The sequence below is a fragment of the Vigna unguiculata genome, chromosome 10, assembly GCF_004118075.2.
Source record: "Vigna unguiculata cultivar IT97K-499-35 chromosome 10, ASM411807v1, whole genome shotgun sequence".
Taxonomy (NCBI): domain Eukaryota; kingdom Viridiplantae; phylum Streptophyta; class Magnoliopsida; order Fabales; family Fabaceae; genus Vigna; species Vigna unguiculata.
In genome coordinates this window covers 53,670-626,725 of record NC_040288.1, presented here as the reverse complement: position 1 = coordinate 626,725, position 573,056 = coordinate 53,670, and the positions used below count along the sequence as shown (strand labels likewise).

Sequence of the window (573,056 nt, the reverse complement as noted above, 5' to 3'; positions counted from 1 at the left end):
CATGTATCGTATCTATGTATCATAGTTAAAAATTCTCAAATTCCTCTCAAATTCCAGAAAGAAACCTAAGATTGGTGAAGCATCACATTCATTCAACACCTATTTTCATTACATGCATTCATTTTATTAAGAGAAATGAAATATTCCGAAATATTTTAAATGTATATTTACACCTATTATATCTCATTCTTTTTCATATTTTGCTTTTAATTTTATTCTTTAGTAAATAACTATTTTTTTAAATTCTAATAATTGTTTTATTATTTTTATTATTTAAATAACTATTTTATTAAATTTAACTGTTTCATTCATTTAATTATTTTTTAAATTAATCATTTTAAACTAAAATAAATATTTTTAATAAAAAATTATCTACAAAATAAATATAAAATATTTATAATAAAATTTATAAATTGTTTATATTTACTTTCAAAATTAAAAATAATAATAAACACACAAACTTGTTTTTACTAGTTCTATTTAACTGGTTGTATTTAACTTTGATAGGAGAAAATAGCAATGATTCAAATTTTAAAAAAATACATACTTTTGTAACTAAATTCATTTTAGTTGAAATTAACAACAACAATAAATATAATGATATCTTTGAATAAGAAAATAACATTTTAATTAAAATGTTTGATTAAAAACCTAACATCTTTTTTTGTTTTTGCATTTAATAAATCTTAATAATTTTTTTACCTCTTGAACTTGAGCCAAATGTTTTGTAATTCCTCAAATTTAAAGTGATACAATTAATCTTTTGATTTGAAAAAAAATAATACATTTAATATATGATAATATAATTATTTTATTATTTTCTATTGATAATATGAGAACACTCGTTATGTCATGTCAATTTAGTTTTTTTTTTATTCAAAAGAAGAGTGGATTAGAAAATATCACCATAAAACAAATTTTTTATCTCTGAAATGTGTTGAATATTATAATTCCCTAATAGTTATTATAACATGAAATATTTTTGTGTTGTTCTCTGATCAGCAAGAAAAATACACCAATTGTTATATTAAATTCTTTTTAATATACTTTGAAACACAAAAATCTGCATTTTAAAGACAGAAAATCCAAATTCAGCAGCAAAATATCCCATGCAGCATTTTAGTTTAACCATATTTCACTTGAAGCCAAGTAACTAGTAGCCTCCATAACACAAACCAAAACAAGATACAATCACTTATCACATTACAAAATGAAATCAAAATCAAAGATTGTAGATATCCATTGCCAAAATAGACAGTGAACTTGGACAGAATCTGAAGCAGGAAAGACTAACAGTAACTGCTTACAATAAAATCATGCATGAAAATGAAACATTAGTCCTATTGATCAACTGAAAGCACCTTCCTCTTATATCGGACCATCACTTTTCCCTTAACTCCCACAACCATGGCATTCCAATCTATCTCAGGAAAAGGTGACACCAACTCCAGTTCAAAATTCCTCAGCAGATGAGTCCATATTGCTTTAATCTGCAGATATGCAAATGGCTCACCAAGGCATCCATGTCTACCACCTCCAAACGAAATGTATGAGAATGCTCCGGCCGCCTTGTCCTCCTCCCTCCCGGCCGAAAACCGGTCAGGATCATACCTCTCAGGGTCCTTGAAAATGTGTCCTAGCCTGTTGGCAAATGCAGGTGATGTAGCAATTATATGGCCTTTGGGAATGTCATACTCTTTCCCCTCTCTTGTTGTGACACTAAAATCACTGTGTGAGCTTCTCAGCAGCATGATCAGAGGAGGGTGGAGTCTCAAGGCTTCTTTGATGCACCTATACAACACATCCATTTCAGCCAAAACATCATGGTCAACTCTGTCACCATGCTTTTCCATCAGCTGCTTCTGCTCCTCCTGCACAGCTGAAAGGTACTTGTTGTTACACAGCAGATATGCACCAGTCCAAGTGGAGGTGATTGAACTTGTGTGTTGGCCAGCAAAGAGTGCAGCAATGAGGAGTCCAGTGACTTCAGCTTCAGTTGTTGGACGACCATCTTTGTATTTTGAGTCGATGAAGCACTGCAGCATGTCATCTTCTGATTTGCTTGCACTCTTGCGAGAAGCTATGATGGTGGCAAAGATTTGAGCTAGCTTCTTGCGTGCCTGGTCTCGGCGCTTGTGAGCTGGGATAGGAAGGTATGGGAAGAGCACACTGATTGGAAGCATCCCATTGTCAAGATCATGGAACAGTGCAGAGACATCATCAAAAAGCTTGTCCCGAACTTCACGCCCCAGGAGACATCTACTGGCTGTCAGGATAATGAGATGCTCAAGCTCATACTTCAAATCAACCTCACCACTGGGTCCCCACTTTGAGAAATAGTCCTGCAAATTGAGTTTGTGTTTGGGATAGAACAGTCTTCAATGTTAAGAGTTCTTATACAGACAAGAAAAAGTACAAGGTAGGAGTTTAATGTTAACAAACAACATCATGAGACGATGAAAACTGTCAGGTTTGATGTCATTTCATTTCACCATAGTGATGTCAAAATCTAAATGAAGAATGAACTTCTCTGGCTTAATATCAGAAATGAACTCAAGTAACAACGTAAAAGGGTCAAGTGAAGCACAAAAGGCAATAACAAAAGCAAGGAATCTAAGCCTATCAGCCTCAAAACTGGCAAATTTCCAAGGGGGTGACAAAATTTTCCCAGTCCCCCAATCCATCATCACTCCCCATAAAAATCAAAGAAAACAAAAGGGCTAATGGTGTTCATCATCATCACAGTAAAATTTACAATATTGGGCTTTTTATTCCTAACTTTTAAAACATCATTTTTCGTCTTTGAATTTTGTAAATATCCAAAATCAACCTAATTTTGGCATGTGTAGACCAAGGGGTGAAAACTTTGGCATCTACAGAACCATGATGGAAGAGTGGAGGTTTTCAAAAGTGGGGATTTGACCATTAAGTGAAAAAGTGAGAAACCAAAAATTGGGAAACTTAAATCCATAAATAAAATACCCCAACAAATTCCCAATTGCAATGATTAAACCCAAGAACAACAGAGAACGAAACCATCATACAAGATCACTCACAAACAACAACAAAAGAAAAGGATCAAACAAACATACCTCTGCTTCTGCAACCATCTGATTGACATAACTCTTTAGCTTGTTGACCCTAAGAGCCTCAGTGAAGAACCTGAACTGTTCCTGTCTGACAGAGTAGTCAACATCAAAGACCACCCCAGGTCCAAAAGTTGGCACATTGAATTGGTACACCTCTTGCTGGCTGAGATCAGTCTCCGGAGCCTTAAAGAAGTGTGCGGAGACCTCAGGGCCAATGAGGAAAGTGATGTTCTTGTGGAAGAGTTTGAGGGTGAAGACACCCCCAAGCTTAGGGTACTCCTCACGGAGCATAAAGATTGGACCTTTGAGGAAACGGACAAGCCCTCCAACCAAGGGCCACCCCTTCACAACTGGGGGTACCCTCTTCCTGGATTTGGGCACTATGAAGGCCGAAATGAGTTTTGCCACAAGGATTGTGGCAACCAGGAGGAGCCCAGTGCTCAAAAACCTGCTATCAATCTCCATGGTTGTTGAGTGTGATGTGAATTGAGGAGTGAAAGGGTTGAAAAAGAATGTGACTAGATTTGATGTGTATTTGGATATTGATCGGTACAAATTTTGGTAATGACACCAATATCTACGATAATCACAGATCCAGTGACATGGGTAGATCTGTGGAATGTTTGTGTGTGGCCACTAAGGAGTGTGAGAGTTCAATTACAAATTTATAGTGTGAGATTGGCTTAGCTGGGCTCACAGTAATCACAGGGTTTGGAAGATGAAACTGTGGGTTAGGCTTTGGAAGGATATGAAAAACATGCATTCACGGACCGAATATTTTAGGGCTTAATTTTTATATGAGTTCAAGGGGCAATTGGAACTCATGGGGAGAAAAAAGTTAAATACTTTGAAATTTGATCAATTTGTACATCAAAAATAGAAAATAATTAGGGCTAAATCTTCTATTATTACCTTTTTTTTTTGTTTATGTGCTTCTTTTGACTGTTCAGATGGCATTTGAATCGTATCTGGGAAATGTAGGGTGTGTCGATAATTTCTGACATAAGATGTTTGAAAATTTCTTTTATTTATGTGGTCGAGGGTGATTCTGAAAAATCAAAATTTGTCTTGATACAAATGAAAACATGGATATGATTGTTTTTTTTTATTGTAGGTCACACTATCTTATCATGGAATGTTAAAAGTTAAATTTTATATTAATTTTAATTCAATGAGTAATAATTGTTGAATTTATGAAGCTGAGTAATGTTTTAAAGTGCATGTGAGAAGATATGCAATGTTTTAAGGGTATATGTATTAGTGAGAATGTATATTAAATGTGTACTTGTCTGAGAGAAAATAAATGTGGTGTTTGTTTTTGTGTATTTATTGTTTTTTTTTTTGTGTGTGAATGTTAAAAAAGTTTAATGTCATGAGTATGTGACAATAATGTTTTAAGTGTACCATGTAAGGTAATACATATAATATTTTAACAAAATATTATTTTACACATTTTTATTATAATATTAAGTCAAATATTATTATGAAACGTGTTTTAAAATATCAAATAAACTTAATAAAATATGATTAAAATGATTAAATCTATATATATTAAAAGATGAAAAATTAAATTAGTCTAATTTCAAAATAAATTAATTTTAAAATTTATTAAAAATTAAAAAACAAAAATATATTTAACCCTACGTATAATATCTTAATAGTAAAAGCTTTTTCTTTTACACCACTTGCATAAGATGATAATATGGGGGGTATTTTTTATTAAAAATATTAACTTTTTTATAATAAAAAAAGAAAGATCTAAAGGTAAAATAGTGAATGTAAAATGTCAAAATAATAGTATATTCATCTTAATATTGTAGTTATATTGGCATAAGCATTGTTTACACGTGTAGAAAGACGAGTGAGTGACATAATTATATATATATATATATATATATATATATATATATATATATATATATATATTAATTTGCAAAGAATTGGAGGACTTAATTTGTAGAGAAAAATATTAGATTAAAATATATTTTTTAATAAAATTGTTTGACCAATAAGAAGTACAAGTTAATTTTTTTTAATACACTTCTATAATTTTAAGAAAAATAACTACATAAAATACAATTTTATACAATTTAGATAAAATTGTATTTTTAATGATTGTACAAAATAAAACTAAAAGTTATGTAATGTCATTTCATAGAATTTATATATTCTATCTAATGTATATTTAACATAACTTTTACAAAAAAAATGTTATTTAACATAATTTATTGTATGTTTTATCTAATATATTATTTCATATAATTTACCCTATCACATCTTAGTCAATTTTCTCCTAACCTGTAATAATTTATTTTAACCACTTAATTAGAGGTGCTAAAATCCGTTGAACTAATAAAATCTTTCAAGACGAACAATTAAAATTGATTTTCGTGGATATTTTTTTCTCTTTTCATAATTTTTACCATCGTCAACTTGAATAAACACCACTTTATATATTTAAATACAATGAATCAAAACATTCACATTATCTATTTTCAATTTCTTCTTTTAATTTCAAAGTTGATAATACAAGTGAAAAGCTAACTGCAAATTAGTTTAATGGTTGTAACATCCCGAAAAATATGTTATATTAGTTTATAACTTTTATAACTGTTTTTGTATGATTTTATCCTTAAATTACGATAACAATTTTTATTTACTAAAAAAAATAATAAATATATGTGTATATCTGTTTAAAAAGTAATTATTTTAAAAAGAAAAATATAAATAATTCTTATATCTATTTTATTATAATTATAATTTTTATATTTTAATAAATCTTATTGTAACAATAGTTATAAAAAAAAGTTAATATTTCGCATTTTATTGTTATAAAAAAAATGTAGACTAATTACAACATGACACTGCATATATATTTTCACTATAATATATATATTATAATTGACTCTACTTAAAATAATTTCATTATTTTATAAAAAAGTACAAAAAAAAGAAGTTATTAGTCTCAACCCCTTGTTAATACAAACTCACTATATTTTAATAGTTTCTTACTTGACAAAAAAAAATATTTAAGACATTTATTTAATTATATATGCAACTTTATCCATAAAACATGGATTCCAACATATATTTGTTAATTCTGCTTAAGGTGGAAAATTCAACATACTTCAAGAATAAAGTTGTTCTTACAAGAGTAAAATCTCAACTAAAAAAGCTTTACATTAATATTACTCAAGTATAACAAAACTATATATCCTTGAAAAGGTATAATTAATGAGCTTGGGTAATAATTCTATTTTTACAAAAATATCATCAAAATAAATAAAGAAATTCCCATGTCACCGTAAAATTCTCCTTAATTAGTTAATAATAAATAAATAATGTAAAAGTAAAAAAAAAAAATAAGAGAGAGAAAATGTTAAATAGTGAGAGAGAACGTGGACCAGTTAGTGGGAACGAGGCAATAACTGCCATGCATAACCGTAATATCTTACAGAACATACAACAGAAAACATAGAACACATAACATAAAACTTAGTAGTGTGAAAAGTATTTCGTAGAAAACCAGAGAAAAGATTCTTTAGAGTTTTGTGCTATGCATGCGAGAAAAATGCACGGGAAAAAGGAGCAAGAAGAGTATATAAGGAAAGGGCCATGGAAAGCAGAAGAAGACGAGGTTCTACTGAACCATGTGAAGAAGTATGGTCCCAGAGATTGGAGCTCCATTCGATCCAAGGGTCTTCTTCAAAGAACTGGCAAGTCCTGTCGTCTTCGTTGGGTCAATAAGCTTCGACCAAACCTCAAGAAGTGAGTCAGCAATGTTTCTTCATTTTCTCCTCGTTCTTTTGCATGTACCATGTATCATTGTTACAAGTTGCATCAGTAACATTAAGGTTTTTCAACTTGGTCGTGTCAGTCATATTTTGTTAAAATATTAAGGAAACAGCAATCACAAATCACAACAGCAATTTAAAGCCATGGCTGTTGCTTCTGCTAGTGTTTGTTTCATGAAAAGTTACAAGGATGGGTTGCTTTTCTTTGGTCCTAGCTTTGGATTGTACAGTGTTTTTAAGCTTACATTACACTCTTTTTTTATGGGGTTTGCATGATTTTGTATTGCCTTTATGGCGTTTTATCTATTGATCTTACGTAAAGTGAGTTCAAGTTTTTGCTACAAGTTGGTCCATGTTATTGTGTTCACATATAAATGGAAGGTTTATGGCTGTTACTTGCACTGGTGTTTGATGATTTTACAATAATGGGGTTGCTTAATTGATCTCAAAAAGTTTCCTTTTTTCAATGGTGTGTTTATAGTTTGTCAAAAGCCATTTTTTTCTCAAGTTCTTCTAAAACCGTAATTTCGTTGATGTATTTATTCCAAACTTCATGCCTTAAAGGGAAGAGAACTTATTATTTTAACACAGAAAAAGTAATTTGATGCTTTTTATCTGATTATTGTTTTCTGTGTCTCTCTTGGTCTTCTCAAAGTGGTTGCAAGTTTTCACTTGAGGAAGAGAGGATTGTGATAGAGTTGCAGGCACAATTTGGGAACAGGTGGGCTAAGATTGCATCCTTTTTGACAGGGAGAACAGACAATGATGTGAAAAATTTCTGGAGCAGTAGGCAAAAGAGGTTGGCCAGGATTCTGCAGACATCAGGAACAACTTCCAAATCACAGAAGAGCAAAACAAAAGTTCCTACCCTTCTTGATGTTCCAGTTTTCGAGGTAATTAGATGGAGAGATTTCTCTATTTCCATGCTTTTTATAGTTCTATCATAATGCTTTTTTACTTCTTCCCTAGAATCAGTGTTCATCAACAGAAAAAGAAAATGGAACTGAAACACTAAACCAGTTTCAACATTTGTTTGTTTTACTGAAGATGATAAGATTTTACTTAATAAGGAATATGCTGAAATACAGATTCCACAAACAAGACAACTAAAATTGTGACAGACCAAATTTCAAGAACTAAAATTGTTACTATGTACTGATGTTACTCAAAGGTTCTAAATTGTGGTCATGGATGTGGGTGTGAACACTCCAAAAATGAGAAAAATGTTGTTTTCACTGCTGCAGTTTGTTTACATGGGAATAACAATATTTGTTGACTTGTATAGGCTCCAAAGTTCAGTTCTTCATCTGAGGGAGAGTCATCATCAAAACCTCAGTCATGCTCACTACCCTTGATTGAGAATTCTGAGGTTATCAAAATGGTATCTTTGCCAGATCTCATAAAGTCTGAGTTACCTAGTTCTGACCCAATCCATGTCGAACAAGATTTTACCCTTTTTGAGAGCTATAACAGTAGTGAGCAGACTCAACAGATTTCCTTTCCTCAGATTCCAGAACTCCAAAATGATCTCACATTCCCAATGGGAAGCCAAGATGTCTTAGCCAGAATCGATGAACCATATTTCGTTGAAGACTTTTTTGCTCTTGATGATGCATCTGAGTTTGGAATAGATCTGCAGCACCCCTTTGGATTCCCTTTCTTCGAGCCACCAGGAAGTTGCAGAATTGAGACAAGGGACACCGTTGATAAGTTCAAAAGCAGTGACAGCTTCTTCGATGACTTCCCTATGGACATGTTTGATAACATGGACCCACCTCCAAGCCCTTCTTCAAACTTATTATGACTTTTGTGGACATTGTCGTTTATTCCATGTGTTGTTGTGTTTCTGTCATGTAACTGCAGGCTAATAGTTATTAACTTGGTCATGCATTGGTATTTGAAATTGTTGATACTGATGTCATTCATAGGATAACCAAAAACAGACATTGCATTTGTCCATCTTTCTGACGGCCACATTGTTCTAGTCTTGGACCTGAGTTGTTTCAACTGATAGCTACTAATAGTATGATCTTTGCTGTTATATCTTAATTAATTCATCATTGATTGTTGAAGGTATCAACTGCAATGATATTCACTTGCTATTCAAACAAAATTACATAAATATTGATAGGAGTGTATGCAGATAACAGTGCAAAGCATTATTTTCAACATCTTTGGTTTATTCAACGAGTATTTATTTATATTGCAGCCAAAGAATGCAGGACTTTTATCTTATACAGTCTTAACCAAACTAAACTCTTATATTTAGATCAAGGAATCTGTTTCATGTCTTAAAATGGTGATTTACATCTAAAGAGAAAGGAAAAAGAATAATAGATTTCTAAAACATATGATATGATGAAAGAGAGAGAGAATGAAAAAATAATCATAATTTTTTTTAAAAAAAAAAGGAGTGTGTATATTTATATCATTATCTTTAAATAAATTTTGGTAAATATTTTTGAGTTGACGCATTAAGATCTTGTTAGTCGCTGTTCTGTTAATAAAGTCCTAAGTATCAGGGGTTTGTTTAGCTTCTGTTCTTTTATCAGATTGACCACGTCTTTAGGAGATATAAACGTGGTTGTTACATTCTGACCTTTTTTCATGTTTTGTTCCGTTTCAGAGCTTTAAGCTTCCAAAATTAGTTTCTTCAGTTCAATTGGAAGAAAAATAAAATAAAAATTGGAATCATAGAAAATTCATGAAATATACTACCCGAACACTGGTGTGGTGTAAGTGATCATGACAGTCCAGTTTTGAGGAAACAAATTATTTCCAAAGAAGATTGAACATTACATAATTTCAAGACCTGGTTATCGGAAGAAAGCTGAAAATAGTTCAACAAATAGCTTTTAACACAAAGCGTTGTTCCTTTCAAATACATACACAAAACTAATAATATAATTTACAAGCATTTTCCTCCTTTATTTCCTAAAGACAAACTTTATATGTACAACACAGAAATAACAAACATAGGGGTGACAAAAAAGGTATTCTATTAGAATAAGCCAAATGCAACAGTAATAACAAACCAAGGATTCTCATAAGTAGAACTGTCTACTTAGATCATCCATCACCATAGAGTTCTATCAATTCATATAATGTATCCATTAACTTATTCTGATTATAACACTTTTCTTTTCATCCTATGTTTACCATTCAATCGAGTGAAGAATAATAATGGTGTTTATGTGTTCCTACTGAATCAAGCATTCTCAATACAGAAGTCATTTAGTCTTTGGAGGAATGAAACATAAAGTAGCCACAGTAGCAAGTGAGAATCAGGCTCGGAGGTGTAGATGGCCATTATAGTGAAGTTTTGTTTTTTTGGGTGCATTTTATACCAGTTTGACCATTGTGAATAACAGCTTCAAATTCTCCTGCAGTGAATGATTGGTCTTTCTTGAAAATCGGGCGTCTGAGTTGGACGTAACCACAGTAATCAACATCATACACTTCAACCTCCTCTTGGAATGAAGAATATGCCACCCCAACTCCTTCCCCTACAAAAGATGCAATCAAATTAGAATTCAGCTTGAAAAAATCTCTTCCACACTTCAAAATATACCACAACTTCATCCGGTGACCACTGACAGATTCAGTAAAAGATTGCATTTACAAAGAAAAAGGTGTGTTTGCAGATAAAGTTGAGCAATAAATTGAACATTATACCATGTGTGACAAGCAGCAAGTTCTCAGTAGGATATTTGTCAGCAAGATCTTTAACTATTTGCTTATATCTAGGCCTTGTTTGCAAGTAAGGATCTTCTTCCCACTGGGGCAACTGAAGTTCCTCAAGCAAAAAAGATTTCATCAGCCCAAGTGACATTTGCATTCATACCTACATAACTGTCAACTGTGCTAAAACTTCTCAATTGAAAGTGAAGATGAAAACTTCCATACCTTTTCATAGACCCTTTTCACATTCTTATCCACTGTCCCCGTCGGAAGCAGAGCCTCGATCTTCGGTATATCGAAACCCCAGTTTCCATCTTTAGGAACCACATCAAGTCTAATAGCTGCCCTGCTCATCATTTCACACAAGCCATATTCAACAGAGACCTGCACTTGTGGAAAAGAGGGACAAAATTTCTTAAACTCAATAGCTGCTCATATACGAATCTGCTAAGGATTTGTAAGGCATGCAACATCATTTCTTAAACTCAGTGCAAATTGATTCGTTCTGTGCAGACATGATTGTGAAATTGATTCTTTTAAAATTCGAATTATTCTTTTAGTCAGAATAACTAAAAAATCAAAATCAAAGTTGTCACACCAAAATATTCTCATAAAAGACACAATTACCACAAGACAACGAACTAAAAAGTTACAAAAATGAAAATCCTCAAAGCAGAGTTTAGAATCTGCTAAATTCTTTAGTACCTGCCAACCCAGTTATTATCCTTAAATTTAAAGCAGATTATTGTAGTCTCTTAATTGAAAAAATAAAATAAAAATGAGTTCAGTCTTTCAATCTACAGTTGACCACTAAAAATTACTGTTAAAACGGTATATTTTACTCCTATAAACTAAAAAGGTATCTTTTTTATTTCAAATTCAAATGATTAAAATATATTTTCTAAAAGAATTACGGGCTCAAATCAGGGTTGACCTCAGATTCCAGTTAAACATTGATGTTCACATTCTGCAAAAAGAAGAGAAAGACGATTTTGACCTTGATTTTAGAAGGATCGATGGGGACGCCATCGCCGGTGAGGTTATTTGGGTCCTGGTTGTCGGATACGGCGGAGAGGGCGGTGACGACTTCTGCAGCGGTTTGGACACATCGGAGAAAGGGAGAGACGAAAACGCGATTGAGAGTGAAAGGTAGATTTTTGCGGAACTCGCGACCCGTGGCAAAGGCTCGAACCCGACCCTGTTGGACCAGGGGCGGGTCCCAGGGTCGGGCAGCGGAGGAGACCCACATGGGTTCGAAGTTGTCCATGCGATCGCCGTGGCGCATTACGACGACGTTTTGGTAGAACTCTGGTGCTGCATCGCCACTTGAAGCCATTGTTGGGTTCAGAGAAAGAGAAAGAGAAAGAAAGAAAGAAAGTTATGTTCTACAATTAATTGTGTTGAATGAAAATCATGTAATCAAAATAACAGTATTTCTTTCCTTTGATTCAAATATTATTCATTGAAAATCATGAAATATATTAATCTGCATTTCAATTTATTTTAAGGATCGAACACCTAAGACACGAATAACTTTTTCTCATACAACTTCAAAGTATATTTTATTATTTAATTTGTGTCTTAAGTTTAATTTTAATATAGAGGTGTAATTTCCACAATTTGTGTCATCAACTATATATAAAACAAAATATTAGTTTTATATAAACGTAAACTTATGGCTTGGAAATTTCAACAATTGTACACTTTCAATTAAGAGAAATCTTCAACATGGTAAACATTTTTCTTTTTCTTCTAATATGCAAATTTTAGTCATCAACATTATGCAATTTTACTTCTTTTTAAAACCATTCCTAATTTATATATTTTAACCATTTGTATTTGAGATTATACAAAAAGTGATTTCATGAACATAACTAACTAATGATTTATGTGCAGGTTGATAGCATGATTATGGCTAAAATAACTATATTTTCATTATCAATAATATTATTGTCTGGAAATGTATATTCAGTTTATTTAGAATCTGAAAGTCATATCAAATCAACTATTTTTTTGTCTAAAAAATTTGAAGTAGGACTAGGAAAAATTGCATTGAAAATATTTTTAGATATTGAATTTCCAAAAGGTCATATTAGGATAAGAGTTTTAATGCTCAAGTAGTTGATGAAGATGGTAATTTTGTACCTTTGTATGAAGCTTACCTTCACCATTGGTTTGCTGTAAAATATATTGAAAACAATACCTTGTCATACTACATTGAACAATCTCATGACCTTCGAAACGGTATTGAATACGAAAGAAATGATGGAACTTGTCAAGATTTTGTGCTACTACATTATTGGGGCTTGGGAGGAGAATCACGACGAACATCCTCAAATCTTCCAGATCCTTTTGTGATCAAATTAGGTAATCTCATAAAAATCAAGCATTGATTTACAGAAAAGTGGTTGTTTAACATCATGGTTATTGATACTCGTGGCACACATGATAGAAAAGGTTGCACCCAATGTAGATGCAACCTTTTAAATCTCCCGAAGGAATTTTACAATGTCACAACGGGCATTGATGGCCAACCATTGCACTTAAACTACAAAGGAGGAATATTTTGCTGTCAAGATAACTTACAATGCAAATTACGAAAGGATTTTCATGGTCCAACAAGAAACCTTTTCTTAAGATACAAAATAAGATGGATTGATTGGGATGAACACCAAGTGCCACTTAAGTTTTATATATTTGATCCTACTAATCGTGTGAGATCAAATGGTTCTACAATAATTCATGAGTGTAAGATAGATATTTTATCCAATATACACAATTACATAAATGATAAGCATACGTTCGAATCTTAATTAAATTCCAAAGAAAATTAGTAATCTATTGATTACTTTTGAACGAAAAAATGAGTAACATAAATCTCTTAATTTGTTATAGTTAGAGTATACAATCCCAAGAAATCATGAAAGTGACTCCCCTCATATCAAGAAAGCAAACATCACAATAATAAAAGGTGGTTATCTTATATACGGTGTTGCTCATTTGCACACTGGTGTTGTCAATGCAACTTTGTATGGACAGGTAATATTTGATGTTTATTAACATTCCTATTAATATGTATGATTTGTAATAGATACATTATGAACCTTTTTGTTTTTCATATATTCGTAATAACATTTCTTGATTAACTCTATGTAATTTTAAGAAGTTAACTTTTCTAACTATTTTCTAAATTTATATTTTTATTAACTTAGGATAGAAGGGTGTTATGTACTTCAACACCAAAGTATGGATCAGGAAAAGAAGCAGGAAATGAAAGAGGTTACCTAGTTGCAATATCGGTTTGTTATCCAAAACCTGGTTCTATAAAAATTAAAGATAATGAAATTCTAACATTGGAGTCCATATACGTAAACAAATTTCGTACTGGAACTATGGGTCATTTTTACATTTACTTGACGGAACAACTTCCTTAAGAAAATTTAAAAATTGGATGTGAAACTAGGGATGTTTATTTTCCTAATAACTTGTGCAACTTGTGGTGTATCAATAACAAATATCGTAACTCCTTTTTACTCTTATATTGACTAATGTAAATCTCCTTCATTGAGTATGACATCAAGTAATTTATATTGTTAAAATGTAAAGCTAAACAAGTTATACAAATACAAGAAACTAGAAAGCTATTTGAGGAATCCTTGTTTTTAGACATCCTCTTAAACTAATATATGAAAGTTGATTGAATCCTATAATTTGGGAAAAGTACAAACTTAATTATCAATGTTAATAATTTCAGTTGTGATTATTTGTGTTGTTTTCTTTTCAATGTCGCTTAGTCTGTGATTATGTTATTGGTGTGGTATATTGTATTGTAAATATTTGTTTTGGCATGCAAAAAAATATATAGTTGATTTCACATCTTTTTGTGTTATATTTTATGTTTTAAAGTTTAATAATATTTTTAATATGTTACAACAATATATATGATTGATTTATAAAATATTATTATTGAATTATATGATTAGAGTTATTAGTTGTATTTATTTTTAGGTTGAATTACTATTTGGTCCTATAAATCCTTGGATTTGATTGGTTTCGTTCTCAATTTTTGTTTTTGGTTCAATCAAATTTATGTGTTAAATCAATTCAATTTGATTATTTTTGTTAATTTGTATAAACATCACGTTGAGTTAACTATATATGTTAATATATATTTTTTTTGGATATTATTTAGCTTTCTTTTATCTCTTCTCCAAATCCTGCAAGTGGGAGAAGTCGGGACAATATAGATGATGATAATTTATATTTCCACCTTAATACTTTACCAAATAAAAATATTTATACTAAATATCAATTTGTAGATTTAGTTAATTCCATATCAAATAACTCAAGTGCTATAATATGACAAGCCAGTTAATTGATGACTAGACAATACTACAAGGTTTATTAGATTTAATAACATTTTTCTGTTGCATTTATCCTAAATGTTACCTTATAAATGGTTATACTAATACTTTTAAAAAAATGTTACCATAAATAATTAAAAATATTACTATAAATATTGTTACTATGACATTATAACATTTTTAAATAAATGTTACTATAAATAAATAAATAATTTTCATTTTTTTACCTTAATTGTAACGTTTTAAAAAGATAACAATAATTTTATTATAACATTGAAATAGTTAATATTAATTTAAAATTTAATATTTTAAAGTAATATTTTAATTTTTTAAAAGTAAATTTAAAGTTATGTTATAATTTATTTAATAATAAATTTAAATTAACAACAAACCTTAAACATTGTTTTCGGTTATTTAAATTCTACGTTGTTACAAATCAATTTTAAAATAATATTTTAATTTATTTAAAAATAAATTTAAAATAATATTATAATTGATCTAAAAACAAACATTAAAAATTAATTTCAGATTTAGGATATACATCTCGATCGAACCCGCATGTTTTTGTTTTTCAACTTAAATTTAAAATAATATCATAATTGATTTAAAAACAAACATTAAAAATTGATTTCAGATTTAGGGTATACATCCCATTCAAACTTCACAAACCTTGCGTGTTCTGTTTTTCAACTTCTCTGACCTCCTTTTTTACCTCAAACTTCTGAATCTTACTCTGTCAACGTTTTCCTTCTTCCTCCAAAGTCTACGAGGTGTGATTTTGTCTCCGTTGACATCTTGCAGTCATTGCCATCTTCAGGTTTGTGTGTAAATATCTTCTTTCGACACGTCTCTTTTAGCTTCAAAGATTCTAATGCTTCTTCACAAGTTTCTCTCAAATTTCTTCCTTTTATTTTAATATATCTCTTTATTACTAATAAATTACTGATTCATTGGTTTTAACTTCACATTAGGGGAAATCGGTGAAGGCATCACGGGAGGTGTTCTTTGCATTCCTGAAGATATTGTGTATAATTTTATTTCTGTGATCGGTTACAACTATATAACAATAACAATAATTGATTTAACATTCCATTCAAACTGAGATTAAACTAGCAGACAAAGCACACACATGTTTATTTTTTACTCACATGCACAATATCTTCAGGAAAGCAAAGAACACCTCCCTGATTTGTGATGTCTTCACCGATTTCCCCTAATGTGAAATTAAAACCAATGAATCAGTAATTTATTAGTAATAATTGAAACTAAAATAGACGTGTCGAAAGAAGATTTTTACACACAAACCTAAAGATGGCAATGGCTACAAGATGAGTCAATAGAGACAAAATCACACCACCTCGTAAACTTTAGAGGAAGAAAAAAAATGTTGATAGAGTAAGATTCAGAAATTTGAAGTAAAAAAGGATGTTGGAGAAGTTGAGGAACAAAAAGACGCAGGATTTACGAGGTTTGAATAGGATGTATACCCTAAATATGAAATCAATTCTTAATGTTTATTTTTAAATCAATTATAATATTTCTTTAAATTTAAGTTGAGAAACAGAAACATGCGGGTCCATTGCTATGTATATCCTAAAAATTAATTATAATATTACTTTAAATTTATTTTTAAATAAATTAAAATATTAATTTAAAATTGATTTGTAACAATGTAGAATTTAAACAACCGAAAACAATTTTTAAGGTTTGTTGTTAATTTAAATTTATTATTAAATAAATTATAATATTACTTTAAATTTACTTGTAAATAAATTAAAATATTACTTTAAAATATTATATTTTAAATTAATATTAACTATTTCAATGTTTTAATAAAAGTATTGTTATCATTTTAAAATTTTACAATTAAGATAAGAAAAATGAAAATTAATTACTTATTTATAATAACATGTATTAAAAATGTGTAACAATATTTATAGTAACATTTTTAATTAATTATGGTAATATTTTTTAAAATGTATTGATATAGTTATTTATAAGGTAACATTTAGATAAATGTAACAGATAATAAATCCTGTAGTGTCATTGTGTCACCAAAATATTGATCACAAATTTAGTATACACAAAACAATGCTAAAAAAGTTATTTTTAGAATTTGAAATCGATAAATAATTTTTTAAAATATTATCACTAACAAATTTAAAATTCTATATATTTTAACATGCATACGCATATCAGTTTAAAGTAGCTTTAAGGAAATTAATTAAGTGGTCGTTAACAATGTTATAGAGGTTATCTCAATATTTATGAGAATAATTATTTACTTATATTAATTAATTGATGTTATGAAAATATCAACAAGCATTGCTTACTGTGAACTAGTTGCACACTTTCATTTTGAAGTTAATTACTCATTCATTCACTGATATTTCTTCTGTAACTCCAAATTCTCAAAGCGTTCAATTTGAAATGTATTGTAACATAATGCATGTAGAATCATGTTTCATTAAATTCCACAAACTGCAAAAACAACAATGGTGGTTTTACAATGAAATATCTCAAAACTTCCACATTATAGAAGATGTTTCAAACTAAAAGAGAGAGAGAATGAGCAAACTGAAGAACTCTCTATAAATTCACCAACTTTTTCATAAACCTATGAAACATATATTTGGTGAGAAAAACTGCATTATAGTTAATCAATGGAGGCCAAAACTCACATAGCAATAGTGTCAGTTCCAGTATACAGTCATCTACGTTCAATTCTTGAGTTCTCAAAGAGACTGGTTCATCTCCACCATGATATTCATGTCACATGCATTAACCCTACATTTGGCTCACCCTGCAACAACACCAAAGCCCTTTTTGATTCTCTTCCCTTAACCCTCACCCAGATGTTCCTTCCACCAGTGAACTTGGAGGACCTTCCACATGACACTCACCCTGCAATCCAAGTTCAGTTCACAATCTCTCGTTCTCTACCTCTAATCCATGATGCATTGAAGGCACTGCATGCTACTTCAAGGCTTGTTGCAGTCATTTCTGACGGTTTGATAACACAAGTGTTACCCTTTGGAAAGGAACTCAATGTGTTGTCCTACACATATTTTCCATCCACAGCTATGTTACTGTCACTTTGTTTGTATTCTTCTGTGCTTGACAAGGCAATATCTTGTGAGTACAGAGACCTTGCAGAACCTATAGAGATTCCTGGTTGCATACCGATTCATGGAACTGATCTTCCAGACCCTCTTCAGAATCGATCAGGTGCAGCATACAAACAGTTTCTTGAAGGTAATAATGAAAGCTTCAATCTACTTTTGTTTTCTTTCTTTCATAATGAACACTGATGTTTTGAATCTTTTGAGTAATGAAGGCAATGAAAGATTCTACCTAGCTGATGGAATATTGGTTAACAACTTTTTGGAGATGGAAGAAGGGACCATAAGGGCATTGCAACAAGAACAGGAGAAAGGAAGAATCCCTTGTGTTTATGCAGTAGGACCCTTTGTGCAGGAGGAGCCATGCAGAGAGGGAAGCAACGATGACACGAAATATCTGAGATGGTTGGACAAACAACAAAGCAATTCTGTGTTATATGTTTCCTTTGGAAGTGGTGGCACACTGTCTCATGAACAGATAAAAGAGCTTGCTTGGGGATTGGAACTGAGTGGCCAAAAGTTCTTGTGGGTGTTAAGACCACCAAACAGGTTTGGCATTATTGCAGACATTGGTGCCAGAAATGGGGACCCTTTTGAGTTTCTGCCAGATGGGTTTGTGAAGAGAACAGAAGGGCATGGCTTGGTGGTGCCTTATTGGGCATCACAGGTTCAAATCTTAGGTCATGGTGCAATTGGGGGGTTTTTGTGCCATTGTGGTTGGAACTCAACACTTGAAGGTGTTGTGCATGGGATTCCACTGATTGCATGGCCACTCTTTGCTGAGCAAAAGATGAATGCAGTGCTGCTGAGTGAGGATTTGAAAGTGGCTCTTAGGGTTAGGGTTAGTGAGAATGGGATTGTGGAAAGGGAAGAGATAAGAAGGATCATAAGGAAGCTGATGGTGGGAGAAGAAGGCAAGGGAATTCGTCAGAGAATGAAAATTTTGAAAAATGCTGCTTTTGATGCTGTGAAGGATGAAGGGTCTTCAACAGTAACCCTAACACAATTGGCACTAAAGTGGAAAAGTTTGAGTTTCTGATGCAGTGATTACAACATTTTTAATTTTTTTTTTTTTTGCATAATTGGTTCGAGAAAAATGGTATATGTATACCTTTTAGTTTTTTACACCTATTTAATATCTAGAAAATTTTAATATATCTTTTTTTCTATTTATTTCTTCTTGAGTTATTTTATATTTGAAGATGAAAATATAATTTTATCAATGAAGTATTTATGTATTATTACCTTTGGTTCAAATAGAATTAAACGACTCATGATGATTATAAAAATAAAGATGATACTTTCATATTTATGTATAAAAAAATACCAACTTAATTATCATTATATTACATTTTAATTATATTTTTTAGCTGTGAATTATAAATTGATTAAATTTTAAAAAATAATTGTTAACATTTAACTCAATTTAATTAAAATATATATACACATTAGTATTATGAATTAAAAAAAAATAAAAAAAAAAGGTATGATTAAAATATGAATATAATGGTTGTAGTGGGTTTTTTTTTTTTGGGGAGTGTCAAAGTATACTATACTTTTTCATTAAGGAAAGAGGATTTTACCAATTATATTGAAGTAAATTATTTTTCTATAGAATTGTTTAATCCAATTTTTATTTGAGATATATAGAACAATGTCATTTATAAAAAAGAAGGGGTTTGCAAACGTGTCTCGTAATCTTTTATCTTAAAATTAGAATGGTTTCATATATATTTTTGAATAATATATAAATAATGTGCGAGTTTAAGAATTGAAATAAAATAGTGAAAATAAAAATGAAAAGGAAAAAAAATAATTTCTAATACTGAATCTATCTTTATGATTGTTGACTAAGGAGAATAATATTTTTTTCATAAGAATTGTCTCAATTAATTTCTAATAATAAAAGTCGTATTACTAATCTTACCTGCAGATATCTGCAAAATTAGAATATTTTTGCCATCCCTGCCTTAACAAGAGACACACTTTAGAGGATAAAATAACCTTATAACCAAGTGTATTAGAAAATCAACTGATTAAATTTTAACAGAATCAAATACATACTTAATAAATTTAAAATCAACCAATTACAATTACAATCGTCCGTTTTCTAATGAACGGTGATTATTTTCTTTATCCTCAAAACTGGTTTTCCTTCACTTTAAAGGAAACGTTTTTTAATGTAAAGAGGACTGCAAGATGAGATATTTACAGACAACTCAACAGAGATGCAAATATCAGTATATTGACTTATGAACTAAAACGGAAAAGAGGTGATTATTATGGGCAAAAATTTACATTTTACATCATCAAATTTACAAAGGAATTTGCCGAAGGTATGGAGAACACAATGGAGAACTCAACAGATATTTACAGTAGCATCATGGGATAATAACTATATCAACTTTTACTCTTTTAGTTTAGAAGGTTAGAACCTGATCCTCCAAGCTTTTTACTCTAACCCGACCTATCATCAACGAATTTTCTTTTCCAAATTTTGAATGAATTTGGATTGGTATAAGAAGTGGAAGCTGCTTCTGGGATTCAACCAAGCATTAGTTGCATCTAGCTTTGACATAGTTTAAAGATCATCTACTCACGAGCCAACCCGGTTTAAATAGGATGTCTTCCTTAAAATTGCGACCTGATACAGACACTGACTCACCTTGACGACGGTAACACTACAAAGGATTAAAAAGCATAAATGAGAGAATTGAATTCTTAAAGTAGTAAACAATGAATTTTAAAATAAAAGTTCTAGCTGGATTTTTATACTAAACAGATTATTTAACAAAATGACGGAGTATTACTTCGAGAATGAAATGGATGAGCTCAAGAAAGTTCTATAAAGAAATGGAGAAATAAGTTTTGCAGCTACATTTCCTCTGTTGCATTGGAATAAAGATCAAGTGTCCTAAGATCAAACATTTGGCAACAGCGTAGCAAGATTGTGGTGAGACATGGAAGGTTGGGACAACTAACCTTGTAACATACAACAGTGTCATCAGGATACATTGCAAATAGCTTCGTACCAAGGCGTGCATCACAGGAATCACAGAGACTCTCATCATCAATTTGAACATGCCTTGACCTCTCCTCCAATCTTGATAATCTTGCATCAATGTCCACAGCACGAGATAAATTATGCACAATCTGAAACAATTTCTAACTACGATCACAAGCCCATAATACTTGATTGACAACAGAAAGAAGAAATCAACCTTGAAATGTCAGAGTACAGAGCAAAAAGAAAAATTAATCTCGGGAAGATGGCATGTAGGAGTTATTGGTAAAATTAGTTTCATTTCAGAAATTACTATGAATTTGGTGGTTACATCCATATAAACTGGTGCTACTGTAAAGACTATACCAAAACTATCTCACAAAATTAAGTCATATACAGTGTTCTATAAGTATTTAAAAAACAGTTACATTTGCCAAAGTCTTGCTGAATGCTGTAAAAACCGAACTTCCAGAGAAGTTTCATAACTTAGGATTACTGATTATTCTTGACAGACTACACCCTGAGTGGAGTTTAATTTTTCTTTCTCTATCACGTAGAAAAAAGACCTGAGATTAGGACAATCTATCCATCTGGGAAAAAAAACATTTAAGTACCTGTCCTTGACGATGATGATGAACTCTGGCCCTGAACATTCTTAGTAAAGTATCAGAAGCAAGTTGAAGTGGCATATCTGGAGACAGTTTCTGCATTATAAAGCCAAAACTTTAAAATTAAGATCGAAAACTCTGAAATGAATTAAGTATAGTTAAAAAATGACAAACTGCATTTCAATAAAAAGAGTCCTTTAATTACAGAGAGATATATCCTTCACTAACAATTATAAAACTTAGCATTTTCAATATGCCTACGGAGTGGCTTGCTCAAGCAGCTCCATTGACTAATTTATAATATGACTGTTTCATAAAAAATAATAAAACTATTCATGAGACATCACCAAATAGTTTGAGGTTTGGGATAGTACACCATTGATATCGGTATTAAAGATCCCATGACAAACACTCAAGAATTCATTTGTTGCAACCGCTATTTTTCTACACAAGTGTTGAGTTTCAACATGATCTGAGTCGTAAATTGCATTGTTCGATGTCCCAACATCAAACCCAAGATGATCTTGCATGTGGAGGAACTTTTAATACAACCATCTATATGCCTTCTGTTAGAAATTGTTTAGATATTGTTTGATATTGTTAAGATATTGTTAACCACAATATCAAACAATATCTTCTCTTTAGTCTATTTATTTTCAGTTACTCTTTTTAGTTGTACTTCTCTCTATTATAAATAGATTACCCTATATGTGATTTATACACAAGAGAAATTAATTTCAAACCCTATTTTCTCTATTCTCAACAAGATATCTAGAGCTTAAGGTTTTTTTGGCATTTTTTTGGTCGCCCCTGCCCCATTCACCTAAGAGGTTATTGACAATAACATCAGATGAGAGGAGGTGACACAACCCTTCAATCCTTACCAAAGGGCTGAACAAGTTTAAAACCTGATGGTTTTATATGGGGTAATCATTTATTTATATTAATAATCTAAAGGAACTTTTCCAATGAAAGGAATCAACCCAATTAAGAGAAGCCTTTCAAGGTCTCTATCCCCATAGGCCCAAAAGGAAACTTGTCTATTCAGAATTAGCTATTTTGGGGAGAAGGAAGTGAATCAAGGAGAGAGAATTATGTTATAGGGGAGAGAATCAGAACTGAAGCAGACATTGTGGAATTGAGAATTGATTGGAGTCCAAATATCTTCTGTCTTGGGGGAGAACATTGTTCACATTCATCTTTATATTTTTCCTTCTTTGCTAATTAAATACACATCATGGCGGTATCTGTTTGGATATTCCTAACAGACAGGTAGACATATTTTCATGCTAACAGATCCTTTACCCATTTACTGTGGAGTAGGGTGCAAAATATGTACTTCTTGCAGTGGAATATAGATGTTGCAAACGATTTGATTCAGAACTTAATATAGTGAGTTTAGTACCTCCAAAACTTGCAACGGATCTAATGATTCTCCATGATTATGGAGTAGGCGAACAGCAGCAGTAAACATGGGATCCTTACCATCTTGTGGGTCCAAATACATTTCAAGCAACCTGAGGACAACAAAAAAAGAGCATTAACACAAACGTGTTAACCAATCTCAGCATAAATAAATATATAAATCAAATATTAAAAGGGTAAATTGTGACAAACTGCATGAATGCATCAGCCCTTCCTATCTCAGCACAATACTGCTCAGCAGCTTCACTGTCTTCAAGTTTCCTGGGAGCCAACATATAATAATAATAATAATAAAGAAAAAAACTAATAGTCAGTGATTTAAGAAATTGTATGCCAATTGGTTTTTCTGGGCGTGTTTAACGTTATTCACATTAAACCTCACTATCCTAAAACTATGAGAAATTCAACTGTCTGCTAAAATACATATCCAATGGAACCATGCTGATTGCAGAAATCTCAACTTTAGACAATGACATTAATCACAAAATACGGTAAATTTATATCTCCCAATGCTTTTAAATGTTTTTTCTTTACAATTTATTAGAAACTGCAAGCTTTGACACCATAAAAGGATAATATTTGCTAAAAATGTAATCCATATTCATGTTTTCTATTTTGTCTACAACAACCAAGCCTTGTCCCACTTAAAGAGGACAGTCAAATATAAGGATAAAACATCCTCTTTCATCCCAATCAAAAACAAATTTTTCAATGAATCAAATTATTGCAAGGTCAACTTTAATCACATTTCTTGCTAGTGTACATAATAAAATAAAGATTCCAAAACCACAGCGAGATCAAAACTCCCCCTCCTCCAAAAGGTAGTGCAGTCCAAAGATGAAATCAAGTTCAAAAAATCTAAAATATTACTCTTTGAATGTCCATGGGCTATTGATCACGAGAAAATCCCAGGTTTATCTTGCCTTTTTTGGTCTATTTATCACACACCTCTATTGCAACAAATTACTCTCTTTCTGCTTTTGGGTCTGTTCTTCATCTGTTCTCATTGTTTACTATTTTCTATCCTAAAAATTGCACACAGAAGCAGCACTATTTACTAGAGTTGTCTTGCTTGGGTCTATTAAGTGTTGGTTGTTTCTATATTTGCTATTACTCCTTTCATCCCCATTTATAAGACTCTTTCAACAAATTCAAACTCTAAGAAAATTAGTAGTCAAAAACAATAAATTGGTCAATAATTTGTATTTTTGTTCCAAAATTAATTTATTTATGCTAAAAGTTTGTCTCTATATATTTATTTATGCTGAACAACAAACTTTTAGCATTATGACCTTGTTATTTGCTCATTTACGTAAGGGTTTAACTTTTACTGTCATAGCTTTGACTGAATTTAAATGAAAGCTAGTGAAAATTTTGAAGCTTATCGACACTTACAAAGCCAAAATTTGGAGGACCAAAGTCTCCTGCCCCAGTCTTCTATATAGAATAGCCTGTCAAGTAAAGAAAAAACAAGTAAAGAATGTTAATCATCCATTTGAACCTGAGGGAGCTAATAACCACACTCTCCCAAAAGTCTACTATTACTGTTAGAATCTTGTAAATATAGAAGTAACGTAGACATTAGGATTAATTAGATTGATTCTATATTTATATTAATAGCCTGAAATAAGGTAACGGAATTCATCTTATAAATTCAATAGCTTATTTGTGGTTTAACATACAGTATTCATCTTATGCTCTCTTGTTCTCTCTCTCAATATCTTATCAAGAGCCTAACGAGAGGCTGACATGCAGGAGGAGAAGTAGAAAAAACAAAAAACCTTGCACAAAGAGAGTGGAACTGCTACTGCACCAGATCGAAGGCAGTGTTGTAGTGGTGCGGCAACACCGATACTGACAAAAGAAATGAACACTAAAGTGGATCAATGATGACAGTGTGGGTTTCTTGGAGCGGTAGTGGAATTGAGTATGAGAAGTTGTGGCATGGGGTGTGTGGGCACGCTATGTTTTTTAATTTTTGGTTTAGATTTGGGTCGAGTCCTATGACTCAACATTTCAACAATATTGAGCTGATTACTGGGCTGGGTTCAACCCAAAATAGAAACTAAAACAGAAAAGAAAACTAGGGTTACAAACTGTCGTGAGTTGTGTTAGGTTGGATCATGTCACACTGACTCAAGACTTTTTTCTTTTGACTGTGAGTTGCGTGAATTGCTATTTCCGCCATGGCCAATCTAAACCACCATTTTGCAACACCCAAAGCAGCCGCTATAAGCCACCATGGAAAACTGATTCACCACCGCTATGTTGTGGCAGTCAACAAAAAATGTCACCGCTTTCCACCATGGCACTGTCATGGCCGTTTTTTTATAACACTAGGTTGGATTATGGGATGCTTTTCCCACCATTACCAAAATGCCTTCTATATGACTATTCCTGCTTATTGTTGTATTTGTCCAGGTATTTCATTCGCAGTAGGTGTAGTTCGTTATTTTCTAAGCTCTATATGTAAAGAACATTAGGACACAATAATTCACACTGTTCAATACATCTATGAGCTCAGGGAAAGGGTCTTTTATAGGAAAACAAAAGACACTAAAGTTATGGGATATTCTAATGCAGATTGGGCAAGCTCTCCCATTGATAAAAGGTCCACTTTTGGGTTTTGTATATTTGTCGAAGCTACCTTGTCTCTTGAAAAAGCAAGAAGCAGAATACTGTAGTAAAGTCAGTGCATAGCCAGAGTATGACTATAGCAAGTCAGGACCTAATATGGCTCAATACAGTTACTTAAGGAACTAAAATTTGGGAGCTTATACAGTTTTCACTTACATGTGATAACCAGGCAGTCATACAAATCACTTCAAATCCAATATTCCCTTAATGGACAGTATATAGAAATTGATTGTCACTTTGTCAAAAGAAAGTCATGTTCAGGGAAATATCTACTAGTTTTGTAAATTTTCAGGATCAACTGGCAGATATATTCCCCAAGTCACTACAGGATCCTCAAATAAACTACATATGTAACAAGCTTGGTGCATGACCTATATGCTCCAGCTTGAAGAGAGTGCTAGAATCTCGTAAATATAGTCACACTAGATATTAAAATGAATTCACTTGTTTCTATATTTATATTATTAACCTAAAATAGGATAACTGAATATTCTGTAATTATATCCTCAATATGTTGTAATTATGTTTTCTCTCTTGTTTCTCTCTCTGTCTCTCTCCAATTACAAAGAACCATTAGTATCATGTATGTCAGCATTAGATAAACATTACCCAAGAAAACAGTCAAAAGTTTCAAAATTACCTTCTCTAACCACAATTCCGATCCTTCAATCAAATAAAGAACTTCTTCTGGATCATACAAATCTGAGGATTGCAAAAATATCTGCAATCTTTCCCTGACAGGAGTGTCAAAGATTGAGTTCTTCGACACAGCCAAACTTCTCGTCTCTATATTTTCACTATCCAGATTCTCACAGATATTTTCAGATTCAAAGACTTCAATTGCTGATTTGGCAAGTGAGAGGGCATACAACGTATGCAACTGTGTATCATTACAGTCCTGGTCTTCAATCAACCACTGGAGATACCTAAATACAAGGAACCGTGCATAAACTAAAGGATCAGAATTTTAATAAATAAAAGAAAAATTTATATTGTGGTGGCAAGAACAACCAAGAGTTATCCTGTCAAATAAAATTTGCCAAGTGGATAAACCAACACCACCGAGATCAATCCAAAAAAATATTTCTCAGTAAAAGCATGTAGAACAATAACATTTTTCATGGTCTCTCATGACTAGAAGAAAAACTGTATGGGACAGAAAATAGGTGTTAAGAAATTAAGTTACTGGAAAATCCATTAAGAAGGATAGATCAATGGTTTGTCTGTGAACAAGATTCTAAATAGAGCATTATGGCATAGTTTAACCAGGTAGGTGACCCCAACTAGTGGGAAGAGGTTTGGTTGTTGTATGCTCTTGCTACTAGTTTGTCACTTGAGACGATAGATCAAGAATGACGAATCTCCAAACATTCCCCATCATTAGTGTCTTGCAGCATATTTTAACAGCTTTTACACTAAGAAACTCCAATCTCCCAGTCTATTTCAGTATCAAAATGAACAAATATCTCAGTCTATTTCCAATTTACTGCGGAAAGTGAAGGCTCCTTCAAGCTTAAAGCCTATATTAAATTGTCTATACTTTACAAACAAGAGTCATACTTGATGTAAATACAAGATACTTGAGTTTGTACCTTTTCCTTCCTTGTAGAATTCTAAAAACATTTGGTACTATTGCATATATCACTAGACTTCTTTTCTAATTTTTTAAAAATGCCAAAGAAATGGAGATTTAGAAAATTTTGGAACTCTGGCTGCATCAGTGATAAGATGATTCATGTCATGGATAATGGTACTATACAGCTTCCAAATTGAAATTATGGGGAACAGAGTAAAGAAGAGAAAAAAGACAAGAAAATCTCCTTCTAAAAATAGAGTTTTGTGGATATAAAAATTTTAAAATTCTGAACGCAGGTCACAGAAGCTCTGCTCTATATAGAGTTTTAAAATCTTGGAGGCATACAGAGTCAGTTTTCCTTTCTTAGGAGCGATTCAAAGGATTTCAGGAGGGTATGCATTTTCCAACGAGCATGCATTAAATCAAACAGGACTCACTACTATACCAGATCAAAGAAGCATACCAGATTTGGATTCAGTGCTATACCAGATAAATCAGAGCATGAATTACATTTTCAAAAAAGCATGGCACATCAGTAGTCCAGGAGAAATTTACATTTTCAACCATCATGAAAACAGAAGAGAATCACAAAAACATTGTTAATATGTTCATTTTTTGGATTCTAAGGGATCAGTTTTGTAGATAAATTTTAAATATTAATAGATTTTGAATGAGAAACATGTTTTAAAACTAAAAAGACAGAAGGCATCAAAACAGGTGCTGGACGAATTTCACAATGATGATGCAACAATGAGAAGTGTATCTATATAATATTCCAGGAAATATAGGTGTAGCCTAACTAATGTAACACTTTCTAACTCTAATCAGTGGTCATGTTTATTATATGGTCAGCAAAACATAAAAGGAACGAAAATGAAATAAAAGAAGAATTAATAACTTTATCAAATCCTTCAAATCAACAACCATAGGAATTCTCATAAAATTCTTAAGGCATTATAGTTTTGTGAGTGCACTGCAGACAGATAACACAATAATAGCATACCTCTGTAAAATTTCTACCTTCTGTGGATCAATGGTTGTAACAACTTCGTCTGTAATGTGAAAGAAATAACACATCACTGATTGTTTCAGAAATAAAACAAACTTAACAAAAATTAAAACATAACAATGACTATCATATTCGAGAACCTTTTGGCAGAGTATATTAGGCACTGTATGATAATATTCATTAAAGCAAGTAGTCCAAACTAGTAAAGATTTACATTTCTCAATAAAAAGTATCAAATCATAATAATAATCCAAATAACGAGCACAAAATTCTCATGGAATCAAGGCCAACCAGGAGAAAGATGGATCTCTCGTTTCTCTGAAGTTAAAACTTTGACTGCAAGAACCTGGCTAATATCTGCAATCTGAAAATAAAATATTCAAAACAAGAATAATGATCACTCAATAAGATTATCAAGTTGGAACAACAAACTTCTAAACACTCGTACCCATCCTAGATGCTGTAGAATCAACTCTTGGTCAGATGATTCCTCAAGAATCTTTGATGCTTCAGCTGCAGCAATTGACCTGCTAGAAATAAGGCTTTCCCCACTGTCCTTCGTGCTATTCTCCAAAGCAGGGTCTTTCCACAGGCCAGATGAATAATTTCTTGCAAGGATGCGCCAAATATGCACAGCTTTTGAGCTCATTCCCTTACTTGCACACAAGAAAGCAAGTGTCCGTAGGTGCCCAGACTCTTCTAACATCTGCTCCAATTCCTCCTGAAAGAGAAATGCATTTCATAAGGTCATTTTTCAAGCAACCTAAGTTTTCATTAAAGGGTTGCTATTGATGCTATTTTGTTTCCATAGAACTTCAAAAATAGTCATATCAGGAACAAGAAAAGGTAATTCCTCAAATCTACTTAGAAATAATATCTCCGAATTCTATTTACTACATATTTTTTACATTGCTAACTACGAAAACGTATCAAAATCATTTCAATCAAATAATTAAATACATGTTACAATAATGTTCAGTTCATATATTATATTTTAAATGCTTAAAATTTTTAAGAATAAGTATTTTGGAAGTAGCACCCATTCATGAGTATTAGGAATCACTATTATATATACAGATGTTCTGCATAACCTAAGCATCATCCTATAAGTCAGTCAATTTCACTTAAACAATTCCATCGCACCTCTCTCTATTTCTCTCCTGTAAATTCAAAAATAACAACATCCAGAATTCAGAGCTTATGTAAAAACAAAAGCGTTAATTAGCATATATCTATTGAGAAATCACATAAAATATGGAAGCCACAATAACAGTAATTTGTACGTACCACAACACACCAGTTTGTAGAAGACGCCAGCCTCTCCATGTCTTCAACACAATTTAGAGCTCTATAGAGATACATTAGCAGAGTGTCAACTCCCTCCCTCACTGATTCTGTTAGGTCTTTTTCTCGACAGGCCTCCAAATACCTAAACACAATATTGATCAACATAGATGGTTACAAAAACAAGTCAAAGACCATAAAAACAGATACAAGAAAGCTTCCACAAAATTATTAATATATGATGCTATTTTGATATGAGACTGAAACGCAAATATTTCAACTTTCAAGTATATTCATATCTTCTATGCAAAATACCGGAGACTGCATGAATATAATCAACATCCAAAACTGAAACAAATAAGTGAATAATAACAAAATTGAAGTCAGACCTACTAATGTTCTTGATTGCTGACTTCAACAAATCAGCTCTATTCACTGGATTGAGAAAAAGATCATTATCTACTATTGTTTCTACACCTGCTTTCCTCAGAAAAGAAGCTCTTTGGATTGTCATCAAGCCATCATCTATAACATCTTCAAGAGGGGCTGGTGGAGGATGCAAACCCCAATACCTATTCCTAGGAACCTACAAAAGCCAGTTTGAACATCTGTACTACATTCATACAGACAAATTTTAAATATTTGAATAATGTATATGTATTAAGGACAAGTACCACATTTCACAATATAGCCCACATGACCTAATAGAAAAATTAGTAGTTAATATAGTATATTTAATTGAAATTCATTAAGCGCACTGCCCAGGGTATCACAAAGTGAATGAACTTCAACCATTATGAGTGTGTTAAGCAAAGCTTTTTAAGCTAGCTTCTGGCTCATTTGACTAGCTTATTTTAATATTAAACCTATTTGATAAAAAGAACTTATTTGAGTAGCTTGTTGCAGTATTTTGCATCATTTTTCTGAAGTTCTATCCTCTCAAAAGCACAACTATTTTTGCAAAACCTCCAACCATGCCACAAGCACAAGAACCATACCAGCCATGATAGTCACTTCAACAGTCAGCATATCAAATGAAAGTTAGCATAGCAGAGCATGGATCCGCCATGTGATAGCACTATAGAACCACTATTGCTGCTATTCAAATTCAACAATACTTTCATATACGCACTTGCACATTGATATTTTGCCAAAAATATTACATATCACAAACATAATAGTCAGAGCACAAAGCAGCCACTGCCAAAAACACTATATCAGTATCTTAAAATTTTAATTTAGATACGCCTAATACAACCCTAAAAGCTGGTTCACAAGATGAGGGTTGCCCCAAATATCTTGACACTATTTATATTCAACGTAGAACTTGGGCTTTTCCCAAGACAGGATGGCATAGAGCTAGATGGCAACTGTTTTAATTTTATAATAAATAACCAACCATTAAAAGTATTATTATTATATATTATATTATTAGTGTTCGAAAAACTTTAACAGATCATAACAGATTTTATGATCGAAAAAATATTAAACCAGTAAATGAAATGAAAAAAATAACACATCAAATAAATATTTAAATACTAAACAATACTTCATAAGTAATTTTATAAAAATCATTTGTGTTTCAACTTTCAAGTACTAAATGAAACCTGAAATTTTAAAATATCTACATTAAAATTATTTGTCTAGTTTCTAAAATATTTTGCTTAAAATATCTCTATTTAAATTTGAATAGAAAATAAATATTGATTATAATGTATCTAGTTTTGAATATTGATTTTTTTTTTCTTCCAAATTTTTATTAGAAGGGATAGAGATTGATATATGAATAAGGATCCAAAAGTTAAAAGTAAGGCTCACGACAACAACAGTTAAAACTGATAATCCAAACAAACAATAGTTAAAACTAACCGTCAAAAACACTATCTTGTCTCGAAACAAAAAACAAAAGGTTGTGAACAAAAAAAGTACAATTTTGAAACAAAGCTTAAGGCAGTAATATAAATAGAGACAAACACAATGTACCAGTAAGGACCATCGATTTGGATCACGCATTATAAATGGGAATACTTCAGAAGGTTGCATCGTGTCAGAAAGCAAGAAGTGGTCCACTGCTTCTTTAAAATGTAAGTCAAAAAGCAAGAGGAATCCCACTTGAGCATGAACAAACGACAGCAAATCTTTTGACATTTCCCCTTCTGACTCAAGCTCCTCCACCAAGGATATGGCTCCCTTATAGTTCTTCTTCCTCAGAAGGTCTTTTATTTGTTCTACAGAAGGTAATTTCTGATAACACACTACCTAGAAAGATATGTAAAAGAATTAAATACTTCATTGAGCTAGGACTCCGACAGTCCAAATTATTTTTAATTTTACAACAGAATAAATTAACCCAACATAGGATCTAATAATTAATTGAGGCATGATCAACAGTTAAAAGTGTAAATGACATCAACAAAACTACAAGCAATAGAATAACAAGAAACCAAACAATCACTTTGCATCACAAGGTCTCTATTTTTCCTGGCGTTTACAACTGAATAACAGTTGGTTACAACTGAATAGTTGTTAGCTGTAGTCAGTTACAATTGAACAGTTGTCAATTTTAGTGCATTACAACTAAACAGCTGTCAATTAAGTAGTGTTTCTTTGTCCTTATAAACATGTATTTTGCAACAAAGGTTTACTCAATTTTGTGTCTTTCACTCCAAGTAATAATCACTCTTCTTGTTAATTCAATATGTGATCCTCATTCATGGCTTCCATCAATCCTAACTCCTCGTATCCTCCTCCAACCCCTCCTCCACTAGGAGATTTGCAGTCATCTATTTTGGTACATGCTCCGGTAGCATTTTTTTGCATCAAATTACCGAACAAATTGATAAAAAAAAATTATACAGGTTGAATAGGTAAGGCACATTGTTTGCGTCATTTCATCCAGATTTCTTATTCTTAATAGAATTAATACAAAGTATCTTTCTTGAGAACAAGATCAAATGCTTCTTGTATGGCTTCAGTCGTATCTTTCCAGCACTGTCTTGTAGCGTGTGCATGGGTGTACTCAGTCGTATGTAATCCAGGACAAGATACACGCATATTTTCATCATTAAACTAGGACAAAAGCATGTCAATTGTGTTCGAAGTTCAAAAACTCATTTTTGGATAATTACCGTTACTGAGAATTTCTTCTTCATCTTACGTCTCTTATTGACTCTCTTTGTTCAGTTGGAGATCCTGCTTCTTCAAAAGAACGTATGGATTCCATTTTTGAAGGACTTCCAACTAAAATATGATTTTATTATTGTACTTCTTGAAAGCAAAATTGATACTGTTACTATTGAAGAAGTTGAAGGTTTTCTTGCAAAAGAATTGCGATTACAGAAGTATATGAAAGGATCATATTCTACTCTTTCTCTTAATATTGCTTAACATCCATTGGCTCATTCCTCACATTCATGATCAAAAAAATCAACATAGGAACATTGATCAGAATACTCAGTTTTAACATACAGGTTTTGGTGGTTCTAGACGAGGACGAGGAGGTTGCTTTTGTCGTTGAGGAAGAGGCTGAGGAGGTTGTAGTTCTATATAGTGCCAGGTTTGCTTGAAATACGGTCATACTGCCCTTTTATGTTATCACAAGTTTAATTTACAATACCAATCATCATCTGTGACCCATACATCTATTGTGGCTTGGGCGAATTCCCCAGCAGCTGCTCCTGGTTATTTTTCAACTTAACATTGGCCTCAAACATCTAACATTCCATATCAATATATTCATCCCACTCAACCACAGGCTAGGGTTACAAATACTGAACCATCTACATCTCAGACCTGATTTCCAGATTCAGGTGCTTCCTATCATGTAACAAAGTTTGCTTAAAACATCCAACAGAATGCTCCATTTGAAGGATCTAATCAGACTTTTGTAGGCAATGGGCAAGGCCTTCACATACACTCTTCTGGTTCCACTACCTTCTCTTCACTCTTTAATCTGAAAACCCACTTATCTCTCGATAACTTTTATAGGTTCCTTTTATTAACGAGAATTTAATTAGTGTGAGAAAGTTTCTTTAAGATAACAATGTCTATTTTGTTCTTTTTTATCAACCATTGCTTTGTCAAATTTCAAAAATCCTAGGAAGTTCTTCTTCATGGACATGTTGGACCCAATGGCCTCTTTCAGTCTTCAAGTCTTCAGTTTATGCCTCTGAGTATTGTTGTTTGTTCTAGTAATACTTGTATTAATACCACTATTTCCAATAATTGTTCTACAAGCTACACTTGGCATCTTAGATCAGGAGATCTTAATCTCAATGTACTACATACTTGGCACCTTAGATTAGGATATCCCATTTTATAGTGAAAGTTCTATGCCTTTTTGTTCAGAATCACCTTTTCAAATAGTGACTTCTGAGGACCTTCCCTGTTCCCTCTTCTAATGATTTTTCTTATTACATTTCCTTGGTGGATGCCTTTTTCACATAATTTGTTGTCTCCCGACTATCTGTTCATGGAAGACACTTACAACCAATTTCAACTCCTCTCCCAACTCCCAAACCTAAGTTTCCCCTCGCAGACTATGTTCTCTGTTCAGAACTTCAAAACCTTTAGTGCTGGGTGACATTAATTTTACACTATATACAAATTATGTATTTTATATGTTGACCTTTTTATATGTTAAGAAATGAAGTGTGAAGCTTAATGAGACTAAATTCATTAATATAACGTAGGACTAAAATCAATTACAAGCTATTAAGCACCTATTCGTGCATTTGGTTCATGCATCCAACACAAATATTCTCATATAATTCACCTATATGTATCTATGAAGTATCCAAGTCTTTAAGTTGTGAAAAACCAATACAGCAAACTATGAGACAAAAGGAGGCCCGTAAAATTGCAATCGTTATTATGAACTACTCCATATTCAGATTACCCCAACAATCCATTATTCCAGATACACCAAAAAATCAAAAAAATAAACCGACCGTCCAAGATAATATCACAAGTACATCATCAATCAACTAAATTATGATCTCAATGACACTAGATTCAAACTACAACATACCTTGGTAGCAGTGGCAACAACAACAAGCCTCCCATCCCTATCTTCCTCACTAGCAACAACGCATCGCCCAACTCCTTCCCCACCAAACGGCAAAACCTGAACACACCCACCATACCTCTTATGATACAACTCAATCTTCCCATCACTCACCACAACCACATAAGAACCAATCTCTCCAACTGAATCCAACCCATGGCGGAACACCAGACTCCCTCCCACCGGCTGCCCATGTGCATCAACAATAACCCCCACATTGTCCACCAACAACAGCACCCTCCACTCCTTGTGCAAAAGCTTCAACCTTGGCGGCCGCGACACATCCGGCAGCGAGAAGATCACACTGCTCTGCCCAGTTACACAGGAAATCAAACTATACCCATTTACAGTACCAACAACAATAGAATCATTAAGCCACACCATGGCACTAACAACCCCATCCACACACTGAATCTCCTTCAAAACCACAAGAGAGCCACCACCACCATCATCCCTCTCATTTTTCCCATTCCTATTCCCCAAGACAAGCTCCGCAAGAATCAACCTCTTCCCAACCACAAGCGCAAAAACACAACCACCCTCACTCTGCATTTCACCCTCCTTCACTGAGTTCATTCTCAATTTCTGAAACAACCCTAACCCCGAACCTAGTCCTGAACCCGAACCCAAACCCAAACCCAAACCCTCGGATTCGCCGTTCCTGAACCTCCTCCTCGTGACCAACGACACTCCCTTCGAGAAACTCAATTTCGAAGCACGATTCGAGAGCTCCGAGTCCACCAAGAACAAAGCCCCATTGGAGAGCAACAGAACCTTCCCGAACTCCTCGATCACCGATATGCACTCGACTGCGGCGTCGCTCACCGAAACACTCCGCAGAAACGAGAGCTTCCGCAGAACGGCATCGTTCGGGGCACCGTCACCGTCGTCGATGTCCACGGAGAGGGAGAAGAGGGTTCCGGAGTTAGTGCCGACGTAGAGGACAGTAGAACGGTGCCGTCTCGCATCCGGCAGTGTGGCGAGTGCGAGTGATCGAATGGAACTGGCGCGTGAGTGGGCGGTGAGGTCGAACTGCGCGTGTGGCTCCAGAACTACCCGAGCCATGCTGCTTTCAACCTTCGCCATTCTCTAATGTGAGAGTTTCGTGTTCACTTCACAGAGGAAGTAACTAAAAGTGACAATCACCCAAATTTTAAATAAATAAATATTCACATAACTAAATATGAATATCAAAACACTGTTTTCGAATCCGGCGTCGAAAATTCTCCACCTAGCGCGCCGATTACCGTCGAAATATTCCGGCAGCGGCGGCGGTGGTTGGGGAGGTTCCGTTATCCCACGAGCTGTCTTTGTCGGTGGTGCAACCGCTCTCGGTGGCCGGAGTTATAAGTCTAGAAGGAGCTGAAAACAAAATTAACTAATATACACACTTGTAATTTTGTAATTCAGGTTTAAAATAGTATTATTTTACTGTGATATGAATTTATTATATAATTTATATTTTATTTAAGTTTTATTTTCTCAATTGCACACGCTAAATTAATATAAGTCTCTCGTAATTTATTATAAATTATATAAAAATGTTTTTTTTTTAAATGAACTGAATATTCTTTGGAAAAGATTTTGTTGAAATGTGATCTAAATTGATTTGTTATTTAGAAGATTATGATAGATCAAAAAATTTAATTAAATATTCAGTGGACTAAAACAAACTCATAAATTTATTTATCGAATTTTCTTATAATTTAAAATAAAATTCATCTTTTCCATCAGTTTTGTTTTGATTTTTCAAAAGAATTAAACTATAAACCATTTCACCTAATTTTGCCAACCAGAATTATTCAATTCAAAATTAATAATATTGTATATTTTTAATACAATATTAATATTTCAGACTGAAGAACCTTTTTAATGATTTTTATTTAAAGCTTCATTCATCATATCATTTTTAAGTTAAGAAATTAAAAAAGTTTGATTAATCCTTGAATTGAAAAGCAATTAAGTGTCTATCATCAATAAATAGTGAAAGAAAAAGAAATAAGTTGTCTATTGAGATTATAGATGGCTTATGTTTAATTTTTTCCCACATTTTATTGGTCGTGTTAATTTAATTGCTTATCAATTAATAGTTGATAGATTCGCAACATTAGTTTAATTTTTTAACTTGAATAGTACAATAAGCCAAAAAGAAAAAGTTGGCAAACAAAATTTGCAATAAAATAATATATTTACATCTTTTGAACTAAATTTTATTTAAACAATATATTTATTATTTTTTAATAAATAATTAAAAAATGTAAAGTTAATTTACAGTTGCAAAAAATACCTCACAACAAATAAAATTGTGGAATCATAAGTATATATAAGTTGACAAAGGAGAGACGTGAAGGACCACATGATTTACATTTGTACCATTGAAATGTTGAAATTGTAGTCACAACATTTTCTATGGTGTGTTTAGATTTAAGTTAAAATATCCAAAATATTGTTTACTTTCTATTGAACATTGTATTCATATGTTTGATAAATTTATTTATATGTAATTAGGAGCAAATTTCGTATTAAATTTAAGTGATTTTTTTAATGAAGAAATCATAACCAAGGTTATAAGCTTTATAATGGAATTTTATGCTCCTGTTGAAGTTACATGAAATTGAAGAGTATAAATATTAAACAAGACTATAAATCATGAAAATGATAAATCATTTATAAATTTCAAAAAATAGAAAGTATGAATGAAATATTATTAAAAAGAAAAATTACAAGACCTTATATTGTAAATAACCTTAAAAATTAAAATAAATTCATACTCCTGTTTAATAATAATCCTAAAAGTAATTATTTTATTTTTAAATTTTGTTTATATTTATTTTTATTAATTAAATATAATATTTTATTATTCATCTGCTTGTAAAATGGAAATAAAAGAAAATAATAGCTGTCAAATTATAATTTTTCTTCTTTTATGTCTGGAGTTTAATTCTTTATTTTGTAAGTGAAGAAAATTTTTGTTGTTAGAGAGAATGTGGAAATCTACAAAATTATGTTTTAAGAGTGTCAGTGTTTTAAAAATAATGAGTTACTATTATTTTAATAATAAAAAGCTTACTTATAAATAAAAATTTTATGAAAGGATCTAATTATTTAAAGAATACTCTCTAAAAACATTTTCTAAGAACTTTCTTCCTTCTCTCTAAAGTTTTTCATCGTGTGTTCATCTCTTTGAAGATCGAAGGACGCTGGAGTGATTTCTGTGGCGAGCTCTTCACATATGTCCGACCAGTTTCCTCATTTGAGTAAGTTGGTTTTCTTCTCTTTTCATTCTTCCTAGTGAATGCATGTGAGCAATTGTATCTTGGATGTGGCTTTTAAGTCTTTTTCTGAGTTTTTACTAATCAAAGGTTCTAATGATGTGTTATGATCATGTTTGTGTTGTTCATAGACTGAGTTGTGCGTTCTAATAGCCGGAAGAGAGATTCGATACTCCTTCGGTCGTTTGAGTCATTTTTAGGTAAAGGAATCTAATTATACTATGTTTGTTTTTTGCAAATGTGGAATTGGTATGATTTCCTAAGATTGCTTATGAATATTGAGTTGTTGCATGTAATTCTTAATGAGTGAAATTGGGTATTGATTTTGATGTTGATTGTTAGAAAGCAATTGTTAAGTTGATATGTTTTTAGACTCCTTTGTACTTATGCTTGTTATGAACTTGAAATTCGGTAATTGAGCATTTGAAATCACTAAAGAGCTGCTTAGAATAGGCTCAAAAGACCTTAGTATGCAAAATCTCATTTTTCATAATTATGTAGACTCGTTGGTCCAGAGTGGGCTCGCTGAGCGAATCCAAAGTCAGAGGCTAAATGACTTGGAAGTCACTGAACGAGAATTCACTCGCTATGCGAAACCAAAATTAGGAACTTACTGACTTGGAGGTCGTTGGTCGAGTACCTACTTGCTCAGCAAATCCAAAGTTTGTGAGTTGGTGAACTTTGTAGTTGCTGGTCGAGCTTAAGCTCATTGAGCACGTTAATGAGGAATTTACCTCAGGGAGCTCTAATGATTCACTTGTTCGGCGAGCCATCCAGTCACTGGTCGAGTGAACTTTTGTACACTTTTCATTTAAGTCTCGCTGAGCCAAGGGATCCAAGTCTAGCAACCCTTTTTATGTGAAATTTTGTGTACTTTAGCAAATGTGGATTATTGGTTAGAATATTGTCGGTGCCTGATATGAATATATACCTGTGAATGTGAAATGTGATGTGGTTGCTAGAATTTTAAGGAGAAATTCTATGTGGTATCATTTAGTGTATGCATTGACATAATGATTCAATATGGGGGTATCCTTTCTCTAATAACTACTCACACTCAAGTAGAGTAGAGTAAGTTATGTCGTGAAGAGAAGAAGGGGGTCATAGTACTGGACTTGATCATGTCTTAGGCATGAAATGTACTTTCCTTGTGAGTGGTTGAGTAATAATCCCTTGAGGCCAAACTTACAGAGTTTGGAAACCACCACAAGTGCACACCACCAATGAGTTTAATGTCAAATACATGTATCCAGATAATCGAATTTAGTATCAATTGTTCCTATGTTCATGCATACATATGTATGTTATCCTGCAACGTGACCATGACTTTACATAAATACTTTCTGAATGACTGTATAAATATTTTTATATATTTGTGTTCATCTATATGTTATGTTAGCCTCTCATTTCCAACAATGACATTAAATTTTGTTTGATGTCCCACTTAGACATGTATTATTGACATTTATATACCGGCACACTTAGACATGTATCCAGATAATCGAATTTAGTATCAATTGTTCCTATGTTCATGCATACATATGTATGTTATCCTGCAACGTGACCATGACTTTACATGAATACTTTCTGAATGACTGTATAAATATTTTTATATATTTGTGTTCATCTATATGTTATGTTAGCTTCTCATTTCCAACAATGACATTAAATTTTGTTTGATGTCCCACTTAGACATGTATTATTGACATTTATATACCGGCACATGTCTAGCACGTATTAAATTTTAATTAGTTTTCCCTTTTGCTATTTTCTTTTTTTATATGTACATCAAGAGCTTGTTCTTCTTTCTCTCCATTCTCTCTATTTACTTTTCATGTCTTTAAGTCTTTATTTGGTAAGTGAAGACACTCAATTTTTGAAACCATATTAATTCAATACGCGGTTGTCGGTTATAGGAGTCAGAATATTAACTGCATCACAATTTAATGGTCACGTTCAAAATTTACATTTTAAGTTTAGAAAAAAAGTTTAACCAGTTCCTATAATTATATAAACTTTCCTATCAATTTAATATCTAATCGTATAGCTTTTAATTTATATCATATATGAAGTCCTATGAACTAAAATTTAATTAAAAAAATGAATATAGACTAAAATGATTTTTATTATGTACAAGTAAAAGGTATATGTTTGGTTAGGTATAGAGAACAAATGAATCTTTTAATATGACCTTTCAAATATAGAAAACCAATATTTTGTATAGAAAATATAATATGACCATGAAATAGTTTTTAATACAAGAAGTACATAAGTAAAATTTTAAAATAAAATAATAATATTTAGATTTGTTAGAGTATAAAAAATGTGATAGTGTTGAATTGTCGACATACCACTATTTGTACATCCCCAAAGCATGAGATTCTTAAAATTAAATTTAATTATTATTTTTTTTAGTTTCTCGTATTCATTTTCTTTACTAAAAAACACATATTTTGTGTCAATTTATTATTATTATTTATTTAGAATATACTTATAGATTTAGTTATAAATAATACTTTGTATGATTTTTGTACAAAATTTTTCGTAAAATATTTTACACAAAATATTTTTTTCATGAAATTTTATAAAAAATACTTGTAAATTTTATAATTCTATAAAAAATAATTATTTATAAAGAAATTACCTGTTAAGTAAAATTAAAAGAAAATAGTAAAAAAGTGTTTTTTTTTATAAAATTTTATAATAAATTTGTAAGAAAATTTTTATAAAATATAAAAGATATTAGTAGTGTTTTTATATTTATTTTTGACTTATTTAAATTTTAGTATTTGTTGAATGGAGTTTATGTAATATTTTCACTATATTCACGTTAACATGTTTAAAACATCCTGTCTCCAACTTTAAATTTATTACATATTAAAATTTTCAATTTTTGAGAATTAAGTTTTGATAATTTTCTCTTACAATATAATAAGATTTTTTAAGTAGTTATTCATTTTTTTATTTATTTATTTTTCTATATTATAAAATATGATATCTTATATTACAAGATAAATTTGTCAAAATATCATTTATATCAGTGATAAAGGTGCTTATATGAAAATAGGAAAATTCAAAATTTTAGATGTGAAAGATATAAATTTTGACATTTGACATTGCTTTAAGACAAGGGACTGCATCGTCCACATATACCTCTGCTTTATGAGATGTCAGATACAGTATCCACACGTGTTTAACACAAGCAATAGTTTCTCCTAAACCATAATAATGAATTATAAAAGCAACCACCCACCTTTCGAAACAAAAACCAAACAAACAACCTTCTACAAACTCATAGGTTATTTTCTGTTGCCTCCATTGTCATCTTCTTCTGTCTGTGTTCCTCACCTTGTCCAAAAAACCTCTTCCCATGGAGTCATCACCGCCACCAACAACAACAACCACCCACATAGCCCTAGTTTCCGTCCCTGCTTTCAGCCACCAAGTCTCGATCCTCGAGTTCGCAAAACGCCTCCTCCATCTCCACACCGACACCTTCCACGTTACATGCATCATTCCCACACTCTCTTCTTCCTCTTCCAAACACTCCTTCTTCTTCGATTCCCTCCCTCGCAACATTCACTGCATCTTCCTCCCCTCAGTCAACTTCCAAGACCTGAACAACAATGGCGCCTCCGTCGAAATCCAGACTCAGCTCTCAGCCTCTCGAGCCATGTCCTCCGTCAGAGAAACCCTAGTTTCACTCTCCAGAACCACTGCCATCACTGCTCTCATTGCTGATGCCATGGCCCCCGAGGCTCTGGAGCTTGGCAAGGAACTCAACATCTTGTCCTACATATACTTCCCTTGCTCCACCATGGTCCTGTCCATTTGCTTCCATTCCCGAAACCTCGACCACGAGGTTTCGTGTGAGTACAAGGATCATCCTGGTCTGATTCCCCTCCCCGGTTGCATCTCTATCTCTGGCAGAGATCTTCCAGACAGCATGCAAGATAGAGGAAGTTTGGCATACAAGCTTTTCCTCCAACGATGCCAGAGATACCTCGATGCTCATGATGGTATATTGGTGAACAGCTTCATGGAATTGGAAGAAGAAACAACAAAAGCAATATCTGAACATGAACATGGTAATGGTAATGAACATGGTAATGGTGCTGGTAATGGTAATGGTGGTGATTACCCTCCTGTGTATTTAGTTGGGCCCATCACACAGAGTGGTTCAAGAAGTAGGTGTGAGTGTTTATTGTGGTTGGATAAACAACAACCTGATTCAGTTCTTTATGTGTCTTTTGGGAGTGGTGGCACACTTTCCCAGGAGCAGATAAACGAACTTGCATTAGGGTTAGAGTTGAGCAAGCACAAGTTTCTGTGGGTGAATCTGAGAGCACCAAATGATAGGGCAAGTGCTACTTATTTCAGTGATGGGGGTTTGGTGGATGATGATGATGATCCTCTGCAATTTTTGCCAAAAGGGTTTCTAGAGAGGACGAAGGAGCAGGGTTTGGTGATGTGTGGGTGGGCCCCACAAGTGGAAGTGCTTGGACACAGGTCAATTGGTGCATTTCTGAGTCACTGTGGTTGGAACTCGGTTTTGGAGAGTGTGGTGCATGGAGTGCCGATGATAGCATGGCCTTTGTTTGCTGAACAAAGAAGCAATGCAGCTTTGGTGAGTGAAGGATTGAAAGTTGCTCTGAGGGCAAAGATGAAGAACCCTAGAGGGAAGAGCAATGGTGTGGTGGTGAAGGAGGAGATTGTTGAACTGATAAAGGGTGTGATGGAGGAGGGTTTGGAGGGTGAAGAAATCCGCAGGAAAGTGAAGGAACTGAAGAAGCTTGCAAACTGTGCAATGATGGAAGATGGGTCCTCAACAAGGACAATAGAAAAGTTGGTAAATAAGTGGAAACGTTTGGGAAAATCTTTGTAGAAGAATATATAAACGTGGAAGAAATCATCACCTGAGAAAGTAGTTCCACCAGATTCTCAGTTTCTTTGTTTTATTGTTGATTGATCATGTTAATGATTGAGGCTTTGTTTGATTAGGTTTTGATTAGGTTTTGAGTTTATCCATTGATTGAGTACTACCTTTTGGAGAGATCGATGAAATCAAAATAAAACACAGTACTATCATAAAGTTATTCTATTCATTTCATCTCATTGTTTACTATCTTTTGGAGAGATCGATGAAATCAAAATAAAACACAGTACTATCATAAAGTTATTCTATCCATTTCATCTCATTGTTTACTATCTAGTTTTTGTCATCATAAGTTGTTCTTCATAATCATTGTATGAATTTCTGTGTTTATAATTTTTTTTTCGTAGTTATATGTTTATTTAACAGAGTAATAAACGAATTTAGATTATCTGTTTTAAATTATTTTTTTTGCTATTTTTTTATTGTATCTTCATAATACAATAATTACTATTAATTTTGACGTTTTAAAATATATTAAAATAATATTTAAAATATGAATACATTGTATTTTTAATATTTAAAAAAAGACTGTACAAAAAAGTTAATAAAAAATTTGAACTCTAATAAACAAACAAGTGTAATACATTGTATTAATACTTAATACACCTACTATATATATAAAAGTTTGATTCGATTTTAAAATACGAAAATAAAGAAGCTTTAACTTGTTATATGTAATAATACAATTAATTGTAATTTTTGTCTTTATATGTTTTAAAAAATCCGTAAATTTTGGTCTCTAATTATTTTTTCCACAATTTTGGTCTCTTATATTTTAATTCATTTTAATCTCTTCTATTTTTTAGGCAATTTTAATCTCTAAATTTGAAATACGTTTTAAACTTTGTTCAATTTTATGCATAATAAAAAAAATTAAAGGATCAAAGTGGCTTTTTAACAAAGTCCTCATATTTTTTCAATAGTTTTTGCATTATCAGGCTAAGAAATTGTTTTCTCATTCTTATTGATGAAATATTTTTGTTATCCAATATATTTTGATATTTTGATGAAAATAATAAAAATTAATGTACTAATCATAAAATTTCATATGAACAAATTAAACGATAATAACTCAATTGAAAAAATATAAAAACTTTAATACTTAACAAGTAAAAACAATTTAATAAAAACTCAATTAAAAATATCTAAATTTATCATAAAATTCAAACGTGACCAAATCTTTTAAAATATGAAAATTAGAATTAGAATTAAACAATGTTAAAATTATTTTATTTCTATTAATATCAATAAATTTCTTTCCGGTTCATCTAGCAAACTTTAAATAGTAATCATAACATTGCATCGTTTTGTTCAAACTGAAGTTCAACATTAAATGAATTATATTAAACATAAAAGTATAATAAATGATTTAAGATTAGAACCTTAAACCATATTGAGGAATGAATTTGTGTGGATATCGAATTTTGTATCAATATAATAGTAATAAAAAAAGGTAATACATTAATTAATTGCTTCTACTATCAAATACAATTAAATGCTTCACATGACTAGGAAAAAAGAGGACCACATGAATTGATGCTAAAGAACTGTACTCTGTCAACAACGTTTTTAATGTTAGAGGTTGAGTTGCAAAGTTCGAAAAATTACTTATTAATGGAAAAGGATATGAAGATAACTAAAGCATCAATTTACACTTCTTTTATTTATTTATTTTTATTTTTTTGAAAAATTATGTTAATTTCTTACCCTTGGTTCTGAATTTTATGGCTCATAATTTCAGAAAAAACAAAAAGTGTCACATTAGTTTAACTCAGTTAAATTTTTATAGAAAAACATGAGCATAATCCTGATTTTTATTTGAGTTTTCTAATCACGATTCAATCTCTTACTATTTTTTGAAACAAAATAAAATAAATGGAATGAATGAACCAACGGTCATTGTATGAACTATCTGGGAAAACGAAAGTATTATCAACATCTCAATCTTTTACATGGAAAATTATAATTAATAAAGTGGTCACACGTAACAATTTACAAAATAGTTTTTTTTTTAGGATAATCACATGCATATGCAGATGAAAAAAAAATTGATTCTTAGTTAAAACTTTACTTGTATATCATAATATTACTAAGATACATTTTTGTCAATTCAAACACATAAGATTAGAAAAAAATGCAATATAATTTAGAAATATACGTAGGTGACCAGTGTATTTGGAAAAAAAAATAATATCATATTTAAAAATATAAAAGTAAATCAATAAATTTTAAAGAGGATTTTACTTTAACATAAACTAAAACTTGACTCTAGATAACAAATAAGTTTTCAAAACCACATGTTTAAAATCGATGTGACTCTAAACTTAACATGTCAAAGTCTACTTTCAAATAGACACATAGGAAAGCATAATCCATGAATTTTACAAAACGTGAATTGGCTAACATGCCTTAAATTTGTTGTCACTTTTTTTTTTTTCCGGAGAAAACCAATCAGCTAATTATTTTGTGTATGTAGATGTAGCTTAGATTCAACTAGCAATGTTAGTGTCACCGATAGTTGTTTTAGGCTTTATTTTGTTGTGGCTATAATAACTCTTTATATCTTTGTTTTGGCAAGATGAAAATTTTCACAAAATACACTCTTACAATTTTTTATGTGAAAGTATTTGTTAGATTGTTTTAGTTATTAGTTAGTGTTTGTTCCCTAGTTCAATTTTTTTAGTTTCTCTTAGTAACCTTTGTATCATAGGCTATATAGCTCTTTGCTTTTATGTAAAAAATAACTTTTCAATCACTCACAGTTTCTCAATAAAAAAGGTTGTTTCTTTTCTTACCTTCTTTTATCTGATATGGTATCAAAGCGTGATCTTTTATCATCTAAAGCTTTCGTTTTTGTTTTTCTTCCCTTGTTATTGCCTTCTTCTTTCTCTTCTTGCTTCCATTGTTGTCACTAGCCAAGATCTTACCACCGGTAAAGAACCTCATCTTGACCCCCAACCACCCTCTTTACCTTCATCATTCTAATATGGTCTCCTTCTAACTTCTCAACCCTCAAACACACCAACTTCACAACGTGGAGTTGAGCTATGCGTGTTGCGCTCTCCGTCAATAATAAGTTACCCTTCATCAACGACACTCTTCCCCAACCGCTAGAGAATTATCCTTCCTTTCTTACTTGGTTTAGGGTTAACAGTGTTGTGATTTTGTGGCTTTATAATTTGGTCTCCAAAGAAATTATCACAAGCATCTTGTTTGCCATTATTGCTCGTGAGATTTGGGAAGAACTTCGCACTTGCTTCTCCTGCAAAAGTGGGTCTCGCATCTTCTAGCTTTGGCGTCAACTCATGTCATTACAATAGGGGTCAGACATTGTCAATACTTATTACACGAAATTGAAGTTTGCATGGGAATAACTCTTTAGCTACAAACCTCAGTTCAACTATTCTTGTGGTGGCCTCCAACATCTTCAACAACAAACTGAAGTTGACTATGTCATGTCCTTCCTCATGGGTCTACATGACTTATGCTCTCAGATTCGTGGTATAATACTCCTTTTCGGCCCTCATTCCTTAATCAATAATGTTTTTTCCCTTGTGTTGTAAGAAGAAGTTTAACGTGAGGTCATTGATCACGAATCTACAGACTTTTAGCTTTTGTTGCTCCTTCCACTCAAAAACCCCAATTTGATAAACAAAAATCTATTAAGAAAATTGGACCTAAATGTAGTCACTGTGATGTGTTAAGGCATACTAAAAAAAATGTTACAAACTTGTGGGTTATCCTCCAAATTATTTCAACAATCGACCAACACACAATGTTAATAATGTGAAAAATTCCTTTGGCAATGTTGTTTCTTCAAATTTAACCACTGCTTAATGTCAATAATTGCTTCAATTCCTTATTGCCAAAATTTCAAACACCTCATCTCCATAAGACATAGCTACGAATGTTGTAGGTAATATCTTGAACATTAACCTCCATGTCAATTCTTACAAATGGATTATTGATTCTAGTCCACATCTCACATATGTTGCTATAAAGATCTATATGATACTTATTCCTATGTCTGGTTCACATATTATTCTTCCAAATTTTGTGAAAAATCCTATTAAAGGCATAGGTAACATCAGACTTACTAAGGATATTTTCTTACACAATGTTATGTATAATCCAACATTCAGATTTAATCTTTTATCCTTAGTTATTCTGCTCAAAGCTGACCATTTTTGGTTTATACTAGAACCTAATATTTTCTTTTGCAGAATCTCTACACCATGAAGATGATTGCCATTGCTAAGAATCAACATTGTGTACTGGTTTTTGATTTTCCTAAAAATACTTTGTCAAATGTTAATTTCACTTCTTGTAATAATGTTAACTACGATACTTTACATAAACGTTTAGGACATCTTTCTAGTCCTGTTTACAATCTTATTGCTTCCAAAAATTATTTAGCTATTATTGACAATATTCAACATTGTAGCATTTGTCCTATCTCTAAACAAAATAGATTATATTTTTTTGTTAAAAATCATTTTAGTGTTAACTGAATGGACATTCTAAATGTTGATATATGGGGCCCTTTGGATGTACTAACTATGATGGTTTTAGATATTTTTTTAACCTTAGTAGATGACAAAAGTCATTTTACACGAATTTATTTGCTTAAGAACAAAATCTGATTACATTAATGTCATTCCAAAATTCTTTAACTACATCAAAAATTTATGTCATACTATTATTAAAGTTTTTAGGTTTGATAATGCTAGAGAATTATCTTTTACTGATTTCTTTTCAACGAAAGGTGTTTTACATCAATTTTCATGTGTTGAAAGACCTTAAAAAATATAGTGTAGTTGAAAGAAAGCATTTGCACGTTCTCAACATTGCTAGGTCTTTAATGTTTTAACATAATGTTCCTCTCAATGTTTGGGGAGATTGTATTTGTACTGTTATTTTTTAATGAAAAATATTTCTAGCCTTGTTTTTTGCATAAGAAATCCCTATATGAAATTCTTTATACATGTCTGATTATTTTGCTCTTAAAATTTTTGGTGCTTTATGGCATGCTTCTACCCTTTTTTTTCTTTATCTTATACATTATAAAGGATATGCAGATGTGTTATGCCTTTTGTAGGATGCAAATTGGCTAATTTGGCTTAAAATTGTAGTAACTTTTGTTTAGAGGGAACAAATTAGCTCAATATTTTGTGTATGTAGATATGGATCAATTATGTTTACCATAAATGTTATTAGTATTTTGTGTATGTAGATGTGGTTCAGTTATGTTTACCACAAAGGCTATACTATGGAATTTTAAGGGCTTAGATTCATCCAGCAAGGTGAGTGTCACCAATAGGTGTTTTAGGTTTTATTTTGTTATGGCTAGAATAACTCTATATCTTTGTTTTGGCAAGATGGAAACTCCACCAGATTAAATACGTCAAAATGGTTTCCAACCCGTGAGTCAACCCGACTCACCACGGGGTTTGAGCCGGTTTAGGTTGAGAAAAATTCGTTTTTTCACAAGTGGGTTGAACTGAATCGACTCACTTAACTCATGGGTTAAAGATAGGTTGACTCACTTAACCCACAAACATTTTTTTACAATTTTAAAATTTATTTTTTTATAATTATTTACTACTTCTAATTATATAGATTCACAATTTCATATTTTTAAATGCTAGAATGTTGTTCAATAATATTTGAATAGTTTGAATGTTTAATTAAGTTGTTTGTCAAGTTATATATGTTGATACTTTAATCTTTAATTATTATCTTTATAATAATATTTTGATAATCAAGTGAACACTTTAATTTCACTATTATAAAAAATAAATTAAGTCAATTTACTCTCATTGTAATACAATATATATATATATATATATATAATAAATTTCAAAAAAAAACATTTGTAAGTGAGCCAACCCACTAACCCACCAACCCGTGGTAGATCAGCCCGGTTGCAAAATTTGTGGCTCACCAAAAAGTGAGTTGGGTTGAGTTGACCATTTTTTAGCTCACCCCGTGGTGAGCCAGCCCATGTGAGCTAGTTAGCTCACTTTGACAGTCCAAATACACTATTATAGTTTTTTATGTGAAGGGGTTAGGCACATGATAGTTAATAGTAGATGTTGGCCTATTTTTTGTCTTTTTTGTTGTGAAATTGTTGACTATGTTTTTATTTTATTGATGTAGTTTATCATTTGGAAACATAAATGAAGGCCACAAAGTTTAGGATAATAAGTGAAAAATATAATTATGAGACATGGAAGAGAACAAGAACCCTTGCTCTATTTGAAAACATATACAAGGTTTACTAATGGATGTGTTATTGGGACTCACATATGATATGGATTGCAATGTAAAGTTTAGTTATGAGTTGGGGGAGTTATATTGTTAGGTTTTACAGAGGGGGTTTCACTGGGGAGAACAACACCAATGAGATCTGAGCCTAACCACATAAGACACTGACACCACTCTCAACCCAAAACCTTAAGGCAATAGGTTTATGGGCCTTGATCCTTATATGGTGCTCTACTTTCTCAATTCTGGTCAATGTGGGACTTAGACTCACACTTGGATTCCTAACAATCTCCCCCTCAAGGGTGAGTCCCTTCAACCACATTGGTACACTCCCCCTCCAGCGGAAGCTGCCCAACCACGAGTACTCCTTTTCTGCCCTTTTCTGTACCGCCGTTATTCTTAACGGGACACGCTTTACCTGGAACCCTTATTTGGGACTCTTGCTAGGAAGACTTTCGATACTAGGACCATACTGGTACTGCACTCGTCTGAGCCGGTATTAACCATCGGCTCTGATACCACTTGTTAGGTTTTACAGAGGGGGTTTCACTGGGGAGAACAACACCAATGAGATCTGAGCCTAACCACATAAGACACTGACACCATTGGTGTCAGTGTCTTATGTGGTTAGGCTCAGATCTCATTGGTGTTGTTCTCCCCAGTGAAACCCCCTCTGTAAAACCTAACATATATTGCTCCCATTTATTTTTCTATTTGTACATATTAATTTATGTGAGTTGAGATAACCTAATTCTCCAAATTTAATATATTTATTATTATTGATAAAACAAAGTATCGTCTGCCTATTGTTAATATATGTTCACCGCACCTTTCTCCAATATAGTTTGAATAATAAGAATGTTACAAATGAAATCAATATCTATTATAAAAATATTCTTTTGTTATACATGTCGTTTGATTAATTATTTTGTAATATGGATCATAATTTAAATTGGGTGAATGAGACATAAGTTGTGTGATTTGCAATTCAAATTTCATTGTGTGTAATTCACGATAAGGAATAAAATATGAAAAATCATGAAGAAAAATAATTGCAAGAAAAATTTAAGGAAGGTAAAGCTCAACGAAAAAGGCAAACAATATAGAAGATTAATAATGAGAATAAGAGCAAAGAATAAAAACAAAGGAGAGGAGGAACACAAGAGTCCAAATCTTGCCTGAAGTTTCAAGTTCTTTATAAATTTGAATATTTTCAGTTGAGTCCCTATTAAATTTTATTTGCTTATGAAGTACTTAAAATTTATATATTTTTCAGTTAAGTCTCTATCATTTAATTTTTCTTTAAATACAATTGTGACTATCATTTTTTTCCTAGTCATTTTATTTATTTGTCTCCGTGTATTAAAAAATGTAAGATTTGTGATTAATAAAAAATGATATTACAATTTAAAACAACAAATTTTTTTTATTACTTATATTAAAAACATGTTGGATAACAAGGGACTGTCATTGCCACCTATATCCATGATGGTAATGGCGACAATCCCTTGGTCATTGTAAGTGGTGAGGACAATAGTTTTTTGGTTGTTGTAGGTGGTGACATGGAAGTCATAAAGGAACATGATGATGATTTTACCATCCAATAAGTTTTCATTTAAAACATTAAAAGTCACTTTGCATTTTACATTCACCATAAAAATCATTTTATATTAATCACAAAATCTAACATTTCTTAACGCGTGAAAACAAATAAGCAAGATGACATAATATAACAATCACCAGTGGCATAGGAATAAAGTTTGCAAACTTTAACAATCTTTGTATGGATTAAAACAACCAAGTAAGAAATGATATGCCAAACTATCTATATTACTTATTTCATATGGTTATAATTATTGCTCAATTGATCCGTCTTTATTTTTAAACAATTGCTTTCTAGTTTATGTGGATGTCATTGTTCTCATTAGAAATGATATCGAGGAAATCACACACATAATGAATCTTCTTAATAAGAGTTTTCACATTTAAAATCTTGAGAATACCACTTGTTTCCTTTGCCTAAATTTGCACATAACAACACAAAAATACACTTATGTCAAAGAAAGTGCATGTTAGATAATCCCTTAGAAACTAGCATGTTTGCCTATGCTCTTGTTCCTACACCTGTAATCTCAAAGGTATGAACACGTGAATGCAACTTACATATCCGTCTCCAGGACGTATCCAACACAAATACTTTTTAATTTGTTGAAAATTTGTTGGTTTCGTGTCACATCACTTATTCTTTATTTTATTAATAACACATATTGTACTAACATTAGTTCAACCTATTTTTTATACATTACAAATTTATTTTTTATTCCTTTTTAACATTATTATCTTTAATATTAAGAACACAATACTAGCAATCCACATAAACATAGATTTAGATAGATTTATTAATTAAGTTTTCTTTAACTTATTAAAAAGTTTTTATTTTATTTTTTTAGTATTTCTTTCTTTAATATTAACCACCAACATAAAAATAAATTTGAATATTATTTTTAATTTATTAATTATCATTCAATTTTTCTTTAAATTAAATTTTCTAATACTGATTACAATAAATAAAAATAATTTCAAATAAGAAACAAGTTAAAATTTAAAATATTAGTAACAAATTATAATAACATCATATAAAACAAATTATAATAACAACATATAAATCTCGACGAATCGTCATATTAGATACGTGTCATATTCGATACTTGTATTTTGTATTGTGTCCGTTCATCATTGCTTGTGATCCATTCCTCTTGTCTTTCTCGTGACAGTGGTTCCAAACTTAATGATATCATCTTCATGTATAGAAGACTCATCAAATGTCTCATTTATCTCACACACTTGACCTAATATAACTTACTCTATGAACCATTTTAGCAAATTTTTTTATGCTCCTATTACTGGTCATCAACAATTCGCTTCTCGTATCCTAAGATACCTAAAAGGTGCTTCCGATTATGGCATCTTTCTTAAAACAATAACATTCTTCGACTCAAAGCGTATAATGGCTTTGATTGGTTATTCTCAAACCAGAAAATTTCATCATAGAGCATGTTGTATATCTTAAAGAATCCATTATATCTTGTAAATCCAAGAAACAATCAACTATATCCAAGATAGTTCCTTTAATGCTAAATATCGTACCCTTGTTGCAACCACTTGTGAGTTGCAATGGATCACCTATCTTCTTAAAGATTTTTAGATTCTTTTCCTAATCAATTACCTATTCATATTGTATCAAATCAAGTTTTTGCATGAACAAACAAAGCACATTAATATTGATTGTTACATTGTGTGTGAGAAAATGATAAATTAATATATATTCTTGACTTGAAGGTTTATAAAAGATAAAATTGCATATTACAACTTTTTCTCTTTCATAATCGTTTCTCTTTTCCCACTTCATATTATGACTCTTTCCTATTTTTCTTTCTCTCCCTCCCTTTCATATCCTTGCTTTCTTTGGTGTTAAAGTAAGAAAATTTGAATATATTTTTCTGCATTCTTCTCTTCTTCTTTTCTATGGTATATTTTTCACACTATATTTTTCACATAGTTTCATTGTAACATCCCATTTTAATAGTCAAAAGCTATTAAAATAAAACATTCCATAGTTTAGAATTTCAAAACAGATAATCCATGGTATAAAGGATATTAGTGTAGTCCTCCAAAATATAAGACCATAATAATATAACTTTATACACCTCAAAACATTATACGTTGGTTCTAAGACCAAATGTCTCACCATAGAGGACCTAATCAGTTCTAAGATCTTCCTTAGCTGGATCATCATCTACTAGAGGAAATTTTAAACCTGTAGCATCATCTACTCACAGCCAAAAAGGTAATCATTGCAAAAAGGAGAAAACACGATTGCACAAGCACACAAAAAAGGTAAGCTAATTTGTAAAGAAAGTAGTCATATAACAGTTAAACTAATTACATCACAAAAATAACATATTTCAAACATTCATAAAATACCAAACATACAATTACAGGCTCTCTAGACTCAATTATCTGGATCTAGGCATTGATGTATGATTCTTGGTGATTTTTTCACTTGTGGTATTAAAGAATACTGCTACACCTGAGTTGTTGTACCTGAGCTGATACACACAAGGTTAATCGTTAGTCCTTTTAATCGTCATAAGAACCATGTGATTGTTCTTAATGACAGGACCTCCTACCCTTCTCACCACATAACCATTCTACTCTACGTGAATCTTGAATGAGTATTAGAGTATCATGATAAACCTCCAATTATGATTCCTTACATCAATGCATACACTAAAGAAACGCCACCATAGAATTTCCCTATGAGATCCATGAAATTATGCTAAACTCATACTTTCATCCACAAAACATATTTCCACATCAAATTCCAAATTCCAAATACCAAATAATCCATCGTATTTGTATCCATCCTTACTAAGTAATCTCACATTCGTGATCATTTACAAACATCATATACTTCTATACATGCTCATAACCATTATCAAACCCATCATCATCACAATTTCATACATCATTAAACACATGCATATTCATCAATGAATTCATCAACAATTCTATAAACAACCAGATACCTTCATTTATTCCAAGTTAAATCAAAACCACAAATAAGAAGTGCTTTCCTAAAAAAGGAAACATAAAACATGACAGACATAAGAAACTAATTTTTCTAACTAAAGACCTATAATTAGAGACCCCTCTTATACTAATAAGCTAATACATTTTCCATTATAAATCATACTATAAGAACATGAACAACATAAATCATAAAATCACAGGACCAAAGAACATGAAAACATATCAAAACATAAAACATAAACCACATGAATTATAACATTTACGAACCCATAAATGAGTGAAAACAAATTATTAATTAAGTAATATCAATCATTCCAATTCAACATGGTTAAAACTCTAAATTTCCACCTGATTTCATATTTTACCCTCATTATTATCATATCACAATCCAATTCCAAGTTCAACTCCAACATCACATTATTCCAAGACCACAATTTTAACCTCACCATCATTAACTTTCTCTTGTTAAACTAATCTACTTTCAACATAACACTAATAGACTACCAATTTCAATACATCTCATATATAAGAGCAATCATAACATATTTGTACAAATTCACCAATTCTATTAAATTAAAGTTTTTAAAACTCAACTTTTCTCACCATCATACATAATTAAATCACCAATTCACAAAAGCCCCAAATTTGCTAAACGAAAACGAAACCCCCCTATTACTAACAAAGTCAACATGCAGTATTCTAATTACTCAGAAATAAATCACATTAATACGAAATTTCATTAGTTTCCCTTACCTTCAAAGGACCGCTCAAAAACTCTATGAACCCCGAAATGCCATCGAGCCCGCAAGAACTCTACCTCAACCTAAAGACAGTGAAAAGAAATGATCGGACCGAATCAAACAAATAATTAATCGAACTCTAGAAGCACATGCAACCTAAGAAGAATCACATGCATGACCCAAAACAGAGTGGGTACTAAAGAAGGTGGAAATTCGACTTACCTAAAAGAGAATTTTGTTCGGTAGGATTCAAAGAGGGCTTCATGACAATCACAACCTCACACTGTGATTACGAAGCGAATGGAATGTGAATGAGCAAGAGAAGAAAAAAAGATGAAGATAGGAAAAAATGATTTGTTTTCAAGATAAAGCTTCTGAGCTTTTGTTTTGATATACAAATAGAGTGTATGAGTTCTTTTAAAGGGGTTTTACATCCATGATAAAAAAAATGATAAATTTGTTCATCAAATCTCCAATAATCTTCTATCATACCATATTATTAGTATATACTTAACAAATTTTGTAGTTTTCTAAAAGATAGCTAACTGATATTACAACTAAATATTAAATATGATTCAAAATAATATTAAATAATTCATTGTGATACAAAAATTAATAATTAAACACTATTTATAATTTATATATTATATTGAATCATTTTAAATAAAAATTAGGTAATATTTGTCACTTTATAAAAAAATAAAAAGAAATATTATTTATAAAAAAATGACCTCTCATATTATATAAGTACAAAATTTGATTAAATTAAGATAATTAAAATAAAAAATTTAAATTTATGCACATTTTCCTCTTTTAACATTCAATTCATAGTACATAATGGCACAATAAAATGTAACTAAATTATCATTTTTTTTTCTTTATTTCTCATAAACATTCTTATTTTTTTTATTCTAAAATTTAGTTTATGACCATAATTTATAGTTTATAATTTATACTTAACAATTTTTATTTTATAATTTGTAATTTATAATGTATAGTTTAAAATTTACAATTTAAAAGTTTATAATATTCTTCTATCGTAACATAATTTTTAAAATATAATTTATATAAAATAATTTTTCATTTATATAAAATACAAAATAAAATTTTAAAAACATATGTTAATGTAAAATTATTTAATATCTCATTTATATAAATGAAAATCAAAACATTGTAATTTTTAAAATACAGTAAAATATCATTTTATCACTTTATTTTATTATTGTTATTCAGTATTAATAAAGTTTAACATAAATTATCATGATGATAAGAAATCATATTTTTATTCAATAAAATAAAATTCTTTTTAGGCAAAATATGTTAAAGTCATCAGTGTAAAACCTGATTCTGGTTTTGTAAATTGCTTTTATAAAATAATTCAATTAAAATTTCTTGATATGCCATAAAATTAAAAATCCTGAATCATGTAACTAAAATATATCTTATTTCTCATCTTAAAAATAACTCTCTTCCCGAAATTTCAAAGAAAATTGTTATTAAATATAATTTTATAAAATATTTACAATGGAACAAAAGTTAGGATAAAATATTTTAAAAATGACATTATAAATGAAAAAATATTAAAACATCATAATTTAAAACAAGAATGACATGATATAATATATGTAAAGAGTCATAAAATTTAAATATAAACTTTATAAAACATTATCATTAAAGTATTTACATAGTATAATATTTAAAATTTTAATTATGAAATAATATTCTGAATTAAAAAAATAAAAATATTTTTCCATTTTAAAATCACATACTATAATCAATAAGACATTAATTAAAATATAATTCAATATATATATTAAAATAAAATTATTAAAAAAAATAAGTGTTGTCACATCAAAGACATCAAAGACATCGAAAAGAGTACATTGTTAAGTGCCGCCGCCATGCGTGACCAATTTGTGCTAAGTATGTCAGGCAGGCGTCGTCACCAACGTTCGGTCTAACTAGCCGCACCCTCGCCCAATTGAATCCCAAACAATGTCACAAAGTGCTTTGGTACCAAGCAACCTATTTTTACAAAAACAACCACCTAAGCCATATCAACAAATAAACAACTCTACTGTTTCGTTATTACTTCCTCCAAACCCAGTTTAAGGTGGTTTTAGCAATTCGGCCACATACCAACAAAACCCTTTTTTCAATTTTTTTTTTTTAATTCCCTTTTTCCTTTCTAAACCCAATTCACCATAAATACATTAAACTAAACATAACTATTCCTCCCTTTTCTCTTCCTTTCTCTTTGAGGGTTTCTTTCTCCCTTGAAGGAAAAGAAGAGTTACCATCATCACGCCGAGTGTGGTATGCTCTCTCTCTTTTTCTTAATCTATAGCTTTTGCCACTCAATTGTTGTTCAGAGTTCAGATCTGTTCATCAGTTATTTCAATTGCGATAAGGTTCTGGATGGTTTTGTTTCTTAGATCCCTAACTTCATCATTGATTTCTAATTCTTTTCTCTTTTTATGTTTCTTGGGAAATTTCTGACATTTATACACTGCCTTATTTTCAACCTTTTATATCTTTTTCATTTTAAGTTTTTGATTGAATTTGGGTTTGGGTTGTGACCCTCATTGACTTGATTTTGGAATTTTGTATCTGGGTGTAGAAATTTAGAAAACTCTTTCTGCTTTCTTGATTTTGGGTTAGGTATTTTGGGATTGTAAATTAAGGAAACAGTTTATATTCTTTGGTGGCGGTGGTGGTGATGAGAGACTCTTGTTATGACTTTGAAGATTCTAACTTGGGTGGGTTTTGTTGTGTGAAAATTGTTGTGAGAAGTGTCAGTGTTTACTATTGTGTCACTGCTTGAGATGGATTGTAATGTAAATGTAAACATGTTCAAAGCAAATGAATTGAAATGCTCTGCTACCTAGTCCATGACCTGCTAAGATTTTTTTTTTTCAATTTAAAATCTATAATTTATTTTTCTTTTCTTGTGCAGTGATTCTTTGAGGTGCTGCAGTCATGTTTGGACGTGGGCCGAGGAAGAGTGATAACTCCAAATATTATGATGTTCTTGGAGTTTCAAAGAATGCCACTGAAGATGAAATCAAGAAGGCATACAGAAAGGCTGCTATGAAGAATCATCCAGATAAAGGTGGAGATCCTGAGAAGGTAAAAGCAATATTTTGCTGCACTTCATTTTGATTATACCATTTGAATACCCAGCTCTTTACTTGGACCTCTGTTCACAGTTTGATTTCATCATATAAACTTTACACATCTTATACTAGTGGTTCTGCATGTACCTCTTATAGTATATTGTAAATAGTCAACAGATCTGATATATTAATGTTGCATGCAGAAGACTTGAGCAAGCTATATTGTGTGTTTTAATTCTATATGTTTATATGAAGCATGTTATTCACTTGGTACTTGAAAACCTGCTAACTTCATGTTGTACTCTGTTCTAATACCAAATACTTGATTCTTGTATCAGTTTAAGGAGTTAGGTCAAGCATATGAAGTTTTAAGTGATTCGGAGAAGAAAGAATTGTATGATCAGTATGGGGAAGATGCCCTTAAAGAAGGGATGGGAGGAGGAGGAGGTGGCTCGTTTCATAATCCATTTGATATATTTGAGTCATTTTTTGGAGGATCAAGCTTTGGTGGTGAACTTTTAAATTTATGCTATTTCAGTTCATTTGTGAATCATCAATGTTGTAATATTAACCAAATCACTATTACTATCATCTCTTAGGTGGTGGTAGTTCTCGAGGCAGAAGACAAAAACATGGTGAAGATGTGGTGCACTCTTTAAAAGTGTCCTTGGAGGATGTCTATAATGGTGCAACTAAGAAATTATCTCTTTCTAGAAATGTTTTATGCCCAAAATGTAAAGGGTATGCACCACCTACTTGTGTTTATATTTTCCCAAAATGTAAAGGGTATGCACCTATTTGTGTTTATATTTTCGTACATCTACTTTATTTGGAGAACACGCGAGCTAACTAACCGGAGATTCAATCACTTTAATTCTTTGCAAATGCAGCATGTCTTCTCAGACTGTTTGTATTTCATATCACAGTGTAATCAATATGCTCTTTCACCTTTACTTTGTCCAAAAAATATATGGTATTAGGTTAATATGTTTTTAGTAATGTTCAATATTTCCTTGCTGTCCATGTGGAATCCCAGATGGAGCATGTTAAGATGTCTTTTAAACTGAGAAAGAGATATGTGGGAATTTACTTGTATTAGTGCATAATATGCATGGTTGTCTATTAAACATGATTTTACAGCTATAGTGACATCATATTTGTGTGGATTGTATGGTCTATTGTGTGGAATGATTGTTTCTGTGTAGATTGTGAGATATAGTATCATGTGTTATTGTATGTATCACTTCAACAACTCTGTCCTATCTTTCAGACAGAGTCTGTTTATTTATTTTTCTCTAACACCTCTTTGTTCTCTCTCCACTGCACCTATTAGTGCATGTGTATGTCTTAGTTTGTGGTTGTAGAATTTAATTATATAATTATAATCCTGCATCTTTATGCTGATGTTTTTGTCAGAATTTGACAAATAATAAGCTATAACAATAACAATGAATTCACATTCAATTATTGATAATTCAGGAAAGGGTCAAAAAGTGGAGCAGCTAGTAGGTGTTTTGGTTGCCAAGGCACTGGTATGAAGGTCACAAGAAGGCAGATAGGACTAGGCATGATTCAACAAATGCAGCATGTCTGCTCGGACTGCAAAGGATCTGGTAATGGAAACATTGTTTTCCATATTTGTCAGGTTGTTTTATGATGTTTTCTCAATCTCATATTTCATTGATGCAGGTGAGGTTATTAGTGAGAGAGATAAATGTCCTCAGTGCAAAGGAAACAAGGTTACTCATGAAAAGAAGGTACTGGAGGTGCATGTTGAAAAGGGGATGCAGCAGGGTCAGAAGATTGTTTTTGAAGGACAAGCTGATGAAGCTGTAAGTGGTTACATTTTGTATTCTATGTGTGTTATTGCATTTGAGTTGGTAATGTTGGTTTCTTACATCAAATGAACTCCTACTTGTTGCAGCCTGATGCATTGACAGGGGACATTGTTTTAGTATTGGCAGTGAAGGAGCACCCAAAGTTCAGAAGGGAGCGAGATGATCTCTTCATTGATCACAATCTCAGCTTACGTGAGGCACTCTGTGGCTTCCAGTTTGCTATCACACATCTTGATGGCAGGCAATTACTGATCAAATCAAACCCTGGGGAAGTCATCAAGCCAGGTAATAAAAAATTTCGGGAGTATAGATAGCTGGAGTTTCATGCATTACTTAAATTCCTAAAATCCAGCAGCACTACCACAACACTTCTTTCTTTCAAGCAACTTTCATTTGTGTTTCTTCTCTTGTTTTAGTCCACTTCAAAGTTATTTCTATTTTTCTATTTTCAATAGTAATGTACTTAAAAATTATGAATATTACTTCAAGAAATGGGCTTATAGAAATTATTTCTACTGATTCAATTAAATAAAATAAAGTTGTTAAAATTCTTACAGACCAAAGAAATTAGCCTGTGTTTCTTATGCAAGCCAAATGGGTGCGAGCCGTCCTGCATTGTCATCCCTAATATGTAAGTCAAATGCAGGTCAACCCATTGTTGGCCTGTGTGTTTCTTATGCAAGCCAAATGGGGGCAAGCTGTCCTGCATTGCCATCCCTAATATGTAAGTCAAATGCAGGTGAACCCATTGTTGGCCTGTGTGGGTTATGCAGGGTGGGCCTAAATGGGCAGCAGGCTAAAATACTCAGCCAGTCCGGGACTTTTTCATGCGGGCCTGTAGACCTGCCTGCATGGCCTGCATTGTCATCCCTCAGTTTCATTCAACCTTTTTATTCAATTTTTCTGAGTATGCATTTAAATTCTGCTATGTAGGTCAATCTAAAGCAATAAATGATGAGGGAATGCCACAACACAACAGGCCATTCATGAAGGGTCGACTCTACATCCAGTTCAATGTTGAATTCCCAGACTCAGGGTTTATTTCCCCTGATCAATGCCAGTTATTGGAAAAGGTATTACCTCAGAAGGGCAGCAAGCGCATTTCAGATGCAGAGCTTGATGACTGTGAGGAGACCACTTTGCATGATGTGAACTTGAAGGAGGAGATGAAACGAAAGCATCAACACCATTACCGGGAGGCATACGATGAAGATGAAGATGAAGGTCCTTCTGGTGGTCACCGAGTGCAATGTGCTCAACAGTAGTGCAATTTATGGTAGAGTTTATATGTTTTCTGCATGTTATCTTCTGTTTGCATAATGCAGCAACCATAACTGCGTGATTAATTTACCTTTAGGTCTTGTTCTTAGTCTACAGTTCATGGCAAATTAGTTTACAGTTCATGGCAAATAACTAAGTATGTTTTTTTTTTTATTGCAATGTCAAGTTTATGAAAATTAAATGCCCTTTGGTACATGGTGTGCTATAATGATTCTAGATGCCTCCTATACTATCTTTGTTCTCATTTGGTTGTAGGGCTAATAAAGATTGTTAGTAGTGTTAGTATTCTATTTCCCGATTGCTCTTTTTGGTAAAATATTTAGTGCAAGTTTTGGTTTGTTTTAAAAACTTTTTCATGAATACTTCTGTCTCCAAAGTTAATTCAATGCTTTTTATGAACTAAAGTAATTTTTTGAAACTTATTCATACAATTTATGTAATATCTTAAGTTTATAGTTTATGTTTTATATATATATTTTTTTTCTAGAAATACTAGTAGAAAAGTTTGTTTATGTTTTTGTGGAAATCTTATGAGTTAAATCCACTTTGACAGTCCTACTTGAAAAGTTTTAATAATAATTTTAAAAAAGCTTTTGCTATAACTTTACCAAGTCACAGGTGACACCCAAAAGATTTACTATTGGAGTAAAATTTTTAATTATCAATTATTTCTAAATTTCAACCATTCAAATTATATATTTTCTTCTATAGTATTAAGAAGATGCTTTTGTTTTATGTTTCCTCTGCCACTAAAAGGGGACATTTTGAAACTTCAAATCTAAAGTTGTACAAGCTTACATATTCTGAGACAATGATCAATTTTTTTAATATTTATTATAAACATTTTTGTCACAAGTTAGTATGCTAGAATGTTTGACAAGAGAAAAAAGGTAAATCTAATTCCTACAGAGGTTTAAAAAAAATTACATAAAAAGTGTGGTTCATGAAATCTTCACAACTCAATCACTAAATTGACTTAACATGTTAAAACATGATCTATTATTAAAGTAGTCAAAATACTATTCAAAATTTAATTTTATTCGCCATCAAACTGATTTCGGTAAATAAATGTTAAATGCAAGATACTTTTAAACAAACATATTTATTTTTTAAAATTTTATTAGAAATAAAATGGTTAAGAAATTAGTTCTTGCTACAATTGATTGATCTGTCCAACTTTGAAAACTTTGCTAAATTCACATTTTAATTTAACTAGGTAGAAAACTACCCTTTAGTTCACTAAGAAAATTTTAATCTCTTACTATTAAGTCATGCTATGTATGATTTAAATTAAAATCTCTTTTCCTACTTAAAAAAGTATATGATTATCAGTAATATTAGCTTAGGCTTTTTATCAAACATATAGTGAGCAAACACATAATTTGACTAAATTGCACAAAATGGTTTATAGCTAAACACTACTCATCAAGCTGATTAAGGGAGTCTCAATCATTTATGCAAGCTTTAATACAATTACACTATAAGTTGAAAACTATTAGACTAAAAACAAATTAATCAAATAACTAACTAAATTATTGATAAAAGTGTTTAATTATGTTGCAACCTGAAATAAAACAAGACAATGATACATACAATAATTAAATTTAAATTATAAATTTAAGAAATAAAACTTATGGCAAAGGAAAATAGAGAAAGAAAGTATTTTGAAGAGAAGAGAATGTCTACTATGAGAGCAAAGATAACATAAGCTGAAAGTAAGAGCGAGTGCAAATCAGAGAAGTCGAGAGGAAATATTAAATTTCAAATTTCTTCTTTATTAAGTGTATTTGAATGTACACTTTTTTATTAATTTGAAGTGTCTTACAACAATTCTTAAATTTTATTTTACTTTCTTGCCAAAGAGTTTATTTTATGATACAAAATTCTAAATCATTTAAATTAATTAATTATCTTCTTAAGTTACTTCATCCAAATATACTCTTAGTGTCAGGTTTTACAGAGGGGGTTTCATTGGGGAGAACAACACCAATGAGATTTGAGCCTAACCACATAAGACACTGACACCACTCTCAACCCAAAACCTTAAGGCAATGGGTTTATGGGTCTTTATTCTTATATAGTGCTCTACTCTCTCATTTCTAGCCAATGTGGGACTTAGAATCACACTTGGATTCCTAACAATCTCCCCCTCAAGGGTGAGTCCCTTCAACCACATTGGTACACTCCCCCTCCAGCGGAAGCATTCCCAACCACGAGTACCCCTTCTCGTACCGCCGTTCATCTTAACGGGACACGCTTACCTGGAACTCTTTGCCAGGAAGACTTTCGATACAGGGACCTTACTGCACTCGTCTGAGCCGGTTTTTAACCATCGGCTCTGATACCACTTGTCAGGTTCTACAGAGGGGGGTTTCACTGGGGAGAACAACACCAATGAGATCTGAGCCCAACCACATAAGACATTGACACCACTCTCAACCCAAAACCTTAAGGCAATGGGTTTATGGGTCTTTATTCTTATATAGTGCTCTACTTTCTCATTTCTGGTCAATGTGGGACTTAGACTCACACTTGTATTCCTAACAATCTCCCCCTCAAGGGTGAGTCCCTTCAACCACATTGGTACACTCCCCCTCCAGCGGAAGCATTCCCAACCACGAGTACTCCTTTTCTGCCCTTTTCTGTACCGCCGTTATTCTTAACGGGACACGCTTTACCTGGAACCCTTACCTGGGACCTTTGTCAGGAAGACTTTCGATACTAGGACCATACTGCACTCGTCTGAGCCGGTTTTTAACCATCGGCTCTGATACCACTTGTCAGGTTTTACAGAGGGGGTTTCATTGGGGAGAACAACACCAATGAGATTTGAGCCTAACCACATAAGACACTGACACCACTCTCAACCCAAAACCTTAAGGCAATGGGTTTATGGGTCTTTATTCTTATATAGTGCTCTACTCTCTCATTTCTAGCCAATGTGGGACTTAGAATCACACTTGGATTCCTAACAATCTCCCCCTCAAGGGTGAGTCCCTTCAACCACTTGGTGAAATTGCCTAAGGGCAAAAGGGCATTGGAAACTAGGTGGATTTTCAGGGTGAAACAAGATTCAAATTCTACGCTTCCAAGGTACAAGGCCAGATTAGTGGTGAAAGGTTTCAGACAGAAAAAGGGTGTTGATTTCAATGAGATTTTCTCACCTGTGGTGAAAATGTCATCCATCAGAACTGTGCTAAGTTTAGCTGCTACTCTTGATTTGGAGGTTGAGCAGATGGATGTGAAGACAGCTTTCCTTCATGGTAATTTGGAGGAAGAGATATACATGAAGCAACCTGATGGTTTTCTTGTTAAAGGCAAGGAAGATTATGTGTGTAGACTAAGAAAGAGTCTATACGGTTTGAAGCAGGCTCCAAGGCAGTGGTATAAGAAGTTTGAGTCTTTTATGTGTGAGCAGGGTTACATGAAGACTACTTCTGATCATTGTGTCTTTGTTAAAAGGTTTTCTAATGATGACTTTATTATCCTGTTATTATATGTTGATGACATGCTTATTGTTGGGAAAGATATTTCCAGAATTGACAGGTCAAAGAAGACACTTGGCGAGTCTTTTGCCATGAAAGACTTGGGAGCTGCTAAAAGGATTCTTGGCATACATATCTCACGTGATAGGAGAGAAAAGAAGATTTATCTATCACAAGAGCAATACATTAGGAAGGTGTTGCAGAGATTCCAGATGGAAAATGCTAAAGCTGTGAGTACTCCTCTTGCTACTCATTTTAAACTGAGTGTTAAACAGAGTCCTTCAAATGAAGTTGAGAAGACCAATATGAGTAGAGTTCCTTATGCATCTGCGGTGGGCAGTTTGATGTATGCGATGGTGTGTACAAGACCAGATATTGCACATGCTGTTGGTACAGTTAGTCGATTTTTGTCAAACCCAGGTAGAGAGCATTGGAATGCTGTGAAATGGATTTTGAGGTATCTTCATGGTACAGTTGATATGAAGCTTTGTTTTGGAGGTGATCAACCTACTTTGATGGGTTACTCAGACTCAGATATGGCTGGGGATATTGATTCCAGAAAGTCCACTTCTGGCTATTTGATAAAGTTTGCAGGAGGAGCTGTGGCTTGGCAATCAAGACTACAAAGGTGTGTAGCGTTGTCTACTACAGAGGCAGAGTTCATTGCTATTACTGAAGCATGCAAGGAGGTGTTATGGTTGAAGAAATTCTTGCAGGAGCTTGGTTTTAGGCAAGATAACTATTCATTGTTTGTTGATAGCCAAAGTGCTATCCATCTTGGTAAGAATCCAACTTTTCATTCTAGATCCAAACATATTGATGTGAGGTATCATTGGATACGTGATGCTTTGGATGCTAAGTTGTTGGAGTTGGAAAAAGTTCATACAGATGATAATGGTGCTGATATGATGACTAAAGCATTGCCAAGAGGAAAGTTTGAAGTTTGTTGTGAGATCGCCGGTTTGGCGGTTATCTCCACATAGTTGTGAGGGGGAGATTTGTTGGGTATTGGGCTCCCTTCCTATGTGGAGAAAAGGCCCAAAATTTGAGAAGCCCATGTCTCACTTAAACCTAGTGGAGAGGAGGCTATAAAATAAAGAGAGAGGCAGAACAATAGAGTAAGAACACACTGAAAGCCCTAACACATAGAGGGAGAGGTAGAGGGAAAATTCTGTTCACGTTTTTCATAGAGCTGTCGCAGTAAATTCGGCGCTGCGGATTCGTTCACCGTTGGATCGGGCTGAAATTTTTACAGCAGGTTCGGAACTCATTGCTCTTCATTCTGACCGGTCGGATCTTTGATACGAGGTCTGAGTTGGGAGATATTAATTTCGCACTGCAGCAGTGATTTGTAGAGGTTTTCCTCTCTTGTTCTTCTCTATTTGAAAGCTTTGTTGCTTTGTTATTTGGTTGGGTGTTGGCACTAATTTGTGCTATTGATTGAGACTCTTTTGTACTCTTGTTGATCATAGTGAAGCTATTTCTTTGGTCTGGACGACTCGTGGTTTTTACCCTTGATTTGAGGGGTTTTCCACGTTAAAAATCTTGGTGCCTTTATTTGTGCTTTTGGTGATTTATTATTGCTGCTCTTTGATTATTGCTCCTCATAGATTCTTGCAAGTTAGGGGAAATTATATCCGCTGCATTCTCTGGTATATTGTTTGTTGTTGTTTTCCCCATCAGAGTGCTTGTGATTCCTAACACTTAGTCATTTGGAAACTTCAAATCCAAGATTGTAAAATGTTACATATTCTTTGAACCAATGATATTTGTTTTAATTATTTATTCTATACATTTTATCAAATTAATATGTTAGTATTTTAGACAATAGAAAAAAAAATCTATTTCCTATTTGAAAAAAAAATGGTATATGGTTAGCATTTCATCAAATAGATTGTAAGTAAATTGGTTAAATTGCATGAAATGAGATATCTTATAGGGATGTGCCTTGATACCTCATGGTTTTTTTGCATTTCAGGGTCAATTTGATGTTAAATTTGTAAAATATGATCCGTTGAATTTTTTTTGCCAAACAGGGTCAAGTTGTTGGTAAAAGCAAAAGACAACTTAAGATGCTGAAGCAAGATTTTAATGATGATAAAAGAAACCTAAAAGTCATCTAGAAGACAATATGAAGACAAATGTTTTATGTTTAAAGTTATCTTGTAAAATGTTTAAAGTGCTTAGAATAGCTTAGAATTAACAGTCAGATCATAACTCTTGCATTTTTGTAAAAATCACTGTGATAATCGATTATCCTGAGCTGAGTCCAATTTTTTCAGAAAAGCACTGGAATAATCAATTATCTTGCTCAAAGTTTTGTTTTTAGAAAACACACTGGAATAATCGATTATCACCCTGTCAGTTTGAACGTGACTGTTTAGTTTTTGACCTAATTTTTGAAACCCCTATTTAAGGAACAACAAAGCTACTTCGAACTTACCTTTTTGAGAAGCTAGAGTGCTAGTGATGTGATTGCAAAGAGAGTTCTCTGAGTGTTCTCAAAAGAGCTTTGAAAAAACTAGTGTGGGTAGAGCGATAACTTTTCCTGAGAGGGTTTTCTAAGAGATTGAGTGTTGTTGTTGCTAGGAAAGCTAAGGTCAAGGTTCTCTGTGTGATTCAGAGAAAGGTGTTCATCTCTTGTGTTTTCAAGAGAGGTGTTTTCTTTCCCTATTCTTTTGTTATCTTATTGTAATTTGATATTTGTTAGTGATTGAGTTAATCTCTTTATTTGAAGAGATTAACAACTGAACGTATGATCTTTTGATCTGAACCAATATAAATACTTGTGTTCTATCTTCTTCTCCATCTCTATACTGATACTACTGTTGCATATAAAGGAACTAATATCAAATTAATCAGTAAAATTTCGGAAAATTTTTAAAGTATTAATTTTAATACTCAAAACTAATTCACCCCCTTCTTGGTTTTTGTCCAAACGCTAAACATTTCGCTGCACGATACCAACAATCGTAAGGGTGGAGGACGACATTACAAGTGAAGTCGTCCTCCACCCAACCAGTTTCTCTTTTTTATTTTTAAGAAAAAAAAAACAAAGTCGTCTTATGCGAAAACGATTTCTGTCTACGTGAAAAGTGAAGTCGTATTCTAAGATGATGACTTCACTTTTTCTTTTTTTTAAAGCATTTAACTCGTATGCAACCTCTTTGTCAAGTTTTCCAGAACCATCTAATCCCCAACTCTCTCTTCACTTCACCCACCTCTCTTTTCTCACTACCCCTTTCACTTACAACTTGATGCTCCTTTCTTCAAACTTCGCCTTCGTCTACAACTCCGACCACCACTCCTGGAGGCGCTTCCAGGGGTTCCATGCTTTCCTCAATGACAGTTGCCTCCAACATGGTACTTTCTTCCACGACGGCTTGTACTTCACCACCCCGGGACCGTTCTTCGTGATGCATTTCGATTTGGAGAGTGGCAAGTGGAAGAGCGACGTGGCATAGTTGCCCCCCACAAATCAATTCTCAAAATTAATTAATTAATTAAATGCTTAAAAAAAAAGGAAAAGTGAAGTCGTTGTGTTAAAGGACGACTTCAATTTTCACGTAGATAGAAACCGTCCTCACATAGAACAACTTTGCTTTTTAGAAAAAAAAAAAAGAGAAATTGGCTGGATGGAAGACGACATTAGGATGGAGGACGACTTCACCTGTAATGTCGTCTTTCACTCTCACGACTTGACCCTGTTTGACAAAAAAAATTTCAACGAACCCTATTTTATAAATTTAACATCAAATTGACCCTCAAATACAAAAAAAGTCATACCTCATTGATTACTATAAGAAAACTATAAACTCTTAGACTATTAAGTAATTCATGTTATGTATTGTAAGGTAAATTTCCTTTCCCTAAATCTCTACTTAAAAGTATACGATTAACATTTCATCAAATAGATGGTAGACAAGTAAGTAAATTCGTTTAGTTGCAGAAATGACACATTCCAAATTAAGGGATGTGCCTTAATCAGACAAGTTATTAACTAATTGCATGTTAAACAACTGATATAAGTGTTGGTTTTGTTGCAACCCAAAATAGACAGAAAAAGAAACTCTAGATCCATGAAACCATATAATACAAAATAAACAAAAGTTAGATTATAAAGTTGAGAAATGAACCTGATAATAAAGGAAGAACATAAAAGAGAAAATTCTTGAAATAGAAGAGAATGCGCGCAAAGAGAGCAAAGAAAGTTTGTGAGATGAGAGATAAGTGAGTAGAAGAGTAGAAGAGCAGAAGGTGTGTTTATTGAATAGAGAGTGAATATGGTATTCTAAATTTCTTCTTTATTAAGTGTATTTGAAATTTCAATATCTTGCTTATTTGTGTATAAAAAAGTTCTTAATTTTTTTTATCCAAATAATTTATTTTACTTTAAAAAATTATAAATTATTTTAAAAAATGAAATGTTCTTTTAAATTATTTCCAAACACAATCTTAGAAATATTTTCCTATAAATTAGTAAAACTTCAAGTCCCAAAGTTTTATATTAAATTTTATATATTTTCACATGTATCCTGTTTCAACAAATTATTATGATAAAAACATTAATGAAAACAAGGTGAAAGATTGTAATTATTACGATAATAGCTATTAAGCTAAAAACACAACATAGACAAATTAATGATACGGCCTATGACTGGTTCTATTTTACACACTAAAACATGTCGCATATTAGTCTCTGATCAACCAGTTCTACAATCTTAGGTTTGGTTCTGACTCATGTGGATTAGGGCAGAAAAATCTTACATTAAAAAAAGTCTTCATAAAAAAATTCACACGGTCAAAAGTTTCACAAAAAGACTTGTAGGTCAGGATCAGTCCATTAACTTTCTTCTTAAACATGAAAATTATATTAATTTTAAAATATATTATTAAACTTTCTAGCAACCTAGACATGCCTGATGATTCGGATTGATCGAGCGGACTGAACAACTAGAACGTGCTCGACGACTCAGATTGATCGAGTGGTCCCAACAATCCGGACGTGAACGATGATCCGAAAGGGCCTAACGACTCAGACTCGAGACAATCCGGACTAACCCAACGACCCGGAGGGACTCGACAACCCGGACGAGCCCGACGACCATGACTCGACCAACAACCTAGACGAGCCCAACGACTCGAACAAGCCGAACAACACAGATGGGACCAACGACCCTAACAGTCCCAATGATACGAACTCGACCGAAAACCCAAACGAGCCTGACAACCAGGACAGACCCGATGATCCAAACAGGCCTGATGACCCAAACATGCCTAACGACTTGGATGAGACTGACAACCCGAACGGGCCTGACGACCGAAACAAGATCGACAACCCGGACGAGCCTAATGACCGGGACAAAATTGACAACCCAAACGAGCCCGACGACTCGGACGACCCAATTACCAGAATCGGCCTGATGACCTGGACGAGCTCGACAAGCAGGACGAGCCTAACGACCCAGACGTCCTGGATAGGCCAGAGATCGACTAGACTACTCGAACGATCTAAATGATCTAAACGGGCCCGGCGACTCAGATTGACCAAACAAGCTCAACAACTCGAACAAGCCCAATGACCCAGATGGAACTAATGATCCGGATGGACTTGACGACCTGGACGAGCCCGACAACCAGGACCCGTTCAATAATTTGAATCAATCCACTTATATGACTTTGTCTCCATCCAAATTAAAATATAATAATGTTGTATTTGAGGTTGTTCTTTTAATATTATCAAATATCAATTGTAACAATATTTTTCTAAAGATACAAGAATTTTTTATCCTAATTTTATATATATATATATATATATATATATATATATATATATATATATATTATAGAATAATGAACATCTACAAATAAAAATAATCATGTTCATTCATTATTTTTTTTAGTTAAATATTTTTACTTTTTAAACTTTGATATTATTTAGATACCGGATTTTAAAAATGAATAAATATAGTCATCATAACCAATTGTGTTACAACTTTTTGACATGACCCTTCAAGTTGACGTTTAAGTTATTTACACCGTTGACACGTCTCAACCCAAATGTTAGTAAGAAAATTTGTTTAACACATAAAAGAATTAACATCGTTGAGATGAGAGAATTCTATTTATTAATTCTTAAATTTTAGAGACTAAAATATATCAAAGTTTAACTCATGTAAATTCTAATTTTGCTTATAAATTAAACCACTACAAATATATTTAACTTTTTTACTTTCAAAAACGTCACAATAATATAATTAAACAAGTAAAATACACTAATAAACTTAAATCTCTACTTGACAATCGTGTTGTCATACATTATCAAATTCCATATGGCAACCTTTGTACATAACTATCAAATTTTGGTAACTTTTTGCCCTAAACTAAATAATATAAATTTCATCTGATTTCAAATATAAGTAAAACTCAAAAATCAAACAATTCACAAAATTGTGCAAATTTCTTTCAAAATTATCGAAACTATCACATTTTTAAAGATTTTTGAATATGGGTAAGTGATGCTCAATGAGTGCTATAGGTTTTTCTGGTTGTGGAAAGAAATATCTTGTATAGTATAGTACATAAATGATATCTTAAACACTTTTCATATATGGTGTCCTATTCAAAGGTAGGTGAGACCTTTGTGGTGGCTCAAAGCAGTAACCATGGCCCAAATTCTTCTCTATTAATATTAATATTAATATTTATATTTATATTTATATTTATATTAATAGTATTTAAGATGTGATATTTTCAATGAATGATAAATGTGTCGGAGAAGAATGGATGACACAACACACACCCAACCACTGAAAGCACGCCAAGAATATTTCTCATGTTTTTGTTTTTTTCCTTTATTCAAAGAACCAAACTCTACAATTATTTTTTATTATAAAAAATAAAAAGTACTACGGTTCAAGATTTTAATCGTACATTATAGAATTTCTTTTTTAATGTGCTTTATTTCATATATAATATGATCAGCATTGAAAGTATAGTCGTTTTATACTTATTTTCGTACGTTATATTTGATTTTTTCTACAAATTCGTCCAAGAGTTTGAAAGTATATAATCCAAGAGATTCATTAAAAATGAGAAATAAGTTCATTTTATATAATATCAGTTCTATTCTATCATAAAAAAATAATTTAGAAAAAAAATATAATATAAGTAAAAAAGATAGTAGTGTATTTAAATATAATCATTTCAATATTGCATAACAGATTGGAGATATAAATTATACTTGATCATTTGCATATGTAGACAATTAAATGAAAATAAATAATAGTACTAATATGCAATTATTTTCTTATTGAAATGAGACCTTGAAAAGATTAATGATATTGCTATATTTTCAATATTCAACTTGACAATGATTAGAGAATAACCAACAAAGACCATTTATTGATCATGGAGAGTTCTTAACAAATCCACGATAATATTATTAACAAATTCCTAACTTATTATATTATATATATATATATATATATATATATAAGAATTACAAGAGGATACAATACAATATTTTTAATCCCTTTTACATTTAGAAATGATTTTTTAGTTCCTCTAATTTGAGAAAAAAAAAAGAGCATGTTTTGGAGAGTCTTTCATTCTAAACACATTAATTATACTTAGAGAAATTGTCAAAAAATAAAAATAAAAATTTAAAAGAATGGCAAACATGTGATTGAATATTGCATAGAAAAAGCAAAAATTGAAGGAGATTCTCATTATTGGTTTTAGAAGTGAAATCTTTAAGACATTTTGCATTTAACAAAACTACATTTGTATTTGTTTATTTTTTATAGGTTTGTGAATTATAATTGAAAAAGAAAAAGAAAGACTACATATGAAAGCAATTGAGTATCTTTTGTTATTATATAGAAAGAGAAAAATGAAGGAGTTAGGTGATGGCATCACACACAAGTTAAATGATATAATAATATGAATAAGATTTGTTAGTGTATGATTGATTAGATACGTATTTGGTCTAAAGGGAATTATTGGATTTTGATTCTTTCATATTTGAAGTGTGCAAGCCAAAGGGCAAAAAAGAGGCTATGCAAATTAATTTTTAATTTGTGAATAATATATTAAGATAAATTAAATAATGTGTAGGATATATTTGGATATAAAAAGTATGATTTATTAATTATATGAATCTTAATCATTTTGAATGATAATTAAAATATGTTTTTTTTTTCATTAATGTAATTGCATTGCATTGCAATTTCCCTCCTAAGTGGTAGTTTTCTAGAAACATCTTGGGAACATAATGAAAGATTTTTAGGATTGGTTTTATGAATAGAAGTCTTTATAATATTATGAATATCAAGAAATACTAATTTTCTTTATTTTAATAATAATATTGTATTATTTTACATGTAATGTTTATGATGCATACTAAGGATATATTGGAATTAATAGTTGAAGTATAATTAATTATGCCTTTGAAACGTATACATTTGAAATAAAGTTTAACAATTTTCTAGAGAATCTATAAGAAGGTTAATGTTAGTAGAAGCAAAAAAAAAATAAAAAAAAATAAACATTACAATTCGTATTTTAGTGTTAAATTAATGCATCGATACATTGTTAAAAGGGTGTTAAAATGGGTTTAGATTAGTGATCTGATCGTATGTTATAATATTAATGTATGAATATTTGATGAAATATAAAAAAAAATACATAAACTAAAATCAGGTTATGTATAAATTAATTTGTAAAAGATTTTTTATACATTTATTAAATATTATTAAATATTTAATAAAAAGAATACTCATTTTATATTTCCCCACCATCAAATATTATTGTCATAAATATCAAATAACAATTAAATAAATGACGAATAAATACCTAAAAAATAAAAATATCAAACGAGTCTTATAGATAAGTAACAAAACTAACAAAAAAAAAAGATTAATATAAATTTTTAATAAATTAAAAGTATTTTATTAATTTAAAACAAAAATGAGTAAGAAGTTAGAAACAAATATTAAAACAAGTACGATAAGGGAGACAAGACAAATATATTCGTAACTGTGTTCAAATTTAATATAATTGACCATTATCTATATTCTTATTTATTTTTTTATGGTTCGAACACTATTAAAAATTCTAATATTACATAAGATATTTCTTATAAATTTGTTAAAGAAATTTACAAGAAAAGACTTTTTTTGACTATTTTTTCTAAGAATTTTAATTAAAAGATAATTCTTTCGTGGATAATTATTTTTTGTAAAATTATAAAATTCGTAAGTATTTTCTTTAAAATTTGTTGTAAAAGGTGTTTTATAAAAAATATTTTGTAAAAAAATTGGCAGTAACTTTTTACAATTTTTTTTTCATAACAAAATTTATAAATATTTTTTATAAAATAAATTTTAAAATAAAATTGACATGAAATATAAATGTTTTTAGTAGTAGAATATTTCTAGTAAATGAAAAATGGTTTTTGTTTATCCTTTTACTATGCTTTAGCCCTAACTTGTGATGAACTAGCTAGTTTTATTTATATTTTTATTTTCAACACTAGTTTACTGTTTTAATTCTTATATAGTTCTTTTTGTGTGAGAAAGATTATCAATCGAAAATTTTTGCAATTAGAGCTTTGTAGGACCAGAATTTAAAACTAAAACAACTGTGAAAAATCAAATAAATAATTGAAACTACTATATCTAATATAATAGATTATCATATAATATCCACATGTCATAGTATTGACATAATAAAAATCATACTCACAATGTTTATATATAATCAGTTCAATTTCTTAAAAAAATAAATAAATAATTATCAGTTTAATTTTCTTTAAATGAACATTACACTAAAAAAAAGACTTCACACGCCCAACTTCATTTTTTCTTTATTTCATAATATTATCTTAGCAATTCAATTAGTCTTGAATAATATATATTCCACCTAATCAAAGTAATCAACATTTTTTTCTATTTCAAAATAATATATTTATGAATTTCTAAATTTAAATGATATATGCATTTAGTTTGACCTAAAAACTGATATTGGCCATAGTGAGGGAATCTCCATAAGGGAATATATACCTACCAACATAGGACTTGTTCATTATGACAATGATTACGAGTCCAGACACAATGTATTTGACACTTGAAATTACCTATATTAGTTTAAACATATTTATAAATTAACAAACACATGTTTAGATGAAAGTGTAAAAGGAAGAAAATTATGTCAAACTCTTGTAAATGTGACTACATAATTCTTTTAGAAAAATAAAAGAAATCAAAGTAAACTAATAATGAATAATTTGGGTAATTAAAAATATTAAAAATAGTTTATTTTTTTTATTAAGGTTTGTTTGGATAAAGTTATGAGAAAACCCGAGTTTTCTTCACCTAATTTAAAATTAGTTTATAAAAAAGAGCTTAAATAATTATTTGATCCTATTTTTGGTTTAGTTTTTTCAATTTGGTCATACTTTATGATTTTTGTTTAATTTAGTCTTAAATTTCAAAAATATCTTAAAATGAAGTCCTTTTATTTAACACTGTTACCTATTTGACGATACGAACGTTACACAACAAGAATCTTCTCATGTAGTTATCTTTTCTCGCTTAGAACGAAAGGTCAACCAATTTCGTTCCACCACTGAACCCTACCAAATATTTCTTTCACTAACAAACCCTAATTCCCTTTCCCTTTCAATTAATCCCAATTTCTCCAATTCAAAAACCTAAATCGATTTGAATAGTCCATGTCACAGTAAATATACAGCCATCTCACTATACAGTGAACCACAACTGAAAGACTAACATGTATACGCTACTCTGTTATCAATCAATTTTAACGGTGTTAAGTAAAATGACTTAATTAAAAGACATTTTCAAAATTTAAAACCAAATTGAACAAAAATCCTAAAATAGAACTAAAGTACAAAAATTAAACCAAAAGTAAAACCAACTAACTATTTAAGCCTAAAAAAATGATATAAGAGATCTTTTATAGATTAGTTTATGTATAAATTAGTTTTAGTTTATGCTATTTTTTTATTTTTTCTTTTCTGATTGTTGAACTCTTTTAGAATGCAAGTTCTTCTGGATATTATTTATCATAAGAATTATTTTGATTATCTTTTCATTAATGTATTTTGACTAAGGGTAAAAAATATGTTTTCCAATGACTTAAAAAAAAAATGCAGAAATCAACTAAGTCAAAACTTATTCATCTTTTTGTTAATAAGTGTCATACTTATATTTGTATATATACTATTTTTTTTATCATATCCACATAATCATTTTGATTACTCTCTTTTTTTCTTGTTATCCATGCAATTATCAATATTTACGGTCCTAAAGTGTTTGTACATAATAAAATTCTTATTTATTGAACTTGATAGATTATTTGTTATTACAAGTAACATCACTAATGTCTTTTCTATTTGACAACACAACGTGAATCATATATGAAACATTTTTTTTTTCTCACTATTTCGTGTGTCATTTTCTAACATTGATAACTTGGCATAAACTTGTATATGACATTTATTTCTCAATTTTTATGTGCAAAGTAATTTTTCCATTATTGTTTTGCTAAAATAGTGGCAATAAATATTTCCTATTTTACTCTCTTACTCAAGTAGAAGTGCTTTGATTAATTCCATTGTTTATCCTTAAACTAAAGTTTAGAGTTAATATTTTGTGTTAACCCTTTTAATCAAAACTCGAGTTGCTTTAGATGATAAAAACAGTATCTATTCTCGAGTTGCTTTATATTTAAGCTTTTTTCTCCAAAAAATCTGAAATAAAAAATATATTATTTTCCTAACAACATTTTTTTTTTACAAAAGTATTTATATATATGTGCCTTTTTACTTTTTTTTTATTGACCTTTTTGCAAGAATCTTTACCCTAGTGGTGCCACCTTTGTTAGTGACACTTGTTTGCAAACGAATCTCTTTCTATTGGTTACAAAATCTAGTGAAAATCCTTAATAATTGACTTTAATACACATATACCTTTATTCATTATTTTGTCAACGAAAACAGCTCACTAAATTATCATTCATAAAAATTTTATTAGTTGAACTTTAGAAATCATTTTTATAATATTATAAATATTATATATATATATATATATATATGATTTGTAAAATTTAAAACTTAATTCAAATGTCAAAGTATAATATAATAATATCTAATATGAGTTTTATAGAAAAAAAAAATTACAAAACCTAATTTACAATTTTTATGTTATCCACACTTTGGTAAGAGTAATTAAATGTGAAATTTTCAACGTTTAAGTGGTGTTTATATTTCCTTTTTTTCATTTTTTTTTTTAAAATTAAGCAATTGTGGTTCAATGTTCATATATTATATAATTATTACAAGAAAATATTAACATATATACATTTATCTTACCTAATGAATAGTTGATATTATTATCGGCATTGGTTTTTTTTTTTTTGGAAAAATATTATTGGATTAAAGTTGCCTAAAGTTTTTGAAAAATTGGAAAACTAAGTTTACAATCAATGTTTTACAAGCATAAAAATTGAACATTTATAAATTATAGGAATGAAAAGTGGATTAGGGCTTTATTTTTAATATCTATATTGGCTTCTTAATTAATCTATAAAATTGTTTTGATCATTTAGTTGTTGGAACAATGCCAATGCATAACATAACGTAATGAAGTGACACTATTTATGAACCCTACTTTTAAGGAAACTTCATTAACTATGAAAACTCAAAAGGATCTAAATAATGAACACATTGTAATCATCAAAGAAAATAATGTCAAAAGTGACATTTTACTTTCTATTGATATCTTTTACACTTTGAGAGTTGATATTTGATTTTTCCTACATTCCATTTAATGATGAATGAGAGTTTTTTTGTGTTCCCAACACTTTTTGCACAAAAGGAACAAAAAGAAGAAAAAAAATTATCATTTTTCATGGGGACTATGACTTTATAAGCCTATAATCAAATTAAGAAAGATTTGGTTGTTGACTTTTGTGTTTGATCAAATTAAAAGAACAAAGAAAACAATTAAATCGTTTAAAGGTTTAGTAGGTTAAAGGTTTTGAGTATTAGAATCTTCTCTTCTCAATTAATTACCCTCTAAGACAAGCTTAATTTCTTATAAATCCAACATACTCTTTTGTATGGAAAATGTGGATCTACATAAATCAGATAACCTTAATCACATTTTCATCATTTTAATTATGAACAAAACAAGGAAGAAGGGTTAAAATTTTGAGTCTAAATTTTGAATTCTCACATTCCTAATTTGTCCTAAATAAAAACCCCTATAGATTCATTAACCTTTTCCATTTAAAATATGAATTATATTATTTATTAGTTATTTCTCATATTTTTTGCTAAATTAGTGCATTAAATTATATCTAAATAACTTTATAAATCTACTTAAATTGGAACTTTATAATCTTAGAATTTTGTTTGTCATGAAGAAATAAATAATCAAACATTTAGGATTAAAGCATATCTTTTATACATCAATCTAATCACACATTCATATTTTTGCAAGAGACATTTATAAGATCCTATAATCTACAAATTTGTAAAGGAGATATATTTTTACATTAGAACAAGTGTGGTATAAATTAAGAGAAAGTATTTAAGGACCAAATTAATATAAATTTCGTTGGATATATATCACATGAATAGGAAGTGAAACTCTAAGTACCTATAGAATAAAAATGAAAAAATTGAGCCATGTATAAAAAGATAAATATTCACAAACGTATAGTTTCGAATTAAATGTAATGTCATAATTATTTGTATACATATCCTTTCATTAGTGCCAAATTTCTTTTACAATGAAAAAAAATAAGAATCAATCTCTGACCAATAATGAAAAATTCTAGAATCATACAATGTAAAACAAATTTCATTTAATATTTAATGTTTGAAAAAGTTTGAAAACATGTTATCGATGGTAGTTAAATATATGTTTTGTATAACTTGTGAGCAAATATCATCCAAATAATAAAGGATAATTTAACATTTGCTTCATAATTTTTTTTTGTTTAGCAAAAGTAATAAGAGATAAATTTGTTAATGATGCTTAAGGAGTCTTGCATTACAAACTTGCATTTATACATTTAGGAAATGAAAAGAGAAGTATTAATTAAACATGTGGGTGATAAATAATTAGGGAAGACAAAAACATCCGTGTTTGCGGGTATCTGTAGATAAAATTCATAATGGATAGTTGGTATTTGAGGGTAGTGAGTATTTTAATATCCGTTTATAAAAGAGTCGGATGCGAGTATCATATTATCTGTATCCGCAAATATTCATTACTTACAAAAAATTAAAATTAAAATTTAATTTATATTTTACTAATTTAAATTAAATTTTAAACCCACGGATTCTTTTTAAACAGATAACTAACAAATAAATTGATAATAACGAATACATTTTTTTTTTGTTACGGATCGAGTTATGGATATATATTATTTGTGTCCGACTCCGATATGTTACCTTCTCTACAAAAGAATGCATGAAGATTGTTGTCTTTTAGTTGAGACACATTTTGGTTTATTGTAACATGAAACATAAGATGGGGACCAAGAGTAGTGATACCTCGTTAACAGGATAGAAACAAACACAACGTCGTATTTACTAGAATGATAAGAATCAAAGTATGTTTGTCCATTTCATTTTTGTTGCAACCTTTATGATATAATTGTTGATGGAATGAGTAATCGTTGAACCTAACCCATTAACTTTCTATTGTCAAAGCCGTTTCCTTGTTACTTGACTTCTGCGGCTTAGTTAAAATTCCCCTATCCTATTTATGCTTTTTACTCACTCTGCCGCATTTTTTTTTTCTTTGCACCTAACTGTTCCTTTTTGGTAAACACTTTACCTAGTCATACTACTAATGTACAGTGTTCAATGAGTAGTACAGTGGCTAATATTTTCAAATCTTTATATTCAATTCATAATGATTTAAATTCATTGTAAGATTAACTTATTTAATTATACTTTTTGATTATATACATTAGATAACTTTTTTTTTAATTTTAAAAGTCTAAAATTAAGATGAATTTGGAATAATTCAAATTATAAAAACTTAGGTTTGGTGAGGTCTAAATAAGGTTAGGTCACTTTGTAAGTCTAACTCATACAAGGTTGAGTCAACTTGAACCAATATCAAGTAATGTTGAGTTAGGTTGGATTTAGGTCAATTTGGACCGGACAATGCCAAAGTCAAGTTGGACTAAACTTGATCTGACCCATGTTAGATTGTGCCACGCCAGACTCAATCTAGGCTAGCTTGAATCAAATCCAACTTTAAGTCAAATTAGGCCTACATTAAGTTAAGATAAAACATATATAGGCCAATTTGGTTTGAATTGGACTCACATTAGGCTTAATCTAAGTAGGTCTATATTAGACTGAATTGAGCTAATCGAATCCAAATTAAGATGGACAAGACCCGAGTTTGGGTCAAGTTGACACTACCTAACTTGAGCTAAGACAAGTTGGGCTAACGTGAATTAGATTTAGGTTGGGCTAGGTCCATCTTAGGCCAAGTTAAAACGAGTAAATGTCAAGCTGAATCAGGTTGATGTCAAGTTAGGATCCAAGTCAAACTGAAACAAGTCTAACTTCAATTATATTATGACTAGCCAAAGTTATGGTGAGTTAAACTAACCTTAGTATAAGTGGGTTAAACTAGGCCTAATTATGTCAAGTTAGTTGTGTTGGGTCAAAAATCAAGTTAGGTTGGGTTGACTAAAGTTTAGGTCAATTTGAGTTTGATTAACCTAGGTCAAGATGAGTCTAACTTGGCTAACCTCATATCAAATTTAGGTTGGCCAATTCGAATATAACGAATGCTAGATTACTAATGAGCACATTAACATTTTATGATAAGACCTTTCGATAACAAATGGTTATATCATACTTTTATTATAACAATATTATATTTTTTTGTGTGGTTTTGTTGTAATAATATAGAAGGAAGAATAGAATATAGAAGGAAGAATAGAATGATTAAATTGTGAAAACAAGAAAAACAAAAAAAATACAAAACAAGGAGATAAAAATAAATAATTGAAGAAATAAAAATATTCGAACATAAAATAAAATATCCTATTAAGATATTTTTGTGTGTGTAATTGAAATTACAACCAACCTAAAAAATAGTTTTGAGTCGATTCATCAAATTAGAATTAATATACAAAATATTTATCATCTAATATACTACACTATATCATGTGGGTTAGAACCATTATAAATAGTGATTAATTTTTTTTATTAGTATTTTACCCCAAATACCTGGAAGATATTATTGTTCATAATTACGACATCTATCTTATTCTAGAATACATCAAATGAAAGATCTAAGATACATGACTCAAATATTGTTGCTTTAGACAATTAAACTTCATAGTATTACATTACAATTCTTTGACGCACACGACTCAAACATTGCTCACAATGGGTTGGCAAAGATTTAGAATTTCTACCCAAAAACAAAACCATAGAAAACAAACCAGTTTGCGTATATAGTTGACCCTTTGACCAGAATTAAAAAGGGAATTTGAGCCACCAATGGCCCACAACCATGTGCACCATGTGTACGTGAGCCATGTTTTTGTGCTCAAAAACCTTTCTTATGTCAATCAATAGTTAAACAATTGATAGTTAGCAATAAAACATCATACACGATACTACAATTCGATTAACATGATGTTTTTCAAGGTGTTTGATAAATTTTGAGTGTGTAAACATAAACATTATATTTGTTTTCATAGGGAAAATAAAGTTCATCATGTGTGTTGCGTCACTGTTGTCTTCTTCCTACATTACGAAAACCCACGTGGGGTTTCTCAAGTGGTGAATTGCAGAAGAAATTATTATTATTGAAAAATTGGTATTTAATTAATTTGAGTGAATTTTGCACCAGCTATTGTGAGACAATGGTCCTGATTGGATTGGTGGTGGCAAGTGATCACAACTGGAGAAAAAATAGTTTATGCATAATTAATTAATTAATCACAACATTGAAAATGGAACACCCAATCTCTAGCAGAAGGCCAGATCAGGTTAACACATATAATTGGGTCAAGTTGAACAAGACACTCTAACAAGCTCATCATATAAAAAAATTCATTTCAATGGGGGCATTGATACTGTCTCCTCACTTAAATAATTCTACAAAACCATACCAAAAAACTTGTAATTATGCATAATGCTGGACATTTTTCATTCATAACAAACATCTTTAAATTTAGATCCAAAATAAAAATTTGTTTCTGTCCTAAATTTTAGTATATTTTACTATATTTTGATCTTCAAATTTAATTTTTTTTTACATGTTCATCGATGTTTCAAGTTGATATTTGGGCTAAAACATGTTAAATAGTGTAAACAATTCAAATGTCATTCTGAAACACCGATTAACACACTAAAAAGCTAAAAAAAAAATCATATAATTGGATTATAATGACTATATTTATTCATTTTTTAAGTTTGAGGATCAAACTGTATCGGTTTATAACAAGGGCACATCTCAATTTTTCGTCTAAGTTTAGTGACTAAAAACATATTTAACAGTTAGAAATAAGACGAATTTATTATATGTAAGTGAATGCAGATCTTACTTTATAAGTCAATTTGGTAAAATTAAGTTAGGTTTGAAAGTTGACTTCCTTAAAATGATATTAGAAAAATTCAAAACCTATCTAAATGAAATTTGTTATTTGTTAAATTTATTATACTATTTATTCAACCGTAATTTAACTATCTATAAATATCTAGTTATACACCTGAGATGTATATATCTCGACTTAAAAGAGAATTAGTTAAAAATATAAAATTTATTGAAATTTGTAGTTATATATACATCACCCTAGCATGAACAGAGGAAGACCTTATAAAGGGTTGAGACAAAAGTATTAAAGAATTTAAGGGGTTTGGTGTGGTCTATTTTTGAGGACCTAGGTGGCCACCCCACAAATCAATAGTGAGAGTTTTAGATAAACTAGAATGAAGGATGATGGTAGTGAAATTAAGGGCCTACCACTTAGGGGAAGGACCCCAGAGAGGGGTTGTTCTTAAAAGGAAAACAGAACTGTGGAAACACATGAGAGTATAAAAGATAGAATGGAAAGTTATGGCCACCACAGAATGTAGACACCAGAAAAAACCAGAAACAACACCAACAACATTAACAACAACAGCAACAACATTGGTCTATAGAGTTAACCTTAATTAATCACATTATTCAATTCCCACATGGAAAACAAATTAGCTGAATGTAGCACAACTGTGCCTAATGGAACCCATGCTTTTTTATTTATTTTTTCTCTTTAATTAAAACAAATATTTCTTTTTTTCCTTTTTCTTTTTTAAGAGAATCATGATTCCTAAGGTCTATTTATTTTCACTCATTCTTTCTGTACCACACCAATCAAGGTCCCAAAACCATGAGAAAACGTATCAATATGGAAACTGATGCTGACTTCTTCTTCAGTTCCAGTTCCACTTCCACCACCACAACCACCCCTTCAATCTTCACACACACAAACACTTCTATTTCTACAACATCCTCGTCATCTTCATCCTCAAACTCAGATTCATGTAACAAACAACACTCCAAATTAACCCTTCAGAATGACTCAAACACTTCTCAAACCATGTCGGAGGAGAATGAGAAGGACTCGAAAGGGTGCAAGAAGAGGAAGTTATTAGAGAGTCCTACAAATGAGAGGTGCTGCCCTTCTTATAGGGGTGTGAGGATGAGAAACTGGGGCAAATGGGTGTCCGAAATCCGTGAGCCAAGGAAAAAATCGAGAATTTGGCTTGGGACATACCCTACAGCAGAAATGGCTGCTAGAGCACATGATGTAGCAGCCTTAGCCATCAAGGGCCATTCTGCATACCTCAATTTCCCCGAATTGGCTCAAGAACTTCCGACACCAGCTTCGACTTCACCTAAGGACATTCAAGCTGCAGCAGCAAAAGCAGCAAACACGCACTTTGAGGTTGTCGTTAATCGTTGCCAAAGTACTGTTCTTGAAGAAGAAGGAGAAGAAGAAAAAGAACGAAGGCAAGTAGAACATGTCTCAATGGATAACACACAAGACTCTTCAAGCTCAAACTCTACCATTGATGATGATGAGACTCTGTTTGATCTACCAGATCTTTTCCCTCATGAACTTTCTTCTTGGCATCTGTGTGCAGTTGGTAGTGGATTTAGGCTTCAGGAGTCACTTTTTTGGGAGAATTATTAGTTTTTCTTCTTCTTTTTTTTTCTACAGAAAGTTAAATAAAAAACAACAGAGGAGAGTTTTTCTTCTTGTTTAGTCTCTGCAACTGCATTCTGGACAGAGAATAACCAGTTGAAGAAAAGTTTACATTTTTCTTTTCATATGTAAATGAGTGTTTTTTTCTTACCCTTAAATTTTGGAATTAGTTCGTTTTGAAACTTTGAAATAATTTAATTTTTTTATTTTTCGAAATACATAAATTTAAATTTTTTAATTAAATTTTATTAAATTTATTTAATGTTTAGTAGAGAATTATGTTTAAATTGTTTATATTATTAAATATATTTTTACTTAAGTCAAATACGAAAAGTGTTAGATTGTATTGTCAAAAAAAGTTTACTATTTTTTGTGTTTTGGTGAAAGAAGGTTGAATTAGGTGCGCAAAGAGTTTTCCAGGATCATGTAAATTACGTATGAATTAAGAATACTTACTATTAATATCAGACAAAGTTTTTTTTTTTTTTTTCAACTATATATGAAAAGTGTTTAGGACTGGAGAAAATTGAAACTCATCATTTCCTTTAATTTCGCCTCAAAAGCGTCTTAACATAGGGACCAAATTTTCATATTATTAGAAAAATCATTTCTAGCTTATAATTTTCTTTGACTGAAAAGTTCAACTATTTACTAAATCAGAGTATTTAATCATAAGAAAAGTCTAACTTAACATATAGTTTTGAACTTAAATATTAAATACACAACACGTTTTTTTATCTATAATTATATAAAGGACTTAATTAAGTTTTAAGTAAATTTGATTATTTTTTTATTGAATTTCTATTGATTTCTTTAATCGTTGGTATTAAAAATTTTAATATTTTTTAGTTAAATCTTTATATTTAATTTTTTTTATTAAGTGAATGACAAAACTACTTTCTTATCCGGTCATTTTCTTTTTTGTTTTCACGTATATTAAAGAGTGTGAGATTTTATAATTAATAAAATAATATTACAATCAATATAAAATAATAAATATTTTTTAATGTTATTCTATATTAAATACAAAATCTTATATTTTGTTTAACATATGAAGATAAAAGAGCATAATGACATATAAGATACCCGTTATGTCATCAAAGACACTAATTCAATAAAATATATATATATATATATATATATATATATATATATATATATATAAGTTTTGAAAAACAAATTTCATAAATACTTAAGTGAAAATACACAAAAATTTAGAAATATTTGAAACTTAATTAAGTTTATATAAACTTGAAACTATAATCTCTCTCTTTATATTTATATATATAAATTGGAACACAATATATTGAAAATATCTTCATAAGTTGGGCAGATATTGTTAAACAACCATCTTCACTTTTGATTCTGTCTAACATTGTATCAATAAGTTGACTTTGGTACCTCCATTTCAGCATGAATTGAAGTGAACCATTATCTGTTTTTCACATGTAATATTAAAAACTATACCAAGAGATTACTTGAAAATATTAAAATAATTATATAATTTTGTATAATTGTACTCACTTCAAAAAATAAATATTAAATGATTTTTTTTTTTGTTTACCAATATAATTTTTTTGTTAATTTGTTATTTCGGTGCTGATTATAAAAAAGGAATAAGAAAAATCAAAATAACTAAGTTACAAAAGTTTAATATGAGATTAGTTGAGATACACATGCTTATATCTTCCCTCGAATAGACATTACATATATAAGAAAAAAATAATACGAAATTATCATAAATATTAAGTTGCTAATAATTCCCATATTTCCAGTTTAGAAGATATTAAAAACTAATTAATATTACTAGATTTCTTATAATAAGTATATAAAGTATATAAGCATTAAGTACAAATATAGGCATAATAAGAATGTAATCAAAATTATTTTGAGTTTTACATTTTTTACAATCTTATTATTTTACTAGTAGGTGAGTTTATGATTAATTCAACTGAGTATGAAATTAGATACTTATGGATGATTTAATTGGAGTAAGTGATAGAACAATAAATCTCATTAAAAATATCATTTTAGTAAGTGAGTTTATATGTAAAGTGATATTTGCAATTCTTTTATATACTATAATTTGACTTTATCTTTAATTAACATTAAATTCTCCAAATTATTTATTTAAGAAGAAAAGAATATCTACATATAAATGATGCAAACTTAATATTTTTATACTTAAATGATTAAATTAATATAATTTTTAAAAAACTAAAAACTAGTTCATATGAATTTAAAAATATAAAAACTCAAACCAAATTTGACAGAACTACAGAGATTAAATTTTTGGTTTTAATTTTATCACACCAATACACAAATTATTAATTATACACATTTTATTTTTAAAATAGCAAACTAGCTGCTATTTTTTTTCCCTAAAACCTATAATTATGATGAGAGCATATACTGCCTAAGCATGACTCTAACAAAAATGTTTTTAAGTCTCTTTTATATATTTGAAAAATATTCATTATTTGATGTATGATTATGTGATGGTTAATTATTATTATTTTTTTTTAAAAGAGATGTGATGGTTAATTATGTACATAAAGAATTAAAGAGTCATCATCAAAGTTAATTTTTTTTATATGTTACCAACTTTATTATGACTTTAAAAATTACCCAATAATTTTTTATTATTAGTATTAGATATCATATTAGGCATTAAATTAGTCTTCTATATTGTCATACATGCATATAGCACAAATAAAAAAAGTATTTTTATTCATTTTGGATTGGGGTAATTTCAAAGCTTAATTTGGATGTTAATGTTAAAAAAACAGGAACAACATCCATACTTATCAACTTGTTTAAGAATGAAGCAAATTTTTTTTTCTGAAATATTTAATATGTAAGAATGGGCATATTCTAAGTACCAAATATTAATATATTCGAATGATTGATTTCTAGAACTGTAGTAACTAGTAATAATCCAGTAAAAAATGTTTATATTATATTAACATTTATATTTGCGTAGCTTTGAAGTTTTCTTATTTAACACATGTTTAAGGTCTAACCTACTTGTACAAATTTATCCAATTTTAGTATATGATTTAATCAAATAGGTTTTCAAAATGTCTAAACCATCACTTAATATAATTAAAGAAAAGTAAAAATTAATTTATAAAAATTTTTCTTTCTTAATTCATTATATTATATTTTTTTTTATAAAATCGTGGTAATGTTATGGAATATTTAAGTAAAAAACGTCTGAAATATCACATTTTAACAATAGTAAAAGATTTGAAGTGAAAATATTAGCATTAAAAAGTGGATTAATGATCACTTTTTTTATGTTAAATTGATGATTGATTATAATAGCTTAAAAATGAGTTTATTACATATTTTTTCCCCTTTTACTAACTTACAAAACAACTTCTCATTACATAATTATTAAATGCTAAAACAAACAATATTATCACAAATACAATAAATATTAAACATGTATTTGATTATGTGTTGTGTCTAATAATAAAATGTGAATTTATGATTCACATTCAAATCAAAACTATTTGAAATAATTTACTTTTAACAATTCAAAGATAAACATGAACATATAGATTTGCATACTATGAATGTCAAACCAAACAAACAAAGAAAAATCTAATACTGTTTAAACATAGTAAAGTTTAGACTATGCAACTATTAGAAAGCCAAAAGTGGTTAATAATATGTGTTTAATTATAGTAAAAGTTTGAGCTAGTGTTAAATATTATAACCCAAACTAGTTTTTCAAAAACGTGTCAAATAATTTAGATTCTTGAGATAAATAATAGATGTATTTGATGTCTTCTTTGTACTTGATTTTTTATTCTCTTGGTTGAAAAAAAAAATAACACTAAAATGAATTATTAAGAATTCAAGTATAAATTTAAGTTCTTATTAATTATAAATAAAAAAATTAAATATTGCATTAGAAAAAAAATAATCATTAATTTATACTTTTAGGTTTTGAGTTGAAAATAATATCAACTTTCGTATATCTTTGAATTCATGTTTAATTAGTGAATCTCTTTAATAAAATTTTCTCGAAGGGTTAAATATGTTTTTGTCCCTTAACTTTTAGCGAATTTTAATCAAATTTTGTTATGTTTATTTGACATTTCAAGCATGTTTTATAATAGTATTTGACTTAACATTAAAACAAGAATGTGTCAAACAATATAAACAATTCAAATATATCCTGAAATGCGTACGAAATATTAAGTAAACCTAACAAAATTTGATTAAAAAGACTAAATTCACGTATTTTGAAAGATGAATGACTAAATTGGTCCAAAGTTTCAAAATGGACTAATTCCAAAATTCACTTAAAGTTAAGGGATCAAAAACATATTTAACCTTTTTTCGAAAGACTCATTAATAATAATGTTTTTATCGATTAATTTATAAATTAGCCTATTAATTAAATGATGATTTGTAATATAGATTAGTCCCCAAGGAACCAGATGAAATAAGTTTTGGTTTTAAGTGTGACTTTTTGCATCATGATTTATGATAAGAAAATTTATGTTATTCTCACTATGTATATACACCCAAAGAAGGAGACAACATCATCTAACCAAAGAAAAGAAAAAGAATATACACGAAGATAGTGTAATTTAAGAGATCAAAAGTCTATTGTTTCCTATTATAATTATTCAAAACCACTAAGAAGAAAGTGCTAAATGACCTCACCATGAGAAAAGAGTGAGAAAAAGAAGTAAGTAATAAAATAATTGAAAAAAAGTGAAAGAGATAGAGAAAAAAAGGAAGAACACCTCACTTATTTTTCACTTTCAAACTATATAATATAAATTAATGTAATATAAATAATTGAACACGACATGTTTTACTATTGGCCAATTATATATTTTGAATTTTATACATGTCACAATTCAAAGTACAATGATTATAGTTTCCACCTTTGTTTCACCACATAAATTCTTTATATATATATATATATATATATATATATATATATATATATATATATATATATATATATATATATATATATATATATATATACACACAAAAAACTATGCTAACTAACCTGACCCACCATTAATATAATTTTTCAGAAAGCAAGATCATATTGATTAGTTTAATCTTGAACTCTATAGTTTGTTGGAACCACAAAATAGATTAAAATTGAAGAGGTTTATAAACTAGTAAATCAGTTAAAAATTAAAAAGAAATTGAAAAAAAATCAATTCATGATATAGATAAAAAAAAATTATCGATATGATTTATTTTCTTCTATATTGTGTTATTATATATCTGATTTGATTCTGCAAGCTTTGTTTTTAGGTTTTAGTGTAATAAATGATATATTTTTAACATTAATTAATAATAAATATCGATTTCATCGTAAAATGTTGAATTTATGTTCCGGCAGATTCAATTTTCATAATATTATTGATTAATATACATATTTATTAGTTTAAAAGATTCAGAAAACAAGAAGATTAGCACCAAAATTTAGACTAATTAAACTTAAACTTAATGAAAGTGACAAAAACTAAAAAAAAATGATGATGTCTACGAGGAGTGAAGCTATGTGTAAGAATTATTACGATCTTTTTGGTATGATAATGACAGAAAAAGATTGAATTAAGTATCATAATAATAACATTGTTGATTATACGATAACTGTCTTAATATGTGAATTATTAAACTATTTTAAAAAACAGCATGTCAAAAAGACTGTTGGAAAAAACAGTAGATATGAGTAGAAAATTAAGGTGTTGATTAATTAATTAATTGTTGGTGAAGTTATTTATGGAATTATTTAGTGGAAAAAGACAAAGAAACACACTTGGTTGAGTAATAGGAACAGAAAGTATCTTCGTGTTTTGTGATTGGTCACCTTAACACAAGACATGTTCTTACATATGACGAAAGACTATATGTATGTCAATCACAAACTATCTTAGTTTGAGGTGAAAACCATCCCTATTACTCCAATAATATATATATATATATATATATATATATATATATATATATATATATATATATATATATATATATATATATATATATATACCACATACTCAATAATCATACTAAGATTTAAGACAATTTAAATACTTTTTGTTTCTATTTACCGAGACATTTGTTTTTCACCGAGACATTTGTTAGGGACAAAATCGAGACAGTTTAAACCCTAGTTTGTTTGAATTTCGTTTGAACCCTAAAATCAAAATTCGTTTGAATTTGGTCGAGTCGACTTTAGCCAAAATTTGGTCAAGTCGACCCCAGTCAAAATTCAGCTGAATTTGACCAAGTCGGGCTCCACCAAAATTCGGTCGGTCACGACTGAAAGTCAACCGAGTTCATCCCATGCTGAAATTTGGCCTAGTTGATCTTGACAAAAGATTTGTCAAATTCGATGGTGTCAGTCCTATGGATACAAGTTTTACAAAAATCAATTTAAATTTATTTTATGAAAAATGGATTCTAGATTTTGAACTTGATCCAAATATTTGGATCTGGATTTAAACTTGATCCAAATATTTGGATTTGGATTTAAACTTGATCTAAATATTTGGATTTGGATTTTAAAGAAATCCAATTTACTTTTGCTGAAAAAATGGATTTAGATCGAAAATCTGATCTAATTATTTGGATCCAAAATGTAAGTGGATTTGATCATTAAAAATCCAATCCATGATCACCCTTATCGTGAAGGAACACAAACTCCAATAAATAACTTCTTCAAATAAATGTTAAACACTTTTATGAGTTTTGATATCTCAATTATGCGGATACCCTAAGTTTATCAATCATCATGAAAATTTAAAGTTTTAAAGTCTCCTTTGAATTATATATGCTTGTAAAAAAATGAACACCAATGACATATTTCTCTAAAACTTCAGGAAATCATTCGTTGATCTAATCTAACAAACTCATCAAATTTATAATATTCACACTACAATCTACGAGAAAAAAAATTTTTTTTATACAACATACATTTTTAACTCCAACCATGTAATTTTTCCATCATATAATGTCTAACAACTCCTCCCAAAATATTCAATTCATTTTTCCTCTGATCAAAAACTCATTTTCATGACTACAATCCCAATTTATCAATATACACACTCATGTGATAAAACATCATGACTCATCAATCAAACAAAAAATTTCTTCTCAATTCTATAATACTCATATCATGAAAATAACATCAAACAAATAGATAATTTTACATGTTTCAACAACAATCAATCACCTTCACATATGAAAAAAAAAATGAAATAAAATTAGTTTCTCTTACATTAAGATATACACGTTTTCCTTTTGTTCTTAGTTCCAAAATACCTATTTCAATATTAAAATCTAACTAAAAGAAAATTTAATTACATTATGGATTAAATGTTTTGAAGTAAAAGAAACTATGCTTTTCCTCAATTGAAAAGTTGTTAATATTGAGATATCTGCTAAATATTATTGTAACACTAACATTTAATACCATGACAAATATCCATTACTTAAGTATACTTAACTAAAATAATTTTATATATATATATATATATATATATATATATATATATATATATATATATATAATGTTTAATATAGTTTGAGCGAGAAGTTATATCAACTCTCTCTTCTTGAAGACTTTGTTTTCTTATCTAGTTATTTATTGTGATGAATATTATACAAAGCTTTACGAACATTCATGAATATACGAATCGATTATTTTAAGAAATTATGAAATATCTGTTTAAAATATATATTACATTCATTGTTTAATTAATTAGCTAACTCTATTTTCTGTTTGTGTTGTCTTTAAATTGTTATGGTATTGCTTTTGAATGAAAGGAGATGATTTTATAGGTGCAGGATTATAGCACATAAATATTTTTGGAAAACATTGTTAAATTTAGTAATTTTTTATCATTTAATTTTAACGAAATTTTACATAAATAATTTTGGTAAGACGGAGTCAATTTTTTTTATTGGATTGAAACAATTCACTTTTATGTAAACAACATAATATTTGATAAAGGTTAATTTTCTCTATAAAAATTAGTTTGTACTTTACAGAAAAGCTACAATATATTTATTTTTCTTCTTGTTTTAAAAATGTTTAAGAAAAATATAAATAGACCCATATAAAGTTAATTTGTGGGACCAAAAATTGATTATTATAAAAATATTAGGACAAGAACTACTGATAATTTTAAAATTCAGAAGTGGGCAAGTAAAACTAAAAATGACTATTTTTTTAAGAACTAAAAAACATGATTAAACATTTTTTTATTCTTGAAATAGTATGTTTTACTATAGTTGGTTGATTTTAAAGCAAATGTTTGAGCTGAAATTGGTAATTTTGGAAGCATCCACCAAATTGCCTAAAAGTCAGGTTAAGTACAGAAAATGTTCATTATCAGTGTGACATCAACAAATTTTGCTTGCTAGGACATAGTTTTAAAATACAAATCATCATTGAAATAAAATTTATGTTTAAATATATTTTTTTGTCTTTATGCTTAATTTAATCTTTAATTTTTGGTTTTTTTATCCTCGAATAGAGAAGTTAATATTTGGCTTTGTAAAACTGTAATTTGTTTATTTTATCTAGGTTTATTTTTTTATATTTTAACTATAATTTAAACTTTTTTGTGACCTGTATTTGTTAGGTGAAGGGTCAATTGACATTATTAAAAATTCTCGTATTATATGAGAATTTTTTACAAATTTTGTAAAAAGATATTTATTTTTTCTAAGAATTTTAACTGACAGGTAATTTTTTCGTGGATAATTATTTCTTATAAAGTTATAAGATTCGTAAATATTTTTTACAAAATTTGTTGTGAAAAGTGTTTTATATAAAATATTTTGCAAAAAAATGACAGCAATTTTCTGCAATTTTTTTTTTCATAACAAAATTTATATGTATTTCTTACAAAAAATATTTTAAAACAAAATTGACAGGAAATATGAGTTTTTTTAGTAGTGTGAATTGAAAAAAAAAAAAAAAAACATGTACAAAAGTAAAAAGTAAACTATAAATAAGGGTAGCATCTATGTGTTTATTTAATAATATATTACAATGTATTTGAAGAATTTGTAGTAAAAAGTGACTAAAAGGAGGAAAAAGACGTTTTCTAATTATGGTTGAACACTATTTTTAAGGATGTTGTGTAAATTCTCTAGGGTAAACAAATAGTACATAAATGTAATATTTGTGTAAATAATATTCTGATATTATTTAAGAATCATGAAAAAAAAGTAATTTAAATACATTTTTTTCTTTAATCATTTGAGATAAAAAAACAAAACTCACATAAGTATGAGTTTGAAAATAAAAAATACATTAAATACGATAATTAATCCTAGTAATACTATCTTAACATAATGTTTTGCACAAAATTGGAAGGTCTATCTTTCACTGTTGAAAGCTAATAAATTTAGTTAATTAGTGAAGAAAAAAGAAGAAATGAAAGAGAAATGTTAATTATTGAGTCAAAATATGATAACCACGTGATTCATATTCAAGAGATATTTGTTCATTATCGTTTAGAACACCACCATTCCCAATAAAGGAACAAGAATATTTGTATAAATATGGAGAAAAAGATTGCAAATATTAATTAATAAGGGAAACCCTAGATTTCTCCAATATAAAATTGAACCCACCAATTAATTAATTAATTAACAAACGCGTAGGGATATTAAAATTAATTAATTGGAAATCATAAAACTGTTGTGAAATCAAGATTAAGACATATTTGTAATTGCAGATTGTTTGATTAATATTTATGATTAAGGATTCTAAATCTCCCAAAATCAAAGAAAAGGTCACTTGGAGCAATAATGGCTTTGTTGTGGAAAAGGAAAACAAAATTCAGTTTCTTTTTTTTTTTCTTCTTTCATGTTGGAAAAAAATAAATTTGAATTCTATAGTAAATTTTTTATATTATATTTGTGTTAAGTCTTCAAAATATGATGATAAACACTTCATTTTATGCATCTGATATTTTTTTTCTAACAAATCATAAAAGTAGTAATATATTTTTTCATACAACATTCTTTAAATTAAAAAAACTTGAGTATAAAAGCTTTTAGGATTTAATATCTAATATTTCTGTCCAAATATATTAAATTAGGTTAAATTCTTTAAACACTTTTCAGGCAAAGAAAAAATTTTAATTTTATATTAAAATTTAAAAATTAAAATCATATTTAATCCAAATTTTTATTTTACTCTTAAAATTATGTTGATTTAGATAATTAACTTAATCACGAGAGTGATTTTGGCATATACTCCGACAATAAAAATATGACACTTAAAATTGAGAGAAGAAAACATGTAAAAAAATTTCATAAGATTTATTTAGTCTTGGAAGAAGATAAATTATTTTGTCAACAAAATTTTTCTCTGTATTGGAATCTAAAAATTGAATCATTAGCAATATTTTTGAAGAACATAATTATCTGTCAAAATGTGACAACATTTTATGACCTGTACAGTTTTTTTTTTTTTTTTGAAAAAAAAAAGAATAAAGATGGTTTAGGAGAATATTACACAACAATTTGCATATCATATTAGTTTAATGTATGTATGCATTAACAAAATTTTTGAGTATACTTTTTAATGATTTATAATATTATATAGTTGCAGTAGGATAATCTTATCTACTCTTAAAATATTGCCTAGATGATATTGTAATTACTCTTGGTACATTATTGGATTATTTTTTTCAAAATTATCATTTGTTATATTTAATTGTCAAGAGACATTTCCAAATTAAATATTGATTAATTTTTCTGCGTAATATTTAATGTCTTCAAATAATCTTTTCTTTTCTTTTCTTTTCCACAAACTTTTTCATCATGCTTTATTGCTTTTTTTCTCACATTCACATGGTGTTTTTCTAAATATTTCAGTACTTTCAATCGGTTCAACGTAATTCCAATTGATATATGAACACTTTATATATAAATTGTGAAAATTTCCATTCACGTGTGTTCTAATTTCATATTCTTAATAACAAGCTTTGTTCAGTACACTTTTTCTCACATGGTCAAGCTATTTTTCTAACTCTAATATTAAAATAATTTCGCTTAATAATGAATTAATCACTTTTTAATTTTTTATAATTAGTTCAATAGTTTATGACAATTTAGATCGGTTCATAAATACACATTATTTTTTATGAAAAAGATTACGAAATACCGCGTGACATCTAATAAACTAATAATCAACTTGAGTCTTTCTTTTTTAGGAGTGTTCAAGTCTGGTTCAAATTTTGAGTAAAATCAAATTTGAATCAATAATTTTTTTTTCTTTCATTTGAATCAAACTAGTGGTATTATGTATATAGGAAATGGATAGTTTCTTTCATATAAAAAAATACTTAAAAATTAGGACGAAGATTTATGTTTAAGTTAATTTTATAAAATTGGTTTATAAATTAAGAATTGTATATATATTCTTGTATTTGTAAGATTTTACAATCCCTCGTGTTAATACATGCATGTTTAATTTTAAATCAACTTTACAAAAACTCGTTTATAAAGGAAAGTTATTTCTATTTTAATATACTAAATTGATCTTATCTTTAATTATTGAGGTAGTATATATATCTGACATTAAAAGGCTGTTTCTTTTGTTATGTCAACAATATTTTTTTTTTTTAATTATATCATAGATATAACTATAATGCGAAAGAAAAGTTTAGATATATATGTGATCGTTTTGTTCCAATAAAATATTATGAAAGATGATTTGATACCAATTTCTGGTTTTCATGGAATCAATTCCATAGAAGGAAACTTCTGTCAAACAATGACTGATTGTGTTGTTGGAAAATAATATTCATTTAGCTTGTGATAGTGGAATCAAATAAGAATGTGATAACATATCTGAATTTCAATACTTTTAAGACAAATTAATTTAAATAATAAGTCAGTGACTTATTATTATTATTATTATTTTTTAGATTTCGCACACAGATCTTATATAATGAATATGATCATTTAAGTAACAGATGTTGCGTGCAATATACAGATTGTATTTTCCTGAATTTGACTAACAGATTTATTCATATATATATATATATATATATATATATATATATATATATATATATATATATATATATATATATATATATAACATAAAATATGGTTAAAAAATTAATATTATTAGATTAAAAAAATTATATTTATTATTTTTAAAATTTAAAAACTAAAATATATCAAAATTTGAAATAAAGACTAATTTTTGTACGTATCAAATTTATTTTAAATTAACATTTGAGTTTTTAATACTCTTTCATACATTCTCACATTGAGATATCATTTAACAAAGTCAAAAAAAAGAAGTCATCGGATTAAAAAATTAGATATATTTATTCATTTCTAATCAAAATTAAAATATATAAAGACAAATTTCAATTTAATATTTTAACTCCATATATTCATTTAGATTCTTTTTCTTAATAGGTTATATTTCATAAAATATAATTTTTATCATGTGATCTCCTATGGTTTGTTTTGTTTTACTTTTTCTTTTCAATAAATTTTTATGTGATAATAAATAATTAATAAACTTTGAGGTGCCAACATAGTTGAGATACCAAAATTGATAATGATGTCTAACATCTTATTTTGAAAATTTTAATTTCACAATCAAATTTAGAAATTAAAAATATATTTAATTCAGTGAATTAATTTATGTTTTTTAGGTGAATATTAATGTATAAGTTGGCATGAAATAATAATTTTACATTAAAAAAACTTAATTTTAGACAAAATTGTTATGACATGTTTCTTTATCATTTTTTATAAAAATAAAATTAGAAAAATTAAAACTAATTTCTCTAAAAGTTAAAATATATATATATATATATATATATATATATATATATATATATATATATAATGTGTACAAACTTTTTCATACAGTTTTTTTTTTATTTTACTTTTTATTTATATATGAACTAATGCTAATTTACGGAAAAATCAAATTCTATCATTTTTTCCTTTTTCCTTTTTTCAGAAAAGAACTTCTAGAAAGATGTCATCCAAAATATCATAATTTATCTCAATTTAACAAAATTAATTTATACTTTTTTTACGATAAAATTAACTTGTAAATTGATAACTATGTAAATTTTTAAAATTCCATTTACTCACATATCCAATTAACATTATATACTAAATTATCACCTTTTCAGACTGCAATTAGTTCACAGAGATTACACCTAACGAGAGAATTATTATTTTTGATACAAACTAATTTAATTACAAATCATTTAACTTTTTAAAGTTTTCCGTATTAAATCATGGTTTTTAGTATTTGCGTGTACAAGACTTACAAGCAGAATAAAGGTCAAATTGGAGACATGTATTTTAAAAAGAATAATCTTCATATCCGTAGCATATTTGTTTTGCCAAGTGTAGAGGTTCGATCATTTTCCTCTTAACGTAAAAAGGTTGTTGGTTACTTCTATTCTAGGCATCAAGGAATATTTATTATTCTTTGAATGATTACTATTAAGTGTACCATAGTCAAAAGGGATTAAAAGAATCATTGTACCAAAAATTTAGATATTTTTACGATTATATGAATTTTACTACATTTTACAATTTTAGGTGTTACCACGAACACTTCATAATCCTAGTCTCACTGACGACAGTTTCTTGGTGTACTTCTATGATTTATTCCTACATTTCATTCTGGATTTATTTTTATTTTTTTTTACATTTTAATGAGATGTAGGAAATATAAAAAGTTTCGTCAGGAAGATTTTAGATTAAGAGTTCCATAAAGTTTTCAAATGCTTCAAGATTCTCCCAGAAAACACTGCCATTTTCCACCTAGTTGACAATGCAACGACAAGCTTTTTCTCACTATATAGCAGGTCAAGGCATCTTACTTTCTCTTGTCATTTAAGGTTACAAGCGATTTGAGCAATCCAGGGCTTATCTTGTCTGCAAGAACACCTGACTCTGATAGAAGGTAAGCTTTTTCCTTCATAATGCTCTGTAGTTTCTTTGACTCAAAGTCAAGCTTCGCTTGATCTGTAAATAATTACATGGTCAGTAAAAAAGTATAGCAAGCAATTTTTATTGGAAATAAGTTTTTCGATAAAAGGACTTCACTTATAGCTATAGTTCAAAGTTTGGACAATCATAATAGTAACGATCAATAAAAGAACATGAATGGAGATAGTCAATTCAACACAACCTATAAACTGTAATGTTGGTGTCATGTCATTTGCTTATATAAGTAAAGATTATGTATTACACAATTAAACATAAATTAATATAAAAAATAATCATAAAGTCCCATGTCAACGATTCAGATATAGTTCTACACAAAGAATAATTCTTTTAAGTGGCATTAGCATTTTGAAACCGCAACAGCGCAGTAGACAAAAGGCACATTTAGGTAAAATTACATTCTTTTCATTGTTGCAGCGATTGCAATTACAATGACTGAAGATAACCAACGTGGGTGAACATTGAGGGAAATTTTATGACTTTCTTTTAGTATTTTTCAAATGGTTAGAGAATAGGGTGGCCAAAAACCTGTTTCCAATATAGTATGAGCTGCATGAAACGGTATTCTGGCAAACAGATCTGTTCCTGGAAACATCATCCATGTCGGCTCAGAAGTGTTATGGTTGCCACAGGTGTTGCATACCTCCTGAACCAAAGGTCTTGAGCTCCCAGCAACTCCCCTCATCATTGACTCGAAAGGAGATGGAACACTGCTCATTGTTGTCCGAGCCCTTTTCCTTAATGCAGTAAGTGCTTCTCTATTCCCATTTCTCAATCTATCATTCTCAACCAGCTGTATTTTACCAAAAGGGAGAATTGCATAGCAGGTTTGATAGAAAAGCTATTAAAAAGAAGCTTTTATAGGCATAGTAAACAAAAAAAAAAATCTTGATTGGCACTATGGTATTAAAGTGATTTCTGTACATAGTATTAAGGAAATAACATTGGGATCAAGTGATTAGTTACTTTATGAATCCAAACTGACTGACATAACTCATTTGGAACTTTAGTTGGCTCTTTGTAGCTTTTGGTGTGCAAATTGAGTTCTGTTTTAACTTATTGCAGCAGAGGGTAAGATAGTGGATAGTAGAATGGACAGTATACCAATGATACTAGGGAAAAAAGAAATGTAACACCAAAGACATCTAATCAAAGAACAATTACAACAGACAACACTAAGGTTTCATAATTTAAGAGAGTTAGTTGCCCAACTACTTTGGTAGATGGGTCAAGGTTAAATATAGTTTTTGTCACTTAGGGGTGTGCTTGGCTAAAAGCTTTTTTCGGAAAAAAAAAGCTACCATACCATAGTTTTTCAAAAGCTGCGTTTGTAACTTATAGAACAAACATTGTTGTGTTCTACAGTAATATAGACAAATGATTGACCTTTAAATCTTCCTTTATAGTTTTGCCTATAGTTCTTCTGATTCCAGTACTTCTAGTGCTTAGTTTTTATGTCTCCATCATGGTTAACAGTTATAACCCGTTTAATCATGATTAATAGTTTTACACATCACACTTATTGATGAAAGTTATACACCCTTTTAATAGTAGATCATGATTAACAAACGTTTTAATCATGTGCAACTTAGAAGAAATAAACCATTCTGAAGTTATATATGGTTAAGTTGCACATGATTAAACACATCAAGGTGACATGCTAGTCACGTGTTAATCACCTTTTTAGTGAATTTTCTTACTTTGTTTATAAGTCTTTGAAAAAACATAATCAACTTCAATTCATAAATTTGAATTACCTGTTGTCGGGCTAAAAGATGGTGCTCAGCTTCCACTTCCAGTTCTGTTAATTTTTTTTGGAACTGTTTCATGCTCTCATCCATATTTGAAGAAAAGAAACTCCTGAAAGATTTAAGAAAACATTATTTAGAGAAACTTGAGTAAAATATCATCAAAGCAACAATCATTCAGTTGAATCAAAATGGAAAAATAATGCTATTTGTTAAGGCAAAGAAAGGCAACACCGTAACTCACAGAAAGGAAAACAAACTAACCTTTTAGACACAAATAGCATAATCAAATTTCTTCAACATATTCAACTCAGAAGCAGAACACATAAATCAATGACAAGGCTGAAACTCAACACTTTACGACATTTGCATAAACGCATTAGAAATTCTTACCGGGTGCAGAGGCGATTGGAGCTCGAGCTAGGGTTTTTAAAATAAGGGATTTTCGAACCTAAGGATGCAACCCACAAAGGACAAATTCAAATTCATTTCTCTAGGTGTTCATGCATCTCATTGCATTTAAAAAAAATATACAGAATAGAGCAGATGCACCCAGAGTAAATGAATATGGAGATATTGCTCCAAAAAGATTTCCGCCATCATTACTATAGAATCTATAGACAGGAAATATTGTGTTTGGTACCTAATCCCAACTAAAATAATCACATTTCTCAGCATTTAAATATATTCTAGCCAGAACCATGAACTCACATTCCTAAGCCATGATCAAAATTAATCAGTTAGGAAGAGCTTATTTAAAGCCTATTTGAGCTAATCTTCAATTCTGTAAGTATAGGGAAAAACTTAAGAAAATAGCTTATGATATGTCCATAAGTTGTTCTAAACTTATTAAATAAGCTTTCTGGGATAATTAATAAAAACAGCTTCTATCTTACGTGAAAATATTTCAAACTGATTTCTTCGATTATACAAAAAAGTAAAAAACTAAAATCCAAGTGCTTATTATGACTAGCTCATATTTAATAAGTGCTTAATTAAGTTATTTATCCAAGTCTGCCTTTAGTAACAGACATAACTATTCTGTTTTATATAGTACAACCTATGATCAGAAAACAATAATCATACCAACAAAAAAAGGTTATCAAACTCGCGGGTTGACTCGTACACCCGTACGAGTTTGCGAGTCATTGCATATAAACTCGTTTTTTTTCAAACTCGGAGTAAACTCGTTGACTCGTACCAGAATCGCGAGTTCGAGAGCGAGTCACCGAGTTCGAAGAACGAGACGAAATGACACAAAAACATGTTGTTGGCTTTCGGATTTTAAGCCAAAACCAAAACCCCAATGCCCCAAATCAAAAATCCAAGCGAAAACAGAGATCGAAGCCCAACTCAAAAACCCTAATCGAAGAAGAAGAGAAGTTCGAACTTGAAAACGTTGACCTATTTCGACATCTCAGCCCCGGTCATTCACGTCACAGCTCCGATCGTCTCACATGACAGCTCTGATCGCCTCGAGTGGCAGCTCCGTCGGGTCGCTGGTTCAGTGACGTTGTTCCCTTCTTCTCGTTTCCCTTTTTCGAAGTAATGATAGAGGTGTCAAAACAAGTCAGCCCGGCCCGTTTTGACCAGCCCCGTTTTTGGCCCGCTTTAAATGGGCCAGGCCGGACTGGCCCGACATGGTGAAATCGGTTGCATTTCTGGGCCCAGCCCGCGGGCTGGCGGGCTGGCCTGCCAGCTTTTTTTAATATGTTTAATTTGTGGCCCAAAATCAGATTTTAATTTTTTTCATTTCAAATTTAGTTGGCTGAATATTGTCCCAATGTTATATTACCAAAAGAAATTCTCCTTCAATGAAGAATACAACAACAATAGAAGCATTAATTATGGTCCATGTGTTTGGCAACATGTGCTGCAGAAGACTAGCAGCAGAGTTTTATTTTATACGGAGAGCACACATAATGGGTTATAAAAAGCTATGTACATGGACTATATGCAAGATCTATACATTACATTCTACAAGAATAAAAGCTTTCCCTTCTATTAGATTAGGTTCCCTATCTTTCTAAATGTCCTCCTTCCAAGTTCAACGGACATCATCAATATGATTGTTGCTTTAAACCCCTGAATGTCTAGCAATGGAACAACCAAAAATTTCATTTACATTACTCAGTATTAATACAATAGAAAAAATATTCCTGGATAAGAGGGAGAGAAAAAAGTGCAGTGGCCGAGGATAGCATATCCTCCACAGAAAATTAACTAACATGCAGTCTACTCACTAAGTAATGATATTAAGGAGGGTCACCATACATACTCTTATCCTTATATATGCAAGGGTTTTTTCATATTTGAATCATGATCAATTGGTCATCAAGGTGCAACTTTACTGCTGCACTAGGATAAATTCTCCATAGAAAAGAAAATACCCAATGAACAAACTGAAAGCACATCAGTTGTGTAAAGCTCGCCAATGCCTCACATTCTTTCTATTTAGTTCTTTACTTGTTCTGAAGTAGCTGAAGCTGAAGAGAATGTTATTTCGAAGGTAAATGCTGGAACCGTTAGCTAGACAAAATGACATTCTTAGACACTAAATTTAAACCCCAGCATTTCAGTCTGATGGGAATCACAGAATGGGTCGTGGTGGTCGAAAATCACAAAATCAGAAATTTAGGGTTACGAAAATCAGGAATTTAGGTTACAAATCGGGAGAAAGGGAACCAGAACGTAAATTACGAACAAACCTGTCTTCGCGGTGGTCGTGGCGGTCGGAATCGTCCGCCAATCACAGTCCGATGGTGGCTCTGCGTTCTCCGGCACTGCGCTGTTTTCTCGCTGCTGCCAACGACGTGGTGGATGTCACGGTGGAGGAGAAGCGGGTATGGCCAGCGGTGACGTGGTGGCCAGCGTGTTTCTTGGTGGCCAGCGGCGACGTGGGTGGAGGAGAAGCGAGTATGTGTATGGCACAGAGAAGAGAGTCGAGAAGAAGAGTGCAATGAGGTATCTGGTGTCTGGGCGCAGTGTGTGGGGGAGGGATATTAATTTATACTTTTTTTACGATAAAATTAACTTGTAAATTGATAACTACGTAAATTTTTAAAATTCCATTTACTCACATATCCAATTAACATTATACTAACTTAAGACCTTTTCAGACTGCAATTAGTTCAGAGAGATTACACCCAACGAGAGAATTATTATTTTTTAAACAAACTAATTTAATTACACATCATTTAACTTTTTTAAGTTTTCCTATTAAATCATGGTTTTTAGTATTTGCGTGTACAAGACTTACAAGCAGAATAAAGGTCAAATTGGAGTCATGTATTTTAAAAAGAATAATCTTCATATCCGTAGCATATTTGTTTTGCCAAAGTACGGGTTCGATCATTTTAACGTAAAAAGGTTTTTGGTTCTATTCTAGGCTTCAAGGGATACTTATTATTCTTAAAATGATTACTATTAAGTGTACCATAGTAAAAAGGGATTAAAAGAATCATTGTACCAAAAATTTAGATATTTTTACGATTAGATGAATTTTACTACATTTTACAATTTTAGGTGTTACCACGAACACTTCATAATCCCAGTCTCACTGACGACAGTTTCTTGGAGTACTTCTATGGTTTATTCCTACATTTCATTCTATGATTTTTTTATTTTTATTTTTTACATTTTAATGAGATGTAGGAAATTTAAAAAATAATCTCCTATATACAGTTTCGTCAGGAAGATTTTAGATTAAGAGTTCCATAAAGTTTTCAAATGTTTTGGAAGTTGTTTTCGGATTATAAGGTTAAAAATGTTTTGAAATGTATTACCTCAGCAGCTCCACTAGTTGTATTAGATTGGACAAGGTTCTTTTCGGGAGGTTTCCATTACAGCTTGTCCTAGAAGAAGTTGGCCAAAGAGTAATTGCCACTGGCACTGTATAGGAGACACCCACTTTCACCACCTATCTCCCAAAAAAGGAATAAAATGAATGGAGGACAAATGTCCTACCATATCAAACTCGTCCAGAAATATGTAAATAACCAGTTCAAGAGAAATAAACTGAAAAGGCTGAGCAACAAATGAAAGAAATCCTCAATGAACGCATATCAGAAATGCAGAGGAAGAAAATTGAGAAAAGGATCCAAAAGAAAACTGGGATTATGTCATCTACCTTGTGTATGCAACATGAACTGATTTAACATGAGGGCAGGGCTTTCCCATTATCCCATTAAGGGCATCCGTAATCATCAAATAGAAAATTGGAAATAATTAGAAAGGAATACCAAATTCCAGAACAGATTAGAACTTATAATGTTTATAACAAAAGAAGAGTTCAATCATTCAACTTGGTATGCAAAATCAGTCCTCTGCTTCGGATTGTACAATAATAGACTTCTGGACTAAAAAACTTTCAGAAAAAAAGAAGACAAACTTCCCATTTTGCTCGGTCCAAAATCTTGACCAACAATTCAGAATAATGAACAACAACGAAAATAAATAATTTTAGATTATACAATTCAAACACTATCTAAATTTTTAACTTCTGGATAATGATTACTCAATCCCAGAAATTTCCAAGGAAAGCGCATAGATGGATATTTTGGATATTTTCCACACTCCATGAAGACGCGGGAAGATATTATGAGGTGTGGGAAGAAATAACCCTGAGTGAGCAGGGATGAAATAGTTCCTATTGGGTCAAAAAGTTAAAATTCCAGTTTCGGCGAAATCCCTGGCCCTATACATTGCATGGCCTGATGATTCAATCAGGCAAAAAGACCAAAGCAGTTATCCCACTGCATAGCATTACCAGTTTCCTACCTAAATCACATGAAAGCTTTTACCTCACCATGTCCTGTGGCAGCTATGTACGTTCACTCTACAGCTACATATATTAATGTGTGCATTACATATATGACCTACTTCAATATTTTTATCGGTTAGACTATAAAAAATAAATTGAATAGAGTTTTGGAGAGAAATATGTACATATCCAAAACAAGACTGGAATGCTTCATTCATCTTTCTTTGCAAACTCATGCATCTTCTTCTGCCCGATTTCGACTAGTAGAGTTAAGAGAGCCTCACACACCTGGGATGCATCTCCTTCAGAAAGATCATCATTTATCGATGAATAAACCATCCAAGCATGGTCCAATTTTCGCTTAGGTCGCACCACAACAGATCCAGGAACTTCTGCATCTCGGCATGTCACAAGGCCATCACTTTTCTCACCATACCTAACCTGCGTCAACTGTGCACAAGCAGCCATTGCCGCACCAAGGGGCATCACCACAGGGAGTTTTGTAGACTCACCGGTCGGAGCAACTAGGGGTGGAAATTCAGCATGTGCAACATGAGATAATGTGGCTAAAACAGCAGGGGAAATGCCAGCTTCAGTCCGAAAGGAAACAACTGGGACTTCTTTTGGCAGATGATGCTCTTTCAAAAACTCTCTCCGCCTTTCATATGTCAAGTCTTCTAAAGCTCGCATGTCACCCTTCAAAATAATAGATGATATGTAATAGCGTAACTACAATATTGTCGAACACATTGACAGCAACTATACAAAGCTTACCTCAGGAAAGAAAATTTTAAATAGAACTAAATCAATCAGTTTCTACATTACATAAGAATCATATAATGACTGCACACAACTTTGAATGCATAAACTGACAAATATGTAGATTAGCGGCAACTATTTGAAATGCCTTTTAAAAGAATAATTCGATTTCTCAAATAATTTAGCAAGAACAAAGTAATACCAGTTTGTATTAAGAGTGAGAAATTGAAAATACAACCTGCATGAATAGACCAAGAATCTGGAGTCCAAACCCTTTAGTAAACTATATTAAACAAAAAAAAATCTCTCCTGGGAAACTTCCAAGGAGTTTTCTTTGGCATAACAGCTAATTCAGGATAAGACTTCAATTTGGAATAAAGGGCACATGACATTTATACAGGAGTTCCAGATATGTGAATGGGTTGGGCAACTTTGTTCCATTGATATTTCTTCTTTCCCAAGCATTTAGCTCTTACCATTAAGAGAATTTCTAATTCTCCAAATTCATTTTAATTCCTGTATTATTGAAGATCCGACCATTAACTAGTGATACATGACTAAAGGAAAGTATACAAGTGAGAGACAAACCTCACTTTCCATCCTAGCTTTTGGAATAAATTAGTTTCTCAAATTCTTAGATGGTATTAAAGTTTATCCTAGTTGTTGTTGGACATATTAAGTCATCTGTTGTCAAGTTCTTACAAATATTCAATATTACAAACTTGATATTCAAGATATTTAGTCCCGTGTTAGAGATCTCATAATTACTAATAATACAAAAACCAAAATAGTGTACATAAGAGGAGGATCTCATTCTATGAGCTAGTTTGAGGTAGAATTATGCTCAAACCCAAACTCTAAGATGCAAGATGTGTTAGAGATCTCACATTAACTAATGATGAAACAACCAAAATAGTGTATATAAGTGGAGGGGCCTCATCCTATAATCTATCTTTTGAGGTTGAATTAGACAACCCAAATTATAAGATGTAAGATGTGTTAGAAATCTCAGGTTAACTAACGACAGAGTAGCCAAAAAAGTTAAATATGTGAAGGAGGTTTCTCATCCTACAGCTTTTGAGGTTGAATTATAGTCAAACCCCAATTCTAAGATGTCTTGATGAACATTCTTTGATAAAAATATAATCCATATATTTCCTATAAATACACTTTTTTTAACAAATAATTATTTCATATATTGATCTCTTACCAAATATGATTATGTATGCAAAAAAAACTTCGTAATATTTATACCTTCTTTAGTAATGGATTAGACAAGATTGTTTTGCACAATACGTCCAATCACTCTGATGGCACCAAAAGAGTTTGCTAAACAACATTGTAGTTCAAGGAATCAATAGTTATTCCTCCGATGATCAAGGCTCTTTTAGACCTTACTAGAATATTATATTTGGTTTTGATGAAGTGCATATTATAAGGTGTTGTTTTTATTTCATGTGTGAATGTTTGAAGTCAGACATTAGTTCTAAGTTTATTTTAGTTTATATATACCTCATACTCATTCTATGCCTTTGGGAAAACTTCTTTTTCAAAAATATTTTAAAAATGTTTTAGAACATAATAATTGATAATGTTAAAACATAATTTGTGTTCTTTGTGTTTTCTTGAACTATAAGTGATCTTTAACTTCTTTTCTTTAATTCTTAATCAAGTGTAGCAAGAAATATTTTTGAGGCTACCAAAGAAAAATATAAACATGCATGCAAATCCATTTGAAGAGGCTTGCAAAGAAAAAAAAAAACATTTCAAACAGAAAAGAACCCAAGGATGATAATAAAAAAAAACTCAACATACCTTAATTACTTTACAGACAATAATCTCAGTAAGTTTTCGTAAATTCACATAATCGCCAAGCTGTCCTTCACGCAGAAGATCTGAAGCTATAGGAGTTCCACCGTAGGGACTTTGGGCTAATGCCAACCCAGCAACTTTGTCTTTCAAATCAGACCAATACAACGATAAAGCAGCTGCTGCATCTACTCCTCCTTTGCTATGTCCAAGAAGCATAACTCGTTTCTGTGAACCCCAATAAATTTCCTCAATGTACTCTTTCAACTCTCTGGCATTTTTCTCCACTGAGGCCTGATTAGTAATTACTCAAAATTTAGTAATAGAACTGAAAAACAAGAACAAGTTATTCTCATCATTTTTCTGATAGTATTTTTTACTCCACACCCATATGATCTACAAATATTAGTTACTATCATTAGCATCATCAAGTACTGTATTGAGCATTATTACTACTACAATGACTATTAGAACGTACCTCACTATGAATCTTTGCAATATGACAGGCCAAACCCATTTTTGAAAAACTGACTTTTGTATCGACAAAGTAAAGTGGGCCATGATTACTGAAAAGACCTGCCATTGTAAAAAGCATAATATTTAACAGCACAGAAAATATGTTGCAACAATGAACTTTGGCAGTTTTACTATTCACGTCCGGTAGGCCAGGCCAGGTGCTAATAAGCATTTATCATTCTAGATGCACCATTGACTTTAGGTTTTTCCTTTATGTTAAGGTTTGATAGTGGAGTTCATCAAGATTAATCAGTCACTTTGTTATATATAATCAGTCACTTTACCTGGAACTAACAAATAAACCACTGAATTTGGTAACCTGTGAACACCATGCCTGACAAGGTAAGGAAAACTGAGTTAACAAAACAATGACAACGAGAAAATTAGTAAAAGTAAAATACTACCAACTTACTTGATGCTGTCCAGAATTTCAAGGAACCTTTCAGTTCCATCTTCAACTGGAGGCATTGCTGGATCACGTTGAAGCCATCCTATATCATCTGCAGATCCACGCACAGTCCTTCGAGCACGATCAATCAGGCTGAAGTAATAAAAACATAGTTTACAAATCCACAAGTCAATAGTCAAAAGGGTTTTAAAATTCAGATTTAGATGGTTCTATATCAAATTTAAAAACTAAAATGGAGTAAAGAAGGACAGATCAACATCCTAAATTTTAATGATGGCTACAGCAAGGAAAACAGTAGAAAATTATACAATACATAAAAAAAAAAAAAAAGGACATGAACGGAAGAATAAAAATTTAAGATTTACGCTTTCGAAAAAGGAAACAATGATTTTGTACAGGTAACAATAACCTACCAGAAACAATTAGAAAGAAAAACTTGGTCTCAAAAAATCCCTGATAAGGTTTCAAATATAAGGAAGTTTCAACTATTTTTAAAGACCATCCCAAAAATATTTAAATATGTTTTTAGTGCATGCCAATATGACTCCGTATGCTTTTAATTCCTGCAGAAATATTTGTTAGTTTTAAACCCCTACATTTTCTAACCATTGTTTTTCAGTCATTCTAATTATGGTTAGTTTAACGTTGAAAATGAAAAATATTAATTGATATAATTAAGGTAACAGAATATTTCATATTAAGATATTATATTATTTTAGATACACAATTTAATTAAGTAACATATTTCTTGCTTAACATAAATAAGACAATCATATATAACTTTTTATTTTTTCAAACAATAATTTAGTTTTAACATTGTATTTTTATCAAAATAATTATAATTTACTTAGACATTTATAAGTTATAATTTATTTTCAATACCTCGATCTTATGATTTTATCTGACTGTAAAAATTATTTTCTGATATATCATAAATAGGGATTTTATCTCTAAAGAAAAATAATTATGTTCCATATTTTTAAGAATAACAAAAATTCAAATATATTAAAATTATATGTAATAATAAGAAAACATTATTCTTCTTTACACAATCTAAAACTTATATAAAATAGTTTATTCATAATTTATTCATATATTTTCTCACTAATGATTCTTTAAGTATAAAATGATAAATATATAATTTTATGATGTTTTACCTATGAAGCAAATAACTTTTTTTAATAATAATATATTATTTTATAAATAAAAAATCCTGTCCATAATATATTAAATATTGTACTTAATGAATTATGTATTTAAAAAATATATAATTTTTAAATACTATTTTATATTTTTTGGAATAAATTAATCATTGTTAATAATAAAGACCGAGAAACCACTAACAAAATGGCAAATATTTTAAAGTAATAACAAATTTACGATACTAAAATTACACAGAATAATATTTTGAAGAATTTAAAATATATTTAAGCCAATTATTTTATACTAGTTTTAAATTGTGTAAGGATAGAAAAAACAGTACTGATTAATTTTTATATTACCTAAAATTCTAATATATTATAATTATCAATTCCAAAACTATAAAACATATTTTATTATTTCTTTAGAATGATTAATGTTATAATATCAGAATTAATATGTAGAAAATATTATATGCTTTAAGTAAAATATAATTATTTAAAATAAAATATTAAAAGTAAATTATGGAATGAAAATAAAAATAACATATATAATTACATTATTTGTATTAATTCACAAATATATTAATTAAAATATATACCCAAAACATATAATTATCTTAATTTGAAATATTTTGTATTGTCTTGATTATACTGTTTAATATTTTTCGTTCTTAGTATTAAACTAACTATAGTTAATAAGGACAGTCACAAAATGTCAGATTTAAAACTAACACATATTTTTACAAGGACTAAATGCAGAGATAATCATATTTATAGGGCTTAAAAATATATTTAAACCCTTTAAAATAAGATTAGTACAATTAAATTATGCTAGCTAAATTCTCTTAATTAACCTGAATAAACTTTTAATCGTAGAACATACCATAAATTTTCTTATTAATTGATTTGAAGGTTCCTCAAATTCATTTATCTAGGTGTTCATGCATCTCATTGCATTTAAAAAAAATATACAGAATAGAGCAGATGCACCCAGAGTAAATGAATATGGAGAACCACTTAAGTCTCAATTTGCAAACCCATTCAACACAATAGCCCTTTTAATAAATTCACCACAGAATGTCAAGCCTATCTAATACATTACAGTTTATTACAACTATAACTAGACAAGAAGCAATGATGTTTCCTATTCTACACCTTTAAATGCAGCCACAAACATATAAGTTGGTAAAGAATACCTTTGGAACATGGAAATGCCACTTTGTCCAGTTCGATTCGGTTCAGCAAGTGCACTGGAATTTTGTAACAGAACTCCACCAGAGGGATTAGTGATTTCATCTTGCGTATGTGGACGAGCAGAAGTTGAAGCGTTAGATGATTCAATACTAGTTAAATGCATTCTGTTTGAAGGAGTATGATCCATTTCAGTAGATGAAGATGCATCAATTTCTGCATAAGAAAAATCCACAAGCTCTTGTGCACGAGGGACAGGAGCACCAGGACATCTGGGGGAATGTTCTACTGAAATATTAATAAAAACTTCAGAGTCTAAATTGCAGAAGTCGGGGCATTGTAGTAAGTACAATTAACAAAACAGACATGAAACAGAGTCACCATAAATCAAATGCACATGTTCAGGGAGAAATAAAATAAAATAACATGAGCAAAGGTGACAACTGAAAGAACTATATAAGGAATAGAGTAAAAATACAAGAAATATTTAAAGATATTATCATAAGATTTTAGAATATCTTTTAATGATCTCATAGGCAATATTGTTAAAATCGTCAGTGTACTCGCATACTGGTGATCCTAGGAGTACGCCAAAGCAACAAGCAGGATGGGTGATTTCTCGTGAAATTGAAGTATCTTGCTAACAACTTTTTTCTATATTATTTTTAATGCATGCATAGGTTTAAATACAGTTTTTCGTATACTAACATGCTCTAACTCTTACAATCCTTAAGTTACCATTTTTTATCCCCTTTCATATCCTCTTACTATCCTAGAGTTTGACAACATTACTCTTCGGTATTTCTTATATTTCTAACCAAAGAAATATAATAGATTATCTAAGAATATTTTAACAACTTAAAAGCCATTCACAAATTCAAAATTAGCTGCACATGAAGTAGAGAGGCATAGTAAAAAGAATCTCAAGTCCTATGGTACCTAGACTAAAGCAGATTTTCAGAATCAAATTACACACAATAAATTCTAAAGTGAAATCCACATGAAAAGTTAAATCCACATGTTTTACGAGGATTTGTTAAGGCTGGATTTCTATGAGGTTTCACATGAGAACAATAAACTTTTGACGTAATAATTTCATACTTTTTAGCTTTGTCTATCCCTAGAAGGGATGTCTTTTTTTCCTGAGAGGTGACCATAAATCCAAAGCAATTTTATTACGGCCTTCAATTGTCAACGTTCATGCATAAACGCAACAGTTGAGATAATACAAAATCTAAGTCCATCATTTCTATTTTTCATTAAAAGCAGATATGCTTAATTGAGGGAAACATAATAATCTTAACTTAACATCCATTTTCTCAACCTCATTATTTCCTTTTCCTTTATGAAATCTTCTGACTGGCTACATAATTCCTAAAACTTCTATAAAAATAATCTACCTAAATTACATCTCTGAACTTTGAAGAACTAGACAAACAAATAAGAAACTTGCCTGAAAAATCGGAGAAACAACCAGTTAAGTATGATGTTGTTTGTGCAAGATAAGAAGCAGCATCATTAAGAGCTGGCACAGATGAAAATATCTGAGGAATAAGCCCATCATTTGTTAAACCCTCTCCCTGTGCCTAAAACAAGACAAACATAATTTTATTTTATTCAAAAAACTAATAAAATAATTATTTATTATTGCTTTAATCATCACGACAATTATGAAAAGAATGTACAGTACAAGTACAACAGTACAACTAAGTGGAACAACAAAATCGTAATAAGGAATTTCAACTAAACTATCCTTAACAACAAGAAAAATCATTAAATGCAGGCCCCGAGAAGCCCAGTATTTAAGTAGAAAGAATCAAATCACTAGTTGGAGATGCTTGTTCACTTCCAAAGGCTTTCTCTCACCTTTCATCTTTGGCAGGGGGCAGGTAGGTTGTCATCAATGCAAACAAGGCAATAGGAAACTTATGCTCATAAAATCTTCCCTAGCGTACATATATCATGTCCTCTAGGTTTTTTAACACGGATTTTTCCTATTACTCAGCACTCAGTAAAACAGATTTTGCTTCAAATACAGAGCAATTTCTGATTACTTGATAATCCACCAACACGAAGATAACCTTTTTTGTAATAAAGCACGTTTCTCCCACTTTTTAAAACTATCTTCCAGAAATCAATTGTTTGTTTCAAAAACTAACACCAGCACACATTAATTATTTCATCATTCATTTGCCTAACCACAAGAATTTTAACTCCATCACCAAGGTTGTCAAACTTTAAGGAAATAGGTAAGTACAAATAATTACATCAAACATTTTATACAGAAAACAAACTAGTTACACTCTACTAACAAACTTATAGCCTATATCTCTAATGTCATGGTAACACAATGCCATTGTGGGGTCAATCAAAGCAAAAATTACACTCGATAACAAATATGTGGACTGAGTTAGTTTACCAGAGTTTCTCCAAAAAAGAGTTTGATAGTGAGTTAACTCATTTTGACTATTACCTATAATTGTAAAGTCATAACAGTTTTTAGAATTAGCTTGAGAGTTTGATGACCATGATCACCACCTTTTTAGTACCACCCCTGAAAATCTACTTGGTATAATAACAAATCTGGCTCATTGGAATACATGAAATAAATCGAGCATGGAAAATGCTAAACTTTCAGTCTGAAGACGTAAAAAAGTAAAAATTATCAAAGAAATCACAGGAAGATTACAATGGGGAGATCGATTCCCCATTAAGTAGGTTTTGAGCTTGAACAGTCCAAACCAATTTAAGCCCAAAATGCAAAGAATTAAGTTCATGACATAATTAACACAGCAGTCCCAAATGATTGGATGGAAAAAACAAATTTAAAAGAAATTAAATCAAACTCTGATTTAATAAAGAGACCTGATAGGGAAACAAAGTGATTGCAATTTAGAGAATAGGTTAGTGAAGGAGCTGCTAACCCTCAGCTAAATACTACCGTGCGGAGTTGAGGACAATTTCCGTAAGAGCAGAATAGAAATTTATGTAGTACAGGGTTGTAACAACCACGTACACGTGATGCAGAAGTGATGGAAAAGGAGGGTAATGTAGGAAAAGGAAGGAATTGATTAAGCTTTCATTTCTTCCGTGCATTTCTGTTTGTTCAATCCCCCAACACAGATACCTCTGCTTGTGAGTACCTCGATCTCAGTTATTCCTACTTCTATCATCCTTAATATTTCGCTCATATTGATTCTTGAACGAACAGTCATTCTATTTCAGCCTCTTAGCATGTATAAGGTAAGGTCGAGTACAATGACCCCCTACTTTCACATACCAAAGAGCACTCTAGCATCAGGTTACGTTAGTTTAGATGAAAAATAAGAAAGGGAATAGGAATACATGTTAATAATGAACATTTTTTCAATTATGTAAACGAAATTCCAGAGTATTTAAGAAGGAATTAGCATTCCTTCAAGGAAAAGCTATCACCATGCATGTATGGTATGGAAAAATGCGGCAACGCTAGTCGTTACCTTTTTCTGCTACAAATGCACGCATAGATTTTTGTTTATATATTATAATACCCGAATAAATAGTTCTTAACTTGAGGAAAAACTGCCTACACTTCATTGATACATCGGTGCTTTCATGCTTTCAGTTAAAGAACAAAGTTCTGTCAAATCGAGACATGTGAATAACTGAATATCAAAAAGTTCTGTATCGGTTACTTCCACCTTAAAGCACATCCATAATTGCATAATTGTCATCTATAATTGCATAATTATGTCGTAAATAGTTATCCTAACTCAGCAAATCTCGTAATTAGTTCTGTTTTGTCATAACCATCACCTAACTGTGATCAATTAGCAGCATCTATAACGACAAGAAGTGAACACATCGCATTTGTATATTACTCCACAAATGTTAGACGCCAGAATAATCCTATGATCATGTAAATATTTCTTATCTTCAAATAAACTAATCATAACTCTAACTAATAAAATCACAATTTTCTTTACAAGAAAAACAAAATTAAACGAATGATAACAATTTCCGAAGAGAAATTCATCAAAATTATAAACACACCAAGCGTAATGTACTTCGCAGTTTTCGTGCATGGAATACTACCAAATTCGTATATATAGAACACAAAAAATATGGCAAATACGTGACTCACGATTAAAGGCGTGGTCGCTTCCAGATGCTGCGGATTCGGAGCTCGCACCATCGAAACAAGTTTCTGCAAAACGCGAGCAATGAAGGTCATGAAATGAAAACAGCGATGATAATGGTGAAAAAGAAGAAAACGAAAATTGGAAACATGTATTGTATGATTATACCTTTGGGAAGTGTGATGCAAACGAGATTTTAAGGAAAGAGATTTGAATTGAAGGTGAAAGAAGGAAGGAAGCGATTCACAGCGCTGGCGTTGTTTTGGTTCGTTTCGTAACAACCGCAGTAAGAGAATTAAAGGAATATTGGTGGTGGTGGAGACCAATTTGACGACGTTATTTTCTTTTACCTTTCAGTTTTCACAACCGTTTCTTGGTTGGGTGTTCAAGCCCATTTCTACGCAGGCGGTTTTTCTTTTTGTACCCCATATTTTCCTTCCACACCACTTCTAGAAATACCAAATCTTCATTTTGCCGTTGAGAAATTACCTTTTCTTTTTAATGCCCATTTTCGTATGATTTTGTCGCATTTAATTGGCTAGAACTTCATGTAATATATTACTTAAAAGTCATCGATTGAAAAATTATATAATTCAAAATAATAAATTTATCTCAAGTACATAATTGATTATCTTGTTATTGATTAAGTTATCGACCACTAAATATCAATTATTTTAAGTTGACAAATTAAACATATCAAATTTTGTGGTTTGTTTATTACTTTAATAAATAAGTTATTTAGGTAAAACCTTCGATTGTTTTTATTGTTATGGGACGAGATTGGACAATATACTCTGAAAAACTTTCTAGACAAAAAATAAAATTGGTCATAATAAAGCATAAGAGAATAAGAAATGTCATTAACGTTTTTGTTGTTTGAAATGTTTTGATTTATTTTTTTATTGTTTATAATAAATGAAATTATAAACAATATTTCTCTTTTCTTTATTTGTTTGTCTACAATCACATTTTTTTTTTTTATATTCCAAAAGGGAAGAATGTCCAATTCATATCATGTGAGCATAATGAGGAAACATTTGGTCATCATAAAAAAGAAAAAAGAAATTGTGATAATGAAAACTTATTATGAAGTTATTTGAATGTATACAAATACTTCAATTCATGCTTCTAAAATAAGTTGACTATTTAGTTAGTATAAAATTAAATTTGTTTGTGATTTATAGTATTTTTCAAAATTATTTTAAATAAAGATGAATGGATAGAAAATATTCATAGGAAATTTTAATTTTTAAAACTAATTATTTAATTTTCCAGTTCTAATAAGAGGAGAAAAACATCCAAAATATTTCTTATATGTGAACTTAAAGATATGTTGGAAAATACTATTAATTCAAGAGACAATTGGAAAAATATTCTAGAATATAAAGAAAAATCAAAATAATATCTCATAATTGAAGATAAAAAAAATATTAATTTGAAATGTTAAAGATGATGATGTGGCCAGATAATTTTATTTAATTATTATTATTATTGTAATATGTTATAAATATAATAAATATCTATATATGTTACTATATATGTTACTTTAGAATAGTTTAGATATTTTGTTAGAAACATGAATGTTTCTGAGATTACTACTTTATTTATTTCTAGGAGAGGTCGAGCTTAGAAAAATGTTAATAATATTACAGTTGAACATTTTTATTGTACTAATTTATTTATTATGATTTAATTTTCATAAAATTTTATTTTCTTTCTATCTTCCCTTTCTTGAATTTCTAGTATAGCTATAAAAAAAAATCTAAAAATTTGTTGTTAAGTGACTATAAACATATCTGACAAAGAAATTATTTTCTATTACAAGTATTTTTAACTAATTTATACCAACTCTGAATATTGTAATTACTCTTTTAAATATGACATTTTTAAATATAATAAGGGAGACAATTATCACTTTATTAAAATACAAAAGATATGGATATAATCTATAAAAAATTATATAAGTAGATAAATGTTATCTAAAAACTTAAAACTTCAAACATATACGAGCAATAATAATCTTATGGATTAAATATGTTTTTGGTCCTCTCAGTTTTAGTAAATTTTGGAATCAGTTATTTTCCAAAATTTTATACCAATTTAGTCATTTATCTTTAGAAATACGTGAATTTAGTATTTTTTTACCAAATTTTGTTAAGTTTATTTAACATTTTAAACACGTTTTATGATAATATTTGAGTTAACATTGAAGCGGAAATATGTCAAACGGCATAAACAATTCAAATACTATCATGAAATGCGCTTGAAATGTCAGATAAACTTAACATAATTTGGTTAAAAGAACTAAATTCACGTATTTTTAAAGATGAAAGATTAAATTAATCAAAATTTTTGAAGAGGGATTAATTCCAAATTTCACCGAAATTTTAGGGACCAAAATCGTATTTAACCCTAATCTTATTATTATACACGCAGTTGATGTCCATTTTAAAACTAAACGAGATGAGACATTTAAAATAAACTTAAAAAGAGGTAAGTGTAATTAAAGTTAATATATAAATGATTATATTTACAAGAGTTTGTCTTCAACCTAATAATCTTCTGTATCTAAGATTTTCTAATTAAATTATACGTTTTTCATACGTTATTTTTTTATAGTATGCTGCCAATCAGAATATTTAAAAGTTTGAGTAACGTGTTGCTTTTTAAATAATTTTTAGAAGATTATTTGACAAAATCCAAGTGATTGGTGAACACTAATATATTATATGAAGGAAGTTTCATGTGTACAAATTAACGAGTTATAAACAACTCCAATTATTAAAATAAGTATATTAATGTTCACATCAAATAACACATGATAATATTGTTATGGTCATAATTAATAAAGAAATACAGTTGACGTCGAAGAAAAAAAAAACTTGTTAGATATTGTTCTTGTACTTGCCATTTGCATCTAAAAATCTAATTACAAATTAACATGGTAGATATTAAAATAATAATTAACGAATGTTCTTATTTTTGGTCGAGATGAATTTTATAATATTGTGTTTTTTTGTTGGTTACTCTTTTGTTCTTGATTGTTTTTTTATTTCTGTGTATTGATTTCACTGGCAGTTAGTATTAGAAGTAAGGTACTTATAGAAGTATTTCGATACTCAATTCTTTGGTAAATTATAGAAAATCAAAGTTATACTTTAGTGGTGATTGTCTATTTAATTTTTTGTTAAATTTTACCTTTTGGATTATGAGAAAGATTCATATCCTTCTTAACCTTTTGTAATGGTTTAAGCGATGTGATTAGTTTTAAGTGAATATTATTACATGATTAGTTACAAAATTATTATTTTAATGTTGTTGTCGAGATAGTTTTCAGTCTTTGTAATGTATCTTGATTTGCATCTTTAAAAAATAATTTTTTTTCCTAAATTTATTTATTTTTTCCTTAAGCCTAAAAGAGTTAAATTCGTCTGATATTGAATTATCATAATATCTAGATATAGTTCTCCTCTTTGAACAAAGACTATAATAATTCCTTATAAATTTGTCATCTAATCAAGAGATAGTATATTTTACATTGTTAAATATTTTTTGATCTAAGAAATTTTTTCAGTTTAAATGGAAATTCAAAAAATTTCTTACTATGAATTGGATTTTCGCCTGCATATTGTTCTTGGGTTTTCTTTTTTTAATGTTCCAAAAACATCTATTTTTTTTCTTTCTAGTAGATTTTATAGATTGATAAAGATCTTCATTTCTTAAATATGTCTTAAAAGTGAAAAGTATAATTTAATCTTATAAAATTGGTTTGTAAGGTAAGATTTGCATCGAATGATTCTTCTACTAGTATTTTAAAAGATGAACTTTAAGTATAATTGATCAACACTATACAAAATCAACTTGTAGAATGAAATTTACATCCACTTATACTAAAAATTCATCTTATCTCTAATAAATATAAAATCTCCAACGTATAAAGGTGCGCATTTTGAACAACTATGTCATATACCATATTTTGTCTTACAGTCTCAAATCTCGTTAATTTCATCAATTGTTTTTTTTAATGCACATAAATTGCTTTTTTTGCAATAAATACATGACATAATTAAAAATGAAAAAAGACATATTCTAAAATGATATTATTATCTTGCATATAACATTCATTAAAGGAAAGAGTTACAAAGTTTACAACTTGAAAGAAAAATAATGTAAAACAACACAATTTAGGTGAAATTGGGAAATATTACAACATTTTTGTTCATGATCATAAAATTAAACAAAATGAAAATCAAATAAAATTCTTCAATTCAATTATGGATCTTCATGTTCATCATTTTGAAGCTTTTTAGGTTTTGCCAACACTACGAAGGAAAAATGAAAATAATACGATCGTATGAAAAATACAAAAGAAAGAAAAGTGAAAGTGGATGGAAATATGAAACTTTATTGTGGTTCATTAAAAAATCATTAACACTTCTCAAGAGTATGAAAAAAAAATTATTGTGGGTTGATCTTACTAGAGGTTATTATAGCACTCTTAGAAAACCTTGTTAAAATACACTTTTTTTAAGTGTGTTAACGGTATCAATTGACCTTTTATCACTACAATTAATGTTACTATAAAGATAAACTCTTAATTATTATATTTTTATGTGTTATATTCATATTTGATCAAACATATATATTCATGATTATTTAGAAATTTTCTTATTATAAATACGTACTTGAAACGAAACTTAAAAGTTGTTTATTTGAAGTAGAAAATGAAGAAAAGCCTTCCTCACATTCGTTTCTTATCTGTAAATCTATTTTATTTGTATTATGATCATAGATTGATTCCTTGATCGAGTTTGCCAGCTGCACACATGACAACTATGCATGTTATCAAGTTTGAATAGGATGATTAAGAATAATTATTAACGATTTAGTAAACAAATTAAGTTATTTTTTAAATAAGCACGTTTGAACTCAAATTTATTTTTCATTCATTAGACGATCAAAACATTTTAAAACTCGCAAATTATTTAGTTAGTTATTATTTAAATGGTAATATTTTCATTTATTATATTTATTTGAAAACTTTTAACATATTATAAATTATTATTTGTATACTATTTGGTATTTCTTAATTTTTTTAATATAAAGCATAACCTTTTTAACCGGTTATTGATTCCATTATTAATTACTTTACCATCAATTTAAGTACAATTCTAAATAAACTATTATATTATTATTATTATTATTATTATTATTTATCGGTATAAGGCTATTATATGCTAAATAAAAAAAAAACCTTAAAAATTGTAAAAATAATTTAATCATACTGTTAAATCAATTATAATTAAGTTACGTAATTTTAACTAAATCAAATAAGCACTTAATTTTTTATTCTGTTAGAAAATACTTTCGATGTCAATTAAATTATATAACTGTATAGGTATATCTGATATAGAAAGTTTTTTATATTGGTTCACAGCCAATATAAAAAGTGTCACTTTTATATAGGTTAAGACTACAATGAATATAGAAATCGATTAGCAGAATGGGACATTAGACACTGCGAGAAGCTAATTTTACTCAACCAATACCTACAATCAACAATCATCACCACCAGGCTTCATCTTCGTTTTTCACATCCAAAAACACAACAAACAAAGGGAACTCCATTTTTTCACTTTCATCACCACTCATCGTTTTCTTCTCCTATCATATGATGGAGCAATTGATGCAAAGGAAGATCCCATACATGACAAATGCCTAGGTATTCGCATTGCAATTGAAACACATATGAAAAAAAAAAACAAAAAAAAAACATGGAAATTAAAAAGTCAAACTTAGGAGAAGCACGAGAAAGACAAATATGAAAATAGATCTCATAGATCAGAAAGAAAAAATGAAATTCATGTACATAAAGAGAAATCAAGATATGAATAGTAGAATTAAATGGAAAATAAAAATTAAATATTAGAAAAGAAACCTTATTTTCAAACTTGGCCTTGAGTTTCTTGAAGACAATGTTATTGTTGCTGAGGGCATTAGATGCCATTGAAAGTTGAAAAAAAAAAAAAAGAAATCTAAGACTAGAAATCATTATTTTTTGTAAGACTGGAAATGAAAGTGATAGCGATTGCACCACACAACAACGGAGGAAGCCTAGACGAGAGTGACAATGACGATGAGAGCTCGAGCAATAGGGACAACAAGAAATTGAGAACCAGTAATGACGAGAACTCAAGGAACAACAACAACCGAGAGCAATGAAGGGAATGTAGAGAGGAGAGATTGCAAGGGAAGATGATAGTTGCACAAAGAAGGAAGAATGAGTGAAGCTCGAGAGAGAATGAGAAAATTAAGCATATTATGCTGGTTCTAGGTCAACTGGTATACGAAGTCTTTGCAATTTATTACAAAAATTTCATCGCCCCACTTTCTATATTGGTTTTGGAGCCAACCGACAGTATAGAAAGTATTTGTAATTTATTACAAAATTGTTATTATGTCACTTTTTATACTAGTTATAAGTAGAATTGGTATAGAAATATTTATTCTTTATTACAAAAAATGTTACTGCACCACTTTCTATACCGATTATAACTAGAACCAATATAGAAAGTCTTATCTTATTTACGATTTACCATTGCATCACTTATTATGATAAGTAAATTGCAACTGATATAAAAAATATTCATAAATTGATTTTTGCACTAATGAAGTTCAAAGTTTACTCATTATTTAAATAAGAAACTAAGCTTAAGCATCATTCATTTTAACAAGTTAAACCTAAACTTATGATTCTATCATAGACATTTTACATTGGATATTTTCAATTTTTTACGTGAGGTAACACTCTAACGTAGATGTGGATGACGTAAATTTACTTTGGATATAAACTCTGATGTAAATTTAGGTTGGACTTGGCTAGGTTTGACATAAATTTTGAATTTTTTTTAAGTTAATTTTGTTTTGACTTAAACAAAAAAAATTCACAACACAATATAACTTTCAACTAAATTTTCAACAAAGAAGTATAATCTAACCTAAAAATAGCTAAACAAGAAAATAACTTAAATTACTCTATATATGTTGAAGGAAGAGGGTTGTCCACTACTTTATATAACTTGAACAATAACAATATCAATTTCAAAAATAAAATAGAAATTTAGATAGTTAACTTCAATAAAGAACACTGAATCACAATCCAATTGAATACGAATCACCTTCACACAAAACCAATCATAAAGACAAAAGAAGAACGTTCTTGGGTCATCAATGTAAGGAGAAACGAGCTCGTCACAAGAGAAGAGAATGAAAAACACCAAAATTGAAAAGAGAAAGGAAGAAGAGATTATAAACACATTTACATGGGATATCCTAAGGTCTTATCTAAATTTTAAAATTTACGCCGGACTAGAACACAATGCGACATATTGAAATATATGCAAAATCTCAAGACATCCCACATATAAAAGTTTCTTTTAATTACAAAAGATTCATCACACATTTTTCATATCAAGTTCTTTGATATTAGATGATAAATATATGATGTAAATGACTCTTTTTTCACTAGTGTAGCTTTTCAAGTATATATAATGATTCATCCTTCAAATATATGTAAGATATTTTTTAGGCTTGACCAAACAATTTTACAATTTAGATAAATGTGACTATTAATCAAAATCAATGCATAAATTGAAGAGAAAAATAGTGAGTATTCATAAAATTTGAATTCAAGAGCTAATGATTTGTATGCATATATATATATATATATATATATATATATATATATATATATATTCAAGTTAAAAAGTAACTAAAATGGTAATCTACAAATTTTAAGGAGAAAAAATTTTTTATATTTAAATGAAAGTATCAACCTTATCAATTTTTGTGCTAGAAAGAATATTAATAAAATTTCAATTGGTACAAATTTCCTTAGTTTAATTATGTGAAGGAGAATGAGCATATAGGATTAAATTTCCACCTTACAAGTTTTGTATAGTTGAGTTAGGATTAAATTTCACCTCTTAATATGATATCAGAGTCTATTCTAACAAAGTTTGTTTGGTCTATTGTTTCACTTGCTATTAGGTATCTATCGGACCACCGACAAACATCTAATCATATACATCGATATGAGGAATGTGTGTTGAAAATATCACATAAATTAGAAGTAAGGTCAATTTATAGTATATAAATAGATGTAAACATCACATTATGAACTGATCTTGTAATATTGACTTAGCTTAACATCTAGCTCTCAATATCTCATTAAAGGTGTTTACTTTGTTTAAAAATAATAAATATATGCTTTCATAGCTTAGTTGGTTAGAGCACTCGTTTGGTAAGTGGGAGGTCTTGAGTTCAACTCTCAATGAAAGCAAGACTTTGTTTCACTAGTGTATCTTTTTTAGTTTACATAGTGATTCATTCTTTAAATATAGGAAATATTTTTTTTAGACTTGATCAAACAATTTAGATAAATGTGACTATTAATCAAAATCAATGCACTGAAGAGAAAAATAGTGAATATTCATAAAAATTGAATTTCAGAACTAATAAGTTATATGCATAATATTCAAGTTAAAAAGACACTAAAATGTTCTACAAATTGAGCAGAAAGAATTTGTGATATTTACTTTCATGATTAAATGAAAGTATCAACCTTATAAATTTTTGTGCTACAAAAGATAGAATATCAATGAAATTTCAATTGGTACAAATTTCCTTAATTTAATTATGTGAAGGAGAATGAGGAGATAGAAGGGGTTCTTCCAAATTGGTTTTACAACATTCTTTTACTGAAGAAGAATCCTTGTTTATGGATATTTTGACTTCCTCTGTGGAATTAAGCATTGATTCTGAATCTCTCTTAACATTCACAACTTCTTCAGCTTTTCCCCAAAGCACAATATACAACCCAATGATCACTGCTATTGAGCCAGTCAAGCTTAAAGAGAAAAAAAAAAAAACAATGCATCAATTACTTAGAATATACATATATGAATTAGTTAGAATATATAAAGGAAAAGTAATACATTTTAACAAATAAAAAGTGAGAAGTAAAACAAATTCATTTCAAAAAATGAGTGAAATCCATGTTTTAGGAAGTAAAAACACCACTAACCTATTCTTGTTTTATTTTAACTTAGATTTAATTAATTTTTTTTTGTTTTATTATTTATTTGTCCGATATGGTTTCTATAATTGATAAAACTTCAACCAAGTTCTTCTATTCAAAAATACAATCCTCTTACAGTTATTTAAGTCCCTTGTTTTTAAAAATGCAAATATATGTGACACTTTCATTTATTGAAATGTTTACTCTTAATTTTTAATTCTCATGTGTCGGTTATAAATTACATTATGTTGTTGGAAATTCCATATACACTAGAGATAAGCAAGTGTAATTTTCATCTTACAAGTAAGTTTTACATAATTGAGTTAAGCTTAAATTTTATTTTTTAATATGATATCATAATTTATCCTAATGAAGTTTATTGCATCTATTATTTCACCCATTACCTAGTAGTCTCCATCACTCGCAAATATCTAGTAAATAAACTATATACCTTGATATGAGGGATGTGTGTTGAAAATCTCACATCAATTAGAATTAAGGTCAAATTATAGTATATAAATAAATGTAAACATTACTTTATAAATTAATTTTGTAAGATGCATCTACCTTCCATTCTCTCGTTGAAATTTTCTAGTTTGTTTAAAAATGTTGAACAAGTGCTTTCATAGCTCAGTTGGTTAGAGCACCCGTTTAGTAAGCGGGAGGTCTTGAGTTCGACTCTCAATGAAAGCAAATATTTTTTTTTTCACAATTTTACATTACCTTCCAACGTATACTTCCTCCTGTAGTAGAAAAGGAGCCAATATGGTGACAAACACTGCCATAAGAGGATTGAACATTGCACTGAAAAGAGGACCTGTGATTGAGATGCACCATGCTTGGAGAAAGAATGATACTGCAGATCCCATAACTCCCTGCATATGCAATATTATATAAGTTTTCTTTTTCCATTGTAAAATTTATCATCCACACACTTACTCCATATAAAGCAGAACCAACTTCAAGTAAAGAATTAATCTTCCATGTATTTGGATCTGGTTCCAACAGTAGTGTCACTAAAGCTGATTGCACTGTTGCTATAAAACACATCCAAGCCGAAAAGGACAAGGGATCTGGGTGGCTTTTGGAGGCAGGAACCTGAAAGATGAGATCATACAAAGTTATGTTGTATGAAAAAATTATAATATATACCACTCAACTCTTCTCTAATTCATAGACATTGATTGATTACAAATATGAAGGTTTAAGATATTGTAAAAGTTTATATATATACCATGCATTTTTATGGATTATGAATTCTACTTTAAACCTAAATTAATCTTATAAAATCGGTTTTAAGAGAGTATTTGTACTATTTATATATGATAAATTTGTTTTATCTCTAATAAAAAAATTATCTCTAACACATCAATACACATATGAACGTAGATCAGATCCAGTTCAAGGGCAAAGTAGGTAAAATCTTTGCTTTAGACTTCTAAAAAATAAAGAGCTCAAAATTATTCTTTTTAATACTAATTGTTTTAGGTTTCCAATTAAAAATTCTCATAACAGTTTTAGTTTTAAATATGTTTAGGCCTTCAAAAATAAGAATATATCATTTTTTAAGTTTATTTTAGACCTCCTCACCTAAACCTTAAATCTTATCTAGGATTATATATTTATAAGTGATTTAATAACGATTTGATAACATATGACATAACAAAATTAAAATATAACAAATTTCTTTAAAATATATTTTGGATGATTCTAATATTGAGAAGTAAAATTTAAATCTAAAACCAATATGTAAGATGAAATTTACGGTATTTTTGTATTATAAATTTATTTTATCCATAACCTACTCATCGACATGTATTAAACTTGAAGTGTTATAGCAAAAAAGTACCATCAGTATGAGCCAGGTTGACCAAGAGAAGCAGCATCCAATGAGAAAGAGACAACCAAGGAACCAATTATCAGTTGCTGAGGAGGCCATGATGATGGATTTTGATGGCAGGTTTTCTGCATTTAGAAGCTTTGGACCCTTCAACAAAGCTATGGACACTGCTCCACTCACACATATCACTGTTCCTACTATCTTCGCTATGGATCTCAAGCTTCCAATGCTCACTTTCTCCATTCTGGTTTTCCATGTTATGTTCAAAGTCAAACAAAACAAATCAGAATTTGCATTGCATGATTTCAAAAGTGGATTCACATTGACTTCTAGACATTAATTTAATTACCCTGCACAAACTGCTATCACAAATGTTACTGCTGGAACAAGATTCACCATTGCAGTTGCCACTGAAGAATTTGTCAGGTATAAACCCTCGCAAAACAGATTTTGATTCAAGGTAATCCTGCAACATATATCATTAGAATCAATACAAACACTAATTCACATCCTTAAAATCTATACATTCTAATAATTCATATACCTTATATATATATACTATTTTAAACTAAGTGAATGTTTCGGTGCTCTTTCAAAGAAACCTAGTTTGGTATCAAAAGCATGTTATTGATCACTGGAGAGATACAACATGAATGAGAAATAAGTTCAATCCACACGTAAAGAATTGACATTATCTTGAACCAAAAACCTTAAGACAATGGGATTATAGGTTTTCATTTTTGTATAGTACTTAACTTTTTCATTTTTATTCAATGTAAAATTTAGACTCACACTTAAATTCTAAACACATTGATCACATTATCATCAAGCAATGCCTCTCCGGAGACTACTCTGACGATATCTTCACCTTTATAAGAAGACTATATGAGACACCAAAACAGGTTTCTTTGAAAGAGGGCACCATTTCATTCACCTTTATAAGACTATATATGAGATCTTTATATATAGTATGCATAAAATGTATGTGTTTATTGTATGTATGGAGTTAAGAAAGGAAACAAACCCTACGAAGGAGACCAAGAATATCCAGGAAAAACTCTTCAAGTTTAAGTAATAGGAACCAGAATTTCTCCTGTGAAATCAACAATCAGATTAAAAACATGAGATGGAATTGAAGGATGGCGAAAAAGAAAAATTTGGATTCTCTGTTAGATTTTTCGTACTATTTATCCACTGTGCTTTCAAAATATATTGATGGTCACCGATTTTAAAATTTTAATATATATTAAAAAGATTGTTAAAGTATTAATGTAGTGTATCTTTAATACTTAACAGAAGACGGTACAAAAAAATTCAATAAAAAATCTACACTCGAAAAAGAGAAAGAGAAGTGATGATGAATACCCTGATAAATAAGCTATTGGAGCAATTACAATGGTTGCAAGAAGATGGCGATAGACCACAAAGACCCTTGGATTCATTCCTTCTGAGAAAACAAGTCTTGTGCTGAGACTAAGTCCTGTATAAATGAACTGATTAAACACCATACCCATTACTGGAAGATACGACTTTAACGTTCCCATTTTTCTCAGCTTCTTACAACAATGGAGTCTTAGCAATATAGATTAGAGAAAAGTTTGTAGTTCTATATGATTCCAATGCATGTGAGGTTTATATATATATACACCAACTTCTACATCTCAAACACTTAATTCAAACTATTTTATTCTTTAGCATCATGTGGGTTTATACATGTATGAATAATGTAGATGTAAATATTAAATATTTCACATTATTTCATTACAGGTTCATGTTAGTTCTGACTAATAAAATGAGTTGAAAAGTCTATTTTTTATTAAAGATTAGTTTTAAGTTGAAATTTAATTAATATATATTAATTATAAATATGAATTAAATATCTCACACTATTTCATCACATGTTCATGTTAATTATGACCAATAAAATATTTGTTTAAAAGCCTCATTTTCCATGCTTTGTCAAACAATTTTATTTAATGGAGGTTGATTTTTAAGTTGAAATCTAATTAATGTATATTGAAAATATTAACTAAATAGTTTACTGTAATTCATTAATGTTCATGTTAATTTTGACTAATCAAATATTTGTTCAAAAGTTTCGTTTTTCAAATTTGTTAAAGAAAACAACTTCATTTAATGGATTTTAAGTTGAAATTTCTAATTAATATATATATATATATATATATATATATATATATATATATATATATATATATATATATATATATAGTAAATATTAATTAAATATTTCACATTAATTATTTTACTACCTGTTCATGTTGATTTTGATTAATTAATAGAATATTTTTTTGAAAAGTCTCATCTGAAATTAACTCTATTTAATGGAGGTTGGTTGTATAAGTTTAAATCTAATACACTATTAGTATATAAAAATATATATAAAGGAAAATAGTAGGGAATTTCCCTTCGTCTCTCTCGAATTTTGGAATGATGTTTATATCAATTTTAAGCTGTATGACGATATTAAAATTATTTTACATTCTACTCTAAAATATTTCGTGTATATATTTATATATATTTATTAGAGTTCTCTGAAAGATAAATTAAATTTATAGTATATAATTAGATGTAAATTTCAATTTATAAACCAGTTTTATAGAATTAAATATGACATTAATATTACTTGTTATAGAATCATTCATCGATATTTATTTAATTTTATAAAAAATATATTAAAGATCACATAAGTTATAACATCTTAGACCATTTATTTTCTCACCCACTTTATCAACCTAAAGTGTCTTACTATGTCCTTTAGTTTATGATGAAATTATAATAACAAATAAATTGGAATTATAAATGTTTTTTTCTATAATAAGAAATCGAAGGATTTCTTCAGATCATTATTATTCCATAAGAAATTTCGATAGCATGTATTTACTAGATATTTTAATTAACATTTTTGGTATTTAGCTTAACAACTCTATCTTTTTTATTTATTTCCAAGGTAATACAGAAGAATACACATGTATAAAATACAATACAAAGCAAATAGTTTGTAATAACATCCATATCATTAAAAAATTAATAATTGGCTAATAAAATTGGTTAGGCATTTATTATAATGTTAATTAGTGTTAATTTTTTTAAGGAAAAAATATTATTTATTTATGGGAAATTTATATTTTTTAAATGATATTACTATATTTATGGAAGAACAAAAGTTTATCAAAAATTGTTATCTTGAAATATTTATCAAAGTTCTTTATCAAGAAATGAGATTATTCTTTATAAATTAATTTATAGAGATTGTAGCTTTTGTCTATAATTGAAGACAAGTTCAAATACATTGAACCACGCTGTTAAATAGCTTGACTTTCAAAATTTTAATTATCATATAGTTACCACTTCAGTTGTTTTTAAAGGAATTAAAAAAAAACATTTATGATGGACCAATTATTAGTCACCATTAACATATTATCATGTTCAGATTACATAACATTTAAATTTATATTAATGAATTTATTAATATAAATGGCTGGACATCGTGAATGCATCAACCTTCTTATATTATGCCAGCTTCACACGAAAACCTTGTCAACGGACCAAATTAATATATATATACACATGTTTTTCATTCCATTGTAAATATCTTTTTTCTATTTTTTTTAAATTATACTCCAATAAAAGAACAACACACATAAATCATGGAAAAAATGTAATAAATGTTAAAAATAAAATTCCATAAACCATACCTTGGGCTAAAGTTTGCTACCGGTCAATCCAATTTGAATTTATGAAGAATATGAGTAAAAAATCTTCAACCTTATGGGATGAGTTAAGGTTTAACTCAAGAAAAATGGCTTCTTCTAAAGAATGACTTAATCTCACATCTATACTCTTTTCAAATTATTTGTGGAATACATAATTTTTTCCGATATCTGTTTCTTTAGTGAAAAGACCAAAGTTATGTTGAAAATCTATGATATACAAATACGATACGTGTATCACATACAATACATGTATCATATACGATACATATCTAATATGCCAGTACATTTATTTTGAAAATAATAAGATACAATACGTGATATATACATATTAAAAAATGTATAATAATTCTTAAAACATGATAAATAAATGAATGTTATTGTGTAAATTCAAATTAAAATTATATATACTAAAGTTGTCAACATAGAAAATTATAAATTTGTCATCACAAAAATACTACTTAATTGTAGATTAGATACTTCATTGATAAATATTTGTAAAGTACCCTAAAGTATCATATACAAATACGTGTCGGACACGGATACATGATCTAAATTGGAGTATCGGTACATCATAGTTGAAAACCCTAAATCAACTAAAGATATGACTAGTATATAAATGCAAACTTCTTTTTACAAACCGATTTTGTGAAACTGAGTTAACAAAAATCCACTAAAAATATGACTAAATTATAATATATAAAATGCAAATCTCACTTTATAATCTGATTTTCTGAAATTGAGTTAACAAAAATTCACTCAAGATGACTAAACTATAAGATACAAAATGCAAATCTTATTTTCCAAGCAGGTCTTATGAAATTGAGTTAAATTTTAAGTCCACTTCCTAATTATTCCCGACAATTATCCCTTTTGTCAAAAGAGGAAAGTTGTTTCTAAATGCACTGGAAACTACCATCATAGAGTCAAGAGGTATAAGCTTGAACATAGCTTGGCAAAATATTAACGGTGTGTGTCGCAACCGAAATTGCGAAATTTGGTGCTGACAGTGTGTATATGCATATATTCAAGGGAAACAAACTATAGAAATGCTTCACGACTTTTTGTTGGCAGCTCTAGATCAGGTTCAGATTCACTCAAAGGTAAGAAGTACTGATCCACCATGTCTTGAGACACCTTTTGTAAGGTTGGAGGATCCCACTGCATAGGAATTTCAAACACAGATTTATACCATAAACGGGAAAATTAAACCATTCATACCACTTTTTGGTTAATCACATGATTTTCATATCTGAAAGAAAACTTGTAACATGATAGTGTTTTATGTTTTCAAAAACCAAAATGGTGTTTTACCCTTTCAACAAGATAATACAAACAGTAAGTACCTTTGGTGCAAAGTCCTTGTCCACCACGCGTGCCCTTACACCCTAAAATGAATTTTCAAATTAACTCTTGTATTTAAACAGAACAAGTTTGTTTCTGTGTGCAGAGATTAAAAATAGTTGTACCTCACAGAAATCCCCAGATATTTGCCCATGTATTGCTTGTAAAGTCATACGGTACTCACGCAGCAAACATTGATCAAGAGTCTGAAATCTACCTTCACGTATCTGCATCAATTAGATGTATTGGAATAATTTATATTATCTTCTAAGCAACTTTGTAAAAGTTGTTCTTTATTGTACCTAGTCCTAGGGGTGAACTTCATTTTGTTCATTTTTTTTCTATTACAATATTGAGAGAAATTTATAATATATATATATATATATATATGTGTGTGTGTGTGCGCGCGCGCGCACGCGCAGTGACAGATCTAAGATCCTAAGTCAATGGGGCAATACGTTGTGAGAGCAAATATAAAAGATGCAGTGGGGGGGAGGGGAGGGTGATAATTTTAACAAAATTAGGGGGTGCGCTTGTTCACCCTCGTGTATATGTAGGTCCACCACCGTATGTATGTATGAATATATGAATATGAAGAACTAAGTGAGATCTCTCAAGTACCTTTTCTTGTATATTCTTTCTGAAGTAGATGAAGTACACTATAAATGTGATTTCTCATAAGAACAAAGAAATTAGGAATTGTTTAGACTTTAGACATGCCAAAGGAACTCACAGATCTCAAGGCAACCTTCAAGCTCAATGGAGCGGCTTCTTTGAGTCTATTTAGGGTAGCAATGCACCATGCATCTTTTGTTTCACTTGCTGCATTTTCCTAAGAGAAATTTAAGAATAGTAAGAAATATAGAAAATGTAAAATGTTCACCAAATAATCAACCCACAACACACGCAAAAAGAAAGGACATGCAAGAAATTTGCTCCTACAAGCTTGATATTGCAAAGAATTTTTGTGTGGTTCTTAAATGACATCAGTAATGTGTTAGAAGATGTTGCTACAAAATTGTGTCATTAGGCTGAGCCTCTCTTTCTTGCAGGAAAACACTGTCCTAAAATCGCTGCACATCACTGAGAACTCTTAACGAGGATTGTTTTTCTCTAGATAAATTTAGAATAAATTACAATGTAAACATGTAAAGAACAATGGATTTTCATAATAAAGAATAGTGTTGGAAAGAAGACACTGAAACATAAAGAAAGATGTGCATCTCACCATAGCATCAACAATCTCTTCAACTGTGTCATGGCAAAAGCATTTATCTAGAATTTCAATCCTAAGAAAATGAAAAGTAGAAATAAGGGTTATAATATATTATAAGACAAAATATGAGAGACAAGGAAAATAAATTGAGCATTCCAAAAACATATTTTCATCAGACTATTATCTTATCTTCTTATTGGCCTTCAGCTAATGGATGATTTAACTTTTATAGGGAATGAAGGGCAATTCCAAGACAGTGTACTTTTCAGTTTCTTTTTTCTTTATATACAGAATTCATTGCCATTCTCTCTCTGTTTTTTTAATTATTTCTTCTTTATCCAAAAAACATAAACCCTAGGCAGAATGTAAGGTAGGTCAAACCTTTGTAGTACGCTACTGCTGTCTGGATGTACAAGGTCCCCATAATGTTCTAAAGTGGCTTCAATGACAGATGGGTCATCAGTAACTAATTTCCCCAGCTGTTCTTCAATTAAAGGAAGCCTCTACAGAATAGGACAAGCCAAGCAAAAAAAATTGGCTTTTAGAATCTGAAAACTCTTACATTAAAGTAAATCAAGCAAGAATCGTTTAGCAGAACCAAACTGCACTTAATGAATAGTGTGTAGCAAGCCCACAAGTAACCATCTCTACTCCGTTGAGCTTTTCCCCTGTCAGAGCCAAGTACTCTCCTGCATAGAATAACAATGTTTGAGACAAAGAAAGCCAAGATGGAGGAAGTTCATCAAACATAATTTCACTTGATGACTAAATCTGAAGATTCTGAACCCATGAATTTTTCTCAGCCATTTTTGAGGAAAATAGGATGATTAGCCTCTTTAACAATCTCATCAGTCAATTATTTCAGAACGCATGACCATACCTAAATGACCAGGTAAATGTGAAAGGTAAAAAGATGCTGCAGCATCAGGGTGGAATCCAATATGAACTTCAGGGGTAGCAAAAATCTGCAAAATGGGGATAAGTTATAATAAAACTAAGCATATGCATCCAAGGTTTTATATGCACATATCGGCCAAATGAAGACAAACTTCTAGAAAATTAAAATTATCAAATTTATGATATATACAGGGCACAAACTACATGGCAAAAATATGCCATGTCTCCAAATACTCACTTAAACCATTCAATAAGAGTATCATTTCTACAGACCCAAATAAAAAAACAAAAAGTTCTCAAACTAAAATAGAAAAGGAAATCCCAATTCACAAGTCCTATCATCCAATAACAAATCCAACAATCATAAATACAAGAATAATAGATATAATCTCACACCATCAAAATTGACAAAAATGAGATCAATGCAGAGATAGATTTCATACAGTTTTGTCCGTTGCAGCACGGAATGTCCCAGGGATTGAAACTCCAGCCCCACCACCCATGGTAATGCCATTTAGAAGTGCCACCTGCATGAAGTCCATTATTGCATAACTTGTGTTTAAGTGGTAACTGACTAGAAAACATAAAAATTCCTTTTTATCCAGCATGCTTGCTGGCATGTGATGAACGGATATGGCTTGTCTGAAATACTCTATTTTACAAACTGTACATCTTAAGGAAATGTTGTATCCAATAATTCTGTTGATATCTTAAAAAATAGAATCATTTATAATTAATCTTTCATCACAGAATATTAAGCTACATAGTAGATGCAAAGCGAATATTAAATAAACATGTAATGTAACTTAATCACTAGTATCACATAAGTTAAACACTTTTGCAGAAAAGATGTATAATTACAACATATGATAGTATTTTTCCATGTAGTTATATGTCACTAAAATAAAATACTAAGATTATTAAAATTCACATAAAAGTTTAAGTATAATCAATGTATCAAGTTGTTAATTTATACTTCTTCCACAACATACCCAAATTTAGTTAGAAGCCAAATTTTGAATAAAATTATGATAATGTAATAACACAATGAGAAAAAATAGATGGTCTGATATTCTTAAAATTATAGAAATTTGTTTTCTCACAACTAACTATCATAATACGGCTTCTATTTTGTTTTAGTATATACATTTGGTGTTATTTTACCATCTAAGTGTAACACCCCCGGATCCTCTTGGGCTTACCAGGCATCCCACCTGCCACCCTCAAACCGGTTGTGTTAGGTCTGCAGCCCAATACACCCTAACCCATCGCCCTTCTCCGTCCATTCATACTGGGTGGGTTGTTGCCAGTGGGAATCGAACCCCCAACCTGACCTTTAACACCTCTGGCTCAACCAGTGGTGAGCCAGAGGTGTTAAAGGTCAGGTAGTGGTGAGCCAGAGGTGTTAAAGGTCAGGTTGGGGGTTCGATTCCCACTGACAACAACCCACCCAGTATGAATGGACGGAGAAGGGTGATGGGTTGGGGTGTATTGGGCTGCAGACCTAACACAACCGGTTTGAGGATGGCAGGTGGGATGCCTGGTAAGCCCAAGAGGATCCGGGGGTGTTACAAAAAAGTGCACAGCATCACTAACTGCAGTTCTACGAATTTTTATAGGTATGGGGTCATATATTTCATGGAAATAAGATCGTATTCAACTGTTTAAAAACATCAGTATTTCAATGGTTACAAATCAGAACCTGCACAACAATTGTATCATGAGTATGACTTCCTATTCATACAAAACAGCACATATTAGCAAATTACACATATGTCAAACAAAGACAACATGAATAACATATCAGCCTCCATATACCGTACTCACATGTGGCTTCAAATATGTACCTATTAGGTACATAAAACTATAGGCTGTTCTGAAAAATTCTTTACACGCTTCCATGTTTCCTGCATAAATTGTAAGAAAAGAAAATCAAAATAGCTGTATAAAAAAAAAGGTAAATAGCTAAAATGCATTAGAATAAAAAGAATATGTTTAAATACCTAGAACCAATTGTATGGAAACACTGAAACTAAGTATCCATGGACCATGCAACCTACACTTTCTCTTATACTTTCTTAAGCAGCAAAAAAATCAAATACCAAAACGCTTAGGAGTAGGATGTTGTTTGTCAAAAAATGTAAAATTAAAAACATTAAACAGACAATTCAAGTAGTATCATGTCCAAGTTAGTATTGAACATTGATACTTCACAAAGTCATTATATATGAAAACCCTCAAAATGGTCAGTGTTTTGAAAATTTCTAGTTCTAGGAATTAAGCATGAACTCAAAGAACATAAAAAGAAGACGAAATCTTATGGAAGAAAAGTCCTGAATGATTTATTGAGATTTCTCAGGAATTTACAGAAATGTTTATTACAAGAGATGAATTGAATGGGGATCAATTGATTAACTTGCTACTTATAGCTAACTAACCGAAAATACTCTTATTTCATACCAGTCAGCAAATAAACAAACCTTTTACAACCTCAAAACTAGGACAACTTACTAAGATTCTGAGAAGACATTTCCTGTCCAGGTCTAGATAAAAAGAAATCTTGATATTAACCTTTGTTTATCAAATGGTAAAGCGCAACAATATCTCCACCAGCTGCAAAAGCTCGGCCACTGCCCTAAAGAAAATTGAAAAAATTATGTAAGTATCACATCATTAGACATGCATGAGGACAAGATCATTGCAAGCATTGAAAGTGCAATGTGGATAAAAGGGCAAAATATAATGGAAAAAGAATTTAATTGGAATACAGTAAAGTCTTTTACATTGTTATCCAATCAAATGCTGTCATATAATTGATTAATAATTTTAGTAATAATAAACTTAAAATTTATATCTAAGGTAATTAGTATTTTTTTTATTTATTTCTCACATGCATCCCCATAAAGATACCATCCTCTTCAAGACATTGTTAAGCATTATTACAGAATGTGGACACCTCTCCTAAAAAGAGGATTTAAATCTGACTCAACCCTACAAAATCAACTTTTAAGGTGATATTTGCACCTATTTATAAACTACAATTTAGTCATATCTTTAGTCAATAAGATCCCCAATACACTCCCTGAATCATCTAAAATGTGGAAATAAATATTTATAGATGGTCCAACGTAAGGATAGACTTTGATACCATCTTAAAAAGCATATTTAAGTCTAACTTAACCCTACAAGTATTGACTTGTAAGGTAAGGTTTACACCTAGTTATATATATTACAATTTGACCATGTTTTTAGTGGATATGAGACCTCTAGCAACCTCTTTCAACTGGGATTGAATTTGCCACCTTGTAGCTGGTTAACCATGTAAAAAACAATAGACAAATAATACATCAAAATTAAAATTAAATCCATAGAAAAAATAGAGATTACCTTCATCATCACAAAACCAATATCAGGGTTATCTTCCCAGCTCCTATAAAATTTATGCAGCGTGGCCAGCTGAGAAAACCACAACCATAACCCCAAAGCATGTTACCACTTAGGCAGTGTGCAATCACAACAAAATCATACATAATAGTGATTGGAAGTCTAAAAGCAAAAGGGTCACAAGCAAACGTCGGAATCATCAAATTGGGAGCCAAATTTATGGGCTTTTAGCGAACCTCTTTAGTTCTTCACAAAAAGGAAAATATACTAAAAATTAACCAGAAGCAATGAGAAGAAAAGGAAAGATACCATGTTGGTGTTGAGAGCATTGAGAGCAGAGGGTCTATTGAGAATGGCCATTCTGGAGCATCCATTTCCTTCGACCAAAACCTGCGACATTGTGATTTGTGAAAAACAGAGATTCAATAACATAGTACAGCAAAAGACAAGGAAATAAGGTGACCTGACTGTGATTGGGGTTGTCGAGAATGACGTGTTGAGAAGAAAAGTTTCGGTATTTGTTAAGGCTAAGCTTTGCCTTTGTGAAGAACCACCACCCTACCCTTTTCCTCTGCATCATCTTCTTCCCCTTCTTCTTTTTCTGCACTTTCACTCTAAGCTCAATTCAACTACTTCTCATAATAACAATGATTTTGTGGAATGTATTTGCTATGTTTAAAACAAAATATTCTTTTTTTTTTTTCATGATGTGAGAATAGACATTTAAAATATTTATATATATATATATATATATATATATATATATATATATATATATATATATATATATATTACAATTTTAGAAAAATTCTACTTAACTTGCCTGAAAACTTTTTAAATAATATTAATTAATGCCCCTTAATTTTACATAAATGCCCATCTAAAATAAAACTTATACCTTTTATTTTATTTATATTTACACTTATATAAACTTATATGTAAATATAATGAGTTAATAAGGCCATTCATGGATTTTATAATTGTTTATATCATATCAAATAATAGAGTCATGATATAGTTATTAATTTAATTTCCATGGTTCTTATGTGTTCCATTATTTTAATTAATTCTTTTAATGTTGTTACAATGTAAAAAATGTAAAGACTAATACTTTAATAACTTTTTATTCATATTTTAAACTTTTAAAATTTAAATTTTATATCACACCGGATTTTGTTGTAAGACTCGTATATTCAAGGTTAATATGACTCTTGCATTAACCATGCTATTATTTAATTTTTATATCGAAACAATATTTCTCAAAAAAAAACTTTTTAGTAAGAGAATCATTAATTATGTGTTATTTTAATATTAAACGATGAACATATTTATTATTATTATTAAAACAATGAATATTTATTGTAAAATTAATATATATATAATTGTCATTTATCAACAAGGTAACTACAATTTTGGCTTGGATTATTTGTAGTATTGTGATTAATAGAAAAGATGAGCAAAAGTTTATTTTCATCTGCATTTTCTGGAAATCTTTAGAGTTTCATGCAAATCTAGATACGAATACTCAGAGAAAAAAAAAGAGTTGAACTATTCTGACATCAATAGTTGAAATTATTATTATTTTTATTATTATTATTATTATTATTATTATTATTATTATTATTATTATTATTATTATTATCTTATATGAAATTACAATATTATGCGATTTTATGAACCAGTTAAACTAACATCAAGTACAGCAGCAAATAAATTGAGAAAGCAAAGTTCATATTAATTAATGTATAAAAACTCAATTGAATAGTTTTATTTCTATATTATATCAATGCATTCTTAAATCTGATTCAGCCTACACATTATTACAACACGTGGTTTCAAAATTATTTGTTGTATTGATTGACTGGTTTGTCATATTTAATAATATTTATATTAACTTGTAAGAATAAGTGTGTTTGGATTACCAAGTGATTTTGAAGGACCGAAAAATTAAAGAAATAAAGAGAGAAAAAAAAAAGTAAGAACATTTGAGGAAAGATAATAAAAATACAGATAAATGAGGAGGAAATTTATAAAAAAATGTTAATGATTTGATTGATATATTTATAAAACAAAATTTTTAAAATAATTTAATGTAAAAAGTGTTTTTTAAAAAAGAGATTTCAAGTTAAAATATATTAAAGAAATTATCAAAATTAAAAAAATGACTTATTTTATTTATTGTTTTAACATTTTAATATTAATTATTTTCATTGTGTGAAAAAAAAAGGAGAGAAGACTAAATATAGTAAATATAATCTGCTCACATTATTTAGATTAAAAGTAATATAATAACAATAATAATAATAAATAAATAAATAATAATAATAATAATAATAATAATAATAATGATGATGATGATGATGACTACTTAAAGAAATTACATAACTAAAAAAAATCTGCCTTAACTGAGTCCAGTCTCTAAATTTTTTATTTCAAGTATGAAAAAAAATCATATAAAATGTACTTTAATCTATTAAACAAGGAGTGGAACTGGATTCAATAGTTTAGTAGATGTGGTGAACTTCACCAAATAAAAAGTATACGGAAAAAGTGGGTGCCAATGAACTTGTTTTTCTTTGTATTTTTAAATAATTAAAAGTGAAACAAGGATAAATTAACACAATGTAATTGTTTGAAGGACTAAATTTCCTAAACAAACCATACAATAAAATTTAAAAAATAAAACTAATCTCAACCCAATTTGTGGTCTCTCATTTGTTCTTCTGGGTTCAGGAAAGTTTCCTTTTTTTTTTTATTTCCAACAGCTACAATTATTGATTAGCAATTTATAGAAATCATTTGTATTCAATTAAGGCATGATTTGGCCAATTCCTTCTCTTCAACCAGCTCTTGTGCCGTTTTGTCCATCTTATCCCTTGAGAACTCATCAATCTTCAGATCTGCCAAAAACATCATTGACATCATCAAAAAAACCATGAAATAATCAGTGACATTCTATCTTTTCACAAATTTTGATCCTTTAAAGGGTGTTCCAAAAAGGATCATGTTTGATATCTCAAAAGAGTGTGTTATTGATATTTTTTGCAGAAAAAGTTTAGCATAACATAAGTTTGTTGTGGTTAGGTTGACACAGTGAAAAGTTTTCTGAATCCATAGGTTTGAAAGAACACAAAGAAGAAGAAGAAGAAGAAGAAAATGTACCCTTAACAATGGTCCATTCTCCTTTCTCACAAGTAACAGGGAAAGAGTATATGAGGCCAGGTTGAACACCATAAGATCCATCAGAATACACTCCCATTGATACCCATGATTCCTGAAATCAATGCAAATGCAACAAAAGGTGAAACACACATACATGTAAAGAGGTTGTAACAGCTTGCATAGGGTGAAATTCTGCTTATGATAAAAAAGAACCAACCTTAGGAGTTCCTAGAACCCAATCACGAATGTGATCACATGCAGAACTTGCTGCAGATAATGCACTAGACAGCTTTCTGGCTTTAATAATGGCAGCCCCACGTTGCTGAACAGTGGTGATGAACTCACTGTTTAGCCTACACAAATCATAAACAAAATCACTTTCTTAATGAAAGGAAAGGACATGTCTATGGAATGATAGATACTGCAGAATCTTTGATATATGTGTTTCTTTTCTTATCCAAATTGAAGTTTTATTTCAATGATATATCTGAGATCCAACCGCGACTAGAAATAAGATCAATTCAGTTCACAAAAGTCGGTTTTGTAAAATTGAATCAGATATAAAACTCACCTTTTAATGTGATATTATAATCTTCCTCAACAAGATTTGTTAGAACTTTATGTTTGTGATGTGTAATAAATGTGTTGATTTATAACTAAAACATGGTAATGACATGATGTTGCATCTATGAATATCAAACTCAAATGAACACAAGTAAATCAAAACCAAAGGGAGTTAGACACTGAGGGTTTGAGAATGAGGTACCAGTTATCATCAGCAACTAATTCTCTGACTGGCTTCTGTGCGCCATTGGCAGTGACTGTGGCATGGTTGACATCTGGATATTGGGTTGAGGAGTGATTGCCCCAAATGATGACATTTTTCACATCACTGACATGAACATTGAGTCTCTCAGAGATTTGGCCTAAGGCTCTATTGTGATCAAGTCTTGTAAGACAGGTGATGTTTTTGTCAGGGATTGAAGGAGCAAACTCTTTCAAAATGAGAGCATTGGTGTTTGCTGGATTGGCAACTACCAGCACCTGCATCAATAACAGTGATTACCAATTTTGAGTACCTTTTTGGATTAGATAAAACATTCTGTACTAAATTCTACCACTAACTTGTTTTACAGTAAAAACATCCCAAAATAGTTCATCTGAACACACACTACTGTTGATTGATATTCAGGAAGCTGGCTCATTCATTCAAGAAACCAGAAGTGTCAGATTAAAAATTGTTATAACAGAAAGTTGTACAAGAACCAAGTACAGATGAAGATCAGGTAAAAAAGTGGGTGATGTGATTGCCATGCTTTGAATGTCACACATTCATGTAAGTATGAAACAATGTCATGATGCCATTTTTTTTCAAAATTAAACTCCAAAGAGGGTGAGAAAGTGGTTTCTGTCTATCTAACCTTACAATCTGCAGCAGCATTTTGCTCCAGTGCTGAAGCTTGAGCCTTGTAAATTGACACATTTTTAGACATCACATCTTTTCTTTCCATTCCTTCCTTCCGGGGGAATCCACCCACCATCACAGCAATGTTCACATTCTTGCAAGCTTCAACAACATCAGTAGTAGCAACAACACCTATTGCATTTATATGCAAACCCAATGAATACTATGAGATGTCACAGAAGAAAACTCATCATGTGAAAAGGGTTAAATATATTCTTGGTGATTATTCTATTCAATCATCTGCTATAGAGGTATAGTTTCATACATTTTTTGAAGTGATGTATAAATGTTTGCTTCTAATTCCTATCAAATGTTTGAAAACAGATTATAATGTAAGAGTTGTACTCAGGTTAGCATTAACTTTGAAAACATGCCTTTAAGAAGCGGAAAAGCAGCATCAACCAGCTCCATCTTCACCCCTTTCAAGGCCTCTGCTGCTGGTTCAATGTCAAGCATGTGCAGAATCACAGGCTGATCTGGGCCCAGCATTGCCCCTCTTGCAATCATTGGAACAAGTGCATATCCAATTTGCCCTGTTATTCAACCAAACCAAAATTAAAAGTTGCATGCCAATGAAGTTAAAAAAACTAATGCTGCAACCAAATTTTCCTACTCCAAATTTTCAATTATTCTTGTGAACATACAGTCTCATATTTTCAATGAGTTTCAGATTCTGCACTAGAACTAGTCCAGTAAGAAAACAGTGTATGCAATGTAACTGAATTCATTCAACATAAACATTCACACAAAATAGAAAAAAACACTGCACATCTGATTAGTTCTGTTTCAAATCTATGACCAAAAACAGTTACAAGAGTTAAAAATAAGAGCTCAATGTATTAACTTTGAATAGAAACAAATACTTCTAGTTTAGAATATAAATTGCATTGAAATAAAAACGCTAAAAGAAGATTTTAAAAAAGGGTTGTCATTACAATTTCAATCACTAAATCAATGTTTGTGGCAGTAATAATGATCATGTAAGTCACATTTTTGTCTTCAGTTTCTCACAATACCAAAGAACGAGACAAAACCTTGATCATAATTACTGCTTAAAACTCTGTCAAAGATATGCAGATAGAAAACACATCATACGAAAATTTGAGAAACGAGAAGACTAAATCATTCATGCCTGCAGCACCAGTGACCAATACTGTGATTGGTTCCTTCTCTTCCTTGAGAAGACCAAACATGTATCTAACAATCTTGCAAAACAAAATAACACAAAGCAAAACAAGAAGAATTTTCTTAAGAAATGTGTAGTCCTGAGTGTCCCATGCTAATGCTTCCAATTCCATGATCGGTTTGTGTTTGTGTTAATACCCAAACCAAGGGACACAAACACAAACACAGTCTCCTTCATTGCCCTTTTATACAATGTAACATAAATTTAAAATTGAAGAATCCATGCACATGTGACATTCCTCTGTAGCAAGACAATCATATACCATAACAGAGTCCACAAGAAATTAAAGTGCAAGGGAATCAATCATCATCACCTTAGCAGCAAAGAAAGGAACATTTTTTCAAAGTTTGATCTATACAATAAACATTATAATATTTTCACATGTCACATTTTTCTTAGATGTCAAACCAGCAAAGAATGATTTTTTATTATATAAAATGTTTAAAAAAAAAACACAGCTATGAATGGATTCTATTGATGTAAGAAATTGGTTTTGAAATTACCAGCAGCTCCAGTGACAAGAACTCTAACTGGATCAGTGGCCACCATTTTTGATTTGGAGTGAGATTCTAGAAAGAAAGCAATGGAAACTTCACAGTTGCAGAGTTAAAAGTTGATTGTGTATATATATAAGTGAAAAAATAGTGACAAAAAGTGAAAGAAAAATAGATAAATAAAAGCTAGTGAGTAAAATAATACCGAAACAGTTAGAGGAATTAGCAATTTTGTAAGGAAAGAAAAGAAAAAGTCTTTATTTTTTTTCTGCATGTAATATTGATAATTAATAAATGTATAAAGTATATATATGTGCTCTTTAAAATATTTAATTTTGTAATTATTTTTTATCTCTTAATTTTGAAGGCATAGCTATTGATTTTTAGTCTATCTAGATCAATTTTTTTTCTTTTGTAAAACGCTGTCTACATTATTTGAGGTATATAAATCTAGAATGATACAAATATTTGTATTCATAATAATTTAAGGATTAAATAATTTTTTGGTATGTATAAAAAGAATACCATACTGAAATTGTTCTTTTACCATAAATTTCAGTGTTCTATACTAAACATTATTGAATAAGCAAATTTAGTCATGGTATTGACTTTGTTACTTTTTTGAATAAACTGTATATTTAAAAAAAAAAATTGGTAATTTTTTTAATATAGTAATATATATATTTTTAGGTTGTATTTATTTATTTATTTATTTATACATATGTATTCATATTTTACTTTTAATAATTACGACATATACCATGTATAATGCGTGTATATTATTTTGAATATAATTTTAAAATTGTTATTTAATTCTATTTCTATTTAATTAGATAAAAAAAAACACGTAATATTTTTAAAATATACCACTTTATATAAATTAAAAGGTAAATTGACTTATTTACATGAATTAATGAACACCCACATTGTTGATAAAAATTACAATAACGATATATTTTTAATATCTATGATTTGGAAAATGCTTGTTGACTTTTAATTTTAGCAAGTTTGTTTATATTAGTGTCCACTATAATATAATAGAAATAAAATGGTTAATTATATACAAAATTAATTATAATAAAAAAGAATTTCACAAGTTATTAATATTTTTTATATTTATGATTAGGTATAAATTATTCTTGTATAATCTAGAATAATCTATGATATCTATACCTTTTTACTAATATTTATACTTCTATACTAATATATAAGTTAATTCTTCATTTTGGTGTTCAATTTTTTTTTTTCATTTTCTAATGTTATCATTAATTATTTGTTTTAAGTGATTTTTAAAAATTTGATCCTATTTTTTATTTGGCCATTTTTAAATTTAATCATTTTTTAAAATTAAAATAACTTGTTGTGATAAAAAAGTTACCTACAAAAATAATAAAAATTATCCATAATAAATTACAAACAAAAATTACCTATAATAAAAAGGTGAAGACACGTGTTATGTGTTTTCACCGATATATATCATATTTTTTTGTGTGTAGATATTGAATTAAAAAATAAATAATCTGATCATTTAATATAAAAAATTATCTTAAAATCTGATTAAATAATTGTACTAACATTTTTTAAAGTTTAATTAATTTATTCGATAAATTTCTTTTGTAATTAAATTAGAATAATTATTTATAATAAAAAGTACTTATAAAATAAATATTTATAATAGAATTGTGAAAAAAAATTATATTTGCTTTTATAATTATGATTAATGATAAAAAAATAAATTTAGATACCCATAGGATAATGTATAGTTAAATGGTATTGTAAAAAGTATATTTACTTTCGTACTTAAAAGTTAGTCTTTAGATAAGTCTCGAAACTCAGAAAAGAAAAAGATATTTAAAAGACAATTACATATTTCTTGTCAATTAATATATTTTGATACGGTATATTTATAAATAATTAATTAACAACTGAAATTTGTGGAAGGAAAAATAAATTTCACTTTACAAATTATAACATTGAATCCCTAAAGAAAACTATATGATTGGTAAATTTTAAAGTCTAGGGTTTTTCGTAAGTGGCACCGAAGAACACCAACGCAACAGAAGGAACGTAAAGAGATTCTGATTCAGCGGCTCGGAGAAAGACACAAACGCAAGAAGAGAAAGGTAAAGAAGGAAGCAAAAAAGAGTAAGGCATGTATTTCATATATTAATTGTTTTTGTACAATATTTTTTTTGTATTAATTTCGGTATTTGATTTTTTATTTTCCTTTCTTCTGTGTTTATTTTAGGCTCTGCAAATTTCAATGGCGGATTTGGAGGGTGCAGAAGGTTACAGGCCTTCTGCAGAATACGTGGAAGACAGCAATGAAGCTCTGATCGACTTGACTGACTCAACTGAACTTTTGTTTCTTAAGTTGCCTTCTTCCAATGTAAGTTTCTCCTTTATGCCTTTGTTTGGTTATTTGTTTTGAACGGAATCTGAACTGCTGATACCAACTAAATGAAAAAGAAAAATCACTAAGGATTGATATTGTTGTTCATCACGAAGTGGAAAATCAAGTGTAGTATCAAACAAATTTAAAAATAAAAGTGAGTAAATTGACTTCAGTTTTCAAACAATTAGGTTTCTTTTTTTTTCTTTTTTATCAAGCCTATCTACTAAGCGGAGTTTTAATTGTGTTAGATTCTGATTGGTGATTAAAAATTCCCGTGTATGTTTCGTGTTAATTTTGTTGTGCTAGCTCTCATTAAGGAGTGTGGAAAAATACATTTCTGTGTATTACCTCTATTCATTTGCTTACATTTATCCCCTTACTTTATTATAGGAGACTGGTCAATTTTATAACTTTTTAAGGTTGAGTTCTATTCAAATGAGCTGGTATGTGTATTGGCGGTGTTTCCTTCCATCTAGGAGTTAGATGGTGGAAGAGCCCTGCTTGGTGTTGTGTTAATTATTGCCATTGTTGTCTTGCTTGATGTGTGTATGATGTTGTCCAGGATTTTTTGTCTGACATACATGGAAAGAAATTGTCTCTCACACTTCATAATGATGGTAAAGTAGCCCGCTTTGAGGGTTCATCAGGTAAATAAAATTATTCATCTGTGCCACGACCTATTTTTTTCAACTTAAATTTCTGCATAATTGATCTCTAAATTGGTGCTTTTCTTCTTTTTGTGTGTGTTGTAGATGAATATGATTGCTTTCTGCGAGTGCCTTAATTTTCATTTTATGTTGGCAGGTAAGGTATATGATTTTGTAAGCTTTTTCGGTCAGGAACCAGACGAAACAGTTTTTGTTTCCTCTACAGAACCAAAAATTGGTAAGTATCCATAGATTTTGGTTTTTGTTTGAGAATTGTTGTGGCTCACAAAAAGCAAGAGCTTTGTTGTTACTATTATTTGAGGTAGAATCTCAAGTTACAAGAACATGTAGGATGGGACCATGACTAATCTTTGTTCTTTGGTTATTTCAATGTAAGAATTATTTGAGAGTTATCACAGCTCTCCAAGAGAGCTTTATTGTTAGTTACTATAATTTGAGGTAAAATCTCAAGTCATTAGAACATGTAAGTTGGGCTGGTGCTTGGTTCTACATCAAAAGTTGTCTGAGTAAATAGCCTTTACAATGGTGTTGGATTGGATGTACTTGCTGCAACATCCCTGAGTTAGTACCTCAAGTATATCTTCTTTTTTTTTCCTAATATAGTCATAGTTAATGAGTCGTGATAGTAAGAGTTCATTTGCTCCACATTCTTTTCTTCTTTTAAAAATCACTTCCAAAAGGTTCCGGTGTGTTTGTTTAACCTTCTAAAAACTTTTCTTTGTCACTTTGTTTAATAGCACTTTTAATTCTTACAGGTTTTTAATTTTGTAGCCTTTGAATTCAAGCATTAAGAGAAGTTATTTATTTCGCTTTACTGCAGCAAAGATTTCGATGCGAGTTTCAACCGTCCATTACCCTGATCCTAAAGAACTTGAGAACCTCAATTCAACCAACGTAAGACATGCACATCGACATTCTTCTGGAATCACGGGGACAACTTCATCTCGATACTTTCCTATGCAAAGTGGTGGACGTGCAGCTTCATCAAAAGGTAGCAGACAGAAAAGCTCTTTGTCTGAATATAGTGAGCCATCAAGTATTTCAAAAAAAAGACACGAGTCTAATTCTAAATCTAAATCTAAATCTAAATTCAACTTGTCTGAGGTCTCACATGGTCACAGCAGTGGCATTTCCTCTATGTCCCCGGAATATTCTCATGAAGGAAAACCAAAGAGAAGAAAACTTACGGAATAACTATATAGGAAAGAATAGGGCAAGAGTTCTATGTTGTAAAAGGATGATGAATTTACGTTGTATTTTCTGTGGCTACCATTTTCCTCTATTTTTCAAATTGTCATTTGCTTCAGTTTCACAATGTTCACTAATTGAAGGACCTTTCTTTTCTAATTTTTATGTCTTATCTTTGTGTACTAATTCAGTTGTGTTCTTCCTATGGTTGGATTGTTTTGGTCCTAATAATGTTTTTGAAACCCTGCTGGCATCACATCGTTAGGGCCTTTGTTGTCAAAAGCCTTTGTTGTCAAAAGTGGACTGAATGAAATTTTGATAAAATTGTATTGTTTTTTACAAAGGAAGAAATAGGAGAGAAAATACATGTGAAGGGGTTAAAGAATAGTGAAGGTAATATTTTGGAAATTACGTTTCTGGAACTAATTTCCAAAATATAAAATAAAACAAAAAAGAGAAAGAATGTCAACAGGGAAAAATACGTGAATTCATGAACCTAAAATTTAAAGTTAGGCATCGTAGAATTCTGCAGGGCTTTCTTTCAGACGTTGTAAGTGCATATTAGGCTTATAAAAAATGGATGATTATTTTCAGTTTTTAATAAAATTTAATTTATTATTTTGAAATAAAGCATATCAATATTTGTATTTATGACGGATAAAAAGATGCTTATTGAAAATGTAATATATTTATTATTTGCAATATAAATCATACATGTTAAAATAATTTATTAAAAAATGAAGGAAAAAAGAAAAAAACAAGACAGGCCAATAGTGGAAGGGTTTTAGGCCAATATGCTCAAGTTTTTGGACCGAACACTCATTGCTCTTCGCTCTTCTTCATCATTAAAGGATTTTAGGCCAATATGCTCCAATTCACCTGTTTTTTTTTTTTTTTTGTGATCATGGATAAATTAAAGTTAATGGATCAAAATAACTCATTCATTTAGTTTTAATCTAAATAGTTTTAAAAGTATTGTGTTGCTTTATTTATCTGTTGAATGATGATGAATCTCTCCTTAATGATACAATGTGCCTTGATCTTGAGGATTAGTCTATAAGTGAAAAAATTGAAGATCAAAAACCCTTTCTTTTCTTTTATTCAATTTACAGTGCAATGCAAGACTTTTAGAAGATACAATACAAACTGAAACTAAGATTGAGGGAAAAAGTTATGGTAAAATATAAGTATCATTATAAAACCTAAATCTTCCAACTTCCAACAGTAACAGATTTGAATTTTGTTGCTCTAAATATTTATGTTTTGTCAATCTCCTCAGCCTTCTGAACTCTTTCGGTATTCTCCAGTAACTGACGTGCTATTTTTAGCTTGCCACACTTCTGAAACACCTGTTCAAAAATGTCTCTAGCATAAGCTGACAAAGGAATACCCTTTTCCAGCATTGATTTCACTTTCTCATAAGCAGCATCTAGTTCACCTCCTCTGCACAACTTCTGCAACTTCTGGTTCTCCAATTTTCTATCCAATTTAACACACAGATCCAACCTACCATGTTCTCTCAAAAGACTCTCCACTAAATTGTATGTGTCAAAATTTGGAAGCAATCCCAAACCCAACATTTCAATCAGCAAATCATAAGCAACTTTCCAGTTCTTACCCTCACCATGACCATGGATCAGAGCAGTGTAGGTTAAATCATCAGGAAGACACCTGTTCTTGTTCATGATTTCAAAAACCCTGGTAGCATCCTTTAACTTTCCCAATTTACACAGCATAAGTATAACAGAGTTATAAACAACCAACTTTGGCTTTAAGCCAAGGCTCAACATCCTCCCAAACAAATCACTAGCTTCCTTCACTTTGTGACATTCACACAATGCCTTTATAACAACAGAGTAACCCTCATGAACACACCTCAGTTTTCTTTCCTCAACAATCCTCAAAACTCTACCAGCTTCTTCTGTGTTACCCAAACGACAAAGCTCACACATAACCTTAACCACAACAAAAGAACTAGGTAACAATCCAGCCTTAGAAACTGCCCAAAACACTTGAACTGCAGGCTGCATTGCATCACTGTTTCCTCCCATGTTAGGAACTAATATAGTATATGGTCTCCGAGTGTTCCTCACTCTCACCTTCTCAACAGATCCTTCTTTTGCACTCGTCAAACACAGCTCCCCAATAAGCATATTAACAGCAGATCGAGTAGGGAGCACTCCAATCTTCTCCATTTGATTGAAAATCTCAAGGGCTGACTCTACTCTACCAAACTTACAAAACCCAACAATCATGTTACTGCAGGAGTAAGTATCAGGGGTTTCAATCTTGTGAAAGATTGAATGTGCAAGCTGAATCATCTCCAGAGATGATTCCCTCTTGCAGAGAACATAAAGCATGTTGTTGCACACAAGGTTATCAGGCTTACACTTGAACACAGTCTCCGTATCCTCAAACAGTGACAGTGCTTCCTTGATTCTTCCTTGTCTCCCCAAAAACCTGATGCAAATGGCCAATGCCTTAGGCGACACTCCACCTTTGTGAAACGCCACTGTGGTCAGCAAGCATTTGATGTCATCAAAGAGCTTTCTTCTCCCCAAGAAATCGGCCATGTACTCAACCACGGAATCATCAAAGTGAAACCCCATGTGGGACCCGGCCAAGGAGAAAAATTTCAAGGTTTTGGCCCTACCCAGTTGCTTGTAGCCCCTCAAAACGCCAAGAACGAGGTTAGAGGTTAATTCTCGCTTGTGGAGAGCAAAAACGCCAGCCATGTCGCTGTGGGCGCAAGAGACAAGATCAGAGAGAAGAGAGGAAGGGTTAACGACATGAGAAGGGGGTGAATTGCTGCGTGGGATTGGGAAATTGGGGTGAGTTTGGGGAGAAGAGGAATGAAGAAATCTTGAAGAAGCTTTGAAAACATGAACAGCGAAAACAGCGGCATTTCGAGGCCTGCAAAGCATTACAGTTTGAAAGACCAATGTTATGGTTTTCTGCTTTTCCTCTTTCTTAGTTAACTCGTAGAATCGTTTCTCAGTTCAGCAAGCTCGGTTGAACACTAGAAGATAAAAACGACAGCGGATTTGTTTGTTTGTTCGTAGGTATTGCATTTGTTTATTTATTGGTGTCTTTCTCAGATTTTGCCTTCCCACTTTCTCCTTTGAGTTTCTGGATTAAGGCAGGTTAGGGTTTCTCTTCTTAAGTATAAAAGAATTATTTGAAATAATATATATTAATTAATAATGATGTATCTTCTATAACTATTATGTAAATAAAAAACTCATACTTATATCATCAATTCACCATTGACTTCTAGGGTAAATATTTAAAATAAAAAAGTAAAAACATATTTTAATTTGAATTAAATTTCTATTCATGCAATCTACTTTGTTTTTATTTTCTTATATTTCACTTTATTGTAGATATACGATGAACCCTATAAACAAATATGAAGGATTTAGAAGTGCAACTTGGTTAAATAGGTTTTCTGTTGCTTAACTTAATTTTTTAATCAAAATTTATTATATTTATGTCACGTTTTAAACGTCATGATATATTTATACTTCGACACATTTTCATTTTTAATATTAATTGAAAAATATATTTGATATATTAAATAAATTTAATAATTTATAAATAAAAAAATTAGATTCATACATTTATAAGATGGCCAGACTAAAATTTGATAAAGAAACTAATTTAAATTGTCACTAAAATTTTAAATTTAAGTAAAAAGAAGAAAAAAAATACTCACACGTGTGTGTGTGTGTGTGAGGACCCATTTCTCATTCGGTTTTCTCTCCATTCACTTCACAAAGCAGTTTTACTCTTCCGCCGCCGTGGCAGTGGCACGAGCTCGTGCAATTCCCCCTTTTGTCAAGGTTCTTTCTCTCTCTATCTATTCACTATTTGAATTGAATGTAATGCTACTCTATAAACGATTAGAGTCTCTTTGTTTTGGTTTTACTCACCGTTGTCTATTGTTTGTGCTCAATCCCTATTCTTGTTATTTGAATTAATATCATTGTTTTAATCAAGACCTATTCTTGTGCTCTTAATCCTCGTTGTCTTTGGGGTTCTCTTCGCCATGCATTGTCATTGTGATTTTAAATGAGTGAGTCGGCTATTGTGTTCAAGAGAAATGTTGTGTTGAGGCTTGTGTACATTTTATGGTATTTGTTCTTTTATTCTCATCAAGAAACAGAGAATCGGGGTTTTGTTTTATTTTTAGCTTAATTTTTTTTTTGTTGGGTCTGTTGATGATGCGTGCGGATATGCGTTTAGGGTATTCTATTTGTCAATCCACCCAATTCAGTGGTTTTAACTGTCTAACGAGATTGAACTGTTTTTGGATGTTATGGAGAAAGAAAATGTGATGCTACGTTTAATTTTGAGTGTGTTGAGATACTGGGATAAATGAGCACAAGTTATTTGTAGGCTTTGATTTAAGCAGCGACTATAGCGCTGTTGCATGGCACAATTCCTAGATCTGCATTTACTTCATGCGTTGCAATGTGGTTTTGAGATTCTAGCAATTTGTTCTGCTTTTGAGTTAATTTGTTAAATCAGTTTTGGTTTTCTTCTTGCAGAGCTTCGTCCTCCTTTGCATCTGCAGGCTCTGTCATTGTTTAGTTGGTCCTTCCAGGTTCGTCCTTGTGAATGCTTCTTATGCATTGTGTATACTTGATTCGTAGTTTGCGGATTAATCATAATATTTTTTGTTCACTCACAGGTTGAGTATTTGGTACAATGAAGGTAAAGAAGGCTAAAAGAGATCTGCATACTGGGGAAAAGAAGAAGAAAAGGAACAGGGAACAAAATGATGAAGTAGAGATACAAGCTACTGTGGAGGACGTGGAAGGTAACTGTGCTTTGTTTTCATAATCATCACCCTTTTGTTTGGCTGTGTCTGATGTAAAGTGTTTGTTTCAGTGGATAATGAAATACATGTTAGTGACACAAAGAAGCAGAAGGCTTCTGTCAACAAAAAAAGGAAGAACAAGGACAAAAGTCTAGTTAGGAAACGAAAACCGAAGGGTGAAGAAGTTGATTTGGAAGAGCAAAGCGGTGAGTTAGAAGTTATATGGAGTGTAGGCTAGTGTCAGAGTTTAAACTAGAATATATTTTATTTTCAATTGTTGTAGAACAATTGCTCATACTATTGTAGTACTATATATTGTGTTAATTTTCATTTGGTGGCATTGTTTCTCCCTGTTCTGGCATTTGGTATAGACATCTTTTTATAAAAAGTACTTTAACTATGTCATCCTGATCATGTTCAACATATTTGGTTAAATGGTTACAGATGAAGTAGTAGATAATTGTCATTCTAGTGCTGAGGAGATCCAAGATATTGGTGGTCATAGAGATTTGGATACTGGAGCAGTTACCAAACCCTGTAAGAAAATACATTTTCTAGTTTAATTCGTTTTGTCATTTTGGATTGTAATATTTAAACTTATGCATTGGTTTCCCTCTTGACAACTTTTATGATGTAGGTAGGTCAAAGAAAGATAAGAAAAAAAGAAAACAGGAGGATAGAAATTCCCAGGATAAGGGAGAAGGGTACAACAATCTGAAGGAAGTTTATACTATTTCCTCCGTAGATGATGACTGCTCAAAAGGAATGAAAAGTATGAATTGTTAATATTAAGTGCATTTCTTTTCGTTTGATTTAAAACTCCAAACGTTAGACATTCATAACATGTTTGAACATTTAGAGATATCTTTCTTTCAATCTGTTGATCGAATGGATTGTGATGCACCTTTGTTTTCTGTCCATATTTGTCACCAATTTACTAACAATAGTTTCTGAATGGGTACTTCTGAAACTACAGAATGGATCATGGAATACCATCAAAGCAGACCAGGATTGGAAGTATTGCAGCATCAAATTGATGACTTTATAATTGCTCATGAAGAGAAACTGGAAGAGGTAATTGTTTTGACAAACATGCATGTAATGACAACAGAATGATTAGACACACTTGTCATATTAAGCACTGATTCATAAGCATGTTTTTGAATTCCATAAATGTTTAGGCTTTTATTTTTCATATCGTACGAATGATCCCACATTGTTTTGTCTTTATTTTTGTTTTACATGTAATGATTTATTTATGATTGCAGGAAAGAAAAGAAAAAGAAGCCCTTGCTGCTGAAGGGGGGTGGACAGTTGTTGTACACCATAAAGGTAGAAAGAAAACTACTGATTCTGAAACTGGAATTGCAGTGGGTTCGGTTGCTCAAGCAGCCGTGGAGAACAAAATGACCAAAAAGAAACATAAAGAAGTTGGTCTTGATTTCTACCGATTTCAAAAGAGAGAAGCACAGAGAAATGGTAAAATATGTATTTGTTTTTGAAAGTGACCTAAAAGTTGTTCTGTTTATGTCAAACAAATTTCATTAATTAGGGAGTTTTCTATCAAAGTTTGGATAAAAAAAATTTAGAAGCTGATGTCATTTGCTTTTCTTTTGTTTCTAATGAATTCCTTAATGTGTAAGTAAAAAAAACCGTAATGTTTTTCCATTTCTATTCCCATATTGGATATTCATGAAATGGATCTCATGTTGCTATTGGTTGGAACTGCTTAAGGAATTATATGATTTCATGTATATCATGCTTTATATCTCATTTTGTTTCTTAGCTCAAGTTGTTGGAAATCAAAACCTAGTAACTGTTTAAATTGATTTTGATTAGATTTTTGTTATTGTTGGTGATCAAGGTGAGATAAACCCTTCTTATTTTGTTTGCAGAGATCATGACACTGCAGAGCAAATTTGAGGAGGATAAAAAACGTCTACAGCAGATGAGAGCTGCCAGAAAATTTAGGCCTTATTAATCAATGTTTTTAGCACAGTTCAAGGTTCACTGTAGTTTTTATGGGGAATCTAGGTTAGTTATGAAGTCTTAAAGTTGAATTGTTCCACAAATCATTTAAAAAAAGATTTCATTTATCATTCCAATTTTGCCGAAGGTATTTGTACACAAATGTAGGTAATCATTATTTTATTTCGAGTTACATGACTCTGCAGGGGTGGGAACTTCATTATTTTTTGGCAACATTGTTATAAGCTCAACAATCTGTGTATTTGTTAGTTGTCATTTATATGCAAAATTTTGTTAACTATATAAGTATATAGTCTAAATTTGTTAATCTCATCCTAAATTATTTGATAAACTTAATGAAGTAATTAGTTACACTAATCTATCCTATACAAAAATATTGTGTTGTAAATATAAAATTTTGACAAAAAATTATCTTGTGAAAATCATGATCTTAAATATTTTTAAATATACATCCTTATAATGATTGAGAAATGGACATTATTATATATGGTAGTGTAGAGGAATTTGATCCATAAATCTTATAAATTTATTTTGTTTCTCTTTAATTTCTAAGTGATGATGTTTTGATAAAAGAAATACACTATTTCAAAAACTACATAAGAGAGTCACATAATCTTTTACTTGTAAAGGATGCAACTCCTCTTTGGAGTGGACGTGAAAACAAAGAAAAAAAAATTTTTTAATTGTAATTATAAAATATATAATACTCGTAATTATCAATACTCATAATTACCTTATTTATCATGTAATAACTTTAATGTAATTTAATTTTATTGCTTTCTCTTTTGATATGAATAATTTATTGAATATTTTCTTCATGCCCTAAATAAAATGAAAAATATTTGTGAACGACTTAAATTTTCTTCTCTCTCACACACAAATAAATATATATATATATATATATATATATATATATATATATATATATATTCAATAACATAAACAGAATAAAATTTTCTTCATATAAATTAGCGCCCAAAATAAAAAAATATTTGTGAACGAATTACGAATTAAATGATAAACTATTTTTTTTCTAGAATTTGTTCTTGAAACAAAAAATTAAGTTTATATTGCCTAATCAATGCATGTTCTATTACATAACGGAAACAAAAACCTTTTCGATGTAAACTTGTTGTCTAAAATCAATAAGGATGAATATTTTTCACCATTGTTGTCTAAAATCAATAAGGATGAATATTTTTCACCCATGACGAGGAGTTATTTAGAATCTATTAATAAGATAAATAGTGTATCTGAAAACTCCTTTGAGTTAAATTACTAAGAAGAATTATAATTGAAAATTTTAATCATTGATATAACAATCTAAATTCAAATTTTTTTGTCCTATTTGATTTAACAAATTTTCAGAATCCCTACGATCATGTTTTGAAGTATTGCAGAAAGCATTGCGAGAGAGTTCGTTGGTTGCCCTACATTGCTTCCCTGTCGTTTTGCCGGCCAAAACACAACCATTGTTGCCGTTTAACTGTTTGCTTTGGACATTTTCTTCTCTCTCACAGTTTGATTTGATAATTCACGATGAACGATCTTCTCACTGTAAGTTGATATCTGTAATTCCCTCTTTCGATTCCAAAATTCGATTTTGATCACTGGGTCTTGTAGTTCTGTTGTTAAACTTATTGTTTTTCTGTTCTAATTTTTTGCCATCTCAGTGTCAGATTCATACTGTGTTTTATTTTATTTTATCTAATTTGAAGAAAAACGACATTAAGAGGTGTCCAAATTTTTTACTTGGATTCTAGTGGGATACGAATAGGAATCATCGTGTTCTGATATTCTAAGCCATAAAATTTAGTTCCTAGCTGAATCACTATATGGGTAGTGGAAATTTTCTGAAAGGCGGTGTCTTACTTTAACACAGATCATGGTTAATCCCTAATTAGATTTCAGGTGGTTATTTTGTCTGTGGCATAATTGTTAGTTTTGGATTTATTCTGATAGTGATTCTGGTGTTTTTGTTTTGTTTTGTTACTGTTAATTAGTTGGACATGGGTCATGTTTAGTACAATGTTGTTGTGTTATAAGATCAAAGTCTATGGATAGTTTTGTTTTTCCTTTTACTATTATCATTGTTATTTGCATTCTTTCTTGCAGGATTCATTTGTTGGTGGGGCTGGTAATGGCCAGCCTTCTAGAGAAACTGACATTGAAATGGGACAGGTTCCCAGAAGCAACTCTGATATGGGAATGGAAGCTTTTAATAAGCAGGTACACAATGTGCATGCTTTTTAAAATTTGAAATCATTTGACTATTTAGGATGCAAATTTATTACTTTGTAGGGTTTTTTGTTGTGCGGATATTATTTTAGAATAGGCTGGAAGTTGAAAGATATTGTTGTCCAAGGGGATAATAGAACTGATAAGTTTTGCTGTTTCCGTAATCAACTTTTTCTTCATGTAGTTTGTTCAATAGTGTGCAGTTTAATATCCTACATGTACTGATATTCTTTGTTTTGGTATTAGATCCATGAGGTTGATAAACAGATCGATAAGCTGGCGGTGCTACTTCAAAAGCTAAAGGTATCCACTATCTTTATTGTTTGTTACTTTCCAGCAGCAAGATCTCATTTCTAAACTAAGAGTACATCTTCCAGGAAGCTAATGAGGAATCAAAAGCTGTTACAAAAGCACCTGCCATGAAAGGTTTGTGTCACAATGCAATGTTATTTTTTTGGTTACATCAAGTGCAATGTTTTGTTTTTTAATTGAAATCATCCGTTTTGAATTCAGTTGTAAGATTTTCTGGTATAGGTGCTGACAATGTATTAACTTGGGAGTGTCATAGCTAGATACATGACATTTTTTTAGTATACTGCATTTGTTACTAACACTAAATGTGAGTAAAATTTGATACTCTTTACAACAATGAATCAAATCTGTTACTAAAGCTTGTGCCATTAAACTTGTGTTAGGATGCAATGGAATATTTTAGTTGAACCATCCATTTTGAGTTTCGGAATAAGATTTTCTGGTATTGGAGCTGAAATTTTATTAACTTGGGTTTTTCAGGCTGCTATAGCCAGACAGACACATGGTAAAATGCCTTTCTAGCAACAATGGCAAATTGCATAATATTTATGCTTAAAATTTAATTTTTTTGATATACTGCTTTTGTTCCTTTCAATGTATGCGAACAAAACTTAATAGTGTTTATAAGACTAATAAACCTATAACATTATTTTCAGGTATCAAGAAGAGGATGGAGAAAGATATTGATGAAGTTGGAAAGATTGCTCATGGTGTCAAAACAAAGATAGAGGCTATAAACAGAGATGTATTGAGCTATTTGGCTTAATATTGTTTTATTAGATCTCAATTTATTGTAAATTTTCCGACAACTATGAAAATTATTTGTTCAGGAATTGTATTTTGCAGAACCTATCCAATAGACAAAATCCTGGTTGTGAGAAGGGAACAGGTATTGATAGAGCAAGAATGAATATGACAAAGTAAGTAGGTTGTAGACATCTTTCTAATTGTACTTGATAAAAAGGACCCGGAAAACTGAATTATTTACTTCTCCTTGAAACCACAGTGCCTTGGCTAAAAAGTTCAAGGATCTCATGACAGAGTTCCAGGTATATTTAGTTTTTAACACCTAACACCAGAAGCTGTTTTTCCAACTTCATGTCTGTCTTCTCATCAATGTGTTGTGGTTCAGACTCTTAGACAAAGAATACAAGATGAATATCGTGAGGTCGTCGAGAGGAGAGTGATAACAGGTTTGAACATTTCATCCCTGTGGTACACTAGTATAATTGTTTTTTTGTTTATTATTTTAAACTTATATATTAGAAAGTGTTTAATTATCTTAACTTTGTGACACTTTGTGATTACTTGATTTGATCTACAGTTACTGGAACTAGGCCAGATGATGAGGTGAGCTTAACTCATGAGTTTGTGATTTGAGATGAGATATTCACTGCATATAAATTTTGTTGTAATTGGCCATCATTGACTGTGATAGACAATTGATCACCTGATAGAAACTGGAAACAGTGAGCAAATCTTCCAGAGAGCAATTCTAGAAGCAGGCCGAGGACAGGTACCTGGTTTGTGATTTTTCACATGAATTTGTCTTTTCCTTTTGTAAAGTTCAACACATTGTGTTATCTTTTCTGTCATCCTCTTTTTTTGGAAAAACCGGGTTTGTTTAATATCTGGAAAAAATGGCTGAGTCAAAAATTAATTCATGATCCATACATTTTCTTCATTATCTTTCTATTTACATCAACTTTATACAGTAAAGCGAGTTTTCACATTCTATCTCATGGTCAAAGACTATAAGTTTTATTCAGGGGCGTAGTCAAACATTTCAATTGTTTTATTTTGGTAACACATCTGAAATTATAGTAGTTATGATTTTGCCTCACCTGTGTGGAGAATTAAAACAAATGAAAACCTGGATTTTGCAGGTAGTAAACACAGTAGAAGAAATCCAAGAGAGACATGATGCTGTGAAAGAGATTGAGAAAAAACTTCTTGATTTACACCAGGTTTGCCTACACGAAGATCTCAGTCTTAAATATTTATTCTAGCTGTAACAATAGCATGTCTAATTCTGTTTTACCATTTATCAGATTTACCTTGACATGGCAGTCTTAGTTGATGCTCAAGGAGAAATTCTAGATAACATTGAAAGTCAGGTTTGTTCACTCTGTGCCTCTCACACCCTTAATCTTGTGTTTGCATGCATGTGTATGTGGAACACAGGGCATATATAGTTTGATTTTTGGTTAATGAGAGACTTGTTCAGGTCAACAACGCAGTCGATCATGTCCAGAGAGGGACAACTGCACTTCAAAATGCTAAGAAACTGCAGAAGAACTCACGAAAATGGATGTGCATTGCCATAGTTATACTGTTGATAATAGTAGCTATCATAGTTGTGGGTGTTCTCAAACCTTGGAAGAGTAGCTAGTGTGCACTTGAGTGTGTGGCCCTGTACCTTTTTTGTCCATAACATATGCATTTGTGTCAGAAGAACATCTTAGAGCAGAATTCCTAAGCCTTCTTATCTTGTATGATCGAGGTGTGTTTGTTTAGTGTGGTGTGACTGATTTCTGAATACATTCATTGTGGTGTCTCAAGATATAAATTCATATTCTTTGTAGTCCTCAAAGGTTTATCATTATCATGGTGTTTTTGTTCCCTTGTATTATTCTATAAAGATGATTTTTCTGTCACTGTCTAGTTGCAATCTTGCATTGATATTCTTCTTGGAAAGAAAGCACATCCATAGAGGACACTCATTAATGCTTGTTCAATTTCTGATATATTTGCTTCTTCAATTCACGAACTTTTTTTTTTGGTGACAAGTTTCACTTTCCACTTTTTAGTATCAATTTGTTGTAGGATGTCATGTATTCTTCTTTTTCTTCATATAATAATAATAATAAGAAGAAGAATTTTGATGTTATAAATATTATTATTATTATTATAGGAACTTACGTGGATATCAATATACATTATCCTCTATATTTATAAATTTGAAAAGTTTTTTTCGTATTCAATTTCAATGATATTTTATTCTCTCATACTGTTATAGATTTCATTATTCATCTGAGCAACTACTTTTGTTTTTCTTAGGAAATTTTTTCTTCTTCTTTTATCATTGTTTAAAGTTTTTACCTCTTCATGATTTCTTTATCTTTCCTTCATTCCTTCATTTTTTTTATTTGATCTGATTTGTCGCTCTCATATCAAACTATATATATATATATATATTAATTTCGTGAAGATAAATCATCTTTGTTCCTTTTCATTTGGATACTAATTTAAATTGATTTACCACTATTTTAATTATTATTTTTATTTAATTTCTTACCTAACCTAGTTTTAATTTATTTCATGATCTTGACCACATTGATTATGCCTTGAGTCTAATTAAAACGCAGTAATTATTGAAATTTTAATATTTTTATTTATTAATAATTATTATATTTAGATATATATAATATTTCCCTAATACAAATTTGTTGTTTTTTATTGATTTGATTTACTATAATTAAATTATGTGTTTATATTTTATGTTAAATAATTATTATAATAATAAAAAATTATATATTGAATTCGACCTATTGCAATGCATGTCAATATAAATTTTATTTGAATTTCAAAATAAAATGCATCTGTAAGAATTCTTAGTTATCTCTTGAATTCTTGATCTGTGTTATTTTCAACAAGAGTTAATAATTTGAGAGAGTGATTACATGATTATTTTACTTATTCTTTTTCCTTGTGCCTTTGAATAACCCATTTAAGTACGATGTATACAAAAAATAGAGAAGGTGAAAATGAAATAGAATATTTTCCCTACATATCCTTGCTTTATTATGCTTTTTACTTTTAAGATCAGGTTAAGTTTGGTGAGGATTATAGAAATAGAGTAGATGAACAAAAATGTGAGTGTAAATATATATGTAAGAAAAAAAGGTTAAATATATTTTACTCCTAAATTAAACTGTTGTCTTTAAATAAAATTATAAAATGTTTTATCTCTTTAAAATACTTTTGCCAAGGATATATTACAATCCATTATAAAAGTTTGTATGACACAGCAGAAACATTGTAATTTGTTAAGAAAAATATTTTACATGAACTTTTATAAAATTCAAGAACCAATTATTTTATAATTTAAATTAAAATTTTAAACAATTTTTTTATAACAATTTGAAAACAAAAAATATATTTAATTTTAAAAAATATTACGAAACGCAGAGAAAAACGAAAAATAAATATGATAAAAGTAGAAATAGGAGGGAAAATAAAAGAAACACTACAGTAATCTATTTGGGAGTGTTAGGCTGAGGAATGGATCATATAGGAATCAAAACTTCACCCATTAGGTGCGATTGAATGGTCTTAGAGATCATTTTTTTTTTTTCGTTTTATGATATTTGAATTATACTCTCTATAATGTAAATGTTTCTCTTCTTTTTTCCTTCTTCCAATCCTACCAAATAAGCACCTAAAATATGAGTGTTATTTTTTTTTTCCTTTTTCATTCTACCCATCTTGAATAACCAAAAACAAACTTCACTTTTTTGGATTATTTTTATCTATGCAAACACCACTTTATATCACTTTATACTTTATTTTAGGTTAAATATGTTTTCGATGGATTAACTTTCAATGAAAATTCAAATTAATCACTTTTTAAAATTTTGAATTAATTTAATTTCATCTTTAAAAATATAATAAATTAATCCTTTTAACCTAATTTTATTAAATTTATTGAATATTTTAAATGTATTTCTTAACTAGTATTAAAATAAAAATATATTAAACAGAATAAATAATTCAAATACTATTATGAAACATGTTTAGAATATCAAATAAACTTCACAAAATTTAATTAGCAGAACTAAATTCTTACATTTCTAAAATTTGAAGACTAAATTAGACCAAAGTTTCAAAGATGAACTAATTTTAATTTTCAGTGAAAGTTAAGAAACACAAACATATTTAATCTTTAGGCTGGTTTTTCACACTAGTTCTTGCCTCTTATCTCATTCAAACAAAGTTTTATATACTTGGACTGTGGCATGTAAGCTTGAGAAGGTTAAAAATCATACTATACAAAGAAACACAAAAACTTGAATTATACATCTAATCATGTCTTTTTAAAATGCCATTCTGTAATGAAACAGGTGACAAACGCAACTGATCATGTGAGACTGGGTAACAACGCTCTCCAAACTGCAAAAAGTTTGCAAAAGAAGTCAAGAAAATGCATGATCATTTCCATTATATTGCTCCTGGTCATTGCCCTCATCATCGTACTCGCTGTTTTGAAACCATGGAAGAAGAACTAGAAGAGAGGAAAGTAATTTTATTGCTTAGATTTAAAGAACACAAATGTAGATATTTCACATTTAATTTTCTTTTAAATGCATGAAAACCCTCAATTGTTACTGTAGTTACTTCGATTGTTGTACTTCTACATTGTCAACAAATTTTCTGTAACTCTGAATCACGAGCAAGAGCTTTTATCCATTACTTTTTTGGTAAATAGAGCTACTCAAACATTTCCCAATACATCACTCTGATTATCCACCTACCAAACTTAGTTAAATCTACCCATATCTAACTAAAAATGCTATATTATAAGTATTTAAGGTGATGTGTGAAAGGTGTAAATGACTAGTACTATCTTCTTCCTGTGTAAACAAATGATTGATTTGATTTCAGGAGAATTAGCAAGGGTAATTCATTCAAAAGTTGAGCATGCAAAAATATGAGGTAAGCTTGAGTAGTTATAAACAGCAATGGTTGAGAATTATTAATCTTGTGATCCAGTTACTGTTTAGAAACACTGGCTCAGTGGTGGAGTTTCTTTAGGGTAGAGGGGGGAAGCTTTTATACCATGATTGCTCCTAACTTTAGGGTATATACACAATCTAATTGTCAATTTATGTATAACTGGTGTCAGAGATATAATAGTCTCAGGAACCATATTTCTGTCTTTGAAACATAAAGAAAAGGTTTTCCATCTTCGGAATCGCTATAGCTTTGTTACAGCAGAATCCCCCTGTAAAGTTTGTCTCCAAAGTAAGCAAATGAGGGTGTACACTCCCTTAAATTCAAGTAGATAAAGTTCATGATGAACTTCAAAAGAAGATGAAGAGTAACCAAAACAAGGTAAGTATATGGTCTTATGTTCTTATTATGACTTCTAAAGCTGAGAATTATTCAATGTCTTGCATTGAACCTGCCTTCTGCTAACTGTTAGTTATTTGTCTTTTATATACTTAACCATCTAGAGATCATCATTCCCCCCCAAAATATTCGGGACTGATTTAACTTTAATCATGTAAGGTACTTGTCCTCATTAATTCTTAGAATACTTTGAATTTGTGACAACTTTACCACTTATTGTCCCCATAGCTGCAATATCATGGGAACTTTTGTCAGCAGAGCATGTAGACGTCAAGGAAAATAATTGCCAAGAAAATTCTCAAATCAGAAGGAATAGGAGGTACAGAATTTCAACATTCACAGTTATCCTAATCATCCTCACAGTGATTAAAAAGGCCATGTATGTAACTATTGCATGTTTATAGCCCAGAGGGTTAGAGAATAGAACTTCAGTATCCATTCTACACTCGATAGGCAATGGAGTTATGGACTACACTTGAGTTTGATATTTTCATATAGCTAAAGACTACACTAAAGGATATACGGGAAAACTGGAAAACTCCAAGCTACTAATACCCATTGAATGCTGCCTCCAGCTATATTCAACGTATTTCACTTGCATTTTTTTCTTATCAAGTTTCATCATTCAATTAAAATTTCTTACATCAACAGAAAGAACTACATTTGTTTTCAATTATCCATGTTGCCTAGAAGCATATATATTCAAGTTTTCAGAACTTCATTTATTTCCTTGATAATGTGGTGAGACATGTTAGCAGAAAATTATATTCTGTATAGCCAGCCATTTAAACAACTTTTGTAACTGAAATCAATCTGGATTTCAAGGTAAAGGAAATCCTAATTCTTTTATGTTGATATTGTCTTGGGGTCATTATAACTTTCAAGGTTGGATTTTTCACAGTATACATTCGCTACCATGTTATTTAGTAGGCATCTAGCACATTAAGTGACATGAACAACGATATTTAATGACAGCAGTGTCAGTATCATCTAACAACCAATACCATAAAACCATGTTAAGCAGATACTCCTTTTGATTGTTAAGGCACCGGAAGATAGCACGCAACAAACAACCATGTATCAAACATCAACCAGCCAATATCCAATATTTGAATTCACTCATTGAAATCATAAAGATCCACAATTTCTATAAATAAGAGACAGGGGGCAATAGAAACTCAATGTTCGTCATCTGAAGAAGCAGAAAATACCTGCAGTCCAGCACAGCGAGAGCAATCTAATATAGCATGAACAAACGCAGACATCTGACATGTTAGAATTTATGATGAAACAGCCCAGAAATGTGATTTTGACGAAACAAACGTTGAACTTTAAGTTTGAAAGCGTAAAATATGTGTAGATGAGTATAAAAAGTTCATTAATTTTCATAATAATAACTTACAAATTATAACCAACAATGATTTCCAATTAGTTGATAATAAAAAAATTCAAAGAAGAAACTTTGTACAGGGCTGAAAATTTCATATTAAGTTTCATAACAAAAACAAGTTTTCAAACAAACCTTCTGCACTTACCAATCGACATTTAACAAATTTGCAAAAGCTAACCCATATTCCACGGTTTAGGGTTCTCAACCGACCTTTCCTGTTCTAAAATCTCTCTCATGGATCTCTTGAACTGTATATGAATTAGATCTACTTCGATTTCAGGGTTAGCGAAACAGAGGTAAAGTGAAGATTGCAGAATCCATAGGAAGACAGACATTGAATACGAAACACTAAATATAGAAAAAAAATAATAATAAAAGAGAAGAAAATAAAGCTGCTTATACTTTGAAAAATGAAAAACATGGATTCCATGGTTGGTTGAAAATTAGGTTGCGAGATGCTTCATGGCGAATCAGATCGCCATTTTCTTTGTGACTGAAATCGAGAGAAAGCGATAGTTCATGTTAAATTTTGTCGTTTATTTATTCACTTTATTTTATACTTATTATTTTAATAATTTAATAATATGTATAAGAAAAGAAATTACTATGGGTTAAATTTGGTTTTACTGCATAAATAAGCGAAAATGAAATTCCTTATTATCTCAATTTTTTATTTTTCAAAATTTAAAAATATTAGATATACGAAATAGTGTGGTTCATCATCTTCCTCGCACTGTAACCTTGTCACTTAACCTGAAATCGGAGTTCAATCGAAGAAGACGAAGTTCGGTTGACGTTGGCGAGTGAAATCCGGTGAGAAATTTGTCGCTGAGGCACGTGCAAGGTTATTAGACTCATGAGAGTTTAGTAGACCTGATTTGTAGACTCGTAATCTATTACATCCTCCTACTTCATATAAAAAATTATATATAATATTATATCAATTCAGAATTTAATCACCACAGTTAATGCAAATAGTAAATAATAATTCAATAACTATAAAATAACTTAGTTAAAAAACATGATTATTATATAAGATCAAATTTCAGCAAACACATAAATATGAATAAAAAAACACAAATAATTTCAACTTTTTGACTCCAATCATCTGTTTACATTATTTCCAACATCACCTTCTTCATTAGAATCACAAAAATTTGAACTAGTGTCAGTCTCACTTTCAAACATTAAAAACTAGTCTCAGTCAATTAAAAATCAAATAATTTAATTTTTAGAAAACAAAAATAAATTAAATAAATTAAATAAAAAACAAAACTATATATATTATATATATGTAACAGAACAACACCGAAAGCCATAGAAAAAAAATGAAATAAAAAAACAAAGAAAGATATATAATATATTATATATATAATGATTAGTAAAAGTAAAAAAAATAAATAAAAAAACAAAGAAATATATATTATATACGTATGTCATTACTTCAAAAGAGGGAAAAGAGAAAGAGGGATCAACGACGCCACTGAACTAGTGTCCCGACGGAGCTGCCACGCGAGGCGATCAGAGTTGCCGTGCGAGACGATCGGAGCTGCGACGTGAATGACCGGAGCTGAGATTTCGAAATAGGTCAATGTTTTCAAGTTCTATCTTCTCTTCTTCTTCGATTAGGGTTTTCGAGTTGGGCTTCAATCTCTGTTTTCGCTTGGATTTTCGATTTGGAGCATTGGGGTTTTGGTTTAGGCTTAAAATCCGAAAGCCAACAACATGTTTTTGTGTCATTTCGTCTCGTTCTTCGAATTCGGTGACTCGCTCTCGAACTCGCGAGTCTGGTACGAGTCCACGAGTTTACTCCGAGTTCACTACGAGTTTGAAAAAAACGAGTTTATATACGAGTTAACCCGTGAACACTGTCATGACTCGCAGACTTGTACGGGTGTACGAGTCAACCCGCGAGTTTGATAACCATGGGTACGTGCATCGAACTCTATTTCAGTTCCGAAGAATGCGTTTATATTAAAGAAAGTTGTTGTTCTCCCAATTGCATTCAATTTGAATTTGTCCTTTGTGGGTTGCATCCTTAGGTTCGAAAATCCCTTATTTTAAAAACTCTAGCTCGAGGTCCAATCGCCTCTGCACCCGGTGAGAATTTCTAATGCGTTTATGCAAATGTCGTAAAGTGTTTAGTTTCAGCCTTGTCATTGATTTATGTCTTTTGCTTCTGAGTTGAATATGTTGAAGAATTTGATTATGCTATTTGTGTCTAAAAGGTCAGCTTTTTTTTTCCTTTCTGTGAGTTACGGTGTTGCCTTTCTTTGCCTTAACAAATAGCATTATTTTTCCATTTTGATTCAACTGAATGATTGTTGTTTTGATGATATTTTACTAAGTTTCTCTAGATTATGTTTTCTTAATTCTTTCAGGAGTTTCTTTTCTTCAAATATGGATGAGAGCATGAAACAGTTCCAAAAAAAATTGACAGAACTGGAAGTGGAAGCTGAGCATCATCTCTTAGCCCGACAACAGGTAATTCAAATTTATGAATTGAAGTTGATTATGTTTTTGACTTATAAACAAAGTTAGTAAAAATTCATTAAAAAGGAGTAAACTCTAGCTTCTATTGCTACATTGAGGACAAGAATTTGGTCTTAATGAGAAAGTAGATGGTAAATTTCATAATTATATTTGTTTCTGCTGTAACTTTTTCCTTGGTTTGTATGAAGTATGTATGTCAAAATCTATTGCTGTATTCACATATTGTCTTGGGAACATGACAATGATGAATTTGAGACACTTTACTCACATCTAATGTATTCTTCTTTTACTTTCCTTAATGCTGTCTTCTTCCAAGGTTTTTACACAAATTTATGGTGAAAACATCCTGCTCGTTTCATAAATGAATAAGTATAATAAGAGTCTGGTACAGAGTTCCTCGAATTTCAATCATATATCCTCAAGATGAAATAGTTCTGTAGCATATTAATCATGGAAAACTACAGATTAGCATCTTGAGATCTGTGTCTTGTACAACTTTGTCTCTTGACTTCAAAAGGCATGTTTAGATTCTCAATGTTCTCAAAATGCAGAAACTTCTTATGTTAATTTTTCTGTTAAAATTTGACAAACTCCGTCAGGTGATTAACACGTGACTAGCATGTCCCCTTGATGTGTTAAATCATGTGCAACTTAATCATATATAACTTTAGAATGGTTTATTTCTTCTAAGTAGCACATGATTAAAACATTTGTTAATCATGATCTACTTTTAAAAGGGTGTATAAGTTTCATCAATAAGTGTGATGTGTAAAACTATTAATAATGATTAAAAGAGTTATAACTGTTAACCATGATGGAGACATAAAAACTAAGCACTAGAAGTACTGGAATCAGAAGAACTATAGGCAAAACTATAAAGGAAGATTTAAAGGTCAATCATTTGTCTATATTACTGTAGAACACAGCAATGTTTGATCTATAAGTTACAAACGCAGCTTTTGAAAAACTATGGTATAGTAGCTTTTTTTTCCGAAAAAAGCTTTTAGCTAAGCACACCCCCTAAGTGACAAAAACTATATTTAACCTTGACCCATCTACCAAAGTTGTTGGGCAACTAACTCTCCTAAATTATGAAACCTTAGTGTTGTCTGTTGTAATTGTTCTTTGATTAGATGTCTTTGGTGTTACATTTCTTTTTTCCCTAGTATCATTGGTATACTGTCCATTCTACTATCCACTATCTTACCCTCTGCAATAAGTTAAAACAGAACTCAATTTGCACACCAAAAGCTACGAAGAGCCAACTAAAGTGCCAAATGAGTTATGTCAGTCAGTTTGGATTCACAAAGTAATTAATTACTTGATCCCAATGTTATTTCCTTATTACTATGTACAGAAATCACTTTAATACCATAGTGCGAATCAAGATTTTTTTTTTTGTTTACTATGCCTATAAAAGCTTCTTTTTAATAGCTTTTCTATCCAACCTGCTATGCAATTCTCCCTTTTGGTAAAATACAGCTGGTTGAGAATGATAGATTGAGAAATGGGAATAGAGAAGCACTTACTGCATTAAGGAAAAGGGCTCGGACAACAACAAGCAGTGTTCCATCTCCTTTCGAGTCAATGATGAGGGGAGTTGCTGGGAGCTCAAGACCTTTGGTTCAGGAGGTTTGCAACACCTGTGGCAACCATAACACTTCTGAGCCGACATGGATGATATTTCCAGGAACAGATCTGTTTGCCAGAATACCGTTTCATGCAGCTCATACTATATTGGAAACAGGTTTTTGGCCACCCTATTCTCTAACCATTTGAAAAATACTAAAAGAAAGTCATAAAATTTCCCTAAATGTTCACCCACGTTGGTTATCTTCAGTCATTGTAATTGCAATCGCTGCAACAATGAAAAGAATGTAATTTTACCTAAATGTGGCTTTTATCTACTGCGCTGTTGCGGTTTCAAAATGCTAATGCCACTTAAAAGAATTATTCTTTGTGTAGAACTATATCTTAATTGTTGACATGGGACTTTATGATTATTTTTTATATTAATTTATGTTTAATTGTGTAATACATAATCTTTACTTATATAAGCAAATGACATGACACCAACATTACAGTTTATAGGTTGTGTTGAGACTGATTATCTCCATTCATGTTCTTTTATTGATCGTTACTATTATAATTGTCCAAACTTTGAACTATAGCTATAAGTGAAGTCCTTTTATCGAAAAACTTATTTCCAATAAAAATTGCTTGCTATACTTTTTTACTGACCATGTAATTATTTACAGATCAAGCGAAGCTTGACTTTGAGTCAAAGAAACTACAGAGCATTATGAAGGAAAAAGCTTACCTTCTATCAGAGTCAGGTGTTCTTGCAGACAAGATAAGCCCTGGATTGCTCAAATCGCTTGTAACCTTAAATGACAAGAGAAAGTAAGATGCCTTGACCTGCTATATAGTGAGAAAAAGCTTGTCGTTGCATTGTCAACTGGGTGGAAAATCAAGTCATGAATTTAGAACCAACGAAGAAGAATGATGTCTGTGCTCAGTTTAATATCATGTAATTATTACCTGTTTCGTGCAAAATTATGAGTTGTGGTAGCCTGGGGTGGGGATTAAACAGGAATTGGATCAGACAGATTTGGGTTAGTTTATCATAATATGGCAAATTAAAAGTTTGATTTTTTTTTGTTAGTTTATATTTAGTTTCTAATGGTGCTTCAAATAAGATTGTCACTGAAGTTGGATATTTGTGGGAAAAGTGTTAAATTGAGCTTGAACCATTGACTTTGGTCAAGTTAGAGAATCTAGCATTCGACAACCATGTGGTTTCCACGTTCCCATTTTGTTGTGGTCCCCATTGGAGGAAGATCTTTATATTGAGTGGAATGATTGCATTAGAAAATGAACACATGTTTCACCAAGAAAGATTTTGTTGGACAGTCTGGAAAGGATTGCAATATGAACAAAGGGATTGTGATCTTACAAAGTGTTTCCAGAAAAGATAGGAGAAATTAAAGTGTTGGGATAATTCCAACACTTCATGGAAGGTGTTGTCACCAATCAAACAATTGAAGTTTTAGCATGCTACTCACTTTTCCTATTACTTATTTTCAGGTGAGGTGGTCCAAACCTCTATCTTTAGGGTTAAAGATATGTGGGAACTAAAGTAGTTTGGTCGGAAGAACAAGGCAATAGTTTTAGGGAATGAGTAATGATGCTATGTAAGATTTAGAATTATTGTAAGGTGTAATGTTTGTGGAACTCAAGTATTCATGTAGCTATTAAGATTTGTGTTTCAAATTTCTTGAATATTAAAAAAATGTCATTTTAGAAGGGGAGGAAAAATTACACATATAGGTAGATAAAATACATAAATTGAACTACTGTAAAGTTAAACTAAATTTTATAATTAATTTAAAAGAACTGAACTAATTTATAAAATAGTTTAAATACTTTAATATTACTTTAGAATATCTGAATTATGTCAATGTCAATTATCACTAAAACATCTTATTTTAAAATATACTTTAAATATTATAAATTATATTTCAGTTACTTCAAATAATCCGACTAGTACATAACATTAACTTAATTAAATCTAAAACTACAACTTGATTAATTTAACTCAATTCTTAACTAGATCAACGAATTGTTTTTCTTGAAAACATTTTTTTCTTCTTTTTTGTTTAATAAGTGGAGGGGTATATTCATGGGGTTGAGTTATCGATGATTTAATCTGACCCAGATCCAGTTCAATCCATTTAAACCGGGCTGAGTTTTATTTTGATTGTGTCAAAACTGATTTAACCTAAACTAATTCACTATTGAATGATGAGTTTAATATAAATGATTCGAAATTTACTTTTATACTTATATTATAGATAAATTATATAGTGTTTTTTTTTAATTAGTTTAGAAAAACTTCTTATTAGTACATATTGACTTATTTAAATATTTGTTATATTTTTATAAAAATTATGTTAATTTTTAATCAAGTTAACACTTGAAAATTATAATTTTTGTCAAGAAAAAAGAAATATTTTAAAAACTTCTCTATCTCAATCCATTATTTATTTATTTATTTTTTTTATCTCAATCCATTCGTACTAAAAACATGCAATATGGGATGAGAAGATAAACCTTCCATTGCCACCGTCATCGTGGTCGTAAAAGAGCTATGCAACTTATTAACAGTTTTCTTTCTACACTCCCATTATTATTAAATGCACCAGGTATTATTAGAAAAATATTAAAATATATTTATTCTTCTATGTCATCATTGTTCTCTATTGCAAAGGAAAAAGAAGAAAAAAGAAGAGAGGCAAACTCATTCTAGAAGAGAGGCAAACTCATTCTAAAAAAAAGTTTAATATGTTTTTGGTTTAGTAAAATTTGGAATTAGTCCCTTTTTACAAATTTTTGATTAATTTAGTCATTCATTTTTAAAAATACGTGAATTTAGTCTTTTTAACCAAATTTTGTTTAGTTTATCTGATATTTCAAACGCATTTTGTATTGTATTTGAATTGTTTACTGACATATTTTCGTTTCAATGTTAATTTAAATATTATAATAAAATGTATTTAAAATGTAAAATAAACTTAACAAAATTTAATAAAAAAGATTAAATTCATGTATTTTTAAAGATAAAAGACTAAATTAACATAAAGTTTAGAAATTATTTCCAAAATTCACTAAAATTTGAGGGATAAAAACATATTTAAAAAAAAAAAACTTGTTTCATAACACTGAAATGTGTTTCAAAAAGTTTGTTCCAAATATTTTTTCAAAAATTGTATTTTAAAAAGTATTGTACGCGTTCCTAAAAAAATCTTTTGAAGTATTTTTCCTGTGTTCTAGAATTCTAAACACTTTATTTCGAAGATCCTACTTTAAAAATCATGTTTCAGAAATTTCAAAATATTTATTCCAAAATGCTTTTAGAATAGATAATCCAAAAAGTCACTTTTATAAAAGATTATTTGGAAATGATAGGAGTGTAATTAGAAATTATTTTAAAATTTCTCATCTTTCGATTTTTTTTACGTATTTAGATCTTGCCATTATTATGTTGTCAAAATCATCTGACTTACCACGTGAATTATAAATATGACATAACAGCAACATTAATTTTTTACGTAAATTTTGTTTTTAATTCTTAAAATTTTTAATAAAATTACTTTTAGTTTCTTAACATTTGTTTATTGGTTTTTGTCGTCCAATAATATTTTTTTTATGAAGTCTATTTCCTCAATTTTTGTACTTAACATCGTCTTTAATCTCTCAATTGAAGTTTAATGTGACAATGTCTTGTGATTTTAAGGTACTAGAAAGTTTTTGAAATTGTGAAACAGTAAGATTTTTTTTTTCATGAAAATGAGCTTAAAAATGAATATATATATATATATATATATATATATATATATATATATATATATATAATTTACAATTCCCCCCAACTCTTAATGTTCAAAATCCATTTAATGTTCATTAAAAAAATTTGGCCTAGTTTAGACAGTATGTAGGTTAAACAGGTTGATTAAAAATTGGTAGACGAAAACATTATTAAAAGACTAAAATTAGTAAAAAGATTGTAAAACATTAAGAAAATATTAAGGAATTAAAATGAGTCAGCAAAATATAAAAAAGCTAAAAGTAGATTTTATTGAAAAATAAGAAGAAAAAAATTTGACCCAAAGAAAAAACTGTTATATCATTAAATTCATAATAAAAAACTAACATAAATATCTCATCTTAATGATAAAAGCTAAGTCATTAATGAGTTTAGAAACATAATTTTCTCGTAAATTAAAAAATCTGTTTATTAAGAAGCAGAAAAATATATTTACTATTACGTTAATAATATTTAAATAATATATATATTAATTTTGTCTATACTATACTTATTTTTTTATTACATCATATAATTTATAAATCTTATAATATTTGTTATCGGTAAATAAATATTTTTGTAATATTTAAGCATCGGAATATATATAAATATTGTGATGAGTGATGATGCAAAATTGTTGTATGAGACATTCCGTACACCAGTCATGGTCTGTGTCAGCCTTTTTCTTGAGATAATAACACTTTTTTTTTTCTTTTTTTTTTATCTCATAAAATTTGGACTTTGATGCATTCTCTCTCTTATCCACAGTTGAAGCATTTCACTTGCCACTGGGCATATATTGGATGTACTCGCTGCAGTGAAAAACCAAGTGGCTACCCTCTGCCACGTGTCGATAGCCTGAGGAGAGTGAATGGGTCCTGCGACTGGGAATCACTTCATCTCTCAACAAACTATCTATAATCATCTCTTCCTCGCTTTTACATTTTTATCTTTTTCTTTCGATTCAAACACTTACAAAAAAGAATAAACTTATAATTATAACTATACCATATTCTAATATAATTCATTTTTATTAACTCTTAATGCATACGTATATATCTAATTTGATATAATTTATATCATCACCTTTGACCTCATTTATATATATATTACTTATCATACCCATTTACATGAAAGGTCAATTAAGTGTTTAAATGTAGAGATATTTTAAAATATTTTTGCAAAATTTCATATTCTCGTATTAACAATAATTATGTTATTCTATTAGCAATTTGATTATTTCGTGATATTTTCTAATGTCGTATATTCGTATAATATATGGTATAAGCAAGTTTGTTGGCATATTATTATTATTATTATTATTATTATTAATTAAGATAAAATATTATTTTACTTATATTGCCTAAATATCACATTACTATTTTTTAGAAATTCCACATGGTGTGAAGAAAGAGTTTATATTGTCTAAATATTATTAATTGACAATTGACTTAGATATAATGTTGCTAGTTTAATTTTTTTATTATGATGGTCGGATTGTATATGATTTAAAATTTTCATCGAAAAATTGCTCTTAAACATTAAGCTTATGGTTGGATTTTATTTATTTATTAAGATTATTGTATTGTATTTAAATTTCTCATTGTTAAACTTAGATATAACCACTATAATAATAATTATTTACTTTAATGATACTCTTAATTTTTTTATTACAATTTTTCTATATTTATTATTGTAATAATTATTTGGAACATATATGATGACTTTCAAGATGTCCATATTTTGTAGGTATTGTAGAAAAAAATATTTTAATTAAAACTAGTAAACACATTACCTACAAATCATATTAGTAGGTAATTACATGGAGATATATCCGTAGGTAATTACATGTGGACATATCTATATGTAATTACCTACGGAATAATTTATATGTAATTACTTATAGATTAATCCATATGTAATTATTTATGGATATATCGGTATGTAACTATTTACGGATTTATCTATAGATAACGTTAGTTACGACTATTTTATCTACGAATTTTTGTTCATAGGTAGTCTATAGGTAAAATTTTGTACCTACAAATTTTGTGAGTTACATACGAATTTTGACTGTAGGTAATAGAATTTTTTTTTGTAGTGTGATATCACCATGACCTTAACAAAGATTCATCTTTACCTTCTTAAACATCATTTGCAAACACTTATTCCTAGGAATGAAAACAACCAAATGAGAAAAGAGAAAAACAATAACTTACTATAAAAAATTTACTTTACTTTCAAAACTAAAGAAGGTGAAGACTCTAGACAAACTTATGAAGAAAACCCCAATTTCTTGTACCAAACAATAAATTCCTAACTCAAGGTGTAGTTAACATGTAGTTGAGGAACTCCAAACTCATGCAACATGCAAACTTTGGATTCCCCTATGCATCTAAGGAACATCAACTTGTGTATGCACAAAATACTTCAAATTCATATGCAAAAGACAAACTTCAACTTCAGTTGCATACTAAATCGAAGATTCTGATATTAAAGATGCAACATGATAATATTGTCATAAAAAATAGACTATGTATTACATTCATCAATCAATATCAATAAAGTAGCTTCCCTTACTTGAAAAAATCCATATACTTTAAGCCGAAACCCACATTACTAAAAAAACACATATTTCCTGTCTATTTTCTTTTGAATTTTTTTTAGAAAACACTTGCAAATTTTGTTATGAACAATGGTTTGCAAGAATTTACAACCAATTTTTGCAAAATATTTTGCATAAAAACCTTTTTTTGCAAAATTTTTTGTAGGAAATACTAGTGAATTTTATAATTTTATAGGAAATAATTACCTACAAAGGAATTACTTGTCAAATAAAATTTGTAAAAAAAAAATAGAAAAAATAAATCATTTCTTGCGAAAACTTTATAACAAATTTTCAAGACAAATCTCATAAAATATAAAAACTTCTAATAGTGCCAATAAATTTATTTTCAATAGAGAAAGCTCAAATCTACTTTTAAAAAATCTTGATCATCATATGATATCACTATGATCCTAACAAAGATTCAACTTTATCCCTCAAACTTTCATATGCAAACATTTATTCCTAGGCATGCAAACAATCCAATAAGAAATCATCTCAAGAAAAGAGACAAAGGACTTACATTGAACAAAACTCTCATTCATATATTATTTTCTCTTATTTACTAGCATGCCTATGATGGATTCAGATCTCGAAAATGATGATATGTAAACTCAAAATCTTAGGAAAAAAGTATAGCAAATTTGAGTTTAGAAAGATACTAATTTTTATAAAATAAAATTTACACAAATGTTTTTTTTTTTATTTGTAAACTTTTTAAGTTCCTTAATGAAACAAAGTGTATCTCGTTTAAACCATTTATATTCTTAGACCAAATTACCCTATCATTAGAATAATTGATATTATAATTTAAATAATTTATATTGATTTTTATTAGTAATCTTTCTTATTAAAACTTAGGAGCTAGACGGGTCAAGTTGATTATATTTCGATAAATCTATCACCTAACTTCACCTAACTCAATTCGGATCAAATCAGATTTTTTTTAATCAATACAACTTTATCAAAATTATCATTCCTAAAATTATATTGAATTAAATCAATTGAATAATATGTTTTATTTGTTTTTCAAAATTTATTATTTCAAAACATTTGTCTAAGTTAAGTTTTGTTAGAAAAGACAAACTTTATCATTTACTATTTAAAATTGAATAATTTAATATTCCAAAAATATACATTTAACTAAAAGGAAAATAGAATAAATAGAATAATTATTATATTATTATTAGTATAATATACTTTTTTTGTTGAATTGAGTTGAGAATCCGTTATCCAACCAAAAATTGTGCTGTCGGATTTAATCTAACTAGAAAGGAATTCCAACCTTTTTTTTAAGTTCGTATTAAACTAGATTAAATGGTAGAGTTATTCAATCAATTAAGAATAAAAGTCGCAAATAAGTAAATGTAAATGTATTTATTGAATTAATTTAAAAAAACATATTTAAATAAATTAGTTCGTCTATCCATATAGAAATAATCAGGAGCGGAGCTAAAACTTTAACTTTAACCTAAACAAATATTTTTTTTTTCTTGTTAAATAAATTAAGGAATCACAACAAATATTATAATAACTATAATAAATTTTAGGCTAAGTATATTTTCAGCTTTTATTAAAATTCATTTTGGTGGGAAACTTTAATACATTTTTGTCTTTAAAATTTAAAAATAATGAATGTAGTCCTTTTAATCTAATTACGTTAAATATTTTTAATGTGTAAAACGCATTTCATGCGAACATTTAAGTTGTTTACACAGGTTTTCACTTCAATATCAGTTGAAAAACACGTTTTACATGTTAAAAAAATTTAACGTAATTAGGTTAAAAGGACTATATTCAAAACTTTGATACATTTTTGTCCTTAAACTTTAAAAATGAATGGATATAGTCCTCTTAACTCAATTACGTTAAATTTTTTGACGTGTCGAACATGTTTTATGCTAACATTTGAGTTATTTATACCGTTTGACACGTTCCTGCTTCAATATCGACTGAGAAACGCATTTTACATGTTAAAAAAATTTGTGTTGTGTTTGAACGAGGTAATTTAGAAGGGTAATTCATTTATTTGAAGAATTTAAAACTCTTCACACTAAAATGATTTGTTTCGACAAAGGTTGAGCCGAGTCATATCCAAATAATTTGAATATCAAGAGTGTGAATAAAAGTTATAATCTTTGAAAAAGAGAAATGAGAGAAAAAATATTATTAGTGTTTTTTTTACGACTATTATTATAAATTTAGAAAAATTATTTCCGATAAATATTTTATTACTTTTTGTTGTGGTGGTGGTGTTCCCATCCCCTTGAACTAGTTTGATTTTGACAAAGCATTAGGTTTATTTGAAGGCATACTATGTAGCCATGTTCATTGGACTATACCAAAAGCTCTTCCTAAGTTTTAGATCATTGATGTTACATGTGAAAGAAGAGGATTGTTAAAATGGTATTAGGTTTAAGGAGTGAATTGAAATGATGAATTTTGGTTGTTGTTGTTGTTGCAGTACATTGTCACATCTCTCAACAGCTTTGGCATTTTCCCACACTTTGTGGACATTCTTCAGCCACAAATTCTTCATCTTCTTCTTCCATCCAACTTCACCAAAACACAATAATACAATACTACACATTCTATAAACCAAAACACTCTTTTACCTACATGCTTTCTCACACTTTCATATCATAACCAAACTCTAATTAGGATTTCATTTTAATAAATATAATAATAAAATGTTTAATTATAAAATGGATAAGTGTATTGATAATATATAGTCATAACTATCTCTTTTTCTTTATCAAAATATTTAATGTTTTAGTTAATAGTGTATGTTATTGTTTATATATATATATAATTAATTAATTACATAAATTGGTTTTTCTTATACGATTTGATCCTAGGCTTTTTTACTTTGGCTTCTTCGAGTAATACACACGACTCAGCTTACGATGGAAGCCAAACACTATAGATTTTTGCTTAAATTGCAAAATTAAGGTGATATTATTAAACAAAGTACATGTTTCAATACTAAAACAAATAATCACTAATTAATTATTTTTTTGTCCTACAAGTTTCATAAAATATCAATCTTGTAAACAAAATTGTCTGAAGATACTTTCAATGAAACAAAATAAATAGTTTTTTCATGAGTCAAAATTAACTTACAAAAAGATTAAAACATAGAAATTCATAAAAATTAACTCATTCTAGTTACTACAGCTTGTATTAAATATTTAGATTATGAAACTTTATTTTGATTAAATATTTAGAATTTGAAATGTTGACAGGTCCAAAAGTGAAGAAAATAAAAAAGAAATGGATTTAGAAGGCTAGGTAGGTCTGAAGCCTAACTCAATGAAAGAAGAGTTTTTGCATAAATAGTTTATTTCCCTAACATGAATATGATGATTGATTAGCAGCTTTTTGTGAAGCTGTTACTTTCTTACCATAATGCTGTCAATTAGCATGTCCAGTGCCAGAACTGCACCAGTACTACTTCTTTCCCTTTTCCTACCCATCATTTTCCTTCTTCTCAATTTCATCAAACATTTTTCTACCTTTTTCACCTTCAAATTCTACACCTTCTTCCAAAGATGATTATAAATTAGTTTAAATATTTTTTTTTCCTTAAATTTGAATGAATTTTGTAATTAGTCTCTTTTCGAAATTTTATATCAATTTAGTTCTTCATTTCTAGAAATATGCGGATTTAGTCCTTCTTACCAAATTTTGTTAAGTTTATTTGATATTTTAAACACATTTTATGATAATATTTGAGTTAACATTGAAGCGAAAATGTGTCAAACGGTATAAACAATTCAAATACTATCATGAAATACGTTTGAAACCTCATATCAACTTAACAAAATTTGGTTAAAATGACTAAATTCATGCATTTCTAAAGATGAAAGACTAAATTGGTCAAAAGTTTTGAAGATGTACTAATTCCAAATTTTACTGAAACTTGAAGACCACAAACATATTTAATCCTTGTATTACAAATTAGTTTAAATATGTTTTTAATCTATACTTTTAATTTACGGATTAAAATTCGTTCCTGTCTCAAATTTTGATATATATTAATTTTCAAACTTTAAAATGAATGGATATAATCTTTTTACTTAATTACATTAATTTTTTTTATATGTCAAACGCATTTTTCAGTTGACATTGAAGTGAAAACGTGTCAAACAATATAAACAACTTAAATATTAACATGAAACGTGTTTCACACGTCAAAAAAATTTAGCGTGATTGGGGTAAAAAGACTATATTCATTCATTTTTAAAATTTGAAATCAAAATGAATTAAAGTTTTGAATATAAACAAATTTCAATTTCGCGTCAAACTTCAGAAACTAAAAACATATTTAACTCTTATAAATGTTGATTTCTCCCTCATGCTGACACTTCAAGTTTCATTAATCGTATGTCAAAATCCTCTTCTTCTTTTTTTCTTTTTTTCACCCACTCACATACTAGAGTGTTAATCTTGCTTAATGTTCCAACCTGAACACTCCAAACATGCAAAAGCAACTTCTATTGCCATCAAATATATAACTTTCTTTTATGATATATCTATGTTTCATTAGATACTTTAACACATATCAGCATTATAAACAACAAGACTACAATTTATGTATGTGTACTATACTTATAAGAGAAAACCATTAAAAAAAGTCGACTTTTTCCATAAACTAAAATTACATAAATTAAGAATTAAAAGTTGAGAAATGTTTAAGTTGATTTAAACTTCTAAAAGAACCTTCTTTTTGTTAGGAATCCAAGTGTGATTCTAAGTCCCACATTGGCTAGAAATGAGAGAGTAGAGCACTATATAAGAATAAAGACCCATAAACCCATTGCCTTAAGGTTTTGGGTTGAGAATGGTGTCAGTATCTTATGTGGTTAGGCTCATATCTCATTGGTGTTGTTCTCCCCAGTGAAACCCCTCCTTATAATCCTAACAAGTGGTATCAGAGCCGATGGTTAAAATCGGTTCAGACGAGTGCATGTCCCTGTATCGAAAGTCTTCCTGGCAAAGAGTTCCAGGTAAGCGTGTCCCGTTAAGATGAACGGCGGTACGAGAAGGGGTACTCGTGGTTGGGAATGCTTCCGCTGGAGGGGGAGTGTACCAATGTGGTTGAAGGGACTCACCCTTGAGGGGGAGATTGTTAGGAATCCAAGTGTGATTCTAAGTCCCACATTGGCTAGAAATGAGAGAGTAGAGCACTATATAAGAATAAAGACCCATAAACCCATTGCCTTAAGGTTTTGGGTTGAGAGTGGTGTCAGTATCTTATGTGGTTAGGCTCATATCTCATTGGTGTTGTTCTCCCCAGTGAAACCCCTCCTTATAATCCTAACACTTTTAACTAATATCGGTAAAAACAGATACTTAATATGTTAAGTATATCGAAACTGAAACTTATGATATATATGATTGTAGTTAAATGATGAATCGATAAACAGATAATTGGGTATGTTTGTTTTGGAATTTAAACAAGTTTTAACATTGATTTCCATGTTTATAAAAGGTTTTTATATACATTTTACAATATATAATTTTATTGGTTTTTCGAGGAGATTCATTAGAGATATTCAATACCATTGAAAGAATCATGTAAAAATTTTAATATCATTTTTAATTTAAAATTTTAAAACAATAAATTTATGAGTTTTACTTTATAAATTATTCAACTTTTTTGTATTTATCCTAAGACTTTAACTTTCACTTAAATTCTCAATGTAACTTTAACGTGATTTTGTGAATTATACGTAATTTCCAAACAAATAATTGGTGGTGTAAGGGAAGTAAATTGGAATTTTCACGATGAAAAGTTAATATAAATTAACATTGACGTGAGATATATTGCAAGGAAAAGTATGAAACTAGGGCTAGGGAACCCTACTTACTTGACCTTTTCCTTTTCTTTTTTATCTCTTGTTCTTTGTTTTCGTCTCATTTGATTTTAGCATTTTGGTTTCTGCAATTAGGTGACTTGCTTGACCTTACATATTTACCACAAGAGAATATATATATATATATATATATATATATATATATATATATATATATATATATATATATATATATATATATAATTTTGCATACAATAATTTACAAATTACAGAATTTAGATGAAGAAGATATTGATATTAATTAACCAAATGGGTTCATAATAATAATAATGTTTTTTTTTTCTATAAATGAAAGTTATATATTTCAATATCGACAAAACTTTAGCATAAGAAATATCATTTTATCATTGTAGAGTCATGTACAATATTATAGGGGAGTGTTTTGATAAAATTAACTTATTTTAAACTAATTACTTAAAATCTTGAACATAAAAGGTTAAAAGTGTACAATAAGTTAATCTTTTTTGGGATAAAAGGTTGATGCTGAAAAAGACAACACAAATTAATAATAAAAGGAAAACATAATAAATTATGAAAGGATTAGGTCAAAACTCATGAAATACAAGAAGAAACATACAAAATTAAGCAAAAGTGAATGTAGATAGATCACGCTTATTCTTAAAGAAGTGAATCATGTAAAACTATAAGTCTTATTCCACCAAAAAAGAACTTGTATATTATTATTAATATCACATTTGATTAATCTATTATATATATAGTACAAGTGTCACTCTCTAAAAATATGTAAATAGTGAAAGATTATAGATTAACACAAAGTTAAACATTTCATCTCATAGAAGACACCATGTCACAAAACATAAGAATTAGTTGTGAATCACATTGTAAAATTAATGTTTTTGTTAGATTAAAAGTTATATGATCCATATTAAAAGTTATCTACAGTATCATGATATGTTTCGGTTTCTAGACAACCGAAACATATAAGACAAGTTAAAAATTAAAATCTGCACTAGTAAAGATTTATAAATTGTAAAATTAGTGTTGGCTTAAGTGTGACATAAATTTAAATAATTATTAAAAATAGATTTTATTAGCATAGGCTAAATCAACATTAACAAATAATATTAAATAATTTAGACTAATATTAACTAAATTCACACTAACTTAAATAAATATAAACTAACTTCATCATATTTAATTCTATTAACTTTTTTTATTCTAGTTACAATATAGAGCCAGCTCGACTAACATTATTTGTGATATTTATAGTTGATTCACTGACTCTAACTTTTTTTATTTATTTAAGCAATACAATAAAATCAGGATGCAAAGTTTTTACATAATAAAAATAACTAAATTTTGTAATGACTTAACATTTTTTAATCCATTGAAATTAAATTTAAAGTATTTATTTTTATTGGCTTAATCAACTATTAACATCTCACTTTAGAATCTCATTTTAGGGTATACAGTGTTTATTTAAACCTAGTTTATTATTTTCTTGTAATATTAACGATACTAAAAAAATAATTTCAATATTTTCTTTTACTTTTCATATTAATTAAAATCACGTAACACATAAATCCATAAGAAAAATTAATATATTAAAATGAAATTATATATGTTTAATAATATTTTTTTGGCTATTAATAAATTTATCATTTAAGTCTGTCTTGGCTTTTACATTTACTGAACTTCAGTTAGGCGACATCATATACGCCTAAACATTATCTTTTAAATTTCATCAAAACTCGTTTTAAACAACTTCCTCAAAATCAAATTTAAGGACTCTAACGTGCTCGCAGAAGGAAAAACACATTTTCGCTTAATCTTTCATGATAAGCACGTTTTCATTTTCAAATAAAAGTCTTTTTTAAATTAATATAAAGAGATTTCCAATAAATATTAAAGATATGAAAATGAAAATAAAAACGAACCAAAAATTAAGACTCACATTTTATAACCTAATTAAAGTCATTTATGATAAAAATAAGGGTGAAATATGTAACTTTCAGTAAATTTTGGAATTAGTCTATTTTGAAACCTTCGACTAATTTAGTCATTCATATTTCGAAATATGTGGATTTAGTTATTTTAAGCACATTTTTTAGATTTATTTAATGTTTCATACGTATTTTAGGATTATATTTGAGTTGTTCATACTCTTTGACACATTTTTGCTATAATCTATAACAATATATAAAGGGGATTCCCATTTTTGTGTCCACATTTCAAAATACCAATTTTACCCTTTAAATATAATAATTTATTAAATTTTTAAAAATTAACTGTTATTTTTACAAACTTTTTATAAAATCGGATGTCTTTGTTTCTTTTCTTCTTCTTTATTTATCAATGGTTATTTTTTTGTCTCTTCTTATATATTTCACTTTATCAATATTATTAACTTAATAACATTACAATATTATCATCTATTAATATAATATCACGCATAAATACACACAGGCGCAGGCGCGATAGCACCTGTGTTTACACTAGTGTTAAGTTAAATATTATTATGAAACGTGCTTAAAATGTTAAATAAACTTAACAAAATAAGCTCCGTTACAAAATAAACTTATCAAGATAGAGTTATAAGATTGCATTAATAATAAGAGTTCGGAAGAATATGAATATGAAAAATGTTATGTATACAACTCTTTGCATTAACATTTGAAAGATATAAGATTAATTTGAAAGATTTAAAAAAGGACGTGACAGAAATTATGAATCCAACTTATCTCGTTGACAAAATATTAACAAATAACATTTAGTAATATAAAAGAAAACTTATCAAAGTAGTTTTTATTGCATAAAAATATTATTTGTAGGATGTTATTTCTAATATATATATATATATATATATATATATATATATATATATATATATATATATATATATATATTTCCAGTTATATTTTTTAGTTTTCTTAAAATATGAAAAATCTCCCATCAACTAAAAATAAGATAAATTTCTATTCTGTAAACATAATTTTGTAAAATAATTTTTTAAGGATAATGTTAAATTTAGGATTAACAATAGTATCAAAATTATCTAAAAAATATTTTAACAATATTTATTTATTAGACCTATATCATGACATCCGTTTTCAAATATCAAATTATTATTATAATTTTCTAGTCTTACATTTTTGAAAAGTATAAATTTTGTAAGAATCATTAAAAAAAAGAGTAAATGCATTGAATGGTAAAAAAGAATTTGCACCAAGTGTGTGGGTGGCATGTAGAGAGGTAGCCCACGTGATAATTTCAGAAATTCCAGCAGAATTTGGTTCGCATGGCTGCTTTTTGGGCCATACAAGGTCCCAACATTTGACTCACTCTTTCTTTCTTTCTTTCTTCCCTTAATAATAATGTGGAACCATCATCACCACAAAAACTCCATTTAATGTCTGCAATTCTTTCATTCTCTCTCTCTCTCTCTCACACACACACTCACCTCTTTCAACACTCACATTTTTTCATCTATTCAATCCTCAAGCTTGCAAAATGCTATATATAATCAAAACCCAGTAATGAGTAGAAGAACAGTACAGTTTTCAAAAATGAAGAATTTGGTGTAGCTATAGGTTGTTGCATGGTCAGTGAGTGCAGTGAGTAGTGTGAGAGAATAATACATTTTGGTGCATGCATGTTTTGTCTACATAAGTACATTTAATTCCAATATTCACATCATATCATTTTGTTTCTTGCTGGCTGAATCACATCATAGATATATAGATATATATAGATATAGGTTATGGATCTGCTTCTGCAATGCTGCAATGCTGCAATGCTGCATGAGCTTGTGTTATGTCAAACTGACTATAGTACTGAAGAGAGATGTGTGACTTTGTTTTTGTACAAAATCAAGTGCACACAGAATTTCTGCATGCTGCATAGATCAGTGTAATGGAAACTAAACCCTCCAAGGAGGAAAATCCCAAGTCAACCAAAAAACCAAACTCATTGGAATCTGTGCATATGCAGAGATCAATAATTAACTACAGCTTTAGGTAGAGAATGTTTTAATTTGCTTCAAGATGATTGCATTCTTAGTGTATATAATCATGCATCAGTAAAGTACTTCATATATTTTAAGAAATTGTTGAAATTAAAGTTTATATATTTTTGTGGGGATAATAAAAGTTTGGTAAGAAGGTCATTTAGTGATTTTGCAAAGGAGTAGGTTGATTTAATGGTGATTTTGAAAATACGTATCAGTGGTTGCAGTAAGATTGTAAGATAAAGAAGAAAAAGGCTTTATGTTTCGCAGTATAGTCTATAAATAAAGCTGTTGATATTTAAGAAGTGAAGTAAGATCTGATTTATGCACTGACACCTTTTTCCATTTTTGTTTTTTGCTCCTCTTAGGTAGAATTAAATGGCATGCTAATCTTTGCTTAATCAGAAGTTAACAACACGACCACAGGGACTTAATCAGAAGCCTCAGTGGGTCGAAGAATTTGAAAAAATAAAAATAAAAAAGTGATTGGGTTCATTAGGAGGAGAATCACATGGGTTGAAACTTTTAATGTAAAAAACATGGTGCCATTTTACACTGAAATAATGAAACAGATGCAGTTGCACTTGTTCTAAAGAGTCCCTTTCAAATGTTCAAAAACGAAATAAAGGGGTGCGTTTGGAAAAGCAAGAAAGCGAAAATTCAATTAAGCAATCACAAAATCCACCTAGCCATATATATATATCACAATTAATCATCATCTGGGAGCCACTCATCAGACGGACCAAACTCAAAAATCAGATTGTGGGTCCGAAAATTTATTCTCACCCTCTTCTTCACTTCACTAACCCCATCTCACCAACAACAACATTATTAGATCTCACGAAAAGAAAAAAAAAAACATTAATTTAGATGGCATATGTTATAAATATACTGCTTCTGATTTTTCTAGGTTCTGCTCTTGTTCAGTTCAAAATCGGGTTAATCAGTTTTTGTTTTATTGCTTTGTCTACTTCTCACATTGCTAATTAATTACTGCTCCCACCATCACCACCATGCTCCTTCTTCCTCTAACTTATCTGCCACAAAAGCAGGGTAATATTGCATTGCACTGCACCGCAAAATAAAAATATCAATATATATTTCTCCGTACGTTTTTGCATGTTCATTCCGTTCAACTAAAAAATTAAAATTAAAAATTCTTGCTTTTTTCATTTCATAACTAGATTGGCCTGCCCACAAGCTTGAACTTGAATGTAAAACCATTTTATGGTGAGTTTCTGGATTTGTTGTATATGGGGTAAAATTGAATTGAAGCAAAATAAAAACTTGACCTTTATGAATTTTTGTGGCAAAGGATAACATTGAAGTTCATTGGGTGAATGATATTGTAGTAAAGTTTTGTTTATACCTTTTGAAAAAAAGTGAAAAAGATGGAATTTGATTGGATTGTGATGGTAATTTTTCCATTGAAGTTGTAACATATATCACAGTACAGATCACCCACCAATTACCCACTGTCTGCAGAAGCCGCCTCATAAACTGAGTTTCCCTCAAACTCTCACACACTCTCACACCAATAGAGAGAGAGAGAAGAGTAGTAACTTTTCTTGGCATAGAGAGAAAGAGAAAGAGAAAGACAGAGAGAGAGAGAGAGATGGAGAAAGGGGACAAAAGGGTTCAGCTTTTTGAGGGTGAAAGTGAGATCTTTTAAGCGCACATCCATTTAGCAAAGAGGCAGAGTCTTAAACCACAAAGTGTGAAAAGAGAGAGAGAGAGAAAGAAAAACACACAGAGAAACACAAGGAAGAAAAAAAAGAAGAAAAAAAAGAAAAAAAGACTTAATGTGCACGCCATTGTGGTGAGAAAGAAAGATAGAGAGAAGAAAATGAAGTTCCAAAGCTAACAACAACACAACCTCTCCAAATTAGGGCTTTTATTCTCTCACTCTTTCACTTCACTTCACTCTCCAAACTCGCACAGGTAACACTTGTTCATAAACCCTTCCTTAAAAAAACAAAACCCATGTTTTTATTTTCCTTATTTTTCTCGAATCTCTTTTTTTTCCTTCTTCTTGTTCCTACCGGCTTATTTTATTATCGCTTTTTTCGTGTTTGCAGTGTTTGAGACATGTTGGACTACGAATGGGGAAACCCGTCTTCAATAATGCTAACCGGAAACGAGGAGACCGCCGCCGGGGCTTCCGACCAGACGCACCGTCAAATCTTCGACCACTACGCGTCGCACTCGCTCATCCCCGACCACTTTCTGCACGCGCCAACTCACTCCGCCGTCACCACCGCCGCGGCCGCCACCGTTGAGTTCACCAACCACCACCACCACTTCAACCCGCAGCCGCACCACCACCAAGTCAACAACCACCACCACCACCACCCGTTCTTCGACCCACGCGCCTTCCACGGCGCGTCCTCCGCCTCCTACCCTCCACCCCCTTCCATGCTCTCGCTTGACCCGCTGCCCCACGTCAACGCCGCCAACTGCGGCCCTGGGCCCGGCCCCGGCCCGGGCGGACTCCTCCTCGTTCCCAAGTCCGAGGACGTGGGACGGCCCATGGACTTTGTCGGCTCACGAATTGGCCTGAATCTCGGTGGCCGGACGTATTTCTCCTCCTCCGAGGACGATTTCGTGAGCCGTCTCTACCGTCGGTCCCGGCCGGCGGAATCCGGTTCGGCGGCTTCCTCCAACTCCCCGCGCTGCCAGGCCGAGGGATGCAATGCTGATCTGTCTCAGGCCAAGCACTACCACCGCCGCCACAAGGTGTGCGAGTTCCACTCCAAAGCCGCCACCGTCATCGCCGCCGGGTTGACTCAGCGATTCTGCCAGCAATGCAGCAGGTTGTGGTGGTGGCGCTTGTCTCTTCCCCCACCGTCGGAAAATTAACATCAATCATTGATATTGAGTTCGCCTCTCCCAGGGGCACTTCCGTCTTTTCCATACCCCTCGCGTACCAATTTTATTTCACTTTGCAACACAACACACCGAACCAACCACGGCTTTAACTTAGTTCAAATTAAATTTTCATTATTTAATCGGGAGCCTCACGAAATGACGAAAACATCCCTCGTTTTCGTTCCTATTTTTTTTTTGAATCCCAACATAGAAATTAAAATTAAAATCTGGGTGGGTCTTAGAAAAATTACGTTGGTTGGTTTCTTAGAAACTAATAAAAATGTGTGAAACATAGAAATGTTTCTCCATGGATGTAGGGGTGAGGTGGAAAAGACGGAATTGCCCTTGGGAGAGTGTTGATAATGATTGAGTTTGCCGTACGTGGGGAAATCCCGAGGGCATTTGCGTCCCTAACATGTTTCTTGTTTGCTCTTACTCTACTTTCAGTTTTGCAACCTACGTACTGCATCGTTTTGCTCCTTTTAGTTAGTACCATTAAAAACAGCTGCATAGTGCATTGCATCAACAAAATAAAAACTATATACTATTTTTATTTTTTTATATTTTTTTGGGGTACGTGTTTTTTTTTTGTCTAATTAATTAACTATTGTTTGATTTTGACGTGCAGGTTCCATCTTCTCTCTGAGTTTGATAACGGAAAACGTAGCTGCAGGAAGAGATTGGCAGATCACAATCGCCGCAGAAGAAAAACTCAGCAACCATCTCAAGAAATTCAGAAATCTCAACCCTCTTTGGATAATGTTGCAAGTACAATCTCTTTCTCTCTCTCTTTCACTCTTCTTCTTCTTCTTCTTTCTCTCACCATGTTCAATTATCACTCTGATTGCTACAATGGCTCATTGAACAACCAAGATCTGTCATCCGACAACAGAAAAAATCAATCCTTTTTTAAATTTACGCACACCATGTTTCCAAAACCTCACCTTCAGACTGTTTTGTCGGACTTTCTTTCTCCCACATGCATGATTCCTTGAAAATTATTGGTAGGGAGAAGAATGAGGGTTTTCTGTTGTTCTATTTTTGAATTATTTTTTTGAAGGATCTCCACCTGACTCCGGAGCCCAGTCTTCGTCGGTGACGGTGGCGGTGTCACCGCCGGACTATTTCCGGCAGAGGCCGTATCAGAGCGCGAACCCTTCCACAAATTCAAGCTCACTGTTTTTCTCCAGCGGGTAGTGCATGTTGGAGCAGTTTAATTTGCATGGCTAATCAACATTTGCAAGGAATTAACGAAGGAGCGTCAACAACAACAATAATGATGATAATCATAAAAAATAATATATAGTGAACTAGTACTACTACTACTACTTCTTCTTCTTTTTCTTTTTTCTTCCACTTGTAACTCCCGATCTTAGTTTCAAAGTTTGTATTAATTAAATCTGGCGTTATTGATGTGTACGAATTGTGATTTAAAGCATCTATGTTAATGAGGGTCTTAATGTGTTAATTGTTGTTGTTGTTGTTTTTGAATGGCTAGGTTTTATGGTAAGTGGCAAATGGAATTCTGAGGAATGGCCCCTACCTTTTTTATGATGCGTTCAGCTTTTATTTTCACTGCTGTAAAATTTAGTTATGGTAAACCGTAGAAGGGAAAATTGGACCCCTCTATTTGGATTTTCCCGGAAATAGGACCTGTTTCGTTTCTCAGGAAATTGTGGCAGCTGAGCACGGGTGTTCAGGTCTATACACATATTCATTTTCGAGCATTCAATTATTTTCTTTTTGTCTGTCCCTCAAACTTTTCCCAAAAAATTAAGGCATCATGTAAATCACTGTACTACTATCGTTTTACATGTAAATCCGTATAAAAACGGTTATTTACGAACGTAAATATCGTGAATCGATCTTATCTCTGTTATATGACATCGGTCTTTAATCGGTATATACAATAATCTTATATTGTTTAAGAATCGAGATAGGTTAAGATTAATTTAAATACACATTTTCAAACTTTAACACGGACAATACTAATCTGTAAGAGATTTTTAACACTCCAAATCGGACAATATCACGATTAGTGTCTTGATGAATTTTGGAGTCGGAATATGATATTGAATGAGAAAATAAAAGTGGTAATGAAATAGGGTTGGATGTGAATTTGTAGCTAGGAACATTTATTGGAATCCCTAGCCGTCAAGCTGTCTCCTCTATGGAAGCTATATAGCTGTACTAAACCCAGTTAATTGTTTCCAATATCAACCTGCAGATACCCTTTTCTCTCTCTCTATCTCTCTATCTTTCTCTCACTCAAACAATGTCATCATACATGTGTGGCTATTCCTTGTTAAGTACCTAACGGTTGGGTCTACCTAAAAACCAAACCAAAGTAGAGGGAGAGGGTATCCTAATCTTTGAGGTTATCTTATCTTAGGATCATTTCATTGCATGGGTCCATAATCCTAATTAAGGTCCAATGCTTAAGTAATTAAGCTCTCTCTCTTCACTTCGATGCTTGGTAGATTAAATTAATACACAACACATATTGAGCAAGAGTTCCAGTAACTATGTAAGTAATCTTAAAAATCAGTAATCATTAACACAAAATAGACATTTTATGTCTGTAATTTTACGTTTGACCCACTAGAATCAGACAAAAAAAAAATGACCAGTGACAAACTTGTAAATAAGTTATCAATTGTTTACATCTGACGTCTTAAGGTCAGATGTAAATCTCTTTTGTTACGTTGATTGCATATGCCACACGTAAATTTACATCTGACGCGCTAAAGTGAGACGTAAATTTACGTCTGATCTGTCTCATCTGACATAAATTTACGTCTGATTACAGTGCGTTAGACGTAAATTTACGTCTGATGAGACAGATCAGACGTAGAGATAAACTTATGACTATAGTTACTACGTCTGACCTAAACTAGACGAGAAAAGTAAAAAGCGTCAGACGTAAACGACGTTTTTTGTGTTAGTGAATATATATTAACATAGAGATTAAGTCAATAGTTATTCAATAATCAAAGATTATTTTTTACTTGGTGTAATCTCAATACTAGTTTAGAAAGTGAAATCGTTGAGGAACTAACCCTCTAAGGTGAGATTAGTAGGTGTTTGGGTAGTATTAGCAAGTTTAGGAATCATTGTGCGTGTGAATTAATGGGATGTGGAGGGAGTTATTCTAGTTTTTAGCAAATTTTAACCTTAAAATGTTACACGAATTGTCGTCAACCAATAAAGCACGTGATTTGAAGAAAAACACAGAGAGAATAATGTGTTTTTTTTGAAAAAGAATGATTATATTCTATATAATGTTTTGGACACTTCTTGAGCATAACTTAAAAATGAGAAACATAGAGATATATTAAATGGTGTTTAGATATTTGATGACAATCTACTTTTAGAAATAATATGATCATTAAAAAAATATAATTTTAATAGATAATAAAAGGTAAAATAATAATGTAGAGGATGAGTATAAAAATTTGTTGAGTGTCGAAATATTCGATCTATATTATAATAGTTATGAAAAAAGGAAGTTAATATGAAATACAGTAACAATAACGATTAACATATGTTAAACATATTTCGTATATGCTTTGATGTTAAAGGGTTTATATAGTTGTATTGGAAGTTTGAAACTTTTATAGTAAATTAGACATACTTTCTTAAATTATGGTTTAAATAGAGAGAAGATTATCAAATGTTGGATATATTAATTACATTTTGTATATATTCTATGGCATTAGATACGAGTCTAAACACTTCAAGTATATTATTTATTTATATATTTTAATTTGAGACAAAAAGAGTACCAATCAGAATGTAAAAATTTGTGACAAATATGACACGACTGTCAAGTTTTACAGAGGGGGTTTCACCGGGGAGAACAACACCAATGAGACCTGAGCCCAACCACATAAGACATTGACACCACTCTCAACCCAAAACCTTAAGGCAATGGGTTTATGGGTCTTTATTCTTATATAGTGCTCTACTTTCTCATTTCTGGTCAATGTGGGACTTAGACTCACACTTGAATTCCTAACAATCTCCCCCTCAAGGGTGAGTCCCTTCAACCACATTGGTACACTCCCCCTCCAGCGGAAGCTGCCCAACCACGAGTACTCCTTTTCTGCCCTTTTCAGTACCGCCGTTCTTTTTAACGGGACACGCTTACCTGGAACCCTTATCTGGGACCCTTACCAGGAAGACTTTCGATACTAGGACCATACTGGTACTGCACTCGTCTGAGCCGGTATTAACCATCGGCTCTGATACCACTTGTCAAGTTTTACAGAGGGGGTTTCACCGGGGAGAACAACACCAATGAGACCTGAGCCCAACCACATAAGACATTGACACCACTCTCAACCCAAAACCTTAAGGCAATGGGTTTATGGGTCTTTATTCTTATATAGTGCTCTACTTTCTCATTTCTGGTCAATGTGGGACTTAGACTCACACTTGAATTCCTAACAACGACTTGTAAGGTGAGGTTTGCACCACACTTTTCTATTATGAAATTGTTTTATCTCTAGTCGATGTGCGACTTTCAACACACCCCCTCACACCGAGGTATATTCATCTCGTGCGTGTGACTAGAAATGGATGGTCCGATAGCGGCCCGAGATAGCGGCCCGAGATAGCGGGTGAAACAAAATATCCAAGAAAGTTCGCTAGAATAGGCTTTAACCTAACTTTGATACCATGTTAGAAGTAGGTTGTTTAAGCCTAACTCAACCTCACAAAATCAAAATCGGCTTGTAAGGTTAGTACTCCACTTATATATATATTATAAAATTGTATTATCTTTAGTCGATGTAAAATTAACAATAATGATACCTTAAATTATGGTGTGTTTGGTGGGAACATGGTGACTGGTTAGGGTGAGTGGGAGATGAAGGTGTGGTGTGTAAAGATGTCTAACGCGTTTAGGGTATCCCACAACACCCACCCATGTGGTGCATGTTTCTATGGATAGAGCAAGCAAAAACAATAAGAATGGGAAGGTACACGTAGCCATAGCCCTAACAAGTTTCTTACATCAAATTATCATTAATAGTGTGTGTGCCCTTCAACCATTTCCAACTTCCAACCTTTTTTTTTTCACACACCATTCCTTTCATTTTTAGTACTCTCATCAAATTAGGTAATGTGTGTGAGCACCTCGACAACTTTTGTCTCAATTATTGCCAACAAATTATCCTCTCTTCTTTTCACTCTTCACTTAGGGTAAAACTTTATTAATAATAATAATAATACCAATATCTACCCACCAAATTAATCAATGCCTTAGCTTAATTAGCCTAATCATTCACATAATTTCACTTACATCTTGCATGGCCAAAACTTTTGTAGAGCCTACACTTTTGGTTTCTTCTTCACACACAAGTGTACTTTGTCAAATTTTTCCATTCATTCTTTCTTTTTTAAAAGAAAAAAAAAACTTATTCTTTTAGGTTTCAGATATTGCTACCCCATTTCTTCTATTTTTGAATGTATATGGAAACAAGTTTTTCTTTTCTTTTTTTAATCCAAGTTATATATAAAGGTGGTTTAAATAATATTTTAATTTTTAGTATGTTGTCATTATTAAAAGTATTTGTATGCTTAATATATATTTGCCAATATTTTTTTTATGAAATATTTTAATAGGTTAAGAGTTCATATATATTATTTTATTTATGATATGAACTCTTAATGAAGGTGAGATTTTTCTTTTTCTTTTTAAAAAATATGTGATATCTATCCATTGAAAATATGTGAGATTTATCATATCATTGAATTACTTGTAAGTCATATATAATTAACCTTCTTTCTTTACTTAGTTTCAAAGGGTTTTGGTATTTTAATTTTTTACTTAGGCAATGAAATTATGACCAGTATATTTTGTTGACACATCAAATCTAATTCATTAATTGGGTGGTTTTAATATTTTGATGTTTGTACTTCAATCGCAAAGTCTTATTCACTTTTTTTCTTTGCATGATATTGATCTATATTGTCTTTAACTGAAAATAGAGTTTGTGATGTGATATATTTAGAAATGTCATCATAACTTGAATTATGAATAGTATTTTTAAGTAATAAGGACACACACAATTCCTAATGTATTACTAAGTAACAAAGAATTAAAAACTCTTAAACTAGGAGACTCTTGACATCATCATAATATTTTTAGAAGAAAAATAATAATATTATTATTACTAACGTATACTTGTCACACTTGTATGAACATATTTTTTAAATATATGTGATATTATATTAGTAGGTGATGATAATATAATGTTATTAAATTAATATATAAAATAAAATTATATTTATTAAAAATAAACAAAAATATATCAGAAAAGATGAGAAAATAATTATTGATAAATAGAAAAAAGGAAGCATAAATGATTTTATAAAAAGTTTGTAAAAGTAACAGTCAATTTTCAAAAATTTAATAAATAATTATATTTGAAAAAATAAAATTGATAATTTAAAACGTAAAAAAGAAGAAATTCTCTTTACATATTTTTATAAATTATTATTATTATTATTATTATTATTATTATTATTATTATGGATTTCAAGCTTTTGATAATTTGGTCTTAACAGACCATATATTCTTAAGTTATTATAATTTTTATTAAAGTACAACATGATATATATATATATATATATATATATATATATATATATATATATATTTTTTTTTTTTTTCTTTAAACAATGATCAATTTCATTAACATGTCTCCATGATTTCTTCTTTTGATTTCAATATAACACATAAACAAAAAGAAAGAAAAAATAATTGTTAAGATGAAATAAATTGTGAGAAATATACATTATATACGTTGTAACATGTAATACAAAATATTATATAAATGATTGTATGAATAATCCAACTCTTAAAAAAAATTTATACACATTCTTGGAGAGATTCTTGAACCATAAATATTTATAATTAATATAGACTCTTGCCAACTAATCTGCTATGCTTAATAATATAATGAAATCTAACATTAATTACGATCCTCCCAAAAAGGTAAACAGTATAAAAATAACTTAAGACACTTCAAAACAATTAAACCATTACATATGTACCTAACCCCAACACGTTACACCACGTGGTTTTTTTCCTATAGGTTTTATAATAATTTATTGTGAGCTAAAACAATCTTTTAGGTAAAATAATTCTGTTCGAGTCAAACTTTCTTTCAAAGGTTTTAATATAATCATATTTTCAAGATTTAGACTTAATTTTTTTATCAAACTGAAATAATCTTATATAAAGTAAAAACACTAATACCACTTATAGTATTAATGATTATCGTTGAGCTAATGAGTTTTCACATGAAACGAAAATCACAAACAATGATTTATAGACTAGAAAAAGGTATAATAAATTCACAAACAACAATTTATAATCTAAAAAAGACGTAATAAATTTTAAGTTTTATTTGAAAAAAATAAACTTTAAATTTAACTCCATAGTTCAAAATTGAAAACTATAATAAGTTCACAAACAATAATTTATAATCTAAAAAAAGCATAATAAGTTTTGTTTGAAAGAACTAAACTTTAAACTTACTTCAATAATTTAAAATTGATTTGTATGCTAAGATTTATATTATTTATATACTATAAAATTATTTTATCTCCGGTTGATATAAAATCTTCAACATATACTCCTAAACCAAGACATATACATCTTGAATTGTTGAAAATATTATTTAATATCTTTTTATTTAAATTAGCTTTTAGTAAATATTTCAGTTTTAGATATATGTTTTAATTTTAAAAATTAGTTATTATTTTAGATTAAGATTAAGATTTTATAAGTATTTTATATTTGATATTTGGTTATATTTTACTTTATATATAAGGTATATTAATAAAATACAAAAACAAGTTCCTTCATACAATATATCTCATATGTCTGTCATATATATCATATATATCATATCTCTCGTACTTTCAAAAGTCCAACACTAGGTGATAGACAAACCTGATAATAAATCTCGCAATGATATTTTAAATGGTTTTGATATTATATTTAAGTAAATTTTAAATTTAACTCAAAACTTTATAACACCGACTCATAAATAAGATTTATACCACTTTTTTTATATACAATAAATTTTTCTTTTATCCCATTGGTGTGAATCTCGAATAAAGTTTTGAAAATTATTGTTTAAAACATAAGCTTAGGAAATTAAAAAGAAAAATGAAAAAAGAAGGAAGAGAAATGAGTTTCCCCATGCACACGTTGCAGAAACGCAGAACATACGTTTAGGTTGCATGCATGAGAAGCATTATTAGCAGAAGAAGACATGAATTGTTGGATATTTTGCTTGGTAGCAAACGATGTAATGGTTTGGTAAGAATGATGAAGTTTTTTGAGGATTTTGAGGATATGGCATGTTGTTGTTTCCTTTTAAGAAGTGGGTGTGGGTTTCTTTGCCATGAACCTTCCAAGAAAACCATGGTGGACCACACATGCACTTTCATTTTCATTTCCTTCTCTTAAATTAATTTGCTTTATTTATTTTTTTCTCCATTTTTGCTACTTCACTTTACAAGAATGAAAGCACCATATTTTGTAGTCACTATAACGAAGAAATAGAAGTTGATGATACCAACAACAACAACAAAAAATGTGAGATATCACCATCAACGCTTCGTGTCGTGACAAAACTCTAAAGCACAAATCAAACTCGACAACAACGTTTTCATTGGTCATTGCAGATGCGTTTTGTCTACGAAGCTTCGTACCAACTTTGCCTAATCTTGTATTAATCTAAACCGCCAAAACTTTCAAACTTTATAGCAATAAAAAACATGCTTCTAATATATGCATCTCAAACTCTTTAATTTTACGTAAATTAAGCGTGAGTCTAAGTTTCACATTGAGTAAAACTGAGAAAGTTGAACACCATGTAAAGATGAAGACCCATAAACTCACTCCTTTCCTTATGTGTCAATCCCTTATTTGTGTATAAGGGCTGAAGTACTTCAAGTGCTCCTATTTAAATACATATTTATACTTGCCACTTAAAGGATGAAAAAAAAAAAATCATTGATATTATATATCTTCAACTGTAGCTTTTAACCTAGTAGTAAGTGTTTGATCCTAACAAAATTAATCTTTATATAGGTAAAATATTACTAACTTGATTTCACCCTAAATTATTCTTTTACACATTTTCATTTGGTTTAAGAGTATTGGAAGTTCCACATTGACTAGAGATAAGGTCAATTCACAATATATAAATAGGTAAGTGGGTGCAATCCTCACCTTACAAGCTGGTTTTGTGAGGTTGAGTTAGACTTTAAACTCACTTTTAACATGGTATCAGATCCATGTTTGAGCCTATCCTAGCGAGCTTTCTTGGACATTCTATTCCACCAAGTATCGGGCCACTAACGGACTGCCCACTAACGTAAGGAGATGTGTTAAAATTTCTACATTACAAGTCGATTTTGTGGAGATGAGTTAGGCTTTAAACTCACTCATAAGAAAGAGTTTGATTAATATTCTTTACTACGTAATATTCACATTTTTTATCCATGACAACAATTTCAGTTTTGTCAAGTACCTCATATAACTTCGTGTTTTTTTTTTCTTATTAAGATATTTCCTATTATAAATTAAGATGCACGTTATATTAATTATTAACCTTGCCCAAAGTCATGTTAGATAGTAAATACCTTTCACTTTTTATTTTTTATTTTTTACAAATATAGCAACATGTTATTGGTAGACACGAACATACAATAAACTGTAGACGATGATATATTGATAAGGTTTTGCTTACGTAAAGAAAATTAACAAATTCACTGTTCACAATAATGTTCTAACATATGTCAAACTGTTAACAGAAACAAACAAAATTGAGTCAATTTATCCACCAAACGAGTGAATTTGAGATATGAACGTATTATCATACTATTTCGCTTCACCAAAAATAGGAACAAAATATATTCCTTAGATTTAGCTATCATATTTTTCTTTTCTTCTTCTTCTTCAAGTTGTTTTAGAATCAATAACTTTGTTTTTTGGTAAGTGGTATAATTTATTTTTAATTAATAATTATTGTTAAAATCCTTTCTTAAAAAATAACTAAGCACTATAAGATTTTTTTTAAACAATAACCAATTTTAATGACTAAAAATAATTAATTACTAGTAAATAATTTATAAACTAAAAATTATTAATAACTAAAATATTTTAAAAAAATTATAATTCAATGTCATAACAAAAGGTTTAAATTTCATTAAGAGAGGTTTGATATTAAACGTGCCAATTTCAAATAGTGCATCCTTTCTTTCTAGATTTGTTTCTTTCTCCACTCTCCTATTTTTCTCAGTATTCTGACATTTTTTTATGATAAGTTTCATAAAAAAATTCAATATATCTTACATATTTTTTTCACATAATAAAATTAAATTATCATCCAAACTAAGAATTCAAAATTTTAAAAAATTGAATTGATTTATCCAAATAAACAATCTAAAACAATGAAAAGAATTTAAAATCAATTCCAATTTCAAACATTTTAAAATTCTTCAATTAAAAAAATGTAACATGAAAATTGAATAGAATATGAAACCTTTTAGCTTTGCCTAGGTTTGGCCAATCTGAAATTATATTGCACATTAGTCTATTTGCATTAATTATACAGAAATATGTCACATTTACGTTAATCAAAATTTTGGACTTCCATGATTCTTTTTCAGCGAGTTAAGATCAATTTATACATCGTTGCAGAGAAAAAAAATATAAAGAAATAATAATAATTGAATAACAAATAATATGAAGAAAAACAATATGAAGAAAACAAAGTGAGAATATATATATATATATATATATATATATATATATATATATATATATATATATATATATATATATATATATGTATGTATATATTCCTCATGAACATTGTGCCAATTAACTTTATAGTTTATTATGATGTCAAATAAACCTAAATTATATTAATCGAGAACAAGTATATATGTAAATAAGAGTACTATTTGATCATTTAAATTAAATATATGATAAATAGTATGTACATATTCACATTATTCTCGTTTTTGTATATGTTCCTATTTTAAATTATTGAAATGTTTAGTCTATTAGGTGCACCTATACAATTCATTTTTACTGTTATTTTATTTTATTTTCTTTCTCAATTTTTGTGTTTTTTGGTATCGCTGTAAATTGCAAAAGTACTTTTTTTTTCCTTATGATAATATCTAATTACACTTTTTTTTCCTTTATACTTTCGTTCAAATTGGTATTGCATTTTAGGATATATACATTTTTTACAGAACAAACGTGTAAATGTTTCTGATATTTTTTAATATTTTTATTTATTATTTATTTTTTTATCTTATGAAATAGTCTAACTATTAATTTTGAACATTCAATCTTATACACTCATTGTTTACTATATAACCTAAAAGATATATTCTTTCTTTTTTCTTTGTTTTTATTTTCATTTCATTTGAAGAATTTCTTTCGCTGCTCAACTTTTTTACTCTCCATATAAATTTTTTCTATATACACCACATTTTCTCGAGATATTTTATAGTTACCATGTAATTTCAAATATGTGTAGTTGTTTTTTTTTATATAACTATTTCTTATATGTGTAGTTGTTTTTTTTCTTATATATAACTATTTCTTATTTATGTAATTGTTATTTAATATTCTATTTTAACATTTATATTATTATAACTTTTCTTCTTGAAATTTAACATCGAAGAAAATAAAATGTATGTCTTTTGAAAATTGAATCATTGATAATATAATATTTTCTTTGTATAAACTTTTATTTTTACAAGAAAATTATTTGAGATAATTTATGTCTAAATGAGTTTGAGTATATATGTTATTTGACCAAGACGAGGACAAGATACAATTTTTTTTTTTTAAGAAGTAGATTTTATATTTAATTCAATATTATAAAATTGATTAGTAAGATAACGTTTGTACCTATTTATATACAGTAAATTTATTTTATCTTTAATTTGTGCGGGATCTCCAACAAACTTGACAAAACAATATGAAGGAAAGGATGGGGTGTGAAATTTCAGTTAAATTATAAGGATATAGTCAAACGCACACCCCTTGTATCCCGTTATGCATTATCCCTTTTATGCTTTATGATGTTGGTGAAAATTTTAAGTGGAAGAGTTTTGCTAGGCAAACTTTTAATTTATAAAGATTTTCATATATGGTGAAGAAAACTCTAAAGTCCTCTTGGAGGAACATGTGATGGCAACTCTTCTCTTCTTAATAGTTGGTGGACATGTTGTAACTTCTGAAGAATAATAGAAAGTTGATAGTCAGTATTTTGAACTTAATTTAATCCTTATATTGTTGTTTGAAATTTTTGGAGTGGTTTGACATCTGGTGTGCACACACTACTATATTTCTCTTGACCTATGGATCATATAGTTGCATCTAGAGTTTCTAGTTATATTTCGCATCTACGATGCTTAGGATTGTGATTATTTGGATTTGTTGGTGATTTTGTTATGTTGTAACTATGATGCTAAGCTTTTGTATTTATATGTATAGGTTATGTATCTTTTATAAAAGGGTTAGAGCATCCTATAAATGCTCTCTTTAATCATTATTTATTCTTGTTGATAAAAAAAAAACTAATTCGCTAAGAAACAAGACTTCATAATGAATGCTCCATGAAAATCTCTCATAATAAAAACACAAATCCTATATTAGTCTAAGCCACATAAGAATTAACATACTTTTAACCCAAAATTTCAAGGCATTGAATTTATGGTCTAATGCTTGATGGGTTTTTTTTATTTGAAAGGTTCGTTAGGGTGAAATTAGTCCTAATCACATACAGACTGATACCACTTTTAACTCAACACTTCAAGATATATTTAGTTTGTGAATATTTTTTCTTATATAATATTTAACTTTTTTATTTTTATTTGATGTAAAACTTAACGTTACACTTGACTTATTCTGCATAAGCTTTTCGTGGAGTTGGTTAAATTAACACTAATTAGAATTAACTTAGTCTAAAGAATTTGAATTGTGTTTTTTCCCAGAATTTAGGTCAAACTCGACCAAATTCAGTCTTCCATAGATTCGATAATAAATTCTTTATATAGCATAAGATATGAATAACATTAATGTAAGATTAATTACAGATAAACTAACTTAGCTTTAATCGAGGCAATACAAAACTGATGAACACTAAATGCAGTGACAAAATCTAACACTATTTAGTAAAGTCAAGTTGACACTGTGTAGCATTTGTATACAACGTAATGTTTGTTTGATGACTAATTCACTGGAAATATCTATATTTTTATTTAAAAATAAAATTAATTCCACTTGATAGATTAAAATAAATAGTACATACTATACAAAATGCTAGATTTAATCAAGAATTTAAAAATTAAAAATGTGAACTAGTGAGAGACACATTTAATAAACTTTTTTGTTGTGCGAAAACACATGTTTGTTCTGACCTAATAATGATTAAATTTGAGTAGGTATTAGAAAGTAGAAAGATTGATTGGAGGAATTAGGAAAAAAGATAGAAGCATGAATTGTTTTTGGCATGTTGCCTGTGCTTACTAAGACAAGGCAACAATTAAATGGAAAAACAAATCTTAAGTGTCCCAAAAGAGAATCTATGGTCAGAAGTCTTAGTACAAGGTTTGGAGAAGAGTCCTTTTCCCACAGTTTCATCATCAATTTTTCACTGTTCTTTTGGGGCCAACCTTTCAGACACCAATTTCAAACCCATTTCACTTCTCACCTTTGCGTCTTTCCTTTGGATTATTCTCATCTCTACCAAATATTTAATTGTGTTAAGGTTCATTGCATGCATGGATAATCATTATAATCAAAATACTTTTCGAGGGAATGTTTATTAAAGGGTTAAATATGTTTTTGGTCCTTAACTTTTAGTGAATTTTGGAATTAGTCTATTTTGAAATTTTAGACTAATTTAGTCCTTCATCTTTCGAAATATGTAGATTTAGTCATTTTAATCAAATTTTGTTAGGTTTATTTGATGTTTTGTATGCATTTCAAGATTGTATTTGAGTTGTTTATACGGTTTGACACATTTTTACTTTAATGTTAAGTCAAATTCTATTATGAAATGCACTTAAAATGTCAAATAAATTTAACAAAATTTGATTAAAAGGACTAAATCCATGTATTTTGAGAGATGAAAGACTAATTGATCCCAAGTTTCAAAATAAACTAATTTCAAAATTAACTGAGAGTTAAAGGACAAAAACATATTTAATCCTAAAAACTATAATCCACTAATTTCAAAGGACGACTTTCAAACATAAAAAGATTGTTTCGGTTGCCTCAAATCACAAAGTTTCTAAACACTCGGTAGAACATTGGTTTCGGTTCGAAATTGAAAATGTCACGATGATCATTTTATGTTTCATCCGCAATCAAACATTGAATTGTGTCATATTAAAAATTTTCTCAACATTCACCTTGTCTTGTCTAAAAATTGTGTTATTTTTATGCTTTCGAACCTCCCAAGTTATTGCTACCCATAACACTTTTTCAGACTTTATTTTGTTTTTCATTTGGACTAAATAGATAGAAGTGTTGAAAGTGTACACAAGAAAAATTATGATGCACAAAAATAACACTTATTCACTTATTAGATAGATCCCAAACTTACTTATCACAAAGACCTTAAATTGACCTAGATGTGCAACAATTACAAAACAAATTATAAACAAATTATTAGAATTCTCCTCTACTTGCTTACATAAATCATATAAGTTGTTACTCATCCTAACCTGTATATGGGCTAAAATTTTCTTTTGTTGGAATTTTATTGATTAGCACTTTTCAAACAAAATAAATATGTCATCACATTTATAATAGTACCTCGAAATATGATTATAAAAATATAAAATAAATGTTATAAATAATACAATAGTTAGAATAAACAGTGTGATTTAAAGCAAATTTATTTTTCATTACTGTGAATGTATTATGTAACAAGAGTAAAAATAAGACAACATAAGTTCTGTAAAAAAAAAAAGTAAAAGTAAGCAAGTGGGCGAAAACAAATATTACAATAAATGAAGTCTTACAATATAAATAAATTTTAAAAAATAGAAAACATATAAAAGTTCGCCTTAAAGTTTCCAAATAGTGTCAACAAAGTTCATGATACTCCATTATTAAGTTTTAGATTGATCGTTAATTAAAATAATAAGAGTTAAATATGTTTTTGGTCCCTCATGTTTCAGCGAAATTTGGAATTAGTCTTTCATTAAAACTTTTGACCAATTTAGTCTTCCATCTTTCAAAATGCGTGAATTTAGTTCTTTTAACCAAATTTTGTTAAGTTTATATGACGTTTCAAGCGCATTTCATGATAGTATTTAAATTATTTACATTGTTTGACACATTTTTTCTTCAATGTTAACTTAAATACTATCATGAGATGTGATAAACTTAATAAAATTTGGTTAAAAGAACTAAATTCACGCATTTTGAAAGATGAAGGACTAAATTGGTATAAAATTTTGATGAGAAACTAATTCCAAAATTCACTAAAACTTGAGGGACCAAAAACATATTTAACCCTTAAAATAATTTATATTGTTGGTGTTTTTTATTTTAAATTTACTTGGATTAGAATCGATAATAATTAAAATTGGAGATTTGTTATTTAAATTTAAACACTTAAATTAAAAATAATTTATCATTCATATTCACGGTAGAATTCATAACATATAAATTAAAATTAATTTAACATAAACTAACTTAAACAAATATTAAAATTATATTATACCAGAATCAAGTTAAATAAATAATAAAATAAATAAAATTAATTTTAGTCTAGTTAATAACTTAAATAAATAAAAATAAGATTAATGTTAGTTAAACTGATACTAATATGTAAGATTAAGAAAAGTATTTTTATTTATTAAAAAATGTTGAAATATACTCCGAGGTGGCTTTGAGTTGATTAAATTGAAGTTGATTGATATCTAATCGAGAGGACTTTATTAACTTTCTAGGTCATGCTAACCCGATATTTAATGAATATCGACTTAATTGATTTACATGTTATATACATGATTTAAAATTAAGTATAAAAATAAATTTATATATTTTAAATTTTATAGAAAAAATTATTTTTTATGTCACTTTAGAATCATTTAAGTCAACTCTAATAAATGTTATATTTTTTTCTAATATAATTGTTTAAAAATTAATTTAATATTTTATCGTGCTTATTTAAAATATATTCCATAAAAATAAGTAAGCTATTTGACTAATAATTTTTTTTTAAACATTATATTAATCTTAATTGATTTGGTTTGTATAGTTGAAGTCTAAATTGTCTAATTTATTAGTCTGAAACACATTTGGACCCACTAACATTGCATTCGAACTTCACATTCTCATCATCGTATATATTTAGACTTATATAGTATTTCTTTAGATGGTAAGAATGACCGTAAGAATATTAAATACACAAATAATAAATAAATAAATAAATAAATAAAATTAGTATCAAATATTTAATAAATTTTATTTTTAAAATTTATTTATTTTAATTAGGTGTCAATTTATTAGATGTTAATTATAAAATAATTAAAATAAATAAAGTCAATTAGCATTATTTAACAAATATTCAACTCCATTATTTTTAATATTTATATTTATTTAAGTTTGTTTTGGTTACACCTAAGTTATATATTTTGAATATGTATTTATTTTTATATTGAATATGGACTTAGATTAAATTTAATCTAGTGATTAAGATTTAAAGATGACAAATCTCTTTACTCATTATTTTCTTCCCTCACTTTTTTGAATAAATCTCAAAACACTCTTCTTCTTATTCACATTAATAAATCTCTTCACACCCATATATTTCACCCACACCCATATGCTTCACCCACATTCATCTCTTTCATCTACATTCATGTTTTTCATCCACTCCACACACATTCCTTACATTTTCCTTTCCTCATCTTCTTCGTCCATACTATTCTCCTCTTCTCCTTCATCCACATCCTTCTCCACATTTTCTTCCCTCATACACATTTCTTTCAAGCAATTTTGGACAGTTTGTTTTACAGTTTCAAGCACCAATAGAGAGTTAAATTGAAAAAAATAAAGAAAATAAATGAATTCCAAGCAATTCTGGACAAAATTGTTACTAGTGCAGCTAAACAGCATAACTGAGGTTTGAGCCATAAAAGCAAACTTTAAGCATTAAACTTGAGGCTAAGTCATGAAGACTCATCCCTAAAGGAGTTATATCAAGAGCTAAAGCACTAGAGCATGAGGCTTGGCCATGAAAGCAAACCCAACTAGGAAAGAAATCTCTAGTTGAAGCCACAAGTAAATTGTTAAGCACTACCCTAGATAGTCTATAAAAGCATAGTTATACCCCTTTTTAGAGAGACTTTTTGGGAGATTTTTAGAGACACTTTTAGGTAGCTTTTTAGACACACTTTCTCTGTACCTATTGTAGATCTTTAGAGAAGAAAAAGAGGCATGACTATCAAAAACATTTCAAAGCTTGTATCCATTATAAGAAGTTAATCCTCTCTTGCGTTTGAGCTAAAATGTAACCTTTTGGAACTCTCTTGAATTGATACTATTTTATTTACCAAAGTATGTTCTTTTTATATGTTTATGAATTAGTTTATGTTTATTGTTGGAGAAACTGATCACTCATTTTATTTCACTAGCTTGGGATTGAGTGGGAACTGGTTCCAAGTTGTGGTCCAACTAATTCTCCTCTTCTTTTTAGATGTTAGGAATAAATCTAAGGCTCTAGCTGGTCATAGAATCTTGATCTTAATGCAATTTATTCATTCAAGTAGACACTAAGAAATCATACTGAAGTTTAATGATCTTAGGCTCTAATAAGTACCAAGAATGGACTTAGAGTTACATTTAAAAGACAACTCTAAGGACATGAATAATTGCATATTTGTAAATAAGGATTGAATAAGTACAAGAGAGGGGCAAAGTGGTGAAATCTAGCTTCAACACATCTTTGGTATATTGAAGTCAACATTTGCTTAAAATTGTTTTATAATACATCCTTATTAGATCAACGTTTTTACACAGCAAATATGTTTTCTTTACTTCCCAAACAATCCAAGTATTGTTTTATTCAAATCAAACCAATTTAGGTTTTGTGTGTTCTCCCAAATTCTTGTGGATACAACACTTATTGTACTACACATTATCCTGTATACTTGCTCGAAAAATTGATTACATTAGAACTAGAGCATCAACAATATGAATGTATTGTATGTGATTTTTTTTAATTTACTATCATAAGTCGACGCTAAACTAAATAAATTTTAAAACAAAAAATGTACTAACGAGGATTTTGTAAACACTAAATTACTTTAACAAAAAAATTAATTTAAAAATATTAATGACTTAGTCTACACCGACTAAAGTTAACCTTAAAGACATATGCTAACAAATTAGTGTCCATAATTTTGGAATTACATATTTGTGTCACACAATACATATACTTACATGCAAACACAAGCATACATACACACACCCACAAACATACAAACACATTCATAAATCCTATATTAAAGGAATGAAAATAAAAATAATATATATTTCATAGATTAACGTTTGAATTTAATTACTTTTTTATTATAACAGTTGATTTTTTAAAATATATAGACAAGCACATTAATTTGAGTTGCACTTAACTAATATCTAATCGCATCACTCAGAGTAGATATTAATAATCAAACTCACTTTGTGAAAGTACAAATACAATTTAATGCTGTTAAATCATGAGCTTCAATTGACTAAGAGAGGTGTAGACTTTATGCATGTCTTAATCTTAAAAAAATTTGCAACATGTTAAATGTCAAATTGCAATTATTTGACCTAGCCCGATTCATTTATAAATTTCAAAATTTTAACCATAAAGTTTTTCATATTTGATTGTTGTAGATTCATTGAACAACATACAAGGATAAAAACCCTACCAACTAGGAGAATCTTGACAAGAAACACATTGAAACCCAGTTATGTTGTTGGTTATTTGTAGCAATGACCTAAAAGTTTTCAATTTTATAATTTCAGTGAAATGTCTGAAAAGAGAACTGTTTGAGAAACAGAAGCAGAAACATCAAAGGGATGGAGATGAAGATGGGAAACTGAACAGAACCGCTTTGTGCAGCTAATTACAGAAACTACAACACGACAAAAAACATAGAATTATGAATGTTTTTCGACAGTTATAAATTATGACTATATGAATATTAAATTTATTTTCATTTGGTTCTTTGTGAGAATAATAATTTTATGAGCCTAATATGTCACTGACATTGGATTTTGGCATATCCAATAATAAAGTGTCAAAAGGAAGCCCAGAATTTGGCTCATCATTCAAAATCGTGACTCAAGTGGGGAATTTCTCAATCAACTGTGGAAAACATTATTCCAAGAATTAATTATATTGACATTGAATTATTATAATTGATTCATGTGATAGTTAATTTTTATATTTGAATATATTAGGCTAAAGGAAATTTGAGATTATTGGTTTCTTTATAACAATCACATATTATTCCAAGGTTATCTGAAGTTCGAGATCTATTTATAATACTTGATTCTTTATTTAAAATAATTATTCTTGGCATAAAATAAGAAAATAAAAAATAGTTAGAAAATGATCTAATGATTTCAAATAATACGTCCTTGATAAAGTTTTTTCACTAAACATGCTTAATAAGGACTTTAGACCCAACTAAAGCTGATTAATAAAATTAAAATTCAACATGAGTTTCCAAAAATAAAAGTATATAGATGTATGAATACTAAGAACCAAAATGAGAAGCATGATAATAGAGCAATAGCATAAATTATCATTACATAAAGGGTTTTTTTTCCTAAAGCATCTCAATTTTTTTCTATATTATAATTACTTTTTTTTTACTAAATAACAGCTAATTAATAGTTAAATTCAAAATTTATTTTTCAATATATCTGGTGGAACCGAACAAATGTAAAAAAATAGTTTAAAACCTTACAAAACTTCTTTCGTTATAATATTTATCGTAAAACACTACAACAAAAATCGCTTTAGGCAACAACACAAAATTGTGAGTTAAACAACAAAAATCATGGGCTAAAATTTAAACAACATTTTTTTAGGCGTAGTCTAGGTGAGCGTAGCTGTAGGTTATAACCACGGTTTTCAGTACGACAACAATTTTAAAATCGTTGCTTAAAATCCTCTATAAAGGCAATGGTTTTGATGTACATGTTTTCCAAAACTTGACATTTTCAACATTGTGAGCTCTTGGCGTTTACAGTCTAAAATCAAATAGAGGGAAGAAATTCAAATTTTTATGTTTTTGGAACTAAGTTTTGCATTTTCAGTCGAAAAAGGAGGGAAGAAATATTTCTAAGCTAAAAGTTTTAATTTTTAGTGTATTTTAGACCACATTTTGATGGATTAGGCTACACTTTTTACAAGCAAGATTTATATAAATATTGCTTAAGATAGTTTTTAAGCCACATCTCCAAAAATGTTGCCTTTATTATGTTTAGACCACATTTTACACCCGTGGTCTCGTTTAATGTTGTCTAAAGTCATTTTTGTTGTAGTGAACTATAAGATTTGTATCTACTCATTCTTGTAATTTTATTTTATTTTTAGGTTATATTTAGCTATATGAGGTCTCTTATACACTCTCCTCACAATGTGGTATACAATTGTCGAATGTGAGACTAAATAATAGTGGGTAATTCGATAGTGATATTACAAGAAAATTTTTAAATAATAATCAATTTTAGTGACAAGAAATAATTAGTCATTATAGTAATTAATTTATAAACTTAAAATTATTGATATCTAAAATGATATCTATTATAAAATATTAGAATTGATTTGTAAATTATATATAAATAGATCACTAACACTAGTTTTGACTACCAAATGAATTAGTGTCTAAATTGGTATCTAATTAATTAATGATCTAAGAATTGACTCTACATAATCATAATACTATTTTAAGAACTAAACTTTAAATCAAACTAAATCTCACAAAAATCAGATAGTGAGATAAAATTTGTACCCATTAATTATTTTTAGTCGATGTAAGATATTAGTATCGTATTTTTAAAAATGTTGGAAAAGGAAAAGGCACGTAAGTGTATATAGTTTGTGTGATATTTTGTAGGGTTTTGAATTTGCAAAGATGTGGTCCAAGTTGCAAACTTTTTTTTCCATTGGAAGGTGAGTGTTGACAGAGAAGAATGCAAAGGATGGGCATTGTTTCATTGAAGCAGTGCAAGTCCTCTTTCAGCTCCCAAATCCCCAACTGTGTGGGTCCCACAGTGTGTTCCCACACATCATTTTCCCTCATTAAATCATGGGACCTAGTTTGATTGTTACTATCATGTTGTGTTGATGATGATGCATTATGTGAGAAAGAGGTGTGTGTTGTGGACCCTCCCTTTTTCCTCCTTTCATTTTCCCCCTTTTTCAAGCTTATTATTATATTTCATCACTCAAAAACAACCAAATGCTGTTGAAACACTCATCATTTCATACCTTCTAAACTTTTCAATTCATAGCACGTGGACACACCTTCAAAGTTTATCAGTGGGGGCACCTCATTCATTCATTCATTGCCTTCTGCTTCTTCTGCTTTCTTTCTGCTGTTACTCATCAAAAACATTTATCTTTTGTTGCTGCTATTCTTCTCCTTCCACCATTCAAAGCCCTTCTTTCAGATCATTCTCCATCCCCATTAATCAATCATTCTTAGGGTTTGCCAGGAAAGAAAGAAAAAAGGGTGCTTTCCATTTCTCAATCATTCTGTGTATCACATTCTTCATTCACAAAACTATTATGGGAATCCTTTGACAAAGATACTATTCAAATATTATTCTTCAATTTAAGAAAAATTGGTTTCCGGTATAGAAAATTATATTTTGACTCTATTTTATACTTTTTTAATGTGATTTAGTTTAGATAATTGATTCTTTTAATATTAAAAATTTTCATATTATATGAGAATTTTTTTTGTAATTTTGTTAAAAACATTTATAAGAAAAGATTTTTTCTTGTTATTTTTTTCTAAAAATTTTAATTCGCAGATAATTTTTTTTGGGTAATTATTTTCTACAAAATTATTAAATTTGTAATTATTTACTACAAAATTTGTTGTAAAAAGTGTTTTATACAAAATATTTTGCAAAAATATTAACAGTAATTTCCTGCACAAATTTTTTCAAAACAAAATTTATAAGTATTTTCTAAAAAAAAAAATTCAAAACAAAATTGCCAAGAAATATGAATTTTTTTAAAAGTGTATCAAAAAAATAATGATACATTAAATCTATATTATTCACATTAAACCGTATCTCTAGAAGTAAAAATATTGAAATAAAAAAATAAAAATCATGATATCATTATCTTTTTGTTATAGTCGATTAGATACGATAAATTTCTTTATTAAAAAGTGACTATTAATATTATGTGACCTTTTTAACTTTAAAATTATGCGACATTATTTCTTATAAGAAAAATTCTAAAATAAATGTATTTAATTGGATTAAATTATTTATTAAATGAAGTTACAAAACAAACATAATACAAAATATCAATTGTTACTAAACATAAAAATATATCTGACATAGTAACCACAAACATTACTACGTTATCATCTTCCACACTTGCAATTCATTTACCAATTTAATGTTTATTTAGTTTTATTATTACACAATAATTTAAATAAGATAATATTTCATTTGGTTAACGTTTTGTTTGCAACTCTAAAAAGGGAATGATATATTATATTAACCAAAAATGATGAATAATTATACTTTTTTATGTTGGAATAACTATTTTTTTATTATAATTTTTGTCATATAATTTTTTTTAATTACATTTTATTATCATAAAAAATGTAGTATATACCCGAATGATTTACCTTTAAAACTTGATAAATAAAAATGACATTTTTATATTACAACAATATTCTGAAAAGGAAATAATAAGATTATAGTTTATGCTAGAAATATGACCAGCCCAAATTATAGAAAATCATGGGCTACTCCTTTTTGTTCATTGAACATTCCCTTTTCTATATTTTAATTTATTTCCTAGCCCAAAAGACAAAACACAGACACATAAAATATATACATTGTTAATTTCCATTGTTTTACATAAAAAAAAAACATTACATTGTTAATTTAAAAAAGAAAACAAAATTACACTAAACATATAGTTTCCTAAAATTATAAAACTTTTTCAAATTTTTTCACTTCTAGACTATTCTCCTTAATTATATTTAAAAGACTACACTTATACTTCTTAGATATTATACCAATTCTTCTTAATTGCATAAAAAACATTACATTATATTATCCTATACAAGAGATTAGTTCAAATGTAAAAAAAAAATGAAGAATTTGTATAATTTTACAAAATTTTAAAAATGGTTAGTGTAATTTGATAAAACAAAAGAAGAAACTTAATTTAGATACATTAGATTTAATTTGCCCTTGTGTTTTGTATTTCTTTTTTTAATAAATAATGATATTAAAAAATAAATTTCAAGTTTAAATCAACCTATAAATAAAATTAAATTAATATTCATTTATATTCTATAAATCTGATTTATCTTTAATTCATGTATAATTTCTAACAAATAAATAAACTTTGGAATGTAAATATAACAAAAATAACAAAGTTGATAATAATCTCTATGAATTTTATAAAAAATATCTTACATAGTCTTTTTTTCAAAATTTTATATGAAATCGTAACTCATGTTTGATTTTACATGATCTTGCATGGCTCCAAATAGAAGTTGTGGTTGGGGATTAAGGAGGATGTGACAAGTTTTGGTCCATCGTCAATCAATCATAGTTCATTTTGGTGTTTTTATAATGTAAAAGTATTTAATCATCGATAAATTAATATGAATAAATATTTATTAGTTAAATGTATTAAATTATATGACGTCGAATTTAAATTCTCTGTTGAGATTTGTTGTGTTATTTTTTTTACTGTATCTTCATAATATATTGATTATTATTAATTTTGATGTTTTAAAATATATTAAATCTTTATTAGTTAAACATGATGTCTCATTAATCATAACTCTATTAACAATGACAAAGACATCAATCATACATGTTCATAAGATGGATGATTGGATGGACCCATGCATGCATGCCATCAACATCTTTTGAATTGATTATTGATTAATTTACATCTTCTACTACTTTCTCACATAAACATAGTGGTATCTTATTTTGGAAGCATTAAATTTTTCTCCCTAACTTTGTAGTGAGGGGGCTACACACTATGAGAAGTTAAAGTTGAAAAATTTAGCCATATATCAAAGGTCTTATAGCTAAGTTGAGATTGGTCATATCAACCCTATAAATGAGTTGAAGGTACTCATACACATTATAAACATTTTTCAAAACTTGATAAATATTTAGGCCTAAAATCTATAGAAAAAAAAATCAAATTATTATTTGATAATATTAGAGTAAAAAAATATTTTGAATAATTGTTTCACTTTTATTAGAGTGTGTAATTTATTTTATTTTTTTTCAAACTATTACACTTACCTTTGGGGTCACGTCACTCAACAAATCCATGATTTTTATGTGTGGACATGATTAGGTAAACTATCTTTTGAACTGATATGGATGAGACATAAAACTAAAGCCATTAAATATTTTGACTAGATATAATTTAGCACATTAAACATGATCATTTTTTCAGATGTTTCAGTTATAGGAAATGAAAGATATCATTTTTTTTCTACAATTTATTTCCAAAAGTCGGCAAATTTTCTTGTCATCATAGAAAGAGACTATTGTTTGAGTTAGGCTTAAATATATACCTTAATATTTTGCAACGTATACAGCTTTTTTTTAATCATTTGAATTTTATTTAATTACTATATATATATATATATATATATATATATATATATATTCATGATACCAGTTATTGTGGTTAGTTATGCATTATTTGCTACGTATGATGTATTATTTGTGGGATTAATTTGAGATGATTCGTAAGAATTGTGTGTATTTGATTTAGGCGATTTGCAGAAAAAAATTTTGAAAGAGGGGATAAAGTATTAGGTGAGGAGAAAGTTGTCGATTTATGAGTATTATTTGGTAGATTACTAATTTTGATTTTGTTAAAAAAAATTTCAACAAATAGATATCTAATATTTATTTATTATAATTTAATTTTATTGTAGTAAATTTCAAAAAATGAAATATTTATGTCTAAATTTGAATTATAATTAGTTTAATTTTTTTTATGTGTGATTTCATTTTAGAAGTGTATTATAATCTTTATAAAAAAAAGAGATTTCACTATAATTTAAAGAAAAAAAGTAAAAGATATTTGAAATATTTTTAAATTTAAATATTTTTTTTATTTTTTAAAAATATGTTTTAACTTTATCAACTTCATTTCATTAACATTTTCAAAATTAAGGAAGGTTTTAGTTATTATAGCTAGTGTTTGTAACTCTACTTTGTTTTTGAATATTCTCATGGTTGTATTATTCCCTCTTTATAAATTAAAAACATGATAATTATTGGATATGATGTGGATGAGATTATAGAGTTAAAATTATAGTTGGAAAAACAGTTGGAAATGAAGGATTTGGGCCTCTACATTATTTTCTAGGGATTGAAGTTGCTTATTCTCCTATAGGTATCTTCTTTCTCAATCTAAATATATTATCACTATTCTATCACAAACTCATTTTTTTTTATACTCACACATCTGAAAATCCTTATTAAAATCAATGTAAAATATACTCCTTTTGATAGGGTGCCTCTATCCGATCACATTATGTATTGTATGATTAATAGCAATCTAGTATATTTGATCATTACTTGTCTGGATAATACTTATGTTATGCATGTTAGCAGTCAATTTTTATTTTTCCTGCTACAATACATTGGACAATTATTGTCTACATTTTTTGATGTCTTCGTGGTACTCAATTTTAGAGTTTCTCTCATCATCTTCCTTGGAATTGCTTGCTTATTCTAATGTTGATTGGACTAGTGACCTTACTTATCGATCATAAATTTACTACAAGTTTTGGTATTTTTCAATGAGACTCTTTTATCTCTTGAAAGAGAAAAAAATTTTTTTTAGTTCATCTATTTAGAGATGGCAATGCGGGTCAGACCGGGTTAGTTGGCTCCACATTGCAAATGCAGGCTGAAGTCAATCCTTTCTCGTATAAGTTCTAGCCCATAGATCGGCCCGCTTATTTTCTTTTTTTATTTCTTATGATAAACCTTTTAATGTTCAACAAATTGAAAAATTTTAACAAGTTAACAAAATTAAGCAAAGACTTTGGGGAGTTGAATGATAAATTGATAATTCAACATTTTCATCATATTCATATTTGTACTTTTGACATGTACGATAAATTATTTAAATTTTAGCACATTTAAAAATACATAAAACTTGTCTTTTCCACTCATCCAAGAATTTGGAACATTCATGCATAAGTCCAAAAGAAAAGGAACCAATGTACACAAGTGTAGTTCTTTTTTATGCGGGTCGCAGGCCAACCCGTGCAGGTTTTGGGTTATGCAAGTTGGGCTTTTGCGGGTCAGCGGGCTTAATATCTCAATCCGCCTCGCGTTTTTTCGGTAGGTCTGCGGGCCAGCCCATATTGTCACCCATATGTCAGCTAAAGCTTAATATGAATCTAACCATTAGTTGTGTTGGTTCTTTTCTCACGTAGGTGTTTCTTTTTCTCGACTAACTTTTATGTATTGCGACAACAAAAGTGCTATTTGAAATTGTTCATAACCTAGTCTATCATCAGCGCACAAAGCATTTGAAATTGATTATCATTTCACTCTGATCATCTTCAACATAAATACATTATATTGTATTTCATCTTTCCAACTATACAAATAGTTGATTTATTTACAAAATCTCATTCTATTAAGATTTTTCATTTTTTTACTCACAAACTCTCATTGTTTCACACTAATACATCATGAGTTTGAAGGGATGTTAGATAATATTATATACCTATTATATATATATATATAATATATATATATATATATATATATATATAAGAGTAGGTAGTATATTTATTAGAACTGAAATATAAGTTAATTTTTAATAATTTATTAAATGACCAATTAGTAATATGTTATAGAAGGAATAAAAAAGTAAAATAAATGCTATACATATGTGACAACAAAAAATATAAATTAAAAAATAAAAAATAAAATAAATGAAATAAATGAAAAAAAAGTAAAATAACTTCCATGTACATGTAGCAGTAAAATAAATATAAATAAAAAAGAAATTCAAATGCTAATGACAAAAAGTTATCTTTAAGTACACTTGTCAACAAAATAAAATGAATAATAAAACAAATTTCCTAACATATTGTATTCTTATATTATAAGAATAGATAATAAATGATAGATGATAGATAAGAGTAAAAAGTTATCTTTTAGAAAACTTGTCAACAAAATAAAATGGATAATAAAGTAAATTACATAGTATCTTTTTTCTTATATTACTAGCGTAAACACAGACACTATCGCGTTTATGTGTATGCATTTTTTAAATATATGTGATTATTATATTAGTAGGTAATAATATTGTAATGTTATTAAGTTAATATATAAACTAAAATTATATTTATTAAAAATAAAGTGAAATATATCAGAACAGATGAAAGAATAACCATTGATAAATAAAGAAGAGAAAAAGTAGAGATAGTCGATTTTATAAAAAAACTTATAAAAGTAACGGTCAATTTTTAAAAATTTAATAAATTATTATATTTAAAGGGTAAAATTGGTATTTTGAAATGTGGACACAAAAAGAAAAACCCCCTTTATATATTGTTATAGATATATATAAAAGAATATATATATATATATATATATATATATATATATATATATATATATAAAAGAATATTTTAGTTAATGATACTTTAATCTTTGTTATTGCCATATTTATTTTTGTTGTATTTTGTATCTTTGAACTCCCTACCAAGATTACTATTAGAAATTTTATTCCTCTTTATATATGTTCATTTCTTTTGTTTCATTGTTATCTACTCTTTACATCGATTCAACTATTATAAAAAGAATTTAATATGTTTTTCATCTCTTAACTTTTAATGAAAATTGAAATTAATTCATTTTTGAAACTTTGGCCCAATTTAGTCATTCAACTTTAGAAATGTGTAAATTTATTCATTTTAATCAAACTTTGTTAGGTTTATTTGATGTTTTAAACGTGTTTCATGATAGCATTTGAGTTGCTTATACTGTTTGACACATTTTTTGTTTAGTGCTAGCTGAGAAACGCGGTTGAAACATCAAATAAACTTAATAAAATTAGGTTAAAAGGATTAAATTCACACATTTATAAAGTTAAGGACTAAATTGGGCCAAAGTTTCGAAGATGGATTATTTCCAAATTTCGCTAAAAGTTAAAGGACCAAAAACATATTTATTTCTTATAAAAAAATACATCTATTATTTACAAAATTGTTGTTGTTTTTTCTTGCATTAAAAGTTCAGTTTTGATTGTTCTGTCGATTTATTATAATAGCACAATAGGTTGTTGGCGCCTACCCAAGCTCTATTTCCTTCCCAAGAATGTTGATTATATGTTGTTTGAAGGCTCCTCAGATATATATTTTTGTGCCCAATGTCTATGAGAGCCTTAGCTTTTGTACATGAAAGTTTTATTGTTGTCTTTGACAGGTTTTGGAGATGCACTGCATCTTTTTTGTCATCTTTTTGAAAATCGGTTAGAACACTCCTCAAATACTATAATATTAATTTAAATTAATTCTTTTGATAAAAAAAATAAATCATAAAAATAAGGTTTCTAAAAAGCTATATAATAACTCATGGAGAAGAAGGAATTTAACTTCAACACATACTCACTCTTATAAACTATATTATACTATTTATTTTATTATTCCCTTATCCAATTACACATCAAAATTCCATTTGCAATTATCTTTTTCTCATACATCATCATCAGCATGTAACTCTTGCATCATTACACTATACAGTTCAAATTGTAGAACTTGAAATTCTACCTCATTAACTATTTGACTAAAGATATCGAAATGGTGATTCCTAAAGTTTACATTTGCATTGTAGTTAAGGAAATAAAAATAATAATAATAATAATAATCAATCAAAAACAAACTATTATTATCAAATTAAACTACATTACATTAAAAAAAATATTTTAAACAAATTAAACTTCTTTAGTTTAACTTTTAGAAACTAATTGATTTAAGTAGAACTTCGAATCAAACTATAACTTACAAATTTGAAAATGCATAATTTGGTTTTCATTTATAATAGTTAACAATTTATACATTAAAAAATTAACTAAAAATGATTTAATTCAATTCACAATCTTTATCCTTTGTAGTAGTGTTATTTTTTAATTCTCATTTTTTTTTCTCATCTTGTAATGTATCAAGTCCTAATTTCCCTCTTGATTTAATAAATTTTGTGGGTGGGCTTAGGCCCTTTCTCTTTATAGAAAAAAAAAACCCATAGTTTCTGTTGATTATTAATCCAACATATATAATATGATAAGACATTGCTTTGAACATTTTTTTTATGCCAAATAGCATGATGTGGGTTCTGATTATCGCAAGTCGAGCCTAATAGTTAACAAATTATAATACAACATATAGACTAATGCCAAAAGTTTGAATATTATAATGATTATTTTTAAAAATAATAAGTTTAAGAGGAATAATAAAATATATATTACAGAAATTGAAAACATACTTAATTTAGTTTGCTTTTATCATTACATAAACTTATTAAATTAATTTACTTTCATGTTCAAAGAGTTTTCTTGGTTTTTTTTCTCTTCACCTTATTGCCGTGTAGTATTTTCAAACTTTATTTATTTTGATTATTATTATTATTATAAAAATTAAAAAAAAAGTTTACAAAAATATGTTTATTCTTTTAATGCCATAAAAGTTTGAATTAAGGATTTCAAAATTTATAACCATAGTTCAACTTTTATTTGAAAAAAAAAAACTATATTGACAAAGCAAATGTAATACCTTTATTACTCAAACAATTGTTGGGTAAACAGATTGAGAAAATTAACACACCAATGAAGTATGACTTACGGGAAGAAGAGACTGAGTTAATTTTTATTTTTATTTAATCACTACAATAAAATATTTTATTAATAACAAATTTTAATAACCAAAAATAATAAGTATTATAATAACTAATTTAGATAATAATTTATAAATTAAAATTTATTAATAATTAAAATAGTTTCTAAATAAATCAGTAACATTAACTACTAAAGTTTTAACTGAAAAAAAAATTTCTCTAAATTTATATCTAAATTGGTTATTAATGAAACAAATTTAAAAATTAATTTTATTTATAACAAAAACTTTAACAAACTAAAATTTATTAATAATTAAAATAGTTTTTAAATAAATCAGTAACATTAACTATTAAAATTTTAACCGAAATTTTTTTTTTTCTAAATTTATATCTAAATTGGTTATTAATGAAACAAATTTAAAAATTAATTTTTTTTAACAAAAAATTTAATAACTAATGTCAGTGATTAATTTAAAGATTAATTTTACTACAATAACTAATTTAAAAATTATTTTAATCATTAATAACTTTTAATTTATAAATTAATTACTATAATGAATACAAGACTTTTTTTTATATTTGATGTGAGATTTTAATTTAGACTCCCAACAATAACTTTAATAATTTAGACTCCCAACAGTAACTTTAATAATGTGTTGAGAACATGTTTAAGTAATATATATCCACCCATAAAATTCTACAAATTTAAATATTTAATTCAACTTTAACCTTAAACATGCATGTATTATGTATAGACATCAAAACATAGTTATGAAACAAAATTGTAGAACATCCCAAAGCATGAGGTGAGTTTGCACATGTAGTATATCATTGAACATTACATGCAGATTGATTACTGCATATTACTTCATATATCTGCTGCAAAATATTTGACAAATCACCATTGACAGTGTAACTGGGTAGTACTCTAGAATCCCACCATGGAGAAACAAGTTCTTATTTTTGGCAAACAAGGCGTCTCCATGCAGCACCAGCAATATCAGAACAGAACCATTATTGTTGTGTCTGAGAAAACATGTGTTGAGGAAAATAATTGGACTCAGGTTGTAGCATCTCCACAAACCCTTGTTCTTCTTCTTCATGGTGGGGCACAACATAAACATGTTGTTGTCTGGTGATTAGGGCAGCACGGTTTTCTGCTATGAGTTCACGCAGTGCTGCACTGCATCTTGTGGAGAGATCATCAGAATGATGATTAGAACACCAATCATCACTGCTCCCAAATGACACAAGAGAGAGACCACACCCTGCGTAACATCATTCACAACCCAACAACCAACGATCACCATGAGTTAGATACCATGTCAAATCAACAAAACCCAATTTTCATTTCTTGTTTTTACCTTGTCTACAACTTCTGGTAACAGAAAGGTGAGAGCTTTTTCTTCTTCTCTCGTTATGCCCCGCTAATCTTCTCCGGCAACTTCTCTTTGTCTCGTCAAACTCCGACACCACATGAAACCTACAACTTGTAAATCCACAATTACATGAAAATAATTAACCATTTTATTCTCTATAAATCAATTAACTGTTTAGTTTATATGTTACTCAGAAAGAAAGCAAAATTCTAATTTTTATTTAAAAAATTATACATAAATTTAGTCTGAAAATAAAAAATAAAAATAAAAAAAGGAAAAAGATGATGATAAAGTTACCTGCTACACTGCTGACAGAATCTCTGCTCCAAACCCAACACCACAACTTTGGGTGCCTTCGAATGCATATCACAAACTCTGTGCCTCCTGTGGTACTCTTTCGCGTTCACCAACGCCACGTGGCACCCCTCCACCTGACACCTCGGAACCACCGCAAACGCCGCCGTTTTCACGCTCCCGCCACCGCCAGCTCCTCCATGACCACCCCGCGCTCTCTTATCGTTACCCTCTGAAAAGTAACCGGAACCGCCATCGCCGCCGTACACGTGTCTGTTTCCAAGTGTAATAACACCATCATCACCACCCACGTGTCGGCTCCCCGAAATAACAACGCCATCGCCCACGCGGCACACGTGTGGCTTCCCCAGGGTGGCAACATTATTACCGTTATTACTATTATTATAAACATCGTCATCAGTAACATCCTCAAAGTAATGTCTCTTACCAAGATGCAAGCACGTGAGGTGAGGGTCCCAGTGCACGTGAGACCCTTCTCCGGCGGCGTAGGTGTCCGGCGGCGGCGTGGTGGTGTGGGTAGAATTAGGAGTAGGTTGTAGCCATGAGGAGTAGCAAAGAATGTTGTTAGTGGTTGTTTCCTCTTTGGTGGGGGTGGTGAGGGTGAAGGTGTTGGTGGTGTCTCCAAAGTCCATTTTTTTTTTGTTTGGGTGAAGAAAAAGATGAAAAGGTGGAGAGAAGGAAAAGAGGAATGTGTGATGTGAAAAAAGAGTGTGTTTGGTTGTTTGGGGCAAAAGAGGAAAGAAAGAGCAAGGTGATGGTGAGTAGGTTGCTTGATTTGTATGGTGAGTTATGCTCCAATGGGGTCAGGGTTAAGGCTGCAAAGCTATGAACTCACTCAGAAACACACACAGTACTCAATGAGAGAGAGAGAGAGAGAGAGATTATTAGTGTTTTGTTTGATGGGGTGAAACATGAATTCAAGGAATATCCATATTTTGAATTCGTAAAAGTCTTTTTCACTTTGTTTTCATTTTTTTAATATTTAAATATTTTAAGAAATAAATTTTTAGTTTAATTTCACTTTATAGTTTATAAGAATGACTTGTAAAGATGAAGTTTTCGATGATTTTAACATCGAAATGTGAGACTTAGACATTCGTAAATGATGTGATGGTGTCTAATAGTTGATGAATTTAATATTTAAAGAAAAAGAAAATTAAAATTCTAAACATCTAAGTCTTATGTTTTTATTTCGCTTATTTCAGATACCTACTTTAAAAAATTTAAAGTGATAGTTTAAAGGAAGTAAAATTAATTTTCTATTATACAATTACATTGTAAAATTTGAATTCGCATTTCTATAATATACTTAACTTTAAAAGTATTTTTTCATCATCAGATATTCTCGTGTAACATATGTTTATCATAATTGACAAATAACATAATTATACAATATGATAAGTTGGACTTTTAAAAACCTTCGTACATGTTTATAAATCAAATCATAATCACTTTATCTATTTATATCTCATTCATATACTCAAATGGATAAAATTTTAATTCATTTTCAATCAATATCATTTCGTAATCAAGTATTTCATTATCAGTCCACAGGGAACATCTCATGTTAGAATACTAATAATATTAATCGTCATAAATACTTTATTTCTAAAAGATATGTGTGTTAAACTACATTAAAACCTTTAATAAGTTGTCAACTTAAGAAAGCCACTTAATAGGAATATTTTTTCACTCCTATGACAGGGTAAATTCAATACATGTGTTATATAATCTCTATAAATAATTAGGCCTATAATTCATCATAAGATTACCAACTAAAAAAAAAAAAAAGGTTATAAATCCAAACGCTAACAATATATTTCTAATTCTTAACTCTAGCTTTCATACCACTATGTAACAAATTCTAATGTCTTAGCGATAAGTCTAAACTTTAATAAGAACTCTAATGTTTTAGACCTTTCCTTATTAAAAATTTGCATTTAGTACTGAATTCGGATGTTAAGAATGACCAATGATGTACTTTATGTCTAGATGTACAATCTATTAGTTTATTCTATTTTAGGTTCTAATATCGAGTCCAATGATTATATACCTATAAATATGCAATCAATAATTATCATGCAATTAAGAACATAAGAGTATGGATAATAAATATATTGAATAGCGAAAATCACAAAGATTAAAGATACATTACGTCCAACCCGGTGAATAAGGGAGTTAGTTACTCCAACACATTTTGAACACTGAAAAAAAGATTAGCAATTAGTGATATATGCCTCCGGCTTCTAAAATGAGTCTCCACCAAAGAATTAAGTTCACTCTCTCACCCAAAAGGGAAGGTTTATTCCCGAAAAGGGGGTTATTTCTTTAACTATGTAAAGCCTTCTGTTTAAAGACTTTCAAAACTGGATTGGCCTGAAATTTTTACTTGAATTTGTAATTGAAGTAGCAAACTTTATTGATAATTGATTATGTTGATAACTTCTAAATCTCTAATATTTCTACTTATATGCAAAATAAATCAAATACTTATCTTTCCCAATTTATTAAATGAAATCTTAATTATCTAATAAAAGATAAAATGCTTCTCTTTTATAAAATTATTTAATAAATCTTTAATTATTTAAAAAGATAATAATAAAAATACCAATAAAAGATAAAAAAATAAACATAATAAAAATATGATAATGCCAATTATCATCATTCTTATTGGATTTAAGATGTTAAGATGTTAAGGTGTTCAATTCTTTCATTGTTAAGATGCAATTGGCTTTTCTACTTCAAACTAGAACAATCTCATACACTAATCTCACATGCAAGGTGGGTACTCTTCCAATCCTAGACACATTTATGGGCTTACTATCCCTAATATTAACTTCTAAGAACTCAAATCATGAGTTTTTAGCATGCAAGTAATTATCACGACATAAAGAAATGTAATTAAGACTTATCAATCTAAACCTAAACAACAAAAAACATGTTATTGGAGTTTTGCTAAGGATCAAACAGCAAAAGAAGAACTCGACACAAGAAGAAACACACGTGTGCAATTCAATTTGCATGTTTTTGACTTAGGAAAAGTTTTATGACTATTTCTACCAAAGAAAAGCATGCAAAGATCAACACAACACTAGTGCAAAATAGACATATTAGAACAGAATATTAAATCGGTTGAAAGGGAACCGATCTAAAACAAAACGCGGTGACAATTTTGTAAATAAAAGGAAGTATATTAGATCGGTTGTTTATTTAACCGATCTAATTAGATCGGTTGCAAGGAGAACCGATCTAATATGTAACTATTAGATCGGTTAAATAAACAACCGATTTAATATCATTACGCGAAAACCCTATTTTTTCGTGTTCTTCCTTTGTGCCTCCACTTCTCTTCTTCTCTTCCAGGAACTCTCATTTTCGCCACCATGGTTGTAGCTCATCATTAGGGTTTTGGATACGAAGCTTTCCATTGCCATCATCGCGTCCAACTGCCGTTTTCATCTCTTCTTCTTCCATTGTTGAAGCTCCACTTGACCTCCTTCGTTGGTATGCCGTTGCGCCATGTGTTGAAGCACCACTCCATCTCGCGCTGCACACTGTCAGCCCAAGTATTAGATCTAACTTCACTCCTTCCGTAGAACCACACCCAAAAATCGTTCTATCTCTTTTGTTCTTGATTTGAGTTTTTTTGTTTTTTGTTTTTTGTTTCTTTCTTGTCAGATCTGCAGAGTCTTCTTCCCAACGATGTCACTATTATTCTTTGCACATATTTTCTTGATGAATCTGAAGTGTATTTGGGATCCAAGATCAAAGGCAAAGATGATGACAATTTGGAAACGGACATTGATGAACACCGCTGATGTTTCAAAAATGTTTTTTTTTATATTAGATCAGTTGTTGCAGAACCGATCTAATATGTCTTCGACATATTACATCGGTGTATATTAGATCGGTTGTAGAACCGATTTAACATGTGCTTCAGAACCGATCTAATATACATATTTTGTACTAGTGCAAGAAAAGAAAGGAGAAACTTATCTTTTGAAGACCTTCCAAACAAGCTCCCAAAAAGCTCCTCAACCAATATGCAAGGTCAAAATCTAGTAACATATCGATCAGTAGTTGATTAGTGGCAATAACTTGAGACAGAAAAGATACACTCTGTAATATAAAATCCTTAATTATAAAGTGTTCAATAAACGAATGCAAATTTTAGGAATTTAAGTTTAATTGTTTAGCTTACATAATTACATTTTAATAGAAAAAAAAACTATCAAAAAGTTAACACTAAAGTAGTCTTTGTTTGCATTCACTTAGCATGCATGTGTATTTGAATAGAGTGATTTGAAAAGAAATGTTGGGGAAAATGTGTGGTTTACTACCATTTACTTTATTGGCAAATGCCACTCTTAAAATCAATGATGAGTGGTGCAACTAGTGAATTTGAGCAAAGATTCTTTGAGTTTGGTTTTCTTTTATAATAATCACACTACTTAACAGATATTATTTTTTGTTTTCTTTCCCCTTCTTACTCATTACGTAGTTTAATCACTACTCATTGAAATTAGTTTTTTTCTTCTTCTTCTGTTTGAAGTTCTACTTAAATATTGAGCGAATATATTATTATTTTCAAAATATATTTGGTCTGAAAACTTGAGAGGAGTTGGCCCATCCTTTCTCCATTAAATTCACAGCCTGTAAGGGTTTTTAGTTTTTTAGTTTTTTAATTTTTTAATTTTGTTATCATCACATGTTGTGAGGTTAATGCAGTCTTAAATTAGAAGAAAATATAAGCCACAGAAGTGTTGTAAATGGGGTCTACCTGAAGAAAACTGGAGCCAAGAATTGATGACTGTGACCATTCCTTCATATTACTGTGCAGAAATTATGTGTTGTGCAGTAGAAAACATGTTATATAACATGTTATAGTTATATATTATTGCATCCCTATTTTTATTTACATTTCAGGAAATATTTATCTTAGTAATATGTATCTACATGATGGTAAATGAGTTTAGATATCGTTTTAAGTAATAATATACGAGTTCTTTTATATATAATTTTTCTGTCTTGCTTCATAATATTTTTCTGTCTTAATAAATTATTAAGTAGTCATTTGAACAATGTATCTCTTATGATTTATGGTCTCATGATCCTTTTATTTGCAACTTTAATGTTAACTATTTTATTGAGTTGAAAAAAGAAAAATTGATGAGTAATCTTTAGACACCAAACATCATATTAATATTAATTATTTCTTTTGTACATAAAATTCTCCGAATATATGTGTGAATGCAATATTAATTCTTCATTGAATTATTTTTGTTCGGAAATTTGAGTGTGGGACATGATGACAATAATGCAAAGTGTAGGTATGCAGCTAGCTATAAACTATGGATGCCTTATTATATTAACTATACCTTTTTACTTTATCAGAAATATCACACTTCTTTTTACCTTTGGATTCTTTGTTCTGCCTGTAACTCACCATAAACCAACCACTTCCTTCCCCTCAATAAAATTCGATTTTTTTTATAATTTTATGGTAAAATATGTTTTTCTCCTTAATCTTTAGTAAATTTTAAAATTAGTTCATTTTGAAATTTTGAACTGATTTAGTTTCTCATTTTTTGAAATATATAGATTTAGTTTTTTTAATCAAATTTTGTTAAATTTATTTGACATTTCAAGTACGTTTCATAATAATAGTTGACTTAACATTAAAGAAAAAATATGTTAAAAGTATAAACAACTCAAATATAATCTTGAAATACGTACGAAACATCAAATAAACCTAACAAAATTTGATTAAAAGGACTAAATCTACATATTTCGAAAGATGAAGGACTAAATTGATCCTAAATTTTAAAATCTAGTCTCTTACATAAAATAATAGTTTTTATTAAAAATAATTAACAATTTTTTTCAAAACATTTATACATATTTCATATTAATTACATAAATATAAAGATCCCAACAAAATTAATATTTAATATAATTATTGTAACATCTTATTTTACTATTATGCATATAACACTATGTCAACCATGCATATATTGTCTTTAAAAAAAACCTTTTTCAAACATGCTTATTAGATTAAATTTTCAAAAGAAAATGAGTACTATTGTGGGGAAGTTGATGTGTTTTGTTCTTTTTGGCAAGTGCTTGGTACTATTCATGACGCCTTTATATAATACTGTTTTTTTTTTATGAGTAATTTTATTCTGGAACCTTTTACAATTGAATATTTTGAAAAATAAAAAATTCAAAATAATCCCGAAATTAGTCTTGAGGAATAACTTTAAGTCTAAGTATAATTTAGAAAAAAAATACTAATCTTTAAATATGAAAATGTCAAACTTTCAAACACTGGAATATTTAACAGTAACATTTTTACATGGAAAAAAAAGAGTAAAGTAGTGGATAAGGTTACTACAAGTAGTGGTAGTGTTTACTTGGGTGGGTTTCTGACACGTGTACTGGAGTCCACAGGGGGGTTTAAATTGGTACTTCCCGTACTGGAACAAGTCGGAAATTTTAGAGACAAGGGTGGTTTTGGTTTCTTTTAATGAGACACACAGATTTCAAGAAAATAATTTTTTATTTTTATATTAATATTTAATATTTGTAATAATGGGGACGATTCTCTGTCTCACAGTTCTGTCAGCTGCACCTTAATGACTGTTGAAAAGAGGGACCATTTTTTTTTTCATTTCAAAAAATTTTGAACCCACACCAGCTTTATCAGTTAATAAAAAACTACATTGAAATCAGTTAATTAACTTGGTAATGTTGAAATTAAAACCTTAATTATATCTTTAACTATGGCGAATAATTCAAGGTTTGTAAAATGAGTACTTTTTTAACCATTTTGACATGTTGTGGACTTGTTTTGGTAAATTTAATTTTTAATTTATATTTTTCTTGTATTCTTGAAGTAGGTTAAACAAAATCATCTGAACATATATTTGATGAAAAAGATAGTATTATTCGCTTTTTATGAAAGATTTACTTCAGAAAAAAATAAAAGTAAAACCAAACCTAAATGTATATAGTTATTCAGATATCCATCAATGATCTTAGGCACTACATGTTCACTATTGTTGTTAGTCACATGTTGTGACTCCTATGTTTGACATGTAGAGGAACAGCATGTACTTTGATCAATAATGCAGAGAAATGATAAGCCATGCAACATAGGTTGAGGAGAATAGTTTATAGCATAGCTCATGTGGCTAGTGCCACTTATGGCCTCACATGGGACCTTGTGTATTCAAAACTAAATATGTTTACTTCATAAAGGTATTATTATTCAATAAATAAATTTATAATAAATAAATAGATGTAAATTTTATCTAATAAATCAGTTTTATAAAATTAAGTTAAGTTTAAAATTTGTTTTTTTAATATGATATTAACGTTATTATTTTAGCGAAATTTGTTAATTGTTGAGTCTATTTTATGTTATTATATTATCAAACTACTCATTAATATTTAGTCTCATATTTTATATGTATATATCTCAGTATGAGTAAGGTGTGTTTGAAATCTCACAACACCTAAAAATAATAAAAATAAACATTGACTAACTTTGTAGAATTGAGATAGACCTCGAATTACACAAAATTTTACCTCGATATAAAAGAAAAAGAAAAAAAAATTATTCCCTAAATGCATTTGTCTAGTCCCATTTAGGCCCAAGCAAAAACGTCCAACCTGTTCGAAACCACTTTACCAAAAAAAAAAAAAGATTGGCGGGTTGGTTTGCACATGGTCAAGTTAGACTAATTAAATAAAAATTTTCGAGTCAATATGGGTTTAAACGGTCGAGTACAAAGTTTAAATTCAAAATCCGTGGATACCCAATTTGACATGTATATTTAATTATAAATCCAAAGTTTCATCTGAAATCCTAATTCTCTAGCACTAGACTTCCCTCCCTCGGCAACCCTAACTTTCATTCTCCCTCCCTCAGAAAAAAAAAAGAACCCTAATTCTTTGTCGCCATACTTTCATTTCCAGAACATTTCCATGTCAAGCGTTTCCATCTCTAACAACAACCCTAACTTTCATTCACACAAAGGATAAGAGGTTGTGTGTGGGAACTGATTTGCACGATGCAGTGGGGCGAACACTGGATGCAAGCAACAACTACGACCAATGGCCCTTGCCTTCATTAGCTTTTGTCACCTGCACAAAATTTATCTTTTGCCCTCTCTCTAAGCCTCAGACATCTTCTTCATCCTCATCAACCTAGAGCTGTCAAAACGGGTAACTTGGTCCGACCCGGCTCGACCCACCACGAATTGATGATTTAGTGAGTCAACCCAACCCGGCTCACTTTTTAGCGAGCCAAAATAATTCAAACCCGGCCCGGCCCATCACGGGTTGGCGGGTTAAACGAGTTGGCTCACGGGTTCACTTAATTAAAAAAAAATTATTTTTTTATTTTTTTTTTCAGTCAAAACTAAATTGTAATTCTAATTAAAATCTAAATAAACTTTAATATAATCCAAATACAAACCAAAATAAATAAAAAATACAAATTCTTTATGTGTTGGATAAAAACAAAAAAACTTAACATGATCCAAATGTAAAGCCCAACTTAATAGAAAAATAAAAACACTTGTGTGACCCTTTTATTTACGGGTTGGTGAGTTAACCCGGCTCACCACGGGTTCAACCCGGATGAGCCGGATTCTAAATGACAGCTCTACATCAACCATTCAATCGAAACCCTTACGTTTGGAAAAGAACGAGGTTCAACTCTCTTTTGTTCAGATCTTTGGAGATTTTTTTGTGTATGTTCACATCTATGTTTTGGAGATTTTTTTTTTCATGTTCAGTTATCTATTTTGGAGATCTTTTTTTTTGTATATTCAGAGCTACATTTTGAAGATTTCTGTTTAATTTTGATGTTGATGCAAATATAATATTATCATATCTATGAAAATTCTAGCAAAATTGTTTTTCTTATACCTTTGCTTAATTCGACCCATGTAATTGTATCCAAATTTATCTGTAACTACTTAATAAAAAAATAAAATGTTCAGATTGAATATAAATATTATCGGATTTATATTTAAGGGATGTCAAAAATATTTGTACCCGCGGGTATTCACGGATAAAACTCGCAATGGATAGAAAACGGATATTAAAAATGGATACCCGCTACCCATAGGTACGAGTATTTTTGATACCCGCATGTTAATGGGGCGGGTACGGATATCATACCCGTACCCGCTAAACTTTAATTCACAAAAACTTTACTAATATATATATATATATATATATATATATATATATATATATATATATATATATATATATTAGTAATAAACATTTTGATCTAATATTTTTTAAGCTGCACATCTTATCTTCTTTTGTCTTCATTCTTCCAGCTTCAAGTATTGGTATCTTCCAAGTATATCTCTTGACATTCTTCTCTTTCCCTTCTTTGAAATTGGGCATATACATCAAAGATAATGACGTTTATGGTATGCTTGCTGTCAAATGATGGAATCAAAATAAGAATACTTGACACGTGACAGTTGGGGTTTATTATTTGATTTTTTTTTCAGGAATCAATCGGAGAAAGTGTACTTGTTGATCAAAAACTAGTTAAAGAATTTTCATTGTGTTGAACGTCATTTTATATTATTTTTATAATTATTTGGATTTGTATGGACTTGTGAGTTTGTTTGAATTTTATTTAAAATTTATGATAGTGATGTATTTTATTTAAATTTATTATTAAATATTTATTTTTTAAATAATTTTGTAAATACCTGCGGGTACTTGCGGATATGAAAAAAAATAGACAAATATCCACATAACGGATACCCAACATATATGAATACAGATAGAGGGCAAATATTCATCTAACGAGTAGGGTACGGGAGAGCTACTACTCGTACCCTACCCGCTTAAATGTGACCATTACTGAGCCCTAGTCCCATTAACTAAGGATGTTATGACATGAAGCATGGTTTCTTGAAACTTGATTGTGCATGAAGCAGAAAGCTACTGTGAGTATAGTTGTTGTTCTTATTTTGACCTGGTTTATGTTACAGGTGCATTTAACCATGTTTCCTGGAATAGCAATGTCTTTTTACTGCGAGATCAAGGAGTTACCTTTTTCAAAACGAAGAAAAAACACCGTAAAATTGTGCTTTTAAAGTAAAGAAATGAGAGAAGAAAAAGCAAAGGTGATGAAATGAAAAAAGAAGCAGATAATGCAGAAGAGAGAGAAAGAGACTTCTCCTTGTCTACCCAAATTTATGAAGGAATTCAGGCTCTGAAGAAATTGGTCCTCTTCTTCTGACACTTTTACACATCAATTTTCTCTCTAACTTCTCCCTTCAATTATATTTTTCAACATCTACTTCATTCATGTCCATCTTCAACCATCAATGTCACTTTTTCTTTCATCGATACTCCAAAATTTCACACCTCTACCACCCACGAATTAACTGGATCTTATATTTAACCTAGCATGGATTCACAATTTTGAGTTTTTTTTCTATGTGGTGTATTTTCTAATTTATAAAAATCAACCACGATCTAAAAGATTGGTTGGAGTCGTAGATTTAGGTTTAATTACTCGGATGATACCCACTCTTATTTAGATGTATCAGTTTTTACAAATGTGTCAATCTAGTTATAACTTTTGAAAAAGTGTTTTAATCAGATTCTTTTTAGACAAAAAATACTAAAGCCATTAACTTAATTCATGACTTTTATTACTAAATTTTGATATAAATATCAATACTTAATTTTGTAAGTCATTTTAAATATCAATACTGCTAATGGTGTTAATAATTTTTTGCTGAAAAAGACCTAGTTGAAACATCTTTTCAAAAGTTGAGACTCAATTGACACATTTTTAAAAGCAGGTACCAAATTGACATATCTAAATGAAAGTGAGTATCATCCAGCTAATTAAACCTAAGATTTAATTATGTTTTTTAGATTCTAAAATTTTTGGGATAACTATGGTTTTCTTTTCCACGGATAAAAATACCTAAACATCTCAAATTAGGAGGAGAAGGGTTGGAATATTTGGTTCCCACTTCCTAGGTTGTAGGGTATGACCTCAAACCATGTCTTTATTTTCGTCCTCAGATTAGGTTGTACTGAATTTTTATTTCATGTACAAGATCACTCTCTATTGTGTAGGACACCAATTATGAATCCAACCATATTTTTCCTATGTAGATGAGTCCTTTCGTATATGTTCATGAAAAAAAAAAAGTTATAATGAAGAATAGAAATATTTTTATCTTCGAAAGTTATCTTATTAATAAAAAAATAAGATAAAAATAATTAACACAAAAATATAATATATGAAAAAAAATCAGGACTGTTGTCTAGTGATAGGTAAAGAATAACATTATGTAAATATTTTTACAACACAAAAACCATATTTCCATATTTTTTTCGACCTCAAATACACTCAAACATTTCAAATCAAAAACTTAAATCAATGTAATATGAGAGTATAAGAAAAATGAAATACAAATTTAAAGTATTTTTGACTTAAAGTCTATCATAAACTTTAAATCTATTATATATTAGTACTCACTTTATTATTTATCTTAAATGATATTAAATAGTCACCCATTTAATTCATTTGAATTATGCTTATTTGAAAAATATTACACACATTGGTTTATTCTTCTTTTGTCACCTCTATTGATCATTGTGTCTTGTCTTTTAGATAAAGTTCATGTGCCACAAACATCTCTGTTCACATTTATCTTTAGCAAAAGTTGATTGTCTCTTAAAATCACATTCTAGTAAATTTAGGCAAACAAAAAGATTTTAATTATAGTAAATAATAATAATTATTATTATTACTATTATTTATATTTATAGTCACATATTACAAAAATTTACTTCTACTGTTATGTCAAACATATTCTGAACTTTTAAGTGCTAGTTTCTGGTAATAAAATTTTGGTTTAGATAATAGATATTAAAAATTTGGTTTTAACACCATTGTTTGAACAAACAAACACTTCTGGCTGAAATTTGGCGACTTGACAATTTTGAATTTGTTAAGATGGGCTTTTACATTAGATAAACCAAAGCCTGTTTACTAAGTATAAAAGAGGCCCAGCCAAGAACCGACAAATGAATGGGCCATCACCAAAATATCTTACTAAAAACAAAAGCCTTGAAACTAATGTGCATTTGCAATGCTTTTTTTACGACTTGTTTAATTTACACGATATTTTATTTTATTTTTTACCAAAAGAATTTTTCTTATTAATTTGTTTTTTCACTATATACTTGCCTGAATTGTGCATTATATATATATATATATATATATATATATATATATATATATATATATATATATATATATATTATATGTGGATAGATTACACAATACTATGTTTCTTAATATTTATTACTCAATAAATAAATATGTTTATTAATTTTATGATACAAATAATAATGGAAAAGTAGGTCTTAAAACTATCTATTATCTATTATAATATAAGAAAATAAAATATTAGAAAATTTATTCTATTATCCATTTCGTTGACAAGTATATCAACGTAATTTTTGTAGTCATTTTAAATTTTAATTTTTTTATTTATATTTATTTTGTTGTCACATATACATGGACTTTATTTTACATTTTTATTCATTTTTTTAATCTTTTAATTTTTATTTATTTTGTTGTCACATGTGATAGAATTTATATTTGTTGTCTCAATTTGACTATTATTTTAGAAAATTTGATACAATCATGTTATTTATATAGTGTTGTACTAACAACGTTAAAGATGGGTCACATGTCAGTTTGTAGTTTTAATTTTTTTTATTTATTATTTATTTTTTCAAAGTTTTTTAAAAAATATAATATTTGTCATGTGTCAAATTAATGTCATGTGACATGATAATGATAGTGAAATTTTACAGTGACGATGTCACATGTCAATGTCAATGTCACGTTATGTGTCATTGGTTTAGTCTAAATTTAATCCCTGTATTTTTGTTTTATCTTAATTTTGTTCCTTTTTTTTAAATAAGAAATTTGTTCTTTATCTAAATTGAAATCAAATTTAATTTCTGTATAAATGTTATACAAATATTTTTATTAAAATTGATATTTTTATTAAATATTTTTAACAAGATTAATTTCATTTATATTTATATTTGAAGTTGAACTTTAATTAAAATTGTTTTCAAATATTAAATTTATTTGTTCTAAATAGTTATAAAATTATTTTAAAATTTTACATTTATAAAATTGTTATTTTTAAACCAACTCTTGTGTAAAAATCAATGATTTTTACACATTTTAAAAATATACAATTATTTAAAAGAATTGAGAAATTTTAAAAATTTATTTTATTTTATGAAATTCAGGTAAACAAGTTTATCATATTTTTTAGTTGAAATTAATTTTGATTTTTTTTATTAACATTACATTCTATTAACGCATAATTGATTGTATGCTATTATTTGTGAGAACCCCATTATCCCTTCCTCTATACTCTCTTTCTCTTTGCCACCAGTGTCACAGAACAACACACTCCACCCTCACTCTACAATTTTCCCTCTTTGTTTTCACTGCCTTCTCCCTAAAATAGAAAGCTTGAACTTCCATTCTGACCCATCCTCCATTTCTGTTATAGCAATTGAACTTGGAACCAGAACATAAATCCCTCCCCCAACTGAGTCTTCTTCTCCTCCAAGTAAGTCAATTCGGTTTCCTCTATTTTCTTCAAATTTTGGAATTTCTGGAGCTCCATTCTTACCAAATCGAATTAGAGTCCTATCCTCACTCTGAGTTTATGCATTTCAGTTCCTTAGGTTGTGAAATTGAGGTGTCCCCTTGTTGAAAGAGTCCTTGCTAGTGGTAATTGCAAAGGTAAGGGAAGCTAACTGTCTTTCTTCTAATTTAAGTTTGTGAACCATGTTTGATGAGTTTGATAAAAGCATTGTGTGCTAAATTGATGTTTGAAATACATGTTTGATTGCTTGATTGATTTTGCCATGGATTCTGGGTAAATGCATGCGAGAACAGATTGGGAATCTGGTATTTTCGCTCAAGCGAGTGGCTCTCGCCTGAGTGAAAACACCAGAAAATCCACCCCTGTTCCTGCGCGAAGCCTCGCCTAGGCGAGCTGAGGTCGCTTGAGCGAGAGACACTCTCGTCTAAGCGAACTAGCTTAGCTAGAGCGAGAGTTCGCCTAGATTTTTATTTTTGCCATTGTTAGAGCCTCGCTCATGCGAGACTGACTCGCCTAAGCGAGATGGCCTCTCGCTTGGGCTAGATCGTCTAGCTTGAGCGAGAACCACTGCAGTGGGGTGTTTGATGTTCTGATTTAAGGGATGAAGTTATATGTTTAAATGTGATTTTGTGCAATTAGTCTCTTATATGCTTGGAATGTTGTGTTAATATTCTGTGTGGTGAAATTGGAGGAATATGAATTAAGAGAAGTTGTGGTTGAAACTGAATTCAGATGAGTTTGTTAGTGTGTGTAAGGCCGTGAGGAATCCTTATTGATTGGTATCCTGAAACTTCAATAATCATTCACACTCAGATAGAGCAGAATGGATTATGTCATGAGTAGTAGCAGGAGGTCCTAGTCTTTGGACGTGATCAAGTCTTAGACGCGAAGGGGACTTACATTGGGAGTGGTCGGGTGATAACCCCTTGCGCCCAAACTCTGTAGAGTTTGGGGACCGTCACAGGTGCACGCCGCCAAGAGATCCAACGTCGCTTACACAATCCGGATATCGAGTCTAGAGCTATATAATTGAGCTATGTTTGTGATAATATCTCTAATGTGAACTGCATGATTTCTCTTATTTCAGTTAGCTTACCCTTTCTTGTTTAGGTTGTTTCCCTTGTGTGTCTTTCTTTTGCAATGATCACCTCCTTTTGGTGTGAGCAGAGAAGAATCTAGATGATGACATCCCTCTCCTGGACAGGAGTTGATCCTTTGCTTGGATGTTTAGTGGTAGTTTTTGGATTAGGCACTATGGAGTTTTGAGATGTATAAATTAGCCTTTTCTTGTATAACTATACTTGCCATCAGGGATTTATATGGTTATTTTGGATGACTATATCAACACTCTATAATAGTTTATTCATACTATCTGTTTTGTTTGATCATGATGTAATATTTTATCTAATAGCGTGAAAACTATTAAATGAGATGTTACATTATTTTTTCAAATCTCTCATATAAAATTTACTTTTATTTTGTTTTTGTGTTTTGAGAGCACATCTGAATAGCAATTCTATAGAAAAAGAAAAATGTATATGCGTGGTAGTGATAATGATACTTAAAAAATGGTGCGAAAAATGGAACATTAATTTCTAGTAATTTGAAGAGAAAATAAATAAAATATTAGATAATTTGATTCAATGAAAGGAAATGTTGGTGAATTATTTTTAATTGAATTAGGAAATGTTGGTGAATTAGTTTTAATTTGATGTTAAAAGTACCTTTTGATATTTTTTTAACATATAAATTTTGTTGATTACAAAAAAGTTATTGAAATATGAAATTCAATTATATTTTAAAAATAATTTTATTAATTTCTAATAATATTTATAAAAAATAAAACAGAGTTAATAAATATAATTATTTTTAAAGACTAAATATTAAATATTAAGTACAAAAATGAATTAATTTTTATTAATAATATATATAAATATGTCCCTTTCCTTATCCCATGTTAAAGTGAGTGAGTAAATTATAAATGCACTAGTTATAAGATGAAAAAAAGAAATTACATAATCTTATGAAATAAAAAGATTAAAAAGTTAGATTTAATATATTTTATACATAAATCAAATAAATAAACTACCGACTATAATAAAAAGATATAGGAGATTAATTTAAAAGAAAAGATATACAAAATAAAAATATTATCTCAGTTTTGAATTATTTGATAATCTTATCAGATATTTTGTTTAATAGATGATATTTTATCATTATCTAAAGAAATACAATTCTAATCTATAAAAATAAGATAATATTTGTTTTTACATTTCAAATACCAAATATAATAATACATTTTAAATCCTAATACGTTGAAGACTCGTCTAATTTAATTAATTATATTCAAATAAATCTATATTTTGTTTATCATGTGTCATTTTTTATTGTTTTATCTTTAATATGTTTAAGAATAATAATTAATCTTTAGTAAACATATCTTTAGCTATCTTTTTCATTAAATTATTTCAAAGTTACTCTGTCTATATATATATATATAGAAGAACTCTTTGATTTCAATACATCTTTGCAAGTGTAGTAAAATCTGAAAATATGGCCGAGTGGGAGAAGTTGAGAGTTTTAGGAGAAGGTTCATATGGCACTGTGTATCTTGTCATTATGCGTCTTCTAGAAGAACACAATTCAAAGTTCTTAGTTTTAGCTTTGAAGACAAGTTCTTCTTATACAATGCTAAGGGAGAAAAAGGTTTTGGAGTTATTATTGGGTTGTGAAGGAATTGTTCAATGTTATTTTTACAAATACATTGTTGAGAGAGGTTGTTTAACTTACAACCTTTTCATGGAGTACGCCCCTCATGGTTCTCTAGGTGATTTAATAAAGACAGAGTTATTATCCGAGAAGGAAGTGATACTCTACACTCACATGATTCTCAAGGGACTTTCTTGCATGCACGAAAAGGGAATTGTTCATTGTGATCTTAAACCAGATAACATTCTCCTCTTTCCTTCATTAGATGGTTGTGCAAAATATAAACTAAAGATTGCTGATTTTGGATTGTCCAAGACTAAAGAAGATGAAAATACTGATTTAGGAGAGATCAAGTTCAGAGGGACACCCTACTATATGTCGCCAGAATCAGTTAGAGGTTTTAAGGAAACATCTTTAGATATATGGTCTCTCGGATGCATTGTTATTGAGATGAGCACTGGACTTAGAGAATGGTGGAACTTCCAAACCACAAACCAATTATTGTTGAAGCTTGCACTTTTAAAAGAAGCACCGAAGATACCAGATCAACTTAGTTGCAACTGCAAAGATTTTTTGGAGAAGTGTTTGAGGAAAAATCCTGAACAAAGATGGACGGCTAAAATGCTTCTAGATCATCCTTTTATTCAAAAGGAATATCAAATGTCATCACCTACATGTAATACTTAAGATTAGATATAACCATTTAGTTGAATACTTCGATGATTCTATTAGTGTTGAAAAGTTTGAGTTCGTCGGGATTCTTATATAGTACATCTTTTTATATAAACTCACTAAGTAATGATTGTTTGATAGTTTGGTTTATTAGTTTAAGAAAATTAGTAAATAACGGTTCTACAATTTTGTAACATTAATAATTCATTGTTTGCATTCAAATTATTCTTCTCTTCATGCATATACCCAAATATACCCAAATGTTATTTATTTACTATGTAAAATTTAGAATTCGAGTTTTAAATACTAGAAAAAATGAAATGTGTTACTGAATTGTAATTGATAAGACTATGAAAAAGTTAGTAATTATAGTTCACACAATATTATGAATAATATGTTTTCAAACAAGTAAACAAGAACATGAATTAGGACTATACTCATTTTTTTTGTCAAAGGTAGTAAGATTTAAAAAAAAAATTATCATTTTTTATAGCAATTTTCACTTAGCACTTATCTCGTTTCGAATAAAGACAAACAATTGAAGAAACTAATTGTTTTCAACATTATGTGGATTGATAAATAAAAGAACACATAAATGATAAAAATCTAGACATCATTAGGTATGGAGTGGGTCTTAGATTTTAATTTATTTCTAAAATGATTGTGCTAAATGTAGATTAATAAAATATTAACTTTTTTTTAAAGTTTGTTAATTTAATTATTTTATATAATATAATATAGAAAACATATATTTTCTAAATATCAATTTATTTAATTCATTATTTTTACTATTTGTTTTATTATAATGAATATATATAGATATTTTGAATAATATTTATGCTGATAATAAATTATGATGCGAAATGCATAATCGATTATGCTATTATTTCTTGACAAATGGGTTCATTCAATTGCCATAAATCTCTCATATAAAATTTACTCTTTTTTTTTTTTTTTGTTATGAGTGCACATCTTAATAGTAATTCTATAGAAAAAAAATATAAATTTATGGTAGCGATAATGATACTTAAAAAATGGTGTGAAATAAGGAACATTAATTTCTAGTAATTTGAAAAGAACATAAATAAAAAATTAGATAATTTGATTCAATGAAAGGATATTAGATGAGTTTGAAATTTGTTTATATATATGATTGATTTAATTGAATAAGAAAATGTCGATGAATTATTTTTATTTTGATGTTAAAAGTACCTTTTGATATGTTTTTAACATATAAATTTTGTTGGTTACAAAAATGTTATTGAAATATGAAATTCAATTATATTTTAAAAATAATTTTATTAATTTCTCATAATATTTATAAAAAAATAAAACAGAGTTAATAAAAATAATTATTTTTAAAGACTAATTATTAAATATTAAGTACATAAATGAATTAATAATTTATTAATAATATATACAAATACGTCTCTTTCTTTGTCCCATATTAAATATAAATAAGTGACCGAGTAAATTATAAATGCATTAGTTACAAGATGAAAAAAAGAAATTACATAATATTATAAAATAAAAAGATTAAAAAGTTAGATTTAATATATTTTATACATAAATTCATTAAATAAGCTACCGATTATAATAAAAAGATATAGGCGATTAATTTAAAAGAAAAGATATAAAAAATAAAAATATTATCTCAGTTTTAAATTATTTGATAATCTTATCATATATTTTGTTTAATAGATGATATTTTATCATTATCCAGAGAAATATAATTCTAATCTATAAAATTAAGATAATATTTATTTTTACATTTCAAATACCCAATATAATAATACATCTTAAATCCTATTCCGTTGAAGACTCTTATAACTTAATTAATTATATTAAAATAAATTTATATTTTGTTTATCATGTGTCGTTTTTTATTGAGTCTCTATATTTATTAGTTAGTTTAAAAGTATTTTTTTGGATTCAATTTCTTTCAAAATAAATTATAATAATGACAATTAATCTTTAAATTATCTATTTATTATTTATCTCCTAACAGTTAACCATCATTAATATAATGACCTTAACTTTTCAAATTATAGGATTGAACATATTAAAGCGTTGTTATTAACATTAATTGCTGCCTAGCATATTCCTACTACAACTACCATACGAATTCTTACTTCAATTACAATAAAAAAACTAAAATTATACAAACAAATATATGTCATAGATCGATATCTATAACTATATATAAAGGGGATTCCCTCTTTTGTGTCCACATTTCATAATTCCAATTTTACCCTTTACAATTTAATTATTTATTAAATTTTTAAAAATTAACGGTTAATTTTACAAGTTTTTATAAAACTATTTATTTATCTCCTTTTTCTTTTTTCTCATACTATTCATCAACAATTATTTTTTTCATATTTTCTCCATACATTTCACTTTAATTTTTATAAATATACTTTTATTTTGTTCATTAACTTAATAACATTACAATATCATCAATTATAAATATAATTCGAAAATGTGTACACGCAGGCGCGATAGCGCCTGTGTTTACACTAGTGTATCTTGAAAGCAAATAACATATGCTTTGCAGTTATTTGAATTATTAATTAAATTACAGTTAAAATAAATTTTAATTAGTTTCATTATTTGTTTATAGAAATTTGACGATAAGATAATATATATCATAATAATATATTAATTTTCTATGTTTTAATTTAAATATTTACGCCACTAACAAAATATATATTTTCTGTCAATTTTTTTTTGAAAGTTTTTTTAGCAAATATTTATAAATTTTGTTAAAAATAATAATTTTTAAGAAATTATTATTAATTTTTTTTGCAAAATATTTTACATAAAACACTTTTTTAAAAGTATTGGTAAGAAATACTTGCGAATATTATAATTTTATAAGAAATAATTATCTAACGAAGGAATTTCATACTAATTAAAATTCTTAGGAAAATTATCAAAAAAAATATTTTCTTATAAAATTTTACGACAAATTTGCAAGAAAATCTTTGAAATATGAGAAATTCTAGTAGTGTTAGCTATTTCCAATCGCACAAAATTAAATGATTATAGTGTATTCTCTCCTTTTTTTAATGGAATACAACATGTTTTATATATTTTTAATATATGGATATGACCATTGATAATTATTTTCTTATCAATTATCTTATCTTGTTTAAGAATGATAATTAATCTTTAGTAAACATATATTTAGCTATCTTTTTCATATTAAGGATTATTATTTCAAACTCATCAAGATTACTATGTGTGTGTATATATATGTGTAGAATGACTCTTGAATTTCAATACATCTCTACAAGTGTATTGAACTATAAAAATATGGCCGAGTGGGAGAAGTTGAGTGTTCTCGGGGAAGGTTCATATGGCACAGTGTATCTTGTTGGTGTGCATCTTCTAGAAGAACACAATTCAAAGTTCTTACTTTTAGCTTTGAAGACAAGTTCTTCTTATACAATGCTAAGGGAGAAAAAGGTTTTGGAGTTATTATTGGGTTGTGAAGGAATTGTTCAATGTTATTTTTACAAATACATTGTTGAGAGAGGTTGTTTAACTTACAACCTTTTCATGGAGTATGCCCCTCATGGTTCTCTAGGTGATTTAATAAAGACAGAGTTATTATCCGACAAGGAAGTGATCGTCTACACTCACATGATTCTCAAGGGACTTTCTTGCATGCACGAAAAGGGAATTGTTCATTGTGATCTTAAATCGAATAATATTCTCCTCTTTCCTTCATCAGATGGTCGTGCAAAATATAAACTAAAGATTGCTGATTTTGGATTGTCCAAGACTAGAGAAGAGGCAAATACTGATTTAGGAGAGATCAAGTTCAGAGGGACACCCTACTATATGTCGCCGGAATCAGTTAGAGGTTTTAAGGAAACACCTTTAGATATATGGTCTCTCGGATGCATTGTTATTGAGATGAGCACTGGACTTAGAGAATGGTGGAACTTCCAAACCAGAGACCAATTATTGTGGAAGCTTGCATTTTTTGAAGAAGCACCGAAGATACCAGATAAACTTAGTTACGATTGCAAAAACTTTTTGGAAAAGTGTTTGATGAAAAATCCTGAACAAAGATGGACAGCTAAAATGCTTCTGGATCATCCTTTTATTTAAAAGGAATATCAAATATCATCACCTACGTGCAATACTTAGGATTAGGTATAATCATTTAATTGAATACTTCGATGATTCTATTAGTGTTGAAAAGTTTGAGTATATAAAAAATTGTTACATAATACATTTGTTTATGCAAACTCACTTATTAGTGCTTGTTTGATAGTTTGGTTCATTAGTTTAAGAAAATTAGTAACTAACGGTGCTATAACTTAGTTGTAGTAATAATTCATTATTTATATGCAAATTATTCTTCTCTTTATGCATATATCTATGCTATTTATTTATTATATAAAATTTAGAATTCGAGTTTTAAATATTAGAAAAAATGAAATGTGTTACTGAATTATAATGGATAAGACTACGAAAAAGTTAGTAATTATAGTTCAGATAATATTATGAATAATATGTTTTCAAACTAGTAAACAAGAACATGAACTATGAATATACTGAATTTTTTATCCAAAGTAGTAAGTGTAACACATTTTTTATGCAGCAACGCAATTTTTCACTTAACACTTATCTCGTTTCAAATAAAGACTAAACAATTGAAGAAATTATTTCTTTTTCAATATTATTTGGGTTGATAAATAAAAGGACATGTAAATGATAAAAAATTAGACATCATTAGTATGGAATGGGTTTTAGATTTTTATTTATTTCTAAAATGATGGTGCTAAATGAAGATTAATAAAATATTAACTTATTTTTTTTAAAGTTTGTTAATTTAATATAGAAAACATATACTCTGTAAAATATTAATTTATTTTATTATAATGAATATATATTTGAATAATGATGTGAAATCCATAATCAATTGTATGCTTATTTCTTTATTAATTTGATTCAATATGAAAGGATATTAGATGAGTTGGAAATTTGTTTATGTACGTGATTGATTTAATTGAATTAGGAAATCTTAATGAATGTTTTTTAATTTGATGTTAAAAGTACTTTTTGATATGTTTTTAACATATAAATTTTGTTGGTTACAAAAAAGTTATTGAAATATGAAATTCAATTGTATTTTAAAAATAATTTTATTAATTTCTAATAATATTTATAAACAAAATAAAATAGAGTTAATAAATAGAATTATTTTTAAAGACTAAATAATAAATATTAACCACAGAAATGAATTAATAATTTATTAATAATATATACAAATGCGTACCTTTCTTTGTCCCATGTTAAATATAAATAAGTGACCGAGTAAATTATAAATGCACTAATTATAAGATGAAAAAAAGAAATTACATAATATTATGAAATAAAAAGATTAAAAAGTTAGATTTAATATATTTTATACATAAATCAAATAAATAAGCTATCGAAAGATAGAGGACATTAATTTAAAAAAATATATATAAAAAGTAAAAATATTATCTCAGTTTTAAATTATTTGATAATCTTCTCATATATTTTGTTTAATAGATGATATTTTATCACTATCTAAAGAAATAGAATTCTAATCTATAAAAATAAGATAATATTTGTTTTTACATTTCAAACACCAAATATAATAATACATTTTAAATCCTATTCCGTTGAAGACTCTTATAACTTAGTTATATTAAAATAAATCTATATTTTGTTTATCATGTGTCATATTTTTTATTGAGTCTCTATATTTATTAGTTAGTTTAAAAGTATTTTTTGGATTCAATTTCTTTGAAAATAAATTATAATATTTGCTATTAGTTAGTTGCTTTTGGTAATTACTATATTTTATGGCAAGTACATTTTATACAAGTTTAGCTTTTTCTATTAACATATATAATATTGAATTTTTCTCTGTTACAATCTGATCTAAATAACACAAAGTAATAATCAAATTGTATTCTATGTCTCTAATATTTGGGTATAACCATTAATAATATTCTCTTTAATTATATTGTAATAGTGTTATTATTTCTAATCACACATAATTATATGATTAGAGTTTTTTTAATAGGAATACACCATATTTTATATATCTTTAATATTTGGAATATGACCATATTGATAATCATTTTCTTATAATTATCTTATCTTTAAGAATTATAATTAATTTTTAGTAAACCTATCTTTAACTATCATTTTCATATTAAAAATGATTATTTCAAAATCATCAAAATTTATATATATATATATATATATATATATATATATATATATATATATATATATATATATATAAATTTTGAAGAACTCTTGGATTTCAATACATCTCTACAAGTGTAGTGTAGTGAAATCTGAAAATATGGCCGAGTCGAAGAAGTTGAGAGTTTTTAGAGGAGGTTAATATGACACTGTATATCTTTTTATTGTGTGTCTTCTAGAAGAACACAATTTGAAGTGCTTAGTTTTAGCTTTGAAGACAAGTTCTTATTCAACGCTAAGGGAGAAGAAAAGTTTTGGAGTTATTATTGGGTTGTGAAGGAATTGTTTTATGTTATTTTTACAAATACATTATTGAGAGAGGTTGTTTAATTTACAACCTTTTTATGGAGTATGCCCCTCATGTTTCTCTAGGTGATTTAATAAAGACAGAGTTATTATCCGACAAGGAAGTGATACTTGTTGACATGTGAAGCCTGGATAATGTGCTTCATGAAGATTTAATGAAGCTTTGTTGAACTAACTTGAAGCCATTGCTTTGGAATCATGCTACATTGATGAAGTTATGGAGATTTGATGGTATTCATGTTGAACAAGCCTTGAACGCATGCCCTCAACATGGATCAATCATTAGGAAAGAATGCTTGATGTTTGTAATTCACATGGTTGACCTTGTAGCATTAGTTTGATGTATTTAGTCTTTATTGTGTTTTTAAATCTGTTGAAATATTTTTCAACTAGTAAAAATGTATCTTTTAATATGTTGAATGGATTTTCAATAGGTTAAAAGGTTAGTTGCAGTAGTCTTAAATTGTGACTTATTCAATCAGTTGATTTATTTTTTAATCGATTGATTTCACTTAAGTTAAGTGAAATCAACCGATTGATTTGAAAATCAACTTGTTGAATTTCATAACAATTTGACTATAAGTGTTGTGATTTTTGAAAGAGAGGTAGCAATACCATTTTTTAGCACGAAATTGTTCTGGAAACCTTAAAATTCTTTATCTTTCATGATCATATAGATTGCAGCTGGTGAAGATATATCTTGGATCAATTCTTAGAGGTTTTTGCTTATGTTTGGACCTTGGAGAAAGAGTTTGTGGTAGCCAGGGCTATGCTACCATTGAGGTTTGATCTTTCTCAAGCTTTGTGCGTGTGCCTGATGGTTTTCCAGGTCTGCAAGAGGTGTCTTGCTATGCTATTGTGATTCTTATGTGATTCAAGAGTCTTTTGTGTGTGTTTTGCTTATTTTGAAAGTGTAAGAGTGTAAACTTTGTAAATCTTTTGAAATAGTGCAAATTTAGGCTCGAGTTGCCTTGACAAACTAGATGTAGCTCAGGTTTGAGTGAACCAGTATAAAAATCTTGTGCATCAATCTCTTCTCTAACCCTTCTCTCTAGCATCATCATTCACAATTTAAAGAATTTGCATTTAAACCATCCTTTTTTATATTCTTGAGTATTTTGATGGCATCTACAACATTGAGCATGTTTGTATAACTCATTGGAACCTGTCTTGATTGAATCTTGCTTTAAATCACAAATTTGCATTTTTGTATTTTTTCCAGTGTTTTAGTCGACTGTTTCTCTGATTCAATCGATTGATTATACCAGTACAACATTTGTCTAGTAAAATCAATCGAGTAACTCTGTTTTTGATCGGTTGAAAGTATATTGTCTGGAGGTATTTGTATCCAAACTTGGTGATCATATTGGTTCAAATTAAAACAGTTTTAAACTTTCAAAAGACATCATATTCTTTAAGAACTAGCCAATTCAACCCTCCTTCTTGGCATTTCAAACATTTCAAAACTAATAGTCTACACTCACATGATTCTCAAGGGACTTTTTTGCATGCACGAAAAGGGAATTGTTCATTGTGATCTTAAACCGGATAACATTCTCCTCTTTCCTTCATCAGATGGTCGTGCAAAATATAAACTAAAAATTGCTGATTTTGGATTGTCCAAGACTAGAGAAGAGGCAAATACTGATTTAGGAGAGATCAAGTTCAGAGGGACACCCTACTATATGTCGCCAGAATCAGTTAGAGGTTTTAAGGAAAACACCTTTAGATATATGGTCTCTCGGATGCATTGTTATTGAGATGAGCACTAGACTTAGAGAATGGTTGAACTTCCAAACCAGAGACCAATTATTGTGGAGACTTGCATTTCTTGAAGAAACACCGAAGATACCAGATAAACTTAGTTGCGATTGCAAGGATTTTTTGGGGAAGTGTCTGATTAAAAATCCTGAACAAAGATGGACAACTAAAATGCTTCTGGATCATCCTTTTATTCAAAAGGAATATCAAATTTTATCACCTACGTGTAATACTTAGGATTATATATAACCATTTAGTTGAATACTTTGATGATTCTATTAGTATCGAAAAGTTTGAGTACATAAAAGATTCTTACGTAGTTAATTTTTTATGTAAATTCACTGAGTAATACTTGTTTGATAGTTTGGTTTATTAGTTTAAGAAAATTAGTAAATAACGATTCTACAATTTTTTAACGGTAATCATTCATTATTTACATGCAAATTATTCTTCTATTCATGTATATACCCCAAATGTTATTTATTTACTATATAAAATTTAGAATTCGAGTTTTGAATTCTAAAAAAAATGAAATGTGTTTCTGAAGTTTAGTGGATAAGATTACGAAAAAGTTAGTAATTAATATTCATAAAATATTATGAATAATCTGTTTTCAAACTAGTAAACAAGAACATAATCTAGGAATATACCAAATTTTTTTATACAAGTGTAAGACATTTTTTATCATATCCTTTTATAGCAATGCAGTTTTTCACTTAAGAAATTTTTTTTCTCGATATTATTTGGGTTGATAAATAAAAGGACACGATAAAAATTTAGACATAATTAGGTATGGAGTGTGCTTTAGATTTTTATTTATTTCTAATGATGGTGCTAAATGAAGATTAATAAAATATTAACTTATTTTGTTTTAAAGTTTGTTAATTTAATATATAAAACATGTACTTTGTAAAATATTAGTTTATTTTATTATAGTGAATATATATATATATATATATATATATATATATATATATATATATATATATATATATATATATATATATATATATATATATATATATATATATATATATATATATATATAAATACTTTGAATAATGATGCGAAATGCATAATCGATTGTATGCTTTGAGAGCAAATATGAATAGTAATCCTAGAGAAAGAAATGTGTATGTGTGTTAGTGATAATGATACTTGAAAAATGGTGTGAAAAATGCAACATTAATTTGTAGTAATTTGAGAAGAAAATAAATAAAAAATTAGAAAATTTGATTCAATGAAAGGATATTAGATGACCAAAAAAATTGTTTATACATGTGATTGATTTAATTGAATTAGGAAATATTGATGAATTATTTTTATATTAATTTTTAAAAGTACCTTTTGATATGTTTTTAACATATAAATTTTGTTTGTTATAAAGAAATTATTGAAATATGAAATTCAATTATATTTTAAAAATAATTTTATTAATTTCTAATAATATTTATAAAAATAAATAAAATAGAGTAACTAAATATTAAATATTAAGTATAGAAATGAATTAATAATATTTTATCAAATAATATATACAAATACATCCCTTTCTCTTTGTTTCATGTTAATATAAATAAGTGATCGAGTAAATTATAAATGCATTAGTTATAAGATGAAAAACAAAATACACAATATTATAAAATAAAAAGGTTATAAAGTTAGATATAATATATTTTAAAAATAAATCAAATAAGTAAGCTACGCATTATAATAAAAAGATATGGGATTATTTTTAAAAAATATATATAAAATAAGAAAAAATCATCTGATAATTTTTAATTATTTGGTAATTGACAATATCCTATTTTGTCCAGATATAAATGTAATAATAATATATTCTTTTGAAAAATAAAATAATTAATTATTTTTAAACATTTCCATCTCCTTTATTTTCTTTCTCATACTTGTTTTCTATATTAGACTGGCAGCCCCATTTAATTTATATCCACCCTTTATATTTTGTTGGACATTTCTTCTTGCACCCTCATTTTCCTTCCTGCACTCCATAAGTTTTAATGTCCCTATTTTACCCTTTAGAAATATTTTATTAAAAATCATAATTTCTCATTCTTGGTTTTTTTTTAAATCATGTCATCATCCTTTTTTTAGAAAAATTTCAAATCTGTCTCATTTTGTTTATGTATCTTAATTTGGTCCATATTATGAAATTTTTGATGCAATCATATTCTTTCCATTTTTAGTACCATACTAACAATGTTTGTGATACTTATTTATATATTAATTCGTGATTTTTTTTAAATTTTTTAAAATTTAAAATAAAAAAAACTTGTCATGTATATTGATATCATATCACCTGACCATATCAATATAAAGTAATAGTACCACTTCAAGTATTATTACCTTAATCTCAATTTAATTTTGTATTTTTATTTTGTCTTATTTCGGCCCAAATATTTTTTTTTAAATAAAACAATTTCCTTTCTCTTCCGATAAAAATCAATATTAAATTTTATGCTAGGAATATTTTTATTAAATATTTTTAACAAAATTAAATTTATATTTTACATTAAATTTTATCTAAAGTTATTTTCCCAACTTCTTGAAACGCATATTAACATGTAGAGTGGCATGTCAATTTGTTAGTCAACTTGTCAATTTCACAGGTTTCTCTCATTTAGTTTCCCCTAAAAAGTATTAAGAATAACAAAACATGAAAAAATTGCAAGCAACTGTGTATAATGCAAATCAATTTCCCAACTCCTTATTAATCAACTTTGATTGTTCTTCACGTTCAAAGCCATGAAAGACAGTTTGTAGCATTACCCTCTTTTTCTATTATATTCAATTTCTGTGTTACTTTGAGTAAACATTACGTCTGAAAGATGTGAAAGAAAGACAGGGACAACAACCAACAATGATGGACTGTAACTAACTTCCATACAACATTCATCTTTTCCACTCCTTCAAGAGAAAACAACTCTAGACAAGTGTGTCTGTTACCTTCAACATTCTCACTCTCCCTTTCATATCCATTCAAATGAATTTGCTTTGTTTTTTAAGTTACTTCATAACACATAAACCTATTTCGGAAGGTGACACAAATTTATCAGTGAGGTATGGTCTAAGGATTGTTTAATACACAACAGAAAAAAAAAATAAAAAACATCATAAGATTATAAAAACTTATGACAATAATTAACTGATATCAGAAGATCTTAAATACTTGAAATACTACATATGTTTGTCAAAAAAGAAAAAAAATCTACAAAACAGAAAACACTTAATTAATCACACGTGTTGCAGATTCTGGCTATTATTTAGCCTCTGTTGCAGATCAATATCTTATCCTTGTACCATACCATATATGAATCATAGGCAAATCAATGTTCGAAAATGGTTATAATGATTAGTTAATTAATCCTTGTTTGATAAAAGTTGACTCTATATATATTACTTCGTACCAAAGCTTCAATCTATATATGCCTCAAAATCTACAAGCTCTGAAGCAACCACCATGTTCCTTTCACTCACATATTCCTTCACGTTCTTCTTCATTCTCATTCTCATTCTCACATCATCATCACTTTCATCACACGTTGCAACGTTCACACCACCACCCACCAAAATATCCATCACAAGCCACAACATTCAAAGCCTCAACAATGCAGACAAAGGGACTAAAATCGCAGGTATATCGCAGTTTAAACGATACCTACATCGTTTTGGGTACCTACGAAACAACAACAACGACAGTTTCAGTTTCAACGATGAATATGATGTCGTGTTGGAATCTGCTCTCGTTAGATACCAAGGAAACCTTGGTCTCCAAGTAACCGGGAAGCTCGACTCCGACACGGTTGCTCAAATGATCACACCAAGATGCGGCGATCCAGACACAAACACAAGACCCCACAATCACGATCACAATCACAATCACAATCACGTTCATTCTTCAAAGAACTTCGTGTTTTTTCCGGGAAAACCACGTTGGTCGCGTTCAATGCCGATGACACTCACCTACGCCTTCTCACGTGAGAACATGATCCGTGGTGGTTTGAGCATGAAAGAGATAAGAGAGGCATTCCAACGTGCATTCTCGAGATGGGCTTCGGTGATTCCTGTTAGTTTCGTTGAGGTGAGTGACTCTGAGGTTTCGGACTTGAAAATAGGGTTTTACAAGGGGGAGCATGGTGATGGTGAGCCCTTTGATGGGGTGCTTGGGGTGTTGGCACACTCCTTTTCACCAGAGATCGGCCGGCTCCACCTTGACGCGGCAGAGACGTGGGCGGTGGACTTTGAGGCCACCGTGTCGGAGGTGGCGGTGGACTTGGAGTCGGTGGCCACACATGAGATTGGACACTTGTTAGGGTTGTCTCATAGTTCGGTGAAAGAGGCTGTGATGTATCCGAGTTTGAGGCCAAGAGATAAGAGGGCTGATCTGAACATTGATGACATAAAGGGGGTGCAGTCTCTGTATGGATCAAACCCTAATTTCAGATCAGAGTGGTCACTGGAATCTGATATGTCGGCAAATAAAGGTTCCAACTTTGTGAAACCTTTGAAGTTGGCTTCTGGTCTCATAATCATAATTTCTCTCATGCATAGTTTATGTACATTATAGTTCATAATTTGAACTCTTTATTTTTTTCTCTTTTTCTTTTCTTTCCAACTTTTTGTTCCTCTATGCTTGTGAAGTAGAAATTCAATGATGATGTGGGGTCGAGATAGTATGAAGAGGTACGAAGACCCTTAAGAATGAATTATTATATGTAATATATATAATCAAACAGATAGTGAAGGTTGTTGTTGTGCTGTTTAATTTGAGATTTTGTGAGTAATTGATGTATTGAAACATTTATGTGAGGTTTACTTAAAGTTGGAAAAAAAAATCTTAATTCTTGTTTTGTGTTTTTAAAAAAGTGGTGTTTCCTCTACCTTCTTTTGTATAATTGTATACTTGGTCTTGTTGATTTTATTGAAGGGATCAAATTTAATTTAGAAAATCGATTCAAGCATATATATATATATATATATATATATATATATTAATGTTGCATAGTAGTTAATTAATTAAAGTTAAATATGTTTATAGGAAGTTCCAAAATTTGGTACATTTTGACTCTTAAATTTTAAAAATGAATTATTATTTTTCTCTTACGTGCTAAATGACATTATAAACTGTTATTTGAATTGGAACGTGTGAAGCATTATAAATTATTATTTGAGTTGGAATGTGTCAAATGATATAAACAATACAAACGTAAATTTGAAATATCTTTTAATACAAAAAAATCAACAATTTAACGCAGTTGGAATATGAGGATATATTTATTCATTTTCAAAGTTTGAAGATCAACTTGTAACAAAGTTTGAAATAGAAACAAATTTTAATTTTGCATCAAAATTTAGGGATTAAAAACAAATTTATCCTATTAATTAAAAAACGGAAGATTGTTTCAAATGAGAGAAAGATAAAAAGCTTAAGCAATTTAATTTTATTTATCACTAAAAAGAAATTGTGGAATTATTGATGAAATTATTTGTAATAATACACTCTTTAAGACCTTTATATCGTCTTTTCATAGTTTTAATACCTAAGAAAGATGGAAGGTGGTGTTGCTTTTATAACTAAGAGCCATGTGGTTTGGTAGTAACCATGTTAATTTTGAGCAAAAAGTTCTTTCATCTTCATTAAATTTTTGAGGATGTGTTGCTGCAAGCTTGGAAGTGGATACATAAAAGGAGGTTTTTATTATCCTTTTAACAACCGATTGGTGGTGTGTTCCTCTCATCAAACATTAATATGGAAGGCGCGGTGCTCGTTAGAATTAAAGTTTAGATGTTTGAAATACTTTTGCAATTAATATTAATATGGAAGGTTCTGAGTTTAACCCCTAAGGAACAATTTGGAAATATAAGGCTGATTCCAAGGGTTTGAAGGTAGGGTGGAGAAAAAAGGTCTAATAGGTCGGTCTGTAGGTTCGTCAAGAAAATGTGGGATGAGTTAGGATATTAAGTTTATTGATTCACAAAAGTCCGGTCTGCAAAAAGTCCACAACACGTGCATGGATAGGTCGCATAAAAAAAAAACTTGCACTTGTGTATATGGATTACTTCCTTTCTAGACTTCTATATGAACGTTCCAAATTCGTGTATAACTGGACCAAACTTATACGGGACGGACCAGACTTTTCATCCCGCATTGAAAAAATGCGGACGGACCAGCAGAATGCAGGTTAGGCCGGTTTACATTGCCACCCCTATTTGGAGGAGAGAGTGAGAGAAGTTTTAGGTTCAATCCTCTCGCTAAGAAATACTAATAACTAATATTATCGATAAAAAAAGAAACATGTAGTATTGGTTTTGCACAAATGAATAGGGATATAACGTAGCTTAAAAGTGATATATTTACCATATAGAATTGATGCATTTTAGACCTTTATATGCATTAGACAGATCTAATTTGTAGAACATTAATTGGTATGAATAGGGTTGAGTATCTCTGATGTCTCTTTTACATTATATATTCTTTCTTATGAGAGAAAAAAAAAAACATGTACACATTGTATATCTCTCTTAATACAACTCATTATTTAATTTTTTACAAACAAGCTCTAAATGCATTCAATGATATTTTTTATTTATATGGTTCAATAATGTGTGTGTTTTTTTTTATATTTCTCTCTTTCATTATATTTGTTAAAAGAAATAATAAGTTAAACTATTATTTATTTAGAATAGCTTTTAATTTTTGTTGTTGTTTATGACGTAGTTGAAAATGTTTAATATTTCTCCATGGTAAATCTATATTATTTAAATCTTCATTATACCAAAGATAAACATGTGGTCAAGACGTAGCTTTGCTAAATTTTGCATATCTGATTTAGGCAAATTCTAACTTTCTTAATTCAAGGTAAAATGTTACCGTTTTGAAAAAATATTTTTCATAATTTAATAAAACGTAAAAATCTTAAATTTGATAAAATTTCAATAATACCAACATAATTAAGTATCCGCTCGAAGAACAACACAATGTGATTTCAACCGAAAATAACAAGTTATGAAAATAAATTATTCAATCCGATAATTTAAGATGTAATATAAATTATTAATTTCTAACCACTTGTACTAAATATTAAACTAGAGTAAGGTTTTCTATGCGCATGAGTAAGATTTTTAATTTAAATAAAATTAATACAACTAAAAACAAACAATGTCACCCAAACATATTCAACATTTCTTATTTCTTGTCAATCCAAACTACTCTTCACAAATTTTCTATAATTTAATCCTAATCATTTAAAACAAAATAGAGATTAAAAAGGATTAAAGTCACGGCACTAAAACAATTAATTAGTGCCTATTATTTTTGTTATTCCTAAACCCTAAATTATAACTTTAATCACCGTATAATATTATTCACTTCTTAAAAACATTCAAATTTAATGAACTAAAAATATCACAACTTAAATTAAACAAAAGTTATACCAAGTAACATAGAGACATTCATAAATTATCGGGGTTAAAACTCCAAAAAACAATCACAATGATATGTAAAAAACCTATTTTAATGACGAATTTGAACTCAAAAACTCTAATACAATAGAAAAATAAAATAGTCTATCACCACACAAATACACATATCAACCTATTCAGACCAGAAAAGAACTTCCAAAAATATATACAAACAAAACCAAATGAAAAAAATATTATGCCCTCAAAAATATAAGGAAGAAAAAGTAAAGATCCTAATCTAAATAATTGTTTGTTAAACTTTTGATGTCAATATTACTATTTGACATTCGTATAAATTAATATTTTATTTAAATAATAATATTTTATTAAAAAAAATTGATGTCAAATGATATTATTTGAAAATAATAATATTTTATTAAAAAAATTGGTATCAAATGATAATTATTTGGGAACGGTGGAGTCAAAATTCAAAATAAACAAATTGCCTTATTTACAAAATGTTCATCACATAATAGTTTATTTTGTTGTTTATAATATCTTAGCCATTGTCTATTTGTTCTTTGGAGAACTGCCATGAACAACACTGCCATGTACACTCTTCAACACTGCCATGTACAAAGCTACTCTAAAAGAGACTATTTTGGGTCACATTAAGAAATGTTTAAGCCAAAAATCACTGGAATCGGTCTACGCCTCCATGATCAAGACTAATACAATCCAAGATTGTTTTTTGATGAATCAATTCATAAGTTCATGTTCCACCCTTTCTTATTTTGATTTCGCAAGTTCAGCTTTTGCCCAAATGGAAAATCCTAATGCTTTCGTGTATAATGCATTGATTAGAGGTTGTGGTCGTTGCTGTTACCCAGATCATGCTTTGGGGTTTTATATACACATGTGTAGGAACAATGTCATGCCTAACAGTTATTCCTTTTCTTCTTTGATCAAGGCTTGCACTTTGTTGATGGATTCAGTTTTTGGCAAAGCTGTTCATGGCCATATCTGGAAACATGGGTTTGATTCTCATATGTTTGTGCAGACTACTTTGGTTGAGTTTTACTCAACTCTGGGTGATGTGAGTGGCTCACGAAGGGTGTTCGATGATATGTCTGAAAGAGATGTTTTTGCTTGGACCACGATGATTTCAGCCCTTGTTCGGGATGGGGACATGGCTTCTGCAGGTAATTTGTTTGATGAGATGCCTGAAAAGAATATAGCTACGTGGAATGTCATGATTGATGGTCATGCAAAATTAGGCAATACTGAGTCTGCTGAATTTCTGTTTAACCAAATGCTTGCAAGGGATATTATTTCGTGGACAACCATGATGAATTGCTATTCTCGAAACAAAAGGTACACGGATGTGATAAGATTTTTTCATGACATGGTCGACAAAGGAATGATGCCTGATGAAGTGACCATGAGCACTGTCATTTCAGCCTGTGCTCATCTAGGAGCCCTTGACATAGGAAAGGAGGTGCACCTTTATCTGATGCTGCATGAATTTGATCTAGATGTGTACATTGGGTCCTCACTGATTGATATGTATGCAAAATGTGGGAGCATAGATAGGTCCCTTTTGGTGTTCTATAAATTGCAGAACAAAAACCTGTTTTGTTGGAATTCTATCATTGATGGACTTGCAACTCACGGCTATGCCAAAGAAGCACTGAGAATGTTTGATGGGATGCAGAGGGAGAGAATCCGACCAAATGCAGTTACATTCATTAGTATCCTAAGTGCTTGCACACATGCAGGATTTGTAGAAGAGGGTCGTTGCAGGTTTTTGAGCATGATCAAGGACTACAGTATCACTCCTCAAGTTGAACACTATGGATGCATGGTTGACCTATTGAGCAAGGCTGGTTTACTAAAGGATGCTTTAGAGATGGTGAGAAACATGAGAGTTGAACCTAATGCTTTTATTTGGGGTGCCTTGTTGAATGGTTGTAAGCTACACAAAGACTTGGAAATAGCTGATATTGCAGTTCAGAATCTGATGCTGTTGGAGCCAGGTAACAGTGGACTTTACAGTCTCCTTGTGAGCATGTATGCCGAAGTAAATAGGTGGAGTGAGGTAGCAAAGATTCGGACAGCCATGAAAGATCTGGGTGTAGAGAAGAGATCTCCTGGAGCTAGCTGGGTTGAAATCAATAAGAGGGTTCATGTATTTGCAGCTTCTGATACGTATCATGCTTCTTATAGTCAGGTTCATTTGTTGCTGCTTCAACTGGATGACCAACTAAGACTAGCGGGCTATGTCCCTGAATTGGAATCTATTTTATAGTGATGCAAGAAAGATTGAGATTATAATGAAAGAAAATGATACATTTGTTGAGTGGTGATAGCAGAATATTAAAAGGTGCAAAGTCAATAGAACATGCCTTTTGGAAGCCATCAAGGATCGCCATCATCATAATATTGGTTCATCTCCTCCCTGCTTCATACTTCTTTAATGAATTCACCTGCAGCAGCTTAAACAAAGAAATAGTCACATCAAGTTTATACACAAACAAATTAGTACTTTCAAAGTTACTCAAATTTTGCTGAACTTAGATATTAATAACTTTTTACAAATATTAAATGTTAAGTGATATAACTGTTGATTAGGGTATTATTATCTTTATAATCTTGTATACCAGATTTTAGATAGCTCAGATATTCATAGATGCAAGATTTGACAGTAGAAATTTGCAAATACTTTAAGTAACATTGTATACTTTAAAATAAAGTTGTGTACCAAGTTTCAATTTGGTTTTAAAAGTTTGCACAATTTTAAAATAGGGTAACAATGAACAGGTATGTATGCTTTTCCATGTTCTAATATATATTTTGAATCACTTTTTTGTTCAAATAGCTTTTCTTTCCTCTTCTTTCTTTTTATGCAGGGCAATGTAGTTTATAGAGTTTATATTAGTTTTCTATCTTCCTATTTTAATTTTGTGTGAGAAAGAAATGTATTAAATGTAAAATAATGATTTATTAATTTGATAGTAATAGTGTTATATAGTAAATGTTAACAATAGATAATTTTAATGATCATGACCAACGGTAAGACCATACAGAGAATAAAGTAATAGTCATTTTTATAATCATTAATTAATAATTACAATAATTGTAACAATTGATAATATTAAAAGATAACAAGCACAAATATTACACAAATTAAATTATCTGCGTTGTTTTTTGAAATAGATCAATCTAAACCCAACCACGTTATTTACATTATTTGATTCAAATAGTAATGTTTTTTGAATCTAATGGATTAATTAAACCTAACTAATAAAATGTTATGAATATGAAACTATAGTGATGTCTTTGCTTAATAATTTCTCACCCTTGATGAAGAAAAAGAAAAGAAAAGTGTTTTATGGTGATTTATCCAATGATATCAACATCCATGTGTTACAAAAGACCAAGATTACTTGTGTTATGTAAAGCTGACAACATAATAGTGCAATCCAGTTGTTACATAAATTGGCCACAGTTATGGTCTGTTTGTGTTCGTAAAAGACTAAAATAAAGGTGTTTGATGAGTAAGATTTGGCTTTAACGTGTTCACTTAGATTTTAAAGTACCAAGATATTCCACATGCAAATGGATAAGATAAAGCCTCACTTCTTTCTTCTTTCTTTCTATATTTTTTTTTCTCATTTCTTTTCCCAAAGTAGCTATATAGCTAGGGTTGAGGCATAGATCAATATACGAAACTTTTGATGATGTCACTTTCCATTAAATTATCTCATCCAAATATCTAAAATTTTCTCAATTCTTTATATATGTATGGATCTCATTCTTTGAAAGATGTTAAAGGTTTATGCATTCGATGGAAATACTAACATTTGCCAAGCACAGTATTTTCACTCAATCTTTTTTTTTTTCATATAATTTCACATCATGCATATAAACTAATGCATTTTCTTTTTAATTTAGATTAATGTGGTGATCATTTAGGTTAGTAATATACATGTTAACTGTAGCACAAATAACACATTACTAGACATATCAAAATATGCTATTTTAGGTTTATTCATTGACCATATGAAATCATATTGAAATTATTACGATAAGTTGTGTATGACTTTTATTCTCTTATTTATTGTTGGTGTATGAAGAAATAAAGAGATAGGTAGTACAAAAGGAAAATATTGTAGATATATTTTAAAAAAATAAAAAGAATGTAACCATTTTTATATATCCTGACATAATTTATTGTTGAAAATACATCGCTTCTTAATCAAGGGATGTAATTCCTATGCATGGAAATCACTGAATATTTGTTTTTCAAGGTCCTGGAATTATTATTTTTATTCTTGAAGAGATTTACATTCATATTTGGAAAGGTGAAGGATAATATCCACTATCATTCTAGAAATCTCAAGTTTTCATTATATAAATAAGGGACCTTGAGAGAGTTGGAGACATACAAGACTAGTTGAGTGATCCAACTACTAAGTTGAAGAGTAATAGTGACTTAAGTATCATTTGAGAAAGTTTTCATCATTTTTTGGTGAGATAGTTGTAAGTAATCCAAAGGAAGAAATTTACATGGAGCAACCATAAGGGTTTTAAAAACTAGGCATGGAACACCTAATGTATTGTTTGAAGAAAAATCTTTATCCATTGAAGCAAGTCTCAATATATTGTTATAAGAAGTTTGGATATTTTATGATTAAACACAATTTTTCAAAGACATCAGTTGATCAATGTGTGTTCATAAAAAGGTATATCAATAATTATTTTATTATTTTACTATTATATGTTAATGACATATTGATTGTGGGTCATGATAAGAAGATTACTAATATGAAGAAAGCCTTAAGCAAGTCTTTCACTATGAAAGACTTAGAACTTGCAAACCAAATCCTTGGAATAAATATTATAAGAGATCATTCCAAGAGGTTATTGTGGTTGTCGCAAGAAAAATACTTTAAAAAAATACTTAAAAGATTCAATATGGACACAATAAAGCTAGTGAATGTTTCACTTGTTGGGCACATGAAGTTGAGTAAAAATCATTTCCCAACAAGTGAAGAAGATAAGTGTGATGCCCCGACTATTATACTAAAATAATTATTATTTGATAAAAAGATATGGAATTAATTTTTTTTTTCATAAGATTATCCTTGAGAGAACATTAATAATAACATAACTTCATATTCATATATGTAGTTTGCATCTATGTAATTGTTCATGAAATATTACAAAAATATATATTTGTTAAATATTAAGAGTTCTACATCAGAATAGAAGAAATTCTATATTTCTAACATCTCCTAAAGATATTAATAGAAATTATCCATGAGTCAATCTTCAGAAGATCCACCAATAATATCCCGAACAACTCTCACTAAGCAGGTTCCTCTTCTGCTCATGCAAAGAGGTACATATGAAAGAAAAAAATATGAAAGGAGTGAGGTCTTTATAAGCCTTAAATATCAATCTTAATAAACTCAACAAACAATACAGACACCGGGGGCCTAGATTTGGACCTACAACCACAAAACTTGATCTTGTTTTACCAGACATATGGATCCATATTCCACTTCTGATGATCCAATCTGAACATCAAAAGTTACTTTGGGAAGTGATTAGGTAGTTGAGTATTTCTCATAAAATATTGGTACAATCATAATTATTTCTTTCTCGAGAATATTAGCTATTCATCGGCTCACAAAAGAGATATATACTCACTACCTAACCTTGGCGATGCCGAGCAGGTATCGGATAGTCCCAAGTTTGGCCTATGAATATCCTAGTCCAGGGCGCTATTCTGAACTATCCAGATATTCACCTACTTGGTAAAACTTCCTTAGACCCCACCATGGTCCCTGCCTTTCATCCCGCAGTGTACCAAACTGTGACTTCCCAAATACAAATACTTTGACACTGGTTTAATCTCAACTTATTGAAACCAGACTTAACTCTTACTTAACTGACATACTCTTGGATATTTTCAAAGGTCATTAAATGTGATGACTATCAATTCATGTCATTGTATAAACAATATACAAAGAATATAAAACAACGATAAAATGGATATGCAATTTTCTTCTATCCAAGCTCACTAAATAAAATAATATTTACTTTCACTTCACATTTATTTTTATTTTTAATTATAAAATAATGATAAAATAAGAATCAAAGCAAGAACTTTAAGTAAATAATTAGATAAGGATTAGAACATTATAATTAAATATAAAAATATAAATTAAACGGGACCAGTGCATAACTTGAGATATATTAATTGAAATAAATAAACAGGATCAGTGGAGATAAAAATAAAATAAATAAATAGGACCAGTGCGTAACTGGAGGTAAATAAAATAAAATAAATAAATAGGACCAGTGCGTAACTGGAGGTAAATAAAATAAAATAAATAAATAAATAGGACCAGTGCGTAACTGCAGGCAAATAAAATAAAGTAAATAAATAGGACCAGTGCGTAACTGGAGGTAAATAAAATAAAATAAATAAATAGGACCAGTGCGTAACTGGAGGTAAATAAAATAAAATAAATAAATAGGACCAGTGCGTAACTGGAGATAAATAAAATAAAATAAATAAATAGGACCAGTGCGTAACTGGAGGTAAATAAAATAAAATAAATAGATAAATAGGACCAGTGCGTAACTGGAGGCAAATAAAATAAAGTAAATAAATAGGACCAGTGCGTAACTGGAGGTAAATAAAATAAAATAAATAAATAGGAGCAGTGCGTAACTGGAGGTAAATAAAATAAAATAAAATAAATAGGACCAGTGCGTAACTGGAGATAAATAAAATAAATAAATAAATAGGACCAGTGCGTAACTGGAGGTAAATAAAATAAAGTAAATAAATAGGACCAGTGCGTAACTGGAGATAAATAAAATAAAATAAATAAATAGATAGGACCAGTGCGTAACTGGAGGTAAATAAAATAAAATAAATAAATAGGACCAGTGCGTAACTGAAGATAAATAAAATAAAATAAATAAATAGGACCAGTGCGTAACTGGAGATAAAAATAAAATAAATAAATAGGATCAGTGCGTAACTAAATATTAAATAAAATAAATAAACAGGATCAATACATATTTGGAGATTAAATAAAATAAATAAATAAACAGGATCAGTATATAATTGGAGATTAAATAAAATAAATATAAGAGGATAATAAATGAAAATAAGTTAAATGAAAGTAAAAAGAATAATATATGAGTCAAAATAAATAAAAGATTAATATAAAACCCATGAGTTTATCAAGATTAATATATAAGAGCTTAACCTCACTCCCCCCTTACCTTATTGAAGAGCACACTAATAATATTTGAAGAGGACTAGGATCTCTTTGAATCTTTGCTCTAAACTTTTTTTTTCTCTATTTTCTCTTTCCCTCTCTTCTTTCTCTTTCTCTTTCTCTCTCTTCTTTCTTTCTTTCTCTTTCTCTTTTCTTTCTTTCTCACTTTTTCTCACTTCTCCCGTAACTTCTCATTTCATACATATATATAAGCTTATACATGTGCTTATCTTTCTCATCATTACCTACATTAATGAATGTTTATCTCTTAGGTTTTTTTTTTTTTTTCTTTCCTTCTTATCTTTTCTCATCTTATCTTCTTCTTTTTTTTTCTTATCTTTTCTTCTTATCTTCTTATCTCTTTTTTTTTATATATTTTTTTTTCTCTTTTAAAAGATTCTTCATATATATATATATATATATATATATATATATATATATATATATATATATATATATATATATATATATTATATTTGTTTAATATATATATTATATTTGTTTTGTTTTTATTGTTATTTTCAATAAGTAAAAATTACATCATAATAAAATATATTTTTAATGTTTAAACTACATAAAATATAAAACATTAGTAAACATAGAAGATTTTCTAAGTGTTTTATTTAAAATAAATAATACAGTTTATTAAAAAAAAGGGATGTTACAATAAGTAAGGTGCCTTATTCATTGGCGGTAAGAAGACTTATGTACACCATGATTTGTACTAGACTAGATATTGCTTATGCAGTTGGAGTTCTAAGTCGGTTCTTGTCAAATCATGGTAAAGACCAGTAAAATGTTGTGAAATGGATACTAAAGTATCTAAGGGGAACTACCAAAAGGTGCCTGGGTTTTGGTAATGGAAAATCCATTTTGGAAGCATACATTATTGCTGACATGGTTGATGATGTAGATGAAAGAAAATCCACATTTGGATATGTAACTATTTTTGCATGGGGGGGGGGGGTGTTGATTCATGGCAATCAAAGCTTAAAAAGTGTATTGCCTTATTAACTACTTAAGTTGAGTACATTGCGGCATCTGAAGCTTGAAAGGAGACTTTATGGATGAAGAATATCATGTGTGAATTAGGTCACGTCAAGAGAAGTTATTTGTGTATTATGAAAATCAAAGTGCAATTCATCTAGCTAAGAATTCCACTTATCATTCCCATTCAAATCATATTGATATTCGCTATCATTGGATAAGGAAAGCTTTGGATAATGGATTATTAAAGTTGGAGAAGGTTCACACAAATGATAATTGGTCTAACATGTTAATTAAGACGATACCAGTTAAGAAACACTTGATCTGATAGGACTATTGATACCCTGAATTAAGTCGGGAAGGGGGAGAATGTTGGAAATATATCCCTCCTTGATTAAGGGATGTAATTCCTATGCATGGAAACTAGTAAATGTTTTCTCCAAGGTCTTGGAATTATTTTCTTTAACTCTTAAAGAGATGTACATTCATCTTTGAAAAGGCGAAGAACTTTTAATATTCACTATCACTCTTTATCTAGAAACCTCAAGCCTTCACTATAAATAAGGGGCCTTGAGGGAGTTACAGACACACAAGTGTAGTTGAGTGATCCAACTAATAAGTTGAAAAGTAATAGTGAGTTTAGTATCATTTGAGAGAGAAAAGAGAATTTCCATCATTTCTTAGTGAGATAGTTGTAAGCCATCCAAAGGGTGAGTTTGTGTGTTATCCTCTTAATAAGAGAGATCATTTTGTAATCATACTTTAATAGTGGAGTTCTTATACTGGACTGGTCTCGTGGTTTTTCTTATCATATTTGAGTGAGTTTTCCAAGCTAAAAATGTTGGGATTTATTCTCCTATCTTATTCTTTTTTTCTTAAGCCTATTTATGTTATAAAGATAGAGGGAAATTTGTTCGCTTCCGCATATTTTGTTTAATTTCCCAACATTTATTGTATTCAACTAATTAATGAATAATTAGGGCAAGAATCCTAGTTATCTTGTACTTAAATTTCACGACGCTTCTCATCATGATTTGTAATATATATAATACTATGATTTATCAAAAGAAAAAAAACTTTTAAGTATATATACTCCAAGATATTATGAAATATTTTCAACATATTTATAGTTAATATCTAATGATATAATAATTTATTATCATATTCTATTATATCTTCAAGATATTATGATATAATAACTCATTATCTAATATCTCCAAGATATTACGATATAATAATTGATCATCTAATATCTTCAAGATATAATACTTGATTATATTCGAGTAACATAATTTGGTTAAATATATTTGATTGTTTATGTCCTAGGAAGCCTATATATACACATATACAGAACATGGTGAACTTGAGCATATAGTCTTTGTAGGTGAACTTCCTTTCTCTGTGACTTGGAGCTCAGTTGCACGTCACTCGTCTAGTTAGCTTTACCTCGAAGACTGTTCACCCAAAGCCGGTAAGAACATTTGGCCCCCACTATAAGGACTGAATAAAATTATTTCCAAACCACAAATTTTATGGTAATGTACTACAATTTAAGCATGTACAAAAATTAATAACTTTCATTTATAAGGAGTGCTCTCTTTTGGAGTTTCAAAGAAAATAGTGTGTTTACTTCTATCCTAAATATAAAATATTTATAACTACCTCATAAATTTTGAAATTGAGTCGATTTAGTTAAAAACATTGAACTTCTTCATAATTATTATGTTATTCTTTGAATTTAGAAAGAGAAAATAAGTTAAATAATATATAAGAAAAAAATGTTAACATAATATTTTCATATTTTAAATTGAATTTGGTATAACGTTAAATTCATTTTTTTGTTACAAAGAAGAATAAGAAATGAGTTTTTTCACTTAACACTTTTCATAAACTGCATAAATTGTTAGGTTCTTCAACTGGACATACAATAGAGAGTTAGAACGTAGTTGACATTCGACTCTTCTCATGATCTAATGGAAACTACCTTCTCCATTATGGACACATAAGAGAGAATTAGTATACAATAAGCAAGATCTGAACCCAATTCGTCCATTTGTTGAACTTGTTAAAATTAATTAATAAATGGTTAAATTAGTCTTTTGATCCCAATTATTTTGAATTGATTCAAGTAAGTCCCTTTATTTATTTATTTTTGTTCAATTAAGTTCTTTTCTTTGAAAAATTGATTAAATTAGATCATTTCCATTATTTTTGAACCAACGGCGTTAAAGACCTATGACGTGCCACTTCGTAGTTTTTTTTTTAATTTCTCCATGTGTTAGTGTCATGTCACATGACATTGTCAATGACACATCATGTCAATGTCACTGTCAAACATCAATGTCTTATATTCAATTCAGTCTCTATATTTATTCTTTGATTATATTCAGTCCCAATTTTTGTTTTACATGGAGCAAATTTATCCATGTGGCATTGAACCACGTTAATTTTGTGTGTTCTTGTACGTCTCTTTCTATGTTCCTTGTATTGTTTAAAACTACAGATTCTCTATTATCAAAAATCTCTATTTGTGTGGTTAATGTTATGCGGTAAATTTGTTTGAGTTAATTATTGGTAGGAAAAAATGTATATCCTTTTGACATTGAATACTTGATAATATATTTTCTTTGTTGTGATTTTTATTTTTTTAAAATTAATTAATTTTTGGAACAATAAAATGGTGGATATGGGCATAAGGTACAAATATGTGTACTGTAATCTAACAAACTTATATTAACTTTTATGTCATTAGTTTGGTAATTAATTTATAAGACACACACTTTATATTTTTACACTTTTATGTAATTATTTAACCATTACATTGTTATTTGGTACTCTCATTTGACATTTATAATATTATAATCTTCTAGTTGATATTTGACATTGGAGAAAAAAAAATATGAATTTCCTTTTAACATTGAATACTTAATAAAATCATACTTTTTTGTATCATTTGTAATTTTTGTATTAATTAATTTGGAAATAGTAAATCGACATATACAAACACATATATAGATATATTCATTCCTCGATAGGAATTATCTATTAAATACAAAAATAAAGAAGAAAGTAAATTTTTACTTTATTAACCTCACATTATCATATCTAATTCAAATCTCTTACCTTGTGTTTGGTTGAAGAATTTCAACAATTCCAAGAAATTGAAATACATATAATAAGAATTACTTGTAATTGAATTCCCTTTTTATCTTAAATTGTTTGTTTGGATAAAATCATTGAAATATCTTAGATTTCCATCTTATTTGAATAAAAAATGCAATTTATATCTTAAGGCACACTCAACTTTATTCTTGAGCTCGAGTTAAATTAGTTTGACCTTCAATTTAGGACGACACGTCTTGAATTTCAATTCAGGTTGACAACCAAAGATTCAACATGAGCAGACTAAGCCTAACCTTCAGCAAGGGCCAACTCGATTTAGCCTTCGGTCCGATCCAGGCTAACTCAGCTCAACTTCGACCTAGGTGGACTCGGCTCTACTTTGTCCATGACTGACTCGGCTCGCCCATTAGCACGGGCTGACTCGACATGACCTTCAACCCAAGTCAACTCGACTCGACTTTGGCCAGACCCGACTCAGCTCATCATCTACAACTGTCAAAATAGGCCACATGGCCCGACCTGGCTCGACACACCATGGGTTGGTCACTTAGTGAGCTAACCCAATCCGACTCACTTATTAAGGAGCCAAAAAAATTTGAACCCAAGCCGACCCACCACATGTTGGTGGGTTAAACAAGTTGGCTCATTAATTAAAAAAATACAAATTTTTTCTTCAATAAAAAAAAACCTAATTTATACTTGTTATTAAAATCTAAATAAACTTTAATACAATCCCAAGGCAATCCAAAGTAATGTTAAACCCCAAATACAAACCAAAATCACAAAAATATTAGTTTTGCATTTGTCAACCCAATATGTTGGACAAAAAGTGACAGCTCAACCCAACCCAAATACAAAAAAAATTGTGTGGCCCTTTATCTGCAAGTGGGTTGGTGAGCCAACTCGAGTGAGTCGGGTTCTTGATGGATCGGGTAAAAGATTGACTCGTACTGAAATTTTTAAGAAAATTTCAACCCAACCCGGCCCAAACTTGTGATGGGTCGGGTTGGCCCATGGGTTCTGACCCACTTTGACATCTCTAGTATTCAATCCAATACTAATTTTCTTGTAGGTGGAGTGATAGTGGAGTGAAAAGGGGTCAATTTTCAAATTTCTTATACTTTTGAGGGTATTTGAAATTCTTATATTTTACTCATTTGAAATATCTTTAAAAAAATTAAATTTGAATTTCTTTTTAATTATTTTATCCAAACAAGACATTTTAGTATGAAGAAATTTAAATTCTTCAAATAAATAAATTACCATTCTAAATTACTCATCCAAACCCAACATAATTTAATGTTGGATATAAATTCCAAATATTATGGATTTTGGAAGTTTCGATATAAAACTTGAACTCTTGATCTTAGATTAATTAAATACCTGGTAATTGAATTACTTACAATTGAATTCTCTTCATTTCTTAAATAATTAGTTTGGATGAAGTAATTTAATTTTTACTTTACGGCGAACTCAACTTTACATTTAAGTCTAACTAACTTAGCTGGAGCTTCAATTTGGTACGAGTCGTCTTGACTTTTGGTTCAAGTTGACCTTAAGCTTAGCTCGACCTTTGGTCTCGGATTGACTCGACCTAACGTTACTTGACCTTCAACCTAGCGCGACGTGGTCCAGCTTGACCTTCGACGATCAGACTTGGTTCGACCTTCAGCCCAACCGGACTCGACCTTCGGCTCAACCGAGCTCGACCTATCGCTAAACCCGGCTCGACCTTTGGTTCAACTCAACCTTTGGCCTGATTCAACCTTTGCCACAAGGCCCTATTTGACCTTCGGCACAAGTTGGGCCGACCTATCTTGACATTTGTCCGACTCGACTTGTCCTTCGATTCTTCCAAGTCTAGCTCGACCTAGGTCGGTCCGGCTCGACCTTTGTTTCCAACTCGGTCCGGCTTGAGCTTTGGCCTGGCTAGACCTAACTTGACCTTTGATTCGAACCGACTCATCTCGACCTTTTGCCCAGCTCGACTCGATTTTTTGGACCTATAGACTTTTCTTGTTCTAACCAATGAGCAATTCCACAACTTGAAAATTTTCAATTTCTTTCTTTTTTGAGTGAATTTCAAATTGTACTATTTTAGTTATTTGAAATACTTTCTTAAAATTATTCAATTTCATTTTTTTTTAATTTTCTCATCCAAACATGTCATTTTCCTTAATGGTGTGTTTGGATGAGGCAATTCAAGAGGGTGATTTATTTATTTGAAGAATTTGAAATTCTTTGTAATGAAAAGCTTTGTTTGGATAGAGAAATTAAAAAGCATTTAAAATGCATGCATTTTTTTTGAAGTATTTCAATTAGCTAAATTAGAAGACTTGTCACTCAACCTCACACTCTCAACCCCAATCGGACCCAACAAACCCGACAACCATGACAAGTTGGGCTGACTAGACATATAGACGGATCGAAGCAGCTTAAAGACCTAGATGGACCGGGGTGACCTGATGACACCGCGGACTTGACAACTCAAACAGGCCATTCAAGCTCGACAACCCACACCGCCCGACGGGCCTGGTGACCAAGATGTGTCGAGTTGGCCCAAGGACCCAAACAGATTAGGCTGGCTCGACGACATAAACGATATGAGCGAGCTCGACGACCTAAATGGGATTGACAACCCAAACAAGTCGGGTTGGCTTGAAGACAAAGACGGGTTGAATCGACCTGACAAGGACGACGGGTCAGCGAGTCCGATGGCGCAAGCAAGACGTGTGAGCCCAACGACCCACACAGGTTTGGCGGGCCAGCCCGACCTCGAGGTGTCGGGCGGGCCTGACGACCCAGACGTGTCGAGTAGGTCCAACAACCCAACCGACCTGTTGACCTGACAAGCCTGACCAGCCCAATGACCTAGTCGGGCTCGACCGACCTGATGACCTAGTCTAGCCCGATCGACCCAATGACCTAGACGGGCCCGACCAGTTCGACGACCCAAGCGATACCGATCGACCCGACGATCTTGCTAGGTCGAGTCGGCCCAACGACACAGACTTGCCAAGTGTGCCTGATGACACAAACAGGTCCAACAACCCATATCGATCAGGCGGGCCCGATGACCTAGTGGGGCCAAGCCGGGCCAACGACCTAGACGAGTTGGGTCAACGAACTTAACCAGCATAACCGACCCGTATGGGCTGTCAGGCTGGTCAGGCTTGTTTGGATCGTCGGGCCGACCCAACCTATCCCGTTTGGGTTTCTTGGCCCGGCTAGTCGTTGGGTCGGCCTAACCCATTTGGATCGTCGAGCCCGTTTCCAAATTTATCATGAACTCAAAACATAATTAAACCTAAAATGAAATTTTATCACACAAGAAATTGAATTATTTTATCTAAACAAGAAATTGAAATGTAAGTTATTTTAATTTCTTTATCCAAACAAGTTATTTAGAAAATAAAGAAAATTTAGTTGCAAGCAATTCAAATACAATGCATTTCAACATTTCAATTTCTCAGCATTGTTGAAATACTTCGTCCAAACACAAGATAAAAGAATTTCAAATTCTCCAAATAAATAAATTAGTCTCTTGAATTGTTTCATCCAAACATACTATTATTTTTCTCTCAAAAGTTAATTAATTTAAAATGTTCACTTGAAATAAAAAATAAATTTTATTTGATGTTGTTTTGAATCAAATTTTTCAACCAAAATTAGATATTTTTTATATACATAAATTATCTTCACGAGAGCATAAATGAAAGTTCCTCCATGGTTTTGTTTCCAAGAAAATTAGGTATGAGTTACTTACCATGACATGACTCTAGCATAAAAGAAATCATAATTTTCACTTTTGCATGTTATCAGCAATTTATGTAAGTTGCTATGATTGGAGTGCAGAGAAGCAAGACGATTAAGTTTTCTACTACTCTTATCTATTGTGTAAGGCTACCTCCAATTACGTGGTTGAAACATGCTGCAATAACATAACCGTGTCCACCATAATTTAACATTTCAAGGCAAAATCGTCGGTGATACAGAGAAGACTTAAAACGCTGTTTCTTCCTCGATATACTTAAGAAAACCGTCACCATTGTCAGAACATTATGGCGACCTTTCCTAGGATGCATGTAGGTTGTTCCCTAATACGACCAACTCACTTAAATGTACCTAGGTAGTCGCTTCAAACCTATGTTTTTAAAATCAGATTCTCACTTAATTACTTTAATTTAATCTCCTGTTAAGTAATATTATTCTATTTGTAAGTTATGGATGCAAACTAACAAAAATATATGTTTTGTCAATGATATAAATTTGATCCTGTTTTTGTTCATAGACTATTTTAGATTGATATAGACACAGTATTGTTATTCATTCTTATACGTTTATCTTTTGAATAAATTCAACTATGTAAATAGTGTTCAAACCAAAAGCTCACACACAACTAAATATATAAGTCATGCTTCTACCACACAAATTCTTCTTAAGGTTACTGTAAGTATACTGTTCCTTCTCCCTCTCCAATTCTAACTAAAATTTTGAAACAAAAATAAATATTACACACCATAAAAATACATTTTTAAATAATTATTTTGGTAATTTATGGTTTAATCTGATTTAATTCTTGGTTCACAACTATAATATTTATAATTCTAGTTTCGGATTTTAAAATATCCAAAATTTGGTTCAACATTAAAATTTTGACTTTTTTTTTATTTCTATAACATAAATATACATGATATATATATATATATATATATATATATATATATATATATATATATATATATATATATATATATATATATATATATATTCAAATGAAAAAAATAAATTATTAGATAAAAATTATAAATTTTTAATTTTAAAGACTTTAATTATAAAAATTAAAGGATCAAAATTAGAGAGTATAAATTAAAGAAGCACAAAAATTGTAATATTCAGATTTCTTTAGTAATAATATTTTTATTATCTTCCCTCGTATTATTGCTAGTAAAAATTTTATTTTATTTTATTTATTATTGGATAAAGAAATTTTATTTGTTTAGCATTACTCATGTTTTAATGTAATTCATGATAATTATTTCATATAGGAATCTACCAAATATTTAAAAACTGGTGCAAACTTGTACATATTATGGTCGTCAAATAAAGATCTACATGAATTGTTCGTAGCTATTAAGTTTTACCCTCGCACTTCTTCAACTTTATTTTCTATCAATTTACAATGAAAAATTGTATAAAGTTTTCAAATAAATAAAAACTATCATTCAATCATAATGTTTAAGAGTTTAAAAAGTTTGCTTTAGATGAAAAATTATGAATAACTTTAACAGTTAATTATTAAGTTCTCTTCTCAAAGAACTTCTGTTCATTACAAAAGCTTGTGCAAAGACTTATTAGGACTAAATAACTTTAATAATCATGCATCAACATCAATTACAACTATGTACGTAAAATAATTGTTGATAAAAAATATATAATATAAACGCACATTATTTAATGACTTTCATCAAAGCCTAAATATATGATAGTAAAACAATACGTAAAAAATTCAAAAGTTTTAGTAAGATGCGAAAATAATAAAGACAAGTGAGTGACAAAATGTCCTGTTCAAACAACATTTGTTTCTCTTCTTTTACTATATTTCAAGAATTTGGTTGAAAAACTTTAATGTTTAAAAGTGTGTATATATTCAGATATTTTAGATGGACATATAGTTGAACAGTAATTCATATGGGTGGGGAAACTGAGAAGATAACATAGAGAAACATAGTTTAAGGAACGTATACGATGACGATAATTTCTTGTTTTTTAGTAAATAGTCAAAACAGACACAGTGGATACAAAAGCCTTATCAACTTGTGTGTACTTTGGAGATATTTTTCTCATAAACTCCTACTCAGTACTGTCCAAACTTGTAAGGAAATATTATCGTGATCAAAATGTATGGTCTAAAAACAACCACCACAAAATAACGAGACCCAGTTCTATTCATCACTAACTTCATGAATCATCACACTTTTTTTTTTCTTCTTTTATCTTCCAAATATTAGTAAAACAAAATCCAAAAAGTTCTAGCCTGCAAGTATGGCTACCATATTTACAGATGTTCAACAGTGACATAATATATCATCAAAGAAAAAAAAAAAAAAAAACTTTGAAGGTACGAGTTCTCCACTTTGAAATGGAGACCCTTGATCTTCTTTTGACATGGCCAATAATAGAGAGGGCCTAGCAATTAAAGGGTCTTCAATGAATCTGCAAAAGTTTGCAGATTTCAGGTACTCTGAATTCTTCTCCCAAAAGGAAAACCAGTGCATTCAATTTAGACTAACTAAGCAAATAGGTGTTTCAATTCAACCCTATCACCATAGTCAAAACTCTCTTTCACATCTATGGATATCCCTTATCCAGATTAAATCAATTTTCTTTCTTAAATTACTTCGGGAATTTCTATATTTATTAAAAAATCACTTCTTTTTTTTACTTTCTTTTTACTTTCTTTTTCTGGTGTCTCAGTCCAGAGAGTACTTAATAAGTTCTTGTACGTGTATATGTCCAATGTGTCAACTTAATTAAACCTTTCCGTCTGGAATTTGGATTCCATAAAATATATAATTTCTCCATCACTTCACAAGTTCCAAATGTCATGCACTGAAAGCTACTTCTTCATATGTACCATGCATTACATCAGAAAACATGTATAAGAGAAGGATGCACATGCATGAAAAAATACTAGAATCTGTGTTTGTGTTTTTCTGCAGAAACAATAATTGAGTCGAAACTAACATCATATATAAGTAGATTTTTGTGACTGCTAATACATTCAACTTGAAGCTTCGTGCTTCTTCTTCTATTCACAAAAGGGACACTTATTATATAACGAAAAAACAAGTAGAGAACACGCATAAGCAAAGTGTTTACAAAGCTACTACTACTACTATTTTTATAAACTTATTACTAAACTAGATTATTAAACCCTTTTGAGAAGCCTAAGAAACACTGATAGTATATATACTCTATTCTCTTGCCGCTTAAGGATGTCTTTGTTTCTTGTTTCCTTTTTCAACACATTACATCCTTGAGAAGCTTGTACCTTCGTGTGGAGGGTCTTGGTGAAGGAGCAGGACCCTTCCCCTTCTCCAAGCTCGAACCACTCTCCTCATGCTGCTTGATCTTCTCACCGGAATATTCCGATCGACTCGTCCCTCCGCTGTGACTTCCGGCCACCGATTTCTTCGAATTACCATGATGTCTTGTGTAGTTTCTCCTCTCACTTTGACACCAATCGCATATCTCAATCTCAACCATTTCCCGGTAGTAGTTGCTACAATACCTATACAAAGATTGATCAAGTTACAAGAATTAACAGTGCATGTATGTGTTTGATGACTATGTACATGTTCATATATATATATATATGCATGATGGTGAGAATGAGAATCAGAGAATCAGATAAAGAAGTGATGCAGTTACATGTAACTGTCATGAAATTAGAGGTATCCCTTTTGATGACATGATGATAAAGAAAGATGATGCATGTATGGTGTTGGATGATGATGATCGAAGAAGAGAGAATCTGAGAGAGCACACATACGAGTGTTGGAATCGGTGACGACATTTGCTGCAGCGGAAAAGCTTGTCAGGGAAGCCAACGTCACCACACATGCAGCAAACGGTTTGAAGGTCCACCATGGTTGGTGTGAGTGAGAGAGAAAGATGCAAAATTTGGAAGAGAGAGAGATAGATAAAAGTGAAGCAGAAGATAGAGAGAAAGAAAGGGTGTTTATATAGAGAAAGAAGAGGGTGAGTTTGTTTGATGATGAAGTCGGTGTATCAATATTATTAATAATTTAATAAATAATAAGGATGTTTATTGTTAAATTATATAAAAATAAATAAATAAATAAAATAGAAGGAGACCACAGGTTACTTGCAGTCGTTTTCAGTTGAGGCAGGGAACCAAGAGAGAGAACCTTAAAAAAAGAAAGAGAGAGAGAGGAAAAGACATAGTGTTCTGTCCTGTGGCTGAGGTTGCTTGATTACTGTTTCTTACTTATGTATATATTTACATATTCTTTTTTCTTTGTGTGATGATTTTCTGTCCTTGTAAACAGTGTAGTGGTATTAAATGACACACTAGTTTTCTTTTTTTTTCTTTTAATGTTGTTTATTGTTGTGAGAAGGTGTCTGCGTCAGTGTGTTTGTTTTTGTTTTGGAACAGTTCTTGTCCGGTGGGTGGGTTTTGGAATTTGGATATAAAATAGAAAGGTTGGGTATGAAAGGTGGTAGCCATGAGAGCCACGCTGAGGAATCAAAGATTCGTGAAGTCTATGGTGACAAAGGCGAAACCCTCCAATCTATGCAATATTCTCAGACCAGTGTTTTGTACAAAAGGACATGTCTTAAGAGGTTTTCTTTTGCTAAATATGTTTCATTAATAAAATCACTTTTCAACAGTGAAAGTGTACCAAAAAAAGAAACAATGAATCATACTTGCTCGTGTTGCTGATGTTTAAAATATATATATATATATATATATATATATATATATATATATATATATATATATATATATATATATATATATCATATACTGCTGGATTTTAAAGTTTGATTATTTTCCTTTTCAGTAAAATCTTACTATAAGAAAGTGTTTACTAATTATGAAAATTTATTTTAAAGTTAACAAAATCATCATATAATATTGTGTTTAGATATTAAGTGAGAATTCAACTATTATTCAGTTGTTAACTCAGTGATTAAGTAAATTATTCTAATTGTTGTTATTTAGTCATCTAAAATGGAATAAATAGAGGTTTTATTACTACTCAAATACAATAATCATTCTAGTTGATATTATTTGATTATCATTTTCTTTTCTTTTCTTCTCTTAACTAGTCCATACAAGGTTATTCTACACTTTGGAGAAAAGTGGGAAAAAATGATTTTTATTAAAAAGAATTCTATAGATTCCTGTATTTGTGTTTCCACTTTTTTTTCTATAATTATTTATTCATACTATTTTACAAATAACATTTCTTTTGTATTTTTTATTTCTTACAAATTTAGTGTACATATAAGTTCATTTTATTAATAAAATAGTACAAAATGTAGTTTTCTTATAGGATTTAGTATTATAACGGTAAATATGAGATTTGTTTAATAAATTATATCAATTTACATTTATAGAAAATATCAAATTTAAGTCTTAAATTTAGATGATCCGTATATATATATATATATATATATATATATATATATAAAAGCAATAATTAAATGATATTTGATCGTTTTTCAATATTATCACGATGAATTCAGAATTATTTAATAATTATTTTTTATACATTTATAAATATAAATTAGTAAATTTCATTACTCTTAATTAATTATCATTAAATCTGCCATTCATTTTATTAAAATAAAAAGTGTAATTAACAAAATGTTCTTAAATGAATATCATCTTATATTAGTTGGTTGTCCTTGAAATTGAAATAGAGTCAAAAAAATATAGTTTAGTTTTAAAAGAATTTTAATATGTTGTCAATTTAAAAATTAATTAAAATAATATACTATATCAGGCCTGGTACTATGAAGAATATATTTAGGTGGGACATTCTATCTACGGAAAATGCGTCTTAATTTTAAAAGTTGACGCTAATTAATTAATAATATTAATATATAAACAAATATAAAAAGAAATAGAAATGAAAATAATAAATAAATATTATTAATATTGGTGGATGTCTTTGAAGTAATATTTATTCCAGGAAATCACAAAAGATACTGCAAACTAAAAAAGACAGAAACAATAAATGGTTGTCAGAATAATGACAATTTTCTTGAAGGATGGAGCTTGCTGTGCAGAGTAACACAGCATGAAAGATTAAACAATTCCATTTGGGGTGAAACATATTTTTTTATGGTCACTTCTTCTTAAAAGAAATAAAAAGCATATATAATTACTAAAACTTTCCTTAAAATATTTAGATTCGATTACTTTTTTCTTAAAAAATGCTTGGTAGGTTTTATTTTTGTTTATGTTTCGATTTAAGTTTTAATTTTTGAAAAATTTGATTTAATTATGTTGTTTCTTTAATATTTTATAAATAGTGTTAAAGTCATCTTACATGTTAGTTTGAAATTTTCTTTTTAATTATTTTACAAAATTATTTTGTAATGTCTCAGATTTCATGATGTGACACATAAGAGGACACTACCACACGTCAGTATTGATATCAATGTGTCTATGACCAAATTTATTATATATAATGTCTAATTCACAAACCAATTTAGAATATAATTCACAAATCAATTATAATTTTTTTATTTATAATAAAAATTATTTTAAATATTACTAATTTTTAGTTTATAAATTTGTATGTTGACTAATTATTTTTTTTTCTAAAATCAATTTTTAATTAAAGATTTTTTTTTGTAGTTTTAGGATATTTAGTATTTTTAATATTTTAGAGACTTGGTATTCAAATATTATATGTTAGTTTTATTTTGATAACCTTTATGAACATTCGCTAGTATAATTTTTTGTTAGTATAATTTTTTGTATTTATAGATGAGTTTGAAGAAAATAAATTTGTTGATAAACCTAAATTTAAATTATTTGTAGATACTTCCATTAATAACAAATTTGTCGATAAAATTTATTAGTAAAATTTGTCGATAAATTAGAATTTGTATTACTAATGAATATTTATATTGGAAATATATTTAAGTGCCAAGTTCATCGATAAATTAGAATTTGTATTATCGAGAAATATTTGATGTTGAAAAGGAGAACTTACTCACTCAAATGAAGTTTTGATGATGTACAAAACTAACATGTTTAAGCACTACCATTAGTAATAAGCTTAATCTTTCATTTGAATAGATAGTGCTTGCTTAGGGTCAATGAAGTCAAGCCTAGAACTACATAGATCAACTAATCCAATCCTGAATTATATAAATATAAGTGTTAATTCCTTAATGGATTAGCAACTTATCTAATCAATTATAATATGCACTGTAGTCACTACAATAAAAATTCCATCATGATAATCGATTAGATAAATATCCTAATCCTTTAATCTCACCATTAGACTTCCTTTTTAAACACAAAATCAAAAACCTAAATTGAAAGATTGAGAAAAGAGAATTCTTAAGTTCTTAAGAGATTACTCTATTGGGTGTTCATAGAGATTAAGGATGGATTTAATCTTGGGAGATCAAGCTTGGCATTAGGGACCAATTATGATTTATTCACAACAATAGATGTACTCGTTCCACTTCTTTTTGAATTACATTTCTTTACATCGTTATTCACTGTGTAGGTGAATGTTTAGTTGCAATTGTGTGAAGCATTGCACTTAGGGAGAGTTCTTTATTACTGAATAAGTTCTTTGTGTCAATAGAATCTAGAATTATTTAGGTGATCTTGTAATTCTTGGTACTCTATTAATTTAGAGGAAATATTCTAAGCTTTGATTGCTTAGGAGAAATTAGATATAGATTCATCTTGAATCAAACCAGTATAAAAATTGTGGCCTTCTCTCTTTCTCTTTATCTTTCTTGTGATTCTTAATTGTTGGAAGTAATCCATTATAATAGCAAAGGTTAATTGATTAACAAATCTGATAAAGATTGAAAAGAATTTCAAGAATCTTTCAAAATACAAAAAATCTTGAAATACCAATTCACCCCTCCTCCACACCCCCTCTTGGTTACCATATATTAGACTTATCTAATTTAACATTTAATGGTCAAGTTCGTTGGGAATTTATGATTCCTATTACTGATAAATATTGGTAAATTCATCAAGTAAATAAGCGGGAAATATTTTGCTAATTGTGATGAGATTTAGAAAAGATGGATGAGTAGAAGAGAAGAAAAAGGGAACTAGGAGGAGGAGAATGAGAATGAGGAGGATGTGGTGGCTTGGTGGCAGTGGTGGTGGCTTGTCAAGTGTGGCGATCAAAATTAAAGGGGGAGGAAAAGGAGGAGGAAGAGGAAGAGGAAAAGGAGGAGTTAAGGAGATAAGGAAGAAAATGGCAATATTTATCGAGGAGGCCAATCACTACTAAAGAATTTCACGATTTGTCGGTAAAATTTATCGACGACCATTTTATTGACTATTTTTTATCATCAGTAATCCATTAGTAAACTCGAATTACCGAGAATGATATTTTTTTTTTATAATATATGTCCATCAAAATTTAATAATTAATAATTATAGATTGTTTGTCTCTTTCATAATTCGAGGTTAAGAATTATACAATGATATCAATCATATCAGTGTATTGATTAACTTATCCCTTTGTATTTTAGGATAATCACTCATCAATATAAATTACAATATTGGATAATTTAAAGGGTATAAATATTATATAACTTTTTGTTAATATGTGGTAATCATTTGTATAAAATAATATCATATTATATTTAATTCAAAACTTAAAAGAATAAGTTTTTGAGTTTTTTTTTTACTTTTATATCGCTATAAACCTATTTGTTGTATATAAATTCCAACGCAAACAACAAATTTCATAGTATTAGAATGTAAAAAAATGCTTGTATTTATTTAAAAGAAACAATATTTATATAATCAGGAATGAAACCAGAAAACAAATAAAATAACGAAGTCAAGACATGCTCTTAATTATGCTTTACAAAATTGATCAATTAGAAATCAATATTGCTCTTCTTTTATTGGTTTAGCTAAACCATTGACAATTTGATTATGAATACAATACTATATCAACTTCAATCTTATGCAATTTAGTTTATCTATCGGATAATTAAACTTTGTCTCAATGTTCTTGCTTCTCTCATCTATTACAAGGTTCATTGATAAACTAATAATAGATATAAGGTTGATGAGTAACTTCAAGCTTCTATTAAGAAATGGAATTTAAGTCTCACTCAACCTTACAAAACTGACTTATAAGGTGAAGTTTGCATCCTTTTTTATACCATAAATTGGTCTTATATCTAGTCAATGTTATACTTCTAACAAACCCTCTCACGTCGAGACATATACATATCAAGTATAAAATTATACATTAATGAGTGGCCCATAACGAATATCATGGTAGTTTCAATAAACAAAAAATCTCTCAATAGCGGGTAGCAAACCTCACCTTACAAATTAGTTTTGTAGGATTGAGTTAGGCTTAAAGTCCACTTTTTAACACTTTCTATCTTTTTTACCCTTACCTCTTGCAAAAGTTTTTCCAACCATATTATCTAACAAGCACACATATATAACAACAATTATGTACTCAACTTCACAAGTTGAGAAGACCACTGAGGGTTCCTTCTTTGAACTCCACAATATCAATGCTCTTTTGATGAAGAATATAAATCATGGTTTGTATTGATATAGCCAAAGCCTTTCATCTCCTCCCTTGATTTATTATTATAGAAAAAAAATACATACCTCAATTGTCCCTTAATACATCTCAAAATTCTTTTAGTGGTGAGAAGATGAAATATAGTAGGTTTCAAACATGTATCAAGATATAAAACCAAAAGCAAGCCTGATATCAGATCTTATGTGATAAAGATATCATAATGAACTAATAATTTGTATATTATATTTGGTCAAAATATTTATCACTCTGTTTCTTCTTGAGAACTAAACTAAATTTTGATGGAGTGAATGTTAAATTACAATTCATGATGTTAAATCTCTTTAGTGTTTCTATTACATATTGATGTTGATGCATTATTATTCATCAAATCACTTTAATAAATTTGGAACCCAAGAAATAAGACAAGGCTCCCAAGTTAATCATCTCAAGTTCACACATCAACTCAATGCAAAGGCTAAAATTACTAGTTTACATTCCTTTTCAGGACACTTATTTCATGTTAATGTGGAGAAAAATACCTTTAAAAATTACAAATAATTTGACTTTGGAATATTTGATATTACTTTAATGAGAAATTTAATGTTCAATGCAGATAAAACAAGAGACAAACTTGAGTCAAAGCGTTTAGCATATTTCATTTCACTTAGTAAATAAAGAAGAATATCACCATCTTCATTGACATTTACATCTAGTTTCAATTTGAAACCTTTGAACCTGCTAATAATTTGATTGTTCCTTTGAAATCTTATATAAATAGAAGATATAATTATGCCTCTTGCTAAATCAAATTTTTTATTCTGCTCACTTTTAGCATTCTTGAAATCTATGAAAACAAAATTGCATCCATCATTTGAACTTGACTTCCAATCTTATCTTCTTGATTCACGAAATATGACATCTCTACATACAAAATTTGCTTACTAGTCAGATTAAGCAACTTGTAGCCTCTAGTTTGATGATATCCTAACAATGTCATCTCCTCTCCTTTGTCATCAAGCTTTCTCCTTAATTGATTAAAAACATGTTTATAATAGGTCAAGTCAAACACTCTATAATGACTTAGGCTAGGTTTGTTTTTCGACCATGCTTTTTTATAATCACTCCTTTCAACCTTTTTTATGGACATCGGTTCAAGATGTAAGTAGCTGCTTTCATAGCCTCATCTCACAAGTACTTTGGTAGCTCCTTACTATTTTTTATTTTTTTATATTTTTCTTCTATACATCCTTTGGGTTAAACTAAACTTGAAGGGCTTATTTAAACCAAACTTAAACAATAAGTTTCAAAGAAATGAGTGAACATAAAATAACATTGGTTTTAAAATGTATTTATTCTATGTGTTTCTCTTAAAACTTTTCTACATGAATAAACATAACTTAGTGAGATTCAACATAAGTGAGTTATGAACAAGTTATATAAGATAACATAAAATTACCTTTAAATCAAAAGTTTAAGACTTATTGCTTGTGGGTTTTTTTTATATGCCACTCAAGTTTCTCATTTCTACTTAATTTGGATTTTCAACTCATTCTTAGATTCTTAAGAGTTCTCTTCAAAGGTGAGTTGAGCTTAATCGTGAGTTTTGACAAAATTTTATTATTGATAATTTTGATTTATTTACGAATTTTGATAATTCCACGAATTTTGTCGATCGATAATGTTTCTTTTTAGTATTAAGATTTTAAATTGAAAGCGATGCTTGACTTTCTTATTTGAAATACTTTTAATCTATTGGTGTTGAATTTTTCTAACGTTTCTTCTAACAATAGTAGCAGTGCAAACGTGAGGCAAGAAATTTCTTAATGAATTAATAGTTGTTATTCAACTTTTAAAAATCTTATTAATTTTAGTGAGTTATTACATATTTAATGATTTTTAGCCGAGATAATTGTACTACTAATTGTCACACGATCTTACGGTGATAATAACTACTATAAAATTTTACAGTTATGTTAACTTGAGATTTTAAAAAACTGAATTCAATTTTATTTGAAGAACACATAATGGTCGGTTTGTGCTTTCTTTAATATATACATACATTTTATGTAATGTAGTGAACCATGAGTTGCAATTCTTCTTGTAATATTGAACTAAAAACAAAAAAGCATATATTCTTCTACATTTATAATGTTTGATATTAGTCATAAACTTAATTTGTTTTTATCATAGCTTTATAGTAAGTTGCTAAGTATGCTCAAGTTGTAGTAAAACCACGTTCATACCATATTCAAATTACATTTCTTATTTTTTGAAGAAATAATATTTATAAAATATAAATTTGTATAATGATATATATATATATATATATATATATCAAATAAAGAGATAAAAGTGTAAAATCAAATAAATATATTATACAAATTATTCTATAAATATATTGTTTTAAAAACATTGTGGGATTAATAGCTTATTGATTTGAACTTCAATATAAAGTATATAATATGTGTGGTTGATTTAAGTAAAATTTCTCCATTTTTCAACATCTCACGTATTACCCACCAAGGAACGATGTTTTACAACATTTCTCAAATTCTCATTAATGATCTAATGGAAATAAAACTCATTTTTATGAAAAATGTAAACATTCATAAAATCTTTTACTATATCATTCTTGAATGAATTGTTTAATTTTTCACTAATTTCTTTTATAAGTAAAAATTAATATAATAGTTGAAGACTTTACATCAATTTACATATACTATTCAACCAACTTGTCACTAATTTTAAGAAATACTCTTAGAAATAGTTATATTTTGACACGTATTGATGTTATAATATAATGGTAGTGTCGATGAAAAAAAATCTTAAAGATTTATAAAAATAAATTATATTGATCTATTTTAGTGAACATTAGGAAACTAAAAACAGTATTTTACAAGAAAAATTAAAATTAAATATTGATATTTTACGCATACTAAAATCAAGAGAATAAAATTTTATACTTAAAAGAGAGACTAAAAGAAATAGAAGTTAAAAACTAAAATTGAAATTTAAACATTTAACTAAGCATATGGAAAAAAAAAATCCATTTATGTCAAACTCATCAACTTTTGCTAAGATGTAATCCATTTAAAATACATTTTATTAAAGATTCAATCCATTTAAGATTTATTTTATTAAATCTGCAATTTTAATTTGATTTATATTTTATATAACTCTTTATTTAATATCTATTCTTTTAATATATGGAAAATCTAGATTTTTTAATATAAATTTTAAGTTAGATTGGGTTGAAGATAGAGATAGACCAACCTAGATCAAATGTCAAGACTATGGATATTAATAGGGTGGGTAGAGTATGAATAGTAGATCCTATGTACCCTACCCCTTGAGTAAATATCACCTTCGTACTCCTCTTCATATTCTTGCGAGTATTCGTTATGATAATATCCGCATATTTTTTCAATATCCATGGGTACCCGCGGGTAGTTACAAAAAAAAAAAGTATTTAACAACATATTTTAACCATAAGTTCAAATAAAATATAATATATAACATAAATTTCAAACAAAGTCCAAATAACTAATTTAAATAGTGTTGAATGATAATTTACAAATCAATGAAGATTTTTTAAAACCAATTGATAAAAAATAACTTATTCAAAATCAATGTTTTAGAATTTTAATCATGTTTTTTAATTTTTTTAATTTAAATTATAATATAATAGGTACGTGTATCTAAGGGTACAAATACTAGTATACCCATACCCGTCCTGTTAACATACATGTATAAAAAATACTCGTACTCGTTACCCACATGTATCTTTTAACAATATTTATTTCCTACACGTTTCAGCTTTTATTCGCAGTTATCCGTAATTTTTTTTTACATTCTTATTCAAGACGGATTGAATTAGATTGAAGGTCGAGACATACCTACCTAGACCGAAGGTTTGAGACTAAAAATAATTTAAGAAAAAGAAATTTTACCATAATTTATTGAACCATTTTGAATGATAAATTGTAGATGTAACTTATATAAAGTCTTTTAGGGAAACAAAGAAAAGTTTGGCAGACACCATTTTTGCTACTATTTTAACGAGATTCAAGCATGTATAGTTTTTTATAATGTCCTAAACTAATCCTAATGTCACAACCCATTCTCTTTTTATCTTTATTTATATGTTTAGTCTTCTTAAAAGCATACTTCTTTGAATCTATTATTTTAATATTTATTTTAAATTTAATTTTATAGTTTCTTAAAAATATCAATAGTTATAGATGATTTTTATAATAAAATCCAGAATATTATTTACATGTTTTAAAATAATTTATTAAAAATTTAACTACTATATACAATTTATATATCACAAAAACTTTGTTAAAATTTTTTAGTTATATAAAAAAATCAAACCCAACATTGATGAACAAAGATATAACGATTTATATCCCTTAATAGTCATTTTTTTTTGTGAACAATTTCTACTAGTATTATAGTTAATACTTAATCATTTTATATATAAAAATAATATTTTTTTATGAAAATTAATAAATTCGCAATTTTATAGTCCCACGTCGAAAGTTATTTATATTTCATTACATATTTTTTAGATGTGTTATTCATGAATATTAAAATTTACATAACAAATTTTAGATAAGAGGATAAACAAGAAGAAAAAATAAAATTAGCTTCTCTATAATTTAAAATTAACTTATACTCAAGATAAAAATCAAAAAATATAGAAAAGTTATATATAAATCATAGTTCAATATGATTGAAATTCATTCCAATTAAAGACAATTAATAGTTTCACATCGTTTTTAAAAATTAAAGTAAAAGACAATTTAAATATAGATCCTTCCTTTAATTGTTTAAGACATTTTTTTAGAAACAAAATTATAATGGACTTTAAAATGAACAATACTTCAAACATAATGATTAATCTTGATGATGTTATATCAACTAGTCTAAAATTAGATTTCTTTTATTAATGAGTTCAGATTTCTTTTACCATATATGTTGGACAATTTTCTCAATAGGAGAAATATATCCTTAAACACTTCATTCTTTTTAAAACCCTTGTAGAAAAAAAAAAACATTTAATTGAGAATAAGAATCGTCTTCTCTTTTGTGTTGGTTAAGAATATGATCAATGGTTAAATCTTTTGATAGAGATAAAAAAAATGTTGTGTTCTTGCATAGGCTTCAAAGAATCTGAATTCTGAGTAAGAAAGGGTTCAAAAAGCCTAGTACCCTAGTAAAGGTTATAACCCACATATTAATAAATAAATTATGCCAATAAACTTACTCTATTATACTCTATTATGGAGGAGTTACCTAACCCATCAAGAATCTCATACTTTCTTACATTTATCCCTTAAAAAATATATTTATAATCAATTGTTGTGACATTAATGTTATTGTAAGAACAATGAACCAAGAATATCACTAATATTTAATTAACTACGAACACGTACAACACTTTAGTATATATATCTAGATTGCATGAATGATTGATTAGACAATTAATTAATTAACTTATGATTAAAGGTTACATAAATATATCATCAGTTAATGTCTATCTAGATAGAAATTATTAAAATGGTATATGTAATTATATTAATATGCTTGCTATTTATTTATTTATTATACATTTACTATTTTGTTTCTTTCCTACATGTTAACTCATTGAGTTAAACTCTTTGATAGAAATTAATTAATGTCTCTTTATTAGCACATCACATTATTGAGATGAAGGAAGGGATGATTCATGTATGTCCAAAGTGATATGAACACAAAAAAAGGACATTGACGGATCTTAATAGAGGTAGAGAGTCTCGATTTTATTGGAGATTCATATTGATTAGTGTTTGTAGATTTAAGTTTAAATTTCAGTTTTTAAAATTGTATTAGAATCATTTAAAAAACTTATTCTACTATTGCTTGTTTGTTGCACTTATCTTGTTATCATTATCAGACTATCCATTAGTGATATGATAAATTTAAAATATATAAGTGAGTGCAAATTTCACTTTACTAACCGATTTTATAAGTCTCAAAGTCATTTAAAAAGTATATTCTAACAAGATTTGTTTATAAATAGGAGTAAATATTACCTTATAAGCTGGTTTTGTAGGGTTGAGTTAGATTTAGAGTTCGCTTCTTAAATAAGTGTAAACCTCTTATTACAATTACAAGTCACTTTTATAGAATTGAGTTAGGCTTAAAGTCTATTTCTTAAAGTGGATGCAAACATCAACTTCCAAATTGGTTTTGTAAAGTTGAGTTGGACTTAAAGTTCGCTTCTCATGGGATCTTCCAATCTGTTCTCAAATGTACCACTTTCGATATTTCTTTATTCGAGAGTAGAATCAGATGTTTGTTAGTGGTTAAGACAAGTACAATTATTATGTTGTAAAATTCACATTGATTAAAGATAAAATCAATTTATACTATTTGAACTAGCGAAAACACAAACCCTTATCGTACTTGTGTGTTTGCATTTTTAATTTTCATAGAAATTTTGAGTTAAAATCAATAATATTTACTCTGTGAATGTATAATTAATTTTTAAAAATAGTTGTTAAATAAAATAATTGTTAAAAATAAACTAGGTTTTTAGAATAACGGTTAGAGGTAAATTATTTATAAAATAATAATTTTTTAAATAATAAGTAAAATTAAAAAAATAAAATATGTACACAAAAGAGGTTTTTAAAATAACGGTTAGAGATAAACTATTTATAAAATAATTAACTTTTAAAATAACAATTAAGGGTAAAACTGAAAAAATGTAAACACAAATTTATATATTGTTATAAATGAAAATCTCTCCTTACTAGGTTTTTTTATTCTCACACTCAATATCATCGAGGTGTGTGTTGATTATCACTCTTAATGTGAGAAAGTAGGCGATAATAAATAAGAATTAATATATTTGATATAATTTATTTACATACAAAATAAAAATAATAAATGAAAATTGAATATCAAAATATACTTGAAAAGGTAAAGGATGAGTTAAGTTGCATAGAATGCACCCAATGGAATCCTTGAATTTCAAACATTGCGACCCTTGAAAGGCCCCATCACAATCCCTCTCAACCACCCTCTTTAGTTCTCAAAAACAAATGCTTCAATCTTTGTCAAAAACCACATCAACGCTGATTCGTATCTCTCCTTTTCTTCATTTTTTTTTTCATTTATTAATTTCGCTGTCAAAAACCACATCAAACATCTCTTAATCTTAATTAACACCACTAATTGCCGTTTCCTAAAACATCATAAGTCAAACTATACCTAATTAACAAAGATTAATTATTTACAAAGTTAAGCAATATTTTGCACTATAATATATTTATAAAAAAAATTAACAGTAATCACAATGTAAGACACCCAACTAACCCCTTAATTTTAAGGTATGGTTTGAGTTTGTGGAAGTAGATCAATTTTGAACTATCACTTTCGATCATAAAATTAATCTAAGAATTATACGTTTTAATATAGAACGATCAAATCCAATCCCCTGAACTCGTGATTCAGAGATCTTATTTTATTTTATTTTCGTTAATATATTTCTAATTTCTTATGAAACAAGTTAATTTTTATTTTAGTTTTTATAAAAGAAATGAAATAATTGTTTTTCGAGTCTTATAAATGTATCAACTTCGTTTTTAATTTCTATAAGATTCTTTTCTTTCTTGTTCGGTCATTCTAAAATGTGAAATTAACAATTTTGTTCTCTAGAATATATTGTAAGATATAATAAATACAATATATCCTACATATGGTTGGAGATTCTTAAACATGGTTTGTAATATGTTTGTTTAAAGTTTATCAAAGTCGAGAATTATTTGTTATTGGATCCTTTTTACTTTTATGCTCATTGAAAGTTTATACTATAGATTTACAGTGTCCCTCATTATTAATTACACCCTCTCAATTTCCATACTTGATGTTTTCAGTGTAAACACAAGATATCCTCAGCGCAAGGAATTGTGTTGTATAGGAACAGGGACTCGTCTTATTAACTTATTGTATTATATATATATATATATATATATATATATATATATATATATATATATATATATATATATATATATATATATATATATATATATATATAAACCAATGAACATAACTCTAAAAAAAAATCAACATAGGAATTTGACTTGTTCTCTAACATGTTGAAGGTATCATATGTATTGAAAATATATAAGCCCAATTTATTATTATTGTTATTATGGTTAAATATGCTTTTAGTATTTAAATTTTGACGTGAAATTGGATTTTGTTCCTATTTAAAATTTTGATACATTTTAGTTGTAAATTTTAAAATAAATGGATATAGTTCTTTTAACATAAATTTTAAAAGTGAAGGAATAAAAGTGAATGGAAGTTCTTCTCCATGTTTTTACTCTTCCATATTCTTTCTGGCTTAAAAACAAGGGCAAACTTTCATCCATCCATGCATTCCTCCTCACTTTATTCTTCTTCTTTATTAGTTAATGATTTTGGAGTCAAACTTTACTTTTTATTATCACTCGCTTGTTATTCAATATATATACTCATTTCTAGCCCTTTCAGTTTTTCAAACTAAAGATCCTAGATTTATTGTAGAAAAATATTTTGAATTTCAATAATTACCTTCGATTGAAAAAATATAGAAGTTTTTTTTAATCGTAAGATAAGTATTGAGAAGGAAGAGGAAAACATACAAACACAAAAGATAGAATAAGGTGAGAGACAAAAACGAGAATACAAAAAACCAAAAGAAAGATAAGTGTTGAAACTAATAGGAAAAGTGGAGTAAAGGCATGAGTACGATAAAGAGAAATAAAGAGACATAAATTTCATATTGTTTGAGAATATCTTATACGAAAATCTATTATTCAATTCAAGAGATATACACGAAATCAACATTAGGCATACGAATCTATATATTGCTAAAACTAGAGAAAAACCTAATATAATTAAGATAGTTCAAAACTAGGTTTAATATGATTGATACAATTATATAATCTTAATTTGTTTGCATGATTATATCGAAGTGGATTGCATTTCATAATCATTCAAAGTTCTTGAATTCATAATTGATAGAGAGAACATGAACAAAGATACCAACACATGATAATAGAGTTTTTTCAGTCATCAATCATATTAGGCTTGAATAACAATTTCCTATAGATGTATATTAAATTATAAAAATAAAAATAAAATTATACTTTTAATACAAAATAGTTAAAGATAATATTTTGTTTTACTTTTCTTCATATTTTCTTCTTCTTATATATGTAAAAGAAAAACCAAAATCATGGTAATAATATAGTTTGTCTTTGTATATATAGTACAAAATCTAGATGATGTTGTCTCCTCAAAATGATATTATCTCATACTAACTCCTCAAAATGATATTATCTCATATTAACTGTCTAAATTAGATCAGTATGTTAAAATAATAATTAAAAAGTTAAATATATTTTAATTTTCTGACACAAAATTTGGATTCGTCTTAAACTTTAATATATTTTTTTATCTTAAACTTTAAAAATAACAAACATAATTATTTTAATTCAAGAACTTTTTTTTATGTGTTGTATGATTATATTTAAGTTATAAAGTGCCAAATAATATAAACAATTTAAACTCTGACACATTATTTCATATTTCAATAGAGTTTTACACAATTAGATTAGAAATATTATATTTATTTATTTTTAAAATTTGATTATCAGTTTGTATCAAAAATAAAGATTAATTTTGTTTTCAAGAACTAAAAACATATTATATATGAGATTAATAAATCTAGCTCTTAGACCCTACAAATAAGAGTCTATTAAATTAATATATAAATAAATTGTATTTCATGAGATAAATTATTGATTATTTCATTTAACACATATATCTAACTTATTGCTAACTTAATAAAAATATCTTTATAGATTCTTCGGCCTTTCCAACTTAAAAGATTTGGATGAAGAAAACATGATAATAAACTATATCTGGATCCAATATGGAAAATCTTAAACTAACTTAAACAAAAACAAAACATCATTGTACTTTGAATAATGGGTGATGTAAATCCGTATGCATGCACATACTAACGTGTCCACCATCCCTTAAAAAGGACATTTCATGTTCATACCGTACAAATGTATGGAGGAAAAGATGAGTGGTGGGGTCTTCATGCCACTCATTCATGTCATGGAAGTGACCATTGGATTTGGCATGTAACCATTATTACTTATAGTGTTTCAATTTTCAATTTCACCATTAGGGTTAGGAATATACATCTCATGTACATGCTCAACCTACCAAGTGGTACCAACTTAACATCACAAAGATTTTGGAGATATATATGAGGAGATGTGAACTTTGACTTTTTTATATTCAAATTATCACATACAAACTTTAGGGTACTAATATAGTACAAACTTAATATCCTTTCAATTTGTTTACTTTTATTTTTTATCTATGGCCATTAACCACTCTAATGATTTATCACATGGCAGAAAATCTATTATGTTAATAATTGAATTATTGAAAAAGTTAGTCTATCAATTTTAGTAAAATATATTGTGTTAATTAATCAACCTAAATTGAATGTCATTTAGATAAATGATAGTTGTTTAGTTGTTATTATTTGTTTATATAACATTATCATATCAAGTATTTGATAGAATTATTATTAATCAGCATGCATCTAAAATATTGTTCACGTGTGTTTCATTATAGTTTTGTTCTTAAAAGATATTTTGGAGAGCGTGAAAAAAGTAAAAGATATTTAAATCGTCTTAAATTCCACTATTGAATATGATAATGATAGGAATATGTATTTTTTGTGTGCTTATTATCATTCTTATGTGTTAATTGTTAATGAAATAGTTTTTATTTAAATTTTCTTTCAGTTAATTAAATGAATAATTTAGAGAAATTTAATTTAGTGTGGCTATAGAAACATTAGAGTGGTAATACTCGCATAAAAAGCTAGTGTTATATGGCAATAAATAAATAAACTTATAGCCGATAAAAAACAATAAACTTATAACAATATATTATAGTGATTTTACCTTTTGTCTATGATAATATATATAATGAAAGTTTACGTTTAGTAAGAAAAGAGATTACCCAATGATAAAAAATGATAATTATCCATAGTTTATGTATAATCAAGAGATAAAATATTTAAAATGATTGATTCCATATAATTATTAATTTTTTATTATTATATAAATACAATGTAAAATAAATAATTTTATTTTTTTCATATCATAAATAAAATTATAATATATATAAATATATTATGACAGTAGAAATAATGCAAATAAAGTATCTTGGTGAAAGAGAATAACAAAACCGACCACACTGTGATGGGTCCATCACTGTGTCGCAACTCACAAGAACATGCATTTAGGAATAAAGTTGGAGAGAACGACTTCAAATTAAGAAAATAAAAATTTTAAAAAAAATCAATTTTAACTATAAAGTAAATTAAAATCCAATTATTTGTATAATATTGAGAAACTATCTTCGTATACTTATTTTCTATAATTTTGGCTTGAATAGAAATTATAATTTTAGTTTTCCTTTAATTCGTATCTAGGATTTTGGTTTCTCAATGTTTATATGATTTTTTAATCCCTTATTTTATAAAACATGTAATTTTGATAAAATTCTCAATTTGCATACATATTTTATTTTATTTTTGATGTTGTTGTAACATCTTAAATATTTTCAAGATACAATCTTTATTCCTAGCATGAGTTGTCTTGGTGGGGGACACAATCACACTTCAAATCTCATCCTATTCGAAATTTAATATTAACTAAACAAACATTAACCACAAAGTGAAATCAAATCAAACATTAAGAATCCCAAAAAGGAACACACCCATGACGTTGAAATACACCTATATAAAGAAAAAGGTGATATAAAACTTGTACTAACATCCTATTTTTCTATAAAAATAAGTAAATTTTTATTTTGGTTGTTAGTGTATAAAATATATTGTCATTTTTATTCAATAGATTGTTTAAAAACATGAATTTAAACTCTAACTCATTCTTATAAAATCATTGTGAGATGTAAAAATCGTATAACTTATATATTATAAGATATACTTTTAGTCGGTATAGATTTTTGATATATTTTTTAAGATGAGTTTTGGTACTATATTAGAATATAAATTTAAATTTAACTAATTTTTACAAAATATTTTAAGGAATTAAATTCGATTTTAAATATAAATGTAATAGCAAATCATAAAAATCATAAGTTCTAAATGTAATGTTTTAGAATAAACTTTAAACTTTGTGACGAAATTTGAAGAGTAACATCATAACAAGTGAAAGAGGAAAAGAAAAAAATAATAATAATAATAATGTGAAAATGAGTGAAAAACCCTAAACCCTGGTGTTGGAGGTAAACAGTGAAAGAAGCTGCCATGGGGAAAATCCCTCCGTCGTTTCGCTCTGCAATAGGAAACCCTAACATTCGAAACCCTTCTTCTCTGTTCCGCCCTCAACCACCTTCTCCTCCCTCCAAACCACTCCCCTCCACCAAGAAAAAATCCCCAAAACCCATTCCACAACCAAACCCTATCTTCAAATCCCCAAATCTCGAAGATGCCAAGAAAATCTTCAACTCCATCGCCAATTCCTCCAAAGACCCTCGCTTTCCGAATTCCCTCCTCCACTCCTACGCCAAAGTCGCCACCTCAACCTCCGACTCTGTCAAATTCCTCCACCACATCACTAAAACCCTCCCTTCCTTCTCCCCCGATCGTTCCACCTTCCACATTCTCCTTTCCCACTCCTTGCCCAACCCCAATTCCAATCCCAATTCCGATTCCGATTCCGCTCTCTCCGCAATCCACCAAACCCTAAATGCAATGCACGCCGCCGGGGTCACTCCGGATGTCGCCACAGCCGATGTTGCTGTCCGCGCCTTGTGCTCCGCCGGCCACCTTGACCACGCCGTTCACTTGATCAAAGAATTCGCCTCCAAGCACTGCCTTCCGGATACCTACACCTTCAATTTCGTTGTCAAGCACCTCTGCAAAGCCCGCGCCTTGTCCACTGTCTACGCCTTCATCGACGAAATGCGCGAAAAATTCGGTGTGAAGCCTGATCTTGTCACCTACACTATCTTGATTGACAATGTGTGTAATGGTAAGAACCTGAGAGAGGCGATGAGGTTGGTGAGTGTGCTTCATGAGGAAGGGTTCAAGCCTGATTGCTTTGTGTATAACACGATTATGAAAGGGTATTGTGTGTTGAGCAGAGGGAGTGAGGCGATTGAGGTTTATAACAAGATGAAGGAGGAAGGGGTGGAGCCTGATCTTGTTACTTACAACACTTTGATTTTTGGGTTGTCCAAGTCGGGGAGGGTGGTGGAGGCCAAGAAGCTGCTGCGTGTGATGACGGAGAAGGGTTATCTTCCTGATGAGGTGACTTATACTACGCTGATGAATGGGATGTGTAGGAAGGGGGAGGCTCTGGCGGCGCTGGCATTGCTGGGGGAGATGAAGGGGAAGGGGTGCAGCCCCACTGAATGCACATATAACACACTGCTGCATGGGTTGTGCAAGGCGAGGTTGTTGGAGAAGGCGACTGAGTTCTATGGGGTGATCAAGGAAGGTGGTTTGAAGCTTGATAATGCCTCCTATGGGACATTTGTGAGGGCACTCTGTAGGGATGGTAGAGTTGCCGAGGCTTATGAGGTGTTTGATTATGCTGTTGAGAGCAAGAGCTTGACTGATGTTGCTGCTTACTCGACGTTGGAGAGCACGCTTAAGTGGCTCAAGAAGGCCAAAGAACAAGGGCTTGCTGTTTAAATGGTATGGATGGTTTGTGTATTTGCTTAAGGATTTTGACAAATTTAACATGTGCTGCCAATTTTTAATTTGGTTGTCCATGAACACTTGATTATGTTGTATTAAGTTAGGGCAAGATACAATTATTCCTTAGCTAGTTGGATTGAATACCCTTGTAGCTTCCTTTTTACTTGATAATTTTTCTTTTTGGGAGTGAAAGAATGCTTCTGTTACGTCGGAAATGCTGTTGAAATTTCATTACCAATTCATCTTAGGAGCTGTATAATATTGCTGGATTAGTCGGCTGTAGCAGAGTTTGCGTTGTCTATATTCATCATTCTAAAGGTCGGGTAGAAGCTAAGGTGATCAAACCCATTGTTTAGTTCTTTTCTTAGTTGCTTAAGCTTTTAGATGAAATGGGCATGACATAGTATCTGAGCTTAGTTGACCAACTGGTTCTTTTTATGTAGTTTTTTTTTTTTTCTAAAGAGAGTGATATGAAATAAAGCTCTTTAACTATCGATCCCATTCTAAGTGAAGTGTCCAACATTAGTTTTTCTTACTGTTGGCATTGCCACCATACTGTTGTTTTTCATAGCTTGTCTTTATATCATTCAAAGTAGTTTCTTTATATGTTTTGTTCCCTGCCATTTTTATGGACGGTAAAAGTGATTCATAGATATATCTATTGCAGGTAATTTCTTGTCGATGCTGCCAAGGATCTAAGAGGTAGTTGCCAAGGTTAGGCCTAACTCCATAAGTGCATACCAAAGCTGCAAATACAATTTCTCTCTGTATTTGGTTGCAAGTAATGCTAACAGTTTGGCACAACTTGAAACTGGAATCAGACATGAAGCCAGAATTAGAAGAAAAAAATTGGTTGCATATATTCGATGGTCATCATGATGCAAAGCAACAGCAATCTTTGAAGCTGCTTGGTCAGTCCTACTGATGTAATTATTTTGTAGTAGCATTCTGGTTGTTCTTTGAAGCAACATGTATTTTTTATGGAAACTATTGTTCATTATTTTGACTCTTATGATTCTCTAATAGATGAAGATAACAAATTTTGAGTAAACAATAAAGGAGCATTTGATTGTTTCCGCTGATAAAGGAGCTTGGAGATGTAGATTTTGTAACATCCCATTTAATAGCTTTCACACTACCAAATCAAACATTATATTATGATCAAACAAAGCAGGTAGTAGGATATAACTGACATATAAAATTATATGTATAAATATCATGTTGGTATAGTCATCCAAAAAACACATGAAAACACTCGTGGCAAGTGTAGGTACAAGAAAATGCTAAATTGCACATTCCAAAACTCCACAACATCAAACCCAAAAACTACCGCGGAACCTCTTGGTAAGGCATCAACTCCTGCTCAGAAGGGGGTATCTTCATCTAGATTCGGCTATGCTCACACCAGTAGTAGGTGATCATTGCAAAGGAGAATACACAAGGGCAAACAAACACAACAAGAAGGGTAAGCTAACTAAAATGAGAGAAAATTATACACTTCACAATTAGAAATATCATTCATAACACAGTTCAATTATATAATTATAGACTCGATATCCAAATTGTTTAAGCGACATTGGAGCTCTTGGTGGCTTGTACCTGTAACGGTTCTCAGACTTTGCAGAGTCTGGACACATGGAGTATTCACCCGACTGTTCCAGGGTAAGTCCCCTTTGCGTCTAGGACTGGATCAAGTCCAAAGACTAGGACCTCCTGCTACTCCTCACGACATAATCCATTCTACTCTATCTGAGCGTGAATGATTATTGAAGTTTCAGGATACCAACCAATATGGATTCCTCACGTCCTTACACACACTGACAAGTTCACCTAAATTTCCCTTGAAATTCTATTCCAACCACAACTCCTCATAATTTATATTCATCCAATTTCGTCATGCAATACATTGATAATAACATTCCAACCATACAAGGGTCTAATTGCACAAAGCTACATCAAAACATATATTCTTACTGATGAAAACAGAAACTGAAGCACCCTTACTGCAGTGGCTCTTGCTCAAGCTAGACAATCTAGCCCAGGCGAGAGGTCATCTCGCTCAGGCGAGTCAGTCTCGCCTGAGCGAGGCCCTAACAGTGGCAAAAATAAGAAACCTGGGTGAACTCTCGCTCAGGCTAAGCTGGTTCGCTTAGACGAGAGTGTCTCTCGCTCAAGCGACCCCAGCTCGCTTAGGCGAGACTTCGCGCAGGAACAAAGGTGGGTTTCCTGGTGTTTTCGCTCAGGCGAGAGTCACTCGCCTAGGTGAAAATACCAGATTACGAACTTGTTCCCACATGCAGTAGCCTAGTTCCCTCATACACAAATCAATCACTCACCAATTCATGCAATTAAAACATCAATTCAACACTAAACATGCAATTCAAACTCATCAACGAATTTTCTATACGAATTTGAGTAAAAAGGGTTAGCTTCCCTTACCTTTTCAATAATCACAAGCAAATTCAGCTCTCAACCGGAAGATGATTCGATTTCAGCACCTAAGAAGCTGGAAAGGAAATTTCTACACGTAAGTATGAATCCTAATTCACCCCAAAAGATTGAAAGACCCACAATTCGGAAAATTTGAAGGTAAACTGAGAAATTGAAACCAACTTACGTGTAAGGATGGAATGAACAACTTGGGGAGGAGATTATGTGCTAGTCTCAGATTGGATTGATGTTACAGAAGGAAGAAAGCAAAATTCATAAACTGAATTTGAGCCCAAACCCCTTTGTTTGGTAGAGAGAAGGAAGAGAAAATGGTGAGGAAGAAAGGTGCAAGGTGAGTGGAGTGTTGTTTCTGTGTGGATGTTAGCAGAGAGAGAGTACATAGAAAGAGAAAACAAAAAGGGGTTCTCACATTCTCCCCAACAACAAAAATTTTCGTCCCGAAAATTGAGACTTACCAGAGAACAGGTGTGGATATGATTCATTCACATCTTCTTCTAATTCCCAAGTGAAATCACCCGTTCTCTTATCCCAGACAACCTGGACTAGACTAATGGACTTCCCTCAATCCAAAAACCTGGACTTGTCTGGCTATTACCAAGACCAACAGGCTGAACCTCCATTGAGAGATCTCCTCTAAGCTGCAAATCTTCTGCCTCAAGTACATGGGAGGGATCAGGCACATACTTTCGGAGCTGAGAGACATGGAATACTGAGTGGAGGTTGGACAACTGAGGAGGTAGGGCGATCTCATAGGCCATTGGTCCAATCCTCCTCAGGATCTGATATGGACCAATGAACTTAGGAGATAGCTTCCTTGAGCGAATAGCCCTCCCCACACCAGTGGTCGGGGTAATCCTCAAGAAAACATGGTCTCCAACTGCAAACTCCAAAGGTCTTCTCCTCTGATTCGCATGGGATTTCTGTCTGTTCTGAGATGCCTGCATCCTCTCTTGTACTAACTTGACTTTCTCAGTGGTTTGTCTTAGTAACTCTTGTCCCACCACCACTGATTCTCCATCTTGGTACCAGGACAAAGGAGTCTTGCACCTCCTGCCATAGAGAGCTTTATATGGCGCCATGCCAATGTTTGCGTGAAAACTGTTATTATAGGTAAACTCCACCAAAGGCAGGACCTCGTCCCATACACCAAGATGATCAAGCACGCACGTCCGCAAGAGATCCTCAAGAGACTGAATTCTCCTCTCGGACTGGCCATCCGTCTAGGGTGATAAGTTGAGCTCATAGTCAGCCTGCTGCCCAAGGCACTCTACAACGTCTGCCAGAAACGGGATATGAATCGTGGATCCCTATCAAAGTCTATGCTCGACGACACTCCATGCAATCTCACAATCTCACTGATATACAATTGTGCCAACTTCGTCATGGACATCCTCAGATTCACCGCTAGAAAGTGGGCACTCTTGGTTAGACGGTCTACTATAACCCATATGGCATCATGACTCCTCGCCGTCCGTGGTAAATGGGTAACAAAATCCATAGCAATGCTATCCCATTTCCACTCTGGGATCTCCAACTGTTGCAGCATCCCTCCAGGTCTCTGATGTTGTGCCTTAGCCTTCTGACAGGTCAAACAGGATGCCACATACCGAGCCACATCTGACTTCATTCCCGACCACCAAAAGGATTCTTTCATATCATGGTACATTTTAGTCATGCCTGGGTGCATGCTAAAACGACTCTTGTGCCCCTCTTCAAGAATCATACCCTTCACCTCCAAATCTTCAGGTATGCAGACCCTGCCTCTGAACCTTAACACCCCATCACTTCCTATCACAAAGTCCTTGACTTTCTCAATGCCAAGCAACTCCAATGTTCTCTGCAACTTGGGGTCCAATAATTGCATCTCCTTTATCAGGATGAGGAAATCACTAGACACGGTTAGATGGTTGCATCTAATGACATCCTCTCCTAAGGTCACCTGCAATTGCATGTCTCTGAATTGCTCCACCAAATCCAACTCCCTGGCCATCATATAAGATGCGTGGATTGTTTTTCGGCTTAGGGCATCAGCCACCACATTAGCTTTTCCTGGGTGGTACAACAACTCGAAGTCAAAATCCTTTAAAAACTCTATCCAACGTCTCTGTCACATGCTCAACTCTTTCTGGTCGAACAGGTAGTTCAGGCTCTTGTGATCATTGAAGACTTGGAACTGAGCACCATACAGATAATGTCTCCAGATTTTCAGTGCAAACACTACAGCTGCTAACTCAAGATCGTGTGTGGGGTAATTCTTCTCATGACTTTTCAGCTGCCTTGAGGCATATGCAACCACTCTTCGCTCTTGCATCAGAACGCATCCTAACCCCTGATGGGAGGCATCACAGTAAACCTCGAAGGGTCTACTGGTATCAGGAATGACCAACACGGGAGCACTAGTCAGCTTCTGCTTTAACTCTTGGAAACTACCTTCACACTGGTCGGTTCAAGCAAAAGGCTGATCCTTGCGAGTCAGTTGTGTCAAGGGTGCCACGATCTTAGAGAATCCCTCAATGAACCTCCGATAGTAGCCTGCCAGCCCCACAAAGCTCCTAATCTCAGTCACTGATTTAGGATGTTCCCACTTCAACACAACTTCCACTTTGGATGAATCCACAAATATGCCCTGAGCTGAGATCATATGTCTCAAGAATTGGACTGTGGTCATCCAGAACTTGCACTTTGACAGTTTTGCATACAGCTGCTTCTCTCTCAAGATGCTTAGAACTGTCCTCAGATGCTCCGCATGTTCTTCACGAGTTCGGGAATATATCAGAATGTCGTCGATGAAAACCACCACGAACTTGTCTAGAAACGGGCTGAAGATCCTGTTCATATAGCCCATGAACAAGGAAGGGGCGTTAGTCACACCGAAAGGCATCACTACGTACTCGTAGTGCCCATATCTGGATCTGAAAGCGGTCTTCTGCACATCATCAGACTTAACTCTAATCTGATGGTATTCCGATCTGAGGTCGATTTTTGAAAACATCGCAGCGCCGTGCAACTGATCCATCAAGTCATCTATCCTTGGCAGAGGATATTTGTTCTTAATGGTTAGCTTGTTGAGTTGCCTGTAGTCCACACAAAGTCTAGAGCTGCCATCCTTTTTCTTTACCAATAACAATGGCGCTCCCCAAGGTGACACGTTGGGTCGGATGAACTGTTTCTCCAGCAGTTCCTCAATCTGTTTCTTCAACTCTGCTAGCTCAGCAGGAACCCTCCTGTAGGGTGCTATTGACACTGGTCCTGCTCCAGGCATCAAATCAATAGAGAACTTTATCTCCCTGGAAGGGGGCAAGCCCGACACATCCTCAAGGAAAACATATGAGAATTCCCTTACCACTGGCGTCTCAAGGTGTCCATCTCCATTCTCAATAGACAGTTGAGTCAGAATTAAGAAACACCGAGATCCCTCCTTGATGGCTTGATCCACCTACTGTGAGAACATCAACATATCTTCATCCTTTGAGTTGGGAAACAACACTTTCTTCTCATTACAATCAATGAGAATGTGATTAGCAGATAGCCAATCCATTCCCAAGATCACATCTAGCCCCTCCATAGGTAAACAGATGAGGTTTACCCTGTACTTGCGTCCCTCAACCTCGATCAAACATCTGGCACACAAAGTCGAGGTTCTGACCAACCCAGAAGTAGGTGTGGACACCACCAGGTCCTACTGGAGTCCCCTCACCGGAAGACCCAACTCTACCACTATAGACTCCGACACAAAAGAGTGTGTCGCTCCCGAGTCGTATAGAACACACAAGCTTCTACCAGCAATCATACAAGACCCAAAGATGAGGTTACCTGATATGTCTGGCTTTGTACCTGTCATGGCGTACACTCGGCCAGTGCCTGGGGTCTTGCACTTCCCCGTGTCTGTTGTGGCTGAGTCTGTGTCGGAGGCCTCGGCACTACACTCCTATCAGTGCGGCAATCTCTAAGGAAGTGGCCTTCCTGGCCACATCTGTAACATGTCTGCCTACCACCAAGCTGAGGGCAAGTACTCCTCATTTGGGGCCCTCCACAATGAAAACATCGCGGCCTGTGAGAGTGATGCTGGTGAGACTGAGGTGAGGATCTCTTGGACCCCTGAGGCTGAGGTCTAGAGTAGGGTTTCCTCCTATCATCCTGTCGGCTCGTGGACCCAGATGGTCCTCCCACCTTCTGTTGAGACCGTTGTTGAGCTTCAACTTCAGCTTTTAGCTTCTCCATTACCCTTGCTATCTCCACCAAGGCAGGGAACTCCTTGATAGAGAGCGGAGCCACCATGAGTTTGAGATCGCCTCTCAACCCATTCTCAAAATTCCTACACTGCCAATCCTCAACCATCTTGAAGGTGTGGAACCTACCCAGGTGCTTGAACTTTTCAGCATACTCTGATACTGACTCCAATTTTACTCTTTTCTCCTCGATACTTCCTCTCCAAGCAATCTGCTGAAACTTCCACTCCACGCAATCTTCTTCCTTGTTTGATCGGTTGAACAGATGATCGGTGTACCTGCCTAAATGGCTCCAATGCTTAAGTCAGTTTGGGGATCGATCGGTCGATAAGTGTAACTACTCTAATAAATGCGAAATTAAGATCCTCACCAACCTACCTTTGGGCCCTATTTATAGTTTCCGGTGTGGGCCTATAATTAGGGCTCCTTAATCACGACCCAATGATCCCTTAATTGTGATTACTGGCTTGTTTAATTTTAATTAATCCGGCTGACTGGTCCAGGTTTTTTATTTGGTCGATCGACCGATGGTCGCTTGGCCAGGCGGGTTATCTTTTATGAGTTAACAGCTTTAAGTAATGAAACGTATTTAATCTGTGTGGCCGATCGACCGATGGTCCTTTTTACGGACTTGTACCTTAACCAGTGAAATGTGTTTCATCCGTGTGGTCGATCGACCGGTGATCCCCTTTGTGGGTCTACATGTTTCATCTGTGTGGCCAATCGACCGATGGTCCCCTTTATGGGTCCATATGTTTCATTTGTGTGGCCGATCGACCGATGGTCCCCTTTATGGGTCCACATGTTTCATCTGTGTGACCGATCGACCGATGGTCTGTTCAGTATGCAAGCCCTGCCAGTCTTATTCGATGGACCAATAGGCTATGCGATGCCGATGGTCCAATGGGCCATACAGTACATTATTACTTCATTATGTAAGAAACTATTAATTTGAAGATTATTAAGGTGAATTTTGAAGGAAAAGTATAAATTATTGATAAATTCAAAATAAATAACTAAATTAATCAAATTTCAAGAATAATTTGAATTTGTTGGAAGGGTTCAAAATAGGATAGGAGTGACTTGCGAACATATAGACTAAAACTTAAAGATGTTAGAATTTAAAAATGATACGAGTAAAGTTAAAAAAATAATTATGCCTCGCAAAATGTCTTTCTGTATGTGTTAAATTTAATAATTTATTTATTATATATTTTTAAAATATTATTATAATGGTAGTGCAAATGAAATTTTATATGAATTGAACATTTACAATTGCTAGTTTATATTTATTTGTAGTTTTAAGTGTTTTTGCACCCACAAATTTGAACCATGTTTGTTTAAGGTCATTTAAATTAAAAATTAATTCTCTAGCATATGCAATGTGAATGATGTTTGTTTTACTCTTCTGAAATTACTTATATGATTAAAAGTTATATAACAAACTAATTCAACTTTATAATCCAATCATCAAGTTTTTTAAAATATTCATTTTGATAAAAGTTTATGAATAAAAATTAAAATGCATTTTACTTTCAAATGGTGGAAACTAAAATAATCAGTTTAAATTTGAAGGACCATAAAAAAACGTATTTTAAACTCCAGTGACTGAAAATATATTACACATTAAATCGAATTTTAAATAAAGTTTTATTTTTTTTGAATATTTATAAAATATGTGGACTTTATATTTAAATAACTGTGAAGAAATTATCATTTTAAATTTATCAAAAGATTCCAAAATTTCATCGAGTAAAATATTTCTTTTGTATAAAATAGACAAAGAATATCATACAATTTATTATATATAATTTTTAAAATTTTAAAACATAATAAAAAAATAAAAATATATAATTTGTATGCATATATATAAATGATAATGGTCAGAGAAAATCGAAAAATAATAGTTAATCCATGCATAAAACAAGATAAAAAGGCTGATACCAATTATGATAATTTTTTTTTATCATGTTATTTTTTTCATTATTATAGAAACATGATATGGATATTTTAATCAATATTTATAAATAGTTTGAATTCATTATTTTAATTATCATTTAACGATATTATTATATAGGAAAATAAAAAAAAGGTTTAGTTTTAATTTTAATAAAATATTTATAAGATTTTATATTTTATTTTTATTTTTTAAATCACAATATATTTATATAATAATGAAATATTAGGTCAGGAATAAAAGTATATAAATAATAAATTATTTTACTTTAATTTTGGAAATAATAGTACTTTGTTCAGTGAAGCAAAACAGTGAATATATGTCCCTGTTTATTTGAAATAGGGTTTGTACTTTGTTCAGTGAAGCAATGTATTTAGGTTTGTGATTGAACATGGAAAACCCTTCCGACATTGAATGTGTTTCACCCTTTTTCTTTTGAATTTTTGTTCTCTCTGATTCTCATGGCGTTGTTGTCGCATTGCACTCGTCGTCTCATCTCACACACTTCCTTCAAATCACCTCTTCGATCCATCAATCATTCCCTTCTTCTCAACCCTACTGTGCTGCAGCGTCCATCCCCACTATTTATCAGGTAAACTCTTAACACCGAACCTCCAAAGCTACATTCTTTTTGAGATTTTGTTTATACCCAGAAACTCGATCTGTTGCAAAGTTTTTTAATTTTCATGAATGCTCATTTTTATGTATACTCTATGTTATAGCTCCAAATGGGAAATTGAAATTGAATATAGAAAAAAACTGATGTGCTGATAAAGACAGTATTGGAAAAGGTCCTATTACATTGAGTAATCATTAGCACCTTCAAGAAGGATAAAGAAGGAATCTAGGAGACAAGAATTCGGAGAAACCCAAATATGCAAAAATATGCAAAGATGACAGCTATAACAACTGTCAAAGAACAGCTCATCAGATACAGTGGGACGGGACATTATTTTGGAGACTTCTGAAAGCTTTAATTCTGTTGGTCCTGATGTTTTTGTGTGAGCTGATATTGCATCATGGGCTTTTGTTTTTCTGATAGTAGTACCGTCTTTTCTGCGTTCTGTTAGTTCATATTCTTAAGTATTGACAATGGTTATTTATAAATAAAGTTTTAAATTTTACCAAAGTTAAGTGTAGAAGTCCTTCAGGATAAAACTTAACATGTTTATATGTAGTTATAAAAGCTTGCTATATCATATATTTTGTGTAAGTAGTTGTTAGCCTTGTTTGTATTATATGACTTAATGCATATTATATTACATTTCCTTCAAAAGAAAATATTCTGTGAACTATTGGTGAACTGATTTTATACTATTATACAATTACAAAATATCACATATAGGTAAGTTGGTTGAGTTTTATACTAATTAGCTCATAATCTATATTTACCATAATTTCTAATTATAGTTGATCAACTTGTGTGTACCTTGTAAAAATTTTGAATGCTCACAAAACTAAAAAACTAAACACTTTTGTATTGTGCTGATGTATCAAACTGTTGTTCTGAGCAGAACTTTTGTATACCAACTAGGAAGTGTACAGTCACTTTTGCCTCTACATAGTGCAGTGGCCACTTCAAGATTGGTGTCTAGTCTCAGCATTAATTCAAGGAGTTGTGGAGCTCTTTCACTGGCTACCCTCTGCTGCGACTTCCCTGGACCCTAGGGTCTTTGTAACTTTGAGGGACTGTCTCCTTTCTTATGATCAGTGTTCCAACGGGGCTCAGGGGAAGAGAATAAGCACAACTCAACATATGGAGTTCTTCTTATGACTGACAAAGACCAATGACTGTGTTGATTTTTGGATGAGTTGAGCTGCGAAGAGTTTAGCCTCGATTCATTTTCTTCTTATGGACCAGATGTAACTTTGCTTGTTTATTAATTTTTGTATGGACAGCCTCTTTTTGAATCTTTCATGTGATAAATGCCCCCATTGAATCTAGGTGATTCAACCTGCCAAGTGCCAATGTACTTTGTACGAATGAGAATGTACTGAGCATCTATGCACCTAAATAAAAGGTTTAAGGCTCCCGTTGAGAATTTAATGGAGTTTTTTCATTTTTAATTGTGCATATGAGAGCATCTAGGGTGGATACAGTCAAGGAATTGAATTTGGTTAGAGAATTTTCTGAAACAGCAAACTTTGGGATAGGGAGGTTTCAATGTGAAAAAATTGGCCAGACCTTCACTGATATAACATAAATGCAGAGTCTTTCATGTAAACAATGTTGTAGTTGTGTAAGTTTACCATATTAACAATATTTGAGTGTATTTGACTGACTATTTTTAACTACTGACTGCACAGGCAATAATTAGGAGATAAACTTAAACAGAACTTTGTTAATGATTAAGTTATCATACCAAACCAAAATTATATCAAGTAAACTTCTATGAACAAACATTGTAGTTCAGTATTATATCAAGTAAACTTCTATGAACAAACATTGTAGTTCAGTGTTATAACAAGATGAAACTTCGTAACAGTGTCATTTAATTTGCTTGGTTACTACAAAAAATGAAGATGAATTCGATCCCTCATCGATATCCTGCAGAAAAAAACAATTCTGAGATTCAAAGTGCATGTTTCGATGATCATTGTATCACTTCAAAAAGTACGTTCAGAATAAAAGATAAAACTATCATTCACTAAGTATTGTTCAACTATCAAATACATTCAAAATAGTTTATTCAAACTACACTAAGGGTTGTAGTAGCTAACAAGATCACAAACAAAATGAGTTTTCTGATGTGTGTATATTCACTATCCTTAAAGACTTATTCGTAATGTATTGTACAAGTATTCCAATATACAAATATGAACTTCTCAGATTTGTTGAGGATCTTAGAACTAGCAAAAAATTCTCAAAAAGTAAATAAATAACTCAAGATTTAATAAACAAAATATAAGGGAGATAAGAAGATGAGAGAACAAGAGAGAGGAGAAGAATGAGAATGTGAAAGTGTGTTTTTTTGGATGAAGCATAAACCCCTATTTATAGACGGAGGAGGGATGGTTGTCTCGCATAGAAACAAAACTACACCTGCCCAACGTTCACCTTGCCTTGTAGAAGAAGTATCACTCATTGCGAAAAAAGCTAAGCAAAGGATTTGGATGGTTTTGGAGATGAAAATTGCACCACATGGATCTTGCTTTGTTACTGAAAAAGAAAGAGACATAACTACATAAGTTGATTTTAGTTCAAGCACTCCAGAGATGGACTATAGTGCCGCAAAATGCTTTTGCAATATATATAAACTCTACTTTAACAACAATCCCCCACATATTGCAAAAGTAAAAGAGAAAAGTAAAACCAAAAGAAAGAAGAAAAATCATGAATCTCATATAAGATGTAATGCATCAGAGTTGGTATAACGACCTATATAAACCAGTCTTAGATTGAGAAACATAACATACAGTGTAGTTGGTATAACAAGCTATGTGAACCAAAGACACTTGATGTAGTTAGCGGTTTATCAATCACAATGCACCACCACAATTTCTTTTGTTATTGGTGTGTTATGCTTACTAAGTCATGTGTGTACCTGGTATTCATGAGTGCTCTAGATTATGTCAATATCTCATATAAGTGATCCCACTCGACACTCATATAAATCATTTTATCAAGCATATGCTGCAAATCACACACCACCGTAAGGGATATGAAAATCATTGAAAACTTTGGTTAAACTAAAATTCTTACACCACATAGAATTTTAATAACAAAGTTTAACCTCTCAATAATGCAGACTCTAACACTTCCACACACAACATAAGAATGGACATAATTGATTTAAAACCAATTTAGTGCTACCAGAATTAACAAGTGACATGTTTTACCATATGAACCTTATTCATGGGATCTCTAATCACAAAGGTCGGGTTACCATCACTTGTTTGTTTTCAAGTGGCTTAAGTCTCCTTTCCCTTGATGTTTCTAGAATCATATTTCTTCGCAAGGGTTTAGTCAAGGGATTCACTAGATTTTATTTTGACTTCACATAGTCAATGGAAATAGCTCCACTATTTAGCAGCTGTTTTCACCAAATTATGTATCAATTCTATATGTTTGTTCTTTCCATTATAGTTTTTGTTTTTAGATATAGTTATTGTTGGTTGCAATCACAATGTACTCACACAAATAGGGTTGGTTTGATTCCTAATGGAATGTTAGCTAAGAATTTTTTCAACCACATAGCTTCAGTGCCAACCATTTCAAGAGCAAAAAACTCAAATTTCATTGTTGATCTTGCAATAATTGTTTGTTTGACTGGTTTCCTTGTAATCGCACCACCCCCGAGTGTGAATACATAACCATTTGTGAATTTTGTCTCATTTGAATCAGAGATCCAATTAGCATCACTATACCTTTCTGGTATGACAGGAAATCCACTATATTCAATAACATAATCCATTAAACCTCATAGATATCTCATAAGTCTTGCAAATGCATCTCAATGTTTCTAACTAAGACATTGAGTGTACCTATTCAATCTACTTATTGCATAAGCAATATCAGGTATAGAAAGCTCTTTAAATGCAGTAAGATCCTAATTATCTGGGTATGCTGAGATTGATAAACATAGATTCTCCTATATTTTTCTTTAATTTAGAGTTAATATCATAAGGAGTGCTCACTAGTTTGAAGTCATAATACTCAAACTTCTTAAGAAGTTTCTCAATGTATTGTTCTTGGAATAGTAATGTCTTATCTCCCTTCGTGATGATTTTAACACCTAAAATCAAATTGGCTTCACCTATGTCTTTCATTTCCAATTTAAATCACAAAAACAATTTACTTCTAAATACTACATCAATGCATGTACCAAAGATTAACATATTATCCAAATACAAACATATAATGACATAATCATCATTTTCAAATTTAGAGTACACACATTTATCAACATCATTAGCTAAAAAACCATCACAAAATAACACATTATCAAGTTTTTAATGAACGGGTTAAGGCTCACATTGAGAATTTTTAATGGAGTCTTTTCTACGTTAATTGTGCATATGAGAGCATTTAAAGTGGATACAACCAAGGAATTGAATTTGGTTAGAGAATTTTCTGAAACAATAAACTTTGGGATAGGGAGGTTTCAATGTGAAAAAATTGCCAACACCTTCACTGATATAAGATAAATGCATAGTCTTTCATGTAAATAGTGTTGTAGTTGTGTAAGTTTATATATTATTAATATTTAAGTGTATTTGATTGACTATTTTTTATGATTAAGTTATCATACCAAACCAAAATTATATTAGTTAAGTTTCTACTATTATTGTTTTGTGTGATATCACACACAAACAAACAATTTTATCTTTTTTTTGCTTAGGTGCATCTTAAGCCACTATGTATGAGACAAGAATGTAACTTTTTTTTGACTCCATCCAAGTTAGGAGAATGTGACGGTAATGTGGTGCATCCAATGCCTTGTTCATCAGATGGGTTCAATCTCCTTACAAAGTAATAGTATTTCAGTAGAAACATCATTGTCACCAATTTGCAACATATATAAAAAAGAAGAAAGCCACAATAGTAATGGTTAACAAATGTTGAGTAGTAATCTCACGTGCTCCCTGAATTTGGTACAATGGATTAAAGGAAAACCAATCCTTGAATTGAAAGTTTAGTGATAACATTCCTTAGTAATGGTAAATTTGGCGTTTGGAATGTGAGTAAATCATAAGAAGGTCTAAGAACAAACATTGTTGTCCAGAGTCATAGAAAGATGACATTTTAATAATGTCTTCTAATTTGCTTGGCTATTACCAAAATTGAATATGAAATTGATCCCTCATCCAAATCTAGTAGAAAAAACAATTATGAGATTTTGGGTCTATTGTTCCACCCGTTATGGACCGTTATTGGATCACCCAATAATATATAGCCTGACGCTCGAGATGTATATGCTTTAATGTGATGAGGTGTTGAGAGTCCTACACTGACTATAGATAATGTCAATTTACAATATATAAACGAGTGCACAACTCACCTTAGAAATTGGTTTTGTAGGGTTGAATTATTCTGATTGTCTCGTTTCTCTATGTAATCGTGAAAACTTTAGCCTCATGAACAATCACTATAGTTAATTGCCTTTCTTGTTGTATGACCAAAGAAAAGTTAATATTCAAAAAAGGCTCCATGAAGAAGCACTCGAGTTTATACAGTGTTAGAGATTTCACTCAACTCATTTGAAAAGCACAAAACATATTCTGATTCTCTATAACTTATGATGACTTTGGACAATATGCAGTTGCACAATATGTCACATTTGCAAATCAAAATGAGTTTCAACGATTCAAGTTCCTCCCATATAATCTTTAAATATGTATAAAACTTCGTCACACTTCTTTCTCCCCATTTCACATAATGTATCTCTTGTTGTAAGAGATTTTGAAATAATCTTCTTTTGAAAATCTCTCTTGTAAGTCTTCCCACAAATTGTTTGCCATGTCGATGTAAACAACGCTTTCAATAATTTGCGACTCCAAGGTTCTCGTAATTTTGATGCTAACGTTTATGAACTGTAGTTTATTTTTTTAACAATAAGGCTTGTCTCATGTTTTTACTCCATGAAAGGTAATTTGTACCATTGAGTGGTGACATAACAATAATTACTTAAGGATTTTCCCCGGATGGAGCTAAAAGGGCTTGATGGATTAGAGAAGAAGTCCATGACATTTTACATTTTTGTGGTGGTATTTTTGTGTTTTTACGGTGGAGAATTTCACCAGGATAAAGAATGAATGAATATATGAGATGTAGAACTATCAGAAGGATGGTAAAAGAGCATGCGAGGAAGTAAAGCAAGTTGAAAAACCCACTCTAATATCATATTGCGAATGACAATTCATTTATCTTGAAAACACATTCTCGAAATATTATTGCAAAGGAAAACACAGAAAGAAAAAAATAACATATCTTTAAAACTTGTGTATAAAAAATAATTATTTTATAAGGTAATTTTCCTATATTATATATAGAAATACAAAATAAAAACTTATAACAACATCATAACTACAAACAATTCAATAAAATAAATTCATATGAATTTGTTTTTAATATGGTTGATGATTTGAAATATATTAGAATATGTTTGGTTTCATTATTTTCTTTTATAATTAGAAAAAAATGGTTATTTTGAATTTAATATCATTCCTCGTGGGAGATAAGAATGAAAAGGAATGAAAAAAAAGGTTTAATTATTGTTATGCTCATTGTTTTTGTTAAAAAGTGTTAAGTCAGTCTTCTAGTATTTTTTTTGTCTCAATTTAGTCAAGACTTTTTTAAAATGGATTAAATTTGATTATTTTTGTTAGTATCCTACAACGAGGTTAAACTTAGTGTCCCGCATCAATTTGTGAATTTTTTAAATTTTTAATATTTGTTTTCACGTGTCACTCTACACTTGTGTCACATGACACAATCAATAGGTCGTGACAGTAGCAGTGTAATATGATAATGTCACGTGAATAAATCCTCAATTTAATTGAAAAAATTATAAAAAAATAGAAATAGGTAATAAATAGTTAGTTGAGTGAGTCTTACCATTTTTTAAAACTATTTCTACCCTTTAGTTTCAAAAATATATTCATACATCTACAAAATCAAATAAAGAGCCATGGTTTATAAGGTAGGGGTGAAGAAAGTCAAGAAGGATGAATAAGCAGGTAAAAAAAGGAAGAGAATAAAATAATTAAAAAGTAAAGTGAAAAAGTTTCATTGGTTAAAAATATAAAGTGAAAAAGAAAATAAAAAGATAATTTATTTTTATAAGTAATAAATTTGTAGAATGATTTATAAATTACATAATAGTAATAGCAAAACATAACAATTAAAACTAAAAAACTATAATTAAAATAATTCATCCCTAAAAAATCATTGAAACAGAAATACTAGTGTATTTTTAATAAAAAATAAAAATAAGATTTATATAATATTTCACAATTCCGACAACGATTCCATTTATGGTTAAACCATCAAAGGGATGTTTGAGTTTGTGCACTGCAACTTGAGATTCAAGTAAAAGTAACACCTAGGATATTTATGGTTAAAATACTTATTATATTTTTTACATATTTTTTCTTCCATATAAATGTAACCAACTTTATTTTTGAATAAACATTTTTACAATTTAGTATAAATTTTAATTTTTTTATTTAATAATTATTATAATAAATAATTTTAGTTATATATTTTTTTATTATTTTGTAATAAAGTAAACACATTATTATTAAGTTTCTTCTGGTAAATGAAAAAAAAAATGAGAACTACCACTCTCGTAATCTTTTATTGCACTCTCTCTTCATTTGAGAAAGGTCTAAATTGTTTGAGTCAAAAATATTCTACTTGTGTAATTTGAAAATTTATTTTGTATAATTTAAAACTAAAAAACATATTTTGTATTATATACTTTCAAAATGTATTACAGATTAGATTATATAATTTCATACCTTTTAGATTGCATAATTTAAAATATTTTTTAATTATATATTTTGAAAATATATTTATGATGAAATATGTTTTCAAATTGTATAATTCAAAATTTAAAATATATGTTTAGATTCATAGATATATTATAAATTTTATAATTTAGAAATGTTTTTTTAATCGTATAATTTGAAATATATGTTTAACATAAATTTTTTTATATTGTCTAATCTTAAAATTTAAAATTATTCAGTCTAAAAGTTATTATCGAGGTTCGATACGAGTGGTAGAAAATATAGATATTGATGGTATGTATATCTTTTAGATATGACAAGGAGGTGTAGGAATATGCTATGGATGTGTAGGAAGAAATTACCTAGAACAAACCGAGAAGGTCCATTATATTAAAAATGGGCCATGGCCTGGTAAGCCCAAGTAGAGGAACAGAAGGACATCATGGCTCCTCTGAGACCCAAATCAAGCAGCAAAGTAACCTTCTTCTCACTCAAATCTCACGCATTCTCTTCTCTTCTCTACCGTTTCCAGCATTTTCTGTGATGACGACTCTTCTTCATTCCTTGCCATCCATGTCCAATTTTTCCTCCAACCAGATTCGCTTTCTCCTCACCACCTTGAACGAAGTCAACTTTGACTCCGTTTTCCATCAACTCTCTCAGGTCATTCATTCATTCATTCTTTTCCCTTTTTCTTCCTCCTCAAAAACCCCATCTTAATTTTCACGCTTAATTTTTCTGGGCTTCTCTCGAATTTCGTGTTCGTGCTCTGTGCTTCATAAAGTTTCCTCCTTTTTCACCTAGTGCTGCGACAAATTCCCTTTTAGGGAATCCAATTTAAAATTGACTTGACGTTCTTTTGTTTGTTTATGCGTGTGTGTTCAATGCTTTAGTTTTGTGACCTTGGTGCGCGGTTTTCGAATATGCTGTGTGTTGCAATGATTTTGTGGATTTATGTAGTTCGGTGCTTCTAGGGTTTATGTTGCATGTGTGTTACCTTTTCAAATTTATTTTTGGGCGTATGATGTTTGTTGGTCTTCTTTTGAAATGCTATGTTAGATGTTGTTGTCTTTATGTGATGAGGAGAATAACCAATCCAGCTTTTTATTTTACATTATTTTTGCTCACTACTGTGGTTTAGTAAATTGGACTATGAAATGATTTACGGATGGGCTTTGGCCTTTGTAGAAGATAATGCCCTGTGTACAGATAATCATTATTTTTGTTATGTTTGGAGTTTATGCCCAGCTGAAGAGCAGATAGTGTTGTGGAGGTGACTGTAGTGGATAGGATCTGGAAGCTTTTTGCCTTTGGTTTTTAATCATCTGGGATTCCCAAGAGAAATTAATGGTTTTAGTAAACAAAGATAATATGTTAAGTTTCAGTGTCACTATAATTTGGTAATAATGGTCCTGTGTCTTTATTGTTTCTCTGGTGGTTAGAATATGACATGTTTCACAATGATTTGTGTATGCCATTTCTGACCTGTTATTTTTCCGCTGCTTTATGGACTTGCATTTTTGTTTATCTGCTGTCTTGCTCAGTAATCTCTTTGCTCCCGTCCGAACTACCCTAACCTTAGACTAACGGGCAACTATTGGCTTTTGCGCACTTCAGAAGATTTTCATTTGTGTGCTCTTTAATTTTTAATTTATTCATATTTGGAATTTTCTCTGTATTGGCTGTGTGTTTTGGATTTGTTATTGACTTATACTTTGTTTGGCTGACAGTTTTCTGAATTTGGAACCACTGGATGCATTTTGCTGCTTCAAACTTGCTTGGATCACTATGGTTATGCCAGAAGAGATACGAAAGACATGCAGCACGAGCCAATTCTTGGGGCAGTCATTAAATACCTCTTGGACAAACCAAACTTCAGTACAGTTTTTTCTGAGTCGATGAAGAATATGGAAATTAATGAAAGCTTTTTAGAAAACTTTTGTAATGGATTGCAGTTATCTTTATTGGAAAAGATTATCGTCAGTCTTGCGTTATCTGATTCTGAGAATTCTGAATTTAGGCTGTGTGGTAAGTATGAAGTTATTTTCTAGTTTCAGTTCTTTCTTATTGCTTTTCCTATAAACATTTTGCTTGATAAGTAAAGTTTATATATTTTTGTAATGTTTGGTGGTCATTTCTGTTATCTATCATATCAATATATTCCCAGAGTATTATGTATATATCTTGTGATTTGATCTGAAATATTGCTTGTGTATAGGCAAAACCTTTTGCATGGCTCAGATCGAGGAATTATGTGCCAACCCTGGTTCTTTGAGTTTCCATGAGCAAATTCACAGTATTATCATGTTCCTAAAGCAGTCCGAGGGTCTTTCCAAGCATGTGGATTCCTTTATGCAGATATTATCACTTATGGAGTTCAAAGCCACACCACCTTTCGTCTTGACTCCATTGCTTCCTGATGAGATGCATGAGGCTGATTTTTTAAGGTAGTAACTTATTTAGCTATCCTTTTTGTTTTTGTATGGGTGATATATTTTGCATTTATACTCACTGTGTTGTGAATAATATTGAAAACTTATTTAAGCCCTGAAATTTAGTAGCTATGTTGAACCCTTTTAATCATTAATTAAATTTTAAATGCCGGTAAAGTACAAACGGTTCCCCTTTTGAATATAACTGTATGTTTGTTCTACGTTAGTAATAGTAAATGATTAAATTCTGAGATTATGATGTTTTTCTATCTGCATCATTACAGGAATATGGAGTTGTTCCACGACTCTGGAGAAAATGATTTTGATGCTATTTTGGCAGACATACAGAAGGAAATGAACATGGGTGATATTGTGAAGGAGCTAGGGTATGGATGTACTGTTGATGTCTCACAGTGCAAGGAAATATTTTCGCTCTTCTTACCTTTAACTGAACATACACTCTCTAAATTACTTGGTGCTATTGCTTGTACCCATTATGGGCTGGAGGACAACCAAAACACATACTTAAATTTTCGTGCGGCCCATGGATACAATGTTTCTGAGTTGCCGCCATTAAACTCTTGGAATATTGATGTCTTGATTGATACAGTCAAGCATCTTGTGAGTTTTCTTCAATAAAGCTAAAAATCTCATCTTGTTATACGCTCTTATTCCTGTTACTGAAATTGCAAAAATGAAGTAAATGATTTCCTTTTTCTGATATAGGCACCTCATACCAATTGGGTAAGTGTTATTGAAAATCTTGATCATGAAGGGTTTTTCCTTCCTAGTGAAGAGGCATTCTCTTTTCTCATGTCTGTATATAAACTTGCCTGTAAGGTATGATATCAGAACACTACATATACTTTCCCTTGAGCTTTAATCGATATGCATGCAAACTCTTATAAAATTCTGAATGTATGGAAATGCCCTAGCAGGAACCGTTTCCTCTCCATGCTGTCTGTGGGTCTGTCTGGAAGAATACTGAGGGTCAGTTGTCTTTCCTTAAATATGCAGTATCAGCACCACCGGAAATGTTTACCTTTGCACACTCTGGAAGACAGCTGGTATGATCATCTTTTTGAACGTTTTCTGTTGCTTGTTCCCATCTTCATATTTTATAGCAACTAATTGCTTTTCAGGCATATGTTGATGCAATTAATGGCCACAAGATTCAAAATGGACATCCAAATCATTCATGGTTGTGTCTTGACCTTTTAGACGTTCTGTGCCAGCTAGCTGAGAAGGGTCATGCCAGTGTTGTTCGTTCAATCCTTGATTATCCCCTTAAACACTGTCCTGAAGTCTTACTTCTTGGGATGGCACATATTAATGTAAAATTTAATGGATTCATATTTGTTTGTTCTCAACAGTATTCCATTTCATCGCTTTTCTTGATATGATGTTTTCATTTGTTGTTCATGCAGACTGCCTACAACCTCTTGCAGCAGGAAGTATCTCCAATTGTCTTTCCCTTGATTGTAAAAAGTGCTGTAGGCAGTGGGATGATTCTACACCTTTGGCATGTTAATCCTAATTTGGTCTTTAGAGGGATTATTGATTCTCAAAACAATGACGCAGACAGTATTATAAGAATCGTAGACATCTGCCAGGAGCTAAAGGTTGTTCTATTGTAAAGTGTGTATATTTTCATTTTTATTGTTTTCTTAAATATGAATTTTATTGTTAGGTATTGTTCTTTTTCTTTTTTAAGTGTAAACCTTGTTTAGATGAGCAGCTCTTACATTCGTTGTGTCTTTTTAGTTATCTTGCAATAAGCTTTTAAATGTCTTCATAAAGACCAATTCATGTTTCTGTTATTGTTATTTACGATTTTTAATCTATCATATTTGTTTTACAGATTTTTAATCTATCATATTTGTTTTACAGATTTTATCATCTGTGGTGGAAATTATTCCTTCTCATTATAGTATTAGGTTAGCAGCTGTTGCATCAAGAAAAGAATTACTTGACCTTGAGAAGTGGTTGAGTGGCAACTTAATTACATACAAGGAAACCTTTTTTGAGGTAATAATGCCTTCCCTCATTACTTGATTTCTAAATTGTAAAGACAGTAGCATTATAGATTTATGCATTCTGTTATTTTTATTCATAGGCTTTTTAGTTGTACTTCTATGAATTTATTGTAGCGGGAACGTGGCTGACATTATTATACCTACTCTGCAGGAGTGTCTCAAGTTCATTAAGGATGCCCATTTTGGTGGATCGCAGAACCTTTCTGGCAAATCTTTTCATCCATCTAGTGGTGTTCTGAGTCTATATGCTGAGGCAACGGCTACTGTTTTGAAGGTTATACTTTAATCATTTGGTTTCTCTGGCCTCATAGCCTCATTTGATTTCATTTTTACTGTTGTATCTCACCTTTTCCGATCACAGGTTCTTAAATCTCATAATGACTTGGTTGCCACTAGACAACTTTCGGAGGAGTTGGAGAGGCTGCATATATCTATTATAGATTCAAATCCAAGGCTTCAGAATGGTGGGGCAGGCGATTCATCTACTTCTGATGGTTATGCAGATGACATTGAAGCAGAAGCAAACTCTTATTTCCATCAAATGTTCTCTGATCAGTTAACCATTAATGCAATGGTACAAATGCTAGCTAGATTCAAGGAATCTTCAGTGAAGAGGTGATAACTTTTAAAATTTCCTCTGGTCAATCTTTTACTGCGATACCATCCCAGTGTTGTATTATTTTTGTAGTTCTAGACTTTTTGTGAATTTTTGGAATTTTAGTAATCTTTGTATCAAGGTTTTCGAGTATCACTCTAGCTGTTAATTATGGCTTTGAAAATCTTGCCTGAAGAAAAAGAAAATTAAACTTTCATGTTCAAACGCATGTGTTCTTGTACCTTGTAGGGGGCCCCAAACTGGTTGGATCGGATATTTTGTTTTGGATTGAAATGAATTGGATATAAAAATCCATTAATCCAAGTAAAAATTGATTGAAATTCTAATCCATGATCTATTGGATTTTGATTAATAACAGATTGTTCATTAACCTTCCTAAAATTAGATGGATGGTGTGTATGTATCCATTTTTTATATTTTTTTTTGTAATGGATGGATTAGATGAGTTTACTTTTGGATTGCCTGGTAGATGTTTGATAAATGGATTGCTTTGCCATCCCTGGTCCCTTGGTTGAAAATTCTGTTAATGCATTAATTTTGTGGTTTACAATTAAGTTCTAAAAATCCTCTCTCTCTTGGTGAGTTAACAGGGAGAAATCAATTTTTGAATGCATGATTGCAAACTTATTCGAGGAGTATAGATTTTTTCCAAAGTATCCTGAAAGGCAACTCAAAATAGCTGCAGTTCTCTTTGGTAAGTTTCTCTTGTGGTATTGCATATGATGAAATTTAATTTCATATGATCACCAATGAACTGGGGTTTATGATGGTGTTTGGTTTCACCCAAGCAACTTTAGATCTGGATTGGTGAATTGTAAGTTATGGAAATTGTTTTTATGGAGAGTTGTGCTCATAAATGTTCATCTTGTGAGCACGAGGCTTCAATATTGCACTTAGATGATAATGTGCATTAGTAATTCCGTTTGCTGACAAAGTGACTGGGCTTGGTTGAAACTGATACAGTGCTAGTTACATGCTCTGATAGAAAGTTTATTCTCTTAGACTGTGATTCGAACTTATAAACTTGTTATCCCTGTATGTTTGCAGTGCATTGTATTTTGGGCTTTTCTTCATCATAGAGTGTGCATTATTAAACTTTTGTTTGCGTATGCACACTGCTTGCTTTAGCTACCATTATCTGAGCCTGATTGCAACAATTTTTCGTATTCTTTGGTACTATTTTTCCCATCGTTTACGTTGTATTTTTTTGTTTTTATCTCTTGTACCAGGTTCTGTGATTAAGCATCAGCTTGTAACTCATCTATCCTTGGGGATTGCACTTCGTTATGTTCTTGATGCATTGCGCAAGCCTGCAGATTCAAAAGTTTGTGTTGTTTTCCGTAGTGAATTCCTTTGACGTTTTCATTTGTTGTAAGGGTTGACGATGCATTTGAATGTTACAGATGTTTCTGTTTGGAAGTCTGGCGTTGGAGCAGTTTGTGGATCGTCTTATTGAGTGGCCTCAGTACTGCAATCATATTCTTCAAATTTCTCATCTGCGTAGTACACATTCAGAAATAGTGGCTTTCATTGAGCAGGCCCTCGCCAGGATTTCCTCTGGTCATTCAGACGGTGATGGGGCAAGTCATGCTTCTGTTATTACTAACCATCATTCTGCACAGGCTACATTAGGGCATGTAGAGGTAACAATAACTTTTTATCATTTGTGTTTGTCTTGCAGGTTGTTTTCTGAAATTAGGGTCAGATTTAAGATTCTGGTTTTAATTTTATGTTAGAAGTGCAGTTGCTCATCAATAGTCAGTTATAATTTAATTTTATACTTTTGTTTTAGTTTAGTATTATATACTTTTATGTTAATGGTTTGTTATATATTGTAACAGTTGCCTAAGTTGGTTGTTCTAAACCTAGTTTTAGTTCAAAAGATTGTTTATTGATGGAGCTATGCTCAATATGGTCACACTTAAGTTTGTGTTTGATGTATTTTATTTTTGGTTGAATAACATACAGAAGAAAGGGAGAGAGAAAGAGAGAGCAAAGTGGAAATAGGTTGGAAATGGAGTGGAAAAGTACTGGTGGGCCCTGTAATTTTTAGAATTTATGTACTCTTAAGTGTATGATACGAAATAAACTAACTCTTTTATCTTTACCCATCCACCCTATTTCACTCTGCCCAGACAAACCATTAGGGCTTTGTGTCTGCAGAAAGAAAGGGAGGGCCAAGGTAGTGGTTTGGAGTTGTGGTTCTCTGCATATTGGGCTTTATTAAGAGTGTGATTGGAACTGGCAGACACATTTAAAAATCTTAAGCTTTGCCATTGATGTTGTCAAACTCGAGAATTGGAGGGGATTAAATGATCATAACAGAAGGGTTGTAATTTGACTTGCAAGAGTTATGCATATAATATGAAAAACTATATTTATTGACACAATAATTCATAGAGAAGAAAATAACACAATAATTCATAAATTGTAAGAGCCATCAGATAATGGAATTGAAACAGGTTCAATTGTTCGTAATTGCTTTGTACAAGCATGATCTTCAGAAGAAAAATTACTGAACAGTACTTTGGGAAGAAAAATCAGAATAGCCAGCCACATCCAAATGAACACAACCTGCAGTAGTTGGTGTTGGTGTCTACAAAGATTGATTACAATGATGGAATCTCTAGTGTGAAAGATGAGGCCAGGCTTGTTTATAGTGACAAATCATTGGAGACAGCTATCTGACCCTTGCTGATGGCTTGTGACTCTAAATCATGCAGTGTTCTCAAACTCTAGGATTGTAAGGGGATCGGGAAGACAATAAAAGATCGTAACTCGAGGATAGTAACTCGACTCGTAAGAGTTACGAATAAAAAAAAATATATTCATATTATTAAAAGCAAGCGAGGTGAGTGCTAATGATTGTGAGGTGGCGAGCGTCGACGAATACAAAGGCAGCGAGCTTTGGAGACTGTAAGGGCTGAGTTCATTTATGCGAACGTAACCCTAGTAGAAAAGGTAAGAGTGTTGGGCTTCTCATGGGTTGGGTCGTTTATAGGACCAGAAAGATCAAGAGTAGAAAAGTGTTGGGCTTCTCGTGGGTTGGGTTGATCATAGGACCAGAAAGATCAATACAACCCACGATGCCTTGATTCAGCAAGCATCCTCGCATACTTGCTTCGATCTGCATCGTTTGCGATCCGCTTTTCGTTTCAACTTGCTTGGTGGTCCAAACTCGCAAGATCGGGTTGATCATAGGGCCAGAAAGATCAATACAACCCACGATGCCTTGATTCAGCAAGCATCCTCGCATACTTGCGACGATCTGCATCGTTTGCGATCCGCTTTTCGTTTCAACTTGCTTGGTGGTCCAAACTCGCAAGATCGTGCGAGTTTGCCATCTTACTCGCAATTTTGACAACACTGGTGGCAAGTAAAGACGACAAGTCCCTTGTGATGATTTACAATGAGAATGTCCAATGATTAACAAAGTTTAACAATGACTATAGAAGTGTTGTTGATTTGGTGCTCCTTTTGGTGAAGAATGCTTTTGATAAGCAAGTGGGAACCCTTAGGGAAAAAGGTTCATTTTCAAATTTTTTAAAATTGGATGGCTATATAATGGAATTGGAATTCCAAACTACATGAGTTGTGGCAATTGATTTGCTAGCAGCTTGAGCCTGCAAACTAGAACACATTGGTTGGGATCAGCACAATGATATGATTTGATTTGTAGATTTTGTGAGTAAAATTGCTATCCCACAGTGATCCCCAATTTTCCTGATCTGCCTCTTGTGTTTGATTGCATGGGTCAGCTCCACTCGCAAGACTGTAGATACTCACAGGACGTCTTAACCTCAAGGCTGAGTGTTTTTTTAATTTCTCTTTTTTGTATTTATTCTATCCAATTTTTACTGATTGACTTGGTTGGGCTTCTGTAGTTTTAAGTAAGCCCAAAGCCTTTTTTATTTGCATGACATGCAACCTTTGCATATCATTCTAAAGCTGTTTTTGTCATATCGTTCATAATATAGACTATGCTAGTGCTCTGAATAATAATAGTCATTTGCTCCATTTTTGGTTGGAAGCTCAACTACATCACTTTTAGGTGTTTTGTTTTCCATTAGGTGAATCATTAGTATGATAAATTGGTGTTAGTGGTTATTTTGTGGAGACCGATTGCAATAGTATTTTGTTTTTCTGAGATATTTGTGGTGGTGAAAGAAACCTGTTATGCTTGTCACTTGATAAAATTATGGCATAAAAACAAGATTTTGGATAATAGATATGCTATTTCTTTTTGGGTAACATTATTTATGCTGTATCCTTAGCAGCTCGGTGGCTCCACCGTCATACAACCTGGGCAGCAACATTTGTCACTACAGCTTCAACAGAGACGTGAAAATCCCTTGGATGATCGTCATAAAGCTTCTGTGGGTTCATCTACTGATGTAAAACCACTGTTATCTTCTCTGGGGCAATCTTCTGTACTACCTACTGATGCTTCTAATACCAATAAGGTATAATACTTTTATATTATTATAGCATTGTAATATTCTGTGTTCTTGTATTGTGTTAGTTAGTGACATACTTGGGTAGCTGAGAAGGCTGCTCTACAGTCAGTAACAGAAGCTGTTAGTTTCTATTCTAACTTGTGGTTGTTGGTTGTTACATAATCAGTGATTTTCATATATTGAACTACAAATTTATCAAATGATTTTATGATAGAGTAGAATCCAGTTTTTATTTTAAACTGTTTAACTTTCTCTGTTTCCCATGTTTTATTGTATTTCTCATTCTCTCCTTTTTGTACCGGGACTTCGTTTTGTTGCTACAATTGCAGTTACATACCTCAGTCAGCACCTCGTCAATGCTATCTTCTTCTTCTCCTGGTTTTGTTCGCCCTTCCCGTGGACCTACTTCTACCAGTATAATTTTATTACTTGTTAACAGTTATCATGATTAGCATAAAGCCATAACTATTATCCTTTAATTATGCTTTTATTTGATATGTGCATTTGATGTAGGGTTTGGATCTGCCTTGAACATTGAAACTTTGGTTGCTGCTGCTGAGAAAAGAGAAATTCCTATAGAGGTGCCCTAGCCTTTTACAATTAATTTATTTGATTGGCTGGTTTCTTGAGTTTTGTTAATGGATTTGTTCAGTTGTTTAGATTATGATTTTACATACCTGCTCACATAGTTTTGATGCTTTTCATGTTTCACCTGGTCCCTGTTTTACTTTAATTTCTTATTTGAATTTAAATTGGGTTTCTTTTTCTTGCTGTAATTTAAGCCTCATTTTTTTGCTAACAGGCTCCAGGGTCAGAGGTTCAGGACAAGATATTATTTATTATTAATAATGTTTCTTCTACTAATATTGAAGCTAAAGCAAAGGAGTTCACTGAAATTTTGAAAGAACAGTACTATCCTTGGTTTGCACAGTATATGGTTATGAAAAGGTTAGCTCTGATGCGTAAGTTATATCATGCGTCATATAATTGCTTAAAAAGTTACACCTACTTGGGTATATACACAGCAGATAGTGACTTTAGTAATGGTTAGCAGGGAAGCTTAAGTGGACTATTGGGACTAATAAATAAATGAGAATGAGTAGGGTACCTAAACAGGGATTAGAAGCTATGGAATTTGGTTTTGGATATTGTCTAACTCCTGCTTTACAGTGGTGAAGTGCAAGGAGGTTTAATTCGACTGTTGGGGGTAAATAGAGAATTAAATGGTGTAGAGCACTTTACAGATCTTAGAAGCTTTGAAATTTGTTTTTGTATCTGTTCTAAGTCCTGCTTTTATTGCATTGTTGACCTGCATAAACCGCGTGTTGTGTTCTTTCATTACGAAGACTGTTGTGTTCATACCTATTTTCAGTGTACTCCATTTTCCATACAAAATGAACTGAACCTAGAGTTAATCAAGTTGTTGACTCGGGTTTAACATGGCAATGAGTAATTAGATGAAACAACCCATCGTTAATGTTTTACATTTCTCTCAATTGAATTTTGAGAAAGAATTGAAAGATAGAAATTAAGACAGAACAAGAAGCCTTTAACCTTGGGATCTGAGGTGAAGGACTTTGGGAGCTGTAGATGGAGGAAGTTTCATGTTTTACATTGTGTTCCTTACTTTATGGATATATATATATTTTTTAAACTCTGTTTTTCGGCACATCTTACTCTATAGCTGCTAATTATCTTATCAAATTATTTTTTCGGCTTATACTTACCAACTGATACTTCTTTTCAGAGCAAGCATTGAGCCAAATTTCCATGACCTGTACCTGAAATTCCTGGATAAAGTTAATTCAAAGGCTTTGAACAAAGAGATTGTTCAGGCAACTTATGAAAATTGCAAGGTTTGATTTTTCTTTTTTTGTTTTCTTCCTTGCTTGATTGAAGTTTAGATGTGTGAAATGTTTGAAATAATACTTATTGTTTGCATAATCTTCAGGTTCTTTTAGGATCCGAGCTCATAAAATCAAGTTCAGAGGAACGTTCTTTGCTTAAAAATTTGGGGAGCTGGCTTGGAAAATTAACAATTGGCCGGAATCAGGTTTTGAGGGCTCGAGAAATAGACCCAAAGTCTTTGATTATGGAGGTAATTTCCAAATTGAATATATTTTAGGAGTAGATGGCATTTCAAGTTATCATTTTCTTATTAAATTGTTTTCCACATTGTAGGCATATGAGAAGGGGCTAATGATTGCTGTTATTCCATTTACGTCAAAGGTATAATTTCTCAGTGTGATTAATTTCATTTGTTATATTCAATAGCATTCTACATAATCATTCAATTTTATGTTATAGGTCCTTGAACCATGCCAAAGCAGTCTTGCATACCAACCTCCTAATCCTTGGACTATGGGCATTTTGGGATTGCTTGTTGAGATTTATTCAATGCCAAACTTGAAAATGAACCTAAAGTTTGACATAGAGGTTTATTTTCTGTTTCCTTGCTGGAGCATCATTCACATACTTTTGTTAATCATCCACCTATTTATTGGAATAATTGTGCTATACAGGTTTTATTCAAAAATCTTGGTGTTGATATGAAGGATGTCACCCCAACTTCCCTCCTGAAAGATCGAAAAAGAGAATTTGAAGGAAATCCTGATTTCTCTAATAAGGATGTGGGGGCATCTCAATCACAAATGATTACTGATATAAAATCTGGTCTTGTACCTCCAGTAAACCAACTGGAATTGCCACTTGAAGTCACCAATCCATCAAATACGGGTGCTCATCCACATATGCTGTCTCAGGTTTGTTCTTACGTTCTATTGGTCTATGGTGATTATTTATTTTTGTTGATTTATAACTATTTCTTTGAATATTTCTGGGTGGATAGTATGCTGGCCCTCTTCATATGTCCTCGGGTGCATTGATGGAAGATGAAAAGGTTACACCTTTGGGATTGTCCGATCAACTTCCCTCTGCTCAAGGACTGTTACAAGCAACTCCTTCCCCAGCACCGTTTTCTCATAGCCAGGTTTGTAACCAAAATCTTGTTTCCCTTCTTTGCTGGACTATTTATTGATTAATAGCATGTTATTTTTAAGCATCACTGGTTGTTGCTTTTTGTGGTTACAGATGCAACCACAGATACCTAATATTGGGACTCATGTTATTATTAATCAAAAGCTCAGTGGTTTTGGTTTGCAAATGCATTTTCAGAGGTATGGTGATATTGCTATGTTGTTGTTCTCCTTGTTTGAATCTATGTATGACTTTGGTACTCTTTTTTATTACAGAGCGGTACCCATTGCAATGGATAGAGCTATCAAAGAGATAGTGACTAGTATTGTGCAGCGTAGTGTTTCCATTGCAACACAAACTACAAAGGAGCTTGTTTTAAAGGTCTACATATTTGTGATGCCTCGTGTCTTACTGCTTGATTTTTGAAATCCCATTTGTTATAATTCTGAATTTAATTGCATTGGATATATATCTAAGATGTTTTGGTTTAGAACGTCACCTGTTTTAGTTGTGTTGATATCTTTTAACTGTTGATTAAATTTGTATAGAAACAGCTTTTTGTATAGATTTTTTGCTTAAATTTAATTTGTGTGAATCATTTGCAGGATTATGCCATGGAATCTGATGAGACACGCATATTAAATGCAGCACACTTAATGGTAGCTAGTCTTGCTGGGAGTTTGGCTCATGTTACTTGCAAGGTAATGCCCTTAAATAAGATATCTATTCTGTTGCTTATACTTTTAGGGTCATATGCCTTTAGACTGCTTTTGTTTTATTTTCTTCTGCCTAATGCATCTCGATTTGTAGGAGCCATTACGGGCATCCATTTCCGGTCAACTGAGGACTTCACTTCAGAACCTGAATATTGCCAATGAAATTTTGGAACAGGCTGTGCAACTTGTAACCAACGATAATCTTGATCTAGGCTGTGCTGTCATTGAACAGGCTGCTACTGATAAGGTTAGCTTCTAAATGTCTGTGGTTATAGTGATTTTTGGCAATGCTGGCAATGGGGAAAATTTTTCATTGTTGCTTCTTTTATTTGGTAATATTAATAATTAATTTCAGAGAACATGCACTATATTGTTAGATATATGTGCACCACCAACTGGTCACCTCTGTAAAATGATTGGGTTTGTAAGATGAGTATTTATCAAAGTGTATCCTTCCTGGCATGTAATTGTTTGATTAGTGTGTGAAATGCTTCTTGCCTTATAATTGACTGATGAAACATAAAGGGTTTAATTAACAAAAGAAAATTGCAAGGCTGCAGAAGTATGAGGGTGAAGAATAAACAAAAGGATTTGCATTGTAAATGTACATTGTGTAGGTTTTAGCTTTCTTTTGATATATAGTATTGCTGCCTCCGGGGCCTATGTTTAAATCTTTTACCGAAGGAAATGATATTTCAGAGTATGATTTTTTTTAATCCTGATAATACATTTTATTATTACCTGTTACCAATTTTACATATTGGTTTAGGTGCAGCCTAAGTTTTGATCAATGATTTTTAAAATCAGTGAAGTATTGGTTAATACTGGTTGCTAGAACTGCCCTCTCTCCTTTGACTTTGCATTTTGCAGAGATGAATCGAATTTAACTGGTTTGTTGTCTGTGATATTATCTTATAGGCTATAAGCACCATCGACACAGAGATTGGTCAACAACTCTCTTTGAGAAGGAAGCATCGAGAAGGTATGGGTTCTACATTTTTTGATGCAAATTTGTATCCACAAGGTTCTATGGGTGGTGTTCCAGAGCCTCTTCGCCCGAAGCCTGGCCAGTTGTCAATGTCACAACAGCGTGTCTATGAGGTATGCATTTGGCTTTATTCAATATGTGGCTGGGATATGTAGAGATTAACAACATGGAGTTTAATTTATGTTCATTATATTAGGACTTTGTTCGGCTTCCTTGGCAAAACCAGTCTAGCCAGAGCTCACATTCTATGTCTGCTGGTGTTGCTGTTCAATCTGCCAATACTGGTCTTCCTAGTACCAATGGTTCTGTATCAGGTCAGGTTAACCCTGGTTACCCAGTGAGCACAGGATATGAAGGAGTATCTCGACCATTAGAAGATATAACAGAGTCTAATTTGGCTCCACATTTTAGGTCTCCTCTTTTTATTTTGTATGGTTGGTTTTCCATCTTTATCATCTATAAATCCAAATTTATTAACAATCTGCATTCAATGTTTCAGTGCTTCCTCAATTCACATTAGAGCATCTGATAGTGTTTCACAGCATAGTTTGGAAAAAGAGTCTGTTGCTTCATTTCCTTCAGCAGCTTCCACCCCGGAATTGCATGCAGTTGATTCGTCTGATGTGAAAGTGAGATTTCAAATAAAAAGCATTGTTGCTTCTAACATGTCATGATTAGAGTCTAAATGTTTTTGTGATTTATGGCCAGGAATCTGGAACTTCACAGCCACTAGTTACATCAGGTGCTATGGAGCGCCTTGGAAATAGTTTCTTGGAGCCTTCTCTCACTACAAGAGACGCCCTAGATAAGTACCAGATTGTCGCACAAAAGGTTGTTACTAATCTTTACAGACTATTGTGATATTAGACTCTTTGTGTATCCCACTATAGAAAGGTTAATATAGCCAATATATTTCATTTGTGTATAACTGTACAAATGAGTGAGAATATTGTTATGTTTCATTCATTTCTACCAGGCTTTTGTTATTTAGTGAATGTGGAGTTTGACTGCTTGTCATATACATCATGCTCTTGTCCAAAGCATGCCAATTAGAGAAGTTTCTTAACATTTATGTGTGTGTATGTTGCTGTTGTGATGGAAGTCTGGTCCTAGGTAACTTGGTTTTTGAAGTTATTGGCAATGTCTTCAAATCATTTCTTTCATATTCTATTATCTTTTTATGATTAAATGCCAATTAGGTAACTTGGTTTTTGAAGTTATTGGCAATGTCTTCAAATCATTTCTTTCATATTCTATTATCTTTTTATGATTAAATGCAAATGCAACCGAGGGTGGAAATTAAGGTGACCCGTTTGCTTATGCCCTTGACGTTTTTCTTGTTAGGTTAACCTTTTAGGATTGTTGATATTGTAAATTTACCTTATGGCTGGTAAGGATATTGCATATGTTTAGAAAGGAATAGCTTTCCCTGCATGATATACTTTTAAAAATGACACCTCTGCATCAATGGAATCTGCTTATTTTATTTTTTCATTTTTGTTTTTGATTTTCATTCATCTCTCTGATATAGCTACAATTTTTCATACAGTAGTGTGGTAAAATAATTTTTGAAGCAGGAACATCAATTGACCCATGGGTTGTTGGTTAATTTAATTGATTATTTTGATGCAATGTTTGTTTCAGATGTTTATTGACTTCCTTTATGTTATTGGTTTCAGTTGGAAGCTATGGTCAGCAGCGATTCCAGGGATGCAGAAATCCAGGTATTTTACTGTGGTTCATATTCAAGTTATACAGTCTGTACTGTTATGCCTAATATGAATTACTATTACTGGTGTTTTTAATTTACCTTGATAATTTCATTTTCGCATGATTTAATATCTGTCTTGGGTTCTTACTTATATTTAGGGTGTCATTTCCGAGGTTCCTGAGATCATACTTAGATGTGTTAGTCGAGATGAGGCAGCTTTAGCTGTGGCCCAAAAGGTGTGCTTCCCCCTACTGAGAATTTTGTGATTCATGAATTTTTCTGAAGGTCTAATGCAATGTGGTATCATGAATTGATTACTCAATAGTTTCGGACTTATTGTCCGTGTCATGTCTGATACCTCCACTTTGGGTTGATGGGATTGACAATTTAGTTTTTAAAACAGGTTTTCAAGGGTTTATATGATAATGCATCAAACAACATCCATGTCTCTGCTCATCTTGCAATCCTGACTGCCATTCGAGATGTTTGCAAACTTGCTGTGAAGGAGCTTACTAGTTGGGTATGTTTTGTTGAACTCACAAAAGTTGCCATGAGTTGAATGTTTATACATTGTTAGAATTTAATTTTTGACGCTTCTTATCTTACATTTTGTAATATGTTCTGTATACTTGATTGATAGTTTTGTAAAATTGCATATTATGAATAAGATATTGGTGTTCTCTTTTTTTAAAGTTGACAGAGTAGGTAATGTCTGTTGTTCGCTGATAAAGAAAATTTCATTTGAAGATGAGAAACAGTAAATGATATTTACCAACACTCCCTCCTGTCCCGTATAAAAAAACAAATAATTAATTTATCAAGACCAGTTATAGTGGTGAAGCTAATTAGTTATAATTAGTAATGCAGTATATTTATTTTTTATTCCGAAATCCATAGAATTCAATGATTTAAGTGATTATATTAAATGACACCTAATATTCAAATAGTTATACTTGCTCTTTAATTTGTTTTAAACTGTGTATTCTGTACTCCTTGCAGGTAATTTACTCAGAAGAAGAAAGGAAATATAACAAAGAAATTACTATTGGGCTTATTCGTAGTGAATTGCTAAATCTTGCCGAGTACAATGTTCATATGGCAAAACTTATTGATGGAGGAAGGAACAGTATGTCCAAAGAAATTATTTTTTAATGACTTTACATTTTTAAGTGCTACTATAATGACGCAACTTACTGGATGAATGTGCAGAGGCTGCAACGGAATTTTCCATTTCCCTTCTTCAAACCCTGGTTATCGAGGAACCTAAAGTTATTTCAGAACTTCACAATCTTGTTGATGCTCTGGCTAAGGTTTGTATTTGTACACGAGTCTCTGCATTCCTTACTGTACCCTCTATTCCTAACAATATTTTATTTTTCAGCTTGCTACAAAGCCTGGATGCCCTGAGCCACTACCACAGCTTCTTGAAATGATCAAGAATCCTGGTGCTCTATCATCTAGCAATGCTGGAAAGGAGGATAAGGCAAGACAGTCAAGAGACATTAAGGTCACAAGAGCAATGTGGTTCAGCTGCCACTATTGTTCATGCACTTTTTGTCTTCTCTTCTGGTTTTGTTATCTGTTCTTGCTTTTGGTTTTCCTGAAATCTGGATTTTTTGTAACCATGTAAAAAACAGGTTCCTGGTCTGCTACCTGCTAACAGGGAAGAGTTCAACAGCGTGGATTCTATAGAACCAGATCCTGCTGGGTTCCGGGAGCAGGTATCACCTTGAAATTGATAGATAAGTTTGAATTTTGTTTGCTTGGTTATGTGGCACTAATTGTGTTAGATACTGACCATAACTGCTCTACAATTTGACCAAGTTATACTGTTGATGCCTGCACTTTTATTGTAATGTTTTATTGAATATTTCATTTCCTCCAGCTGTACCCGAGTTATGACTGATTAGAATAATTCATGTATGTGTAAGCTACACCTTAGAATTGCACTCAAAATTATGATTGTTTTTTAAAACACACCCTTGTGAAGTTGATATGCAAAAGTAAAGGGAAAATTCAGTGGCTCCTTTTAGGCTTAGGAAATGAAATGTAGAACCAATTGGAAACCCTAAAATCTGATACTATTCATAAAAGAAAGGAGAAAATATATTTTGCAAGATATGGCTATTCTGATTTTGTAAGACAATCTTGTGTGAATGCTTAGTTGCATGTAGTTTCATAAGTTGAGTAGTTTATTTCCCTTTATTTCTTACCTTTCATTTTTACTTTGTTTAGCAAAGGGTTATTGGCATAAAATCTTTCCTTAATCATGTATGTGTTGGGCCAGAGACAAAATTTGAACTCCTAATGCTTACTTCTTTTATGCTCAAATTGTAGGTTTCCATTTTGTTTAAAGAATGGTATAGAATATGTGAACTTCCTGGTGCCAATGATACAGCCTCTGCCCACTTCATCTTGCAATTGCATCAGAATGGGCTGCTTAAGGGTGATGATCTTACAGACCGCTTTTTCCGGCTATTACTGGTGTGGCTTTTCTTTCATCATATTGGTTATTCTTTTCTACTGATGACCAGGATTGTCAGTGTAACCTCTTTCCTTGTGCTTTTTTTCCAGGAGCTTGCTGTTGCGCATTGCTTATCCACTGAGATGATTAATTCAGGGTCACTACAATCACAACAGCTGCAGACAATGTCATTTCTTGCAATTGATATTTACGCAAAGCTTGTCTTCTCAATCTTGAAGGTTGTTAACTGTATATCTTTTTCTTTTCTCGTTTCTTTTTGGAATTTTTAGCATCTAAGCTGTTCTGTTGGTTTGTTGGAACAGGGATCAAACAAACCCTTTCTTCTATCCAAGGTGTGTATGCTATTTCTATCAAACAAACGCATGCATGTTATTTCTATCTCAAGGACTTTATTAAATGTATAATTTTTGTCTATAATATTTCCCATTGCTTTATGGTAGATTCTGGCAGTTGCTGTCCGATTCATTATAAAAGATGCAGAGGAGAAGAAGGCATCTTTTAATCCAAGACCACTTTTCAGATTATTCATCAACTGGCTTCTAGATCTTGGTTCACTTGAGCCTGTTACTGATGGTGCAAATCTTCAGGTGTTTGTCCCTTTCATTTACTTCAACAATTTATTTTTTGTTTCTTTTTTGGGTACAAACGTGGGTTCAAACTTTTAATAACCGCTAACATTGTTGATGTATGTGTAAATCACCCGTCAATTAAACTGGTTATTTTGTTTGTGTTGATTTTTATTGCTTTTGCCAATGCATTTCAACCCTCTTTCCTTCAACCAATAAGCTAAGAACATGCATGCGTGTTTGACTGATACCACTTCGTGAATTGCAGATTTTGACTGCTTTTGCCAATGCATTTCATGCATTGCAGCCCCTCAAAGTTCCTGCGTTCAGGTTAGGAATGCCCACTACTGATTCATAATTTGCTGTATTTTGGTTTAAGGATAATGTTGTAATGGTATGCTATTTTATTGTGATGCACACTTTTTTAACTGTGTGTTTCGCTCTGCATATGGAATTGTTGATGTTGCTGAATTCATTTAAGAATTCCAAATCCCTTTTTTTTTCGAGAGATGTAAACATTTTTTATTAGGGGATCATTTACTTCTAGTTTACTTTGTCAGATATTTGACCCTTTTTCGGTGGAAGTAAAGAGGTTGTATATTTGACTTTCAGGCTTTATGTTAAGTAAAATTTTGAGTGGGCTCTGATACATCAGAAATTTAAAACACATTAACTTTGCTTCTGAATTATGTTAGAAATTGGGTTGATTATATTCTCAAAATTGAGGCACATATGACCCAAGAATATATTTTAACTCCAATCTGAGCAGACATTCTTTGACATGCTCCTCATTATTGTTTATATGACTTATTTTACCGATTTTATTGTTGAAAGGTGCATCTCTATCTATGTAAAATGTGTCTTGCATTGCATGTCTGTATTTGGGCAAGACAAATATCCACCTGTAATAAATTTACCGTATTGTAGTATGTTCTCTATACTGGTTTGAATTTTTCCACGTTCTTCCTGTATCATTTTGTATTAGTTTTTTTACAATGATTGTGTATGTTAATTGTCTTGATGCTTGTATTTACCATTGTTTTGAGTGAGTATCTTTATTTAAACTCATTTGATTGTAAATATATAGAGGTTCTGTAAAGTCTACAAAGTCTATCTCACACACATTGTTTGATTTTGTTTTCATAACTTAGTTCCTTTATGGGCATGTTTCTTCAGTTTTGCATGGCTTGAACTGATAAGTCACAGGAGCTTCATGCCTAAAATGTTGACTGGTAATGGTCAAAAAGGTTGGCCTTATATCCAAAGGTTGCTTGTAGACCTGTTCCAATTTATGGAGCCTTTTCTGAGGCATGCTGAACTTGGAGACCCGGTTTGTGTCTATCTATGCCTCAATTATTTTCTTTCATTGGAAATTCTAAGAAATATCTGATTTATTTTGTTATAAAAATATATTATCCTATATTTCTTAGGATATCTAACAGCTTCCAACTGGGTCTATGCACACAATAATGCTTCTTACATCTACACCTTTTTTTCTTTTTTTAAAATTTTGTTCTGATCAGGTACGTGTCCTCTACAAAGGGACACTAAGGGTGCTCTTGGTGCTACTTCATGACTTCCCCGAGTTTCTATGTGATTATCACTTTACCTTTTGTGATGTTATTCCTCCAAGCTGCATTCAGATGAGGAATATCATTTTAAGTGCATTTCCACGGAGTATGAGGCTGCCCGATCCATCTACTCCTAATTTGAAGGTCTTAGAATCTCTTGTTACCCACACATCCCCAAACGTTTTGTTAAGGTTAAGGAGCATTAAGTTGATGTTACTGCCTTGTGTTGTTGTATGCAGATCGATTTACTCCAGGAAATTACCCAATCACCCCGCATTCTTTCAGAGGTTGATGCTGCACTTAAAGCAAAGCAGATGAAGGCTGATGTAGATGAATACCTTAAGGTCCGCACTTCCCTCTTTGAATTTGGTCTGTTTTAATAGTTGGCTTGCTATGTTATAATTCTGTAGAATTATCATGTTTGATGCATTTGTTGCTTGTAAACATGTGAATTCCTTTTGGTCAAGATTTTCTACTTTTCATTTCCTTAATTGATTCACTCCAATCTATTTTTACTTTGCTACATTTTATTCACAAGCTTTCAATCATTTTTTTTTGCAGACAAGGCAACAGGGTTCTCCATTTTTGTCTGATCTGAAGGATAAGATGCTTCTCGCACCCAATGAAGCTGCCTCTGCTGGGACTCGATACAATGTGCCCTTAATCAACTCACTTGTGCTATATGTTGGAATGCAGGTACTTCAAATGGGAAAATTCTAAGATTGCCATTTTAAATTGGAGTTTCGAAGTTGCTGAGGTTTTTTTGTTCTAAGCATGTTAGATCGTATATTTTTTATCACAATGCAAAGATCTAAATAATGTTTTGGTATAACAGGCAATCCATCAGCTTCAGGGACGAACTCCCCATACACAATCTTCAGCAAATGCTTTCCCCTTAGCCGTATTTTCTGTTGGTGCTGCATTGGATATTTTTCAGACACTTATTGTGGACTTGGACACTGAAGGCCGTTACCTCTTCCTAAATGCCATTGCCAACCAATTACGTTATCCTAATACCAACACACACTACTTTTCCTTCATCCTTCTTTACTTGTTTGCTGAATCAAACCAGGTACACCTAAACTTGTGCTATGCTTTTTATCTTTAGCTTTATCAATCATACCACCAATTGTTATTTAGCTATATATTCATGTTTTGATATAGCAGGAAGTTATCCAAGAACAAATTACCAGAGTCTTGTTGGAACGCCTAATTGTTAACCGTCCTCATCCCTGGGGTCTCCTCATTACCTTTATTGAACTCATCAAGGTATTTTCTTTGCATTTTGGTACATATTGCAGGTTATTAACCAAGCCACTTCTCTTACCTCTATTTGTAATTTTTTCTTGTCATTTGGCAGAATCCTAGGTACAACTTCTGGAACCGGAGTTTCATCAGATGTGCCCCGGAGATTGAAAAACTTTTTGAATCTGTGTCAAGATCTTGTGGGGGTCCAAAACCAGTGGATGATAACATGGTCTCCGGTTGGGTCTGAATGTCAATATAGTCTTTTAATACTTGTTAGTTTGTGTAGGTTAGACAGTTAACCCTAACCATGTTAGTTAGGATTATTTCCTCAGTTGTAATCTAACACTCTTTCTACGTTGTATATCATGTATTAGTGAAATTCTTTCTCATTGCTTTCAATTTTTTTCTCATGGAATGTGCATCTGGTTTCTTCTATACAAAAATTTACGTAGAAGATTTCATTTATAGTATGTTTCAGTAAGTAGTTTAAAACTATTATTGTAAAAGTATATATTTATAAACTTTATCATTATAGTTATCTACATGTTTATATAAATTACAGAAATATTTTTTATTAACTAAAGACAAATATAAATGAATGATTACAGTGAAGCAACGTGTATGAGTAAACAAACAAGTGCTTTCATTATAATATCCACATGTTTATATAAATTACAGAATATATATGTTCGTAGTCATTGATTCATCTCATCAATTTGTTTAATAAAAAATGCCAATAATTTATGCGTTATATAGAAAGATCTAACCCTTTAAACTTTTTTCATGAACACTTTTCTTGAATAAAATTTAGAACAGAAGAGAGTTCTATTAACAGATTCAACACGCTGGATCAGTGAGGTCAAACATTATCTACATGAAAACCGGAAGGCCATTATAAGATATGGAAAAAGTATGCAAAATTTAATATATTTACATGTCTTTTTAGAAAAATGAAAGAGTACAACCGTTACTCCTGAAGTAACTTTGGATACGTCCGTGCTTATGGATAAGTGAAAAATATGTTTGGAAACTAATGAGAATTTTTATACGACTTCATTTTTTTATATATTTTAGAAGTGTTTAGGAATAAGTTGTAAAAAAAACCATAAATAAATGGTGAACAACATTAATTTGAGGACCAAAGAGAAATTAAAATGAAGTGAACCTCACGGGACGTGATTCAACCAATTCTTTAACTGGAGAAGAAACATTTTGTATTACAAAAAGGTGAAAAAGCTCTAAAACTATCTCTCATTCTCCAACCCTTGTCAAGATATCTTACTGGAACTTAGGCATGCCATGAGTGTGGCATCTTAAGCTCTTTTGGCAAAGGAGTTTGCACGCATAAAAGTTGACTAATGTGGTCACTCATTTCAACTTCTTCACCTTGAGCATATATAAACTGTAACCAACCATTTTACAAGCAATGAGGAACAGAACTGCACTAGTGCTGAATGGATTTAACATAATGGTTAGCCTGAACCCCAAGAAAGTTGTGAAGGGGAGTGAGTCTCAGATGTTTGCATCTGCTGAAATCTTTTCATTGTTGATCGTCTCAAGTTTAGCTTTTGCTTCTCTGCCTTTTCCCTCACTGTGCATATTTTCTTTTGAGTCCTCACTGAGGCCTTAAATTGTTTCCTCTCCAGATCACTCTGTAATCACAGGACAAAAAAGATTAATGAAAAAAAAGGAGGCTACACTGAAGACATGCATTTGCTTAAGAGTTTATTTGTGCTGCTAATGTGGCCTAAAAGGACACTGTGTAGAGAAACTTCTCAGCTAGAAGATAAACACAAAAAGAAAAATGAAATCATAAACTGCAGAATCTGTTTATGAGTTCAAGTTTGCATCGTGTTTAATCCTTGAGAGCATTTGAGGGTTGATGTACACAATTCAATGTAAAACAAGCAGTTTGTGCTTTGTTTTTCTACCCTACTAAGGGTATAAATAGTGCACAATCTACATATTTAAATGTAACATAGATGGAACAAGCTTACATGCCTGAATTTTATCCATCTTGTCCATAGCTTTTCTTGTTTGCTGCAGCTCCCAATCATTTATGGCGTGTTCCTTTCTTCTCATCCTACAAACAAATTTATCTTGTTACTGTCTCAATGACAATCACACAAACAAAAAGTAATAATAGGTTTGAGAAATTTCTGCGTAGTTCTCACTCACTTTAGCATAAGTTCAACGTGCTTGGCCTTACGTGCATCTCTTTCTGCTTCCTGTTTCCTCCTCCTAACATCATCGAAAAACTCATCATATGGTCCCATCAGTCTTGTTCGTTCATAGCCTCCACATTTTGCTGTTCTGTGAGTGCAGGTAAGGCATGTCTGGCCTTTGAAAACAGGACTCTCTTCTCTAACACAGGGTAATGTTATGTTGTGCAGTTCACCATGTTCTTGAGCCACAGGGTAGCTGTTGCACAGTGCTGGGAGTCTCGAGTATTCTTCTTCTTCTTGGCTTCCATTTTGCCCAGAATCAATAGATTCTGATCAAAACATTACAATAGGTATCATGAATAATTGCATTTAGTGTGTTTACTTATTGGATTTTGTAAAATTAATGTTAATGAGATTTATCTTCTAATAGTTTTTATTCCACAAACTCGATGGAATTTAACTAAAAACCAATTCTTTCCCTATAAATATTGATCTTCAATAAGATATTTCAACTTAATTCAAAATCATGTAAAATGAATCCAAACACGCATTAGAAAGCAGGAACCAGGTAGACATGAGATCACATGACAAACCTGTAGGATGGTTAGAGGATCTGCAGAACTTATTGGCATGTTCCAACCATTCATCAATGTCTGAGAGGCAAGTTGAGAGCTTGCTGTTGTTGTTGTCGCCATTGTCAATGTTGCAGGCCATGCCATGGCTCTGTGATTCCAAAAGGAAAAAAAAAAAAAAAAAGGGTATATTGGAGTGAGTTGAGTTCATTCAATGATGGCATAAATCAAACCAGTCAATAACATGCATGATGGTTAATCAAGAAACTTCGTATCAGTGTCATGAAAAATGGGAGACATTTCCAAGAACCCAGAAAGAATCAAAAGGAATGCAGCAAGAAAACTAATGTGGGTGAAAAGAGTAATGCAGAAAGTGATTATTTTGGTAGAAAGATTGATTGGAAGATGAAGCAAAGAAGGAGTTTCTTGAAGGGTCGGTGATTGTACGAACGTGGTGTCTTGGAGTGGAGAACTCAGTGGCATGGTGTGTGTTTGTATGAAATGTGGTTGAGGCGTTGCTGCAGATGGTGGAGGGAGATTCTGGCAATGCAGTCATTAGAGAACTCATGCTCCATGCTGAGTTTTTGAAGCTTCTTGCTACACGAGAAGAGGAATCAGATTTGTTGGAGCAAAAATGGGACATGTTGGCTTCCTTGTGTGAAGATGGAACTGTGTGCTTTGTTTCCAACATTGCCAGTGCCAAATACTCTCTCTCTCTCTCTCTCTCTCTCTAAACTCTCTTTTCTTTAAGGAGTTTTTCTACTTTACATGACTTCATGTCAAAAACAACTTTTGAATCAAACTGAATATTTATTATTTGGAGATGGATGAATATAGGATGCAAGATAAATAAATAAAATTAAATTTATCTTATGAATTTTAATATTTGTTAGGAGTGTTACATGCTATACAAATATAAACCGGCTTTCCTTTTTTTTTTTTTACACGGAATAAAATTTTGTTTGATTGTTTTATATTTGTTTCACATATAACAATATATGTAAATTAATGTAAAAAAATAGTCAATTTAATTTAGCTTCACAAGGTTTGCAAGAATGTTGTGCTCTGGTTTTATTGGTACACTCACTCTCACACAAACACTTTGCTTCATTTTCATCTCATTCAAAGCTTAGTGCAATGGGTTTGAAGTTTCATCAACAGGTGTCTACTCTTTCACAACAAGAAAAGAAAAAGTCACTAATCTTATTCCTTTGGAAGAGACAAAAAAACAATATTCAAACTGGTTTTACACACTAATTTAACTCTGCTACTTAACAAGAGAACAACATGGTAACAAACAAATCAAAACAAAGAGGATCACAGTCCCTAACTGAATTAAAAATATTAATTGTAGTATTATCAAGAACAAGAACTTTGCTGTCATAGGAGAGATGCATGGCTATTCTTTGTTCAAAACATCAACAATCGTGTGCATATGACTCTGCAGCTTCTCTGTTACTCGACTCATGCTGGGCCTAGCATTTTTCTCTTCCTCCACACATTCCAAAGCCACTGTTGCCAATATCTCCACTTCATTCATGTCATAGTTTGTTCCCAAAGCAGGGTCAACAATTTGATCCACCCAAGATGATCCATTTTCTGATCCTTTCATCCTTTTCTCCCTCACCCATGTCACCAACCTCTCATGATGAGTTGACTCTGCTTCTAACTCTGTGATTGGAGCACCTGTTGTTGGACTCCTTCCAGTGATCATCTCCAACACAACAATGCCATAGCTGTAGACATCCACCTTGGAAGTGATTGGCAGGTTGAACACCCATTCAGGTGCCATGTAACCTCTTGTTCCTCGTATCCTTGAAAAGCTTGAATTGTTGAGGTTGTTCCTGTTAAGTAGCTTAGACAACCCAAAATCCCCTACTTTTGGTTTGTAATCAGAGTCAAGAAGTATATTTTGTGGCTTGATGTCACAATGCAGAATCCACTCCAAGCATTCTTCATGCAAGTATGCCAGACCCCTTGCTGTTCCCAGGGCAATGATATACCTTTTGCTCCAGTCAAGCACATTTGAAGCTGATGAAAGGTTCTGAGCCAAAGAACCATTCTCCATGTACTCATAAACCAACAACCTATGCTTTCCCTCTGCACAATACCCCAACATGCATATCAAGTTCATGTGGTTAAGCCTTCCAATGATGCTTACCTCTGCCAGAAACTCACTCTCTCCTTGGTTTGCTACTTCGTGTAATCTTTTTATCGCCACGATTTGATTATCTTCCAAGACACCCTTATACACTGTACCTCCACCACCTCTTCCTATCTCTTCATTGAAACCTTTGGTGGCTTGTTTCAGCTCAGAGTAACTGAATTTCCTGAATCCCACAGCCGCTGCAAGAACATACCCTTGTCCCTCAGCACCTGAGGGTAACGTTCTGTTATTCCTAAACAAGAAACACCACACCAGAAAGATGCACACCAGTTCAACTCCTCCCAAGGCGCTTGCAAACCACAGCATGAACTTCACCGATCCATTTTCTCCCTCTTTGACATACGATCTGTGAAGCAGCTCTGCGCCCTGATCACTATCTCCCCCACAAACCAAGCCATTCTTTTTTATGTTGTTCTCAAACTCAACACGAGAAGATGAAGGAAGTTTCAGGAAGAATGACCCCATGAAACCTGGTTGACTATTCCCATTACGCAAATGGGTCTTCGGGTAGCACTGAAAGAAAGCATTTTCCACTGAGAAGCTGTGTTGAAACCCTCTGCATTCGCACATCTGCGAGCAGAGATTCTCACACTGTTGATAGGTGTAATTTCCAAAGTATCCATAGTCGTATCCGTAGAAATCAACATCAGGTATGCGCAGGAAGCGAGTCTCGTCCTCGGTTCTGTTGTTGTTGCTGCTGCACAAAATCTCGAAGGTTGGTTTGCAACCTTGAGACCAGTCTTCGCTATCAACCCAGGAATGACCTATTCACACAATTCTTTTCATCAAACACTTAACAAGAAAAGAACATAACATTCTAAAACTGAAATCTGGTTCTGGAAAAGTTCAAAATGTCTCCTTTTCATACCTGGAAGGCACGAACACTTTCTTCCACTGGGAGGGTCGTATTTGCAATAACTGTTAGCCCCACAAATCCCATGAACGTAGCATGGATGCGAGCGAAATTCCCCTGCCATTGTCCACTTCTCTTCCCCATTGTTCCTGCTGTACATCCTCGCACCACCGTCGTGATCGAGGGTCAACCTCCGTTGCAGCACCGTGCCGTAGTCAATGCTTCTGAAAGTGAAGTTATCGGAAGAAACCAGGTACCCCAAATCATCAAGCACGGCGACCCTGCTATCGTTGTAAGTGGATCTACCGTTTCCGGCGCCACCGTTCCCGAAGTTGTTATTCTGAAGCCAAGGGTCCGGCCAATAAACGCTGGAAACTTGAGGACCCTGGTACATGATGCGAAGAACATTCTCGGAGTCGAAGAAGAGCCTGTAGAAACCGGAGGAGTAGTTGCTCCCGCTTCTCGAGGAAACCAGGCTGCTGCTCTTCGTCAGAGATTGTCCGGGAAGAAGCGTGTCGGTTGGGAAATGGAAGCTCTGCCACATCACAACCTCGGAGGAACTGTTCCGGCTTTCGAGGAGTACGAGGTTGCCGTTGTCGTGCAAACGTAACTGGACTTGTCTGGATTCGGCGGCGGTGTTGGTGGACCACACTTGGAACTGGCCGGCGTCGGTGAGTACGAGGTTGCCGGTCGTGAGAAGGGATAGCGTGGAGCGTTTTCCGTTAACCGGCTGGTCCCGGTTGGCCATCCAAACGACGGTGTCCGGTGAGCGCGTGTACCATATTGCGAAGCAGAAAGCGTTTTCTCCGACGGCGTAAAAGCCTGCTGTGAATGTTTTTTCCGGCGATGACTCTATCACATCTTTTTTGAAGTTTTCGACGGAAAGAGATAAAGAAGACGAAGCATGGAAATTATGGAACAACATCAGAGAAAGGAGAAGAACGAAACACAGTGTTGAAGATGCCATTTTGCATGACACTGTGTGCCAATGATGAAGTTGGTGTCATTATTTAAAACGAAAGAGTCAAAGAAGACAACATTTTCATCTCCTCTTGTTTTTCTTAGTACTTTCCTTCCGTCATTGTTACTCATGAAACTGAAAAGTCTAAGATGTTAATGATAAACAAAGTTGGTTGATTTTTGTAAGGCAAGAAACCAATGAAAAAGACTGATTAAGTGGGTATCATGAGCAGTGGTTTTTTGAAGACTGATTAAGAGCTGAATGTGATTTTAGAAGATAAATGTTCAAAGATTTGGTCATATAAATATATGATTTGGAGAAGAAAGTGTTTATTAAAAAATGAGTTTGATGGTTTTTTAGAGAAAAATGAAATGAGAAGTAAACGCAGTAATGAACAGTTGAAGTCGTGCATGAAAGTATGCATGAAAGTTCAAAAACATAGGGACCTGCGTGTCCCTTCGGTCAAAATATATAATTTGAACAAGGAAAAGCTTACATCTACTTTTCTTCACTTTCCTACTATTTTCCAATATCTAATAAAAAAATAGTATCTATATTTATTTAGTTAATTCACCCTAAAGTATTTTATAGTTTAAAATAAAAATGTTATTTTGTTAGTGTTGAAAGGGTATTGAATGAAAAAATTGGTGATTGTGTTTCCAACATTGATAAACTTTTTTTTTCTCAATTATATGGTTTAACTTCTTTTATGGACGATATAATTATTATCTTATCTCATTTTTTTTTATTTATGTTAAAGTGTTAAGAAATATGTACTTTTATGATTAATATTTTATTGCTTTTATTAAAAAAAATTAATAACAAGAGGATAAGAGACTTTGATCAGCATTAGTGATGTAGATGTATAATACATTTTCAATTAAAAAATAATAAAATTTACTCGTTAGTTTATATAAATCAAAATATCATATATTCAAATTTATGAGACTTAAAATTCAATTAAACTTAAATAAAATATAAATTAATAACATATAAAAATTAGAAACTTAAAATCTTTATTTTTCATTATGCATATAAAAATGCAGTAGACTAGAGAAACTCACTTCTAATTTAAAAACTCTTTTTTTCACCAAACATATAGTAATTTCTACTTATACAACAATTATTTAAAAGTAAACCACTTTGACTATTCTTTTATCACTTAAAATGTAATCAGTTCGAAAAAATATTGAAGATGGAAAATTTCAGAGAATTGCAAAGAAGACTAAATAAGTGATTGAGTAGCTCAATGTCAACCTTTCGAATAGAGTGATTGGAAGGCAGAAAACATGACTTACACATGAAATCTTCGGTTATCTATTCACATCATAAACAAAAAAGTATATTATACTGTTATTGTTTTCTTTTATATTTATATATGTTATAAAAAAGTAAACAAAACATGTGTAAACTTTCAAAATTAAGAGAATATTTTAATAACTTCGTAGAGACTTAAAAGATTTCAAGTGGAATAGACAAGGATTGAAATGAACTCTTTTCAAGCAATATAACTTAAAAAAAAATAAAATTATAGGGTCGAATTAATAATTCTTAAAGAAGCAGGTTTTAATAAATTGACTATAATATGCTGTAAGAAACTGTTTTTTTTTTTCTTTTTTATCTCTTTAAGAATATTGAAATATATGTTTTGGATTTATTCTATTCAGACAAATTTTGTATAAACTTTGTTATTAGGGATGACAAAAATACTTGTGTCTGCAAAGATTGATTTAATGAGTTTTCTTGTAATTTAAATGAAGAACAAGACGAGGGAGAAATGATCAAATATTGATTTCTATAATAGCTCACTCAATACCTGAGCTACATCCAGTTTATCAGGATAACATGAGTCTGATCATACATTATATCAAAAGTTTTATAAAATTTCTAAAAGAATACACTTTTGAATAAAGCAAAACACCAAAATTCTTAAATACCACAAGAATCTTATCCCTGAAATTGTAAGATCCCACTTACAAACCTATAATCACCCTAGGAACCACACAAAAGCACAATAACAACTAAACCTGGATGAAGGCTCTCCCTAGCCAACCAAAACACATGTTCTTCTTCAACACAAGCAAAAATGCTCCAAGATTCAAAAGATCTTCAATCACCAGCTCCACATTGTGTAATCCACAAAGAGAGAGTTACTCCACTCCTTGAAAAGCTAGCTTTAATAGCTTGTTCATAAGTGAATTCAACATGTTGATTTATCCGTATAATCTGTTGATTTAACTTGACTTAATTGAAATCAATCGATTGAATAACAATTCAATTGATTGAATACATTCATGCTAGAATTATATGCAGCAAGCCATTTAACTTGTTAAAAACATTTTTAACAAATTGAAAAGGACAAACACAATACAAAAGACATTTATCCTATGTCATATAGTTTACGAATACAATACAATCTTCAAGCTTTGAGATCTTCGTGATAACTTCGGATGCAACAATTCACAAACTTGATCAACAACAACTCTTCTTCAATTCTTCATCAACCACACATAATCTCATGCACTTGCTTCATTAAATCTTCATCAACCACCAAGGTCACTTGTGCTAATAGATATGATGCTGGCTAAGCTGATCCAACATGCCCTCTTCTTGTGTATAATGGTTTTAGTTGTAAGTCGAGATGACCTTAATCCTATACGATACAAATATAAATAATGTTATCTTTTTATGTTTATTATGAGCTTCAAAGGAGCTCAAATAGAATGGAAAAATAATAAAATTATTATAGATTTACCAATCACATCAAATATAAATGAAGTGAAATTATTTTACAAGTTAACCGACTTATATGAAATATTTGTCTAAGATTTAATCATAATAACATCGCCTTTTTGAATGAGATAATTAAAAAAAATGTTTTTCAATTAGGTGAAAATCAAGGAATTGTCTTTAAAAAAATTAAAAGAACATTTATCGATGCACCTATTCTCATCTATTATTCTCGACCTATAGTTATTTCAAACTTTTCAAAATCCTTTAAAATAAAGTACTATGCTCAAAAAATTGAAGATAAAAAAAATGTTACTTTAAGAATAACACTTTATTGTTAATTGTATTAAAAAGTTAAAGGAAAATCAAAATAATTATTTTACTTAAGACAAGGAACTTCACTATTCTACAATTTCTCTCTCACTTTTTAGAATTGTCCTTAGTCTCTTAACTAATTTTGATTTGCTATCTCTTCTTCTTAATGGTGCTATGGTGAGTAGTGATCGAATTGAGAAAGTAAAAATTGTGAAAGACCTACACATCCAAGTAAGGAAAGAGATAGAGAAGAAAATAACTTATTATGCAAAGATAGAAGAAAAAAAGTTAGCTTTCAATTAAGAGATTGATTATGACTACATATGAAGAAAATTTTCTTAATCACATAAAATTCAAACTTTAAACTTTAGAATAGAGGTGATGGTGGCTTTCAAGTGCTAGAAAGAATAAATGTCAATCCATTTGGTAAAATTTTTCAAATGATTATTATGAGTTGTATTTTTAGTGTTAGTGAATTATTTTTTTATGTAAAACTTACATATTTAATAAATATTGATGTTTTTTTTTATTGTTGCTGTAACATCCCAATTTCAGCAGCTTAAAACTAATTAAAATAGGGAGTTTCATCATAGTTCCAAAACAGATAATTCAGTGTACACAATATATTAATACAGTCTTACAAAAGATATGACTATAAAAATATATCGCTTATACACTTAAACTAAACTAATAAACTCTATACTTAAAATGAACACTGATAAAGCTCCCACTGGAAACCTCCTTCTCAACACTTAAACGATGACTCTTCATCCTCCAGAAGCGCCTTTGACACTGCAACCACATCTGCTCCCACCGAATAGGTGATCATCGCAAAAGGAAACATACAACACGTGACAGACACACTAAAAGCAAGGATAAGCTAATCTGATTAAATGAATCATACACTTCAATTATAAATAGAAAATCATGCAATCTTTCTTATTTTCACCAGAATCACATAAACCACCCCAAAAACAATGCAAATATATTACTCTAGACTCGATATCTGGATTATGTAAGCGACATTGGATCTCTGGGTGGCTTGCACCTATGACGTTTCCCAAACTCTGCAGAGTTTGGACACAAGGGGTTATCACCCAACCACTCCCAAGGTAAGTTCCCTTCGCGTTTGTGACTGAATCGGGTCCACAGACTAGGACCTCCTGCTACTCCTCACGACATAATCCATTACACTCTACATGAGCCTTAATGGTTATTGGAGCGTCAGGATACCAACCCATACGGAGTCCTCATGTCCTTACATACACTAAAACATTCCTCTTAGAATTTCTCTTGAAATCCTAGTTCAACCACTTCTTCTCATATTCCAACTTCATGCAATTTCACCACACATATTACCAGTCATAACAATTCATGCATATCGTAACTAAGTTCATGTTTTAACATTTAAACATAGTTTCATCCATTAGAAACAGAGAAATAGCACTCAGCTGCAGAGGTTCTCGCCCAAGCTGGAAGGTCTCGCCAAGGCAAAAAGGCTCTCTCGCTTAGGCGAGTCATTCTCGCCTGAGCGAGGCTCGAAACAGAGAACAACCCAAACTTTGGGCAAATTCTCGCTCAGGCTAAGCTGTCTCGCTTAGACGAGAGTGACTCTCGCTCAAGCGAGACTAGCTCGCCTAGGCGAGATCTCGCGCAGAAACAGGGGATGAGTTTCTGGTGTTTTCGCTCAGGCGAGAGATGCTCGCTTAGGCGAAAATACCATATTCCCAATCTGTTCTCACATGCAACAGTAAAAAAATCTAGCACAATCCAAGCATACACTTAATTACACAGTTCAAGCACTCATACAACAATCAATCATGCAATTCAAAGTCATCAGAATGATTTCTATACGAAATTCAAGTAAAACAATTATCTTCCCTCACCTGTTATTCTGTTTAGACAACTTTATAAACGTCAACGCCTTAAAAACGTCAACACCTCTAACTCCACAGGATGCTCTATCTACATATAGAAACATCACAAGAACAATCAGGACATACCGTTATGATCACTGATCAGCAGATACTCATACTGATGATTAAAACGTCGCATGCAAGCGGAAGAGGGCTTGCATGCAACAGAAAGACTAAAAAGAGAGCGAAAACTCAACTTACGCGAACGGAGAAACTGATCAGTCCAATTTGAAGAGCTCGCCGAGAGGATCAATCCTACGGTCTCGGTTCTTCAATCAGACGACTAGAGAGACAAAACCTATAGAGAGAAGTCAGAGAACTCTAGAAAAGTAGTTTCTAGAGAGATGATGTGTTTTAAAATAATAAAACTCGTTTATAAGAATTTTATTTATACTAACACCTTTTAATATTAAAATAATCGAGTCTCACTATTTTTAAACCATTATCCATTTTAAAACGCTATTTTCTAGGGTCTTACAGTTGCACCTCTCATATTTTGCAATTATCGCTAAAAAAATAAAAATTATTTTCACCTCTCATATTTTGCAATTATCGCTAAAAAAATAAAAATTATCTACAAATAATTATATATGTATTTGTTTCAACATGTAATCCGTAAATAGTAATTAATTATCAATGAATTTAATGCATTATATCTAAATTTTGTCCATAAAAAAATCAATTTTTTTAGTACATTAAATTTTAGATTAAATCTTAAGATAATTTGAATTTCGCTGGTCTATCATATTTGAACAATACCACAATGACACACAGTTTAATATCAGCACGTTACTTCTTTCAAAAATATCTTCTAACATCAATAGATTATAACATTATTTTATAAATAGAAATTCAATTTTAGAGAAAAAGATGTTCTAATATCCTATAGAGTGAAGAGAATTTTCTCGAGAACAAAGTTTCAAAGAATACAACCCATTCCTTTATTCATTTACACTTGTTTTTTTTCTTCATTACCATAATCTCTTGGCTCATCCCAAATTATCAAAACCTCATTTTTCTTTTTAAAGTGACTTTTGAATTATTTGTTTGGAAGTTTTCTAAAACAAGATTTTTGAAATTTTTGAAATAAGTTTTCTAGAGTGGAATTTTTGGAATAAGTTTTTTAAAATAGAATTTTTAAAATGTATTTCAAAACAAAATTTTCAAAATGTACATATCACCTTCTTAGACTATTTTTTTTGGAGTCATATTTTATAACAAATTCTTGAAAATGAGTATTTTTTAGTTAAATATGTTTGCAATCAGAAAAAAATTAAAATTCTTCCCTCTTCTAAATTTTTAAATATATTAATTTCTAAATTTTAAAAGAATATAATCTTTTTAACTTAAAACCATTAAATTTTATTTATATATTAAATTATATTTGAATAAGATCAGATCTAATGAAATAAAGAGCTTAAATATGAATATGAAACATAATTTAATACGTCAAAAAATTTAGCCCAATTGTATCTATTATCTTTTAAATTTGAAAATTAAATTGTATTAAAATTTGGTTCAGAAATAAACTTTAATTTCGTTATGAAAATTTAGAGAATAAAATATATTTAATTTTCTTTTTCTAGAGTCAATTAATTCTTTATATCTTCTTCTGCCTCTATTGCGAAGAAGAGAGATTAAGTTATCGAAGAGGACAATGGCGGTGTTTTGCAATGATGATGGAGAATATCTTAACAACTACCACCTTTTCTGGATGGGTAGGTGTAGATACTGAGACATTCAACACTTGTTTTCCACAACTATTGACTATTTCCTCGTTTTTATTATTAACTCCTTCAAATTTTTCCTAGAGATAGAATAGATCGAACACGAGACAACATTCACTTTCATGGATCAGCTTCACGTTGAGGTATAATTCATAGCCAAAGCAAGTTGCATTTGTTGTCCTTTTCAATTTGATTCTCTCTCCATTTTATTTATTTATTCAACCACTCCAACCCCACCAGGAAGACATAAAACAGCAAAGCACAGCATAACATGAGAAAATCCATTGATGGCAGCTTCAACACTGTCTTTCGCTCTTCTCCTTCCTCTCATCTTCTTCCATACTTTCCATGCTTCATCTTCATTCTCTCTCTCCGTCGAGAACTTCAAAGAAGATGTCATACTATCACCCAAAAAAACATTCACAGCAGGCTTTTACGCCGTCGGACAAAACGCTTTCTGCTTCGCGATATGGTACACGCGCTCACCGGACACCGTCGTTTGGATGGCCAACCGGGACCAACCGGTTAACGGAAAACGCTCCACACTCTCTCTTCTCAAAACCGGCAACCTCGTACTCACCGACGCCGGTCAGTTCCAAGTGTGGTCCACCGGCACCGCCAACTCATCCAGACAAGTCCGCTTACATTTGCACGACACCGGCAACCTCGTACTCCTCGAAGATTCCCCCGACAACGCTGTCTTGTGGCAGAGCTTCGAATTCCCAACCGACACGCTTCTTCCGAATCAGCCTCTGAGAGGGAGCACCAATCTCGTTTCCTCGAGAAGCGGGAGCAACCACTCCTCCGGTTTCTACAAGCTCTTCTTCGACTTCGAGAATGTTCTGCGGCTCATGTACCAGGGTCCTCGAGTTTCTAGCGTTTTCTGGCCCTACGCTTGGCTTCAGAGCAACAACTTTGGTAATGGCAACAGCAACGGCAGATCCACTTTCAACGATAGCAGGGTTGCTGTGCTTGATGAGTTGGGTGGCGTGCTTTCTTCCGACAACTACACTTTCAGAACCATCGATTACGGGACGGTGCTTCAGCGGAGATTGACCCTCGATCACGACGGTAATGTGCGGGTCTACACCATGAAACATGGACAAGAGAAGTGGGTTGTGTCGGGGCTGATTCGCCAACAACCTTGTTTTATTCATGGCATTTGTGGACCCAACAGTTATTGTACCAATGACCCAACAACTGGAAGAAAGTGTTCCTGCCTTCCAGGTATTTCAGGAAAGTGGTAGAGGAAACAGTGATTTGGGGTCTTTTTGGATAAAGTTCTTACTAAAAGTGCTAAATAAGAAGTTAAAACGCATTGAGTTTTTTCCATGAACTAAAAGTCGACTTTGCTGTCTTAGTTTTTGAAGTTAAAAGAAAAGAACTTTCGTCAAAATTGAAGTATGAATGATTATTTTAGCTCAGTAAAGAGGTTCAGTTTATATATACTTTCTTATTTTCTTCTGTGATAAGTGTTTATGGAGAAAGTATCCAAACTTTTTTTATAGAAGTTCTTTCATTTAACTGTACCTAAAAACTGGTTTTATCTTGTACATAAGATGGTTTTTATTTGACTTTCTTCTGAGTAGGTAAACTCATCAATTAGTCCTTATGTGAAAAGAAAGTAATGTTAATAAATTAAGCTTTTCCCATGCATATTCTAAAATCAAATTTTGGTATAAAAGTTGATTAGAAGTTACAAGATAAGTTTATTTAATTCATTTCACTTCATGTATTCACCCCTTACAATTGTTTATAGATATGATTGTCTCCTCCTGTAGTGTTCATTGAGAAATTTATGCTATCAGGTCACAGATGGAATGATACTGAAGACTGGACTCAAGGTTGCATACCGAATTTTGATCCTTGGTGCAACAACACTAAGCATGAGTCTCGTTTCGTGGGTTTAGCTCAATTTGATTTTTATGGATATGACTATGGCTTCTATCAGAATCACACTTACGAACAATGTGTGAATCAGTGCAAGCGGTTGTGCGAATGCAAAGGGTTTCAGTTCAGTTTTTCGGACCAAGGTAGTTTTGGTAGTCAGTGCTACCTGAAGACACAGTTGCTGAATGGGCATCACTCGGCAAGTTTCTCGGGAATGTTCTACCTGAGACTGCCTTTGTCTTACAACCGTGAGAACCCCATCAGTAATGGTTTGGTTTGTGGGGCAAATAGCAGAGTGGAAGAACTAAAAAGACCGTATGTGGAAGAAAAAGAAAATGGGTCTGTTTGGTTCATGCTGTGGTTTGCGGTTGCCTTGGGAGGACTTGAGGTTCTGTGCTTCTTTCTGATGTGGTGTTTTTTGTTTAGGAATAATGCCGACAAGCATGCCTATGTTCTTGCTGCAGAAACAGGGTTCAGGAAATTCGGTTATTCAGAATTGAAACAAGCATCCAAAGGTTTCAGTGAAGAGATTGGAAGGGGTGGTGGAGGTACAGTGTATAAAGGTGTCTTGTCTGATGACCGGGTTGTGGCAATAAAAAGACTACATGAAGTGGCAAACCAAGGAGAAAGTGAGTTCCTGGCTGAAGTAAGCATCATTGGAAGGCTTAACCACATGAACTTAATTGGCATGTTAGGGTTTTGTGCTGAGGGAAAGTATAGGTTGTTGGTTTATGAGTACATGGAGAATGGTTCTTTAGCTCAGAACCTTTCATCGAGTTCAAATGTTCTTGATTGGACCAAGAGGTATAACATTGCTCTGGGAACTGCAAGGGGTCTTGCTTACTTGCATGAAGAATGCTTGGAGTGGATTCTGCATTGTGATATCAAGACCCAAAATATACTTCTTGACTCTGATTACCAACCTAAAGTAGCAGATTTTGGCTTGTCTAAGCTACTTAACCGGAACAACCTCGACAATTCAACCTTCTCGAGGATACGAGGAACAAGAGGTTACATGGCTCCAGAGTGGCTTTTTAACTTGCCAATCACTTCCAAGGTGGATGTCTACAGCTATGGCGTTGTTGTCTTGGAGATGATAACTGGAAGGAGCCCAACAGCAGGTATCCAACTCACAGAATTAGATGCAGAATCACATAATCATGCGAGGTTAGTGACATGGGTGAGGGAGAAAAGGAAGAAAGGGTCAGAAGTGGGATCATCTTGGGTGGATCAAATAGTTGACCCTGCTTTGGGATCAATGTATGATAGGAATGAAATGGAGATATTAGCTACGGTGGCTTTGGAATGTGTAGAGGAAGAGAAAGACGTGAGACCCAGCATGAGTCATGTTGTTGAGAGGCTCCAAAGTTACGAGCACAATTCTTGATGGTTTTGAACAAATAATAGCCAGACATTGCATGGTTTCTGTTCCTCTCGTTTTTTTGGTAGATTCAGCCTATCATAAATTGTCAGTTTGTGCCTTGTGATAAATCTTCTATTCTTGTGCAGTTTAGTCTTGCTGTTGTATATCATATTCTGGTGCTTGGAAACCGTAAGTTGTTCCTTTAACATTATCTGTTGTATGATTCCAACTTTATCATAAAATTAGTGACTTAGTACATATTCAACCTTAAAATTATGGCAACAATTTTGAGGATATAGTTTTACGATGATACCAATTTTTGTATTAAGCTCTGAATTGCATATTCTTTCTGGATTACATATTCTTCTTATAATCCCAATTGTTGTGCCAATGTGGTAGCAGCCTTAAGCTAGGGTTAGCAGATACAAAATAAACTGGATATTTGAGCTATCAGTCAAGACATTTTCCAATTAACTGGCAAGAGCTCTGTTGAAAGTTTAAGTTTGGTTCTGACTCTTGAGAGCTTTACAGTTAATTTAGTAGGTCCATTGGCAGCAACAAACTACAGATATTATTCATAAAATTTACAAACTGGTATAAAAAAATAATAGAAGATAGCAAAATTGATAATTTCTACCAAATAATGTCTCTTTCCATGCCATATCTAACATCCCCAGTTGAATAGAAATATGATGCCAATTTCTAGTTGCCTAAATTAGTAAAAGGACATGACTATACTCCATATCAATGCTTCCTCAGAAAAACAAACCATCCACTTCGAGGGAAGAAAAAGAGAAAAAAAAAGGAAAAGAAACAGAAAGAAAAAGAGATTTGAGGGGTAAGGATGATACTAACTAAGCCTGATGCTAGGATCCTCTGGTTAAGCAGTTTGTATCTGTGTTAATAACTAACCAACTGTAGAGAATGTCCAAGATATCAAATTCATCTTTGCATAGAGATGGGATTCCCAGACTTTCTAGACATCTCCTTGAGTTTGAATAGAAGTATCCGGTTGATTATCCAAGGGCATATATTGGGCCATAATTGCCCTTATCTCAGAGTCCATGTATCTCTGCAGAAAAATGTTTCCTCTTGTAAGTCAAACGAGTTTAGGATGACAATGCTTAAATTTTGCACTTGTATTATAACTAAAACATCAGAAAAAGAAAGACGGAAAAAACTGATTGTCTTTTCACCAATGCAGCATGTTACCTCAACACTGGGAAAATGGATGTTTTATGTTTTGAAGACTATAAATGTTGAAATAATTCAAATTAACATAACATCTTTTTATCTACATCTGCCTTAAAGAATATTTATCAAAGTCACAATGTTTAAAGGATAATCAAATGAGTTAGAATTATACCCGGATTCTATACTTGTAAAATGCATACCCCCCAGCACCAGCAACAGCCAATATCATGATAACCATCCAAACAATGCCCCCACCGGCCACTGAAGCAGCATATTTTCCTGCATATTTGTAAGATACCGCAAATGTGAAAATGAATAAATTATTATTTCAGTCTCAACAACCATGCAAAGATTATCAACATACAGAAAAAAATTTACAAACTACATACACCATAAATAGAAATAAAATTCCAATGTGCCAACCAATGCAAAGTCATGTTTTCTGTGAAGAATCTAATAGGTCTATTTATGGGACCCATATAAGGATCTAACATCACTTTTAATCTAAAACTTCGAGCATTAGGTTTATAGGTTTTTCAACTTATATGATGTTTTATTTTATTATTTTATTCACTGTGGGACTTAGTCTCATATTTGGACTATTTTCATTAGAATCATCTATCAAATTTTAACGAGTGAACAAAATCTGCTGATCAAGTTAGTCAGGCATAAAAAAATGGCATACAAAGTCAGAAAATGTTAAAAATAAAAACTCACCAATGCACATATCATTTTCTCGCGTGTAGTACAAACCATCAGTACATGAGCATTCATAACTTCCCCAAGTATTTTTGCATTGACATTCTGGGCACTGGCAGTTCAATTTCTCCTTGCATTCATCCACATCTGCAACATGATCAAAACAAGAAATATTAAGAAAAAAATGTCAGATTTGCAGAATAGCTAATGGCATAACTATTCACAATTGTAGGATCATATTCGAACATTCTTACCAAGATTAGCTCATGATTGATGTATTTGCCATTCAAAGGATAGGTACTAGAAGAGTAATGTTATATCTTCCTACACTAACCTCCTGTTAATTCTCCTAATATCTAATAATGTATTAAGAAAAAAAGTAAATATATTTTTATCATGAAAACAAAAACATCGAATGCTCTTTTCATTAAGTTGGAAGTTTATGTGGAAGATGTTGTAAGAAGATTTATAACTACTAAGATTAGAACAGATCAAACAAATTTTGAATGTCAAAGTACCTCTACAGGTTCTGACTCCATCTCCCCTGAATCCAGGTGGACACTTGCAACCTTTGGTGTGGTCATCCTGCATAATCATTTAAGAAAGAAGGCATATATCAGCAGCATTAGAAGAAAAAAAGATGCATGCAAGATAATGAAAAAGAGGACGAAGAGGATTACTTACAATACAAGCAGAGAAAGTCGTGCTACCTCTGGTTTCTTTCCAACAACCTCCGTTGTTGATTGCACACCTCAAGGCCCCTGTAGCTGCTTTGGAATACAAATGTGTGAAGGTGAATTTATATTTTGAACTTTATAGCATGAGATGATCACATGGAGCAATTGATCTAAATAAAGAAAGTTACCTTCACAATGGGTATATCCATCACCAACAAACTGCACATTTTGTATAACTGGGCATTCACATACTCTTCCTCTGAAAGTGTCCTACAATTTTGAAAGTGAAAAAACCAAGCCTTACTCCACATGTATTGAAGTACACTAATATAAACATTCACAAAAATATGGCACAAGATTGAGTTAACCAAATACCCTGCACGCAGTAATGTTAGCAGTAGCGTCCTGCCAACAACCACCATTGTTCTGCAAACACTCGTTGGTTTCCATGTCTGCAAAGGATAAGCAAAGGTACATGATATCAGTTCTATCCAAAACAACAACATATATTACACATTGCCAACTGAAAGATGAGTTGATAACATTTAATTTATTGGTTCTTCTCCTAGGATGTTTGGAAGGGGTACGAGGAGAAAAAGAAGAAATGCAAAAAAGGAACCTGGAGTTAAACAAATTGATGGCTCAGTAGTCTCTTGGAAGCCAGAACATATTGCCTTGAGTACTGCTGCTTTTGATAGCTTACCTAAAAGTGGTAGAAAATTAAAATTACACAGCAGAACAGGGTTAAACAGGCACGAAGATATTCAAAAGGTTGTCAAACCTCTATATTGTCTGTTGTTTATAATAAGGGTAGGTAGTATAGTAACATCTCCACGATCGCCGTTACCAATCTGAAACAAAAATTCATTAACCAACAGAAGAGTCTAATTAGAGAACTGAAACAATCCTAGAAGAATGCTATATTCCCCTATAAGACAAACCTGTGAATCCTGTTCATTATTGAGAACAGGGTTATCGACATTTGCATCAGGATCTCCAACACAATCTTTAACTTTCTTCAAGTCGATACCTTAAAGTATACGAGGAAAGAGTGAACAAGAATGCAACATATCCGTAATTAGAATAATGTAGCAAAAGAAAATTTGAGATTACAAATGAGAAGTCTACTTAAATTTTAGCCAATAGATAAAGAAAATTATAGCCATGACTTTATTTTTATGCTGATTTTGAGCATAATGGCTGTGATATTTGTATAACGAAGATACAAATTTGGTTTCGTTCCACATATACATTAAAGCTGGAGCATTTTACATAGCAGTGAAACTTCAAAAGCAATGACATGAACATTTAGCAAAAGATGACAATTGTATTATTATGTAAGAAACTATGCTACATACTAGTAATGTAAAATAATTTTGTACCGTAATCTAATCACAGATCATGCATGCATGATAAGTTTGTTGTCTTTCACAATAACTACTTTAAAAAATAATCTCAAATGTTGTTGTTGATGAGTTGACTGTGTTAACTTTTATACTCAGGGTATAACTGATAATCTCTTATCATGCGAACAAAAAGAAAAAGCCATGAGTTTTACAAGATTGGAAGAGTTCTGGCGTACACTCAAAATCAAACAGCAAAGTGAAGCACAAGTCCACTGCAAAGTGTATCGAACATACCAAGAGATTTGATAACTTGGTCTGAGCATTCTTCAGTATACTTATTCTCTCTCATTGGGCAGCGGATTGAAAAGTCAGTCACATAGTCCCACCATTGCCAAGGCTTTCCACTTTCATTTGCCACTCTAAAGAAGCATACTTGACGTAAGTTTTGGATAACAACATCTCTACCACTATACCCTCTTTTGTAATCAAGCTCAGGATCTGGTGCACAGTATCTTCCATTATTTATGCACTGGGACTTGCACTGTTCGCTCAATATAAATGCTTCTGGACAATACCAAGTTATATAGTGAGGGGTAAACTTTGCAAACCCTTTCTGCTCTAGTAGTTGAGCTGCCCCTTTAAAACCCTTGACAAAGTTAATTTCACTTTCACACTTTGGTCCACACTCATCATTGCTACTTGTCCAAAACTCATACTCAACTCTCTCATCAGGGTGAGGAAGAGCCTCTCTCCAATCAAGATTTACATTAACCATTTCCCCACTAGAGAGAGAACTCTTGATTTTATCCCCTAGTGATTTGCTGATAAGGGCAGAAGGAATGTTGATCTTCTCAATATAATCGTCTTTGCTGGAACCAGTTCCTTCTTCAGGTGTGTCCATGGTGATCAATGGTTCTGTCCTATCATCTGCAACAAGAATGGCCGCTGCTCCACCTTTCTGTGCATTCCACGCCTTTAAAGTGAAGTAGCAGTCTAACAAAAATGGCAAAAACAAGTTATACAGATTTTACCATTATCAACCATTGATATCAACAATTTTGTACCAATCAATACACAATAATGTGACGCATAATATGTACTACAATCTTGCACAAGAAGTTAACATTACATTATATTGATAATACCTTCCATGTCTGTGATAGCAACGGAAAACTAATGTCAACATACATATTCGATCGATAGCAACTACACATTTGACAATACAACAAAAACTTAGATGCAAATCCACTGTGACCAAACTCTAATTCTATTTGAACAAGCATGCTAAAAGCACTTAAGGAACTCCATCTCAAAGTACTTAATGAACCCATCCGAGTCTTATCTTATACTTCTTTCCTTTGTTATAATTGAAAACTGAAGAGCATTGGAAGGAATAAAGGGTAGCTAACCTCCTCGATCAATAAGAACAAAGCTGGGGAAGGTTCCGGGCTTGGAACTCAACGATGAATCAAAGGGTTTACAACCGTTCTGATTGGACTTGGGGTACACCACTGAGCCAATCATGGTTCCTCCATATTTGGGAACTCCAAAATTTCCAATTGCACATTCATATATACCTTTCAATGAATTTGGGGAAGTGATTTTCAAATTGTTCTTCTCCACCACAAACGATCCCACACAAGACCCACAAAGCAAAATCCATACAAACCACAAAAAACTTTGCTTTGTTCTCATTGTCATCAGACGTTGAACTCTTCCACTTCAATAGAGAAAGATCTCTATCCACAAAAAAGGCAAGAAAAAAAAAATGTAGTTTTAGTTAACAACACCACTGAAATTGAAAAAACATGTTTGAAGCACTGTCTGGATCCAATGGAAAGCTTAGCTAAGTGCAATGCATGCTATGCTGAGAAGGAAACCCAGATGAGGAAAATGAAAACGAAGACCAAAAACAATGGCTTTAGTGGTTGTTACGTGGGAGATGAGAAAATCATCCAAATCTAGAACCAATATGCGAAAGAAATGGACAATGGGGTGAATGGGTTAGTTACATTCAACGGTAATGCCACTCATTGCAATTCATATACACAACTGCAAACAATTACAATGGTCTTAATGTCTTTCAACATTTTTTTTATATAATTCTTTTATCTTCTTTGTGAATATAAAATCTTTACCCCTCTATCTTTCTTTTCAAACTCTATATTTTGTTTAATTCTTATAAATAATAAAAAAAATATTCAAATTCTTTATATCATACACCTTAACATGGTCACTACACTGGTATATACAGTATGATTAGATTTATGTCACTAAATAATGTCATGATGGTTTATAAAAGTTTTAAAGAATTACAAGTATAATACTGGCAAAATGGAATAATTGAAATAAAATTTAATCATACTTTAATGTATCAAAAGTAATATATTTAAAGTATTATTCCTATACTTTAAAACAGTGGCTAACTTCAGGAGTTCAATTTGGAAAAAGAAAAATATAAAATTTAAAGTAAACTAACAAGAATTTTGATGTTAAACTTGTATTCAAAATTTTATGTATCTTTAACAAAGTCACTCCTGAAGCAATGTTTCATAATATATATATTTTTTTAAGTTTTTCTTAACCTTTTTATTAAATCACTCATGTTATTTTAAATATTTTTAGTTTTTTTTTTTATTTCTCTCCGTGAATTGTAAGAATTATCATGAAAAATGTGTTGAAATAGAATAATATTCCTTTTCTTTTAGTATGCATGGGTTAAATGAATGATCATTTTATATATACGAGCATATTAAAGAGTTTTTTTACGATCTAAATGCTTTTCTATAGTAAAGAATTATTATTTTTCAAATTGAGAAAAGATGTTAAAGAAGCCAAAGTGTAGGCTGCAATTAATAGAAGTAGTGTAAAATACAGGTGTAGTACTACTGAAATACTATTATGCAACTGTAACATGTTGCCAAACACTGCAACTGATGTACAACAAAAGATTAAACTGCACAAACAGACAATTTTTTATGATAGACTAAATCATCAAAAAAGTGAAAACCATTGAGGAAGTGGCTAATCTTTGTTCAAGCCATTAAGAATCATGTTCATGAATTTGGAGCCTCTCAGCAACTTGACTCATGTTAGGTCTCCCCTCTCTGTCTTCCTTTACACATTCCAAAGCCACTGTTGCCAATATCTCCACTTCATTCATGTCATAGTTTGTTCCCAAAGCAGGGTCAACAATTTGATCCACCCAAGATGATCCATTTTCTGATCCTTTCATCCTTTTCTCCCTCACCCATGTCACCAACCTCTCATGATGAGGTGTCTCTGCTTCTATCTCTGTGATTTGAGCACCTGTTGTTGGGCTCCTTCCAGTGATCATCTCCAACACAACAATGCCATAGCTGTAGATATCCACCTTGGAAGTGATTGGCAAGTTGAAAACCCATTCAGGTGCCATGTAACCTCTTGTTCCTCGTATCCTTGAAAAGCTTGAATTGTTGAGGTTGTTCCTGTTAAGTAGCTTAGACAACCCAAAATCCCCTACTTTTGGTTTATAATCAGAGTCAAGAAGTATATTTTGGGGCTTGATGTCACAATGCAGAATCCACTCCAAGCATTCTTCATGCAAGTATGCCAGACCCCTTGCTGTTCCCAGGGCAATGTTATACCTTTTGCTCCAGTCAAGCACATTTGAAGCTGATGAAAGGTTCTGAGCCAAAGAACCATTCTCCATGTACTCATAAACCAACAACCTATGCTTTCCCTCTGCACAATACCCCAACATGCATATCAAGTTCATGTGGTTAAGCCTTCCAATGATGCTTACCTCTGCCAGAAACTCACTCTCTCCTTGGTTTGCTACTTCGTGTAGTCTTTTTATCGCCACAACTCGATCATCAGACAAGAACCCTTTATAAACGGTACCTCCACCCCCTCTTCCAATCTCTTCACTGAAACCTTTAGTGGCATGCTTCAGTTCAGAGTAACTGAATTTTCTAAATCCCGTTGCAGCTGCAAGAACATAACCTTGTCTGGGTAACATCCTGTTATTCCTAAACAGGAAACACCACACCATAAAGATGCACACGACCTCAATTCCTCCGAAGGAAATCGCAAACCATAACATGAACTTCACCAACTCATTTTCTTTTTCTTCAACGTAAGGCCTCTCAAGTTCTATAATTCCTCCACCGTTTCTTCCACAAACCAAACCATTATTGCTAGCGCTCTCATCATAGTCATGGAGGAGCAAAGGCAGTCTCAGGAAGAATGAATTGGTGAAACTCGGTGCACGATGGCCATTTAACAACTGTGTCTTGAGATAGCACTGACCATTAGCACCCCTCACAGGCTTGTATTGAAACCCTTTGCATTCGCACAACTGCGAGCACAGACTCGCACATTGTCGGTTGGTGTGATTGTCAAAGAGGCCATAGTCATATCCATAAAAATCAACTCCAGGTAAGCTTAGAAAACGAGATTTTTGCTCAGTGTTGTTGCACCAAAGTTGGAAACTGGGTATGCAACCTTGAGACCAGTCTTCACTATCAAACCATCTATACCCTGCTTCCATTGAAGAAGAAATAATAAGTATTTATACCAAAAAGAAGACGCCAAGCATTTATAATAAATAATGTTTCAGCTATGCTATTTTGAAAAAGCTTCCAAATTTAATAATGAAAGCGAAACAATAATTATTTAATGCTATAATTATGTTTAAATACCTGGACTACAGGAACACTTTCTTCCGTTTCTTGGCTCATAGCTGCAAATACTGTCGGGTCCACAAATCCCATGAATAAAACAAGGTTGTTGTCGAAATAGTCCTGACACAGACCACTTGTCTTCTCCGTCTTTCATGCTATAAAAGCGAACGTTGCCGTCGTGATCAAGAGTCAATCTGCGTAGGAGTCTCATTCCGTAATCACTTGTTTTGAAAGTGAAGTTATCAGAAGAAACCAAATAGCCTAAATCATCCATCACAACAACCCTGCTATCGTTGAAAATGGATCTACCATTGCCGTTGCCATTCCCGAAGTTATTGCTCTGAAGCCAAGCGTAAGGCCAGAAAACGCTGGAAACTCGAGGACCCTTGTACATGAGGCGTAGAACGTTCTCGAAGTCGAAGAAGAGCCTGTAGAAACCGGAGGAGTAGTTGCTCCCACTTCTCGAGGAAACGAGGTTGGTGCTCCCTTGCAGAGGTTGATCCGGAAGAAGCGTGTCGGTTGGGAAATCGAAGCTCTGCCACAAAACAGCGTTGTCGGAGGAATCTTCGAGGAGTACGAGGTTGCCGGAGTCGTGCAAATGTAAGCGGACTTGTTCGGATGCGGTGGCTGTGTTGGTGGACCACACTTGGAACTGGCCGGCGTCGGTGAGTACGAGGTTGCCGGTTTTGAGAAGGGAGAGCGTGGATCGTTTTCCGTTAACCGGTTGGTCCCGGTTGGCGATCCAAACAAGGGTGTCGGGTGAGTGAGTGTACCATACTGCGAAGCAGAAAGCATTTTTTCCGACGGCGTAAAAGCCTACTGTGAACGTTGGTTTGGGTGATGACACTATCACTTCTTCTTTGAAGTTCTCTACGGAGAGAGAGAAGGACGATGAAGCATGCAAATTGTGGAAGAATATCAAAGGAATGAGAATAGCCAAACACAGTGTTGAAGAAGCCATTAATGGATTTTCTGAAGCATGCTCTACCTCATATGGTCTTGTTCTGTGAAGAATATACAATATACAATAAATAACAAAAAATGAAGGAGCATTTGAAGACGAGGTAGGTCAATGGTGATGCATGACTCTTCTACCTTCGTTCATTGCATATTCATTAGTCACTTCCTCGGTTTGAATATATAACAAATGCTGTATATATAATGGCAAAATATTCAATGGAAAATAGGTAAGATTCGCCATGATTCAATATTCTTTAACTGTTCAAAGCTTTTGCGTGGAGGGTGGTGCTTGACTTAGACACAAAAAATATGCTAGTAAATAGCGCACAAGAATTTTTACTGAGTCATTCTTCACAACAGAGTTAATGGCCCGAAGACAGACATTGTTGTTCTTGGCCAAAACTACTTTGCTTGCTACTCTGTTTGGAGGATCTAAGTGAGGATAACAACCATGAATAAGTGTTTGATTTAATTAAAACAAATTAGAGCTTGGTACAGTACAACAATAGAACTGATAAAGGGTATACAAGACTGAGAAATGGGAGAACAGGAAATTTAATACACTGAAAAATTTATACTTGACAATGTACAAGAAGTTATTCAATATATTATGAGAATTTTGTGTAGTAAAATTCAATAAAAGATTGGCAAATGAATATTAATCGAATACAAAATGTCTTATTTCTTAGATCGAAATTGAAAATCAGTAGGAAAATTTGAAGAAGACTAATATTTCATTCACAAGGGTTGACACCAATTTTGTTTCATCGTAGGATGTAAACTCATTAGCTTCATTCAATTGCTTGTTTTCAGAATACAATATTAATCAATTATTAGCAATTATTTCATAGACAAATGAGGATGGAGAATTCCGTAGAATTGATGTCAACTAGTGTAAATTTTAGCTATTGAGAATGTAATAGACTTTGTGTTGATTAGTGTGAAAATTTGACTCCAAAATAGTTAGTAGAATTTTTAAGCTTATGTAATTTTCAAACATTTCGACAGTTTGGTTTATTAGTGTTGTTAGAGCTATTAGTTAAGGCTAAGCTTCTTCTCACAGTTACAAATATTATTCTTGTAAGTGTTTTCTCGGAGTATCATCAACTACGTCATTTTTTACGGTTTAGGTCAAATTTTCATCGAAAATGGTGACGGTTTAAGAAGTTTGGTCTTGATCCTTTGTCACTTCAAAGATATGGAGCATGCAACTTATGTTAAGAATGAGTATCAAATATCCATTAGTTTCAACTGTTTTTTAGGCAATAAAGTATCATATAATAATTTTTTAGACAGCAAAAGATCAAATCACATTTTAAATAGTTTCTGATTTTGGGTAATTTTGTTCACCTCATCCGTGTATAAAGTATAAATTTACATTTCACAGTTGAATAAAAAGAAATGCCTTCTAAAAATATATACTTCTAAAAACGGTATATATATATTTTATTTAACCAGCAGAAATATATAACAGCAGCATTGAAGTGCATGCACAACACAACAAATTGAAGAACCAGAAACACATACAATATATGACAGACAAAAGCTACAAAAAAAACACAAGGGAAGTGACAACCAGATATGAAACCTCTTCAATCAAACTATCTTGACTCGTTGTCATGACTTTGGAGCCTCTCAGCAACTTGGCTCATGTTGGGTCTCAGGTTTTTCTCTTCCTCTACACATTCCAGAGCCACCGTGATCAATATCTCCATTTCTTTCATATCATAGTTTGATCCCAAAGAAGGGTCAACGATCTCATCCACCCAAAATGCTCCCAATTCTGATCCTTTCTTCCTTTTCTCCCTCACCCATGTCACCAACCTCTCATGATGAGTTGACTCTGCTTCTAACTCTGTGATTGGAGCACCTGTTGTTGGACTCCTTCCAGTGATCATCTCCAACACAACAATGCCATAGCTGTAGACATCCACCTTGGAAGTGATTGGCAAGTTGAAAACCCATTCAGGTGCCATGTAACCTCTTGTTCCTCGTATCCTTGAAAAGCTTGAATTGTTGAGGTTGTTCCTGTTAAGTAGCTTAGACAGCCCAAAATCCCCTACTTTTGGTTTATAATCAGAGTCAAGAAGTATATTCTGGGGCTTGACGTCACAATGCAGAATCCACTCCAAGCATTCTTCATGCAAGTAAGCAAGACCCCTCGCAGTTCCCAGAGCAATGTTATACCTCTTGGTCCAATCAAGAACATTTGAACTCGATGAAAGGTTCTGAGCTAAAGAACCATTCTCCATGTACTCATAAACCAACAACCTATACTTTCCCTCAGCACAAAACCCTAGCATGCCAATTAAGTTCATGTGGTTAAGCCTTCCAATGATGCTTACTTCAGCCAGGAACTCACTTTCTCCTTGGTTTGCCACTTCATGTAGTCTTTTTATTGCCACAACCCGATCATCAGACAAGACACCTTTATACACGGTACCTCCACCCCCTCTTCCAATCTCTTCACTGAAACCTTTAGTGGCATGCTTCAGTTCAGAGTAACTGAATTTTCTAAACCCCGTTGCAGCTGCAAGAACATAACCTTGTCTGGGTAACATCCCGTTATTCCTAAACAGGAAACACCACACCATAAAGATGCACACGACCTCAATTCCTCCGAAGGAAATCGCAAACCATAACATGAACTTCACCAACTCATTTTCTTTTTCAGGTCTCTCAAGTACTATAGCTCCTCCACCGTTTCTTCCACAAACCAAACCATTATTGCTAGCGCTCTCATCATAGTCATGGAGGGGCAAAGGCAGTCTCAGGAAGAATGAGTTGGTGGAACTCGGTGAACGACGGCCATTTAACAACTGTGCCTTGAGATAGCACTGACCATTAGCACCCCTCACAGGCTTGTATTGAAACCCTTTGCATTCGCACAACCGCGAGCACAGACTCGCACATTGTCGGTAGGTGTGATTGCCAAAGAAGGCATAGTCATATCCGTAAAAATCAACTCCAGGTAAGCTTAGAAAGCGAGATTTTTGCTCACTGTTGTTGCACCAAAGTTGGAAACTGGGTATGCAACCTTGAGACCAGTCTTCAATATCAAACCATCTATACCCTGCTTCGAAAGAAGAAATAATAAGCATTTATACCAAAAAGAAGAAATAAAACTACTGCTGGTAATAATGTTTCGGCTATGCTATTTTGAAGAAGCTTCAAAAATTTAATAATGAAAGCGAAACATTAATTATTTAATGCTATAATTATGTTTAAATACCTGGACTACAGGAACACTTGCTTCCGGTTCTTGGTTCATAGCTGCAAATACTGTTGGGTCCACAAATCCCATGAATAAAACAAGGTTGTTGCTGAAATAGTCCTGACACAGACCACCTGTCTTCTCCGTCTTTCATGCTATAAAAGCGAACGTTGCCGTCGTGATCAAGAGTCAATCTGCGTAGGAGTCTCATTCCGTAATCAGTTGTTTTGAAAGTGAAGTTATCAGAAGAAACCAAATAGCCCAAATCATCCACCACAACAACCCTGCTATCGTTGAAAGTGGATCTACCATTGCGGTTGCCATTCCCGAAGTTACTGCTCTGAAGCCAAGCGTAAGGCCAGAAAAGGCTGGAAACTTGAGGACCCTTGTACATGAGGCGTAGAATGTTCTCGAAGTCGAAGAAGAGCCTGTAGAAACCGGAGGAGTAGGTGCTCCCAGTTCTTCTCGAGGAAACGAGGTTTGTGAGTATTTAAAGTGAAAAAGGAAGAACCAGTCTAACACGATCGAGGTCAATATCTCTGTAGTACGAGGTCAATAGCTCAGTAGAGGAGCCTGAACATGATGCAGTTAATGATTATAAGGTAGATAATACTGCTGAAGATATTATACAAGATTGAGAAATGAGAAAAGAAAAGGAAATTGAACATTAGAATTTTCTTTCTCAAGAATATGTTAAAAGTAACGCATCGAGGTCAAATTACAATTACACATTTACAAGTTACTTCCAAATCTCACTTTACAAAATTGAATTAGACTTCTTAATTTATTCAATGTTTAATAAAATCAGTTTAAAGAGTGTTTTAAAATTAAACTCGTTTGAAATTTATTTATACTCATAATATTTATGGTTTGTTATTATCAAACTACTTATTCCTAGTTAAAAATCTAGTACCAAATGAATAAAAAATTTAACTTATAAATTATTTTTTGTAGAATTGTGTTAAATTTAAAATTCGGTTCTTTTGAAGAGTCTTCTTTTAATTAAAACTGGGAAAAGGAGAGGAAACTGCAAAGAAGACTTAGCAACTCATTCATGTTTAGTCTACGTTGATGCTAAAAGTCATGTTCAAATATAGAAAAGAAGACATAGCTAGTGATAGCACCGATCAACCTCACATGAAGTTGGTTTTCATGAATCACGTAATTGTAGACCAATCTTAGAAACATCAATGATCATGAAATCTATCTGCTTTTACAACTTTTCTCTATTTCTTTGTTTTTTCTTCTTTCTTTTTCACAAGGAACGTTCTTTGTAAGCCATTCAAATGAACTGCTTTGATTCTAGCCTTGGTTTTTTGAATCCATTTCAAGATATTTTGTGCTTCTCTAGTGTCAAATTTTGTAACAATTACACGCATCTTTCCTGGTGCTAAATATGCCTGGTGTTAATTACCATGTTCGAGGATCAATGATTCAGGTATTTTTGACAGAATATTCTGAAATATATACATGGAGGGACTTGTTATAACTAAGGCCAAGAAATGCATTTTAGTTACTATAAAATAATTTGCTAATCTGCAGAACTCGCAATTTATATCCAACCTTCTATACATATCACCTTTAAAAGGAGGATCAAACAAGTCAAAATAAAGAAGTTGAATACAAATCTAATTTGAAGCCAGATTCTTTCTTGTGTGAAAAACTCCAAGCTTGAAAGCTCTTGTGGAATCACCATTGTTCTCTGGGACGGCCATCGGAGAATACAGGAAGAAGGGCTTCTTCTTCATCATTCTGTCTGGTGTATTTAACTTGTTTATTTGCCTTTCCCTGTCCAATCTCCAATACTTCATCATCATCATCATCAAAATCTGGTGGCAAACTGTCATCGTCTTCATCGCTCCAGTCATCAACAACATCCTCAAATGCTTCATCACTCACTAAATCATCAACTTCTTCTGACCATGCTTCTTCCCCTTGATCACTTTCATATTCTCTGCCATCATCACCTTCTCTCAAGCTATCTTCAAGGGTCTTGCGAGCAGGTCCCTTGGGGAATCGCGGAACATTAACCAGGACACGAAGCTTTTCCTTTACAAGCAACAACCGGTCCTTGTCCACCAACTGAGAGTCCCGGTAAGCTTCCCTCAGAAACACAGAATCTCTATCTCCTTTCAGAGAGACATAAAACATATCAGGATGCCTTATCAACATCCCCCTCAGCTGCTGAGAGAATCTGAACTCCTCACGAAAATGCGTGAAGTGATCAACAAGTGTCCTCTTCTCAAGTGTGAGACTCAGAATCTCATGAACAACTCCACAAGCATGCTTCTCCTTCTCCCTTGTCCCTGGCCTCAATTCAGAGAAATCAGAGTAAGGCGAAATATAAGGCAAGTCTCTGAATTGCATGATCCTCCTCATCTCACCCTTGGAAAGATTAAGACCCTTTGGAAGCTTCACCCTGTGGAACCTGGGAGGTCTGTCTATGATCAAATTCTGCTCCTCCATTTCCCTTATCCGATTATCCTCAGCCGATAGCTCAGCCGCTGAAACCGCAAGCTCAGGGTCCCAATGAGTTAGCTCCAAGGCAGGGCCACGCTCAGTTGCAACCACCTTGAAGTACTGAGGATACCTATGACAAATGGTGTCACGAAATCCCTGGGGGAGACCAAGATCTGTCCTCAGATGTGCAATTTTCTCCAACAAAATCCTCTTTTCCAGTGACATCATCAACAACTTCCTGAGTTTTACAATCACCAACTCTTCCATCTCATTCCTAATCCTCAATTCCTCAAAATAGAGTCTCTCGGCTTCAGGGGTCATTTTGAATTTGAGAGAGTAAACCCCTTCTTCCATAATCTGAAACACTGCTGGGAATTTCTTCAATATGGCGATAAGTTTCCTCCTTTTATCGAGACCCAAATCTCTTTTGAACTTCCCAAGCTGCTTAAGCGACATAACCCTATCTGGTTGAGCCACCAGAATATTCCTCACCCTCAGAACGAATTTCAGCTTCTTGTCCCTCTGAATCACGTTGTCAAATGGAAGCTCTTTCCTTCTCTTCACCACCGCTGTTATTATGGGCCTCGCCGCATCAAATTTCGGTCTTCCATGCGGCGATTGTGATGGGCCCCAACTCAAATTTCTTCCCCAAAACTGGGACTTTTGCAGGGTGCAATTGAGTTTGACGGAAAGATTGGGTTTTGCATGGAAAGGAAGAGTGTTTGAGATGAAGAAAGGTAAAGGGGTGGATGATGAAGGTGAAGATAGTATGAGTGAAGGCTCCATCTAATCTATCACTCAACAAGAACACCAAAAATTGAAGAACTGATGAGAAGAAGAAGAAGAAGAAGAAGAAAATGATGATGATGAAGAAAAAGAAGATGAAGAAGAAGAAGAAGAAGAAAAGATGAGACTTACTCAAGTGCTATGGCGATGTCTGTGTGTGACGATAAACCCCTCGCAAACAATATCTTAGGGTTCTTCTCTATCCATTTGAACAAAAAAAAAAAACATTAACAATTCATTATTTATTACATTACTTCAAACTTTATTAAAAGAAAATTATATTAACTTAATTGAATACGTGTGGCCAAACTTATTATCAAATAGTGTAGTTCTTATGTGTTCTGCATATTCTCCATTTTATCTTTACCGTTCATATATATAAATATTAGGATTTAATTCTTATCACTAATGTAATTTTACTTTGATTTTTATGGACAAAAGTATTAAAATAGTGTAATATTTTGTCAAAATCACTGAGGTGTAAGTTTTAAAAAAATTGTAAATAAACAAGTTATGTTATTTTAGTATCATTATATTGGATTAGATACTAAAGTAAAGTCGTATCATAATAGTACTTTTTTTTAAATTTAAACAAAAATTGTACCAATTTGATATGAATTTGATGCATTATAATTATTTTTTAATTTTATTTGAAGTAATGTCAAATTTGACATGATTTCACTCTGGTAAGTTAAAATCGTGTTAAATTGAAATGATTTTTTCATAATGAAGTTGTATTAAATTAACAATGCTATTTTTTGTAATTTATTTTAAAACTTACATCATTTTTATAATTTTGAAAAAATAAATTGCACCATTTTAGTGCTTTTGAAAAATTTTATGTATACAATTGTTATGGATGGTAGATAGAAATGGAAGTTAATGAGAATGTGGTAATAAAATTCAACTTTGAATATAATATGAATGTGAAACTTAATAATACTTCATGTATTATATGTATTGTTTGGCTATCTCGAAAGACGTCGGATACAATTGACCAAACGGTTAATGAAAAAATCGGTCGATCAACACTAAAGTAAACTAAACACAAGATTAGTCTAAATAACTTAGTAAACAAACTTAGAGAGAATTGGGTCATAATTAGGCTGCTCTTAATAAAAAATCATAAAGAAAATTATAAATGAAATGGTTCTTGGTACATTTACAAGCATTTATTAGAACATTAATGGTTTTGACTAGACTTGTCAAAACGGGTCACTCGGCCAAATTTCATTGTAGGTTAGCCACTTAGTAAGCTAACCTAACCCGGTTCACTTATTAGTGAGGTAAGAAATTTGAGTCTGCTCCGACCCACCATGAATTTTTGTGGGTTAAACAGGTTGACTCACTTAATTTAAAAAATTTACTTTTCTTTTTCTTCAATCTAACATTTTCTTAATATGTTATCAAAATCCAAAAAATCGAAACCTATTTTAAAAATTTATTTTTCTCATTTCAAACAATAAATAAACCATTCATCCAAAAAACTAAATCATAATTCTAAATAAAATCTAAATAATCTCAAATGTCAATCTAACACAATCTTAGAATCTAAATGTGAGAGAGAAAAGTATTGAGTGAATGAATTGTCATCGATATGAACCTCTCTCTTCCCCCAAAATTAAAAAAATAATAATAATGTTTGTGTTCTAGGTTGGATGGTTAACTTAAGAGTGAGGTGAGTTTTTTATTTTTTTTATGTCCTTGTGGGTTGGTGAACTCATGGTGAATTGAATTCTTGGTAGACTGAGTTAATCTTTTCCCGTACTGAAATTTGTAAATTTTTAACCCAATCCAGCTCGAATCCCGTAGTGGGTCGGGTTGGTTCACAAATTTTTGTCCTCTTTTACAATTTTAACTTTAATCGATTAGATTCAAACTGACTTTAGTGTCAAAATATCTTTAACAAGTATCAATCAATTAGTTGACGAACAAAATTACATGAATAAAAAAAGACCTAGATCAAAGTAAAAGCATAAAAAAATTATTTTAAGTTGACCTTGGACCCTTTATGTGAAACACTTCATATTTGATTTCTTAAAAATTATGTTTTTTCTTTAAAAAGAGATGTTAAAGTCTTTTGAAATAATTTTAAGATAGAAGTATTTAAAAGAGATAGAGCGAAACAAAAGAGAAAAAATAACTTTTATTTTTAATAAAGTATTGAAATCAACCATGGAATGTCTTTAATTTATAGAAATTTGATGTAATTTTAAAGATGGGAAATTATTAAAGTATTTATATTATGTAAATGTTAAAATAAGAATGATTAAGTGGGTAACATTACTCAAGTTCCTGTTTATGGATTTCTATATTATATGTTTGATATTTTTTATAGATATATTGTATTTTATATTGAAACGTACATTTATTGTATCATTTTATTTTTTGAATAATCTTTTAACCTTTTTTATTCATACATTCGTGGTATACTCATTCGTGTAACTGTGTAATCTTAATTCAAAATGATTTTAAAAGCAGCACCGATTGATTCTCATAATTTCATCTCTCTTTTTTCAGCAAATTGTTTTAATTTTATACCATTTTATTTCATTGCATTTTCACTCTAAGAAATCATTCATACAAACCATGAGTTTTATATCTACATTTTTTTCCCCAAAAACACAAACCTCTTTCTATAAAATATTTTCTTAAAATGTAATTACTTAGTTGATGTTTTTTTCTTTAAAGACACTCTACATGATTTTTAATTTAATCAAATTCATTTCCTTTATTAGTCTAAGTAAAAAATTTTACAAAATTTATTTGTATTTTTAATTAAAATTTTATTCTAAATTTCGTTGAAAACAATAAATATTCTTCATCATGAATACTATACATATTATAAAAAAGCTTAAGAACATGTAAACGAAATCATTACAGGAAATATCAAATTAATAACATTTGTGTATACTAATTCAATAATAATAAAAAAACTATTCGAATTAAATTGAGAATTGGTCATATGTAAAGAAGCATTTTATGTGATTATTTAAATTTTAAATATTTTGTATGTCTACAAGCCTTTGATGCAGAAGGATGAACAGAAACTAAAATGCATGAAGATCCTGCATTTTCTTTCATCTTTACTTTATCCATGATAAACTTACAATTGCATCTTTAAACATGTGCTTTCATAGCTCAGTTGGTTAGAGCACCCGTTTAGTAAGCGGGAGGTCTTGAGTTCGACTCTCAATGAAAGCAAATCTGTGTTTTTTTATTTTTATTTTTTGGTGAAATGTTTGAGCAATCAGATCCATAATGCTATGTAACAAGTAAAGGCTTCTTGATTTAATGAAGAAAGTGGAATGGATGAGTTGGAACAAGAATGTTTTTTTTTTCATTCCATTTCAATGTTTTGGATATGATGATATCTGGGGAGAGATTGATTCCAGGCAAAGCAGTTGAAGCAAGGGAAAAGGATGAATCTTTGGAAGGAAGTGAGAATGTAAGAGATAGCCAGAAAACAGTGGCAGAAGCAGCATGAATGCAAGAAAGGGTCATCATAGGGACTGTCTGGTTTCTGGTGCTTCTCATGATGCTGATGCCTCATTTCTCAGCTTCTGATGATGTTACTTCAAAATATTGTATGTGAAGAATGAGAGTGAGAGTGAGAGTGAGATTGAATGGTTTGATAGATATAGAGAAAGATGGAGGAAGGGGACATTCATATCAGTCTATATCCGACACAACCATTTCATAATTGCCAATAATGATTTCAACTGCTCCTATCAGATGCCTCTACAACCAATCACTCCTTTGTGTTCAAGTTTATCCACAACAAGCATTTTTTTTTTCTTCTGAAGATTTAACACCTTTCGTTTATCACCAACCAGTTAAATCAACTCATCAAATCGGGAAATGTCATTGATTAACTCATAATAATAATAACTTCTTGTTTATAAAATGTTAAAGAATATTGACTTGGGAAAGGATTATTTTGGTTGTACCTCTTGTTCAATAATTGGGTTCAATTAAATTTCACTGATTCAAAGTATGAAGGTAAAACACAATCTAGGACTTGACTCGTGGAAAAATTCGTTAGATGTGTTTTTGATCGACTTTTAACATTTTTTTAAAGGTTAGCTAGTTCTTACAACATTGTTTATTTTACATATAAACGAATTTCAACTCTAAGATTTATTTAACTTTGTTATTTTCAATATTATTCTAGGAACCATCTTGAAAAAAAAATAACCGAATATAATTTAGAAAATGTTGTTTTATATTTAATGGAATAAAAAATATGATATAAATCTAATCTCCATCTTTAACAGGTGTGAGATTAGTTAATTTTCCTCTTGAATGTTTTTGCCCCTTTTTTTCTCATTCAGTAAAGACTTTCCCGTGTTTTAATTGAAAGATCATCAATCCATCTTCTCTCAAATTATAGACTTGATTTTAAAACAATAATGACTAGAAATCTAAGAATAATTTCACATATTTCTTGGGCAGTGAGAGTGCAGAAGGAATAACAAAATTTGTGCAAGCTAAATCTACTTAAATATATTAAAGGCTGAGTCTGAGAGAGTCTCAACAATGTCAGAAATTTTGCTTAAAGTTAACATGCTGGGGCAATGATTTTAAAACTGGGTTTGCTATGAAAAAGGGCATGAGAAACAGCAATGTAAATTTGAAGGCATGGAGATGGATACATACGGATGATGGTCATCTGAAACCATACAGGGGAATGATTTTATCACACCATCTGTTACGAAAAACTATTCATATTCTAATTTCTAATGGCATGGGGATGCAATTAAACCATTTTGATGTATTGATGAGATTGCCACAGCCTCTCTTGTTTGCCATCATCACAATTGACACCTGCACCATTCAAAACCGTATCTGTATATGATGTGAAACACTACTATACAAGTATGACATTATTCTCGCTTATCTTCCTCCAGATCTTCTCCAAAGGCAAGATCAGTCTTCCGATCAAGTTTGGCTGCAACATCCCCAGTTATCTTTGCTACACTGCTTGTCAGAGAGATACCCTCCTCATCAAAGTCATCTCCTGTTTCCTCCAAGTATGCATATCTACAAATCAACATATAGATGCAATCACCCTTTCCAGGAACAAAACAGCACCAAAACAGAAACAAGACATATATTGAAAATAAACAACACATTGAAACTAATGTGCCCACTAAGTTCTAAAAATGCTCTAATTTTAACTTAAAATTCATTCATTCTGAAAGAAGGAAAAGTCTACATGGAGATTCCAAGTAGCTACCAGAAGAATCAGAAAAAAAAAAAAAAAATTAAAGTTGCACATAATTTCCCCCTTGCACATTATGCAAAGAGGCTGTTTACAAATTTGTAACTATGAGTAACCTGTTACAAAGGGCAACTTACCGTTACGTCACATATAAATGGAAGAAGGCCTTTTACGGCCTTGAGCAATTACATGGGAAATGATTTAGAAAATTGAAAAAGCTGAGTGGGCTACGGGATACAGATAAAGACAAGAACAAATGTGATTCTCCGGCACTCTCCCTTCTGCAAGGGAGTAACAGCACTTGTGGTGTGTGTGGATGACATATTAGAGACAGAAAACGAACATATAATAGTCACAAACACCTCATGTAAGGAAATCCTACATTTTTTGTAAACTTTTAGGTATAATTTGAGATATGTAGTGGCACAATTAATCTCTCATAACATCAAGTTGCAAAGATGGTTTGTCTCATTTTCTGCATTAGCACACGCATACACAGGTAGAAAATTGAAAGATATAATGAAGGTTATACGGAATTTAGCATTTTCTTCTATAGGTTAAAGGGAACTAGCACTATCGCATCCAACCTAATAGTATACTATGCAAACAAAATCCACCAGCCACCTCATGGAAGTTTGCAGTGGAATGAAAAAGAAAACAGCAAATGAAGACCCAAAGCAACTGTTGCTCTCGTAATAACTACTTCAATGCTAAATAATATTAAAGGCATTTCAAGTAAAAGGTTAAATATATTTGCATAAAAACACCAAGTAACTAGCATAAAAAAACACTATTCAACACATAAAGGCCATGGAAAGGACAAGTACCTAGTAGGGTTCCGAGAAGGAGCCCAAAGGACACATATCACCAGCAAGAGAGCATATGAAAGCAGACACCAGAAGGCTGGGATAATCCAAGCGATTTGCCATAACTCATTCAATGGATCAGTAGCATTGAAGTATAGCTGGTTGAACACAGAGAACCCAGATCACAGATCATTAGCAAAACTGACTGGCATGAAAAAGATTAGAAAAAAAAAATTTTGAAACTCCAGCAGAAATAGCACATCTCTAAAATTGCTAATTTCTGTACATCAAATATATTTTCCAAGAACTACCTCAAAGCCAATCCATGCAATGGACAGTAGCACAGACACCGCGAGTGTGTTTGTAAACTTTCGGTAGAGCTCAAGTTTAGCTAAGTTTCTCCTTGTCTGCATCCATAAATAACAACACAATCAAAGAACAATAGGAGCAAACGTTACTAATTCTAACCAGTTTTGCCGAACCAAACACATTCAACCAGAGTTAACATTTGTACACAAAAACAGTCAAAACTCAAACCAGGGCAGCACTCACTCCGTTACCATCATAAACTAAACATAACAACAACAGACTAGAAAACCCAAGGTTTTGGAATTGCCTGCAGTTTCTCCAAGGTTTTGGACAACGATGAGAAAATCCACAGAATGAAGCACGAGTCAAGGCAAACAACAGGGAGCACCAAAAGCAGCTTGGTCTTCCCGGAGAAGTCATTGATGTTGCCCAGATGCTCAACAAGCTCGAGTGCCTCAGAGGCAACAAAATACAGCAGACCAAGAAGCAGCACTCTGTAAGCAATCCTGTTCCCACCGAGCGTGGGGCGAACAACCCCATACCCCATGGAGACAACCAACAGCAGCAACCGCGACAGCGTCTTCTTCACCGAAGTAAAGGTGACAGCCCAGAGGGTAATCCCCATGGGTCTAGTCCCAGTGGAGTTAAAGTTAGCATACTCGAAATACCACACAGCCATCTCACACATTCCAAGCGCAATAACAGCGGTGATATGATAATGCAAGTGGATAATGTCTTTCCAAAACTGAACAAACCTCAAAAACCAACAAAGACCGAGTAAAAGATAAGCCAGAGACATGAAGCCATAGAGGGTCATTAGAGGGGCCATTTTTCCAGGCAGATACCCTTTAGGGTTACGCCACACTGTCCTTCCCTGAATGGTGGTGCCCTTAAGGGAAGGGTCGCAGAACATGAAGTAGAGGTAGTACATACCGGTGGCGTTGATGTCAAGGGTCGTCGTATCCATCTGGACCTGTTCATCGGTTCCCTGGAAGAAGGTTTTGATGCGCTTCGGCAACTCGAGGTTGTCGGGGTTCTTCTGGATTATCACTTCGCCGAGGTTGCAGATCCGCTCCTTCGCCAGCTTCGGATCGCAGCAGATCAAATCGGATTTCAGGTACGAACCTCCGATCCGGTTCCGATCCCGAACCTCTAGCAATATGGCCTCCACTAACCCCGTGTTCTGCTGCATCCTCCCCTGCACGATTGCGGATTCACGCGGACGTGTAAACGTCACCGTTTCGAACCTGAATCCAATTGAACGGAATCAGAAACCATAACTAACCCTAGAAATAAGAGAGTGAGCGAGTGAAGAGGAACAATACCTGATGAAGGATTTGGCCAAGAGCGCTTCGCTGCCCCCGTGGAAGAAGAAGGCGTCGGAGCGGTGGGTGAAGGGCTCGTTGGAGTAGTCGTGGATGGAGGCATTGATCGGAGTTAGTAACAGTAAGAGGAGGAGAGGAAGCGCGTGAGACTCAAACGCCGTCATCACCGTCGTCGTCGCGAAACACGAACATGCAACAATAATGTGATGCGATGCGACAGAAGCAATTGAAATTGTGAAGAAACGGAACGGAACGGAACAACAAAATTTTCAGGTTGATTACTTTCTCGTTTGGTTGGTTGAAACAAAAGTGAAAGTAAAGCTGAAAATGGTGATCGTACTTCAGTTAAATCAAAGAAAAATAAAAATTATTTTATGAAAGATTTAATTAATTTTGAATTTAAATTTTATTATAAAATAAATACAAAATTACGCAAAAAGTTAATAACTTTTGTAATTAAGATTTTGTTGAAGTGATGATGGTGTACGTGGATTTTGAGTTGAAAGATGATTGAAGTAAATTAAATGTTAAAAAAAAGAGAGGAATGAACATGACTATGTTTATTATTATTATTATTATTTTGTTGAGTTTTGACATGTTACAAGGTTAAGTTGTTATTTTTAGAGTGTAGTGATAATGACATGACAATGTATATCCAAAACAAAGATTGGTGAAAACAACTTCTTAGTGTAGTTTAAGGACAAGATTAAGGTCATATGAATATGATTATTTAAATTATCTTAATCTTAATTAATTAGCCATCGCATTAATCTATCTACCTTTTTTTTTTTACTGAAAAGTGACAAGAACTAGCAAACAAAAGTGGATGGAGAAATATTATCATAGATTGAAATGATTTTAAAAGGTTGTTGAACAATTTGAGACAAATATGGAGGATTTTGTGATTGAATTCAAAGGATTCAAACAACTTTTTTTGTTTTTCAGTGTGAACTCTTGTAAATTTATCAAACACATTTTTCAATTTGTTGGAAAATTGGTGTGCATGGACGATGATGATTCCTTGCTTTGTCTCTAATTGTGTAAGATTACCTTATGTTAAAAAAATGTTTTAATATACATAATTCATCATTAGTCCAAATCATTCGACACATGTATAAATTTCACTAAAACTTGGATTATTTCAATTAATGAAATATGGGCAAAAAATTATTAGATGCCAAATGTAAAGAAAAAAAATTTATTAAGCACTTCAAGCATCGGAAACTTAACATATTTAAGTCGTTATTTTCCAAATCCCAAAGAACATTAGTTTGAGTAGTTTTAATATATGATATAAATAATTAATATATTTCATAAAAAAGTGCTCATATACAATGAAATTATTGAGATAAATTAATACAACACACATGATTCATATTCTTAAATCATTCGATAATAATATTTTATGAATCAATGAAATTTTTTTAATACAATAATTAAAAATATTTTATTAACTTTGAGAGAACAAAGAAAATAACACAAAATTTGTAAAAGAGAGTTTCATTTCAAATTATCCATTCTTTTGCAAGATACACACTCAACTTACTATTGGGGTGATCCATAAATTTTTATATGCCAATAATCAAACATCTAAAATACAATACACATAATCAACCAACTGATATTAAATATAAATATGTGTAATCAAAATGATTCATATGAGAATTAAATTTGTACTTGTCCGAAATTATAAAATTCAAAAAACTATTACATGTTAGTTTAAGAATTTCTTATACAAAGATCAAATTCTTGAACAAGTTTTGAAGTCATAGTTTTTCTTATATAACTTAATTTTAGTTTATAATTTTACAATAGAAATGAAAGAGCTTTCTTAATCAAAGATAAGGACAAAAAGAATTACTAGTTAGACTAGAAATAAATTATTTGAAAATAACTATTAATAATTTTACATCAAATCTTTAAATCCTTGTAGGGTAGTTGTTTCACCAAGAAATGTCTCACAATTTTAACATGAATTTGGTAATGAATATGGATTTTAGAATTAGAACTTTATTATCTTTAATTTCGATAAATTAGTTTTTTTAATAATAAATTGGCATTGCAACTTGGTAACTTATTTCCTTTCTTGTTTCTTTATTTGTTTGGTATTGTGGTGTTGAAGTAGATAAAACTCTTTCATATTAAGTTATTCAAAAAATATAATTTAGATAAGATCAACTATGAAGGTTAACTTCTAACATAAATATAAAATGAATCTAGGAATATTGTATTACTTAAAAATATTTAAAGCACGAAAAGGTTAACAAAAATTTATCAATTACAAATCATATATATTATATAGGAATGTGAAGAAATTATCATGTATTACTTGTCCATGTAAAAAATTCACAATATCAATGTCGATGTAAATGTCATATACAAAAATAAAAGACAACTATCTTTATAAGGGAGTTATTATCACCAATTTTTGAAATACAATATTTTTCATATAACAAATTAAGAGATTTATGTTACTAATTTTCTCATAACAAAGTAACTGCTATTTTGATTTGATATTTAATTAATATTCAAAAGGATATGTATCATCTATAAAATAGTGTATCTTGAATAAGATACTTATTTTACACTTACAAATTGTTGTAAAAACCATTTTATCTCATATGATCAATTGAATCAAGTATATAAAACTTAAGTGAGACTTGGTGTTTATCTCAACCAATTCATCCTATTTTATATATGTACATAGGGAGGCAGAAGGCGTTTCAACCTACTAGAGGATGAAGACACTCCAACCGCGTACATAAGGAGGTCGAGGACACTTCGGCCAACAACAAATGGGAACACTTCAACCTGAATGATGGAAGTCTTCAAAAAAAGGTCAAAGAAAGCATTAAATACCATATAACAAAAATAGAGATAAGAGCAAAGAAAAGGAACATTCAAAATTATTTCCCTTATTATTGAGAGAATGGTATATACATATACATAGTACATGCAGACCATGTAAATGAAACAACTAAACTAAAACAAAATATGATTAGCTAACATGAAACGAAAGTTAACAAGGATATTAAGACATAAGATGAAATAGCAAAACTCTAAACAACTTAAGAAGGTAATTGCCTATGTGACTTAGGCCTGACTAGGTAAAATTATCAAAACCATTATAAATTGCATTATTCACGATATAATTATTATGTATTCATTTTAGTATTTATTGTTGTCTGATGCACATACCTTACTAGGGTGTCCAAGTGTCTTTGCAGACACTACCCCTTTGAATGTCAAGAACATTTTCACCTAGTACATCTCAAACAACTTCAAAAATTGGAGGATAACATCTCGAATTAGAAACACTTCTAATAGGAATTTTCAAGAGTACATATTGACCGTGTAAGCTTTTCAACAATATTTCTTTACCGTGTAAAAATAATATATTTATTGTATGTTTAGTTTTAAAAAACTTAAATATTATTTATAAGATAAACTACTATAAGATAAATTAATTTTATAATAAATACAAATTAGATAGAGTAGCCACTCGTAAAATCTTTCAAATAAACTACTTGAATAAATAAGTAACAATTAAATTAATGATTTAAATCAAAATTAAAATGTATTGAGCATGCAAAGTATTTAGTTTAGCTTTAGTATAAAAACAAATTAAATTTTGAAAATGAATATTTACTAATGAATACGGTAAATATCGCTGAAAAAAGTATTTAGCAAAATTAGAATATTAAAATATGTAATTCTTACATATGATTTGTACTTTATTTTTTTTTCTTTGAGACGTCTAGTGATTTTTATCCTAAGTCAATATTGGTGATTCTTTTTCCATAGCCAAAAAGCGAGGAAGATCTAACACAAGTATAAACATTCTATATAAAAAAAATTAAGATACAAAATTCAAAATTTGAAGTAATATATGTACATCATTTTATTCATATATTATTCTTCATGTTCATTCATGCGAGAAAAATTTTACATATTCACTCCTAGACATTAAACCTCGAACCCTGTACAACATTATTTAACTAAAGTTATTATTATAGATTGTTTTGTTGAAATAATTTAAGACAAGGATACATGATGTTATCATTAAATTCAAAGGATTCAACAAACTTTTTCTTTTTCAGTGTGAACCTTCGAAATTTCTCAAATTTTGGAAAATTGGTGTACATGGATGAAGATTCCTTGTTTGACCCCTGATTAGTGGTAGTGTGGAACCTAGCAGGACCCTTTGTCTCTTTTTGTGTAAGATTACGTTGGGTTCTTCTTCTTTTTACAATTTTTTTAAGAGTTAAATATGTTTTTACTTTCTTAATTTTCGGTAAATTTTAGAATTAGTTTATTTCAAAATTTTGAACCAATTTAGTTCTTCATCTTTTAAAACACGTGAATTTAGTCATTTTAATCAAATTTTGTTAAATTTGTTTGACATTTCATAATAGTATTTGACTTAACATTAAAGTAAAAATGTGTCAAACAGTATAAATAATTCAAATACAATTCTGAAATGTGTACGAAACATCAAATAAACCTAGTATAAATAATTCAAATACAATTCTGAAATGTGTACGAAACATCAAATAAACCTAACACAATTTGATTAAAATGATTAAATTCACGTATTTCGAAAGATGAATGACTAAATTGATATAAAGTTTCAAAATGGACTAATTTCAAAATTCACCATTTTTTTAAATAACTTTTGCCAAAAAGAATTAACTTAGAAAATATATATATATATATATATATATATATATATATATATATATATATATATATATATATATATATCATAACATATTATCAGTTATTCTTTTAAAATAAGTTGAACAATAACAAACATCATTATTCTAGAAGAAAGTAGTGAGAACAACTTTGTCTACACTTAGTATATACTTTAAACATGAAGGATTGGATTAAGTGTCGAAAACCATACATCGATTAAAACTAAAATTAATATATAATTTATAAATGGAGATAATTCTCATTTAACTGCAAGTAAAAATTTTATGAAAAAAAAAAGTAGATAAAAATCTATACCCACAATTCGTTGGCCACAAAGCACTGGTTTTTTAGCAGCCTGAGTAGTAAATTGAAATGGTTGGATGGTGAAGGGGTTGTTGGTGCATCATGTTTTCTATATATTTATTGTACTTTAAAAAGTACCCTCTTTCCACGACTCTTCTTTCTTTCATATCATGATCTTCTTTTCAAACTTCTAAACTCATGCTACTTGTTCACACACAATCATATTGGCTTTGGGTGGAAAAAAAAAGGTCCATTTCTGGTCACATTAAATTATTCTCTATTTCATGTTTATGAGAATAGTGTGACATATATATTGAACAATTGTAGAAGTTTCCTAGATATCACTTTCACCATTAGTTAATTGATTAATTTGGGTGTTGTTAGATTCTATGTGATGTTAGTCTTTCCTTCAAAGGTACATGCTTTCAAGGTATATACTCATCACCACTCGTTCACATTCATCTTTTCTATTATTTTTGTGTTGCTTTCATTGGACTTTGGTTTTGGAGAATATCTACAAACAAAATTTATGGCAAACAAGGCATGTTTGAGATTATTTTGTTTGCTTAGTGTGTTAAAGATCGAAATGAGACGGAATTAAACTATAAATAAGTGCAAATTTCACTAGTTTCATAAGATCAAGTTAAATTTAAAATTTATTTTTTAATATGATAATAGAGTTGTCCAAAACCTATTAGCGAGATTTATTATTTGTTAAACCTATCGTATCAGTCACTATATTAATGTCAGATCTCCTATTTAAGATATATATGTATCCGCATAACAGTAAATAAATAAATTTATATTATACAAAAGTGGGTTTGTAAAGTTGAATTTGATTTTGTAAAGTGGGTTTGTAAAGTTGAATTTGATTTTGTAAAATTAAATAAGGTTTAAAATGTATTATAAAGGAAGAAACAATCTCATGAAAACAAAGTAGAGTGAAATTGAAAATGTAGAAGATTTAATCAAAGATATGTACTACAATGATGGAGCTAGCTAAACAAAACTCTTCCAACTTTCAAGAAAAGCATGAAGCAACATTTATCCAATTAAAATTGATCTTTCACACTTTACATATAAGAAACACCACTTTCAAAATGGTCTAAGAAATTCACCAACCCAATCAATCATCAAAATCCAACAAAAGGCTGATATCATCAAGGTCAACAGAATCACACAAGGCAGAAGACATAACATCCCAGTGATCGAGTGGTAGAGTAGTGACATTATTATTATTGTGCCTTGAAGAATGATCCAAAGTGGGTTCTGGGGATAGCATGTGTTCATCAGAGTAACATGATGGAATTCTCTCCTCTTTGATCAGTGATGGTGAAGGATTAAGAGATGATAAAAATGGACACTCTTGCTTGGTTGGAGCAGGGAAGCTGTTGTTAAAACTAAGCAAAATGGAAGTGTCAGAAAGAGAATCATTGGAATCAAGTATGATTTCAGAACTTAACAAGTCATTGCATGTGTGGTGGCCAAAATATGTGGTCTTGTACAATGGAGGATCCTCTTGAATTCTTTGCACTTGTTTTGTTGCTTCACAATTCTGATCATACTTGTGAGTGCACCTGTAATAGTGCCTGCACAAGTTACAACACAATAGTTAAGGAAAATGATGCAATATATGTGAATCTATATATATATATATATATATATATATATATATATATATATATATATATATATATAGTTTTGGTATAATAAACCTACCTTGAGTATTTGGCTTTGAGGATCTCTTTTTGGCCATATTTTCTCCAGTGGTGTCCATCAACTGTTGGAGCTTGTGAAACTTTCTCCCATTCTTGTGTAGTTCTTCTGCATATATACAACAAATAATGCTGATTAATTTACACAAACACTTGACCAAAACCAAAAACTAGACTTAGTTTTGAATAAGGTAGCACAACCAAAAGGGTAAAAGCTACAAACAATCAAAGACAAAAACACCTTATATAGTATTATATCAGAATAGTAATGCTAAACAATTTGATGGGGTCCATCAAACAACCACCTTGGACAGAAGAACAATGGCCATTGAGGTTCCAAAGGGACACTTAAAAGTTATCTTGGAGATCCAAAAATGTTCAAACTCAAAGTGAAATTCAAACCTAGTCTTATAAGAAGAAATCAATTCTGTGTTGTCACTGAAAAGGAAGAGAAGTGTTGCAGAAAAAGAAAGAAATGATTACTTTCTCTTGTAGCACCCTCTTCTGTTCTTGAAACTGGTGGTGAAACTCTTGCAACTTTCTTGGGAGTCCTCAGATTTGGTGGGAGAGACAAGATGATGATGAGAGTGATACTTGTCCAAGAGGAAGAGGGTGTTGGTGAAGGATCTAAGCACGTTCTTGGCAAGATTTTGAACAAATGGTGTTCTTGTTTCTGACTCATCTTTTTCATTCATCACTACTCGAAGTTGAGTTGCAGAATCATAACCTCTCAGAAGCTCCTCCAACACCTTTTTGTGATCCATATTCTTCTTCTTCTTCTTTTTCTTCTCTTACTTACACTATTGGAGCAACCTTGTTTTTCTCCAAATATTCTTCTTCTTGTCTCTTAGATTCATGTATATATATTGGTTGCTTTTGTTTTTTGTTTTTTTAATAGATAGATACATGTTTATGTATGTATATATATATTGGTTGGTTTGACGTTGTAAAACACTTGTGTTTGGTCCACCACTGTACAAGGTACATTACCAGCTGCACCAGGGTGATTGGCCTTTTCATATTATTTTAGGGTTTAGATATTTGTGAACTTAAATTGTTAGAGTGTCCTTTTCTAAAATGACAAAATCTTGTTAGTTAAACATTTTTTAATTCTGCAAGATCCATCAAGTTTTTTTAAATTTGAGAATATAAACCTTAGCTGAAAATAATATTTTGATGAATTGTTTGTATGTTTTTTTAGTTTTTGTGTTTTAAATTTAAGAGTTTTTTGTGTCTTTTTGTTAAGTTTTTATATATTTTAAGGTTTATTATATTTTATTAAATTGATTAAATTGATATGATACTAAATGTAAAAAATATATGATGTTTTTTTAGTTAAAGATAAATTTTAACTAATTCAACCTTATTATTATTTTACATATAAATTTAAATTTAGACAGTGCTTCATAGATATCAGTGGCCAGCTTTGTTCATAAGTGGAGGAAGCATAATTTTTGTTTTTACTTGAATATGCGCACATGTTATATTAAACTTAAAAACAATTATTTCTGTTTCTCGAGAAGCTTTTTTTTTTAGTTTATATAATTAAATTTGTAATTTAGTGAACCTATATAGAAACTGAACTTAAATGCAAAATGTGTAAATCTGGTTTCAGATTCACTGGTTTCAAGGAAATAAATGTGACTCAGCCAATTCTTGGTTGGCATTCAATGTTATTTTAAATGAAAATTCAGACATACTAAACTTCCTTTGTCGGGGAAGAAAAGTCATGAAATGGAAATTACAATAAAAGGATAATGAAAAGCTAAAATTACAATATATTATTTACAATTAAAACAAAAACAAATAAAATTATTATATCTCATTTCATCAAAATATTGTTTTCATAATTTTCTAGTAAGAGGAAACGTGGGCTTCACATAATTGATATGTGAACAGTATTGAAGTTTGTCAAGGTACATGTAATAAATTTGCAATTAATAAATAAGGTGAAATATTGAAATTTTTATATTTTCATAGCCACAATGTATTGGTTACACAATTAGAGATGTGGGGTCTTTTTGTCCAACTAGGATAATCAAATATTGAAATGTTGTTGCATCTAATATTAATGGATATGTCTCTTCACATATATTAATATCAGGTTTTGTGAAAATTTTGAACATCTAACCATGTATTGTATCTAACAATTTCACCATTTTTATGTTGTTTAGCGTAAAATCCCATTTGCACCCAACTATTTTACACCCTTAGGTGTGCGAACTATATATCCAAAAGCCTTTTTTTAACAAGCAAACCTAATTATGCTTCTATTGCATCTTTTCATTTTAGCTAATAATTTCTTTGTTGACAATTTTCAATGATTATTAGTTCTTGATCTCATTGTACGCATAACATTCATCGTTATATTGTATGCAAAAGTCTCATCGATGTTGACTTAATTTTGATTTCATGTTATCTTATTCATGACATGATTGATTGAAATTTAATCATTTTCAATAATTTCATGTATCAAATATTCTTCTGAAACCGAATCATTAATTATATTAAAAAAAATCTTTCAAAATTTTTACCTTTTCCATTAGGCCATCTTGTATTTTAACCCCTATTCTCATTCAAGAGTTTTTTTTTTTTAATCTTTGGAACCAATAGGTCTACCACACTTTTCAACCAACAGGCCTACCATGCTTCAGGGTGCTATAAATTAATATCAATTGATATATATAACTTAGTTATCCTTTTTTTGTTAGTAAATGAATTATCTTTTGAACTTTCAATTCACATTCTTTTGTACGAGAATCAGTACGAGATAATGATAATTCATTTCAACCAAAATCTTTTTCCAATTATTTTCTTTTCCCCCTGATGTTGGAAAAACTTATTTATCAAGATGACAGTGGACAAATTGAACTATAAAGAAGTCTCTTATTGATAGTTTAAGATATTTTACTATTCATCATATATTCTAAATCGTCCCCGTCAGAAAAAAAACATCATCAGTCCCCTTTTTAACCACCTTTTTTCCTATCTTTTTCCTTTCTCTTCCGGAAACCGTCTCATTATGATTTTTTACTCTTTGACCCTTTAACTCTTCAACGTTGCATATCTTTATTAGTCATAAAATATTATTATATTATAATAAATAAAACATTTTTATGGTAAAGTTACATTAATGAAAAAGAATAAGAAAATAAAAAAAAATTATATGAAAAATCATCAACAACAAATAAAAATATTTAAAAAAAAAATATTTGATACACAATTAAAGAAAATCGCACAATAAAAAAAAATATAATTAGGTATGATATAAAAAATTCCATGAAGATATGAGAAGCTTTCCAAATATCATAATAATTGAACATTGAGATAAAGAAAGTTGTTTTAGCAAAATATTTATTTTTTAAATAAAACAAATATTAAGAATAAAAAAGACTAAAAGAAGATAAATTTTATATTACTTAATAAATGAATGACTTATGCAATTAAAAACTTGAGAATAATTTTTTATTAAATAAAAAAATAAATAACAAATAAAAATATTAAAAATGAATAAAAGTAATGAAATTTAAAATCTATTTTATTCACTAAAATTGTTAACATATAATTTGACCGTAACCATAAAAAAAATATAATCAAAATTATGATAAGAAAAAGACCTTAAAAAATATATATGAATTTTGTAGATATAAACCAAATCGAATAATATATATATATATATATATATATATATATATATATATATATATATATATATATATATATATTATTATCTTCCTCTCTTCAAATTATTTGAATTATAAACAACTAAAATTTCAATTACATTATCGTAAAATATCATAATTGACCCTCGAATAACAATTATATTAAAGATTTAGGATAAATTACCTTAAAAGTTTCTCACTTAAAAATGGTATCGAACTTTTTCATCTTCTCACTGTCATTTATACATGAATACCATTCATTTATTGTATTTCACCTTTACTTATTGTAATAATAATTATGATATTATTTTTTATAATATTTTAACAAATTCTATCCAAGTGTTTAAGTTGTTATGGTATTTAAACATTTATCTAAGGTGACTTACTATGTAGATGTAGAGATTGAGATGTTAGGAGTAAAGTGATTCGTATATAAATATCCATAAATATATTTTTCACCCACGTTTTGTATTTTGTATTATTTATTTCTTTCACATTCATTTCTTGATAAACAAATATATTGTTGATTGTTGGCATAGTGACAAAGAGAGAGGTGTTAGAAATTGGACCAGAAACAGTGAACTGATCTACGCATTTAAATTTGCAAAATTTGCTCATCATGTTAGCAATTATTTATTTATTCTCAACCCTTCATTTAAATAATCATTAAATTATTATTATTATATGAATGAATTTTGGTGCATGTGTGCCCACATTAAATAAAGAATAAAGAACCACTAGGTGTTTAATAACGAAACTCTGAGACCCACGTAACAATTGACGGCTTAGGATGTGCCACGTGTGTGAAGATTGTTGAGTGATGTCACTGTGATTGTGTCATATGATGACGTTAAGAGACATGTAACATGAGAGTGTTACAGTGACTATGTTTGGGTCTGAAAGGACGATGTTACCCTTCCGGGTTGTGCGGAATGTTGTTGTCAGCTCCTTTATAAATTTCCTAACCCATCTTTTCTCATACAAGAATGATTACTTTGACACATTAAAGCTAAAGAGGAAAAAGAAAGAGAGATATAACAATGAAAAAAAAAATTACGAGAATTTTTAAATTCTTTTTTTTTTTTGTGGAATTTAAAACTTTAGACTTTTAAGTAATCTAAGTTCTGATAAATTTCGAATAGAAGTTTTCTAACCAAACTTCGTTCTTACAGAGCATTTTAAGTTTTTTTTTTTTATAAAAACTTTCTATTATGAATTTCTAAAATGAAATAATGATGTTTTTTAATCAAAGCTTTCAATTTTGAATTATAACTACTGTTCGGCACTGGTTACCGGTTAATCTTGGATTTATATACCGACAGATTTGAATTTATAGTTTGAAAAACTACCACAGACTCACAATTGAGAATGCAAAAGTTACTTAGCACTAAAAAGATTAGAAAAAGTTTGAGCTTATTGTTTGGAACCATATCTGTACATGCTTCTTCTAGATCTATGATTAAACATTTATTATAAAGTTTAAGTTAGTTTTGTTAGAAGTGTTGCATCAGAATGTAAACAAAATAAATGAATTTGCTTGGTGTTTTCAGTGTAGCTCAGTTCCAGAACAAAGAGTGAGACTTTTTTTTTTCTGCACCATTTCTATCTCAGGTGCCTCTTGCAGCCTTAGTTCAAGCATTTTGCAGGGTTGACTGTTGTTTGACTTATAAACTGTACAAAGGGACTGTATGGATTGCAGAAAATTGCATTATTTTATTTCATCTTTTGTTGAGACAGTTTATCTTTTTCTTTCCCGTTTCAAAAAGGGGGATGATAAGGATAATACAAGCTTCATTTTTACATAACTATTGTACATCTGGTTGCTCTGTACAGTAACCATCCTTTCAAACAAGACCAGTGGATCATGATCATGATGCCAATGCCCCATTTTTCAAATTTCATCCACAACCAATTGCTGAGTATCTCTTTAACACCTCTTTCATTCTCCCTCTCCTTTTTACCTTCATTATCTGATGCATTTACTAAACTAGGCTTCATATGTGATTCCCCAAGACATTACTGTGCAGGATGAGAACCTGTTTTGAGTTGTTGCAATTTGCTGATGCTATTCATCTGAAGAATTGACATCACAAAAGATTAGGGCCAAGTACAAACGGACCTAAACACTTGACAAGAGCAAGCTTGTTTTATTTCTGTAATAGAAGGGTCAGCACAACATTTTTCCATCTTCAAATATGTACATATATGCATGCATATATATTCTGTTACAATAACCATAAAAGTCACTTGAAAATAACGCAGTAGAAAATACCAATTGGTGACATTCAATGGTGAGCTTTTAACTCGTTTGTCAGTTACAAAGCATAAACTGTATACATGTTTCCTCAACTGTTTGCTAAACCCATGAGGACCCAAGGAGTTGGCAAATGTAAACATCGGTCCTTATATTTTTACTCCTTTGAGTATTAGCTCCTGAAGGAGCAGTACCTAAATAACTATAAGAATCAATCCTCCCTGGAACAAAGATCCGATATTTGTAGATACAATCAAGGCCATGGGACTTCTAAATTCTATAAAATCTATGAGTAACAGGATTGCTATTTCGTCATTAGGGAGAAAAGGTTATCATAAACCATTGAGAGATCTCCGTCTCTCTTAACTACTTATTCTAAGATAGGTTTTGGACTATTATTAAACTATTAAATTCACTCTCAGCTTTTGAAAACCACACTGCGTTCAATGAAATTAAATAAAATATCAATAGATAACAATAAAGGAACACCATTAAAAATATGTTTTGGATTAAACAGAGAAAGCATACACTTGCCTGGTCACTTGTACAGCCAACTGCCACAAGAATGCAATTGATGGACAAATACAGTGGAAACCATTCCAATGAGATTCTCTAGTTTCTACAAGATTGATAGTAACTCAAGTTATTTGGAAACTGGGCACTTTGATTGCAAATTATCATGCTGTTTTCTCATTGTCTCAGCTTCTCTGGCTATCTGGATATCTGAAGGACAAAAGACTTGATAAAAAGCTTTGCAAGAAAAGCGAGGTAGCAATGCCACGATTATGATGAGAAAAATTGTCATCCAATATGTAGGGGAAATTGCCAAATGATGAATAGTCCTGAAATAATTAGAGGCACATTAGCTATATATCCCACAGTACTAATCTAAAATATAGTATGCTAATAGGAAGACTGTGACTAACCCATAATTGGGAAAGGCAGGTATAGAATCCAATATCACCACGCAGCCATATGTAATGATTATTGATCCCCATACAGCAACATGACTAACCACTACCCACTGGTTAATATCCATAGCCAGGTGTACATTTACAAGGATAACAACTGAAATTGTCCATAAACTGCCCATGCTCCATATATCAATTGTGCTGTCCTTATAGATCAATACGGGAATGTAGAAGAGAGCAAGACTCTGCCATAGTGTGTCAATCATTGTAATCCAAAATAATTGCAAATTGTAAGCCTCATGCCTGTGACCTGTACCATATAATTTTGGATACTGCAAGAGTGTACTATGATTCAAGTCTTTGTCCAACACACCAACAATGATAGTGGGGATCGATGTGTATATAACAGAATAAAGTACACTACTCCACTCTGTCAATGCAGAAGTTGTAGAAAAAGCAGTGCATAATATATACCTACGGACAAGGAAGACACCGTGATAGAATTAATAAAAGTTTTATAAAATCTCATTATGTAAAACTAAATGACTTCTACCACCAAGCCCAAGAATTGACAATACATCCTCCAATATATTACAAATTTGAACATGGATAGCATAGCATACAGCCAGAAGCAGACTGTTCTTAACGGGCAACTTCATTGACAAATGTTAACATACTACATGGATAAATTCCTTTTCATAGTTGATGTAGGAAAAATAATGAAAATGACAATTTTCAAGTTCAATTTCATGCCTAAAATATTTAAAGAGCAGATAACAGAAAAAGAAAAGAAAAAAATAGTGTGTATATATATATATATACATATATACATATATATGCTGAGCACAGGAATGAATCAACAAGTTAAAAGAAAGACTAAACAAATAAGTGGAAGTCAACGAGCAGTATGAAAAGAAAGCTATATATACCAGAATAGCATCAACACAAAGACAGCATTGCGGTAAAAGTTGTACAGAACAAGATAACCAATACGCTGATAATTCCAGTGTCCGTGAACCAGAAGCAATCTTTTCAAGAACTGGAATTGTGCCATGGCAAAGTCTGATGCCATCACAGCTTGGCGTCCTTCCTGCCCACATATTCCAACACCAACATCTGCCATTTGGATCATCGACACATCATTTGCCCCTGTCCAATGTAGTAAAACACAAACAGAAGAGGTCATAAGTTAGATACTGAAAATCTTCATTTAAAAATGCATCTGATCATACAAATAACAAGTTACATGCAAAAGAATCTTGATGACCTCAACTATTAACCATCACTCAGGCAGCCCAAGAAAGTACAAATGTAAAGTATACTAATTTCATATCATTATGAAGAACTTACCATCACCAATAGCTAATGTCAGATCATCTGTGCGGCTCTTTATCAGATCAACAATTCCTGCTTTCTGCAAGGGTGCAACGCGGCAGCATAGCACAACGCTACAGGAAGTTGCAAGTTTGAAAAGCTGTAGAAAGGAAAAGGGAAAACAGTAAATATTTGCCATGAAATTATTGATACCAACACAAACAACACTTAAATAAATTAAGCTTCAGTTTTCCAATATATGTAAATATTCCCAATGAAAATTTCAAGTGAGCAAGGTTAATCTTGCCTCTGACTCCAGTTCCTTCTCCAAAATATAAACTAAACTGGTTCCATCAATTATGAGTGCCGATGGAGCAGTAGTTCCTTCTTTCTTTCCTGCATTTGACTTGAGCAAGCCCAATGATTTTGTATCATTGTGAATATCAGGGCAACCGTGTCTAGAATCAGTTTTGCACTTCAGATTCTGATGTTCTCTACTTGAAGATTTCAACCCATACTTAGCTATAGCATCAGTCAAGAGCTTTCTGCACTCAACCTCTGAAGTGCCATTTATAATTATCTGCTGCATGTCTCTACTCAGAAGTTTACAAGAAAGACCAATTGAAATTGCAGTCTCCTGCTTATCACCAGTAAGAACCCAGACCTTTATTCCAGCTTGCCGCATGGACTCAATGGCTTCTGGCACACCCTCCTGCAGCTTGTCCTCAATTCCAGTTGCTCCGAGAAGCTTTAGGTTGCATTCTATTAGAGCCGCTGTTTGACGTAGTTTTGCAGCTCGATCAGTCAATGAAGTGCTTGCATCTTCATACATGTTTTGCCACTCCACAAATTCAGCATCTGAAAGATCCCTGGAGCCAACTACAAGAGTTCGTAAACCTTCCATAGAATATTCACTTAAATGACTCTGAGTTTCATACTGTATTCCATTGTTTCCTTCAGTGGCAGGAGCTAAAATGCTTAACATTGAAGTGTCAGCGCCTTTAACCAACACCTTAACAACATTATCAGGAAACCGAAGAATAACTGACATCCTCTTTCGCACACTATCAAACTCATGCAGGCCCAATACATCCAACCTATAATAATGCACACAGAAATGATTAACTGAATATAAACCACACAAAACATAAAAGGCTGCACTTGTAAATGCAATGTAAATATAAGTCAATTTCATTAAATACAAAAGCCCAAAAACATTTTGGAAAGTAAAACATATAGTCTCACACCAAATGGAGGTCGCTATTTACCTGAGTTTCTCACCATTTACATCAATAACAACATTTCCAGATGTTCGCTCAAATAGAGTATATCCATATGCAGATGCAGCTGAAACTAGAGCTTGTTCATCAGGAGACTCTCCCTGGTAATCAATACCTTCTATGTCATGATTTGGTTCATCTTTTCCACCACTGGAAACTTTACCACTACTGATAATGGGGATCACAGTATTACAAGCAGCCAATGTGAGGAAAAACTCATGAGCAACAATTCTTTCATCTAAATTTGAGTCTTTCCGCAACAATGTCATTAGTTCAGAATCAACAGCAGTTTCAGATTTGAGTTTCCATTTTCGTTTACTGTTGTTGGCTGCTGCTGCTTCTGCAAAACATTGCCAAAATTGGTTTGTGATACACATATTCAGCATCAAATTTTCATTGCATAATAAGCTTTTAGATGATTCTAATGAGAAATCAAGTAGTCATTCAGCTAAAACATACAACATAATCAAATGGTGGATGATAGAAAATTTTTATTAAGGGTACGGACATTTCATCAAACAAGTCTAAGATGAGGCGGAAATTTCGAGACAGAAAGTAAGTCTTACATATATACAGATCTATAGATATGAATGAAACATATCCCACAAGTCAATCCCAGGATTTATTTAGGTAAACAAATAGAAATGAAAGCCCAAGAGAACATCGTGCTACTGGGAAATGGAGGTGTATTTTACTGGCACCAGTAAAGCACTCATTGTCATATACCAAAAATATCAAAACTAGCGCACCACTGAAACTTCTATGAAAACCAAATTTTTCTAATGATCTCAGTGCAACACACATAAAGCTTTTCAGCAAATTTCAAATTATATCAGCATGACAGAGATAAAAGCATCGCTCCACACCTTTAAGCAAACTGGAATTACATAATGACCTCAAGTGAAGCTCAAATAAAGAAAAAAAAAATACCTGTACTTTTATCATCTGTATGCAAGGAGCTCCCGTAGCTCTTTCCATGTATACTGGCTCTCTGAAACTCCATTTTGTTTTCTGTTAGAGTTCCTGTCTTGTCAGAAAACACGTAGCGTATTTGACCCAAATCTTCATTTATATTTAATGATCTACACTGGAACCTTGATTCAGATTTAGAATCATACATATCTCTGTCCTCTACCATGAAGTATGACTGACCCAATCGAACTAACTCCATTGTGATATATAGAGATATTGGTATCATTATCTGAAACACAATAATAGAGCTCAAAAAGGAGAAGAATGTTTCCATTGTTATCCCATAGTACCTGTATTTCCTTCCCTCATTTGGCCCTTTGTTGAAGAATTTTTTTCTGTAGTAAGGCAAGGTATCAAGCTCGTGGGCATGGCGTACCAGCCAGAGACCCATCCCAAGGGCAACAACTGCGCACATGATAAAAAGAAAAACTGACAACCACAAAGTTTCTCTGTTCATGTAACTTTCCAGTTTGCTTCTCTTGGAAGGGGAAGCTGCACTGTTCAACATTGCTTTTGTTTGCTGTCCTGCATAGACCACAACACCAATTACCCAATCCGTGTTCTTCAGCACGCAACCACGCAGTACAATGTTTGACTGGTTAAGAGGAATCTTATGGTCATTGAACTCCATGGTGGCCGTGAACTCATATATATTCCGATTAGGTGGTTCACATCTAATAACTCCAGAGACAGCACAAGCATCTTGCAACAACGCTGAAACTGTTTCTTGCTTGGCAAACCGTGTCTTCAAATTCGATTCACCATCCAAATTCATAGTCTGAATATAAGCAACCCCACTAGGATCGCTTGTCCCCAGCAAGACCATGTCAGCAGGAATCATCTCATCGGCTATGATTTTAATCACATCACCGGCCTGCACATTTTTCCATCTCTTGGAACGGAACTGAGCCGATTGAAGAACAAGACACTCACGATTGTTCTCATAGCAATCTGACCTGTGCCGGCGCCAATCCTCATAAGCATCCTTGACAGCAGTGACGCAAAGCACAAACAATAGGGGGAAAAGGGACACGGTTCGGCCGAAAACAGCTAGTGGAGGAAGCTGATTCAGGGCAGCAATGGCAAGGAAATAGAGATAAGCAACCCTGTGGAACTGGATGAACAAATTCTTGGGCAAGAAGTTGATAAGAGTGTATCTGCTGGTTCGGATGTCATTCCCACAAAACTCATACTTTTCATTAGTCTTGGTGGGATCATTAACATAGATGACGTTGGCATTGTCATCATGTAAGACGGTTTTATCATCAAATTGCACGCTGCTTTTGGGACGAACCCTATTGCGGCGAGAATGGGAAGTTTCAGAGGGGGGAATGTTTGAGGCATTATGTTCCATAGAATCCACGACCCCCCCTAACGTGGTGCGCTCAAATTCAAAACTTGTTCAGTACATTGGCAAGCCAATCCCTGAACAAAAGGCTATACAATTCCAATCAGATTCAAAATAGAATAATATCAACAACAAACCCTCTTCTTGTCTCTTCTCGTCTTGCTTGCAATCTGAAAATCAACCAAATAGCAAAAATTAAACAAATGACGCAACGTGATGGGCCTTCAAGCCCACATTGGTGGCAAAATCATGTCATTTTCATTGCACTGCAAATTGCATTCATGTCGGCGATTGTTCCTCCCCCTCCCCCTCCTGTTGCAACAACAACAACAATTCAATTGAATGATGACAACAACAATCAAACAGTAAGCATATAAACGAAGAAATGTAGAAACCAACACAGAAAGGAACAACCCTAACCCGACCTGGAAGAAATAAACACAGTGTGCTATTGAGGAGAAGAGGAAAGGGATTGGGTCGAGGTGAAAATGAAGACTTGATGTAATGAGAATGCAAATGCAAATGAAATGGTAATGCGGGGAGAATTTCCCCGCGGAATGGAATGGAACGGAACGGCTAAAGAAAACCGTTAGATGAAGACAATAACTTAAACAACGAATAGTATAAAAATGTAATAACAAATTAACAAATATAAACAATAATAATGATAAAAATAATAATTAATAATAATATCTATAACTATATATAAAGGGGATTCCCTCTTTTGTGTCCACATTTCATAATTCCAACTTTACCCTTTATAATTTAATTATTTATTAAATTTTTAAAAATTAACGGTTACTTTTACAAGTTTTTATAAAATTATTTACTTATCTCCTTTTTCTTTTTTTCTCTTACTATTCATCAACAGTTATTTTTCTCTTATTTTCTCCGTACATTTTATTTTATTTTTTATAAATATACTTTTATTTTGTTTATTAAATTAATAACATTACAATATCATCAATTATTAATATAATTCAAAAAATGCGTACACACAGGCGTGATAGCGCCTGTGTTTACACTAGTGATAATAATACAGTAATGTAATAATTAAAATGATAATAATAAATAAATTGTAAGATTAAAGTTGGCAATCGAGAAAGAAGCGGCGAACCACCAAACCACACTGCTACAACATTCAAACAAAAATATTTTTTTATTTTTTTATTCAAGAAAATATTTTTAATTATTCATTATTTTAAATGATATTAATAATTAATTTTAGTTATATTTTTATAAACAATATATAGTAGGACATGTTCCAAGTAAGAAAAAGTACATTCTTGCTTAAGCAAGAATACATCTATGTGGTAAGTATGAAGTTTGTTTGAAACATTACATGATAAAATCAAAACGAATTATTCATTAATGTTTATATTATTATAAAGAATTTTAATTAAAGTGCAGTTGGACATTTATACTTTAATTCTAAAAGAAGTCCTTAAAGAGAGAGTAAAGAAAATAATATATTTTAAAAATGATGTTTTTGTCACTTAATTTTTTTATGGTCGGCAAATGTATTTTGATTGTGTAGAATTTAAGATCACGGAGTGAGGAATAAAATTCATCATTAAAAAAAATTCAAAGATAATATTTAAGAGAAATGATAAAAGGTAAAAATAATTTTAAGCAAAAGATAGAGGAACTAAACACATTTTACTTTCAAATATGATAAATTTCAGAGTGAATTTAAACAAATGTATATATACTACTTTTTACTAAATTTATGATGACATAAATAAATTATTTCAATAAATTTGTGCATAAATTTTATTAAAACAAGTTTAAAAAAATGATTTTCCATAAATCTAAATGAAGTGTTACACGTGTTTAATATTTTTCTGTGGTTCCAAGTATGATAGATGTGGCCTTAAATTTGGACCAAGAGAAGCAATGGATAAAGTGAGGAAGAAGAAGAAGAAGAAGTGGCAAAAGTGGTGCCTCTGATCTGAGAAGCATCATCATCCAATGGCTTCTCTGCTCCCTCCAACTCCAACTGCAACTTCCACGCTCAAACACAGCCAAATGGCCTCTCCCATGAAGCTCACCAACTGCTACTTCCACCGTTTGAAGAGCAATTCTGCAAAGTGCCATGCAGTGTTTGGTGATGTGGCCAAAAGGTTGGTGGAGAACAGTGTTGGCATGGAGCAGTTTGAAAGTATCCAATCGGGAATAGTGCAGATTGAAAGAGTGACTGAAGGGTTATCTGATGTGCAGAAGTGGGTGGTTCTGGTGTTTGGTGGGTTGACGTGGATTTATCTGACTGCGAGGCCAGGTGTGCTTGTTGGTGCCATTGATGCATACCTTTTGGCCCCTCTTCAACTGGGGTTGGACAGTTTGGTTGGAAGGAGGAACTTGAAGAGGAGTGACTTTGTGGTCGGAGAAAAGCTTGGTGAAGGGTCTTTTGGTGTTGTCTATTCGGGTGTTTTGGTTCCGAAGAATGGGAATGGGAGTAATGGGAGTGTTGATGTTGTGCAGAAGAGGGGGAGAGGCAAGACAACGCAGGTGGAAGCCAAGTCTAAGGATAAAGTCATTCTTAAAAAGGTATTGTTGTTGGAACTTCTTTAAGGAAGGAAAGAACAGTGATCTTATGTTGGTGTTTGTTTGTTTGTTTGTATGTTTGTTCTATGCACGAACTTAGATAGAGCTTTACCTTTGGTAGATTGTACTGTTTCTTAACACATCCCTTTATTATGCAGAATATTGAGTTGACATTCCAATTCTGGGTTGAAATTCCTGCATTGAATTGATATGGAGATATTGGAAAAACCTTACTTTTAGTTGTGTGGTTTTGTTCTTTGATTTGATGTCTGGATGATACTTGAATGTTGCAGTTCACCAACCCTTTGATCATTAGGATTCCTCAATCATTCTGTCTTTTTTCTGTATTATAAATTCTTGTTTTCTGATCAAGAGAAGGAAGATGTACAATTCAAATGTTTAAACCAGTAAATTGGATACTTGATTTGCTGAACATCCATTTTCTGCTTTTAGACTATGTAGTCTACAAGAGGTATTTTGCATCTGACTAATGAGATGTGCAGGTTAAGGTCGAAATTAAAGGCGCTGCGGAGTTTGGTGATTATGAGGAGTGGTTCAATTACAGGCTATCTAGGGCAGCTCCTGAAACATGTGCTGACTTTCTTGGAAGTTTTGTAGCTGATCAAACAAATTCACAGTTTACAAAAGGTGGAAAATGGCTTGTTTGGAAGTTTGAGGTGCTCTAGCTTGTTTTTCTATTGCATAAACAATAGCCTTAGATGAACTAATCATGCCTATTTAACTATCAGCAGTTTTATAAAAAAATTTTTTTCCATGTTAGTCTCATTCAGTCCTCCCCCTTAACTAATTGGAAGGTTGCTTATTTCATTTCACAGGGGGATCGCACTCTTGGTGATTACATGAAGGACAGAAACTTTCCTTCAAACTTAGAATCTGTGATGTTTGGACGTGTTCTGCAAGGTGTTGACTCTTCAAAACGAAATGCATTGATCATCAAACAAATAATGCGCCAGATCATAACATCTCTGAGGAAAATTCATGATACTGGCATTGTTCACAGGGATGTAAAGCCAGCCAACATAGTGGTCACTAAACGAGGCCAGATTAAACTCATTGATTTTGGTGCAGCAACAGACTTGCGGATTGGAAAGAATTATGTTCCGAACCGTACCCTTTTGGATCCTGACTACTGCCCCCCAGAATTATATGTACTCCCAGAAGAAACACCAAGTCCACCACCAGCACCAATTGCTGCTTTCCTTTCTCCAATCCTTTGGCAGGTATAACTTCACCGAGTTCATGCAGTCAAAATATGGTTCTTCAGTATGCATCACCGATTTTGTCAGGTCTGTTAAAGCAGCATGTTGGCTAAGATCAGTTCACAAAAATAGAATTGTTCTGTGAATTAAAAATAGAATCTTCTAATTTAGGAACATTAATTGAAAGATTTGTTAATATCTTGGTCACATCTGGTTTATTCCACACATTTGTTTTGCTGAGGAAGTGCTAAAGTGGCGTTATGTGATTATTGTTGCAGTTAAACAGCCCTGATTTGTTTGATATGTATTCAGCTGGGATTGTACTCCTTCAAATGGCAATACCATCCTTAAGGTCTTCTGCTGCTTTGAAGAATTTCAACTTGGAACTAAAAAACTGTGGATATGATCTGAAAAAATGGAGGGACTATACTCGCAGCCGGCCTGACTTCCAAATTCTAGATGGTGAATCTGGTAGAGGGTGGGACTTAGCTACAAGGCTTGTATCTGAGAGAGGTTCCCTGAGAAGAGGACGTTTATCTGCTGCTGCAGCTCTTAGACATCCTTATTTTCTTCTGGGTGGTGATCAAGCAGCTGCAGTACTTTCAAAACTAAGCTTAAGCAGAAATTGAGCTGCATAGCAATGTGGGTATACTGTTTCATTTTTTAATTCAGTCATTTTGTTTAATCACTGGTTATCTTTCAGATTTGTATAGTCAAGTTTGATCTGATAACATTTCTGTTTCCTTATGCTGGCGCCCATGTTTTCTTCTGAAACTGTATCTATCTAGAGTTATCTGCTGTTTCCTTAGCTAGAAACCAAGCAAGATAATTTAGAATGAAAGAAAATCACAGATGATAGATAATTTACTTTCTCAGTGTACAAACAAGTTTCTTTAGTTTTTGGGTTACTGGTAATATGACAGGACAGTTCACTCATTTGTTTGTTCTTTGAATCATATCACTTTTGATTGAAGTTCTCTGAGGTAATATTATCATATTAAGACATTTATTTCTATCAGGAGGAGGAGGAGGAGGAGACATTTGAATTCAGAGGTGTACCACAGCCAACCAGCCAACAAAACATGTGATTGAACACCATCAATTATAAGATTTTGTTCCACTTTTTTTTAAGCCTCAGTACATCAAAGCATACAGAGGGAAAAATTATTGCTGCAGTGTACATTTATGCCTTTCATGTTACGTATGTGACAACAATATCAACAGGATCACATAGTGGTTGTACGAGCTTGATCAGTTATCTCCTATGGTTTCTTTCTACAAAAGGTGAATGCGTGAAGATTGGTTGAATCAGGACATTCAACAAAGTAGAGCTGCATTCTATTGACACTTACCAGATGAAATTACTTACTTACATCCAGGATGATATTATGTATTTAGTTCCATTCCGTATAGTTCTATCATATGAATAGTATTCTTGTACGAAACTGTGCTTCTTGTTGCTTTCAAGAGTTGTCACTGATATAATAACATAGTTCTTCACACCAAAATTACTAGCTTATTTTACAAATTGCCACACAACTGTCAGAACATACAAAGTATAACTATTGGCATCATTACAAACAGAATGGTATGCTGCATACCCATATTTATCTCTTCTCTTCACTTTTCTCTGTAGTATCATTTTCATACTGAAACTATTATCTTGGATGCACCAGAGACAGGCTTTTTACATAGCAGAAGTTTGCAACTTTCCACATATGGTATTAGAGGTCATGATAGAGCACTGTTTCCAACACATTTCGCTTCCTACAGCCCCAACGGCATTTTGTAGAACACAAGGAATTGAAAAGGGCTAGCCTTGTGGATTGAAGGGATACAATGCTTGATGTGGAAGGTGATTTTGAGAGAACAATTGCATACCCATCATCCATGTAATCTGTTCCATCAGGAAAGAGCTGCCACACAAGGCTTCCAGCTCCACTACCTCCTTTCTTGGTAGAGTTTAGGATTGTCTTGTACACAGTGTTTATAAGGTTGTCTCTGTATGATGAATTGAAGCCAGGAGCTTTTGCAGACACACCAAACTCACCAAAAACAACCGGCATTCCAAGATACTTCTCAGCATCCTCTATGTGCGCTTCCATCCAAGACTTTATAAATGGGAGGTGGGAATCAGCAATTGATTGTGAAATCCTTTGGCAAGGTAATCAATTCGTAGTCAGAAACTCTCCACTCATGTTGGATTTCAGATAAGCAGATGAATGGTAAAACAAAGAAGACACTTATGGCATAGTACATTAATGTATTTTATAAGCACTTGAACATGATTTTGATAAAGATGAATACTAAAAGTTTGCAGCAGTTCAGTTTTATGATACTATACATACTACAGTAAAAGTCATTATTGAATAAACTTAGTAACTTACCAAGAGTCTGGATATATGTGAACAGAAGCGAAGTCAACACCTAGAACCTGGTGGTTCCTGATAAAATCAGTTCCAACCTGGTGAGCATATGCATTTGGGTTTAACTGATATCTCTGAGGTGTTGAGGGGCCATAAAATCCTTCGAGTCCAATCTCCACCAGATGTTTTGTATCAATGCTTTTCACATAGAATGACATTTCTTTTATCCAATCCTACAATGTATTCAGTTGAGCACAAAATGTGATATCATGGAAGGAACTGATTAATTGAAAGCAATGATTTTATGATACTACAAACTGAAAGAATAGTTCCACAGGACCAGGGCAAACCTGTAACACATCACCTGAGGAGTCTGAGTTGCACCGAGGTTCATTCATCAGTTCCCAAGCAAAAATTGTTGGATCTTCCTTGTAAGTGATATTTGTGAATATATTAACTCTATTGAGCACCGTCTACACAGTGAAAAATAGTACTCAACCATATTAGTTACTTACTAGGTTGTTAAGCATTGCAGCAAATAACAAAAAGGCTTTAAAAAAGGTTGTTCTTGATCTATTGGATTGTAACAAACTACATGCCTTAACATGAGCCTTGTAATAGCTTCTGAGAGTTGGATGTGAAAAAAAGGCATCATCAGAGGTCAAGTTAAGGCCAGCTGCATTGCCCCACTTCACATACTGTGCTTTGCCACCGTAAGCCTCCCAGTTGTTAACCAGTGATAATATGAGCCTAATTTTGTATTTCTTTGCTTCACTTACCACGAAATCCAAGGCCTGTGGTTCCAACAATAAAATGGACACTATCATCACTTAAAACATTAACAAGTACTAGCCATAATACAATGGTGAAGAAAAAATTGGTTACTGTTTTTAGTAGTACATAAAAAGTAATGAAAATAGAAAAGCAGATAAATCAGAAGCACTGACCTTGAACACGTCTTCATTGTAAACTGATGGAGATTCCTGAAGAGCACGCCATTGGCCATCATTGAAGGCCCAAGTCCTACAAACTGTCATGCCCACAGAGGATGCATGTTTGAACACCTCAGTGACCTTTCCTCTGGTGGACTCATCCGCAGCAAATACCATCAACCAGTACGTGTTGAATCCATTCACATAGAAAGGTTGGTCGTTCACCACAAATTGGTTTCCTTTGGTTTGCACCATCTGCCATTCATTTTCTTCCATGTCTTCCATTTCATTTCTTAACCCCAGAAAAATGTAATTAAGTACAAAAAGTTAAAAAGGACAGGAGTAACATGAATAATTGACAAAAGGGTTTCCTAATACATACCCATAACTTGAGATAGACTCTGCTATATCAAGGTTTTCCCCATCTTCATATTCACTGACATCAAATGCAGTTGAGCTTAAACTTGTAGTAAGAGTCAGAAAAAGGACCAAGGAAATTGTACTTAAGCCAAATCCAAATCTCAAGTGTGTTTCCATAGAGTTGGTTACCTAGGCACGATGTCTTATGATGTTTGGGACCAAATTATATAAGTGATCATCTTAAATTTTCTTACATAGGAGTGGATCAAAGACAGAAGAGTGGTGTGCAAGTAGAGACCATGTTATGTCACTGCTCTAGCTTTAAAGCCAAGAAAAGCTTCTATTCTATTATATTCTCTTCCATTGCTTAGCAATGTATAGCAAAGTCAGGTAGGAGTAAAGTAGCAAAAAATGTGTGTCCTAACTCCCAAGGTACGCTCATGTCAAGTGGGCTCCACAAACCATAATACATGAAATTTTGTTTGATTTTAACTTTAAAGAAATCAAAGTTAAGAAATCATAGTACAGTCACTTCTCAACACAAACATATCAAAGTATAACACCACCAAGTTTGTTCTAATTGTATCTTCTTAAGGTCTTCAGAATCGTTTCGGTCAGATAGGTATATATTGACCAGAAGAATTTTTTCAAAAGAAAAATTGAAGAGAAAACCACATATACCTGTTTCTGTGTGTTGAGTCCATGTACCTGCTATTGATCCCTTGACAGGGAGAAAAAATGGAAAAGATAGATGAAGATAAGAGGCAATTGGCAGAAGAAGAAGAGGGTATTGGTTGTGACTGACACATCTAGCATTGTATGTGATATTTGTAGTTTACCAGCAACATATGATGTTTATGTTTTATGAGAATGGTAATTAGATAAATTAATGACTGTCTCCAAAGTCAAACATCATCTTTTTTTGACTATTGTTAGTGTTTGAGCTTGTCAATAGTTGTCTTTTAAATTGTGTTTCACAATATGATTTTTTTATTTTAAGATAGTGTAATACATACTCATTTCCATAATTTCAAAAAATCTACTCATCTTTTCTAAATTTTGTTAAAAATTGCACCAAATTCATAAATAATTGACATTTTTCTCTAACAACATTCCAATTATCTCTACCAGTTCCAGAAAATCGATGAAGCACACATTTTGACATTTTGGTTATGAAGGAGATAAGGTTTCATGGATATCTAATTTTTATATTTGCATTCATAAATGAAAGACAAATTAATATGGTCAGGGCAGTTTAAAAAAAGTTTACAAATTAAGAATTATCATTATTATTATAAAATATTTTTAAATTCTTTTTTGATCTCTTATATTTCTATCGTAACAATTTACAATTTTTATCTTAACAGCATTTCCTTCAAGAAGGTTTACAAATTAAGAATTATTATTCCTGTAAAATATTTTTAAATTCTCTCTTATCTCGTACCTTATATTTCTATCATAAACTTTCTGAAATTTGTATGACTATTCATTACTATTATCTTTCTCAACTACTAAAATTAAGTAACACGAGACATGATAACTATTTATGATCACTCTATACAGTTACACAACTATGAATTGAGAATTGATTGAGAGAGGAGAGAAAAAAAAACATGTTGGTGTTTGTTGTGATGACACTAATGTTTTTCCCTCTTTGTAAGGTTGATGAAGAAGGTTAATGATGAAGGATTATGTTGTTCCTTTTTAGAAGATTAATGAATATGGTGTGAGTTGATTAAGAAAGCTAAGTGAAATCCCCACTGGACATTAAGATAGCAAGCTATCTAGATAACAAGCTATCTAGATGTGAAGGTTCCTTTCACAAAGCTCAAGAGAAGAAGATGATGGATTGATTCAAAATGAAAAGGAAATGGAAAGCACATAAACCATAGAAAACCAAGAACAATTAAAGGAAGAAGAAAACATAAAATGGAAAGGAAAGAAATGGTAAAAATGTGAGAAGCACGCCACTACAAGGCTAGGCTAGAAGCCATGACAACCTTGAAGATGAGTGGATGTGTGCCGCCACTTGCTATGCAAGATAAGGCTTAAAAGTTTCACTCCCAAGGGAGGAAACTCTCACAAATGGTTGAGACACAAGAGTGTTTTTACTTCAAAATGTTCAACCCTTTTACATGTCTAGGAGCACCCCTTATATAGAAGAGTTTAGGGGCCTCTAAGCAAATAAAAGATACCTAAGGATGTCTCTACAAAAACCTAACCCTAGCTTCTAGAAACTAGGTCAAATAAGGTTACAAAAATGAGAGATAAAAGAGCTAACTATGGTGTGTGCAAGGCTAATTTCGTTCTAGCACAAAAGGAGACAAAGAATGTGTCTCATATGTCTCCAAAAAGTGGTCAAAGTGTGCTAAAAACAAAGGAGACCAAAGGTACATAGGTACACTTGCTTCATGCCTTTTACTTTATGCTTTATGCCTTTGCTTTACTCTCTCCTCCACATCATTTATGCTCCCCAATCACCATGCGCCACCTAGCATTGCTTTCTTACTCCTAATTAACCTACAAAGCAAATAAACATAGATTAGCATGTTGGCTTAAGTCAAGTCAACTATAGTGAACAAGTCAAACCTAGTCAAAGGTCAACAAGTCAACTAAAGTTGATTCAACTAAGTCAACTTAGGGAATCAAAAATAACAAACACAAATGAAAGGGATGAAGGATTAGTGAACTTCCTTTTTAAACATGCTTAGTCTTCTTAAGCATGTACCTTCATCCTTGGTTGGGGTCAATCCTTCATCATCCTCCCCTTCTTGGAGAGAATTTGACCACAAATTCTTTAAGCCTTTGTAGATGGAGCTTGACTTGATTTGGGGGAGGTTTTGCGCCTCCCTTTTATGAGCTCTTGTTCCATCTTTTCTAAGGGTACTACCCCTAGCTTTGGTTAGGCCATCCCTCTTTTCTAGACCATTCTTCTTCTCATGCTTGCGCATTGGGTCTTCCTTTTGAGCCTTGCAAGAGAAGAAAGAATGGTGATGTCCATCTTGCTTTGAAAATATTTTTTTAGAGGCAAGTAACACTTTGGAGGTAACTTGCTCTTTTTCTTTTTCATTTTTTCTCTTATCTTTCACTTTATTTTGGTCCTCATTTGCTTGATTGGGTGAGAGAGGTAGGAGTGTGAACTTCTTGCCTTGGAAGGAGAAAGCATAGGTGTTAGCATGGCCATCATAAAAGACTTTTCTATCAAATTGCCATGGCCTACCTAACAAAATATGAGTTTCTTCCATAGGCACAACATCACATAACACCTCATCTTTAAAATTTCCAATTGAAAAGTTAATGAGGACTTGTTGAGTTACTTTAATGTCTTCTTTCTTAAGCCATGATAGCTTGTAAGGCTTGGCATGAGGGATAGTTTTCAACCCAAACTTGTCCACAACCCTTGTGCTAGCCACATTTACACAACTTCCATTATCTATGAGGAGGGGACATAGTTTGTCTTTGATATGACACCTTGAATGAAAAATGTTTTGTCTTTGAGAAGGGTCAAGTTCCTTGGAAACTTGTCTTAGTTGGTGCCTTATCATTAACAATCCACCATCAAGGGGTTTAATCCTTTCACTTGAAGAAGAAGTGTGGGAAGAAGTACTTTTGGGGGAAGGGGGAGAAGAATGTTCACTCTCTACTTCTTTTTTAAGGTTTAAGGCCATGGTTCTTTTGGTGGGACAATTTGAAGCTATGTGCCCATATCCCAAACACTTAAAACATTTTATAGAACTTGTCCTTGTACCTTGAGAAGAATTAGGAGTTTCATTAGAAGGCCTAGACGAATTAGTCCTAGGAGGTGGGTCTTTGGAACTCTTGAGTGGTGATTTATCATGTTTTCTTTCTTTATCTTTCCAAGTACTAGAATAGTAGTCATTGTATGAACCACTCCTCTTGGCCTCTTTTTTCTTTTGCAATTGAGTTTCAACTTTGATGGCCAAATGTAAAACTTTGTCAAGAGAGGAGTACTCATATAACTCTACTAAATCTTGTATGTCCCTCCTTAACCCACTTACAAATCTAGCTACCTTTTCCTCTTCACTTTCAAATTGGAGTCCTACTTTTAGAAGCATGGACTCCATTAACTTGTAATATTCATCCACATACATGGACCCTTGTTGAAGCCTTTGGAGGTTCAAAAGAGTCTCCCTCCTATAGTAGGAAGGAACAAATCTAGCGCGCATCAAATTTTTAAGGTCTCTCCAAGAAGTCGCGAGTGACTCTTGGTTAATATTGTCCATACATAATTGATGCCACCAAGTCATGGCATAATCCTCAAACTCTAAGACTACCAAATCTACTTGCTTTTGATGACTAACTACATGAATGGTAAAAATTTGGTCCACTTTTTGTTCCCACTCAATGTAGATGTTTGGGTCATTTTCTCCTTTGAACTTAGGAATCTTTGGAGTTTGCTTCTCTTGTGATGGTTTGCGCCTAGAATGCCCTCTTTTCCTAGCCTCTCTTTCTTGCTCCTTTGCTTCAAGCCTTTGAATGTGCTCTTGGATTCTTAGGTCACTTTGCTCCTTGTCCTTTCTCAATTGTTCAAAGGCCTCCTTCCTAGACAACTCCAAATCCCGAAGCAATCTCATCAATGTATTGTTTTTGTTTGGTGTAGGTGCATTTGATGAACTTGCCATGATTCCTACAACAAAAACACTCAAATCCGAGACAAAATAAATGGATTAGGGGTTAGACAACATGAAAACCGAGACCAAATCCAACCCAAAATGTAACCCAAGTGTTTAGATCACTCTCCCAAAGTAACAAGGCAAGGCTAGCACTCAAAATCCACTAAAGGAGTGAAGCAAACACTTTTCAAAACTTGTTCAAAACCTTTCAAATGTAATACAAGTAATTCGGCCACAACATCCCAAGAGTTTCAAGAAAAGAAAACTACTAAGACAAAACAAAGAACACCTAGTGACAAGCAAGAAAAGCACAAAAACAAGGAAAGTTAAACTCTAAAGAAGAAAAGTTTGAGACAAAACTTTTAACAAGACTAAAACAATGAAAAGCACTTTTAAGGACTCTATGGAAAGCATTTGAACAAGCCAAGATTATACCTCAAATCATGCATACACCATGAAAGATCATAGCCAAGTCAAAACATGGAACTAATTTGCCAATATCACCCAAAATCCAAGTATAAAATTTGGTAGCATAACACCTAGTAAAAATTGCCAAATGGATTCACCAAGCATTGTAAAAGCTCTCGGCCAAACTGTTTTTGGTCTTGAAAACACTTTTTCTTTTCAAAACTAGGTACTTAAAATGATGAGAATGATGTTTTAGGGTGTCTTGAACACTTAGTTCCTTAAAATTAGGTCAAAATCAATTTCAAGGAGCATACAACAACACAAGGCATAGATCTCATGCAATAGTTCAAAAACTTAGAAACAAGAACAAGAAAATTCAAAGAAGCATATGACAAGAGACTCAAGCAAAAGTTAGACACATTTAAAGACTCAACATGACATACACAAAGACACAAACATGTAGCTATCATGCATTTAAACTCATTGATTTGAGGCTCAAAGACTAAGCATCAAAAGACATGTTATCCAACCACCTTTAGGAGTAAGAAGAGTAACAAAAACAGTAGCCAAAACTGCCCAACATAACCTGAAAAACGTTGATTCGCGGTGATCTCGGCAGCTCTGACCTTTGCTCACTATTTCAATCATAACTCTCTCCACAGAACTCCAAATGCATTGGTTCTTTTTTTGTTAAAAACTAGACTCACAGAGCTTTCTTTTGACATCCAGAACGTAATTTTTGGACCACTGAGCAGGTGCAGTTTAATCTTTTAAAATCGTGAACAGTTTCTGCCAACATTGTTTTTATGTGGACCATTCAAAGATAGCTACACAAGACAAGGTTAGAACATGAAAACACCATATTCAAGGACAACCAAAGCTCTAGATACCAAATGATGAAGGATTATCTTGTTCCTTTTTAAGATTATTGAATATGGTGTGAGTTGATTAAGAAAGCTAAGTGAAATCCCCACTGGACATTAAGATAGCAAGCTATCTAGATGTGAAGGTTCCTTTCACAAAGCTCAAGAGAAGAAGATGATGGATTGATTCAAAACAAAAAGGAAATGGAAAGCACATAAACCATAGAAAACCAAGAACAATTAAAGGAAGAAGAAAACATAAAATGGAAAGGAAAGGAATGGTAAAAATGTGAGAAGCACGCCACTACAAGGCTAGGCTAGAAGCCATGGCAACCTTGAAGATGAGTGGATGTGTGCCGCTACTTGCTATGCAAGATAAGGCTTAGAAGTATTCACTCCCAAGGGAGGAAACTCTCAGAAATGGTTGAGACACAAGAGTGTTTTTACTTCAAAATGTTCAACCCTTTTACATGTCTAGGAGCACCCCTTATATAGAAGAGTTTAGGGGCCTCTAAGCAAATAAAAGATACCTAAGGATGTCTCTACAAAAATCTAACCCTAGCTTCTAGAAACTAGGTCAAATAAGGTTACAAAAATGAGAGACAAAAGAGCTAACTATGGTGTGTGCAAGGCTAATTTCGTTCTAGCACAAAAGGAGACAAAGAATGTGTCTCATATGTCTCCAAAAAGTGGTCAAAGTGTGCTAAAAACAAAGGAGACCAAAGGTACATAGGTACACTTGCTTCATGCCTTTTACTTTATGCTTTATGCCTTTGCTTTACTCTCTCCTCCACATCATTTATGCTCCCCAATCACCATGCGCCACCTAGCATTGCTTTCTTACTCCTAATTAACCTACAAAGCAAATAAACATAGATTAGCATGTTGGCTTAAGTCAAGTCAACTATAGTGAACAAGTCAAACCTAGTCAAAGGTCAACAAGTCAACTAAAGTTGATTCAACTAAGTCAACTTAGGGAATCAAAAATAACAAACACAAATGAAAGGGATGAAGGATTAGTGAACTTCCTTTTTAAACATGCTTAGTCTTCTTAAGCATGTGCCTTCATCCTTGGTTGGGGTCAATCCTTCATCAGTTAAAACCTAGAATGGAGAAATCTTCTTGTCAATGGCCTTGGTGTCACTCCTCCAATGGAGTATGAAAGAAATCTATGTCATATCCATTGGAAGAGTGGTACCAAGCCATTGGCAATAATTTCTTCGACAAACTTCAATCACAAACTCAGCAAAATCAGCACAATAAGTAGCAACATTTTTTCTCTTTTCATTCCCAATATAACTTAACTACACACACTCATCATGACTTACCTAAAAGAAACACACACTCGTCATGCATGACTCACCCAAAAGAAGTTGTTGATAAATGAAAAGAGTGTAACATCATTTCACAGAGAAAAACCTACGTACTATTATTACAGTCTACATTTCAATAAAAACACAACCAACATCAAACACGAACCTTCTCATTGACTTCCTATTTATTACATCAATATCAAAAGTTCTACACATATTCCTTACTAGTGATAGAGGAAAAATGCTAATGTTTGTTGTACTCACAATGTTTAACTATGTTTGTGATTCCTCCAGCCATAGGAGAAATCTTCTTGGGAATGGCCTTGGTGCCACCCCTCCAATGGGGTATGAAATCTATCATGCAACTATTCAAATTCTTTTGTCACTTGATTCATGCATCAAAACATTTATGATACAGGTGGAATAGTTGGAACCACTTTCATCAAAATATAAATGAAACAATCATCCGAGAAGCAGGTATATAAACATTTATGTTATCTGTTTACTATGTACCATGAACATTGGTGTTCTTCATCTGGGACAACTTACGACCAAAAAGGATAATATTTTATTACAATGACTAACATTAGTCAACTTTAAAACTTTACATAAAGGATTTTTAGTGGAATCAGATAGCCCATTGAATTCATAATTTTTTTTATACTAAAGAATTGTGGTAAAATGTATATGCATGGATACTGTATATGTAGATTATTCAATTCAACATCACAGTCTAATTGCAAAAATGTTCATATGGTTTTGCAGCTGATATCCTTGTTTCTTCTGGTCTTTCTGAGCTTGGGTACATTTATGTTAACATAGGTAAATGAAAAAACATTTTTTTTTGCCAGTTTTATTTTTATTTCACTTCATCTTAGTTTGCAAAGTGACATAAGAACTAAGAACAACAATTTTTTGCAGATGATGGTTGGGGTGAAATGACTCGAGATATCGATGTATGGATTGTATTCATAGTATACGTTTTGTTTCTTCATCTCTTAAAACACATATTAAAATGATTTCAATTTCATTGAAATTAATAGAGTATTTGATCCAAATTGTCTGTGACAGGGTAATTTGGTACCTGATAAAAAACATTTTCCTTCTGGCATAAAAGCTCTAGCAGATTATGTTCATCAGAAGGGTCTGAAGCTTGGCATTTATGCAGATGCAGGGTACAAGATACAACCAAAACACATGCTTCTCTTAATTAAAAATAAATGTTGTTCAACTCTTTCAAAGTTTTTGTAGAACTATGTGTTTGAGGGTAATTTTTCAGGTATTATACTTGTGCAAAACGTATGCCTGGCTCACTTGGTTATGAAGAGCAAGATGCCAAGACTTTTGCATCATGGGTATACACACATACATATATTATGACCCTGCTTATTTATTAAAAAATGAATGTCAGCAACATTTTTTTTCTATTATTAGATGAAGTTTATTAGAAAGTATAAATTTTGGCATGTTCTACTAATCATTTAACCATTCCCCTCTGGATTTAGCACTAAAGAGTGATAGAAAGAATGTTGCTGGCATTCTTCTATTTAATTTGCTTGCTACTGAACAAACTGTGATTGTTATCATTGTATCTTCTTGCAGGGTGTTGATTATCTCAAGTATGATAACTGTAACAATGGTGGAATAAAGCCTCTTCATAGGTAGCAGAAGCTAGTTACAGTTTCATAGCATTGTTTCGTATGGTTATTTTTCAGTTTTATGTTGGTTCTTAAAAGTGAAAATGGTTGTGTTCTTTTGATATACTTAGATATCCTATTATGACTCGAGCTTTGATGAAGACAGGTCGTCCAATCTACTTCTCATATGTGAATGGTACTTTTGTTTACTTTAAGAATGTTTTGATTGTCTTCAAATTTTTCTGTCTAATAACATGTGCTTTGTTCTTAGGGGAGACATGCACCCTGCATTATGGGGTTATCCAGTGGGAAATAGCTGGAGAACCAGTGATGACATCACTGATAACTGGGAAAGGTAAAAATGAAAGATAAGAAAGAAACTGTGTAACAAAGTTTGGTTTTGTTTATTAGTGGTTATGTAAAATTGTTCACTTTTGGCAGAATGGTTTCAAGAATAGACAGAAATGATGTTTATGCTGATTTTGCAAAACCTGGTGGTTGGAATGGTATGAATTTCACTGATGACTCTTTTATATTCATCTTACTGTCACCATTCTTAACAATCCTTAAAATCAATAGATCCTGACATGCTGGAGGTTGGAAATGGAGGAATGAAGAAACATGAATACGTTGTTCACTTTAGTTTATGGGCAATTTCCAAGGTACCATCCATCTCAAACGTTGTCTTGTCATGCTTGTATATGAAGAGACATATACTTCAGATCAGATTGTTGAATTTTTTTAAGAGCTGGCTGAAAGCCATGGTTAAATTCTGCAATTTGTGGATTCTGTTTTTTATGCAAAGAGTTATTGCAGGCTCCTCTTCTCATTGGGTGTGATCTTGGAAAAATGGACGATGACACTCTAGAGATACTATCAAATGCAGAGGTTATTGCAGTTAACCAAGGTGAAGAGATACTATACTATCAGTTCTGAATTATGCATTAAGTTAATGACCTTTTGTGTGTGTGGTTTTTAACATGTTTTTGTTCCGATTTCAGATCCGCTTGGTGTACAAGCTAAAAGGGTTAGGATGGAAGGAGCTCTTGAGGTAAATTGCACTTGCTATTATATCATGTAATGTACGAGTCTAGATTCTCTACTGAATTTTTCGATATTGTCCTCTACTGAACATTAAAATGTTAAAGACACAACAAAAAAGTAATGCAAATAAATTCAACCGAGAATCCAAATTCGTAATATATACGCATGCATGTATGCACTTGAATGAGAAAGAAAAGTGATGGATTTCTTAAGGATATATATATCATGTGACTTGAGTCTAAGTCACACAATAGACCGATGTGACTTTTACTTCAAAACCTCTAAAAATTAGGTTTACGGATCCGGATCTGTTTTTTTATATGGTGTTTAACTTTATCATTTTTATTTAATGTGAAAATTAGATTCACGTGTTATTCCTAACAAAAAGAAACAACGATGATAATATTTTGATCAGGTTTGGGCAGGTCCTCTTTCAGAATACAGGGTGGCTGTTCTCTTAGTGAATAAATTCAGTGATCGTGGTTCAGAGATGACTGCAGAATGGGAAGATATTGGGCTTGACCCTTCAACTATTGTTCAAGCAAGAGACCTCTGGGAGGTAAGACAATAATTTAGTGACAAATTCTACGTTGTTTTTCATGGGATAGTGATGATGTAATAACACATGTTGTTTTGTGATGTATATGCAGCACGAGACATTGGAAAGCCAGTTCGTGGGAAAAATGAGTGTGACTGTTGAACCACATTCGTGCAAGATGTACGTGTTGAAGCCAATAGCTTGAATTTCAAAACATGTTCTTCTTCTCAAGTTTTTAGTCATTAGTCATAGAACATCATGCTACCTTTTACTTACTTTATGCAATGTTGGATTCGTTTTCTTAGTTATGTTTGTGTTATTTTGTGTTTGTGTTAGTGTAAGCGTTTTTTAGTGCTCATATAACTAATTCATAACTATATATATATATATATATATATATATATATATATATATATATATATATATATATATATATATGATAATCAAATCATAACTATTTTGGTTTCATAAAACTGCTTTTAATTGTTTTTTAAATCAGTCACGTAAGCCATTATAACAATCAAAATGTGTTATACGATTATAATAATCAGAGTTGATTCTCAAAATAAATAATTCTGTATACAAAATTGATTTTATGGTTAGTATTACACTTTAGCAACCTATTTTACTTTTATTTAGAAAAGAAAGTAACGACAAATATAAGACTTAACAACATATTTTATGCTCTAGTAATTGTATCATATTTAATTAATTTTATTTAGTTAAAACTGATTTTAAAGGTGAGAATCATTTCTAAGGACTAAAATCAATTATTGATCTAAAAAATGTAATCATAACCACTTTTATTTATCTCGTTAGTTATTATTATTGTATGCTTTAGTAAGTGTATCATATTTTATGCTTTAGTTAATTTTATAACGACAATATAAGACTTAACAGCATATTTTATGCTTTAGTAATTGTGTCATATTTCATTAAAACTGATTTTAAAGGTCAAAATTATTTCTAAGGACTAAAATCAATTAGGGAATACTTGTGGAAAATCAAATATGCTTTACTTATAAGATTCACTTATTATATATGATTAATGTTTAGAACCATTTTTGTTTATGTTGTTAGTTTTTATCACGGTAATTCTTTTATAACTACTGTGTGTGTGGTTTTTTATTATTTATAACTATTAATATTTGTTTTTACTGTATACTAACTTCTATCAGTTTTACCTTTTTAAGAGACTGTTTTTTAAACTTGATTTTTTTTTTCAAAACCATTTTTTCAATACAATATCTATTTCTAATAAAAAAATCATCTAAAAATTAAAAGTTATCTTTCACAAAAATTATGGAAATTATTTATATTTATTTTTACAATTATAATAATAAATAATAATAATAATAATTTTTAAACTTTTTTTTACGAAAAAAGCTAATGAGACGTACATACTTTTACTAGTAAATAACTAATTTAATTAAAAACAATTAAATTTAAATGAATAATTTGTGAAAATAATTATTTTAAATTAAAAGTTGTTAAAATTTGAATAATGATTGATCATTCAAAAAATAAAAACAATATGATAACAATTTTAATTTAAGAAACACTTATGTAAAAGATAAAATTAGAAAAAAAAATAAAAAAAAAATCTCCTTTATAATGGTATATCATAATTATATCATCCAACCATTTTAAAAAGTTAAATACCTATTTATTTAGTTTTAAAATATGTACCAATATATTAACATAAAAAACAAAGATGAATAATAAAACGTGGGACAAATCGAAATATATATTGAAAGGGGAAAAAAATTGATTTGGTAAAGAGTTAAGGGAATTAGTTAAATTTTCAATGTAATGAAAATGATGTGGCATTGTTTGAAGCTGTGAAAATAAATAAAATTGCTTTTGGCAACCCACCATAAGTTTTGCTCTTGGTGTTTATTTGAATCTTAAATGCACACATTCAGTTGATTTGATAACTAAAAAATTACGATTAAGAAAATTAAATTGGATAGCTGGCTCAAAAGGTTGAGAACATATGAAAAAAAAGAGTAATGTGATTTTTCTGCAGATTGTAAATCATAGAGAGATACTGCAAAATTGAGTCTGCTGCAAAGGAGTGATATCATGAACAGCATTTATATTTAGCATATCTTTCATATCTTCAAAACATATTTCCAGAAAACTCTCAAAATCTCAACACATATTTGGTCCATCTACCGGAAGAGCCTTGAAGCTGATCTCTTAAAGACTTTTCCTTCAAGTTTTAGTCGTCTATATGCTTCTCTCAGATGACAAGGCCGAATTGGTCCAGATTCCTTCCTTTCTTTCATAACTATTCTAGCTGCAGAAACATAGCACAATTCATTAACATAAACAACTCCAATTATGAAAAAACACAACAACATCCTTAAAAACTGTAGAAATACATACATACTGTGATTTTAGAAGTGTCTCAAACTTACAAAGAACAACTAGCCTTACCTGTTTCAACAACTTCACCAACAAACATTTTTGCAATGCCTGATACTACAATCGTCATTGGCACTGAAATCTTCTGGGTCCCTGTGATACTAGCCAATAACTGATAGGAGGAGGGAAAGGAGAAAATTTCAGCAAATCTTCTTATAATACATGATCAATTTCAGTATTTACAGAAGCATATTGATCTCTTCATGATCGCTTGATGCAATGATACTGATAACCTTACACCAATAACTATTATATATATAAGTTTGGAATAACATTACAGTCACTTCCTTTATACAATACCAATAAAGCACATTACACAGATCAACAAACGTTAAACAAATCATCCATAAAATACTCAGGAAGAAACACATTGCATGGTGCAACTCTGTAAGAAAGATCACTTATGAACAATTACCCCATGCAACACTGTAAGAACGGAAGGTTACTGTAAACATTAAAATAGAAAAAGAAAAGAAAGAGGAATCATGTACAATTTCAAACAAGAAACCTCAGGAGTGTCAATCTTCTATCAAAACAAACGAAATTCAAATCCAAAAAGTACGTTAACAGTAAAAATCAGTATGATGTTTTTTATCCAACGCAAAAACCAGTGAAGTTGCTTCAACTCGAAATTAATCCATGACAAAGTTCCTCGATCCAAAGTCAAACAAGTGAACATTTTCGTATAATAACACCAACTGGATTAAATCAAACAGGTGAATATACACCTAAAATGACATTAGTTGATGTTAAATCAAACATCTGAATATATATATACCTAAAAAATCACATTAACTGGCATTTCACCGTGATTTTAAATGATACAACGTGAATACAAACATGCATCTTGAGAAAGTGAGAGCAACCCAAAAACCACAGCAGCTGTTAATTATTCAAATTTGCCGAAGCAAAGCAATGAAACCCAAATGGAATATTATAAGAAGAGAAGAAGGGCACATACCCTTTTCATGTTAGCTCTCTGAAACCCAGCCCTTCGGAAGGACTCGTATCTACTCATCTGCTCTTCGCTGAACTGAGACAAAATTGCCCTGAAGAAGAAAAATGGGGGAAATTTGTAAACGAGGAAAAAGGTAACGAATTTGAATCGAAGTGAAGTGAAGTGAGTTACGAACTGCATCTTGGCCATTTTGTGAGGGTCGCCGGTGGAAGGGAGCTTGGAAAGCTCAACGTCCATGTTGTCTTCTTCTTCCTCCTCTTCATCGTCCTTGTCCTTGTCTTTGTCTTTGTTCTTGACCACTGCACTCGCCTTCTGTGGAGGCCCTGGATTGAGGGGTAGAACAGAAGGAGAAGGAATAGGGTTTTGGTTATGATTAAGGTTATGGCTATGGTTATGGATTGAGTCCGCCTCTATCTCCGTCGGAGATTCTGGCGGCGATTCCTCGAACGCTGCTTCGAACGGATCCTTCGATTGCTTCATTCCGAACACACTACGGTTTTGTTTGGATTTGGTGTCTCGAACGCTATATATACAGTTACAAGTTATAACCATCTCTTTATTTTTATTTTTCAACACATTTTCCCCCAAAATTTAAACATTTTCGTTTAAGAAAAACCATTCGTTATTAGGAGATTCTTATTGTAGTGTACATAACTATTATCTATTCGTTATTAACAATATATCTCATTTTACAATAATTATAACATTATAAAAGTTAATAAAAATATTTACTTTATAATTATTGTTTTATAATAACTCCTGTAACATTTATTTTTCAATTTATTATTAACAGTAAAAAATGGTACACAAACGCCTGTTTCCATTGGTATTGTAGAAAAAAAAAATTACATTATTAATCAATTAAACTATTATGAGTGTTAAGGCAATGGCAAAAAAGGTTGACAAACTTTATATGAAATTCAGGTTTTCTATTGAAATTTTTTTATATTATCTTTTTGCTAAACAATAAAAATATATTGATAGTGATATATTATAATTTTTTAGTATATTTTAAAATATCAAAATCAGTATTTTAAAATCAAAAGAAAATCCAAATTTTATGCGTACATTACATGAATATTGAATAGAAACACTTTATTGTGAACCCATTTTTTGCTTCATGACTTGATTCATCAGTGATTGATTATCCCAGATTTTAGTGGTTTGATATTGTTCTATCTATAAGGCAACTTGCAGAGTCCAAAGCTCAGAAACATAGTTTTAGGAAAGTGATGGAGAATTGTGACAATATATATCAATATTCTGTAAAGCATAAAGCACACATATATTTACATTGAAAAAAAAAATACAATGACAATGTCACAGGAAAACATGTTCTGAAGAGAGAAGGGAAGAGCACAGGTTCTACAAATTGACATGAAACAACAATCACTAATGAGGAACTCCACCAGTAATCACAGCAATCTTCTTCTCCAGCTCTGGCTTGTTGGCTCCTACAAGTTTGTCAAACTCTTTTCCATCTTTAAGAAAGAAGAAAGTGGGTGTGGCTTTGATGTCCAAGGAAGTGCTGAAATCCTGCAACATACAAAACCATGTTCATTACTTTTCATCTTTCATTATTGATTTTCCATACAAATTAATCAGTGGAAGAACTTCTAGATGTTTTATGTTCATATAAGGGCAATACTAGTCAATATATTTTTAATTCACTTCCAGATAAATAATAATAGTATATGCAACTTCTCTACTTACAGCCATTTCATCCACGTCCACTAATAAGAACATCATAGACGAGTGTTTCTCGGACAAGTCGCAGAAATATGGAGCAATCATCTTGCAAGGACCACACCATGTTGCACTGAAATTTGCAACAACCTGTTAAACATGAATCTTTAGTATTAAACATTGCACCCAAATGATGTAAAGTATACTCATGAAGAAAAGAAGTATTGAGATGCAACAAAAGTTATAGTGAAAATACAAGCTTATAATATCCTTTAGCAGAGTTTAAGAATAAATTATAGGATCTGCCATTACATTCGATGTCTCCATACTCCCACTTTCCTACCTAGTCTCAATAATTTTTTTAATCATCAAGAAGCATGATAGTAACCAAAGACAATTGAATGAGGACTTTTTCCTAATGTTATTAACAAAAAGGTTCACAAAAGGATTTGGGAGGGTTTGCTGTCAAGAACTGGATACACAGTTTTAGATTATAAATTATTGTGCTACAAATTAAAAAGTAGAACTTACAATTTTACTATCCCTATTTGCTTGTTCCAAATGTTGGTCCCAAGATTCTTTGGTAGTAATGAGTTGTACATTCCCAGAAACAAAATCCACATGCTGATCAGAATCACCATCACCAAGATTATCCTGCAAACGTTAGAAACATGAAACTAAAGTCAGTCTAAGTATTAATGAAAGATATACAAAATTGTTTTAGAAGCATTGAGGTCCCATGAGGCTTGCAGAACTATTACAGAAATTAAAAAATTTTCCTTCCACTGAGGAGGAAAGAAAAATTAGGCTACAGTTCAAGTAAAATTGCGTTCAAGGACAAAAAAACTGCACTCTAAGACATCCTTTGAGTAAAGATGAGAGCCCTTCAGTACATTAAAAACATATGGAATTCAAGAAAAGCAAAAGACAGAGAAAAGCACGAAAAAGAGAAAGAAACAAGCCAAAATTGTATGGATAAGCTATTAGTAAATACAGCTTAATACACCAAGATTAGATTAATTGGAATATTACAGCAAAATAGCATTGGTTGATGACATTCCATCATCAAAAAACCATAGATTGTGTTAGAAATGCAAAATCACTTCTAGGCTTCTACCAAATAGCTTAAGCTCTAAGCAAAGTAGGTCTTCTACATAGTTTAGAGCCTCTATAACCAGATGCACAAAAGTTCAAACCTTGTCACCTCCATTCTTCTACATTAAGTTGAATATCACCAGTATAAGAATTGCACAAACTTAAACTACAATGGGATTTGACATGAAAAGGTGTGCTAGAATCTAAAACCATTCAGGGACTTCTACCTAATAGCTTTAACTTTTAAAAATATAAGTTGGTCTTAGACAAGATGTAACAAAATCCTCTTTTAAATTAGACAAGATGTAACAAAACCTTTCAAGTTCTTATGAAAACTAAGAACTAAAAATTCCAATAGAAGCATTCAATTATTCTCACCTTATGCAAACAATTGCCCATGTAATTGTTTCAAAGCCACCACACTCCAAATCTTCAATAAACTGAACCCTGCAAACAGAATTTCGGCACAAGAAACCTCAAAATCCATCAAACTCGAAGAAAGGACAACAAACAAAAGTAAAGTCAGACTAAACAAGGGAATTATTCTGGCAATCACGGAAGTGTAAAAATGACAATAAAAAGAGAGAGGGGATACATGAGAATTACAATGCCTATTTAGACTCTACTTTCCTACTTTAAGTTCTAAAAATGGTTCCAAGTATTCATTAACAAAATGCAGAATGAGGAAATTAAATGACTAAAATGATATGATGATGATGATGGTGATGAGGATGCAGGTGGGGTCCCATAATTCGTTCAAAAAAACTGATTTAGAAGATGAAAACACAAGATTTATTGCCTCTAATAGCAGAACTTCTATATCTGGGAATAAAAGTAGCCAACTTTCCATCCATTCACAAGCAGAAAAAGAAACCCAATGAAAAATTAACCAAAACTGAAGGGACAAATTGTGAAATTGGATTACGAATCTGATTGAAAGAAACCCCAATAACTCAATTTCAGAGAAACAAACGAAATAAAAATAAAAAACAGACCTTTGGGGCGAAAAAAAAAACCTAATTTGCAGATTGGGGGCAAAAGCAAGCGCGCCTTCAATTGAATCCGTGAATTGGGACAGTGAGTTCAGGTATTAGCTAAAAGAAGATAAAGCGTTTCGATGCTTGGCAGGTTAATAAATAAAAGTCTTTTTGGTTCCCAACACAAGAAGGTTTCTGTTTCATTTTCAGACATGAGTATTTTATTTACAGTAGTTACTTAATAATTGATAACTAACTCCTACTAACCAATTCATTCAATAAACAATTACGACAACGACTTTGAAAAGTTACGAAATTGCACATTTCTCAGGTGTGAAATTCTAATTATTAATCATTAAAACCAAATGGTTCCTTAAAGAGAAGTAAAGGAGATAAGGTATGAAAATGGAATATGGAATATGAAATATGAATCCGGTTATTCAATTTTGACCTCTGACCTTTGAAGACGACTCGGTACCAAGTTTTCCAGGTTATCCATGATCATAAATGTGTATTGTCCTTTTCTTTATTTTATTTATTATTGCGTTCTTCCTTTTAAAAAAATAATTTTATGGTATTGTTTTTATAAAAAAAATGGATTATTTGATTTAACATAAATGTATAAATACGTGTATCGAAGACGACATGTATATGATATATCGATATGTTAATTTTAAAAATAATAGGACTCGATACATTATATTTACATATTGAAAAATATACAATTTTTTTAAAGAATATGAGAAATATATGATTATTATTGTGTAAATCCAAATTTAAATCAAATATATTAAATATTTTAACAGAATTTATAAATTATTATTATCATAAGAACATTATTAGTTTATATATTAGATACTTCGTTGATAATTATCAATAAAATATCTTAAAGTATCGGATACGGATACATGTCTGACACGAATACGTGATACAAATTGGGGTATCCATGCATTGTAGAACATAACTAATGTGTTTGACTAAATATTTATTGAAAATTGGATCATAAATAGATTACTTTTATTCCAAACACTAAATAGAAAAGAAAAGAAAAGTCTTGTGCTAATTTTATTTTCTTGTTTTAAGAAAAAAAAATGGTTGACTCCTTTAAAAGAGTTTTCTATTTGATCCTCCATTATTACTAACTGCACCTTAACTATCACCTTTTTGCACCTCCCTCCTCCACTAGATAGGAAGAAGAAGAAGAAGAGAGAAAGCTTGTTTCGGAAAAAAAAAAAAAAAAAAGCCATTAAAGAAAGGTCATTCCAGAATGTATTATGAATTTTGAAAAATTTATTATAGAAAACTCATTCTTCGATGTATCACATATGTTCTAAAAGGCTTGTTCCAAAAATTTTATTTTGGAATGGATTTTATATGTTCCGGAAAACTTATTCTAGAAATTATGTTTCGAAAACACTTTTCCAATTTTTTTTGTGACGGAAAACCTGTTCTAGACGTATTTCAAAAAATTGGAAAGCTTATTGTTATAGAATATTTCAAGAACATGTAATCCTAAAATCATTTTTATGAAAGATAAAAAGCTCATTTTACAAATTATGGGAATGCATGAAGAAAAAACCCTCTTTCAATCAAGTTCATTTTGTCAACCTTAATCTTTGTAAGGAATTACTTTTATGTACCCCATGGTTTCTTCCTACACCTACATAAAGGTTTTGAAAATGTCTAAATTTATCCTCTTCGAATGTTTGGAAAGTCAATAACTAATCCCTAAATACTTATATTCATTCAAGATCATAACTAATCAAATAAATTACTGTATTATATATACACTGTAAAATATATTTTAATCTAAAAGTTTTATGTTTCTTTTATTTCACAATTTGACTATGCATAACGAACGTGAATATTGATAATGTTTTGCATGGTATTCACTTGTATCGTAAGATCGAAGTTAATCCATGCATTTCATATACACCATGTTCTTCACTTCCCCAGCGCTGAGACACGATAATGAAGAAGTAAATAGCATATTACAAATTTCTGTGAGAAGAAGAAACAATGCTAGCAGAGTCCAAAGGGTTCTGGCAGAGACTCAAATCCATTCCCAAAGATATCACATTTTTCATCAACACTATGCAGCCAATTTGTGTTGTTCAAATCTTCTTTAAGCAACAGTGAATCATAAGGATAACTCTCGTACAGATCAGCCAGTTTGTGATTTTGCCTTTCACCTTTCTCTCTGCCATTTTTTCTGTTAGTGTTGTTTCCATGGTTTCTGCTTTGGAGGCTTCCATTAATGTTCATTGAAGATGGAACACTCAAACCTCGAGTGTGGTGTGTCTTGTTGGGAGTTGAAGAAGTTCGAATGCTCTGAGGGTAGAGTGATGCACTTGAAAGTGAACGAAGAGTTCCTGAACCGTTCCCGTTCCTCACAACATCCTGAACGAAAAGGGTTCATTGCATCATTGCACACCATTATGATACAACATGGTTAAGTTAAGGAGTGAATTGTGATTGCAGAAATGGACTTACCATGTGTCTGATAGCCATATCCAGTGATTTCTTTGAGATGGTTCTTCCCAAGCCATTGTTGTCTGTGGCAGATTTCCTTGCAGGAACCTCAGAGGCATCACCAGAATTTGCATGGCCGCGGCTTTTCGATGAGTACTCAGAGAGCCTCCCCCTGTTGGAAATAGGAGATGGCTGTCTCCTTGACATGGTGGTAACAACTGGGGTTTGCATTTCAGAGTTTGGTTTCAGAGTAACAGCAGAACCAGGACGAGACCTTCCTGCAGAAACAGGTCTATCAGAAGGAAGTGTTGTTCTGAGGTTTGGTGGTGTTTCAAGAGGAAAATCAGGTGGAACTATTGGCTTGCGTGCAACACGTGTGGCTGAAGGTAATTGAGATGGCAGAGAATGGCGGCGAGAGGGAGTGGAGGGCCGTGAAGGAGACCTTGAAATGGCAGATGGTGAATGGAAGTTTGCAGTAATGGATGATGATGATGACGACCTTGGAGTGGATGGCCTTGAACCTTGTGATGTTCTGGTTTTGTTGGTGTCATTTGATGGTGATGAGTTTGTAGAACTGGGAAGTGAGCGTGGTAAAAGTGTTCTTGGTGTTGCAGTTTGGCGTGAGGTTGGAGTGGAAGGTCTTGCTGCAGATGGAGAACGAGTTATGGGAGAAGATGGTCTTGTGTTAAGGATGGAGGAGGATCTGCTTGGACTGCGAGTCACTGAACCAGTTCTTGCTGGTTTTGAGTGAGAGTGAGTGTTCTCTGGTTTTTGTGAGACTGAAAGCTGAAAGATATGAACTGTTAGAAGAATTATGTTGTGTTCATATAATGTTAGAATACCAGTTTGTCTTTCAAAGATGCAGAAAGAAACAGGAAGAGGATATAGAATTCAGAAGGAGCCAACTCTACTTTCTTATCTTCTATAAATGTTTGTTGGAATGGTTATCCAAACAAGTCTGAGTAATCATCACAAGTGATGCATTGTCTGGTTCTTCTGAGAGATTGAGTGTGCTTGAATTTAATTTTTATGAGTTGAAAGCAAACATAAATTCAATGATATCAAATTGGAGTGCAGTTGAAGTTACTCAAAGGCATGAACAGAAGCTGCAGTAAATAATGAGCATGACACTAACAAAAAGGCCAATGCTTAAGCTTGGGATCTAGTATCTTGCTGCAATTACAATTATTTCATCTTATTGATAAAGCACTAACAAGTTTGTAAGCAAAAAAAAAAAAAGCAATGAAATAACTGTGAGCATCAGTGTGTTTATGCCTATGGAACGTTTGGAAATGAGAATTTATTACAGGAGCATACCCTTGAGGTATGAGTGTTTGACATTGGTCTACCCAAACTGCTTCTTGGAGGCACCAAAGTTGGTTGGTGTAAACCTTCTGATGATGGTAAATGAGGTGTCTCCGGGGGAGTAAGGAGCCTACAACACACAAAAACAATAGTTACAAATCGAGTAGAAAAGATTACAAATGCATGTGCCAACATTGGGAACTATTTGAAGTTGCAGTTTTTCTATGACATTGAATTGCAACTTAGAGTAATCTGAGTCTAACATGAGACTACATGAGAATGTGATTTTGTTGATCTATCACAATAATTAATCTTATGGTATTGGTAACAATCTTATACAATGAACCAAAAGCCTAATTAACTGATTACACACATCTAAATGAACATTATCCAGTGTCTGGTATGATAAAAAGTGACAGAGAATGTTACCAATCATAGTCATGCTTTCCTCCTTCTGTGGATGACAATAGATCATCAATCTCACTTGTGGCCAGTTTTGCTGATTCAAATGAAATTTTCCCCGGTTTCCCTATCAAGAAACAACTAAAGCAGTGATTAGTGACGCTGAATTACAAAGTTACACTCAGCAAAGTTGAGTTTATCAGTGCATGATAAATGGAAGAGAAAGTGTTGAGTAGTGAATGAAGAGAACAAGGAATTGGTTAGGACCTTGGGAAGAATTTGTGTTGGAGAAGGGATGAATGTTGGGAAAACCATTGAAGCTGTGACCTCTTCTGTGATGATGGTGATTCACATTCTTGGTGTTGTTCATGATTCCAACAAAACAGTTCAAGTTTGCATTTCATTCATCCCTCAAAACCAAACTCAGATGTGTTGATATAATAATATGGTATGAGAATATGATGAGTGGTGCTGGTTGGAATTGATTGAGAGAGTGCATTGCAGTGTTGTAGATGGCAAGCAAAAGCATTCACTTGTTTGTACGTCAACACACAAAAACTCAAACACAAACAGAGAGTGAAGGAAGAACTTTGTGATTGAGTTTCTTAACTTTGTTTCATCACACTTCATTCAGTGCTTCTCCCTCAAGTTTAGTTGGCTTCTGTTGTCCATTGGGGTGTGTCAGAAAATGTTCAATGACAAATCATGATCTATTCCTGGACAGACATTGTCACGTGGCCACTTCCTACTGGCCCACGTGTCCACTTCTTTGTTTCATCCTTCTCACTTCATTCACTCATGGCAGTTTTGAAATTGAGTTTGAGACAAACAAATTGGGGTTTATATGTGCCCCCATTGCACATGGTATCATCATATCATTAAAGTTCTTTTTTTTGGAGTTTGTTTTGGACCTTCTCCTTATGCTCATTCATTGCTCATGAATCACTCTTCAAGTACTTCCACACACCTTTCATTTTTAGGTTAAATAAACTTTTTTTATGTTGAAGGTATTAGTAGAAATGGTTAGGTAGTGTTTAATTTTGTTAAATAATCTTTAAATTATGAAATTGTTTTTATTTTTAACAAAGTGATAGGATAATTTATATTTGGTCTAATAAATTTAAGTTAGTTATTATTTTAGTTAATTATAATATTTAAAATTTAGTTTGGTGTATTAATATTTAAAATCTCACTTACTATGCAAATTTTAATATATATATATATATATATATATATATATATATATATATATATATATATATATATATATATATATAATCGTAAATTTTACCTTATAAAGTTTAATTAGATAAGTTCATATGGATAATATAACATTTTTCATATCAATATATCTATTCATTATTTACGTTAAAAAAAGTTATAAAAGTAGAAGAAAAATAATTACTAGCTCTAAATTTTAACCATAATATGTAATAGACATGAGTTAAAAGTTTTGTATTACTCATTGCACATGATTCATGTCATCACAAACATTACCTTTTTCCAACCATAGTTTCTTTAAGTGTAATATTTGGTTATGTAAAGTGAAGGAGACTTTTAACCCACTTCCAAGGCATTGTATTATCATTGTTTGGGGTTGTCTTTTCCTTAAGATTGGGTATTAATTGATGAAGCAACCATGAAAGCTTTCAAACTCAGTTAAGCTCCTTAAGTTACACTCTCTCTCTACCATTCAAACATTATTACATGATCATGCACATAAAATTGGTTTTAGTTCCACACACAAAATTTAACTTTAACTTTAAATTTTCATGATAGTTTTTTTTGTCTATGATAATCTTAAAATTTAATGTATAAAAAAATGTATTTAATTTCATAAATCAATAACAACCGGAAATTTAAATCAAATTATAGTGTTTATTAGAATGAAAAATACGTACAAGATCAAATTATGATCACTATAAAAAAATCATGCGAAAAAATAGAATAAAACTAAAAAATCATCTTATTTTTAAGCGGAAAATATAAATCTATAGTATAAAATTGAATTAGACCCAAATTCGAATGCAACAAAAAGCTTATGGGTCGGGTAAGACCAAAATATAAAGTTCAAAACTGTGCGCGCGAAGTGCAGGGGTCGTGAGATTCAAAACGCAAACACTGCGAAACACGCAAAGCACTGTGACGGACGAGAGCGATGGAGACCCACGGCGTGCGATGGCGAGTGACAGCAACGAGCGGTGGTGAGACGGCGACAGATTGTGAGCAATGGTGACACGAGACGAAGCACGTGACAGTGAGATGTATTCGCAACATAGTAAGGAAGCAAAAGCCAAGAAACAAGAAACCATGTTTGAAACCCAATCTGGTGAGTGAGCTCTAAAACGATTTCCTTTGCGAAAAATAAAATTTTTCTTGGAATTCGCCAAATCGGAACCAGTGAGTTTGATAATCATGGTCATAACACTCTTCTTTTTGGCCCTCAATACTAAAATGTATCCATGAACTGAAGTACACTATTTATGAAATTTGTCTTAATACTTATTTACAAACCACTAATGGTTCTTGGCTTTCAAGAACTCTGTCTAGTATTTTTTTTCATTTATTTCTGATCATGTCCTCTTGGAAAAGAATGTCACTTACATTTATATACTAAATTTTTAACTACAGGCTTTGAGATCCATTATGTATATGACATAGTTGTTCCACACCAGTTTTAGAAGGGTAGTGGGGGTGGGATGTTAGGTGGGTTTTGGAGCATCAGATAAATCCTTAAATCTTGTCTTGTTTTTCTTGGTAGTACATACTTCTTGTTAGAAAAATAATGTAGAGATACATGTTCTCTGTGTGTGAGATGTGAATTCTATTGGCAGTTTAATGGTGGTGCTGTGTAGGACACTTTTTATGTATTTAAAGCCCTGGTTTCTTCTATTATGTGTGTGTTAGATATTAAAACTCAGGGGCACAAAATGAAAGGCCAAGGCTGTCTGTGTGTTGAGATACATAGAAGGATAATTGTTATAGATGCATGTCTACAAGTTTGTCCAAAATTTATAGGCTAAAATACTCTCTTGCTTCATGTTTTTATTGAAAAATCTCAAATAGGTCCTAAGATTTTTTTAGTCTCCATATTTTCTAAAATGTGTAACAAAAGAACCAGGACGAGACCTTCCTGCAGAAACATGTCTATCAGAAGGCAGTGTTGTTCTGAGGTTTGGTGGTGTTTCAAGAGGAAAATCAGGTGGAACTATTGGCTTGCATGCAACACGTCTGGCTGAAGGTAATTCAGGCGGCAGAGAATGGCGGCAAGAGGGAGTAGAGGGCCATGAAGGAGACCTTGAAGTGGCAGATGGTGAATGGAAGTTTGCAGCAATGGATGATGATGACCTTGAAGTGGATGGCCTTGAACCTTGTGATGTTCGGGTTTTGTTGGTTTCATTTGATGGTGATGAGTTTGTAGAACTGGGAAGTGAGCGTGGTAAAAGTGTTCTTGGTGTTGCAGTTTGGCGTGAGGTTGGAGTGGAAGGTCCTGCTGCAGATGGAGAACGAGTTATGGGAGAAGATGGTCTTGTGGTAAGGATAGAGGAGGATCTGCTTGGACTGCGAGTCACTGAACCAGTTCTTGCTGGTTTTGAGTGAGAGTGAGTGTTCTCTGGTTTTTGTGAGACTGAAAGCTGAAAGATATGAACTGTTAGAAGAATTATGTTGTGTTCATATAATGTTAGAATACCGGTTTGTCTTTCAAAGATGTTGAAAGAAACAGGAAGTGGATATAGAATTCGGAAGGAGCCAACTTTACTTTCTTATCTTCTCCTATAAACGTTTGCTGGAATGGTTATCAAGTAATTATCACAAGTGATGCATTGTCCGGTTCTTTTGAGAGATCGAGTGTGCTTGAATTTAATTTTTATAGTTGAAAGCAAACATAAATTGAATGATATCAAATTGGAATGCAGTCGAAGTTACTCAAAGGCATGTACAAGCTGCAGTAAGTAATGAGCATGACACTAACAAAAAGTTTGAGATCACTTGTGAGAACAAGATTGCCAAAATTTACTGCAGAGTAAGCTAGACTCCTTACTGGTTCATTTAGTTTTATTGGCTTAAACTATTACTCTTCGACATATGCCTATGATGCACCTCAACTACGCAATGCCAACCTTAGCTACTTAACTGATTCTCGTCATTGAGCTCAACTTATGTGCTTTCTTTTCAAAGATATCACCTTCAATTTCACTAATTATTTTCAGTTATATATGACCTTCAATTTTACTAATTATAGTTGGAAATAATTGGTTAATTATTTATTACTTTTGTGAAATTCTTAATCAATTAATTAACCTCCTCAATTGTTTATGTATGTATGATGATGGTTCATGACAGTGGTGACCACTTACTGGAAGTGAGGCTTGGATTCGATCTCTGGGATATAAGATTGTGGATGAATGGAGACCATGGAACTCAAACGACCAAGCTGCTGGGTATGCATTTATTAACCTAATTAACAAAGTTCCTCAATTAACTATGATCCAGAATAATAAATATGAACGTATAATTAACATAAACTATGTTCAATTATTTGAAATGGCATTACATAGGTACTTGCAAGAGTACGAGAACAACCACACATTCCCAACCATCAATGTAAGTCAACATAATTACCACTTATTAAGAATCAATTTTCAAAAGGCTATTATTAACTATTTTGTTTTATTTCTTTAGATGTAATTCTGAAATGAAATTACTTTTGATAAGTTTAAACTCATTTAACTATTAATTAACTCAAGAAACAGATAAATCAACTCTCTTAGACATGGGTTTGGGGCAGGGAGCTGGGCAGACTGTGTTAATTCCAGTTTTACTTAAGTTTGTGATTAATCATACGTGCAGGGAGAGGGAAGTGTAAATGAAGCACATAAACCTGTTTTTCTTGATGAATTTTCGATAGTGGATGAGAACTCCAAAAGGGATGATGAAGATTTGGAAGACTGCGGCATTCCTCCAAACAATTGTTTGTCATGTCTTTCATCTATTGATCAGAGATCATTATGTTTATAGTCCTAATACAAGGAAGAGAGATCCTACAAAACATTCTTCTAAATGGAATGGGAATGCTACTCTATGAGTTCAAGTTCTCGAAACAGAATTCTTATCATTAATGATCCTTGTCACTGAAATGGATTGAAAGCATTGGGATATATATGTTTACGCCAATGCCTTAATAGTTTTTAATTACACGGTTAAAATTTAGACTTGTACATACATATCCACAGGCAGAATTATATTTTGGCTTGGCCTTTATTTTATTGATAAACATTTTTATGGCAGGGAGTAGAAGAAAGAATTTTCTTCGAACCGTGTTGTATATCACCCATTTTGGGTTCATCTATTAGTTCTGATTTAGCTCTGCATTTTGTCATATCTTTAACCTCTGTTATGGAAGAGTAGTTTTTAAATTACAAAAGAAAATATCTTAAATTTCTTGATATCTGGATAGATTTTACAAAAGTAGGCAGAATCCATTAAAAAAGGATTGAAAAAAAAGATTTTGAGTACACTTATCACCAATGGTATTCTCCATCATACTTGTACTAACACTCTTCAGAAAGAATAAGTTGTTGAAAGAAAACATTGTCACATTCTTGAAACTTGGACAATAAATCATACAAAATAAATTTTTTACTTTATATAAGATTGTTGTTTGAGATTTATTTATTTTTTATTAGTAAAAATTAAACATGTCTAAAAATTATAGAATAGTTGATTCGTGCTCAATTAACTAAATCAGATTTATTGATTAACTTGTTAATTAATATACAATCTACCTTTAAATATATTAATTAGTAGTTCATTTAAATATATATTAAATAGTATTTTCATTATTGCTTGAATTTTGATTATGGAGGGTGTGGTTGCTTTTGACCACCTTGTAGTGTGATATGCTTACATAAACCTCTCTTATTATTAACAATAAGAAAGAATTGGTCGAATCCAAGATGATGGTGCCACACAACATGTTAAAATGTCAAACACTTTCTTTCTTAGGAACTTTTTAGGTGTCGTGTCCCTCTATATTCTCCACCCTCATTGGCATAGAGTGAATCCGTTACCCACTAGGAATATAAATCTCCACCATTTTTATTCTAAACCAATGTCAAAGCTTCCAAATAGAGCACTAATATTCCAATACCAACTTTAGTTGGTTGTTGAAGATCATACGAAAAAGAAGACAAGGACTTTTCTCATTAATTACAACCGATTTGGGATATACGCATGATCTATATAATTTGGTCATCATCATTCACAATAATCTTCGTCACATGAAAATTCATTTCTATTGGTTCTTTCTTTTCATTTCTTTCTTATGTTAGTCAACTATAACCACCCATCTTTTTTACCATAAGTGTTGGTTCAAAGAGGTTTATTATTTACCTTAAACTTGGTCAAATTCATCAAAACAAATACACAAATACGTGTTAACCATATTATTAATAACATGGGACGAGTAAGAGGTGTCGGAAATCCTATATTAATCATAGATATAGATATCAGAAATCCTAAACTCTAAACTTTATTTTTACAAGTATCCAATTAAGTTTAAAGTTTACTTTTCTAACACAAGTAACAAAAGAGAGTTGAGTTGGCGTGAAACATTGCACATGTGGCTTCTGACGCTATATCCACTGTCTAAACCAATGGTTGATGTTGTGGATGAAAAAACAATCACAAAATATGTTAACCTTGGAGATATGGAATACGATGAAGACATTACTATGGTGGGTCCGAGGAACCCAAACCCACCATGCTCCACAAAAAGTTTTGCTCTCTGACGCCAACCCCACCCAATCAAATGGAAACATATGTTAGTGTGAACTTGCATATGCATATGCATGCATAATACTTTTCTACACTTCTCTTCCCATGCTCTTTGTCCTTTCTATATAAACACCTATGATAGGTTTATCTTTGCTATCAAATGGGGAGTTGCAATTGCAAGAATCTTTAGCTTTCTTTCTCTTTTTCTTTTCAACTCAGTGCCTTGCTTTTGACTCAGGTGTGGCTAATATTTGGCCAGACATTCTATTTTCAGCTCATGTTAATTCTCCAATCTCTATGCTAACTTTGTATTTAATCATGTTCATTTCTTACTCTAATTACGTTTACATAAGAACTTTTATTATTCCAAAATTATAAAAACGAAGAAGTTAAATTTGAAGATTTTATCAATCCCTTTGATATAATATGGCAAGCGTAGTAAAACACTAGATTCCATTTAGAACACTAAACCCTAAACTCCAATAAAAAATATGAACTCTTCCAAACTTTATATTTTTATAACCTTACCCTGTCTCATTAATAAACACTAAATATCACCATATTATTATTATTATTTATTGTGAAGTAAAATATGATGTTCCTTGCACTTGTCCTACAACCTCAAATTCGTGGTCACATTGCATCTATGTGCATGTATTCATGTGTGTATCACCTTGCACTTCTCCCCTTCACCTAATGTTGGAATCCTGACACACCTGTTCTATACCTAGTGAAATTCCCCTCCCAACACCAAACAATCTAATTTTATTTCTTCTGAATTGACATGGCATATATTCTCTTCTCCAAAATAATCTCATTACATAAACAAGTAATTAATTATTTTGAAGTGCTTTAAAAAAAAAGGAACTTCTTTCTCTCTCTCTCTCTATATATATATATGGTACTGGTGGTGCTTCTGCTGCAAGCCATTATCATGAATAATATTATCTTGTGCGTGCACAAGTGATGTTTGTGGAAAAGCTGAGGAGAATGTGTTGAATGTTGCAGGTATAGTGTGAAAGAGGAAAAAGCACAGTGAGGTGGGTGAATGGCAGAGAGAGCAGTGAGAGAGTTGTTGAGGGTGGTGATGGTGATGATGTTACTGATGTTGGGAGCAGAGACAGAGGCAATGAGCAGCAGAAGGGGCCATAAAAGGGGCAAAGAAGAGTCATCTGGGTCTGGTGAAGAGGATGCAATGAGCTTTTGCTTGAGTTGGAGATTGGCAGTGGAAGCAAACAATGTGGTTGCATGGCCAACAGTGCCACCACAGTGTTCCCAATATGTGGAGACTTACATGTTGAATGGACAGTACGAAAGGGACCTGGATTTGATAGTGGAGGAAATATTGGGATATGTCAACCAAACATTGCTCCCTCCAGACGCCATCGATGCTTGGATTTTGGATGTTGATGACACTTGCCTCTCCAACATCTTCTATTACAAAAGCAAAAACTATGGGTATGTGAAGTGATTCTTTAATCATCTTGAATGAGCTTGAATTAGTTTCATTCAAATTTGTGTTTCTATCAGAACTTTTTTGTTTTCTTGCAAACCAGATATTGGTCTGTCTGAGAAACCAGGTTAATTATTTGCTTCTGTCTTAACTTAACTTTGTAAGCAACCACCCATGAGTGAAAGCATGGATTTTTATTGATTCAAGGGTGGTAAAACAAGAAGTTGGTGTGTGTGCAGGTGTGATCCTTATGACCCATATGCCTTTAGGAAGTGGGCCATGACAGGAAGGTGCCCTGCAATTTCTTCTGTGCTGAGGTTGTTTAGCATTTTAGTGGACAGAGGCTTCAAAGTGTTTTTGCTCACTGGAAGAGATGAAGAGACTCTCGGTGAAGTTACCAAGAACAACTTGCAGAATCAAGGGTTTATTGGCTATGAACGGCTTATTTTGAGGTAAGAGAAATGGAATTTGCATGCATTTGAGAATGTTGAGGTTAACTGAGAAGGTTGTGAAACAAATTGCAGGAGTGCAGCATACAGAGGGAAAAGTGCAGTGAAATATAAATCTGATGTGAGAAAGCAGTTAGAAGAGGAAGGTTACAGAATATGGGGGAATGTGGGAGACCAGTGGAGTGATATTAAGGGAGACTATTTGGGGAACCGTACTTTCAAGCTTCCTAATCCAATGTACTTTGTTCCCTAATCTTACCATAATTATTTTTATATGTTTGAAGATGTGTAATGTAAGATCACCCTCTTTGATCATGTTTGTGACTGCATCAAGTCTTTTGTATAAGTTAGTAATTAATATCTATGGAACCAAGTGTTTATTATGATTTTTTTTTTCTACTTTTTCGCACTTATCTTTGATATCTTTCTTTTATGATTTTGATTCAAGTTTTATTATTGTTGAATGATTATGGGGAATTACTTTCGAAAGAAAAGAACAATTTGACGGTAGAGGTGCACAAAAAAATTATTTTTTCCTAATTTGATTCATTTTTGTGTCAATTCGATTCATTTCAGATTTATTTTATAAAAAAATTATATCTATTTAAAATTTATTTTATTTGATATGAATTTCGGTATGATATATATTTTATATATTTTTTGAATTAAATATTCATTCTTTGAATCACATTTTTAAATACGGAAAATCTTAAATATTCAATACAAATTTAGAATGTAATTGTTTAGTTGGATTCAGTTGAAGTTCAAGATGGACTAACCCAGATTGAAGGTCGAGATGAACTAGTTCAGATTAAAAGTCGAAATGAGTCGATCCAAATCAAAGATCGAGACGGGTTAGTCCTGACTGGAATTCAAGAATCGGCCTTGGTCAAAATTCAACTGAGTCAGTCTCGACCGTAGATCGGTTGAGTTCGGTCGAGACCAAAATTTGGTCGTATTCGACTGAGTAGGCCCTAACAGAAATTTGGAAGAATTTGGTTGAGTCAATCCCAGTCGAAATTCGGCCAAGTCGGCGCATCCAAAATTCGGTCGAGTCGGCCTAAGCGAAATTCTGGAAAATTCAATCAGGTCGGCCCCGACAACACAATTTTTAGAAAATTTAATTTAAATTTCTTTCATAAAAAATGGATTATGGATTTTGAACTTGATCCAAATATTTGGATTTGGATTAAAATCTCGATCCAAATATTTTGATATGGATTTAAAAAAAATCAAACTAGTTATACTAAAAAAAATGAATTTGGATCCAAAATTTGATCCAATTATTTCGATTTAAAATGGATCTAGGTTGGATCTTTAAAAGTCCAATCCATGATCACCCCTATTGGACAGGAAACCAATTGAGGTGCACTACCTTTTCTCCCTTACATGACGATCTTCTGATGAGGCACGTACTTATCAGACTTTCTATTTTCTGTTTACTGAGGAATTGTAACACTAAACCAAAAGAACAAATCTAATGCAGTACATCCTTTCATACGTGTTGGGTCTTTAGAGAGGGGCAAAATTCACCGAAAAGACAAAAACCAATAAAACCTAATCCCAATTTAACAATCTTTCTCTCAAGATTGTGTCCTTTCCATATTGAGAAAAACACTTTCAACTACAAATAAGTACTCGTATGAATTGATCACTATTCTAGCCAACTAGTATATTAGGACTGATCCGCTAGAAACATCCAATGTGTCTTTTGTCTCTTGCCCATACCTCGTCTCCCTTATATATATATATATATATATATATATATATATATATATATATATATATATATATATATATATAAGTCTATAATTTAAATTAAGTTAAATATGTTTATGTCTCTTAACTTTCAATGAAAAATAGAATTAGTTTCTCCTGGAAATTTTGGTACAATTTAGTCCATCAATCTTAGAAATGCATAAATTTAGTTTTTTTAACCAAATTTTGTTAAGTTTATTTAACATTTCAAATATGATATTTTATGATAATATTTGAGTTGTTTACATAGTTGTATTTGAAACATCATATAAACTTAATAAAATATGTTTGATTAAAAGAATTAAATTCACGTAATTCTAAGATCGATGATAAACTAATTTAGTCAAAATTTTGAATATAAATTAATTTTAATCTTTACTGAGAGTTAATGGATAAATATCATATTTAACCCCAATTATAACTATAATCCATATAACATAATACTAAATAAAAATTATGATATATGCTGTCATGTAAATTAATATTAACAAAATTATATTAAATTTTATTTTATTCATATAGTTACTTTGTTGAAATTATATAACTTTTGTGAAATGAATATTTTAAATAATAATACAAAATATATAATTCAATTACCATTATACTATAGATTTATATGTGACTATTTTATTTTATATACAAAGGATAAAGGGTTTAAATTTTAAATAAATATATACTTCTTACATGTTAACCTTTAGCAATTTAATGGTTTAAATTCCTAACATTAACTTAACAATAATGTACATGTATTAGTGATAAATTAAATATTTTGTGAAATTACTTGTATTTAAAAAAAAAAAGGTTTCATAAGTTAAGTTGAAGTTACTAACTAAACTTGAAAGCATTACATACTATAAGAATTTAAAATTTTATTACATTATTTTACTTTTATCCAACTATCAAATGAAGCTTTAATATCTACTCAATTTAAATATTTCAAACTAAATTTTTAATTAATTTAAATACCTTTTTAAATATAATCTTATATTACATTTTAAATTGTTCTATAGAAAATTGAAATATAATTATATGATAATTTGGGATTATATTTTAAAAATATTTATTAACTATAAATTTATCATTTGGACCAATTTCGAAAATATTTTTCTCAAAGAAATTGAAGTGAATAGATTCTGCAGTTCTAAGTTAAACAGAACAATAAAAATAAAAAAAGGAAGGCGAAACAAAGGGTCCTTTTACCTAGACACAACAACTTGTATTCAATTCTCTTGTTCTTCCATCTTCTTCGCATTAGCATTCACAGTTATAATTTCTCTGTTACTCATTTTCTTCTTCAATATCACTCTGTTTTTTTTTTTCCTTTTTTGCTTTAACCATTTCGTCAAATTGATTATTGCATTGCAGCTGCCTGATTCGCCACCCTAAACACCAGGTAAATTCCTTTCATCAGCGATTTTGATTTCACTTTACTATTGTAGGATGACTTCTCCCATTCGGTACCGATTCCACCTTCCGTTGCTTTCACTACCTCTTTTAACACTTTTTGTTTGCTCTCCAGATGATTATTTGGTTGCTCATAAACTGTTTGATTAAATGCCGGATTGATGGACTGCTTCAATGTAGTTGTTTTCTGCTCACGGTTTCCGGGTCTCTAGATTTTTTAGATATTTTCCAGTTGTTTGGTGCTATAATGTCAGTGCACTGTTGTTAATTGTTCACTTGTTCCTCTGGTCATTATTACTCGTTAACTGTGTTCTGTTTTCTGATAAGTCCTTTTAACGCATATGCAACTTATTTTTTATTTTGTTGTTATTCTTTCTCCATTTTTTTACATCAGCATGTGTGTTTTTATTTATAAGTAGTACCCAGTTATTGTGAAAGCTGAAAATCTAACTTTTTGGTTCTTTTATTAACTCAAGCAAATGGGAAAAATCATCTCACAGAGCTATTCGTTTATGCACTATCCCAGTTTTATCTGAAGCTGTGTGTACCTGAATCTCTGTTTTGCACCCATGAAAGTTGAAGACATTTTCCATATTATTTGACTTTTGTTGAACAATTCTAAGAGTTAAACAAATTTGATCCATGCACATATTTTCGAGAGAGGAAATGTTTCTGTTATTTGGTATTGTTGTCTGCGATAGATAAAATGTAAAGGAAATTTTTGAAATTATGATTATGTGGTGTGAAATTGTTTCATGGTCATCGACTCATGCAGATGTTCTGAGCAGCATTTTCATGGACACTCTCAATTGCGCTGAATTTTTAATGATATTTATTGATCCATATAGCTTTTTTTCCTTTCTATTTAACTTGAATATTGATGAATTTGGGAGAAAACTGTCAGAGTTCTCTTTAGAGATGTCAAAATGAGTTTCAACCCGTGAGCCAACCCGGTTCACCACGGGTTCGAGCCGGGTTGGGTTGAGAAAAATTCAACTTTTTCAAAAGTGGGTTGAACTCAACCCGGCTCACTTAACCCACGGGTTAAACAGGCTCGAGCCGGGTTGAAGGTGAGTTGGTCCACTTAACCCACCAATTTTTTTTACAATTTTTTTTTTAATTTTTTTTAATTTTTTTTAAATTTTTTTAAATTTTTTTAATAATTATTTACTACTCCTATTATATTTGTTCACAATTTTATATTTTTAAATGCTAGAATGTTGGTTAATTATTTTTGGATAGTTTGAATGTTTAATTAATTTGATTGTCAAGTTATATATATGTTGATACTTTAATTTTTAACTATAATCTTTATAGTAAATTACTCAAGTAACCGTCTTACAAACAATTTTTTTCTAAATTAGCATGAAAAAAATGTATAGTTTTTTTATTTATATTTTGTTGAATAGTATGACAGAAAATTTGTAATATTAGCCATGCTTTCTTAGACTAATGAATACTTTTTTGGAAATAATTTTTCATATATTGGTGGTGAGCATGATCAAAACATTGGTTCTTGATTTTACTATGATTGTCATCTCATGGGTTACTTAAAAATTTATTTAAATATTTGAATACTAAAAAAAAAAATTAGGTGGGTTGGTGAGCCAACCCACTTAACCCACCAACCCGTGGTGGATTGAGCCGGGTTACAAAATTTCTGGCTCACCAGAAAGTGAGCCGGGTTGGGTCACTTTGACATGTCTAGTTCTCTTTATTGTTTTTGGTGCACAATTTTCTTAGTGTAACTTCTTCTTTTTCTGCCATGGTTGCTATAATGTGGTGTACAATCTTCCTCTAGGAAATGGGACTAGTGGTTATATATGATATTCTGTTTCACTCAATCTTTTATTTTTAGGGTATGTTGTTGTGATAGTTGAAGGTGCTTCTAGTTGTGCTAAGGGAAACGTAAGGTTTTACAATAATCATCCAGGGAATACGTTTATGAATTGATCTTAGAAAGTGGATCTAGACCTAATTCAACCTTAAAAACTAACTTATAAGGTGAGATTTGTATCCATTTATATCTTATAATTTATACATATCTCTAGTCAATATGAGATCTCCAACACACTCTCTCACGCCAAAGTTTTTATATCTTGAGCATGGGACTAGATATTTGTAAGTGGTCTGATAATGATTGACACGATAGACCCAACAAATCTTATTAGGATATACTATGATATCATCTTAGAAAAGTGAATTTTGGCCTAACTTAACCTAGTAAAACTAATTTGTCAGGTGAAATTTGCATCCAGTTATGTATTGTAATTTGACTATATATGAATTGATATGAATATCCAACAGTAAACTTATGATAGCATTGTAATTATTCTAATTTGGTCTTATATAGTTTTGGTGCAACATTATATTTTGATTGCCCTATCAAATTATCATGTTTAGTGCGGAAATTTGGAATTCTTGTATTTGTGTTGTTTACTATCCTGTAAAATTTCGTACTAAAATTATGAGCATAGCTGGCAAAGATCTTCTTTTCCCCAATTATGATTGCAGTCTGCATCTCTGATAGATGCTCACTATCTGGTGCTTCCTGTGGATATATTTATTTGAAGTGTTTATTATTAAGAAGAAAAGTACATGGGTTTCTTTGCTCTGCACATGAATTAATCCTTTCTATTAAATGCAGAGAGAAATGGGAATTGCAGGAGTCCTAAGGAACATTGTTCGCCCTCTGTCACTTGCATCATCAAGAACCTTGACTTCTCGAATGCCCACCAATGTTTCGATGACATCGTTTTGTCCTGTTTCTCCATCTCCCTGTAAACCTCCCCAGTGGATTCTTCCCCTCTGGAATCACTTCCATAGCTTGACAGACAGCTTGACAGACACTCGCTTCCCAAAGAGACGACCCTCTGATAAATCTCGTCGAAAGAGGGCCAGCCTGAGACCGTCTGGTGTGTGCATTTTTGTGCTTTTGAGTTTGAATTTGACTTGAATTTTGAGACAATTTATGTGGTTCAGGACCTTATGCTTGGGTTCAATATACACCTGGCCAACCCATACTTCCAAATAAGCCGAATGAGGGGAGTGTCAAAAGGAGAAATGAGAAGAAACGCATGAGGCAGCGCCGTGCCTTTATATTGGTGCGCTCTCCCCTTACTCTGTGCAAATTGAACTTTGGGGACTTCATGAATGTTGAGTGTGCTTTTTGTTTACATTTGAAGAAAATGACAACTCTTTTCTAAATGTAATAATGCTTTGAAAAGAGGGAGGGGGACGGGCAATTGGAAATGAAAATGGATAGGAAAATTCATGGTACTTGCTGATTGTGTTAGAAATTTGTTATTTTGAATTAGTTTCATTTCATGTTGTGGGAGTCATCTTGTTTAATGGTGAAGAGGGTAAACCTAGTTGGATAAAGCTACTTGTTTGTTGTTGAGAGTCATCTTATTTAATGGTTAGAACTTCGTGAATGTGTATAATATTGTTAGGTGAGTGAGTTTTAAACAATTATGGGAGATATACAGGATCTAGTCATTTGTCACAAGCTATAACAAGTCCATGTGAATCCACTAACTCTTGGCCCTTGAAATTACTAACTCTTGGCCCTTGAAATTACTAACTCTTAGCCCTTGAGAGCATGTCTTTTTTTTTTTTTTTTTATTCATGGACATCACATTTATTTTTAACTATATCCCTTTAGTTCTTTTGAGAATTCCATTTTGTCATTTAATCGTGTAAGCTTCATGAACATGGGATATGAAAGGTACTATTATATTTTGCTAGAGTAGATGGTGTGCAAGTCTTAAGTACAACTATATTTGGTGGTAAGTTTATTTGCTATAGAATGTCAAACGAGTTCCATAGAAAAAACTATAGCCATAATCACCATTTAGAAATTCAAATTTTGTAAATGAGGTGAACTTTTGTCTATATTTAACTGTATTAGACCACTATGTGCTTATTCATTGAAAATAACTGGAATATATTCGGATTCTTTGGCAAATAATTGACTATCAAGTGTGAATCAAAGGTCTATTGTGTATCCACTTCAAAATTTGTTAACGCGATTAAGGAGGTTAGAGCGATTTTTTTTAGAACTTACCAAAATACCGATGTTTGAATTGATTTTTTGTTTTGTAAACTAGAAGTTTCTCTAGGTATGCTATCAGTCCAAATATTTGTATTGGGATAAATGTTGAATGTGAACTCTTGCATACAGGCGGAGAGGAAGAAAAGGAAAGCTCAGCTGCAAGAGGCTAATCGGAAGAAAAATATTGAGAGGGTAGAGCGTAAAATGGCTGCAGTTGCAAGGGAAAGGGAGTGGGCAGAAAGACTGGCCGAGTTGCAGCGACTTGAGGCACAGAAGACAATCTAATGGAATTTTTTAGGACCTATCTGCAGTTGGTAACACTGGTTGTGCACTCTATACACTATTTCTATATTTTCAATATGTTCAGAAACATGAAAGTCTGAATCCCCCCATTTTGTTGTTGAGAGTAAGGCTATAAAACGCTGACACTTTTCTATTGAAACAATAATGAAAAAAATAAAAAAATAAAAGAAACTTGGTATGGGTAGATCAGTGTGCACATGCTAATAAATCTAACAGTCTACAACATTAGGGTGGAAATATGAGTTAGGAAGAATGATGAGAAGGAGCGAGGAAAGTAGAACTGGTTTTGGTGTGATCCAAAGGAAGGTGAAGGGAAGGGGAGGGGTTATCCAGAATCTATTATCCATTTTGGCATATACCTGGACCAAGTCTCTCCTCGTGATTTCATTTAGGTGTGCTCAGACCACCACCATAAAAGATTGTAAGGAATACAGAAAAATATTTAGACCGAATATTCAAAAGAAAGGAATAGAAAGAGATTTTTAGTACCAAGGTTGAAATTGTTTAGATGTAGGGAAAGAAAGTAGAAAAAGAAAAGTAAGAAAAAAAATTCATAGATGCATTTAATATCTGTATGAAACTAAATTCCATCAGCCTCTTACACTGTAGCAGCTTTACATTTTCAAAATTGGAATAGAATAATTTGAAGAATAATCCATTGCTATAATTATTGAAAATAATAAAAAATTAACTTACTAATATCCAGAAATCAAACTTTTTGCTTTCTTGTGGATTGGATATGAGAACTTTTCTTTTTTTAACAATCAATTCTTTTTCTTCACAGGAAAACTAAAACATGAATTTTATAATTAATGATAACGTGTACGATCAATTGTAGACCAACAATTGTTGTTATTATTATTATTATTATAACCAATAATTGACTAATTATTGTGAGTCATGAGCTTAATGTTGTTTATCTCTGCCCATCTTAGTTTTCTATTTTAGTGCCTCATTTTCTTAGGGATTTGTGTTTCTATTTTATTATTATTTTAAAGTTTAAGATAAGATTAATTGGTTTTTTTCTCATTTATACTATTACTAGTTAATATATATATATATATATATATATATATATATATATATAAAGAAAGGAAATCTAATAAATATTTTATTAAAGTGTTTATTTATTACATTTATTTCTTTATCCATAGGAACCATAAACACATCTAAAAAAAGATTATAGTAATTGATTATTAATGGATGATTGTTTTTAAGATTTTTTTTTCATAACTAAAGTCTGATATTTATCATACTATCTTCGTTAAGAGGACGCACTTCCAACATAATCACTTATGTTAATATGAATAATTATTTTAATTGATTTTTTGAGATAATACTACCAATTTATCAAATTTGCCATCATTATTAGAGACTAAACTTTTAAAATTATGTTCTCATTAATCATGGGTGCAAAACGCAAATACTTGTAATATTTAATAGACACAAAAGAACGAAAAGAAATTTAAAATTATATAGACTATAAAATGTCTTATAAAAAAAGACTAATATGATTAGTCTTATAAAATATGGGTCAACTAAAGCAATGTAATTAAGTGATTAATTTTTAGTTTTAAGCGAGTATTATATTCCTATAAGTTAATTTATTTAAAAGAAAAGAAAGGAAAGGGATAAAGATAGAAGGATTGGGAGAAGTGGAAAAATAGAAGTATAGTCTTGTCTTCAAAAGTTAGGTACTCTCCATTATTATAATGAAAGTTAAGCAATTTCTTCTTTTCATTTTCTTCAAAACAATACTTGAGTGGAAAGATTAAGAAAGGTAAAAGATTAATAGTTATGCATTAGAAGAAACAATTTATGTTAGTTAAGTTTTGCTTTAAAAATATGTTGTGTATTATAATAGAAACAAACTCAATCATTGAGATTTACTTTTTCAAAAAAGTTTATTTTACCTTATATATGAGTTGATTTAAACAAAAACTCATGAAAAGGTCCGTGCAAATAAACTCGTTGATTTAAAATTTGCCACAAAAAATTTACCATACTATTTGCCAAATTAGTAACTTTTTCCCCCCACAAATCTACCAAATCTATTATTTCATCTAAACTTAAGCTAGGTGAATTAATTTTATACAAAATTTATATATACCAAATTAGTAATAAATTTATTATTTTAGCTTATTACTTCACTTAAATTAATTTTTTAAAATAAAATTTGAACTGTTTTCCTTTTTATTTGATTTTAATGGAATGGTCTTCTAATCCACACTTAGGCCAGGATGAACAGTACATTTTTTCCGTTTCTCTATACTTAGTTAGAAATACAGTTTTTATTGAATAATTTTATAAAATATAGTGTTTTGAAAGAAAAAAAAAGAAAAAGAAAAATATTTTTTCACTAATTATTTAAATAAACGAGAAAGAGAATATTAATTAATAAATAAACTATATGTAGTTTTTTTATAATACTAATAAATTTTACTAAAACATATGTTTTAATTTTAATATTTCTCTGTTACATAAAACTTTACTTGAAAAAAAAAGTAATTAAAAAAATGTCTTGTTTTACCTTCTTTTTTCTTCCTATCTAAAAAAAATAAAAAAGAAGCATATTTATCTCGTGTCTTCCTTCTCCGACCAAAATTTTATATCATATATATTTGTTTGTAGTATTTGTCACGAAAAGCATATATTTTTTGATGAAATTGGTTCTTCTTTTTTTTCTTTTTTTAAATATCTAATATCTATATCTATGTGTGTGACCGCTAACTCATATTTTGCATTTTGACCAAGTCCAATGCCAAAAATTCTTATATATAATAATTTTTTTTAGAACTACTGTGTAATTAAATGTCATGAATCTGTCGTAAACAAAGGAAATTTTATTGAAAATATATTAATTAAAAGTTAATTTGGTATGGCATAGAAGATACTATTTTAATCCTTAAATTAATTAGTATTGATTAATTTACTTTTACCTTACAATCTTAAGAACCAAAAACAATGCTTATTTTAATAGTTAAGTTGATCAATAATGATAATTTATAATACATAAATAAATAAATGAAATGAAAGGTGACACAATTAGATGTATAATTTTTCATTGTACATATTGATAAGTAAATAATATTCATTGTTAGTTAAATTATAATATACAAGTTTATAAGTTATTAATAATATAAATATAAGAAAAGCATAAAGTCGAGTCTTGGCAATGAGAAAAATAAAGCAATAATATATTCCATGAGGATAAAGCAATAATATATTCCATGAAGATAAGATAAACTTCTTCACACACATAATACTAATAGCAAAAATTCTACGGACAAAATTAAGGGATGATTTTAAGAGAGATCAAAGTACATTTTATCTTTATCTTCATTGAATGTGTAATTTTTAACACATTTCTCGAATGTAAAACTAAATAATAAATTAAATAACAATATAAAAATATGATTGATGTGATAAATTTAATAAATAACAAAAAAGTAAATTTTGAATAGTTATAAGACTATTATTTTTTTATTCGGATGTGGGTCTTAAAAACTTATACATTCACAATTTATTTATTTTTTATTTTAGTTAACTTGACTGACTTAAGAAGACCATAATTTAATTTGTTTGTTTAAAGAGAAAAATGTTAAACCGTCATCATATTTAACTGGAAAAAGGTTGTCTTTCATGTTTAAAAAATACACGTAATTCCATACGGAAAAAACACTCACGCCACACGAATAAAAACAATTCACAATATAATATAATTTAGTCGGCAGCTACATGACGCAATCAAAATGTCTTAAAACTTGTTAATCAATAAAGTTTATTAAATTTCCTACCAAATATTTTCACGTAATACTGTAATTAAAAACAAAAAAATCCATATTATTATATGCGTCATAGGGTGACAAGAACTAAAAGATGACATTGCACGTGATATGTATTTTTCTTATATATTAATATTCAAACTTTGTCTATTTATCTTTAATATATATTTGTATCATTGACATTCCCCCAATGGTCCAAAAAGAAATGTTTATTTAAACTGTGTGCTCTTAATTCGAAATTAGTTTCATTTTTCAGAAAACTTGTCTATAAAAAGGAAGATTGTCCCCTTTTATTTATGGTATAGGTTTAATATATCTCTTTCACATCCAAGTGATCGATTTGATAATAATATAATAAACATACTATTTTATTTTTGATTAATTATATTCACAAAAAATATAGTTTGTAAAAGAAAGAATTGAAATGGAAATTTGGATTTTAAAGGAAAAGTAATTAGAATAATATGAGAAGGTGTGATGAAAGAGCATGAAAATATAAGGATAAAGGTAAAAACAAATGATTGTTGCTGTGGAAAGAGAGAAGGGAAACAGAAAGTGGTTTTCGTTCCCATTTCCATGAACTTTCGATGAGGGACCCATCAGCTTTGTGATTAAAAGACACAGTCTTATCCCTCAAAATCCAACGCTCTTCTTCTTCTTCTTCTTCCTCATGCCAACCAATCAAAACATCGGTTTCCTCGAAACACTAATCCATCATTAACCACGTAGCAAGTGAAGAACGATGATGTCGAAGATAAGAATTCTGCAAGCAATAGTTGCAGGACTAACGTACTTGTTGGCGTTGTTAACGAAAGTGGTGGTGAGCCAAAAGGGTCGTCCACATCAGCAGAAGAGTGCGGAGGAGGAGGAGAACGAGAGGTTTGGCCTGAGTTGGAGGGTGGCGGTGGAAGCAAACAATGTGTGTCCATGGCGGACGGTGCCACCTCGGTGCTACCACCACCTTCAGAACTACATGTGTGCAGGACAGTACGAGCGTGACCTAAACCTCGTCGTCGAACACATCCTCATCTATGCCTCTCAGATTCAACTTTCCTCTGACGGCATGGATGCTTGGATTCTTGATGTTGATGACACTTGCATCTCCAACGTTTCTTACTACAAAGCCAAGCGATTTGGGTACGTAACCCACTTTCTTTGCTTCTTCCATTCACACACTAACTAGTTCTGAGAGGTTTAAATAATTTTTTGGTACCACCAAAATTTGTAATTAATCTCTCTTTAAAATTTTTGACCAATTTAATTTTTCATATTTAAAAATGCATGAATTTAGACCTTTTAACCAAATTTTGTTTGATTTGACGTTTCAAGCGCATTTCATAATGTTTGACACATTTTTGCTTTAATGTTAACTCAAATATTATCATAAGATGTATTTAAAATATCAAATAAACTTAACAAAATTTGATAGAAAAAACTAAATCTACACATTTCTAAAAATGAAGGACTAAATTGGTATAAAGTTTTGAAGATGGACTAATTCCAAATTCACTGAATCTTGAGGACTAAAAATATATTTAACCTTTTTTGAGATAATATTAGCACTGAAATGTGTCAAATGGTAAACGATCGAAACTTTAATCTCAAACGTCATTTAACACGTCAAAATAATTTGATATAATCGGATTAGAAGAACCGTATGTACTATTTTTTAAATTTGAGAATATCAAAGTTTGAAAAACAAACAAATTTTAATAACATCGCAGAGACTAAAAACATATTTAACCGGATAATTAATACTGATTAATTATGTCGACAAATGATGAATAAAACTTGCAGGTGTGAGCCATTTGACTCGACCATATTCAAGGCATGGATTATGAAGGGAATGTGCCCGGCAAATCCTGCAGTGAGATTATTGTTTAACACCTTGAAAGAGAGAGGCTTCAAACTGTTCCTGCTAACTGGAAGAGACCAAGCAACTCTCTCTGCAATCACCACTCACAACTTGCACACCCAAGGCTTCGTTGGCTATCAACGTCTCATTCTCAGGTATTTCTTACACAAAAACCTTCTTTCATTATTAACCTCTTCGATCCACATCTCAAAATTTATATATATATTTCACTGTCATGGACTCCTATGCTTGCTAGAAGAGCATCTATACGAAACAATTTGACACGCTTCTTCTAACTCATTTATGGAAAACAAACAAAATACTGATATAGCTAGCTACCACGTTATAACTATAATTTATTCCATGCAATTTGTTTATGATGACATGATGCATGTGTGTGTTAATCTAATAATAATAATAATAACTCATAAATGTCTCAGTCCTATGAATATTTTTTATGAAACTCGTGACAGAAAACACCGTTTTCCAATTATTTAATGGGAGAAGACAGAGAGAGGATAAAAGATATGGCGTAATTGATGGTGTGACGAGGATTCCAATTATTTGTTGACCTTTGCGTAACTTCCTAGAAACACTCCTCTCTTCCTTTCCGGTCAAACTTTCTTCCTCCAATAATACTCCACCACATGCATGCTGTTTCCACTTCATCATTTTACTCTTTCTAATACAACATCAACACTTTCATTAACAAAAATGTCTATTCCTAGACTTACTCAACAACTAGGTCGGCGATGTCTGCGGCTAATTAATTACATTCACAATATTTTGGTTTGGTCTCACCAATGAATCACACATGTCTTTGTTCATGGCATGGTGCATGCATATCAGGTCGGCAACTACTAAAACGGGTAGAGTTAGGTGCCAAGATGTAATATGAAAAAAATCGGAGATTTTTAATCAACTAAACGATTTTATAGTATTTAGAAATCTTACAAGACCATTTTGTGAAAAACATGTCATTTTGTTCACCGTAGAGGAGGGTTGGAGACATGTCTGGTGTGGTGTTTGACAAAGTCCATTGTTGAAAGCATTGGAATCTGGCTGTTTTGTGTTATTTACAGCTAGTGATGCATGACACTACATTCAATAACGCACTATTGTGTGAGAAAGAAAAAAGGACATGGAAAATGTGCAGAGACATTGATGGTGCATTTCTGAGTCCATTTTTTCCACTGCCATTGGATTCTTTTCATATTCCAACTTATTGCCACCTTCCACATGAATTTCACAATCATATCACATCATGAAACCAGCACTTAACCACATAAAATGAAAAATATTAATTCCACAGGTGGTTTTTATTTGGTGAACCATGAATGAATGTGTGTGATGACACCAAAAATATTATATCAAAGTGCATGTAATGTCATGCCATTAGGAAGGAAAATAGCACATTAAAATTAATATCTGTGTTTTGAGTGCTTCTGTAATGTCCACCCACTGATTCATTTAAAAGGTTATTTACTAGAATCATTATGATTTAAGGTGCACTTAATTGTTTACTGAAAAACTATATTATGTTTTTTTTTTCATTTAAAAAAAAGAAGACAGGCATATGTTATATATCTTTCAACGATCGAAACCTCTGTTATGTGTGTTATGTGGGTGTCAAATACCCGGTCTAAGTGACCATGTGCTTAAAGGTGTTTGATAATTTTCAAAAAGAGAGTGAAAAGCTAATTGCATAAACTGTGTTTGCACGTCAACTGAACATCTAATCACTGTTTCGTTAGTAAAATAAAACTAAAGAAGAGAAAATACGAGCACTGATATTTGAAAATGTTTTTTCTGCAGACACATATTTACTATTAGTATTTTATTAATGAAGAAAATTGAATCAGAAACTTTTTTTTTAAACTAAGTTTATAGTATTAGCAGAAGACTTGAACTCGTAACCTATATATTAACAGTGGTAGCTGTGGTTGTAGTCAACGGATTTGATGGTGTGATATGGATGAAGAAAAAAAGGGCAAAAGACTTGGTCAGATGACACTTTTTTTCTCCGTATTGTCCTGGTCAACGTCCGTGCAGGCAAAATCCATAAAGAAAGCTTCCTCTTTATTTACTTTTCGTCTTGGTGTGCTGCAAGATACACCCAAGAACAAACAAACGACACAGATATCCACCACCACTTTTGGTGGACTTTGTCCTCGTCAATGGAAAACTCTTGCTCAACCTCCTCTTAATATTTAATCATTAGTCAATCAAGACTTTTAACAAAATCACTTGCTAAACTGCGCAAATGGTGATTTGTAACAGTGAAATAAGACTTATAAACCATAACTTTTTTATGAGCTTTTAGAGGGAAGGTTTACTCGAGAAACCTGAGTCCAATCATATAAGAGATTGATATTATTCTTAACCTAAAATGATCAGGAGTCGAATCACTATTCTAAATCTAAAAGAAAATGAGTTTATGAGTTTTGGTTTGTGCAGGAGTCCTGAATACAAAGGGCAAGGTGCAGTGAAATACAAGTCAGCAATTCGGAAGGAGATAGAAAGAGAAGGGTACAGAATATGGGGAAATGTTGGAGACCAGTGGAGTGATCTTCAAGGAGAATGTTCGGGCAAACGCACTTTCAAACTCCCAAATCCCATGTATTTCATATCTTGAAATCATCCATCTGTTAAGGTTGTCTTTGCTTTGTTATTGTCACAGCTCATCAAAGAAGCTTGTGTTCTTCAATATTGAGTTTTCAAAACGAACACACGTATTTTAGTTAGTATTTTTACCTTGTACTTTCCACCTCCTACTACATTCTACCACCTTCACAACTTAGTTAATGGCTATTTTCGACTTGTACTCGAGAAACCAGTGCTTGCCCAGTTAATGGTTATGTCGTCTTATTTAAAGTGTTCATGCCTATTGTCAAAGCAACTGAAGTTAATCGGTAACAATAACATAAAGGACGAGAAAAAGTGATTATAAAACACTATAAATATATAAATATGACAAGAGCGTAAATATTAAATTATTCTTAATTAACATGTATAATATCATTTAACATCTTCTTTGAATTCGTAATGCGAAACATCAAGAAAATGAAAATGTTTAATAGGATGAGATTTTGTAAATGAATCAACAACAAGCATAGTTAAAAATAATGCAGTGACTCTATGTTAAAAATGGAAGTGAAATGAGAATCAATTTCAGTAAGTTTCATATGTTTATAATAAAAGACTTAATTTACGAGCAATTTGAATGTCACTCTTATTGTCATATTACATAAGAGTTATTTCTTAAAGAAACCAACGTAACCCAACTATCTTAATAATATTGGTTAGAAGAACATTAACCAATATCTTATTTCTCAAACCGATAATAAAGTCTATCGGTATTATAAGAAAATGTTTTATTAATAATTAATTTTAGTGAATAAAAGTTGTTAATAAATATAGTGATCAATTATAATTTTTTTTTATAACAATGATTATTTTAGTAACCAATAATTTTTTAATTTGTAAATTTGTATCTAAATTAGTCATTATAGGGATTAACAACTTTTTGTCATTAAAATTGATTATTAATGGGACATTTTCTTGTACGACATTGTATAAATGTCTTTGTGTCATGTGTTTGTCCTTTTCAATCTATTAAAATATTTTTAATAGGTTAAAAGGCTTGCTGCATATAGTTCTGATATGAATGTATTCAATTAGTTGAATTGTTATACAATCAACTGAATTTTACTTAAGTCAAGTGAAATTAATAGATTGTATGGACAAATCAACCTGTTGAATTCACTTATGATCATATTAGCTTAATTTTCAAAGAGTAGAGTACCACTTGAGATTTTCTAAGCGCGAAAATAGTGAAACGAATTTGGAAAACTCTTTCTTTGGATTACATAGTGTGCAACTCGTGATTGAAGATCTTTGGATATTGGAGCAAAGTTTTGCTTATGTTGAAGCATTGAAGAACGCATTTTGGTTAGCTAGGGAGAGCCACCACTCAGGTTTAGTTGTTCTTGTACTTTTGAGTGTTTCCTGGTGTGATTCTAGGTCTGCAAGTGGGATCTTGCAGTGTAGGGGTTAATTTTCTTATGGGATTCAAGAATTTTGGTGTTTTTGTTATATTCAAAAGTGTAATTTTTGAAGGATTTTGTAATTCTTTTGATATAGTGCATGATCAGGCTCAGGTTGTCTTAATAAACTAGATGTAACTCAAATATTGAGTGAACCAATATAAAAATCATTGTGTGATTCTCTCTCCATTATCTTGTTCTTCATTTAAATCTTAAAGAAACTCATTAAATCAATCTTTGCAAGGTTTACGTGTTCTCTTATATAATCTAGTGATATAACAAAGTCTGATAAATCAATTGAAATAAATATTGTATGATAAAGCATGTTGTTTGAGTGAGTTTGGTGTTTTTAGTGTTTCTGTAGAATTTTCCATAATATCAATTGGTTGATTTTATATTTCAATTTGTTAAATCATACTACATGAACAAATTAATCTGTTGTTTTTATTTTCTAATCGACTGAAATGCATGGTTTTGCAGCAATAAACTTCTGATTTATTGGTCAATTGAATTCAAATTAAAAGGGTTTTCACAAGTTTTAATTGAGCAATTTTTTAAGTACTTTGTCGATTTAACCCACTTTCTTAGTTAAGAAAGACATTTTAAACTTACATCTAATTCATTTGTATTGCAGTTATCATTTATTGCATGATTGTCACCAATTTGATGTGTCAAAAGCACTAACACCTACACTCGTAGAAACCTTCCTTGTTCTCTTTTCTTTTCTCATATTTTCCACCTTTCTAATACATCTCTTACGTACCTGCATGATGTATCATCCTTTCCAAAACTATCATTATCACCTATATGTAGTTCTTCTTCACTTTCATACAATCCTTCTTCCTCAGATTCAACACCACTGTCATCACCACTTTCCACATCCTCACATTCCAAACTAGTAGCAGCCCTTTTCTCAGCATCCCCAGCTTGAACCTCCACATCCTCACACTCCACACCAGCACCCTTTTCTCAGCAACCCCAACTTGAACCTCCACATCCTCATCATTCAAAACAATAGCCTCCACCCCCATCATCATTCACATTAGTAGCCTCCATATCGTGCTCAAACAACACTCTCCACCACCTCATCATTAACAACAACAGGCACAACCTCCACATCCTCCTGAGCACCACACTCAACACCGCTCTAGGATTGATAATTGGTATTATCATATTTTTTATTATATATTTTTTTTACCTTTTATTGGTATTTTTATTATTATGTTTTTAAATAATTAAGGGTTTATTTAATAATTTTAGAAAAAATAAGTATTTTATCTATTATTAGATAATTAAGATTTGATTAGATAATTTTAGAAAATATAAGTATTTGAACTTTTATTAGGTAATAAGATTTTGTTAGATGATTTTGGAAAAGATAAGTATTTGGATTTTTTTTTTTGTGAAATATTTTGTAGATAAGTGGAAATCTCATAAGATTTGAAGAATATATCAAAGAAATCAAAATCCCGGATGATTGAAGAATATATAAAAGACATGGGAATCTTAGAAAGTGAAAGATATATATCTCAATGATTATCAATTACAATTTATTCAAGTACTAATTTCAGGACAATCCAGTTCTGAAAAATTTATAAATAGAAGGCTTGAGATAATTAAAAAGCCATTCTTAAAATTCCTCAATTCTTCTGAAAACCTTTGGAGGCAAAGGAACATTATGGAGATTGGAACCATTCAACATTATTCTTTTTCTAGTGTTCAGAATGTATAGGAGTAACTAACTTTTTGTATTCATTAGGGTGGGACGTAATGTATCTTAACTCTTTGTGATTTCTATTATTCAATATTTCTTTTCCATATTGTTGTGTTTTATTCTCGATCTTAACTGTAAGATAATTATTGATTGCATATTTGTGGGTATCTAATCATTGGACACGATATTAGAACCTAGATTAGAATAGACAACTAATTGATTGTGCATCTAGACATAGAGTATCTCATTGATCATTCTTAACATCCAAACTTAAAGCTTAATGCGAACATTTAATAAAGAAAGGTCTAAGACATTAAGATTCTTATTAAAGTTTTAGAAATATATTGTTAGTGTTTTCATATTGATTTGATGCATGAAATTCAATCATAGTGAAGTCTTTACCACATAAGAACTTTCACCAATTTAATTGCTTTCTAGATTTTAAAATCTTTCGCACATTCAATATTTATTTTATCACTCCATATGTGTGAACATCGTTTTATATTTCTAGCAAAGACTCACATATGAAGAGATTGTGGAGAAGTAGAGAAAACTGACACGAATTTAATAAAATCTGAGTAGGGTACAACCATTTAATGGAAAATAACTCCATCTAACATGAAACAACAACCATTACAAAATGGCCAAGAGATCAAAGTACCGATTAAGAATAATTAATAAGTATCAAATTTTACAAAAACTCATAGTTAATTGTGATATTAAATGGTTTTACTTTATTTAGAGGATAAAAGTATCCATAAGTATTGTTCAACTATGTTTAATATTTGACTTTATGCACACCAATAAAAAGTTAAAAATAATAAAATAACTATATTTTAGTGTTGCTAAAAATTAAAATAGTTACACATATGAAATTTTAAATTAATAGAAAATAAATAAAAATTGTGTTAAACATCTAAAAAGTTAAAAAAACAAAAAAATAAATAAAATATGAATTAAATAATAAAATAATTATATTTTAATGTTATTAGAAAATTCAAAGAGATTTTTTTTGCAGAAATTAAAAGTCGTATCTTTCAAATGTTTCAAGTCTTTACATGTAAGGCTTGTAGCGAGAGACTCTTTGAGTGTTAGAGACATCTTTTCTTACTTTTTAGTAGAGACAAATTAGAAATTTCAAAGTGTTTATTTTGTGTAAGAGAGATATTGCTTAGAAATTTCAAAGGATATTTTTATCTTTATAAAATCTGCTATATGAATTTATAATATAATTGATTAATAAAGTTAATTATTCTAGCTTTTAATATAAAAATTATGAAATCAAGGATTACTAATTATACCTTAACGAGTACCATAAAGGCACTTGTTAGCATTCTCATAAATTCTCATAAATTATATTTAAGAAAGACTATTCATTACAAATTTAATGTGTGTGGAAAAGTTAAATTAGATTCTTTATTGAATTTTGATATTATCCTTGTACATGCCTTCAAAATATTTAGAAATACTTATTTTTATATTTTAATAAGAATTTTAATATTACTAATATTAATGTATTTTAATACTTAACAATGAATAACAGGAGTTATAAATTGGCTTAGTGGTAAGTAGGGATATCAACGGTTCTTCGTTGTTGCGTGTTAACCCTTCCTCAATTAGCTGTTGTAACGGTTAGATTCTCAATCAAATCACAAAATCAAACCGTTTTTCCCTCTCTCAGTTATAAAATCCTTCTTCCACAACCCACTATTCACTCACAAACATCCAAAATCACTTTTCCCCTTTTTCAAAACCCTAAAACCCCTTTTCTGCAAATCAATGGCAGAACGACGCAAGAAGATTCCCACTCGTCGACGAGGTGCTCAACCTTCATCCTTTGTTGATCTTCCTCCGAGAGATGCCTCCATTGATGGCTGGATCTCTAATGAAAGTAGACGTCCAGATTTTCTCACCCTTTTCAAAGAAAAACCACTACAAATGCCCAAGTTCATCAACAATGGCTGGTTCTGAAACCAAGGATTCTCCTGCCCTGATCTCTTTGAAGAACAAGGCATTCGATTCTTCACAAAAATGCAAGGTGTTTACTATCCCGATCTTGTTCGCGTTTTCAATTACAACCTCAAATTCAGGGGAAACATTGGGTATACAAAAGTCAAGGGAGTGGAGATCATTCTTGATGATGATATCTGGATCAACGTAGCACGAATTCCTCCTTCTGCTGACCGCACATCCATCTTGTCTACTCACATCGACGACTTCAATAGAATTCTTACATACCAGTCTCTTTTAAGGCAGCCTGATTTGCACATCAACAAAAAGTTATTGGCTGGCCCTCTCACAATTGAGGCAAGGTTGTTGCATTATCTCATTGTCTGGATTATGTGCCCACGTGGCACCAATCATGCTCAATCCAGTGAAGCCGACCTACTGATCATCTATTGTTTAATGATTCATATTATGATTGATTGGTCAATGTTGTTTATGGAGACCATGCTTAAGGCAAGGAAGCTTACCCAATATCCTCTTCCGTACTCTTTTCTCATATCTCGCATATGTGAGTACAAACAGGTTCCAACCGAGGGGGAACTCTGTCAAAGCACCTCACCTTCAAATGAAATCTCTGATTTTTCCCTCAAGCAAATGAAGATTGTGCAATTTGGAGGTGGATATGTTCATAGAGATGATGTTCCTAACTATGAAGATGATGAAGGAACTCCCTCCCAGATCCTGTCCCTCCTCAAACCAATGTTGGTTCTTCAAGCAATGCTGCAACAAGCTCTTCCACCTCCTTTGAAGACCATATTCTTGGCTTGAATCAAAGACTTGAAGACTTCTTCCTTATATCTACATCTCGCCATGAAGAAGTCCTTATGTCCATTGGAGAAGTCAATACTAGACTCTCCAATTTAGAAACAAAATTTGATGCATTCACTCATGATGATGACATGAGTGAAGAATTTTAGGAGATGTAGTTGTTTAATTTAATGTTATTGCTTCTTGTGTAATGACTTTCTCTTTGAAATAACAAATTCTCTATGTTATATTTGTCTAGTGTTTTCTTACTCTCTTTCATGAGCCCTTTTTTATCTTCTAATCAAAATAGGGGGAGAAAAAGTTTAAAGGGTTGTCTCACTATTTCTTTCCCATAAGTTGTTTAAATGCAGGAATTTCAGAAACTTTAAACATATATTTGATCATCATCAAAAAGAGGGGAGAATGTTGATAAAAGAAGAAGATTGATTAAAAGATTTTGATGATGATAAAGATGCTGAAGAAAACACTTGAAGATATTGAAGACAATATAGTTTATGTTTAAAGATTCTTATTGTAATATACTTAAACTTTTTCTAGTTATGTACAAAATTGTTAGAACAACACCCAGCCCGCAACTCCTTTGAGAGAAACTCATTTTTCGCAAAAATCAGTATGGTAATCGATTACCAACTTATAATAATCGATTACCAACTCAAAAAAAATCCTATTTTTCAAAACCCACTTAAGATAATCGATTACCACAAATGGTAATCGATTATCACTGACAGTTATAACTTGGCTCTTGAAAAGTGACTCGAAATAATCGATTACCATTTGGTAATCGATTACCACTGGCAGTTATAAAAATATTTGTTCAAATTTGTACATGAGATAATCGATTACCATTTTGGGTAATCGATTAACACTACAAAACTTTGTTTTCGAAAATCACTAGAATAATCGATTATCTTAAGTGGTAATTGATTATTCTTGGCAGTTTCAGTTAAACTCTTCATTTCTAACTCAGTCTGCGAAAATCTCTTTAAATAGAACTCAGTTTTCAAACTTCAAACTACCTTTTTAAGATTCAGAGTTCTTGTGCTGTGACTGCAAAGTGTTACTCTGTGAGATTCTTAAAAATAGCTTTGAAAAGCCTAGTGTGAGTGAGTGATAACTTTTTCTAAGTAAAGTTCTTAGAAGATTGAGTGTTGTGTTGTTGCTAGGAAAGCTGGTCATCCTCTGTATGATTCAGGGGGAACTTTTGTTCATCTCTTGTGGTTGTTCAAGAGAAGTGTTTTCCAATCCTTACTCTTTTATAATCTATTTTAATCTGATTATTATAGTGATTGAGTTAATCTCTTTGTTTAAGAGATAAACAACTGGACGTAGGGTCTTTTGATCTGAACTAGTATAAATATCAGTGTGCATCTTCCTCCCGTAAACGCTTTATTTATCTGCACTTGGATTTAAAGTAACTGCTATTTTAAGTTAATCAATTAAATTTTGAGAAAATTTTTTAAAACCGGTCAAGACTTATAAAAATCCAATTCACCCCCCTCTTGGTTTTTGACCCTTGTTTAGTCATTCCACTGCGCGATACCAGCTGTAGGGTACAGATAATAGCTCCCATGTACCCTACCCACTAGATAAATATTTGCCCCGTACTCGTATCCATATCCTTCGGACATCCGTTATGCCGGTACACCCCTATTTTTTTCATATCCGCGGGTATCCATCGGTATCTGTGAGTATTTACAAAATTATTTAAAAATTAAATATTTAATCATAAATTCAAATAAAATAAAATAAAATACATCATTGTCATAAATTTTAAATAAAGTTTAAACAAACTCAAGTTCATACAAGTCCAAATAATTATAAAAATAAATATAAAATGACGTTCAACACAATGGAACTTCTTTAATTAGTGCATCAACAATCTTCAATTGATTCTTGAAAAAAAAATTAAATAATAAACCTCAACTGCCACGTGCCAAGTATTCTTATTTTGATTCCATCATTTGACAAGCATACCAGAAATGTCGTTGTTTATATAGGGTTTGAAGTAGATGCCCAATTTCAAAGAAGGGAAAGAGAAGAATGTCAAGGGGTGTACTTGGAAGAAGACAACATACCAATACTTGAAGCTAGAAGAATGAAGACAGAAGACAAGACAAGTTGTGCAGCTTAGAAAAAATTAGGTCAGAATGTTTTTTACTAATATATATATATATATATATATATATATATATATATATATATATATATATATATATGAGGGTATTTTTGTGAATTAAAGTTTAGTAGGTACGAGTATCTACAGGTACGGATACTATGATACCTGTACCCACCCGGTTAACATACGGGTATAAAAAATACCCGTACCCGCAGGTAGCGAGTATCCATTTTTAATATTTGTTTCCTACCCATTGCAAATTTTATCCGTTGATACCCGCAGGTATGGATATTTTTGACATCCCTAGTAGTAAGGCTAGTTAGGAGAGTGAGAGAGATTATAGTTCTCTAAATTGGTATGAATGTGATTAATGAACTTAGACACTGAACATTAACTCTTTTTGTTTTTCTATAAATATCCTTTAACTTCTCCACTTCCAAATCAAACTAGTTTAAGAGATTTGGTATTCACTTTAATATATCATGTCTATGCTTTTGGTTCTCTCTCTCTTTGCTCTCTTAGAAGTACCAAAATCATGTATTGCTTTCGAATATTTTAGTTTTCCTCAATCATGGCCAAAAGGCTTTTGTGAGAAGAAAATTATAGATCAAGAAAAAAGAACATGTCCCCCAAAAATACCAAAGAAATTCATTATTCATGGACTATGGCCAGAACCAAATTCTATTAAAAGACCAACAAATGCGGTTAATCTTACTAAGGATGTTAGTATATCTCCTTTTGTTATGATGGTTATATATGAATTTTGATTCTTTGATACCCCGTTCTCAATATTTTTATATCTTTTCATTAAATTTTTATTATTTATTTATTATTAATTGGATGACATCACTAGTTATTATCTTGTTTTGTCACATTGTGTTTTCCTATCTTCATATTAAAAATTTTGAAATTTTTTGGTTAATAATGTTATTAATCATAAAATATCATCTTTGTCCACACGTGAAAGTAAGGAAGAAAAAATATAAATAAAAGGGTTAAATATGTTTTAGTCCCTCAAGTTTTAGTGAAATTTGGAATTAGTCTTTTCTTCAAAATTTTTGACCAATTGAATCATTCATCTTTAGAAATGTGTGGATTTAGTCCCTTTAATCAAATTTTATTAAGTTCATCTGATATTTCAAAGGCATTTCATGATAGTATTTGAATTGTTTACACCGTGTTAGATATATTTTTGCTTTAATGTTAACTCAAATATTATCGTAAAACATATTTAAAATATTAAATAAACTTAACAAAATTTGATTAAAATGACTAAATTCACGCATTTCTGAAGTTTGAGAACTAAATTAGTCTAAAATTTTAAATATGAACTAATTTCAATTTTCACTTGAAGTTAAGATATTTAACCCTAAATAAAATAACATACACGTCTCCTAATTAACAATGTATTATATTCTGATGCTTGCCTGTTTTCTGATAAAAAAAATGTATTTATTCAGGATATAAAACTCGTGGCAAAAGAACTTGCTTTGGATTGGCCAAGTTTACTTGGGAGTAATTTTTACTTTTGGTTTTGGGAGTGGTGGAATCATGGAGTATTTTCAGAGGAACAGTTCCCAAAACTGGAATATTTCAAACTGGCGATGGAAATTTATAAGCAAAACGACATGTTTGATATGCTTAAAAAGGAAAAGATCGTCCCAAAAATGAAAGAACTTTATATGTAAGTTCCGTTATTGAAGCGGTAAAGAAACACACTCAGCATGACCCTCAGATAAAATGTTATACACATGCAAAACTAAGGGTTCTTGCTCTTTATGAAATAAGGGTTTGTTTAACGACCGACGGAAGGTCATACAGAGATTGTCCTGATCCTCATGGTACTTGTGGTACTACCCATTTATTGTACCCGAAATGATGTATCAATTCATGCACCCAACATATTTAATAAATATACATTTTCGCTCGAACAAATGGTAAGAATGCAATGATTTGCAGAGATGAATTTCAAAAAAATATCATGTTCGCATTACATGATTTCAAAGGAAAAACTACAATGGATTTGCAAATTATTTGTAAAATCTCATTCACTCTATTTTGCAAAGATCTGAAATAATTTATAAGCATTTTACTTATATACCCTTCTTTTATATATATATATATATATATATATATATATATATATATATATATATATATAAATATATATATATATATATATATAATAAATTAATAATAATAAGTAATATATATATAATACTTAACAATATACTTAATAATAATTAGTAATCTATTAATTATTAAAATATATATTATGATTAATAATATATTTACTGATATATATAATAATTTTTTTATTACTATGTATAATATTTATAAATAATAAAAATAGGTATAATAATTATTAAAAGTAATAAAATTTTTGTTAAAATTAATATTTTTATTCAATAATTGTTTATTTTTATTTTTGTCATTGATGTTTTAATATATGTATTAAATTAATATATATATATATATATATATATATATATATATATTAATTAATAATAATTAAAATATTGTTAAAAATGAATAATATATATAATTATTATTATTTATTATTAATATTTATCTGTATAAATATTGTTAAATATTAATATTTTTAATTCATCTAATAATTATTTAATTTCATTTTTATTAGTAAGGATAATTTAGTAATCTTCAAATTTTATCTATTAAAATATTTTTTTAATCTATCACATCACTCAAATCACTCACTAATTTTCACAAAATTTATCTTAAAATTTACCCACTTTACCCTCTAAATCCACTCAAAAAAACACACATATTATTCTACTCATATCCACTCAAATCCATCTTTACACTCTCCTCCAATTCCATTCCATCTTTTCATGTGAACACACCCTTATAGATCAATTTTAAATACATAAACACACATTGATGATATAGTAATAGTTTTTCTTGATAATAAAATTAAGTAATTATTATATTGCGGTGAAATATAAAATTACGATATATTTTTAATTTTTAATCAATAATAAAATTATAATTTTATAATTATATCATTTTGAATTAAAATAATAAAATTATAATTATTAAATGTTTAATATAAGATTTTTTTTTCTCTCCGAAACAACTACATGTTGGAAATATATAAATAAAAGTTAAAAAAGTGTTATGTTGTAATCATTATAAATGTGACATAATTATCTAAGAGACACAAAATGGAGGAAAAAGAGAAAAAACACTTTTACTCTCATTTTAGTGACTATAATTATTAAAAGAAATTAGACATTTATTATCTTAATTACTTATTTATTTTACAACTATCTTGTGAGTATCTTTCACATTATTTATTTATTTGTTATTATTACATTACAAAAATATATAATTTTTCTGGAGGTTTATAATCGCGATAACCATAATTCCTAGTAAAAAATATACATAATAGGAATTTTATAATTTCAAGTATAAGGGTTTTTAAACAAACCTCATTAAAATTATTCTCACCTTTTTTTTCTCTTTTTTATAATTTTTGAAAGGTTTTTTTTTTCTGTCTTTCTCTTTCTCCATTTCTCGTGTGTTACCTCTCTGGCTGAAAGAGAGTTATCAAGGAAGAAGAAGCAAGATTTTAAATAAGAAGGAAGAAGAAAATATGTTATATGAATTTTAATATAATTGATTAAAAAATTTAATTATTCTACTTTTCAAGGTAAAAATTATGAAATCAAGGATCATTAATTATACCTTAACTAGTACTCTAAAGACACTTGTTTGCATTCTCATAAATTATATTTGAGAAAGACTATTTATTACAAATTTAATGTGTGTGGAAAAGTTAAATTGGATTCTTTATTGAATTTTGGTATTATCCTTGTACATGCCTTCAAAATATTCAAAAATACTTCTTTTATATTTTAAATTATATTAATAAGAATTTTAATATACTAATATTTATTTATTTTAATACTTAACAATGAATAACAAGAGTTATAAACTGGTTTAGTGGTAAGGTTAGTTAGGAGAGTGAGAAAGATTATAGATCACTAAATTGGTAACTAAAATCGTTTATATTATTTATTAGTTTCTAAATTAGTCAGTTAAATTAGCTACCAAAGGAATTGGTCTCTAAATCAGTCTCTAAACATATTTTTCGTCATTCAAATTGGTTATTATTTAAGAGTTTTCTTGTAGTGTTTTCTTTCTGATTAAATTAAAAAAAATAACATTTTTTATGAGAAAATGGAGAATTAATAGGTAGATAAAGTATCTAGAAAAACTCTATTATTATGTAGTGGCTGATGTTTGTGGTAGCACGGGGCCATGGCCCCTAGAAAATTTTGAATTTTTTTTATGTATTAGGTATTTTAAATTTTTTTTATATTGTAGATATTAGGTAATATATTATAAATTGATGATGATTAAATCAAATATTTTATTTCTTTTATAAACATAATAACTAATGTTAATAAATAATAAAATATAAAATCAAACATAATAAAGAATAAAAAAAATTATCAAGATGTTTTTATTATTATTTTTCATTATGGCTTGAGTTTCTTATAAATTGTTTTCATTTCTCATTCTCACATGTTTCCTTTTGTTTTTGAACAGAAAAATATCTATTTTTTTGCTCTTATTTCTCTTCGTTCTCTTTCATTCTCGAGGAGGAAAAGGAGCTAATGCATCTTTTTTATATTAATTTTTATTTTATGAATATAGAAGTAAAAGTATTGTACAGTGTGTTTTTTAATAACCAGATTTTACTTGTGGTTCCATTGTATGACTTTAGTTTCTCACGAGTTGTTCTCATCTCTCATTCTCATCTATTTTCTTTTGTTTCTGAAGAGAGAAAAAAATCTATTATTTTTGGTCTCATATCTCAATTGTTGTCTTTTATTATCGAAGAGATAAAGAAGAAGGTAATTCTCTCTTATATCACATGATAGTGAAATATTAGTTTAATAATTTATTTAATAAGCTTGGACATTAATTTTTTAATTTTATGAACATAGAAGAAAAAGTATTGTAATGTGTGTTTCTTATAACTGGATTTTAAGTGTGGTTTGATTATCATCGAATTTTCTTTTGATATTTACGTCTCTCATTTTTTTATTAGATTATGACAAATTATTTTTTAGTCTTTTTTTAAATAGGTATATTGATGAAGAATAAAAAAATAAATTCATTTTTTGAAAGTGATAAAAGGAAAACTACCCATGAAGATGAAAACAAGACAAATTCAACTTTTTCATATATTCATTTTTAGTCTTATTTATTTTTTAGTTATCGTTATACTAATTATGTATTCATTTTGATTGTATTAGTGACAATAATAAAATGTATAAATTTTGGATGTATTATTTTGGCTCCCTTAACAATGTTGGTCAAGATCCACCACTGCTATTATCATTATTTAGAATTTTTCTAGCACTTTTTAAAAGTAGATTTAACTAGCCTTGGATTAATAAAGTTTTAAAATGAACGTGATTAACGAACTTAGACGTTGAACATTAACACTTTTTGTTTTATTTAGAATTTTTCTAGCACTTTTTAAAAGTAGATTTAACTAGCCTTGGATTAATAGTTTTAAAATGAATGTGATTAATGAACTTAGACGTTGAACATTAACTCTTTTTGTTTTCTTATAATCTCAGTTTCTATAAATATCCTTTAACTTCTCCACTTGCAAATCAAACTAGTTTAAGAGATTTGGTATTCACTTTAATATATCATGTCTATGCTTTTGGTTCTCTCTCTCTTTATTCTCTTAGAAGTACCAAAATCATGTATTGCTTTCGAATATTTTATCTTCCCTCAATCATGGCCAAAAGGATTTTGTGAGAAGCAAATTGTGGATAAACAAAACCGAACATGTCACCCAAAAATACCAAAGAAATTCATTATTCATGGACTATGGCCAGAACCAATATCTACTGATAGACCGATTGGTGCTGTTAATCTTACTGAGGAGGTGAGTATATCTCCTTTTGTTATGATGGTTATATATGAATTTGGAATCTTTGATACCTCGTTCTCAATATTTTTATATCTTTTCATTAAATTTTTATTATTTATGTATTTTTTATTAATTGGATGACATCACCTGTTATTATCTTGTTTTGAGACATTGTGTTTTCCTATCTACATATTAAAAATTTTGAAATTTTATTGTTAATAATGTTATATTAATCATAAAATCTCATCTTTATCCGCACGTAAAAGTAAGGAAGAAAAAAGATAAATAAAAGGGTTAAATATGTTTTAGTCTTTCAAGTTTTAGTGAAATTTGAAATTAGTCTTTTTTTTTCAAAATTTTTGACAAATTTAATCCTTCATCTTTAGAAATGCATGAATTTAGTCCTTTTAACCAAATTTTGTTAAGTTTATCTGATATTTCAAGCACATTTCATGATAACATTTGAATTGTTTACACCGTGTTAGACACATTTTCGCTTCAATGTTAACTCAAATATTTTCGTAAAACACATTTAAAATATTAAATAAACTTAACAAAATTTGGTTAAAATAATTAAATTCATGCATTTCTAAACTTTCAGGACTAAATTAGACTAAAGTTTCGAATATGAACTAATTTTAATTTTAAATTAAAGTTAAGGGATAAAAAACACATTTATCTCTGATAAAATAACATACACATCTCCTAATTAACAATGTATTATATTCTAATGTTTGCCTTGTTTTCTGATAAAAAAATGTATTTATTCAGGATATAAAAGCTGTGGAAAAAGAACTTGCTTTGGATTGGCCAAGTTTACTTGGGAGTAATTTTTTCTTTTGGGGTCGGGAGTGGTGGAATCATGGAGTATTTTCAGAGGAACAGTTCCCAAAACTGGAATATTTCAAACTGGCGATGGAAATTTATAAGAAAAACGACATGTTTGAGATTCTTAAAAAGGAAAAGATTGTCCCAAAAACGAAAGAACTTTATAATGTAAGTTTCGTTATTGAAGCAGTAAAGAAACACACCGAGCATGATCCTCAGATAAAATGTTATACACATGCAAAACTAAGGGTTCTTGCTCTTTATGAAATCAGGGTTTGTTTAACGGTCGATGGAATGTCATACAGAGATTGTCCCGATCCTCATGGTAATTGTGGTACAACCCATTTATTGTACCCGAAATGATGTATCAATTTATGCACCCATCATATTTAATAAATACACATTTTTGTTTTAATTTTTCTTTGTCTAAATGTTTTCTACTCTTATAGATCAATTTTAAATACATAAACACGCATTGATGATATAATAATAGTTTTTCTTGATAATAAAATTAAGTAATTATTATATTGCAGTGAAATATAAAATTACGATATATTTTTTATTTTTATTCAATAATAAAATTATAATTGTATAATCATATCATTTAAATTAAAATAATAAAATTATAATTGTCAAATGTTTAATATAAGATTTTTTTTTTCATACTACAAGTTTGAAGTATATAAATAAAAGTTAAAAAAGTGTCATGGTGTAATCATTATAAAAGTTTGACATAATTATATAAGAGTCACAAAATGGAGGAAAAAAGAGAAAAAACACTTTTAATCTCATTTTAGTGATATAAATGTGACATAATTATCTAAGACACAAAATGGAGGAAAAAGAGAAAAAACACTTTTAATCTCATTTTAGTGACTATAATTATTAAAGGAAATTAGACATTTATTATCTTAATTATTTATTTATTTTACAACTATCTTGTGAGTATCTTTCACATTATTTATTTATTTGTTATTATTACATTACAAAAATATATAATTTTTCTGGAGCTTTATAATCGGGATAACCATAATCTCTAGTAAAAAATATACATAATAGGAATTTTAGAATAAGGGTTTTTAAACAAACCTCATTAAAATTATTCTCACCTTTTTTTTATCTTTTTATAATTTTTGAAAGGTTTTCTTTTCTTTTTCTCTCTTTCTCTTTCTCCATTTCTCGTGTGTTACCTCTTTGGCTGAAAGAGAATTATCAAGGAAGAAGAAGCAAGATTTTAAATAAGAAGGAAGAGGAAAATCTGTTATATGAATTTATAATATAATTGATTAATAAATTTAATTATTCTAATTTTCAAGATAAAAATTATGAAATCAAGGATCATTAATTATACCTTAACCAGTACCCGAAAGACACTTGTTTGCATTCTCATAAATTATATTTAAGAAAGACTATTTATTATAAATTTAATTTGTGTGGAAAAGTTAAATTGGATTCTTCATTGAATTTTGGTATTATCCTTGTACATGCCTTCAAAATATTCAGAAATACTTCTTTTTATATTTTAAAATATATTAATAAGAATTTTAATATACTAATATTCATTTATTTAAATACTTAACAATGAATAACAAGAGTTATAAAGTGGTTTACCGGTAAGGTTAGTTAGGAGAGTTAGAAAGATTATAGGTCACTAAATTGCTAACTAAAATCGTTTCTATTATTTATTAGTTTCTAAATTAGTCAGTTAAATTAACTACCAAAGCAATTGGTTCTAAATCAGTCTCTAAACATATTTTTCATCATTCAAATTGGTCATTATTTAAGAGTTTTCTTGTAGTGTTTTCTTTCTGTATTGATTAAATTAAAAAATAACATTTTTTATGAGAAAATGGAGAATTAATAGGTAGATAAAGTATCTAGAAAAACTCTCCTATTATCTAGTGGCTGATGTTTGTGGTAGCAGGGGGCCATGGCCCCTAGAAAATTTTGAATTTTTTTTATGTATTAGGTATTTTAAATTTTTTTATATTATAGATATTAGGTAATATATTATAAATTGATGATGATTAAATCAAATATTTTATTTCTTTTATAAACATAATAACTAATGTTAATAAACAATAAAATATAAAATCAAACATAATAAAGAATAAAAAGATTTATCAAGATGTTTTAATTATTATTTTGCATTGTGGCTTGAGTTTCTTATAAATTGTTTTCATTTCTCATTCTCACATGTTTCCTTTTGTTTTTGAAGAGAAAAATATATTTTTTTTTGCTCTTATCCATTGTATGACTTGAGTTTCTCACGAGTTGTTCTCATCTCCCATTCTCACCTATTTTCTTCTGTTTCTGAAGAGAAAAAAAAATCGATTATTTTTGCTCTCATATCTCAATTGTTGTCTTCTATTATCGAAGAGATAAAGAAGAAGGTAATTCTCTCTTATATCACATGATAGTGAAATATTAGTTTAATAATCTATAACTATATATAAAGGGGATTCCCTCTTTTGTGTCCACATTTCATAATTCCAACTTTACCCTTTATAATTTAATTATTTATTAAATTTTTAAAAATTAACGGTTATTTTTATAAGTTTTTATAAAATTATTTACTTATCTCTTTTTTCTTTTTTTCTCTTACTATTCATCAATAGTTATTTTTCTCTTATTTTCTTCGTACATTTTATTTTATTTTTTATAAATATACTTTTATTTTGTTTATTAAATTAATAACATTACAATATCATCAATTCTTAATATAATTCAAAAAATGCGTACACACAGGCGCGATAGCGCCTGTGTTTACACTAGTTTATTTAATAAGCTTGTATATTAATTTTTTATTTTATGAACATATTGTAATGTGTGTTTTTTATAACTGGATTTTAAGTGTGATTTGATTATCATTGAATTTTCTTTTGGTATTTACGTCTCTCAGTTTTTTTATTAGATTATGACAAATTATTTTTTAGTCTTTTTTTTTTAAATAGGTATATTGATGAAGAATAAAAGAATAAATTCATTTTTTGAAAGTGATAAAAGGAAAACTACCCATGAAGATGAAAACAAGACAAATTCAATTTTTCCATATATTCATTTTTAGTTTTATTTATTTTTTAGTTATCGTTATACTAATTATGTATTCATTTTGATTGTATTAGTGACAATAATAAAATGTATAAATTTTGGACGTATTATTTTGACTCCCTCAACAATGTTGGTCAAGATCCACTACTACTATTATCATTATTTAGAATTTTTCTAGCACTTTTTAAAAGTAGATTTAACTAGCCTTGGATTAATAAAGTTTTAAAATGAATGTGATTAATGAACTTAAACGTTGAACATTAAGAGTCACAAAATGGAGGAAAAAGAGAAAAAACACTCTTAATCTTATTTTAGTGATTATAATTATTAAAGGAAATGAGACATTTATTATCTTAATTATTTATTTATTTTATAATTATTCTTGTGAATATATTTGACATTATTTATTTATTTGTTATTATTATATTACAAAAATATATAATTTTCTTTGCGGTTTATTATCGGGTAACCATATTCTCTAGTAAAAGTTATACGGAATTTTAGAATTTTAAGTATAAGGCATTTTTAAACAAATTTCATTAAAATTATTCTCACCTTATTTTTTTTCTCTTTTTATAATTTTTGAAAGGTTTTCTTTTCTTTTTCTTTCTTTCTCTTTCTCCATTTCTCGTATGTTACCTCTCTGGTTGGCAAGAGAATTATCAAAGAAAAATAAGCAAGATTGTATGTCTCATCTTCCTCATTTCATCATGGTGTTATCATTTTCATTTTCATTTATCTGATTTCATCACCTTGAAACAGTTCTGGCTCGTGCGTGCCCTACAAGAAAGTTTTTTTATTTCATTGTTCTCACTAAAATAAGGGCTCGTCGTGGTAAACTACGTACATAAGTGATGTCATCTTCCTAAACTGCGTACACATCTAATACACCCAAACCTCATACCCAAACATTCACATCTTCCTCTGGATGCCTTCTGATTCTATACCCTTTGATGGTTACTTTTGGTTGATATTTGCTGCCACGAGTGTTTACTCGACCCTCTGACTACAGGCCACCACCTATAGTCCACACATAGGAATAATCTTGTCACAGCCACAATCCGCAACACCAAGTGGAGTTCCCCAATACGAATCAGAGTCTGTATTTGTCCCAAGACTACCAAACTTATCGGCTTCTACTGAGGAGGACAATCTTCCGGAACCCATCCGTACGAGCCATGATCTTGCACACTCCACTGCACTTCGAAACCACCAAGCTACAACCTCGAGTGGCCACGTGTTACCCCAATACAAGCTACACTTGTAACTAGGCCCACAGTCAAGCATCGTCTCAAGACCTCCATCCAAAACTGTGTAGAATCCTCCACGCAATTCAACTCTGCACCCGAAATTACCTAGCGCAACACCCACGTCACTAGGCTAACTCGCATTCCAGACCGCCTGGTAGAACACTTGGTGGCGTCGAGCATCAGCCCACTGGATTTTGGTCCAGACCAAGTTCTACAACACACCGCCTGGCGGGACTACTTTAGTCGCTAAGCGCCAGCTCTCGGATTTTGCTCTAGAGTTCACTTTTTGGCCTATCTCCTGACGATTTACACTGTTCCGCTAAACACCACACCAATAACTGGTAATTTACTAATTTTTTTGGCATCCTAGAACATATTTACACAAAACACTCAATTCACGCAAAACATAGTAAATAATCTAGGAAAATATATTTCAATAAAAAGTATTTCACTTTTAGATATTTAAAATTTTCCTCAAGACACGTGTCGGAATATGTTTAATTAAAAATAGTTAACTATATTCTTATAATAATATAAAATATATAATAATAATAATAATAGTAACAACAATAATAATAACTATTATTATTAGTACAGTGAGATAAGAGATATTTGTAGGCACTAGGGTTTTGAATTGAGTCTTGTCGTTTTCTTTTGGTTTTGTTGTCATTCTCCGTTTTCCACACAGCAATAACCAATTACACATTATTTATATATTTCAATTTTGATTTCGCAGATAACTTTTTTGTTTTCGTTTTTGTTTTCGAAGATAGTTATTTGATATGATCATAGGATATCAAGTTTGGGGAAGTTCATGTCAACGAATTGCCCATTCCCATGGTTTTTAGTTTTTATCCAATAAATGTGAATATCTGCCTCATTCTTTCTGCATTTTTCTATTTCACCTCAATTATTTGGTATGGACAAGTAATTTGTGCAAAATTCGATTTGGGGCCTCTGGGTGGTTGGCAGGCATTTTCCAACACAACATGGCTCCTAATCCGCGGCCCAAGTTGGTTGTTCCATTGTTCATGTTACTGTTAATTCTTCTTTCCTTTGGTTGTTCCAATGCTGAATTGGAGCAAGAGTTCGGAGCTGCTCCTCATAAGAAGGTAATTGTTGGCACCGGTGTGGAGAATTCCCTCAAGTTAGAGGATATCAATGGCAAAAAAGGTGGAGGCAGTAGTAGAGTTTCGGTTTCCACGGTTGCATTGTTCACCTTAGCAATGGCAGCTGCCACTGGTTTAGGGGCTCTGCCCTTCTTCTTTGTGGAGCTTGATCCACAATGGGCAGGGTTGTGCAATGGAATGGCAGCTGGTGTAATGTTGGCTGCAAGCTTTGATCTCATACAGGAAGGTCAATATTATGGTGCTGGAAATTGGGTTGTCATTGGGATTCTAGCTGGTGGCATCTTTATTTGGTTATGTAAGAAGGTAGTTACCCTACCACTATCTTTCTTAACTGCTGCTTCTTTAGACAAACATTTATTTCTCTTGATCCTTGTTATGGTGAATTTGTAAACCATTTTTGATTTTGATTACCTATTTTACTCACTTGTGTGTGGTTCATACATAAGAAATGCCTTAATGGTGCAAGACGTGTTAGTAGTTAATGTACCACTGCTAAAAACCAATTTAAGTGGCTAAACTCTTAGGTAGTATGAATCATGTTCTGCTCTGGCTCATCCTTTACTGTTTTCTCGGGGTAGGAATAACTCAGACGTGAAATTTTCTTGTTTCTTGGAATTTCTATTCTGAAAACGTTTGCATGCCTTGTTAGAAGGCATCATTACCAATTTTAAGCGATCCTTGCACTTTAATGGATTTGATAAGATGGTTATTTTGTTGTTATATAGTTTTCATGGTCTGGATTGTGTCTCACATAACCTATTGTATTTCAGTTTCTTGAGCAATATGGGGAAGTAAGCATGTTGGATATAAAGGGTGCTGATGCAACTAAAGTTGTTCTTGTAATTGGAATAATGACTCTCCATTCTTTTGGGGAAGGATCTGGGGTTGGGGTCTCCTTTGCTGGCTCAAAGGGTTTCTCTCAAGGTTTATTGGTAACTTTGGCTATTGCTGTGCATAACATTCCAGAGGGATTGGCTGTGAGCATGGTGCTGGCATCAAGGGGTGTCTCTCCACAGAAATCTATGTTGTGGAGCGTTATTACATCCTTACCTCAGGTACATATTAATCTGGAGGTTAAGTCATTATTACATTGCGAAGGGGAAAATATTATGAACTTAGTCTTGACATCAATTTTGAAGAGTTTCTGTTCTGGAATCAATAACATAGCATGAGTGGATATTATACTGCTAAAAATAGCCTACAATATACTGTATAAAACTTTGGCGGTATGCTTTATTTGTTAAATTCAGCAGAAGGAACTTTATTCTGTTGGAAATAGTTGTTTCCAATTCTGCTATAGATTTTGAAAACTTGATTCTGACGTCTTTCGTCTTTGCCTTTTACCATCTCATGCATGTGTTAATGCAGCCAATTGTAGCCGTTCCTTCATTTATTTGTGCTGATGCATTTAGTAAATTACTGCCATTTTGTACGGGGTTCGCTGCTGGATGCATGATCTGGATGGTTGTTGCAGAAGTGCTTCCTGATGCATTCAAGGTAATGTATGTCTATTAAGGGTTTGTTTGGATTGAGAAAACGTTTTCTCTTTGGTTGAAGAAAACATTGTTTCAAAGTAAACATGCTGTTAATTTTTCTCAAAATTGGATCCTCTGTTCCTATCACTGTGCATGGTACTTTAATGAATTAAAGTTGATTTTATACAACTACTTCAATTTTTTTCCTTTGTATTTTACAAATGGTAAAGTAAGCAATAGCATCTTTAATTCGAACCTTCAAATTTAAAAATATATAGCAGTAATCTGGGGTCCCAATACCAAGTCTCCATTTGGAAATGATTTGCCCATTAGTGTGATCGTAAGGTACAATCATTGTTTATACTTTATGAAAACTTCTTCTGTGTGTGCTTTTTACAAGTGAAAGGTGCTCTTATGTATTCCCCCATACTAAAGGATTGGCTATCCTTCCAATCAGTAAGTTTGACTTGGAATTCGGAAACAATATAGTATGTTGGAAGAGGGTTGGCAGTTTGTTCATTCTTTTATCGTCTCATTACTTCCCTGGATTTGTGGGACTTCAACTATTTCGGCAACACCTATTTGCTGTATTTTGTTTTCAGATATATAATATCGTTCTCATACTTTGGTATACAGGAAGCCTCTGCTTCACAAGTTGCATCGGCTGCAACGCTTTCGGTAGCATTTATGGAAGCTCTAAGCACCCTTTTTCAGAATTTCAACCGTGACAACAAGTGAGTGTATGTTATTTTTAATCAGCCATGCAGTATTCGGTTACAAAATGCTAGTTGCTGCTTGCTAGAAGGCCAAAATTTTAATGAGTACTATCTAATCCAAATAACTAGCCTTTAATCTAGTTGAATTTGGTAAAATTTGGCGGTCTTTTCAAGTGTGTAGGCATTACTCGCTCAGTTTTATTACTTGGATGATACTAGTAAATCTCATTGCTCAAGTTGGTTGGTTTTATTGCACAATTTGAAAGATCAGAAATGTTGCTTCAGCTTTGAGTATTGGCTTGAAAACTTTTAGTATTCCCATCAACCAACTCACTTTTATCTTAATTTTTTTTTGTTACAGCTCTGAGGATGCTTCTGGCTTCTTTGTTTCATTACTTTTCGGCCTTGGCTCATTACTTGGTGGGATTATTCTGGTCGTATTTGCTCTTGCTCTTCGTCTTCGGCATACTATCCTGATGGGTATAGCATGTGGTATTGCCTTTGTTCTTGGTGCCTGGCGACCAGTGCAGCTTATTTTGTCTTCAAAATTAGGATTTGTTCCTGTTGTGTTACTCCTTGCAATGGGCGCTGCTTTAGTTCATTTTTCCAGCTCTGGTGTACTGAAGGTGGCAGCTCGCAAGAAAACCTCAGTCAATGACTTGCCTTCATTAACAGGTTTCTCTGTGAGTGTTCAAACCCTTCAATCATTTGTATCATGTGGCGCAGTTGCTCTACATGCTTTGGCTGAAGGACTTGCCCTTGGAGTAGCTGCACCAAAAGCTTATGGATTTGGTCGTCACATGGTCGTTCCAGTCTCTCTACATGGTCTCCCCCGAGGTGCTGCTGTTGCTAGCTGCATCTATGGTGCTACTGATAGTTGGCATGGTTCTCTTGCAACAGCTGCCATAATTGGATTTATGGGTCCAATATCAGCAATTGCATCTATTCTTGCTGGTATTGATTACAGTGGCCTTGATCACATAATGGTCCTGGCTTGTGGTGGAATAATTCTAAGTTTTGGAAATGTAGTTAAGAGAGCACTTAGCTTGGACAAGAAAAAAAGCTCATGTGGCCTCGTTATGGGAATCGCGTTTGCTACCTTATGCCTAACATTCACTAAATTAGTTTGCTTGCATACACCTTACTGCAATTCTGCACCAGAGGCTGTTAGATAAGAAGGTTGTGCTGCATTTCCTGCATCCTTACATCAGTGGTACATATGTTTCTATAGTTTGTTCTCCCAACACATGTTGCATAATATTGAAGAGTTCGGAGAAATTGTAAATAAAGCGAGACTAGATATTCTTTGGAGTGTAGGAAGAAATGTCCAAAAGAGAACTTGAGACAGATATACGGTGACACTTTCATACAAAACCTGTAACATAGAATGTATCATGCACCGTATATATTGCCTGGCCATGTAGAACTAATCAGATTCTTTTTCCTCATTTGGGCTGTTACAAATAGAACCCACGTTTTAATCTCTATCTTAAACTAGTATGTTGCGACATGCTTAGAGTTTCATCTGTATGTTTCCCTTGTGTTAAGGAAGTTCTATGGACTAATTGCACAGTATCTAAAACTTTCTTACCGACAAAGATTCCCCTATTAAAGTAACTAAAACAATTATTGAAATTAGTTAATCAGTTAATAAGTGAATTAGATTTCGTTGACTTGTACTTATCAAATCTCGCTCTATAATCTGATTGGGTGGCCACGGATCCTATCCGATGACAGAAAAGAGGTTTAGTTGCTGATTGGTTGCTGTAGTACCCTTAGCTTGCTTTAAATGTAACGTACGTCCACATCGGTACAAGTCCCACCAGCACGTGATGTGAGTTTAAAAAAACATTGCGATCTCACGCAATAGAAAATGATTCCATTAAAATGATCATGTAATGTAACAGTATATCTCATTAGTTAAAATATATTAAAAATAATAAAATCACTGAATAAGATGTAAAAAGCGATTTAAAAATCTAAGTTTCTTCAATAAAGACTTTCACTGATAGAGAATGTTTTTATAGCACTTATGTTACGGTATGGTGCAACGGTAGTATTTAATTTGAAGGTGAGAAATGAAAGCACCTGATATAATGATAAACGGAGCGTGTTATTGTTCTGAGGCAAAGATGGAAAGTCTTGATGATTCAATCCTAAAGCCGAAGAAGCAAAAGCACTCCAAAGTTAAAAGAAAAAGAAAAGAAGAGAGTGATGATAATGAATTGTGGTGAAGATCCTATTTTGGTTGAGGAACAGAAGGAGCCTGAGAACCGGTGAACCTTGCCAACATGACAAAGGTCATCCCTCCGACAACATTGTTGGACAGTCTGAGAGCCAAAACAGAGGACTTGAACACCAAAGGAGAAACGCACTTCTCCAACAGAAACTCGAAGCCATTAAGACACTGGTACCTCAAATTGCTGCTCACACCCATGTGCGCCGCCCAAGTAAAAGCGTTGAGAAGGGTAGGGGGAGCTTTGTTCGGGGACTGGAATGTGGGGTCCACCCTCTTCCTCACCGCGATCAGTCCGTTGGAAATGGCGGTCCCGGCAAGGCCAGCAGCCAGCCCCACCAGCGCAAACAGTCCTCCCTTGTACACCAGAGTCCCACACCGCTCCACTATACCGTAGGGACCAGGTTCGAACATGTGGCTGCTGGGACACGTGGCGAACAACCAAGGAAGGGTGGAAGACGAGGACAAGGTTGGCGCCAAGAGGTACATCAGGATGAAATTCAGAATGGACCCCACAACCAGAGTGGAGAACACGAAGTCCAGTTCGTTGAGTCCGAAGTTGGGGCGTGTTGCCATGTCGCCGGCAACCGCCGCACTCACACCGACCAACTCCTCCATCAAAACCTTGAAAGGGAATTGCGGGTCCGCCGCCACCCTCGATCTCCATCCGTTTAAAAACAGCCCCAGAACCCCCAATCCCACGCTTTCGTCGTCGGAGTCTCCGCCTCCTCCCCCGCCGCCGCTACCTCTGGCTCCGCCGCCTATATCGCCGCCGGAGAACGAAAGGTGGAGCCTTTGGCTGCGGGGGTGGCGCGTAGAGGGGAAGGAATGGGTGGACTGGTAATTGTAATGGTAATGGTAGCGGTGATGAGAGGAGAGAGGAGAGAAACGGAATTGGGCCATGGCTTGCGCTGCCACTGCCATTTTTTATTTGAAGTTGCTACTCTGTGTGTGAAAGAAGTGAGATTGAGAGTGAAATGGAAATAATGATATTAGAGTGAAGAAGATAACAGGTAGGTGGCAAAACAAGTGGTGGAGCGATATGCGAAAAAAATGAGGAGTTTGGGAAGAATCTGAAACGTGGGAAAGAAACAAAAAAAGACCTAATTTTTTGAAAGAGAAAGAAGTGTGTTTGATTGTGTTGTGATCTGCTGCCACGTGGAATGCCCTCTTTTTCATATCCAGCCAAGAGAAGAGAAGAGAATACATTTCGCAGCAATTCTAATGACATAGTTTGAAGGGTTCTTTTTTTACTGAAAAACTTGTTCCTTATTCCTTAGTTCATGAGATTCATATATCTCCCGTTTTGCTCCCAGAAACAAAAACAATAATCTCATCTATTTGCATTGGAGATGGCACAAAACTAAATCATTGGCCCAACAAATATAATATAATATAATATATAATATATAATACTGTATTCTATATAAACAAATACCAGGGTTTTCCTTCACCGATACATGGTATGATATCTGAGACATGACAGTAACATGTATCGTTCATTTGTGACGCAGAGAATAGAATACAAATGCTTGAGACAAACAACTATAAAGAATTCAGCCTATGCAAACTAATTTGAATACCATTGTTGAGACCTGACAGACATATCATGTCATGTGACATGCCCACAAAACTTGATCCACTTAGAGACCTGAAACTTCACCCCATCACATGTATATTCCATGCTTCTCACAAGTTACGGACGCAAGAATAAATCCAATAATAAATGTATGAAGTGTACACCAAAAAAAGACTCTTTTGAACACGCCTACTCTCAATACCCAATTATATTATCTTCTTTTTTTATCATCTTTTTCTTCTAAAGACCTTTCTAGCTTTGACTCCTGTTGTTTAAGAAGAAAAATATAGGATAAAGGGGATGATGTAAAACCACCAGCAATAATTGTTAGCCTATTCTTTCATCGCTGCTTTGTTTGAGATGCACTGGAAAACCATAACACCCATCTACCTTTCTTTCATCGACCAGTTTTGGCTCGTTTCATTCCACTGGAGTTGAATGGAGATACACTTCCACTTGGCCCAGGACTCTCTTCTCTGAAGTTTGAATTCAGCATCGCCAATTCACGCAACTGCTGCCTCTTGATATAGTCCTCAGACTCATCCTGCATATCACAAGTTGCCAACCAAGACAAGTAAACATAAAATTTTTCACAACCAATGTTAATCAACAAAGGTTACCATCGTGTGCAGGTTTCCATGTTTCTGATTTCCAACAATAAAATGATCGTGTCAATGGTTTAATTCACACGATGTTTTAAGATAAATTCCACTAACTTGCATCCTGTTTGGTACACCACATCTAACCTCATTCTTTTTACATCAATTTTGGAAGTTACAAGGAGTAGCCTTTGTGTTGAAGGTGAGTTGGCAGGCACAAGTATCACATGTTCCTAAATCTTAACCAAACAAGGACTTCTTAATCTGCCAGCTTGAAGTGATTCCAACAGAATATTTCGTGAAAAAGGCTAAGGTAAACCACCCAACCGAGTTCTAATAAGTCAGTTTTGACACCTCTGAAGGTGTCAAACTTTAGAGAGAAAACTGAAATGTGGAAGGAAACCTGGGATGACAAACAAAGAGGCTGAACAGAAGATGGCAATTTTATTTTAATAATATAATATATACGTTAATAATTCAATTTAAAAATGGAAAAAAAATATTATACAAATGTTAATATAATTAGTTGCCAAATGGCTGTTTCCTTATTATGATTTGTCAAGCATCAATATGCTCCAGAAGATTAAGACTTGTGAAAGAACTTACCACAGGTTTGAGCAATTCTTCTATAATTTCCTGAGCTTGTCGGAGCCTAATGTCAACAATATTAGCAGGTAAATCAGCCTCAATCAAGATATGGAGTGGCTCATTCAGATGCTCATAGCCTGGTCTTCCTCTTAATTTTTCTTCCTTTAAGATTGAAAAGACAATAATCTCAGTCATTACACAAGAATAATACATAGATCAATAAAAAAGAAGCATCATATTTATTTCACATTTTGCAATACTTGACATAGAAAATCACATCAAGGCCTTCATTACCTTGTCGGGATCTTTTATTGAACCCTTTCCTCTAATATACACCCGACAACCAGTAGAAGCTTCCACCCTTTTCAGAGAATTGCCTCTGGGTCCCAGAAGCCTTCCAACAAAATTGAACTAATGCAGAAAAAGAGAAAAGATAAATTACAACAGTCTAATAGAGTCATTAATTAGACTTTAATAAATCAAAAATGGATATATGAGAGCTTACATTGGGGTATGTATCAACTGGAATTTCCAAGCGCAAAATCCTCTTAACGGTATATGAACTAGGACTTGCCGGTGCAACTTGCCAGTCCATTGTCATTCCAGGAGTTCCCCTTAACCTCTGATTAGCACAGGAAAAGGAATAATAATGTCATTTACGCATAAAAGTTCAAATACAGCAGGAAAAGAACATGGTGAAGAACAAGAATTATGACTTGTAAGTACTGTAAAGCATAGTTAATAGTCTCAAATAACAAGATGTTGCAGCTAGCTTTGAAACACTTTAGTGGAACAACAGGATGAGAGCACTGTTTTAACTATTAAAATTATGCAAATTAAATAATTTATACTACACGTATAAATACTCACAAATGAAAAGTAAATGAATAAATCCATGACAGATAAATCAGAGTTTACATACATAATCACTACCTACATAGTGATGAAGTGAGAAATGAAGGATGATGGTGAAATAATAGAAAAGAACCAAACAAATTAGATAAAAATTAGCAGAATATAAACTGGGAAGTTTAAATGAAGAAGAATGAATGGAACACAGTTGCACAGGTATGTAAAGTAGGAAGGAAAAAGGTCAAAATAGAAGTAACTTTCATATACAATGTTTCCACTAAAGTGTTTCAAAGCTAGCTGCTACACCTTTCTACCTGAGACTAATAACTACGCTTTAACAGTGGTGATTTAGACCCCATTGATTACAAATATGGATTATGGGCAATTCTCACCACACAATATGGTTTTATTGGGCTTAAAGTGTTGGGTTAAGCCCTAAGCCCACTCTCAAAGGCATTTAAACTTCAGGCATGACCTTTCATTCAACCTTGATTGATTAACAATGTCATTACACTAAATTTAACTACACACACTATTCAGAAAGTTAGTAAACAAATTGAAATTGCACTTATTATTTATGAACTAAAATAATTAAGGGTATTTTAGCATAAAACGAGTCATATAAGAAAGGATAAAGAAATACCAAAACAATGTCTTATAATTAGGGACAAAAAGAAGTAATATAGAGTCTATGATACACATCATTTACAGTCTGTTGGGAGGAATCTTCTCCATATGCAATTTTAGAAAGAGAAAAATAAGGAAAGATGTGATCAGTTTCTTCCTGAGTTAAAATTAGCTTATGGGAAGATTAAATATCAGATTTTACCAAAGCTAACAAGAAATAACTTTTAGAGATTAATTCGTAAATAAGTAAATAAGTTAATTTTAAATCAGGAAGAAACAGATTTTATTGATCCTTATTATTTTTCCTCCTTACATAAGCTTTTGAAGAAATTTCTATGAAGAGACTCTCCATGTAATCAATATGTATCATATGTTCACTTTTTTACATTCATCCTTAAAAAACATTTCAGGTATTGTCAATTCACTATTATGAGTGAACCCCAAGAAAATCACTTCTCTCTCTTTTCCACTTTAACTTTTACAAAAACAGGCTTTACTTTATTTGACAAAATCTACTGCTAAAGGTATAAGCACAAGTCATGAGTAAAATTAATCTTACCTCATAATCCATGCCATTAGGCTAACAGTATATAACAAAATCTTAGCATTTTCAAATATAGAAATTAAACAAGTATATTTGAGCATATAGAAGTGCTTTAAGAGTCATGCACTGTCTAAAGTGCAAAAGAAAACTTCACATCTGCATGAACAGATGATAGTCAAACTATGACATGCATAAATTGAGGATTATGAAGATATGATTAGTTAGGAGCCTTTTTTTTCTCGTCTCAACACTCAACCATGAATTTTAACAAGGATCAAAGTTTGGATGTAAAGATGAACAATTCCAAAACAGTCACCTCTTGCTGAAGACTATTCCATCCACCTAAACCCGTTCCAGAGACACTTGACATGAGGTTTGAAGAAGCCATTGGACTAGGGCTTCTGTGCCGCAGTCTATCAAAGTCACCAAAACCTTGGTTGGACAGCATTCCAGAAACTCTCAATATTTCTGCGCATAAAAATCCGTTGTAATGAGAAAGAAACCTAGATGCACTATTTATCATCATATGTACTGAATGAAAAGAGCCATGATATATCAATGAACAAAACAATATTTGTATTTATAAAGAAATAGGATGAAAGAACAGACATTGTGAAATGAACAGGATAAGTCCAATATAGAGAGAAAGTGTATGGGATATGTAATACAAGGTCAAAGTTTTTCTTAATAAGATCTACTGCAGTCAAATTTCCACATGTTTTAAAGGTACTAAGGTCATAGAGCCGTGGGAAAATATTTAAACACCAATTTCATCTGCTTAAGGCTGTGAGAGGAAACTTTTATGTGGCTGAGAAGGAAAGATTCACTTCCCCCAGTAAGGAAGTAATGAACACTAATAGTACACTACCCCTAGTTTGGAAGTTGAGACTGAAGTGGAGGGCCCTAGAGCCTCAGCTTGAATGACACTCTCAAGTCCCTCCTCAGGGAACTGCTTGATCACAGTATTGAACCCCACTAAGGGCTACTGTGATCTGCCAACCCTTCCTGCACCAAATCTTAGATCTCTTTAGTATCCAAAGAAGAAAGAAAAAACAAAAGTACAAGAAATGAAAAATGCAGTTAAAAACTTGAAATAAACTGTTCCCCTGCTTGCCCCAATTTGAGACTGACAAGGGTGTATGTAGTAGGGAACACCTCTACCTCCTCTTCCCTCCTTATCTTCCAAAGAAGGGTTTCATATTTGGTCAATTTCCCCATCCTTACCTCTCATCCAATCAAAGCATATGAAGATACATTTCCAACTAATCGAATCAGATACCCCGCCAAATACTTCCAACACAAAAACTTCAGTTTCTTATGCAGAACATTCTAATCAAGGTCCCATTGGAAGGATCTTCTCTTAAACCCAAGAGTACACACGATTCAGATCCCTAACCTCATAATCGGAGAGGAAGCTTATTGGCATCCCAGTTTGCACCCAACACTTTACTTTACATTGGTAGAGCAGAAGCTCTAGAAAGTGAAAACCTTGAAGACACATTGGGCGAAAGGCGCAATCTTTAGGGGGCGATTCGGGGTTTTAAATTTGCAATACAGAGAGAGGGAAAGAAAGAAGTGAAGTGAGAAGAAAGGGTGATCTATAGATCTCGTGAAGAAAGAAAACCTTGATTCAAGAGACGAGTGCAAATGGGAAGAGCTTGCATGAAAGGACCAAGCTTCTGATGCTCTGCCAGCAACTCCGTAAGGTACTGACTGAAAAAGAAAAAGCAAAAACAGAAGCAATTGAGTTGAATTGATTCAGATGAGGCGTAGTTGAAGCAACCTAGTTGAAGTTGAAGTGTTGAAGTTGAATAAGAATAATACCTGTCAACTTCTGGGTTGGTTCTAATCTGAGGAGAAGCAGCTCTGACCGGAGAGAAGTTGGAGTTGTAGAGACCCGACATGGCTAAAAACCTAAACCTAAACCTAAACCTTGGATTGTGGCAGAGAGAGCCGCCGTAGGTTTAGTTTAGTGTCGTGAAACAACGCTTGCTGTTGCTGGATGGACAACTATCTCAATTTCACACCCAACAAATCAATTTTTTTATTTTCTATTTTTTTATATTAGTTACTGCTTCCTTGTTTGTCTGTTTTCTTGTCACAAGCTGCCTTCTGCCAAAAAAAAAAAAAACTCATAAAATTGTAAGAAAAAAAAAACAGAGTGGAATGGTAAAATAAATAAGAGAGAGAAAAAAACAAGAAAAGATTATGACAGTTGGAGAGGAGGTAAGGTAGGTGAAGAAGAAGATTTGACCGAGCGAGTGGGAGAAGAAAGAGAGAAAGAAAAAGACAGAACTTTTAATTTTACTCTGCATTTTATTTGTATTTGTATGGTGTGAGTGTAGTGAAGCAGGTTGAGACACGTGTTGGGCATGCATGGAGGGAGACAGAGAATGAAGGAAAGGGGTTGGTTTGGTTTGGGTTGGTTTTGTTTTGTGGTAACTAATGATCAAAGGAAAGAGTTGTGTTGTGTTGAGAGTTAAGAAGAGTTGAGAAACAAAAAATAAAGAACCAAAGAGAGAGAAATTATGATGTTTGCCAGCACCCTCTTGGCTGGACCCACAATCCCTCTTTTTTCTAATGATTTCAAATCCATTTTTTTCTGTTTTAGTTTTAACTTATTTTAAGATTTAAATATTTTTCAGTTCCATATTTTCAGCGTTTTTTCATTTTCATTTTTTTATGGGTCGATATGTGGTTATTTATCATGTCAGTAATATATTTTTTTCAAATGAATAAAATGTCAACATTTACTATAAATTTCGAAGAAGTTATTATATAAAAAAAGATAATGGGGAAACCGTTTATTATAACTTCTCTTATTATAGATTTAAGGATAATATTTTACTGATTTAAATCTATAAATATGAATTTAGAAGAAAAAACCATAATAATATAGTAAAGTATATTATAATAATATGATGTAGTACTATACTATAATAATATAGTAATAAGTATTATAATTAAGTAAAAATATCATAATTTTTCAAACAAGGTAATAATAACAATATTGTAACAAAGAATAAAGTAAATGATAATTATCTCATATAAAAAATAGTATTATTTTGTTCCTACAAGGTCATTATCATTTGGTTTTACTTATATTTGTATGTATTTGAGGCACGTAACGTGAATTCATTTATATAAAGATAAACGTTTCTTTTTTAAAATATTATATATATATATATATATATATATATATATATATATATATATATATATGAAACTATTTATTTATAGCTATGTAACCCTCTTGAGAATTTTTATTGTTTACATCAAATAAATCTCGTTATTTCAAAAAACAAAAGCCACCATTTTTTTCTTTAAAATACTAATTTTATATACAAACAAACATTGGATTGAATCTGATAGAATAAATTAATTTACCATCACATGTTAAATGTAAGGTTTTGTATGGGTGCCTTATATTTTGAGCGAAATTATCTTCAAAGAAAATACTGCGAGAAATAACAATGAAATACTTACTACAAAAGTTTAAAAAATTAAAAGTCAAATTATATAAAAAAATATATCAATTTGGTCTACTCAAGTAAGTATTTAGTTTGTCAAATTGTGTAAAGTTAGAATAATATCAAATTAACAAACATTTCAATTAAACACTTTGTTTTTTAAGTGTATTATCACGTAGAGGAGGCAAATCTTTTTAAAAAGGGTTTATTAGAAGAGAAGTGCTGAGACAGGCCCATTAGAAGGCCCATTATGAAAGAATAGTGTTGGACTGACTTGGAGGCCTTTTTGTATGAACAAATGTGAAGTAAAAATGCAACATCAATTATCCTTTTCCTTCTTTACCAAATATTAGAAACAGTAAAATCATTTTTATTTTTTTCGTTGTTTTCTATGGAGATATTCGAAGACAAAAATAAAGTTAAAACAATATGTTTCTAAATTAGAAGTGGAAATAGTTTATAATGATACCTAATATCATGTTATTTAAAAAATTAGAAGTGAAAATAAAAAATATAAAACACAAAACGATTCTTACGAACCTTCACATTTGAAAAACGTAGTTATAGTTTTTTCTGTGTGTGTATATGTAGGTGCATTCCATTGGTTAGGTTTGGAAGAAGACAGAAATTAATAATTGAATTTAAAATTGATATTTTGGCGTCGGTGGTGTTGAGCTGTGGACTTCATTCCTTCTTCACTCATCTTAATCTTATCTCATCCCATACATGTCTTTCGTTGCTTTGATCAAAATAGCAATAATAATAATTATTATGATAACTATTGCTATTATAATTATAATTATTAAAAAAATGACTTGCGACTTTTTTTAGAAAAAGAAAAGCAGTGACTTTTTCAAAATATGAAATTCCTTTTCAAAACTTAAAGAAAGGAGGGTAGTGTCTGGACATGCGTTGTTCCAAGCTTGAAGTGAAGGCAAAAATTAATTGGATTCGTTGGCCATGCGTTGTCCCGAATTTTACGACAATACAACGTCAAACACAAAATCAAGTGACATCCTGACAACTTCCTTTGCTTTGGTCTGGTTTCAGTTTTGGACATTAAGTTTCATCACTATAGTACCATGTACATTTCACATATCATCAACCAAACTATTGCAAATCACTCTTCTGCATCAGTTATGTGCTCGATGTTTCACTGTCATCATCATCATCATTCATTCATAGTATATATCAATGATGAATTACAGAAAAACATGTCAGGAATGAATTAATACAGCAGGTGTTACTACTCTCATGTGCCTCTAACTAATGTGTCTGTTTCAACTTTCACTACCTACGTTTGACCACAAATTCGTGTCAAATATGCAAGATAACAAAAGCTACTTGCATCCAATGATGTAGCTAATCTAAGCTAATCCTAAGCAATTTACTTTCTTCATGAACTAGTGACTCAAGTACTAAGCTTCAATTCCCTTTTCTGCACACTACCTAAGTTCTGTCAGCAATGCAAAGCCAACGAAAACAGAAGCTCTTTCCAAGAATGTTCGGTGCAGGAACAATAATAGGCATTTGTGTGACAACAATTGATTCCAATCTAGAGTTTCAAACAGGCGAAAAGAGGATTAGTAAAAAATTATCCCAAAAGTAGGAGCTACATTTTTATTCCTTGTCGATGGAACAACTGAATTCTTCACATATAATAGAATCACTTTGAGCAGCTACATACACATTCACACCACAATGAATCACAAAAAGGATAAACAGATTTACTTTACACAAAAATTCTATATTACCGTTTACCACCCGTATAAACTAGCCAAGGGGAAGAGAGGAGAGCCTATGCAAACAACCACCAAAAAGAGGTGTTTGTAAGAATTTCTGAATACAGCAACGGAACTTGCACATATGAGTGGAACAACAGCAAGTGAAGATCGTGCAAAAAACAATGTGTCAGGGTGCATATTCATGCTCAAGTGCAGGCTGCGTTCGAGTAACAGTTGCAGCAGGAGCTTTTGTGTCCCCAACATTGGCCATATGAAGGGCTTCTCCTGCATCTGCAGCCCTTTCCATCTGCTGTATTCTCTTGTTTCGTTTGTACTTTAGCACCCACAAAACCAGTAAACACAGCAGCACCAAAAACACAACTCCACCCAACACAGACCCCACAACAACCCCAACCTTGTTGCTACTATTGCTCTCCGCAACTGGCGGCGGTGGTGGTGGTGGTGGTGGTGGAGAAGGAGGAGGAGACACTGGTGGTGGCAATGATGGTGGCGGGGGTGGAAGAACAGAAGTCTCGGCGACTATAGATAAATGGCCTTGTGTGGAGGTAGAGCAAGTGTTGCCTCCTGTTACATTGCTGAAATTGGATGAACCCTGCAAATCAAACCAAACACATCTTGCCACAGCACCCAGAGGAGGATCTCTGACATCCACGAACCTGACCCTGATAGGGTGAGCAGAGGCGCTAACGTTGAGGGTTGGTAAATTTGTGGCTGACAAATTGGAGCCATTGTAAGCCAAGAGTCCGAGAACAGGAGCCAGGTAAGTGTAATTGGGCAAAGGGTAGTACCTTTTGGACCAATTCCCCAAATTTTGGTACACCAAAACCAGCCTCTTCACATAAGGCTTCTCAATGATCCCTATGGGAATCTCAAACTCGTTGTAGCTGGGAACAACCCCTCTTCTCCTCAAACTCCCACTCCTTAATCTCAATGCGGCAACCTTAACCCCGGTCAAATTCGAAGGAAGCAGAGATGTTGCATTGTAAATTGTACCCGTTTTGGGTCTGACCAAAGCCCTGTAGGCATATTCTTGCAGAATCGCATCAAGGGACCTTGCTTCGCCAGACTGAGCCCCGACACGAGAGCATAGCAGAAGAGGCAGAAGCAGCAGCAGATGATGAAGATGAAGCCTCATGGAAAACAACAACATCAACAGCAACAAAAATAATAATAAAAGATAAAGTTTTGAACTGTCGGGAGTTTTATTGAGAAGGAACAAAAACAACGGTATAATAATATAAAGAACAATATTCTAAAGCGACTTTGAAGGTTTGGTCTTTGTTCGGTTGAATTGAACCGTTATCGGGAAAAAGGCAAAGAGAGGTGCGGGGAATCTGCTTCTGGGCTTTTGCATTTCATCCATTCCTCAAACATCAGTTGAGTTCGAAAAAGGGGACAAGAAGAAGGAATTCAAGAAAACGAAAACGAAATTAAAGAGGAACAGAAGTGAACGGAACAGAATAGGATAGAAAGAAAGCCCTAAAAGAGTTGTTCATGGAATCCAGAATCCATGGCAAAGAACAATGTTGATGAGAATCCCCCATTACAGCATTTGGGTTGAGATCACACTCTGCTGCAAAAAGAGAAGAGAGAAAGAGATAAGCAGTGTGCGTTGCGTTGCAGAGAGAGTGGTTGAGGTGCAGAGGAGAGACTACTGGGCACCAGAACAAAAGCAGAAAGCAGCGTGACTGCGAGTCTGTGTTTGTTTTTGTGGCCCTTCCAAAAACAAAAACACCAACACCTACACCAACAACATCAACATCATCAAACACTGTATTCCAATGCAACCCCTTCCATGTCACAAATTATTCACTCCCTCTCTCTCTCTTAAACCTTTTAACATCCTCAATTTCCCCTAAACATTAAATTATACAATTTAATACTAATTCACCTTTTCCTTAAAATTCACAATTTTACCAAAAATAAAAACATGACACGATCTTATTCTCAATGCTGAAAAAACTACTGCCTGTAATACAAATTTAAATTTCTAATTTAATGTACATTACTCTTGTTTTTTAATATACATTAACTGTGAATAAATTATTTCTTTATATAAAGTCTTTGTCTTATCATGTAAACTCGACTGAGGGGTTCCATTATTGGTTAAGCTTACGTAGAGATGACAGAATCATAAGTTAGCTCCGTTGAGTTCTGTTCATGGAAAAATAATTTTTTAAAAAGTCCATTTTTTTTTTTATTTTGGTAAAAGGAAAACTCAAAGTTATGTTTCAATTTGCCTTTGACATAATCTCAAATAAATAAAAGCCTTGAAAAGGTCTACTCTCAAATTTAATGCCCTTGTGTTCCAGTTTGCTAGATATTTTGAAAAACAAATGGTTTTTTTTGTGTGAAATAATATATTAATTAATTTAAGCAAATTCAAATACAAGTAAAGAAGGAAAAAACTAGTTAAAGCACACACGAGTCATCAGCAAAAGAATATAAACAGATAAAGGTGCAGCCATGAGGGAGTGTGGTGTTTTTACAGTGATGGCCCTGCTTGTTTTGCATGTATACGAAATATTTTTGTATATACGAAAAAAAATAATGATATTTCAACTATTAAATTTTAATAATTTTATTTTACAATATAAAATATCATCTTGATTTTAAAATATTAAAAATTAAAAAATAAAAAATCACTTAAAAAATATCAATTAAAATTATAAAAAAAAATCGTCAAAATTTACAATTCATATAATATTTTTGATACGAAAATGTCCTGTTCCAAAGCAAGTGTGTGATGGTAGGTGCTGAAGGATAGAGGCTTCGTTGGTTGGAGTGCAGCGCAAAAATACTTGTGAATCAATTCAATGTCAAATGAAAAATATGCATACATCATCACTATAAATACAACCAACTACATCATCATCTTTCATAAAAAAATTTCATGCAACATAATCTTTTTCACCATAATGGAACGAAACTTATGTATTACTTCCTTCAAAACCATAAATCAATTTTACAAACATACTTTACAAAGTATTATTAGTTAATTTAAACTGGCTTTAGGAAAAGTTGCATGTGAGTTTGACTTAAAAATAAACTCAATAAATTTCGGCTGCTTCATTTTTTAAACCGTGTGGGTTTGGTTTAGGATAAGCAAGTTTTGGGTTTCGACTTTCACGGAAAAAAGAAAAGCACTTTCTACCAAAGTAGGGGACCGAATATGATGGACTTGTTTTCGCAAAATTGGTTGATGAATGAGCTGATAATTAATAATTTTTTCTCTTGAATTAATTTACTTATATTTTACAATGTAATTTTCATATAAGATTATGTAATGAAACATCAATTTACTTCAATTTAAATACACAAAAATATTAAAAATTAACTCCACAAATATTAAAAGTGGTGTGATGATTTATTGTCACTCTAAAATTGAAATAAATAATGATACGTAAAAATAAATTGAGGTTAATAAGAAATTGTATTAACATATAAGAGCTAACATTGCAAGAAATAAGCTCCAAACTATCTAAGTAATTTATAACTTAAATTTGTTTAAAATATGTTATTTTAAAATACCTACCTTATTCAAACTAGCGTAATAGTTAGTTTAATGATGTTATCAAAACACACTCCAAGCCTTCCAAAATGTCTTTTCTATAAAGATCAAAACAATTTTTACAGTTGAATAGTAGTTTACTTCTGGTTGTTTGAACTTGTTAGGAACACATTCTCACACTTAATATTTATATTGCCACTCATTTATAGTAGTATATTTTAATGCATTTTTACAATTATACGAGGATGAACTCACTTCGTCATTAATATTTAATTAATTGTTATCTCAAATATGATTACAGAATTATGTTTTAGTTTTCTTACCAAAACACAAAAAACATTTCCCGTCAATTGGGATTTTCCTACATAGTATTTCCGATATTACGAAATATTTTCCCGGTTATAATATCCATACATTAAGAAAAACCGCATGAAATGAGATGTTCATAAATTGTTATAAAAATATATCCTTTCGTGTAATAAAAGATTGTTTTTTTCAAAAATAGTAGGCATTTAACAACCCATATAGATCACATAAATCAATGCATGAATTTATTTCAATTTTTGAAATGTTTAATTTCACGTTTGAAATGTATATGTCTAAGTACGAAAGATTATGTTGGAATCTCATATTAACTAAATTAAAACGAATTTATAAATAAATACAAACTTTATTTAAATTGATGTTATAAAGTTAAGTCAAACTTAAATTCACTTTTTAAAATAATTTTATTAATAACATATTACGATAAAGATAAAGTAAAGGAGGTGGTGGCAAGTGTTATAATTGTTAAAGGAAATACGATGGCAAAGGAAGTTTGGTCCACATTGGCATCAAAGCATATGACAAACTATCATATTATGATATGTATGTATGTGCCAAACTGCACATGCCCTCACCCTCTCTTCTATTGTCTTCGGACCAAAAACAACTTCTATTTTTAAGAATACATGTTCTTTATACACACCGATGTATATGTAAGTGATAAACTATATATGTCAAACCAAATTCATTTTTTGGTTCTGTCTTTTTCTCTTTACATCTCTTTCTCAAAACTCAACCATCCAACCAACATCCCTCTCATTAAATGGCCCCTACACTTTATATGTTGGGTTACTTTTACATTACTCATGCTCCGATACGTATATAAATAAAAAAGAAATAACATTATTTATGATAATTGATTTCTAACAGAATAATTAGTTTTAGAAGAATTTTAACAACACTTGAATAATTAGTGATAAAAAAATGTTAGTATTTATTTAGATATCAATTTATAAAATAAAAAATTATAAGTATAAAAAAATATGTGCATGGATTACGAGAAAAAGAAAAGAAATTTATTGTACTGTAAATTGTTTCACGAGAGTAATATAATTGTACGAAGATTAAGTGGTATATATATGTTGATTGAAGTGTGGACAAAGATAGCGTTTTCACCTGACCTGAGTAACATTTAGCAGCGATGGCGCTTTCTAATGAAAAATGTGAAAGCGTGAATTGACACTTGCTGGTAATTGGTGTGAAACTGAATAATAGAGAGAAAGAATCTGTGACAAGTCATTATTTTTTTCGTCGGCAACTCAAAGTTTTTGATGGTGAACCAAGGATTTGAATAAAGCAGTTAACTAGTAGTTGGATAATAACAAAGTTATATATATGTTGTCTCGTCTTTCATGCTTTTCAAACCAAATTGCATAAATTAAAGATAGAAAAAAAAAGTGCATGTCACTTAATAATTTATATTGTTTTCAAGTAATTTAATATTCTGATACATGTCCGCTCCTCACAATTATTTAGTTAACCAATTTAAATCACTGGCAAGAAAGTAAAATAATTTGGGATTTTTTTAGTTGTATGATTGCATAATCCAAGAGAGTAAGCACAAATTCAAGTAGAAACTCCTTTTCATGATCAGTGACGTCATAGCCACATTCACATGCTCCTGCATTAAACTTCTTTCTTATTCCTTCAATTTGTTTAGCTTCAACAAGACAACAAACAAACAAACAAACAAAGTTTTTTTACTGCAGAATTGATAGAAGTTTCATACACATATATATCAAACTATGAAGACTTCTCATACAAGCAATCGTCTGAATCCATTAATTATTGGTTCTAATAGAAAAACAGTAGATTAACAATACTTTCTGTGTCTTGTACTCCCTAGTAGTAATGAAATTTCTTCTAAGAAATTGCCAAACGATGTGTATATATATAGAGAGAGAGAGAGATTGATAGATACATAATGAATTAACAGAAAGTGTTTTTGGTTAGGGGGAACACAACACTAAACCCCGCCATTCCTAGCTAGTTTAATCTTCCCAAGATTGTAACAAGTGAACAATTATGTGTTTTCCACAAGTAAGGAACCCATCTAAGGCTAAACCAAACTACATGTAAAAAGTATATATAAGGATGATGAATCAGTTTGCAATTGCATGCTCATCTAGTTCTGATGTATTAATGTTCTTATCTTCTTCTTCTTGTCGTTGACGCTGCTGTTGTGGTGAGACAGAAAATATTGATTTTGTCTGGGGACCTGGATTTAAGGGTGAGCGCGGTGACTTGAGCAACTCTACCCTGGGAGGTGCAGAAAAGCAAGTGGTGTCTATGGGATAAAGTTCTGCAACTTCTTCCATGCCTTCATCAAAATACACCACGTCCTGCATACTCAACTGATGGTACTCCACAATCTCCCGTAGAAAACGATTCTCCCGAGCATACACCTCATTCTCACTCGCTAATCGACCCTTCTCCGCAAGAAGTGTCTCTAGTTGAAGCCGGATCTTCTCCGTCACAACATTCTTAAATTAATACATAGTACTATACAAAACTTCGGCAAAAACTTGTGATCAACTTTGAATGTACTGACTCACCAAATCATCGTCTGCACGGGTAACGGTTTGTCCCTTCTCGCTACCCTCGCGGTCGCGGAGTATTTTGTTTTCTTCTTCCAGTTGAGCACAGCGTGCTTTAGAAAAAGCCAAATCTGCTTTCACTGTCTTTAGCTCCCGCAGAAGCAGTTTTGCTTTTGCAGCTGTTGCCATTGCAACCTGCGACCCATCAAAAAGCAAAGACCAAATCTTGCGTCTCATGTCATTAAAGAAACAAAAGCCATCGAACATGAAGTATATCCAACCCAAAAATAAAATAAAAAATAACATTCATGTTTGACTGCACGAAGCAGTATGACAGACAATTAACTACATAGTTGCTAGTGCCACCTTACGTCGCGAGATGCCTTGAGTTGTGTTGCGTGGATGGCTTGAGGGTCTCCTGTCTGAGGATTTTGCTGCCATGGATTCCACATCGGAGGAGCTAGTTGTGACTTTGAGTTGGACGGAGAAAGTCCCTTTGGCTTCGTTGGAGATCCTCGACCTGATGATGCTTTGCTCTCCACACCCTCCTGAGATGAAGCATCGTAACAATGAGAAAGAGATTTGAAAAGTAAGTGTGATCATTTAATTAACAAGAATCAATGAAGTAGATTACGTACGAGAGGAGAAGAAAGTGTATTGAAAGAGTGTGTTTTGAGTTTTTCGGAGGCGGTGGCGTTGTGGTGTGGGTTTGGGGATGGCTTATCCTCCTCCAGAATTTCCTTTGCTTTCTGAGCGAGGACACCCCACACGCCGGATTTCGAAACATCCGCCACCACGTAATTGTTATCACAGCTCTGCATGTGCATGCATGGAAGCGAAAGTATTTGATTATTATGAAGTTCATGGTGAAAATATGATTCATGGAAATGGCGTTTTCGTGGTGAGAGTTAATTAACCTTGGATCTGTGATGGTCAAGTTCAGATTTGGGGAAAGCGAGGTGAAGAGAGGGATCACGACGAGCAGCAGAGGCTTTGATGGCCTGAGCAGCGAGGGAGGGTGAGGAAGATGTGGGTGAACCCATTTCATCATCTGCATGATGTCGAATCTCTTCTTTGAAGGTGGAAGCTCTGGATATTCCGTGTCTTCTTCTGTACGCCATTGCCTTGCCTTGCCTTGCCGCCGCCGCGCGCCACCACAGCCAGCACTGCCGCAACACCACGATGATCACACGATCACGATCACAGTCACAATCACAATCACAAACACAGCCAACACTTTCTCTCCCACCTTTCAACTCGTAATACCATTCCTTTCCCACTTTAAATCTCACCATCCTTAAACACACAAGTGTCTGTTTCCTCTCCGCCACCTTAAACGTAGGATTCGGAGCAATTCACGTCCACCCTTAACTGTTTTCTCTCTCACATTCCACTCGCCTTCTATTCATCATTCATCATACATCTATGATATATTCACCACCATAATTAATTAATAATATATCATTGCAAAGATAATATAAGCAAATACTTCCCTTAATCGTTTTCAATGTACAAAGATTCAAAATTTATGTGTTTATTTATAAGGGGTGTACAATTATAGTTATTAAAGTTTTCACAGGTTACAACTTTTAAAAAGATATAGAAGAATGTTTATTTTCACAAAAATAATTTTGAAAACTTAATATAATCAATTTCTAAAAGAAGTCATGCACATCCTCTAGTAGAAAAATATTATTTAGCCACTCATATTAGCTACCAAAATAATTTAGTCGCAAGTTATAATTGAATTAGTCATAGAATCATAATAGTCATAAATAGTCACCAATTTAGCGATTAATAAATGTACATTAATTTTTATTAATTTTTATTCATATAATAGTTCCAAAAATAGGATGGAGTTTATAAAAACAAAGAAAAAAAAGAAATGTAAAGTATATTATTTCATGTGTGTGATGCTCATGGATCCAACCCATGTGAGGGAATTGTTTGTTTCTTTTTTATTATCTTTTTTATTTTAACCTTTTCCTTTTTATTATAATAGAGAAGATTTTAAATTTGAGTAAATAAAATAAAAGATGAAAAAAATTTAACTTTTCATTTTTTTAGATGATAATCAATAAAATAAGTGCATTGGTCCTTATTCAATCTTAGTAGGACCATCTCAACCAAATGAAAATGAATGTGTATTATGAATGTCATAATCTCTTTGCTACCACAAATATCGATAATCCTTTATTCATTTTATGTTAAGAAATTTGAACACACAATTTGAAATGCTCAATTTCAAACTTAATCTTTAAATTATTTCATAATAAAATTAACAATTTATAAATTAAAGTGTGAGTAACACAACTCTAGAAATTGTTTTCAAAATTGTTGTATATGCTTCGCTTTTAAGAAAAACGAAGTATTTAATGATGCAAACGCATTTTTTAAATGTTAGGATGACTTTAGGCTTCAATTTTAAAATATTAGAAGTCATATTACTTTGTTTATTTTAGAATCGAAGCCTATTCATTTGTTAGGGTTAATTTTTTCGATATTTTACATCCCCTTTAAAGGCATTTGTTTCATTATGTTGTTGTGAACTCCTTTTTTTCCTCCACAACTGGGAAACGTGAATGTCACTACCGTTCCTATCCCTTTCTCCATTGCCACTACGAACGCGAACACCGCTCCATTCTCTTCCTTCGTGTTCTCTTCCCTTTCCTTGCCACTATGACGCGAATGTGGGTGCATTGTATTTCTCACGAGAGGTTCGTTCTCTCGTCCTTGTGTTTGCAAGTGTGAGTTTGGGTAGCTTAGGTTATGTTCTCTTCACATGGTACACATGCTATTATACTTCATGTATTTTGAGAGTTGGGGTCCTATTCTCCGACTTATGTGTACCTTGGGGAGCGAATGTTTACCGATTATAGTATTAGATCTTAAATCTATTTGGTTATTGTGACAAACTTTATGTAAAGTTTACTTCTTTTTACACACCATATTTATTAGGTTGCTTATGGTTGTATTGATAAGTATTAAGTACAAGACCCATACTCTATGAAAAATACAATACTAAAAATCAAGAATAATAAAGATAATAACATCTAGAAAATACAATAAATATATAAGTGTGAGTACAATATAGAGTAATCAACCATTTGATTCCAACTTAACATTATTGTACATTTTATTTTATTATATTCATAACAATCATTTCATTCTAACTTAACATTGTTGTACATTTTATTTTATTATGGAGGCAACACAAGAGTTGTGTAAAAAGTTAGATAACTAAAACAATTATCAGACTTTGATTTTTTTAATTCTTTTATATATATATATATATATTAAAAATAAATACTATTGACTAAAAGAGAATATTATGTCTCATTTTCAACCTCAACTTTTACTATATATATTGAGCCAATTTGAAAACCTTGTCTAAGGCCACAAAAGTCCTATATATATGGTTATGGGCAACATCTTACATAATTGAAAATTGTATACCAAAACTCTTTTATAACTCACTTGAGTAAAAAAAATGCTACATCTTTTGACTAAAGTCTTGTTGTAAAAACATGTGTTAGTATGAGAGATTTGATCGTATCATTAAATATAGAAGATTGAAAATAAAACTGGAAACAATCAATACAATTGGGTCTAATTTTAAAATTTTGAGAAATGATCCTTTTATTGGACACATTGCTTCAAATCAACATTTTGAGTGAAACAATGAAAATATTTTGCATCTAGCTTTCATCCTAAACAAGAAAAATAGTGTTATTACATTGTATGGTGCAAGGTTGTGTTTGAAACTCAATTTTTTTTCCAACCTTGATTCTAGCACATTACTAGATTGATGATTCTAATAGGTTTTCTTGATTAGCTCATTTTGATATGTCCAATAACAGCCTCTCAATTTCTTTTAGTGCAAGCAAGCTCATGAATAACATGGCTTAAAACAAAATCTCTTGCTTAAGAACTCTTTATCACACCCTATAGGCCACTTGTAACATCCCCAAGTGTTGCCATTTGAAGGATTGCAACCTTTCTCTTTTTCAACATTATCTTTGGGACTTATTGTGTTAGGATAACAAGGAACATTATCCAAATGATTAGTGACTGTGTTGAAAGTATGCCTTTCTATTTTGCATGGAGCAGAAGTAGATGTTGTGAAAATTTCACATCCAAGAAATTTCCTTTTGGTTATATTTTGGGCAACGGGTCCTAAATCTTTAGCAAACAACATCAAGCTATCTTTATAGCCAATACCTTGTTGACCAACCTATTTAAACCATGAGAAAAATAGAATGTTTAATAATGCATTTTGTCAAAATATAGTTATATATTAGGCAAGAAGAAAAATAATACTCACATGTCAAAGAAGTTTTAGTTCACCATTTATCGTTGGAAGTAGAGACTTATCCTTAACAAAGTACAAGGGTTCATACATGTCACGTTTATCAATCTCAAAAGACTTGCTTTTGTTACTCTTTTTAGTACCTAATAGATAAAATTTAGTTCAAGAAAATTAAGTTTCAGGTCTCAACATAAAATAAAACTTAAGAAAATTTGATTTCCAAACTTCTTACCTATAGAAATCTCAACATCTTTAGCATCAAGATAAGTTGTCTTAAAACTTCTTTTATTTAATGTACGAGATGAACACGGCGTAGTTTTTGAGGTTATTTCATTGGGTTTCAAGTCTCTTGAATTCCTAGAATCTTCTTGATTAGTTCGTCTTATTTTTTGCCTTGTTTCAGAATATTCCATTTCAAACTTCTCAGGACTCTTCTTTAATACATCAAAAACTTTCTTAGCTAGCTCATTTATAAGACGAGCCTGCAAAATGAAAGGTTAATAAATTATTTCATTAAGGTAAGTTAGATTTTTACAACAAATTGGAACAAAATGTTAAATAACTTTATATTCCATACCTGCCTAAAATATATGGTACCAAGAGAATTAAAACGCATTGCATTGTCAAATATTAGAAAAACATCATGCTGCATAACAAGTCAAATATCATGTATTAAATGACGAATCAAGGTAGTATAATAATTTATATATACAATATAATAATAATAATGATAATAATAATTTATATATACAAATATGGGAAGACATAGGAGCATATACATAATAAAAGGTTGTTAACCTCAAATTCTCCTAAAGTTTTATACATCTTCTCATGTAGTTTAGCCCTAATAGTGCCAAAATCCATAGGTTCTTCAATGATTGCATAATAGTCTTCAACCTAGTTTCATAGAAGAGTGAATTAAAAGGGAAAGCCATATAATAATATCCATAAAATATTGCAACTAATTTCGCACACCTCATTTGGATCAACTGGTTCAACAAATATTTCATAGGTGTCTTTCCTGTATGGTATAACACATTTTATTTAAACCACAAAAGGTAATCATAGTTTAAAAATGATACACAACAATGATAAAAATATTCTACACCTTTGTAAAGTGTCAAGTACAAGTTGAAGTATTCGTTTCTCTGGCAAAAGGCTTGAAGATGACAAGTTTGATGACTTATCTGATTCATTATCAATCATTTAGTAAATTGAATGCATTATGAGCAGTCATAACAACAAAAATCAATTTTACTCACCATTACAACTTTTCTTTTGAATATCATTATGGCTAGAATGTTTCACATCCTGCACAATGACTCGTGAATGTGAACCAATATAAGGATTAAACAAGGTGTGAAAAAGGTAACATAAACAAAAAATAATACTTGGCTTTTGGATGGTTTGAGTTGTCGGGGTGGCCTCAATTTTGTGTTCTTCTTGCCCCTTGTTCGAAATGCAGGTCCTTGCTCATTATCTAAACAGTCATGAGCCTCGATTACCAATGTAGATAATCGTGGACTTCTTCTTTGTCCTTCTGTCTTTTGCAATTTTCTATCAATGAAAATAATTCTATCAAGTGAAAAGGTTACAAATAACATAATTTACTAACAAAATGAAAATGTAGACTAAACTCACCTCAATCTACCCATATTGTGTTGGTAAAGAGAGCAATGATCAAGCCCTTTTAAAAGAAATAATAAGTATAGGAACCATGTATGTTTACTCTTTAATAATTACTCTTGCATTTGACCAAAGAAATATCATATCCAAAAAATGACAAAAATGGTATTGACATGAGTAATGAGATATGAGAATTAATTAATCATATAATGATTATGGTACACAAAATCAAAGGTTTCAATTCTTAGATAAATGAACATGCAAACCAAATAATATTTTGAGATTCTCATTTTTTTTAATTTAAGTATACAAAAAATAACATCTTATTTTTAAGAAAAGGGAAAATATAATGGTTTTGGCTTCCAATTTCCTTAGAAAATAAAAATATTTCCTTTTAATTTTATATTGTTATAAAAATAGTATATCATGTGTAAGTTATAAATAATTTTACACAATGGTAAAAATATTTTATATTTGTATCATAACCCTAATTCTTTGAAGGAAGAGGAGAGGAGGGAAAAAGTGTGGTGGTCGGACGACAAAAGATGGGAGGCAAAGGAAGGGCGATGAAGAAGAAGAAAAAGAACGCAAAACCTCTTGCTGATAATTTTGATAATCAAATTCTTTTGATATTCTTCTTAATTTCTTTGTATAAGAAGCGAAAAGAATGTTCACATGGTAAGATATCACTTAGACGACTTCTTTTGATTTTTATGTTGGATGATGATGGTAATGTTAGGATTATGGTGCTTGATTTAGTCCCACATCGCTTAGAATAGTGAGTTGTGGTTCTCTATTTTACTATATAAGAGACTCTATGTAAAGCTTTAAGATACACCAAAATACAAATACTTCCTAGTGTAGTCGTGGACGTAGGCATACACATTGTAGCCGAACCACGTTAAATTCTCTGTGTCTATTTTTCTCTCCTTTATTCTTTCCTTTATTGCCTTGTTCCTAACAATTGGTATCAAGAGCCATTTTTCTTAGTATGCTCTGTGGTTGCAGCATTGTCTGATCTTCCACATCAGAAAAGATTTGGTTTCTATTTTTTTCTTCTTGGGGATCTCAGTTTAGAGAAGTAGTGGGAGCTTTGGTCAAAGGCAGCAGAAGCTTTGGTCAAAGGCAGCAGAAGCTTTGGTCAAAGGCAGCAGGAGCTTTGGTCAAAGGCAGCAGGAGCTTTGGTCAAAAGCCGCAGTAGGAGCTTTGGTCAAAAGCCGCAGCAGGAGCTTTGGTCAAAAGCAGCAGGAGCTTTCGTCAAAGCAGCAAGAGCAATGGCATTGGAAGAAGGGAAGGTGAGGATTGAGAAGTTTGATGGCAGTGACTTCGGGTTCTGGAAGATGCAGATAGAGGACTACCTGTATCAGAAGAAGTTGTATCTACCCTTAACAGGGCAGAAGCCAACTGACATGGAGCAAGCGGAATGGGATTTGTTAGATCGGCAGACACTCGGTGTGATCCGATTGACATTAGCCAAGAATGTTGCGTTCAACATCATGAACGAGAACACAATCGTAGATTTGATGAAGGCATTGTCAAATATGTATGAGAAGCCATCTGCAGCCAATAAAGTGTATTTGATTCGCAGACTAGTCAACCTAAAAATGGGTGAAGGTAACTCGATTACTAATCATATTAGTGAATTCAATACAATTATTGCGCAGTTGACATCAGTGCAGATAACATTTGATGATGAGGTGAAAGCATTAATTTTATTATCATCTCTTCCGGAAAGTTGGAGTGCAACTGTTACTGCAGTTAGTAATTCTGCAAGTAATAGTAAGTTGAAGCTTGATAACATCCGTGACTTGATCTTAAGCGAAGATGTTCGCAGGAAAAGTTCAGGGGAATCTTCCAATTCTAGTTCCGGTTCAGCATTGAGTACTGAAACTAGAGGAAGAAGTAGCCAGAAAGGTCGTAATTAAGGCCGAGGCAGATCAAAGTCTAGAGAGAAATCAAAACCAAAATTCCGGAATGATATCACTTGTTGGAATTGTCAGAAAATGGGTCACTTTACAAATCAATGTAGGGCTCCAAGGAAGAACAACAACAACAAGAGGCAAGATAATGATCAATCAGCAAATGCAGCAACTGATGAAATTGAAGATGCACTATTATGTAGTCTAGATTGTTCTATTGATTCATGGATTATGGACTCAGGTGCGTCATTTCATACTACACCTTCTTTAGAACTATTATCTAACTATGTTCCAGGAAAGTTTGGGAAGGTCTACCTTGCAGATGGGAAATCTCTTGATATTATAGGAAGAGGTGATATCAATATCAGAACCTCTAATGGAAGTGTGTGGACTTTGAAGAATGTCAGACATATTCCAGCCTTAAAGAGAAACTTAATATCTATAGGGCAGTTGGATGATGATGGGCATTACACCACCTTTGGAGATGGACACTGGAAAGTAATGAAAGGTAATCTTGTTGTTGCTCGTGGGAAGAAGCAAGGATCTCTTTACATGATTGCAGATGAGGATATGATATCAGTTGCAGAAGTTGGCAACAGTTCCTCTTTGTGGCATCAAAGACTTGGGCATATGAGTGAGAAAGGAATGAAGCTCATGGTCTCAAAAGGTAAAATACCTAACTTGAAGCATGTTGACGTTGGACCTTGCGAACATTGTATCTTTGGAAAGCAGAAAAAGGTTAGCTTCTCCAAAACAAGTAAGTCGTCTAAAGTTGAAAGACTAGCACTAGTGCATACAGATGTTTGGGGGCCAGCTCCAGTGAAATCTCTTGGAGGTTCACAGTATTACGTAACCTTCATTGATGACTCTACAAGAAAGGTATGGGTTTATTTTCTTAAAAATAAATCTGATGTGTTTTCTGTGTTTAAAAGGTGGAAACAGGAGGTTGAGACTCAAACAGGTTTAAAGATTAAATGTTTGAAGTCTGATAATGGTGGAGAATATGACAGTAATCAATTCAAGGAGTTTTGTTCAGAGAATGGGATCAGAATGATCAAGACGATTCCAGGAACACCAGAACAAAACGGTGTGGCAGAAAGAATGAACAGAACCTTGAATGAGAGAGCAAGATGTATGAGAATCTAGTCAGGATTACCCAAGGTATTTTGGGCAGATGCAATAAGCACAACAGCCTATCTCATAAACAGAGGACCATTAGTTCCTTTAGGCTATCAGTTACCTGAAGAAGTATGGTCTGGAAATGAGGTAAACCTTTCACATCTGAAAGTTTTTGGTTGTGCTTCATATATTTTGTTGAACTCTAATAGTAGAGATAAATTGAACCCTAAGGCAAAGCGATGCTATTTCATTGGCTATGGATCTGACATGTATGGCTACAGGTTTTGGGATGACCAAAACAAGAAAATTATCAGAAGTAGAAATGTTACTTTTAATGAAAACATGTTCTATAAGGACAGGACTGCAGAATTTGCAAATGCAAATAAAAAGCCAGAGCAGGTATCATTAGAAGAAGTTTCAGAAAATGATGTAGCCAACAGAAGGCAGAATACAGATGTAGAGCCTGAGTCAGAGCCCGAGTCAGAGTTTGGGTCAGAACCTGAACAGATAGTAGAGTCAGTAACTCCTGAATTACCGACTAGAAGGTCTAGTAGAACCATTGTAGCACCACAAAGGTACTCCCCTTCATTGCATTACTTGTTGTTGACTGATGCTGGTGAGCCAGAGCATTTTGCTGAGGCTATGCAGGGAGGTGAATCTATTAAGTGGGAGCTAGCAATGGAAGATGAGATAAAGTCTCTTCAGAAGAATAAGACATGGTCTTTAACCAAGCTTCCAGAAGGAAAGAAGGTTTTGCAAAACAGGTGGGTCTATCGGTTAAAAGAAGAACCAGATGGCAGCAAACGATATAAGGCCAGACTCGTAGTGAAAGGGTTCCAACAGAGACAAGGAATTGACTTCACAGAAATTTTCTCTCCTGTTATCAAGATGACTACCATCAGAGTTATCTTGAGTATAGTAGCTGCAGAAAATCTTCATCTGGAGCAGTTAGATGTGAAAACTGCATTCCTACATGGAGATCTTGAGGAAGAAATCTTTATGGCACAACCAAAAGGTTTTGAAGTACAAGGCAAAGAGAATCTTGTATGCAAGCTTCATAAAAGTTTGTATGGGTTGAAACAAGCACCGCGACAATGGTATAAGAAGTTTAATGAGTTTATGAGAAACTTAGGATTTCACAGATGTGAAGAAGATCATTGTTGTTATGTGAAGAAATATATTGATAGTTATATCATTCTTGCCTTGTATGTTGATGACATGTTGATTGCTGGTGCTAATATGGCAGAAATTGACAGGTTGAAGAAACAATTGTCAGAAAATTTTGAAATGAAGGATCTTGGTCCAGCCAAGCAAATTCTTGGTATGAGAATTTCCAGGGATAGATCTAAAGGTATTCTAAATTTATCTCAGGAAAAATATATTGAAAAATTGCTTAGCAGGTTCAATGTTGGAAATGCTAAAACCAGGAATACACCTTTGGGAACTCACTTAAAGTTCTCAAAAAGGCAATCTTCTCAGACAGAGAAAGAAGAAAATCACATGTCTAAAGTGCCATATGCATCTGCAGTAGGGAGCTTGATGTATGCTATGGTTTGCACCAGACCTGATATAGCACATGCAGTGGGAGTTGTGAGCAGGTTTCTATCCAATCCCGGAAAGGAGCATTGGGAAGGAGTGAAGTGGATATTGAGATATTTGAAGGGCACTTCAAAGATGCATTTGTCCTTTAAAAGAAGTAATCTCACTTTACAGGGGTTTTCTGATGCAGATTTGGGAGGTGATTTGGATGGTAGAAAGAGCACAACAGGTTATATTTTTACGTTGGATGGCACAGCTATCAGTTGGAAGTCCAAACTTCAAGGAAGAGTCTCCCTTTCAACCACTGAAGCTGAATATATAGCTATCTCAGAAACAGCAAAAGAGATGATATGGTTGAAGAATCTTCTAAAAGAATTAGGAAAAGGGCAAGATGAACCTTCATTGTTCAGTGACAGTCAAAGTGCCATTTGTCTTGCTAAAAATCCAATTCTTCACTCCAGATGCAAACACATTGAATTGAAGTATCATTTTATCAGAAACTTGATAAATGATGGAGATTTGATTTTGTTGAAGATTCCAGGTGCAGAGAATCCAGCTGATATGTTAACCAAGACTGTCACAACAACTAAGTTGAGGCTTTGCATTGCCTCAACTGGCCTTCGAGAAGATTGATGATGAAGGCACTACACTAGGTGGTAATGTAAATCCAACCCCAAGTGGGAGAATTGTTAGAATTATGGTGCTTGATTTAGTCCCACATCGCTTAGAATAGTGAGTTGTGGTTCTCTATTTTACTATATAAGAGACTCTATGTAAAGCTTTAAGATACACCAAAATACAAATACTTCCTAGTGTAGTCGTGGACGTAGGCATACACATTGTAGCCGAACCACGTTAAATTCTCTGTGTCTATTTTTCTCTCCTTTATTCTTTCCTTTATTGCCTTGTTCCTAACAGGTAACTACTATTTATCACACAAGAAATAATTACTGTAAAAGGTTGTATGAGTTCTCTTATTTCCAGGATTAAGAATTTTCTAGGCATTTACATGTAAAATACCCATATATTTGTTTTGTCTTATTGAGAAATTGGTAATTATTGAAGTTTACCTGACTCTACAAAATATCTACAAACCAAAACATTATTTTATGTTATATACTTTGTTTTTTATATGATAAAAATAAGATCAAGCTTATTAAGCATGTAATTTGTTTTGTTATACTATATTGAGATTATATTGAAAATCATTTTCATAGCCATAAACTTGATTTGAACTTATTGTTTTATATCTCAGTCAAAGCTACACACTTGTCAACTGTTCCTATACAACATTTGAAAATTGGATACCGTATTGGTGTAATGCTGCATGATTTTTGGGTTGTAGTCATCATTGTTCTTGATTTTGTTATTTTCTTTAACATAATCTGGTTCACAAAATTCCCGAATCTCACTTTTGAATCTGTCATATTTCTATGTCATTTTTTCTTAACTTTCTTGTAAAATAGTTGTGTTGTAACTATTGATTGGTAATATCAAAGATAATGTGTTCTTGTAGGATAATTTTTTTTAGTATAAAAGCTAAATGTGAAACTCTACCATTCTTGTTATACAAGATGTTATAACGAGGTGGTAGGAATTTTATAGGTTGCAAGAAGAAGCATTCAATGTCCAATGCTCATGTGCATTTAGAAATCAAAGATATGAATCAAATTCGAAAGAAAAGGTAGAAAAAAGGCCAACATAACTTCTTATATCAAGAGCAAGTCGACGAAGGGTAAAAAGTTTGATAAAAATGATGAAAGAAGGAAAGACAAATAAAGTGTTTGAAGTTCTATATATTAGTTTGTAAGGGAAAAGTAACTTTCCCTTATGGGAATTTTATATTTTGGAGGAATTTTTCTTATTGTATTCTTTTCTTGGTTGGTCAACAAATTTTATTTGTTCAAATTCAAAATTATGATTCTTTCACTTGTTTTAATACATGGTTACACATGTTCAATTCCTTTTATATTTCGAAGTTCTCTTTTTGTATTTTTGATGTTTTGTTGTAATTAGAGATAATAATTGAGTTGATATATGACTTACTATTTATAGGTCACTAAAAAAAATTATAGATCGTTTTTGTATTTGTGAATATTATATATATATATATATATATATATATATATATATATATATATATATATAAAAGTTCAAATAATTTAAAGTAAGTCTTTTTGATATGTATTTAGATAAAAATATTAATTTTAAATATAATTTAAACAAAATTGTACTCTAAATTTTTTAAAAAAGAAAAATGAAGTTATATTGAGGTATTAATGTAAGTAAAGTTAATTTTTTAAATAATTAATTGGATATCATGATATCATATTTTATGAATAAGTGGATAATTAAACATATGTGCTTATTAATAATATTTTCATACATATCTTCATATGTGAATTTTTTGTCATCTATGATTTGGCTATTATCAAGTGAGGTCATATCGAACTATTTTAATATTTATTCAACATCATCATTTCTGTTGACAATGTTAAGATAATTTATCTTACTAATATCACTATAGGCTAATTTATTAAACTAAAAATAAATAAGTATCATCATTTTATAGTCCCAACACAAATTAATAACATTAATAATTATCTGCTTATTTCAAATTTACATTGCTGCTTTTGCATTGCATGTTTCAAATGCCTTCGGTTTTAGTTTGTAACTAGTCAGACAAAGAATTAAGCGACCATATGTTTATCATAATGATATATGGTAATTCATTGAAAATTTTCCTTGTTTAATACTAATTGATAATTAAAGCCACAATTCAAACCCCGAAAGTAATAGCTTTACTAATTCTAACCATTCTTAGCACTAAATAAATTCAACAGACTCGCAATCCTTGATATTTGATATGTTTAGGAACATTTTTTTCTTAAACAACATCTATAAAAATCATTTCTTTCATTAATGAAAATTAACTTATAAAATAAGTTATAAAAATGAGAGTATAAAATGAAGTTCTTATTTGTAAAAGTAAAAAAAAAAAAAAAACATAAATAAAGTAGATGCAAAAAAGAACGGAAAAGAAGTAAAAAGTTGGTGAGCGTATAGCGAATAGAAGGAGGACACGTGTGATTGAAGGTGTATAAAAGCAGGGAGTGAGAGATTGGCGCTATTTGGCACTCAGAAGACATCGTGGGTATCAGCAGCTGCAGAGAAGAGAGAAGAGGTATCTTTCAACTTCCAACTCACTCAGGTACTCTCCTTTTCTCTTTCCTTAAATCCCTACTTCATTTCTGATCTCATAAACCGTTGCCAACCCTAAGCCCTAAATGTAGTGCCTTCAAACTCTACTGTCACTCCTCCTTCAGAAGAAGATCCATTTTATAGAAATCATGTGATAGATTTCTTTCCTGTGTCGTGGCTGGTGAAGTAAATTAGGGTTTCTGTAGTTTTTGTTCTGTGAGTGAACGTAGATTTTGTGTGGTTGTTTGGTGTAAAATGGTGTGTCTAAACCCATTTTGTAATTTACTGTAGCTCATGGCTTCCGTGGATCTGTGCAAAGATTCCATGAAAGATGCTATTACTACTCCAATTCCGAAGGCTGCCACCGATTGTGCGGTTCCGATAACTCCTCAGGCTCTCGCCGAGAATGGAGATTTTCAATCCCAATACCCTCTCACTCTCTCAGTGCTCAGGAAACAACTCAAACGTGCCTGCATTCATTGCGATTCGGTCAGATGTGGTGGCTCTGTTGATAATAGTGATGAAAATGACAATGGCAATGGTAGTATTGATAGCCCCCGAACTCCTGAGGAGGGTGTTTTTGACCCCTTTGCACCTGGTCCTGATGACATGGCGCGTGCACCCAACAGCAACAAGTATCTTGATGACTACAGGAACTCCGTTGCCCGCAGACTTAATTTTCAGCCCTCCTTTGATGTTTCTCAGGTTGATAGTGACACTCTTTCAGATGAGGACATGGTTGAGTCCGTGTACGAGAATCTTTTGCAAGTGATTTTTTCAAAGCAGGCTGAGGAGGTTCTTGCTCAACTGTCATACTATTGTGAAACACCTCCTTCTGCGACTCGCATCACTGTAATTGCCGACACTTGTCCAGGTGCACCTAAGAAACCAGCGGCTCCACCTAGGAACATCGATCCGAGGTTGTGCAAGAAGCTTGAATTCTGACTCAGACTCAACCCACCCAACTTAGATCAGATACACATCACATTCATTCGCAACTGCATTTTGTGCTCCTAATTTGACGATGTATCTCTACTATGTAGCATAACTTGTTCAGGGAAAATGTTTTTCACAGAACACTTTTGCATATGACCAAGATGATACATCTAGCAACTATATTGTATAGTAAACTGTTGACGTTAGTTTATTTTACCATGAATTATTCTGTAGTTTTAATTTCGTTGTGAAGTTGGTCTGATTCAATTTTACTGCAATTATGTTTTGTACATGATGGTTCAAGCTTGAATGATACTTTCCCTCTGAAGTTTCATATATTCTATTTTTATCAGTGGTTTGTGTGATTATTGATATACATTTCATATCCTTAATAAAGTCGAAATTTCATCACACAATAAATTTCAGCGGAACCTGGATTGATGCTTGACTTCTCGTTTATTACTTGATTGCTTCTCGTTTATTTTTCTGCGCAACTGTTTCTTCTTACTTTAGCATTGCATGATCGATGGGGTGTTGTGTTTTTTTTTTTCAAAAATAGGGAAAATTATCAACCAAGATTAACAAATTACAACCCAAATACTGAAAGAGAGCTATTTTGCATCAAACCTGGGATATTATACGATAGACTTTAAAGGAAAACGTAAGTCTATAGCTACTAACAAAAGATATTAAACAAGCCGTCAAAAGTGAACATATAGTGAATCCCACATAAGTGCACATCCGGTGTTTTCCTTAGTAATAAATTAATTCGCCTCACTTTTCTTTGCAAAGATTATTTGCATCCAACAAGGCTTTAAAGGGAAACAGATTCAATTGTTAACTAGTTTCTTTTATTTATTTTTTTCTTGAAAAATTGAAGTTAGTCATTCAACACATGAAAATTAAGAGAAATTACGTGAATCTTTTCGAAAAAAAATTATTTGAAAAAGAATTCATTGAATCCGTTCCTCCTCCAAAGTACGTATATTTATTTTGTTCACTGATGTATCACATGTTAGGAGTAGAATGCGCCAAGGCATTAGCTTTTAATACGAGAGGAATGACATTGAATAATATGAATATCAGTTTCAACATTACCATTACAATAGTTTCAGAGAGGATTCGAGGTGCTTCATGATGAGTCTCTATTTGTTAGTACTTTCCTAGAATAATAGTAGCTTTTTGGGATTTCTTTTGTTCTTATTTTCTTGTTTTAGATTATATTTGATTTTTCTTAGATAAAATTCTTTTTTTCTAAATGTGTTAACATGGTATTTTAATTCTGAAAAAAATGCATTCTGCAGCAGTGACCACTGCTGACCATTTTGGTTATAACTTTTTTAACAGAAATTGGATTGAGTTGAAATTTGTAGGGTTGGAATTTTAGTCAGATTACAAGAACGTGAATTTTGAATGACAGAGCTGATTGCAGTTGTTTCTGAAAAGTTGCAGCAGAATAGAGGCAGCACTGTTTCAGCATTGTTTTAGATTTTATGTTGGGAAAATTTGTAATTTCCTTGGATATTCAAATTAGTTAGTTCAGATAGCTTACTTAGGAAATTTATTCGTGAAACTACTCTTCTACTTTTACTTTCTATAAACATAGTTCAGATCATACATAGGACACGAATCAACAATTTATTTTTCAGTTTAGTTTTTCTAGTTTCTGACATTTGGAGCTTCTTATTCTGTGGGTTTTCTCTTCAATGTGGATGGTTCTTTCTATCCTTTAATTCCAGTTCTACATTGCATGCATTTTTGTTCTATTTTCAATTTCCTCTACCGCTCTGTTTTCATTCAATCCAAATTTACATTTCAGCAATGTCTTTATGTTTCCCGCGTTTCTGCACTGTTTTACATTATCCATTTACTGTTTTCAAGTCAATTCTCAACTCCCATGCCATTTTACCGATTGATTTTAGTTCCCTTTTACTTTGTACTCTATTACATTTCATTGGTACCGATTAGATTTTATGTTCTTCACTAAAAGGAGTTTCAGATTTGAATTCCTTGCGATCAAGAATGAAGAATGATCGATCATAATTCAGATTTGTTACTTCTACTTTGTTTTACTGCTGTTACGTTCAACTCCGGTTCAGTTATAGATTCAATTCAGTTTTAACCAATTCAATTCTAGTTCAGTTTTCAATTCCAGTTTTAGTTTATTGCTATCATGCGAATTGCTTCTTTCAATTCTTTTTACAGATTTTATTCTCAGTTTAGTACTTAGGTTAGTTTTATTCAGTGATCTAGTTTACTATTTCTGCTGATTACTTTCAGTTTCAATTCAGGTAAGTTCCAGATTTCAATTTGAGTTTTCTTCACTTCATTGTCTTTACTGCTTTGTGTTCATTTTTACTTTCAAATTTACTTTACTGTTTAGTTTTAGTCAAGCATTCCAGTTTCGTTTGCTTTAATTCAATTTGCAGTTTGTTTTACATTTCTGTGCTGTTCAGTTTAATAGTAATTCAGTTTGCTTTGTTTTACTGTTTTCAATTCTGTTTCTATATTCGAATCCCCCAATTTTTAGTTTGTTGAGAAAGAAATCACTCAATGAATTCAACTAAGTGTGTTCCTTGGATAGATACCTATGTTGGCTCTATAATACATTAGGGGGAAACTTAGAATTTTTTGACAAACTTTGACGTTACTAAATAGATTTAACAAATTGGCACCTGCTATTAAGTTAATTAATTAATTTTATTTTTCATTTTTGTATAAGTCAGTATATGGGTTAGTAAATTATTTTTTGAAACTGCTGCTGCTGTTTCAGTACTATACTGTCTTGGTTGCTGTCCAAATTCTCTGCAGAATTTTGGTTTGTTGCTTTCTATATTTTGATGGTTTATGACCAGGTCAAGACCAGGGCCACTGTTTACTTTGAATTGTGGAGGACATTGAAGAAGCTACAAAAAGAACAATTAGGCGATCATACTACCACTGGACCAGTTCTAACATGCCAACCTGAAACTGAACAAATAGAAGAAATGTCACTTGACAGAGAAAGAACCATGAAAGAATTAGCCAACCCTGATATTGGATACCAATCTCTATGCGTTCAGATACCAAATCTACCTGAAGGAGCAGCTAGTTATGCGTTGAAATCTGGATTGAATCAGTTGCTGCCAAGGTACCAAGGTCCAGCAGGAGAGGACCCTCATAAGCATTTAATGAAATTGTATATGGTTTGTTCAACCATGAGACCAGCAGATGTGCCTGAAGAATTGGTGAAAATGAATGCCTTTTCATTTCCGTTGCGTGATATCGATAAAGATTGGTTGTACCTGCAACCAACACCAATCACCACATGAACAAAAATGAAGAGAAGGGTTCTAGAGTTTTCTTGTTTAGGAGTGCAATTCATTGCATTTTATAGTTTTTGTTTTCGGTTCTATTAGTTTAGAGTTTATACCATTTTTTCTGTTTTGAACTGTTTTACTGAAATTCTGATTTAGCTTTTATAGTTGTTTTACTTTGCTGTTTTTTCTGGTCCAGCTATGTTGCTGTTTGGTCTATTTTGTTGCTATCTTTGCCATAGCTGTAGTTTTCACAAACTTTCTGTTTTCATCCAAATGCCACCAATGTTACTCCTCATAGTGCAGTTGCAAATAAAGATGAAAAACTGAGGAGACATTCTTGGAGTCAGATGAAACAGCATTCAGGAAACCTGTGTTGGAAGAGGAAGAGCAGCTGAATTTAATCAACACTGTTCACTAGACCAGTGTACCTTCTTTTTTGGTTTTGTTTTTACTCTTACTGAGGACAATGTTTGGCTTACGTGTGGGGGAGGTTTCGTTTCAATTTGCTGTTTCAGTTTTGCAACTTTGTTTTCACTGATTTTCTGTTTTTCATTTTAGTTCATTCTGTTTGTTGTTTTGCTGTTTTCAGTTTGAATTTGTTGTTTTAGCTTTTATTGCTGTCTTTACCATGCTCTGCTGTTTTAGTATGAACAATTGTTGCTGAAGTGAAGACTTTAGGAACAGTTTTTGGCGCTTGAGGCTTGATGATTTCAGATTGTAGTATTGATACTTTAAAATGATTTCAGTTTTTGCTGTTTTGTTGCCTAAACTGTTAGTGCTATTTTACTGTATTAGCTGTTTTCATGTGAATGATTTTTGATTTACCAATTTCAGTTGAGAATTTCTAAATCGATGAAACTTGTTTATTTAAAAGAGTTAGGTAGCTTTTCATGAAAAATAAGATTTGACAGATTTTAAACCGTGTGAGATTTAAGCTTGTTTTTCACATGTGTGATTCACGTATGTTGCTCGCATTCCAGAACTTGCATTGACTCTTTTTGAAACTGCTTATTTCATATGCACTCTTGATATGATTTAGGCCATCTTGAATTTTCAGTCACTTAGCCAAATAAGCTTATTCTGAACTGTTTTACACTTGAACTCCATTTGAGCCATATTAGCCTTTTCTTGGATGATTTATTAGCTCATTACAAGCCATAAAACCAAGATGAACCTAACCTTAAAGTATTGAGCCGCTTTGGAATTGTTCTGGGAAATGGTGAAAAGCTTAAGTGTGGGGGTTTATTTTTGAACAATTGATGAATACGATAATAAGGCATCGAAGGAAAAGCTGAGCTGAAAATGAAAATATGAGAAAAGAGAAAAAAAAAAAAAAAAGTGGTCTGAAATGAATTGAAGAAGAGAAAGAAAGGTTGAGAAAGTGGAAAACAGAACAGAAAAATACAGGACAGTTGTTGAATAAATAACACTGCTGTTTATACTTATAAAAAGTGTTTCAACTTATACAAAATCAAAAGTATTAAGAATATAGTTTTTTAATGGTTTCCTATACATTCTCTTATGAATTTAGCAATTTTTGGTTTAATCCTTTTAGGTTTTAAAGTTTTTATTTGAATTTTCGTGTCCCTTATTCTACTTGATTTAGTAATTTTTATAAGTTTCCATAACGAAACATAGCATCGCGCACCATGTCGAGTTGTCTATGCAAGTTATAAGTTAATATGTCGAGTTGTCCACGAATTAAATTTATGTGAAATTTAACCAATAATTCTTGTTTTTCTTCTTCGTACAATAATGTTTTTTTTTTTTTAATTACAACTGGGGCTTTGTTTTTTGAAATAAAAGAGAATACTCAACTTCGATAAGATTCATTTCTTCAAAGATAAAATAAAGGTGAAAATATGCAATGTATGTCTCTTATTTCTAGAACAAAGTGTATTTTGTAATTCTTACTCAAAGAAAGAAAATTTGGTCTCTGTTTCTGTCTCTCAGTGTCTTCCATGGTGGCACTGTTGCGCATAAGAAGAATCATCATCACCTGCATCAACGCGCAAGGGTTTCCGTTCTCTCCTCACTCTTCTCCAAAATCCAAACTTTTCTCAACATTAGCGCTCCAACTCCAATGGGAACCTCTCACCAAATCCCAACTCAAGACCCTCGTTCTCAACCAGTACGCCCATGGAAGCTTCACCAACCTCATCCAAAACGTCGTCGCTTCACCCCTCGTCCTCTTCACCGCATGCCAAAACCTCGCAGCCGCTCCCTTACGCCCGGCCTCGCTCCAGGGCCGCTTCAGCATCGAGACCACGTCCCGGGAGCTCCGCGAAAACCGTTTCGACGTGGAAGCGTGTTGCGTCACACTAACGCCCTCCAGTAAAACCGCTTCTTCTTTGCCTTTGGTTTTACCCAATTTGAAGCTCAAGGTTGTGGTTGAGGCCATTCGGATGGTGTTGGAAATCGTGTACGACGAACGCTTCGCCACGTTTTGCTACGGTGGCCGCGTCGGAATGGGACGACACACCGCCATAAGGTACTTGAAAAACTCCGTCGAGAACCCTAGTTGGTGGTTCACCGTGAGGTTTAAGCCTCACGGGTTTGAACATTTCCATGTGGAGAAGCTGTGTTCTGTTATTGAACGCAAAGTGAAGGATGTCGTTTTCATTGATTTGATAAAGAGGTTGTTTCAGTGCAAGGCTTTGGTGATTGAATTGGGTGGGGATTGGCTGGGAAGGGGGCTTCCTCAGGAATGTGGCTTGTGTTCTATTTTGATGAATGTTTACTTTGATGGCTTTGATAAAGAGATTCAAGAGATGCGATTGCGGGAGAATCGAGAGAATCGGGAATTGGATCCGAAGATTATTGGTTCAGGTTTGGATTCTGATGTATTCTACAAGCCTATGAAAGTATATGCGTTGAGGTACTTGGATGAGATACTTATTGCCACATCAGGGTCGAAGATGTTGGCCATGGAGTTGAGGATGGCAGTTGTCAAGAGTTTGGAACTTGGTTTAGGTTTACGTGTTGATAAGGTGAATACTGCAATTCATAGCGCGGTGTCGGAGAAGATTGTGTTTCTTGGGATGGAGTTGCAAGCTGTTAGGCCTTCAGTTTTACGCCCACCCATGTCAGAGAAAGCAATCAGAGCACGAAAGAAGTACCTCAGGCAGAAAGAAGTTAGGGCTCTTGAATTGAGAAATGCCAGGGCAAGGAATAGAAGGAATTTGGGTTTGAAGATATTTAGTCATGTTTATAAAAAGGTCAAGCAGAGTGATGGATTTAAATTTGATTTTAGTATTGAAAGCGAGGTCCGAGATATTTTTAGATCTTGGGCTGATGAAGTAGTGCAGGAGTTCTTGGGGAATATAGACGAGTGTCAAGAATGGCATCGAAGTCTTTCTTCTGGTGATTTTCTTCAGTTGAGACACATTAGGAATCAATTGCCACCTGAACTTGTTGATGCTTACGATAAGTTTCAGGAGCAAGTTGATAAACATTTGAATGCTACAAAAGCTAGGAAGGAGATTGAGGAAGAGGAAAGAAGAGTAAAGGAAGAAGAAGAACAGAGTTATTCCAAAGGAACAGTTGAGGATTTGACAAGCCTCTGTATGAAAGTTGAGGCACCAGAGATACTCATAAGAAAGGCTGTGAAGTTGGTTGGGTTTACAAATCATATGGGTCGACCGAGGCCAATTGAATTTCTGGTTGCACTTGAGGATACCGATATTATCAAGTGGTATGCTGGCATAGCAAGAAGGTGGCTCGATTATTTCTGCTGCTGCCACAACTTCAAGATGGTCAAAACTATTGTATCTTATCATTTGAGGTTCTCTTGTATCTTGACATTAGCAGAGAAGCATGAATCCACCAAGCGTGAAGTGATAAAACATTTTAGCAAAGATTTGAAGGTCTATGATATGAATGGAAATCATGAAGTGCATTTTCCAACAGAAAGAGAGGTTAAGATGATGGGAGATAGAAATCTTTCTGATCCAAAACCAGTAGATGGGGCTTTATCTTTGGCTGTAGTAAGGTTGGCATCCGATGAGCCTCCATCACAATGCATTGCCCATTTCTGTGACAAGACAACCACAATCTTTTATCGGGTCCATTTGCTGCACAACAGATTGAATTTGAACTCATCAGAGAAAGAAAAATGGGTGCAAGGGATGGGTGTAATTCATGAAAGCCTAAACCGTAAGTGCCTCCCTCTCTGTACTGATCATGTAAATGATTTGTACATGGGGAGAATCACACTCCAAGATATTGACTTTCCTTATTGTGTCGATGTGGACTGACTTTTGCTGCTAATATATATTTACTTCAGTTGGAATCAAGATGAGTCCTTTATTCCTTCATGAACTGAAAAAAGTTCTAGCATGTTTGAAGTTTGTCCTTCGGTTATTTTGATTCAATTTGTCTACCTCCTCATGTGATTCGGTTTGCAAGTAGTTCTTGTGGTGGTGAATTGGTTTCAGCAGGGGAGATAGTCTCTCATAGGTTTTGCAGCTGGATTGGTGGAAGGAACTGTGTTGATGGTTAGTGTAACTGTAGGTGTGATGACTGGTGCAGTTGATGTTGGACTTGTGGGGGGAAACTGTAGTAGGTGAGCTGTCTTTATCTTGTAGGAGTTCTCCTGGCGTGAACTTTGTTTGTAGTGATAAAATTTTCAACTAGACATCTAACATGATTTATTTGGGTTAGGCACGTTGCTGCACATGAGCAATGCAATACGTTTGTCACGGTAATGGAAAGTTCTTCACCATGGAAGCTTTGTTCAGGGTAAATACTGTAAAATATCGTTTGATTCCTGACTCTTTCTTCATGATGTGAGTATTGAAATATAAATAATTCAAGGAACTTACTACATTAAAAGGTTGTATTACTTTTTGAGGATAAAATGATATGCATGCATTTACACGGTAATCTGATAAAGCTTGGGATTTTGTATAAAATGAAAAGCCAAGCAGGAGGGGATAATAGTGATTGACTTGATGCATGAATTTAACCTATGAAGTTGTGAAGTCAACGGGATCGAAACATGTGATCAAGGAGGATGAGAAAGGCCATGGCGAGAGCGGTGTCCATCTCAGGCTGTACAATGAGACGGAAGATGTCTGCGCCAAAAGCTACCCTTCCTGCCTCACCTTCTTTCATCTTTATCTCTGCAACTTTACTTCTGTTCTTGCTGTAAAACGTGCAGCAACGCCGGGCGTAGCACCCCTCTATCTCATATGCAACTTCCTTCTTCATATTTCCTGTTCCCGAGGAGCTCAGGAGCTGTGCCAAACACTTGTTGTTGCTGTTGTTCAGGATGCTCACGTTCTTCCTCGCTGTAAAAAGTGGCTTCAGAGACTCATCCTCTCCTTTAAACACCAGCCAGGTGTCTCCCAAGCTCAGCCTCTGCACCATGAATGAATGAATGAATGAATGATTCATAATTGTGAGGAAGGAGATGGTGATGAGAAAGGACGTACCTTGCGGCGGATGGTGATGAGTGGTGTGCCTGCAGCGTCCATGAGAAGTATATGATCCTTGTTCCCTGCAATGTAGTTATCCACCCTGAACACCAGATTCCCTCTGTTAGTGTCGAAAACGGTGAATCCATGGCAGTTTGGGAGGAGAGACTTCTTCCACACTGTGAGAACCACCGCATCACCACCATCACCACCACCACCAACACCACTGTTTGACCTCTCCCACGCTGTCTCACTCACACATGCACCAGGGTGTACCTTCCTCATTGCCACCAACCCTACAACATCACTCCCACTTTAATTTATTATATATACTACAGGTGCAGGGCATCATTAATTAAATAAGTAATTGTAATTGGGCGGCTACTTGGGTATGAATGGCATGATGATCCAAAATAGAATAGAATAAAATAGTTCGTACAATGATATTGGATTGACTAGAATATTTGTATGGCTGGGAACCATTTCGCGGTGCCCACAAAGGACGGCTCCAAGATATTTTTCTTCGCACCTTTTTTTCTCTTTTGTTTCTTCATCACCTAATTATCGTAATTTAAACCTTCCAATTATTTTTAGTTAATTATTAGCGTAATACGTAATGTGTAAACCACGATAGGTTAGGGCGGTTTATCCGACTTTTTCGACCATCCAATGGACACATCTCGTTTTTATGCTACTCTCCTCTTTTTTTTTTTTCCATTATATTTTTATACAAGATCAGATTTTGATTTCTTACAGAAATCATGCTCAAAATCTGTCCTCAAAATCATAATATTACTAAAAGAACTTTTCTTTCTTTACAATAACTCTAACTAATATAGTACTTTTTATTTGTGAAACGTAGAATCAAAATTATTTTTCATTGAACAATAAATTTTCGACTTAAAGGTTGAAGAAAAGTTAAAATATCAATTTATTTGTGATTCGGACATTAATTAGTGTGTGGAAAGTATGGTTGGATATTTAGATTAAAAATTAAATTATATCTTTTACTTGGGCTTGACCCTCAAAATAAAAAGTATATTTTCCTCAACAGACAAATTTGCATACATATTCGTTGGAGGAGAAATATTTTGGCTGCCTCTTGTCATTTGCACTATGCCCGTCTTACGGGTCTATAATTAAAATTTTATGTCAACTTCGATCTTAAAATTACATAATTAAAACTCAGAGAAATAATTTATGTATAAAGTAAAGGAAAAATAAGAAGAAAGGGTAATTAAAATTAGAATTGAAGATAGTAATAGAATTTTGTTTTGTGAATATATTTTTTCATTCGTGTTAAAGTCGTGTTTGGTGCACATTTTTTGTAAATTAGGTTTGTTTTATAATGTTTGAAATTTGTATTTTAATTTTTGAATTTTAAAATATTTATTATGTTGAAATTTGTAAATTTGTGTATGTGGTTGCACTTTGACCATGCAAGATTGTCCATCCGACCGTTATTGCATGTTAGTGTATATACTAGTATAGTTGTAGGTTACTTGTAAGTAAGATTGTAACTTCTATTCTTCTTTGTAATATGTAACAACTTCTTATACATATATTATACATATATGTTTAAAAATAACTCTTGTACAAATCATTTAAGTGAGAATAAGTTAATAAAAATATTCTCTTCTACTTCATTTTTTATTCTCTGATCAAATTATCTTAAGATGGTATTGATAGTTTTCTTGCTTAAAGAAACCTGATCTCGTAACTCACACTCACACCAAAAACAGCCAAAAACAGTACACAAGTTACTCACAATCGCGAGAAACTATGGAGGTGCAGGAGGAAGAAGTGCCCTTGAGTATAGCGAGCGTATTCTGAGTAAAGAAAGCGAAATTGGGTGGTGCATCTCCAAAAGGTCAAGCTTTTACACCATTTAAAAATTGGCTTGATACATTATGTAAATGAGATTTTCTACCTGCACCCCAGAAAAAAACAACGTACACCTCCTTTTCATTCATCAAACTTATACATTTTATTTTTACATTTCAAGCGTATTTATTTATATATTTAAGAAAGTGTTTATTGTTAAATTTAGAAAAAATATATAGTTGTAATTTTTTAATTTTTAATTTTCGATTTGAGTTTCCTATTTTATTAGATAATTCGTAATTTTGATTACATCTTTAAAGTTCAGTTGAATCAAAATAAATGAATATACTGTATATAAACTTGAAGATACAATCAAAATTGTAAAACCTAAAGTCGTAGAAAAGAAATCAAAATTGATATTCAGATAGTAGAGGAGACTAAACTGTAATTTAACCTAAATTTTTTATATTTAAATATTTGTAATTATTTATTTATTTTAACCTTATTACGTAAAATATAAACCTCATCCAGCTGCAATATTGGTTAAAATATTCTTCTTCCGTTAGGATTATAATTTAGGTTTAATAGCTTTTTTTGAATATCTTTTTAATTTTATTCCATTTTTTTTAATTTATTACTTTTAAAAAAGAGTTAATGTAATTATTTGTAGTCGAATTTATTATTATAAGGATACTCGATATTTATTGTAAAGGATTGAGTAAGTATTCAACTATAAAGGTTTATTCATTGACTAATCAGTGAAAGTTTTACAGAAATATTAATACATTAGTGTATTCAGTAAAAATATTGAATGTATATTTTGCTCTGATGCTATCATTAATCTATGAGTTTTTGGACTCTTAAAATAAAAAGAAATTAACAATAAAAGGATATAGTTGAATAATATTTTATATCTTTTCATTTAGTAATCCTTTCATTTAGTAATCCTTTCGTTGTTAGTTACCCAAATAACTTATAGGTTTAATCTCACGCAAAGTCCTCGTTTTGGTTAAGAAATCTCAATTGGGTCCTCAACTTCAAAATTGTTCCAATTGAATCCTTAAGTTTGAAAATTTGTATTAAATAAACCATTTACGTCAGGTACTGTGAAACGGCGTTTGATGTTGCTGTGATGTAATATTGAACAGTACACGTGTAATTTGTTGATAAATTTCACTATTGTTGACGTGTATATAAGAAGAGGCAATGCTTATGACTTTGCCCTAGCAATTGAAGAAAGAAAAAGTAAAGTAGCTATGTCATTTTCAAATTCGTCTGGATCTTGCACATGTGGGGGGAAGCAACCTAGTGGTGGGTATGATGGTGGTCGTTCATCTCACGGTGGTGGATCTTCCCATGGCTGTGGCGCAAGGATTTTTGCTATTAAGCCCATGTGCTACTGTGGTCAGACAGCTGTATTGAGAACAGCAAAAACCCCTAAGAATAGGGGCAAACAATTTTGGGGATGTCCTAAGTTTAAGGTAAGATGTGGGAAAAATTCATTTTTTGTTCAATTTAAGTTTTCTGGCATGAAAAAATGATAACGTGATTGTGGTATTTTGTGGAACAGAGTGGGTCTCAAGATTTGGGTGGCTGCAATTTTTTCCAATGGTTTATTGAATAGGAAATCGAAGAAAGAGATGTGGTGAAGATGGAAGAAAAAGATGTGGTGAAGATGGAAGAAAAAGATTTTGGAGGGAATAAAGTGCTGAAAGTAGAGAAGATTGAAGAAAAAGATGTGGTAAATATGAGAGAAAGAGATGGTGGATGGATCATAACTAGGAAACTAGATGAGGCTATAGTTCGTTTGCAAAAGTGGATGAAGTTGATGTTAGGGATGATGGTTGTTATATGCGTTATGAATGTGATAGTTATATCACTGTTATTGTAAAGACCTAACGTGTTGTATGGGGTGGTTGAACTTTTGTGTTATTTAATGTTTTCAAATGAATTAAACAGATTTAGTTCTAAATTATGCGGTATGAGTCATAAATTATGCGGTATGAGTCATATTTAATGTTTTTATATCCTGTCAATGCACTAAACTGAAAATGCACCAAAATACATAATCAGTCATCCTGTCAATGTTTTGAATCCAACAATTTCACTTAAACATGAAAGTGCACCAAAATACATAATCATTCATCCTGTCAATTCTTTGAATCCAACCATTGTACTTAAACATGAAAGTGCACCAAATACAATACATTAATCAAAGCCCATAAAAGAGATATCATAACATACGTAGAAAATAAAGACATCCAAACAAAAGAAATGCCCACAAAATAAAGGTCTAAAGAGACCCATCCAAAAAAAAGTCACTTCCAGTACACAACTGCATTTGGTGTGAATCAAATAGGACCCCTCCTTGGCTTCAATTTTTCCCTCATTTGTGGTGTGGGTGTAGGTTGTGTTGATGGTGTTGGATGAGGTGATGGTCGTGGATGGGTGGATGGTCCTGCTTTGGTGTGTGGTGTTGCCTGGGTTGAGGGAGTTGATGCAGTTCGTTGTGGGCCAGATAATGTAGCAGTACAGTTGATTGAGCCAGTTTGGGTAGGTGGTCCAACATGCTAATGATGGGTTTACTTCTGGTATGAACTATTGCACTGTTGAATCCCTCACACATATTGTTCACTAATGTGTCACAATGAGCTCTTGAAGTGAATCTTGACCTTGACCAAAACCTGTTGATTACAAGTCTCAGATTCAGTATCCTCTTCCAGAAGTACATCATCAACATGTGTATCATCTTCCTCCTCTTCTTCACAAACATCTACATTTTCTTTTCTACCCTCACTATCATCCTCCACCTCATGTTCACCTCCACCCACACCATCCTCCACCTCATGTTCACCTCCACCCAAACCATCCTCCACCTCATGTTGACCTAAACCATTACCAGCTCCCACCTCTTTATCAACTTCACCACCACATTCAAACTGACCATCCTCGTGTATATCTTCTAATCCAGGTTCAGCTTCAATTTGTATCTGCTCCCCTTCACCAACACACCCAAACTCGGTACCCTCTTCTATCTCTTCTAAACCAGGTTGAACCCCCTCAATGGCCTCTATTATCTCTGGTTCAGTCATCTTATGTACCACATACAAGTGCACTACACCATTTAGCTTGGCTAAGTTAACCATATGCATAGCACCCTTATCATCTGTTAAAAGTTCTAACCTATCTTCCAGCACTGACCCACCTCCTAAAGAGTACCATAACTCCTTAATATTGACGTGTCCTAACTCTGTCAGTCCACCTACAATCTCAAAATAACTCCACCTGTCCGGGTCACAAAACCACTCTGTAGTTTCCCCTTCAAAGACCAGTTTCCCATTATCATGACATACAAAACTTCCACTGTGGTGGACCACAACTTCAAAGCGGTCGTCACACATATCACCCTATATATACAGATATAACCACAAATCAATTAAGAAATTACAGTCCCTACCACACATTGAAATGGGGGACCATAGTGACAAAATATTTAGACACCCACGTGGGAGACAAAAACCATAAAAGAGAACCCCACCACCATACCGAATATGGAAAAGCAAACAAACTTTACACATAATCAACACACTTAAACAACATTATCCACCAACCAAATCTTACGCAAAACAAAACAATCACAAAATAAAGTGCACCAAATCATACTTAAAGGAATATAATCAAATTTAGTAGCAAAATCCAACATCCAAAGCTAACTCACCTTCGCAACAGTGCACCTCCTACAAATTCTTCTTCGATGAACCACGAACGCCAATGAAAATGACCCACCAACAAGTGAAACCCACGAACGCTAGAACAAATGCCCTAATCTTCCACCCTACCCACCTTTTCCTTAGCTTCGCACTCCACTGCTCAGTTCCTGCGACATGAAGTAAATAAACCCTAACTTCAAATTTGGAGATTTGTTAACTTTTGAGATTACCAGCCAATGTCGTTCCATTTCTTTTCCTTTTTTTCGTTTTATATTTTTTATTTTCCACGTCAGTAAAAAAGTCCAACGCAAACTGTCTACTGTACATCGCCGTTAAACATTTTAACAGTGTTAACGATTTGCCCTTATTTAATACAAATTTTCAAACTTAAGGACTCAATTGGGGCAATATTGAAGCTGAGGACCCAATTGAGATTTCTTAACCAAAACGAGGATTTTGCGTGTCATTAAACCTAACTTATACTAAGTAAATTGTCAACTACATGCATTTATGATGATAAGTATTTTTTTTTAATGCAGATATTGTTAATAAGTCCGTTTTAATGTTAAAACAACTTGTATTTTTTTTCATGTGATGTATAATTATTACAATATTATTATTAATTTAAAAAATATTAACTTGTATTTAAAAGAATAGACCAAATTAAAAATATTTAAAAAGGTGGAATGAGATAAAAATAAAATTAGATGTGTTGGGGTTGCGTTGACAGTTGTTGTTTTTTCTACAGTGGCGCCGACTTCCGGTTGAAGTATGGAGCAAACAGAATAGAAGAAACCGGAAACGGGGCTGATTTCATCTCTTCTGGACCGATCTTCCGATAGTGATGGCTTCGACGGAGGGTCTGGTGCCCATAACTAGGGCTTTTCTCGCCTCCTATTACGACAAACACCCTTTTACTCCTCTTTCTCCTGATGTCACTCGACTTTCTTCTCAGATTCGTTCAATGGCTAATGATTTCCTCACTCAACATCCTCCTACCCAAGGTTTTTTCCGCTCTTCAACTGTAATAGTGCAAACATTGCACTGTCTATCTGGTCATATATTTTGCTTTAGATCCTTATATGCTCCTTCATTTCGCTCCAGGAGAAGGCGTCTTAATTGATGAAGCTGACCGGCTACCTCCGCATAAAATTGACGAGAACATGTGGAAGAATCGAGAGTATATTGAAGAAGCAATTTTTTTACTTGAAAGTTCTAATTGGCCAGAAGTGGTAGTGTATATTTCTTTTTTTTTTTAAATTCATTTCCCCTTTTATCTAACATTTATAAAGGCACTGTTTGCATCTCATCAATACATGATATGATAACTTCAGAATTTCCCTTCAAGAAACCATGTTTCTTTACATCATATTAGTTTTTGTAAAGTTCTTGTACAATGATTTTGTTGAAGATAAGCTTTTATTCTTTGCGTATAGGGAAATATGGAAAGATTGTATAGCTAGAAATTAGGGATTATCTTTCATTGTTTGTATCCATGATTGTAGCGTTGAATATTATATGTGTTAGTAAAACACACATTTCAATGAACTGTTTGCATTTGAAGTAAAACAAGTATTTTATGGATACAGCTGAAGCAGCAGTCCACACCTGACAGTGCTGAGTTTGCCCTTACATTTGGGCAGCTGAAAGATAAACTTCATAATACATTGAAGGCTATAGAATCTTTCCAAATTAAAAATGCTGAACATGTATTTAACACAGGTACCACCTTGCCTTTGACTTGAATGCTTGTTTTCAATAGATAACAAGCTTCTAATTTCCTTAGCATTAATTTCAATTAGCTGAAGTAAAGTTCGTTTTTCTTGTAAGCTTGTCAAAAATAAATTCTTTAAATAAATAAATAAATCAAACTACATAATCTGAGAACGTGGAATGGAGGAACTAAAATGATTATCTGGGAGTAATGCCGGGCCAGCTGACCAAGCTTATAAATTTGGGAAAATCATGAGGCTGGTATATTTTCAAGAGCAGCATTGCAAGGCTCGTATCTCTAAGAAAGTTTTGGGGCTAGGTTGATATGTCTAATATTTCTGTGAAAGATTTAAGCCAAAGATGGCATTTCTGAGTAGTGGAGATTGACTCGACAAGGAGAGAAAAAACTAACCAAATAGTATGTAAATCACTGGGAAAGGACATGGAGGTCAAAATAGAGATCTAAACTTGCTGGAATGACAACGGTTTATTGGAAACAATGGCCTGGGACTATTTGAAACACTCTGAAGGAGATCAAAACCTGAAAGAGGAATATAGGTATTAGGGGATTCTAGAGATGTCACGGTGATATATATAACTGATGGAGAAATGGTCAAATAAAGAACAAGGTCAAGGAATGTTGGAGGGATGACACAATAGCTGGAAAGATGGAAGATCATCCTTCTGCAGCTATTATGGAAGATCAGAGTAGGCTTTGGCACTAAAGATTTGTGCATCTACATTTTAGAAGTCTGAGTATACTAAATATGAAAAGGGTGGTGCATGGCTTGCTCTCTATTGAGCAACCAAAGAAATTATGTGAAGGTTCTCTCGTAAGCAAGCAAACCAAAAACTCCTTCAAGTTTAAAATTTCAGCAGTAAAAACACCATTGGAAGTCATCTATTAAGATGTGTGTGGTCTTATGGAGGTATTTTCACTCAGAGGTAATGGTATTTCATTTCTTTTGTTGATGGTTTTACAAGAAAATTGTGGGTTTATTTGATTAAAATAAAAGGTGAGGCATTTGAGGTGTCTAGAATGTTGAAGACAATGATGGAGAAACAATGTGGGCTATCTATCAGAGTTCTTAGAACACACAAGGGTGGTGAATACACCTCAAATGATTTTCATTCCTCTTTGATAAGGATGGAATAATTCATGAAGTTACTGCCTCCATATGTCCTCAACATAATGGAAAAGCTGAATTCCATAGTTCAGCAGCTGGGGGACATTTTGGATTCTTTCGAACTTGTAAGAGGTTATCAACGTTAGTATACTGGGATAGGATCAAAAGAGATGTCCAATAGTTTGTAGGGGCACTTACAATGGGACTTCTATGGCCATTTCTCATACCATACACACTCACATTTGGTCTGACATCTATTTGGACATTATAGAAGGCTTACTGAACGCAGAAGTTAAGGAAACCAATTTAATCGAGGTGGATCCTGCTACCATTAACTCCCATTTATTCTATTTAGTCATCCCTCATTGTACTCTAGGTAGCTGAAATTTTCGTTTGAGAGATTGTTCATTTACATGGATTTCAAGCTAGGGCAGTGATGGACAGATACAGGTTTTTCTAAGCCACTTTTGGACCAAACCATTGAAGATACAAAGTGAAACTCGATTTTTTTATGTGGCGGGGGGCAGTGTACTGTTGGACCCCCTATTAGGAAGATGAATCATTGACCTTAAACTAATATCTGATCATAATCCAAAATAAATAAAGAAGCAAATGATGAGATTGCAATGAAATTTGGGAACCAATCCTTGGAGATAATATGGAAACTGATCATAAGATATTCTAAAATATAATTGAAATACTATTATATATTTTTCTTATATTCCAGCATCTCTCTTTCTTCTCAACCTCAACAAAATTTATGCAGTTTTGAGACATTCCAAATTACCTCTTATTTTTTGGGGGTGGGAAAGTACTGTTAGACCCCTGATTGGGAAGTCATAATACTTAAACTAATATCCGATGGTAATCCAAAGTAGATAATGAAAAAAACATTAGATAGTAATGAAATATGGGAACCAATTCTAGGAGATAATTGAAATACTGTTGTATATTTTTCATATATTCCAATATACCTCTTTATTCTCCAACCTCTCAAAAAATATATATGCAGTTATGACATATTTGCCTCAAGATTTTCGAGGAACGCTGCTAAGACAACAACGGGAACGCTCAGAGAGGAATAAGCAAGCAGAGGTTGATACTTTGGTAAATTCTGGTGGTAGCATACGCGACCGATATGCTTTACTGTGGAAACAACAAATGGACAGGTGAGACTTAACCCTTGTTTGATTGATTGTGCAGGAATTGATACAAGAAATATATTAAACAACTTACCTATTACAGGAGAAGGCAATTAGCCCAGCTTGGGTCTGCAACAGGAGTCTATAAAACACTTGTGAAGTACCTTGTTGGGGTACCTCAGGTATGGCTATCTTAAATTGTTTAATACAAGGTTGCATCAGCCTATTATTTTTTTCCTGTTTGGCATCCATTCTTTCATTTTGTCTGCTTAAATCAGTTATGGAACTTATTTTTTCTTATACATTTTATTTCAAAGCTTTAAAATAATGGGTCTAGCTCCTTCTTTCAGGTTTTTCTGATAATCTTATTTTGTTACTGATATCATCAACCGTATTTTTCTGATTAATTTGTTTGTATTTGAACTAAATTCTTTGTACTTGGATAGGTTATGGTTATCTTGAACTCATTCTAAGACATTTTTCTGAGTTGTAGGTATTACTTGATTTTACTCGCCAGATAAATGATGACGATGGGTACAAAATTATTGTTTTCAATGTTGTTCAAGTTCTCTCTCTTCCTATCTGCTTATGATAATAATTAATAATATATGAACAAGATTCATATGAGAACTCTTATCTACTGGCAGGCCCATGGAGGAACAGCGTCATCGTTATGGACCACCCTTGTACAGCCTCACCTCTATGATTCTTTCTGTTCGACTCTTCCTTTCAATATTGTGGGCACGATATGACACTAAGAAGTTGTGAGATGCCTATCTTTTGTAGTTCAGTTGTTGGCTTTGATGGTTGATTTTGTTAAACCACTCTTATTTCTATGAATATTGAGGACAAGCAATTATGTAAAGTGAAATATCTTGGAAAACGACATGATTTACTGGGATCTTCTTCTAGCTTGGAAATGACTACTAAATAAAAAAAAAATGTGATTTCACAACTTCTGATTTCATTTTTTAGATTAAATTGCAAATAATTTAGATAAAAATCAATTGTTTATTGAAAAAGAAGAACTTCTCTATTGATAATCATCTTTTCTATATGTGACTGTTACAACTTCAAACATCATGGTGTTTGCCACTTTCTGGCTGTAGCCATGATAGTCTGCCTTGGACTTTTGCAATTGTAAGACATATTGTATAAGTTAAAAATATTTCTAATATAATTGGTTTGTTCCATGTAACAAGCACCACTCATTTTGTAACCTGAATTGTGAGTCATGTCATTGATTTGATAGAAGCACGAATGTCTTGGGGATTTGATAGAAGATTTTTTATTGTCATGATACAAATTTGGACATCTTGCTTTCATTTGGTGTCAGCTCACAGGCAGTGTTTAGGAATTCTTGTAGTGTTCAGAGAGATTGATAGGCTTTTTAATTTCTAACATGGACAATGTGTTTTGTGTTCTTTTTTAGTGTGGAACACTTTTGTATTACCCTATCTTCTCTCTCTGTGGTTGACAGAAAAAAGGAACAGATTGCTATCTTGGAACAAGCTGTTAATGTCTACACCACAGAGTTGGAACGGTTTTTGACATTTATAGGGTACATGCTCGTCTTTGATATTTCTCATGGTTTAAATTTTTGTAGTTATTGTTAATAATCATGGTAAAAATTGTTGTCTACTTGCCCATTATCTTTTATTACATGATATTTGTTTCCACACGCGAGAAAATTTTCTACAGTTTATCAATGTTTATACATTGATATTTTGAGAGAGGGGCTTTCCAAATACAGCTGGTTTTATGTTCTAAAAATGTTTAATTTGAAATTTCATACATGGGCTTACATCATTCAATGACTTTCGAATAACCCAGTGTTGGATTAGAAGTTTCTATCATCATATATATATATATACCATTTACAGAATCATAGATTAATCCAACATCAGTAATACATTATTCACTGCAAGGATGTAAGTTGGCAAAAAGCCATGCGGGGAACATAAATAACTACAACACTAATGATTCAGATCTGTTACTTAAATAAGCTGCCTAAAGAGGCATCACATCAATCCTATTGTTTTTAACTCTTTGAGGTATAAGCCATATGTGTTCAAATATTCCATTTGTCTATATTTTTATTTGCAACTGGCTCCCCCTAACAACCTAAGCTTAAAGGTTGAACTGTTCGTTTTAGAATTTTCAAAATGAAATCAGTATTTGTTCTCACCTTGCAAGATTTCTAATTCTTGTTGACTAACCTGCTATAGACTTTTTTTATCAGCGAGGTCTTCGCAAATGCACCATTCTTCATTTCAGCAGATGTTGTTGGTGCATTGGAAGCAGGGTAAATATCAAATCTTGCTTTATTGTATTATTCTATTTATTTTCTTATCAATTTTCTAGTTTGTTCATTGCAGGAAAAATGATGACTACAAAGAGATCCATATTCCAGCTGGGAAAACTTATGAGGTATATGTACAAGACTTGTGAAATTCATAACTTGTCTTTCCTTTTTGTTTTTTTGACATGTTTATATCCGCAAACTACAGATATGATCATAGTTGTCAATCCTGAATAGTGACAAAAAAGACTATTGATGGGTAGTCAAGAATGGGTGATCGCAATATCGACTTATGCATACAAATGTAATATACTGCACACATACAACTGCCAAAAAAAATTCAAAATTGAAGGTGTTTTCATCCATAATAGTAAAAGGCGGTAGTGAGATGGTCTAGATGCACATTTACCATAAGACTAAATGTACAAATCAATAACATTGCTTTGTGAACTGCAAAGCACACAAAAAAAGAAAAGATTTTAATATATGAGGTCTTGAAGCAGAACAGAGGAAATCACAAGCCCGCAAAAACAGATTAGAGGTGGTAGGTGTTTATACCATTAATTAAAAGAGCTATATTGGCATAGTTTATATACACATGTACTATAGTACTAAATGAACAAATCAAAACATTGTGCTGTGAATAGTAAAGTACACACAAAATGAAAAGATTTTAACATAGGAGGTCGTGAACCATAGTGGAAATTATCACAAGCCTGCAGAAACAAATCAGAGAGGTCGTACAGCCAGTACATGGTAAGATGGGACAGGAGGTACAATGCCTTTCACAAAAAGAGGGGAATTGGGGAGGGATCTTGGGACCAAAACGAGAGCTAGATGATGCATTGTACCTTTTAGCCTTTTTCATTTTAAATTAGACTCGGGCTTCTAATGTTTTTTGGCTAATATGTATGCTGGACATTTATTGGCCTATTTAAAACTTAGCAAATGTTAGTGTGAGGATGATGTTTTCGCTAGAAGCATTCTGTTAGTTACGGTTAGGTGTGACTGCACTCTGTTGGCCGTTACGTCCTGTATGTAGCAATCTCATCAATATCATTTTTCTGGTTTTCTGGGAGATTTTTTACTTCTAAAAGATCATTTCCTCTAGAAAAACTGTTCCAAACATGCGCATTGGCCTTTTGTACATAACGATCTCGTATGGTCTAGGAAGTAATGCTTGTCATTTTAATTAATTTATAAATTGTTTCCTTGCATAGAGCATACACTTTTTGTCTTTGTGTATGATTTAGAGTTACTTTTATCTAATTTTAAATTCTTTACTGAATGGATCTGTGACTTGGTTTTTATTTGTTATTATTACTTAAGAAAATGTTTTGAATTTTGATTTTCTTATCAGGTTTTGCTCTCTGTTGATGTTGTAAACTCATACATTGCATGGGACTTTTCATTGGTACAAGGCAAAATAAATATGGTATCGCTGTTGTGCTGCTATACCTTGATTTCAAAATGTTAAGATATTTTCCGTAGACATCCTCTGTAATGATCTTTCTATTGTTTATTTGTCAGGATATTGGATTTAGTTTGGAGTTTGTAAGTCCTACTGGGGAAAAAACAGTAAGTTTGGATGATGTTTCACCTTTATTTCTGTATCATATTCTCTATAGGTTTTCTTCAGAAACATTTCCTATATTGTTCTTCATCATCAGCCATTTTTGCCTTCAATTTTGTAGGCCCTCAGCCAGCTCATTTTCACTTTTTTTCTGTTTAATTGTGTCTTTTTCTTTTTCATGATGTCTGTATTTCCATTTCTCTTTTTTATGATGGCTGATTCATTATCACACATGACACAGCTGATGTTACCATCCCGCCGATATGAGTCTGACCAAGTGAGTTTGTCACATTTGTTGCAGCATGTTCAATTAACTAAGCATTTGATATGTATTACTTAGTTTTTGTGCCTATAATATTAGGGAAACTTCTGCACGTTAATGGCTGGAAGCTATAAACTGATTTGGGACAACACGTATTCAACCTTTTTCAAAAAGGTAATGTATATGGGCATATTGACTGATTCAATGAGATGCAAATTGTGTTAGTACCAATTGGACTGCTTTTTCAACACAAATGCTAGTTGTGCTCGCATATTGATCAAATGCCAATAACAAAATCTGATTAGATAACCTTCTCCAGAGCGTCTCCTAGGAGAATTGATTCATCACTCTCAGTCATCGCTCTCGTGTGATCTGTTCATTTTTATTGTGCTATGGTTCACCTTCAGTTATCACTATCACACATGATCTGCTCATTGTTCTTGTAGACTGATTTATTTCGTTTGTTGCAACATATTGGCTTCGTACATCTTTTCAATTATGGTGTTGAGATTCTTTCACTTATTTATTCGTATATGTTGGGCATGATCTGAAAGTTGTACAGTTTTCTGAGGTGCATTATTATGATGAATGAACTATAGGTTATACGGTACAAGATAGATTGTATACCTCCTGTGACAGAGCCAGTGCAGTCCGACTCGAGCAAGAATGCAGGAGAAGTTGAGGCAGGATAGCTGATTCGTTTTCTGTTAATTTCAATCTTAAGAAGAAAATGTTCCAATTACTCATGTCAAGATTGATATACACCCTATTTATTTGTGAAGGGAAGAGGAAAGGAACCGAGAAAAATTTATCTTCTGTATAATATTGTTATGCATATGCACTTAGTTATTCTGTGTGGTTGAAGGTTGTAGCCTGTAGCACGCTGTGATTGTGTTAAATGGGCACAAGTAACCCTTCTGTGAAGTAATGTATATTTTACATTTATGCCAGTAACATCATCCCATGGAAACCCCAAATGGTGATAGGTTAGAATCAACTGGTTATGGTTTCAAGTTCCAACTGTTAATTACAATTTCGTCACCCGATTTGACGAGTTTATTTTGCAAGCATTTAGCCGTGGTATCACATTGAGATCCAAAATGCTATAACGAAAGGCGCCAAAGATAATCCATTACTTCCATGTTTAGCAGTTAGAGTAATAGAAGTGATTTGTATAGGTTATGCCCAATTTAGAGCCAACAAGGAACATTTAGATGTTTTATCGTGATGCGTCTAAGACAACCTTCAAAATCCGTCAAAAGTTCATTTATAAAAAGAAATCATATGAATCGATAATTCTTTTTAATTTAAAGGTCTTCGAATGAATTTAACAATGTGTGATAACATATTTCAATTGATACATTTTGGCCGAAAGAAATCCTATGGTTCCAACGAGTAACTGTAGAAGACCACCTACCGTGCAATAACCTGAATCAAAGAACTTCACATAACATAAGACAATCAGCTGCGTAATATGCATTACAAAATTGTAAAAAGAATTTCTGTTTTTAAACTTAATCATGCTGAAAATGACCTTGAAAGAAGTATAGCACTTCAATTAAAGTTCAGAATGCGTTTTGCACAAACTAGAGTGTTATATAGTAGCATAGCAACAGTCATAGGTCCAACCCCGCCAGGCACAGGAGTAATAGCAGATGCCACTTTTATGGCTTCTTCATGGCATACGTCGCCTACGAGACGATAACCATCGTCGCAGCCAGAATCCTGCAACATTTTTTTCTTATATTTAGAGAAAGCAAATTATGAAATTGTCTTAAGTCGTAATTAGCAACTTACCTCAACAGGAGTAGTACCAACATCGATCACAGTTGCACCCGGCTTAATCCAGTTACCACGGACCAAATTAGGCACTCCAGCAGCTGAAACTATAATATCAGCTTTTGCGGTGATCTGTTCAGGGTTTTCTGTGAAGGGATGTATAACAGTGACTGTTGCATGGTGTCTCTGCCAATATACAACGATATTACATATCATGCAGAAGGAAACGAAAATGTAGATAACCGTGATTTTAGGCTTCTAACAAATGATTATATTACCTGCAATAACAAGGACGTTGGCAACCCAACAATATTACTTCTTCCTATCACTACGGCTTCCTTCCCCATTATTTCGACTCCTGATCTGATCAATAACTCAATGCAGCCCTTTGGAGTACAAGGAGTAAACAGTGGCTCCCTTCCATTTATGGCAAGATTCCCCATATTAACGGGATGAAAACCATCAACGTCTTTCTCAAGAGATAAAGCATTCAGAACCTTTTCCTCATCTAGATGCTGTCCCCAATTGTTTTGCAACCAGTCAAACACTAAATCAGCTAATTAGAATGTGTGCTAATCTACAATTGAATGTATAGCTGGCATGAAAACTAGTTAATCGGAAAACAAAATATTTCACCAGCAAACTACTCCGAATTTAATAAAACATCAATTGATAAAATTATAGTACCAATTTAATACCCATGATACTACTTTTTTTCATGATAGCATCAAATTTTGTCTCCAAAGATGCACATGTGGATGTCTTGGTCCTTGTGATACACTTGGGATCTTCTAGTTAGAAGGATGTTTCCTAGTTATGTAAATACTTTTGGGCATGTTCCAGCGAGTAGCCATTGAGTGGGGTGTTGTGCGGAGAAATTGATGTAAAGGTAATGAATATTCAAAAAGATCATACCATCTAAAATATGATAATGATCATCAAAAAGAAGAACAAAATCCATTACTCGGCTTAACCAGCTGGTCAGCAGTTCAAAGACGTCAATGTAAGGAACAACAGAGTGAACTATAATGCCACGGAAATGGAATGAAATTCTCTTCCATCCTCAAATGCGAAATACTTGGATTTATCAAGACGCTGGAATTCATGGTTGAACAAGAGTACATAAACCATTATCTCCAGAAAAGAAAGAAAAAGATCCTCGGAGAAAAGGGATTTTAGAGCGATCACAATACCCTCCCCCTTTACACTGGATTCCTCCTATCCATATGACGTGTTCAGAATATTTTCTATTAGGCTCTCTCTGTCTCTCTTGCTCCTTTATTCTTCAACTATAGATCAGTTTCTATTAGAGTTGTATTGTATTGAACATATGCAGTTCTCAAAGTCATCTGCTTGGTAGTTTGTTATTCTTGTTAGTTCTGTAGTTATTGGTAACAACTGTCAGTTACAAGTATGTCAGCTGTCAGAAGCTGTTTGCAACTACCTATCCATTGTATAAATTCTTGATTGTGACTCTTTCATTCAGAAAATTAAAGATTCAATTTCTTGCTCTGTTTTCCCATTCTTTTAAATAGTTTCTAAAGGTTTTCTAACACAATATAGTGACCTCCATCTACAGCTATGATCAGTTTGATTCCCACCTCCTCCACTCCCCCCAAACCTTTCCTCGTTCTATCTCAAAAACTCAGAGATGACAATTTCCTACTGAGGAAGAAACAAGTACAACCAGTCAAATCTCAGTCAACATCGTTTCATTGTGAATCATTCGATTCCCCCATGGTTTCTCGCTAAAGATTGTGCAAAAGGAACTGGAAATCCTGCATATTCTATATGGAAACAACAAGATCAATTGCTTCTAACCTGGTTTAGTTGATGCTTTCTTCTCAATTCTTTCTCGTGTCTTGGGCAATATTCACTCCATCAGATATGTGAGAAAATAAATTATTACTTTCATCAACAAATGCGTGCACGTGCTCAACAATACACACTGAAACTACATGCAACAAATCCTTACAGGAAAACTATTTAAAGTCTTGGTCACTTGCACCTGCTGGTGCTCCGACTTCTAATAAAGAACACGTAGACATTGCTGTTGAAATTCGATTTGAACTTGTTCCAATTGAAGAACATGAAGCCTTATTGCTCGTGCAAGTTGTAGATGAACCGATCATGGCTAGAGAGCAAGTACCAGAAGGTGACTTACTAATAGATTCCATGAGAGATTTTAGATCTTCAATTTCACCACATAGTGCGCTCTGAAGTTATAAGACAAACATTGCTCGGGTAAGCTGCCATGCTTAAGTAAATAATAGGGACTCGTTAGGCCCCCCTCTTAATTAAAAGAGAACAATAAGACAAAAAGCTCCAGAGGTGGTGGCAACAACATCAACAACAATTATGACGATGGAAAAAAGGTCTAGAGACGGCTCTAGCAAAAGTCTGGCGCCAGCTTTGTTGGTGTCTGACAACAACTCTGATGAGGGTTTGGCGATAGCACTGACAACGGTCTGGCAGCAGCTCTAGTGGATGAAAAATGGGTGCACGAACGGCGATAGAACCACAAGTTGGATGCATTTCAGGCAACAAGGAACCATAACAAAGACACAAGTTGGATGCATTTCAGGCAACAAGGAACCATAACAAAGACAGTAAAGAAGAAATGTGGAAGTAGGGATCCTAAGATTGAGAGCTCTGCTACCAACTTGAAAGAATTAATATGAAAGAAAGAAGATTTTTATTCAAATTGATTCATTCGAAATAGTACATCAGCTTCTATCTATAGAGAACTCGACAACTAGTGAGACTGAGAAAACCATGCAATTGTTCGATAGAAGTAGGTTTCGACAAATCTGAAACAACCTTAACCTTAGATTGGTCCAACTCCACACCTTGTCCCGAAACTGTGACCCAAGTAGCCCAACCTTAAAAAGACTAAAACTACATTTAGACCGCTATGCAAAAAGACTATGTTATTGCAGTTGTAAAACTTCCTCCCAATTTAGATGAGTGGACCATGATGGTTGTAAACTAGTATATCATCAAAGAAGACAAGATTTGATTTGCTTAGCTGCTTCTTGAGTGCATGATTCATGAGATACTAAAATGCAATTTGTGCATTAGTGAGCCAAAAGGACATGACCAACAACTTGTAAACCCCTAGTGTGTACAAAAGGTAGTTTTATGTTTTGGCTTAACCAGAATTTGGTGATATCCAAAACTCAAGTCTAGTTGGGAGAAATGGGTGCCACCAAATAATTCAACTATTAACTCATCTGTAGTAGGAATGACAAAACTATCCTTTGCTATATAGGCTGTAAAAGATATGATTTTATCTTAGAAATTACGGAAATATGTAAATTGATGATTAGGGATATTCTTCATTATTAGTCATTCTCGGATGTTCCTATATTATACTTTGAATGATTATAAATAAGGGGTTTACTGGTGTGATTAAACATACAACAGAGACTCTGTATTGGCATTCGAGGCTCAATAATCTATACAAGAGTACCTTGCGAGATCTTTTTTCTTGACCAAAATAATGGGCGAGGAGAAAGGGCTAGTACCACGCTGAATAGTGCCTCAAATAGCAAGTCTGCAACCAGTTTTCAATCTTTTTCCTTTCGACTATGAGGTTATTGATACAGTTGAACTTCGACAGACTCACTTAGATGTACAACACAGTCACAAGATTGATGAGGTGGTAAACTTGTAGGATTAGCAGAAGCAATGCTATATCGATGCTACCCCTTTTGCATAGTAGATAACAGTGAATGGATATGTCGTGTCTTCATTATAAATGATTCCCTTGAAATCACATCTATGAAACTTGTGATTTTTTGTTGCTAGCATGGACTTCTAGTTTTCTTGTCTATTTTGTGGGGGGTTTAAATGTTTTTAAAATAGAGCGCATTAGCCTTTATTCCCATTATGGAAAAAATACAATATATGTGGCACCAAAGCTGCTAAAAGAAGTATGAAGAAAAAGTAAATACTAGAGACCCAGAAAAAGACTAAAGAATATGTATACTTGTGATTGATTCAAGTGTACACCGGATGTGTATCAAGATATAGATATGAGGAGAAGCCCAAAATCAGAAAAGAATGAACCAAAATCTAAAGATATAATCCTAGTTATGTTAATTAAAAAAGAAAACAAACTAAGCCATAAAAAAGTATGGAAAAGGAAAACAATGTTGAAACATAAAAAATAGAAGGGAGGTTTCCTTTGTTGTTGGTGAACCATATCAAATCAAAACAAAAAATTTGTTGAACTATAAGAAAGTTTCAAAACAAATCAAAGAAGGAAATAAATAAGAAATATGATGAAATTTATGATCAAGGATAACTCTAACAAAATAAATACATATTGAGACATCTTTTGATAGTCTAACAATAACTAAAACAATTTGTAAGAGATTTCTATGAATGTTATTTTAGAAAATGCTTTTAATTTTTTATTTTTTACTGTTCACGTGATAAATTGCACATTTAGAAGCTAAACCCCTCCCTTCCAAAGACAATTGTAATTTTAGGCCCCTCTTCAAGAAATACTTTATTGGCTGACCATTTCAAAAAATAGCTTTAAAACATTTTGTAATATCCTTTTCTTGAATAAACACTCAGCAGATACTAAAGTCCATCTAATTTATTGTAGGTCACAGATTAAGAAATTACTTGTGGTAGAGGGAGTTGCACAAGAATACCATGAATGGACGGATCTTTGTTAAATCTCATGATCGCATTTCGGACATCCATTTCTGCACAATCAGTGGGTAATTCAGCCACCAAAGACTTCATTCCGACCTCTTCACAAGCCATTATCTTGTTGCGAACATAAGTTTGAGAATCCCTTCTTTGGCCTACTAAAATTACGGCTAATCCAGGAACTTTTCCCAGGCATGTCTTCATTTCTCTTACCTTAGCAGCTATTCGAGATCTGATTTCCGTGGATATCAACTTTCCATCAAGCACTACAGTAGTATGGTCATCAACTGAGACAAACATCAATCTTAGTACAATATCTTGCAGAATGAAAAGAAAATTTAAGAATATATAATACAGGAAAATGGGAGTTGACCTGTGGAAATCAAATAAAATAATGAGATTTGATCTGTATATTTAATGTTAAGATTTAATGCAATATAAATATGTTTTCATTTCCTTCTTTTCATCTTTAGGTAAAGCATTAACAGAAAAGATTATTTCCAAATATTCAGGCCTAAATTAATGTACAAAATTAGTCTCTCCTTCCTATTTCTACTTTCACATTCTATCAGTTTTAGGTCTGTGAAAGAATTTTCTTTTCCCGCATGTTATCATAGCACTGTCTGAACTATCTCTAGTCCTTCTCACGGATTTGAAGGCACGTAATGGAGACTGGTACTATTCTTACCAGCTCAATTGAAGAGTCGGCATTCCTATCACTGACCAAAAATTGAATGGCTAGAATTGCATCCAATAGGAGAAGTCATTCCAAATCTTCCTTCAAGGAAAACGAAAGTAACTACCAAACTTCTATCAGGATTATCTCTGATGATTTACCAGTGTCAGTCAATTTCAATGTGTTTGGTCTATCATGTTGTACCAGATTGAGTAGTACTCAATGCTAAAGAATGTGTCAGACTCTACCAGCTCCTGGTTGAAGACTCCAAAACTAAACCCAAAGCCAAATCTTGTACAACAATACCTTCAACTCTCGAAGCCAGCTCTTGTGCAACATTACCTTCAAGTATTGAAAATTCTGTAATGTTGTGACAATGCTGTCTAGGCCACCCAAATTTCAAGTACTTGGAGAAATGGTTCTCCTCACTATTCAATAAAACTCTAAGGAACTATCAATGTGAAATTTGTCAATTATGTAAGCATACACAAAGCATTTATCCACCCGAATCATATAAACTATGTCTCAATCATTCTCTTTCTTTCACAGTGATGCATGAGGACGTACATAGGTTAACAACATTGCCAGTACTAAATGATTTGTTACTTTAATCGATGACCATACAAGAATTACATGGGGTTTTTCTTATATAAGAGAAATCAGAAGTAGGCAGAATATTTTAAAATTTCCACAACATTGTGCAAACACAATTCCAAGATAGTAAGGCACTCAAAACTAACAATGGCCATGAATTTTCTCACTCAATATTGAATTTCTAGCTTAAGTCACGTGGAATATACACCAAAGCTCATTATAAATACCTTAACAAAATGGAATGGCAAAATGAAAAAGTAGGCACTTTCCAAAAGTAACTAGATCACTCAACCCTCATTTTGGCCGCAAATGTACCAAAATAGTTTTGGATAGAAGATTTCCTCTCTGCAACCTTCCTAATATGTTCTTAACTGTAACACCTCTCACTCTACATCAAAATATTTTTCTCCCAACCAACATAATTTTCACCTCGATTCTCTAAAAAATATTTAGATGTTCTTTGTTAACAACCTAAACCCTTACCACAGTAAACCTGACTCAAAATCCATCACATATATTTTTGTTGGTTACTCACCTCAACAAAAGGGACACAGATGCTACTTTCCCTCAACCGAATTTTCTACCATACCATGGATGTGACTTTCTTCAAGAATTAGCCTTATTAACCTAAAGTTGGCATTCAGGGGGAGAATGCATTGATTCTAAATGAAATGGTAGAATTCCAACCATTGGGAGTTTAAGTGGCTGAAACTGCCTCCAATGTTGGAGAAGTAGAAACTGTACTTGCAGAACTAGTAGAAACTACACCAGCAGAAACTGCACCTAATGACAGGTCGAAAGTTTGCTTTAGAAAAAAGAAGTCCAAAAAGGGGGTTGATTGACCAACACCAAAGATATTGTGTGAAAAAAATATGCTATCAGCAATGCAAAGAACCTATGCTAAGTTTTGGGCATGTAACATAAGGCAACCAAATACCAGACATCCTAACTAAAACTCTCCCAAGAATTACTTATCAAAGTGTCAGCTCCAATCTTGGAAAGAGAGCCATTTACCACCACCAAATTGAGGAGGAACATGATTGACTGGAGGAGTCTACAAATTATTCCCTCGTATTCAGGCCCAGATTAGTGTACAAAATTAGTCTCCTCTTCCTATTTATATGTCCACATTGTATATAGAAGCCAAAGAGTTTGAATGTACTGCTACACAGCCAGACAATTCATTAAACTTAGCACGCGTTTTGGAGAAATAAATTTAAGTTTTAGTAACACAATGTCTATCTATACCACTATTAAATTTGTTAAAATCTACAACATCATGAGAGAGGTTCATTAATTTCAATGTTGGGTTCAATAAATTTCAATAAGAATGTGCTGAAAGAGTATGTTCCTAACATTTCTCATAAATTAATCCAATGGATTATTGTAATGTTGTATTCTTCTTAAGCATTTGACTCATACAAATCCATTCATTTAGCCACCATGTTTCTTTTTCTTCAAAGGTCTTAAGAAGATCACTTCTAGTAATTAACATTCACTGAAGAAATGGTTATTACACACTGATGAAATTTAATAAACCAAGAAATCAAATATAGACTCTCTAGATCTGTCAATAATTAGAAAAAAGTGAAGAATGACAAGACAGTTTACATTGGAAGAGAATTTGAAGTAACATGATTGACTGGAGGAGTCTACAAATGATAGTAAAAGCCCAGCTTTTGCTCAATCAAGTCAGAAACTAAAGTTTTGAACAGCAAGAAAACATCTAAAATGATAAAACGTGAGAGCCAAAAAATGTAGATATTATACTCATCCCAAGGGAATAAGATACTCAGTTACTTACAGCTTTTATGTATTGCTGGAATAATCCGAGATGAAGAATTAGGACTCCAGATGTCAGGAAGGTCCAAAGATGCAAGAGGTGGAGACATTAAAATTTGGTCTAATTCATTACCTTTCAAGGTATGAAGAGACCTTATTGTTTGTGGAAGACGCTTTCGTAGATAATTTGTCCATGTAACAGCCACCATGCCCATTATACTTATGACGTTGTCATCAGCGTCACTTCTGCCTGTAGCAAGTTTTTAGTGGAATCAATTCTCTGTGTGTTTGTGTATTTTACTCTTTTTATGTACAAGGGTTAAGAATTAGTTGTGTAATTGAAAGAAACAAGTACCTGAATTAAGGTCTTTTACACTGTCATAATAATAGCCTCAAAATTCATGCCAAGGATAATTTCCGATTGGCTTGCAAGTTTAAAATGTTTTACACTAACCAGGCATACCCATTAACCTTTATAACTTTAATTTATTTAGTAGATAGACTAAATTGGCAAACATTTACGCAGCCTAGTTAAATTAAAATATTTGAAGACTAAATCAACACCCTTCTTGATGCATTTATCGTTCCAGCAGTAAAACAAATACCCTGTAGATTTCACTCTACCCTTCCAGTAATAGGATAATTAAACTTGAAAATACAACACTGATTACGAAATTAACTTAATTCCGACATAGTAATTAAGATTTTGACGGCAAAGGAAAGCAATCAGAATAAGGAAGTGATGAAGACACCTCACAGACCAACTGTTCGGCGCTGTTGTGATTTTCTGATATAAGCCCCTTGACAGCAAAGGATTCCGCTTTGATGCGATAGCTCAAGAAACCTAGTGCTTTAGTTTTTACTATTTTTCACTTTAAAACAATTATAATTCTATTTTTTATACTTTTATGGATATATTTATTTTTTATTTTTTATTTGAAATGAGTCGAAATTATTATTGTGATATTTGATAAATAATTTAAACATATCCACAATTTAAAAAAAATGATTTGAATATTTCCATTATACAAGTGACGCTTAACTATAATTAAATATTAATACTTTTTTTAGAAAATTAATTTTAATATAATGCTAAACATTTATTTATATATTTTAAATATTTATTTTAAATTTATTCGCATGCTATATATTTTTTATTTAATTTAAAACACCTTTATTTATGTGTTAATTTACACTCTCTTTTGTTATCATTAAATGAGTCAAGAAAAAAAATTAAAAAAGAAAGAGTATGAAATTACATATTAAAAACAAAATCTAATTATGAAACAAATATTTTATAAAAATGAAAATTATTAATATTTTAAAAACTTTAAATTGAATATAGTTAAATAATTAATTATAAATGATCTTAAAAAAATTCACATACCAATTTGAAAAGAAATTAACCACTTATCCTATTAAGAATTGTAAAAGTAGATCATAAAATTATAATAAAATCAATGAAACACATGAAACCTTATGTTTGGACACATATATTACCATAAGTTTCGAGCAATCTTTGTAGCTTGAGACTCGTTCAATTCTTGAAGTTGTAGTTCTTATAAAACTGATGCAATGTTTGGCATGTGCTTTGAAAGGACTTCAAAACTTTCTTTATCAATAACAACGTCAAATTCTACATTAGAAGTTTTCGCGTCCTGGCTGTTTGAAACAGTCAAAATTGTTCCTACTGGTACGAATTCCAATCCATTCATGGTAAAATATTTGTACTGATTTTTCAATAAAACCAAGTATTGTTGCTAGGGGATTGAAAATTGAAACCAGAACACTAGAAAATTGTTTCCCTTTTCGCATGCAATCAAATTTTTGTACAAGCTCGCTAACTAGACTAGTTAAACTGACAGATACCATGTCATATATTTGGTAATAATAATACTTATTAGAACAATCAGATCGAAATTCCAAAATCAAGTGCTAAATTCAATATAAACTTTCACGAGTATATTGAAAACTGCAATACGTAACAATGATTCTAATGCAAAATGTAAAATGTAAATCACAAATTTAGATTGAGTTTATATACACAGTGGACATAATTTTCTATCAATGTATCTACCTTTTCAAACACTGTTTTTGTATCTGTTCCCTTTTTGGGTGGGTTAATTTTGCAAGAAACATATAGCAGAAATGAAAAGACGCTGAGAATCGATCTTCAACAGGAAAAAAATGCGTACCTAAGCTGCACCTATTATAATCCCAACAAGGGGGACAATGATGTTCACATGGCAAGGATGTACATAAAAAATTGGGAGAAAAAAGAGAAGAAAGTAAAAAATAAAAATCAAATAGACTTGGAAATCATTGCACATAAATAAAGTATTAAAAAAAAAAAGCTCAAAATATAAAAGACTTTCCAAATAATGATCCAAGCATTTTAGGTATAATCAATGAATTGCAACAATTTGATCTTTTCTCAGCAATACGAGTATGCAACAACTTGATCTTTTCCCAGCAATACGAGTCTGAAGTATTCTACACTCACTTCAAAGACCGAAACACAACGTTCTTACGAATGATTTATGGGCATCCAATACTATATATATGCCAGGAGAGTAAACAAACAATAACATAACACATGCTTTCATTTTCATCACTATCATTCTCGTTCAATTCTAAATCTATAATCATTTTCCAACAAGGGGTGGGAACAAGAAAGAACTAAAAGGCTGGAGTTGTGAAGGTGCATGTATGATGATGGTAGAAAATGACTATGCTAATCAATGTTTGCATGAAAAATTATAGGAAAAATTCGTTTGTTCAAGAACTCTTATCTCTCTGAAAGCTACTCGGGTTGGAAAAGTTAAGTTGACAAAATGCTTAGGGAAGCTCCAAGGAAGTTAGGTGCATATAATCATTTCAATCAGCTAACCTGAACATACATTTTTCTGTTGTCCTTTCAATTTAAGACATCTAAAGTTCATGAGTACATGAGAAATGTTAACAATTTATATCATTTTATGAAGAAGTCATTTAATGTTGACTCGCTTACATTACACTTTATTAATTTCTCTGCAAGAATTTTCATAGGAGAAAATTAAAAGACGTTTCCATTACGAAGCTATAGAAAAAGAACACAGAGGCAAACCTTCATAAATTGGTTTCATTGTTAGATCTTCCAAGGATGACAAATCGAAGATGCACAAAATCAGTCAATGAATCCCAAAGGCATTTTTCCAATAAATAATACACACCACTCAACTAGAAAATATGAAAAATATGAATAACAGATACAACAGGATCTCCAATATCTTTTATTTTTCTTTAGATTTGAAGGTAAAATAGAAGTTTTAGGAAGTCCCTGCACCAACTACATGGAACATCAGGCACTGTTCCTCCTACGGGCCATCTCCCGTGCCATTTCCCTAAGTTTATCCGGTGATGGTGGCCTTTCTGCCTCTGGTGGATATTCAATGTATGACCTCTGTAAAACGATAACAATAAAATATGATTTGGAATACAAATACGAAATTGTAGTTAAAGACAATTTCAAAATTGCATTCATGTTGATGAATGAATTCAAAGCCATCAAGACAAGACAATTGATCTTGGGAGACATTTATTCAATCTCAAAGTGATTTAAATTGCTTATTGTACATCTAACTTTATTGAATAGTTGTATCTGAAACTACATAATCTGATTTCAAGATGCTTGAATGCACAAAATTGATAGATATATCTTTACAGGCTAGCTTATCCACCACTTATGACAAATGAACACTATTTCTAATACTCCACTTTTGTGATTATAGCAATATTTAATATGAATAAAAAGAAATTGGTGAGTATATAAACCCCAAAATGATTATATATGAGATATGAGAAGATGATTAAGGAGAATACATTTCCCATGAACTTGCGGAGGTTGCTGGAATTGTTGGCAAAAGTGTACATGAGAATGATTGGTACAGTCACATACACACCAAACTTGGCAATTTCTAGAATCCCTTTGGAAGTGCCCAGAGATGACATGGTATCTTTCCTATCACCAAGAAGCACTGTGTTTGAAACCGGTCAATCAATAAATAAAGAGGAAAATTTATCTGAACCAATCGCCATAACCAAACACAAACAGAGATAAAATCTAACTTTAATTTTTACATCACACATTTCTGAACCTTTTCATTTGCCATTTCTCTCTCCTTTTCAACTAGTCTCAACATCGTAAAATATAAATTATTAATCTCATGTTTATTACAGCGTATAGTAAAGACCTTGCATCAATGCCTTTTATACAACGTATAGTATTGAACCTCCATGCTTTTAGACAAACTAAAATTGACCTAACCAATGTCTATTTTATAAAACTAGTTGATCATCCCACCAAAGGGAAGTCAGGCATATATACTGTTTTAGTTTAAGTGTGTTTCCAGCTGAAAGTACACTAAGCTAAAATACAATTGACCCACTTGAATAACTTGTATAAATTGTAAACACAAATAAGAAATGAATAATCGAGTTTAAACAAGATTAAGAAAGTAGAGACAAAATTGGTGCAAGGATTGGATGAAGAAACAATGGACGGAAAAAACAGTTACCCAGACTTGTCATGAACCAAAATCGACAAGTCAGGAAAAAAGGTAAACCTGGTCTAGAGGGAACAAATGGCGAATTTGACACCAGTGAAGAAAGGCTTCAGGTAGCGCAGCTCATTGAAGTGAACAAGATAGAAGATTATACTTACCGTTTGGAGATCGAATTACGAACATGCACTCTAAATTGATGATAAATATCCGCAAATTGATGTTAGATTTTGGGAATGTGAAAGTAAATGATTCATAGGAGTGATATTTGATTTCAAAATTTGGGGATCAAAATGGGTCACTTTTGAAAGACGCATCTCAATTGAGTTATGAGGAGGCCCTTGATATTTAACACCATTTTTTCCTCTTTTCAATCCCTACTAAATTATTATTTTCTTAAAACTAATTTATTCAAAGAATTAGAGTTTAGATTTTTATAATAACAAAACTAATTTATCCAAAGAATTAGAGTTTAGATTTGTATAATAACATATGCCTCTGTTATTTTCACTTTTTCTAAAGATAAGAAAAAAAAAACTAATTTATCCATAGAGTTAGAGTTTAGATTTCTATAATAACATATGCCTACGTCATTTTCACTTTTTCTAAAGATAAGAAAAAAAAACTAGTATTAGCATAATCATTAAATTAAAAGTATTACTAAATTAAAAGAATTTCATAAAATTCATTATAAAATGAATATAAATCATTTTTATATTTTTATTGTAGATATTTTTTATTTATTTTTATAAATAATATTTTATAATAAATAATCATTCTAGTTTAAAAAATAAAATGATAAGAATTTGTATATAAAAAAGTCATACATAGTTAAATAATGATATGAAGAAAAGGAATAACTTTTTCAAATATGGCCATACCTCCCCCACATTTCACCCTCTATACTCCTACAGACAGTATCATTTTTTTATTTTTATTCCAGCTGGTTAGATTGTAGCTTCAAATATTATATTGTTAAACCTACCTTAAGTTATCTGGCATCTTAGTTGCGAAACATAACTAACAATACTTATAGCATTATTAGCAAAACATAACCAACAATATTCATAGCATTAGCCAAGAATATCTAGAAACATTTAATTCATTTAACATAATTCTAACAACTTCCTCTAAAGATCTATTTTTCATTTTTACAACTTCATTTTGTTGAGAAGTTTTAGGTAAGAAAAGTTATATGAAATGTCATTTTCTTTACAAAACTTTATGAAATATTTAATTTGAAATTTGCATTCATGATCACTTCTCAAAACTTAGATTTTCAAATCCTTTTCATTTTGAACCAGTTTTGCAAACTTCTTAAAGGCTTTGAATGCTTCACTTTTCAATGTAAGAAAGAAAATTTAGGTAAATCTTGAGTAATCATCAACCATTACATGAGAATAAAAGTTTCCACCAAAGCTTTTTATCCTAGAAGTACCAAACAAATCCACGTGCAAAAGTTTCAAAGGTTTAGAAGTATAAATAACATTTTTAAAATGAAAAAAATATTTCACTTTTTTACCCTTTTGACAAGCAACACAAAGTTTATCTTTTTCAAAATTCAATTTTGGCAATCCGATTACTAAATCCTTATAAATCAATTTATTTAAATGTTGCATGTGAATATGAGCATCTTGTTTATGCCGCAACCAAGAATTTTCTTCTTTAACAACTAAACATGTTATATTCCTAGTTGATGCATGACCAAGATTAGTTAAATAAATGTTATCGTGTTTTATACATTTTAGAGCAATTTCCTTCGAGTCCTTGTGGTGAATGGTGCAATGGTCACTCTAAAAAATCACTTTGAGTCCTTTATCGCAGAGTTGACTAATGCTTAGTAGATTGTGCTTTAATCCGTCAATGAGTAGCATGTCCTCAATCTCTAAAGTATCTACTCCACCAATATCACCAATTTCAAGGATTTTGCCCTTGTTGCTATCTTCATATGTTACAAAGCCTTGTTCCTTTCTCTTCAAATTCACAAATTTCTTCTTATTTCCAAGCATGTGTCTTGAACAACCATTGTCAAGGTACCACGTTGCTTTTCTGGACTTTGAAGACATATACAAACTAAGGAAAACAAGCTCTTTAGGTCCCACAACAACTTGTTTGGGTCCTCGGGGTTAGAGATACAAGAAAATATTTAACAACAAGCACCCAAGCATACTTTCCATTTGGAACATCAAAATGTTTAATGTTGCACTTATTTGCAATATGACCCTTTTTCATGGAATAAAAGCAAGTAGCAATAATTGAATTCTTAGAATAAGTTTTTTCTTTTTCTACCCATACCCTTCAAGTTATTTTATTATTTTTGTTATTAGAAGAATACTTGTTTTTATTTAAACCCTTTTTGTTAAAAGTTGGTTTTTCAAATCTTTTATCACTTGTTGCATCTTCAAGAAGTTTCTCAAGAATATTAATATCAAATATGTAACTTTTGCATGCACAATCAGTATTTGCAAGAATATTAATATCAAACATATAACTTCAAGAGATTTTTCAAATTTATGTAAATCTTTAAAATTAGATTTTAATTTTTTATGAGTAACATCTAATTTACTAGATTTATGAAGTAGTTGAAATGCATCATATAGAGAATCATAATCATTACTATTAACTTACCTCGTTGTCAAAAAAGTCATGGTCAACCATCAAACATAGATTAGCTTCCTCATCAGAACCACTAGAGTTGGATAAGCTTGAAGCATTATCCCTCCCGTGCGATGTAGGCCTTTTTCTTGAATGATTTTTTACTATTCTTTTTTTCACTTCTTTTTGAATTTGGAAAATCTGCTTTGACATGTCTGGTTTCTCCACATCCATAATACTTAAAGTTTGGGGAAGATCCTTGATTCTCCTTTTTATTGCTCTTAAACTGACCTTTACCTTTGGCCTTCATGAACTTTGTGAATTTCTTTATCATGAGGCTAAGTTTTCATCATCGTTAGAGTCTTCATCTTCTTTGTTGCCTTTGACAATCTCAGTCTTGAAGGCAATGCTTTTCTTTCTTCTTTGGTCATTTTCTTTATTTAATCTACCAAGTTCAAACTCGTGCTCCCTTTACTTGTTGAAGAGAGCTTCCATGGACATGGTTGCAAGGTTTTGTGCCATAATGGTTGTCACCTTTGGATGCCAAGTCTTGTTCAAAGATTTAATTTAAGAATTCTTATATTTAATTCATATGTATCAAAAGTTTTACCTAGGCCAATGAGATGACTAATGATGTGCGTGAACTACTTCTGCACACCGTTAGTATTTCCCCCTTGTTGCATATGGAACATCTTGTATTCTTGAATCAACGAGTTATTCCAAGCATGTTTTATGTCATATGTTCCTTCATGAGTTACTCTTTGAATCTCCTACATTTCTCTTGCACTAGTGTAGACGGATATCCTATAAAACTCATCAATGGTTAAAATAGACAAAATTATATTCCTTGCCTTTACATCATTTTGGGCTCTTTTGCTTTCATTCGCAATCCACTAAGCAAATAGTTTAGCTTCCTAAACAACATTAACATTTACAACAGGAATAAATGAACCATTTACAACAACATCCTAAATGTCCCTATCAACAAATTCCAAAAAGATTTGTATCCTAAATTTCCAAAATGGATAATTTTCACTAGCAAAAAGTGAATGTCTATTAATAGATGAGCCCTTTGCAAAAGGTTGATTTTGTTTAAACATTTTTGAAATTTTTGAAAAACTATCAAAACAAGCTTTGATACCAAAATTTAGAATCGTGTAGCAGGATGTTCGCATAAGACAAAAATCGAGAGGGGTCAACTGAATCAATTAGTATAAATTAATAAAGAGAGTATGAAAAGAGAAGATTGACATAAAGTATTTATATTGGTTCGAATAAAAAGACCCTATGTCTAGTTATTTTCCTAGAAAAAATAGTAAGACTCAATCCCCAAAGAACCCACTTGATGAAAATTATCGTTCTACCACACTAGGTTTTTCAAAACCCTTCTTCAAATCTTAGGCAATTTCTTTGCAAATACAACACTAAACTTCTGATTCACAAAAAACGTTTTTTTCCAAAATTGGTTTAGTACTCTATAAATAGATTTTAAAAAACTAGGTTAAGAATTTGAAAAGACAAGTTACAACTGCTAGAGATAATTGATTATCACTTAAAATAATCGATTATTCTAGAACAATTTTTGAAAACATTGTTTCATGCATAATCAATTATTCGATAGCTATTATCTAAAAATTGAAAAATACTTATAACAATCAATTATCATAAGTGATAATCACAACGCGTTTTTGTGAAAAACAAAAAATCTTCCTAGAGTAATTAAATACAAATTATTGTCATGTTAATTTCTAAACTAACTTCTAAATACTAATTACAAAAAACAAGATTTTAAACAATAACAAAATAATTTTTCAATATTTGCTTAAAGTTGCAGTAGTTGTCATCAAAATTTTACGACACGAATCTTCTCATTTTGTCAACAATAATAATTATATTAATAATAAAATATAAATAAATTTATATCTTATCAATAAAAAAATTAATAATATTAATATCTATATTATATAGAGTATTATATTATTTTTTATATAGAGAGGATTTTGTTTTTCTTAACAATTTGTTTCCAATTTTATAAGTAATTTTTTAAATCAAAATATTATTTTATCATTTCTTTCTTTAAGTGGCTAATTTTTTATAATTGAATTATCATTTCGATTTAACTATTTTTCTTTAAAATTCAACTATTCTTTTAAACTAAAATAACAATTTATAATAAAAAAAATCATATACATAAAACAAAGTTTTAAATAAAATTATTTAATTTATTTTGTTATTATAATAATAAATTTATTGTTATCATTAAAAAATAACACACATGCACAATAATATAAATAAATTTGTTGATTAATCATAAAAATTTAGTTATATCAATATTGGAAATCTATATTATTATTTTCACCATTTGTTTTTTATATTTATTCTTTAATAAATAATAATTTCTTTAAATTAAAATAATTATTTGATTTTTTTTAATTTAAGCATATCTTTTATTTTAACATTTTTCAAAATAAATATTTTTTTAAACTAAAATAACTTTTTATGTTAAAAAATTAAATAAACATAAAATATTTATAGTAAAATTATTTAATCTGTTTATTTTTATTTTATTATTATAATTTTAATATATGTTGTTATCATAAAATATTAACAAAATTCAAGCAATATGTTATCCTCGAATCCACCCTTACTCATACAAAACGAAACCCTAAAATCAATTTTGCCATAAACACACTTTCCCACTTTCTCATACTGAAGCCTTAAAATTTGTTCCCCTCTTTCTCCGTCTTTCTTTCCCATTTCTCGAGTAAATCGAGTGGAATTTGTGATTACTGTCTCAAACCTTAGGAAAACTCCCAAATCCGAGTTGCGGAATGTGAAGGACGAATCTTCAACTAGAAATTTGAGAAGCTTAAACCCGCTGGTGAGGAGGTCGAGCAGTGGTGGCGCTAATGCTTCTCCTGTGAAGGTCAAAGACAGTGTTGTGATTGTCCTAAAGGTGAGATTTTAAAAATCGTACATTATAAAATTGTAAGAAATTTGTTTATTTTCGTGCACTTTTGTTTTTGGAATTGGTATTGGTTTGGGTTCTGAGATTTACAGTAATATGATTTGGTATTGTAATTGCACCTTTATTGTGCGTTTATTGGTTTAGGTTCTTCCTATATATATGTGAATATGTGAGTTTTTAGGGTATAAAAAGAGGGTATATATATGCATGTCAATGACATAATTTGGTGTTGGGATAGGACACTTGTGGCCTTGTTTTGGGGCTTTGTTTATGAATTTTTGTTGCGAGGTTAGAGGTGATGCGTTGGTTGTAAGTACCGGAGAGAGAAACAAAAGGGAAAGAGTGAATGATCCAAAACATGTTTAATTGAACTTAACATTAAAATAATGATGGAAGCAAACTAACCCTAAAATGGGGTTCTGCTGAAACAGAGAATGAAAAGAGAGGGATTTCATAATTAAGATGCCACACAACCTGGGGTTGGTATCACAATGGAATATATGAAGCTACAATCTAACTAGCTGGAACAAAAAATTATATTACCTGTAGGAGTATAGAGGGTGAAATGTTGGGGAGGGAAAGCTGAATCACTTAAGGTGACATAACAAAAGCAGGGCAACAACTCCAGGTGGGTTGTTCACTAACAATGGCTTTTCTGTTTTGTCCTTTAAGAGGTCCTTTCGGAACCAAAGACTACTCCCCCTCTCTTTCATTTTTATGAAGACAGCCCCTAAATAAGATCTCAATATTTTCTAGCTGTCCCTCTGATCCAGTATATGTAATTAATATCACTAGCTTTAGTTAATTACTGTTAACTGGTGATGATATCTGGCCAGTAGTACATGGCACCGCTATCAATACATGTTGTTTCGGCCTTAGCCTGCCATAACCATTTTTTGCCACTTAATTGAAAAACAGATTGAGTAAAAAATTAAGTATACACTGTAAAGTCATACAAGTACGAATTAACAGAATAGACCACACGTTGACCTGGACATCTTAATCTCTTTTTTTCTCGATAACTATTGAAAAGAAAGAAAAGGAAGAGGAAGGGAGCGAGAAAGAACTTATTTCAACTCAATCTAGTATGCCTGATGTCTTTTGCTATATTTAAGTCTTACAGGAAGGAAATATAGTTGTAAAAAACACTCTTAATTTCACATATATACGATCTCTAATAGAAATTAGTTGTGAACTTGTGATCAATCATTTACCGATGTTTCCTTGTTGTAGCTTTGTTAGCAAGGTTATCAAACTCGGAAGTCTACGTAGACTCGTGAGAGCTTCGTAGACTCGACTCGTAGACTCGTAAGAGTCTACTCAACCCCTACTTCATATGAAAATTTGTATATAGTACCATACCAATTCAGAATTTAATCACCACAATTAATGCAAATAGTAAACAATAGTTCAATAATTGTAAAATAACTTAGTTCAACATACATGATTGTTATATAAGTTCAAATTACAGCAAACACATAAGTTAATATGAATCAAAAAACATAAATAACTTCAACTTTTTGACCCCAATCCTCTACTTATATCATCTCCAACATCATCATCTTCTTCATTAGGATCACAAGAATTTGAAGTAGTGCTAGTCCCACTTCCAAACATTATAAACCATTCTCAATCAATTAAAAATCAAATAATTTAATTTTAGAAAACCATAAATAAAATAAAAAAACAAATATATATATATATATATATATATATATATATATATATATATATATATATATATATATATATATATATATATATATAACAGAGCAACAACAAAAGTCAGAGAAAAAAAATGAAATAAAAAAACAAAGAAAGATATATAATATATTATATATGTAATTAAAAAACCCAAATGGAAATACGTATGTCATTACTTAGAAATGACAAAATGGGCCGGATCCGATGGACCGACCCGCTAGCCCGATAAAAAAAGCACGGGTTGGGACAAGAAATTCAACCCGCCAACCCGAGACAGTTCGGCCCGTCAAGCCCGCTGGCCCGTCACGGGCCAGCCCGCGGCCCGTATTACTTACTAAAACAAAGAAGACGTGCACAATTTTTTTAATATCCCTCCCTCCACACACTGCACCCAGACCCCAGACACCTCATTGCGACTCTTCTTCTCGACTCTCTTCTCTGTGCCATACACATACTCGCTTCTCCTCCACCCATGTCGCCGCTGGCCACCAAGAAACACGCTGGCCACCACGTCGCCGCTGGCCATACCCGCTTCTCCTCCACCGTGACATCCACCATCGAACTTTGATTGGCGGACGATTCCGACCGCCACGACCACCGCGAAGACAGGTTTGTTCGTAATTTGCGTTCTGGTTCCCTTTCTCCTGATTTGTAACCTAAATTCCTGATTTTCGTAACCCTAAATTTCTGATTTTGTGATTTCCGACCACCACGACCCATTTTGTGATTCCCATCAGACTGAAATGCTGGGGTTTAAATTTAGTGTCTAAGAATGTCATTTTGTCTAGCTAACGGTTCCAACATTTACCTTCGAAATAACATTCTCTTCAGCTTCAGCTACTTCAGAACAAGTAAAGAACTAAATAGAAAGAATGTGAGGCATTGGCGAGCTTTACACAACTGATGTTGTTTCAGTTTGTTCATTGGGTATTTTCTTTTCTATGGAGAATTTATCCTAGTGCAGCAGTAAAGTTGCACCTTGATGACCAATTGATCATGATTCAAATATGAAAAAACCCTCTATGCATATATAAGAATAAGAGTATGTATGGTGACCCTCCTTAATATCATTACTTAGTGAGTAGACTGCATGTTAGTTAATTTTCTGTGGAGGATATGCTATCCTCGGCCACTGCACTTTTTTCTCTCCCTCTTATCCGAGAATATTTTTTCTATTGTATTAATACTGAGTAATGTAAATGAAATTTTTGGTTGTTCCATTGCTAGACATTCAGGGGTTTAAAGCAACAATCATATTGATGATGTCCGTTGAACTTGGAAGGAGGACATTTAGAAAGATAGGGAACCTAATCTAATAGACGGGAAAGCTTTTATTCTTGTAGAATGTAATGTATAGATTTTGCATATAGTCCATGTACATAGCTTTTTATAACCCATTATGTGTGCTCTCCGTATAAAATAAAACTCTGCTGCTAGTCTTCTGCAGCACATGTTGCCAAACACATGGACCATAATTAATGCTTCTATTGTTGTTGTATTCTTCATTGAAGGAGAATTTCTTTTGGTAATATAACATTGGGACAATATTCAGTCAACTAAATTTGAAATGAAAAAAATTAAAATCTGATTTTGGGCCACAAATTAAACATATGAAAAAAAGCTGGTGGGCCAGCCTGCCAGCTCGCGGGCTGGGCCCAGAAATGCAACCGGTTTCACCATGTCGGGCCAGTCCGGCCCGGCCCATACAAAGCGGGCCAAAAACGGGCTGGGCCAAAACGGGCTGGGCTGATCCGTTTTGACACCCCTATCATTACTTCAAAAAAGGGAAACGAGAAGAAGGGAACAACATCATTGAACCAGCGACCTGACGGAGCTGCCACGCGAGGCGATCAGAGCTGTCATGCGAGACGATCGGAGCTGCGACGTGAATGACTGGGGTTGAGATGTCGAAATAGGTCAACGTTTTCAAGTTCGAACTTCTCTTCTTCTTCGATTAGGGTTTTTGAGTTGGGCTTCTATCTCTGTTTTCGCTTGGATTTTTGATTTGGGGCATTGGGGTTTTGGTTTTGGCTTAAAATCTGAAAGCCAACAACATGTTTTTGTGTCATTTCGTCCCGTTCTTCGAACTCGGTGACTCGCTCTCGAACTCGTGAGTCTTGTACGAGTCAACGAGTTTACTCCGAGTTTGAAAAAAAACGAGTTTATATGCGATGACTCGCAAACTCGTACGGGTGTACGAGTCAACCCGCGAGTTTGATAACCTTGTTTGTTAGTATGATTATTGTTTTCTGATCATAGGTTGTACTATATAAAGCGGAATAGTTATGTCTGTTACTAAAGGCAGACTTGGATAAATAACTTAATTAAGCACTTATTAAATATGAGCTAGTCATAATAAGCACTTGGATTTTAGTTTTTTACTTTTTTGTATAATCGAAGAAATCAGTTTGAAATATTTTCACGTAAGATAGAAGCTGTTTTTCTTAATTATCCCAGAAAGCTTATTTAATAAGTTTAGAACAACTTATGGACATATCATAAGCTATTTTCTTAAGTTTTTCCCTATACTTACAGAATTGAAGATTAGCTCAAATAGGCTTTAAATAAGCTCTTCCTAACTGATTAATTTTGATCATGGCTTAGGAATGTGAGTTCATGGTTCTGGCTAGAATATATTTAAATGCTGAGAAATGTGATTATTTTAGTTGGGATTAGGTACCAAACACAATATTTCCTGTCTATAGATTCTATAGTAATGATGGCGGAAACCTTTTTGGAGCAAATCAAAATTGCTTCTTAAATAGATTGCCTAACATAGTTTCTGTATTGGAGGTGGACTCCACAGACTATGAATTGCTTAAGTTTAAAGGTTTCTCTGCATGATGTGTGTTGAAGTGTCACTGTTGAATTCCTTTATGTTGACTTATTTAGTTTTTCTATGTGTAAGATTGGGGATAGGGAAACCGAGTTGTTATATTTTGTGAATGTATAGTTGTTGTCTTATTATATTTATGTTTAAATGTGTAAACTGTCATCGTCTCACATTAAGTAGCGGTAAATTTTGACATTCTGGTTTGACTTCCTTTTTGACAGCACAATTTGTTAGTAAATATAATGCTGTGGATGTAATTGTCTTATTGATATTTACATAAACTAAGCTTTCTTTCTTAAATGTTATCTGTCTCTGATATGTTGTGATGTTCCTTTGTCCCCTCTTTTCAATTGTCTTGTCATTCTCTCTCAACCAGTTGTGTTTCTTCCTCTGTTGGTTGGTACATTTCTTAACTGATATTTCCAATCTTGTTAAATTTGGCATGCAGGCAGATTCCATATATTTTACAATTGCATTATTAATCATAGGAATCTTGTTACGACTTTTGTGCTTCCTAGTTCAATTCCACATTTTAAAACTTCTTTATAGATACAAATATATCAGTTTTACATAGAGGACATTGCTTTCTCAAGACAATTTCTATCTCAATCAAGTTCTATTTTAGGACAAATTAATTTGTTTGGTTTAAGTGTCATCTGCTTATTCTTTTTAGTATAGGTGGAATCAAATTCTTTCTCTCTTCCCCTTTTCATGGTTTTGTATGCATGCTAAATTGGCCTTTTTTTTATAATGAGCTGCATGGGCTGGGCTAGTTTCTAAATAGACCATAAATCTTCTTGTTCTTTTTATGTTAATACTTTCTAATATAAATTTTTTGACAACTTTGCTGTAACTTTTTAAGATGTTTCAGCTTTATCATTTTAATTTTATTTTTATTTGTGGCCAGAGGAAGAAGACCGTGTTGCTAAGATGTCTAACGAGGTGAATAAGCAAATTGTTGAGGCAACAAATAAGTCTGTTGATTGTAGTGATGCATTTAACACTACAGAGGTAACTGATCAATAAATTATTTTTGTTAAGTTATTGCCTTGTTAAATTATTTCTATCTGCAGGTTTTTCCTTCTCGAGATGCAATGTTAAATTGGGCTCGAGATGTTGCAAAAGAGAATGGATTTGTCCTTATTATTTTGAGATCAGAGACATCTACAAAATCTACAAGAAATACAAGACGTAATCAAAGGAAGACATTTGTAATTTTGGGTTGCGATAGAAGTGGAAAGTATAGAGGACTATACAAGAATGCATTATCCCAAAAGGTAAATAATACTAGAAAATGTGAGTGTCCCTTCAGGCTAAGGGGAAAAGCTTTGAAAAAGGCTGAAGGATGGACTATTAAGGTAATGTGTGGTTGTCACAATCATGAATTGGAGGAAACATTGGTGGGTCATCCATATGCAGGCCGGTTGAGTGCTGAAGAGAAGTCTTTGGTTGATGATATGACAAAGAACATGATGAAGCCAAAAGATATACTGTTGACATTGAAAGATTATAATATGGATAATGTAACTACCATCAAGCAGATTTACAATGCTCGACATGCTTATCGATCCTCTCAAAAAGGTTTAGAAATGCAATACCTACTGAAATTATTGGAACGTGAGCGGTATGTGTACTGGTATAGAAAGGTGGATGATTCCAATGTTATCAGAGATATATTCTGGACACATCCAGATGCCATTAAACTTCTGGGTGCTTTCAACACTGTCTTGATAATTGATAGTATTTATACAACCACTAGGTATCCATTGCCACTGCTTGAGATTGTTGGTGTTACTTCAACTGAGTTAACGTTCTCTGTGGCTTTTGCTTTTGTGGAGTCTGAGCTAGCTGACAACTTCACTTGGGCACTACAGAAGTTAAGAGGATTGATTGTTAAAGATGAAGACATACCTCAGGTGATTGTGACTAACAGAGACATTTCTTTGATGAATGCAGTGCAAGTTGTCTTTCCGAGCTCTTCTAATTTGTTATGTCGGTTTCATATCAACAAGAACGTGAAGTCCAAATGCATCTCGATAATCCATCCAAAGGAGAAACAGGACTTGGTGATGAATGCATGGGATTTTGTTGTGAATTCTTCTAATGAAAGGGAGTATATGCAGCGTCTGGCATTATTTGAAAAAGTTTGCTCAGGTTTTTCTAATTTTAGTGAATATGTGAAAAATATGTGGCTGATTCCATACAAGGAAAAGTTTGTCACTTCCTGGACAAATCAGGTGATGCATTTGGGTAACACAACGACGAATAGGTATGTGCCTAAAATTATATTTTAGTAATTCATCATGAAAAATACATTAAAAGTATACTAATTATTGATTTATAACTATGTTAATATTATTATGTTTTAATTGTCAGGGTTGAGGAAACAAATTGTAAGTTAAAGAATTTGCTTCAAGATAGCAAGGAAGATATGTGTAGTTATTGGGATGCTATGAATGACATGATTACTTTGCAACACACAGAGATTAAGTCGTCATTTGAGAAAAGCATAAATGTAGTGGATCATATGCATAATACTCCATTATACATCAAACTGCAAGGACTTGTATCAAGGAGTGCATTGAGTCATATAGCTGACGAGTATGACCGAGTTAGGGATGTTGGTACTGATAGTTCTAAATGTTGTTGCATAGTTAGAACTACACATTGTCTTCCTTGTGCATGTGAACTTGCTAAGTACAATACAACGGGTCATCCTATTCCCTTGGAGGCAATTCACGTTCACTGGAAGAAGTTAAACTTTATTGACCGAGGAATAAATGATGAGGAGTTTGAGTTATCGTTGCAACCTGAATTGGATGCTTTGCTCAAGAGATTTCAGGAACTTGATTGTGCTGGGAAATTAATTCTAAAGGCTAAATTGCATGAACTAGCATTTCCTGATACAACTTCAAAGTGTCCAACTCCCACAGTGGTAAGAATAAAGGGTGCGACAGGGTCAAAAAGAGACAGATCAATTCATTCTGATATTTCACAACGGGAGCATGTTGACGCAATGCGTCCTACCCATAGTGGCACTTCATCTTGCCCTTCATCTCATCAACTAGTCCATGATTCTAAACGAAGAAGAGTTCTGTCAATGATGGACCAATTTCCGATTCAGATCCATCCATTTATTGAAGAAATTATCGATGTGAAAGCAGATTCAAATTGTGGTTATCGTGCTGTTGCAGCTCAACTTGGTATGGGTGAGGAATCATGGGCTTTAGTTCGTCAGGATTTGATTAGAGAGCTTCAACAGTGGCAAGATATTTACACCAAACTCTTTGGTAGCAATGATCGAGTGGCTGAACTGAGGCAATCTTTGTATGTTGACAAGGAGACATCTACTAAAAAGTGGATGACCATACCAGATATGGGTTATGTAATTGCCTCAAGATACAATGTGGTTCTAGTTGCTTTATCCTTGAGGGAGTCCATGACATTTTTCCCTCTTAGAGGACGACCACCACTATCTGAGTCAAGGCACCGACTTATTGCTATTGGGTTGGTGCATGATTGTCACTTTGTACAGGTATGATTTGATTAATTTGGTTTGAAATTAAATCTTTAATTTAATTTAAGTTGCTGACTTTGTTTTATTTGACTAACACATACAGGTTGCTTTGAAGGCCGAGTCTGCATTACCTCCCACTGCCTTGCAGTGGTCGAGATACTGCAGTGCTGAATCTCGTTCTTGGGAAACTTCATATGTTAATCGTATGGAACATTTTAGGTCATTGTTTCCTCAAAAAAGAAATGATTGTGTAAACGTTATTGGGGACTAATTAGCGTCAAATTCGCCACTAGTAACCTCCAGGTTAGGTTTCGTTTCCTTCTTCTCGTGTTATGAAATTTGGTTCATGCTGTGTAACTTTCATTATTTACTTAATGTAATCCCTGCGACAAGAAATGTCTTATAATTTATTTTTCCCCGACCAGAACTCATTGATTAATATCTCTACTGTCTATACAACTTGTTTCATGCGTAAGAGTGACATCACATGGAAACATTTTTGTTCCTGGTGTGCAGATCACAGACTACTCGTTATTACAAGAGGGGGTTGGTAGGATATCTTTAGAAATATAAGGGTTTGGTACATGTGTTTTTTGGACCAATGTTAAATGAGTTTGGGCAAATTAAGGAAGAGTTTTTCAGTATAGAAGAAAGCCCTTAAATTTCTGAGGATATCCTAGAATTTCTCGTAATACAAAGCATGCATTGAATGCCACAGCATCAAGTGCTGTCCAATCTGCACAAGTAAAAACTCCTGCAGAAGTACAGTGTAGAAGAAAAGTAGGCCATTTTTATAACTTGGGAACAACTTTTTAAAGCCTTTTATTTTGTTTGTACAAAGGGAAATGGAATACACTATTTAAAGTTAGCACTTTTTCTATGATGATTCTACAATGATACTGTGCTTGTATCTAGCACTGTATTTTAGCCAATTGCATCGTACTTCAGCTGGCAACTACTTGCACCAAACATTATTCCTTACTGCTCGTAGAGTTAGAGAAATGATTTGCAGACAGAAATACCCTTGTTGAGATGACCGACTAGTTTTATCAGCTAGACATTGATTGGATCACTTTTAAGTATTAATTCATATTAAGGTATGGTGGTGTTATAACCTAGAGAGACACCAAGTGGTGGTTCGAATTGTTAGCATTCAGTATAAAACACATTGATGCAAGGTCTTCTCTTTGAGCTATATTAAGTTGAACAGGAGGGAGGGAGAAATGGCAAAAGAAAAAGGCCCAAAATGCGTTCTAAAATGGAATTATAAAATCCTAGTAAATATTGGACGTTTACTTCCTGTACCCTTATCATTTTTAGTTGCACCTTTTTTTTTTCAAAATGACCATTTTATATTTTTGCAAAAGTGATTTAGGATAATCAATTCAGGAAATATTTTGAAACAAGTTAACAAGTTTTCCGACATTTAGAAAGGGATTCTCTGAACAGAAATTTTGAAATAAAAAATTCCAGAGCAAGCTATTTTTTTTAACTTGAAATATATTTTAGAATAATTTTTTTCAGAACAAAATTTCTTAAATGAGTTTACTGGAATATATGTAATATTATTTTAGAATAAACTTTTTCAAACAATTTTTCTGAAACAAACTTTCTGAAATATACTAGTTTTATTTTATTTTATTTTCTGGGAAGGGTGTGTTAGTATTTTTATGTCTTAATATGAGAATGTAATTCGTAAAAATAGTGGTGCAGGAAGAAAACACCTTAAACATGTTTAGAAAAAGTAAACTCAAGATCTAATAGTTTTTGGGAAGGAAAGCAATCGGTCTCGTAAACAAATTTTTATCTTCTATAACTATTATAAAGGGATTTCATTTTTAAATTTCATCCTACACCTTATCAAACATTGAAATGTCAAAGGTAACCTTATAGTGTTTTTAAATCTAAATCTAGTCCTCTTCTTCAGCTGGACATTGAAGCTGCAACAATTCTCCCGTTCTATATATTTTTAGAACACTTTGGTGTTGATTTAGACGGTGAACTACTTGAAACAACTGGAACAACAAACTATATTTTGTGCTTAACCTTGCACAAAATGCGATTCACCTAGGAAAACAACAGTTGGACAGGTGAAGGTGCATTAGCAGGAGAAATGATGATGAAGTTGGTCTAAGCAACTCTGTTGAACAAGATAATGTTGCCCCAATGATCACTAACCTGATCCCCTACAGTCCACCAGAATATAGGGGTCTTACTCTTCCTTTGAACGTACTATGCTATAACAACTCCATGCATTGAACTTGGTTTAAGAAGAACTATCATTACAACGACCCTAAATACCCTGCCTCACCAAATGTAATAAAACTTATAGGAAGGTGTCTTGCAAAATACCTATATATTTGGGAAATCCTCTTCACTCAAGGTCGCACTAGATCTCATATGTCCAAGAATAAAGGCCTTGAATTTGAGGAAGAATAAGGCACAAAGGCCACTACTCTCTTTCACTCACAAAGCTGAATCATCTAAACTTTCTGAGAAAAACTGGTCTTATTACAAAAAATCATGTAAATTGTGGTGGTTTTAATACGACAATTATTTAAAATTGCCAATTTTTTCAACATAATATGATAGTTGGAGAGCTGCCACCTAGGAAACTCTGACACGCCATAAAAATGGTGCTTCCGTTTCAGACTCTCGTACCGGATACGAACACGTGTATGATGCGCATGTGACACCGCGTCAGACGTGTTTTATTGGGCTAGACACGACCCTACTAGGGGACACGCCAGAGAAGACACGACCTGACCCATGAAGATGTTGAAGCTAACACCATGTATGGAGTCGCAGTGGTTTTGATCTGAGTATTGAAAGAAAAAAAAACTGTGAAGGCACCGGTGAAGCCTCCGGTAACGATCGTTGTTGCCGACGATGACCTAACTGGACAGAGATGGTGAAGAGGTGACACTTGGTGCTATTGGTTTTTCTGTCTAAGTCGTTTGAGTCATGAATAAGACAAAGAGAAATTGAAGCTTCTGATGTCTTTTAATAAATTAATTTTCTAGGTCCTTTAGGTGAGAAGAAGACAAAGAGAAGTTGAAAGTTTCTAAATTTTTTATTAGATTAATAATTTATTATATTATTTAATATTATGATTATGCACTAATCCCACATATATGCTATTCACCAATCAGAGAATCAGAATTCAAGAGAATCATAATTCAACGTTTATTTAAATTTTTTTGTCCATTTAATGTATTATTAATCTAATAAAAATAACAATTATTTTCAATATAATTATTTACATATCAATTTATGTATTTTATATATTTATATATTATTTAAATATAGTTATTATATATATATATATATATATATATATATATATATATGTATGTGTATGTGTGTATGTGTGTGTGTGTGTGTATGTGTGTGTATATATCGACGTGTCCGTGTCCTATATATTTTTAGTTTAGTCGTATCCTTGTATTCGTGTTCATGTCGTGTCCTTATTCGTGTTCGTATCCATGTTCGTGTCTAGGTTTCATAGGCTGCCACATTTTTCGTGTAAAGTATGACGATTTTAACTATCATATTTTGAACTGCCATACTTTACATGTAAAATGTGGCATATGTAATTGTCATTCTTTTAATGAATATCAATGTTTTGATTTCATTTTCCCTTTTCTTTTTCTAGACCTTTTTTTTTTGCGAATTTACTTTAAATCAATTCGCTCTTATTTTTTGGATTGATGAAATTTAATTCCCTCTCTCTTTTTTATTCTCCCGCTTGGAATTTTATTTCTCAAAATGGGTGCATATTATAGACTCTAGAAACCTAGTCACTCCAGAGCACCTTCGTTGTCAACATTCCCTCCATCATCTTCCTTAGCCCAAATCCACCAATCGTAGATCTCACTCTCTCCGTGACCTCCCTCACTTAGATGATAATCAAGTTTTTTACTAACCTTGTTTCCCCATCCATTGCATTTGTATGTTTCTCCATTTTCCTCTTAGGTTTTTCCCCTATTTACTTCCCCATTCGCCATTTGTCCAAAAGGAACCCCTACCACTAGCAATCAAAGTTAGGGAGAGAACATTGTTGTTGTTGGTGAGCTTCAGGTCTACCACTTTGCCTAGTAATTTGGTGTCTTCATATGATCGTAACACATTGGTCTTTATTTTCTCATAATTTAATGAATTAAAAAGTAACTCATCTTTAACCTTTAGATTAAGAGAAAATATAAGATAAGGATGAGGTGTAACTCTTTTAGAGTTACTTTTGGAGTAACTTGATTCTTCTTCTTCAAGATATGTTATGCAACCTGTTCTTACCGTGGACTCGAGGCAAGTCTTTGGACATATGGCAAGATCTTGATGGCTTTGATAAACCTTGATTAAATGCTTCTGAAGGTTGAAGCACATGGGAAGATTCACCTGCAACACACTCTTCGATGCTTAAGTCACTAAGAAAGATTTGATCTTTAGAGTGAAAGAGAATGAGTATGATAGTGTGTGTATTTTCTGAAATACTAGATGTATTTATACGGTTTCTGGACCCTATAGTCCATGTGATAAAACTAGTAATGTAGTATCATATAATATCAATAAAATAATGACTTACATCACATATATGATACTAATAATAATAATGTGACACCTTACCTGATATATCAAATATTATGTAAATATTTGGTGTAAAAAAATATTATGACGTAATCAAACTACCGAGATTGACCATAATTACCGTTAATATGAATATTTGCTCCAATAGATGTATCTCATGATATCTTTCGAATATCTTCTAAATATTTTGGGTTTGTGAGGTTTAATGGGTCTTGTTGGCCCACACCACTTAGTATATCTATTGGGCTGGGTAGGTACATAACCAAAATCTTGAATCGTCTGCATTATCAATGCTTTTGGAGTCTTTGCAATGACAATTGCGACTGTGTGGACACATTTATATTCAATTTCCCACAATACCACAAATCCTAACAAGATCATGATTGCAATTTAAATCCTTGGTTAAAATAAGTAAACAAGTAGAGTTGTTTGAAAGGGTTTGATTATTCATTTGGTTTTGATTATACTTCCTTACCATAGCTAAAGAACTTTTTTGTTAGACAAACTCTTTAAATCTCTTTTAGCTTCAAAATAGACTTTTAACTATGTTGGATTGTGCCATTTATCTCTCTTTTCTACCTTCTTTTACTCCATAAAATCACCAGTCCCACTTAAGTTGTCTTTTAAATTAAAGGTAAATTTTCAATGAAAAAAACATGGAAACATACGTGGTAACATTGTTTGCCACATCTACAGACTTGTAATATTGTTTGATCACGAGGATGACATTCATTTATTAGTAAAGTTGAGAATGAAATTGATTCAATAGAGACAAAATTAAATTGTATATGAAAGTTAAAAGATTAAAAACATATTTAATTCTATATTTTCAAAATAAAAATGTCTGGATTTTCAAACAATTATAAAGAACTCTAAATTCTTTTAAAAAACTGTACAAAATGATCATACTTGATAATTTATTATTAAATGAAAAGTATGAGAACACTCATAATATCATCGTAGTTAAAATTCAATAAAATCATCAAATTGATCTCATTAATTAAATAGATTTAAATAAAATTATATATTCGACCTTTTGGACACTCCAAAAAATGTACCATATAACTACAATGATCCCACACCAAACAAAAAACATATCAATGAGCTTCCATAAACTATGTTTTCCATTGCATGCATCCAATTTTATAATGATTTTCATGTGCTAAGACGAATATATATATATATATATATAAAGATTTCAGATGGATTTACCGCGTCTGTTTTAATCTAATGATAAATAACAATAATTTTGTTTATAATGTAAAAATCTTTATTTATTTTATTTTGCAGGCATAGTGAATTTCCCAAAAACAAGTAATAAAAGAATTGGCCTCACAAAACAAAATAATTTCTAAGATATTATTCTGCATGTATAGGTCTCTACATAGAATGAAAAGACACCGTAAAGATTGATAAATTAATTTATGAGCTAAATGCATGTAAATACTATTCGTTGACACCATGGTAAATAAATGATTTTACCAAGCATAGTTGAAACCAATCACAGATTACCTAATGAGAAACTTTATTATATTATTTTATTTATGAGTACAATTTTTTGTTTCTATTATTATTTACTCTAATTACTAAAAAAAGTTCGAATAAATAAATTAGCTTAACGATATAAGACAAACAAAAAGTGCCCCGGCACTGGCACCAAACATAGGTACTTGCACTATATATATATATATATATATATATATATATATATATATATATATATATATATATATATATATATATATATATATATATATATATATATATATATATATATATATATATATATAATGGATGCAAACATTTACATTTTACAGGTCAATCTTATATGATTGAATTTAATTTAAAGATCACTTCTTCTCAAAGGTTATAACTTTTACACATAATGACTAATAAACTAATATGACGAAGTAAAAAATGTTTTTTTTTTTTTATGGAAGAATACTAAGATAATAATTATGAGTTGTGTTGTGAAGCATGCTAAGCATTTGGTAGAAATTAATTATATTAAGATACACATAGTAACTTTTCATATTTTATTTGTTGGATAAATATTTGTGTCGTATTTGTTTTGTATTTGTCTTCATATTTATATAGGTATCATCATTTATGCATGTACCAACATATTCTTTTTAATATTTATATCTGCAAATATTTACAAACAAAAAAATAAAATATTTAACCATATATTTTAACTATAATTTCAAATAAAATATAGTAGATAACATTTATAAATTTTAAACAAAGTTTAAATAACCAATTTAAATAGTGTTGAATGACCGTTTACAAAGAAATGATATTTTTTAAAACTAATTGATAAAAAATAATTCATTCAAAATCAATGTGTCAATATTTTAATTATATCATGTTTTCTATTTTTATTGTACTCACCTTGTTAACAGATAGGATATAAAAAATACTGATATCCATTACCCACGAATATCCATTTACATTTTCCATTTTCTATCCTTTACGAGTTTTATCTGTATATATTCGGAGTACGAACTCTAATCATATATGTCCAACTGATGACTATTTTCATGCGGGTGGGACTACTTATATTTAAATGAAGAATAAATTAAAAATACTTAAGATATTAATATATATCTCTTAAAAAAGTTATATTATCTTTATTTTATAAATTGAAATATAATTAAAAAAATGGATATTTTATTATCATAAATAAAAGGTCTATATAGTCATCTCTAATCACTGTTGTGATCTTTGTCATTGCGTAATGTATATTGTTTTCAATATTTTTATTCACTTTCTTTATTTATATGATTTAACGACATGGCTGTTTAGTGAACAGAAGGCGTGCACCATCCAACATCGTTCAACCTAATGTGCTTATTATTATAAACTAACATTGATAATAATTATAATTAATAATTTAATCCTAGAATGTTTTCTACCATTTGAAATGCATTAATATAAATATTTGATATTTCAAAAATATGAAATATTTACTATAGAAGGAAATAAAAAATGTACGAAATATTTAAAATCTTGTTATATTTTAGTTGCTAAAACTCTTCTTTGTTTAAGATCTTGTTGTTTTTCTAGTGGCTAAGATAATTTGGGACTATTTTTATTTGATAAAAGCTACCAATAAAAAAGTTATTGATGTACATATAAGTATTTTTTCTTATTAATTAAAGAAAACAAAAATATCGAATGTATAATTTTATCTTTGTAATTTTATCCAAAAAAAGAAATTATATAAATGCTTGGTCCTTTCTAGATTTATAAGCTGATTTCGTCCTGTGGTTAAACTCGTTTATATAATTTGTATTATGTTTTGGAGGAATTCAATGAAATTGTTTGAGTTACAACTAAATATGAATTTATTTTTGTAACAAACTGTTTGTTAAAAAATTAAGAGGAATGAATTATAGGGTTAAGTTTAAAAATGAAATAGAAATTTTAATTATTTCATTATGTATTATCTAGAATTACTATATTTAAAAGATATCTTTGACCTTTTTATGTGTTTTCTCCAAATTATGAAGAATGTTTTTATTGTTGACTTATATTATAGCACCCCAAAAGAGATAATTGCATTAGCCAAGGAAGAATGCCTTCAAGGTTTTAAAAAGCAGTTGCGGTCTCATTACATTCATTGATATTGTTGAAAATTATGAGTAAATGCGATTGATACGGTCACATGTCGTCGCAGAATGTTTTTTAAAACCTTGAATGCAATAATACTTAAGAGTCTAGGTTGAGCAAACAGAACAAAGCTCAATTGATCCATAATCAAGCAACTCTTGAATCATCTGCTCTATGTGATCATCTTCAAGAACGGGTTGAAATTGCTGATGGGAAACTTCAACTTGGCCTGCCACGCCAACCCAATTCCCATGGAGCCACATTAACTCATCGTGTCTATTCTCTGTCCATCTAAAACCAGTTTCAGCGCTTGATCCAACAATGACATTGGCAGAGGCAAATGGATTGGACCCTTCTGAGGGGTGAGGCTCTTTGTTTTGTGGTGATTTTTGCTTTGCCATTTGAAGTGAAAGCGAGGCCATGTGACACTTGTGTAACTTAGCCGTTAAAGTGGCAGAGAGAAGCTTGGATGAGGAAGAGTGTGGTTCATTGGGGTTGTATGGGAAATTGGTGCGCGCTTTTGGTCCACACATGAGTCTAGCTGCTTCATCATATGCTCTTGCTGCATCTTCAGCCGTTTCAAAGGTTCCAAGCCAAATTCTAGTTTTCCTGTGGTCCAAAAAAGAAATAACCGTGTGCAATAGTTATATCAATTACTTAGTAATGCAGTAGTAAATTGCTATAACACACGTAAAAGAGAAAAGAGTTCAAAAGCGTGAGTTACGTTGGAAACATGATACTCTTTAATAAAGAATAAAAGTGAAGCTATGATATGGTGTGATGTGATCACTGAGTTGTTAGGAAGGGGAAGTGAATTACAATAAAGGGTGGCGAATTTCAGAGACCCAAGAACCCCAGTGCCTTTGGCGGACTCCACGATAGCGTTGTTGGGGTCTGGCCATGATTGATAAGAAAAAGAGAACGTGAAATTTAAAAACCGAAACAAGCTTGTGAAGTGTCTTTGAGAATGGGAAACAAACACAGAGGAAAGGTGACTGCAGTGAAGTGAAGTGAAGTGAAGGAGAAGGAGCTCTATTAGATTATTTATACACTGCTCTTTCAAGATTTATACAAAATTCTTTAGTCCTTTTTGTCCTCTATCAGTATAAATGACCCACACATAATGTTTCACCCCTTTGATGCAGGTAAAGTTCTTGGAGAAGGACTGCTATTATTTTTTTTATAAACAAAATATCATAATATCAGTTTTTTTCTTCTTGAAAAAGAAATTTTATTTATTTTGGTTTTGTAATGTTAATTTTAAAATATCCATTTGTTTATAATTAATCACTTTCTTTCGGTGAAGTTTCTTTTTAATCATATTTTCAATTTTATAAAAAAAATATTATATATATATATATATTTAGTTTTATGTGCCAAGACAAAAGAAAAAAATATCAATGAGCTTCCATAGACTATGTGTGTGCGCGCGTGTGCGTTAAAGTTTTTAGATGGATTTACCGTCTCTGTTTTAATCTAACGATAAATACCAATAAGTTTGTTTATTCATGTAAAAATCTTTATTTATTTTATGTTGTAGGCATAGTCAATGGAATTTTCCAAAAACAAATAATAAAAGAATTGGCCTTACGAGACAAAATAAAATTTCTAAGCTATTATTCTGTATGTATACGCCTCTCAGACATTGATGGGTCTCTACAGAGAATGAAAAGACACTGTAAGTATTGATAAATTAATTTAGGAGCCAAATGTATGATAAAGTCATCTCTTACTGTTCGTTGACATGGTAAATATAAATGCTTTTATCAAGCTTAGTTGAAACCATTGCAATATATCACAGATTCCTTAATGCAAAACTTTATTATATTATTTTCTTTATGAGTACATCTTTCTTTTTTTCTACTATCATTTGCTCTAATTACTAAATGCTTTTTCAGTGTTATGGGTCGGAATGCACTTCAAATTGGTTGCTACAAAAGTTTTGGTTTATAAATCAAGTCATTTTTGTGTGTGTTTTAATTTAGTCAAGTTTGAGAGTTTGTTTGGGTTAACTTAACTCTTGGGGTTAAGATTGGTAAAATTTTGAAAATCATGATTTTTGAGTGTTATGGATTGGAACACACACGAAATGTCTCGAAATAGTTATTATAAAAGTTTTGGTTCATAAACCAAGTCATCTTAGAAGGTTTTGAACTTAGCCAAGTTTAATGGTTTGGCCAGTTTGGCTCTTGGTGCCAAAATTGATGAAATTTTGAAAGTCATGGTCTTTCAGGCTTTTTGGTTGGATGCACTCCAAATGTCCCTAAATGGTTGCTACAAAAGTTTTGATTCACAAACCAAGTCATCTTGGTTGGTTTCAAACATAGCCAAGTTTGGCGGTTTGGCTAGCTTGGCTCTTAGTGCCAAGATTGGTGAAATTTTGAAAGTCATGATTTTTTTAGTATTGTGGGTTGGAATGCACATGAGATGTCCCGAAATGGTTGTTGCAAAAGTTTTGGTTCATAAACCAAGAGGGTTTTAAACTTAGCCAAGTTTGGTGGTTTGGCTACCTTGGCTCTTGGTGCTAAGATTGATGAAATTTTGAAGGTCATGATTTTTTAGGCTTTTTGGTTGAATGCACTCTAAATGTCCCCAAATGGTTGCTGCAAAAATTTTGGTTCACAAACCAAGTCATATTGGCTGGTTTTGAACTCAGCCAAATTTGATGGTTTGGCTAGCTTCGCTATCGGTGCCAAGATTGGTGAAATTTTGAAAATCATGATTTTTGAGTGTTGTGGGTTGGATTGTGTAAGACCCGAGAAAAATAAATAAATAAATAAGAATTAAAGAATGGAAATTGGAGCAGGAAAGTAAGTATATGAAATTGATGAGTCATGATATGGACAAGGAAACGTGTAACTCACTTCTTTGGAGCTCTCATTTGGGTTTAGGAGGTCATGTGTGCAATTGGTGTGTTTTTTTATTTAATTGATTTTAATTAATGCTATATATGCGTCTTATGCATGTTTGTGATGTTTATTGTGTGTATATTTGACAAGATAAATGTGATAGTCTAATTGGTTTGGAGTGTTGGTTTGGACCTTGATGGTGGTGAGTTTTAACCTTGGATAGAGCAAAACTATAATATTTTATTTTTTTCAGCTTTAGTGACATTTTTGGATAGGTGAAGAGATGAATGTAGGTTCAATGAATTTGGACTCACACAGGGTGGTTAAATTTTGAAGGTAATGGTTTTTGAGTGTTGTTGGTGGGAATGGACTCATAATGTCCCCAAATGGTTGCCGCAAAATTTTTGGTTCATAAACTAAGTCATCTTGGTTAGTTTTGAACTTAGTCAAGTTTTGTGTTTTGGCTAGCTTGGCTCATAATGCGAAGATTGGTGAAATTTTGATAGTCATGGTTTTTGAGTGATACGGGTTGGAATGCATTCTAAATGTCCCCAAATGGTTGTTGCAAATGTTTTGGTTCATAAACCAAGACATCCTGGAAGGTTTTGAACATAGTCATGTTTGGTGGTTTGGCTAGTTTGACTCTTAGTGTCAAGATTTGTGAAATTTTGAAAGTCATGGCTGTTTAGTGTTGTGTGTTTGAATGCACTCATAATGTCGCCAAATGGTTGCTGCAAAAGTTTTGGTTCATAAACTAAGTCATCTTGGTTAGTTTTGAATTTATTTAAGTTTGGTGGTTTGCCTAAACTATCTTGGCTCTTAGTGCCAATATTTGTGAAATTTTGAAAGTCATGGTTTTTAGTGTTTTGTGTTTGAATGCACTCATAATGTCGTAAATGGTTGTCGTAAAAGTTTTAGTTCATAAACCAAATCATCTTGGTTGTTTTGAACTTAGCCAAGTCTGGTGGTTTGCCTAGTCTATCTTGGCTCTCGGCACCAAGATTGGTGAAATTTTGAAAGTCATGGTTTTTGAATGTTGTTGGTTGGAACACACTCATAATATGCCCAAATGGTTGATGCAAAAGGTTTGGTTCGGAAACAAAGTCATGTTGGTTGGTTTTGAACTTAGCCAAGTTTGGTGTTTTTGTAGCTTGGCTCTAGGTGTCAAGATTGGTGAAATTTTGAAAGTCGATGTTATTAACTGTTGTTGGTTGCAATGCACTCATAATGTCTCCAAATGGTTGCTGCAAATGTTTTGGTTCATAAGCCAAGTCATCTACATCCATTATGTGGCATAGGAGTTACATCTCGTATTAATAGTATACTAATTCTACGAATAACTCTTAATGCAACATCTCTTCCGAGGTCGGGCCCATTTATCATGATTTCTGCTTGTTGCATGCCTTGATCCGATATTATTCGAATAACATTTCCTGTTATAGTTTGAGCGGCAAAAGGTGTTTCCCTTCGTATACCCTTGAATCCACAAGTACTAGTAGAGGAACAAGAAATCACCCAACCTCGTACATCTGTAATAATCACAATAGTATTATTGAAACTAGCTTGAACATGAATAATTCCCTTTTGTATTTTACGAGTATGATTATATGAACTAATACATACATTTTTACGCAAACCTTTTTTAGGTATATATTTTGCCGTATTTGATTATTTCAATATAATATTTCATTAGAAAAACAAGAATATATATAGGACATGGAGATATCCATTTTATGTCAAAAATGGTCATTTTAAAATTATTTTCTAATTTTATATTCGATTTTTTTTCTATATTCTTTCTATTTTCTTTCAATTAATATCAAATACAAATTTTAAAATCAAAGTTAAAAGTTGAAATATCAATAATATTTTAGAAATGGATTTTTCATTTTCAAAGAATAATATATATATATATATATATATATATATATTATAGATAATTTTATAATTTTTTATTTTTTTTATCTAATCTATTTTTTTAGAAAATTCCTGTTTGTTCAAATATTATCCTTGTCTTTGTTTATATTTTAGATCGAAACAAAATACTATAATCCGTTCTTTCTTTGAATCAATCCACAATTTTCACAAATTTAACGAATTGAGATGTTTATTTTCATATTTTAAAATCCTTAATTAGTTAATTTCAAATTGTGGAAGAAAATAAAGATTCCTTACATTTTGAATCTCTGTTAGTAGCTTTCTTAATAAAATATAAAATAAAGTTGAGATTAAAAAAATTCTAATTAAATTGATTGATTTTTCTTTTTTATTTTTTTATTGGAAACATATTCTGAAAAAATATTGGAAAAATAATCTATAATAGAAATAAAAATCTAATTTACATTAATTAATTGTATATAAACCTTAAAACCCAGATAAATAATTTATGGATAAGTTATTCATTTAGCGTAAATTTTTTTTTTTTTTTACAATTTCAGAATCCTTTCTTACATTCATCAATAAATGTATCTATCTAAACAAATGGATATATTTCTATGTACGAGAGATGAAGTTATATTAGAAAGATTATCATTTATAATATAAAACTCTGTCATTGATTTTTTCTAAAAGTTAAAAGAATGATAATCTTTATGCCTTCTAAAGTTAAGGATAAAAAATTATAAACTAAAATAAATTATTATATTATGAAAATTTTTGTTTGTCATTAATAAATTAATAATTTGAATTTATTTACATGGTTAAAAGTATTTTTTTAAATATTGGATTTAACTACCATCTAAATACGAATCAAAGTTTGAAAAGCTTAAAGTGAACTTAATAATGAAATAATTTTATTTAATAATATAATAAATTAAGTTCAAATGTATCATAATTTTATTTAAAATTAATTTTTTGATTTTTTTATTTAAATATTATTTTTAAGACCATTAAAAATAATACTCTTATAATATTTTAATTAATTTTTATTCTCAAATATGATTTTATAATTAATGTAATAAATTATGTTAATACTAAAAATATTTTTTATTATTTTTTAAAGTAATTAAAGCAAAGGCTTTACTGGTTATTTACATTAATAAAGGATATGCATGAAGTTTTCAAAAATACAAAGGACATTGTTGACTTTTCATATTAGTATGTATTTGCTTTGAATTAAGCATAAAATTATTGACTTCTTAACATTTTCTTTTCCGAGCACAATAACCTTTGCGAATAATTTTAGATTTAAGTAACTTTATTTAAAAAATAGTTTAATTTCTCAACATTGTTTGTTTATTTTCTTTCTTTGAATTTATTTTTTCTTTTGCATAAAATACTACAACTAACGCATGACTCCAATTTTAATTATTGTATTAGCATAGAAATAACCCTTAAGCACAATTGTAAAAATTAACACACTACTACTAATGGATGAGATTGAAATTGATTTTTTATTCTAAGGAATATTTCAATAACATTTTTACTTTTAGATATGAAATGGAAAGTATCCAACACTTTCAAGCACGAAAATGGTCATCTACCCGTGCACTAAGTTAAAGTGTTAGAAAGCTTAAAAATAATGAAAAAAAGTTGCAAAACCCACGCACGAAACTTGTTGGCCCAGACAGACAGACATACATCCATCCAGTGGTAGTTGTTTTGTTGGTGCTTTGCTAGCTCCGCCCCGCCCCGATAGCAGTAGATGTTCGTTATAAATTAAAGGATTTGAACGTTTCCACTGCGCGTTCCCGTAATGCATTGCTGGCAGATGCTATATTTTTTAGTGGAAGCAAATACTGAGTCAATAACCATTGCACGGCAGAAGTCCAGAAACGGGGACACCGGTAGGGATACAACACGAACCCGAATACGATTAAATAGGAAAAATGTAAGACAAAGACACGTTAATATATATATATATATATATATATATATATATATATATATATATATATATATATATATATATATTAATTATAATTTATTATCTAAAAAAATTAAGAAAGATATCTAAAAAAATATATATTTAATAAAAAAATTAAATAATTATATTTAAATAATATATAAATATAAATAACATATTAATTAATATTTAAATGGCTATGTTAATAAAAGATTAAATTTTAAATAATATCTAAATATAAATAATATATTTAAATAATTATATTAATAAAAAAATAATTATATTTACATAATATATTAATATAAGTCATTATATATTAATTAGTATTTAAAAAACTATGTTAATTAGAAATTTTAAATAACTATATTTAAAAATAATATATTATTGGATATTTAAATAATTATACAAATAAAAAAAATTGAAATTTCTTTAAATAAAATATATTATATTAAAAAAGAAGAAAATGTTGATAAAAGAAAAATGAGATCGGTGAAAAGGATTATTTTGGATCTGTAAAATCAAAACTCGTTTATTAAATAAAATAACTAAATTATTAAATTGATAAGAAAAAAATTTTGTTTTCAGACTCTTCTTCTCTTTCACATCCTTTTCCCTTTCCTATCTTCTCTGAAACTGCAATCTCCTTCATGCTCTTTTGTCTTTTCTTCTTTCTGCAACGGAAGTGACTGCTGCTGTATCAACTCCGGCCTTTCTCTAACACTTTTCTAACGCAAAGCGTGTCTTATCCGTGCGTCCAGAAAGAAGGCTGTGTCAGGTCCAAATAACTGTTTCCGACGTCATATACACTTCCCACGAGTGTCCGTGTCCCGTGCGCTTCCGAATCGGGGAAGCGCGGCTCCAAGGCCGTGTAGGAGCTTCCTAGATTACATTTCTCCTTTCCCGTTTTGATTTGATTTGATTGATCGATCTTCCCAGCAAACACAGGTTCATGTTGTTCCATTTGCCACTCCACTCTCTGCACAATCGCTTAATTAGTGTCATTTGTTTTTCCATTCAGTTGCAAATTGCAATGCACTCGTTTGTTCCCCTTTTCAGAAACGACAATGTGGAAGCTCAAGTTTGCCGAGGGAGGGAGTCCATGGCTTCGCTCGCTCAACAATCACGTTGGAAGACAGGTGTGGGAGTTCGATCCTAAGCTCGGATCACCTCAAGATCTCCTCGAGATTGAGAAAGCTCGCCAGAATTTCCATGAAAACCGCTTTTCAACCAAACACAGCTCTGATCTACTTATGCGCTTGCAGGTCTCTCTTCTCCATGGCTCAATTCTCTATCACATTACTTCCTTACCTATTACTCGTTGTTTCCCTTCAAACAAACAAACGAAACAAATAATTGGATTTTATATCGTATCATCTTTTACTCATTTACTATGCTGTCAAACTTGTTTCATTTCTCGTATAAAAACTTTTCACCATTTAAGTACTATACGATAGTCTTTTTTCCATATAAAACAACGCAGTTTGCAAGAGAGAACCCAATCCATGAAGTCTTACCCAAAGTCGGAGTTAAAGATATTGAGGATGTGACCGAAGACGTTGTGACAAAAACATTAAGAAGGGCTGTAACTTTCCATTCAACTCTCCAGTGTCATGACGGACACTGGCCGGGAGATTATGGAGGTCCTATGTTTCTGATGCCTGGCTTGGTAAGTTATGTGTTCAACACTTCCTCTTATTTGTCAAACTTGTTATTCTGTGCTACATTACCAATATTCTGGAAAACACTTAGCCATTTCCTACAGCATTTGCTGTTTTTCTTTCATTCCCGTTGATAACCATGAGATCCCTACACTCTGTGGGTATACAATTAAACAGGTAATTACTCTGTCAATCACTGGGGCACTCAATGCAGTTTTAACTGAAGAGCATAAAAAGGAAATATGTCGTTACCTATATAACCATCAAGTAAGGACTTCAAACCATTTTGCCCCTTGATCTATGAGCTTCTCCCAGTAGTTCTCCTAATTTTAAATGTAACTGCAGAATAAGGATGGTGGGTGGGGTTTGCACATTGAAGGTCCAAGCACCATGTTTGGCTCTGTCTTGAGTTATGTTACTCTGAGATTGCTTGGTGAGGGGCCTAATGATGGAGAAGGAGAGATTGAGAAGGCACGTGACTGGATTCTAGAGCATGGTGGTGCTACCCATATTACGTCATGGGGGAAGATGTGGCTTTCAGTTAAGATGTTAACCTTATTATGATGATATATTTGATATCGTGGTGTATTTATGTCTAATTTTGTTGTGGGATAGGTACTTGGAGTGTACGAATGGTCTGGAAATAATCCCCTGCCCCCTGAGATATGGCTCCTTCCGTACATTCTGCCATTTCATCCAGGTTGTTGCTCTTTATTCCATTTTTATATGTTGTAATTTGTTCACATAGAAGACATATTAGGGAAATCCACGAAAAGAAAATGATGTGATTAAAATATTTCCAGGGTAGGAACAACCAGCCAGTTAACTGGTTAACAATGTTAATATGAATTGCTTTTAAAATTAGCAATGCTTTTGTCAATAATCCCTACAAATGTATAAGTGTGTTCTGATCAATAAGACTAACCTTTGTCTCTTTGTTCAAAATATTCCCTGCTACCGCCCTCTCCCCCTCCCCCAAAACCACCACCCCACCTAATGCGGTCAAGTTGAGAGGAATGAATATTTTATAGAATAATAATGGTTGTAGAATCCTGTCAAATTAATTGAGAAGCCTGAGTTTGTTGATCTAGAAATAAGTTAGTATGGGTTGAACAAGCTCCCTTAAGTATGTATAGAAAATTTATTTTCCGATGTTTATACTTGAAATTTTGTTTTGTTGTTCGGTGTGTCAGAGACCTTTTGTGGTCTACTTCTGCTGTATAAATTTACGTTTTGGAAGAAAAAAGAAAGCTATTGCACAAATAAGAATATTTGTGATAAAGATCCTACATACTAGGCTTGAAATTTAATATAAAACTGTTCATGGCATAGCATTACGTCCTCTATGATCAAGTAGTCTGAAGTCCGCTCCTTGTCATCTTCATTCTTGTAAAAAGTGGATCTTTGGCACAAGGTAAGTGGTCTTGTGCATTATCCATGCTTTTAAGTCCAAAGCACTCTTGCATGAGGGCATTTATTAGAGACGTAATATAAAATCATTTATATGCCTGCCCTTCTCCTCAAAGCTTAAGTTGGTTCTTGACATATTGTATCCAGATTTTAAAAGAAGGAAGGAACCTGTTCATGATTTCATGTGGTATAAAATGTTCCTGAGAAAAACTTGATATTCATGAATTTTTGTGAAGTGCTTTCTTATTAAATTGGTTGTCTTCTGTCATCTTGAACATAGTTTGATGTTATATTCATTGTTTTGTAAGCTTGGAAATAAATCATTTTTTTTTGTCTTGCAGGAAGGATGTGGTGTCACTGCCGGATGGTCTACTTGCCAATGTCCTACTTATATGGAAAGAGGTTTGTTGGCCCAATCACACCAACAATATTATCTTTGAGAAAAGAGCTTTATACTGTACCATATCATGATATTGACTGGGATCGAGCTCGCAATCTGTGTGCAAAGGTTAGTGAAGCTGCTAAACTGGGTCTTTGAATATCTTATACAATTGTTTCACTAGAATTTTTAATTTTGAGGCCCACAATAGAATATCCTTGATCTACTCATACTAATCATTTCATTGAAAGTAGCATTCGGACATTACCCCCTTCTCTTTGGCTTCTTTTTCTGTGAAACCATATGTCAGGTTTCCTGGTCATTTGATGCCGGAAGTTGCCTGAGCATTACTCTTATGCCATCACCACCACCAAATCTTGTCACAACAATGGCCATCATGATGTTACTATACATCCTACACTTTTGTCACTTCATAAGCAACTTGTTGCTATGAATTCTATTTTATCACAATGCCAACCATATCCTTATGACAAACTTTGCTCCCTCTGTAACGCGTTGGTATAGGCTATCATTTCTAGTGTCAATAATGATTTTTATATCTTTGGGAAGAATCATTTGGTCTTGAAAGTTGGGCAATACACAGAACAACACTTCCATGTGATAAAGGGTTAGCAATAATTGAACTCTTGATCTCTTGGTTATGGGTGAAGTTACAAATATAATTTTGGGATTTTATATCTCAAACATCCAGCTACCAATTTATTAGTGCTGCAGATAAGAATTACAGATGGATTATCTTTGCTCTTGTGCAGGAAGACTTGTACTATCCTCACCCACTCGTGCAGGATATTCTTTGGGGATCTCTACACAATTTCCTCGAGCCAATTCTGATGCATTGGCCTGGCAAAAAGCTAAGGGAGAAGGCTCTAACTTCAACAATGGAGCATATACATTATGAAGATGAGAATACACGATACTTATGCATAGGTCCTGTAAATAAGGTAATTGTTTAAAGGAGTCAGACAACTAGGACCTCCTTTCAAATTGTTGATTGTTCTTTTAATTTCCAGCTTTTGAGTAGGAGCACGTGAATACTGACATTCTGCTAAACTATTGCTTGGTAGTTTTGCTCTGCTGGGCTGACTGTCTATGTCCTTTACCTCAATTTATTTTCATTTATATTTTTTATGGATGCCTGAGCTGCCCTTCCATTCTCCACTTATATAGATTAATTTATGTTTCCATCTAAACCAGTAAATACGTAGGAATACTGAGTCTAGTTATTATCATTCTTAATGATTAATATTCAGGTGTTAAATATGCTTTGCTGCTGGGTGGAAGATCCAAATTCTGAGGCCTTCAAGTTGCATCTTCCAAGAGTTTATGATTATCTATGGATTGCTGAAGATGGAATGAAAATGCAGGTGAACTTATAAATCAACTTAGTTTCTCCTTTTCAAATGACTAAGTGATTTTTTTATTCTATTGGACATATTCACAGATGATTGGGAATAATATAGAGATACTATACTTAATGGTGTCTCCTTATATATAATGTAATATGTGGAACTAATGTTACTGCACAAATGAGCTTTTCTTAATGTCCTATGTTAGAGTTTATTAAAACAGAGTTACAAATTTAACATTTAACCATTTTTTTGTTGCAGGGCTACAATGGAAGTCAATTATGGGATACTGCTTTTGCTGTCCAAGCTATTATTTCAACTAACCTCATTGAAGAATTTGGTCCAACTATAAGAAAAGCCCATACCTATATTAAGAACTCCCAGGTGTTCTTTTGCATTTATCATTATAAATCACATTGATTTGCCCTTGTTGATAAGAAATTTTCTCGTTTGAAAGGTTTTAGAAGACTGTCCAGGTGATCTTAATAAATGGTATCGTCACATTTCAAAAGGTGCTTGGCCTTTTTCAACTGCAGATCATGGATGGCCAATTTCTGATTGCACAGCTGAAGGACTGAAAGTAATTATTGATAAAAGGAAGTTAGACTTTCTTACTTGATTCTTCTCTCTTGATTCATGTTTTTTTTCTTTTTCAGGCTGTTTTATCATTATCCAAAATTGCACCAGAAGTAGTTGGTGACCCATTGGAGGTGAAGCGATTATATGATTCAGTAAATGTCATTCTCTCACTTCAGGTATCTAGACTTATCATGATTAGAACCAGATAATCTGAGTTGTTTGAGAAAATATACCATGTATATCATTTTATGCTATTACTTGTTACTATTGGTTCCTTTCATGTTTATAAGGTTGTCAAATTGGACGGATCAAAGAAATTTTATTAATCCATTTTGATCCATTGAAAATCTGATGCATTTAATAAAAATCTAATCCGATCCATCTATTGACAATATTTTCATGGTTGAATTCCGGTCCATCCATAAATGTAATATTTTAAGAAAAAAAATTAAAATTATACTAAAAAAAATTCAAAAATAATTTGTTTAAAAAAAAATAAATATTTTTGGAAACTTCTTTAGAAGGTAAATGTAAGATTTCATTATGAGAAAAATGGTTGGATTAATTTTGACTCATTAAGAATTGATAGGAGAATCCATTGAATTTTGATGAATAATGAATGGGTCATTACTTGTCTATAAAATTAAATGGATGGATTTGATCCAATCAATTTTTTTTTTTTATATTTTTATAATTGATGAGTTTTCTTGTAGATGGACCCAACAAAAGATTTATAAAAGGATTGGTTTGCCACCCCTAATACATATGATGTTAATATCAATAAGATTACTTAGTTTTTCACTGATCTTTTAAAGTCCCTGACCATGTAATATTTTACTGCAAATTGTTTCGTATGTTGCTTAACTATTTATGTTGAAAATGAAATGCATTTTTTCTCTTTAAAACATTGCTGAAGCTTCATTTGTAACATAATTGGAAACAGCAAAAGAGGTAGATGTATTATCTAAGTGGTTATGATTGCAGTGTTTTGTTAAACTTAGTTTTGATATATAATGCCAAGTTTCAGATTTTTTTTTCCTAGTAAAACACCACCATAGTACAGTGGTGTGTGTGCATATGTACTTTCTCATTCATTTCAACCGGCCTGAACATATTGTGAGATGCTATTAGCCTTCAGTTTGGGAATGACCTAAACTTGGTTTCCATTGCTTTGATGAGAGCTTTCACTATCATTTACGTAGCTGCTCTCCTTTTTGACTAATAATTTGGATGGAGTTTATGTGTGTATATTTGCCTTTGTAAGCTGTATTATCTATTCATGTATTGAGTTCAGTGAATTGATTCTTTTAGCTTGGTGATTTGGTCAATTTTATTACTACTTGAGTTATGATCTATATAAGAATGTAGTAGAAGAGACAAAAGTGGATTTAACTTTTATATATATATTTTATGTGTTTGTTTTCAGTTTTTAATTGCTCACGCACACATTATTTTAGCTTGGTGATTTGGGCAATTTTAATATTACTATATATACAAGAACGTAGTAGAAGAGGTGAAAATGAGTTAATTTTTTACATATATTTACTGTGTTTATTTCCTACTTTTAAATTCATAAGCATTTTCCCTGTCTTTGCAGAATGAAGATGGTGGTTTTGCAACATACGAGCTTAAACGATCGTATAATTGGTTGGAGGTACTCCTCTTTCATCATAAAGACTATTCTCATTAGATTTTAGTATATCTTCTTTGAGATGTGAAATGTGTGATGGCAGGTTATGCATATTGACCTTCCTACAAGAATAACACTATCCATATTTCTTGTTTTAAAACTTCTAATTTAAAGGCAGTGTTCCTTGAGTTCCCTCTATATGTTATGAAATATGCTTACCTTGTAATAAATTCCAATAATAATATATCTTCTTTTAATTTCACTAAAGGTTTATCTGTTTTCTCCTTTCTATACAAATGAATTATGATTGAACATTTGAAATAAACAGCTAGATTACTTTAAAATCATATAACAAGTTGAAAAGCACAATTTTGGGTTGATACTATGAAAGAAATTGCAAGTTGAAGAATAGTTTATGAACAATCCTTTTTCTGGTTTCATTGGATTTACCCTTAGGTTTCAAAATTATGGCTCAATAACTGATCCTGAGAATTTGGGCAGTTGGTTTTTGGATTAATTTTTATATATAATCTCAAAATTTTGATATTGATAATGCTCTCTCTGTTGTCAGTTAATCAATCCGGCTGAAACATTTGGTGACATCGTTATTGATTATCCGTAAGCTATCAAATGTTTGCTAAATATCATTTTTTGTATTTATGTTTTATTTCTCTTACTCCACTATTTTAATTTTTTATTTTAACTTGATGGTTCCTTATGTGCTCTATAGTTATGTGGAATGTACATCAGCAGCAATTCAAGCTTTGGCATCATTTAGGAAATTATATCCCGGACATCGCCGAGAAGAAATACAATGTTGTATAGAGAAAGCTGCTGCCTTCATTGAAAAAATACAAGCTTCAGATGGTTCATGGTATGCTCTGCCCATTTGGGAATTTTCTACTGATATTGTGTATAATGGTAAAGTGTGTTTTTTGGGATATTCACACATCTCATATTTGGTCTATACGCTTTTTTCTTCCTTCCTGCTTCTGTTTCTGCATGGATTTGAACTTTCTTTCTTAAGTAGATCTTGAATCACTCAAACTGCTAAACAGGTATGGTTCTTGGGGAGTTTGCTTCACTTATGGTGCTTGGTTTGGGGTAAAGGGATTGATTGCTGCTGGAAAGAGTTTCAGTAATTGCCCAAGCATCCGGAAAGCTTGTGAGTTTCTCCTGTCCAAGCAGCTGCCTTCCGGTGGCTGGGGAGAGAGCTATCTGTCTTGTCAAAACAAGGTCAACTTTGCTATTTCTAATGTCAATATCAGTTTTTCTTACTCTGCACAATCTATGGCAAGCACCAACTAGTCAGTGTTTGTATGACCAGTGTCTTGTGGCTTAAAGGATTTTATAGGATATGATCAAAATATTAGAATAGATACTTGGTTTATAGTTTAATTCCCTAAAATGCGATGATGACACTTGTAAGGCCATAATAACAAAAGAGATATGAGAAATTCCCACAACTTCTAGGGTTTACCTCAAAAACCAAATTTCGGTTCTGCTATGGATCATGGCAGAATGAATTCCATAACAGTGGCTATTGAATTTTACTACCCAACTGACAGCCCGTAGTTTACTAACTCATTTCCTATATCCCAATGTCGACTGGTTTTTATTCTGGATGTCCATGTGAACTAAGATGGCATGGGTAGCATCAAATGCGTTTTGGTTAGTTAACTATACAATGAAATTAATAGCATTAGTGGATTCAAAATTTCACAACTTGTTTTAAACTCCGAGGGAAATGCAGTAATATCTCAATTTCTGTGTAAAACATAAATTTCATATCTGTCCCCAGAGAAGTGGAATGTAGTAGGTACTTGTAAAATAATATCAAGGGAAAGCTCACTTCAAGAAGATGAAATGATGAACATAATTATTACAGGTGGTTGTGGAACTGTAGTTTGCATCAAGATTTAAATTAACACCGAGCTGGATTGCTTTCAGCAATTAATTGATGAGATTTCTTGAGTAATCTTTCCAACAATTTGTCTTTGTTCAGGTGTATTCAAATCTGGAAGGCAACAGGTCTCATGTGGTAAACACTGGGTGGGCTATGTTGGCTCTCATGGATGCTGGACAGGTATGAAGCAAAGTTTATCACTTTTGTAATGCAGCCATTGTATTGATTAGTTTGTTGCACAGCACCCATCTTTCGGCGTAGGACAATTAATCATTGATTTTAGAAAGGACGATTCTGATTTTAAGTTAAGCAGTTTAGAGATAGCTACAAGGGTGATGCTGGGCGCAATGGTAAGGTTGCTGCCCTGTACAGTTTTAATCTTGGAAATAGCTTCTCTGCTGGCGAGGGTTAGGCTGCTTACATCTACTCTCCCCAGACCTAATTAGGTGGAAGGCTCTTGTACTCACCCACTCTTTAAGCTCAGATATAGATATGCCCATGGCTGAATAAATTTATAATATAATAATATAATTAATCGTACTAATATATCGTCATAAAATATTATATATCATGTTAATATGCTATTTAGTTTTTCTATCTTCATTTCCTTCCCGTGATGTGTGATAACAGCTTGATTGGAGCTTAAAGATAATGTATGAAAATGATCAGCTATCTGATGTAACCAAGCAGCGGAATAATTTGTTAATGGACAAAGAGGAGGTGAATTGGTTTATTAATACTTTTAAACTTTTTTCCAAATTTTACCGTTTAAATTAAAGCCTCAGTTCCTTTAAATGCAAGAGCAGATAAATTAAAGAAATAGGGAAGAAGATTCAACACATATATTTGGATCAAAAGACCTTACATTCGGTTGTTAGTCTCTTGAAACCAAAAAGATTAACTTAATCACTATAATAATCAAAGTACAATCAGATTAAGAGAGTAAAGAATTAGAAAAATCCTCTCCTGAAGACACAATAGATAAAGAGATACTTCTTTTGAATCACACAAATACCAACTTTCCTAACAACAGCAACAACATCCAGTTTCCCAAGAATTTCCTTAGGAAGAGTTATCACTCTACCCACACTAGGCTTTTCAAAGCTATTTTAAGAACACTCAGAGAAATACTTTGCAGTTATAACACAAGAACTCTGGTTCTCAAAAAGGTCAGTTTACAAATGAAAAAGAGTTCTATTTAAAGAAGTTCGAAACCTAGGTCAAGAAGCTGAAAATGCAAACTTGAAACTGCAAGAGATAATTGATTATCACTTATGATAATCGATTATTCGATACGTTTCTTAAAAACAAAAGTTTGAGCTGATAATCGATAATTCATAAAGATAATCGATTATTCTATTGGGTTTCTGAAAAATGAACAAAACTTAGGATAATCGATTATCTTAAGTGATAATTGATTATCAATGTGATTTTACGAAGAAAAGAAAGGATCCCAGAAAGATTTAGAGCAGCTGCTGTTTCATAATCATCTAAGCTAATTTAAACTATTTAAAACAAAATTAACTTATTACAAGAAAGCTTTAAACATAAATTGACTTGTCTTCAAAATATCTCCCAATATTTGCTTGAGATTTCTTTGTTATCATCAAAATCTTTTTATCTTAAATCTTCCTCTTTTGCCAAAACTATCTTCCTCTACCTTTAATTGGTAGTTGATGTGCTTATAATTATGTCCATGCCAAATGTGATGAACGTTTGACATTTTCCCAAATAATTGGATACTTTGTCCATGGATTCTGCTTTCCTCATCCTTATATCTGACCCTTCCTTATTATGCCGGAGAAATACAAAATAAAAATGATGTCGAGATTGATTGTACTTATGTTCTTCCACTGCCTTGTTAATAATGTAACAGGCCAAGAGAGATCCGACTCCACTGCACCGGGCAGCTGCATACTTGATAAATTCCCAAATGGAGAACGGTGACTTTCCCCAACAGGTATGAAGCCATACTTTGTTTTTATTTACTACTTACAGTGTATTGTTTACATAACGTGTTTAAATGTATAAAGTAATTGTAGTGCGAAAGTAAGCATGCATCTATTCCTGATTTAAAGTTATTTAAAATTATAGTGATTTTAATTGAAATCAATAGTATATAATGCATCTTTCTTCGTTTGTTTATTATTCACACTTTATGGAAAAGACTGTATAAGACTTCGTCAGCTGTTTAAATAATTTTGACTTTATCATCACTTCAGGAAATAATGGGAGTCTTCAACAAGAATTGCATGATCTCATACTCTGCTTACAGAAACATATTCCCCATTTGGGCGTTGGGAGAATATCGATCCCATGTATTGCAAGCCCGTTAAATATCGACTTAGTTAGGTGTCGTCCCAATTATTTCGACCTGTAGACATTAAAAGAAAAAAAATATTATTATTATTATTTCGACCTATTTTTCTTTTATTCCCATGCCTCTCTTAAAATGCCTGTGACTAACGAGTTTAGTTGTAGGCTAAAAAGAAAGTATAGCAAACTGGTGGAGAATGCCTGTAAGTTTTTTCTATCACTCACTCACTCTTAACGCATCTCTTGCTTTCCATGTGGCAAAAACAAGTCACATGTCATGATCTTAAACACACCACTTATCTTCTTATTTAAAAATTCAAATTCTTTTACCTCTTTTAGTAATATACTAGCAATGCAGAGGACAAATAATACCTAGCAAAATTATTAATCTACTCCGGTCTAAAATTCTGCCACATGTGTACTTTATTAGGTTTTCTGTCATTTTGCATATACTCTACTATTCAATTGACTAAAATACCCATACTACCTTTATTATTCCACACGAAAATACCACTCATAGAAAACCCACTTCCCTTCCTAATTTACAAAAATACCACTCCGAAAATACCTATTATTAATAATAATAATAATATTAATATTAATATTAATAGTAGAATCATTATAAGTATTATTATTATTAATATTATTATTTTGTAATATATT

The 573,056-nt window shown here is 31.5% G+C and overlaps 63 protein-coding genes, 1 long non-coding RNA gene, 3 other non-coding genes and 1 pseudogene across 103 annotated transcripts; 34 read left to right on the top strand and 34 right to left on the bottom strand.

The window, feature by feature from the left end:
* Window positions 1–1,090: 1,090 nt before the first annotated feature.
* Window positions 1,091–3,887, bottom strand: LOC114166877 (obtusifoliol 14-alpha demethylase). Its single transcript, XM_028051756.1, has 2 exons — window positions 3,093–3,887; window positions 1,091–2,342 (listed from the first exon to the last, which is right to left on the bottom strand). The coding sequence occupies exons 1-2, from the start codon at window positions 3,552–3,554 to the stop codon at window positions 1,341–1,343; spliced, it is 1,464 nt and encodes a 487-aa protein (XP_027907557.1). The 5' UTR covers window positions 3,555–3,887; the 3' UTR covers window positions 1,091–1,340.
* Window positions 3,888–6,660: 2,773 nt separating this feature from the next.
* Window positions 6,661–8,867, top strand: LOC114165098 (transcription factor DUO1). Its single transcript, XM_028049754.1, has 3 exons — window positions 6,661–6,857; window positions 7,539–7,776; window positions 8,169–8,867. Exons 1-3 carry the CDS (start codon window positions 6,661–6,663, stop codon window positions 8,685–8,687), a joined length of 954 nt encoding a protein of 317 aa, XP_027905555.1. The 3' UTR covers window positions 8,688–8,867.
* Window positions 8,868–9,790: 923 nt separating this feature from the next.
* Window positions 9,791–11,983, bottom strand: LOC114165971. Its single transcript, XM_028050619.1, has 4 exons — window positions 11,562–11,983; window positions 10,790–10,948; window positions 10,559–10,670; window positions 9,791–10,389 (listed from the first exon to the last, which is right to left on the bottom strand). Exons 1-4 carry the CDS (start codon window positions 11,898–11,900, stop codon window positions 10,193–10,195), a joined length of 807 nt encoding a protein of 268 aa, XP_027906420.1. The 5' UTR covers window positions 11,901–11,983; the 3' UTR covers window positions 9,791–10,192.
* A 5,608-nt stretch (window positions 11,984–17,591) lies between these two features.
* On the top strand, window positions 17,592–19,089 carry LOC114166898 (hydroquinone glucosyltransferase-like). Its single transcript, XM_028051774.1, has 2 exons — window positions 17,592–18,183; window positions 18,266–19,089. The coding sequence occupies exons 1-2, from the start codon at window positions 17,592–17,594 to the stop codon at window positions 19,087–19,089; spliced, it is 1,416 nt and encodes a 471-aa protein (XP_027907575.1).
* A 1,219-nt stretch (window positions 19,090–20,308) lies between these two features.
* LOC114166729 (vacuolar sorting protein 3) lies at window positions 20,309–36,023 on the bottom strand. Of its 2 annotated transcripts, none has more exons than XR_003600015.1 (14): window positions 34,623–36,023; window positions 31,577–31,852; window positions 29,983–30,179; window positions 29,597–29,738; window positions 28,758–29,030; window positions 28,601–28,673; window positions 28,304–28,352; window positions 26,365–26,650; window positions 24,483–24,538; window positions 23,280–23,348; window positions 23,068–23,179; window positions 21,669–21,758; window positions 21,033–21,162; window positions 20,309–20,731 (listed from the first exon to the last, which is right to left on the bottom strand). XR_003600015.1 is itself a non-coding variant. In XM_028051515.1 (14 exons), exons 1-14 carry the CDS (start codon window positions 35,742–35,744, stop codon window positions 20,639–20,641), a joined length of 3,009 nt encoding a protein of 1,002 aa, XP_027907316.1. In that variant the 5' UTR covers window positions 35,745–36,023; the 3' UTR covers window positions 20,309–20,638. The 2 variants fall into 2 exon arrangements, 1 of the variants encoding a protein (XP_027907316.1); XM_028051515.1 differs by having other exon boundaries at window positions 21,033–21,203.
* A 5,157-nt stretch (window positions 36,024–41,180) lies between these two features.
* On the top strand, window positions 41,181–43,083 carry LOC114167420 (hydroquinone glucosyltransferase-like). Its single transcript, XM_028052506.1, has one exon. The coding sequence runs from the start codon at window positions 41,301–41,303 to the stop codon at window positions 42,813–42,815; it is 1,515 nt and encodes a 504-aa protein (XP_027908307.1). The 5' UTR covers window positions 41,181–41,300; the 3' UTR covers window positions 42,816–43,083.
* Window positions 43,084–52,752: 9,669 nt separating this feature from the next.
* Window positions 52,753–54,846, bottom strand: LOC114167580. Its single transcript, XR_003600271.1, has 3 exons — window positions 54,689–54,846; window positions 54,480–54,549; window positions 52,753–53,242 (listed from the first exon to the last, which is right to left on the bottom strand). It is a non-coding gene; the product is annotated as an uncharacterized LOC114167580 (long non-coding RNA).
* A 1,674-nt stretch (window positions 54,847–56,520) lies between these two features.
* Window positions 56,521–60,933, top strand: LOC114166772 (dnaJ protein homolog 2-like). Of its 2 annotated transcripts, none has more exons than XM_028051591.1 (8): window positions 56,521–56,782; window positions 57,423–57,595; window positions 57,921–58,089; window positions 58,182–58,323; window positions 59,062–59,195; window positions 59,272–59,414; window positions 59,507–59,705; window positions 60,354–60,933. In XM_028051591.1, the coding sequence occupies exons 2-8, from the start codon at window positions 57,446–57,448 to the stop codon at window positions 60,683–60,685; spliced, it is 1,269 nt and encodes a 422-aa protein (XP_027907392.1). In that variant the 5' UTR covers window positions 56,521–56,782; window positions 57,423–57,445; the 3' UTR covers window positions 60,686–60,933. The 2 variants fall into 2 exon arrangements, with proteins under 2 accessions (XP_027907392.1, XP_027907390.1); XM_028051589.1 differs by having other exon boundaries at window positions 57,921–58,092.
* A 21,659-nt stretch (window positions 60,934–82,592) lies between these two features.
* LOC114167347 (ethylene-responsive transcription factor ERF034-like) lies at window positions 82,593–83,604 on the top strand. The gene has a single exon (XM_028052417.1). The coding sequence runs from the start codon at window positions 82,634–82,636 to the stop codon at window positions 83,438–83,440; it is 807 nt and encodes a 268-aa protein (XP_027908218.1). The 5' UTR covers window positions 82,593–82,633; the 3' UTR covers window positions 83,441–83,604.
* A 13,524-nt stretch (window positions 83,605–97,128) lies between these two features.
* LOC114166748 lies at window positions 97,129–114,111 on the bottom strand. Of its 2 annotated transcripts, XM_028051541.1 has the most exons (5): window positions 114,085–114,111; window positions 101,919–101,978; window positions 99,220–99,322; window positions 97,991–98,255; window positions 97,129–97,480 (listed from the first exon to the last, which is right to left on the bottom strand). In XM_028051541.1, the coding sequence occupies exons 3-5, from the start codon at window positions 99,301–99,303 to the stop codon at window positions 97,332–97,334; spliced, it is 498 nt and encodes a 165-aa protein (XP_027907342.1). In that variant the 5' UTR covers window positions 99,304–99,322; window positions 101,919–101,978; window positions 114,085–114,111; the 3' UTR covers window positions 97,129–97,331. The 2 variants fall into 2 exon arrangements, with proteins under 2 accessions (XP_027907342.1, XP_027907341.1); XM_028051540.1 differs by lacking the exon at window positions 114,085–114,111 and having other exon boundaries at window positions 101,919–102,202.
* Window positions 103,887–114,229, bottom strand: LOC114166746. 2 transcript variants are annotated; one of them, XM_028051538.1, is made up of 9 exons: window positions 114,085–114,229; window positions 113,922–113,984; window positions 111,252–111,384; window positions 109,804–110,086; window positions 107,469–107,597; window positions 107,341–107,390; window positions 107,019–107,116; window positions 106,547–106,834; window positions 103,887–104,668 (listed from the first exon to the last, which is right to left on the bottom strand). In XM_028051538.1, the coding sequence occupies exons 2-9, from the start codon at window positions 113,970–113,972 to the stop codon at window positions 104,183–104,185; spliced, it is 1,518 nt and encodes a 505-aa protein (XP_027907339.1). In that variant the 5' UTR covers window positions 113,973–113,984; window positions 114,085–114,229; the 3' UTR covers window positions 103,887–104,182. The 2 variants fall into 2 exon arrangements, with proteins under 2 accessions (XP_027907339.1, XP_027907340.1); XM_028051539.1 differs by lacking the exon at window positions 111,252–111,384 and having other exon boundaries at window positions 114,085–114,103.
* A 7,954-nt stretch (window positions 114,230–122,183) lies between these two features.
* On the top strand, window positions 122,184–122,257 carry TRNAT-GGU. The gene has a single exon. It is a non-coding gene; the product is annotated as a tRNA-Thr (tRNA).
* A 204-nt stretch (window positions 122,258–122,461) lies between these two features.
* Window positions 122,462–126,429, bottom strand: LOC114167453 (WAT1-related protein At4g30420-like). Its single transcript, XM_028052547.1, has 7 exons — window positions 126,201–126,429; window positions 125,860–125,928; window positions 125,185–125,301; window positions 124,845–125,079; window positions 123,935–124,093; window positions 123,719–123,870; window positions 122,462–122,824 (listed from the first exon to the last, which is right to left on the bottom strand). The coding sequence occupies exons 1-7, from the start codon at window positions 126,377–126,379 to the stop codon at window positions 122,608–122,610; spliced, it is 1,128 nt and encodes a 375-aa protein (XP_027908348.1). The 5' UTR covers window positions 126,380–126,429; the 3' UTR covers window positions 122,462–122,607.
* Window positions 123,615–123,688, top strand: TRNAT-AGU. The gene has a single exon. It is a non-coding gene; the product is annotated as a tRNA-Thr (tRNA).
* A 2,966-nt stretch (window positions 126,430–129,395) lies between the features above and the next one.
* LOC114166343 (3-hydroxyisobutyryl-CoA hydrolase-like protein 1, mitochondrial) lies at window positions 129,396–136,048 on the bottom strand. The gene is made up of 14 exons (XM_028051057.1): window positions 135,871–136,048; window positions 135,717–135,797; window positions 135,411–135,479; window positions 134,595–134,658; window positions 133,851–133,930; window positions 132,467–132,550; window positions 132,007–132,091; window positions 131,730–131,815; window positions 131,508–131,629; window positions 131,139–131,199; window positions 130,644–130,742; window positions 130,036–130,137; window positions 129,913–129,954; window positions 129,396–129,727 (listed from the first exon to the last, which is right to left on the bottom strand). Exons 1-14 carry the CDS (start codon window positions 135,985–135,987, stop codon window positions 129,608–129,610), a joined length of 1,212 nt encoding a protein of 403 aa, XP_027906858.1. The 5' UTR covers window positions 135,988–136,048; the 3' UTR covers window positions 129,396–129,607.
* Window positions 136,049–137,958: 1,910 nt separating this feature from the next.
* On the bottom strand, window positions 137,959–141,434 carry LOC114166484 (malate dehydrogenase, cytoplasmic-like). The gene is made up of 7 exons (XM_028051221.1): window positions 141,167–141,434; window positions 140,409–140,567; window positions 139,991–140,166; window positions 139,336–139,613; window positions 138,787–138,922; window positions 138,570–138,681; window positions 137,959–138,307 (listed from the first exon to the last, which is right to left on the bottom strand). The coding sequence occupies exons 1-7, from the start codon at window positions 141,330–141,332 to the stop codon at window positions 138,213–138,215; spliced, it is 1,122 nt and encodes a 373-aa protein (XP_027907022.1). The 5' UTR covers window positions 141,333–141,434; the 3' UTR covers window positions 137,959–138,212.
* A 2,255-nt stretch (window positions 141,435–143,689) lies between these two features.
* Window positions 143,690–146,151, top strand: LOC114166108. 3 transcript variants are annotated; one of them, XM_028050768.1, is made up of 5 exons: window positions 143,690–143,864; window positions 143,963–144,103; window positions 144,672–144,756; window positions 144,914–144,994; window positions 145,598–146,151. In XM_028050768.1, the coding sequence occupies exons 2-5, from the start codon at window positions 143,978–143,980 to the stop codon at window positions 145,969–145,971; spliced, it is 666 nt and encodes a 221-aa protein (XP_027906569.1). In that variant the 5' UTR covers window positions 143,690–143,864; window positions 143,963–143,977; the 3' UTR covers window positions 145,972–146,151. The 3 variants fall into 3 exon arrangements, with proteins under 3 accessions (XP_027906569.1, XP_027906571.1, XP_027906570.1); XM_028050770.1 differs by having other exon boundaries at window positions 143,704–143,837; XM_028050769.1 differs by having other exon boundaries at window positions 143,704–143,859.
* A 1,070-nt stretch (window positions 146,152–147,221) lies between these two features.
* On the bottom strand, window positions 147,222–148,891 carry LOC114165843 (pentatricopeptide repeat-containing protein At1g63070, mitochondrial-like). Its single transcript, XM_028050441.1, has one exon. It carries the CDS (start codon window positions 148,887–148,889, stop codon window positions 147,222–147,224), a length of 1,668 nt encoding a protein of 555 aa, XP_027906242.1. The 5' UTR covers window positions 148,890–148,891.
* Window positions 148,892–149,688: 797 nt separating this feature from the next.
* LOC114166307 (ribosomal RNA-processing protein 7-like) lies at window positions 149,689–153,056 on the top strand. The gene is made up of 9 exons (XM_028051021.1): window positions 149,689–149,807; window positions 150,516–150,571; window positions 150,659–150,787; window positions 150,859–150,993; window positions 151,232–151,324; window positions 151,425–151,559; window positions 151,764–151,861; window positions 152,056–152,266; window positions 152,683–153,056. The coding sequence occupies exons 3-9, from the start codon at window positions 150,676–150,678 to the stop codon at window positions 152,766–152,768; spliced, it is 870 nt and encodes a 289-aa protein (XP_027906822.1). The 5' UTR covers window positions 149,689–149,807; window positions 150,516–150,571; window positions 150,659–150,675; the 3' UTR covers window positions 152,769–153,056.
* A 1,031-nt stretch (window positions 153,057–154,087) lies between these two features.
* LOC114166310 (syntaxin-132-like) lies at window positions 154,088–157,983 on the top strand. The gene is made up of 13 exons (XM_028051022.1): window positions 154,088–154,333; window positions 154,892–155,005; window positions 155,261–155,317; window positions 155,392–155,440; window positions 155,983–156,071; window positions 156,173–156,246; window positions 156,333–156,375; window positions 156,459–156,519; window positions 156,651–156,676; window positions 156,765–156,842; window positions 157,213–157,293; window positions 157,378–157,443; window positions 157,554–157,983. The coding sequence occupies exons 1-13, from the start codon at window positions 154,316–154,318 to the stop codon at window positions 157,716–157,718; spliced, it is 921 nt and encodes a 306-aa protein (XP_027906823.1). The 5' UTR covers window positions 154,088–154,315; the 3' UTR covers window positions 157,719–157,983.
* A 6,309-nt stretch (window positions 157,984–164,292) lies between these two features.
* On the top strand, window positions 164,293–168,146 carry LOC114166066. Its single transcript, XM_028050718.1, has 4 exons — window positions 164,293–164,435; window positions 165,230–165,332; window positions 166,824–167,088; window positions 167,600–168,146. The coding sequence occupies exons 2-4, from the start codon at window positions 165,249–165,251 to the stop codon at window positions 167,746–167,748; spliced, it is 498 nt and encodes a 165-aa protein (XP_027906519.1). The 5' UTR covers window positions 164,293–164,435; window positions 165,230–165,248; the 3' UTR covers window positions 167,749–168,146.
* A 16,465-nt stretch (window positions 168,147–184,611) lies between these two features.
* LOC114166454 (squamosa promoter-binding-like protein 8) lies at window positions 184,612–187,493 on the top strand. Its single transcript, XM_028051190.1, has 4 exons — window positions 184,612–185,098; window positions 185,236–185,970; window positions 186,654–186,793; window positions 187,086–187,493. The coding sequence occupies exons 2-4, from the start codon at window positions 185,246–185,248 to the stop codon at window positions 187,220–187,222; spliced, it is 1,002 nt and encodes a 333-aa protein (XP_027906991.1). The 5' UTR covers window positions 184,612–185,098; window positions 185,236–185,245; the 3' UTR covers window positions 187,223–187,493.
* Window positions 187,494–217,129: 29,636 nt separating this feature from the next.
* Window positions 217,130–218,529, bottom strand: LOC114165781 (squamosa promoter-binding-like protein 7). Its single transcript, XM_028050365.1, has 4 exons — window positions 218,276–218,529; window positions 217,880–218,170; window positions 217,568–217,686; window positions 217,130–217,471 (listed from the first exon to the last, which is right to left on the bottom strand). Exons 1-4 carry the CDS (start codon window positions 218,527–218,529, stop codon window positions 217,218–217,220), a joined length of 918 nt encoding a protein of 305 aa, XP_027906166.1. The 3' UTR covers window positions 217,130–217,217.
* A 15,630-nt stretch (window positions 218,530–234,159) lies between these two features.
* LOC114166897 (mitogen-activated protein kinase kinase kinase 17-like) lies at window positions 234,160–235,002 on the top strand. The gene has a single exon (XM_028051772.1). The coding sequence runs from the start codon at window positions 234,160–234,162 to the stop codon at window positions 235,000–235,002; it is 843 nt and encodes a 280-aa protein (XP_027907573.1).
* Window positions 235,003–238,305: 3,303 nt separating this feature from the next.
* Window positions 238,306–239,109, top strand: LOC114166896 (mitogen-activated protein kinase kinase kinase 17-like). Its single transcript, XM_028051771.1, has one exon. It carries the CDS (start codon window positions 238,306–238,308, stop codon window positions 239,107–239,109), a length of 804 nt encoding a protein of 267 aa, XP_027907572.1.
* Window positions 239,110–241,595: 2,486 nt separating this feature from the next.
* Window positions 241,596–243,555, top strand: LOC114166895 (mitogen-activated protein kinase kinase kinase 18-like). Its single transcript, XM_028051770.1, has 3 exons — window positions 241,596–241,678; window positions 242,235–242,340; window positions 243,211–243,555. The coding sequence occupies exons 1-3, from the start codon at window positions 241,596–241,598 to the stop codon at window positions 243,553–243,555; spliced, it is 534 nt and encodes a 177-aa protein (XP_027907571.1).
* Window positions 243,556–246,704: 3,149 nt separating this feature from the next.
* On the top strand, window positions 246,705–248,174 carry LOC114166621 (metalloendoproteinase 4-MMP-like). Its single transcript, XM_028051373.1, has one exon. The coding sequence runs from the start codon at window positions 246,794–246,796 to the stop codon at window positions 247,898–247,900; it is 1,107 nt and encodes a 368-aa protein (XP_027907174.1). The 5' UTR covers window positions 246,705–246,793; the 3' UTR covers window positions 247,901–248,174.
* Window positions 248,175–251,312: 3,138 nt separating this feature from the next.
* Window positions 251,313–253,372, top strand: LOC114166633 (pentatricopeptide repeat-containing protein At1g06143). Its single transcript, XM_028051386.1, has one exon. The coding sequence runs from the start codon at window positions 251,366–251,368 to the stop codon at window positions 253,040–253,042; it is 1,677 nt and encodes a 558-aa protein (XP_027907187.1). The 5' UTR covers window positions 251,313–251,365; the 3' UTR covers window positions 253,043–253,372.
* A 15,507-nt stretch (window positions 253,373–268,879) lies between these two features.
* On the bottom strand, window positions 268,880–269,925 carry LOC114166533. Its single transcript, XM_028051283.1, has 2 exons — window positions 269,704–269,925; window positions 268,880–269,442 (listed from the first exon to the last, which is right to left on the bottom strand). Exons 1-2 carry the CDS (start codon window positions 269,799–269,801, stop codon window positions 269,172–269,174), a joined length of 369 nt encoding a protein of 122 aa, XP_027907084.1. The 5' UTR covers window positions 269,802–269,925; the 3' UTR covers window positions 268,880–269,171.
* A 17,879-nt stretch (window positions 269,926–287,804) lies between these two features.
* On the top strand, window positions 287,805–290,307 carry LOC114167674 (pentatricopeptide repeat-containing protein At2g17670). Its single transcript, XM_028052800.1, has 2 exons — window positions 287,805–289,253; window positions 289,924–290,307. The coding sequence occupies exon 1, from the start codon at window positions 287,859–287,861 to the stop codon at window positions 289,248–289,250; it is 1,392 nt and encodes a 463-aa protein (XP_027908601.1). The 5' UTR covers window positions 287,805–287,858; the 3' UTR covers window positions 289,251–289,253; window positions 289,924–290,307.
* Window positions 290,308–295,544: 5,237 nt separating this feature from the next.
* On the bottom strand, window positions 295,545–296,045 carry LOC114166891. The gene has a single exon (XM_028051766.1). It carries the CDS (start codon window positions 296,043–296,045, stop codon window positions 295,545–295,547), a length of 501 nt encoding a protein of 166 aa, XP_027907567.1.
* Window positions 296,046–298,218: 2,173 nt separating this feature from the next.
* LOC114166414 lies at window positions 298,219–299,960 on the top strand. 2 transcript variants are annotated; one of them, XM_028051147.1, is made up of 2 exons: window positions 298,219–298,485; window positions 299,408–299,960. In XM_028051147.1, the coding sequence occupies exons 1-2, from the start codon at window positions 298,355–298,357 to the stop codon at window positions 299,559–299,561; spliced, it is 285 nt and encodes a 94-aa protein (XP_027906948.1). In that variant the 5' UTR covers window positions 298,219–298,354; the 3' UTR covers window positions 299,562–299,960. The 2 variants fall into 2 exon arrangements, 1 of the variants encoding a protein (XP_027906948.1); XR_003599919.1 differs by lacking the exon at window positions 299,408–299,960 and adding an exon at window positions 298,616–299,401 and having other exon boundaries at window positions 298,388–298,485.
* A 6,850-nt stretch (window positions 299,961–306,810) lies between these two features.
* On the top strand, window positions 306,811–328,614 carry LOC114167298 (CCR4-NOT transcription complex subunit 1). 5 transcript variants are annotated; one of them, XM_028052353.1, is made up of 51 exons: window positions 306,811–307,010; window positions 308,078–308,375; window positions 308,566–308,794; window positions 309,064–309,400; window positions 309,506–309,619; window positions 309,718–309,846; window positions 309,922–310,113; window positions 310,207–310,401; window positions 310,670–310,807; window positions 310,967–311,089; window positions 311,177–311,430; window positions 312,022–312,125; window positions 312,661–312,755; window positions 312,835–313,074; window positions 315,709–315,894; window positions 316,218–316,302; window positions 316,402–316,469; window positions 316,691–316,836; window positions 317,636–317,744; window positions 317,840–317,986; window positions 318,070–318,117; window positions 318,196–318,324; window positions 318,411–318,650; window positions 318,737–318,877; window positions 318,979–319,064; window positions 319,140–319,245; window positions 319,470–319,565; window positions 319,675–319,827; window positions 320,499–320,681; window positions 320,765–320,979; window positions 321,068–321,197; window positions 321,277–321,399; window positions 322,248–322,292; window positions 322,438–322,515; window positions 322,683–322,799; window positions 323,279–323,405; window positions 323,489–323,589; window positions 323,661–323,786; window positions 323,917–324,000; window positions 324,617–324,763; window positions 324,854–324,982; window positions 325,067–325,096; window positions 325,205–325,351; window positions 325,599–325,660; window positions 326,507–326,660; window positions 326,854–327,045; window positions 327,141–327,245; window positions 327,463–327,597; window positions 327,737–327,973; window positions 328,069–328,170; window positions 328,262–328,614. In XM_028052353.1, exons 1-51 carry the CDS (start codon window positions 306,891–306,893, stop codon window positions 328,394–328,396), a joined length of 7,212 nt encoding a protein of 2,403 aa, XP_027908154.1. In that variant the 5' UTR covers window positions 306,811–306,890; the 3' UTR covers window positions 328,397–328,614. The 5 variants fall into 5 exon arrangements, with proteins under 5 accessions (XP_027908154.1, XP_027908151.1, XP_027908152.1 ...); XM_028052350.1 differs by having other exon boundaries at window positions 315,706–315,894; XM_028052351.1 differs by having other exon boundaries at window positions 328,066–328,170; window positions 328,262–328,559.
* A 3,453-nt stretch (window positions 328,615–332,067) lies between these two features.
* Window positions 332,068–334,898, bottom strand: LOC114167181 (putative receptor protein kinase ZmPK1). Its single transcript, XM_028052176.1, has 2 exons — window positions 333,922–334,898; window positions 332,068–333,817 (listed from the first exon to the last, which is right to left on the bottom strand). Exons 1-2 carry the CDS (start codon window positions 334,871–334,873, stop codon window positions 332,286–332,288), a joined length of 2,484 nt encoding a protein of 827 aa, XP_027907977.1. The 5' UTR covers window positions 334,874–334,898; the 3' UTR covers window positions 332,068–332,285.
* Window positions 334,899–341,463: 6,565 nt separating this feature from the next.
* LOC114167183 (putative receptor protein kinase ZmPK1) lies at window positions 341,464–348,995 on the top strand. 9 transcript variants are annotated; one of them, XR_003600134.1, is made up of 8 exons: window positions 341,555–341,698; window positions 341,796–342,782; window positions 343,364–344,866; window positions 344,955–344,997; window positions 347,256–347,494; window positions 347,765–347,849; window positions 347,948–348,149; window positions 348,881–348,995. XR_003600134.1 is itself a non-coding variant. In XM_028052179.1 (4 exons), the coding sequence occupies exons 3-4, from the start codon at window positions 341,843–341,845 to the stop codon at window positions 344,830–344,832; spliced, it is 2,409 nt and encodes an 802-aa protein (XP_027907980.1). In that variant the 5' UTR covers window positions 341,464–341,546; window positions 341,640–341,698; window positions 341,796–341,842; the 3' UTR covers window positions 344,833–345,081. The 9 variants fall into 9 exon arrangements, 4 of the variants coding, with proteins under 4 accessions (XP_027907980.1, XP_027907981.1, XP_027907982.1 ...); XR_003600130.1 differs by having other exon boundaries at window positions 343,364–344,997; XR_003600132.1 differs by lacking the exons at window positions 347,765–347,849; window positions 347,948–348,149 and having other exon boundaries at window positions 343,364–344,997; window positions 348,881–348,976.
* LOC114167185 (vacuolar-sorting receptor 1-like) lies at window positions 345,461–350,724 on the bottom strand. The gene is made up of 12 exons (XM_028052182.1): window positions 350,134–350,724; window positions 349,019–349,717; window positions 348,320–348,408; window positions 348,160–348,229; window positions 347,998–348,081; window positions 347,754–347,830; window positions 347,567–347,648; window positions 347,386–347,468; window positions 347,220–347,286; window positions 346,720–346,848; window positions 346,175–346,281; window positions 345,461–345,880 (listed from the first exon to the last, which is right to left on the bottom strand). Exons 1-12 carry the CDS (start codon window positions 350,423–350,425, stop codon window positions 345,785–345,787), a joined length of 1,875 nt encoding a protein of 624 aa, XP_027907983.1. The 5' UTR covers window positions 350,426–350,724; the 3' UTR covers window positions 345,461–345,784.
* Window positions 350,725–351,609: 885 nt separating this feature from the next.
* LOC114167182 (putative receptor protein kinase ZmPK1) lies at window positions 351,610–354,652 on the bottom strand. Its single transcript, XM_028052177.1, has 2 exons — window positions 353,407–354,652; window positions 351,610–353,245 (listed from the first exon to the last, which is right to left on the bottom strand). The coding sequence occupies exons 1-2, from the start codon at window positions 354,347–354,349 to the stop codon at window positions 351,768–351,770; spliced, it is 2,421 nt and encodes an 806-aa protein (XP_027907978.1). The 5' UTR covers window positions 354,350–354,652; the 3' UTR covers window positions 351,610–351,767.
* A 1,105-nt stretch (window positions 354,653–355,757) lies between these two features.
* On the bottom strand, window positions 355,758–358,271 carry LOC114167186 (putative receptor protein kinase ZmPK1). Its single transcript, XM_028052183.1, has 2 exons — window positions 357,581–358,271; window positions 355,758–357,421 (listed from the first exon to the last, which is right to left on the bottom strand). Exons 1-2 carry the CDS (start codon window positions 357,954–357,956, stop codon window positions 355,950–355,952), a joined length of 1,848 nt encoding a protein of 615 aa, XP_027907984.1. The 5' UTR covers window positions 357,957–358,271; the 3' UTR covers window positions 355,758–355,949.
* Window positions 358,272–359,045: 774 nt separating this feature from the next.
* LOC114167294 (protein WHAT'S THIS FACTOR 1 homolog, chloroplastic) lies at window positions 359,046–361,029 on the bottom strand. Of its 2 annotated transcripts, none has more exons than XM_028052345.1 (2): window positions 360,941–361,029; window positions 359,046–360,813 (listed from the first exon to the last, which is right to left on the bottom strand). In XM_028052345.1, exon 2 carries the CDS (start codon window positions 360,806–360,808, stop codon window positions 359,252–359,254), a length of 1,557 nt encoding a protein of 518 aa, XP_027908146.1. In that variant the 5' UTR covers window positions 360,809–360,813; window positions 360,941–361,029; the 3' UTR covers window positions 359,046–359,251. The 2 variants fall into 2 exon arrangements, with proteins under 2 accessions (XP_027908146.1, XP_027908147.1); XM_028052346.1 differs by having other exon boundaries at window positions 359,046–360,847; window positions 360,941–360,986.
* Window positions 361,030–363,938: 2,909 nt separating this feature from the next.
* Window positions 363,939–364,012, top strand: TRNAT-AGU. Its single transcript has one exon. It is a non-coding gene; the product is annotated as a tRNA-Thr (tRNA).
* Window positions 364,013–365,288: 1,276 nt separating this feature from the next.
* On the bottom strand, window positions 365,289–368,787 carry LOC114167070 (transmembrane protein 87B). Its single transcript, XM_028051999.1, has 5 exons — window positions 368,473–368,787; window positions 367,455–368,394; window positions 367,150–367,245; window positions 366,860–366,996; window positions 365,289–365,851 (listed from the first exon to the last, which is right to left on the bottom strand). Exons 1-5 carry the CDS (start codon window positions 368,634–368,636, stop codon window positions 365,695–365,697), a joined length of 1,494 nt encoding a protein of 497 aa, XP_027907800.1. The 5' UTR covers window positions 368,637–368,787; the 3' UTR covers window positions 365,289–365,694.
* Window positions 368,788–374,508: 5,721 nt separating this feature from the next.
* On the bottom strand, window positions 374,509–376,063 carry LOC114167410 (WRKY DNA-binding transcription factor 70-like). The gene is made up of 3 exons (XM_028052496.1): window positions 375,672–376,063; window positions 375,193–375,297; window positions 374,509–375,062 (listed from the first exon to the last, which is right to left on the bottom strand). Exons 1-3 carry the CDS (start codon window positions 375,950–375,952, stop codon window positions 374,600–374,602), a joined length of 849 nt encoding a protein of 282 aa, XP_027908297.1. The 5' UTR covers window positions 375,953–376,063; the 3' UTR covers window positions 374,509–374,599.
* Window positions 376,064–380,394: 4,331 nt separating this feature from the next.
* LOC114165921 (phospholipid-transporting ATPase 1-like) lies at window positions 380,395–387,486 on the bottom strand. The gene is made up of 9 exons (XM_028050546.1): window positions 387,355–387,486; window positions 385,540–387,241; window positions 384,598–384,949; window positions 383,637–384,426; window positions 383,366–383,489; window positions 382,945–383,164; window positions 382,031–382,489; window positions 381,639–381,946; window positions 380,395–380,923 (listed from the first exon to the last, which is right to left on the bottom strand). The coding sequence occupies exons 2-8, from the start codon at window positions 386,933–386,935 to the stop codon at window positions 381,748–381,750; spliced, it is 3,540 nt and encodes a 1,179-aa protein (XP_027906347.1). The 5' UTR covers window positions 386,936–387,241; window positions 387,355–387,486; the 3' UTR covers window positions 380,395–380,923; window positions 381,639–381,747.
* A 1,318-nt stretch (window positions 387,487–388,804) lies between these two features.
* On the top strand, window positions 388,805–392,201 carry LOC114167123 (serine/threonine-protein kinase STN8, chloroplastic-like). The gene is made up of 5 exons (XM_028052085.1): window positions 388,805–389,476; window positions 389,977–390,150; window positions 390,310–390,714; window positions 390,972–391,335; window positions 391,713–392,201. Exons 1-4 carry the CDS (start codon window positions 388,901–388,903, stop codon window positions 391,320–391,322), a joined length of 1,506 nt encoding a protein of 501 aa, XP_027907886.1. The 5' UTR covers window positions 388,805–388,900; the 3' UTR covers window positions 391,323–391,335; window positions 391,713–392,201.
* A 32-nt stretch (window positions 392,202–392,233) lies between these two features.
* LOC114167124 (mannan endo-1,4-beta-mannosidase 6-like) lies at window positions 392,234–395,136 on the bottom strand. Of its 3 annotated transcripts, none has more exons than XM_028052087.1 (7): window positions 395,033–395,136; window positions 394,374–394,427; window positions 394,007–394,283; window positions 393,659–393,853; window positions 393,410–393,532; window positions 393,081–393,292; window positions 392,234–392,847 (listed from the first exon to the last, which is right to left on the bottom strand). In XM_028052087.1, the coding sequence occupies exons 1-7, from the start codon at window positions 395,053–395,055 to the stop codon at window positions 392,418–392,420; spliced, it is 1,314 nt and encodes a 437-aa protein (XP_027907888.1). In that variant the 5' UTR covers window positions 395,056–395,136; the 3' UTR covers window positions 392,234–392,417. The 3 variants fall into 3 exon arrangements, with proteins under 3 accessions (XP_027907888.1, XP_027907889.1, XP_027907887.1); XM_028052088.1 differs by lacking the exon at window positions 395,033–395,136 and adding an exon at window positions 394,541–394,558; XM_028052086.1 differs by lacking the exon at window positions 395,033–395,136 and having other exon boundaries at window positions 394,374–394,597.
* Window positions 395,137–401,834: 6,698 nt separating this feature from the next.
* Window positions 401,835–404,993, top strand: LOC114166890 (annotated as a pseudogene).
* Window positions 404,994–406,774: 1,781 nt separating this feature from the next.
* Window positions 406,775–408,692, bottom strand: LOC114166336 (transcription initiation factor TFIID subunit 11). Its single transcript, XM_028051049.1, has 4 exons — window positions 408,352–408,692; window positions 408,180–408,267; window positions 407,231–407,330; window positions 406,775–407,090 (listed from the first exon to the last, which is right to left on the bottom strand). The coding sequence occupies exons 1-4, from the start codon at window positions 408,654–408,656 to the stop codon at window positions 406,963–406,965; spliced, it is 621 nt and encodes a 206-aa protein (XP_027906850.1). The 5' UTR covers window positions 408,657–408,692; the 3' UTR covers window positions 406,775–406,962.
* Window positions 408,693–409,407: 715 nt separating this feature from the next.
* On the bottom strand, window positions 409,408–412,184 carry LOC114166135 (thioredoxin H9-like). The gene is made up of 5 exons (XM_028050805.1): window positions 411,953–412,184; window positions 411,336–411,404; window positions 410,394–410,516; window positions 409,890–410,012; window positions 409,408–409,712 (listed from the first exon to the last, which is right to left on the bottom strand). Exons 2-5 carry the CDS (start codon window positions 411,354–411,356, stop codon window positions 409,569–409,571), a joined length of 411 nt encoding a protein of 136 aa, XP_027906606.1. The 5' UTR covers window positions 411,357–411,404; window positions 411,953–412,184; the 3' UTR covers window positions 409,408–409,568.
* Window positions 412,185–413,675: 1,491 nt separating this feature from the next.
* On the bottom strand, window positions 413,676–416,788 carry LOC114166552 (putative uncharacterized protein DDB_G0290521). The gene is made up of 5 exons (XM_028051300.1): window positions 416,381–416,788; window positions 416,141–416,240; window positions 415,724–415,841; window positions 414,428–415,192; window positions 413,676–414,334 (listed from the first exon to the last, which is right to left on the bottom strand). Exons 1-5 carry the CDS (start codon window positions 416,481–416,483, stop codon window positions 413,957–413,959), a joined length of 1,464 nt encoding a protein of 487 aa, XP_027907101.1. The 5' UTR covers window positions 416,484–416,788; the 3' UTR covers window positions 413,676–413,956.
* A 6,201-nt stretch (window positions 416,789–422,989) lies between these two features.
* Window positions 422,990–425,191, top strand: LOC114166453 (acid phosphatase 1-like). 2 transcript variants are annotated; one of them, XM_028051188.1, is made up of 4 exons: window positions 422,990–423,128; window positions 423,899–424,348; window positions 424,583–424,795; window positions 424,868–425,191. In XM_028051188.1, the coding sequence occupies exons 2-4, from the start codon at window positions 423,939–423,941 to the stop codon at window positions 425,043–425,045; spliced, it is 801 nt and encodes a 266-aa protein (XP_027906989.1). In that variant the 5' UTR covers window positions 422,990–423,128; window positions 423,899–423,938; the 3' UTR covers window positions 425,046–425,191. The 2 variants fall into 2 exon arrangements, with proteins under 2 accessions (XP_027906989.1, XP_027906990.1); XM_028051189.1 differs by lacking the exon at window positions 422,990–423,128 and adding an exon at window positions 423,505–423,719.
* Window positions 425,192–427,686: 2,495 nt separating this feature from the next.
* Window positions 427,687–432,410, top strand: LOC114166178. Its single transcript, XM_028050861.1, has 5 exons — window positions 427,687–427,813; window positions 427,916–427,943; window positions 430,602–430,869; window positions 430,937–431,058; window positions 432,138–432,410. The coding sequence occupies exons 3-5, from the start codon at window positions 430,608–430,610 to the stop codon at window positions 432,291–432,293; spliced, it is 540 nt and encodes a 179-aa protein (XP_027906662.1). The 5' UTR covers window positions 427,687–427,813; window positions 427,916–427,943; window positions 430,602–430,607; the 3' UTR covers window positions 432,294–432,410.
* A 4,170-nt stretch (window positions 432,411–436,580) lies between these two features.
* On the top strand, window positions 436,581–440,825 carry LOC114166981 (acid phosphatase 1-like). The gene is made up of 3 exons (XM_028051870.1): window positions 436,581–437,233; window positions 437,894–438,106; window positions 440,409–440,825. The coding sequence occupies exons 1-3, from the start codon at window positions 436,839–436,841 to the stop codon at window positions 440,584–440,586; spliced, it is 786 nt and encodes a 261-aa protein (XP_027907671.1). The 5' UTR covers window positions 436,581–436,838; the 3' UTR covers window positions 440,587–440,825.
* A 13,450-nt stretch (window positions 440,826–454,275) lies between these two features.
* On the top strand, window positions 454,276–455,765 carry LOC114167628 (ribonuclease 1-like). The gene is made up of 2 exons (XM_028052740.1): window positions 454,276–454,537; window positions 455,294–455,765. The coding sequence occupies exons 1-2, from the start codon at window positions 454,298–454,300 to the stop codon at window positions 455,711–455,713; spliced, it is 660 nt and encodes a 219-aa protein (XP_027908541.1). The 5' UTR covers window positions 454,276–454,297; the 3' UTR covers window positions 455,714–455,765.
* Window positions 455,766–460,316: 4,551 nt separating this feature from the next.
* LOC114165923 (putative zinc transporter At3g08650) lies at window positions 460,317–464,466 on the top strand. The gene is made up of 5 exons (XM_028050548.1): window positions 460,317–461,084; window positions 461,552–461,836; window positions 462,150–462,278; window positions 462,893–462,990; window positions 463,334–464,466. The coding sequence occupies exons 1-5, from the start codon at window positions 460,641–460,643 to the stop codon at window positions 464,145–464,147; spliced, it is 1,770 nt and encodes a 589-aa protein (XP_027906349.1). The 5' UTR covers window positions 460,317–460,640; the 3' UTR covers window positions 464,148–464,466.
* Window positions 464,467–464,956: 490 nt separating this feature from the next.
* On the bottom strand, window positions 464,957–466,436 carry LOC114165925 (protein RETICULATA-RELATED 3, chloroplastic-like). Its single transcript, XM_028050549.1, has one exon. The coding sequence runs from the start codon at window positions 466,130–466,132 to the stop codon at window positions 465,212–465,214; it is 921 nt and encodes a 306-aa protein (XP_027906350.1). The 5' UTR covers window positions 466,133–466,436; the 3' UTR covers window positions 464,957–465,211.
* A 156-nt stretch (window positions 466,437–466,592) lies between these two features.
* LOC114165926 (KH domain-containing protein At2g38610-like) lies at window positions 466,593–472,262 on the bottom strand. 2 transcript variants are annotated; one of them, XM_028050551.1, is made up of 8 exons: window positions 472,211–472,226; window positions 471,822–472,109; window positions 471,622–471,710; window positions 470,314–470,465; window positions 468,480–468,596; window positions 468,269–468,385; window positions 467,993–468,136; window positions 466,593–467,331 (listed from the first exon to the last, which is right to left on the bottom strand). In XM_028050551.1, exons 2-8 carry the CDS (start codon window positions 471,899–471,901, stop codon window positions 467,185–467,187), a joined length of 846 nt encoding a protein of 281 aa, XP_027906352.1. In that variant the 5' UTR covers window positions 471,902–472,109; window positions 472,211–472,226; the 3' UTR covers window positions 466,593–467,184. The 2 variants fall into 2 exon arrangements, with proteins under 2 accessions (XP_027906352.1, XP_027906351.1); XM_028050550.1 differs by having other exon boundaries at window positions 471,822–472,262.
* Window positions 472,263–474,680: 2,418 nt separating this feature from the next.
* On the bottom strand, window positions 474,681–477,021 carry LOC114165805. Its single transcript, XM_028050389.1, has one exon. The coding sequence runs from the start codon at window positions 476,360–476,362 to the stop codon at window positions 475,379–475,381; it is 984 nt and encodes a 327-aa protein (XP_027906190.1). The 5' UTR covers window positions 476,363–477,021; the 3' UTR covers window positions 474,681–475,378.
* A 3,785-nt stretch (window positions 477,022–480,806) lies between these two features.
* On the bottom strand, window positions 480,807–482,986 carry LOC114167460. Its single transcript, XM_028052552.1, has 5 exons — window positions 482,502–482,986; window positions 482,223–482,399; window positions 481,956–482,132; window positions 481,603–481,779; window positions 480,807–481,512 (listed from the first exon to the last, which is right to left on the bottom strand). The coding sequence occupies exons 1-5, from the start codon at window positions 482,877–482,879 to the stop codon at window positions 481,150–481,152; spliced, it is 1,272 nt and encodes a 423-aa protein (XP_027908353.1). The 5' UTR covers window positions 482,880–482,986; the 3' UTR covers window positions 480,807–481,149.
* A 2,925-nt stretch (window positions 482,987–485,911) lies between these two features.
* Window positions 485,912–487,099, bottom strand: LOC114166888 (transcription factor GTE12-like). Its single transcript, XM_028051765.1, has 6 exons — window positions 487,002–487,099; window positions 486,869–486,914; window positions 486,692–486,790; window positions 486,471–486,539; window positions 486,126–486,375; window positions 485,912–486,036 (listed from the first exon to the last, which is right to left on the bottom strand). Exons 1-6 carry the CDS (start codon window positions 487,097–487,099, stop codon window positions 485,912–485,914), a joined length of 687 nt encoding a protein of 228 aa, XP_027907566.1.
* An 8,129-nt stretch (window positions 487,100–495,228) lies between these two features.
* On the top strand, window positions 495,229–496,565 carry LOC114166128 (cyclin-dependent protein kinase inhibitor SMR11-like). Its single transcript, XM_028050798.1, has 2 exons — window positions 495,229–495,307; window positions 495,589–496,565. Exon 2 carries the CDS (start codon window positions 495,592–495,594, stop codon window positions 496,240–496,242), a length of 651 nt encoding a protein of 216 aa, XP_027906599.1. The 5' UTR covers window positions 495,229–495,307; window positions 495,589–495,591; the 3' UTR covers window positions 496,243–496,565.
* Window positions 496,566–501,338: 4,773 nt separating this feature from the next.
* LOC114166758 (nuclear intron maturase 3, mitochondrial) lies at window positions 501,339–504,482 on the top strand. Its single transcript, XM_028051552.1, has 2 exons — window positions 501,339–504,096; window positions 504,195–504,482. Exon 1 carries the CDS (start codon window positions 501,494–501,496, stop codon window positions 503,786–503,788), a length of 2,295 nt encoding a protein of 764 aa, XP_027907353.1. The 5' UTR covers window positions 501,339–501,493; the 3' UTR covers window positions 503,789–504,096; window positions 504,195–504,482.
* On the bottom strand, window positions 504,342–505,342 carry LOC114166759 (protein LURP-one-related 8-like). The gene is made up of 2 exons (XM_028051553.1): window positions 504,968–505,342; window positions 504,342–504,893 (listed from the first exon to the last, which is right to left on the bottom strand). The coding sequence occupies exons 1-2, from the start codon at window positions 505,232–505,234 to the stop codon at window positions 504,516–504,518; spliced, it is 645 nt and encodes a 214-aa protein (XP_027907354.1). The 5' UTR covers window positions 505,235–505,342; the 3' UTR covers window positions 504,342–504,515.
* A 5,825-nt stretch (window positions 505,343–511,167) lies between these two features.
* On the top strand, window positions 511,168–519,599 carry LOC114167234. 2 transcript variants are annotated; one of them, XM_028052256.1, is made up of 15 exons: window positions 511,168–511,487; window positions 511,588–511,715; window positions 512,073–512,205; window positions 514,336–514,492; window positions 514,569–514,647; window positions 514,959–514,999; window positions 515,113–515,229; window positions 515,946–516,026; window positions 516,708–516,770; window positions 516,844–516,895; window positions 518,128–518,202; window positions 518,298–518,345; window positions 518,582–518,617; window positions 518,702–518,776; window positions 519,202–519,599. In XM_028052256.1, the coding sequence occupies exons 1-15, from the start codon at window positions 511,328–511,330 to the stop codon at window positions 519,292–519,294; spliced, it is 1,338 nt and encodes a 445-aa protein (XP_027908057.1). In that variant the 5' UTR covers window positions 511,168–511,327; the 3' UTR covers window positions 519,295–519,599. The 2 variants fall into 2 exon arrangements, with proteins under 2 accessions (XP_027908057.1, XP_027908055.1); XM_028052254.1 differs by having other exon boundaries at window positions 515,898–516,026.
* Window positions 519,600–519,882: 283 nt separating this feature from the next.
* Window positions 519,883–528,958, bottom strand: LOC114167483 (bifunctional protein FolD 1, mitochondrial). 5 transcript variants are annotated; one of them, XM_028052576.1, is made up of 7 exons: window positions 528,854–528,958; window positions 528,124–528,351; window positions 525,049–525,336; window positions 520,660–520,928; window positions 520,400–520,567; window positions 520,137–520,327; window positions 519,883–520,043 (listed from the first exon to the last, which is right to left on the bottom strand). In XM_028052576.1, exons 2-6 carry the CDS (start codon window positions 528,314–528,316, stop codon window positions 520,157–520,159), a joined length of 1,089 nt encoding a protein of 362 aa, XP_027908377.1. In that variant the 5' UTR covers window positions 528,317–528,351; window positions 528,854–528,958; the 3' UTR covers window positions 519,883–520,043; window positions 520,137–520,156. The 5 variants fall into 5 exon arrangements, with proteins under 5 accessions (XP_027908377.1, XP_027908376.1, XP_027908374.1 ...); XM_028052575.1 differs by having other exon boundaries at window positions 519,883–520,030; XM_028052573.1 differs by having other exon boundaries at window positions 519,888–520,327.
* A 2,227-nt stretch (window positions 528,959–531,185) lies between these two features.
* Window positions 531,186–532,987, bottom strand: LOC114166201. 5 transcript variants are annotated; one of them, XM_028050888.1, is made up of 3 exons: window positions 532,804–532,972; window positions 531,963–532,117; window positions 531,186–531,543 (listed from the first exon to the last, which is right to left on the bottom strand). In XM_028050888.1, exons 1-3 carry the CDS (start codon window positions 532,826–532,828, stop codon window positions 531,442–531,444), a joined length of 282 nt encoding a protein of 93 aa, XP_027906689.1. In that variant the 5' UTR covers window positions 532,829–532,972; the 3' UTR covers window positions 531,186–531,441. The 5 variants fall into 5 exon arrangements, with proteins under 5 accessions (XP_027906689.1, XP_027906694.1, XP_027906691.1 ...); XM_028050893.1 differs by having other exon boundaries at window positions 531,192–531,543; window positions 531,963–532,096; window positions 532,706–532,805; XM_028050890.1 differs by having other exon boundaries at window positions 531,197–531,543; window positions 531,963–532,096.
* A 4,900-nt stretch (window positions 532,988–537,887) lies between these two features.
* Window positions 537,888–548,929, top strand: LOC114166352 (PKS-NRPS hybrid synthetase CHGG_01239-like). Of its 3 annotated transcripts, none has more exons than XM_028051068.1 (6): window positions 537,888–538,193; window positions 543,650–543,753; window positions 543,816–545,011; window positions 545,119–546,277; window positions 546,363–546,562; window positions 548,911–548,929. In XM_028051068.1, the coding sequence occupies exons 2-5, from the start codon at window positions 543,673–543,675 to the stop codon at window positions 546,528–546,530; spliced, it is 2,604 nt and encodes an 867-aa protein (XP_027906869.1). In that variant the 5' UTR covers window positions 537,888–538,193; window positions 543,650–543,672; the 3' UTR covers window positions 546,531–546,562; window positions 548,911–548,929. The 3 variants fall into 3 exon arrangements, with proteins under 3 accessions (XP_027906869.1, XP_027906871.1, XP_027906868.1); XM_028051070.1 differs by lacking the exon at window positions 548,911–548,929 and adding an exon at window positions 546,776–547,214 and having other exon boundaries at window positions 543,650–543,684; XM_028051067.1 differs by lacking the exon at window positions 548,911–548,929 and adding an exon at window positions 546,776–547,214.
* Window positions 548,930–554,523: 5,594 nt separating this feature from the next.
* On the bottom strand, window positions 554,524–555,436 carry LOC114165757 (ethylene-responsive transcription factor ERF003-like). The gene is made up of 2 exons (XM_028050328.1): window positions 555,275–555,436; window positions 554,524–555,064 (listed from the first exon to the last, which is right to left on the bottom strand). Exons 1-2 carry the CDS (start codon window positions 555,355–555,357, stop codon window positions 554,563–554,565), a joined length of 585 nt encoding a protein of 194 aa, XP_027906129.1. The 5' UTR covers window positions 555,358–555,436; the 3' UTR covers window positions 554,524–554,562.
* Window positions 555,437–561,719: 6,283 nt separating this feature from the next.
* Window positions 561,720–572,514, top strand: LOC114166874 (cycloartenol synthase). 2 transcript variants are annotated; one of them, XM_028051749.1, is made up of 20 exons: window positions 561,720–562,093; window positions 562,205–562,410; window positions 562,629–562,814; window positions 562,984–563,073; window positions 563,152–563,346; window positions 563,422–563,506; window positions 564,558–564,724; window positions 565,369–565,557; window positions 565,867–565,980; window positions 566,224–566,346; window positions 566,420–566,542; window positions 566,619–566,717; window positions 568,139–568,195; window positions 568,743–568,789; window positions 568,902–569,045; window positions 569,230–569,407; window positions 570,177–570,257; window positions 570,708–570,797; window positions 571,954–572,037; window positions 572,300–572,514. In XM_028051749.1, exons 2-20 carry the CDS (start codon window positions 562,213–562,215, stop codon window positions 572,411–572,413), a joined length of 2,364 nt encoding a protein of 787 aa, XP_027907550.1. In that variant the 5' UTR covers window positions 561,720–562,093; window positions 562,205–562,212; the 3' UTR covers window positions 572,414–572,514. The 2 variants fall into 2 exon arrangements, with proteins under 2 accessions (XP_027907550.1, XP_027907551.1); XM_028051750.1 differs by lacking the exon at window positions 570,708–570,797 and having other exon boundaries at window positions 561,721–562,093.
* Window positions 572,515–573,056: the final 542 nt, after the last annotated feature.

What these genes read in the sequence shown, in the direction of transcription:
- LOC114166877 (XM_028051756.1), bottom strand. Translation starts at nt 3,554, where the DNA reads ATGGAGATTGATAGCAGGTTTTTGAGCACTGGGCTCCTCCTGGTTGCC. An exon ending in AGATGGTTGCAGAAGCAGAG is followed by an intron (nt 2,343 to 3,092) that starts GTATGTTTGTTT and finishes CTCAATTTGCAG; the next exon opens with GACTATTTCTCAAAGTGGGG.
- LOC114165098 (XM_028049754.1), top strand. Translation starts at nt 6,661, where the DNA reads ATGCACGGGAAAAAGGAGCAAGAAGAGTATATAAGGAAAGGGCCATGG. An exon ending in CTTCGACCAAACCTCAAGAA is followed by an intron (nt 6,858 to 7,538) that starts GTGAGTCAGCAA and finishes GTCTTCTCAAAG; the next exon opens with TGGTTGCAAGTTTTCACTTG. An exon ending in TTGATGTTCCAGTTTTCGAG is followed by an intron (nt 7,777 to 8,168) that starts GTAATTAGATGG and finishes TGACTTGTATAG; the next exon opens with GCTCCAAAGTTCAGTTCTTC.
- LOC114165971 (XM_028050619.1), bottom strand. Translation starts at nt 11,900, where the DNA reads ATGGCTTCAAGTGGCGATGCAGCACCAGAGTTCTACCAAAACGTCGTC. An exon ending in TCGATCCTTCTAAAATCAAG is followed by an intron (nt 10,949 to 11,561) that starts GTCAAAATCGTC and finishes CCACAAGTGCAG; the next exon opens with GTCTCTGTTGAATATGGCTT. An exon ending in TGAAAAGGGTCTATGAAAAG is followed by an intron (nt 10,671 to 10,789) that starts GTATGGAAGTTT and finishes GAGGAACTTCAG; the next exon opens with TTGCCCCAGTGGGAAGAAGA.
- LOC114166898 (XM_028051774.1), top strand. Translation starts at nt 17,592, where the DNA reads ATGGAGGCCAAAACTCACATAGCAATAGTGTCAGTTCCAGTATACAGT. An exon ending in ATACAAACAGTTTCTTGAAG is followed by an intron (nt 18,184 to 18,265) that starts GTAATAATGAAA and finishes TGAGTAATGAAG; the next exon opens with GCAATGAAAGATTCTACCTA.
- LOC114166729 (XM_028051515.1), bottom strand. Translation starts at nt 35,744, where the DNA reads ATGGCGAAGGTTGAAAGCAGCATGGCTCGGGTAGTTCTGGAGCCACAC. An exon ending in CAAATCGATGGTCCTTACTG is followed by an intron (nt 30,180 to 31,576) that starts GTACATTGTGTT and finishes TGGCTTTTGTAG; the next exon opens with GTTCCTAGGAATAGGTATTG. An exon ending in ATCATCATCGTCAAGGACAG is followed by an intron (nt 21,204 to 21,668) that starts GTACTTAAATGT and finishes AAATTGTTTCAG; the next exon opens with ATTGTGCATAATTTATCTCG.
- LOC114167420 (XM_028052506.1), top strand. Translation starts at nt 41,301, where the DNA reads ATGGAGTCATCACCGCCACCAACAACAACAACCACCCACATAGCCCTA.
- LOC114166772 (XM_028051589.1), top strand. Translation starts at nt 57,446, where the DNA reads ATGTTTGGACGTGGGCCGAGGAAGAGTGATAACTCCAAATATTATGAT. An exon ending in TGGAGGATCAAGCTTTGGTG is followed by an intron (nt 58,093 to 58,181) that starts GTGAACTTTTAA and finishes ATCATCTCTTAG; the next exon opens with GTGGTGGTAGTTCTCGAGGC. An exon ending in CTCGGACTGCAAAGGATCTG is followed by an intron (nt 59,196 to 59,271) that starts GTAATGGAAACA and finishes TCATTGATGCAG; the next exon opens with GTGAGGTTATTAGTGAGAGA.
- LOC114167347 (XM_028052417.1), top strand. Translation starts at nt 82,634, where the DNA reads ATGAGAAAACGTATCAATATGGAAACTGATGCTGACTTCTTCTTCAGT.
- LOC114166748 (XM_028051541.1), bottom strand. Translation starts at nt 99,303, where the DNA reads ATGGATGAGAGCATGAAACAGTTCCAAAAAAAATTAACAGAACTGGAA. An exon ending in ATCTTTTAGCCCGACAACAG is followed by an intron (nt 98,256 to 99,219) that starts GTAATTCAAATT and finishes GGTAAAATACAG; the next exon opens with CTGGTTGAGAATGATAGATT. An exon ending in TCATACTATATTGGAAACAG is followed by an intron (nt 97,481 to 97,990) that starts GTTTTTGGCCAC and finishes AATTATTTACAG; the next exon opens with ATCAAGCGAAGCTTGACTTT.
- LOC114166746 (XM_028051538.1), bottom strand. Translation starts at nt 113,972, where the DNA reads ATGGTGCGAGCTCCGAATCCGCAGCATCTGGAAGCGACCACGCCTTTA. An exon ending in GGCATTTCCATGTTCCAAAG is followed by an intron (nt 107,598 to 109,803) that starts GTATTCTTTACC and finishes TTATTACTTCAG; the next exon opens with CCTGATTGATCGTGCTCGAA. An exon ending in TTGCAAAGATTCATAGTGAG is followed by an intron (nt 106,835 to 107,018) that starts GTACGTTCTAAT and finishes ATTACTAATCAG; the next exon opens with GCCTCAGTGGAGAAAAATGC.
- LOC114167453 (XM_028052547.1), bottom strand. Translation starts at nt 126,379, where the DNA reads ATGGGAACGTTAAAGTCGTATCTTCCAGTAATGGGTATGGTGTTTAAT. An exon ending in CCAATAGCTTATTTATCAGG is followed by an intron (nt 125,929 to 126,200) that starts GTATTCATCATC and finishes TTGATTTCACAG; the next exon opens with GAGAAATTCTGGTTCCTATT. An exon ending in GTGATAGCAGTTTGTGCAGG is followed by an intron (nt 125,080 to 125,184) that starts GTAATTAAATTA and finishes ATGGAAAACCAG; the next exon opens with AATGGAGAAAGTGAGCATTG.
- LOC114166343 (XM_028051057.1), bottom strand. Translation starts at nt 135,987, where the DNA reads ATGATGCAGAGGAAAAGGGTAGGGTGGTGGTTCTTCACAAAGGCAAAG. An exon ending in TTGGTTTTGTGATGATGAAG is followed by an intron (nt 134,659 to 135,410) that starts GTAATCTCTATT and finishes AATTTTCTTTAG; the next exon opens with GGCAGTGGCCGAGCTTTTGC. An exon ending in ACAAGGACTTTGCACCAAAG is followed by an intron (nt 129,728 to 129,912) that starts GTACTTACTGTT and finishes ATTCCTATGCAG; the next exon opens with TGGGATCCTCCAACCTTACA.
- LOC114166484 (XM_028051221.1), bottom strand. Translation starts at nt 141,332, where the DNA reads ATGGAATTGGAAGCATTAGCATGGGACACTCAGGACTACACATTTCTT. An exon ending in ATTGGTCACTGGTGCTGCAG is followed by an intron (nt 140,568 to 141,166) that starts GCATGAATGATT and finishes GTTGAATAACAG; the next exon opens with GGCAAATTGGATATGCACTT. An exon ending in GGGTTCTAGGAACTCCTAAG is followed by an intron (nt 138,682 to 138,786) that starts GTTGGTTCTTTT and finishes CATTGATTTCAG; the next exon opens with GAATCATGGGTATCAATGGG.
- LOC114166108 (XM_028050768.1), top strand. Translation starts at nt 143,978, where the DNA reads ATGGCGGATTTGGAGGGTGCAGAAGGTTACAGGCCTTCTGCAGAATAC. An exon ending in TTAAGTTGCCTTCTTCCAAT is followed by an intron (nt 144,104 to 144,671) that starts GTAAGTTTCTCC and finishes GATGTTGTCCAG; the next exon opens with GATTTTTTGTCTGACATACA. An exon ending in CCGCTTTGAGGGTTCATCAG is followed by an intron (nt 144,757 to 144,913) that starts GTAAATAAAATT and finishes TTATGTTGGCAG; the next exon opens with GTAAGGTATATGATTTTGTA.
- LOC114165843 (XM_028050441.1), bottom strand. Translation starts at nt 148,889, where the DNA reads ATGCTTTGCAGGCCTCGAAATGCCGCTGTTTTCGCTGTTCATGTTTTC.
- LOC114166307 (XM_028051021.1), top strand. Translation starts at nt 150,676, where the DNA reads ATGAAGGTAAAGAAGGCTAAAAGAGATCTGCATACTGGGGAAAAGAAG. An exon ending in TACTGTGGAGGACGTGGAAG is followed by an intron (nt 150,788 to 150,858) that starts GTAACTGTGCTT and finishes TGTTTGTTTCAG; the next exon opens with TGGATAATGAAATACATGTT. An exon ending in TGATTTGGAAGAGCAAAGCG is followed by an intron (nt 150,994 to 151,231) that starts GTGAGTTAGAAG and finishes AAATGGTTACAG; the next exon opens with ATGAAGTAGTAGATAATTGT.
- LOC114166310 (XM_028051022.1), top strand. An exon ending in TGGAAGCTTTTAATAAGCAG is followed by an intron (nt 155,006 to 155,260) that starts GTACACAATGTG and finishes TTTTGGTATTAG; the next exon opens with ATCCATGAGGTTGATAAACA. An exon ending in TGCTACTTCAAAAGCTAAAG is followed by an intron (nt 155,318 to 155,391) that starts GTATCCACTATC and finishes TACATCTTCCAG; the next exon opens with GAAGCTAATGAGGAATCAAA.
- LOC114166066 (XM_028050718.1), top strand. Translation starts at nt 165,249, where the DNA reads ATGGATGAGAGCATGAAACAGTTCCAAAAAAAATTGACAGAACTGGAA. An exon ending in ATCTCTTAGCCCGACAACAG is followed by an intron (nt 165,333 to 166,823) that starts GTAATTCAAATT and finishes GGTAAAATACAG; the next exon opens with CTGGTTGAGAATGATAGATT. An exon ending in TCATACTATATTGGAAACAG is followed by an intron (nt 167,089 to 167,599) that starts GTTTTTGGCCAC and finishes AATTATTTACAG; the next exon opens with ATCAAGCGAAGCTTGACTTT.
- LOC114166454 (XM_028051190.1), top strand. Translation starts at nt 185,246, where the DNA reads ATGTTGGACTACGAATGGGGAAACCCGTCTTCAATAATGCTAACCGGA. An exon ending in TTCTGCCAGCAATGCAGCAG is followed by an intron (nt 185,971 to 186,653) that starts GTTGTGGTGGTG and finishes TTTGACGTGCAG; the next exon opens with GTTCCATCTTCTCTCTGAGT. An exon ending in CTCTTTGGATAATGTTGCAA is followed by an intron (nt 186,794 to 187,085) that starts GTACAATCTCTT and finishes ATTTTTTTGAAG; the next exon opens with GATCTCCACCTGACTCCGGA.
- LOC114165781 (XM_028050365.1), bottom strand. Translation starts at nt 218,529, where the DNA reads ATGGACTTTGGAGACACCACCAACACCTTCACCCTCACCACCCCCACC. An exon ending in TTCTGTCAGCAGTGTAGCAG is followed by an intron (nt 217,687 to 217,879) that starts GTAACTTTATCA and finishes TACAAGTTGTAG; the next exon opens with GTTTCATGTGGTGTCGGAGT. An exon ending in TACCAGAAGTTGTAGACAAG is followed by an intron (nt 217,472 to 217,567) that starts GTAAAAACAAGA and finishes GATGTTACGCAG; the next exon opens with GGTGTGGTCTCTCTCTTGTG.
- LOC114166897 (XM_028051772.1), top strand. Translation starts at nt 234,160, where the DNA reads ATGGCCGAGTGGGAGAAGTTGAGAGTTTTAGGAGAAGGTTCATATGGC.
- LOC114166896 (XM_028051771.1), top strand. Translation starts at nt 238,306, where the DNA reads ATGGCCGAGTGGGAGAAGTTGAGTGTTCTCGGGGAAGGTTCATATGGC.
- LOC114166895 (XM_028051770.1), top strand. Translation starts at nt 241,596, where the DNA reads ATGGAGTATGCCCCTCATGTTTCTCTAGGTGATTTAATAAAGACAGAG. An exon ending in GAAGTGATACTTGTTGACAT is followed by an intron (nt 241,679 to 242,234) that starts GTGAAGCCTGGA and finishes ATGATCATATAG; the next exon opens with ATTGCAGCTGGTGAAGATAT. An exon ending in AGGGCTATGCTACCATTGAG is followed by an intron (nt 242,341 to 243,210) that starts GTTTGATCTTTC and finishes ATACTGATTTAG; the next exon opens with GAGAGATCAAGTTCAGAGGG.
- LOC114166621 (XM_028051373.1), top strand. Translation starts at nt 246,794, where the DNA reads ATGTTCCTTTCACTCACATATTCCTTCACGTTCTTCTTCATTCTCATT.
- LOC114166633 (XM_028051386.1), top strand. Translation starts at nt 251,366, where the DNA reads ATGTACAAAGCTACTCTAAAAGAGACTATTTTGGGTCACATTAAGAAA.
- LOC114166533 (XM_028051283.1), bottom strand. Translation starts at nt 269,801, where the DNA reads ATGGTGGACCTTCAAACCGTTTGCTGCATGTGTGGTGACGTTGGCTTC. An exon ending in CGTCACCGATTCCAACACTC is followed by an intron (nt 269,443 to 269,703) that starts GTATGTGTGCTC and finishes ATCTTTGTATAG; the next exon opens with GTATTGTAGCAACTACTACC.
- LOC114167674 (XM_028052800.1), top strand. Translation starts at nt 287,859, where the DNA reads ATGGGGAAAATCCCTCCGTCGTTTCGCTCTGCAATAGGAAACCCTAAC.
- LOC114166891 (XM_028051766.1), bottom strand. Translation starts at nt 296,045, where the DNA reads ATGGTTGAGGATTGGCAGTGTAGGAATTTTGAGAATGGGTTGAGAGGC.
- LOC114166414 (XM_028051147.1), top strand. Translation starts at nt 298,355, where the DNA reads ATGGCGTTGTTGTCGCATTGCACTCGTCGTCTCATCTCACACACTTCC. An exon ending in CCATCCCCACTATTTATCAG is followed by an intron (nt 298,486 to 299,407) that starts GTAAACTCTTAA and finishes TGTTCTGAGCAG; the next exon opens with AACTTTTGTATACCAACTAG.
- LOC114167298 (XM_028052349.1), top strand. Translation starts at nt 306,891, where the DNA reads ATGACGACTCTTCTTCATTCCTTGCCATCCATGTCCAATTTTTCCTCC. An exon ending in CCGTGGACCTACTTCTACCA is followed by an intron (nt 316,303 to 316,401) that starts GTATAATTTTAT and finishes CATTTGATGTAG; the next exon opens with GGTTTGGATCTGCCTTGAAC. An exon ending in CAACTTATGAAAATTGCAAG is followed by an intron (nt 317,745 to 317,839) that starts GTTTGATTTTTC and finishes CATAATCTTCAG; the next exon opens with GTTCTTTTAGGATCCGAGCT.
- LOC114167181 (XM_028052176.1), bottom strand. Translation starts at nt 334,873, where the DNA reads ATGGCATCTTCAACACTGTGTTTCGTTCTTCTCCTTTCTCTGATGTTG. An exon ending in AAAGTGTTCGTGCCTTCCAG is followed by an intron (nt 333,818 to 333,921) that starts GTATGAAAAGGA and finishes TTGTGTGAATAG; the next exon opens with GTCATTCCTGGGTTGATAGC.
- LOC114167183 (XM_028052179.1), top strand. Translation starts at nt 341,843, where the DNA reads ATGGCAGCTTCAACACTGTCTTTCGCTCTTCTCCTTCCTCTCATCTTC. An exon ending in AAAGTGTTCCTGCCTTCCAG is followed by an intron (nt 342,783 to 343,363) that starts GTATTTCAGGAA and finishes TTATGCTATCAG; the next exon opens with GTCACAGATGGAATGATACT.
- LOC114167185 (XM_028052182.1), bottom strand. Translation starts at nt 350,425, where the DNA reads ATGACAATGAGAACAAAGCAAAGTTTTTTGTGGTTTGTATGGATTTTG. An exon ending in AAACAACAGACAATATAGAG is followed by an intron (nt 348,082 to 348,159) that starts GTTTGACAACCT and finishes TACCACTTTTAG; the next exon opens with GTAAGCTATCAAAAGCAGCA. An exon ending in TTTACAAGTATAGAATCCGG is followed by an intron (nt 345,881 to 346,174) that starts GTATAATTCTAA and finishes ATTTTTCTGCAG; the next exon opens with AGATACATGGACTCTGAGAT.
- LOC114167182 (XM_028052177.1), bottom strand. Translation starts at nt 354,349, where the DNA reads ATGGCTTCTTCAACACTGTGTTTGGCTATTCTCATTCCTTTGATATTC. An exon ending in AAAGTGTTCCTGTAGTCCAG is followed by an intron (nt 353,246 to 353,406) that starts GTATTTAAACAT and finishes CAATGGAAGCAG; the next exon opens with GGTATAGATGGTTTGATAGT.
- LOC114167186 (XM_028052183.1), bottom strand. Translation starts at nt 357,956, where the DNA reads ATGTACAAGGGTCCTCAAGTTTCCAGCCTTTTCTGGCCTTACGCTTGG. An exon ending in CAAGTGTTCCTGTAGTCCAG is followed by an intron (nt 357,422 to 357,580) that starts GTATTTAAACAT and finishes CTTTCGAAGCAG; the next exon opens with GGTATAGATGGTTTGATATT.
- LOC114167294 (XM_028052345.1), bottom strand. Translation starts at nt 360,808, where the DNA reads ATGGAGCCTTCACTCATACTATCTTCACCTTCATCATCCACCCCTTTA.
- LOC114167070 (XM_028051999.1), bottom strand. Translation starts at nt 368,636, where the DNA reads ATGACGGCGTTTGAGTCTCACGCGCTTCCTCTCCTCCTCTTACTGTTA. An exon ending in TTGGCCAAATCCTTCATCAG is followed by an intron (nt 368,395 to 368,472) that starts GTATTGTTCCTC and finishes AATTGGATTCAG; the next exon opens with GTTCGAAACGGTGACGTTTA. An exon ending in CCTTCTCGGAACCCTACTAG is followed by an intron (nt 365,852 to 366,859) that starts GTACTTGTCCTT and finishes GTTGATTTGTAG; the next exon opens with ATATGCATACTTGGAGGAAA.
- LOC114167410 (XM_028052496.1), bottom strand. Translation starts at nt 375,952, where the DNA reads ATGGATCACAAAAAGGTGTTGGAGGAGCTTCTGAGAGGTTATGATTCT. An exon ending in AGAGGGTGCTACAAGAGAAA is followed by an intron (nt 375,298 to 375,671) that starts GTAATCATTTCT and finishes GTATATATGCAG; the next exon opens with AAGAACTACACAAGAATGGG. An exon ending in CTCAAAGCCAAATACTCAAG is followed by an intron (nt 375,063 to 375,192) that starts GTAGGTTTATTA and finishes TAACTTGTGCAG; the next exon opens with GCACTATTACAGGTGCACTC.
- LOC114165921 (XM_028050546.1), bottom strand. Translation starts at nt 386,935, where the DNA reads ATGGAACATAATGCCTCAAACATTCCCCCCTCTGAAACTTCCCATTCT. An exon ending in TACAGATGATAAAAGTACAG is followed by an intron (nt 384,950 to 385,539) that starts GTATTTTTTTTT and finishes AATGTTTTGCAG; the next exon opens with AAGCAGCAGCAGCCAACAAC. An exon ending in GTAAATGGTGAGAAACTCAG is followed by an intron (nt 384,427 to 384,597) that starts GTAAATAGCGAC and finishes GCATTATTATAG; the next exon opens with GTTGGATGTATTGGGCCTGC.
- LOC114167123 (XM_028052085.1), top strand. Translation starts at nt 388,901, where the DNA reads ATGGCTTCTCTGCTCCCTCCAACTCCAACTGCAACTTCCACGCTCAAA. An exon ending in GGCTTGTTTGGAAGTTTGAG is followed by an intron (nt 390,151 to 390,309) that starts GTGCTCTAGCTT and finishes TTCATTTCACAG; the next exon opens with GGGGATCGCACTCTTGGTGA. An exon ending in TTTCTCCAATCCTTTGGCAG is followed by an intron (nt 390,715 to 390,971) that starts GTATAACTTCAC and finishes TTATTGTTGCAG; the next exon opens with TTAAACAGCCCTGATTTGTT.
- LOC114167124 (XM_028052086.1), bottom strand. Translation starts at nt 394,528, where the DNA reads ATGGAAACACACTTGAGATTTGGATTTGGCTTAAGTACAATTTCCTTG. An exon ending in GAGTCTATCTCAAGTTATGG is followed by an intron (nt 394,284 to 394,373) that starts GTATGTATTAGG and finishes TCTGGGGTTAAG; the next exon opens with AAATGAAATGGAAGACATGG. An exon ending in ATTACAAGGCTCATGTTAAG is followed by an intron (nt 393,533 to 393,658) that starts GCATGTAGTTTG and finishes TTCACTGTGTAG; the next exon opens with ACGGTGCTCAATAGAGTTAA.
- LOC114166336 (XM_028051049.1), bottom strand. Translation starts at nt 408,656, where the DNA reads ATGAAGCAATCGAAGGATCCGTTCGAAGCAGCGTTCGAGGAATCGCCG. An exon ending in CACAAAATGGCCAAGATGCA is followed by an intron (nt 408,268 to 408,351) that starts GTTCGTAACTCA and finishes TTTCTTCTTCAG; the next exon opens with GGCAATTTTGTCTCAGTTCA. An exon ending in TGGTGAAGTTGTTGAAACAG is followed by an intron (nt 407,091 to 407,230) that starts GTAAGGCTAGTT and finishes ATGTTTCTGCAG; the next exon opens with CTAGAATAGTTATGAAAGAA.
- LOC114166135 (XM_028050805.1), bottom strand. Translation starts at nt 411,356, where the DNA reads ATGGGCAATTGTTTGCATAAG. An exon ending in TGGGCAATTGTTTGCATAAG is followed by an intron (nt 410,517 to 411,335) that starts GTGAGAATAATT and finishes TAACGTTTGCAG; the next exon opens with GATAATCTTGGTGATGGTGA. An exon ending in TGGACGTGGATGAAATGGCT is followed by an intron (nt 409,713 to 409,889) that starts GTAAGTAGAGAA and finishes TGTATGTTGCAG; the next exon opens with GATTTCAGCACTTCCTTGGA.
- LOC114166552 (XM_028051300.1), bottom strand. Translation starts at nt 416,483, where the DNA reads ATGAACAACACCAAGAATGTGAATCACCATCATCACAGAAGAGGTCAC. An exon ending in CAACACAAATTCTTCCCAAG is followed by an intron (nt 416,241 to 416,380) that starts GTCCTAACCAAT and finishes GTTTCTTGATAG; the next exon opens with GGAAACCGGGGAAAATTTCA. An exon ending in ATATGGCTATCAGACACATG is followed by an intron (nt 414,335 to 414,427) that starts GTAAGTCCATTT and finishes CTTTTCGTTCAG; the next exon opens with GATGTTGTGAGGAACGGGAA.
- LOC114166453 (XM_028051188.1), top strand. Translation starts at nt 423,939, where the DNA reads ATGGCAGAGAGAGCAGTGAGAGAGTTGTTGAGGGTGGTGATGGTGATG. An exon ending in TACAAAAGCAAAAACTATGG is followed by an intron (nt 424,349 to 424,582) that starts GTATGTGAAGTG and finishes GTGTGTGTGCAG; the next exon opens with GTGTGATCCTTATGACCCAT. An exon ending in TATGAACGGCTTATTTTGAG is followed by an intron (nt 424,796 to 424,867) that starts GTAAGAGAAATG and finishes AACAAATTGCAG; the next exon opens with GAGTGCAGCATACAGAGGGA.
- LOC114166178 (XM_028050861.1), top strand. Translation starts at nt 430,608, where the DNA reads ATGGGAATTGCAGGAGTCCTAAGGAACATTGTTCGCCCTCTGTCACTT. An exon ending in GGCCAGCCTGAGACCGTCTG is followed by an intron (nt 430,870 to 430,936) that starts GTGTGTGCATTT and finishes TATGTGGTTCAG; the next exon opens with GACCTTATGCTTGGGTTCAA. An exon ending in AGCGCCGTGCCTTTATATTG is followed by an intron (nt 431,059 to 432,137) that starts GTGCGCTCTCCC and finishes TCTTGCATACAG; the next exon opens with GCGGAGAGGAAGAAAAGGAA.
- LOC114166981 (XM_028051870.1), top strand. Translation starts at nt 436,839, where the DNA reads ATGATGTCGAAGATAAGAATTCTGCAAGCAATAGTTGCAGGACTAACG. An exon ending in TACAAAGCCAAGCGATTTGG is followed by an intron (nt 437,234 to 437,893) that starts GTACGTAACCCA and finishes TAAAACTTGCAG; the next exon opens with GTGTGAGCCATTTGACTCGA. An exon ending in TATCAACGTCTCATTCTCAG is followed by an intron (nt 438,107 to 440,408) that starts GTATTTCTTACA and finishes TGGTTTGTGCAG; the next exon opens with GAGTCCTGAATACAAAGGGC.
- LOC114167628 (XM_028052740.1), top strand. Translation starts at nt 454,298, where the DNA reads ATGTCTATGCTTTTGGTTCTCTCTCTCTTTATTCTCTTAGAAGTACCA. An exon ending in CTGTTAATCTTACTGAGGAG is followed by an intron (nt 454,538 to 455,293) that starts GTGAGTATATCT and finishes GTATTTATTCAG; the next exon opens with GATATAAAAGCTGTGGAAAA.
- LOC114165923 (XM_028050548.1), top strand. Translation starts at nt 460,641, where the DNA reads ATGGCTCCTAATCCGCGGCCCAAGTTGGTTGTTCCATTGTTCATGTTA. An exon ending in TTATTTGGTTATGTAAGAAG is followed by an intron (nt 461,085 to 461,551) that starts GTAGTTACCCTA and finishes ATTGTATTTCAG; the next exon opens with TTTCTTGAGCAATATGGGGA. An exon ending in TGCTTCCTGATGCATTCAAG is followed by an intron (nt 462,279 to 462,892) that starts GTAATGTATGTC and finishes TTTGGTATACAG; the next exon opens with GAAGCCTCTGCTTCACAAGT.
- LOC114165925 (XM_028050549.1), bottom strand. Translation starts at nt 466,132, where the DNA reads ATGGCAGTGGCAGCGCAAGCCATGGCCCAATTCCGTTTCTCTCCTCTC.
- LOC114165926 (XM_028050550.1), bottom strand. Translation starts at nt 471,901, where the DNA reads ATGTCGGGTCTCTACAACTCCAACTTCTCTCCGGTCAGAGCTGCTTCT. An exon ending in ACCAACCCAGAAGTTGACAG is followed by an intron (nt 471,711 to 471,821) that starts GTATTATTCTTA and finishes TTTCTTTTTCAG; the next exon opens with TCAGTACCTTACGGAGTTGC. An exon ending in CAGTTGATACATACCCCAAT is followed by an intron (nt 468,386 to 468,479) that starts GTAAGCTCTCAT and finishes TTTCTGCATTAG; the next exon opens with TTCAATTTTGTTGGAAGGCT.
- LOC114165805 (XM_028050389.1), bottom strand. Translation starts at nt 476,362, where the DNA reads ATGTTGTTGTTTTCCATGAGGCTTCATCTTCATCATCTGCTGCTGCTT.
- LOC114167460 (XM_028052552.1), bottom strand. Translation starts at nt 482,879, where the DNA reads ATGGTGAGATTTAAAGTGGGAAAGGAATGGTATTACGAGTTGAAAGGT. An exon ending in TTGACCATCACAGATCCAAG is followed by an intron (nt 482,400 to 482,501) that starts GTTAATTAACTC and finishes ATGCACATGCAG; the next exon opens with AGCTGTGATAACAATTACGT. An exon ending in ATACACTTTCTTCTCCTCTC is followed by an intron (nt 482,133 to 482,222) that starts GTACGTAATCTA and finishes GCTTCATCTCAG; the next exon opens with GAGGGTGTGGAGAGCAAAGC.
- LOC114166888 (XM_028051765.1), bottom strand. Translation starts at nt 487,099, where the DNA reads ATGATTGATAATGAATCAGATAAGTCATCAAACTTGTCATCTTCAAGC. An exon ending in AAACTTTAGGAGAATTTGAG is followed by an intron (nt 486,540 to 486,691) that starts GTTAACAACCTT and finishes CTTGTTATGCAG; the next exon opens with CATGATGTTTTTCTAATATT. An exon ending in GTACCATATATTTTAGGCAG is followed by an intron (nt 486,376 to 486,470) that starts GTATGGAATATA and finishes TTCATTTTGCAG; the next exon opens with GCTCGTCTTATAAATGAGCT.
- LOC114166128 (XM_028050798.1), top strand. Translation starts at nt 495,592, where the DNA reads ATGGCTTCCGTGGATCTGTGCAAAGATTCCATGAAAGATGCTATTACT.
- LOC114166758 (XM_028051552.1), top strand. Translation starts at nt 501,494, where the DNA reads ATGGTGGCACTGTTGCGCATAAGAAGAATCATCATCACCTGCATCAAC.
- LOC114166759 (XM_028051553.1), bottom strand. Translation starts at nt 505,234, where the DNA reads ATGAGGAAGGTACACCCTGGTGCATGTGTGAGTGAGACAGCGTGGGAG. An exon ending in TCATCACCATCCGCCGCAAG is followed by an intron (nt 504,894 to 504,967) that starts GTACGTCCTTTC and finishes TTCATGGTGCAG; the next exon opens with AGGCTGAGCTTGGGAGACAC.
- LOC114167234 (XM_028052254.1), top strand. Translation starts at nt 511,328, where the DNA reads ATGGCTTCGACGGAGGGTCTGGTGCCCATAACTAGGGCTTTTCTCGCC. An exon ending in GCCGATATGAGTCTGACCAA is followed by an intron (nt 518,618 to 518,701) that starts GTGAGTTTGTCA and finishes CTATAATATTAG; the next exon opens with GGAAACTTCTGCACGTTAAT. An exon ending in ATTCAACCTTTTTCAAAAAG is followed by an intron (nt 518,777 to 519,201) that starts GTAATGTATATG and finishes AATGAACTATAG; the next exon opens with GTTATACGGTACAAGATAGA.
- LOC114167483 (XM_028052576.1), bottom strand. Translation starts at nt 528,316, where the DNA reads ATGGGCATGGTGGCTGTTACATGGACAAATTATCTACGAAAGCGTCTT. An exon ending in CAACGTCCTTGTTATTGCAG is followed by an intron (nt 520,568 to 520,659) that starts GTAATATAATCA and finishes GTATATTGGCAG; the next exon opens with AGACACCATGCAACAGTCAC. An exon ending in TTGGTACTACTCCTGTTGAG is followed by an intron (nt 520,328 to 520,399) that starts GTAAGTTGCTAA and finishes AAAATGTTGCAG; the next exon opens with GATTCTGGCTGCGACGATGG.
- LOC114166201 (XM_028050888.1), bottom strand. Translation starts at nt 532,828, where the DNA reads ATGTTCGTAATTCGATCTCCAAACG. An exon ending in CGTAATTCGATCTCCAAACG is followed by an intron (nt 532,118 to 532,803) that starts GTAAGTATAATC and finishes TTTCAAACACAG; the next exon opens with TGCTTCTTGGTGATAGGAAA. An exon ending in TCCGCAAGTTCATGGGAAAT is followed by an intron (nt 531,544 to 531,962) that starts GTATTCTCCTTA and finishes ATCGTTTTACAG; the next exon opens with AGGTCATACATTGAATATCC.
- LOC114166352 (XM_028051068.1), top strand. Translation starts at nt 543,673, where the DNA reads ATGTCTAACGAGGTGAATAAGCAAATTGTTGAGGCAACAAATAAGTCT. An exon ending in ATGCATTTAACACTACAGAG is followed by an intron (nt 543,754 to 543,815) that starts GTAACTGATCAA and finishes TTCTATCTGCAG; the next exon opens with GTTTTTCCTTCTCGAGATGC. An exon ending in ATGATTGTCACTTTGTACAG is followed by an intron (nt 546,278 to 546,362) that starts GTATGATTTGAT and finishes TAACACATACAG; the next exon opens with GTTGCTTTGAAGGCCGAGTC.
- LOC114165757 (XM_028050328.1), bottom strand. Translation starts at nt 555,357, where the DNA reads ATGGCCAGACCCCAACAACGCTATCGTGGAGTCCGCCAAAGGCACTGG. An exon ending in GAAATTCGCCACCCTTTATT is followed by an intron (nt 555,065 to 555,274) that starts GTAATTCACTTC and finishes TTTGGACCACAG; the next exon opens with GAAAACTAGAATTTGGCTTG.
- LOC114166874 (XM_028051749.1), top strand. Translation starts at nt 562,213, where the DNA reads ATGTGGAAGCTCAAGTTTGCCGAGGGAGGGAGTCCATGGCTTCGCTCG. An exon ending in CATTCTGCCATTTCATCCAG is followed by an intron (nt 563,507 to 564,557) that starts GTTGTTGCTCTT and finishes TTTGTCTTGCAG; the next exon opens with GAAGGATGTGGTGTCACTGC. An exon ending in AAGATGGAATGAAAATGCAG is followed by an intron (nt 565,981 to 566,223) that starts GTGAACTTATAA and finishes TTTTTGTTGCAG; the next exon opens with GGCTACAATGGAAGTCAATT.